This window comes from Pleuronectes platessa, chromosome 15, assembly GCF_947347685.1.
Source record: "Pleuronectes platessa chromosome 15, fPlePla1.1, whole genome shotgun sequence".
Classification (NCBI taxonomy): Eukaryota; Metazoa; Chordata; class Actinopteri; order Pleuronectiformes; family Pleuronectidae; genus Pleuronectes; species Pleuronectes platessa.
In genome coordinates this window covers 20,022,413-20,573,602 of record NC_070640.1, presented here as the reverse complement: position 1 = coordinate 20,573,602, position 551,190 = coordinate 20,022,413, and the positions used below count along the sequence as shown (strand labels likewise).

The 551,190-nt window shown below is 42.0% G+C and overlaps 13 protein-coding genes and 1 long non-coding RNA gene across 17 annotated transcripts; 8 read left to right on the top strand and 6 right to left on the bottom strand.

Annotated features, from left to right (window-relative positions):
• Positions 1 to 3,809: 3,809 nt before the first annotated feature.
• dgat2 (diacylglycerol O-acyltransferase 2) lies at positions 3,810 to 15,731 on the bottom strand. Its single transcript, XM_053441764.1, has 8 exons — positions 15,420 to 15,731; positions 13,576 to 13,704; positions 13,227 to 13,334; positions 12,447 to 12,517; positions 8,746 to 8,950; positions 7,725 to 7,899; positions 5,504 to 5,706; positions 3,810 to 5,300 (listed from the first exon to the last, which is right to left on the bottom strand). Exons 1-8 carry the CDS (start codon positions 15,457 to 15,459, stop codon positions 5,146 to 5,148), a joined length of 1,086 nt encoding a protein of 361 aa, XP_053297739.1. The 5' UTR covers positions 15,460 to 15,731; the 3' UTR covers positions 3,810 to 5,145.
• A 5,423-nt stretch (positions 15,732 to 21,154) lies between these two features.
• mogat2 (monoacylglycerol O-acyltransferase 2) lies at positions 21,155 to 33,401 on the bottom strand. The gene is made up of 7 exons (XM_053442415.1): positions 33,328 to 33,401; positions 32,966 to 33,102; positions 31,604 to 31,782; positions 25,475 to 25,679; positions 24,518 to 24,692; positions 24,036 to 24,235; positions 21,155 to 21,687 (listed from the first exon to the last, which is right to left on the bottom strand). The coding sequence occupies exons 2-7, from the start codon at positions 33,057 to 33,059 to the stop codon at positions 21,533 to 21,535; spliced, it is 1,008 nt and encodes a 335-aa protein (XP_053298390.1). The 5' UTR covers positions 33,060 to 33,102; positions 33,328 to 33,401; the 3' UTR covers positions 21,155 to 21,532.
• Positions 33,402 to 35,389: 1,988 nt separating this feature from the next.
• Positions 35,390 to 53,640, top strand: map6a (microtubule-associated protein 6a). Its single transcript, XM_053441450.1, has 5 exons — positions 35,390 to 36,054; positions 48,068 to 48,281; positions 48,460 to 48,671; positions 51,612 to 51,722; positions 53,194 to 53,640. Exons 1-5 carry the CDS (start codon positions 35,390 to 35,392, stop codon positions 53,339 to 53,341), a joined length of 1,350 nt encoding a protein of 449 aa, XP_053297425.1. The 3' UTR covers positions 53,342 to 53,640.
• A 6,278-nt stretch (positions 53,641 to 59,918) lies between these two features.
• Positions 59,919 to 74,451, bottom strand: umodl1 (uromodulin-like 1). Its single transcript, XM_053441749.1, has 19 exons — positions 74,303 to 74,451; positions 73,796 to 74,038; positions 73,362 to 73,520; positions 72,577 to 72,704; positions 72,117 to 72,303; positions 70,231 to 70,371; positions 68,266 to 68,538; positions 67,386 to 67,643; positions 66,585 to 66,697; positions 66,237 to 66,447; positions 65,518 to 65,655; positions 65,274 to 65,441; positions 65,142 to 65,210; positions 64,150 to 64,970; positions 63,910 to 64,049; positions 63,527 to 63,763; positions 60,933 to 61,089; positions 60,609 to 60,693; positions 59,919 to 60,148 (listed from the first exon to the last, which is right to left on the bottom strand). Exons 1-19 carry the CDS (start codon positions 74,376 to 74,378, stop codon positions 59,961 to 59,963), a joined length of 3,792 nt encoding a protein of 1,263 aa, XP_053297724.1. The 5' UTR covers positions 74,379 to 74,451; the 3' UTR covers positions 59,919 to 59,960.
• Positions 74,452 to 76,208: 1,757 nt separating this feature from the next.
• Positions 76,209 to 84,029, top strand: zbtb21 (zinc finger and BTB domain containing 21). Its single transcript, XM_053441607.1, has 2 exons — positions 76,209 to 76,346; positions 78,916 to 84,029. Exon 2 carries the CDS (start codon positions 78,918 to 78,920, stop codon positions 81,987 to 81,989), a length of 3,072 nt encoding a protein of 1,023 aa, XP_053297582.1. The 5' UTR covers positions 76,209 to 76,346; positions 78,916 to 78,917; the 3' UTR covers positions 81,990 to 84,029.
• A 689-nt stretch (positions 84,030 to 84,718) lies between these two features.
• On the bottom strand, positions 84,719 to 87,026 carry atg101 (autophagy related 101). The gene is made up of 2 exons (XM_053442414.1): positions 85,737 to 87,026; positions 84,719 to 85,647 (listed from the first exon to the last, which is right to left on the bottom strand). Exons 1-2 carry the CDS (start codon positions 85,986 to 85,988, stop codon positions 85,243 to 85,245), a joined length of 657 nt encoding a protein of 218 aa, XP_053298389.1. The 5' UTR covers positions 85,989 to 87,026; the 3' UTR covers positions 84,719 to 85,242.
• LOC128457632 (C2 domain-containing protein 2) lies at positions 86,465 to 102,586 on the top strand. The gene is made up of 13 exons (XM_053442413.1): positions 86,465 to 87,302; positions 87,806 to 87,901; positions 89,250 to 89,369; positions 91,692 to 91,793; positions 92,662 to 92,778; positions 94,070 to 94,178; positions 96,114 to 96,222; positions 96,308 to 96,372; positions 96,481 to 96,596; positions 96,705 to 96,873; positions 97,589 to 97,830; positions 98,080 to 98,347; positions 100,448 to 102,586. Exons 1-13 carry the CDS (start codon positions 87,018 to 87,020, stop codon positions 100,666 to 100,668), a joined length of 2,019 nt encoding a protein of 672 aa, XP_053298388.1. The 5' UTR covers positions 86,465 to 87,017; the 3' UTR covers positions 100,669 to 102,586.
• Positions 102,587 to 104,361: 1,775 nt separating this feature from the next.
• On the top strand, positions 104,362 to 121,712 carry prdm15 (PR domain containing 15). 2 transcript variants are annotated; one of them, XM_053442410.1, is made up of 24 exons: positions 104,362 to 104,475; positions 105,006 to 105,045; positions 105,391 to 105,484; positions 106,482 to 106,635; positions 107,093 to 107,245; positions 107,325 to 107,427; positions 107,511 to 107,594; positions 107,824 to 108,009; positions 108,800 to 108,991; positions 110,729 to 110,823; positions 110,906 to 110,993; positions 111,133 to 111,300; positions 112,368 to 112,462; positions 112,594 to 112,725; positions 113,719 to 113,865; positions 114,136 to 114,299; positions 115,258 to 115,337; positions 116,615 to 116,734; positions 116,854 to 116,985; positions 117,109 to 117,192; positions 118,609 to 118,784; positions 118,898 to 118,978; positions 119,618 to 119,839; positions 120,651 to 121,712. In XM_053442410.1, the coding sequence occupies exons 1-24, from the start codon at positions 104,377 to 104,379 to the stop codon at positions 121,185 to 121,187; spliced, it is 3,426 nt and encodes a 1,141-aa protein (XP_053298385.1). In that variant the 5' UTR covers positions 104,362 to 104,376; the 3' UTR covers positions 121,188 to 121,712. The 2 variants fall into 2 exon arrangements, with proteins under 2 accessions (XP_053298385.1, XP_053298386.1); XM_053442411.1 differs by lacking the exon at positions 107,511 to 107,594.
• Positions 121,713 to 125,919: 4,207 nt separating this feature from the next.
• ripk4 (receptor-interacting serine-threonine kinase 4) lies at positions 125,920 to 134,669 on the top strand. Its single transcript, XM_053442412.1, has 8 exons — positions 125,920 to 126,278; positions 128,539 to 128,830; positions 130,015 to 130,163; positions 130,527 to 130,576; positions 131,573 to 131,731; positions 131,998 to 132,113; positions 132,570 to 132,810; positions 132,952 to 134,669. Exons 1-8 carry the CDS (start codon positions 126,097 to 126,099, stop codon positions 134,199 to 134,201), a joined length of 2,439 nt encoding a protein of 812 aa, XP_053298387.1. The 5' UTR covers positions 125,920 to 126,096; the 3' UTR covers positions 134,202 to 134,669.
• Positions 134,670 to 141,629: 6,960 nt separating this feature from the next.
• Positions 141,630 to 157,238, top strand: c15h21orf91 (chromosome 15 C21orf91 homolog). Its single transcript, XM_053441292.1, has 5 exons — positions 141,630 to 141,753; positions 143,468 to 143,598; positions 151,750 to 152,241; positions 153,326 to 153,388; positions 154,721 to 157,238. Exons 2-5 carry the CDS (start codon positions 143,472 to 143,474, stop codon positions 154,894 to 154,896), a joined length of 858 nt encoding a protein of 285 aa, XP_053297267.1. The 5' UTR covers positions 141,630 to 141,753; positions 143,468 to 143,471; the 3' UTR covers positions 154,897 to 157,238.
• Positions 157,239 to 158,877: 1,639 nt separating this feature from the next.
• On the top strand, positions 158,878 to 161,404 carry btg3 (B-cell translocation gene 3). 2 transcript variants are annotated; one of them, XM_053441100.1, is made up of 5 exons: positions 158,878 to 158,960; positions 159,861 to 160,067; positions 160,238 to 160,375; positions 160,510 to 160,702; positions 160,847 to 161,404. In XM_053441100.1, the coding sequence occupies exons 2-5, from the start codon at positions 159,895 to 159,897 to the stop codon at positions 161,042 to 161,044; spliced, it is 702 nt and encodes a 233-aa protein (XP_053297075.1). In that variant the 5' UTR covers positions 158,878 to 158,960; positions 159,861 to 159,894; the 3' UTR covers positions 161,045 to 161,404. The 2 variants fall into 2 exon arrangements, with proteins under 2 accessions (XP_053297075.1, XP_053297074.1); XM_053441099.1 differs by lacking the exon at positions 158,878 to 158,960 and adding an exon at positions 159,193 to 159,525.
• A 950-nt stretch (positions 161,405 to 162,354) lies between these two features.
• Positions 162,355 to 200,656, top strand: cxadr (CXADR Ig-like cell adhesion molecule). The gene is made up of 7 exons (XM_053441098.1): positions 162,355 to 162,535; positions 186,433 to 186,602; positions 190,277 to 190,481; positions 194,491 to 194,646; positions 194,771 to 194,893; positions 196,623 to 196,761; positions 197,878 to 200,656. The coding sequence occupies exons 1-7, from the start codon at positions 162,484 to 162,486 to the stop codon at positions 198,158 to 198,160; spliced, it is 1,128 nt and encodes a 375-aa protein (XP_053297073.1). The 5' UTR covers positions 162,355 to 162,483; the 3' UTR covers positions 198,161 to 200,656.
• A 12,622-nt stretch (positions 200,657 to 213,278) lies between these two features.
• Positions 213,279 to 512,236, bottom strand: auts2a (activator of transcription and developmental regulator AUTS2 a). Its single transcript, XM_053442311.1, has 19 exons — positions 512,058 to 512,236; positions 509,239 to 509,978; positions 434,157 to 434,369; positions 377,240 to 377,341; positions 311,102 to 311,131; positions 243,936 to 243,984; positions 225,700 to 226,264; positions 224,080 to 224,372; positions 222,451 to 222,689; positions 221,407 to 221,451; positions 220,120 to 220,215; positions 219,947 to 220,018; positions 219,579 to 219,608; positions 219,168 to 219,239; positions 218,282 to 218,423; positions 217,001 to 217,081; positions 216,832 to 216,915; positions 216,067 to 216,316; positions 213,279 to 215,846 (listed from the first exon to the last, which is right to left on the bottom strand). Exons 2-19 carry the CDS (start codon positions 509,515 to 509,517, stop codon positions 214,622 to 214,624), a joined length of 3,867 nt encoding a protein of 1,288 aa, XP_053298286.1. The 5' UTR covers positions 509,518 to 509,978; positions 512,058 to 512,236; the 3' UTR covers positions 213,279 to 214,621.
• Positions 512,237 to 539,252: 27,016 nt separating this feature from the next.
• Positions 539,253 to 542,080, bottom strand: LOC128457115 (uncharacterized). 2 transcript variants are annotated; one of them, XR_008341904.1, is made up of 6 exons: positions 541,964 to 542,080; positions 541,373 to 541,555; positions 540,667 to 540,753; positions 540,475 to 540,539; positions 539,759 to 539,906; positions 539,253 to 539,528 (listed from the first exon to the last, which is right to left on the bottom strand). It is a non-coding gene; the product is annotated as an uncharacterized LOC128457115 (long non-coding RNA). The 2 variants fall into 2 exon arrangements; XR_008341905.1 differs by lacking the exon at positions 540,475 to 540,539.
• Between the last annotated feature and the right edge of the window lie 9,110 nt (positions 542,081 to 551,190).

The following is a 551,190-nucleotide window of genomic DNA, read 5'->3' as shown; positions in this document are numbered from 1 at the left end:
CGAATCAGGAAACCTTCTTAAGACTTTTACTTCCTCGAGATAGTCTAGTTTGATCGTCTTCTCGGCGCTCTGCCAGGGCCGTTACCGACTCCGGCGGGGCCGATCCGAGGTCCTCACTAAACCATCCAATCGGTAGTAGCGACGGGCGGTGTGTACAAAGGGCAGGGCCTCAGCAGCCTGTGAAAGACTGTTGAGTGTTGCAGGGCTCATCTTCAGTTCAAGTAGAGCATGCATAGGCTCAAATAACTTTGAGAACCTGCTGCTTTTGCGGCTGAACAAAGCCTATCGCTAGTGTTGTTGTACATACAGGATTTAGTCCAAAGGAGTCAAGGTCTCTTCCAATAAAGGTTATTGATAACATTCCACTGAAGTTTGACTTTTTGCACTATTACAATACTTATTTGCAACTAGTTATCATGTCTTCCGCTCCATGAAACGCATGTTAATGCTCAGTAGTACAAATATGGTAATTGAATATATTTACATAAAAAAATTCCACTTTACTTTTAGACTTTAAGTAGTTTTGAAACGAGTACTTTTACACTTTTACTTAAGTAAAAAGCTTGAGTTGATACTTCAACTTCTACAAAAGCATTTTTAAACCCTAGTATCTATACTTCTACTTGAGTAATGAATGGGAATACTTTTGACACCTCTGAACATATCAAATCAGATAATGTTGTGAAGTGAAAGTAATATGTTTCCAGAGAGGTAAAAGTATTATGTAGTGTCCTATAATGTGAAAATACTTAAGTAAAAGTACCTAAACAAGTGCAGTATTTGAGTAGATGTACCTCATTTTCTGACACTGTTGAATGCTGTGCTTACTCTACCATTATGAATTATAATGAAGGAAGCACTGACAGAATGAAGCCAACACACCGACTGCAGAATATCTAGCAACCAGGAGAGGGCAGCATCCGCCATGAACAGGAGAGCTACAGTTCCACAGCACAATTGAACATCGTTAAAAGAATCGACTGTTTCATACATTGTTTAAAACTGTTAGTCCACCAACTGGACTGCAATACAATGATGTCAAATACAACTTTTTTTGAATGGGCATGTTGTCTGATGAAATCGATGTGCAATCCATTCACTGTACATATTCTGACATACAATATATTTATTTACACTGTATATACCGGTTTAATTACATTTATATGTTTTCTATACACTTTTTTAGATTCTTTCACACTGTGCTATGCTATTTATTTGGTGTATTTTAGCTGCTGTAACATTTCCCCATTGCAGGACTAATAAAAAGGACTTCTTATTCTTATAATACTTAATATTTATTTTTGGGTTAAAATCAATATTGACTGGTGGAGGAAAGTAACTTAACCACTACACTTATTTTTTGGGTGCTCATACTTGAATATTAACATTTTCTCTTACCTGATTCATCCACTCCCCTTAATGTCAAACAGAAATCTTTTTACGATTTACATTTTTAATGCTGCATTCATTACCTGCACCAAGGAGGTTATATGTTCACTCCTATCTGTTTTGGGATGAAATAAACTTTATCTGCCTTGCATTTTTTCTTACTTTTGCTGTCTTTTAAACAAACTCAGACTGATTTAGAACTGTAATTTAGCTAGCTTGCAGCACTTGTATGGGGTCCTCTGAATTAGCTATGCAACAACATGTGTGTACAGCAGTAAAACTACTTTTTAAATTATTATTCTGTGGATTCAGCCAATACTAAATAGTATTTAGAAGTTCATCTTAATGGGTTTTTATATGGTCAGTTGGTTTGCAGCTAGGAGCATTATTTTGAGTTTGTCTTCTTCTGTAAATTTTCAACTCCACTACAACTTTGATAATGTTACATCTTATTAAGGCTAAACTTGAACTAAAAGTGTGTAATATTAGTATGCTGTCCAGCTGCTGAAGGGACCACTTTACAAAGAAGTCAGATGGATTCATTCGTCTAGTTTGGTTCTCTTCTCGTTTCATTTATACTGCAATGAATTGTTGCCATCTTAATCCTCATCTAAAGCTAATATTCTCTGAAAACAGAGAATGGCGGTGCTTTACAGCAATCTCCCACAGTGGTGGCAAAAGGACACAACCCTACCTTTGACTCCTCCTCTAGTATTGCTCGGTATGTATTCAAAACATATCTTATATTGATTGTTTTTTTTTAAAGTTATCTGTATTATTAATAAATAAAGCATGCATTTTTGTCAGGGACCGAGCAGGAAGACTAGAGAGCCACAGCTAGTTTATTTGAACCAATAGTCTTTGCCAAAAGATAAACTTCACAACCCTTGGGCCAGTAAAACGGTAAATTGATCAAACTTACCTCTAGTAGGGGATGGAGACCGATTAATAGCACCACAAAAAACTGTCCCAGAGGAACATATATGATGGCTGGTCAAGCCACTCAAAACAAAAAAGGGTATTAATTAAATATAAATATCAAACAATAATCAAAGATTAACAACTACAAATCGAAATAAGGAAATAATGTCCCTCCCAATGATTACATGAGACATGGTGCAGTCCAATTAGTGTTTTTAAGCCTTTTAAGGTTGTCTGCTGCAGCTAGGCCTCCTTTGGCTGAATGGCAGATGACTCAAGCAGCAACCCCCACGAACTGGTAAGTCAAAGAAAACTTGATTAATTATCACAGAAAAAAAGATTTAATAAATAAAAGAATTTAGTATGAAACCAAAATGTGTCCAGTTATTTAATAAATTAAGTGGGTGCGTGTGCAAAGAGAAACAAACTAGGATTAACCAAATTAGGAATTAAGAGGTTACCACCATGTTACCGAGTTTCAGCGTGTGTGGTTGCGGGTGCGGCCATCACCATTTTCTTCTCCCATTAGAGATGTTTGCAAAAGTCGAGATGCTTTTTGAGATGACTCTTGATTCATGTTTCAGATGGAAAGGTGCCCGTGACAGTTGGATACTGGATGATCATATGTGGGGGAATCCACCCGACCTTTGTGACAGGGCCTTCTGTTTACAGTGTCCCATCTTTAACTGGGAAGCTGCCTGTACAAGGTAAGACTTGTGCTGCCTATCTGACATTTTCTCTTTTATTTCACATTTTTCACATATTTTCAGCCCTAACTTCATAAATACTTGTACAGACATCATATATCAAATACTTTATTTCTATCCAACCCCTAATCTCAGATTCCTGTGTTTTGTAGATGCTTCTTTTGAATCAACCCAGAAATAGGAACAAGAGCCGTTTGGGGGACTTGTCTCCTAGAGGTCAGGGAGAAGTTCAGAAGAAATCTGTCACAATCAACCTTATAGACTTTGAGTGGAGGTTCTTTTTCTCTTTAATTTTGTACATGTAATCATATTCTTGCTCTCCTGTCCACGAAATATGAATTATTTCATTTCAAACATGTGGGTGTGTAACCCTTACTTTTTATGTACACAAAAGGGAACTGTAGTGGCAATTTCTACAATCCAACTCTACCAATAAGGTGACTTTGTATAAAACAGTCAGTAACTGAGCAGACCCTATATCCTCTGCTTTATTTTTCTCCGTTAGAAATTCGGATCAGTTATTGGATGTATTTACTTTATGAATGTCACTTCTTGGTCTTCAATGCAATCAAGTTGCAGAGCCCCCCCCACCGTCTGTGCTTCACACACAATACCTCAGAAACAATGTTCTAATGATTGTGTTAAGAGGACAATGTATCCTGCCATTGTGTTGTTAAATTGATATAGTATATTTAGTATGTGGACTTTCAAAGTTCAGTGATGTCCTCAGAAGTGAAGACATGAAAAAAGATGCAACAATAGAGTGTCTAGAGACAAAACAAGACACATGTACTTTGTACAAAAGTTTAATTTAAATATCGGCAGGCAGATCAGGCCATCCATCACATCGACAGGTCTTATTGTGTTTATTGCTCGCACAATTACAGCATACGGATTACACTGCTCTTTATAAGAAGGCACAATGGTGAGAACATGGGGAATAGCTCTATAAAAAGACAACCCTAGGATTTACTGCCCGACTTTCCTAGGATAGATCCTCTGTTCTCATACTCTTATTTGATACAAGCACACGTGACACCTTCAAATCTCACTTACTCCCAGCAATAAGATATTATCCAGTGTTGTCCCTTCCTCTTCAGTCTTCACCCATGGAATGATAACAAAGCAATGTGCTTAACACCGGAATCACTTTCACCCACAAAGCGTCTTTACCTTCTTCAACTACAGCTCAAAACCGAAGCCACGTTCGCCAACAACTCCTGAGGACATAGAGACTGCATAGACAGCACACATCCCGCCACACATGAACCCCAGTTGGACAAGAAGAGGGAAAGCAAGCCAACAAGCACAATGACCATTTTGGAAATTAATCGCAAAAATCAAAGGCCTCTTTTCTTGAGACCAAAAGCATCACAAGGTAATCACAAAAAGTGCATCAGAAATATTCATTTAAAGAGGCTTTACCTTTCTCTGTAGAATACAATTAATACTTTATGGCACTGTACAATCATGGGCACTTGTGCATTGTGCATTAACAATATGAAGCAGCTGTGTAGAATTCCTCCACCCAGCAGAAATTCACATATCTGTGTGCGGGGGTAAACATAGGTCTTTGGCTCAATTAACCTTTGGGCTCATTGTCCCAAAAATAAAGTGATACCCTCCTTTTGCATAGCTTGTGCATTTGGCATATTACAGGGACTTCAAGAGTGTAGGGGAAATTATATGAAGACATGAGTGAAACAACACATCAGCACCTCTTATAAATTCTACAGCTCCTTTAGTGGAATTTCCCCCCCTCTGCACCTAGAAATCTCACAAAGCACAAGGCCGTCACTGACTAAAATGGAAATTGGAAAAAAAAGGCACACTTAGTGTAACCTTGCCCAACCATGGTAGTTGAAACAGCAGCAGGGACGGATGTCTATTCTTCAAACCTTCCATTTCCTGAGACAAAATTGTTCTTATGTGTGTGCGTGTGAGAGAGAATGCATAGAGCAAAGGTTTCTGTGACAAACATGCTCGTGTGCAGAGTTAGCAGTCCAGAGACGATCCAGCCCGAGCACCACGTAGAGGTCCAGGGCAAGGGAGCAGAGGGGGCTGTTCATGCCGCAAAAGTTCAGAGCTTCAACAGGAGACCCCAACCTCCTCCTCTCACTCCATCCTTTCATTGGATGTAGAGGACATCACTCTCTTTCAGGCCAAAACGGGTCTTGTACTTGTCAAAAAGGCACTGAAGAGACTTGATGTACATTGCATGGTAGAGATCCACCACCTCTTCAGTTGGTTCCTCAATTTTTGGCACTGTGATCGGCTCCCCAACTATAATAAAAACAACAACAAAACATGCAGAAGGGAATGAAACAAATCCAACATAAAAAAAGGCTGAAAATGTTTGAACAAGTGTTAACCATTAATGCACCCTTGTGGCTGGATGAAGCAAATATTGACAGTGGCTGTTCAGTTCATCTGTGTTGTTTAAATCTGACCAAACACTCAAACCAAACAGTAGCAGACGCACTTACCGATTGTGGTGATCGGGTTGCAAAAAGGCACGATGCCCCAGGAGTTTCCAAAGAAGAGGCCACATCCATGGAAAAGACACGGGGCGAACCCTATGATCTTCTGTAGTTTCTTCTGGAGATATCTCCAGTAGCTTCCCTCCTCAAAGATCACCTGCTTGTAGGCGTCGTTCTCTCCGAAGGAGTAGACTGGAACCAAATCAGACCTGAGGGGAATGGTAAATGAACTGCATTTATATAGTGCACTGACACAAGCACCCACAGATGCACACAGCGCTTCTATGTGTGTTTTTTTTATTTTTATTCATACATGGTCGTCACAGGGGTTAGGGGCAATTTGGGGTCTCACTATCCTGCCCAGACTAAGAATGATCTTTTAGACATTTTTGTTAGATTTATTTATTTGAATATTTATTATACTTTTATCATCATCTACTATATCACCTTAATCCCAGCTTTTATTACTCTATTTTATTCGCTTTTTTCTTATTTTCTTTTCTTTCAGTTTCTTAAATACTTAATCTTTTTATCAAACTGTCCCTGCGTGCCTCAGTCTCATATTGTTTTTAATTGTTTTAATTGTTTCTATTCTTTTTATGATGAGCATCATTTCAAGAAAGATCTCCCCTCGAAAAAGCAACAATACAATGATATAAGTCAGTCAATTATTTTACAAGTATATAAATAAGTAGTATTTAGTGTTGAAGACTGAAGACTGAAGGATGACATACTTGTTATGTGTGTGCTTTTGTGAATATGTTTGTTTTGTAAAGGGGGCTAATCATCATGAATCAGTTGAGGTTACTGGTCACGGAGGCAGGGAGAGGAAGTTCCCATGGAATTTGTGTGGCTTTATCTTCAATGTTACTGTTGTTTCTTCTCTGGGTAACAATAATGCAAAAAGGTATTGTGTTATCAGAATCTCTCTGGATTTTTATCAGCCTACATCTGCAGCCAATCCTAAAATTCATTTTTACAGAGAAAGTTTTAACCTGGAAAAGTTATGTTTTTCATAATGTATCATTAACCGCAGCAACATTTCCAACACTAGTACTTCAAAACTTTCAAAGGTAGCACCAGACAACCCTCATCAAAAAGGTTACATCGTTTTTTGGAGAGGGATTTATACTGTCTCTGGATTGTGGGGATCAAAGTCCTAAGAGCTAAAACTATCAGTATCGTAAACACTGGATAAGATAATTATTATGAAATAATTTTATGAAGCATAACATTTTGTTTCCTTTCCCCTTGTGGGATGCAAGTCAGGAGTTTCGTCCTATTTGCCATCTGAAAAGAGGATTTCAAAACATAAACCTTCTTATGACTGGTTTCAAAATCACATAGCATTACACCAAAACTGTAAAAGCTCCATAACGTGAACATAAAGTGACCTCAATGCATAGTCTGGGCTTATTTCAGCTGGAATGCTAACCTGGTTGTTATAAGTGTCTTTTCTAGCAAACTCTAAGCTTCTTGGACAAGGTGCACCCAGTGATAATCCTCAGCAATATCTGGGAGGGAATCTGGCCTGTTTGGGTTGCCCACTTAACCCTTAAAGGGATAGTTCACTCATTATATACTCACCACTATGCCTAAATGTCTGCTGTGATTAATGCACAAACATGGCTGCAGAGCAGGATATCAAAGAGCATTTAGGATAAAAACATGGTGTAAAACGCCGTTTCGAGTAAGATTTGAATCTCTGGGCTTTCGGACACTTGGATGAAACCAAAGGAGCAGCATGGAGGCATGTTTAGTTTTTTTTCTGTTGTGTTTTTACGTTTGAAGAAGTGGTCGCCAGCTACTTCAATTGTATTGAATATGGCTGCTACACTGTTTACCCCTGAAACTCCAAAAGTGTTTTGTGAACTCAAACACTTCTCCCACCCCTCCATTGGCATAGTGGTGAGTAGATAATGAGTGAGTTATTGGGTGAACTATCCCTTTAATGTGATTAATGTACTGCTGTGCACAGCCTGGCACCGGCAGTCAGACCCTTCCAAAAGGGCACTGCATGCCGCGAGGTGCTCAAGGCTTCATGAGGGGCAACACTGCACATTCATAGAAAACTTTCTGCGTGTAAGAAATCTGGGGTTTTAATTATTCGGGTGACTCACTACAGCCCTGAGAGTGACATTTACGTGTGAGCAGACGTGGTCATGACCATGTCTTAACGCTGTTTGCGCACGTGCCCTTGTGTTTGCATGTTGTGCAGCCAGCTCACCCTTTCTGCAGGGCCAGCCTCACGAAGCCTCTACGGTTCCTCAGGTGGACAATGTTCATGCCCTGTGTACATTGCAGAGACTCCGCTGCCCCTCCCACAACAATGATCACAGCGTTTCCTGTCCCGTTATGCGTCAGCAGGTAGTCGATGGAGTTCCTGTTCACTGGACAGATACCTGAGAGGGACAAACGAGGAGATCAATGAAATTGCAGTAAATAGGCTCCAACGGCAAATTTATTATAATAGTAGATCTGTTCTCTTTTACACAACAGCGTATTTGGGACGTTGTAGGTTAATAACCCTAAAGGCTATGGATGATGGAATGATGCAATATTCTGAGAAAATATTTTCCAAATTTGATATCATAAAAGTCCAAAATCAGATAATCCCTGAGATTTATGTGTTAAAAAAAAAAAAATTTGGTGGAGAGTTTTTTTCAGTCAAGCAACCACATGGCTTCACAACCAAAGGTTTTATCATCCTGATCACACAGCTAATGCACATTTGTAAATACTGTGCAAGTGCTAGTTTTTGTATGTCTACCTTTAAAACAGTCAATACTATAAGTGCTTTGGACTTTACTTAGTGTCTATCTCATCTGAGCAGAATCTAACCAGCCTTCATAAGAACTTACTGCAGCCCAAAAAACAACCTCTGTTGTTTGTTTTTTTAACACAGCAGAGGTTTTGTTGATAAGACTGATGCACGACTCATTACCACAGAAAAGATGACAGAGAACTAATTTATCAACAATAATAACTTATCTGCTAGTGAAGCCTTTTGAAGCCACATGGGCGATGGCCTACAGTAACCTAGGAGAGGATGTACAGTACCCGGCAAACAGCTTCTTAGAACAGAACAGAGACCTATCAATCAGTAAAACTCAGCACATCCAAGTAAACAGAAGCTATATCAACTGTGCAATAGGACAAAGGTCAGCTCTGTTTTAGATACAGTTATCACCGCTACCAGACGTTTCAAGAGTCCAAAAGAGACCCCACGGCTTCTCAAAGCGTCTCACCTCCAGACATCAGGTAGTCTCGTAGCACAGGCATGCGGAAATTTCCCGCCAGCGTCGCCAGGGAGGGCTTGATGCCCGGGAATTTCTTGGAGAAGCCGGTGGCCTCAGTCCCAAAGTTGCAGAAAGCGCCGAAACACAGGATGCCGTGAGGGTGGTAGCCAAATATGTAATTCCGGCTGGGCAGCAGGTTGTGGGTTTTAATGAGCTGAAAGACAATGGCACAAAGACGACCAAGTTAGAAGCTGATCTCAATATGAGGCATCGCAGGAAGCAATATGGCTCAAAGGCAAGAGGGCAGAAGCAGTGCAGTTTGCAGACTGTATAATAATATATACTATACTATAAGTCTGTATTGTTTTCTGCCTTGTTCAATTATATTCCCGCGTTTTTGGTGGTACCCTCCATTCAATCAATCAAAAACACCTAAATATTACATTTTCAATCAATAAAAATGACAAAAGCAAAAACTGTCTACATTTAGGAGATCATTATTGATTTATGATAAATATAGCAGGCAAATACATATTTTGCAAAACATATTGTCTGAGCTCTTATATATGCACAGTGGAAATACAATAAATCTGTGGAAAGAAAAATCTAAAACCTGAGATGTTCCTAGATCTGATTCACCACCATCAAAATTAGATAGATTTAATTTTTTTACATAGTTATAAGGTAAATATATTCTGTCTGGAAAAGGACACAAGGAAAGGAAAGGAAACGCATTATCAGGTCAAACCTGACTCAACTCCTCTGCCTGTACAAGTACAGTCATAAAACATCCAGTTTACATGATATGCATATGTTCAGAGTACAGTACATCTTTCACCCTTCAGTATTAGTTCAACTCTTTGTTTCACGTTGAATCTGTGAACCTGCAGAATCTTATAAGAAACATTTTAACCGTGGTCTGATCCCCGATGTAGATTTAGATCCATCAGTGTGTACACAAAGCTGCCTTGGGAGCTGCTCAAACAACAGTTGCATAACCACATTAGCAAATGAGCTCACATTCAAGATCCCCATTAGCACCACAGGACACCTGTATGGCTGCCATGGTAGTGGTCAAGGACTACAGTGGGATCAGGGAGACCAGTGGATTTAACACCTTGTCTACTTAGGAGACAGTAAAGAGTCGGAGGCTACACCCACAGAGATTCACTGGTTGCTGCAGGAATGACAGAAGAGTCTTTGTTTCTGGAGCTGAAGCGAACTTTCATACATGTTCATGTAACAGTCACACTGCAGATTTCCTGCAGTCCTCACTTTGATTTTAAGGCTGCTTCAGACTTTGACCAGTTGGTTTCCAACTCATGAATACCAGTCAAAAGTTCAAGATAGAGAGAGAATTCCACTGATAAAAAGGTTTGGTTGAAAACTTTCTGTTGCTGTGAGAAGTTTAAGTGAGTGGAGGGAATGTGTTCTCCAAAAGGCATAAAGTGAAAGAGGAAATTTGTCTTTTTGAATATTTCAAGCAAGATTATTGTTTTACACAGTTTTAGACTGAAACTAATTTATTACGCAAAAGAGATTTTGGGTCTCAGATAAAAATTTTTACCAAGTTCTCAGAACTTAAGTGTCTTGTGATGTTCGTTCACAATCACCAGGAAAGACCAAATGATCAAATTGTAAAGCTACGACAACTCCTGAAAACAAGCTCCTCTAAGCAGCAGGCGAATTTTCTGGTGACTGTTTCTTCAGTTTGAAATTGTAATTCACAAATGGCAGTTAAGGTGAGTTCAAATTGAAACCTAGTACACAGAGAAAACTTTCAGAGAGAAATGGTCGAGCCATATCTAAACCCACAAAAGACTTTCATGGAGGAGTCCTAATTTTTTTTACCGCGTCATAACCACAAAATTACTACAAAATGTATGTATGAAGAACAAGGGTTCAGGATTTCATGAAAACAACAAGTTTCCAGCTGTTAAGCACAGGGGTGACTCCATCATGTGATGCAGCCACTCAGGGAAAGATTCTGGGAGAAAACGCTAAAGATGGAAAGAGGATGGCTCCTACAACAGAACCAAACAAATCTACCTCAAGAGGTACAAGCCAAGGGTTTTGCCTCACAGTCCCCTGACCTAAACATCATTGACCTGTGGACAGACCTCAAAAGAGCAGGAGGGACGAGACGGCCCAAGAGTCTCAGAAAAATGTGTCTTTTCTAAAGAGGAATGGGCAAAAGACCTGCAAGAGTCTCAGCTGCTACTAAAAGTGTTTACAAGCTGTGGTACCTGCCAGAGGCAGTGTTACTAATACTGACCATGCCTCTTGAGATCATTTTTCCTCACTTCACTTTAACAGCTGTAGGCTCTGGTTATCAGTGAGTCGTCACTGAATGAAGTTTTAACTCACTCAAGCAGATTAAGTTTTATCTACACACATCAGAACATGTTAGCAGATAAAAAAATTTCCCCACTGACACAAAACCTTTTTTCAGAGAGAGTCATGAAAGTCAGCAGGTATCAAGCTCCCGAGGGACAAAAGAATGATCTCATCAACCCAGTGAGACAAACAGCTACAAGGTAAACACAGTGCAGATCAATGTGATGGACAAAGTTCAGCTGCAGAAAGTAGGACTTTGCCTGTGGCCTGCAGTCTTCTGTAGTCTCTATTCTCTCTATGGTACACAAACTCGTCAGTGCCTGAGCACTGAATTGAATTACATCACTTAAACACAGTGAGTGATTCAGATTATCAAGAGGAGAAATGATAAGTGTGAAACAGTCTGAGGAAGGGGACAAATGAAAGTGTGACCAACTACCAGAGGAAGGCTCATTAGATCTAATAAATGATTATACATGGATTAACTCTAATGAAGGCGACTACACTTACAGGGATGAGCTGTTGGGACAGTAACAATATCTGTTACAGACACTAAGGAGGTTATGTTTTCACCCCTGTCCCTAAGATTGTTTGTTGTAAGTAAGAGTATGCCAAAACTACAGGATGAAACTGGGTGGAACGATGTGTAATGGCCTAATTTTGTTGAACCATCATCACAAACATTCCATTTATAGTAAAAGAGAAAAAAGCAGCAAAATCATCTCACTGGAGAAGCTGGAACGATAAAACATTTGGCTTTTTTGCTTAAAATATCGAACTATCCAACTGATTAGTTGCTGGTGATCCAGTAATTGATTAATGATAAGTCAATGCAGCCCTAGTAGGTACAAAAGTGATGAGTCAATAAAATCCTATGATGACTGAATCATGCAGAATATGTCCGAGGACACAGATCCTCCCTTTGCGCACATCCCCACCTTGAACTTTGTACGGACAGATTAATCATGCACAGCTATGGCACAGACAGCTCCTGCACTCTGTGTGTTTGTGGTTTACTCCTTAGTGAAAACATGCATCCTCTCATGCACAGACGCTCAGGGGCACAATAAGCCCGGCACTGCTCCTCAGCCTATCAGGAGGGGCAAAGTTTAAAAGTCACAACCAGCGTCAGGCCCTCGTCTTAATCAACACGGGACAAGGAGCAGCATGGAGCAGACAGCTGACACCCGATCGAGCCCTGATAACGTTATGTAATGATAAAGCTGTGCACGGCTGGAAATTGACGAGCTTGCTTAATGGCACACATTATGCTCATGAGTCCAGCACATTATATGGTTTGTTAATGACGGCATTCCTGGCGCCTGTGTTCTGCCCATGAAGACTGGGGCTGGAGAATTAGCCAAGAAACTGACCCTGATTGGGAAGTAGTCTCGGAAATACGTCCACACTGTCCAGCTCCTCACCCAGGACGACCTCCTTCCACCTGAGGAGGACAGAAAATATTCTTTTACAAATTCTGGTCTTAATACAATCTTCATACTTCCCCATGCATGTCCAAAACAGTTTTAGCCACTGTGATTGTACTGGTTTCAGCATTTATATTGTATAACATATACGTAATATTATGGATCAATATTATATCATTATAAACTGAAATTCTGTTGGAGTTTATCTAACTGAGGAAAGAAATATTAGGAGGACGCTAAGTGCAGAGTAAATTCTCTCAAACTAAATGGCGATATAAAAAGATAAATCTAAAGAATGATTTTCCTATTTCAATTTGCACATCGGAACAGTTTCTGGTGGCTGTGATATTTCCTGTTGTCTAAACTGGCCTCAAAGAGATTCCCTCCATAGAATCAAAACTATAATATGTATTTAACGGTATAACAACAAGATAATAAGCAATTGAGAGTCTTAAAACACAGTGTTCTATCATTTCTGTTTGATAAGATAAATGAACCATCAATCAATTGTTGATACATTTTCAATTGTTTTCAGCTCTGCAGTGACATGTATAGACACCCTACTTCCTTTGTATGAAGCCCACAAAAAGTGCATCATCCAACTGACTCTCTGGAAAAAATATGACCAACAGCTTCTAATGCATCGTGCCTGTTACTTCACAGATCAGTTTTTATCCTCACTAAGGGGATATACAATTAAAAAGTTCTGATCTTTAAATAAATTGCCTCGCTTTGGGGTGTTCCAGTCAAAGATGAGCCAGGCCGTGTAAATGGCAGCGATAAGCCAGCAATCAGTGCAGAACGTGTAGATCAGCAGCACAGTGCAGGCAGCACCTGGGTGGAGTGGAAAAGAAGAAAAAAAAACATTTACTTTAAAGTTTTAAAATGGCTAAAATATTCTGTTCAAGGCCGAGAAGCTTTATCAAGGCCCAGACGTCATGTGTGTGTGCCCCTTAATGTTTTGGCCTTGTCCCTATAGGCCTAATGAGTCTACAAGCTCACTCCACTGGGTTTCTAGGCTTCTTACAGCTTATGTGAAATGCAAACACAAACGGCCACACGCAAACGCATTTACCCAAGGCGAGGAAGCTGATGACCCACTGCAGCACAGAGAGGACCTGCAGATGTTTCTCCATCTTGGATCTGCAGGGCCAGAACGCCACTGGCAGGTCCTGCAGGGCAGAGAGGATACTGGAGCCGGTCCCTGGAGAAAACAGGTGTGAGAGAAGGGTTAGTTTCATCAAAGCTTGCCAGAAGATTCCTGTAGAGACAGTTGCAGGAGCTCAAATCGATTGGAATGACTGAGGTGACGTTAAAATGCAGTTAAAACACTCCACGGTTAAACCAACCGGAGGGTGAACATGAAAGAAAAGAGTCCCAGTGAAGATTTCCAAGAAAAACTGTGTCAAACAGGGTGATCAGCGTACACGTCAGCCACACACACACACACACGCTCACACACGCACACACACACACACACAGCAACTCAACAGCTCTTTTCAGTCACTGGCCCATAAAACGACGCAGCTACATATGAGGAGACAGTGCACGTGCAGAGAGGGAGCACGAAGTAGCGGACACATTAAGAGCGACTGAAGCTACGGTCAAGTTCGCACCAATGAGAGAGCCATGAAGAAGAAGAAGATCCACCCCCCCACCCACCCTCCAGGAAAACACTCGTCTAATCCCATCTGTGCTCACTGAAAATAACCCAGCACCGAGCTGATGCTGGTAATACCTGTTAACTATCAAGCTGTGACTCCTTCACCCTGCTCACGTATGTCCCACAGCAGGCAAGGGTACATATAGAGAGTAGCCTGTTCGAGTCCTCAATCTGCCAATGGACAGTATGTGTACGAGTCCTGCTCTGAGACACTTGGTCACCAAACCGAGAGGTGCCGTAAAAAAAGCAGGTCCTGAATATGGAGCAGCCATCAAACCATAAGTCCACCTCAGTGAGTCTGCAACTGCACCGCCACAACTCAAATTCTATGATTAATAATAAATTCCCTGTTTCATGTGAGAGTCTATCAACTCTGACATGAGTTGTATTAAAATGCAAGCTCCACTATGACAGATGTTGACAGGTCACCAAGCCGTCACTGAAATCACCCTTCTCATATTTACAATCTCATATTCTCAAATCAAAAGTGTAAGCAGCAGAAAAGTGTCAAAGAAACCGAGGGGTCTTGGCGGGTCTGGACTGTTTCAGAAAACAAACACACAGGAGGTATTAATATTATGGACAATCAAATATAAAGCTCTTTTCTTCTCTTTTTACAGTGGGTTTTTGATTTTTGGGGGGGAAGTCATTATCTTTAAACCTCTCAAAGCCTGCAACTTTATACATTATATTTCTATGGTATTTAGTCAGCATTCCAATAAAACATTATGGGTATAATACTATTATGCACAAATATTGGTATAAACATTTACAATGATAATACATTTAGATTTGAGGTTCTGTACAACATTTTAAAATAAAAGTGTCTTTCACTTAATACCACACAGCACGACAGAAGCAAACTGCTGTCAACTTTTAAAACTTATTTTCTGTGATATTTCTGCAGTGATCCTCGAAAATATCACTGGTATAAAGTGATCAATAATTTGACGTATACATATACGTATAAAAATCAATAATAATACATTTTAATTTGAGGTCGTAGTGTAAAAAGTGCCCTTCACAGAACACCCCACATCATGAGCGGCAAACTGGCAATTCACTTTTTTAACTCTTTCTATTTTACTCGCGCAGCACTCTACAATAATACATATATAAATCAAAGGTATAATAATAATAATAATAATAACAATAATAATAATAACAATAATAATAATAAAGTTACATGTAGGTTCGATATCATTGTTTAAAAGTATAGCTTGTTTGTGTTAACCCTTGTTAAAGCGTCCTCTCACCTTTGAGGACGCCTGAGTACGCAGCCAGGATGGTCTTCATGTCGGCTCCTTGGAGGAGGAGGGAGCCGGAGAGGAGACAACGCACTCAGACGTTATCTCGCTGCCGGGAGGTCGGTGGTGAGGATGGTGGTGGAGGTGCCGCTCACCGCTCCACAGTCATGACTCTCTGCCTCTGCGAATGACTGAGGAACCGAGCTGGCTTATAAGGAGCGGGGGGAGGAGCCAGGAGGAGAGCGGGGTAGTGAGGAGCAGTGAGGAGGGACAAAGTGTGGAGGTGAGGAGTTCTCTCTGTCCACATGCAGCAGCCACACTAACAGTCTGCTGCTGATCCTGCAGTTTATATGCAGGGGCTCCCTCGGCTCAAAGGTGAAGAGCATCGCCTGGCCCGGACTCACCTCCACACCAGGAGAAGAGGTGTGTGGAGGAGGAGGAGGAGGAGCAGGAGGAGACCCTGTCAGTCCAATCACCTGACCCACACCCACCGACTGCAAGTTCAGGGACAAGAGATGGGTGTAGGAGAATTTTCAAATGGTTAAAATGTATTTTTCCTCTCAAAAATATGAATTGATTCACTCTTTTGATTAGGCATCACTTCCGTTTTTTTTTACCCAATGAGCTTAATTAAAATAAAACTCAAGCCACACACGTTTCTAGTTTGGCAGCTGAAGTAGTGACTGAGTTTAAAAGAGGAGAGAGGATGAATGTAGGTGTCAGGGAGGAATCATTTTGCCCATTGGTAAAAAAGTGGCTGCAAGTCTGTTCCACCTGCAAAACTGCCATCTTGTGTCCGAGCTTTGCTTTTTCAATTTCAATCATTGTCAAGATTCCTGACCCATGGTAGTTTGTCGAGGGTATTTCTGACTGTGACAATAATACAGTCAAATATCTCTTTTCAACACCATGTCCAATATTACTCACCATTGCATTGCATTAATGTTTTAGTATCATGTGCAATATAACCACCATCATTTGCAATGTTACTTTTCATTTTTTAAGTTACAGTTAATGCCATGTTTTTGGTGTCATGCCCAATACAACCACTAGCTCGTGCAATATTACTTCTCATCATAATGGGCAATATATTATTTAATGCAATGTTTTTGGTGTCATGTTCAATCCAACCACCATAATGTGCAGTTGTACTTTCATGCAATTTCACTGTTTCATGTTATTTTTTCGTGAAAATATTACGTTTATGATGCATTATTTTGTACATTCATTCAAGTTACTGTTGATGTTATTCTATTAAACACTTTCACTTTACTTTTTTAAGTGCTTTGTCATTTTGAGAACTATGATTGGAACTGTAATTTATTTAGTGTTCAATTTATTGTTAGCATTGGCAGCACTTGTAGTCTTACACAATACAGCCCACAGTCCCCCAACACACAAATACACACATACACACATACACACACACACACACACACACACACACACACACACACACACACACACACACACACACACACACACACACACATACACACACCAACACACACGCCGCTGATGGACTCTAGGAAGCCACATCTGCACTACACCATGCTCAGTCAGTGGACTGGTCTGAGGTCTGTTTTAAGGCCTATACATTAGGACTGCATACCTACCAGTTACAGGGATTAATTGTGGGTCAGTGGTTGTTGCTTTGTGTGGTTTCAGCGGACCTCCTCTCTGGCTTTCTGTGGGCCTGACACTTGCTGCTCCTTGCCAGCAGATTACTGAAGGCTGTATGCTACTTATGTTGCATATTAAATAGTATCGGTCTCTGTGGGTTGAATTGTGTACATTTCCTGCAGGTAGGTTCTGCCCTGCTATCTGCTGCCTTCGACAGCGACTGAGTCTGCCAGCTGGCACTGCACACACACACTCACCACACCAGGACCGGGCAGAGGCAGACATGTACAGCTGCACAGAGCATGTTACAGTATGTTACATTGGCAGAGACAACATTGTATATGTAACACCTCAATTACCTGTTTGCACATCGTGGTTCAGCAGCTCTCATGTACAACCCACTTTATCTTTAGGGCGGATGGTCAACTATCTACTGTAAAGATAAGACCTGTTATTATGTTTCCTATGTCATTTTTCTGCTCAAAGGATAAAAAATAAATCATGCTTTTTTGTTTTGCTGTCCAGCTTTTTATTTGTTTTGATTCCTCGATAATGCTCCGGCTCGTTTTCTATGATTTATACTGCATATTTGGACTAACTCAGAGCACCACAACTCCATTTACAATTTGTTTTCTTTTTGGAAAAAGCCCAGATAAGATGTGACAGGAAGGATCCCCTGAACACTTCGGCTGTACTTTGACCACTTTCTTGAAAGATAAGTCAATAATGTTGTTACCCTGACCTCATTCTTACCTGAGACCAAACAGTTCTAACCTTTGAGCAGAGGGGTCAAAACAACATGAATATACATCCATCACAACAATGCTTAATATCAATGGGTTCCCTTTTAACACCCTTTTTCAGCTCGTTTGAGATGGTGCTGGTCTGCTTAGTTTTAGTGCCAGTTTTTTTTATTCTTACAGTATTTTCACAATTGTGTCTTTTGCGTCTAGTTCTTGAAAACCGTTCCCTTAGTCAGCCTTTTCCTAAGAGCGCACTTTACACACATGCACACAAACACACACACACACAAACTTCTTGGCCAGACTATGTTGAAAGCCAGCCATTTCATTTTGAAATATCAAATATTGCAATGTGATAGAAATAGTCTCTGCCAAAGTTCAGTCTTATCATGAGGGACCTGATCCAACACCAGTCTGACCCTTTATATAATTAGTTTAGAGCTAATAAATAAGTTGTTTTATATGTGAGTGTGTTGAATTTATTATGATATAAAAAACCTTTAATCATAATTAATGCCAAGCAACATTTCACATGACGGATAAATATAAATATAAAACTGAGAAATTATAATAAATTGTCTATGTGTGTTTTGGATGTTGTTTTACATGTTACAAAACTTAATTCAGTTTTCATTTAAAAAAGTTTAAGAAATTGCAAATGAATGGAATATTCTCATTCACTTTCCCTTGTAGAATGAGATGAATATTATTATTACAATAATACAGTTGAATCGATACATAAGTAATATTTTCACTTTTACACTTGTTCATGATGGAGCTTATTTAAACTATGTTATGTACAGTTGAGCAGTTTAGTTCAATGGGTGCCAACCTGGGATTCTTGGATAAATCTGATGCAAAAGAAGACCAAACAGAGTTCTGCTTCACAAAGCTGTTGCTAAAAATACTGTATAATCTTATCGTTAAACAATGGGTTATTTTATTGAAACATTCTCAGAAGTCTAACAGAGCAATGTTTTTCTGAATTTCTGTATTTGGGTATGTTTAATGAGAGAACAGACATATATGTGAAGGAATGAATGACCAAATGGGTTTCTGTGAGTAATCTTGAAGTTTATGGGGGTTCGCTAGAGGAATTTAGAGATTAGCAATAAGTCGATAAACGAAAGATTCACTGCGGAGGTCCCTCAAGTACCTGAAGCAGGAGGCTGCAGGGGCCTTCGTTTCCTATACAGGTCGGGGGTTTTGGGTGTTGGTAAACAGAGACAAGGGATTTCTGAGACAGATGTTTCACGAGTCACTCAAGGCGTCTGAGCAGAGATGGAAACAGAATGTCTGATCACTCTGATCGGACATCAAGGAAGCTGATTGGTTAACCTTAAGCTCCTCTGAGGGAGGAGTTTGTCGTGTATAAAGATCCCATTCTCCAGAGCTCATCTTATTCGTGGTTTGCAGATGTGAATTCAAATTCAGAAAGATAATTGGATAACTTTGTCCTTGAAATTTCCACGACGGTCTCTTTCAGCAAAAGTGCTTATAAGTCAGACTTTTGAAACACGACAGGGAAGCACGGCTGCAACCTTTTGTTTGGAAACATGTTGGTAACCACAATTAAAATGTTTCTCTATTCTCCTTTTATTAGCTTATCGTCTGTTTTCTTCCTCTACACCACACTGTAACGAAACTTTATGAACAAAAGGCACAAGTGAACAATTAGATAGATTTAGTAAACCATCACTTTGATATACTGATTCTTTTGAAGTCATGATTCCTAGAACCTTTTAACCACAGTCCCAGTTTATCAAATTAATTATTTCACTCAGTTTCTCCTCAAAACGTATTTTAGACTTTGTACCTGCTGCAGTTTATCCCCAAAAGGTTGAACTTATACCACGTCCGGTATTTAGTGGTACCAGGCTCAGGACTGTTTTTGGATGAAACCAGTCATATGGACCTGGACAAGAGGCGTGTGTAACAATGAGTGGAATAATTGTTTTTGATATCATCATCCAGTTTTCAGTACACTCCACTGCTGATATTTTATATTCTTCCTGTTACTGATGGTTCAAATGTCTATTTTGACATACATTTTTCTTTATTGTGCAAATCTGTCATGATATGATGAGTTCAAGTCTGCTTTTCAACGTTCTTACAGTTTTTTCTGTATGTGTTAGAATATGCAGCACTGCAATCTTAGACATCTTGGTTTCGCATCCCATGTTCTTAGGTGATAAACGTATGCAGTGTACTGCATCTGTAGACTAGATAGCCAATCACAGGACTTTCTGTACTTTGACCACAGAAATACGTCAATAATGTATTGACCTTGACCTCGCTTACACCCAGCCTAGAGAAACCTGGAAACAAACAGTGAGCAGCTGTGTCAAAACAACTGGTCCCAGTGTGATTTATGAATATACATCCCATCACATTAATGCTCTTAATATCAATGGGTGTCATGAGACTTAAAGCCTGGTCCGTTGATTTCCATCGGTTTTGTCACGTTACTATTGCAGTTAACCCTGCATGTACGATGAAGCTATGAAAGTGAGAGGTCTGTTGTGACTGGGAACACACCAACACATACATCACTCTCCCTGATTTGAATGGTTTCAGCTGGTCTGAGATGGCAACTGATCTCTTATCTTTTATCACCTGTGCCGGAGGCATTATGTTTTCAGGCTGTCCATCCGTCCGTAGAACACAATGTATCAAGAGCACCTCTCGTCTTCAAATTTGGTCCAAAAATTCACTTAAGATGTGACATCCAGAAACATGTTTTTGGCCTCTTGAACAGGACATCTCAAGTCTTCCTTTGACCAGTTGCCCTTTGGACTCAAAGATTAACTGATCTAACCGCAGCGGTCAAAGGTCAGATGTCAAACTTGATATAAAACTGGATCTTGGCAGACACAATATTTTCACAATCATTTGCCTCCTTTGCATCATAGTTGTGCTGTAAGCTCTTCTTTTAATCAGCACAAACACACACACACACAGACACACACACACACACACACACACACACACAGACGCACACACTTCTTGCCCAGATTGTGTTGAAAGGTTCAGGGCATTGTCCAGTCTGCCAGTCATTTTATTTTGAAATATCAGTTTGCTATCTGGTATAAAATGCCAAAGTTCACAGTCTAAAACCAGATGAACTCATTCATACCAAGCAGACACATTTCACATAAATAATACATATAACATAATAAGAATTTATGATTAATGATACATTTTTAAGGTATGTTTTAATTGTTGTTTTACATATTAAAAAATACCTCAGATCTTGTAGTTTTCAATAGTTTTACATTTTAAAACGTTCTTATTTGCTTTACTATTGTCCCAACATTTATGAATGTTACTTAAATGTCTCAAGGTCATAACACACAAACTGAAGAGAAGACAATTAAGTAAATACATAATTTTTATTCACCTTTCAGAGTTTATAAAGATACCAAATACTGAAATAATCCCAGTTTTATTGGGAGTCTCCACAATATGTTGCAACCCAAACTCAACCTATGACTCTATTTAAGAAAGTGTTAGACTTTGCACAATATCCAAAACTCAAGAGAGATGAAACAACTGGGAGAGGTGAGGAAAACCTGACTTGTATCATTAGTTGCCTCTTTGTCCTTTTCCCCACAACAACCTGTAAAACAACAGCAGATACCAAAGCTTTCCCATTCATTCCATTCATTTTTAATCGACAGGACAATTATCTGAACACGCAGCGCGTGAGCTTTAGAAATAAATATGCATTCATGTCCCCTCCATCCTCAAGTTAGTTTAGACAAAGTTCAGGTGAGTGTCCTTGTCCACTCCATAGTTGACTTTGTGCTCCTCGAACAGGCTGCTGAGTTCATCCATGTAGAGCTGGTGAAGGGCATCCAGCTCCTCAACTGTTGGCTTTATGTTTCTCTCCACTTTTATCGGCCGCCCCACTGCAGAGAGGAGAAAAGGTGCAGGACAACACAGTCAGAGCACTTTATTAATGGGCAATATTACTTGTTTAATGCTATAGGAGGTCTATTTTATCTGGAAACCAAAATGATGGCATACAGTGTAAAACTCAATAAAGTGCAAAATACAAAAAACAACTGTGGAAACCCTCCCTTTTTCTCAACTGATTTTACTATCAGTTTTTTGATGTATATATTATATTTCAAAGTGCAATTGTGATGTGTATTTTGCATGTGTTTTACTATTTTACATTTGCCTAGAAAAACACACACACAAGAATTAAAGCTCCAAACTTTCCAATCACTAGGATATTTTATGAGACTGGGTCAGTGTATTGATCTCTCCTTTTTAACGGTGGTGTCCCTTAGTGAATTTAGTTTAAATAAAATCCTAATGTTATTAGGAAAATCTCCCTGATAGACCACAACTGATAACCGGCTACACACACAAAATGGCATAAAAATATGCTGTACTTATGCATAACTCATGGGTGAATGGTTTTTATATGAGTTTGCAAGTATTTGTTCATCACTCTCGTCATTCCTCTGTTATCTTATGGTTGGAAGTGACTAAGTCAAGACGCCAAACACTATACCTGTTCTACTGCTACATAAATATTTGAACGTAAGTTGTCTGACTGAAATATATAAGATAATAAAAAGGCCAAAAGCAACAAAAGATGATATATAAGCACGTGCTGTAGCAATCACAGTGCACATCATTGTAGTTACTTTGAACATTTCCACAGGAAGGAAACAGACCTGGGGCCTGATTATTAGAACCTTACACAGTCTAGCACATATTTGGAATAGTGACAGTCTGCATAGGTTCTGTTAGCATGTCCAGAGAGAGAGAAGGTGTGTTGATGAGTGAGATCCCCTGGTGAACTGTTTGGATAGAAGGAAAATCTGCACAGGCACAGTAGGACTAGACACATCCACAAAAGTAAAAATAAAACATCTGACCCCTCCTGATTTGTTGTGTTTATTGGTGGTTTTGTTCATATACCTCTGTGCAGGTATGGACATGTCAACATATCAAACAGGAACAAGTTAACAAGAGCATCTTAAAGTGCTTGTCCATCAGACATACAAATTAAGTTAATAAATAAAATGTTACAAAAACATAATCTATCAAATACAAATGTTCTTAATTCAAATTCTTTTGGCAATAGTGTCTTCAGTCACACACTATATCAGTAATTTATGGACTGGATAAGTTTCCCATGGGCTTGTTCTAATGCCACGCATACATTAAGCCAGACAACGATGCAAGTGCATCAGCCGTCCTGTTGACGTCGCTCGTCACAAGATCGTCCTCCACCACAGCAGCAGTGCCTGCAGGGAGGAAGTGAACTGAACTTGTAGTGCTGCCGGCGACCACTGTGACAAACGCAACAGTAGTGTCAGTGATGACTCCTGGAATATGCACAGAGGGAGCAACAGTCAGGTTAAATGTTAGGAAACAGTTGGTTTATATGACATATATAACACAAATCCTAACTATTATAGGTCATCCAACATGTAGGTTGATTGTGGGCTCTACATTCAAAATTTAAATATATTTTTATCCATTGCCGCCTGCAAGGAAAAATAAAATTCATAGGCTTCATACAGGTTTCCAGATTTCCTCAGCTATTGTAGCATCCAGTATCTTGCTAACCTCATGTTTATTAGCTTTAGCTTAATCAAGAATCAAACATACAGATAGTTCATTCAGGTTCGTTCACATTTACCAGATCGAGGCGGTTAACATTAACAGCAGCAAAGAGATGATTGAGAAGAGTTAACTAACTTTGAAATTCTAGCCCTGCTTTGATATTAATGAAACACATGCGCACAGTGATGCTAAGGCCGTTGAAGTATGCTAATGAAAATTTGAGAACTACAAAAAAGCTCTGTCAGCGTTTGATCCTCAAAACATTACAACATGCAGTGGAAGTGTTTTTTTAGTTTACTTACAAGTTGCTCCTTGTTTGATCTTCATGTGTTGTTTGTGAAGGCCAGCCATGTTGAATAGATTTGTCCTGGTCCCGGCGTTCAGGATAGAATCGCCATGTTGTGACGTAGATAACTTCCAGCGTAATAATCGTTGAACTAGCAGCATTTGCTCAGAAATATTGAACCACAAAACCACACTAGAAAATAGAATCTTTTTAAATGGGATCAGTTATGACAGATTTTAATTGTTTAAATGGTTTGTTTTGGCAACAGTCTACAAGAGGACTGCATGCCACCAGTTACCGAGGGCTGAGCCACAGATTCAGAACAGCACACTGTAACCTGTTGCATGTGCTCTAGCCCTCAGGTGACCAAAAGTGTTTACTCACCTATTGTATTGATGGGTTTTCGGTAGGGCATGAGACCAAAGGAGTACTGGAAAATGCCACGTGCATGGAAGAGAGGCAGGGAGATACCCATGATGCTTTGTAATCGTTCCTGTGTCCACCGCAGCCACGTTCCTCTCGTGTTGTCCACCTGATCGAACAATTCATTCTCCCCGAAGGAAAAGACCGGCACCAGATGGGCTCTGAAAACATTTTTATGACAATGTTTCCAATTGATTTATCAAGCACCATTTCAGATCAGGTCGTTCATCGGCTTCTAAAATGATCTCATAACAGACGCCGTGCTTTCCCAGGAAATTCCATGAGAGGGCCATGAATGAGCCTCTGTTCCATTCTGTTTCAAGCATCAAGTAACATCAAATTTATAGATTGACAAAATCCCTTGAATAATCCATAAGACTTATTAGAATTAGCTGTATTTAATAACACTCTTTCCTCTTTTCCCCAGGGCTGACTGTGCTTACCCATGCTCCATGGCCATCTTGATGAAGCCTTTCCTCTTGGCCATCATCACATTGTAGGTCCCAGGGTGAGCATCGAGGGCCTCTGGGGCCCCACCGACCGCTATTACAACAGCGTTACCGGTTCCCTTTCTGGAGAGCGGATAGCTGGCGCTCTCTTTGTCAGATGGAATCAAACCTGAAGTGTTGGAGCAGAAAAGAAAGGCTGATTAAATAATACACATTTATGAAAGCAGGTCAAACAAAACCTTAAATCATTTTATATATAACTAGTTTGAAACGGGCGTTTTTTTGGGCCTGTGTAAATGTTCTGGAGCTAATTCAGTGAGTCCTCCTCAAATATTTCTCTCTCTATATTGTTATAGTTATATATAGTTTGTGTGCTCGATGTTGTCTGCAGAGCTTTCTATAAGCAGTCTATGCTGCAGAGAGAAGTTAGAAAACTGTATGTTCATCCTACCAGGTTTATCTGCATTGAACATTTTATAGTCAATGTTTTTTCATAAAACTAAACAGAATTTTATTTATTACTCTCATGGTTGTATCCTATATGTAAGTTGGTATGATTTAATGAACTGCTGCTCTTTTTTCATACATCGCATTTTGGCTATATCAGAGGTCTGTTAAGCAATCAACACAATTTTCAGACCCATGTTTGAAACTTCAAAATAAAAGCTCTATAATTCCGCTATAAGCAACAAAACAAAAGTCTTGCTACTACTTTGAAGATAAATAGCACTATATGCCATCAAAAATGAGCCAGCCGAGTGTGAAGATGATGAGATGAACGGTTTGCTAGATGCGCATTCCACACACAGACTAAAAGAGGAGGCAGACGTCTGGGGAATTACATTTAAACCCTGTTTGTTGTAAATTATACTACATACACCACATTGCGCTGCGTGTTGCTGAATAACAGCAACGGTTGAATTTGATCCAGTGTGATTGAAAAGTCCAAACCTGCACACATGATGTAGTCTCTGAAGAACGGGGCTCTGAACCAAAGGGGCAACATGAGCATGTAGCTGGTGATGCCAGGGAACAGCTGCCTGAATCCTGTGGCGTAGGTGCAGAAGTTAGTGAAGGCTCCTGCCACCAGCACGCCATGGGGATGGAAGCCGAAGACGTAGTTGTGCCTGGGATCCAAGTCAGCTGTCTTCACCAGCTGGAGGAAGAACATCGTGTAAATGAGAGTTAATATTGTAGTTGTCAGTCAATCCGTGCAGTTACATAGTAAAATAGGAAAATACTTTATTTCACATTGTCTGATTCCTGATTCCTGAACATGTTGCAATGTGGCCCTAACGGGCTGCAACCCAAACACGTGCATTGATATCCCAGTTGACCCCTCTGATCCCCCCCCCCCCCCCCCCCCCTCTGTGCCCTCTGCACACTGTCCCTTCATACCTTCACTGTTCCCTCAGGGGTGGAAAGTAACTATTTATTCAGGTTCAATTTCAAGGTTCAACCTTTTGGATTCAAAATCTATTTGAGAACAGCGAATATGTACTGCTTAATTATGAACAGATATGAGCTGATCCAGGAAATGTATTTTCACTTTCTTTTACATAATGAGATAAGGCCTTTTTCAAGGTTTTCCCTGGGAATAATAACTGGAATTTTATTTTAATTTTTTTAATCAGGCATATCGATTTCTGATAGTTGATTTTTATATACATTTGGTATCCCCTTGAATTCAAGGGGACTGTCGGGACTTGGCCGACAGCACTGAAATAAGAAAATTGTTGGACCAACTTATAGAAAATTGCTTCAATAGGTAACTCACGCTATAATTAAGTTTGTTCAACCGAAAAATTACAAGTTGTAATCAGACAATAGATAACTTTATTTTAATTCTTAGTAGTAGACATTTCTCAGTATTGGTCACTGCAACTTCACTCAAATCACACACTGTAGGTAAATACACACTACTGTGGAACCCTGTATGCAGAGAGATATGTGCCTTTGACCTGTCAGGAATGTGCCGTGAAAATCTGTGTGTCACTATTCCTTCTGCAGGGAGGACCACCGATATTCAGACACTGAGAAATAATACCAACACTATTTGCAAAATGTTACTGTTTTTCATTTGCAATATTAGTCCAAATTCTCATTTGAAATATAACTTTTCCATCATATTATGTTCACTATAATGTGCAATATTCCACATTACTTACCCCTATTATCATTACTACTTAATGGCACTTTGGTTTAGTATTAATTTACTGTCTCGCATAACTTACTTTTTTAGTTTTACTGATTTTATTTTATTTTCTATTGTGATTACTATTAGGCACTCCATTGTTATATAATTTATATATTATTTACTATTATATTACTGTGCGACTGTATTCTTGAGCAAGCTGCCACAAGAATTCCCTTAGAAATTAATAAACATTAAACCTTTCTATGTTCATTTTCTGATATAAAGTATTGATTAGACAGTAATTGTTCACTCATACAGTGGTGATTGGACTATTGATCAGTTTTTCAGATACATGTCGAAATGAACTCTCCTGGTTTTAATTTTTTAAAGAAACTTGGAACAGTAGCGCACTACACTTGTTTGTCCCCAAACTGGAGCTACATGGTTTGATGTGTACACCCGATGGCTGATGGGTAAAAAGATCCTTGTCACTGAAGCTGTTCAGTGTTTTATCAATTCTTGTACATTGAGTAATATTTATCTGTACTGTCAGAGCTAATGATTCTTGATCACTAACTGTAAAGCTGAGATATCTGAGCTGTGGAGTGGTGTTTTCATGTCTCCACTGGTACACAGCATCAGGGGGAGAGATAGTGAGAGTCACTATCGGTCACTGTCAGGAGCAAAGAGACGCTTGTTGGGTGGTGCAGTTAGGGAGAGTTTTGCCCTCTTGTGAAAAAAACAAATGCTGTCTGTGTCTGTGTGTGAGATTGTTTCGAGGTCACAGTGCTTTTAGGGCCACATTCACACCCTTCATCTGAGAGCTGTGTTTCTTCTGAGGGATGACTCGGCAGCCGATTCATTCTCATTTATTTGATGCTATCTAATAAAAGTGACATTTACCCAACACTGATCCTGTAAACAATGTCTTTGGGAAATGTTTTGGTTGTTGATCAACTGGAGGAAATACAAAATTAGACCAACTATGACTTTTGATTTTCTTGAGGCTGGTGTGTTGTCACACAGTTAATCATTGGCTCAAGTACTCTTGAAGATGAAAGCAAGCAGTAGAGGTGTCTACTAATGGCCAATCACAGAGCTAGCCTGAAGGGTCACCACAACATAACCCGTTTTGTTATTGTTATTTTAGTTTGGTGGACACATTTTTGTGTGGATCCACATTTAGATCTAGGTGGATTTTATTCTTAGCAGTTTCTTCTTTATTTATTTATTATATTATACTTGTTTGTTGTGTTGTATTTTTTATATTAATAGTGATTTATTTATAATCAGAATTAAATATTATTGTTTGCTTAAGTCTTCTACAGAATCTCTTGCAGCCTATTTGATGTAAACTGCCACAGCTGGAAATAGAAATGGTCAAACATTTTGGGAAAATACACTCGTTCACTTTTATGCTAGACAGCTAGATGAGAAGAATGATACCACCCACATGTGAAGGTTTAACCAAGAGGAGAAGCTCGGCATTAGATCTGGATGTAGGAGGAAACAGCTAGTCGGCTCATGGTTTGACTTCCGGTGGATGTCCTTCCCCTATATATATAGCATATTTCCATTCTCTCTCTTCCATCCCAGTCCAATAAAAGCACAAAGGCTGAAAATAAATGCTTAAAAGTTTTGTTTTTATAAATACATTGAATATTTATATTTTATTTAAAAGTTAAATGTTGTGTTTTTCGCGGGGCCAGAGTCATGCTCAGTGTTTTTCTTGTTTATTGTATCTATGCTACTACAAAAAGTGTCTCCTGGCTGTAGCCTAATATTTAGTGCACACACAAGACTCACTTGAATTTTCTTTTTTTGTGTAAAACCCTTTTATTCCCTGATATGATTTAAAGGTTCGTTAAATGTATGGCTACTGAACACCAATCGACAGCATCATCTATTAGCCAACATCTCAATCAGGTCATAGATGTGCTTTAAAAGTGTCGGTTCAGTATTGATTAGCATCATCATCCAGGATACATTGCATTTTGTGCCTCTCCTAAGAACCATGTGAGCAAACATCAGCTGGTGACTGTGAGCTGATGATGTTGGAATTCGAAATGGTGGAGAAAGACACCAATGAGACTAATTAGGCTCTCTCAAGTACACTGCCTCTCTTCACCCTTACATTGACTCTTTGTTCGAACCTTAATGAGGCATACAGTCAGATGATGCTGGAGATGATTCACTTTGAACTAGATGCATGAGATGGGTGCAGAAGGAAAAGTGTTTCAGTTTAGGAAATGACTGGACTTGTATTTGGCCTTTTTTTTTACACAGACAGTAAATAGAGGCAGAATTCTTCTGCCTGGTAACATTGACATGAAGTCTGTGATAAGACACAGACAAAATAACTAGACCCTAAGAGTCTTACTAACATAAAAATACAGACAGAATGTCACACACATGCACACACATACACACACACAATACGCTCATTATCTATTTGACACTTATTTTCACATTGGCACCGTATTATTACTTCTGTACTGGTCGTCTCCTGGCTTTTATTAATATATGACTCTGCTTTTATGATGCTCACTGTTGTATATGCCTTATCTCACACGGCTTTTATAATTACTATTATTTAATATTAAATGTTCCCAGCAGATGTGGTGGGATGAATCAAGAAATTGTGTCTATAGAGCAACATAAATAAGGTATGATGACATTGACAGTAATAGAAGCATTTCAACTATAAAGAGGACAGGAATCGAATTACCTCAACAAAAAAGGCAAAATGAAAGACTATGTTTTCATCTATGGACGTGACCCACTTAGTACTCAAGATAGAAACAGGACTTTGATGGAGCTTGTTTCTTTTATGATTCTGACCTAGTTTTCCTTTATTAATTAATTAGTTATTTTTTATTTAAACGTGACCATGTATATTCATCAACATGCATATAAGTGCAACATGTAAATGTGGCAGACTTTGCCATACAGGCTTTTTTGTCATCTGTAATTCCTGCAGGTTGACGGTTGGAGAAAAAAGATGCATAGACGCAAAACACACACATGCACATGCACAGACACTTTGGCAGAGATAATTAATAGATCACTGATATGACCGTGTGACATGCAAACATGTACATAGGCACATACCAAATGGATACACACAAATGTTCAAATGACGCATGTTCTTAACTTGTCTCTTCCCATACATGCAGAAAATTGATTTCTGTTAAGAAAAAAAAAGATCTTACATATAGATTATTATAATCTATATGTAAGATCCTAAATATATATTTATATGAAATGCAAGACAATGATAACTTAGCCTATTTAAATACATTTTGTGCTTGAGATAACGCTTACCCTTTTTTAAAACACTTTGAAACTTGTGTTATTGTTACACTCTTACTGCAGATGTTGGGGTTAGGGGTTAGGGTTGTTTATTTTTTTACATCATTGTTGCAGCCTTATCAGCACAGTGGAAATCATGAGCCTCCTCTTAATGAACTTTGTATTCTGGATAATGCTGCTCTGTGAATTCCTCTCATGAGGTGCTCTGCAGTTATTTGTCCCTCTTAAAAGACTCTTGTTAGGTTTGACATGAAAAAAGACACAAAGTGAGGGACATGCACTACCCATGAACAACCACCAGAGGGGATCAACGGGCTTCCAGGAGGAAGTGTGAATTGCACATTTAGACCTGTCCTGGGTCAGCAGAGCTCTTCACATATGTGAATCTGAAGTATTACTGCTGTCTTATCTCCTCTCGTCAACACATTACAAGACCAGCACAACAAAGCAAAGTACATTTCAAAGAAAAATATGTATCATTAATGATCAGTTATCTGTATGACCTTATTATATTGACTAATGTGTGTCAGCGTAATGAGAAGTAACCAGCCTTCATAGTAGACGTTTCATGTTCACCTTGTTTACATGATTTACAGACCGTGGCCTTTCATTTTAAGTTAGAATATGAATGAACTGCCTTCTGTTTTTAAATTGGACCCTCTGAAAACTGAAAGATTACTTCCAATCTGTGTGAGCAAGGAGGCAAATCAAATATGCGTACCCCATTTATTCACGTTCTTGCCAATCATTAGACAAGAGGACTGATACCACTCTCTGTCCATTGAATGGGAAGAGCCAGGAGACTTCACTTAGCTTAGCTTAGCATAAAGCATTGACAGTGAAGATTCTTTCAATAGCACTATGTCAATACACAAAGACAGTTCTGTGTCTCAGACATGCTGTGTGTACATATGCAGTGCATGACTAGGGAAGAGAGGGGCGTCTTCCCTCTGTGCTCCAATTGCTGCCAAGGACAGAGATAAGACCCACTGCTCGTGCTGTATGTAGGTGGAGATCTGGCAGACCTGTGCAGCCGAGGTGAATCCCAGCACATCCAACATGGACGTCAGGGCTGCTTTAAGGTAGTAATGTACCTACAGTTAGGGATGATACAGATACTCTGGGGAAATTCAATCCTTATTTAATATAATTACTGGGGGGGGGGGGGGGGGGGGGGTTTAGGTTGATAATATCCAGCATCAACCAAATTTAGAAAGTTTTAAAGATACAGTCACATCAAGCAATGTGCATTTGCTGTGTGTTGTAAAAACATTGTGAAAGAACAGAAGGCAGTGTCAGAGCTACAGATCAAATTGCTTTATTTGCTGTCTTCAGCATTATCTTGATATTATGGTATGACTTCTTTACCAAGCTAAAGCTTTGCCCCTTCCATGTAAATTTTGCACATTTTATATGGAGTCATATAGTGCTATATAATTTATAGTTCTGATAAATATATCATTTACCTTATGATTTGAACATTTTCAGCACTTGTTAACGATACAGCGGCGATACTGAAAACCATGGTAACATTGGTCATTATAATTGTGATGGAAACCGTTTCATCTCTAGTATACATATTCATTTACATTTTGGCTTCATACACAAGCCATCAGGAAGCTGTTGCTCACCTTGACGGGGAAGTAATCCCGCATGTATCCCCAAAATTTGAGGCCACAAATAAAAGGCGCCCTGCGGCCTCCTCGTGTTGGGGTGTCATAATCAAAGTACCACCAGGTGGCGTACAGCACACTGATCAGCCAGTAGCGAGTGAAGAGCAGGTAGAAGAACAAGAAGATGCAGGTGGGTGCTGAGGAAGGAAAGAGACTTTATCAGCAGCAACTTTACACAAGTGCATCATATAAGCATCCACTCTGAACTGCCATTACATGTCAATGAATGGTGACAGTAGAATATTATGAGTTTGGTCATGTTTTGAATGGTGGGTATCGGCTCTGCGTCAAAAACATGCAACTCTGCAAATGTGGTTTAGGTGGTTAAAGACAACAGACGCTCTCCGGGAGAATGTGGTTGTGTTTGATGTCAGTACGGTTTGATATGTCACTATTACGTAGCTTGATGGATCTCCAGGTTCACAAAGACATCAGTGTTGAGATAAAGATCTTCCTTTCAAAAACAGTACTACATCTATACTTTAAATGATCCTCCCATGACACATGGAATAGTCTGGAAACTATGACGACATTATCTGTAAATAATGCGTCTAAGTATAAAAAAGTGGGCTTTAGTTAGGAGATTGGAGTGTTTGGTGGGCCAATGTTTAACTGTAAAGACTATTATTGAATTTCTGCCTGGAGGACTTTAGTTTTAGATCAAACCTCCTGGCTCTTTCAATGTCAACTGTCAAACAAAGGCCTCGGGGTATTATTATCTGAAACTTACCTAATGCTATTCAAAAAAACACAGTGCAGCAAAAACACAACAGATTATGTACGTAAAAGTACATTTTTAAACTCAGTGAACCTTTTTTGTTATATGGTAAAATGAACTGCATTTACATCCACTTTCCTATTCTTGGTCTCAAGACCTACAAAAAGATTGAATCAGGTTTCCAGATTGCTACAAGGATCCCTTTGTCTTGTATGAAAAGACAACAAATGACATCAAGAATATACAACAGTCTGCATATATACATATATATTACATATATACACACTGTATATGTAAATAAAATATAATTTCAGCAGTTTAAATTTTTTTTACATTTGAAGCATGGCAGGAGGAGTTACACAGCACCTCTCTTACAGAGCTGGACAAACACAGTCGGTGGATACAAACATAGCAGACTGGGGAGGACTACACTTTACTGAGATCATATTCTACCTCTCATATTTACTTAAATGTTACCCAAGAGCAGCCAGGCCAACATTTTTGAACAGCTATGGAACAAAGTGACGACTAACTGTAGTAGACCTCTGTTCCTTCAGCAATTCTATTTCATCCATACTCCATATACTGATATGCAAACTCACCCAGGCCAAGAAAAGAGTAGACCCACTGCAGCACCGTGGCCGTCTGCAGTCTCCTCTGGAGGGGCACGTCCAGTGGGGCAAAATCAACTCTCATGTTTTCTACGAGAGAAGGAAAACTACCCGAGAGACGCTGCAGCCTGTGGCGAACAAGAAGAGCAACTGAAGTGGGTCCAAAGTACGAACTCTCACCTCTCCACCATCATTTCTGATTGACGCTCTTATCTCAGAAACCCAATACTGGGATTGATCTGTCAGTCCATATGAGGCTTTTGACCGGGCAAGGACAGAGTTGCTGCAAAACAGAGTAAAGCCGAACCACATGCAAAGAAATAACCATAAGTGAGTGGAAGAGAGGGACGTACAAGACTCTTTACTGTTTCTTTTATTGCTATTTCACTTCCTTCTCTTCATGGGAGGGATGTCAGTGGTTAGCCTGACTGTGTAATGTGCTGGTCTGGTTGAGCAATCACGTAACGATACAAGTGATAAAGGTCCTGACACACTTCTTACCACATAATACCCTTAACAGTGTTGTATGTATGAAATACTTTGGAAATTATTTGGATATTGTTTGACATTGGGAAAGGGAGAGTACAATTGCCATTTTATATTACCTTTATACAGCCAAGAGCTAAATTAAGATGGTGTGTTCCACTCACTTGGGAGAGTGAAAGGGTTAATCAAGGTGCTAATGGAGGGGGGCATATAACAGGAGATAGCGGCGGGGTCATGCATTCATTGCATCATATGTCAACACAACAATAAGACAGACAGTCAGAGGATTGTCAAGCTGAATGCATGTTCCCGCTCTTTATGTTTCACGAATTCCCTTCAGTCAGGCTGATATTTAACAGGGACAATGGGTGTGCTTGCCATCGCATTCTTTGTTTGATCACATCTTTATAAATTATTAATCTATTCATGGGTTCACCACCCTGATGACCTCCTTAATACTTTGATCCCGAACTCTCTCTCAGTTAATGTTTAACATGCAGCCGCTAGCAGACAATATAGTCAAAATGCAGTTACACAACTGGAAAACATCCTGTTTTGAAGCTTAAGAATTATTGTTGCTTCTAAAAACAAGATCCCCACCTCCATTGTAAAAACCTGTGAGAAAAGATAATGTGCTTGTCTTTCATATGTCTTCTAGAAATTGTAGTCCAATGTGAAACTGTCCCTCGGGGTAAGTCAGTTGGCATTATTCATGTTCTGTTTGTTGTTTGCCAAAACCACACAGACTTACTCACAAAGACAATATGCATGAATCAAAAGCAATCATTGAATGGCTTTGATGGGCTGTATTTGACATGAAATATAAAATCATTATTGTTATACTCCCACAAAAGAATTGAATATATTAAATGTAAAGCCATTAGTGATTTACAAAATTATCTTACTTGATATTTCCTTTTTAAACCAATCCATAATGTTTTTTGTTTTTTTTCGTAATTTGTTTATATTTGTTCTTTTACCAATTTTCAGTAAATGCTTTGTCTACTTATAAATATTGCTGTTTTATGTCCTATGCACCAACCACACCAAGTCTATTTCCTGTATGTGAAAATATACTTGGCCAATAAAAGAAATCTGATTCTGATTGTGAATATCAATCTAACATCTTTATTAACAATTTCAATATTATGTATCCTCCTTCTATTTGACGTCTTTAGTCCAAAGCTTTTATGTTTTCTCTAATGTTAAGAAATATCTAGCTAAATGTTCGGAGAAGAAGCATGCGATGGATGGACCGAATGTCCCTCCTCCTGTACCTTTTGCGGGAAGACGAACCATTTACATCAAGTTCACCGTGTTTATCAGCCTTCTAACGGAAATCAACAGAATTCAGATTTCATCAATAACGTTCCAGGCCTAGTATATTGTTTGTGGTTCACGTTTTTACTATTTCTTCAATAAGCTCTTAATCCTACAATACACATACAAATCCAAACCCTCTGTTTTCCTTGTTTCAAATTATATCACGTCACTTGAGCGACGCTGAGGCTTTTACTTTGCCAGGTGAACCGGAAGTTACTTGTGACTTTGCCTCTGACTTGCCAGCGGTCTCCTCCGGCGGTGGTTCTCCGGGATGCTGAGCGGGCGGGGCCGGGTTGTCTCGCAGTGCTGTGTCGTGGAGTGATGCGGAGACAGGTCCGGGACGCAGAAGGACACACGGGGGTGCAGAGCTAACACCAGGGCGGCTGTTGTTTAGGAAATCAAACTGGTTCAAATCTCTGGTTGTGTATTATACAAGCACAATGGATTTACCTGATAACCTGCTCTAACGCCAACAGCGGAGTCATCCCCGCCGCCTGGCGCACGCGGCATCTTGTTTCTCTCGGAGACTCAGGAGAATATTTTCCGCCCGGCTCCGGAGCTGCAGGAGCTTCTCGAGGGTTGTTGTGTCGCCGTGTGAGCCGCAGCATGGCGTGGCCCTGTATCAGCAGGGCGTGCTGCATGGCCCGCTTCTGGAACCAGCTGGACAAGGCGGACATCTCGGTGCCGCTGGTCTTCACCAAGTACACGGACGCGTCGGAGATGAAGCACGTCCAGCTGCAGCCGCCGCAGGCCCGGGTCACCATAGAAACGCAGCCGTCTCGCGCAGAAGCCCGCGCCGCGAGCGGACGCCCGCCGCGGAGGTGCGTCTCCGAGGAGCGCGTGTGCGGCTCGGTGATGCGCGAGGACTACAAGCACTGGAAGGTGCGACCGGAACCGAGCTGCAAACCGAAGAACGAGTACCACGGGCCCGAGACGCCGTTCAACAGCGAGACCCAGTACCAGAAGGACTTCAAGCCCTGGCCCATCGCGAAGAGGTACGACCACCCCTGGATACCCAAAGCAGCCGCCGGGGAGGACCCGCGGCACGCGAAGGAACTCGCGGCGCGGGCTGACGCGGACTGCGGCGTGGAGAAGGGCGCTATAGCCGACAAGGTGCAGGAGAAAGACCTGCTGCCGGCACCCGAGAGGAAAAAACGGGCCGGCAAACCGATGGTCGTCCTGAAGGTGGACGGAGAGGGCAAAGGGAGGGCAGCGGTGGATGCTGTGAACAGGCAGATCAAACAGGAGATCAAAGGCGACAGCTCATACAAGTGAGTTCATACCCAGTTCATACCCGGTTTATACCATTCTTATACCATGTTTGTTAGTGGTTTATATCTGGTTTGTCTATTTGTACCCTTTTTCTACTCTGTTCATACTCTGTTTATACCCAGTTAATAACCTGTCCATACCCAATTCATACCCTGTTCATAACCTGTTTCTAATCTGTTCATACACTTTTCATGGCCTGTTCATAACCTGGTCTTACCCTCTTCATACTATGCCTGTCACTGGGAGATGGAGGACTAACCTGGGAGTGCAGAGGCCCCAGGTGGCCCTGAAGGGGTCATAGAGGTCAAAGTAATATACAGATCATACTTGTATTAGTTCACTTAATTAACAGCGGGACTGTATATATAACACTCATTATTAGTGCTTGTCTGCAGAAGACATGATCAGTCTGTTGATCTTTTACTTGACTGTATTCTGCTTCCTGAAAATGAGGCCCCTAAAAACATCAGAAAAATACCATCCCCCATTACTGAACCCCTTGCTATCCTGGGTATGTTTTTTGGCATAGTCTTATTAATTGTAGGACTCTGGACAAACCTTTGATAAAATTAAGGGTTTAATCTGGAGCATACTTTTAGTTTAGTTAGTTGTTGTTCTTCAGGGACGTGTGAAAAATGAATTGTCTCTGACTAAATTACCACTTAAACTGGAGACAAGTTGAGGGCTTGTCGTTTTGAGACTAAGAAGCTCAGAGGTACACAGATGATGTGAAAACATTACATTTATGTCAAGGACAAGGTTGAATTGTTGACAAACACTGGTGATGTTTCAGGGCCCACAAGGCTAATCTCTGTCCTATTATGCAATGTTCCCGAGGATGACATGAACGGGTGGATGGATAAGCATCAAGTCACGCATGTCATTTGTCAATGTACGCTTGCCCTGAAAATATGTGTGTCATTGTTGCAGGTTGCATTTGTGCTCTGTGAAGGCGGATGCTGAGACGATTTGATAAATAAGATCCATTTCACCCTGAGGCCTTTTTTTTCTTGTTACTACTGTACTCGTTTCACATATTTCCATTTGTCAAGCCTTTTATTAGATTCAGTGTTACATGTGGTTAATTCTTACACTTAATGCTCAGTGTTGTCACAGAACACAGGTTTGGGTTGAGACAGGGTTTGGCAGGCAGGGGCGAATTGGTGCTACAGTGTGTGTGCATGTGAGATCAGTGAGCTCGTCCTCCAGCTGTTTGGTGCCACGCTGCTGAGCCTGTGTTGTGAAGGGGTCCTCATGGTGCAGCCCAGGGCTCTCCCTCCTCTCACAGCAATGAAATGGCTGCACCGTAACAAGCAGCAGCCCCGTCCACCCTCTGTCTTCCTTTGCCAGAGGAGACTCTAAGCAGGTCAACTGTGGCTTAATACTCCAGAGACTGGGCTCACAGCTACACACCCATTCACACACATGTGCTTTGGCTTCCACTTTAACGTTATTGAATATTCATGCATCATTACACAGGACCATCACTGCTGTTAGAAAAAAACCTGTCTAATAGCTCAGCTACAGTAGGTCTGGGTGATATCGTTGAAATATCACAATATTAATATAGCAATTTACTATATATTTTAGATGTTCTATCTCACTGGACTGTTTCATTTTAAAATTGATCATATGTGTGAAAAAAAAGCTTTGTTCAGTCTTACGCTTTGAAATCCTTGATTTAAAACCAACATTTATAAAACAATAGAAAATATGTATCATGTTTTGTAGATGACAATCATTTATAACAGTAATTTATTTCCCAGTTCAACAGTGACTTGCATAAAGTGATGGGTGAGAGGTGCTGGGAGAAAATCATTGAAATAACCAGAATGGCACTCAGGACAGCACATTCCTTCGCCAAGGCCAAAAAACAGAGGCATTAAATTCAATCAGGCTGATCCAAATCTCACAAGCTCATGAATATCAGTTCCTTAAAAGTGACTGATTATTCAAAATGTTAGAGAAAGTGTTTAAAATTTCCTGGATCCATCCCTTTGTCACGATCCACTCCAAAATGTAATGGCTTCATTCTTGGCCCATGTCCCATCCAGCCTCCCAGCAGTTTCATGGAAATCTGTTCAATAATTTTTGCATAATCATGCTGACAAACTAGACATGGGTGAAGACATAGCCTCCTTGGTGGAGGTAATAACAGTTTATAACCCAAAAAACATCCTGATGAGGAAACTTCATCTTGGTTTATGCTAATACTGCTGGTAACACTAAACCAGCAAGGATATTTCTTTCTTGAAAGAAACTGCTAAACACCATATAGTAAATTTACCATCCTGCAAACACAGAGAAATATCTTCCCTTTGTCAGCAGGGTTTATTTGAGTCTGTGCTGTTAGAAGATGGGACCAGTTTTGGGTCCTTATTGTGTCTAGCTGCAGCAGACTGAGACTATAAATATCAGTATGAGACATATGAAAAGAACAATCCAGAAATACCGTTATGTTTAATGTAGATTAGAATTAATGACAAGTTAATTTTTAGGCATGATGGTTGACTGTAGATGTCTCTGCTCATCATCCATTGGCCGGATCACACAGAGTCTAAGGTAATAAATGTTTTTTTTGCTGATTTTTATAGCACAGTATAGTAATTCATGCTTTCAATTTCAATTTCATTTCATAATCATGTATTATCTTAATGCCGTTAGTCTCATTTTATATGCACACTTCACATTCTAACTGTATTGGATTGGATTCAATAAGTAATTTTAATGTCGGACTCACATGGCTGTAGAAAACAACGTAGTGTTATTTTTGAGATCCTTTAAATATATAATTCAGGACAGTATCTGTAAAAACTTTGATGACTTCACTTCACAAGTCTCAACTTTAGAGTTGTGAAGCAGCTCAAAAATATCTTCTTTCTCTTATTCTTCAAACCTCCTGCTGACTTAATGGGGCCACGGTGAAAATGTTGTGGGTGGAGATGAGTTATTACTCAATTGAGCACATGTTACCACAAAAGCTGTGTTAACATGCTGACAACCTCTGGGGGCAAATCCCCATGACTCTGGTGATAACCTGACAGGAATTCTAGCACCACCAAGAGGTTGTCTTTTTTGCATTTAGTCAAATATCTTTACAACTAGTTGGTGAATTGCATTGACTGAATTGAGAGATGGACGACATAACAGCCCCCCCAAAAGTGAAGCCCAATCCTCTTGATTTTATCCTGGTGGCTGCCTGCAGTATAGTCGCTAAACCCTGCTTCCTCCACGTTAGCAGATTGGACAGGGAACAAACAACATTGAAAATACAAGATGGTGTTTTAATTTTGTACAAGATGGGGAAGTGGAAATTTGTTGTCCCTCATTATTTACAGTCGATAGGGAGTTGTCCTGACATTTGCTACAAATTATTCTTATGCTCTGACCACACTGATTAAAATCATACCGACCAATCACATCCTTCTCGCATCTTTCTCAGAACTGATTGTGATTTTTGATTTATTGTTGACTCAGCTGCATGTGTAAAATATAGCATATGTTAGCATGCTAACATTCTGAGCTAAGGTTGTGAATATAGTTTACAGCATTAAAGTATACCCTCTGCATATCAGCATGTTAGCATTGTGATTGTGTTCATGTTAGCAGATGGACCATTTGTTACCAATGTTACCATTTAGGTCAAAGCACCGCGGTACCTGAACACAGACTAACAGAGCTACTCGACTGTAAACTCGCTCTGCACTTGTTTTGGTCACACATAAATGACCACAGATCCATTCATACTAAAACGAGGGCCCATGTCGGTCTGGGGTTCATGTGAACCTGAAGCCATTTTCCTTTTAATTCCAGTAGGTGAAATGGTTCTTCCTAGAGCATGCACAGTCGATGTGCACATTTAGCTGTGGTCCCACATTTAAGGCTGCATGCGGACATACTGTAGTGGACATGGCTGGATGATGACATTTATGTCACAAAGACAATAGAGGACCCCCAAGGACACCAGCAGATTGGCAGACGTTGAAACTACAAACTTCCCTTTAGTCCTACTATAACATATCCTGGTCACAATGTTTAAAAAACTAAAGTGAATATAAACCTTCTAAAAAACATTGTATTACAAAGTTATGTGTTTATATCAAAAAGAGAATCTCGGCTGAGCCTTTGAAAATAAGCATGTATCTTGGGGCTATAGTTGCACTGAAACCTTTTTCTTTCTCAAAGTGTAGGAAGTGCAGGAACCATCTTCAACCATAAAACCACATGAGGTGTCTATGTTGTGTTTGAAACAACCCTGTTCCCCCCAGCTCTGTTCTGTGACATTCACTGTTTTCATAAACCTTTAAGCTTGCTGAGCACAAAGCCTCTTTTTCTGCAGTGCACCAGAGAGATGTTAAAGGCAGCTAATTATTTTTACCACTGTCAAATATTTATTTTCTTGCCCAACTTGGTGCATCGTTCTCAGCCCACAGCCTGCCAGTCACAAGCTCCGTCCCGCTTTCATCTCGCCGCTGCATTATTTTTAAAATGTCAAGTTCGGCATGAGTAAGAAGCTGCTGGAGTCTTTGTTAGACTTTTTCTTTAGTCAGCCATACTGCTGAAAAATACAAAGGCCATTATTTACCTTGTCAGCGTTACATGGGATATGTGGCGCATAAAAAATGACATTTAAAGAGCACATTGCACAAGCAAATGCATGAGAATAGCAAGAGAGCATTGTGTTTCACTGCTGACAGTGAGGCAGGTAGATAGAGCAGGTTCACAGAGTTCAGATAGAGAGGTGCTGAGAAGGCTGGAGATTCTAATTTGGATTTGTGTCACATATCATAGCTTCACATTCTTCACATCGGTGCAATCTCAGTAGCTTTTGCCCTTTGATTTTCTACTCTCATGTTTCTCATATAAAATCCTTCCTCCTTGAGAAAACAATGCTCAGGAAAGTCAAAATGATCTTTATGTTTCATGTCACATTCACACACATATATGTAGCATTTTCAGCAGCAGACAGTGCACCGTGAACCGGCCGTGGATTTAAAATGATCCCCTCTGAGAAACTGCAAAGCCTCATGTTTTCTCTGAGGAGCAGTGAATGCAGGAACACAGATTCTGCTCCAGCTCCGAGACAAAGAGACAGCACAAACCGTAAAAACGTCTGGTTGTGACATCAAAAATCCCAAGATAGCTTTCAGCTCTTTCTCTGCTGATAGTGAAACCAGCGGGATTTATTTCTGCAATGTTTTCACATATGGTGCCAAAATGTAATCCTAAAATCTCAGCTGATATCCAGCATCCAGTTGTTGCATCAATGCAGAGTTCCGCCAGCTCCAGCTAACCATCTTACGTAAGCAGTCTAATCTGATTTGATCATATCTGATTACAGTTCTTTCACAAGGAAGTGTCTTCAGATTAGAGTCCGGGTATGAATGAATTATATAGAAGGATGAAACCCAGTTGAACCTGCAGTTGTAAATACACTGAAACTTGCACTTTGGGACCAACTGGCAGCAAAGTTTTGATACAGCGCTCAGTGGAGGTGCTTTCTCTTTAGAAGGTTTAAAATGATACCTCTAGTATGTCTGATTATATTTAACTGTATACCTTTAAATGTATACCATCTCAAACAAACAGTTACTGACATAATACCAAGAATACTTGGTGAAATTTGACCCAGTGCTAATCCCCCTGTAATGCTCCACTGGGCAGTTTCTATTGAGCCTTAATGGCTGCGGAGAGGCTGTGAGATAGACATGAGGCCAGCTGATCCCAGGAGGGAGTGCTGACCAGAAGCCAGGCTCCACGCCCACTTACGCACCAAGAAACACTGTTAGGAAGTGGAGCTGTTGCACTGTGCGTGGGCAGATGCCCTCCATGAAATAATACTCTGAGAGAAGCCGGCCAGCCGTTTATCTCAGTCCTGCACTGTTGTAGAGTAGACGTAGAGTCAGAATCCCTCTGCTCATTTGTCTCAGATGTATTCATGGTTTACAGCATTTTGAAGCGTAGATTACAAAAGGAGTTATTGGATTGGGACTGATTTAGCAGTTTATGGGTCTAAACCCTATGGTCTAAACCAAGGGTTGGCCAATACAAATTTGGAAATTTATATACGTCATGTGTCTGTACAACTCAAACGTGTAGATATTTTCCAATATATTAATTTACATAAAGTAAATATAAGAGGACGTTAAACATTAATCATCAACAATCACTAAACCATATCTATTTATCTATCTATCTAAATATATATGTTAAATGATCTGTATTTCTCTACAGTTATTCTAGTCTTATTGACCACTCAAGGCGCTTCACAGTTTCACCATTCACCTATTCACCCACAGATCCATACAGTGCATATGTCCAGCACTTTCTCTATCGCACAATCCATCACACACTGTCTGCAATGCCGTAAGGTCATTTTCGTTCAGTGTCTTGCCCAAGGACACTTAGGCATGTGGAATGGGACGGAGCCTCTGATCGAACCACCGACCTTCTAGTTACTGGACGACGCTCTACCTCTATCTTTCTATCCATCTATCTATCTATCTATCTATATATAGTGGACATTTCTGTCGCTGTAGTAAATTGACTTATATACTCTACTCCCGGGTGGTTTTCTGTAGCCTGCCAGTAAACTGTCACCCTGCTTTCAGCCATTCAGCTCTGCATGGTTTGTATCCACCCAAACATGCAGGCTCCCTTTTTATTCTCTCCTCCCATGACTATCCCTTGGTGAGGGGTCCAGATTGTGCCATGTTAGAGCAGGGTTGCATGAAGCTCAGCAGTGCTGTAACCTGGCGGGTTTCCACCCCTGTCAGTGCCAGTGTTTAGTTGTAGTGACGAGGCCTTTCGCTGCACATCCCCTCCATCACAGCGGGTCACAGGGGTCAGCCGTCCAAAGCAGCTTTAGTCCCACAGCAAGAAGTATCAGGCAGTATGTTTGTATAAATATAACATAGTGTCTCTTAGTGAGTCACAGAGCAGAACAACATCTCTGGAAATAACAAAGCAGGACAGAATTCAGAAACACAAAAATAGTGACAGAGAATAAAACAGGAGCTTGTTTGAAATTCATTTTTCTTTTCATTTGTGTGACACAAATGTAACAAAACTGAAACGATTGACAAACATACGCTGATGAAGATATGCCTCTAAATATACAGTTTATTGCAGGTGACCTGACATGTCATTGTCTGAAAATCAATTACTAGACAGCACATTAATTTGCTACAGTTTAGCAATTTTGCTTTTTACTGAGCCTTTGGGACTGAGACTTTATCTGCAGACCAGTGTGAGCTGACATCTTATTCATTCAAATAAAAAACACATTGCATTTTTCCAGCACAGCATTTTTTACTCACCATATGGTTTGTGCTATATTGGCTTCACTAGGGTGGATTGACCTTGATATTTGCTATCAGCTATATAATAATAATGATAAACTATCCTATAGCACCTCTCAAAGCCATAGTTTCAAAGTGCTTCAAAGAATAAAAACAGAATAAAAACAGAACACACTCAGCATGGCAGTAAAATAAAGGACAAAAGAACAACATTAAAACAATACATTTTTTTTTTTTTAAATTGATGTAAAGAGAGGGAAGAGTGCACAGTATGAATAAACGAGTTGAGAAAATAGGACTTACATGGAAGTAGTAGTTGTAGAATTGTATGTTTTGTTTTTAGGATCATTTTAATTTCTGTCTCCACTAGGGACGGGAATCAGCAGGGACCTCCCGATATGATCACGATACTTAGGTGGCGATACGATATGTATTGCGATTCTGTGGGTATTGCGATTCGATATTACGATTTCTTGCGATGTTTTTTTTGTTTTTTTTAATACTGGACCATGGAAAACAGCTGAATCATACCTTCAAATACAACACAGTCAAATTCACTTTTCCGTTTTACAAGTTTTAATATTTACTTAATGACTGCCGGGCAGCCAATAGAGAAAATAAATAAAAATGTGCAGTATTATTGTATAGCCCCTGTCAACTGCACACAAACTGACAGATTAAGAAATGTATGCTATTTAGGCTACTTTTAAACAATAAATAAAAGGTAAATTAAATAGAATGAATAAAAGTTTACTTAAAATATAAACTTTGAAATAAACAAAAAGTAGGCTATGCTTCACTGTTGTTTGCATGTAGGCTATGCAAAGTTAGTGCTTGGGTATGTTTAGATTCTTGTGCAAAAACAAGAGTTGGTCAACATGCTCTGGGGTGAGGTTTCTCCTCCCCCCCATATATCCTCATCCTCCTCCTCCTCCTCCTCTCTCTTCTCCCCCCCCCCCCATAAGGAAAACCACCATCATTGAGAAAAGATAGTGGGAATAATGGTGATGTAAAATATGACGTAGTGAATTGTGCGAGGTATTCTTCATATAAAATGTGTTGTTTTTTTGTTTTTTAACTGCAAAATACACAGTTACCCATCTATGTTCAGTTACTCAGCTGCTGCTGCTGCTCTACAATCTGAATTAACTGCTGCTTCTGTTGCCAAGTAAAAGGTCTACATCTACTCCTACCCAGAGGAACAGAGCACTGAGATAATATTTACAGAGCTGACGGAAACAGGCTCATGTGAACCTCAGCCGTCATCATGGCCAGTTTTCCAGCCCATGATGTAGAGTAGCTAGATAGAGTTGTGTGATATAACAGCCAATGACGCGAGAAACCTTTGTAAACATTGTTTTTTACACAAGTACCAAGTACACACTGGCCTACGAGACACAGGCGTTATTGTTACACAGTCGTATGTTGGTGAATAGGAGCTATCTTAGAGTACAGACCGGTGTTTCACACTGTGAACACTGCCTACACCCATACTGTCTCTTTCTCTGTCTATTTCTAAGACACGCACACTGTGGTGCCATGTGAGTGCTTTATTCCCTTGGCCTTGGACATTGTTGTGTAACCTGCCTTTGCACTGTGGCTTCTCGGCCCAGTTGAGCATTGAGAGTGGACTTTGGTGGTGTTGTGTAATATCTCCTCTTATATCCAACTCTCCTCTGCACCACTGGAGGGGTTGTATGCAGCAGCCATATCACTGTCAAAAGACTTTCTATCAAAAAGAGAGAGTTTAACAACGTCTAATGCTTTAGTCTTAAAAATGGAAAATATCAAATTTGAATGAAGACTGACCAGGTCGTACCAATGTGGAGTTCCTCCATGTCTGTGTGGGTTTTCTCCTGCTAATCAGGCTTCCTCCCACAATACGAAGATAATTGTTTGGTTTTGTTTGCCTCGATATGTCGGCCGAGTGATGGACTGGTGACCTGTCGCCACCCCTCGCCCAAAGTCAGTCGGGATTGATTATACCCATCAAGGGATAAGTGGTTTAGATAATGGATGGATGGGTGGATAGATAAGATTAACTTTGAGGGCCTGCTAGATAAGTTAAGTATAAATTAATGAAATATCAATGGGGACATGGAGTGCTGATATTAAAGCTTGTCCACTTTTAATTGAAATTCTTTGAATAATTTGTAACTTGTCTTCTGCTGCCACACAGTTTCATAAAGGTTGAATGAAATACTCGTGCAGCTTTAAAATAACACAGTCATCAATTCAACCCTGTCAGTTCCAACCTTCTGTAGGGACAGAAATATTAACCATATCAACACAGATTCAACAACAGCCGGTGAAAAGACATACACGGCTCAGTGCTTATCCTGTAAATCAAGGACTGTGCCTTTCTCATCGCACAATCTGTTGTTGTTGGTCGTTTCCCTCCCACATGCTAACTCATGACAACTCACCACAAGACCTGGTGAGGTCAGAACGCAGCTTTTGTGTTGTGATGGAAACTCGGGCAATTCAGCTACAGTCTTACAGCCTCTGTAAAATCAATGCCCCTGTCCCTGCCACATACATTACACTAAACAGAGTCCCATGCTCTCCAAGGCTGTTTTCCATAGCTGCAGTTATTGATTTAATGTCTTTCCATTAGACTTGGCCTTATAAACTCTAATGACTTTCTTGTACAGCAGCTGGGCCTCGTCTCCTCCTCTACCCACATGTAGTGGTGTTGCCTAATGTCGTGCTTTTCTTTACTCACACAGGGAACAGGGGCTTTTCACTGAACCTTGGATACTTTCTGTGGCTCAGTGTATGCTCAGTGTATGCTCAGTGTATGCTCAGTGTATGTGTAGTGCATTGAACTGTCCTGTGTTGAGGGTGAGAGAGTTTGTGTTTGTGACTTGACTGGAGCCACAGGAGACAAGTGATGGGCATGAGTTACTTAAACCACAGAGATGCTCGTTTCCGTTTCTAATCAGCTACAAATGCAGCAGACCTAATGTGGGGTCAAATTCCAGAATGTATGTATCTTATCTTGAAGATAATAATGACAGTTTTAACTATTTTATACTGTATTTTTAAAGATAAATCATAAAATCACTATTTATTATGTGCTATCATTTTTTCCATCTTTTATTTTCTGAAAACTGGTGCACAGCACAGATCTCTCACAACATTAAATGCATCTACTTTGTTACTTGCTGTAAAAACCAAGAGTGGACAGAGAGAAATACAATACACATAAAGGTTGAAGCTGTATGGTGTGACCAGACAGATGGATCAGCTTCTTTTTTCACAAATTACTCATCATATTTTTCACCTTTTCTCACCTAGACCAGATTAAGATTCTTAATGAGATTAAAATCCTTATTTCAGGAGGGACGTGGCCGTGAGAGCAGCATGAAACAGTTTTAAACATACTGCAGTGTCTTGCGGTTCATTTCAGTTTTCCACAGCATCACCTGATCGTCTTTATATAAAGATCAACCATTTATACACTCAGGCACATTTAAAGAAAAGGCATGAATGTCCACAAAACTTTCAATTTAAAATTTAAATCTTTTTTCAAAGCAGCAATCCAATCTTTTTCTTCTTTTATAACAATAATACAGATGAGTCCAGTTTACCCATCGACAGGATTTGCTGCTTGCCGTTGCATTGTGTTCACATTTTATGGTCTATAGGATACTTTCGCTGTAGTTGCACCACTGATCCCAATGCACTAATTGGTGATTAATGTACAGTTTCTGTATCTGTAACATATGGTGGTTTGGTGCAAATGACTAGAGACTAGAAATGCAGAGGGAAAACAGTACACTGCAGACAAAATGAGCATATATAGTATAAAGGAGAGAGAGATGTGTGTGTGCAGTGTCATACCAATGTAGAAGACATTAATATGCTCTTGCTCTGAGGCTGCTGTGTCTTTGCTCCTAGCCACAGCTCTTGAGATGTGAGGAGGCAGAAACAGAACACAGGCGGCAGGTCACTCTGCATTGTGTGAAGGCCACACTGCTGACCTTCATCAGAACTGCTGCATGAGGACTAGAGAATATCCCACAGTCAGATTATGGTGCACACCTCCTCTCACTTACAGTACTTGTGACAGACTCTGCGCTACAGTACTGATACATCCCTTAACATATTTTCTGTAGACAGCAACTAGTCTTCAATTGGTGATCCAACACAGAAGGTTGTTCACTGACCTAAAGCGATCTCTGCTTTCCAGATGGATAAATGCACCAGCATATTTATACATATAATGAGCCAGGGTTAGGTGAGTGGGAAATACTGTTGTCGGAAAATGTGTTATTGGAGTGAGGAGCTTGACATTCCAGAAAACGAGTGCAGTGGCCATTCTAAACAGGTCTGTTTGGAATGGGCTGATACCACTGCTGTTCCACAACGAGCTGTTTACCTGTTTATTTTATGTTCAGAACCAGAACCTTGAACTGGGGAATCACTATCAGAAATGGACCTTCTCATTTAGCTTTTTGCATGAAGGTAATTTAGCATTTTCCTCATATTTCAACAGCTACATTAACAGACGACCTTTAAGACTTAAAGTATCCTGGTTAAAGAATATTAACATGTTCTGTTAACACAAGTACTGAGAGTGTAAGATAATGTGTCACCCTCACTGATGCATTGTCACAACCCTTCATTAACCTTCACTGTCAATGGCGATTAAAGCACAGGTACCATACTAGATTTTGTCATGACCACTGACTTCCTTCTTCCACAGAACTGAATTTAAGGCCTACAGAGATGTGAAGCCTGCCAAGATGATCCGGGCCAAGTCCCAGTACCTGCCACCGGATGAGAAGACCTGCCTGGAGACCAGCTACAGCGCCACCTTCAAGGGGCAAGCCCCGCTGCAGCCGGCTGATAACAAGGCCGTGGATCGGAGGAGGATACGCAGTTTGTACAGCGAGCCTTACATAGATCCCATCAATCAGGTGAGAATGCACCTTTCCAACCTTGTAATATGGTTTGAAATGAATTGTGGTGGGGAAAGAAAGGGGAGCTGATAAAATCGTCAAATTACTGTCATGCCATAACATCGAACAACATTATTAAGTTTTAGAACTTAATAGCCATCCCAGCAATCTGATTTCCACTATCCAACATCCTTAGGTTGACAGATATAGTTCTCGCTCTAAACCCAAAAAGTCTGGAGCCACAGCGGCTGGCCAGGGCAAGCCAGTGAAGAAAGCCAAAGATAAGCAGAGCGCCGGGCTGAAGGGCTCCAAGAAGACGACCTCTGAGAACCAGTCGGAGAACCGGCCGGCGGTGGGGGACAAGGAGAAAAGTAAAGAGATGAACAACAAACTGGCTGAGGCAAAAGAGTAAAAATCATTAAGCACTACTTCTATTTTTATTTCTTATATTTTGGGGGAAATCAGACACAGAGGCTGCAAAATGAATTAAGGTTCTTCATCTGTGTTCTCCTCTCTGTCCTCCTTCCTCTCTGCTTCCCCGTCCACTCTCTTCTTCGATTCTTCTTTTCTCAGTCTCTCATTCAGTCTCTCGTTCCTTTATTCTTCTCTGTCCTACCTCTTAGCTCTGTTTGTACAATGATACTAGAATAAGATGTCCACATGACATGTCATTGCTGCTCCTGCCTCATGCTTTTCTCTATAGCACGGAGTAGGAGCATCATCTTCCCCGCCATTTGATGCCACCCACCACCCCCACTCTGCTTGCCTCCATTCAAAGTTGCCATGGCTACTGGCTGCCTGGCTAGCCAATGGATGGCTTTTATTGTATGGGCCCACCAACAAACAATTTTGAAAGGTTGGCTTTGATCGGCTGAGCAAATTGCTTTGTTGTGTTTATCAAGGATTTTATTCCCTTTTGTTTTTTTGTTTTTACGAAGTAAAGATTATCAATTTGGCACTTTGGGTATGATCTCATAATTTGCTAGATTCACAGCAATCTGAAAATCCTTTGATAAATGTGCTGCTTGGTTAGTCATGAGTGTCGGCTTGTTTTCTACCTGCTCTGTCATCAGCGCTACTGTCCTCTGTTCACGTCGAGCTCGCAGGGCTTTAAACGTGTGTTGAGCAACACTTTGTTAAATGTGATTTTGTCTCATTTATCTTTGAACTCTGTTGTCGGCTGTAAACTTATTTAAGTTCATCTTAAGAAAAACACCTCGTCTGTTTCCTCCATTCATGTGCAGCCCATTCATACACTGGTGTTTAACTTCACTCAGGCTATTTTGTAACATCCAATTTGTTGCCAACAAACCATGTGGGTCACACTAGACTGATTATGCATTAAACACCAGTCATTTGCATAGCAGATGAATATTCCCGCTGAACTAGATAACACTGTCATGCACTCGTAGTGACATTTTACATTACAGTAACAAGGTTTTTCAGATTCAGAGAGGGATGAGCTGATAAATGTTCCGTTGAGTGGTTTAGTTTGTGCATCGAGCTCAGTGTGCGGAGCTGTCAGTCTCATAGGTCGTAATTCTGTCAAATCGCCTCCAACACATTAACTGAGCCGTCTGTGAAGCTTCACAACATGATATGCAGTTGCAGAAGCCTGCACTCAAACACACACACACACACACACACACACACACACACACACACACACACCTCCTGTTTTTAGACAGGAGTGACTCATATTGCTGCTCTCACATCACTGTTACAAAGAGAGCTGAATGGATGAAGCACAGATTCACTCTTCAAATAAATGTTTTCTCAACAAATAATCAGGTCCCTGATATATTATTCACATCTAAACCAATAATCAAACGACATTGGTGTGATGTGAGTGTAACTGACTCTACTGCTCAACGCTCTCTGTTTCTGAATCCATGTTGTTCCTCTTGTTTTGCCTAAATTGCAATTTGAATAACAGTACGTTAGGTTTAGTTTGTTACAAATGATGATTTAAGGCTGGATTAACTCTACTTTTGTGCGGCAGGTCCCACATGGTGGTGCCGTGTGTGTAATTGGTATCTAGCAAAGTTTAACAAAACAAGAAGTTAGGCCTGTTTTTGTTTTGTTTTTTTAATCCGGATTTCCTCAATGAGATGTGTTGAAGAAAAGGGAACAAGAAATTGGCTGTACTGTAACTGTTAATCTGTTAAAACCAATTATAACTTTGCGTGTATATAAGGCATACATTTTGTGTATATATTATACTCAGTCCAAAGCATCCAACTGCTTTCTCTAAATCTTAGCGTACCTAGAAACACCTCTTTGGGGATTAAAAGAGCACTGTCATCGATGTGCTCCACCCCCACACTCACCTGACTGTTCTCATTAGTTCTGCTACCCAGCATCCCTCCCTCCATCCTGACTGGACGGGTGTAACCGCCTCTGTTTTCTGTGGTGTCTGCAGCAACCATCGCCGCCACCACCACCGCCATGTCTATCCAAGCCGAGCTTGCGCCCCATCTGGAGTGAGGGCCCCGACTCATTAGCATTTTGCAGCCTTTGGTCGGGTGACGCTTTGTCATGTTATTACACCAGGGAGGGAAGGAGGGAGGTGGGCGGGGGGGCTCTGCAGGGGCAGTAAATGTAAACAGTGCCTAGCACAGCACACACCTGGTGCTATCTGTGTGACTATTAGGCAAATAAGGATAGAAAGTATGGTAAAGAAAGTTATGTCTTGGGCAAAAAAAGAAAGAAAAAAAAGAAAAATGACTGTGACGTGCTTGTGTTTCTACCTGCTTGCTCATATTTAATGAAACATTACTAATAAATGCAAAAAAAAAGCAGAAAAAGCAGTGTCTTCTCGCTTCCTTTTGTTACTGGTTAAAGAGTAGTGGTTGCAGGTATCTGTCAGCATTCCTCTTGTCCCAGTGTTTGTCCTGAGAGACGACCTTTATTCATTGAATCCACATGGAAGAGAATTCTGCTCTCACCACTTCTTTCTATGCTTATCCAAACCTGCGCCACATTCTGGCATAAGCTCTGACATCCGCTCCAGGCCATGCATGTTGCCCCCAGGTGAGAACTGAAGAATATATTATTTCTGCACCTTGTCTCAATATATTCCAAGAACTCATCTAACTTACAAAGCAACATGCAAGCCAACGGATGCCCAGACACTTATTCCAGAATAAGATGTCATGTGCCTCTTAGGATTTTAGTTAATGTATAATTTATGCACTTTATTGTGAAAAAAAAAAGAAACACACCACAAATTTGAGTCATTTTTAGTCTGGTGTCATGGTTAGAATTTGATTTGAGAATGTCACACTTGACTGATGCTGTGTCCACTTTCTTGTTTTGCTAATGAGTGACATTCTGATTCATTTGAAGGGTTGTGCTAAAACAGTACCACTACATACAACTCTGCCAGCCAATCCGAGACATTAGCTGGGTGCAGACTCTAAAGCAACACCTGTGGGGCTGTGCACTTCCCAATCCCAGGTAACCGATCACGAGCGCGGCAGAGCAAAAAATAGGCCACGAGCCACAAATGCCACTCATACTCTCATATCCACACATGCTCATGGAGTTTATGTTTTAACGTTTTAATACAGTGGCACAATTTGTTTTCTTTTTCTGGTGCACCACCGCATTATTTCTGGCCCACCCTTCAGGCCATGGCCCCTCTGTGTTTCTCTTCCATATGGACACTAGAGTAGGGGGGTGACCGGGGCTGTCTGACCGCCTGCTCTCACATCCCACATGCAAGGTTCCTTAAGGTCCCTTTTCTTAAGGAGGCCGCAGGTTTAAGTCCGATCATCTCCACCATCATGACCCTCTGTCGACTGCAGTGCTGCACCCTCTCCCTCTTCACGGCTAAAACTAACTGCACGCCTTGTTTTGAATTATGAATCATTATACGAGTGTATTTCCCACCCAGGGAGGAGAGTGGAGGTCACTGCCTCACACGCCATGAAATCAATGAAGTGTTGCATTTTGCATCTCCGCTTGTTGATGGTTAAAATGTGCATACTACTGTATGTTTAGACTATAATGATCATTTTTCTTTCATTCAAACGCATGCTGCCACTGTTTTCTGTTGGACCTGCAATCAGATGTTTATGTTTAGATCGAGAATATCTGTAGAGTTTTGTCATGGATGTGTGGTGAGCTCGACTGGGGTGAGTATAAATGGAATGAGGGAAGATGCTCTGCTTTGGAAAGAGACGAGCCAAAGGAAATTGTAAGTGCATGTTAACGATCTTCTCTCTGATTTGTACCATCTAGTATCTTTGTTTCACAGAACACCCCGAGACCCTCATTGAACTATCGACATCCTGTAGTTCATGTCATGGAGATGAATTGAGTCTGTCAAAGTGAGGATTAAAACCATTGGTCTGTATTGATCTAAATCAGTGGTTCTCAATCTTTTGAACTTCAAGGGACCGACACAAATTAAACCACGGACCTCCATTTGACAGGATTTGTGGTTTTCAATGCTTTATAACAGGACATGTATGAAATTTGGGACCCAAATACTAAACAGCATGTTATTGTGAAAACAAATTATTCGCTGGAATTATATACCATGGAAGCCCTTTAATTTAGAAACCCTGATCGAAATAAACCTTCAGAAAACACACAATAACGTATGTATTCTAAATCCGTATTCCAATAGTCAAGTTTTAAAAGAAACACTATGAATTAAATTACAAGATTATCAGGAGGCCTTTTAATGTCATATCTGTGGATAACAGAATAAAGGAGCTGTAGTTAATGTAGCTGGAGTGTCCGTCCCTAAAACAAAGCTCTGATACATATTCTCCTGTATAATGAGTGGTCACAGGGTGCTCAACTCAGCTCGTCCCAATGCCTTGCTGTTGATCACCCCAGAGGAAAAGGTCTCATACTCTGTCTCTTTCTGTCTCCTTCTTCTCCCTCTCTGGTATCGTAACCATGTGCTGCCTCCTAGAGGTGCTGAGGACGAGCCTCTCCGACCCAGTCATCATCATTCCCAGGGTGCTGCTGGAGGAGATGTACCGCCACCACTGGGACTGCCCGAGCCTCGGAGGAGCGGCGGAGTCGTTCGCTTTGCCCTAGACGGGAACCAGACTGAGTAGCTCTGCCTCTGAGGATGGAGGAGGCGTCTACACCCGTATACACCGACTGCCGCTCCTTGCTGTATATATCTAGTATTTAAGGTGGATTAGGAAAAGACATGATAATACAATATTCAATAAAACAGCCTACATATTTGAAACACGCATGTTTTTGGCTTAGAGGTCACAGCTGTTTAACCCAAATGGCATTATCACAAAGGTGCTACGTTATTTTCCAGTTTCATGCAATTTATTTCAAAGGACATTGTCAGAACTGTTAGAAAAACTACACCATTAAGTGCTTATACAACAATCACATGACAAACTGTTACTGTACAATGACCGGTTTTAGTGTAAATAAAATGAGCATTGCTTGCAGATTGCCATGCTGTATTTTACTTTGTGTTTTATGGTCGGTCATTTTTCAAACAGTGGGTTGGAGCAGTGTGAAGTGATGAATGAGTTCAGTGTGTTGCACAGACAGAGGAACCCTACATTTGATTATAATGTAAAGTTTCAATGCATAAGGGAAAATAACAACTTCATTTTAAAACTTTTTAAAATTATTAGAGCTTTTTCACTACTAGTACTGAAAGGATACAGTCTCTGTACCCATGTTAAAATTACACCTTACTTCAACTTCAAACTTTTTTGATTAACAAAAAAAGGCAAAAAAATGTTTGGTCATGTTACCGCTTAGTTTAATCAGAAACAGATTCAAGAATTCTTTTTATTGCCATGTATATTTGCACATACAGAAAATTGCCTTGGTGTGGTTGGTGCACTGTACAAACAACAATATATAAACAACAACAATATTGAACAACAACATATACAGTAAGAGAGTTACGTGCGGTTCTAAGGTGCAGAGATTGGTGATTGTGCCAATAATATAGAGTTATAAATTATGTGCGGGGGGGGGGGGGGGGTCAGCAGAGTCAGTGTGATACAGAGTCAGTGTGATGCAGGGGGCTTGTTTGTGAGCCCCACTGCCATGGGGAAAAAACTGTTCAGATGACGCAAGGTTTTAGTCCTGATGGCCCGGAACCTTTTTCCGGATGGGATTCTCTGGAATAGGTAACACACTAACTCTGCCTTAGGACACAGCTAATGGAGCCCAACAAATAACCAATACAAGTACATATGAGTGGGATTTTGTGACATCACAGCAGTTTAGCCTTGTGATTCAGTATATGACATATACAAGTGTTGATAGTCCAGGTACACAGAGAATGGACTCCATCTTGAGGAACTAGTGGCTGATGATTTGGCAGTTTTTTGAAGAAGCAATATTCTGTAAACCACTGGGTCAGTGGGTTATTGGGAGTGTGTGTGTGTGTGTGTGTGGGTGTGTTTGTGTGTGTCTTTATATTCTACGATTTATTCTTATAGGGGAAATCAAACACACTCTTATGAATGCACGTGTTATTTCTTGGTTTTGGATCAGGTTTGCTAATGATAAGATTGTGAACTTTGGCTCAGACTTTTTACATCAGATAGCAAACTGATATCTCAAAACGAAATGTCTGGCCGACTAGACAATGCCCTGAATCTTTCAACACAGTCTGGGCAAGAAGTGTGTGTGTGTGTGTGTGTGCGTGCGTGCGTGCGTGCGTGCGTGCGTGCGTGCGTGCGTGCGTGTGTGTGTGTGTGTGTGTGTTAGTCTGTCAGTTCAGTGACTGAATTGAGACACAGCTCACCACACATGTCACTGCTGGTGAAAACCTACAACTGAACATCTTACCTTGCACTTTTTATCAGCAACAAAAAGAAACCAGCAATAGATTACCTGAGGGGATTATTGGGAACATTTTTAGTTGCTTTGTCATTGCACGTTCTCATATTTCATTGTCTTATATTCCAGGATATAGGGGCGAACGAGGGATGAAGAAACAGGTCAGCAGGGAGAGAGAGGACCGCAATCAAACAGCTGGTTAGAGGCTTCAGTGTAGAGAAGCTGATTCCTTGTCGCTGTTCATTTTACTCCTCATTAAGCTGCTCCCCTCTCAATGCTGCTGTATGCTTTATAGCCAACAGTAAATGGCACTATAAATAACTGCTGACAATCTCTCACATTCACACACACACACACACACACACAGTACACACAACATAAAGCTGCACGAGCCCCCTCTTTCAGGGACGTCTCGGCACAACACACTCTGGTGCTGAACATTTCTGGGATTTGTGTAATCGTGCGCTTGCAGACGATTGTCTTGAACGAGTGGGGGGGGGGGGGGGGGGGGTTGACACTCTGTCACACTGTCAGTCTAAATCAGCGAGTCAGCCATCATCACAAATTATTCAAAACTCAGAGGACTGGGCTGAGAGAGCTCCCCACCATAACTACTGTTGGGTTGCAGTGTTTGTGCTCCTCCTCGGTTCCAGAGGGACCGTCTGTACCACGAGGTCTACTGACACAGCTCTGTTTAATGACATGAAGACAAACCCATCACAAGGGGAAGAGGGGCACGGGTTCTTTGTGAGGACTGTGGTTCCCTTCATGCAGAGAGATTCTTTTATTTACTTTCATTTTTTACATAGAGAGTAATTTCAAGAGCAATACATATCAACTACTTGTGTAGAATAGCTACTCAGGGGTCATCTGATCATGTGATTGTTAATTTATCTGGGGTTTAGGAATGGACGGTAAAGTGGGAGGGAAGGAGGTGATTGCTAATTTTGATTTATTACCTGTAGTAAACTACTCTGTGACCGATGGGGTGAGGAAAGGAGAAACAACACGTCCTCCTGTACAACCACAAAGTGACAGCGTCCACTTCAAGGATATACATTTTGTTATTTATGTATGCAGCAAATGTCAGTCTAATTCTCAATAAATTAGGATTTAGATTTGCAAGTGAGTTTAACAGTTTTTTTATGCATATGAAAAAATTGGTTGTGAACACTCACTTTAATTTAATTCAATCAATCGTTTAATCAAAAATTGGAAATAAAAACAATCCCAGATTTTTGATAGTCCAGGTCAGTCGTTTAGTAAATGTATTCATTCCACCGTTGAAATTGATTGACAAGCATAAGTCACACAGCAAGTGAGCAGGGTCGTGTGTGAATGGTTTAATTACACTGCTCATATCTGAGGATTATAATCCGTTCCACTGCTGGGGGGAGCTGGAGGAAGGTCCTGAGCCGCTCTGTAAAAACACAGTAAGGATGTTTAATTAGTCATGACCTGTGTGAGTGAAAGCCTTTGGAGATCCCTGCACACACACACACACACACACACACATATACATACACACACACACAGACCGTAAACCATAATGTATGACAGTGTCTCAGAGACGCCCTGTGACCTGGATGAAGGGAGACGGATGTGAGGAAGAGGGGGAGGTAAGAGGAAGACCTGTGGACCCATACATCATGTTGCAGCCATGTGAGGGGACGTGGCTCTGCTGCTTTCCAGAATATGGACGTGTCTCAAAGCTAATTTCTCCTCCAGGGCACCCTGCGGATCCCCAGGGTCTGATTTATGAATTCAGAATCACTCCCCAGACGCCAGATTGTTTTGAACAAGAGGGGTTGTTGTTCACTGTGTGTGTGCACGTGTTTGTGGAGCTTTAAGTGATCCAAATCTAAAGACATCCACTGTAGACTAGCAGCAAAGCATGAGTAGGTAGAAGGAAATTTGATTCACGAAGTCTTAACACATACAGTGCCTTGCATAAGTATTCACCCCCCTTGGACTTTTTCCCATTATGTACTGTTACTAGCTGGAATTCAAATAGACTTAAATAAACTTTTTCCCGTTTGATCAACAAAACATGCATAGTACTTTGGAGGTGCAAAATAAATTTTATTGTGACACAAACAATAATGAGAACAAAAAAGTTGACATCTGTTGGGTGCATAAGTATTCAACCCCCTGTGTCAATACTTGGTAGAACCCCCTTTCGCTGCAATTACAGCTGCAAGTCTTTTGGGGTATGTCTCTACCAGCTTTGCACATCTAGAGATGGAAAGGTTTGTCCATTCTTCTTGGCAAAAAAGATGAAGCTCAGTCAGATTGGATGGAGACCGTCTGTGAACCGCAATCTTCAAGTCTTGCCATAGATTCTCTATTGGATTGAGGTCTGGGCTTTGACTGGGCCATTTTAAGACATTAACATTCTTTAATCCAAACCATTCCTTTGTATCTCTGGCTGTATGTTTAGGGTCATTGTCCTGCTGGAAGATGAACCTCCGCCCCAGTCTCAAGTCTTTTGCAGACTGCATCAGATTTTCTTCAAGGATTTCCCTGTATTTGGCTCCATCCATCTTTCCCTCTATTCTGACCAGTTTCCCTGTACCTGATGAAGAGAAGCATCCCCACAGCATGATGCTACCACCACCATGTTTCACTGTTGGGATGGTGTGCTCAGGGTGATGGGCAGTGTTGGGTTTTCGCCACAAATAGCGTTTTGCATTGAGGCCAAAAAGTTCAATTTTGGTCTCATCTGACCAGAGCACCTTCTTCCACATGTTTGCTGTGTCTCCCACATGGCTTCTGGCAAACTCCAAACGGGATTTTTTATGGATCCCTTTCAACAATGGCTTTCTTCTTGCCACTCTTCCATAAAGGCCAGATTTGTGGAGTAGACGACTAATAGTTGTCCTGTGGACAGATTCTCCCACCTCAGCTGTGGATCTCTGCAACTCCTCCAGAGTAACCATGGGCCTCCTGGTTGCTTCTCTGATTCATTTTGTCCTTGTCCGACTCTTCAGTTTGGGTGGACGGCCTCCTCTTGGTAGGTTTGCGGTTGTGCCATATTCTTTCCATTTTCTTATGATGGATTTTATGGTGCTCAGAGAGATGTTCAAAGCTCTGGATATTTTTTTATAACCTAACCCTGCTTCATATTTCTCCACAACTTTATCCCTGACCTGTTTGGTGAGCTCCTTGGTCTTCATGATGCTGTTTGTTCAGTAATGATCTCCAACAAACTCTGAGTCCGTCACAGAACAGGTGTATTTATACTGAGATTAAATTGCAGACAGGTGGACCCTATTTACTAATTATGTGACTTGCAAATGTGACTTGTGAATGCAATTGGTCGCACCAGATCTTTGTTAGGGGTTTCACAGTAAAGGGGGTGAATACATATGCACTCAACACTTTTCAGATTTTTATTTGTAAATAATTGTGAAATCCATGTAATATTTCCCCCCACTTCCAAATGATGCACTATTTTGTGTTGGTCCATTACATAAACTCACGCTGAAATAAATTTTAATCTGTGGTTATACCATGACAAAATGTAGAAAAGTCCAAAGGGGGTGAATACTTATGCAAGGCACTGTAATTCGTTTTGCTTCAATAACAACATCACCTCTCTGCAGATGTCAAGCGTTTGAACTGAAATGGTTCCCCGCTCTTTCCCTCCACTTTGATCGCTGATGCCCTCCCTCCCTTCCTCCTTCCATCCATTATTCCTTCCATCCCTACACTGGGGCTGTTGCCATAGAGACAAGGTGCCAGGCATCTGACAGTGGAGCCGAATGGGTTAATTATAGGAGGGAGGGGGGGGGGGGGGGGGCGTGCGCAGCCCTCCAGACGGCTGTGAGCTGTCCTTTGCCACCGGTCTCCAAGGACCCCCTCTCAAAAGTGAAAGCCTCTGCTGTTTAGTATTCACCCCCCTCCACGTCGATCCAGGAGCTGCAGCTATGACTCTGTAGTCAACAACGTGGCATTGTGGGAATTGAGGGGGGCGGGGTTGTCCCTCCTTAGCTTAAACTAGGAAAGACATACAGGAGATTGACTTCTAAACCACTCATCTCATCAAAGAAAGAACATAACACCTATGTTCCCTTCAGTCTCAACCAAAACATAAATGTATGCATGGAAATCAAACCTTGGCTCTGATCTAAACTTCTTCTTACACCGGTTCCTCCTGCTGTCTCCTGTACACACTGTAAACATGTCTCGGTGAATCATGGAAGCCATTTTGCATTGATTATTAAAGATGAAGAAGTGAACCAGCAGCACCACCAAGTGTCGGCGTTCATACAGAACAGGTTTATTGTCACAGCACAAGTAACGTCTGTCTGGTGCAGCACGCAATGAATATTTCAGATGTGTTACAAACAGTTCACTGAACGTGTAATGGTAAAAACAAAAAACAGCAGCAAAAGGAAAAGTGCATGAACATTATTGAGCACAGTGTAAGGATATTGGACTACATGAATATGATCATTTATACGTACTGTAAATGTGTACTAGTTACATATAGTCACATATATATATATAAATATAGTCATTACATCATGTGCCTGTTTTCCCTTCTCAGATTGTAACTCCATTATCACATCTGTTGCTTCTAAATTTTTCCGTTTTTGAAATATGTAACAAATATATTTTATAGTTTAAAACATTCATCTATATATTTGACATTTCAGTGTAAAACTAACAACAACTACAATATATATATATATATATATAAAGTGGGCAGGTAAATAACAACATCATCTGTACTTCATTTATTTTTCCATGTCCAGAGATTTGCAATATTTTAATCAGAACTAATTTGAAAATTGCTAAACAGTGCCATCTAGCGGCGACAATGCAGAAATAGAATGTATTTAAAGTTGTTTCCCAGTTCTGAGACTTTTCTTTGTGGGGGGTGCTGCTGCTGCTGCACCCTTAGGTGTTGAAGACAAGGTAGGTGAAGTTCTCCGGCTTGGGTTTGACACTGAAGTTGTAGTGTCCGATGCGGTTCCTCTGGTAGTAGAAAAGGCAGACAAAGCCAAAGAGGAAGAAGACCATCAGGCCGACTCCGAGACAGGAGAAGCCGATTATATGAACAGTGTCAAACTCCTGGTCCAAGTTGTCTGAAAGAACATGAGGAAGATAATAGTGTTAAGATCAGTTAATACAAAGTCAAGAGGATAATGGCTTTGAAAGGTCAAAACCCTTATATAAATTCTGTCGTTTTGATAAGTTATTAAACCAAACTATTGCTGAGCATGCTTTTTAATAAAATCATCTCATGAGTCCATTGTGAGAGTAAAATGCAAATGAATTTTGATCAACCTGGCTTTTGAGGTCGTATAATTTCCGTCAAGCTACTTAAACTTTCCTCCCTTCCAGACTGATTCTAGAGAGAGCAGCATCCCAGTCGTCATTCATTTGAAAGCTTGGATAACAATTCAGCTCATCAGAGGCAGAGCAGGAGCTGAGAGTGTCACTGTTCCTTCAGGTGGAATCCTCTTTTTTAACAGACTCACACGTCATAATAGAAGAGTAACATTTTTTATTATAGACAAAGTCATTGTCTTTTAAAACACTCACAATCAAAAAGTCTTTGTAGAGGTCCAGTGGAACCGTGAGATGTTCCCAGTCTGTTCATAGATCGAGATGTTCTCTGCAGACAGTCCTGCAAAGACATGCATTTAGATAGATAGATAGATAGATAGATAGATAGATAGATAGATAGATAGATAGATAGATAGATAGAGATAGATAGATAGATAGATAGATAGAGATAGATAGATAGATAGATAGATAGTAAATAGATAGATTGATAGAGAGATAGATAGAGAGATAGATAGAGAGATAGAGAGATAGATAGAGAGATAGATAGTGCCTTTACAGTTTTATATAGGATGTACATACAGGCACACAGGTGTCTGATCCTCTCTGGACACAGATGTAGACCTGGCAGTGCAGATAGATCACGTCCAGGTTGACGAAGGAGAAAATCTGCACAGACACTCGAGATGTGCTGTAGTTCCCGTTCATCAACACGTCGGTGTACGTGTTAAGGGAGCAGCTGTGGAGAAAAGAATGTCAGAGATGAAACAGAAGTGTCTTTTTTGTATGACTGTCTCTGATGCTGATAGAAATGATGTATAAATACATGATTGTTGTAATATTTTTTATTTCATTGCTATGAACATGAAAACCTGTCGGACTAAACTGTGGCGACCTGGATCGAAGGGGCCTTGGAGTGATTGACAGCACTGGGCTGACTGTGGATTTATCGTTGTCACGACATGTTTTTTTTGATTTGCTTTGAAATCAATTGCAAACTGCTTTTTTTTATAAAGTTATTTGAAAAGGATCCTCCCTCCATTCCTTCATTGATCTGTGCTAATAGATGCTTTGCAATCTCAAAGGTTTTGTTTTCCTATTTTTTTGTTTCCTCATGGTTTGCCTAATCTAAACTGTATGCTTGTAATCCAGTCATCCTAAATCTATATTCATATTTTATTTACTGGTATATATATATCTGCCTACCGGTATGTGCAGATGACTTCTGTTCTTTTATTTGAATTATCAAAACTAACACTTCCATTGGAGAGTGACCTGGTGGAGCATTTTTTAAGGTGTATATACATTTGCAACGCTTATACAAGTGTAAAGCAATAGAAGACCAGGGGGTAGATGCCTGTCTAATGTGTGCTTTCTTAAATCAGAAGCTACAGACAGGATGTGGTTTGCTTAGCTTAGCATAAAAACTGTTAACAAGGGGTAAATGGCTGTTTAAAGTGACAACATTCTTCTACCTGCATGCATGTCTACCGCTCAGCACCTAATATGTTATTATCTTGTTTGTATAGTCCATACAAAGGCCAAAGTGTAAATAATGACAAAAACATACTGTCTGTAAGGAGAAAACAAACATGATATTATGTGTTAATTACAGATGTTTAGACGTGCTGGTAAACAGATTTCATGACTTTCAGATGAGTCAGTTAAGACCTGTTTCCACTCTTCAGGCTGAGCTGCAGTTTTAAATATAAAGCAGCAGCAGCTACAGTCAGCACCTGTGGCTTTACATTCTACAGACATATTAGAAAGTTGTATCAATCTACTGACTCAGCAAAAAAAAAGTAAATAAGGGTGTTTCCCAAAATGTCAATCTACACCTTTAAAGGGGACATATTATGAAAATTCCACTTTTGTAGTGCTTCGACACGTTAATTTGGGTATCTGGCATGTCTACCGTCCCAAAAACTCTGGAAAAGTTGGGGGGCGGGGCACTCAAAACAGGTCAATCTGAGGAGGGCTGTTTTAGACAGGGTAAAAAGGTGCTGTTTTAAAAGATCCTTGTGGTGTTTTGACCAAAAAATGTTACAGATATTTCATTAAGACCCCAAAGAACCATATCAACTGTGGCAAAATGGGCATAATATGTGCCGTTTAAGGGAAAAAAGGAACAGACATAGTATTCTGTGGGGGTTTTCTGAGCTTGAATACTGAATTTTGTGTTTGACTCATCATGATTAGAACATGGGGGAGTCTTCATATAACATCACAGCTTTTATTTAGCAGATTAAAGCATCATGAAGCCGAGAACATGTTCTTAACCTTTTTTTAGCCTGTGAAGGTATTTTTAGGTCTCAAAGACCACTTAGCAATTAGTGTTGTCATGGAAATCTGGGCACCAGTTCCATTGGTATTTTATTTTTAAAGCATGAAGGGAGCCTCACACTGACTAAAATGAGGAAAATATCATAAGAGACAATTGTAGCAGTGGTTTTATTTATGTTGTAATTTGAAATTTCTTGCGATTATATTGTATTCTCTGATTTGTTATCCCTATGACCAAATTAAATAACTTGTGATCTCAAAATAAAAAATGTAAGAAGTCAAGCCTTAAGCGGAAAAAAAACATAATATTTCAATAAATAACATATTTTAAAGAAAATAACAATACAATTGTTAATCTGTGAACTGCCAGGATCTAATTGTAGGGTCTGACTGCTAGGTTGAGGTATTCTGAAGTGTGTAGTTATGGTAGTATTGTAGTAGTAGTTGTAATAGTCATAGTATTTGTTAAATAATTAGTAGTTATTATAGGCATGGTAGTTTTATTTATAAAACACATTTCATATGTAGTTTGAAGGTGGTGTACAGGGACGTTAAGAAACAGAAATAAAAAAATAGGATTTGCAAAGAGAAGGATAAAAAAGGTAGAGAAGAAATAAAAATGATTCCTTTAAATTTAAAAGGTATGAGTTATGTTAAAGTATTGGAAAAATAGAAATAAAATAGAAAAAAATATTAAAAATGTATCCGAGTACCATTGGGCCATTGGTTCCAGCACTGATTGTTTAGATTTGACCATGGGCCCCACTAGCTGACCATATTTAGGGTCAGCTCCATTCATATATTTAATAAAATAATATAAACTGTTAATCTAAGTGAACTGTTGGTCTTATAGAGACAGTGGCAGGGACATTGTGCTGGAGGTGGAAACAGACCTGTTCTCAATGAAGGGGTAGCTTTGGGTATCTGCAGGATTCAGGGTGGGAGTAGCCCAGCACTTGTTGATGACTACTTTAATCTGCTCTGAGGAGGTGTTCAGGCTGACCTCCACCACCACCGAGTCCTCAGACGACAAGCTGTAGTTGTGTGGCAGAGGGACTGTCCCATTCATCAACCGTACCGTCACCTGGAACGACCCCAGGCCCATAATGATATCGTTGATAATGTCATACCTGGATTGGTGAGAACAACATATGTTAAGCTATGCATTGAGTATAACGCTTGCATATTTTGATTTTATGTGATTATTGACACATAAAATCAATTGAGTCCATCATTCCTTTAAAAACATAATAGACAAACAGCATGTTAAGCATACCCCATAGAGCCAAAATCAGCAGAGATAAGCATGCTCTTCATGTAGGGACACATGATGGGAACCTCCAGCCGAACTCTGGGTGGGATGTTTGGATCCATGGAGTTGAACAGGGTCACAGACACTGTGTAGTGGGTTTCATTCTAAAAATAACAAAGGGTGGAGGCAGATTGGGTTGAATGCAATTGAATTGTAGAGTCAAAGAAAGAGCAAGAGCAAATGCATCAGAAAAGAAAAACCCACATGTGTAAGTATAGTGGCGCACTCATTCCAGGCCACGGTCAGCTGGGCATGGGTGGCATTGCCTCCGTTGACGCCGCATTCCTGCAAGCCCAAGTACAGGGCGCTCTCATTGATTTTGGTGGTCAGAAGAAATTCTCTGGAAACTGTTACGGTGATGGAAGTGACCCTGCACTGCACTGAGATGGCCCCTTGCACAGAGTGGGTTCTCTGGGCCAAAGCAGTGGTTGTAGCAGCAGCAGCAGTTGTGTTGGTAACAGTGGCTGCAGGAGTAGAAGTTATGGATGTTTTTGTAGTATTGATGGTTGTTGGGGCAGTAGTGATGGTTGTTGGGGCAGTAGTGATGGTTGTTGGGGCAGTAGTCATGGTTATTGGGGCAGTAGTGATGGGTGTTGGGGCAGTAGTCATGGTTATTGGGGCAGTAGTGATGGTTGTTGGGGCAGTAGTCATGGTTATTGGGGCAGTAGTGATGGTTGTTGGGGCAGTCGTCATGGTTATTGGGGCAGTAGTGGTGGTTGTTGGGGCAGTAGCGATGGTTGTTGGGGCAGTAGTCATGGTTATTGGGGCAGCAGTGATGGTTGTTGGGGCAGTCGTCATGGTTATTGGTGCAGTAGTGATGGTTGTTTGGGCAGTAGTGATGGTTGTTGGGGCAGTCGTCATGGTTATTGGGGCAGTAGTGGTGGTTGTTGGGGCAGTAGTGGTGGTTGTTGGGGCAGTAGTCGTGGTTGTTGGGGGACTATTTGTGGTTGTTGAGTTTGTAGTGATGACTGTTGTGGCAGTAGTAGTGGTTGTTAGGGCAGTAGTGGTTGTTGTAGCAGCTGTAGCCATAGCTGTTGGGCCAGTGGTCATGGTTGTTGGGGCAGTACTCGTGGTTATTGGGGAAGTAGTCATGGTTATTGGGGCACTATTTGTGGTTGTTGCGGCTGTAGCAGTAGCTACTGGAGCAGTAGTGGTGGTTGTCAGGGCTGTAGTCATGGTTGTTGAAGCTGTTGCCATGGTAGTTGGTGCAGCAGTGGTTGTTGTTGGGGGGTTAGTAGTGGTTGTCATTGCAGGAGTAGTGGCAGCTAGAGTGGCGACAGTTATGACCGTAGAGGTGGTTGAGCCCGCTGTGGTGGATGTGGCTGTACTAGAAACCATTTCACTTGTTGATATGATCACAGTGGTTATGTTTGGAGTGGTTGTTACTGTGGTTAAAGTTGGATCCCTGGCCGTCGTTAGAGATAGGGGGGCTGTGCCAGCTGTAGAGAGTATTGCAGGTATTGGTGATGGTGTGATTGTCTCCGAGGATGCATTTGCTGCACAAGACAAGATACTGCGTTACAAAACACAAAGATATTCTCTTCACTAGATCTGTATAAAATCAATTCATACCTTGACAGGCTCGCCCAGGCCTGTCTGGGTTGTTGTCTGTAAACGCTTCCTTGCAAACACACGTGTAAGAGCCATTGGTGTTCTTACATGTAGCCCATTGGGAACAGTCGTTTTCCCCTGATTCACATTCATTAAAATCTACAAAACAAATGATTTTGGATCAATAACTTGGATGTTGTTTTTTAGACTTGTAAAATGTGACTGCAACTCAATGACATGATTTGGTAAACCCCCAGGACCTGGCAAATGCCTAAGTCTTTTTAACTACTGCCCCATAAGATCCAGGTCTTCAAGTCCTTAGCAGGATGACCACGATGACATCATTAATGTGTTTTCCATACTCAGAGATGAGTATAACTAATGTGGAGCAACTCATCTAAAATACTGAGGTGTAAAATCAAACTTAGGCTACAGTTGAATAGTCAGAAGAGAGTCCTTTCTTCTGACTATTCAACATTTCCTTGACCTTGATGGAAAATATCATGAGGTCAAGGAAAGTTGTGAAAGACAATTCATAAGGAAAATCATCATACTAAGAGAATCAATCTGCACAGGGCTGCATCATCGATACATTTGACTGAAATCTCTTTCATAAAGAATGTTCCAGTGTATCCTATGACCAGTGACCATAGTCATTTAAATACATTTTTAATTGCATTAAGATCATTCTCAACCCAATCAAATATAAAGTTTTTAGAACAGCGAGTAAAAAGACGTACCAGTTATGCTTGTGCTGTTTCTATCCACAGTGTATTTGGAGCTGTTCATCAGGGAGTTTAGCAGAGCCAGGGACACATTATTGATGTCTTGGCTTTGGCTTGGGGTGAGGATGAGGGTGAGGACGAAGTTGACCACCACACTGCCCGCTGAAAAGCTCCTTATCTCAATCCTCACCAAGAGCTTCATTTCCTCAGACAGAGACTGGTAGATCTGTTAATGGAAGAAATAATGGCATAAGTCTGAGTGGCTGAAACAATAAAATTAGCCAAAATGTTTTTGATTAAACCGTGAGAAATTCTATCCAAAACTTACATTCCATCATTAGATGAGCCTTGAAATGCACCTACCTCCTCTATGATACTGGCAGTGAGGTTTTTGTAGGCCTGGCTGCTGGAGTTGTGCAGGTCATCAGTGAAGTTGATGTTGGTGAGGCGAGTTGTGGCGTCAAGAGTCTGAGCATCTACAAAGAAAAGCCTTACTTTACTACTAAATGTCAGATGTCTCACCAGCCTTGGGCCTGTTGGTTAAATAAGGTTTCCTTCATCACACATTAGTCATGTATCACTTTGCGTCTCAATCCCCTCGGGGTAAGAATCTGTGGCTGCATCCTTTCATTTAGAAAGGAACTTAAAAAGTCAGTGTCTTCTCCTGATGCTGAGGGAAATCGTCCTTCTGTTAAAAAAACATACTGTTAATATAAGAAAAATAAACTTAAATTGATCTAAAATATTCACTTATAGCAGCAACTTAACAGCTGTTCTTTTATATTACAGCTGTGGCTGAGGAGGTAAAGCGGATCATTCACCAACTTGAAAGTTGTTGACTCAATCCCCAGCTCCTTCATTCTGCTTGCCTTATATTCCTGGGCTACTCTGTCAGAGTGTGAATGTAGATAGATAGATGGATAGATGGATGGATACTTTATTAATCCCGTGTGATAGTAAAGCACAACATACAGTAGAGCTCGGATCTATGTCTGTGTGAATTGGTTAATAGGATTTGTTTGTGTTTGAAACTTACCATAACTAATATAATAAGATCTATATTAACAATAACTTTCTGTAAGTTTTGAATTCATGACACAATCTAGCCTATTTAGTTAATAAGGCCATTGGAAGGTCAAAGCCTCTGGAACAACCAGTTCTTACCTGTCTTGGCCAATACATGTTGGGAGACCCCTTCTCTTCCGCAGGCCCTAGGAGTGACAGTGATGTTGTAGAGCCCCCCAGGCTGCAGTCCCCTCACCTCCATCATGGTCTGATGAGTTTCCAAAGGGTGAATGACCTCTGACCCCTTCCTCAGAACAACCCGGTAGGTCTGGTTTGTCTGAAACTGGCTGGACCAGAACACACAGAGGGAGGTTCCAGTAACGTTAAACAACGTTAAGGTGGTGATGCTGGGAGGAGCTGAAAGGTGGTGGGGTGGGTAGGAATGGAAAGATAGGGGCAGTGAAAAGGTTTATGTTTTATTCATTGGAGCTAATAAGTTTGACATTTTATTGGGAGATATGCTGGTGTACTTTCTAGCAGATTTAAGTGAAATGTTTTTATACTATTGTCATGCCTGTGTGCAGTGGCGGATCTTGGGTCAGGGGTCACAAAGTGGACACAATGTCCACTGAAGGCCCAATTATACGTCCAACCACTCTTAATACATTGTGGTGCATATTTAAGACATCCCCTGTTTACTGTTGCTATAGCTTTTAGCAAAGCACATATCATTCATTATATTTTTTATTTTCATCCTTGTTCAACCACATTGTTTACTTCAAAAGAGCCAATCAGATTTTAGCTGGGGTCAGTGCCCCCCAAGCTGACCCCACTCCTGGACCGACCCCTGTCTGTGTAGTAAATATAAGACTATAATTAGATACTTAAATCAACTAGACGACAAATATTGATCGAAAGAAAGAATGAGGGACATTAGGGGAAGTTCTTACATTTGGACACAACAGTTCCTACTCCGGCTCATAAATCATGAATTTAGAGGTCAACACAACCTTGACGAAGACAAATAAATATTTCTTACAGCATGTGCTTGTCGGCAGAGGTAACTCCTCAGTTGAGTTCTTGCTGATATAAGGTGCAGAGCTCATCCACTGCAGAGCATGTGATGAATTATAAGGGACAGAGCTTGTATAACTCAGAGCTGTAGTCATGCTGATCTCAGAGGAGTTGTGGGTAACAGTGGTGCTGCTGTCTGGAGGCTCCTGTGTGGTGTTGGGGGCTGGAGTGTAGGTTGTGGTCATGGGTGAAAGGTGGGTCAGCGGGGTCTCTGTGCTGGTCCACATACCAACACCAGCTATAAGAACAAAGCACAGAGGTCAATGATGATAAATCTTCATTCGATCCATACATCATAGTTTTAAAATACAAGGTGTATTATTGCTGATTTCAAACTTGCCACTGCAGATCAACTTACTGCCAAAAACCAACAGGTTCATCCATCCATCTATACCGCTTCTCCTTTTGAGGGTCGCAAGTGGGCTGGAGAACCAACTGAGCTGAGATTGAGGAGGATAAGGGATTCTCCCTGGACAGGTCACCAGCCCATCACAGCACAAACAAAGGTAGGCTGTGTCCTCTCACTAATCCAATAAATAGTGAGCCATTGTGATGTGTTGTCCGAATGTTTAGGGCCATTTTTCCTACCCTATGTAGTGGACTCATTGTTTCCCAAAGTGCATCGTGAAGAGTAATGTAAAGCCAATGGTCACTCACTGAGCGATATATACCATCATGCATTGTGCTCACGGCGTTGACAGGACAGAAAATGGCAGAGAAACAAAGGGGGAGAAGGCAGCAATAAGAGACCAACCTGTAGAGGCTGCTATCTGCCTTTTAGCTAAAGTATTATTACTAAATGAGCTCACTATATAGCCCTATAGTCCTACATAGATGTTGATCTATGGTGAGTTGGTCGTATTGGATGAGTCGGACCCAACCATAGACCAACAATCATTCTCCAATTCATCTAACTGGACTGCAGGAGGAAGGCCGGTTATCTGGAGAAAAGCCACACAAACATGGGGAGAACGTGCAAACTCCTCACAGAAAGGCAAAGGTGCTAATCACTGCACCCACGCACGTTCCGCCACTAACAGAGGAATGATAAATATATATTGTCAACACACACATGCTTGTGTATTCAGGAGTTAGAAATGTTTAGGCCACTGGACTTGTATTTCTGGACTTGCTTGTTTCACCACTCAGCAAAGTAGCAAATGTCTTCAAGAGCAACCAGCAAGTCCAGTTACCTATGTACACTTCTGAAAATAGTGGATGATAAAGAATCACATACCCTTTGGGAAGATACTTACCGATATAATGCATTTCCTATAGTCCCCTACCCTTAACTTATCCATTGCAGCTACATGCCTAAACTCCACCCTTATCCTAGCCCACTCAAATCTAATCTAACCTCAAACTGCTCTTTGAACGTGAGAATGAGTCAAAATGTCCACACTTCCCTAACTTGTCCTTTCTTTAATCTCTCCATACACAGACACACACACACAAACATCGATCCATCCATCCATCGATTATCTATATGCTAATCCTTTGAGGGTTGTCAGGGGAGCCGGAGCCAATCCCAGTTTAAATGTTGTGAGAGGTAGGGGGGGTCGACAGGTCGCAAGGGTATAGCAGGGCAAACATACGCAGACAAAAAAACATTCACACAGAGTCACTCTAACTTTAAGTATAACAAATACTTTAATTTCTCTAACCAAACACATAAATCTGAACTTAAACTTAACTTAATAACATGTCTTTATCTTAAAAGGTAATTATTTACAATGTTGGAACTTCTGTCCCCTTGAATCAGAGCAAAGGAGTCTCTATAATGTGACTGTGTGAATGGATTTAGGTTCCCACAACATGAGTTATACACACACACACACACACACACACACACACACACACACACACACACACAAACACACACACACACACACACACACACACACACACACACACACACACTCTGTTTCACCTGTACAATTGGCTCCAGGGTTACTAGGCTCAACATCGATGTATCCTTGGTGACAGGTACACAAGTAGGATCCCACTGTGTTGTTACACTGTGCTTGAGGGGAGCACTGATGGAGGGTAGACTGCACACACTCATCTACGTCTGCAAATACAGACACATGAAGAGGGTGGACTGGAATTCCAGTTACATACATACAGTACATATCATAGGCATTTGGACAGTCACACATTCTTGTTCTTCCTCGTTCTAAATAAAAGTGCTAAGTCCTGTGAGAACAATGAGAAGAACTCCCACACGCTGTCTCTTGTGCTGCTGAAATATTTACTGGTAACAGTGTTTCCGTCAATCTGACCTTGATCCAGGTAACTGATTAATATTTCAGCAGTAAACGAGACAGTGTGTGGGAGTTCTTCTCGTTGTTCCCCAGTTGCAACTCCCTCAGACGTGCCTGTCTCTCATTCAGCTGTGCAGAGATTTTTCCAAAAATAAAGTCTCAGAAGTATGTAAAGAACTGTGTGGGATCGGTAACCCCAGGGTTCAGAGGCTTGACAGAAACACATGAATTCTCACTACATGTGGAAAATCCCTCGCAGTCGTCATTTCCTGAAGTCTTCAACCCACACACATCAGCAGAGATTTTGTGTAGAGCATATTCACACGGCAGCCATTTTCCTCTGACATCATGCTCAGTGTCAGAAGCTCAAATGCTTGAACGAACAGAATAATGTGGTACTGCTGTGATCCAGGTTTAAAAGTCATTAATACAGAGAATCTGACAAACTGTTTTCATTTCACTGCAACTAAAAGACAAAGGACAACAAAATCTGGATGAATGTGAAACCATATTTAAAGGTTGAACAATACATTTGATCTTTCTTCAGATAACATTGGACACCAGCTAACGTGAATATAAAGCTCTGGTTGATTTGACTGCTCATTATCATTTTGCTTTAGGTCATGAACTTTGCCATTTTTCTCCACAGTTTTCTCCTTCATCATATTGATAAAGATTGATTTTAGTTTCAGCCATAAGACGTTGTTATAGAATTCTTCCAGTTTACGATTTTCAGGTTTGCCAGGTGTTTGCATCTTGTGGTGAATTCTCTGAGGTTCTGATCATGAACTTTTCTCTTGATCATTGTCAAGGATACGTGTCTGCAATTTGTGTTAAAAATCAAACTTTATGCTGAAGAGTTATAGTTGTGTTTGGATAAGGAGTACTAATTATAAGAGATGTCAAAGATGTCAAAACTGAATATAACGCATACTATTATGACAATAAACAACAAGCCAGAAACAGGAGAGAAATACATTTATACTGCGATTATACATGCTCAGGTAAATATGAGCAAGGAAACACTTTCTTCACTGACAATAATGATACATTATCATTTTAGCATAAAAGGTTGAATAAAATGTATGTCGATTGGGAATCACCTGTAGGATAACATTTTGAAGGCAGTTTGATGTGTTTTTTGTGTTTCTGCGTGATGGAGAGCTGACTGTGTTTTTTGTGCAAATATAACAAGTGTGACCGATCCAGATTCATGATTAATATATTTTCCTTTCATGTGTGTGTGTGTGTGTGTGTGTGTGTGTGTGTGTGTGTGTGTGTGTGTGTGCGTGTGTACGTGTGTGCGTGTGTGCGCGCGTGTGCACTTGCTCTGGTGTTATTTTCCGCTATTGCAGGAAACATCCCACAGATGACTGCCACTCAAATAGAAGTGGTGGGAGAAGGAAACTGGTGCGACTGAGTCATTTCTTCCTGAACACTGTGTTCTCTGCAAAATGAATCATTCTCAACTCGGCAAGAATGTCATTTCTCTGAAGGACAAGAAAAAGCCCTGTGCAGCTTCACAGAGACAAACACAGTCGAGCCTTCTCACCTTCCACTGTTACAGATGTCACCTCTTGTATGTGTTTCAGGAGCAGATGCAGCTTTGATGTGACACTGTGCAGTGACAGAGTGGAGCTGCAGACGATCAGCAGTGACGTTGCAGTCCTGTATGGATGCACAGGCCACGAGCTGAGGTAACGGACTGAAACCTCATCAGGCTGCAAAGCTCCAGTCACCTATTAGTAGTAAAGAAACAGAAACAACTCATTTATCAACGAGTATAAATTAATCCTATCCTGATATAGCTGATAAAGCCTAACCCCTGATGAAACCTTGGTATATGTTCTATAGTGTAATCTCCCAATAAACAGAATCACTAGACCAGGTATTGTGACATTGGTAGTGGTAATAACTGGCCAGAGTTCTTCATAGCATATAGTCTTATCACAGATATCATACATACAAAGTTTGTGGCAGAGCTTGTTTTAACATATTCGAGGTAGTATTACCATTGCATGTAGTAATCGTGTGTGATTCAGAAGTCCTTTATCCTGGGACAACAGTTGCTGGTGATCTGTCTTCACCGTGACTGTTGCATTCCATCGGTATCCTCCATTCACAGAATGATTAGCTGAGCCTGAAAGTTACATTAAAAGTGATCACAAAGAATAAGCCTGATTTTCTCACTACAGCCTTGAGGTATCTGGAGATGGATGAATATTGTGAGTATGGAAGGCATGTGAAACTTATAGTTGACTTTAGGTCAAAAGTATGGCCTTTCTCATGCTTAATAGAAATGTTGCCACTACGTTTGATCATAAAAACTTAGTTTCCATTAAGAACTTGAGATGATGTATTTTCTATGTAAAATGATCAAAAACTTTCAAAATTTCCATCAAACTTAATTTGGAATAAAACCAGATATAGAAATTGCATCCCAAACATTACAGGAAATAAACCAGGCTGACGAAGTAGGAAATGACAGTCGTTGCTGCAAAAAAAGCACAAATCCTTCTCCCTTTATCCCCTTGAAAAATACCATCATCATTTCCAGATGCAGTAGCTGGTGTGCAGCAATGTATGGTATTTATTTGTGTTGGTTTTTGAGATAAAATGATGGACATTAACATTCAGTTAATCAGCAAACCTCTGATATACTGGCTGACACTGTCTGCATAGCTTAATCTGGGGTTTGGGTAAAGTCTGACCCCTTAACATATGACTTTACCAAAGAAAATATACAAAGCGGTTTACTTTGACGATGAATAACAACGTTTTACGAATGTGTACTAACTTGAAGGTTGACTGCAGAAAGAGAGACCCAGTCTCTGGCAGCATTTCTGCCAACCTGGGCAGTCCATGTCCCACACACAGTCCTCTGCTATGGGACAAAGTACATCTGCAGTTGGACATGAGCCTGGCTTGGCGAGGAGCTCTCCTGTCCTGTTTACAGCTTCATTGAAAGGAAATGACAGGTTGCAGACCATATATTAGCAGCGAGATATTTGCTGCAGTGGAGTTTCTGTGCTTCCATCTGGTGCCTCGCACACAGCAACACATACCCAAAGGTCACGCTGATTGCTTGTCTGACAGCCCAAAATCGAATGATGTTATATCATCAAATATTACAAGCACAAAAACAACTGAAATCTGTGAGCAAACAGAACAATTAGTGCTCTCTCTCATCCTCACATGCAGACATGGATAAATGATGTTGGATACACTTACGCAGGGCGCAGTAGCGACCGACTTGTACGTAGCCATCGCAGCACTTGGTGACCAGCTCCGCCACTGTCTTGTGTTCTGTCTGAGGAACCATCTTGTAGACAGTCACTTCACATGTTTTCCAGAGGAGCCAGCCGCCACAAATGTTTGTCACAGTATAAGGAGCCTTGTGCATCACCAGGTAACTCACAATCCTTGTCTCGTTGTGAATACAAAGATGGTAGCCAGATGGAGACAGACTATTTCCTGGAATAAAGTTTATTTTGTCAATTTAACTTCCTTGGTAGTTAGCCTCTGGCTGCCTAATGACATCTTATCTCTCCAACACTCCACCTTTATTTTGACTCATTCAGAAAGTATTACATCACATGCCTAACTATATGTTAAAAATGAATTGTATGGGTAAAGCAACAAGTATACATACTACTAGTATAGTTACTCCTACACAGCATATTATTTTATGACGATGCATTAGTTACATGTTAATCTGTCCTCTGCATAGAGGCCTACCTTCATAGCCAATGTTTTGTCCTCTAGATAGAGCCATCAGAGCCGCCGCCACCCAGATGGAGAACGTCCAACTCATTTTCACAGATCAGAATCTCAAAACTATATTTAACGAGCACATTGTACGTGCATGTTGCTCTTTGAGATGTCGCTAACTAACTGTTCAGGGTGTATTCAAAGACCAAATCCTCTGTGGCTCTGTCTTCCTCCTCCCCTCGCTGCACCATCAGTCCCTGATGGACAACAAAATCATGGCAGCCAGTGGGTAAGTATTAGATGGGTATTAATATCTGGAGTTATTTGCTGTGAAATTGCATTCATTTTTTGAAAGCACTTAAACAATTTCATATCCTACATTGCCATTATTTCAATGATAAGTGTATATCTGTATATCACAGAATGAAAATACCATTGGTTCACATGATGTGTACATATGAAAAAGCCTTTTTTCTCTTTTGTAGTATTAACAAGTTGTCATTTTAGAGATTTTCGCAGTATTAGGGCCAGTAAACATGTTTATGATGCCAAGGAGACCGAGATGAGGCATGGGAGGAGTCAAAGTCCCTAATGACTTGGTTTCCACACAGGTAACCATGGAAGTGCTCGCTATGCTGCTGGCACTAACAGCCTGTGTCAGCCATTAATGTCAAATAAGGAGGAGTGAGAACTTCCCTGCCATTTTCCCACATGTCTTCATTGTCATGATATGAAGGAGCAGCGGGAGGCTTAAAATAAAGATCAAGATTCTGTCATCACGTCTTCATCAATGTGTATGCCTTTGTGCGTGTTTTATAAAAAGAATATAACAGGTCCTCTACGGTCTGTATTATGTTTCTAGCATATCCTTCGTAGTGGCAGTGATTAATATAATCACTGGTTAATTAAATAGTAATGAGGTGTGAAAATGTGCCTAATTGTACTTGGTCGTGCCATGGTGACTGGGTACAAGCTAATGCACTGGAGCATGTAGATGTAGGGAGGTGCAGGGCTACAGTCAGAAGTCATCTAAGGTCAGAACACATTGAATGGTTTCACCACAAATAAATAAATAAACGTTGTTCTATGAAAATTAAGATCATGAGGGGCGGTGCATTCAAGTGCTGCTGCTGACTGGGTCACAAGACTGTTGTCAGGTACTGATAACACTTGCTTTCTAGGATGAGACCTGTAGGCCAAATAAACATGGCAACAAATCCCCACTGGATGCCAATAATGACACAAATCTACTACCGTGCTGGGGGGGGGGGGGGGGGGGGGGGGGGGGGGGGGCATGTAGTTACACCGGCACTTCACAGTTTACACAATGTCAGACTATATACTACATATATATACATATACATATACATGTGCATATGCACATATAAAGCGAGAGAGAGAGAGTAAAAATGATAATGAAGAATAATATCATACTCAAAGGTTATTAATCTACCAATACTCAATCAATCAATAAAACAAGACTTTAAGTTAAGATCGTGATAAATCACAATAAAAAATACTGAAAATAGTCCAGTATTTTAATATTCCAAACATTTATTTCCCAGTGAGAAGTTGTAATTTGACTCTCCACTCTTGGGCAGATTGGTCTAACATGTGATTTAACATCAAGAAAAATATAGTTATAAACGTATTATAACACTTTATTTCAAGTATTGTTACAAATAATCACAAAGGAACAGTCAAGTACAAGATGTGTTGCAGGAACGAGGACAACGTAATACAACTTTACATAATTTTAACAGTAAGTTTCATTTTCCCTTCATAAATATGTTGGTTAAAACCAGATGAGTGACGGTTTAAATCAAAAACACGACCTATCCCTTTAAAAGAGCCCCCGTGTCGACTCCTCAATTAGTCCCGCCTCCTGCTCCCCGAGCAGCCTATCACAGCTCGGTGCACGTGACGAGCGTTCCTTGCGATGACCTCATCCCTGGTGTGGGATGACGTCAAATTCAAGATGGATGGAATCACGACCAGTGCGCAGAAAGCTCCACAACAGTGAAGAAAGTGGTGGCGGCGCGGAGGAAAGAGCGTGTTCACGACGTGCAGGGTAAGTGCGGACACACCGGGAAACTTAAGGGTTGACGCGGCCGGGGGGGAGCACAGTTTGACGGAGCGCTGAGAAGAAGAAGCTTCTTTCCTTTTCCTCCCTGACGTAACAGGGGGGGGGGGGGGGGGGTTGTGCTGCGCTGCGCTGCTGCTGGTAAACCTGAGCGGATACAACCTGTTAGCCAGTGACGGAGCCGCGCGAGGAGCAGCGGACTCTGAGCTGAACCCAGGCACCCTGGAGAGAAACCTCCACTTCCAGCAGGGCTTAACGGCTAATTCACCCCCCCCCCCCCCCTCTCAGCTCCTCCGCGTGCCCGCAGTCAGTCATCTCCGCGCGCCGTGTTTTCACCGAGGGAACGCGCTCAACTTTTCCCCCGTTCTCCCCGATCAGACAGCCTTATACCTTCAGCCTAACGTGAAGGCAGAGAAGGCGGCTCCGTGGCCGTTAACAGCTCACAAGCGCCGGGCTGTTCTCCCAGCCTCGCTGCCACATCTCGGGCTGGAGAAGTTATTTGTCCTGAGAAGCGGAGCCACGTCTCATGGATGACCTAACGCTGAAAGCCTGACTCGACTTCCTCATATCTGACGCGGCTCTCGCCATCACCGCTGCTCTGCGAGTTGGGTTCACGCGGAGAGAGAGAGTGAGAGAGAGGCCACAGGCTGCTTGTTTGTTTCTGCTGAATGAATGAACCGATCACAGAAACTGCCACTGTTGTCAACATGTCTTCCGGTCACAGTTTTCAAAATAAACGTGCTTTATGTGTGAAAACATTTGAGCTCTAAAGTAAACACCCAATAGATGCCTCTCAGTGTAATATCTGTTTGTGACCATGTTGCCCAGTACTTTATATGTTGTGACTTGTGTTGTGTACAAATCAATGCAACAATTTGAATAAATAAATAAATAATATGTGCTATTACCAGTTTATTAGGTATATTAACCTACATCTAATGCCATTCCCAGTATTACCTTATCCATATGAATGTTCTTATGGCACAACAGACTACTCTCTAGGTTATCACTATGATATTCCTCAAGGAGAAGAGTTATTGCATGACTGTTGCATTAGACTGCATTACTTTTAGTCGGGTGCACCTCTTAAAGTGGTAACTCTGTGTATGTTGCAGTAATGTCCGGATAATACATAATATTAAAACACAAGAATGCTTTTCTTAACAGCAGTAGACACAAGGGGGATTCAAGATTCACAACGAAATTACAAAAGTATCATATCAATTTGTGCCTGTTATAAAGATTTTCTACAGAAAATATTCAAATATAAAATATGAGCAACTATATGATACAAATATGAAATATACAAAAGAAGTATAAGATAATCTTCTTCAATTCAATACAAGTTGAAGTAATGAGAGTGCAGTTAACAGTAGGAGAATAGAATAAAGTGACGTATATTATATGTCTTATATAGAGTCTTTAGGATCTGTTCCAAGGGACATTCAGCCTCTTGTCCTGTATTCTAAAATAATATTAGTGCAGGTTGTGTTTGGCGAGGTGTGAAAGCCTGTTGATGTCAACAGGGGATGATAAGCTGGGGGAGACTATACAAACAGTCAGCGGTGAAAAGCCTTTACTTTAAATGTAAACTTACTGCATTAGTTATGGAAGCTGATTTGACAGAGTTCAATTTCCATGATCTCTGACTACCAACCTAGTGCTAGGCCCATAAACATACTCAGTGTAACAGTGATTTTCGTTGTTTGTCATTTTGCACCGTGTATGGGTAAAGAAACAGGTTCATCTGACTTCTAGTGATCATCATAAACAAGTACTACTACAGATAAAAACATATAATTTAATTAATTAAATTATATATTAATTATTATTTTCATTATCAATTCAGAAGAAACACAAGCAGGGTGATGCATACCATGTGCATGCACTTTTTAAAATATTGTAATAAGGCCATTTAATAACGATGTCATTATAAATTACTATACTCTATGACATCACTTTTAGACTTCAAAACATGATGTCATAAATACTTTATTGCAGTAGTTATTTATTGATTTCATTGTGATGTCATGATTATGTCATTGTCCTTCTATATAATCATACATTATTTTTTGTTCTATACAAGCTTTGGGTCATTTCTATAGTCCTATAGGATACCTGGAAAATGCATTTTTGAATACAAGACGCAATTGTGACATTTGTTTGTTAATTCTTCATAACGTCACTTGACATCATATGACCTCATGAACAGAATATCTTTTATTACAATCGATACAATGGACTTTTGTGTGAAGCACTTTGTAACTTCATGCTATAATGCTATACAAATAAAGTTATTATTATTATATGATAGGGAAATCATTTTCTGGGCAATATAAGCATCAGATTTTTTCTCTATTAATTGTGAAGATCATGGAAAAAAGTTTTTGTGGAACATATACTTTTTGACGTCTGACCGAACAGCTCCACAAGTTAATCATCTGGAGATGCTTGTCTTTGGGAAAACGTACAACAAATATGTCAAGTGCAAACTAAATGATAATCTTTGTTTCCATTCCTGCATTAAAATAAAATACTTTCCCCCTTTTTTTTTCAGCCATGGAGAGCCTAGTGCATTACAGTAACCCCTCCCATGCCCTCTCAGTGTTTGGGGTTCTCAATGAGCAGCGACTGAGGGGCAAGATGTGCGACGTAGTCCTGGTCGTGGCAGACCAGAGGTACCAGGCCCATAAGTGTGTTCTGGCCGCCTGCAGTGAGTATTTCCAGTCCTTGTTCACACGGATGGATGCAGAGACACAGAAAGTTGTAAACCTGGACTTCTGTGAGCCCGATGCCTTCGAGATGGTTCTGAATTACATTTACTCCTCCTCACTCTTTGTGGACAAAGGCAGCCTTGCAGCCATTCAAGAGCTGGGCTACAGCCTCGGAATCCCTTTCCTCACCAACATTGTGTCAGCACGACCCCATGCATCGTACTGTGTGTCTAGAAAAAGGCTTTCGTTCTCTGAAGGGGATGAGAATGATGTCCAAACAAGGAGTGTCATTGTGCGTCGGGTGCGGAATGACACAACCCATCCCTCTCGCTCAAATTATCAGAAAAAAACATCAGAGATATCATTATCTCCCCTCTCCTCTCGGGAGGCTGCTCAGCCACCATCAGAACACAACTCGCACGAATCAGTCAGGAAATCTGAATCCATCAAAAGGAAATCCACTGATCAGAGGGAAGCTGCTGAGAGGAAGTCCACCAATCCTTACTCCTCCATATTAAAAGGGAATTCATCACACATCACATTTGTGAGGCCTCAGCTGACATCATCTGTGTCTTTCAGTGATGCTGAAATGCAGCACGTAAGGATGCAGTCTGGCATTGACCAAGGTACTAAAGAGGAGAATAAGGACCAGGACCAGCTCTACCACACCAAAGTGCCCTTTGAGGGTCAGGCCAGTGAGCCAAGCCAGACCATTGACAGGAGCGGGCCACTGATAAAAAGCCTCCTCCGAAGATCATTATCCATGGACAGCCCCGTTCCAGTCTTCTCTCCCACGCTGGAGCTGAAGGAGCTGCAGAATCGAGAACAGTCGGTTGTTAAAATGGCATCAAAAGTGTGTGGGCCGGAAACATCTGCTCAAAATGGTAATTCAAAAAAAGCATCTCCTCTGGTTCTCAGGTCAAAGTACCCCAGCACGTGTGATGAAGAAACTCAGGTAGAAAGAGAGGTCAGTGTGAAAGCTGAGCCAAGCAGTCCACTCGGCGACCCCATGGACATAATCCGGATCACAGTGGGAGATTCTTTGCCAGTCAATCTTAAAGACTTGCAAACCAACTATGACCAAGGATCCAGGATAGACTTCAATCCTCTGGGGAAAAGGAAGGAGAGGCCAGACAACAGAAGATATCCTTTCAAGAAGAACAAACTTTTTAAAGAACATACCCTCCCACCTGATGAGAACATGTCAGAAACAGTACCTCAGAGTGTCAGCAGTGAATCTATTGAGAACAGTGCAGAGCTGTCTAACAACAAGATTTTCAAATGCTGGAACTGTCTGAAAGTTTTCAGGTCTAGTGCTGGACTACATCGACATGTAAATATGTATCACAATCCCGATAAGCCGTATGCTTGCGACATCTGCCACAAGCGCTTTCATACAAATTTCAAAGTGTGGACACACTGCCAAACTCAGCATGGTGTCGTACAAAACCCAGCCTCGTCCTCCAGCTCCTCTGTACTGGATGAGAAATTTCAAAAGAAGTTGATAGATATTGTGCGGGAGAGAGAAATAAAGAAAGCTTTGCTCTGGAAGTTAAAGAGGAATAAGCAGGGCTTCCAGTCTCCGGTTCTTAACAAGAAGAGATTGAGGCCCAGCTACATTTGTCCTTACTGTGGGAAAGTGTTTGTGTTCCAGTCTCAGTACAGACAGCATTTAAGAACACATCCGACAGACAAATCTGACCAGGACATAGCAAGTGAGAGCATCCTCTACCAGGAACAGGATGAGATCACTCAGCAGAAGAACACAGACACTGGTGTTTACTCCTGTAGACTCTGTAATATGAAGCTGTCATCACTCTTTGAACAGGGCGATCATGAGAGAGGCTGTCGACATGCAACTGTATGCCCGTACTGTGGCCTCCGATTCTCAAGTCCAACTGTGAAGAGGGACCACGAGACTCACTGCAAGTACAAGAAACTGACGTGCCTGGAGTGTATGCGGACCTTCAAATCCTCCTTCAGCATATGGCGCCACCAGGTGGAGGTCCACAACCACAACATTATGACGGTGAAGGACCAGATTCACCTAAAGCACGAGGAGAACAGTGAGGAGGCGTCGGAAATGCTCAGAGAGGAGCATTATAGTGATGAGCCTCTGGCAACTGGGAGCTCGAGAGAGAACATTGGTTATAGTGACTCCTCAGGGCCATACATGTATGATTCAGAAGACTCGTCATCCTATGTGCCTGAGGACCTGAGCATGGGTCACCATGGCGAACTGGTGGTGAAGGAGGAGCCTTTAGAGGAGGCTGTGAGTGAGATGGAAAATACAGAAGCTGCCAAAAGTGGGTTTGAGGAGCCTGGTGTGTGGCCATGCGAGAAATGCGGAAATCTTTTCAGCTCTCGCAAAGACCTGGAACGACACCAGGAGCTGCTATGCCACATCAAACCATTCATCTGTCACATCTGCAACAAAGCCTTCAGGACCAATTTCCGCCTTTGGAGCCACTTCCAGTCCCACATGTCCACTGCAAACGAACCTGGAGCCAAAGAGTTCGACACACACCCCTCGCCCCTGTCTCCCTCCCCTCCCATGACTCCTCAAAACCCTGAGCGCCACTCTCCGCAGGCCACCGTGCTGAAATCCACGCAGCCACCGGCGACAGTTGCTGCAGAGATAGCCGAGGATTCCAGCAGCCCAGAGCCCTGCAGCTCATCAGCAAGCAAGACGAAGAGACCCGAACTAGAACGGCAACCCAGCAGCCACAGCCCTCTGTCAAGGTCAGACAGCATGGAGAACCCAGGTGGCACTCAGGAATCAGACACACTCTTTTACCACGCACCGTCTCTCTCTGCCCTGACGTTTAAGAGGCAGTACATGTGTAAACTCTGTCACAGGACCTTCAAGACGGCCTTTAGTCTCTGGAGCCATGAGCAGAGTCACAATCACATGTAGACCAGTTGTGGCGGTGCATTTTCATGAGAGACGATACAGAATATCGGAATAAACACACCTCAGCCTACAAAAGGAAGACTTTGAATGTATAGCTTTTTCGCTTGCCTCCAATGTCATATATTAAAGTGGCCATGCTCATTAGAGGCGTAAACGTGAATGTGCAATCAAGTGCTAGATCCCTGTGTGAGATGAAATGATCATAAATGGTTTATTTTCCTTTCAAAATGATCCGTTTAAAACCTCTTTTAGTTGTACACTAGTATTTATCTACCTAGGTGTTTTGAGATAACAAGGTACAGAGTTGCACCAGTCGGCAAATGGAGGTACAACTACATACACTGTTGTCTCAGAGTGTGAAAAAAGTGCTTTAAAGTTTTGGAGCTGGCAGTTGAATTGAATATTAGTGCTTTTCTGCTTTTGTGTCAGATCTATCTATTGATGTGAGTCACATCCCTTTAGGTAATATTGGTGGCCTCAACAATGTATTCAATATGCACTTTGTTTAACACTTTCGTTGTTATATGGGGTGGTTCATCCAAACTTGTAGCTATAGAGGTTTTAGGCTGCATAAGTAAAAAGGCCCAGCAGTATGTTTTTTCTTTCTTCATACTTAGCATTCCTCTGAAATTTGTTGTCTCATATTTGAGCCTCAGACTGATTGACCTTCAGTATAAACAAAGATGTTCTAACACACAGTTGGCACATCAGACTCACCTCAGACACCTCTGGTTTCAAACACTGCTTCTCAGTATGCAGCCTTGATTAATTGCTTACACTCAGTTCTGAAAGGTCACTGTATCTTCCTCATTGTCAGGCTGGTGAATCATGTTATTTTACAAATGATTGAGTCAGTGCAATCAACGGTCATGAGATTTTAGAAGGAAAAAAAAATGTCTTCACAGGTAAACACGTGTTTCCAAATGTTGCTGAAGAAAATCAATTGTAAATAAAAAAAAGAAGGTGCTCAGACCAGCTTATTTGTAAAAAAGGGGTCATATTACCAGTGAAGAGAATGGGCAGGGTCGATTTGATGGTATCCTAAATACTACATTAACATCATTCAAGTATTTGGCTCATGACTTCACCTTCTAGAAATCTGAAATATCCGCAGCGAGCAAACTTTCAGACATCTTTGATAAAAGCACACTGCAGTATCATAATATAACATATGGTTGAACTCAGTTAATGAATATGAAACTTCTAATATTAATTCGTGTATATTAGATTCTACTCCTGCTTAAATAAAGTCTCCTGCCCCAGTGCAGCATTAGCAGTGTTATGTAAATACTCATACACTGACAGATTTGTGCAATCGATGTAAACCGAGCTTTACAATGCTTTGGTGGCCTTATGCAAATTTTCAAATGCTTTGTCGATATTGTTTCACATGAAAGCACAACAGACGACTTACAACTCAGGCATTTCGATTATTGGTGGTATAGTGGAGAAGAGAGAGGCTGATCTTTTTTCTTTTCTTTAATGGTGAGAGAATGTTCCTGCTTCCTAAAGGTTTATTACTAACGATTGTGTTTTGATTGTATTCCAGTTGTTCCACAGTTGTATTCGCGTACTAGTATATTCTGCTTTCGCTTTAGCTTGACTGATTGTCTTAAATTATTAAGATTAATTATATTTGGAAGATGTTGATTGCTCAACTAAATTTGTTCTATTGTTTTTCCTCTAAATGAGTGACTCTAGCTGCATTCAAATTCATTGGAGAGATTCTGTATTGCGAAATAGTGCTCTTAATTTCCTGTGAGAAACACTTTTAAGGTTTCACAGAAACGACTAGAATTGTGTTTATGGAAGTGTTTGTATCTGCGATTTTGTACCAATTTTGTTAGTAAAGAAAAGTTTATCTTTTTAGTATTCCTGTGCTCTCACTGCAATAATGATTACTGTTCTATTTGTATCAGCATAGGTTGCATTATTGTTGCTTTTGGAGATTTTGCAGTCGTTTTGTGCTTAGGTTTTTCTACAGTTTTTGTGCTTAATTTCTGTAATAAAGAGTGACAATGGAGAATACATGTACAACCAAAATGTTGTGTTTGAATCATTTAGCTTCAAGTGTTCACTTTACCTCAGGTCTATGTAACCAGGCACCTCAGCTAATGTAGATCGTATTCTGACATCCTTTATCCATGTTTGTTAGATCTTCAATAACTCAATGATATTAATCATTGTTGCATTTCAAACAGTCTGGGGCTTCTCCTACAAATGTTCTGACTCTAAAATGTCCCAAAAATGCCTTTTTCTGTCCCAAAATTTGATCTGTGATCTACGATCATACATAACTTTCAGTTGAATATATTTAAAAGCTTTTATCTTCCCTTTACAAACTAGTTAACACGGACAAATATCACCCAGTTGTCAGTTTCATGAGTGTGAGGCAAATGGTCTTATGTTTATTAATCCAGGAGTAGAACTAATAATGTGAAAATGCACACACATCATCCTGTTGGCAGACAACCCCGAGCCTGCGGGATGTTTTTATCACGCTCTGGTCCACTGTGACAATTACTGGCTGGAAAACTTGGGAGTGAACTTAGGAAGTGTTTGCTTTAATATGGAAAACTGGCCAACTGGAAATCCTGTCCTACCCATGTGTAAGGTCACACTCTCCATGAAAAAGTCAGGAAGGACGTTTTCACATAAATGAGGAAACGTGTCCCCAAACTCATCCATATGTTTTTCAGACACACACTCACACACACACACACACACGGAGGTCAGATTACATTTTTTATTATTGACTGAATCTTGTGAATTCATATTTACCAGTAGTTGCTCTAGTCTCAAAGGATTGGAAGGAATTTACAGAGGCAGACTTAAGTTTGACAGAGACATGCCTATTGACAGTAAATACCTTTTCGTTACAATCAACATTTATTACAGAAATTTACAATAATTTACAGATTTTATATTATATCCTGTTATATATATATAGTGTGTTATTCAGCAATGTGCTGGGGTTGCATTTTTTATATGGTGGTAAGTAAAGATAATTGGAAAACAAAGTTTGTTAGAACGAATTATCCTTAAATAGACATTGTGTAATTAAGAATTTTGAGGTACAATCAATACCAGAGTCATGGTAGAGAAGTCTGAAAAGTTATGACACTTTCACTGTAGCAGGAGTGGAGCTGGAAAAACTGATTATTTGTTTTACATGAAGAGATGACAGAGGCTAGTACAGATATTTTTTGAGTATTGAAGTCATCCATAACATTTTCTTCTCTGTGTGGGAGCATCCTCACAGGGCCAGGGTGTCTTTAATCAGCCTCCTCATCGTGGTGCTTACGGAGGTGCCCAGAGTGTCAGTGATCTGAAATGTGATTTTGTAAAGGTACGGCTGAACATCTTTGAGACTGGTGTCAAAAACATTATCCACTTCTGACTGGGTGGGCATCTTTGGCAAGTACTCGTGGCGATTTATGACCTCAACCACGTTGATCACCTTCTCCCCCAGCTTCTCGCCCACTTTCTCCCTGCAGATCTGTCTCTCCTGCTCGTTGGCGAGGTTGACCACGTTGACCTTGATGCTCCACACCTCCCAGGGAATACACTCGTCAGAAAATGGCCAGCGAGATTTCTTCTTCTGGTAGAACTCCAGGGAGATTTGCCCCATGCCGTCGCTGCCAGAGTTGCTCAGTGCATCCTGTAACCAAAACATTGTTATTAAAGCATGAGATTACAGGCCTAGACATGGAGTATAGCTAACAACAGCATCTCACAATCACCAGTCACCTTGAATTCTGACACAGCCTTCCTGATCACCCTGTCCAGCTCCTCTGAGGACACTCGGACAAAGGTGAAGTCGATGAAGTCACAGTCGAAGTCAAGTGTGCCCACTGTACCGATGGAGTAGGTGCCCTCCTTCTTGTAGTGAAACTTCCCGGTGCTGCGGTGCATTAAGATGGTGTGCAGCAGACCCAGCATGGCTTCCTCCACCTGCCTCGACTCCACTGTCACCTCCAGAACCTCCGAGCGACAGTTCATTGCGGAACAGGAGATGTTTCCATTTACAAGCGACGAAACGAAACGGAGATGATGGCTACTGAGCGCAGCTCGGCTAGTTGTTTACCTCTCCTGACGGACGGCCCCTTCTCTCCACAACGTATTACGATGGACTAAAATACAGAATATCTCTAAATGAAATACAACATATGAAAGGGAACCCGATCTAGCTGTAATTTCTGAGCAGTTATAGCAGGTAAATAGCAGCAGCAGCTAGCTAGCTGTTTGCTACAAACATGACGGGCTAACAATGACGTCACCCGATCTACGGCACGCCGCGTAGCTCTAAATAGTCGTTATAGATCGTTTTTCTATACGCGGTAATTAATCAAACAAATAAAATACTAGATATTATTCCACATTAAAGCAAGTTAATTGAAGGACCGATTTCACAATGGGTTAGTCTCGGTTCACGCTTCTATCCGAATAACAACAAACTTTCGCATCCTTCGAGGTGCATTGTGGGAGTTACAGTTTGTGCCACATATCCGTTTCGATAGGCAACTTCAGTCCAGTCAGACCGAGTCCAGCGGCCGCGACTGCCCTCTCCGCTCCCGGGATGCTTTCCCGGGGCTCGTCTCTCTCTGTCTGGATGCTGTCCGCTGGAACTCAGCCGCTGAACTTTGGAAATAAGTCGTTTTCTTTGTGCGGGGTAAACTTTATCGGCCAACGAGGAACAGCTAGTTAAAGCGAGGTGAGGCGAAGATTAGCTCCCTAAGCTAACGAGCACATTCAATGAGTGGAGGACGGGATGTTCCTCTGCGGGTGGCTTTGAGTTTACCTTTAGAAACCTTTGCACCGGGTCCCTGCGGACGCTGTGTATTGCCGTGTAGCCGCTTTCCACCTCTGCAACATGGGAGACAATGATCACAGCGTGTACAGGGAGTTGAGAGCGGTGCTGCGCTCAGTTTGCCCTCAGTGACCAGGAGCACGTTCATACTATGAGGTTTCCAGGTTGTCTCTCAGAGGAGGTGTGTTAAGCTCAGCTCGTCGTTTTTCATCCAGCCAAGAATGTCCGACTTGGAAGGCGCCACTTCACGTTTCGGTTTCGAGGATCCGCAGTGGCTGTGCATGGTCACGCTGTTCGCCGCGTCCCTGGTCACTCTGGTGCTGTATCTCGTCCAGTACTTCCAACAAAGGGCCGGGGGACACAAGCAGAGGACAGCCGGGGGCAATGCGGCGACGGAGGAGGAAGCCGCCGCGCTTCTGAAATGGGCGCTGTCGCTGAGGAGCTGGAAGAGTCAATGGAGAGGAGCGTGGTGCGGGGCTCTGAACGAGGAGTCGAGGAAGCGTGGGGTGAGTCTCATGACCTGAGCCACCACTCCTCTGTGTGTGTGTGTGTGTGTGTGTGTGTGTGTGTGTGTGTGTGTGTGTGTGTGTGTGTGTGTGTGTGTGTGTGTGTGTGTGTGTGTGTGTGTGTGTGTGTGTGTGTGTGTGTGTGTGTGTGTGTGTGTGTGTGTGTGTGTGTGTCAGCAGGTGACTTGAATAAAGGCACTCATACATTTAGCCTCTGAAGACTTAACATGTCAACACCATCCTTTCAACATGGGTAACATCAGCCCTGTGACTCTCTGTCCAATTTTGAATGCACCATTAGAACCACCACATGGATCGCGTGCAGTTTCATTTTCTGTTTCTCAGAGTTAGTCGGTGGGATCTCACGCACTACAGATGCCAATGTGATTCATTACAGCCCAGATCAATGCTGAATCATTGGCACCAATGTAATTGCCCTGATCTAGGAGTTGTGTGATATGTTGTTGTGGTTCTAATCTGTCTATCTTCTCCCTCCTCCCCAGGGTGCTGTTCTGTTGACATTTGAAGAGGATGACGTTGAAGCGTCAGAGCTCACGGTCAGCCGTGTGTCCAGCTTCAAAAAGTCTTCCAGGAGCCAGGTACACTTACCCTTAACGTCAGTGTGTTACGAATGCAACGCAAGGGCTTTCTGCTTCATGTTTATGGTCGTTGTGTGTCATCAATCGATATACTGTTCTGGGAGCTAACTAGATCGGCTGTGCTCTTGTTGAGTGAGTATGTCGTGTTTGGAAAAATCATAATTTGTCTTCCATGGTCGCTTCACTATTGAAGTGGATCATAGCTGCAGACACTTTATAGATTTTTAATTCCCTTGTTTGTGCTGTTGACAAAGCCTGTCCCTCACATCAATCTGCTATCCCCTAATTCATTTCAGAGGGAACTACTCTGCCACCAGTGCTGCATTATGGCCTGCATCAGATCAACACTATCTCATTAACTTGGGTACTGACATTACCATCAATATTTTCCAGTTGGCAAGATAATATGCTGTGATTTCTTTTCTGGGGTCCACATGCTCATTACATAAACCGAGACGCAAATGAAAGAGACCACACAATGCTTGCATTTAGTTTTTAACAGTAAACACATTATGTGCCAACATGCGGCAGAATGTAAACTGCCACCATCAGGCTTTCATTTTTTAGCGAGGTCAGATAGGGACAAATTGCTCTGTCACTGGCGTGGGGTGGGCTGTGCTGAGCTCTCTGTGCAAACTCAGCTCTTCCATTGTGATCACCATGATATGGTGCAAAATAGCAGGTGTTCTGTCGATGAATGTTGGGAGTTTAATGAACAGAGGCTTATTTTTACCGACATGCTGTCTTGTGTGTGTGTGTGCTTTAAGAAGCTTATATATCTGTCAAGCTCAGCACTAAGGAGGAACAGGCAGACAGGAATGCCGCAGCACCTATGTTTATGTCTTGGGTTCCCATTACAGTGATTTACACCAAACCGGACAAACCCATTCCCTCTACCCTGAAATCAGAAAGAATGCACTGAATGAATGTGTTTCTACTGAGCGGGGACTGTACCATTGTGTGGTAATTTACTCTGTGAAAGTTGTTTTCCATTGCAGTGAAAGTGATCTATTGTTCTCACACATTATTGAATCTGTTGAGAAGCCAGCACAGATGTTCTCCCCCGTTTGGGTTTCTTGTGCTTTCACTGCTTTTATCTCTGTCTGCTTAGGTCATACATGTGTTTCTTGTGTAACAATCTACACACACGGTTACGTAAATGTTTTATCAGTGAGTCTTTACACACAGCACCTGTGCAGCGAATTTTTTCCCCCTTTCCATTTGAGTCCTGTTTTACATGCATAAGTCAACACATGGTTCAACTTTGTGCAAATGCTGGCCCTGCTGTAGCTCTTGCATTCTCAGTAGATTTACATAACATTAATGTCTCACCTTGTCTTCCCAACAGGCCACTTGCTGCAGTGTTGTTGGGGAGAAGCTTCAGTTCTCTCTATGTGCTGCATTGTCAGCCATGGCTACAGAAGATCCTCGTACATACACCGTGTGTATGGCTCCACTTGAGCTGCAGGTAAATGCTCTACATACTTAAGTAATGAATACGAACAAAGCAAACAAAAAATTTATTTGTGCAATACTTGTCACTGAAGCTTCAGAAGAAAAGACTTGCATCCTTCAGGCAGTCATTATGGTGAAGTTTAATGTTAGATTTTATTAAACATGATGTGCTGCTGCCCGGCACTGGATCTTTGCTGGCACCAGCATTAGATTAAATGGTTTGGCATCTTTCTGTTCTTGGCAAATGTCCTGAAGACGTCATTTAAATCACTCCAGGGCCCCTTTCCAAGAAGGTCCACTTCGTCTTCTTCTACATTTGTCAGTAGGTCTTTTACGGGATTTGGTGAAGCTTTAGAATTATGTCACGAACACTAATGGCCCTTTGTTGCTTTCCAGAGATTGTAGACATTTATTTGATTTACCATCTTCAAATCACACATCCCTCATTTCTTCAGTAGAAAGTCTGGTCTTCACTGACACTCTTCCCTCCTGGGACTTGGATGTGTTTGGACATTTAATGAATACAGCGTATTAGGATGTGGTTGACTTTTAACCTGCCTTTACTTCTTAGGTCAAGTGTTAATTGAATGGATACAAGCAGCTATACAAGTTAACCCAATTGTATTAAGGCTATTTTTACACTAATAAGGTGCTTGTCACAACTCTTTAGCTCATTGTGCCATAAATACAACCAGAGTGAGAGGCTACAAAGCCTAAGTCAGGATTAGAGTGGGAGCGTTTTTGTTTTGGTTGTGGATCAGTTGTTGTCACAGGAACATAAAGGAAGCCGCTTGTACCCTGTTCACTCTCGTTGTTTCCATTTTAGTCTGGAAAAGTCAGAAAGCCTTTTCAAACGCCTCCTTCCATCCACTGGTACATTTGTTAGCTTTCCACAGAGGTCCAGGCTAGAATGCTCCTGGCTCATTATGTTATGAGTGGAGTGACATGTGCGGCATAAGCCCCACACGTTTACAGTATGCCCTGTACTTGTGTCCTTTAACACACCACTGCACCACATGGCCCACTTCATGTGATAAGGGACACACACACGTGTCGTGCTAATGAAGTACTCATCTGACTTGTAAATGCTGTATTTACATATTTGTTGTATGAGTACACAACACAAGCATACACAAAAGGAACCTATATGAAGTGAAGGCAGTAACCTTCATAAAGTATTGCTGATCTTCAATTCATGTGGATGGAGAGTTTATTTCTCTTTGATCCAGTTCTCATCAACGCAGCCTCTGATGTCTTGTAAGTGTTATTTGTATCTGGCGTCTGGTCTTTGTTTGGCATCATTTAAGGAGCTGTTCAGTCTTACACTGGAATCCAGGCATGTTGTGGCAGGATGGCCCACTCTGTTTTGTATCTCACTCTTCCATTTTCCTTGGTCCTTCTCTCTCAGATGAGCCTGGTGTTTATGTTCGTGTTGTTGACCTTCTCTAGGAAATCCGTTTTGGGTTTGTGACGTTGATGTAATATGCTTGTTGTAGACTGTATGGATGGACAATTGCAGCAGTGTTTTTATCAACGTTTTATTATTATTAAACATTGTATGCAAAACATGATTTCAGAGACATACGGCAGATTCATAATAGAATGGCACTGAGCAAAGCACCTACCTTCACCAAGCCCCAACCGTTTCTTAAAAATCAATCAAGCTGTACCAAATTTCATACATATCATTTCCCTAATATGTCTAATTATTTTGTCATCAAGATTATTGAACTATTCTCCGGAAAACTGTGAAAATGTTGGAAATTGCCCATATCTGTTCCCTGATCCAGTTCTGCACCAAAATTGAGTGTGTCCTTATCTGACCTGTACTGCTTCCTTCTTCTGAGTTTCATGATAATCCGTGCAGTAGTCGTAATCTTGCTTTAATCAAACCAACAAACAAAGCAAACTGAAAATGGGCTGAGGTGGAAACGTTATGGCCTTGGAAGTTATTCAACAAATTAACAACTATAATCCACTGGGATGATTTATTTCAAATGTGTGTGAACTGGTGCAGTGGTGACAGTTTAATGCCTGTTTGGTATTTGGATATTTTTCTCATCAAATGACATAACACAACTGTGATTTATTTTTTTAAGTCCACAGCAGCACATGACAAACGGTTTAATGAGCGACAATAAACCTTTAGTTTCTGTAAACCCTGCCATCTAAGTGGTTTGTTTTTAAAGCACATACTGAAACCCATCGTGTTTGGTGCATTGCTTAATATCTTGAAAATTCATTTCATTTCATAATTATTTAATATAGGGCCGTATATTCAATGTAAGTGAAACTATATGGCTGTGGCATCATGATATTCCCCTGTGTTTTCCAGCTTGATCTGCAGATGCAGGAGGCTGAAGATGAGATCAAGGTGAGCTGGGGAGTGTCTAACCTGGAGACTGGGGAGCTGCAGGTGACGCCCACTTTCACCCAGGTAAATTCTGGTTCCTCTCAAAGCACCCATGCTGGAAAACTGCCTAATTTTACTGAAACAAAAATAATTTGACTGTTTAGTTGGTTTTTGGTTCATTTCCCCTTATTGACTTGTTTGGTAAGTCGTGTAAATAAGGAGTCTGTAGTTTGACTTCGGATATCGACAGGTTACATTTTGGTCAATCTCGAAGCCCATGGGTTATCATCGCGTGATAATTGACAAGTCCACACGAGTCAAATGTTTCTCTAAACACAACACTTAAACTTATTGTCGGTGTTTTTAGGTCCAGATAACATTTTGATTAATTTCTATTAACAACCATCATAGGAATGTAGATGAATCAAAAAGCAGTAAGCTGAGGCTTTAAATGAATGTGTTCTGCCTCTTTTTGTCTCCACACGCACTGTTTACCTGCGGGCATTCAACATCTGCTCAAAGGTGATTGGTCAAACTAGAAACATAAACCAGAAGGTTTCTGACCCCAACAATTTGTCCCTCGCTATTCATTCTGCATAGTCACATGCACAATCTGATATAGATATTACATTGTTGGTTATAACTGAAGTTTGTATCCTTCATTTGTCCAAAACCTCACTCATCTTCAGTGCTGGTGGTGGATACAGTCCTATCAGAACCTGTGTTTTTTTGGAGACAAACTTTAAAGTAGTCCGGCCTATGATTTGAATTATCGTAAATTAAAACATTCTTAGGATCCGTCTGGTTAAAATAATAGTAATACAAATTTAACAGTCAGGTGGAAATTGTGTTTGTCCCCAGCACGGAGGCATTATATTCTCCGTTCCTCCAAAATCAGTTAAAAAAAAATAATATGTGTGACTCATATTATATCACCATCTCTCTCTGTCAGGACAATGCCAACACTTCTAGTGTAGCAGCCATTAAGCAGCAGCTGAGGCAACTGTTATCGGTGACGCGCCCCTCTGTTTTGCTGAACTGCAGGCCCGCTCAGGCCTCAGAGATCAAGGTGAGTGGAGGAGTCATGCCTGATGCATGACGTCTTAACAGCAGCCACACAAGAATGCAATGAGGGTGTGTGTGTTTGTACTGTATGTCTGTTATTACAGGTCATTGTTTGTTGCAAGGTGAAAACCAGTCTCTAACCTACAGTATACTTCCTCACAGGTCTACAGTTGAATTAACATGAATCAGAGTTGTGATTCTTCTTGAGTATTATAACAAATATTTTAGACCTGCTAAGTCACTCTGTCTTCCCAAAAGTGTGTTAGTTCTGCAAATTAATCATTGTGACAGATTGTGTTAAGAAACCTCAGCAAAATTCACATAGGAAACATTTTTATCACATGATGTCTGGTCATGTGTTTCTAATTGGACCATGCATCATGTTCATAAACTGGAGTTGGTATTCTTGGAGTAGCTGCTCAGTTTTAATGTGAAACACATTTATTTTATATGTAAAAATACTAAGTGATGTTAAGGAGGTAAAGATCATGACTGAGTACTGAGTCTCAGGTCACAACTGTAGATTATCTTATTATTTTTTTGACTATGAATACACTCTTCATTGTCATATTGGGTCAAGCTTGAAGTGTTTGTCAAATCCAACTCTGAACGCAACAGAGAACAAAAACAAACAGAGGCCATGTATGAGATCAGTGTAGAAGATCTTAAAGAAAACGATGGTACGGGGTGTGACACCATGAGCCCAGCAGCTGTATGAAAACATGAGATGTAGAAAAGACTAGTTTAAAGGTAAACACACAAACTCAAATATTAATTTAGCCTAACGGCGTGTTCACAAAAGCTTTTTATCTCGCCCTTTTTACATAAAAACCTGTGAATACAAACACTGCAGTGGGAAAACAGAGGCTGCTCTTAAAAGGCAGCACAGCGTCCACCTTTTCTTTAAAAAGAGCCGCGAAGTGTTTACACATAGGGCTCTTCAGTAAATTGTGTGGAGCCCCACAAATTACACAAAGGCTCCGCCTCCCCCCAGGACAAAACAGGTGTCAACGGCTGCAGTGAGAGGAATAAGCAGAACTTGCATCATGAAATTTAAAGAGAACAACAACCACCACATGAGTAAATTGCATGAATACACAATTGAAGTATAATGTCAGCAAATAAACAGACAAATCAGTTTTTCTTATTTACTTTTCAAGACCTTTGATCGTCTCCATGATGTGAGTTACAGCCTTGTGGTGAAACCTGGGAGTGTTTTGCTTGCATTGCTGCAGGTGCACTCAGTTGATCAACATTGCGATTCGCTTCTTCACCTACTATTTTTTCTTCAATAGCAAGCCCAGAACAAAGTGGTTTCGCCCCCAAAACCCCCCCGTGCCCATGACTGGAAGCTGCTGGTGAAAAACATCCGTGTGACGCTCAATCAGGAGGAAGATGCTGCAGGTTGGATGTTTGTCTTCATTTAGATTCAAATTAAACTGTAAGCTGGAAATGTGACTTAGTGTCATGAGCTCACTGAGTCAGCTTCCACAAGCCTACATGTCAGTAAAGTCACAATGAACTGACTGAGAAGGAATGGGTTAAAAAGACATGATGGCGTGGATACAATTTTATCCACGCCATCATCTCTCCACTAATAAGTATATTTACCAAAATGTTGAGCTCTGTCATTCATTGCATCAGGATTTAGATAAAGGGTTTGAGAGACCTTAAGAAAAGATGCATTTGTTAAATCGGAGTCAAAGCCATGGGGGTGTTGAAACAAATTCCAGCGTCACCTGTTTTATCAATGTAAATATTCCTGTAATAGTACGGCAGATCATTTCAGGTGTACATATTTTGAACTGTTCAAATACACTGCTAGACCAGTTATAAATACCTTATAAATACTTCCAATGTTTTTTAAGAAATATTTTGCCAGCATGTTTAGATTGTAATGTCTCCTGAGTGTTGTAGATATTAGCTTGCAGTACTAAAACTACAAACAAATGTCAAACATGGAACAGATAAAACCAATTTGTATCCATGCCAGTAACATCCCTCACTGGATGGATTTGTTGGTGGCTCCTCCATTTTGGTGAAAACTTTGAGTCTAAAGCGATTAAAATGAAATTGTTCAGTACCATGGTCACCAAAGAAATGTCCGTATAACATAACATTATATATAACACTCCCCTCTGCCTCTGGTTCACTTTGTGTGTCCTGCTGATCAGCACATCTTTAACATGTTAAACATCATCACTGTGCACATATTAGGATTTACCTCAAAGCACCACTAAGCCTCAGTACAGTGTATGAATCTTATTATGTGTATAAATTCCAGCTGGAGCTGGGACCAAACACCCATGAAACAATAACAATGCAGATCATAGAGTGATGGGACAGTTCTGCAATATGTACCGGAAACTTGATTACATCTATTAAACTGTTCAAATACAGTTAGACAAAATCTATCCCTAAATACATTTAAAGTTCCTACAATTTATAATCTAGATATCATGTCCAGGTGGTAAATAGAACTATGTCAGTTATCCTTAACACCTTGTAAATACCTCCATTGTGCTGTTAAATGTTTTTAAGAGAAATGTTTTGCCTGCATATCTAGTTTGTAATGTCTCCTCAGTGTTGTAGATATTAGCATGCAGTACTAAAACTACAAACAAGTCAAACATGGAACAGATGACTACATCCGGCTTGCCTTTAGGAAGGGTTATCTCTGCCTGTAGTTTGCGAGTTAGCGTTGCATTTTAAGGGTTATGGGTCAGAGTTGGTAATCCACTGGTACAAGCAGATCATGTTCATAATAAATTCACATCAGTGTCACCTCACCCAGCATGGTAGTAGTACGGAAAAAAGGGAACTTCGTGTTGTCGGCCATGACACAAGAGGAAAATATGTTTTCAGCTGATGAGAGGCTATTTAATTTTAGTCTTTGACAACATCGTCTCCAACAACTTTGTTTTGTTAGTTACTGTGATGAGTCACCCTCTAACTGTGAGTCAGTGTCTTCTTAAGTATTCTGCTCGATACTGTGCAGCAGAGACATGACACAGCATCACACTCTTTCCTTCCTCTATACTTGGCTTTAGTTGACACCTCCTGTCTTTTAGGAGAAAGTGCCTGTTGCTGATAAAGTTCACTTTTGCACATGTGCACAGTTCATCATACGCAGTGTGGGTGGAATTTCCCTCGGTCCATTAAAGTGAAGCTGTGGAAGTGACCGTAGCAAAATGTAATCATGCAAAAGCAGATTTGGTTTAATCAACTGTCAAAAGACTTTGGCATGAAGAACTAATGGAATTTCCAGTTAGTTCTCAGACAAACACACACTGTTTGTGTCCTGTGATGCAAACTGAGCTGTTTTTGTTGTGTTTGTAGGCAGCATGAATCCTCTGTGTGTACTGCAGTTAGATGATCCTCCACAGAAGTTTAACACGTCTGTTTTGAAGAACACGACCAATCCTGCCTGGGACCAGCCATTTATCTTGTAAGTCTGCAAACCATCACGGTCTTTGAGATGGAGTTCGTCTTTTGTTTTAATACAAATGGTTTTTATTTTTCTATCTTACCAGTGAATTGAATGGACGATCAAAAGAGCTAATTATTCAGCTGATGAATGATGGACAACCTCAACAGAGTAAGGAAAAAATCAGTCCTTTTGATGACAAACTAATTTTGTCCACGAGCTTTGACTGTCATGGGCTTTGGCCCTACACGACTAAATCAGGTGTGTTTTCTCTGTCAGATTCCTTACTAGGTCAGGTGTCAGTGCCTTTTGATCTCGTGAAAAAACATCCCAAAGGACCGCAAACATTTGCACTCATGACCAAAGACACGGTGACTGGATCATTGACTACTGAGGTAACACCCCCATCCCAGTTAATAAAAAGAGTTAGATTCGGTTTCTGCATCTCAGGTTTTCACTCACAGTTTGTTACAGTATTCAATGTGTTGAATTATGTTCCTCAGTTTACCTACCTGGAGCCCAGTGAGGTGAGGTCCTGGCACCCGCCGACCCCGGCCTCTAATAAGAGGGTGGAGATGGACCGAACGGTCATGCCCTGTGGCACGGTGGTCACCACTGTCACTGCAGTGAAGAGCAAGCCAGGTCGACTACTCCCACTTGGACTCAACATGGGTACATTGACACTCCACACTACTGACGCAGAGGCACCTCTTTTATTTATTCATTTTGATTCTAGTACTGCTTGTACTGGTTCACTTTGTGTGTCAGGCTGATCAGCAGATGTTTAACATTGTTTAACATGTTAAACATCGTCACCACTGTGCACATATTAGGATTTAGCTCAAAGCCCACTGAGCCTCAGTACAGTGTATGAATCTTATGTGTATAAATTCCAGCTGGAGCCAGGACCAAACGCCCTGGAAACCAAAACAATGCAGAGCATAGAGTGATGGGACAGTTCTGCATGATGTACCTTTTACTTGATTACTTGAACTGTTCAAATACACTGTTAGACCAGTTCTATCCCTAAATACGTTTAAAGTGCCTACAATTTCTAATTCAGATAACATGTCCAAGTGGTAAATAGAACTGTGTCAGTGATCCTTAACACCTTATGTATACTAAATGACAGCTACTTCATCTCAGGTTCAGCAATTTGGTCTTAGCATGATGACAGACATTTAAATGAGCTGATCTTGACAATAGAAGGATTTTGATTATAGGGCTTTTCCATTGAAGACCAGGTAAAAATAAACAACAATAATGTTGTTGAATATAATGTAGCTGCACAGGATTCTGGATTCTCATATTATTACTGTGAGTTTTTTTCTTTTTACCTCTACAATGCACACTGTGAAATGTTAAACAAATCTTTACGTCCACTCAGATCCTGCGCAGAAACCTGTGATCACCAAGCCCAAGTTGTCTCAGCGGCGTGTTTCAGAGGAGGTGTCTATGTTGGGGACCACCGTCAGCAAGGCCCTGTCCTCGTCTGACACCGAGCTGCTGATGCTCAACGGCACAGACCCGGTGGCCGAGGCCGCCATCAGACAACTCCACCAGTCCGCCAAGCAGAAGCTCAAGTCCCCGGTGAAGAAGAGTACCATCATCATCTCTGGCATCGCCAAAGTAAGGATTAACTCACCAGCCAGATCTCAGCAACTCTTTACTGGTGCTTCGTACTGTTAAACCTATTTTATTTTAGTAGAACTGTGTTACTTGTTTAATAAACAGGGTTTTCAAAAAATATGGAACTGCATAGAGGCTGAGGATTGCCAGTTTACACAAATGCGTTATAAGCCATTATCCTAGCCTACTGTGTGGTTGATCACGAAATTACTAGAAATTGATTTTAAAAATAGATGAATATGCTTCCAGACGCCCATGTCCCAGGATGATGAGCTAGCGCTGATGGCGGGCTACGCTGCTGCGATGGATGCCTCAATGTCAGAGAGCAGCTCCACTCAGGATGTGACCGTGGCGATTGCATCAGGGACCAGTAGCACTCCAGAGGTGTCGGAGCCCCAGGAGGGACCCAGTGGAATAGGCCGGCCCCCAGAGGAGTGGGAGTGCCAGACCGGAGAAGAAATGGACCACAGCTCGCTATCCATGTGTGTTACTGAGGCCAACTGCAAAAAGACTAGAGGTAAGAGGGCACAGAGGGGACTCATTGATGAGCGATGTGTGACTGTGCATGGAGATTATCAACTTGTCGGTTTTTGTATTAGTGTTCTAAGCTGTAGATATTTACTTAATATCCTCAGAAAACATTAACTTATTGGCAAAACTCAAATATTTTTGTCGTGATGCGGTTTGCTTTTTGGTTCTTTTCTCTTTGTCCTTCTTATTCTGACATTATTTCCTTTCTGAACTTCACTGCCATCTTAGAGGAATGCAGTGCTAAGCACACATGTGTGGATGAGTAAGTTACTTTACAAGTTACCTGCAGTATTCTTCGTACTCTATTTATGTGTTGCTTCTGCTAGCAGTAGTGTAGAATATTGTAGAGGTTCAGTGTGTCTCATTTGTTTGAATTGTTGCGCATTATAACCACCTGAACACCCCTCCCCTTGAAAATGTGTTGGAGAATCTATGGTGACCTTCAGGTAACATAAAAACTCCTCCGCCTTCTCTAGAGTCAGTGTTTGTTTGTCCATTCTTGCCTACTTAAAGGTTCGGTGTGTAGAATTTAGTGACATCTAGTGGTCAAGTTGCATTGAATACCCCTCACCCTCCCTTTCCAAACATGAAACAGAACCGGTGGACACCTTCAGTTGTCATAAAAACTCAAAAGGTGTTTAGTTTGTCCAGTCTGAACGACTCTAAAAAACATGGCAGCTCCGTAGAGATGACCTGCTTCTAATGTAAATATATAGTATTTAAATATAAAGGGCACATTCTAGGTTAATGAAAACAATTCAACAATTAAACAATTCATAAAATGTAGATGAAACGCACTAGTGAAAACATCAGTGGGATTATTTTGTATTAAATTTCTGCCAATAGATCCCTTTCACCTAATTCTTACACACTACACCTTTAAAGTAACATGGCAGTACAACATGTCAGACTGTGGAAGAAGACCCTCTCCCAAAGTAGGTATAAAGGTCTCATTCTAAAGCAATGGAAACTGGGCAAGTCTTAGTTTCGGGTGATTATTTACTACTACAAACATTGTGAAGATTATATTCAATTTCTGCTGATAAATCCTATTGATGTTAAATGTTATCCCAGTTATATATATCTATATAGATATATAGATATATATCTATATATATATATATATATATTGGATCATTTAGATCATTTATTTGAGAGTTTCTGTCAGATTGTTGTAGAATTATTTAAAAAAAATATTTATTTACAATTGGACTTAATAGAATAATCCTCAAAATCCTACATCTGGAGGCCCCATGCTCATGTATATAATATCTCAGGAACACCTTAAGGACATTTATTTTGGTAACATTTATGCCAAGCATCCACCTAATGATGAAATGGGTGTGAAAGGTTAAGCTCATTGAAACCCCTCAAAACACCTTTTTGGCTATAGCTCAATAATCCATATTCTTATTATGGCAAAATACACTTAATACAGACATTTACTACCAATGTGATACGAGTTGACTTGGATGTAAACTGTAACTTGTACTTTTGGCAGAGGTGTTTTACCACAGGCTAATTAAACAGCCAATTCTAACCAGGTTTTTGAACAGGCACTGCACTAGTTATATCAATTTCTAACTGACATAAATGTTGTACCACTGATTCTTCAGCTATCTTCAAACAATTTTTCCTATGTCAGTATACTCACCTGTACTACACTTTGCTGTACTGAAATAGTGTTGGGATTCTGACAAATTCCCACTGTGTTGTCCCAATGCACATGCACTGGAAATGGCAGTTACATGTGACCATTTTCACATTTAAAAATATCTTCTAGCTACTTCTCTTTCTGGACTTGAAAGTGGATGTTTTCCTTGCTAGCCTTACTACGGTACCCTCTGTGTCATGCAGAATGTAAATCACACTTGGTCTGTAGCCAAGATGGCAAAGGTTGAGGGTGAGAAGTGTTTATTGTTCCTACGCTCTCTTTTGACTGCTTTTAGTGAACATACCAGCTATTCATAGCTCACCTAATGTTGTCATTGTGAACACACCTCTGCATAAGTATGAGTAAGTACACAGATTGAAATGCAGCACTTGTCTTGATGTATCTTGAATGTCCTCTGCTTCTCTTCTACAGGCAGTTTCCTACGGAAGAGTGCCAAGCTCTTTTTCCGGCGCCGCCACCAGCGCAAGGACCCGGGGATGAGCCAGTCCCACAATGACCTGGTCTACCTAGAGTCTCCGGCCGCAGTGGAGCGCGCCAGCCGAACAGCCACACTCAGTCGCATGCTCAGCCGCAAGAGTAAGAACAAGAGCAAAGCCAACGGCTTTACCTCCGGCGGGGAGCCACATGCGTGACCCCTCCACTCTCTTCTCACCTCAGTCACTCCCACAACAACCATTACCACCCCATCTAAAAGTTGCATCGGCAAACCTCCTGGCTAACCAACTCCCCCTAATGCCCAACCTGCATAATGGGGCTCCTGCATTGTGAATGGGAGAGCTGTGCAGATGGAAAAATATAAATTTTTACTGCCATATCCTGCATAAGTGCTTCCTACAAGAAGCAGATGTTCCAACAAAAGCAATTGTGTGCATGTGTGGATGACTGTATCCTGCCCTGGATTGATGGCATTTCAGAGGATATCATTTTGCATGTTTCTGTTTATCTGATTTTATGCAAAACTTTGAAATCGTTTTAAGTGCTTAACGGCCTTGTTACGGACAGACGGGACTGGTGCGGGCCATCGCTCTTTACCTCAATGAAGATAGAGAGTTAGCTCTCCCTGCTGTAAATCGTACCGTTTCCTACGGTGGACCACCAGGACCAAAGACGAAGAGCAGAGCGGTGTTTGTATGATTTGCACAATTTTAGAAAGCCTTTTGTTTAAAGTGCAATGACGAGAGCTGCTCTTGTGTTCGAGACTCCTCTTTAGGTCTGAGTCGTGTTGAAAACATTCACAAAGGGAGTTGATCTGTTCACTGCATGACTAGTGCAAGTGGGAGATAGTGATAGAAGTACTTGTTGACACTAAAACTATGAAGTAGGGTATTTAAATCAAACATTTTATTTTTTCTAAATCATTTTAAATCCTTGTGTTATTCCAAATCAATAATTAACCGCTGTATTTCATTTGCATATAAAAGCTATAGGTTATAAGCATATAAGTTCTACAAAGTTATCGACTTAAAAACAGAACCCTTGTGTTTACTAAACATATCATACCAGTCATTACAAGTTAAATATGATTATCTTATGCAGAGCCCGTTTGATCGTTCACCACCACCCATCTAAAGAAAACTTTAAATTTATATATGAGCTTTTTATGTTTCCTCCCTCTGCAGTAAAAAAAAAATGATATATGCAACTTTTCTGTGTCTTCCCAAATGATTCCTCCTGTACACTTCTTTTATCAGCAGGATTGTAAAAGGGAACAGAATGAACCTTTATCTGTGGACTGGGATGCTCCATTTGGCCACACTTGCCGCGTTACGCACTAATCAAACTCATTCTACGCTCTTCAATCCAGTTTTTCATCTGAATGAAATCTTGATTCTTTTTCTCTTTCAATTTTTTAAAAAGATGTAACTTTGAACACGTGAACAAGAGATAGTGTGAACATGTTTGGGAGCAACAAGATTGATTTGACTCCTTTGTTTTTCTTTTTTTTTTTAATCCAGCTAATGATTGTATTTTTTTTCCATTGAAGATATTTCTGCACATCCTGTACTACTGTTTCTTCAGTAAGGTAATGTGCTCAGAATCCGAATCAACAGATTGCCTTACTGATGTTGTCTACACTTGGGCTCAGTTTCACTTTCATGGTCTTGAGGCTGGATGCACCATCAGAGAGCAGAGAGCTTCGGGACGGCAGCGAGCTGTTGGGATAGCGCGCCACCGATTTCCATCAGCAATGTCTATAATCAAAAAGCCTATGCACATATCTGTTAACGGAGTGTTGTCATCAAGAAGACGACTTGAGAACTAAAAACACTCACTGTCCATGACTGCTCTCTCCTGCGGACACAGTTGTGTCTTTGTATTTACAAGGCAGACATCTCATCGCCTGCTCTCCATCATCGACCATATTCTGTTCATAGAAATATATAAAAGCTAAGATTCAGGCTGAATAACATCCTGTCAAAATAAAACGGGTCATTTTAATCATGCTCGGCTTCTGAGCCGTTGCTTAGTGCAAGCTGTGGGTGCAATTCAGCTTTCAGTGAGCAGTAGGGCTGTCTGTGATTAATAAATTGCTTCCTGATGTTTTCTTCACTGGCATCTGTTTTTTGTGCACAGAGACCTCACTGTTGGTGCAGTGCCCCAGTCTCAGTCACTTCTCTGCAGGGATTGCAGCTATTATACATATCGAGTTATTAAAATTTCCAGCAATAACTGAGATTGAGGTGGAGTCAGCCCTGTGCTAATGTAAATCACTGCATGTTGATATGCTCTTACTCCTGTTAATTTACAGTGGCTTTACATTCATAAAGAGTCAACATTGTCCCACTCTGCTGGTCAAATGCATTTTTGAGGTACTCGTGTACCTATTTTTATACTATTTTTATTTGATGGTATGATGCTTCTGCTCCGGTACACTTCATAGGGAATTATACTCTAGTCCACAACATTTATACGAACATCTTCCAAAACAAGTAATGAAGAAATAAAATAATTTATTTTAGCTTTTTAATTTATTCCCGAGTATTTTCTAATTAATAAACACAGAGACCATGTGTCGTAGAAACATTTTCAAATAATTCTAATGCAGCTAATTACATAATTTATTATTTTTTCAGGAACTTATTTTAAAAGTTTTAAGTAAAATGTTTTTTTAGACAGGATTTTGTCATGTTGCATGCAGAAAGTAATATGACAGTCAGCTAATTAACAATTGCATACATAGCCCAATAAAAACAAACCAATGCTAATATCAATAAGCCAAGTTGTATGTCATGTATTGACTCCTGAGAAATAGAAATCTATAGTCTGAAACAGTCATTGACATTTTTGTTTGAAATATTCTTAATGCACTTGACTAAGTCACAGGCAGAAGTGGATTCATAAGAGTGATGGTTTTACTGAGGGTGAATTGTTGGTTAGACTTGTTTCCACCTCAGCCAACTTCAACAGACATGGTGCTTACACATTGATACATCATGGATTGTGGTTTCATCATACATAACATTATGGAAGTACATGCTGGTAATACTTATACAGCTTTACTGAGATTACCAGATTTAGAATACATGGCTTTTATCTGCAGTGGAGTATGTTCACATTAATGTAATAATATTTTAAAGTGAGGGATCTGGAGAATACTTCCATACTTAATGTGCTGTATGGTGAAGATCAATGACTTGAATTTAGGAAGCCTTTGCTCAGGTCACTGTGTAAAATCTTCACTTTTTGGGGCGCACCGTTACAGATCATGATATTTGGCTTGCTGATTTAATCAAATGAGAAACCCATGTGACTTTGACTGGTCATAAGTCCTTAAACATAAAGTCACAGAGAAATATAATATAATATAACAGCTGGAGTATATTTAAAAATAAACCCTATAAAATTTTGTTGACATTAAAAATGAACACATGTATGATCTTTGAGGATACTATCCATTGACCTAACTGCTGTTCAACTTTGTAAGGACTTATGAATGATGTTGCTTAAGATATATGATATCTCAACAACTCCAGGATCAACTTTCTGGAGGTATCTATCACACTAATATAACAACCCTAATATAACTTTTACTGTAATCAGTCAAGATATAGGGTTAATCTATATTTTGTCAGTGAACCCAATATCTACCACTGCTCAAACAAATAACATTAAAGGAAGGAATTGTTATCAATATAATAACACTGATATATAAGTATCTTCAATCTGTTTTGAAAGGTGCTGTATAAATGAAGTAAATGTAATATTGTTCATGTTATTCATAATTTAATTGTTTATTTATTAACATTATCATTTATTATTATTATACAATCGGTTATTGCCAAATTCAAGTTTGATGCCGCTGTAAACATATCGTGAATTGTGAGACTACATTCCCCATAATGCACTGGGCGCAGCTGGTTTCCGGTCCTGCGCCGTCTCTGGAGCGGATTGGAACCCGGAGTCAGGACTGGATAAATGAAGGGTCTCCTGCAGGGAAGGTAAAGGCTTTTCCTCTCAATACGCGTCGCTTTGCTCCCGAACTCAGCCGCGGTCCTGTAGAGAAGCTGCAGCCGCTTCGTCCTGTCCGCTCCCCGGCTTCCTGCGCCGCCTCCACCGCGCTCCGCTGCCCGCTGAAGAGCTTCGACTCCGGTTTGGAGGTTTGCGTCTCCGGTCCATCCGCCATGCCGCCTGTTCTTTGTTACAGTGCAGCGAAGCCGCTCAGATCGGAGTTAAAACCCGGCTACACTTTGGGAGCGATTCAAATCCCGGATCCCGTCTCCTGCACGGACTGCGCGCGTTAACATGCACGCTCCAGCTGTGTGGCCCGCGCATCAGAAAAAACACTTGGTGTTATTGTAACGCGCTGCTGTGTGGTGACAGCGGCCCGATGCATTCAGGTGTCCCCGGTTAAACAGGCTCTGAAGTTCAGTTAGCTCCAGTCGAAAGTAGTTCCTTCGTATCACTGCACACCTTCACTGTCCTGATCCCTTTTCATGAGCACTTATAAAGCAGCTTCTCCTGTGTGTAGGTTCCAGTGATGGCTGAGCAAACACCAGATGAGTTCATCTGTGAGTATGAATCCAACTGTCATTCGGTGTGTGCGTGTGCGTGTGCGTGTTTGTGTGTGTGTGTCAGATTCTGATGTGCACTACCAAGTACCTGAGGATGTTCACCCTGTGTCCTGTCAATCACCAGGGGTGTGCACTTCCTCTGCTGGTTAAACTGGTTTGAAATTAGCTTAAATGTTGTCATAGTTTATAAAAAACAACAACACACAGGTGTTCTCAAAACTGTAGTGATTTGGCCTTCCTAAGATTTTCCTGAAAGAATGAATTTGATTTGATCTGTGTATGTGTTTGTATGTGTGTGTGTGACCTGCAGGCAGTGATGACAGGTGTGATGTGTGTTCACAGGGTGCGAGGAATGTGGCCAGTACCATGACACAGAGTGTCCTGAGCTGGGACCACTGGTGACCGTCCAGGACTCCTTCGTCCTCAGCCGAGCTCGGTGAGTGAGTAGCAGCTCAAAAGTGCATCCAAACTATTGACATCACCCATCCATAGAAGCTATAATATTCAAAAATTGTCTGGTACTGACATCAGGCCTGCTCGGGTGTCCTCAAACTTGATGCCGACCTCGGACCTCCTCCAGGAGGCTGATGGATGGGCTCTGGGGTTTGAAAATCAATCGAATTTGATGCGTATAGCTCAAATTCTATAATCAAAATATGCCTCATAGGGCTAAACAAGGTGCAACACCCTCTGCCCTCAACCCTCAAAAAAGATTAAGGAGAAACAATACAAACAAGGAAATAAATGTAGAAACTTAAGATAGAAACACAAGTGAGGGCTCTCTCTCCAAGGATGGACAGAAGTGCAATAAAGGTTGCATGTAACAGAGCACATCAACAGTAATTAATCAATATAACATTCATAAGAAAAAATCTGTCTTCAATAAATGAAGAGATGTATCAATGGTTAATGAATGTAAACAAAAGGACAAGAGATAGGGAAGCAGTTATGATAATTGTAATGATGGCGGTATTACCAGTATTATAGTATATGTGAGTAGGCAGATTGTATATCTAAGCAATCTGATTGTAATCATAATCCATGATCACGATCCACGATGTGGCAGCAGCCGTGATCCTGGATCTGCAGCGATAAAGCTCAAGGACTCCTGGATAGAAGTTCAGTCTGCAACACGTATTGATAAGGGCTTAATGTGATGAAGAGGGAGAGGAGGGAATAAAAAGCCTTTACAAGTGTCATGTTGTTACACCTTCCAGAGGGATAATTTGAGTGTGTAACTTCCTGGCTCTCTAAGTTCCGCCCTACAACTGCTACATTTATATCCTCAGGAAGTTATATTTTATTTCAAAATGGTGTAGAAAATATCATGGAGCATGTGTGATCACACAACACCATGGGAAGTACTACTGAGAACATTATTTTGTATGTTATTGACATTTCATAACACGCATACTGTCCCCATCTTGGATCAGGTCATCTCTACCAAACAGCCTGGAGATCAGAGAGGTGGATGACGGGGAGGAGGGCGTGTTCGTCCTGCGGCGGCTGGTCAAGAGGACCCGGTTTGGCCCCTTTGAGGCAAAGAGGGTCCACCACCTGGAGAAGGAAGGAGCGTTTCCTCTGAAGGTGGAGCCTGATGAACCCTCAGTGTACTTGTAGAGTGGACACATTGTGTGTCTGTTTTATTTTACGTGAATAGCTGTGAAAAGCGGATCAAGGGATGGTGCCAATGAGGCGCTGAAATCTGATTGGTCCCTGAAGTGCCCCTGTCCTTTCCAATTAAGTAGTCACTTACAATTCTAATACTAAATGAGACCATTTGTTAGAGTTTTAGAAAAATGGTGTTCTTTAGAAAAGCTCCCAAAAAACTAAATAAATTCGGAGTAATTTTTCAAGCACATTTTTCAAAGTTAACAGTAAACAATGAACGACTTTGATGTCCATCTTACTGAATCAGGAGTTGTTCATGGATGTTGGACATATAATTTCCCCTCTGTGTAAATCGTGGGCCCTTTCCAAAGTCCTTGATCCGCGACTGTGTGATTGTTGCTATATTAACGTCCTCCCTCCCCACGATGCACAGATCTTCCGGAGGGATGGCCTGGTGGTGTGTTTTGACTCCAGCTGTGAAGAAGACTGCAACTGGATGATGCTGGTGCGTCCTGCGGCCGACCACACCCACCAGAACCTGACGGCTTACCAGCAGGACGATGATCTGTACTTCAACACCTCCCAGGTACCTGTGTCCGTCCTGAACCTGAGTCGTTTCTAACAGGAAGTGGTTCTGACGTTCCCCTCTGCTGTCTGTTTCCCAGGATGTGCTTCCGGGCACAGAGCTGAGGGTCTGGTACGGAGCTTTCTACGCCAAGAAGTTGGAGAAGCCCGTGCTGAGGCCTGCACTTCAGCCACTTGCACAAGGTAGATGGTGTTACAGCCCCTGTTGGTGGACTAGTGAGGCAACAGTGTGAAAAGTATCTATAGTTTTTGTTTCCTCTCCTCAGATGTGACATCTTTGTCTGCTAGCTCAGAGACCTCGGAGAATAGTGGAGCTCACGTGCCGTCAGTGGTTGAAAAGCCCAACATAGGTCAGTGTAACATCCATCACTTAAGTCACTGCTTCTTAGAAATATTTACTCTTATTTCAATTACGTTTAGGGAAATTCTATCTCTTTCAAGCTTTCAGTTGCAATTGATTATGTGTCCTCCATACTGACTCAATAGGAGCAAAAATCCGACCTTCGGAACACCTCATCTGAGGAAATGCTGTGTCAGGGTTTCTCCTTCTGAATCCTCTATTCCTTCTGTTTGTGGCAGGCAACACGCTCGACGAGGTGAACACAGTAGGTGAGCTCCCAGACGACCAGCACCTGCCCCAAGAAGAGAGCCTGGTGGGCCCTGAAGAGGAGGAGACCCGTCCCCCCGCTGTACAGCGGGTCCCCAAGCTGGGCCGCAGAGGAAGGAGACCTAAGGGGCGCAGGCCGGGGGCAGGCAAAAACAAAGGTGAGCGCAAACGGCCAGGTTTGAGGCAACAATTTAGAATTTACAGTATATTCTTTTGATATATTTTGGAGCAGTTTATTAGAAAATCGGTCTGGTGTAATGTTGAGAGATGTTTGAACAGTGGTAAAGGATCTGAAATCTGTAAACAACAGGATTTGTGTTCGCCCATGAAAGAGCAAGCTTCTATAGGTCCGGTTTAAACATCCGTCCTGAGTGATCCGATCACAAGTGGTCACCGCTAATTTCAGGTCAGACTGCACCCAGATGCATCTGGAGATGGCATCACTCCTGCATCTTGGGCAATAAAGGACAGACTGGCAGTGACAGCTTCACAACGAATCAACATTTAATTGTTTGTAGCCACAATATCAACGCTGATCACCACATGTAACTAGTTCTTCTACTATGTTTAATGTAACACACGCAGCTCCTACTTTATTCCCTCTGAGTTGTTCCCTCGCTTTCTCTACACTAGCCCCATCAATGTCAATTAACTTGTGTTGTGTATGACATCATTCTGAGCTGAGCAAGTTTCAGCAGGCTCAGGCACATTCTGTGGAGGCTGGTGAACGGCATTCTGGGAAAATGTTGCAAACCACTGCCTGGAATGGAAGAAGAGGCAACAGGTTTATGAACCAAATAGCTGCAAGACTAGTTATGTATCAGCTGCTCTTTGGGTTCAGTGCTAATAATACATGTTGGCATGCTGACACACTAAGCTAAGAATGTGTACATGGTAAACATCATATCACCCGAGGATGACATATTTCTCTTTGCCTGATGTGTGCAGATGTGAAGCCCCCGGTGGAAAGGTCCGAGCCGGCGGCCTCAGGGGCAGCAGCAGCGGCAGAGCGTGCTCCAGAGAGCGCAGCTGTGCAGAAGAGACACAAAGTCCGAGAGCACAAGAGGGTGTACCGCTGCTCCCTCTGCAATAAGGTCTTCCAGAACAGCAGCAACCTCAACAGGCACATCCGATCTCATGGTACGAGGAGATCTGAAAAGCCAACGTTAGCTTTCGAAAGAGTGTTCAATTTATACAATTATTTTTCTGCAAAATTACACAATTTAAATGAAAAGCTGCGGAGAGACGATGCATACGCGCTAGATGCCTTGTATTTATCCTAGTCAACTTTTAAGATTACATAATTTCCAGTAAGACTTCATTTGAAGATTTATCTACATGCACAATAAGAAATGAAATTGATGTGATATACAGTATATGTGAGTATTTAGGCTCTCAGGCACCTTGTGATGTAATCAAGATTGAAAGGGGGTGTGACTGCATAGTAAAGGAAAAAACCCTGGGCACTAGATATTGATGCTGGTTGATGGGACCAACAAAATGTTGTGGATATGTTGAGATGAATAACTCCGGGAAAGAGAGGAGAATAGATTAAAGTTTGACTGCAACAAAATGATTGGCTGATTGAGATCATGACCAAATCTGATTGGATAACAAAAGGCGGGGAGAGTAAAAGATTGTGAATGAATGAGTCCTAGAAAAAGGGTGCGTTCCTATTGCTCAGTAGTGCGAAGTGGACTGCGCAGGGTATTCAGCCATCTTTAGTGACATATCAAACCATAGGGAGCAATCCTGCTCAGTTCAAAGGGAACTGCAGGGAAGAACTGAACAACAGTTCATCTGTTAGCCAGAAGCTGACAAGAAAAAATACCCATCAGTCAACGCGCCTCGATGGTGCGCTTAAAAGAATTGCAAGTGGATCAGCCATTAAACGATCGAAGCTCACATTATTATGGAGATCCCAAAGGAGTTTACATAAGTATGTAATTACTGTTGTAACGAACGGTATAATTATTTACATGTGGTTAAAACATCGATCTAGCAAGCTTAAATTAGCACAGCAGTGTAATTTAATTCAATACAAAGTTTAACATTAGCTACTTGTCACATGCTTCAGCACAGACCTCATTCATGACACTAGAACAGAAAAAAGAAAATTCCGAATGACAACGTACATCTTGTAAAATAATCAAATGATTTTTTTTTCACAAGTTACATTCATTCAAAAACAATAGATCTAGTAATGGTATCAGTTTAAGTTTCAGAAGCCATATAATCTGTGTTTTATTTGAACAGCCCTAGTGAAGCGTTATCTTTCCACAGTAGCAGCAACAGGTAACCGATGTGTTTACGTTACCAGAAGTTTGTGATGGGAAGTCCACTGAACTGACATTCCCTGAACAGGGAGTAGGAATATTTCCTATTCTCTACCCCCCCTTTCTATATTGACATTCAGTGGTTAGTCTGAATAAGATGTCGATTATGTCTCTAATCTTATTGGTTGTAACCAATATAATGTCAAGATGATGTCACGTATTATTATTATTATATTATTTTTCAAATCTATATTGGATGTTGATTCAGAGATACCTCATTTAGTTTTCTGATCAGTATAAGAAATAGATTCTCTCTCTAGTCATTCTTTATGACAGAGATATCTTGGAAAAGGGTATCTTTCAAAATGTTCTTTTGTTTGTTCAGCTCTAAAAGTTTATTAGGTGGAGAGAAACTAAAATAAGTCCCCCATCAAGTAGAGTAAAAATCTCCTCTTTCATATAAGTTATTTTGTACATTCTCACACACACACACACAGACACGGGCCGAAACCAGACCATGCCCCAGTTATATAGGTTCCCAGGCTAATAAAAGTTTCTTGGGAGCAAAGTGTTTAAGTGTCTCTCTTGTATACCCCTGCAGGTGATAAACTATTCAAGTGTGATGAATGTGACAAGTTGTTCAGCCGCAAGGAGAGTCTGAAGCAGCACATCTCTTACAAGCACAGCAAGAACATGGTGAGTGACACTCCAACCTGCCACCTCAAGGGTTTTTACTCCCAGTGCTGGCTAATATCTTCTTTTCATGTGAACCCAACAGCCCGACCAGGATTACAAATACAAATGCAACACGTGTGAGAAATCCTTCCGCCTGGAAAATGCCTTAAAGTTCCACAACTGCAGGACAGGTAGCAAAAACTCTAGAATCTGTTTTATTTGGATTTTAATATCACACCCCTGCTTTTTTATCACCCATTGAAATGATCACATTGCCACCAGGTCTTATCATGTTAGGTTTTCAAGGATGTCATCTTCCTCTCTCTCCAGATGACAAGACGTTCCAGTGTGACATCTGCTCGCGGTTCTTCTCCACCAACAGCAACCTCTCCAAGCACAAGAAGAAGCACGGCGAGAAGCTGTACTCCTGTGAGATCTGCAACAAGATGTTCTACCGCAAAGACGTGATGCAGGAGCACCACAGGAGGCACGGTGTGGGTGAGTCGCACACAAGCAGGGAGCGAGGCCCTTTCACAGGTTACTGCATACGCTGCTTTGTTATCAGGAGGAATTGTTGAAATATTGACTTTGGGTTGAGTTTCATCTTTGTCTCAGCACTGTGCAACATGTGGGCAAATCACAGAGGAGCATGGTAACAATAACTAAATAAACATAAAGACACTTCTCCAGGAAAATATATTGTTATGTGGATGGTGCGGGGCTACATGTGAACACACAGAGCTGCAGCCTGGGGCAGATCGTATGGGATGTCTTCAACAGTTGACCTGTACAATCTGGATACAAATTATTGAAAATAGTTAGGTGACACAATATGATAACAATTATCCTGTATGCTCTTAGTAATAATTATACTGTGCCTAACATTGCCATGGCACAGATTTAAAAAAGCTCAGTAGTGTCTTTGTGTGTGTTTGTGTGTGTGGGGGGGCAGGCAAGTGTCACTTCCATGCAATGTAATGAGATCATAATGGATTTCAGAACATACAGTGTGTGTCCTGCTGCTTTCACAATGCTGCATTTGATGAACTATAGATTTTCACACAGTCTTAAGCAGCTGTGGGCAACAGATCCTGACTGAATCAATCATATTATGTTATGAAGCAATGCAGACGGATTTATCAGTGATCCTGCAAAAACATCATCAAACATCAGAATTGATATTTTATACCTATTGAAACTCAGGTGTTTGATTAAAAACCCTTTTCCTTATTGTGGCAGAAAGAGAATCTGGGGTACCTGTTTTCTGCCATCAGTTTGTTCCACACCCTTGAGCACTGAACCAGTTGTGCCTTCACAAAAGCTAATTCGATATTTATCCTCCTTAATTACTCTAATTAATACTAATTAATTAAATTGTGGAACTTCTTTGAGAAAAACATGGGACTGGATATAAAAATCCCTAACCAATTTTACTGAAGAAAATTTAGTTTTCACAGACGGGTGCACAGAACAAAATATTGATGTATTAGTAGCAGAAAGCACGTCACCATATTTCTTCTATATCAAGCTCTTTGCTTAACGACAACCGTATTGCATCTGGACAGGACCAAAGCACCTGAAGAGAGAGGACCTGGAGGCCAATGGGGAAGAAGGGACCAAGTACAGGAAGGAGCCGTCACCCTGTCCCATCTGTGGCAAGGTGAGCACTCTGCACAGCAGCAGACTCATGGTCCCGACGGCACCAGGCCAACTAACTTTACACAGACTCCAGGTGACCACAAGTGCTGTGACGTGCGTAAAGTGTGTGCATGTGTGTGTTTGTGTGCGCAGGTGTTCTCCTGCAGGAGCAACATGAACAAGCACCTGTTGACCCACGGCGATAAGAAGTACACCTGTGAGATCTGCGGCCGCAAGTTCTTCCGCGTGGACGTCCTGCGAGATCACATCCACGTTCACTTCAAGGTGAGGCCGTGATCCTGAGTCCTGCTGCAAGCTCAGTCTGTAGCTGAACCGGGACCCGCAGGGAAACCTGTAACAACACAGAAGATGTTTAACTGCACATACTGCCACTTCCTATGTGCTGTGGTCATCAGCATGTTGTTACTGATGCATCACATTTTTATGGGATGCCCCTCCTGTCTCATCAGCAGCTGTCAGTGCAGCTCTCCGTTCAGTCACACGGTGAAATTCAAGCCAGGGTTTACAGGAGAAAAGAGAGACACTGGTGTAAATTCTGCACAGATGCATTAGAGATGAACATGATATTGTTGTGTCACCTACACCGACTGGATCCTGGTTTGGTTTATTTTGTGGTACATTTTAAATGAAGAAATGTTCCACTTTTCTGCGCTGTTTTGTTGTTCTGGGCAATTTGCTTTGCTCCATTTACCGGCTCCTCTGCAGTTGAACTGTAGGACATGATCACAATACTAAGGTAGAAATACCAGGCACAGTCTAACAGCTAGAAATACATCCTTATAGAGATATGTTGACATTCTTTCCATGAATATTCAAGTCATTCCTACAATATTACAGTACTCACGGGTTTGACCACAACTCTTGACATTCCTTTGCGATGACAATGTCTGTCAGACACACACACACACACACACACACACAGTCGATGTGAACACCTGCCAAAGTACTCCAAACCACTTCTGTAACATGGCTGTGATCACATTTGACCATGATGACACACACACAGACTCACAAGCTGAAAACTATCCCAGACAGGCTACTGTAGCCTTTAAACATTAATACATTATAAGGCATGAAAACCAATGCACTGTTTAATGCACTCTGCAAGATGAAAATTGTGGTAGATGAGGGCATATATGTGACTGTGGTTTTCAATTAGCACCTTGGATACATGCTTCATTAAATCACCCAGAGCCCTCTGGATCTTAGCTGCCTGTGACTTTAATCATTTTAAAGAGCTGTTTTTTTGTTTTTCAGGACATCGCCTTAATGGACGAGCAGGAGAGAGAAGTCTTCATCAAGAAAATCGGTATCTCGGCAGGAGACAGCGACGACACAGACGAAGAAGATGATGAAGATGAGGACGATCCTGAGCACCACAAGTACAACTGCAAGAAATGTCAGGTAGGTCTCGTCTTGAAAGGCATCTGCAGACTCTTTATCTGAAGCCGCTTAGTAACACAATATCCAGAGGGTTGGTGTGGAAACACATTTAAAAAAAATACAATGTTTACACCTTCACAAGTTATCTTATGGCGACAGGTGGCCTCAGCTAAGAGCAGATGATGTAATATAAACTTGCAGTGTGTAACCTCCATCATGGATGCGCACATATCTTTATTTGTCACTAACAACCACAGACAAACACGTGAGCTTCTGTATGTGCGTCTCTAGCTGTCGTTTGCCAAGGGGAGGGAGTACCTGAAGCACATCATGGAGCAGCACAAGGAGAGAGGGTACGGCTGTGCGATCTGCAACCGACGCTTCGCCCTGAAAGCCACGTACAACGCTCACCTGGTCATACACAGAGAGCAGCTGCCCGACCCTTCAGTGCAGAAGTAAGAGAGAAAGCATCCCTAAGCTCACATGTTCCAGTTGTGTTTGTGTCAGCAGAGCTCTGTTCTGTGCTGACTGTACAAAACGTTAGATACATATATATAAAGATATCTAGATATATCAGTGGCGGCTCCGGGAGGGCAATTGTTGCAATGATGGCTTAGGTTTAATTCTTAAATAAACTCAGATAGACGTTGTCTCATTGCATTACGTAAAACAAATTCTGGTCACCTCACATAGCAATACCACCATTAACCACAAGACAAGGATTGTTCCTGAGGCTACATACTGTACTGTCATTTTGTAGACAGGTCTTCATTCAAATTAATTTGGTTCTAAAATGACTGTGGTCAACAGATAAAATGTCATCCATCAGTACATTTGAATATGAAGAAACCTGTTTTGCCATTGATAAAATAGGTGAGTCATCAGATAACATTTTATTTAAGGTTCAGCAAATCAAGAATATCCATTTTGTTATTAAACACAGAAATTAATGTTGGCATCGCCTTCTATTTACTTCAGCTAGCAGTGCAGATCACAAAATATCCACTAGATGGCAACATAAGACAAGGATGTTCCTGAGGCTACATACTTTAAGTATGTGTGAACAAGTACTGTACTTCAGTACTTTATGGTACTTTATACTCCTACTGTAATACATCTCAGAGGAAATTTTTACTTGATGAAATCACGTTTGTGCGAACCCTCCCGGAAGTCATAGGGAATGCATTGTAGAGCCTGCAGTTTGGAAAAAAAAGTTTTTACAACGAAAGTCTATGAGAGTGATGTGGAGTCTATTAAGCAGGGCTTGTCGCTGCAGCTGATTGGACGAATGAGGGGGATTAGGCTGCAACATGCAACTTCACCACTAGATGTCACTAAATTCTACACACTGAACCTTTAGGTTAAAAGAAAAGCAAATTAACGAGCTGTCAAATCTTTCCATCCAATCTAAAGATACATCCACCCATGTGAAATCTGTGGCCGAATCTTCAATAGCATCGGTAACCTGGAGCGACACAAGATCATCCACACAGGTGAGCAGCACTCTGAGATCTCTCTGCACAATGTTCACTTTCTTATGGTAGATATTTGAACAAAGCCATCCTCGTTGTGGCCTTTAGCTACTACTGCCATCATTACATTTGATTTGTATAGCCCATATTCACAAATCACAGTTTGTCTCATGGGATTAACAAGGTGTGACTCCGCTGCCCTTAACCCTCATCAAGACTGAGGCAAAACCACCAAAAAAGAATTGATTATACTCCTTTTAAAAAACTGCTAAACATATACCTATAACTCACACAGTCCCTGTAACCCTGTGGAACTGAGGCCTTTTGCTCAGTTGTCATTCACTGGCTTTGGTTCAGGAAGTTGAACCGGTCGTACACAAACCAGAAGGATGGCAGTTTGATCCCAGTCTCTCCCATTCTGCCTGTTGAACTGTCAAGAGGCAAAAGACTGAACCCCAAATTGCCCCTCGCAGCTGGGCCTGGTAGTAATGTGTGATAGAGAAAGTGCTGCACATACATGCACTGTATGAATGGATCTGACTGGATGGATGTAGTTTTGGATGTAGATTTTTTTTCCAGGGGCGTTACCCACATATTGATGAGACAATCTGAGGCTTAGCATTATTGTAATGAATGAAACAACCTACCTCTTACTTCTTATATATATATCATAAAACTTGTAACGTGTCCTGAGTTTTAGAACTTCAATTCCCTTAATGCTCTGGGGGAAGTGAGCAGGTTTAAGAACAGAGGACAAGATGGTGAAAATCCCATCCCAAAATGTCTGAAGTTCTCCTGCACAATTTTAGTTACCAACTACCAGTAGTTGTTAGAAGGTGTTAGCAGTCACCAGCGGATGTTGGGGATATAAATTCAGTTGTGTACCTTAGTGTCATTGGGGGGTTTCGACCTTTTAATCACAGGAAACCCTCTTCTAAGGCAGTCCCCCCCGCAGGTTGATCAGACTGAGGTGTGTTCCAAGCATCTTGGGTCCCAGTTGGGATCTTGCCATTGGCTGCAGCGTTCTGCAATGTGTCATCTAAAGAGTAGTGATGGTTTAGTCAGTGAGTTCACTCTGGGATACACCCAGATGTTATTTAGTAACTGCAGCAAATTGCCAGAGTGAAAAAAACATTTAATTGAAAGAAAAAGGATGATATTTTCATGAATTTTCAAAACAATTTGTACATATATTTTGACAATTATAAAACAAGCAGAGTTACATGTGGACACGCAAGGTAACAAGTTATTGTTTCATATGATTAAATGTACGTGTTTGTGTTTTTGTGATCATTCAGGGGTAAAGAGCCACGGCTGTGACAGGTGCAACAAATCATTCGCAAGGAAGGACATGCTGAAGGAGCACCTCAGGGTTCATGACGACATCCGGGACTTCCTGTGTGCTGAATGTGGGAAAGGTGAAGTTCTCACTGCTCCTTACACGTTGCATGACCTAACTGTGTAAACAACAGAATCGGCGTGGAGTAGTGGATGTTGGTTCCTTGTCATATTGAGGAAATGTTTTTTTCCTGTGCAGGCATGAAGACTAAACACGCTCTGAGGCACCACATGAAGCTTCATAAGGGCATCAAAGAGTATGAGTGTAAGGCGTGTAACCGCAAGTTTGCCCAAAAGGTCAACATGCTGAAACACTACAAGAGACATACGGGTGAGTCCCAATGTGTTACAGATTCATGAAGGGGACGAGGAAATGGACAGTATTGATTTCTCTATATCGATATATTCGCAGAAAATGTATAATGTATCTGTGTGGTCATCGTCGTGCCTGCAGGTGTGAAGGACTTCATGTGTGAGCTGTGTGGGAAGACGTTCAGCGAGAGGACCACTCTAGAAACACACAAGCTCATCCACACAGGCAAGTTACTCATGTAGAATTAGGCCGGTACACACAACTGGGTTACTTATATAAACCAGCAACAAGCAGAACATGGGAGCTGGTAATATGGTTCTTTAATGTCATCTTGTTCAGAGGCAGAAGTGAGTACATAAAATACAAGACCAGCAGTCAGAAATTAAAGGACCTGTTCAATATAAAACCCTTAACATTTGGAAACGGAAGATGGTTTTGTTAGAAACCAGAGAAGGGAAAAAATATAATACACAAAACGATTGAATGTAATTATGTTTCTGTAAAAATCACCAGGAAAGTTCATTAAAACTGAAAACAGCTAAAATTAGCCAAAGATGAAAACTGCAGCTAGCTACCTGAAGAATTAAAGAAAAATAGTTAAAGATTGATGAAGAATATAAATCTAATTTTAATCAACTGACAGGAATTAGAATTTTAAAAATATCGCTTTTCTTATCTAATTCAACAATTTAAAGGGATGTTGACATTTGGAAATGTAAATTCTTGTAGAGTCAGATATAAAAAAAAATTATAAATACTTTTTAATTACTTTTTGCAATGATTCCATTATCATCTTCCATGCATTCATTCACTTATTTACATAGCAAAAACTAAATTAACCAACCAACCAACAAAAAAGAAAAAAACACATGGAAGGCACCCGTTTCCCTGTTTACCTATTCATTTTTTATCTTAAGTCTATATCTAGGGTAAGTTTTACTCCATTTTGTTATGTCGTATCTAATTACAGTAAATTTCGCCATGTCCAAAATATATCTATTGTTGATAGCCATGAAGTAAGTTTTGGTGGGTTGGGTTGTTTCCATGTCTTTGTCAATTGCTTCATGGCAGTCAGATGATTTTAATCTTACCGAGCGGGTTAATATTAAAATTCTTCCTAATCTTATATCTGTACTGTAATGATGTATTTCTGGTTTATTAGATATGAACATATACTGTTTACATAGTGATCATTCGGAGCATCCTACATGAAGCTACAGCAAGTAACCTAGCTTCACACAAAGTCTATAACCGGGGAAACAGACTAAACTTTTAACAGCAACTCCAATGTTCAAATAACACATCTTATCTTTTTAATTGGTACAAAAACAAGTGTAAATTTTGTTTTAATACGTTAGCCTCCGTGTTCCTCCCTGAATTGGGTCGTGTGTTGGTCCCAGTCCTGTGTGTTTCATCTTTTTCGTCACACAGAATGTATTTGCCAAAATGTTGAACTCTTCCTTCGAGGCAGAAATCTGAAGCTTTATTATTACTTTCACTTTCCATCAGTCAAAATATGACATCATGAATCTCTGGTCTGTCATCACATGTCCTGTGGTTTAATTTGAGAAGTTGTGTTAGTGTTTACATTGGTGAGTTCAGTATGCTGGACTGACCCTACTGACCTCTTTCTCCCTGCAGTGGGGAAGACGTGGACGTGTGCGACCTGTGATAAGAAGTACTTGACAGAGTACATGCTGCAGAAACATGTGCACCTGACCCATGAGAAGGTGGAGGCCCAGTCGTGTCACCTCTGCGGGACAAAGGTGTCCACCCGAGCATCAATGAACCGCCACCTGCGACGTAAACACCCTGAGGTGAGTCCTGTGAGGACACGGCCCATGTGTGTGTGACCACTCAGGCCAGTAGCCGTTGTCAAATCCGCAAAGCAAACCTGTTCAACTGCCACTGTTTTACGTTTTGCCTCCAGGTGGCGTCGATGAGACTGGATGAGTTTGATGAACTTCAGGAAACTTCGACAATCAATGATTCGTCTATCAGCATCTCGCAGGTGGGAGTTAAATTTGTGGGCTTCTTTAATGATGCAGCATACGTGGCTCCGCACACAACAGTGAAACACGATGATGGAGCAGCTCTGACAACAAACTGTTGAAGTGTGAAAACAGGAGACTTCAGCTTCTTGATCATGGAGAAGCCAGTTTATGTTTGACATGAGCTTTTCAGATTAACGGTTTACTTACTATATCTAAAGAATGGGACTCGGTAGAGGACCTACCTGCACCGTGGCTCAACAGTCCCTTAATGAGATCACATTTAAATTAACTACATCTGGATCTACACCAAATTACACACACTCATAGATCTCAGTCCTGTAAACATGCCAGATTTTGTTTTTATTTTGTCATTAAGATCCTTGAAAAATAAATGAAAATGTTGAAAAACACATTTTTTAAAAATATCCTGGATCTGCCCATCTGTCAAGATCCACTCCAAATTGTATTGGGTTAGGGTTAATGTAACGGAAATCAGTTAAGATGTTTTTTGCATAATCAGAGGAAAACAGGGACCTTTTGTTACGATGGGCATCCTGTGTGATATGTACGTCTGTAGAAAGACAATGAGTAAGATCTCATTTCCATGACACATTTCACTGAATAAACATCATTAATGTTTGAACCTCTTTCCTCAGCCCACTCTGACCTTGGAGAAGGACAGCATGTGTCAGGAAAGGCCCATCCGACATTTCCGACACCCCAAGAAGAAGCAGAGGGTTCCAGTTGAGCCGGAGCTCTCGGAGTCCGATGAGTTTGTCGACTTCACTGAGCCGAGACACGAAACTTTGCCGGAATACAACACCGTCATCGTCGGTGAAGAAACCGAGACCAGCTCTGCTGTGCAGAGCATCCAGCAGGTACACATGAAGATCTACTGAAAAAATTGATGCTTTTTATTTACAATCACATTTCACATCTGTTTCTTTCTAAAACCAGAACAAATGACCTCATACAAGGCAGGTGGCCTGATTAGAAGTGAAACTAGGGGCCAAGGTTTTTCTTGTTGAAGAGGCAAAGAAAGAAGTCGACTACACACTGCTGATGGAAAGCAGAATAAATACAAATCTAAAGAAGCAAGATTTACATGAGTAGTAAAATATTGCTTTCACTCTCTGTGCTACTAGTATCTCTTTTTAATAATACATATTATTTCATGGTGCCTATCTATACACCCAAGGACACCTGAAAATAGATCATAAATAGATACATGAATAATTAAAATTAAACTAAGCATTCAAATCAGAGTCCATACAATTTAGTTCAAAAGTAAAGCCAAGGTTAAAATGGAGATATAGACACCTATGTGAACACAAGAGTAAAACTAAGGGTTAGAATCAGGTCAGGGAGTGATAGATGAGATGGATAATCTTTTGATGGTCAGAAATGATCATTTTCAAATATTGGATATTATCAATTATCTAACTACAATAAAAAGCCCCTTAAATGGCTGATAATATAGAACCTGTGATCTAATAAAGTGACAGAACACTTACTTTAAGCTATGTAGAATCTTTATAGCAAATGAATTAAACAATCATGATGGTAATTAATGCAGCATATCAGAGGGAAGAAGATAAATATATCATTGGTAAATAAATGTGTAGTGAGAGTTAAAGTAATGTGATTTCATGTAGGATGAGATGTGAATTTTTGCTCCTACTGTTTCAGGTGGTGGTTCTTACCGACCCCAGCGCTCAATCAGCCGCCTCCCCCAACAGCTCAGTGTCGCTGACCAACATCACAGTCACGCCCATCACCGGTCAAGCCCCTGCCCAGTTCACCAGCCTGCAGCCTGTAGCTGTGGGCCACCTGACAGCCAGCGACCGACCCCTCACGCTGGACAACTCCATCCTCACCGTCACCTTCGACACGGTCAGCGGCTCCGCCATGCTCCACAACCGTCCCGCTGAACTCATCCCAGAGACGGTGGGCCCCGGCGGAGGCGCAGCGGCTCAGTCAGTCACCCACTTCATCAACCTCACTACTCTGGTCAATCCCATGGGCCACCAGCTGGAGGCGCCGACTCTGCCCTGGAGGCCTGTACCGGCAGCTGAGGGCAGCCAGGTCAGCCCTGTGTTGGAGGGAACTCAGGGGGAGGGTCTGGAGGCCCAGAACCAGGGTCATCAGCCGGGTCGACCCGGACAGAGCCAACCGCCCACCCCCCAGCACCAGAGCAGCTCAGCCCAGCAGATGTTCGGCTACTGAGCAGAGACTAGAGGTGCCGGTCGCCTCACGCTCACCAACATTGTTATATAGTAGAGTCGATTTTATGACTGAACTGTCACCAGATGCCTCTCCAGCTTCATGGAAGTGAATGAATATACATTTTTTTCTTTTGTATACTGTCAAAAACATAGTGGCTGTTATTAACATATTATAAAAAAGATTGAGACGGTACCTTCACCCAGATGACTTTCATGACACTCCTCTGGAATATTTACATTTCAAACCAAAGCAACATGTTGAATTCTCAAATGCCTTATCAGCCTTTATAAACACGTGCATGTCTTCAAGATGAATCTGCTGCTCGAAAACTGAATCACGAAATTACCCAACGTTACAGTAAAATGAAAACACCAGGTGAAGTAATAAATGATGGTTGTCATGTTCCCAAAAGTCTTTATTTTTAAATGCTGTAACTAGTTATTGTTTAATTGTCTGGGGAAAAAATACTGGAATCATTTTTGTACTGTACTATTTTTAAACAAACAAAAAAATACCTCTTTGAAATGGTTCTTGTCGTGTGTATTCATATAAATTCAGGTGAACAGGAATCACATTCCCTCAGCAGCGAGGTTCTGCCATGCAGATGTCAACTGGTTTCTGTGTGTCCGTTTATGAGCATCTGCTTTTCAGCTGATCAGATCTGACAGGCCAGCTCTTCATGACTGCATCACAGTGAGTTCACCTCAACCAAGGCCCAACAGTCCCCTTAAAGACAATCAATATGCAGAAACTTCCACACACCCATATATACCCGTCCCATCTAATGGGGTAAAAACATAACCTGCTTGTTATAGAGACACTGTTGGGTGGAAGATGTTTAGAGAACCCAAAATGCAGGCAATGCAGAAAATAATGTTATTTGATCACATAGACGGACTCAGTCTCTGTGGGCAGTGAAGAGAACCTCAAAACTTCCAAAAACAAAAATCAGGCTGTAAAGCGGGGAGAAACTTAAGAACAGGAACAAATAAAAGAACTGTGTATAGGGATACACCAGGGAACAGGAACAAACAGAGTGTGGAGTCTAAATCCACAACGAGAGGCAGAGATAACTGGGCACAGGTGAAACGCATTGAGCTGCGGCAATCATTAAAGTGGGAAACCAGACAAAGACACGAAGTAAAGAGGGAAGAAACACACAAGGCAAGAAACCTAAAAGTACTGATGTGGCTTCAGTACTACTTTGTCACTGAGGATATTGAAAATGGCTGGTGGTTAACATTTTCTTGAGTTCTGTCTGTTTTGCATTCAATTCATTCGACTGCAGTGCGTTGAGGTTTCAAGGCTTTTGTAAAATATAATATCATATAAAAAGAAAGATTTACGAAAACCCTTGAAAATCAAAGAGCTCATATATCCCCATATTATCCTAATAGATCGCTTTGCTCCCAAAACACAGGCGCTCTGTAAGAGGGGAGGTAGAACCTTCAGCTACCAGGCTCCTCTCCTGTGGAACCAGCTCCCACTCTGGGTTCGGGTACCAGCACCTTATATTACCAACATTTATGATTTCAACTCATATTTATGCACATATTTTCCTAAATGCTGTCAAACCGTAATCAAGTTTTATCCATTTCACAGAGCTGGACGCATTAACATGAAACTACCAACAGACGGCGATATAGTCTAGCGTCATCACGCACTTTAGTGGTACAAGTACTTCTGAATATTCACAATTGATTTAGTAAACTAATTGATATGTATTTCCTCATAAGCCCAGTTCATCAAAACAAGATTTTTTATGAAAACTGTTCACCCAGAACTCTTTACACCTGATATGGACACAGTATGAGAACTACATGAGGTCATAGCAATAGTAATTTGAACACTCAGACAAACTATCGCATTCTACATTCACCTGAAGGATGGAGAGAACTGAATACACTGTGAAGGCTTTGCACTGGATCCAGTATGAAAATATGAGGCGTCATGTACCTGAGTTACTGGCAGCTAACATACTGTCACAAGCTGAGACTCACTGAAGAACACTCGGAAAACCAAGATATGATCGTTTTTAAACATCTCATGATAAGTGGACTGATAGTTTATAAGATTATTTATTATTATCGTCATTTTTATTATTAATTATTCACTGTCTTTGTTGACAGAGCTTGGTCAATACCTTGTGCTCACGGATGCATAACAAAGTATCTCAGGCCTCCAAAGCTCATTTGAATTTCAAACCAAAAAAAGCCATTTTTCACACAGCGGAGGAAAGTGGACGGTCCTGATTTATTTTCTTGTTTTTAATCAGAGCAGTGAAGCTGATCTAAAGAAGCCCATGTTACTAACACACTGATAAAAGCTCCTTTTGTCATTCTAATGAAGAGCGGGCGTGACGCTAGCCCAGAGAATACATTTACACGTTACATGAGGGGAGGACTGTCACCTCAATGGGTTCCACACTGTCTGTAAGCTTCCACCTCAGAGCTGCAGCCCTCGGGGCACAAACACTCATCCCTGCTGCGGTGACAAAATCCTGCAGGCTGACATGGAGCCAGGTGCCACGCCATCCAATAAGATCCCTGCGTTGTCTCCACAGCGTTCCCGGTGACAAACTATTTATACTTTGACTTTATACCTCGTCCTTCCAGTTTCCTAATTAAATCTGGGGAGCAGGGTGGAGCAGGGCGATGTGATGATATCATGTGTTATGCTGTTGAAGCAGAGGTAAATAGAGGGTTGTCAGGTGAGTTTCTCCAGAAAGAAAAATTGAAAAAAATATATTATGTTTGTTTTGCTGTGCTGAGACTTGTGCCTTTTGCTCCGTGGAGGAGATGTCCTCAAGCATCAGGGTACCAAGAAGTCACAAATGTAAATATCAGGCTGCATGTGATCTGATTCACTTTTTTAAAAGTGAGTGTGGGGGGGGGGGGGGGGGGGGGGGGTGCAGGGCTAAGGTAAGATCAATAGAGTGGCTGAAATATTACCCTATTTGTTTTGTGTGCTATAAGTGTTGTGTCTCTTGTGACTCAGGGAGAATATGTAAAGAAAGTGAACTGTGTTGATGGTATTTCCTTTTTCATGATTTTGTTTTTTATGTGGTAACAGCCACAAAGGGAAACTCTAAAAACACAGAGGAACTTACACCATGCAGTAAAAAAAATTTACCACACATGTACACACAAATCCACAACATATACATCGAAATCAAACGGTAAGAATATAAATAAATTATTAAAAATAATGATTGAATGAAAAAATAAATTAACCAATTACAAAAAACTAATATTACTATGTCAGTATTTGGGGGCAGGGGCCATACAGTTATGGATCATATTTGATGTGCTATAATTACAGGATGATGTCTGTCACATAGGGGCTAATGTAGTATTGCATCATTTCATATTTCATATCAGTTTGAGGTATAGTGCTGTCTGAACTATGTGAATGACGCATTCGAGGGACCTGCCTCATTGTGTTTATGTCTGAGACAAGTCTGGTTTAACCTACATAAATCTGCTGTTTTATGATAAGTGAAAAATAAATCATTAACAGCGGCTGCAAGGCTCATTGTGCAAGAGACGTGTCCTTGAGCCGAACCTTTATCTGCTGCAGGGCTGTAACTCTGCTCCTGACGCTGAATTTAAACTGTGGTACGTTCAGGATATAAAAATTCATCATCGGTAAAGAAACTGCAACTGACTCTGAAAACATATTTTACTTTAATTATACACTTACAATTTAGCTAGAAAAGGCTACGAGCTATTTAAACAGCATTTATTTGGATTTCGTAACAATCAGTTTGCTCATTCAAAGTCGAACATTTACACCTTATACAACTACACATGAGGAAAGAAAAGAGTCTAAAAGGGAAAACGTAGAGAAAAAAACATGAATATATTCTGCCTCTACCTTTGGAAATATCATTAATAGTTTAACTAGTTTTACCCTGTTTTCCATAAAATATGATAATTTTTAATACTTTTGAAGTTTGGTATTTCTTTCATGTTTTTTTCCACAGGTATAGGCACAGTCAAGCAGAAGCTTGTGTCTCATAAAAGGGTTTTACTCTTGTTTATCAATATAATGGGATTTCCTCACAAGTATGTAAATATTAACTAGTGGAGGGGCTTCAGATTTCTATTTTAGTGTTACACATTAGCCAGTATTAAATAATAGTTATAACTTAAAAGCATTTGCCATGACTAAGGCTCAAATGGTAATTGTATTTTAGTTATCTATTTAAAAGTTACAACGGCGATTGCACTGATAAAATCCTCGAAGAAAAGTAAACAACTGGGCTAATTTCAACTTAACCACACACACAAAACACACACACAATTTGAAGACACAGATGTGTCAGTGGTATAATTGAGGCTATGACAGCTCTTAGCTATGTGAGAGCATGATGTCCTTCCTCTCATGAATAGATTTGTGCTGAAAACACGAGTCCACGGTTTTCTAAACCATTTAGTCAGTATCACATAACCTACCTGTTGTTAGAACGTCTTCCCTCGTCTTACCCCAGGGGGCTCAGTTGGATAATGGTCTACAGTAGGACAAAGGTGTGTTTTATGAAGCAACACATTCCTGGGCTCATGGTCTCCGGCTCGTGGTGAAGATTATCCTCTGCTCTTTGTGGCAGAAACATGAGGAAGCTGGGCACTTCAGGGCATCGGCAAAAACGATAGTCTGAAAAGCATAATGTCACCACCTTTTTCCACCTCTTCCCTGAGTTTCCAAACCAGGAAGTGATGTCACTGCGCCAGGCCCAGCCCCTCTTTTTACCTGAAGAGAGGGAGAGGCCACATTGAGCTAGACCAGGGGAAAAACAAGGAAGAGCTCACAAGCAGGCAGGTCGCTGTGTGTGTTCACTTCCCCACACTGAGCCTTGGAGACGAGTAAAAGAGGAGTTTGCCCAGGTGGTGGGTCTCTCAGCACCGATATGGACGTCCCGGAGTCTCCCAACTGGAATATGGGACTGTTGAGGACCTTTGATTCCTCCGAGTTTGGCAGCTGGGAGAAGATTGGCTCAGGTGGATTTGGACAAGTATACAAAGTCCGGCACGTACAGTGGAAAACATGTCTGGCTATCAAGTGCCCTCCTTGCCTTCATATGGATGAAAAGTAAGTAACAGCTGTTAAGCCTCGTGGATTATCTTTGTACAGATGTGGAGCCAGACTGACTTCAAGTAGTGGGAGAGAATTGAGTTCACAGGCTGCTTCACTTCTGTGTCGGCTTCCTTTACAATCTAAGTTCTTGTCTTTCTGCCTGATCATGGTGATGACTGTTTATGACGAAACAGTAGAAAGAGAGACGTCAGATTGTGTCTTATAAAAAAGTCCCTCAGTGCCTCAGAGTAAATTTTTAAAGGTGAGCACCAGGGAGAAGTGTGACTCACCGGCTGCCAGTCAGGGCTCACACAGCAGCTGTAGAGGAACCGGAGCAGCACACAGCCGGCCGCCTTTCGGTTTTTAGACACCGTTAAGTTGAACTGCAGGGAGCACTCACATGCTAACTCATCCCTGGGGGCAGAAGTAGAGCCACATTGCTCAGGGACCCAATTGTTTACATATTCCAACCAGGCCAAACATGAGAGGGTCTCCGCTGCTTTCCCCCGATCGACAGAGACATTATAATGCAGACGCCTCAGGGAGGGGTTGATGTGAATAAATGTCCTTTTCATCGAGGGCAGTAAGGTGTTAGATCACACACCCCTACAGTTCGGCTGTTTATCAGTGAATCTTATTTATGCTCTGTGTGGTGTGAGGGCGGACAAGTGTGTCCCTGCTGTTTGAGTGACTGGTGCCAACCTCTGAGGAAGCTTTACCTGCCAACACCTGTCTGTCAGTGGAAGTTTCCACTCATGTAGAGTCCGAGTCTATACACACACACACAAAAACAAACACTGGGGTTCATCAGTGAGACATTGTAAATGTTACCTCACAACAACCCTGAGAATGTAGTAGCATGTAGAGACATGAAGTAACCGGCAGAGCTGCACCTGCCTTACCAGAGATTGAGACAGCTCTCTGAATTTGTTATTCGTGACTTCTCCTTTCATTGTTGGATTAACATCACATTATGACAACTCGCCGAGTCACCGTCACCAGAACATGACAAACTCATCATCAGACACTAACTTCCCTTCGGCATTGCCCAAGAAAAAGAGGAATGACACCCTCCCCCAAAACCCGTAGTGCAACTAAATGCATCCGCTGAACCTGAACCAAAAGATGTAATCTCCTCCAAACATCAGCAAAGTGCATAAACAATCATTTGACTGAAGTCTGCATTGACCCACGCATAGCATCCACAGCAGTAACTCAAAGCCACCTTTGTCTGCCGGGTTGCAGACAAGCTGTAGAACCGGTCTTACAGGGCCTTTCTGTTGAAGCAGGGACATTGTTTGGTCCGGAGGAGCTGACGAGGAGCCCTTTGGATTAGATGATGGATTTAGCAAACAAGTGCTCGCCCATTCTCTTACATCATATTTGATTATTCTCTCCTGGTGGATTCGGGGGCTTGTACCTCCTTCGCCTGTACAGATGATAAAGGATAATTATAGGCAGGCTCCTTCCAACAGAACAGGGCTCTCTTAGTAACCTGATACACTGAGCACATAATAGTGTCCTCTGAGCCACATGAAGTCTCTTTAGGTGCATCTAATTTCCTTTTACTGATGGTGGATAACACTGAATCCCCAGTCGTGCCCACCTAACGCTGCCTTTGAAGCACATTCCTTATGAGTACAATCATTAGTGATTCATCTTGCTCTCATTTGCCCTCATTATAGAGTTTTTTAAGCAGGAGACTTGTGCACTGAGCTCATGAATGACCTGCTCAGTTGTGTTTGAGGTATGTCAGCAGGGCCGGCGCACTGATAAAGGGAGCTGTGCAAAGGTTGTGCAACAGAGGACGAGAGCTCTCCATAAGCATTCCAGGCTCGACCAGAATGTCCTCAAGGCCCCGGATGAGCCGCTGGGCAGTGGTGGAGCGGGAGCCACATGCTTGGATTTGTAAATTAATGTTAGACGTCCTCAGAGGTCACATTTCACAGAGGCCACGGTTAATAGTGAACGTTCTGCATAGCTGGCAGCTCAGTAAGGACGATGTGCAATGTTCAGGAATTTGGGTTAGGACAAACGCTATGCCAAGTGTAACAGCCCACTGAGCAGAGCGTGTCCTCAGACGCATTTGGTAAATCTTTAATGAGGAGAGTTTTGATAAATCTGCTCACTATGGAATGTGTAATGTTTCAGCTGCACTTAAAATTGCTTGGATGCTCTGGCAAAGAGGCCTGACTCATGGGGCCAATACAACTGCAACATAGGCGCAATGATAAGTCACAATATAACGTAATCAATTACTTCACATTTTACATAGGGAGCGCACAGAGCTACTGGAGGAGGCGAGGAAGATGGAGGCGGCCAAGTTCCGGTACATCCTTCCTGTCTATGGGATCTGTGAGGATCCTCAAGGCCTCGTCATGGAGTACATGGAGACCGGCTCCCTGGAGACCCTGCTGGCCACTGAGCCGCTGCCTTGGGAGCTCCGCTTCCGCATCATCCATGAGACTGCAGTAGGGATGAACTTCCTCCACTGCATGAATCCACCACTGCTCCACCTGGACCTGAAGCCCGCCAACATCCTGCTGGATGCCCACTATCACGTCAAGGTAGAGGGTCTATTTTGTAGCATTAATAGTGTGAACACCAGTGGTGGGGGAAGTACTCAAACGTTCCACTTAAGTAAAAGTACAAGTACATATATATAATAAATAAATATACACATACATGTATCAGGTAAAACTACATTCACTTTTCTTGAGTAACACTAAGTAAGTACTTGCTTTACGATGAACTTAAAGTATTAAAAGTAATTGTTGAATGTAGCCTTTTCCCCAATGCACTGGTCCTTGTGGTGGCAGAATCCATGTCAGGTGTTTCTTCTTCACCAGGGTTTTTACTGCTGCAGGACGCGGGACCTAATTTTAGCTGCATGATCCAGATCTCATCATTGATTACATCAAAAATATATTTTTTAAACAAACTTGGTGCTTTGTAGAAATGTAATTGAGTAGAAAGTACAGATATTTGCTGATATGCAATTATAAATTACCTTAAAATAAATCTACTTAGGTAAAGAACAGATACATGATACAGCTAGTTAATTCGCATCGTTTATTAAAAAAGGGTCTAAATCCTTCTGTTGTAATAAAATTAATTTTGGGCTAATGTCAGATGATTTCATGAGAACAGCAGGTTTTTCTATGGCCGTAACTATATTTAAGAAAAATGATCAACATTATCCCATTGGCCACATATCAAGTGTACTGATGTCGTTTCAAATCAAGTCAGATCACAGCTGCATTTTATTGAAAGTCTTGGTTATAGGGGTTTCAACCGTGAGGTGCTTTGCCTTCATGTTGAAATGAAACACTTTACACGCTCTGGGCAGACAGATGTCTCTCAGCCACTGTCCAACCTCTGAGCAGCTCCACAGTACTGAGAGCGATGGGTGAGAACTGTCATATCTGAGTCTAATGCCTGGATGTAAACACCTCACCCGGGCCTGTCCATACAGGATTAATTCTGCTCCTTTTAAACCTCCCTCTGTGACTGCGTGCTTGGTGAGTGTGTGGGTGTGCACTCCTTCAACACAAACGTGACAGGCCTCTCCTCTCCTACAGGCCGGGACATGGCCATGTTGCTCCCATCCTACCTCTGAGTGCACATAATAAGAGCTTAGCAGCCTGTCACATTCAGCGGGTAAACTTAGTCATCAAGGTCACGAAGCTTCATGAGAACGGCAGCGGGGTTGTTCGGTTTGAGGGTCTTATCTGATCACTTTCTGTCTCAGATTTCAGATTTTGGCCTGGCCCGCTGGAACGGCCTGTCACGGGCTGATGACATCAGCAGAGATGGCTTCTGCGGCACCATCGCCTACCTGCCACCTGAGAGCATCATCGAGAAGGACAGGGTGTCAGACACCAAGCACGACGTCTACAGGTGGGACTCTTCAGCATTTTGCTTTTAAACTTTTTTATTTGAATGTAGGTTATAGTTTGGGATCGGTGTTAGCTGTCTGGCTGGATTTCTCCTCCTCCTCTTGTATGATCAGTTAAGCTCTGACTCATACCATTCACTGTAATCCATCAAAGCTCAGCAGTGAATACTAAATGATTAACTGTGCATTCAACAAATTACCATAGGAGTTATTTCAATATTATCCGTTGAATCGATTTACCCGCTCACGTCCATTGAATTCTTCTGTCTAACAGCACTTCCTCAGGTGCCATATTTGCAACAACTCTACTCTTTGATATTTTTCTTTTACTGACAACTTTCAATTTTATTTTGCCCCCATTCCAGTTTCTCCATCGTCATCTGGGGAGTCCTCACACAGAAGAAACCCTACCAAGGTAAGACCCGTGTGCTCACTGGAATCCTGTGTGAAAACAAATATTGTCCTTTAAGGCTGATGGGAAACTACAAGAAAATAAAACATTGGAACAAATGCTAAATGGGAAAATACAGACGCTCTTTCAAAATGATAACTGTAAGTCCATATTAGCAATATTATCATTTATGAATGTCTCATGGATTGACCACTGAATTCTTTCACTTGAGTATGTACAGTACATAATGCCAATCCATCCAATAGTAATAAACGGACCACTCTGCTACTTGACTGTAAACAAAATAAGTTACTGGAATGAGCTTTCCTAATTTCCAGTAGACTAAGGGGAACACTCCATCTGCACAAGTTGTGTGTGTTTACCAGAGCTACACTGTGTGTTTACTCAATTCCTGAGCAGTCAGGTGGACTGGGCCACAGTGTATTTTTATTCCCAGGCATATCAGGAAGTAGATGCTTCAAGGAGTTTGGCTCTTTTGAAGACCAGTGCCTGGGGGTTGCCAGGTTTGCTCTGCCCATGTTGATCCGGGCATAATTAAAAAGTGAGAAATAGCCTGGTTGCCGTCCCTTCCCATTCTCCTCCTCCACCTGGGTATTATGGTTTCAAAAGCTGGGGAAGTGTTTGTGATTTAAGCCTCTATCTGTTTGTTCTGACTCATTGACTCTGCTGATCCCACAGTAAGATAGAAAGAGGTCAGAGCAGGAGCTCAGAGAGCTTTTACCTTTCTGCTCCCATGGGAAACAGCTTCCTTATCTAAGCACACAGGAAGATGGCGATAAAACCATGCATGACTATCTGTATAAGTACTGGCGCCAACTAGCACCTTAGGTTACGTCGTCATGTTCTGCAACAAGTCAGGTTATGATTTAAATTAGTTGTATTTGCCTTCAAACATGTTATTTTTAGAACATAAGATCAGATCTGAGGTTGATTAAATATAAAAGCTGGCTTGTTATTGATGAAACTGAGGTGTGGACCTATTTTTTTTCTTTTCCCCAGGAGACAATAACATCCTGCAGATCATGGTGAAGGTGGTTAAGGGGGTGCGTCCAGACCTTGCTGCAGTGCCACGCTGTCGACCTACGGCCTGTGCAGGTTTCCTGAGCCTCATGCAGCGCTGCTGGGCCATTAACCCTGCGTCCAGACCCAGCTTCCAGGGTGAGTTGTTGTTGGATTTCTCTCTTAATTGTAAGATATGCCTCATGCCACATCAAGTGAATCCCTATTTTACACGAGTGAACCTATTCATTTAACTACACATTCTTGGATAACACACACTGCTAAGAAGAAAAAGTGCAGCCGTCGGTTAAATTGAAGTTTTCTCCTACCCCCCTACTTTTAATGCTGCTTGTTCTTCCCTTTTGTATTCACTTATCCCATCCCTGCCATTACTGAAACCTGACCCAGAGCTGTCGTCCTTACAGAAATCACATCTGAAGCCGAGGAGCTCTGCTCCAAACCTCAAGAGGAGCCAAGGACCCCAACCCTGTCTACATCCGAGCCAGAGTCTGAATCCCACAATGCACTCACTAGTGATCAGGTACGATGACAATGCAGAATTACTCATTAACGTATAATTACCCACCCAGACTATGAGAGGCTTATCTCTAGACTCGACTTTATAAGTCATATGATGTGTAAATGTTTGATCCTGAACAACAATTACACAACAGATGAGGAATGTGGACTGATGGGATGGTTGTACTTGTGGTCTGCTTGGTCATCTCCATGGCGTTCGTTGTTGCGTACGTGACCTGGAACAAATCACTTATGAAAGGTGATAGCTACCGCCACTGTTTTCAACTTCTGTATGTGTTCATCTGGGCCTGATCAAATTTAGGTAGCAACTTACAATGTCAACATTCGCTATCCATCTCACAGTAAGTGGCTTTGGATGTTAGAGGCGGTCACATACCTGAGTGTGGATGTCATGGAATGTGATGTGTGTCAAAGAACAGCTTGTTCAAATAAACTAATCAGGTTCTTTGCTCCACAGGTTAAAGACAACAAGCCAGTGCGTCCAAAGTCTGCCATGTTGCCGGAAAAAGATTACAGCCTGTCAGAGCTTCTGAGCCAGGTGGATTCTGGGATCTCCAGGAGCTTTGATCGAGTGAAGGAAGATAGCTGCCACAGCAAAGAGAACACCTGCAAGAGACTGTCTGGTATCTCCTCTGCAGATTCAGCCTTCTCCTCTCAAGACTCTATCACGCTGTCATTTGAGAAAGAAAGCACTTATGGTAAGAGCTGATTACAGACCTACAACTGGAAATATTATATTATTAAACATAAAAGTGCTGGATAATCCTGATTACCTGAATAAACGCAAGAAAGATCCACAGCTAATAATGGTTCTAATTTCTTTCCTCCTCGCTGTTCAGATTCTGCTGAGGTCCAGAAGCGGAAGCTGTGTGAGGCCATCAGGACAAAAGACACTGCCAAGCTGATGAAGATCCTCCAGCCTCAGGATGTCGACCTTCTCCTCGACGGAGGAGGCAGTCTCCTCCACCACTCCATCACCATGAACAATGAAGAGGCCCTCAAGTTCCTCCTCATGAACAATGCCAATCCCAACCTCGCCAATGCCCGTGGCTCCACACCCCTCCACCTGGCCACTGAGAAGCACCTGAAGCCCCTGGCAGAGCTTCTGCTCGGACGCCGCAGCACCAACATCAATGCCAAAGATGAAGACCAGTACACAGCTTTGCATTGGGCTGCCCAGAATGGGGACGAGGCCATCACACGCCTGCTGCTGGACCGGGGGGCGGCCATCAACGAGACCGATGGCCAGGGACGCACCCCGGCTCATGTTGCTTGCCAACATGGTCAGGAGAATGTTATCCGAGTGCTGCTGAGTCGAGGTGCTGATGTTCAAATCAAGGGAAAGGACAACTGGACATCGCTACACTTGGCTGCCTGGCAAGGACATCTGGGTATCGTCAAGCTGCTGGTCAAGCAGGCCGTTGCTGAGGTGGACGGGCAGACCACTGACGGCCGCACGCCGCTACATCTGGCATCCAAAAGGGGGCAGTACCGAGTGGCACGCATCCTGATTGAATTAGGAGCAAACGTTCACATTCTTGCCGATTGGTCAAACACGCCGCTACATGTGGCGGCAGAGACGGGTCACACCAGCACCTCTCGCCTCCTGATCAAACACCAGGCAGATATCCACGCCCCGAACGCCCACGGACACACTCCCCTCCATCTCGCCTCCCAGCAGGGCCACCTGGCCACTGTCAAGATGTTGATAGAAGAGGGGGCAGACCCCTACAGGTCCACCAGCGCCCTACGCACACCTTGCCACCTGGCAGCAGAGAACGGACACTGTGAAGTCCTGAGAGAGCTGCTCCTTCACTGTCCTGATGGTGGCGCTCTGTCAGACAAACAGGGGCTCAGCCCGCTACACCTGGCCGTGCAGGGCGGATACTCGGATATCATTACTATGCTGTTACCACAGGACTGTCGGGACTTAGTTACTGAGAGCACAGTGCTGCCAGTAGCTGAAGAGTCCGTCCCACTGGATGCTAAGCTGCTCCAGAGAAAGGTTGTCATTCTGAAACTGACTGAACACAGCGATAAAGACTGTCCACAATCTACCAGCTCACAGTGTGCGACAGCATCCTGCTAATCGGAGAAAAGACACTGTCACATCTGCGCTCACATCTGTCTCATCTGTCATTTCTGTTCTCCACTGATGCCTCAGAGTGAGGGAGAGATTGTTATTCCAATTTTAAGGGAGATTTTTGGATTTAGAGGCCCTTTGAGCAATGTCCGAAAAACTTAAATGTAAATATGTACACTGTAAATAGACTTTAAATACTTTGTTTTGACTTTAGTTTTTTTATATACTTTTTTACATAACAAGCCTATTTGATGTAACAAGCATGTGTATCAGAGACATGATCAGGAAAACCTTTTCTACACTGCTCTGCAGATGGTTATCCCTGTGACTTACATTTATCAGAACACAAGCTTTGGTTACGAAAGCTGTAGATCATCACAGCGTTTGCATAAAAAAAAAAACTTTGGACTTCAGTGTTCTGTACCTGTTACATATCGGTGCTTCATCATCCATTAAAACATATAAAACCTTTTATTTTGTTTGACCTTGTTGATTTTTTCGCAACGTAAATTAAAACTTAATAAACTAAATTTGTTTTCTTTCCAGATATGAGTAAAAGAGTAACATCAAGTTTGAGCTATAAACTCTCAAAATATAACCTTAATGTTGTACTTGTCCAAAGTAAGCACAACTTTTCTTCCACCACCTCATGTTGCAGCAGGCTTGTGGGAGAGTGTTTTCTTGTCATCAGTGTCTCTGCTCCACCTGCATGTGTGCAGGATTTATCGGCCTTGATGTCGACCAGACTTGGCATGTCTGCATCTGCAGCTTCACCTGTTCTGTTATTATCTTTATGTCTCTACTCCGGCTCCCACGGAGTGTGCTCAGGTTGGCACAGACCATGGGAACGGCCCCCAAGGGGGATCGCAGGCTGTGAGATGATGGATGATTGAGAAGGGGCGCTGAAGTTCTACCTACAATTCCCGCCTGTTGGCTAATTCCTCAGACCACTTAAGGTTTTCATCACTTTCTAAAGCCAACGTGCCAACCCTGACGCCTCAAGGGCTCGCCTTCTGGTAACCTGAGAAACATAGTGCGGGTGGCTGCTGTTGTAATTGTCCTGTTTTTATAGCCAGTGTTTGCTGAGACCCGGAAAATGAGTGGTGAAAAGTGTGTAATCTGAGGCCTCTGTTTTGTGGACACAGGGCTCTTTCCATGCCTGTTGCCGGGTGATCTGTCTCAGCTCTGGCTCTGGGGAAGATAATGTGCGCTTATTGCCCAATCACAGCTTCTATGTCCCTGTCAAGACTGCTGTTGTCTTTGGAAGACTGTTGTGTTAGCTTCATGTTCTGCAGTAACACGGAGTATTGTGTTTGAGTTTTTTTCTTCCCTCTGGGCTACAGTTGTCTTTATCCCAGAGTCATTTAAACCACCAGATTTCATTTTTTTTACTCTGACACAACAAACAGATAAGATGATCTGTACCTACAGTAACAAAAAACATGATTATCCCACAGGTTAGTTCATGTTCGGTTAACAGGATAAAAATGACACAAACGAAGTGGAAAAACGTCAAACACTACCAGTACTTCATGTCTCAGCAGAGAAATTATTTCTACAGACCTTTAGGTGCAGGCTAAATTTATGACATAAATGGCCCAAAGACTAAGTCCTGGGGAACCTATTTTTTGATTTCAGTTTATAAATCAAAAAATACTGACATCTACTTTCCAGGTAGCTACCTTACCAAGAGTATGTGAGCCCTCTTTTAACACACCTTTCTAATATTTTAGGTAGTGAGCCCTTGGTCAGTGTGTTTACATCAATTTATACATACTCTCATTGTTTGTGCATTCTTTACTATTGCAGTTAATGATTCCTCCATCAGTGCCAGGAAGTTCAGACGTGTTTTCATCAGTATCTTGTATAATGTATGAGTGTCTTTGTTTAAACTTGTGAAATCAATGTCTTGTTTCATTAACGGGGATAACTTATTTTTATTTTATGTGCCAGCTTGCAGAGACTGGCTTCCAATTTTTACACTCTCGCTTTCCAGTCTGCATCACTTCTTAAAGTTTTGGACAACACTAGTTTTTCATCTGTTCCTCTCAGAAGAGTCTTGTGGCTGTGTAACATCATGTTATTTTAAGAAAAATGGAAAAATGAGTCCTCTTTATGATTGAATCTATGGCTCTTTTTGAGAGATATCCACGATATCTCAGCCCACTGTAAACCTGTGGTGTACATGTATCTCTAGAGTTAACCACTGCACTGTACAGACATGATTCATTTCCTCTCCTCCCCTCTCCGGCTCTCTCTTGAATTCAGAGTTCAGCTGGCACCTCACAGTGTAAAATGATGGATGAATTCAGTCCCTACCATCACATGAGTCATAGGAGCTCCGGGGAAGGAAACCGGCCGGGGGGCCATGACTCCTTTATGCTGAGGAGGAGCCCAACAGGCGTCACCTCCAGCTCTGAGATGAAGCTCTGATTGCCTGTTTTCTTTCTCTGACCGGATGGGACGTAACCTTCCGTCCAAACCTCTGGCCTGTAAACTGTAGAGTGGTAGTACTTAGGATCATTTTACATTACATTACATTACATGTCCTTGTGGTTGGTGAACGACCACTCTACCCCCTAGGCCACCGCCCATATTTTCATTCCTTACAAAATGAATGAGTTTATTTTAGTCAGTAATAGAAAATACAGGTCTGTCAGTTTTCTGGGGGCATATTTGACATTCAAAGATTCAAATATCCATCACAGTCCAGTAAGGTAATTTCATTTGGGATGGCTATGAACTCACTGACTAAAAGTGTTGTTAGTTTTCACGTCAAACTAAGTCAGCTAGTTTGAAAACGAGAAGTAATATGTTTTCTAAATCAATCTCAAACTAGGAATTCTTGTTCTACGGCTTCTCTATTCCAGTAAAATCTCCACACAGAGGAGGAAAGTAGATAAGTTCACTGAGGCACTGCACTTCAGAGCAGTTCTGAGGTTACTTGTATATCACTTGAGTTTTTCCATTTTATGCTCTACTACATTTCAGAAATATTGCAGTTCTTATGGTATACATTTTCAAGGAGTCTCTACATAATTGAATACACATTTATCCAGTCCTAGGAAAAAGTAATAATAAAAAAAACATTCTTAAGATTACATTAAATCATGTTTTTAGCATTATAACATACACATACTGCAGTTGTAAGCAGAATTAAGTGTATTTTGTAACTGTAACTCATCGCATAATTTGAGCAGCCATAAGTGGATGTGGGTGTACAAACAATAAATGACAATGTAATTAAAAAAAACTATTTTAATATATAGGTTGCAAGAAACTGGCAACCTGTCCAGGGTATAGCCAGCCTCAAGTCCACTGTCAGATGGGATTTGGACTATGGCTCCTTCTGTGACCCTCAAAGCGATACAGGTATGGATGGATGTATGCATGGATTGATGAGCAGGTAGATGGAAGTTCATCAGAGAGAGTTGTTGATAATTGTTGAGTACTCTTCATCACTCTCTCCCACAAACTCTTACAAGGGTCGAGCAGTGATGAGGTGTAAACTGTAAGATTATCTTAATCTAAAAAAAAGCAATAATTGAACTGACTTAATAACCTTTAAAGCTTTCTTCTCAATGTTGCAGCATCAAACATGTTATTATATCCATATATAGTCCATTGCTAGACTCAGCCACTCCTCAGTCAGCGTGGCCGGTTATCTGGACAGATCAGTGATCGATGAGTGTCTCAAAGATTTCATCCTTCTTGTCAGACAAGGCGTCTGGTTTCCCCTTTGTTTGATTATGTTAGGGCCTTTTCAGTTTGGCTGAGTCACAGCTCACTGCTCTGTCAGGCCAATGACAAAGCACAACCAGTGAACATTTACAGAGTTGATGCAAGGCCCATATCAAGATGATCAGTATAGTATTAAATACAGAAGGATTGTCAATGGCTCTGAGCTCTAAAATGAAAAATCTAAATATATATTTCAGAGCAATTGTGTCTCTTTTGTTTCATCCCCAACCCCCTTTATTCATCTCGCTTTCATTTTCAGATGATCTGAGGGGAAACGAACTGCCACACAGTAACATCTGTTCTCCACTCTGTGACTGGATGTTGAGAGAATCAACTCATGCTCATGAGTGCTGTTTTTCTACCCACTCTTTTCTCTCTCTCCCCTGTTGTTAACCTCGCAGAACTTGCTGGACAAGATCTGAGCCTGCGTCTCTCAAGATATTAGGCAAGCAGCAACATGTGCACGGCCTCTGGGTTAAAATATGTATGTGGGCACACTCAACATTGACGAGGAAGCCTGGAAGATTTATGGTTAACTGAAGGTGAACATACCATTTGCCATGTCACAGAAAGTAGATGATTGAACCGAAATGAAGGGCAGCTAGATTAAATCCATTAAGTAGAGGAAAACATTTGATATTATTATTATACTGTGTATGTAGAGTTGAGTTTACCCAGCCCATAACAAATTACTCAACGCATTTTTTCTAATTGCCCTTTGGTGGAAGTTCATGAAGCAGGAAAAGTAGTTTCCTGAAAGTCTTAGGGCTGAGAATTAAAGCTAGATGTGTTGAGGTTAACATCCACAGGGAGAGAAAAGTATCTGAACAGCAGAACCAAGCCTCTGTCACCAGACAATAACCAGTGTGTACAGCCACTGTGTCAACATGTGTCCCTGCTGTGTGTTAATGGAGCAGCTTGGGGACATGTCTGGATTTGTCTCAAGGTGACATCACTCTTGGTAAACTTGATTCCATTCCTTTGAAATACATTGACGTGATTGCGATTACAAATGAAGGCTGATCTGTAGACGCAGCATTGTGTTCTATGATTGTCCGGGTTTATAGCCACAAGTAAGCACTCGAACCGGGGTGTGATTTGTTTGTGAGTTCTGTTGGCAGCATGACTTCTGAGAGTCGTTTTACTGCTCAGACGTCCAGTTAGATTCCCATTAGCGTATTTATTAGCTGCAAACTCTTTTGATAGCATCTTAATTCTGGCAGCCCGCACACACAAGGCCTCTGTGTAACTGAGCAATTAAAACACACAATGAAAGAGGGTGTACAGCTGCCAAGGCAAAGGGCCTTTCAGGGCATCTCAGTTTGTGCTCACTGCTCCAGGACGTACAGCAGGCAGATGGAGTGCACAACATTTAGAGTGTGTAACCTGTGGGGTATCGCAGTATGGTGTATGTTTTCATAGACGGCTGTAATGTTGTTAGCATGTTGAGGTTGATCCAATACACAGAGAAAGAGATTAACAATTATCTTTGTGGGGGCGCCCTTAGCTCGGTTGGTAGGGCGTCCCCCCCATGGGCCTCGGCCAGCAGCGGACCCGGGTTCGATTCCAGCCCGCGGTCGTTCTCTGCATGTCACTCCCCTCTCTGCCCCATTTCAACTCTGTCTCTAAAAACTATCAATAAAAGCATAAAAAAATGCCAAAAAATAATCTTTAAAAAAAAAAAAACAATTATCTTTGTGACAAACCTTTAAAGAAACAGGTTTATTTGAGGTCTATAATCATTGTTATGAGTCCTTATGTTTATGAAACATAACAGCGGTTTTGGTAGCAGTTGTACTACTGCTATTTGGCCAGGAGATGGCGCAAAGTCTTTTTAAGTGCTGAGTGTATTTCGAGGGGATTGTTGTTACCAAGTTACATACAGCTCTGAGTATTACGGTGACAGACCAAAGTTAAAAAACAATCATCAATTGCATTTTTTTGTGTAAATTAACAACAAACAGTTGCAGAATGGTCTTATTTTCTTATTGTCTGTTAGACTGGCCTAATACACACCAGCACATGACACAGAACATACACAATATTCACAGAATAAACCAAACTGTATGAAACTGTACCTGACTTGTTAGTAATGACGCCCACAGCCATACCATAGCTTATACTGTGGCTTTGCAATTTACATGACAGTTGCTCAGTGTTTTGCATAGCTTGCACAGTGCCTGACAAAAATGGCCTCACTGTGTGAGTGCATACAGATGGGTTTCCTTTCAAATAAAATGGATGGCCTAATAAGACTGCCTCTCAATTATCATTAGAATATGTCATTTTGAGTTTATAATACAGGAAATATAGCATATAAAAATAAAAATGTAAAGCCTGTGGTTCCTTTGAGCCAGGAGAGTCAGCATAAATCCTTATTGGATGGATGACAACCTCTGACAATGTCCCACATGTAGTACTGCCTTAGTGAAGTGTATGAACCGCTTTGACGTATATCTGTGTTAGCATAACAGACCTTTGATGGCCAGCATTTGACAGAGTAACAGTTCCCAGAAGGCACAGATAGGCCTGCATCAGGGCCACAAGCCACTGTTTGATTCAGAAATATAGTGCAAAAAGATCAGAGACACCAGCCGTCATTACCGTTACAAATATTATAGATTGTGTTTTGTTAATGAATAGAATGGTGTGTGGTGTATTTGGGGGCTGGTGAGTGGGGATGGGGAGCTGCGACCTCACTCCTACAAATACCACTACTGGTAAAAGTAAATTGAACTTGCATGACTAGTTGTTTAACTACATTTTAATTTTAAGAATTTCTGCTAAATCATTTCAAAACTCTGGACACCCCTGAGGACATTTTGATGCTCACAATTATCTTTTGCTAAAGTTATAAATGGAGCAATAAACTCCTAGAAAACTAGAATATCCATGCTGGGCCCATTGTCCTCAGTGTTTTCTTCAGAGTATAGAATTTGATCATAGAGCCACTTTCAGATATTGCATAGACTCATTTTAAGCCAATCAAGTTTTGTTTTGGATCATTTATCTAAAGAATCTAATCATTTGACACAAATAAAGATGAGTGGAGGGAGACAGACAGGGGAGCACTGTATGATCTTAAAAAAGACAGGACCACGGCTATTTCTCATGAGCTTAATATAAGGAGTATGAGCAAATCCCACAACGATCCTAAAATGAGTTCAGTTATATATTGGATAGACAAAGAAGAGATCTTACTTTGAATGTTGACTTCCTCAATTTCTCCTAAAGCTATTAATGGCGGTTCCTCTCAGGACTTCACTGGGAATCCCCCACGTGTGGTTCCATGTTATGTTCAAGTACAACAATGAAAGCCTGTGGCTTCATGTGTTATATAAACCAAGGACAAACTGTTACCGCTGTTTTGTTGTGTAACTAAAAATATATTTAGTTAAAACCAATTAACTTCCCTTTGCTTATGATGTGGAAATGTTTTGATGACGCCAGGAGGACTTACTTCGGTTTAATATAGGGGTGTTCACGCGGCTACTTATACCACAAGTGGATGGTTTAAGGAAAATTAACTAATTAAAACGAAATAATTTAGTGTATTTAAATATAATAAATACCGTGTACTGTTTTCTGTGCTTAATCGGGGCGGGGTGTTGAGTATTTAGACCGCGGCTGGTTGTGTGCACCCCTCAGATCCGTCAGTGGTTCAGTCGGCTGAGCTGCTCACAGCCTCCTGTAGCTTCTCTGTGGATTCACGGGGACGCGCAGCGCTGAGTGCTGTGTGTGCGCCCACCGAGGCGAAGGAGACCCGAGGAGTCCGCGCTCAACGAGAAGCTGTTCCACGGAACTCTCGACCACGAAGGTGAGCTCCGTTAGAAGTGCTGTCAGCAAACATGCTGGCGCCGTCCTCCTGTTCCACACCTCGGGGTTTGTCAGCGTCAAATAACGGTCACGAATCAGCCCGAGCGGTCGGAGGAGGATTCCACTCTCATGCTAGCTTAACTTCTTGTTAGCAAGCGTTTGTTGACCGGAATACAGTTGAGAGTAGTTTATATATTAAAGGCTGCACGTGTACTTGTTAGTTAGCATTTAGTACATGGATGTAGGTGTACTTCGGAGGGCTCATAGGCGAAGCAGCATTCAACAGGCCTGGAGGCTGTTGAACTGGGGACAATGAGAAATATACGCAGTGGCGAAGGTTAACTACACTTGTGCATCCACCAGAGGGAAGTTCTTCCCCCCCGTGTTCATTCCCACTGGTTATTCCTTTGAGCCACCGACTAGTTTTTGATAGTATACCCAGCCCTGTATCATGGTGTCTTTACTCTAATCTCTTAGATATCGTGTAAGGACAATAATACCCAGTAACGTACAGTTAAAAAAAACTCCCTTTATTGTTGTGGTTTCACCTTCAAAACATCAGCAGTAGGAAACCTTCCAGTGTCATCTGTGCCATTCACAGCGGAGCGTGTCAATGTGTTATGTTTGTGAAACCTTGTTCCACTTAAATTACCTTTTTCTTCTACACCTAACTTTGACCCCTTAAAGTTGGAGGACAGAACTTGTGGACTTTACACTTCCGATGGAAACAGTGAGGCCTTAGGATCCCTAGTTTCACAAATGCAATTGACAGCATTGTAGGTGCAGTGTTGCATATTCTGATTCGTGACAGAAAAAGATGAATGATACAGACTTGACAATGACACACTAATCTAAGTGTTTACTGGGGGAAGCCACATCTGAGCAGTCTCTGTCAGGTGTGGATGGTAAACAGTTGATCAAATGCTTTTTCCGACAGCTGTTTTTTTTAATTGTCAGCAGACAGTCAAAACGAGCAAATAAATACAAAACAACAAATAGTTAATATCTGCTGAAGTCTTGTTGAGGCAGCATGACAATATAGACATTCAAAATGTTTTGAAATGGATCCTTTCTGGCTGTTCGTGTCCGAACCAAAGTTAGCAAACACCAATTTTAAATCTGAGTCCAGTCTTGAAACATATATTCTTCCTGTTTTTATGATGTGACTGCCGAGTCTTTGATTATTTCTTATAAACTCAGATGATGTCAGATCTTGTTTAAAATCTTGATAGGTTTGTTGCCACAGTGATCAGAAGCAGTCTATCGATCAATCTGCAGTTAGCTGCACTATTTCATCAGCTCATGGAGTGATGTATCCATAACATCACTGACTGAAAACATAGAGAGGACACAGACAGAGCATCTGGTAACTGAATGGTCACAATTCATACCCACAACTTCCACATCTTAATTTAAGCCAGGGAATCTCTCCCACCTTGTTTCCTGTCGGCCTCTTCTCTATCTCTCCCTACAGTTAAGGAGAAAATGTCAAAAATTTTAATAAATCTCTAAAAATGGGACACTGCCATGTCTCATTTACTGTATTATGTGCCAAAGACAGTATGAACCCCTACCCCCAACTGGCACCACCAAAGTTGCATTTTTAATAAGTGTATTTGAAAGTATGACCTAATTAGCAAAGCAGATCTTGGTGGTTGTGTATGCTCCTGTTGTTTAGCTGTGTTCTCTTTTTCACTGTTTTTTTCCCCCTGAAGCACCATGGATGAAGAGCAGCAGTTTGTGAACATCGATCTGAACGATGACAATATCTGCAGCGTCTGCAAGGTAGAGACGGTGACAGGGACCTTATCTTTCTGCCATGTCTGCTTTGAACTCAGCATTGAAGGTATGAAACCGTCTCTGGGGTACATGTTGTTCGTTTGCTCACTTGAATGAAGATAAAAGTGGCATGAAGGAAAACGACTTGCTCTTTACACACACACACACACATTCCACATCTTCACTGATGTCTGTCTGTTGGGATTCTTCATCCCCAGCAGTTAATCACCTTCACATTAAAGCAATATTCAGTTGATAGATCAGTACTGGTATCTGGATCACAGAGTAAATCACATCTGCAAAAACCATCCCTTTCTTTTTGATCATCACTTCCCATCATGCCAGATTTGCGCTCTCACCAGTAGCCGCTCAGATTTGTGGATGTCTCAATTGACTGCTGCCTACAAACACAGCTTTTATCCTCTCCAGTACCAACGTAAACCATGTCTGTGCAGGGGTAATGGGCCTGTCGGACCAAAGCCCTCGCTGCAGCCGGCTGCTGTGATCCGACTGTTTGATGTTCCACTCCAACTCAAGAGCGTGTGTTTGAAGTCTTTTTTAATCCCTTAATTAATGGGTGGATTATTTGAAGAAGAATGGGAAATCAGAAGGGGATGGATATGCCTCTTATTCAGCACTTGTCTCATAGATATATGAGCTATTTTCTGCAGGAGACTGAGTGTGCATATGCTATTGGTGTATGATTGTGTGAGCTCTCCAAGAGGAGTATCTCGTTTGGTTGACAGCAGGAAAAAAATGCATGTGCATGAAAAGTCATAGGTCTTATTCTTTAATAATTTATAGGAACTGAGTGGGTGGATGTATTTTTTTACAACTTTGTTAAAAGTTTTGAGCCCTACTTTCAGTCAGGCAAGCATTGTTAGAACAATGCTTACTAATAAGCTGTAAATATGTTGGTGCATGCAGGCTCATTAATCCTTATTCAGCTGAAAAACTATCATGTAGATGTTAGAAAGCTGCAGCCTTGATTTGCTGAGTTGTACATAGACTATATAACAAACCTAAATATAACCTCATCCTGCTCATTAAAAACTAACAGCCTCAGTAAAGCATTGATCTGTACAATAATGTATCATTTAGTACGACTTAGTTTGACTTGTTTACACATTGCGTCCCCCAGCAGCCGGATCCTGCACACACAGTTTTCTGGGTCCTTGTAGAATTTTCCCTTTGCTATATCTTCCTTTACTATTTATATATTCAGTCGAAATTTTTAGGAAAATATTGACATGCCACAAGGGTTGCTCCATTTAATGCTTCAGCCATGATGCTATGTTCAGGTAGGACACAATCAGCTCGTTGGGCATTTACGTAAGTGTCCCCAAAGCTTTTCTCAGACAAGACTTCATACTGCATCAGTAGAGTCATGTGCTTCTCGGGGTTGATGTATCATATGTGGCAATAAAGGGGAGGTTATGTAACTGTTGGGTCTGGGGGGGGGAAGAGGTTGCGGGGCTGGTCACAGACAAGCATGTGCATCTGATGCGGCTGAGCGTTTCATTTGTGGGAGGAGGGCCTGCTAAGCTGCATGTGCCTCCATTAGGCTTGATGAACCTCGGGCCAGGCCGTGTGGCGGCTGACTGCTCATGCAGACTTTATTGCTGCAACACTCATTCAATCTTTGCAATCCTCCATTTAAATGAGAAGAGAGAAGCATTCCAATCACCACACAGGGAGAATACAAAAAATATATATTGGAAGGATGATCTCCTGTTGCACACAACACAGACACACACAACCTCCCAGTGTCTTTCTGTTCTAAACCATGTCATGCTCTCTCAAAGGTAAATTCCTGCCACTGAATATTCATGGCCTTCTTGATCTATGCTGCTTTCGAATATTTATCAGCTGCAATTGTGGTAGACTTGCTTCTGGTTTTTTAAACAAGATGAATATATTGCAATGCACATATTATGGCTGTGTCTTGCATAATGGCCCTTTGTCTTTATTTCTGTCTGCATTATTTGAATTTAAACTTAATGATCAAGTAAATTGGTTAAAACTGTTAAGGAAATGTCATCACTGATTCAGAATTTTCATGTGTGACCTTGTATGCCTTTGCATTAAAATGGTTCCCTACTATTTTAGACACATGGCTGAATGAGCCTGTTTTTAATCTAGAGTGTGGGACAAGCTCCCAGGTTATCTAGTTGTTATAGTCGAATGCCACTCAATAGTTGCTTTATTTGACTGTCGCACCACTTATTGCAGTCTTCTTTCAAACTCCACTCTTCCAGTCTGCACACCTGCAAACGCAACCTGAAATCAACCCTCATGACATCAGGGTGTTTGTCCAAATTTTTTCATCATAGACTCTTTTTGCACCTGGCACACGTGTCTCATCTCCAGATTGTATCTAGATGTGATTTTCAATTGATTACATTCATACCTGGTATTAATGTTTCTCCAGTTTCCACATTGATCATTCTGCCCGGCTCATATTACATCCTTGTCTTGTCTGTGCAGCTCCAAAAAACAGAAGACATAAAGAAAGAGAATAAAAGAAGTTGGTCGCCATTTGCAAAGCTTTGTTATTGTGTTTTCGTGCTTTTCGGTTGGGATCATCTTAACTGCACCCGCAGGTGTCCTGAATAACAGGAAGTCTGGTGGATTGACAATGCATTTGCATTGACATTTGTGTTCAGTGTTGTCACAGTGTGTCCCTTACCACAAATGTACTTTGGTATATTGAGTCACAATCTGTCCTCAATGCATCTTGGGGGCATTCATGCCTTTACTTATATCTAGCTCTATTGCTCTATAAGACTGCAATCTGAACCCCCAAAACAAATGTTAATGCCAGGACGAGGTGTGATAATTGAACAAACGTTTTAAGGGAATAATCATGACGAGTAAACTATATTTCATATTTTGAATTAATGGAGTGCCTCTTTAAAGTGTCTTTCTTTTTTTCGTACCTTTGTTTGTAGGTCTACGTGAAGTGGGGATGTTCTAACTTGTCCATTTTTGTTTTGACTACTAACGCACACAGTGCAGAGTTAGGCAGTTATTGTAAATATCTCAACTGAAACACCAACAAGCTCCACTAATAATATAAAATATCCTTCATATATCATAGATTAAACTTATGTATGTGCTTGGAGCCAGATGTGCATGTTGACTGGGTGCAGAGTGATAGTTTCAGCCCACAGTACCAACAGAAGTAGAAGAGAAGGCTTTTTGAAACGGGATAAACATTCAGGATGTGCAGCCTTTGTTGTCCCTCCAAGAGGTTGTTTCCTGGGGAAACTGCTTTGGCCTGTGTATGTGCTGGTTTCTTCACAAAGCACAAAATACTGTAGAAATGTGCCTGTTTATATATTGCTCAACATCTGCCTAGCAGGGGATTTCTCACATTCAGAGCTTGCTTTTCCTTTCTTTTTCTTCCCACACCATCTGAGCTCTGTGCTGGTTTTACAGCCTTGAGCATCCAAACCGTTCAGCAGATAACAAGAGGGGCTACTGCAGTCCCACTACTGCAGATAATTCTGCAAATTAGCTAAGAGAACTTAACCTCTTTTCCAAAACCAGGCTTGGGATTCCAGTAGCAGTCCAAAAATTGTATTGCTGACAAGAATGTGTGTGTGTATGCACAACTTTTATATGTTATATACTTTATTTAGTTGGATATGCGATTCAAATATGAGTTGGTCAGACATACTACACCTGATATGCAAAAGTCTTATAAAGGAATTCTTGACCTTCCCCCATAAAATTTGGTTATTATCTATATAAACTCATGTCAGTCGAAACACCAATGAAGTCAGTGTGTTTACAGAAACGTACAGTAAACTAGCTGGTACAGTTAGATTTAAGTCCTGGTCTCTTTGCAGTATTCAAAGCATCAACATTTTATTTGATTATATATCAATATTAAGTGTCTTAGTTTCATCAGACTTAAATGTTTGGATGTTGCTACTCAGTGAAGAATAATTTAATATCAGAACTGTAACTGTTTGTGAACTGGCCTCATTGGACGTGATGAGTTGTGCTTTGTTAAACACATAAGTGATGTGGAGCTATAGTAAGAAAGTACTGTGACCTTTAGCCTCTCACACGTTCCTTCAGTGGTCTTTCAGACAAGACCTGTGCTGAGCGGCACGGTTCAGTAAATCCTCTTATCTGTTATATAATGCAGACTGAATATTTGCTGAAGCTTGATAATGTACTCAGCTGTGTTTGGAGTGAAAAAAAAACAGAAAGTTCCTACAGCCAGAGACTGGAATGATGCAGTTGCAGCTGATTGTGGTTGCTCTACAGAGACTATTGTAAACAGCTCGTTCATTGTCAGTGAACTCTCCACCCTGGGATGTATAGAGAGGCCCAAACATGCTGCTGCGTGTGGAAGGCTCGGTAGCTGTACAATTGAACACAGTTAAATCCCTGATATATTTCTGTACCTACTGTATGGTTCACACCGCTGACCCCCCCTGCTTATTGTGTGCAACTGTCACAGCCTCTTATTTACAGTTGTCAGTCGTCATTCGCCCAGTATATATAAATAAGTAAACTCATGGAGTTTATTCAAGCTCTAAACAAAGTCAACTACATAGTGAACATCTGAATGTGATATCTGGCCAATGTTAGCCACTACTTTACTTACCAGAGTGACATTTAGGGTTGTAATGTCCGACAGCAGCCACTGCAGAGGAGAGGAGTATAGCTCTGTTACAGTTCAATTTACCATACCACACATACCTGCCCTGGAGGATACACCAGGGAAGAAAAGTGTGACTTATACATGAATGATTGCTTTCAATAAAGTTAAAATAATGAGGTTCTTCTTGGAAAAGGAATGATAATATAGCTGTATTTATAAATTATATTTTGTCCAAACACTCAAGCTCATGAAATGCTTTGCAGAATATCAATTATATTCAAAGTAAGCGCGCTTAAACAAGCACATACTGTTATTTGTCAGTTCTAAATTGCAGAATAAATAGTTTTTGGTCACAAAAGAGATTCATAAATGACAATGGTATTTGTGCTTAAACTCCATAAAAGGTTATCATTGTAATTAGAATTATTCATTATGTTTTTTACAATATTAAGATTGACACTAATCAAGAACAAACACAGTAGTTTCCTATGCTGTCTCTTATTATAAAATGACTGACTTGTTTTTCTTTTCGGAATGATTTGGAGAAAGTAAATTAAAGACTGATATTTATATAACAGGCTACATGGCTATCAAAGATCGTTGCCTTTTTTTGACAGTATTTTTCTCCTGTGTGTGGTGTAGGATTCTTTTTTCTTGATCCAGTTGCTCATTTCTCCTTTTATTACTCTAATCATGTTTCAGAATTGCCTGCAACTGCATGGGTCCATCGACGTCACTGACATTGGAATTTACGAAATTAATCTCATGAGTTTTTGATCTGTGTTGGCTGTGTCTCTACTGTGTCAGTCCCGTCCGGTTCTTTTACTTTAACGAAGGAAAACTGAATAGTGTAATTCTTCCAGACTGTAGCACATAGTGACTGTTGTGTTGTACTTTTCAACTCTGTAATGGAAGTTAATCTGAAGGTTGTGGAGGGTCTGCGGAGTTCAACAGCTGGTTTTGAATTCACTTCTTGCTGAGTTGACCATGTGAGGTCTATGTCAGTGTCCAACTTGGCCCGTGCAGCTGCCAACAACATATTGCTCTAAGCTTTATCATGCTGATCTGTTGGACACCTTACCAGCGACGACCTCTGTCCCACTTGACACTGGTACCATTTCTCAACTGTCAGCTCAGAAGTGTGCAACAAACAGTCCTGACACTCGCACACTGTTCAGAGCAAAACCACAAGTCTGCAGATGACTGCACAAGGCATGATAAAAACATGTAACTTTGTTCACCACACTTTATAGTAAAGCACAGCAGTGTGTGTGTATTATGATCTGCTAGCATAAATCAAATTTGAAACTTTAGGCGGAGCTTTTTCCTAGATGGCAAAACCAAGTTGGCAAAGAGGATGTTTGAGTAAAACTTGAAAACCACGACCACTAAATAGAGAGCAGGACTAGTTGGAACAGAGATGTCTTGTCTCACCCTGTGGATTTGTATGGCGTCATATTGGGAGATGTCTCTGTATTGTGTTACCATAAATAATTATCTAACCTCAAAGTCATGAATGTGTCTGAGTTATGCTGCTCCTCCTAGTTCTGAAAATTTCTGAGCCTCAATTCCCGGATTTCCTTTGGGACTACAACTTGTGATTTGGTTGGCTGATCCACACCTTTTTAAAACATTTAATTTCACCTCAAATAAGAGATTTTACTGATACTGGTTAGATTTCTGATTTTTATAAGCGTAGTATGAACATAGCATCAGGAGTATTATTTCTTGAATCAGTTCATTCAGCATACTTTTTTTCTGGTTTGACTGAGGATCTGGGTCTCCTGTTTCTATTGATGTATAATTATTCATTGTGCTCAGGAATATATTATAAAAAATCTGTCAGACCTGCACTTGTGTCTATGCTGTGTCTTAGTAAGTTGTATAACTGAATGGCAGGATCCTACTCCGGGACTCCCTCTTTAGAAAGGGAAGGAAAGAACAAGCTCACTGGTTGTCAGCGTTGCTGTGCTCAATGTTTCTCGTTGAGACTGCTGAACAATGTGGATTCACCACCAGTGAATAGTGTGTGTGCCTGCACTTACGTATGTGTGCAGCCATGAAAGGCAGTAGTGCTAAGCTGCTTAGCTGTGAGGGAGGTCTTTGGCTGGCGGTGCACTGCCCTGGTTGTGGGCCAATGGTTTTCCTGCTAGGCAAGTGGTAGCCAGTGTGTTTTTTTGGTGGTCTAAAGACAGAGACTGATCAGATTATAGAACAACAAGCAGAAAGCTCCTGCAGCTACTAGAGAGGCATTTCATTGGCTATTCATTAGGCAGTATGCACACACAGAAGTCGTACAGCAAAGTTGAACTGAGAACAGACATGACATGCCAAGGCAATTTTAATTATTTAGCTAAAAATAATGAACAGGCTTTACAATCAACCTACAGCATCCTCTTTTCTAACACCCCCAATTAGATAAAGGAAATAACTCTAACTCTCCCTTGAGCAATTTTGTTTAGTGATGCTTGCAGGAGTAAAAAAGAAATACTCCTTCAAAGAAATTGGCAGAACTCCCCTTTGTGTGGTGTGTCTGTAAGCTTAAGCATATCCTGTGTAGACCACACTAATTGTTAGGCTTTGTATGTACTGTGGTCAGGTGGTGTTGGGTGGATGACATTAGGACCAGGCCATGTTGGCTTCTGGTAATGTGCTGAAAGAGGCGTTTGAGGTAAACCTACCTAAGTGAGCTCTTATATCTAGATGAACAATGGTGACTAATCTCCTCACCTCAGGTTCCAACAAGTCCGTCTGTCTGATGAGAAATGTCTGCCGTGAATCCTAAACCCCTGCTCAGCACACTTTCACTTTAGGCCTATTTACTGTCGGTCATACACACTTTTTACTCTTATCCTCTTTTCACCTTCAGCTTCCCTTTGTTGATCTGACCCACTTTAGCTTGTTTTAATTTTGGTCCACCTGCTCTGTCTTCATTTTGTCAGTCCAGGCTAAATTGGTAACAGTGTGACCAGTTTTGACTGGATCCGTCAGCATACATCAGCCCAAGTACTGAAGAAGCTTTTTCAGTTTCCCCTTTTAAATGAGAAGGGTTGTTTTGTTTTTGGGACCAAGGTTCGTCCTCTGTTGAATCGGGAATACTTGTATCCTGTGTCTGTGCTTACAGTAGATAAACAAAAGACAAAGTGGACACTTTTTTACAAACTGTGTTGATTATATATTATGTTGTTTGAGTAGTACAGGTTAATTAGAAATGATTGTAATTGAAATAAATGTGAACAGAGACAACTCTCTGCACCTTCCCCCCTTGTTGCTCAGTAAAAATATGATTTATGTGTTTGTGTTGAGACTGGGATGATGTATTATCCACCCACTGTCTCAACACTACTGGCTAATCCATTGCACACTAAGCAGCTTTCACAAAGAGATTGCGATAAGTCAATTTGCCATTTTTAGTGAGCTTTCATTCTAATTTACATTTATTTGCTGTGGTAAGATCAATCGGTCAGCTTTTGAGATCACTGCTGAATTTTCTGTCATCTATTTAGGTACTTTTATATGGATTAGGAATCCTGGATCTTGTTTGCTCTTATGCCTTTGACAATATTGACGTACTGCTTTTTGTCTGTGTGAATGCAGGTGTCTCCTCTGCCACCTTGTTACATTCAAAGTCCCTGCGTGGCCACAGAGACTGCTTTGAGAAATGTCATCTCATCGCCAACCAGAAGCTGTCACGTTCCAATGTCTCCCGAAGTGCCTACGAGGGCATGAAACTGGCTCTCAGCCAGAAACTGAACCGCATCATCCAGTATGCCCAGAACAAAGACTCTGTCTCCACCAATGGCCTCAGCAGACGAGGGACCAAGCTTCTTTGTTACAGCCAGCAGAGTGACTGTAAGCTGCTGCCACAGTCAGATGCCCAGGTCCCCCGCTACACGCCTTGCTGGGACATGGGCAAAGCAACGGGGCTGCCTGATTACACCATTGGGATGTTGGAGTGCCACACAGTGGAGGAGCTTGGGCTCCTACAGGAGTCACAACCTAAGGTCTGGACCAGTGACGGCAGGAGAGGCCAGCATGGGCGCAACCAGCCATCAGGAGGGGGCCACCAGGGTCCCAGCAGAGCTGAACGTGAGCCCATTTAAGATGAATTGTCTTTTCACTCAATAGGATCAGTGAAGGCTGACAGAAACCAGTGGTTGCAGATAGTTAATTGAAAATTAGTTAAGTAAAAAATAAACTTTAAACGCATTACAAACTATTCACAAACTTTTAACATGCCCATAATATTTCAATACATATTGACCCTGGATCATAACAGTAGTTGAACATTATGATGTTCTGGTCCTTTTGCTTGAGCAAATTTTCTCTATCTGGACCTCTCTGAATTTTAATAGAATATCCCTGGTATGCACAATACAACCACAGAAATGGATAACTACTCTGTCTGATCTCTCCTGAGATTTCTAAAGCTTGAGAGCAGTTGCTCATTAAAAGGCAGCAGACAAAACAGTTACACAATACCAGGAGACACATTTGACCTGGTCCTTCCTTTATCTTCCTTTTGCGGTATCTCCAGAGAGAAGTACATTTTCCTATAACCTTGAGATATGTCCTGGGCTGTCTCATGTCTCATCACTACTAAAGCTGCTTAAGACTAAAGATCATGTGAGAGAGCCTTCCAAACTATACTTATAAATTATTTGCTATCAAAGTAAAAGATGACAGGCATCTCACAGGTATGCAGTTTGCATGCATTTGTGTGTAAATCTACTTTAGCACGTCATAAACCAACAGCCCTCACTGCTCTGAATATCATAAACCTGCACATATATATGAGTCAATCATTTTAGATGTTTTGATGATTATGTCATCAGGTTTCTTATTGCTTTGTTAATAGCTGTTTAGAGTCCGTGCCAGTCTGTGATGATGCTTCTTTTCGTAAACAGCTCGAACTTCTCTTGGAGCTCCTCCGTGTAATAACACATCTCTCACAATATTCCTGTATGCTCAGATTTTAAGAAGGTTGTGAACAAATTCGAGGCATTAGTCCCGAAGTTGTACCATATTATACAGGTTGAGACATTAAGAAGTTACACGAGTTGACTGTAACCCTTGTAATTTTAATTGATAAGTAACTTTTGGCTTAGTCGGCACTATAGAGTCTTTACCTCTCATACAAATACAAATAGCCTTTTTTCTCCCCTTTTTCTAGTGACCAGAATGAGTGTAGACGAGCTCCATCAGCTGAATTCCCAGCTACTGATGCAGATTCAAAGTAAGTGACGTATACTGGCATTCACCACACTGTCTTAACGAGTGCAACACGTTCAAATATCAATATTCCCAATTTAAACAAATGTAATTGCTGCGCTCTGTAGGTCTCATCTCTATTAAATCTCCAAATGAAAGCTGCATTAGTGAAGAGTGTTTTAATTCAACGCACACAGTCTGAGTGTGAGCTCATAGATTCAGAGCATCAGACTCCATGATGCTGGGACAAAATTCCCACTGGAAGTCTTCTGGTCAACACATTATCTCCTTCCATGTGATCAGCTGTGTTGGATCGTGCAGTGTGCTTGCTCATGCACACCCTACCTGTCTGCTGACTCCATTATTCATCAGGCAAGCCCATTGTTTGCTACTAGGGCTGGTAAAACATAATCAACATCATCTGTTAGGTATATACGTTATATATACAAGAAAACTTTTCTCACATTTACAGTAGTCTTATTTTAACCTGCGCTGCTTTTCTCGACTTTATGATAGTAAATCCTGGCAGCTCACAGTAGAGTTTACATCTCTCATTCAGAGAAAGTGGGAAGAAAGATAAAAGTTAAAGCTGTTTATCACTTCATATTTGTTTAGATTGTTTATATGTGTAATGTAATTAAATATATTAAGGAAAAGAAGAAATTCCTGTTCCTGTTAAAATGTTTGAGAGACTGCTAACCTTGAATTTACACAGTGTTGATATTCCTCCAGAAAGTAACTTTAATTTATCTTTGGTTTTCATTTTTGTTTGTTTGTTTGACAGCTTAATGTTGATTGAAATATTCATTCTACTTTAATGGAACTCATTTTATTTTCGAGAGATTTTGTATGGGTCTGTAAGGCAGAATAGCAGTTCTGACTGGGCTATTTTTTGTTGTGGAATAATGACTTGCAATGCATACTTTGTTTGCGAGAGGTGCAGCCCTATTTGTACATACAATAACATACAACAGCTATGCTAGAAACATTTTATTTGAATCAACAGTAGTTTTATTTTTATCTCACTAAGGTCTTGGGTAGCTCATGTACTATTTCCATCATGGAATGTTGTTCTGAGAGGGTTGGCACACGACGTCCCAGTCATTTGAGGGTTTCAGTGTGAGTGAGATCAGATGAGTCTAATGGTAATTCTGGCCAGTATCAAGAGAGAAATCAGATCAGTGTCTACTGCGTGCCTCTGCTCTTTCAGTAATCACTAGTATCGATTTTTATTTTTCATGTTTGTTTCTCTTATGTGTGTCTCCAGTTCGCACCATTTGTTTGGCTGTGCATTAGTTGACCTTATGTGAGAATGAAAATGCTGAATCCCATTTTCCTCCTCTCTGTCTCCCCACAGAGGTCTTCGAGGGGCTGACTTTGGCCGTGCAAGAGAAAGACTCGCTGGCGTCAGAGCTGCACGTGCGGCACATTGCCATCGAGCAGCTCTTTAAGAACTGTGCCAAACTGCCCTGGCTGCAAATTAGCAGAGCGGGGGTCAAGGCCAGCAGCAGCAGCAGCGGCCCCGTGGAGTGAGGTGGCAAACCTGATACCTTTCTGCTGCTAGGAGGAAGCTGACAGACACGTCAGCATGCTGGTTGCAGTGAGGCGGAAATTTCCGCTATCTATACTGAGTGACTGCTATGACATTTTAGTGACACTGAGCTGTGAGGTCTGCATTAGAGCAGCAATAAGGGTTGGGTTGACAAGGCCTATGTTTGCATGGTTGCAGTGATGATGCAAAGATTAATGGTGGGGTGCAGTTTGTTGCTGGACTTACAGCTGAACATCACCGAACTAAAAGTACCTTTGATGTATGTTGACACCAGGTGGGGCTCAGAGTCCTGGCTACTGCACATGGTCCGAAAATGTACTTACATGGTCTTTAAAGAATAACTTTCAAGGTTTTTATCTTATCAAACAAAACAAAGGTTTGTCTACATCATTTTACATTGAGATTTTATGTTGGTTTTACTTCCTTTTGATGAGTTGGATGTCAACCATTTCAGTTTTCATTTAATGTCAGCACTGTGAAACACTCCTTCAATGTTATCTGGTGGCTTTTTGCAGAAGTGAGCTACAGTATTTTGTAACGAGGCGTGGGTGACTACTTGAATACTGAAGAACATTATGTTGATGGTTTCCATCATGTTAACCATCAGCCACTGCAGTAGTGTTTAATTACTAGTATTTTGTAAAGCTAAATTTAGCAATATCATGGCTGAAAACCCAAGTTCTCTTCCAACTGCCAAAGTTGTCATGATATTTTATGAAAAGTGGTCCTCTGAAATGTTATATAGATCAGGTAGGTTCAATGGTAGAGAACTTCATCTGCTGGAGAAAATGCACATAATTATACATACTAAGAAAGATGAGATTTCTTTCTTTTGAATTGTAGAAGTATTCAATAAAAATTGCGACACAAAGATGTGGCAACTGAAATCAAGTTACATTTGGAAAAGAGCAGGAATAAGACAACACCCAAAAGTACCCTGATGCCTCAGTGCAACAAAAACACATCAGTTAACTTTACTAGCTGAGCAGGTTTCTGACTGTGGCTTTATTCACTATTTTGGGAGTGTCCATGAACTAATTCTGTCAAGCAGCACATAGAAATATCAGTTAACATACCCTCCCCAAATCTCAAAGATAGGAGGTATTTTTTTAATCAAACCTTTTATTGTTGGTGATATTTACTTGACATTTAGTGCAGAGCTGCTTGTTGTCCGTGGTATAGCTGTTAAGCACAAGTCATGTCTGGCTTTACACTGAAAAAGCACTAGTGAAAGAGGAAGCTATTGAGAGAGAAACCCAGCTGACAAACCAAAGTCTGCATTTGTGGTGTTTCGTGTGTGCATTTTAAGCTTTGAATAATTGATCATATTATAAGAGGAAGTTGAAATACCAAACTGTATGATAATGAACTTTAGGTTTTAGTCTAGAAGGTGTGGACGTGGAAACGATTTGTTCTCCCGAACAAAATGTGTGCATTTTATGATTTGATTTATAAATCTTGTTGAGTATTTTCATATTCGGTGTTCTCATTTGTTGCCCTCTCTTCTACATTGAAGGAATCCCAGCTGAGGTCACAGCAATACAGAAAGGACAGTTTGGTCTCCTGTGCCTCCGCAAGTCTATTATTTTTTAACAAAGGGAGACAAAAAAGGACATAGGGACGGTTTTAACAACCTGAAGTTCTGCTTACACTAGTTTATTATTCAGGAATCCTATGCAAGAAAGACAAGTAAATCAGAAGCCTTATTAAGTAGAAACTATGATAAAGACTATTGGTTATCTGAGTTTTCCTCAGGAGGTCAGAGCTAACGGTGTATAATAAGCTGGAGGTAAAACAAGTTTATAAACAGTTTGATAAATAGAAGAACTCAGCTATGTCAGTATATCTCTTTGCGCTCTCTTTGTAAGAGATTTAATGTATTTGAGCCCTTTAGGGTTTCAAGTTAAACATTTTTGCTCGATTTAAATTTTTCAGTTTTGGTTTCACTTTGTTAACTGTTGTAATTGGTGTGATGAGAAGTCTTCAGTTGTGTGTTTTCTGTTTGTGCTTTCAATATGAATGCTGTGTGTTTCCTCTTTTACTGTGGAAACATGCCTGTGCCTCTGTTTTTTCATGATCTTTTACTGGAAATGTAAACATACCTGTCTGGCTTCCACCTCCTTCTTTTTTTGGACTCACTTGACTTTTTTTTGATCTTTTGTTTTTATAATGTTGAACAAGGCTTTTTATTTGTGTTGTGTGAAGTTTTATATTCTATTTATTGTGTGTGTTCTTGGACATCACACAGGCTGTGTGATTTGTGCTTAAGCGACTTTGTATTTTTTGTAAAGATATTCCAATAAAGTGAAAAATATTTTTACAACCTGCTCAGATATGATGGTATTTTCACAATAGTGGAATGGAAAAAGAAAAATGCTACTTCAGCAAACAGATTCCTATAAAAAAAATGTGATTGCAAAGATAAGGCAGCAGCCTAATTTATGTTATGTATTTTATTATTTTAAAACATCATTATTGGGGTGGCTGTGACTGAGAGGGTAGGGCAATTGTCCTCCAATTCGGTGGCTCGAATCCCAATCCATGCCAAGGTGTCCTTGGGCAAGATGCCAAACCCTGAAAACGTCCCCTAATGGATGCTAATTTTATGTATGTAATGTAATTGACTACACAGTACTTAATATCCAATGTTCACGAAGATGGAATATAATGTTCAGAGATCAGCCACATTGTGTGGTATTGGCCCCACACACCCCTGTAGACTTCAAGATCTAAGTGAAATTATTACTATAATTACTGACAACAGTGTCAACATAAAATGACTAGAGACATTCAGGAAACTTTAGGTTTCACTATCATTTCTTCTGATTATGACTCCAAGGTTGACTTACGTTTTTTTACAATAGAAAATAAATTGATGATGGCGTTTGCTTGCTGTACTGTGGCATAGAGGTTTAGTGCCTCCCTGTGGTCAAATAGGGTTTACAAGTTTAACAGCAAATGATCCTGTGGGTTTGTTGTGTGGTTAACCAATGAATGTGGTAAGGGTTTTAATAACAATGAAAATACAAGGCTAAACTTCACATGGATTAAACAGCTTTTAAAATCTCCAGAGAAAATAAAATATCAACATCGTGACTTTAAAAAATTAGAAATTTCATAGAATGGTGTAGATATGTCTACCAAAGCAACAAGATATTATAATGTTTGTGTTCGATGAATTATAGTTAGAAAGGCGGCACCCAGCTGACAATTTCCCGACGGTAACCAAAAGTTAAACTGGTTAATTTATTACATGAATGGCATAGCCTATGAAATAACCATCCCACAACCGTTACACTAATGCATAACAATAATTACCATCTGGAGATGAGTTTGTGACAAAATGACATCAACAGGTGCAACCATTCTTTAATCTTTATTACAACATGTTCAAATCCAACATCCTTTTCAAAATACATGATTAACAAATGACAAGACAAACTAAATAGATGCGATAAGCAATTCGTATCATAACAATATAATGCGTCTTTTCAAAAATCATCATCAAACCAGTGATCGCTTTTTAGATATATTCCACATGTATCCGAAACAATTTAATCCATAGTCATTCATAAAATAGATGACAGATGCCCTAAGCTTTTTTTCTGCAAAACTCAATTACCATCAACGTTGTGTCTGAATCTAGAAAAATAATCTGGTTTAATGTTTACATTGAAAGCACATTTACATAATTCATAAAGTCCCATTTAAACTTCCAGTCAGGCCTTTTCCTTGCACTACTCTCAGTAGACCAGAGGGAATTGCATACTTGTTTAAATTCTGTAAATTTACATATTTGAATCATTCCAGATCCGAATGTAAACAATGTAACTAGGGGGCAACAAACAAAAAACACATACCGATAGATATGAGTCATAATGATAATGACTCACTGACGAGCATGTGCTCCACCAATCACTGCTCTACACTGCTCTGCGCGCAGCCAATAAGAACGACGCAGGGGCGGGGTTGATGAGCAGCTTCACTTCTTGTGAGTCTCCATCGTTTCCTCCCCTCGTCCCTCGACCACATGCTGCAGGAGACCGTAAGTGGAGCCGTCCATGTTCTCGTCTCTCAGGGTTTTAGATCAGTTATCCTCAACGTGGCTGCTCTACCTCGATGTAGCTCCGCTTTGTGTGACAAGTTCAAATGATACCTTCTGCACACTTTACGTGGTGGTTAGCAACAAGATGCTGTTTGCTCCAACGTAGCGCTTTGGCTGTGGAGTGGGTGCTTGTAATCCCACTTTCTCCCTATATACTTTTATGTATGAGGTATTTGTTGATGTGAAACCATAACTGCTCTATTAATAAGACGTTTCTGTTGCATTTCGGCTCGGTCAACACAACATGGCGTTCGTATCGCGAGCAACTCGCTCACCCGCTACGTGGAGTAAACTCCATGTTATTGATTGAGGGGAGGCGTGGATTGCGGGAATTCGTGCGTCATTAGACCGCCTTTCAGGGATGTGTGCCGTAAAGTCAACGGATCCGACGGAAAACTATACGGATGTGTCCAATTATGTATTTGAAACTAACGGTTTCTACGTGTCATCATTCTGCACTGCTTCTTTGAAGTGGCCGCCGTTTGGCCTCCCAACGTTAAGAAAGGCGAGTTGTTACGGTGCTGGATGCTGTCTGATGCCTTACAGGTTTTCAATGGTCTCAGTGTAAAGGAGGGAGAAGCCATTGGGAAACCCCTGTCTGCTATTTTCCTCAGTGACATTGTGTAGTGATGCTACCTCTCGTGACTGGTTATTATAAATCAGGAAAGGGCAAATACTGCTATGTGGAGCACAGTGTTGTGAAGATGAGAGAACATTTCTTATTCTGCCATAGAGCACTAGGTTTTCAAATAAAAAAAAAGCTAGAAAGGCTAATATCACGTTTTCGTTTCAAGCTGTTGTGATTTGAATGTAGCTCATGTCCAATCATTTCCCTTGCAGAGTCTGTCCACGTGTAATGAGACATCGGTGAAACATGAGGAGGGAAATTGCAGCTGTGGTGTTCTTCCTGAAGAGGCTCTTGAAAACGGGAGCTCAGCTGGAGTCTCACCAAGTCGAGCTCTTTGTTGAGAGGCTGGCTGTGGCACTGCAGGAGAAGTTCAAGGGGCACTGGTACCCGGCAAACCCCAGCAAAGGACATGCATACAGGTGCTGCTCTTCATCTGTCTACATTTTCACAAGCATTAATTGAAAATGTCCTCTCAGCCATCTTTAGAGGCCCCCAGTGGAATGGCAACCTTTCCACAGTATAACATTTTCTTAATGAATCTCGTCAGATTTTGGATTTTATTGTAGTGCTGTGTTTTTTTTTTTTGCAGGTGCATCCGGATCAACAGGCTCCACAGGCAGGAGCCAGAGTTCCTGCGGGCCTGCCGGGAGAGTCGGCTTCAGTACAGTGACCTGGGACTGCCCAGTGAACTCACATTGTGGGTGGACCCCGGAGAGGTCTGCTGCAGGTGGGTTTGAGAGTTCATCTGTCATTTATAATCATGCTTGACTTCAGTATTATGTATGGTTGTATTATTCAGATCTTAGGCGCTTAACAGGTATATTGTTTCCATATGTTTTCCTCCTCATCTCCCATTATTAGGTATGCGGAACAAAACCCTTTCTTCTCAGTGGCCACTTTCCCTAGTGATGAGGAAGAGGACAAAGAGGTTGCAAAGAAGGTGACCAGCGCTTTGGAGAGGGTGACATCAGACTATCACTCAGGTTCATCTTCCGACGAGGAGAGCACACGCACTTCCCCCCTTACGTTTGACTACAGCCGCTGTTCTTACCAGGTATTGTTTAACATTTCGTCATCCCAATATCCGTTTCTCATGCTTCTGACTTATAACACTGCTTTATTTTGTTTGACGCCCACTGGTTGTAAAATTGTGGCAAGATGAAGTGTCTTTTTCCTAATGTGTTTTCTCTTTTTCAAGGGAATAAACCCAAATGCTCCTCCCTGGCATCCGAAAAAAACGGTAACTGGCAAAAGTGTGATCCTTCCTCCCCATGGTTTCACGCCTTGCAGCAGAGCCCCACACACACACACTTCAAGGCAGAAACTGTGGGTTCCCCCAAGCTACAGAACAGGACCTGGTTACTGCGACACACACCTGGCACACCCTTACATGTAGGAATAATGGTGCATATTGTTCAAACTGGACAACAAATCTGAAGGTGACGCGACCTTAAGACGACTGTCACTTTTTTTTAAAAACAGGAATTTTATAGTGTAAATGTTGATTGTTTCGACTTTTTTTTGCACTTTAGACCATTTTGTTAAAGTTTGAATAAATCACTTGTATTCAATTGGATATTGAAATGAGAATACTACACATGTTATCTTGAAGTACTCTATTTTTACGAAGGGAGACTTTCATGTATGCCACTTACTGCGGTCCTTTGTAATAAAATGTATTTATTCATAGTGTAGAATTCTCAGATGTATAGGCCTAAATTTATGATGTTTTATTAAACACACGTTCCAAGCATGATCTTGTTTATCTTTTCCTGGTTTCTAAAGTATCTCCAAGTATGGTGGTTGTGTAATATTGGTTTTGGATTCTTTTTTTTGGGGATAACAAATCGGGTAAATATAAGTTTAGAGGGTTCATTTAATGATGACAAATCACAACATAAGAACAGGGGCTTTATCATCCGCCCCTGAGGTTGATATTGGTGAATTTTGGGGACTATGATAATTAGTGCTGGACTCTCTGTTCCTGTCTATGAAATAACTTTTCATGTTGCAGAATAAATTTAGATCAGAATAGATCACCTTGCCCATGGTGTGATGTGAAGTGCCTAAAACGTTTGCACAGTGCTGTATATCTAGTTTTGCTCCATTGTTATGGTTTCTGAAAATAAAATCGTATTTGTCCCACAATGGGGAACTTTGTTGATGCTGCAAAGAGGACAACAAATAAATAAACATGCAATAAAAATACAATGAAGTATGACAATATGAATAGCATAGAAATAATAGACTGTGCACATGGTGTACAATTTAAATTATGAAATTTACAACCAGCCCTGCCCCCTTTAGACCATAGACACCAATTCTGGGACTGCATTCTGAAAGTCGGGTTAAACTCTTAACTGTGCAATCCAACTCCTCCCGGAATCCGTTATACTGTATGTATTCTATTTGTTTTACTGCATGTTTACTAAGTGCTTTTAATGGCTTATCTAAAAAAGTAGACATACATAAATAACTAACAGTTTGGAGTATGAACTGTGAGAGGGGAACATTTGAGCAGCTCAAAGCTGGGGTTGATTCCCGTACTGGATGATCAGACCTCCCTCCATGGATAAGGGACAAACACGGTCTACCGATCAGCGTCCTGTTCTCACCAGCAGGGGGCGTCAGAGTGATGCTGTTTGGGCAAAGCGGGTGTCACGTGACAGCCTGGGGCGCGCTCCGCTGTGCACCTGCAGAGAGGAGGAGGAGGAGCGGGAAGAGGAGGAGGAGGAGTGTGGATACCTCGGTCGAGCTGAGCTGCCGCGTTTCACTCGAGCTCCAAGTAGTTTGACGAAGTTTCAGTGAACAAGTCGTGGATTAGCCGGAACAGTGATGGATATGCGTGTGGCCCGGTTGGGCTTCGTCCTTCTGAGTCTGTCCGCAGGTAAGTTTCATTTCTCCCGCAATCCACCGACACGTTTTCACGGAATTCTTTTTGTCTGTGAAACGACAGCGAGTGGTCAGCAGCGTCCACACCGGCGACACTGACCTTTCTCTTCCTTGATAAATACTTCAACTTGAGCCGCCGGTGCGTCAGTGGGATGTGAACAGAAGTTACAAACCGCAGCTGAACACACTTTACTGAAATTAGCCAACAGGGAGAAACTGACCCAAGGTCAGTTTGGTGAGCTAGCACCTCGACACACTCCGGCTAAAGCGAATTTGAAATGTAACAGTTAAACTAAAACAGGTCAAATGTTTCAGTGTATTTATCGATATGTTTTTTTTAGCAGTTGCATCTGTATAACGAGAACGAGCGAGAAACGTAAAGAATAAAGAAAAGGGGGTTAGCATATGCGATAAGGCAAAGTTTGATAGTTTCGCATGTGCTTTTGTACACATTTATCTCCACCCCATTAAGAGGCTGGTTTTTTTGTCATCATACCAGTCGTGATGCTGGATCTTCTAGTCGGATTGAAGAAATACTAGGTAGATGATGTGTATGTGTTTTAAATTCGGGGTTTTCTCCCTGTGGTCTTCTGGATTTCGAATCTGCTGGTTAAGACAATGGTCTGATCCGCATTTAAACCTGTGGCGACAGGACTTCAAAGTAAAGGCTTTTTTTTGTCTGCCATCTGCCGGCAGTGCCGCTGACCCCCCCCCGCCGCCCCACACCCCCGGTGTGAAATCCCAAGTTATCACATCTGACTTAACCACATACTTAACATTACATGCTGGTGTCATTTACTTGTTCAAACGTTTCTACATGACAACATGTGATGCAAGTGTAGACCCAGAGACCTCAGAGGCCGGTTGTTGATTCTACAGGTGTGTAAATGTTAGTGTAAACTTTGATCTGAGCAGTTTGAAAGTGGAATTGAACCACTAATTATTTTGTTTGGCATATTCGTCAGAAGCATTGTTAAAAAATAAATGTTGCTGCAACATGTATTAATTTGGGACAAATAGGGCTCATTCCAAATCATTTTTTTTCATCCATTTCTTGTCTTCTAATTGTGTATTAGCTTTAACTCAACCTTTTGTTAATTAAGTCAGAGGCCTGATTTAAATGTTATCCCTTATTTGGGTGTGGCTGTTCAATGTCCCGGAATTTAGACTGAAACCAAAAGATCACTCCTCCCACTAGAAACAATAGTTTGTGAAACTTTTGCTTCAGGATTGTGTCTTGGCTTCAGTAAGTGAAATTCTGTCGCATAGTTACTGAAATGTGTTCTGAGATTTTCATGGGAAGCCACTGAGCTATTTTCAGGCCAATGAGGTTCCAGTCTACTGCATTTTGAGAGAACGCATTTAATGAAGAAGAGCTTTGTTTAGGCTCTCCATCTCTCCATGTAAATGTTGGGGCACGCAGTGTAATCTAAGGTTAGATGGTGTGTTGTAAGTCCTCTTTTGTCTCATGACTCACATTGTTGTGTACACTAGTTGGGCTCATTACCATCCTAATGGCATCGCGGCCTCGTCATTTGGCCGCTGTTCCACTTCAGCAGACAGGAACACTATCTGCCAGACTCTTAGCATTCTTTTAGCATGGCTTAGAAATATACAGTGATGTGCTAACCTCTCTTAAATGGCAACATAACAACTCGTGTCCTTGTGCTCCATTTGTCCACGTGGCTCTGCAATGTGAAATATTGGTAAAAGTAATAAAATTACAAGTGGGAGAAGTAAAGTCCTTGAAATATGACCAGTGCTGAGGATTCAGGGTCTATAAAACTGCAGATGATATTACTTCAGCCTTCACTTTATGAAATTGAATTAAATTTGGTCATCATTTGGTTTGTCAAGCAGTCATTATTTGAAAGGGGATTGTTTTACCAGGTCATCATAAAGTCACGTGAGATGTCAACAATAGATAAATAATCAAATATTTAGTCTGAAGCACTGCTCCTAAAGGTTGTATGTTGACTGGTCACGGGTATCTCATTCTATCTTCATTAGTTGTCCATCATAAGCGATTGTGGTTAGCACTGTGTGTCATGTCTGTTCACCTCTTCCCTATCTCATCTGACTCGTCTTGATTTCCATTCAGCAGCCTGAGCTTTATGCCTGTTTGATTCCTTGCATGGGACCTGATCTGTCATGTTCCCTGCTACTGTCATCTCCCCTCCCCCCCTTTAAGAGTGAAGCCACTAACCTAAGATAAACAGAAACCTGGTGAAACAGTGAGCAGGCGCAGAAAGCAGTTACCTGATAAGCCTACAACCAAAGGTCCTGGCAGGAACCGGTTGCTTGGTTACCTTTTGAAAACAGACACGCATATCCAGGGTTTGTGCGTGTGTGTCCGTGGGTTGTTCTAGATAGCTACCCTCCCCCTTGCTTTCATGTATGTATTAGGTGCTTTTTTACCACACAAAAGCTGTTGCAGATGTATTGAATATCTTGATACAACAGGGATTTTATGGGAAGCTGTTATTGGCAGAACTACTATTCTCACTTTTACAGCTCTGTTTGCCTTGTAAAGTGATCGGGGACCATGACGAAATAGTTAAAACCACAGAGATGTTTAGAGTCATGAACATGGTCCCATAGAGTCAGTAAAGTATGGGCTCAATAAGGGTAAAAAAGATGAGCTTGTAAAGTGGTGTTCACAAATAACCAAATAGGTTTGTAGTTGTAAATCGACACTTATAAAAAATAAATCTGAGTGAGTAGTTCTTATGTTTTACATTTGTTCAAGATTTGCATTTGTTAAAAAATATATATTTTGAGCACCACATTACAAGCTTCAAATCATTTGATCTCATTGATTTAATCAGTGACTTCCATGTTTATTACTGACTTCTTGACTTCTCCTTGTTTACTTCCCTACACAGTGTGCTTTGTGTGACGTCTTGTTGTTCTTCTGTGCATGTGGGTCACATAAGGATCATGACCAGTTCACATTGGAGTCTGATACTTGCCACATTTTAAAAGATAATGGAACAGCTACATAAAGAATTGAGCACTAAGGCTTGCAGTGTGGACACAGATAGGGATGTCACAATATAAAATGTTAGTGCCACAATTATTGTCAGGGGAAATATCACGGTTTCCACGATTATCAATACTATAGAAGGAAAAAGACACACAACACGCAATATATAGCTAATGATACAGCTAATGAACTAAAATATTTATTTTAATCATCAAATCTGTGCATTTATGTGTTTTTAGTGTAACGTTTGGCTATTTAAAAGTAATTTATCATAGTTAATAGGAAGAGACGGAGAGAAAGAGAGAGTGGTGGTGATTGTGTGTGTCTTGATGTCAGCCGCTCCTTCAGAGCTGGTCAGGAACCGAAAGTAAACAAGGATTTCTCCTCTCGCTGTGAACTCCTCCGATGGAGTTTTTTTGGCCAGCGTTGGTAAGGCTGTTAGATCAGTTCCTTCTTCTCAACTAAAGTTTAAGTTAAGTTGCTCGCACACACAAACAAGTCCAACGCACAAACACAAAACGTGACTCACAGGAGGAGATTACATATTACGTGACTAGCAGGAGACTCGCAAGAAGCAGGACACTATAGTTACGCTTATGAAACTGTGACGATGAAGATTTATGGTAAATAATCCCGACATCTCTAGACACAGGTAGCAACAGTAACTAAGGGGAAATACATAAATAATCACTTGATAAGAAGAACAACAAATACACATTGAAAATTAGAGAAACAATAAAGTCCCCTTTCAACTGGTCAAAAAACCCACACTACTGCATAAAGGGCTTTTATCTGCAATGGGAATGGATACAATCTGCATTCATTCCTGGGTCAGATGAATCTTCAGTAGACTTGAGTTCTAATCGGCTCCAGCTGTGATCTGCAGTGAGGGAAGGTGACACAATTTGGCAAGACAGCGAGGTGGGAGAGTGCAGCATTGGTGACGTTGAATATGATCAACCAAGAAAAAAAATTGAGGCCAACTCTGGCGATGTGAGAGGAGTCAACTGCCTTTGCCTTCGTTTAAAAATCTGTGTTGCAAATTTTTCGGGATTTGGATACAATATGTGGCAGTTAAACATTAGGACTCACATTTAGAATCAATTAGAATTGTGTCATTATCCATCTGGCTTGTAGCCTACAACAGCAAAGGCAATTTTTTTAGCATGTCATAACATCGGACTACCTCTAATTGACTATGAAAACATACAGTCAATATTGGAGCCTTTAGGAACGACAGACTTTTTTTGGTATTGTTTCATCATCCATTACTTAAACATACAATATTTCCATGTCCTTTGGAGACACAGTACAGGTTGGATTATACGTCTGCTGGCATCTCCGAAATGCTTGAAATACAAGAGGACATCAGGGATTGTACTGAAGGAGAGGTTTTCCCTCTGCTACCTGTGTAACCTATTATTTAAAACAAGGTCACTGCACTCACTGAGTATTCCCCCCCCCCCCCCGCTCTCTTGAGTCCAATCAGTCATAATCACTGTATCTCCGTGGCAGGACAATAAACAGGCCAAAGTGCATTTATCATTTAGCCACTTGATGCCCAGCTCTGCAGCACCCATAACGACCTCTGCTCCTAATGAGGAATTATGTACAGAATTCCATTTTCTGTTGATAAGAAGCAGAGAATACGCACACACCAGGTAAGGAGATGTAAAGGATTCAAACTGCTTTATGAATATTTTGGGAAAACTGTGACTGGAAATCATTAAATATTTAAAATGAAGACCGTGCCATATTATAAGCATTTCTACTTTGTAGACATGGTTTTAATGAAGGCTCAGACTCAATGATAAAAGCTGCATGCATTTTTTATTTGGTATTCCCTTTTTAAAGGTAATTGTCACAGGTTTAATAATGGGGCATTTATTTACTCGTAAATTACTCTTAGTTGCACAAAACACCAAAACAAAGAAGGAAATCTATTCATATATTTTGCTACAACATCTAGATTCTGAGACGTATACTTTACACAGGAGAATACTATGTGTTTTGATTGTTGAATGGAATTAGAAAATATTACACAGCTAGCATTCAGGTCTTTAAAGTACCCTTCTACGTCTGGTTCTTCCACTTCGTATTCTGGTTATTTTCATAATATTCTCACGGCATCAGAGCTGGCCCTCTCACTGTGATGATACCCATTGTGGCAGGCAGGTCCCCAGGGTGCTGCACCTGCAGGTGCCTGTGTGCAGTCTGTTTCTGTGTACCTGCTAGCTAGGTGTCAGCTCCGCTCTACACATGCTTTAACCACTGGAAGATCATACATTGTGCAGTGTTAAGAATGTAGCTTAGTAGGAGCCTATAAATAAATATATATGAGGACAAGAATTGCTATATCGTGTAAAACGCACCTGTCAATTTACCCTGTTAATTAATCCTTTGTTGCCAGGTCCGACCTCCAGCGGATGCATCATTTTGGTGATAAGCACTTTATATTGTATTGTGCATGTCACATTATTATCAGCTTATGTCCAGGCGTTGTCTTACACAGAGCTGAGTTGTGGGAAGATGATTATATTTTGTCCCCCAGCAGTAAGCCCCCACTCTCTCTGCTAAGAACATTAGAGTTAATTGTGTGTCTAATCTTGAAAAATAGTATGGCTTAGAAAATGAGCGACATAAACAGAAGGTGGGGTGAATTTTTGGGTGGAGGAGGGGGTAAAGCAGCTGTTGAACAAGCCATTTTTAGAACCTATGTCATTGAAAAACATTACACATTGTCGAGTGTGGATATGGTGGGAAAGGCAAACAAATGTCTGTAAAGAAGCCCCTCTCTTGGTTCAGTCCGACTCGAATATTCTACCAGACTAACTGATATTGAAGTCAGTCTCTTTCTGTCTTAGTTTGATGTTTAATCATCATGTAAAAGTATATGTTAATAATTCCTGTCCCTATAGGAAAAGGGATTTGTTGAAAAAAAAAAAGCCCGTTGCCGTTCACAAAATCCTACTCAGAATTTGTTTACGAGAGTGGGATTGCTTGTATTGTAGTTTTAAGGATTATATGAATGCAGTTGGGTAGCTAAATTTCAAGATGCAGGCAGAATTTGGTTTCACGAGTGTTAAGAATACTAATAAAATGCAACATAGAATTAGAACCATAAAATCCTGTTTTTGGTAACATTTCTTGCATCATACTCAAGCTGAAGCTAAATTGAAGAGTCTGCAGTGCACCTACTCACAGGTTTGAGTCTGTGACTCTGTACAAATATTAAATGTAGACTATAGAACCCCACTGTATATCAAGTGGGGTTGTATAGTCAATCTCAGAATTCTCTGGATGAATTACAGTGTTGAATCATATAAGACTGTCATTGTGTTTTTAGGTGTGGTAAGATATGAAAGAAAGTGACTGCTGCACATGCCGGCTGTAGCATATTTACAAAGTGGCTCTAATCTCCTTTGAAAAAATGAATGCAAGTAAACACTTATTTTCATTAAAAAGGCATTACATGAGATTAGATGAAACCTTTCCCCACAGGGAATCAGGTCATTGCAGTCATGGTTTTCACTGGGTTTTCACTGGGTGTGGATGTTGTCTGGGGGTGGTGGTTTGTGGAGTTCCAAATAATTCAAAGAAAATGTTATTTATTTATTAAATTGTGAAGCAACTTATGATTTGATTCTAGTTCAGGATTTATAATTGAATTATTATTAAAATATAACAATTATGTTTCCAGGGTAGAAAAGTCTGATCAGCAAAGGTACTTTTTACACAGTATGTCCTGGTGACAAATCTAAAATAACAGTCAAAGAAGCACTACTCCTGACATAAAAATAAAAAATGAAGTTTAGAAAGACTGGGGAAGAGACATTAGTCGGTATCGGTCCATCCTCCTCCAGCTGCTGTGATTCACTGACCGGTTCAGTTTGTCTCAGACACTTGATACGTTTTCTACTTCTAAGATCCGTGGCTAATTAAGAAACAGGCCACAGAACCTAGCATGACCATTAATTGCCAACAAAACATGATAGAGAACTGTCAAAGGGATGTTTTCTTTCTTGTCATTTGGCTAAGGTACTGTGAAAAAATAATGCTAGAGATACCCCTGATCGCAGTGAGAGAGAATAAAAAAACACACTACTCCATTCTTAGTTTCTTGAATATGCAAAATTGTAAAAATGAACCTTTGTATTTGAATATCATTATTATACCTAAATGATCTCTGATAGTTTACCTACTTTGTTCTAATTTTCAAAATAGTCAGCCAGACATAACGAAAGTCAGGGTATTCCAAGAGAGCAGTGTATACGACGGCCATCAAGCGCACTGCAATGGCCCAAAACATTTCCATTAGGAGAAACATGAAAAGCTAATTAAGAAGCGATGCCACTTAAAAAACATGAAACTATACAACAAATAGAGCAATTGGAAAGGGCTGCAAATGAAAACAAAAAACCAGAACATAAATGCAACAGAAACACTGCTGCTCCAGTGCTGGATGTATATGTATGATGATAAGCACATCTGTCACAGTTGGGCATAGAAAAGGCTCATCGCCTGAACCACGGCAAGGTCAGCAAGCCACAACACACATTTAATTACTGTAGTGCATATCGCCACCATGTGAGGGAATCGGCAGCTGGCCCAGTCGCCCTCCAGAGAGATGAGCTTGAACTGAAAATAGCTCAGTGACTGGCTGGTTTATGATGGTCAGAGCGCACATCACTGCACAACCTTAATCACTAGTGCTGCTGTTTTAATAAGCAGCGCACAGGGGCCACCAAGCTGCAGTTGTTGCTGGTAAGTTCCGAAAGAACCAGCTGTTAAGTGTCTTAATGGAGCACATGTATAATTCATGGCCACACATACAGCAGCGTGGCTGGCTGGCTGGCTGGCTGACTTTCTCTGGTGGCTGATAATTGGGAGGAGAAAAGTACCCCCCCCTCGCCCCCAATCATTCCATTTCAGTCATACCGGCAGCTCTGCTCACGACGTGGAGGAACTTCAGCTCTACATTTAATCCCTCTGGGACAGGATATCTATCTGATATGAGCACGGAGATGATTTATCAGACAGTTAGTACTGTAACACAGCTCAGTTGCTAGAGTTAGTAGATTAATGACCCTTGGACACATAAAAAGAGCCTGTGGCTGCCTGCAATGTCACCTGGCATTTTATCTCCTAAAAAGTCTCTTAACTCCAACTCTTAAGGGGCCATAAACAGAGCTGTAACACCCGAGAGCTTTAAAGACTCTGTGAAAAAGATTGGACATGTGTGGACATCACAAGTCTGTGATAATCCATCCGCTGTAAAATATGTGTGAAATATATTTGTTTGACAAGCCATAAACCTCATCACAACACATTTACTATCAGGCTGCCTGATTCAACACTTAGTATTTGTTGCTTCATATTTTCATGTCCGAGGATACAGTGAACAGTCACCGTTGTACCGTCAGCCTGATCCAGGTTGACCAATAAGCAGTGTTTGGCTGCCTCTCTAGACAACTCAGGGTTCGGGACATTTTAGATGTCATAAGAGCCATTAGGGAGTTGGCTTCTATGGAAAGTCTAGGCAGAAGCACTTTGCTACATTCACCCTACACTCAACAACCAGACGACCTTGCAGAATCTCCTTTTGGTGTTGGATTGTTAGTATGTTGCAAGGTTTTATTATTTTTGACACATGTTTTAACAATTAATGCTTCACATGTAGATGGTGTAGTCATACTCCTGATAATAAGAGGAATATTATTTGACTGATTTAAGGTTTGTTTTGACAAAACGTGTTGAATTTTACTTTTTTTGTTCATCCTGATATAATTTCTTTTCCATTTCTGAGGAAAATGTTACAATTTTATTTTAATATAATCTATGGTCAGGATGTAAAGTGAATTTGCCATTTAATAATCAAAATGATTATTATTATAGTTTTTATTGGTAATGGCTGAGTAGTATTCAGACTCTGACTGATGCAGCAGGTAATCCAATGCATTTCATTGTTATCAGCCTTACTGTTTATTGCTGACTCTCTCTCCCATTGTGTGCTGTGTGTGCCAATTTACTGCCAATGCAAAGAGAACATACTACTGCTGGTGCTTCACAATAAAAGCATTTAACCTGCAAAGTACTCTATGTACAGCCACATGAAGTGCATTGTTGTTGTCAGTAAGGTTAATATTGGTGAGGATTGTTTGTTATTCTGCATGTTTTTTCCATCAGTGGTTTTATAATGGGACAATCAGGAGCAGCCCCTGTGAACTGTTAGATGAAGAGATGTAGGCGACAGGCTTCACACACTTACCCTCCAAGATGAAGAACTTTTATTCTAGAGCAGCATGACATCAGATGGCAGAAGTCCAATTATTAACTGATTTCTTTGTTTAAGTGTTTGTTAAGTGAGTTTGACCTGGTAATGGAAACAGCAGCTGCTCTTGTGCCGATTTCTGACAAAGTATCTGCTCATTGCAGCTACTTCAACACAAGCCCCATTTGTCAAAGTGAGTAGCTCCAGACTTTCTCTGGAGTATTTCCTGCCAGCCTACTGGTAAAAACTCTGGAGGATGTCCAAATAAGCTCATGTGAGTACAAAGCAGATCCTCTTGAGGACTCACTCCGAGCGAGTGAGGGTGGTGATGACGAATCTAACACACAACAGATGCAAAACGAGTTCTGTGTTGTGATGAATGCATTTGGATGGAGAAACTCCTGCTGCATTGTTCATGTGTTAAAGGCAACCTCCAGAGAAGGTCCAGACACAATTCTGAAGTCATCCTCAGGAGTTCATGTCTAAAAATAGTGTTAGCAACACTTATAACTTGTGATTTTGTTGCAGTCATCGCTGGTTGTCGGGGCTGATACCATTTGTTTTCTTCAGAAATAAGTTTTGTGATAGGAGAGTGACAGATCAGGGACGAATATGTTACGACTGATCAGGCCCAATCAGGAAGCTAGACTAGGTGTCTGCCGATCATTTGCAGAAGTCTCAGTTTTAGGGCTCTCAAACTCTGGAGTAATGTACATTCCAGGCATAAATGTAGAAGTTATGTGTTTTATAACTGAAACATTTGTGAGAATGGAGCTCAAGGGTTGACTGTAGTATAAGAACATACATCAGATCAACCACAAGTGTCACAGAGCACAACAAAAAAATTTAAGCACATCTTGAATGTGTTCTGATTCAACTTTACCAAGTGGAAAATATTACAGGCTATTACAAACGTAGTACAACCTCCGTTGAAAAGAAGCTTCATGTTTACTTGTTTCTTGAAGCTGTCATTAGAAACTGATATAAATGATGAAAGATGTTGCGTGTGCAACTGCTTTTAACTTGAGTGGATGGGCTCCTTATTGCATCTCCACTAACTGCTTTAGTCTGCTGTTTTACAAAGTAGTGCAGTAGCTACTCTTTGATTCTTTGGCAATTTCACGCTTTGGAGTTCAAATTAATGTGGGGATAACTTATGTCAATGTGTTTAATGTTTTCTTGAGTTTGCAGTAATCAGGTCTCTAAGATTATTTTTATTTATATTGTGGAGACGGATCTAATTAGCCTTTGAGACTATCCGGGTTAAAACTGCTCACTCGCTGCGGTGCACATTTGCGAGAATCTGGAATCCCTTCAAATCTGCCCCTTTAATGGTGCATTTATCTCCACTGTCCAGACGCTGTGCTCCTCTTTGTGAGTATGACAAGCTTCATCTCATGTACAGTTTAAGAACACAACATGAAGAATAAATACTATCATAATCTGTCAGAAGCAAAGCTGTAGCACTGCAGGATAGCTAAACTAGTGCAGTGGAGTTATTTTTAACATTCCCAAACGTGTCCTGTCACTTAACGGTGTATGTAGACTAGAGTGGTCGTTTTGAGCTCTCTCCTCATGTCTAGGCTGCGAATGTGAGCTAGAGGCATGAACAAGCCCAGCGGTCTCGGTTAAGCTGTAACAACAACTGACAGTCTTTGCCTGCAGCTTCCTACAGGGCTCAGCACTCAGGTGCTTTTACTACACCTGCCTCAAAGAACCTCTGAGTGAAGAAGAGACTCCAGCCTTGAAACATCAGACCTGTTTCACTGCTTGTACAGACAAAAAAAAGAGGAAGAAAAAGGATTATCCATCTTATCTTTTAACAGCAGCCTTATCTTGATGTCCTGCTGTAGTGACTCCCCCACACAGAGGACAGGAAGAGACTGTCTGGGTTGTTACACTTTCACAAAGACTGCATTTTGGCTGTTGGAGAGTCCTTTGGACAGGATGAGAGTTTAGCTAGAAGGGATGTTCTAAAGCATTAGAAAAGAAATTGACGTATTAGCAGTTATTACAGAGTACTTGTCAATGCACCATTTCTGCCTCAGGCAGCTTTCAGCACCAATGTGTTCAGTTAAATAAACTGTGTTAGTCCTGTGGCCTTTCACAGATCACTCAACACATATAGGTCTATGTATTTTCTAGCGATGTCAAGAAGACCACCATCATGCATTATCCTCTAGGCAGGGGAGCTAATTTTAGATGAGAATCTAGAGAAAAACAGCATTAGCAAGGCAGACTAATTGACCGCCTCCCAGTCCAGCCAACAGCATTACACCCCTCTGTACTACTTGGAAAATACTGTGTTAACCTAACATAGGCAGAGGTAATACCTTAATCTGCAGGAGTTGGTCCTCTGCAACCCACACAAAGCCTGAGAAAATCATCTGTATCAGAGGTAACTAAATCTCCTCTTTGCCTAGTTTTTACCAGCAAACAGATTGCTAGTTATTTCAACAGTGGTCAGGCTTTAAGGTTTATAACATTCTGTCTGAAAAAAAAGGGAGGAACTCAGGAATTCATTGGGAGGCATCTGTGTTTGAATTCCTGATATTTTATACATGCCTGTGTCTGCAGTCTGGCCTCACACATTAATCCTTTTAGTGGTTTGGCTGAGAGCCATACGAGTCTTTACCTCTTCGTAGGTGTTAACTTAATACATGCATTTTGTGTATATGTGATCAGATTTACCTCAGCACTTTTTAAAGTATATATTTAGCAGTTGACTGAGCACAACTTGCCTGAGTTGTTAGTGTCAGTGATTTGTTTCAGATGGTATGAGTAAGTAGTTTCTTTCTGCTGAGAAAAGCAAATCTGCCTAAGTTGGATTGTTCATTCTCACGGCTCCCAGTTATTTCAGTAAATGTGCTAATGTGAAACATCCAGCCCCACCTCAGACTGAGCAGATAAGATTCCTCGTGAATTTTTATACAATTCCTTCACTAACGCATGTTCAGAACTCCAGAAAGGACCTTTAATCCCTGATTTAGCCCTGTGTTTCAAGGGTTATACACTTTAAGCAGATTTATTGTTTGTTCACCCTCCGACATGATTAAGCCCAGTTGTAAGAAACCTTTATTTTCTCCTGTATACCCTACTTCTGTATCACAAACATGCATGTGAGAATGTATGTTCTGTAAAACCCAAATGAAAACCAGTCTGTGCGAGTCCATCAACAGTCTGAATGAAGTAGCTGCACTCTGCTGCACTTGTGTCTCAGTGTTTGATCAGCGATGCTGCCTCCTGATCACAGTTGGCATTGTGCCCTGGGGGCCCGGACAAAGGCTGGGCTGGGGAGCCGGCAGGGGCCTGGTCTGTATCAGACACTTTATTTGTTTGGGGGGATGGGGAATAGGATAGGCTGCCGCACGGCTGCCTCCCCCTCAGTGCACAAAAACCCCTGTGTCGCCCCATGACTGCACCCCACTGAGACATCTGGCTTCAATTTGTTTGGTTCATAGTAACCTGCTGGAAGCGTAGAACAGAAATACCTACCTTTTAATAAACCGTATTTCTTCCAACAGCCCTACTATGTTTTCGCGTGTGTTCTCTGGATCATGTCGTAACTGGACGCTAAATAGAAGTAAAAGAAAATTAGACAGCCACAGTACTTTCATTTCCCAACCAATCTTTGTCCCAGATGCTTGTCAACATGTCCATCCCAGTTGCCTATGCAGATAATGCAAATAAACACTTTTTGTGGGCAGCGTCAAGCAAAACATTCTGCTTGGTCTGTAGATTAACAAGTTTAAATTGTAAATTCAAAAGTCAAGTTAAAATAAAAAAACTGAGTCATATTTCGATCCAATGTGCACATAAGATATTTTCTGATAGCAATTTTACCGGGGATGAAGTTTGGCCAACAAATACTTAACTGCTGTGTCACACTATCTCCTTTAAATGTGGCTAATGATTAAAACCTCTACCTTCTCCACCACCACACCAACTCCTACAATGAAAATCAAGGGACAACAAAGACACACAAACAATACGTGTGTGTGTTTGTGAAGTATATTCCTACGATGCCCTGTTTCTCAAATCCTGCAAATTGCTTTCACGTGTTCAGGAATTGCTTGCAGGGATTACTGGATTTTTTGTTTCTCCTCTAAAGTGAGAAGGACATGGTTTTGTAATTACTGCCATCTCTCACAGAAGTAAATAGTCCTCTGAATTAAACCTACTCCCAAAGACATGCATCTATTCAAACACGAGACACCCATGTATCTCGGACATATCTCAATTGCAGCCCCTTCATACTCGTTTATCACATGACTGTATTGGCAAATTTGACGTTTTTTCCCATGAGAGTATTTATCAGCTGGTTATCTGTTCGCTGCTCCCTGGCCTGGCATCCTTCCTATCAGCTTTACAGCACAACCAGTTCCCTTATTGTTGTTTCCAGCTCACTGTCCCTGGGCTTCAATGAATCCTCAAGGACACAAGCCTGTGTGTGTGTGTGTGTGTGTGTGTGTGTGTGTGTGTGTGTGTGTGTGTGTGTGTGTGTGTGTGTGTGTGTGTGTGTGTGTGTGTGTGTGTGTGTGTGTGTGTGTGTGTGTGTGTGTGTGTGTGTGTGTGTGTGTGTGTGTGTGTGTGTATCTCCACAGGTCTCTGAGACACTAGGCATTCTTATCTGACTCCTCAGTGTGCTCTAGATAAATTTGCCTCTTCTCACAGGGACGAGGGGACAGAGGGATGCAGGACGGTTGGCCAGGGTTATTTTTAGTAGTTTTTGTCTCGCTTTCAAACCGTTCATGGTAGCAGAGAGGTTAGACAAACAGCCGGTTGATTCTTAACTACAACCTTGTAAAATGGTAATGCATAATGCAAATATGAAGTACAAAACCCCTGGGCCATGATTTGAGAGATTTTGTGATGAGGACTCAACCTTTTTGATTAACGATCAAGCCAGTATGATTTTGCCCTTTCTATCTCTTTCTCTTCTCCACCCCCCGGTCCTTTCTGTAGTTTATCCCCTGGAGACATGAGTTTTTACTAGTTTTTAACTGATGGTGGAATTAATAATCCAATTTGACATGATTAATTATTATTATTATTATTATTATTATAGCATATTTTAGCAGCAGGGAGGCAATCATTGTTTTAAATCGAAAAATACCAAGATTACTGGTAAAACCAGGCTTTCATAATTAAGTAATTACATCAGTTATTGTCACTGTAACTGTTTATGTCTATGGTTTGTGCAGCGAATGGTTTTCTGTAGACATTCACAGCTATGGCAGTAACTACATCCCCCACAGGCTCGTCTAGGCTGTCAAATGCTCAGGCCGCCGAGTAAAGTGCCTGTCATTCGTCACCCCTTCATCATTTAATGTTCAATTATGTCAAAACAGCCTTTAGGTCATCTGCACTGGGAATTGATGGCTGCGCTGTGTGGCAAGTGAAGCTTTCATGCTGCGTTACAGCACAATCAGTATGGTTCAACAGTCGCCATCCCTCCCCAACACTAAATAAACCACGCCAAGCTCACTCTCAGGGCACCCACATTGCTTCAAATTGAATAGTTTCAGCAGGGGCACTGGGGCGAGCATCCAGAGCCTCCTTTTTTAGCAGCAACCAAGTTATGAAGTTATCCTCTGCTGTGCCTGAAATAATTGATGTTCCTCAGCGTGGTCACAGGGGTTTTGCATAGCTGTTTATAATGTGGAGAGTGTCTGTGCTTTTTAATTTGCTCATTCCAAAGCCCTCCGACTGCATTTTTACTATAATGAATCGCACCATCATTGCACATCCAAGAAAATGTGCCGTCTTCACAAGCTCTGTCAGTTTTTGCTCTCATGAGAAAAGTGCCTTCTCTCTACTTGGTTGATAATCATTATTTCTCTCCTAATTATCATATTGGGTGTGTATGTTTATTTTAGGAACACTTTACTGAAATTGTTTGTACTTGCACCGATGTTAATGAGAAAAACGTGCAAATATATACCTTGTGTTTTTCACATCCAATTTCCATGCCACAAACACTACCTTGTAGTTTTCTTTGATCATATGTATTTGTTTGAATTTACCTAAAACTAGGCTGAAGCAATGCTTCCGTTGCCACTGAGGCAAACATCACACCAATAACAAACCAAGTGTTACAGACACACAAACCTTTTAAAGAATGTAATGGAGGTAAATCCCAGTGCAATGTCTTTCACCTAGCCAAGCTTTTTCCTGTCACTGTTGTTGCCTTGTGAGCTTGAAATAGCTCCTGCCTTTATCTCCCCATGGAAAGACTTGGCTTCTCAGACTTTACTCCAATGATTCTCTTTAAGGTCAAATGGTGGAGAAAGAAGCTTATGATCCACTATGACCACTGCCAATCTCTCAGGGTCTTTAACTTGGCTAGCACAAGGGTCAGGAGCTTGTCAGTCTGTCTCCTGGTTTCAGGGTTTATTGTGACGCTGCTCCTTACACCACAGCTTAACCTCATGTCTGGTCTATCTTTAAGACATGACAAATTGATTCTGTGGGAATGGTGTCCATGCTTAGGAATCTACGTACGTGTCATTAAAAATCTAATCTTTTCGGGTTGCAGAATATAGCCACAGGTGATCAGTTGACGCTCATTGTAGATTTACTGGTTTTTCTGATCTCTGTATCTTTGTCGAAATTTGTTTATAAAACCCCCAGGGAATGGCATTGAGATGCTTGGTTTATGTTTTCAATGTGATTTTTGTCCCTTCATTGTAAATGTTCATTTTCTTTGTTTTAATAATTGTTAATATTAGAAATGCATGTTATCAACCTAAAAAGCACGGTCGCGTTTGGCCCTCCCATCACAAAACAAACCAAAAAGTGTTATTCATTTGAAAATGGGGCCAGGGGATTATATTACATGTTTGTGTAATGTAATATGTAATAGTAGAATTTTTGTTATGAGTAAAATGTTTGTCTTTTTAAACACAAACATATATACATAAACACATTGTTTATTTTCAGTCTGAAAGTAATGTAGAGGACAGCAGGGGATATAAGCTGAGGCATGACAGTATCGTAAAGTGAGATAAGTTGCACTATTTGGACACCTGCCGCAATTCACTGGACGGCCGTGACTCCAGGCGTCTCTGCCTCACTACAGATGGTTAGCTGGCTCAACTCACGAGGAATTTAATGGTCTCACCTGAGAACAGGGTGAAAAAAGACTGAGCTCTGAGCTGATCTCTTGGTTTGTGCTTAAGGCATCTCCTCCGGTTAAGAGGTGAAGCCACAACAGTTGATCTCGTGTACGGTTTCTACCGCAGTGAATTAGCTGGTTCTGACAAGCCATTGCTGTGTGAGATAAAATTATTTTAAGGATATGCATAATGATTTCAGCCTAACATGCAGTACCAGGAATAAACATTAATAATAACACTTTAATATCCTCCATATAAAATCCCCCAAAAATAAATACATTTCTACCTTGTTTTATTTTTGTTGCAGACTAAATGTGCCGTCGACTGTTGTAAAGATGCCTAATCATAACTGATTCAGGTTTGAGTTTGTTCACTTCCACAAACCTCTCTCGCTCATGTTGTCTCTTAAGCACCACGGCAACCTCCGAAGGGATTGGTTGCCAGGAGACAGGATTCGCTCCCCATTGTATGCAACAAAGGTTGAGGGGATGGGTGGTGGTGTTACAATCAGCAGGACCGGAGAGAATTGGAGGCCGGGGGGGCTGGCACTCCACATTCATGGGTGTGTTAGAGAAGAGGAGGACAGACAGAGGAGGGCATGGAGGTTGGGGTGGGTGGGTGAGTGAATAGCAGTGGGGCTATAGGGTAGAGGGCGCTGACACCTGAAATTCCTCTTGCTCATTCCTGGTCTCCCAGTAACCCCACTGGGATGTGCTGTGTCAGACAACATGATGGAGACCGGCGGGGATGAGACACTCAGAGAGACACTGGCAGTCATGAATAGTTATTAACACACACTTTCTAATTAGCCATCGTGCCCTCCCCCACTGTGTATATGTGTGTCCACGTGTGACTACTACGTGAACATACACTCTTACACAGTACAAGACACATTATTTCTACTGTAAAAGTATGGCTGCAATTTCCAGCAGTCATTTTTTCATAGTTTTGTGGACTTTTCAGCCAATGATTTTTACCTTTGAGGAATAGAGACAGTTTACTATTGTTCTGGTGCCATTACTCAAAATACAGACTGATGCTCACCCAATCTAAGCCAGTGATCATACAGAGTGCTCTCTCACCGTGGAGCCCGGTGAGATCGTTTCTGCTCTGGGTCACATGCTCTATTGTTCACACACTTCATGTACAATATGTGCTGATAGTTACTGATTAACACTGTGAGCTGCCTTTTTGAGCATGCTAACAGAGTTGTTTGTGTTATTCCAATATGAGCAGCTAGTGGAAGGGATTGATTTTTTCCCAGCGAGTTGCGTTAAAATCCTCCATCAGAGTGTTTGCTCAAAACAACAGTCATCGAACCGCTCTTGTTTTCTAAGTGATTATCATTTTACTGCTCCTGGACTAACAGACAAAGTTTAAACATTATGATCCTGTATTTTTATTCACTGATCTAAAGTAGGCAGATTCATGTACTTCCATTTAGCAATCAGGATTTTTCATCTATGAAAAAATCTGATGATATTTGATGTTGGTAAGTTTTGAACTATTAACACGTTAATAATAAGTAATAATACATTACTTACATATACATTTTTTGTTTACCTGTTTATCGATTAAATTACTAAAGTTCTACATCGGTACATAGCCGTTTTCAGACATGACCTGCGGGTTAAGTCTGGAGAATTGCACCTACTCAGGAAAAAATACTCAGGATCTGTGGAGTTCAGTGCATATCTGAAAGCGGCTTAAGTGGTCAAATAATCTTTGAGGACCTGTTTCCTTTTTGCTGCACTGTTTACAGGCCCCATGTAATGGACTTTTTATTAAAATGATTAGAGATTCTTTTTTTTACTGATCTCCATTATAGTGATTTGCATTTCACTGATAGGATGGCCATCTGGGTGCTTGTGCATGAAGCATATCAAACGTGACACAATTATTTTATTGGTGAGGAGGACGAGGGCCAGGAAATGTCTTATATGACATTGGTAGAATGGTGTACAATGGTCTGGACTTTTAAAGCAACTCAAAATCTTTTACACGTTTCTCTATAATATAAATATCCACTAAAAGCTTCTTTTTGCATAGTTATCATTTGTTCTGAGTTGAACAGTTAAAAACATTTTAACCCAAATGGTGAAAGTCTGATTAGTCTTTTTCCAAATGAGCCCCACACTATTAAACCAGTGAGGACAACAAGAATGAAAAAATACTTTTCCTGTCAGATCCAGCTGCCCATATTAAGAAGATGTCTGAGAACACATGGCCTTTTAACATTGTTAGCCTGTATTGCTATAGATGCAGATTTACTTAGGCTTATAATAAACTGCTAAAATGATCTGATTTGCATTTACAACAGTTCCTCTACTTGAGTTTATACTTCCAGTAGCTGTATTAAGCAGAATTATATATTCCTGTCTGTTGATTAAATGCGTTTTTAACCTTACAGTACACCTCTGCGGTTTATATACTCCCTTATCTGACAGTGCTGTCACCTGAGCCCTCAGCCAGACACGTTCATAAGCGTAAGCAAATAAATCTGTTTGCTAGTGAGGGGATGATTTTCTGAAAATACACTTTTTTTTGCATTAGTCTGGAACTCAAGGAAAAAAGCCTCTAGCTGAACTGTAATTTAAACGATTGCTGCCTAAAGCCTGACAGGTCTGTCATTGATTTGAGAGGTACATCACACAGTGTCTCTTATTACCTGTCACAGAACACAGTACCTTCCTTTTTTCCCCTGAATGCAATTTGCCCCTCTTTCTATGCAACTTTGAAAAGTACCCCAGCTTCTTTAAGTGCTCGATGAATCGACACTGCTCTCTGTCATGCAGATGCCAAGCTGTGTATCCGTTTTGACAGTGATAGACATATCTCATTTTTCTCTATATTGCGCCGCGTTTCTCTTGCTCCTGCTGAAGGGACTGGATCGCCCCATCAAGGGCATCTGTCATAATCTGTGGGCCGAAACGACCAGCTGCAGCACCGGGGGAGGTGGCCAGGCAATGAAACTATGCTTTTGCAACCATACCAAATGCCAGCCTCTGAGCTTCAAAAGCAGTCGGTGTGACTGAGACTGTCATTTCTCTGTGGATACACTTGTGTGGTGTATTTTCACTCAGTTGTCTGCCATCGCTCAGGGCTCAGAGTGTGGTTGGAGGCTGAAACGGACATTAAATGAGGCAGGGACCTCAACAAGTAGCTTACATCCTCCACACCCTGAGGGCCAGGATCTAAAGACTTCAGCACAATCACACAAAATCACAACCACAACTAGAGGGATTATTTTATTTCTTGGTTACGTCGACATCGTGCTTATCATCTTGACCTTGCTCAGACTCTACATAGATTTCAAAAAGCAGCAGTGCAGCCTAACATAGGTTGTGAGATTGTTAAAACAAAGTTCTGAAATCTGTCCATCGTCCGGCATCGATTCCTATATGGCCTGTACCTACCTGACCAAATCACAGCGCAGATTTCGGTGTCTAAGCTATATACTGAAATAGTTGTCCATCCTGGGAGATTTTAGACCTGATTCGTCCCGGCTCTGATGGAATACTGTGCATAAACCCACAATAAACAACGAGATTACCGGATGTTGCATACTTGTATAGCGGCGACTAAAAACATTAATGTTGTTTCTGTGAGATCAGAAGGAATCGCCACTGTGAAATGGTTTCATACAAACGGCAACAATGTGGTCTTGCGTTCTGGCCAAATTGTTTAGCGTGTGCTTTCTGACGATTATAATATAAACAAATTGGTCTAGTCTAATTATGTCTGTGGGAGTTCTACAATTGGTTAAAAGTTGAAAATCCTCTATTGTGCACCAGGCCTTATAGGCAACAAACATCAGAACACATGCTTTACTCTGGTGCCAACACATTCTCTCCACGGCTCTGGCAGCACATATCATTAGTTTTAGAAAGTGTGGCTTTATTTCATGTGAAAGGATTCTGACACCGGGAGGTGCATCAAATGTGTGAGCACCCCTGACCCTGGCGGTGTGGAAACAATTGATTACAAGTTTGGAGCTGGAGTTTTCTGCTGTATTAAACTTGGAAACTGCTATTTTGTGTTAAATTATTGTAGTTAGTTTCGATTTAGAATGTGATTTTTATTCTGTAAATGAGTTTTGCCCTTATGTTTGTAACTGTTAAATGTTAATATTTTAAACCCCAACTTCCAATTTGCCGTGGCGATAAAAAGGTGCTTGTATTGTCGGCTGTTATTTTGTGCCTTGTTAAAGAAAAAAAGTATCGGTTGTGGCATCTTCAATGCACTGGAACCCTTTTAGAAGTATTGATTTAGCACCGTAATAAAAAATATAGGCGGGTAAAGACTAATTAAAAGAGGCACAACTCTAGTGATCTGAGGTTTCCTTTGCACACACAAAGTTAAAAGATACTGTATCTCCAGTGCAAACGTCCTACACTACAAACTGCACTTTGAACATTTGCGTAGATCCCTTTGTGTTTGGATAGATGCACATGCTCTCATTTGTTTGTCTTTCGAGGAAACCTTGTCAGCCAAACTTTCCATAGAGAGGTAAGAGGTTAATTTTCCTGTTGACAAAGTGAGTACAGATGCCAGGGTTTACTCCTGTTTCATTTGTTATCTTTCACATTTGCAGCAGCTCTCCCTCTGTCAGTGTAAATGCAACTAAATGAGATCCAGAGGCAGATAAAGAAAATGCTGTAGTTTTTGAAAAGGTAGATATTCTCCTTTTATCAGCATAGAATTTTATTTACATGTGTTGGGTGTCATCTGTATGATGTGATAAATGCTTGTCTTTTAGCAGCAACATGTTGCGGTAATTTTTTTGTGTGTGTTAAAGCTGTTCTTCCCCCTCCCCCACTGACTGGAAGGTGGCAGGCTGTCGAAAGGGTTTTAATGTGTTGAGGCAGCATGTGACAACTCCATTCTCTATGGACTGTGTTCCTTGCTGGGGCTTAAATCTCTTATTGAATAGAGAATCTTAACCCAGTTGATGTCACCAGGAAATTATGTTTAGTCGTTCTAAGAATAAAACGCTTAAAAGTCCGTTCCAGTTTGGTGACAGGCCACAGATTTTCTTTATTATCACCACCATTCCTTTTGCTAAGCTATGCTAGTCCCCTTTTACCCACTGTGCGATTTACATTATGCATATTTTAAGAGAACAATTTGCTTCTCAGACAAGATGGAGCCATGTTGACTTTATCACTGACACATTCTCAGAATAAGAACTCTAAACAGCTGACAGAAAATCCTTCTATAAATCAAGTCACTTCAAACTATTTTCGTCTGTTTTGCATCCAAACGGCACAATTAGTAGCAGGCTAAAGAACTTTTCACCAACACTCCTTTTGAATTTAAAGCCTTTGGTCTCTGCACGTTATTTTCTACACTGTTTAAAATGAACACGGTCATGCATCAAAGCAGGTTAAAACCATGTGAGCAATTATTAATCTGAGGTGTTACCAGACAGAATGTTAGGGCTGTGATCTGGTTGTGTCCGTCAGTGCACCTCATTTGGTCTCTAGATGAACAAAACTTTATAAACAATACACGTAGTAACAATTTAAAGAGTCTGCTGCCAAAGCTGTAGAGGAAAACCTTTTGAAAAATAGATCACAAATTCTGCCTTCTGGATGAAATGTTGCAGTAAATATAAAACACTGTCGATTAATCATCAGTATAAAAGGAGTAAAGTGGGTCATTATGCTGAGTAGAGTACTCTGATGTTCATATTGTGAATGTTACCTCATGCTATCCTGATTTATGTAGATAAAAAACTACTGAGATAAAAACAATTCTATTGAAAAAGGTTTTGGTTCATGCAGACTTGACAGTTCAGGGTGTGAAGCTTGTAACGTCAGTACACTGTCTATTACTGATGTTTGTCATAGTCTTTGATGCCGTATTGTTATATATTTTCCATGTTCCTTGTTTGTTGTGGACTTTTTCATGTTGTTTATGGTATAAATTAGTCCTTTTGTTTTCCCAGGTTAAAGGTTCAGTGTGTAGGTTTTAGTGGTGAAGTTGCATGCTGCAGTGAATATCCCTCACCTCACTCTCCTCTTCCAAACATAAAAAGAGAACTTTTGATAGTCTTTAGTTGTCATACAAACCCAAAACGTGTTTAGTTTGTCCAGTTTGGATTACTGTGAAATATATGGTAGCTCACTCCAGATGTTAACATAAAGTATTTAAATATAAAGGACCCATTCTATGGTAAAGAAAACAACAATTTGCAGAATTTAGATGAAACGTGTTAGTGAAAACATGACTTGGATAGTTTATATTTAATTTCTGCCAATAAATGAATTAATTTAACTGACTAAATAAAGGTTATATAGATACTAAAAGCTTGCGTCTACATCAGCTAAAGAGTACATGTATCCCACCACCTGTTATAGCCTTAGTCAGCAGCAATCCTCTCAGTTCTCTTTATTTTTAGATGTTTGTCTGTCTCTTGTATTGGATTGATTGTGGACTGATGGAAGGTCTTACACACTTATAAACAAGTGAGACATTTCAGTAGTGGATTTAAGAGGAGGCTGTTGTTAACTGGTTCTGGTGGATTAAAAAATTGAATGCAAGTGTCAATCTGGGCACTGCTTAGAATCGTAGGCAAAGTGTCAGTACAGCCCCGTTTCTATTGGTTGGTATTATTTTACCATTCACAAGTAGTACAGCAAGGAATGCCACCTTCTACTGGTCTATTTCATAGCAAGGTTATGACTCGTGGAAATTGAAAATCCTTTGCTATCAAGCCACAAGTGTTATTGACAGGGTCTAACTGTCCTACATGAAGGCAGCACTGCTAAAGGCCTGCACTAAACTACAAAGCATTATCGATTTGTCACACATGTGCAACAATGAGCGGCGTCACATACTTAAACCAACAGTTCAATGATTCTTCACAAACGATGTGCAGTCTCTAAGCAATTAAATGTTCAATCCTCTGTAAGACTTTGACAACAGCTTCCAAATTACATAATGTGGAACATTTAATCATCAGCAGTTTTCTTAAGAAAATCGGTTACTTGTGCTTTTCTCTTTCATTTCCTGTATCTGGAGCTCTGGTGGAATGCACCCTTAACCTTAACACTGTTCAATCCTGTGGAATTTCAATCATCATCACTTTTAGTTCACACTGTCACCACATTAAGTTGGACATTCATCAGATCATAATTCAGTGTGGCTTTTAGCAAACAAAATGAATGAACTTAATAGAACTATCACTTTTAATTGTCTATTCCATCAATCGCTTTCCTATCAACTATCTGGGTCCAGGTTAATTGATTAATTCTATTACATGCAATTATATCCAGCTGGGAAGTGTTGACATAAATATTAATGTATAATTACTCCTTGGTTTCCTGCATTCTTTTATTGGTATGACTATGAAATAGGTGCAGAGTCAAGAAGGTCTTTGAATGCCTCAAAGTAAAACACTGCAGGAAGCCAGAGTTGTTTTGTGATGCTTGGACTCAATACATACAAACATGTCTAGTTATTTTCATTATCACATGTTGACATTAACTTCCGCTCTTTGTGTCTCTGTCCAGGTTTGATCGCGGGTCTAGACATCACGTCTACACAGTCCACGTCCATAGAGAGGGCCAGTGGTGATACTGTGAAGCTGGACTGTCAGTTTACTCTGGCCACTATAGACTCTGGACCGCTGGATATTGAATGGAGCTTACTGTCTTCCGACAACCAGAAAGAGGACAAAGTGGTACGTGTAGATGTTCCCTACAAACAGTGTTGCTGCAAATGGAAGTTATCTGTTCTCTGACTGGCTTTTATTTAACACAGTAGAGTGACGTCAAGCTTTTTTCTGTTGCTGGTTTGTTGCTGCTATTGTTTTCTTGCAAACTGATCTCCTGTGTGAAGCTTTAGAATTTGTTTTATTTTCTCCTATGGAAGGCTACGTTTCTTCAGTGTTTGTGTTTAGCACTGAGGAGGCTTTGTGTGTTGTGCAAGCGGTGAAATACAATACATTTTCCACGTTAGGTGTGTATTTTCTCGGAGTGCTGCAGTGTTATACAGGAAGCATACAGTATGTAATACAAATGTAATTTGAGCCTGGTGTATTTCTGTAGGGCGTTTGTTCTCTGCAGTTCTCTCACAGACACATAGTGGGAGCGATGGGAGCCTGCTTTATCCCAGGCTGTGTCTTTCCTTTCCAGCATGGCCCTTAGCCATGAAAAGGGAAGACTACAAAACTCTGCATGGATTCCAAAGAACCTCAGGCTTTCAAAGCCATTGAGACAGATTCTTTGTACAGATCAGTCCAGTGGTGCGGCCCTCCCCCCCTTGGCTCGCTGCTCCGCCTCTCTCCCACCTGTCACAAAGCTTTCCCATTCCTCCCCTCTTTTTTCCACCTGTGTCCTTTGGGTTTAGTTTTTGTTGCTTTTTTTTTGGGTTCTTTTACCCCAGAGTGTTACAAATAGGTCAAAGGCTCACCAGTAGATTTATCTCTCCGTCACCCACCCAGTTTCCCTCTTTCAACTGACCCAAACAGTTCTGCTCTCACCCAGTAAGGAGTATGCCCCCCTGCTACTGGTCACTGCTTTCCGCACTGTCTGGAGTAGCACCATATAATTTTTTTATGAATGTAACTGTAGAAATGTGTTCCCAGATATGTGCCCTAATAGCATGTGTAATTTCTTTATTACCTGCCATTTTGCTTAACAACCATTAGCTTTGTTGGGATTTGAACGGACTAGGCATTTCTCTCTGAGGGTATTTGTTCTCCTTGACTTATCCGATTTTGCTCACTACACACACACTTTCACATTCATATAGCCTTTAACCAACATGAAGTCATGCACAGAGTAGGTTCTTTGTAATTAACAGCATATTAATTCCAAGAGGATGCTTTTAATATATGTGACAGTGTTCAATGGAATTAGGCCGATCTGCTTGCTCAAAAGCTATACCCGGTCCGACAAGGAGACATGAATGAAGGCTAAACTTTATAGCCTGAGGCTCTCGGATGCTCAGGAACCATGGAAAACCTTTGCTCACTGGTTTGAGATGAGAAAATCCAGGCTGTTCTTAATGGAACAGCTACTATAAGATAAAACTTGAAAGTAGATCTCATGATCAGTCCGTGGGACCTCATGAATTGGGGAGTCAAAGCTGTTATGCGGTGTGTCTGGCATGTGTAAGTAACCCTTAATTAAATTCATATTAATAAACCATACAGAGGATTCAAAGCAGTATTTTTTGCATTGATGCAATCTGAAGTAATGCCACATTATTATCTATTCAGTCCGGTATCTGGTGGGTAACGAAGCCCCCCTTCATCTGGAATATCCCGCATATCATCAGGCTCTTTTAGTGGTTGGTGAAGCATTGCTAATGCATGTTGCTTTGTTGGGCTTGAATGAGAGATGCCAGGCATGCCTATAGTAACAGTCATTTGCATGTGTCCCTCATTCCCTGGCTACAGATCAGCTGAAAGGAGGTTGTGCCCTGTGTCTTTACCACAACTGTGGGAACAATTATGAAATCAAATCTGAACAGTGTGAATAGGAGTATTTAGAAAAATACATAAAAATCCCCATGTCATACACAACGCCTCTTTTGTCCTTGAGCACAGCAGCAGCAGAGCTTTTTATTTATTCAAGTTATTGTGCCAGGAATGTGTGTTTGTTCCCAGGGATTTGGATTTAAAGGCATGGCATGATTTGTCAAAAAATATGAATGTTTGTGTATCAGTGAGGAAGGTGCATGCTAGTGGCCACGGTTTGTTAGATTCTGTGTAGCCTGAATAATGAGGGATGCTAATTCCATTTTCAGGTAGTGACTCTGCTTTAACCTTGCAAACAGCTTGGGGCAGAACTGTTGCAGTAAAAGCATGTGGCAGCAGTGTTTGGAGTTCCTTGCATTAAAAGGCTCTGTGGGAGCGTAAAGACACAACACACTCAAGTCTGCAGATTTACTGTACACACAGGTATCCCAGCCCTCTGCTTCTCAAATGATCTGCACCTCTTCCTCTTCCCTCCCAGAGCAACAGCATCATGTGACAATGACCTCATCTTTACACGTGTCTGATGAAACTAAGCCTGGCCAGTAGAGATCTTTTACCTCTGCAGCATGATCCTTCTACTGAGAAGAGCCCGGCCAGGTGGCGGTTGTATCATTGAGTGACCTGATCTCTAATGAAACGCAGCACACACTGTGGTGCTCTTCTGTCCTTTGCGGCCCCTGCCAGCTTGTCTAGTCATTTGCCCTTTTCATTTTCATTCCCTGGGCTTTTTTGTTTTTACATTGGATCGTGATACTCAAAGTTATTGTGAGTTTAAGATTTTTTGCTGCTAAAGGTGTGCATGTGTGTAAACATGAGCCCACGTTTTTGTCTGGTTTAGCTTGAGGCAATTTAATTTCCTCTCCGCCATGGTCTCATCTCACATATCACTGTTATTACTGCTGATTTTCTGATCCCCAGTGAGGCTGGAGAGATAAGTTTCCCTCCCGTGAGATCCAAGTGGAATGTTAACAGAGTTACCTGTTTATATGGCTAATATGAACAAGATGAACACTCAATGTGAACGCCCTCTTTTTACAGCTCCAAAAACTAGTCTTCCAGTTGGAAATGGAGCAACTTGGTGTAGATGCACGAGAACCTCACTGAGTCTGCTTCCCTTTGTTTTGCTCCTCTCCTGCTTCCTTTGAGTGATCTGCCTCCTCTGATGGGTTCATTATTCTTCCTCTCCTCCTGCCATGTTTAGTTTTTCTTCGCTCCTCCTCTCCACCCAGGGGTATTGCTGTGCGTATGCCTGGTGTTGATCCACAGAAAAGCCTGTTGATGACTGTCTCCATGGAAATGTGGAAGAGTATGCCAGTGTCTATAAAAGGAGAAAGAGAATATTTTTCAATGTTTGGATTTCTACTTTTCTCGTTCTCTTTTTGTGTCCTTGTGTTTAGTTTTTTCCCCCCATAACAATCACCCCTGCTACTTGTTATGAGACATGTTTGCTCCACCCTGCTATTATTTCTAGGCATTTTCCTTGCTGCTTTAAAGACCCAGACTCTGTGTGTGTGTTTTTTTGGGGCGGGGAGCACTTGGACAGAATTAGGGGTTACTGCTCTTTGTTGACACAGCAGGTGTTGATTTGACTCCACAGTGGTGGCTTTGTTTGTTCTTCCACAGCATTGAAAAGGGCAGAGCAGCACAGGCTGAAGGGCATTGCAGAGATAAAAGAAAGGGCACTTTTTGTCTTCCATATTTTTTGGTTGGTTCAGTGAGCAAGGCTTTTTTCCCCAGATATTTCAAGGCCTTGGCTTTGTTTTTTTTATGGAAGGACTTCAATTTCCATAAACTGATCAGTCAGATACAGGACATTATTCTAAGTAAGTTTGAGTTCCTAACTCTTGCCTGCACTCCCTTTTCTCCACCAGGTTATCCTGTACTCAGGCGACAGGTCCTACGAGGACTACTTTCCACCCATGAAAGGCAGAGTCCACTTCAACTCAGCCGACCCAAAAAACGGTGACGGCTCCATCAACCTGACGGGGCTGAAATCAACAGACTCGGGCACTTACCAGTGTAAGGTGAAGAAGGCTCCCGGTATCCGCAGCAGGAAAATTACGCTGATCGTCATGGGTGAGTGGAACAGTCACTAAAGTAGGGGTGCAACAATTAATCGACAAAAATAGTCGCCGACGAATTTAATCGTCGATGATTCGATGGTTACGTCATAGCGAGTGTTTTTCGTGACGTGCAGCTGAACTAAACGTTGATTTACCGGAGGTGCAAATAGAAGTAGCTGAGGAGTGAACCATCTCGCTCCCTTTCTATCTCTGAAAGTCGTACATGTGCAATAGCGACAAAACATGGACCAATGGCGGCGTCCGTTGCCACACCATCGCCTACCAGAAAGTCAAAAGTATGGGAGAACTTCCCTATTAACATAGCCCGGAAAAAAAATACCTGCAATACTTGTAAGGCGGACCTTGCTTTCCATGGGAGCACGTCCGGCGTCCGTTGTGCACGAGCATTTGAAGAGGAGGCACATTTGACATCTTAAGACGTTGCAGACTCGCCTCGGTAAGATAGCCTGTTAGCTAGCTTGCTATATTAACGCATATACCTGTGCGCAGGATTCTAGAATCCATTACAAAAAAATGGTTTAAACTTTTTTTTTACGAGTTTAAAAGCTTAATGTTATCCTATTGCCTGACAAACGTCTTTTTTTAATCACAATTATGCAGTCCGATGAAAACTGTAGTTTTGTTTGTTGATGTCTTTATTGCTGATACATTCCCTTTCCTTTTGTTAACAGAAAAAATTTATATTTTTATATTAGCACTTTGCCTGTCCTTGGTTTTAAATGGACAAAAAAAAAGATTTTCTTTATTTTTGTATCAATAGTACCCTAATATGCAGCAAAGTTTATTAAAATACATTTTTGAATGAAGTATCGATCTTTATTGTCTTTATTTTCAGTCATCATGTGTCGTGAACAACCGCAAGCTAAATAAAAAAATGATTTGGCTAAATAGGAGCAATTGAGAATTTGTGTCATTCGTAATCAAATTAGTCGATTAATCTTTTCAATAATCAATAGATTAATCGACTCTCAGATTAGTCGTTAGTTGCAGCCCTACACTACAGCAGGACAAACTGGCGTTAGGGTAGCAGTCCTTTTTCCCCTCACAGGGTAAATTCTTGTTCTCCACACAGTGGAAATGCATTAGATCACACGCCCTTTGCCCTCCTTGGCGGTTTTGATGTAATCCCTTCTAAAATCGAGTGCATAACCTTCCCAGTGGCTGTAGAGCATTGCCCCCTTGATACAATTTTATATTCACCCTAGATGCTCTCTGATCATGTCTGAATTCATAATCCTGATTTTTATTTTTTATTTATAGTGGTCATGATTTATTAGTTTTCACTATTAGTCTTGAAAAAATAATAGGTTTTTGCTGCTTAATGTATTTTTTCAGTGTTTAATAATGATATCATCTAATAACATATTATTAATTTTAAAATCTTTATCTACTCATTAGTACACTATAGACCTAGGTAACCATTAAAAAACAGGTATATGACAGATCACAGCAAAAAAATCTAATAAAAAAAAATTGTATCTTTTCATCAACGCGAACAAACATTATAAATGGAGTCTATGCACTCAGATGGCTTCTTATTGCACAGGGTGAAATGGGTGACACATCAGAGTTGTATAAGTCAGATGATTCACTCCCTAGGCAAACACACACTCACAGATTGGCCTTGCTGATCAGACAACTGACTCGAAAGTAAATCGCCTACCGAAACCCGCCTGGTATTTGCATATGGGAAAAACAACCCACATACTCCAGTGTGTGTTGTGGTATAAGCTCCACATTGTGCTGCTATCACAGCCCTGTTATCAGAATACTTCCTCCTTTCTAAAGATAGGACAGGCCTCAGAAAATGGCTGCTGTGCTTGTTTACATGTTATCATGTGTACAAAAGTAACTGCACCAACTGGTTCAACCAGAAAGAAATGAGCCATTTGAAAACGAGCAGGTTTCTCTGATGTAGAGTTACGATGCCACCAAGCAGCAACATATTAAAAGCCATGAATGGCCACAGATAATCATTAACTATAGACTGTAACTACAGCTGAGCCAATAACCACTGACTAAGGCCTTAGGGGAGGCTAGTTTACATAAAATATATAGTTAGTTTACCCAAAAATGCAGATCCATTCATTATACTCACTACTATGCCGATATAGGGGTGGGTGAACTGCTTGAGTCCACAACAAACTTCGAAGTTTCAGTGTTAAACAGCGTTGCAGCCAGAGTATTTTTAAAAAAAACATTTGTTTTATATATTATCATGCCAGACACGTTAATGCTACTGTAACGTTGCTGTCGCTACTTTGTTGTATTGACTGTCGGTATGGTAGTGGTTTCTCTTTCTCTACTATAAGAGCATCAGCTATTGCTGAGTCTCTTTCAGTAGAGAGAGAGAAAGGGCTGGAGGCTACAGGAGCTGACAGGCTGCTAGCTGTTGACCCCAGGGGCAGTGGTGTTCTGAGCAGAGACACACTGACAAGAAGAGGTGAGGACATCTTGCCTGCTCTGCATTTTACCTGCAGGTTGATCTTGTTACATGGTGGATGGTCCTCAGAACAGGGGACGACACACATGCTTATGTGTACGCAAACAAAAACATACCTCATTTTGTTATAACTGTAGCTTGGCGCAAACACTGCCACATGCAGGTATACACACATGCTGACCCCTGCAGCGACTGTACATGGTGTCCAGGTGCTGGACAGGATGTAACATACCATGTTGTGTATCCTCCACTGGTTGCATCAGGACATTGAAGATAACAGAAGGAGAGTAGCGACTTTTACTACAGCAGTGCATGTCAGAAGCTCTCACAACTGTTTCTGACGAGACCCAACCTTCACTCTGAGCCGCCAGTCACTCAGCTCTGCCTGCTTCAAGTTTAGACAATCCGCATCACATTCAGGATCTCACTGTAAAGTCTCTCTTCCCTGTTTCAGTACTGCTAGTCGCTTACTTTTAAGGTTTCCATTCAGCGATCAGTTGTCACTGTACTAAATACCACAATGGAGCACTACCGTTCTGCTTATCTCTTCCACAAGATAGCCTTGTGCAACTAATGCATTTCCATACATTGTTCATTTAACAGAGCCAGGCTGGCTGCATTACTCTGCCCTCTATCTGTCTGTGCTCCTCCAGCCTCTGTCACCTTCTGCTCTGACCTCATCTTTCAAACAAGTAAATCTGCTCATCGGACAGCCGTGCTAATACGAGGAGCAGTGTGTTACAGCCAACAGACATTTCAAGTTGACTTTCACCTCTAAAAGATGCATTCAACATGTCATAGCTCTTTGACATTTACTGTGTGGTGCATGGATGTGTGTGTAGGTGAGTTAGGAGTTACACAGCCTTGACCCCATCACACTCATCTGTCCATCACCACTAGCTTAATTTTTCTCTCACGCTCTGTCCTCCATCCATTCTTACGCCATGTGTGTTTTATTAGATTGGTTGAGACTCTCAGTACGGTCAGCCTACTGTTAATACTTATGGTTATGCCTGCTTAGCTCCCCCCTCCTCCCTGACCCCTATTTCGGATCTGGGGACACCCACTACAGGCTTTTTTTTTTTCGGTCTAAAATTGATCTCCTGGCTCTCATCACCTGGTTGACTATCTGTCTACCTACTTTTAATTTGAAGCTCTGTTTGTTTTCTCATCATATTTGTTGTTAACACTCTGACTGCGGACTGTTTTACTCTGCACACATTTTGCTTTAAGACAGATGGCGTTGACTCCATCCTTACCTCTTTGTATGTTTGTGTGTCCAACGGCGTACGACTCATCTTCCATGTGATTATCCTGAGTGGCAGCCCCCATAACGACAGCAGCTGGATCAATTACTCTGATTACAGCTCTCATTACACCGATGACTGCTGCTTTGAGCAGGGGAGAAAATAAACTTTCAGAATACAAAATATTCACAACATACAATACTGAAAAATAACAGGCTTGTTGACAGGAGGTCCGTGTGGTTGGCTTATGTGACCACCTGGATGTGTCTTCTGTTTTACACTTTGCTGAATCACTTCCCTCTTCTTCACAGTGAAGCCGTCCAAGCCCAGGTGCTACACCGAAGGCCCCACACAGGAAGGCAAAGACATTACGCTGAGGTGCAAATCTGGGGAGGGCAGCAACCCCCTGCAATACAGCTGGGAAAAGATCAGTGATGGCAAGCTGCTGCCTGCTGCCTCTGTGCTGGGTAATAGACCTGTTCACAATCACTCCCTTACAAATACAAAATGGTGATGAAGTGCTTCACACAGGTCTGCTTTCTGTTTAACACGGACGTCTCTGTAATGACGTGTGCTTCATCCTCACTACAGACCCTGTGGGAGGCACCGTTAATGTAAGGAACGCATCTGCCAGCGCATCGGGTACCTACCGCTGCACTGCCACCAATCCTGTTGGCACCGAGGAATGTACACTTCATCTCAATATAACACCTCGTGAGTACCCAACTGACTACATGTTGATGAACCTGTAATCAGCCTATTTCATATTTAGAATTGTTGCTCTTTTAATTCAAATCTGCACCATATTGTACACACTCATAAATATTAGTCCCCTAAACATGCCAGATTTTAATTTCATCAAGATCCATTTATTTTTCTCAGAGAAATCAATGGAAATGTTGAAAAACGCCCTTGAGTCTTACAATGTTAAAGAAAGTGACAGTAAATTATTGCATCCTTCCCCTGAGCCCAGACAGAAACCACATCCTTTCAAATGTTTTGTTAATCTGTCTAGTAGTTTTTGGTGTAATCCTAGTAACTAACAGACTGACAAACAAACAGGGATCAAAACGTAACTTCCTTGGTGGAGGGATCACAGTTCATCTTGACGGGATATGAATGTCTGTCCAAATCACGACATAAATAAAGGGGTGCAACTAAAGATTATTTCCATAATTTATCAATGTGCCACATAATCTCTTAATAAGTTAATTGGTTTGTAAACAACAGAAACCTATGTTTAATGGACAACACAATATCTTAAGCGAACATGATGAACATATTTCATCCGAAAACCTAAAAATATTCAGTCTAGTATCAAATATTCTTATTGTAGAAGCTTGAACTCTCAGTGAGATGTTTTAGTCTGGACCAAAGTGTTAGGTGATTCATTGTCACTGCTGTATCAATTCATCCATGCAACAGCTTTGCTACAAACCTGGGTGCTACTTAGTACCTATTCATGCAAATTAATAAATATTTTCCTATTTTCAAAAACTGATTGGTACATTGTTAGCATTAAGTGTTGTTATTACGATCATGCTACGATACATTTGTGAAGTATTTTTTAAGATAGAAATGTATAACCAGTGCAGACATATAAGTAGTATAATTATGAGTGCTTGCATGCATACAGAAAATGCTCAGTTCTCATTATTTACTTACCAAGCAATAGAAGATGTAGATGACTGCAGTAAATATCTTCCAGTTTATCACAGCTAAACATAGAATATGAATGGATAAGCTGAGCGGTTACATCCTAAAAGAGTCTGTTCCTCAGTTCTACCACAACTGACGTGAAAAAGCTTCGGAAGATTCCATTGTATAAACAATTTGGATGAAAGGGTCTCGTGGACGTGTTTCTGAGATTTAGGCCACATGTATACTGTTTAGCTTCTTGGCTAATGGAAGCTCCGGTACCACATGCTGTGACAGCGCTGTCAACCTCATGCGCTGCAGCATGGGGCCGCCGTAGCTGAGTGCTTGAACATGATGCTGCGATCATCATAACATGGACATTTTGGTGTTGTTGCACTTTTCTTATACATGTTATTGTTTTGGTTTTGTCACAGAGTATTGTTTTTGCAGATCAGGACCACAGTTTCATTGTTACAGTTTTCAACACATACTGCTATACGCCAATCCTGCCCAGACTCTGTGATCCCACCTCTGTTTCTGTCTCAGGGACAAAAAATATAATTCACACTTCAGTGGTTGGACAATTGCTAGAGTGACATTGGTGACTGTTGCACTTGAGAAATGCTTAGCTCCTTCCAGCTTTGATTATATGAGAACAGGTGCACCGCTAAGAGCACCACTGTTGTTCAGGAAATAACCCAGCACTATAATTTGAAGTCTTTGTTGAGAACAGACGGGTAGTTGCAGTCGAATCATTGCCACCTTCACCAACCTTTCCAACCCTATTCTCTCTGTTGTTGTCTAGCCCCCAACACCGCAGGCATCATCGCAGGAGCCATAATTGCTGTACTCCTGATCCTCATCATTATTGCCATCATCCTCTTCTGCTGTTGCCGTGCTCGTAACAGGAAGAAGTACGAGAAGGAGATCTGCAACGAGATACGGTACACTCCCTAAAACATCAATGAGATATGGTTCACAGATACTCAAAGCTCCCTCTTCTGTGTACTGTGTTGACTCTGCCATACAGTTTAATGGGAAACAGGTCTTGGGTTGTATAATGCTGGATTAAAGGTAAGCGTAGTAAATGCAAGAGGGTACATGTGACCATTAATCTGAGCACTCAATTCGACCTGTGGTCATCTGAGACACACACACACACACACACACACACACACACACACACACATCACCCACATCACCCACAGTCCCAACAACCATGAAAGTGTTTTTTCTCCATCAGCGGTTTTCCTTTTTCTTTTTTTCCCCTACTCAAATAAACAGCTGTGGTAATCAGTTTGAAAGCTTTGTTTGCTCTGTCATGTCTGCTGCTGGCTGCCCCGCCGCACCCCCTCCACAGCCACCTACCCTAAACACCCAGCTTCCTCGCCATCCAAGTCTGCATCCGGCCCACCGGCTCGATACAAGCCCCTGGCTTACTATCACTGTGCTGCTGGCTGAATCTGTCTAAAGACCACCATGTGACACTGCTCATGCTGTAGGACAAAGAGGATTAGACCACTGGCCCTGTCTCATATACACAGAGACACACATTTGCTGAAACACCACAGCACGATGCTGCGGACTGAGCAAGCTCGGGCCCCCCAGGCTCAGTTTGATTGAGCATTTAACTGGATTATTGCCGCTTATTAGTTGTTAATGTGGTGGCAGAGGGAGAACGGGGCATAGCTGTATTCGGTTGCTCAGCTCCATGTCTATAGGCTGTAAGTGTGTAAGAGTGGCTGAGCAGCGCAGACAAAGCCCCAACCAATCAGACGGGCCACCTCCAATTAGTTGTCCCTTTTTTATATAGTCAAATCATGTTTCACCTTTGAAATGATTGATATAGACTCTTTAAGTATTCATTGTTTTCCTCAATGTGGGCAGCAAGTGCCAGACATTCCACATGTTGACACTTGCATGCCATCACACTTCATTATGCTTCATTGCACCTCAGAATTGTGTTCTTCCATATGCAAAATATTGGAGTTGACGCTCATTAGTGAGGTAACTGTCTTCCTTCATTGTCTAAATGTGCTGCTGTCTGTGTTTCATCTCAGAGAGGACGTGCCTCCTCCTAAGAGCCGTGTTTCGACAGCACGCAGCTTCACCGTGGGCAGCCAGCGCTCCTCCCTGGGCTCCATGTCGCCTTCCAACCTGCACGAGTACGCCCTGAAGCCCCAGTACGACAAGATTCCCTCATCAGAAGAGTTCGAGAGGCCACCGAGCCAGGTCCCTCTGCCACCCCCCACTGGTGTCAGGATGGCCGGCCCAAACCTCAGTCGCATGGGAGGCATTGCTGTCATGATCCCTGCCCAGAACAGGGACGGCTCAATTGTCTAGAATGTCCTCTTCAGGTGAAGGGGCCGTGTAACAAGGGGAGGGAACAGAGGATAGTAGTAGGACACAAGACAATGAAGATGGCACAAGAGCTGGGATGGGCTGACTCACCTGACTCTTCATTAACACACATGGGAGTGTGCTCCTCCTATGAAGACCTGGCTCTGCTGTGGTGCTGAGAAGAGAAATGGAGTTGTACTGGAATCAAGACAGAGCACATTTACTTTTTATCAAATATAAATACAAAAAAAAAAATCTGAAATTTACTTCCTGGGCTTTCTCAAAGAAAAAAAGAATTAGTGTGGGTATAAAGCTGAAGGGTCAATATACAAATTATATTGTACATAAGTGAATGCATGTCTTTTTTTTTATATATATATAGATGGCCCTTTCTGTAGAATTCAGATACAGGCCCGTAATTGGCCAGTTGTACAGCTGTATGCATGCATGTATGTGTAAAATTGCAGCAGTATGTGTGCGTGAAAATAAGTTTTTGTATGTGAATGGGAGTTAGGGAAATATATAACTCATTCATTATTTTAAACAGTATAATTTGTCAGGTGACCCAGTCTTTACTAGTTTTTAATTCCATACATCAATGTAAATTGAGATGGACCAACCCTCAGAAAAAATTCGATCAATTTGAAAAAAATTCACTCATTTGAATTAATCTCCCTTCTGATTTGAAAACAGTCTATGTAGGTCAGCCGTTTCCTCTTGAAGAGTTTGAACTGTTTGAATCGTCCAGTCAGGGTTTAGGTGGGGGGCTTACACGGACCAGATTGGCTGATGGGGAAGAGGGGGCTGAAGCCACCACATCTTGTGATTGGCTGGATTATTGCTCCTTGACCAAGCTTCAAAAACAATAAAAGACCAGTGTCCAGCCCTCCCCCAGAGATCTTAGAGGAGGTGGTGCACAACAAGGTTCACTGAGCAATCTGCTTTAATTGTGTTTGACTGTCAATAGGCCCCTAACCTCAACGACAACCAAAACACAAAAATAGAAAGACAGGCAGACGCACACACCTTATTAGCTGGACAAGAGCACCAGCTCTTTGATTTTTTTTTTACATATGCAGCACCTTGCAGGGGTGCTGCATATGCCTGTCATTGCTCCTGTAGTGCTAATTGGCATTTTTATGAAGGATGTAAAGTAAGAAAGTTCCCCAAAGAGGAACTAATGAGATTAGGCTCAGGAAGCTGAGTACTGTTTGTCTGTGTGGACTTTGTAGACTGTCAGTGCTGGATAATTTTCATTCAGGCGGCCAGTGTAAGTTGCCATAGGCCAGTTCACGCAAGTTCTTGTTGTTTGGAAAAACTTTTAGAAATCCAACATCTCATCCTGTCTGCTACTTAAAAAAAGCACTAAGAATACCTGGAATGGGCAATTTTTCTTTTTGCTTGGACGCCTTATTATATTCCTTATTTTTGCCTTACACACCTCCCACCAGCTCACCTCTGCACAGCCTCACAGCTGGATTCTACTGACTTCAATTGTGCCTTGTTGTCCCCAGTTGAGTTTGGCCGTAGCACGTCAGTGTGCACTGTGTTATGTGCAGTAGCATCATCCTGAATCGACGACTTAGCCCACAAACACCAAAACAACATCGATGCGTGAGCCTATTGGATCCTTTTGCCTCATTCAGGTCAAGTCTAGGATTTCTCCACACCTGCTCAACTCCTGCAAATTCACCCACAACCCAAAAGTACTTGTCGTAAAAAGCTTTTATTTTATATTCAAAACATGACTTCATGTTCCTTTTTTTCAACTTTATTTTAACTTCTGTAATTGATACACTTTTTTTTAAATAAATGCTTCTGGCTGTATGTATAAATATCCTGCGACGTAACCCTATCTAATCGCAACACAGTCCAATGATACACAGATGATGTTTGTATGTATATGTGATGCTCTGCCGTGCTGAAACAGAAGAGGAGGGGCCTTTCAGTACAATGTAGATGATCCCTGGTGTGATAGGGAATTTCTGGCAGCGTGTGTGCGTGCATGAGAGAGTGAGTGAGTGAGAGATTGTGGATTCTAGCATCATTGGGGACATGACTGTTATAGAAACAGATTTGGCCAGTTTTATGTTTAACCAGTTTTCTGTCACCAAGGAAAGTGAGACCTGAGCCTGCTTCGAGTAATAGATTACATCTCGGTTCAATTTTAAACACTACTGTGTGGGTGTGATGAGCAAGTGAGTGAGTAGTACGTGAAAGGAGTTTACTGTCAGAATGGGCCCTTGTAGATTTCTAATGAGACTTTCACCTGCTGACAGGCTGTACAGAGCTCTTAGGGAGGTTATCCAGTTACTGTCACTTTATGTGCTCAGAACATTGACATCTACTACTAACAATAATGACTGTAGCGTTTAAATTTGCGTACTAATATTGTATGAAGATCTCCTTTGAGGTTTGCACACGGTGTGTTTTTTCTTTCTGTGTGTTTTTATTGTGCTGTATTTTTGAATAATAAAAGTTCATGAAAAAAAAAAAGAATAGGCCATAGTGTTTGTTTGTTTGTTTTATTGCAGGAGCAGCCCTTGACTTGAGGTTGAATAAAGCTTCATTTCCCCCCTCTGGGGGAGCGTGCTCCCCGGGGACGTGGCCTCCTGCAGCTTTTGACTGTGATTAATTTTAATCAGCCACTGAATTCCACCCCTTACACCAGGTGAGGGGACCTTCTAACCACTTAATGACTGTAATAAATCAATGAAGCAGGCAGGCACAATCACCCCCTGCCACTGCCAATGGTTGCCGTTGGGCTCCAGTATAAACGTGCAGGGGTTTGTGACCTGGCACGCCTCCCAGCATGGTTAAGTCACCCTCATCATCCTGTAGACCTGATGTGCTTATCATTTCCCCCCCTCCGCTGTATTGTCCCTGGCAACGTGTCGACTTTTTTCAGCATGTTTTTGATTACAGCCGGTTTCCTCATTTACTTAATGTGGTGGGTAATGACTTTATGTTGCAACCCATAGTAATCAAAATGGTTAAAAACTAGCTGTTTAATTAACTTTGCTGAATGATGTGAAATGCCTTTTTAATGGTTTAGGGGCACGTGTTAGTGTTGTGTCTTTTTTTCTGTTACCACTGTCGCCCTCCTCACTTTCTTTATACACTGAGCAACATGCTGGTGATCTTTACATGTGGATAGATCAATAGCTGATTATTAGCCAATACCTCCGCTGTGTTCAGGCCGTTGACAGCTAGTCAATAAAAAGACTAGAGCACTTAGTAGCGCTAAGCGGACGGCCATTGCTATAATTGGATGTCAGTAATAGATAGGTCCCTGAAGCATTGATCTGTGGCTCGTCGAAGTCACTCATGGATCCTAATGGCTCCCCAGCAGCTCTGCATGTCAGGGCCTCTGTGGGTTTGTTCAGCTGTGGTGGTACCATGCAATCACAGCCATCCCGCAAATGGATGTGGAGAGATATAATGGCACGTTTATGGCAGTGCATTCAAAACATTCATTAAAAGCACATTAGTGATGTGTGCTACTGCACGTGTGCAGATTAGATTTATGGACTAAACGCTGTTCTCTCATTGAATTAATGTACAATGAGTTATACATCATCCCTCAGTGTCCTCCAGTACATCCAGAATATCCATTTGTGATATCTTTTTTTTTATACCTGATGTCCTCATTCACATAGCTGAGGGGGGAGAGTGGTGCTGTGCTAAGCACGTGGGGATTTGTGCCTTATTCCTCCCACTTCCCTCTGCTCCCTCCCTTCTGCCTGGGTAAGGTATCAATTGTTTGCACAGATCAAGGAGGCTGGTATGGCAAAAAAAAAACTCAGGTTTTCCAGGAGGGTTTCCTTGGCAACCATATCTGGTTGTACACAGTCTAAGCTGGCTGCTAGCGGGATGATTTATCTTGTAAAGTATGAATTGCTTCCTCCTCACAAAAGAGGCTCCTAAAAGCCCGGGTCTCATCAATGTCGCTCTCCTCCAGTCGGACGCCTGCTGTCACACACGTTAAGCCCTTACCGTTTTTAGAAATCTGAGTCAGGTTGGGAGAGGCTGGCAGAGGGAGTTCTAGGTAAGACAGTGGAATATGCATATGTATAGACAGGAGCCCCATCAGCTCCATTGGCACATTAGTACATTAACATTTTTGGCTCAGTGCTCGTAGCACTTTGGATGTAAAATGGCGGAGATTATGATGTGAACGTAAGCTTTTACTGTCATGGCGGATGAATGACTGAGGAGCTACATCCATTTCAGACATGGCCCCTCTTGAGATTTTGGTCCCTGTAGGAATGAGATGGATACAGAATATATTCAAATGTACAATCAGGATTCTACATTCAGAGTAATTTCCAGATAGCTATAAAGTGTTTGTTTTTTTTATGCCTCCGAGCCGATGACATCCTTTTGCCTGAGGCAGTATGTTTTGGGGTTGCCCGTCCCACTCTCGTAATTGCAATATCACAGGAACACTATCAGGGTATTTCTTCATATTTGAACACAGTGTCACCTAGACTCAAGTGTTTGGGCTTTTGTGGTTAAAAGTCACTGTGATCTTAATGCAGGAATCAATCTGCTAATTGTAGCACTTCACTGGCCATTAATCAACTCCTTAACTCTTCAAATTGTCGTCACGTTTCTTGCAACTTGACTCGTTGACACAGGCTTACAACCACGAGACAGTAATTTTAGTTGCTTCATGTTTTCAATTCAGCATCCTTCATTCATACTTAAAAGATCATAATATTAATATCAAACATGGGATTTTGCTCAACTGGTCCATCTGGGGCTGCCCTCAAATTAAATCTGACAGTCTGAACTTTAAATGCACAGTCATTGTGCCATGTCAAATGAAAAGGAATTGGGGGAAAAAACACCGCAACATCAGTGTGTCACCATGCAAACACTCACGGCACTCAACCGTATGTCGCCCTGAACAACCTGCACGTTATGGCTGGAGACGGCAGATATTCTGTGGAGAGGGAGTTGAGTCCAAACCTGAGCCAATCATCCCACTCTGTCTGCTACGCCTGCAGACAGCCCAGATTCCTCATGAGGCTTACCCAGCTGCTGTGCACTCATTTGTCAGTCTTCCTCAGCTTCCAGTCTGGGAGGAGGAGAGCGGTGGTACACCATCTGACAGCCACCCCCCTTCCTTCAACCTTCCAATTCGGTCGATACGGAGTCATCTGTTAAGGGCCGACCTCTAAGCCCGTTGCATCTCAGCATCATCTCAGGTCCCTATTTTGACCCCATGCCGCTCACATTCAGATGACTAATATGTGACTTTTGATGAATGACCTTCCCCTCTGTGCTCCAGGGAGAAGTGGGAAGCAGCGGTGGATGCATGCTGAGATTATACTCAGTCCAACAACATCATGTTATTTCAAGATCCCCGTCTCTCTGGGGGGACTGTCTGGTGAGCGTCATGGATCAGTGAGGTGATGCTCATCAGCAGACGTGACATTTTATTCACTGGTGGGAGCGTTGCGTGTGGCAAAAGAAAGGCAGCAGCACTTTGCTTCTCCTCCCCTGAGGCCCCCGCGTGCGTGGAAATTAACATCATTGGAGTTGCTTCTCAACCTGCTTCCATATGGTAAGGGCTGAAAAATGAAGGGAGACAATAAAAGAAGGTTTAGATCCAGCAGCCTGAGCTCAGGGGTAGGACACCTGGTTTAATATCCTCTCTTACTGTCACACTGCGGATTCGCTCTTGCACCGTTTCCTTTGATGCTTTGTCCCAACACTGTGCTTTGTTATCTCCTATCTTCCTCGAGTCAAGCTGCGAGATTGGAACCAGGGGAGCACAGTGGTGTACACCCCCCCAGACCTAGATGGAGGTTACAAAGTGCAGCTCAGCTCAGTCGTTCCCAATGTGATTTGTACTTTTAATCTGCACATCAGCTGGACTCTATAACAGGTGATCAACCTCCAATGCCATGTCATCAGGAGGGCACAACGGAGGCTAGCAATAAAATGTAGCCTTGGTGAGGGAATAGGGCTCGGTTTCCCTTTTTTCTGATTGGGGTCATCTCTGTTATTACCACAGCGATGTCAGTGATGTATTGAGTGTGAGTGTGTGCGCCTCTCATTGTCTGTTCATGTGTATGTTCATGCCTATTAGTCCTGGACATGTGTATCCATGTGCGGTTGCATCAGCCAGGGTGGCCACAGTGGGGGCAGAGGTCAGGGTGATGATTTAACAGGATGGGGCGATCCCCCTTTCCTTCTGCACCAGCGGAGCAAACCCTCCCCGCTGCAGGCTATTTCCAGCCAAGCAATTAGACAGTGTCTCTTCTCCATGCTGGACACGTACTTCGGGCCACCTTCACAGACTGCAGCCTCCTCTCCGTGCAGCAGCTCCAGCCGTCACAGGTGCTAACTGAGACTGAGGCTCTGGAAGGGGTGGAGCACCGTTGTAAATGGCTGTGCATTCCCCATGGAAAATCATCTATCTGGATTTCTGTGGGCAATGTCTTCATGGAGCAAAAGTCTTACAGAAAAGAATATCCGTGTTGTGGAATAAATGGAATAAATTAAATTGTGCCAGATTGCAGTTTCAGATATAATATAAATCCCCACATTAACCTAGGAGGTATCTGGAATGGTGTTGATGGGGTTTACTCTGAGAGATGCACCAAGTAACAGCAATACCTTACAATACAATGTAATTCAATACAACTAAACTAGAACCGACAGTCAATCAAAGGACCATAATTATATCTGTAATATGAATTATGATAAACTTAACAATTTGCATAAAGAACGACTATGAGACATTCCTCTTCATTTGACTAAATCCTAGTGCACATTAAACCAAATTATAAATATACGTCTACTATTTTTAATGTAAATAATAACTATATCGTAAATAATAACAACCTTATCTCAGTGGCACAGTTCTTACCAAACAGTTCAGCAGGAGGAGCTGGGCTAGTTCTATGTATTTAAACAGTCATAGTTCGAGTGGCACCCAGGTTGAGCAAAAAAAATCTCTTAATATGTTGCAAATGTTCCTGTAAGTTATTACGAACCAGGATGCTAAGCTAACAGTTAGCCTATGTGATGTCACTGCGAGGTCAAGGCGGGGGCTCTGTTCCTTCAGGTGCTTCAGCTGGGGCCTGCTAACACGCACCTGTCCCTGGTGATGTGGAGGCCCCTGACTAGCTGTGTTAGCCGCGGTCCTCCGCTCAGTGTCCCCACTCACCGCCTGCCAGAGGTCAGTCCTTATTGCTGCCTGTGCTAACTTTATGAAGCCGAGTCAGGTCAGTGATTTGTCTGTGCTTCAGTTGCCAGTCGGTGGACGAGGTCATAACTGCTGCCTGTTAGCTTCTACTGCTATGCTAAGCTGTAAGCTTCTTCTACTAGACTATGCCTCCATGATGTTAGCTTCTACTGCTATGCTAAGCTGTAAGCTTCTTCTACTAGACTATGCCGCCATGATGTTAGCTTCTACTGCTATGCTAAGCTGTTAGCTTCTTCTACTACACTATGCCGCCATGATATTAGCTTCTACTGCTATGCTAAGGTGTTAGCTTCTTCTACTAGACTATGCCGCCATGATATTAGCTTCTACTGCTATGCTAAGCTGTAAGCTTCTTCTACTAGACTATGCCGCCATGATGTTAGCTTCTACTGCTATGCTAAGCTGTAAGCTTCTTCTACTAGACTATGCCGCCATGATGTTAGCTTCTACTGCTATGCTAAGCTGTTAGCTTCTTCTACTACACTATGCCGCCATGATATTAGCTTCTACTGCTATGCTAAGGTGTTAGCTTCTTCTACTAGACTATGCCGCCATGATGTTAGCTTCTACTGCTATGCTAAGCTGTGAGCTTCTTCTACTATACTATGCCAGGCTGTTAGTTTATCATACTATGCTATGACATCTTGTTAGCTTCTGATGTAGGTTTTTTTCTACCTAACTATGCTGCCATGATTTTAGCTTCTGATTCTATGCTAGGCTGTTGGCTTCGACAGCCTAAAATATCTGCATCCAATATTCAACCAAGCTATGTCCAGGTCTCTAGTATTGTGTATGTACGGCCGGTCCTGTCCACCCTGGGGGCCCTAAGCAAAATGCTGCGAAGGGACCCTGCTACCTGACCTCTGGGCTTTGTAATCCATTTTCAAATATATAACGACACACACTATGGCTTTGCCCAGCTAATCAACATTCTAAATCCACCATTCAATCAAGTCACTTCCAATCGATTCCTTTCGATCTTATGTCTGTCCAGAGTTGTAACTAAACCTTGAGCGAGGGACTCGATAATCATGGTCTTGTTTTGAAATGATGTGACCGTGAGGAGGAGACTGTATGGACTGGTCCCCACAGAGACTGCTGGAAAACGAGATTTTACATTTGTGAATGCACATCTAAAGGCATGCGGCTGTGCATTAGAGTTTAACTAAGATAGTGAGACAGACAGACTACTGAGAGATATGCTCATCAACCTGACATTACTGTTATTGGCTGACATCAAACTTGGAGAATAGGTTTACTTGAGAGCTGTTCACAGAATTAAATAATTTTGTCTCTTTTTTTCCCCTTACAAGATGATAGATCTGCTTCATCCAATCATTGAAGTTATGACATCTGATCCGAAATCAGGGGACGAAGTTGCCCTTGTGTTATTTGCAGGGGCCTTACACAACATGATTAGGCGCATGTCCTTTTGAACATTTCAAGCCCTCTTCGGGGCCCTTTGGTGAACCCTGAGCAAGTGCATAGTTTACCGGTGAACTGGCTCTTACCTCTAATAGAGTGCTTCTCAACCTCAGTCAGAGAGAGAAGTAATTGAGTCGAACCGTGCAACCTGTTGCAGTTAATATAAACTGAAGCTCTGGTTGTGTTACCATGGTCACAGCTTACCTCATCCCCACATACCCACCCACGCAAAATAAACATGAAATTATTTCTCAATCTCTTGTGAGATTATTTGCATTATTGTAAAATTGTATAAAAGTTGTAATATAATTTCATCCAGTAAATTTGCTTTGTTTTTTATATTTCGACTGTACTTCTTCAAGGTTATCATACGGTTGAGGGGAAGTTAGAGCTGAATACCTCTGCTGGTTTATTACATTCAAACTGGTATACCCTTCGATGATTTTACATTGTAGCTTGTTTCTGTAGCCATACCACAGGTGATCTCTGGGCAGGTTAGGGTTACTAAGCACTGGCTACTAGTTGGCCTATTCCATTGGCTTAAACATGATAGGTTCCACACAATGGAGGGTGATGTGTGCCTAATTCATCGCGTTGTAAGTGGGGAAATCATCAACCGTCACCCAATCTCTGCTCTGTTTGACTTGGTCTTGTGTGCTTCCAAGGACTGAGATACACACCTTACCCCTAATGTTGGTGCTTTCTCTTTATGTGTTTTGTCCTTAGGGGATACGGTACTGAGAAGGTTGCATTCTCGAATACGAAATGACAAGTCTGTACCTACAGTTCATTCAGAAAGAAGTCCGACCCCTTCAATTTATTACCAAGCAGTTTTTTTTGTCTGATGTTAAGTGCTGTGAGCTCTTATAGACAGGTGGAGTGTGCCTTTCAAATGATCTCCAATCAGTGAGTTCACCACATGTCAACCTTAATCAAGACACATCTTAAAGATAATGAAGACGAATTAACATGAGCTGAATTTCATATCATAGCAATTTGTCTGAATACTTACATTTTGCAGATATTTACATTATTCACTTATGATAAAAATTGTTTTTAATAAATTCTATTTTTGCTCTCTCATTAGGGGACGTTGAGTGTAGACAAAGGATTTTAAGTGTTGGTGCAAGGTTGCATGATAAGAAAATTAGGGGAAATAGAAGGGCCAGAATACTTCCTGAATGTACTAATATTGCGTTCCATGTGAGCATGCAGACTGAAATGTCCGGGTGCAGGAAGCACCTCCTGGAATAATTAAAGTTCATCCGTCTGCACTGCTGGAGCTAAATCTCACAGCTAATGAGGCCCTGCTGCACAAGGTGTATAAAGGTCGTCTGAAAGCACTGTGCTGGAAATTAATGAAAAGACTTGTAGGATTAAGGTGCATTGTTTTCATGGTCTGTTAATATTTGGGTCAGCCTGATGAACCTTCAGTATCTTATTTGAGAAGAAAGAATGCATAACAAGTAGCAGCAGTAATGCAACAGTTCTGAAGGACATAGTGATGTAGGAGGACTATTGGTTTCATTGTAATTTTGACAGATATTGTCATTGTGGGAAGAAGAGTGTAAGTCACAGAGTTCCCCCAAACAGTTTAAACTTCATTAGTCCATATCTCACTTAGTTAGGATCTGAGACATGAAATTTCTGTTCAGTAGGATTCTCACTTGACAAGATCGGTATGAAGATTTCAAAGAAAAGTGACGTTGATCTGACTTGGAACTACAGATTTATCTATATGAAAAAAGTTACAGTTTCTTTGATTTGGCCTTATAGTAATTTTGATAGTATTTTGATTCAATGTTCAGCTCTTTTGTATCATGTGTTTATCTTTGAAGGTCATTGCTGTGTGCGAACATTCTTGTCACCACTCCTGCCTGAAAGGCAGCGCTCGATTGTTTTTCTCCCATCGGCTGAAAGCATGTTGACGCACAGCTTCTTTAACTTATTTTCAGCTGGTTACTATAGCAAGTGTTATGATATCTACAGATACTTCAGTCTCACACCGCTAGGCCAAAAGCTTGGTAAAACACATGCAGTTTGAAAAGTGGTGTGGGAGGATCAAAAGAATCTATTAAAGTCAAAAAAACAATTTTCTATTTTTGTAAGGGCGTACAGAACCTAGGAATATGTTTACGTTGTGTTCAAATCCATAGGATAACTAAAGCCTCAGCCACGCCAGCTTGTCTTATTCTGACCACTGTGAGCAAATGGTGTGAAATTATATACGATACATACATCTAAAGTATTATGCTAATGTCCTTAGGTTCACTGGAGGGATGGATCCGCCGTGCACTAATACACGTTTCATATTTGAGGCTGACTTTTACCCTTTTGATCTCGTCCTTTGCAAGAATATAACATAAGCCTCCATCTGCCACTTGGATGTGTTACCCTCTTTTAAACGATTTGGGTAGTGGTGAGTGAATGAACTCAGTTTGGCCTGAGCATCGTCTTAAAACGGTAGCAGAACCAACAACAGTACTGGTAGACCTGTGTTTGTTGGCTCTAACGCCGGAGAATGGAAACGCCAGGGGAATGTTACCTCTGAGAATGGGATGCCTTCCCATTTATAAACAGGAAAGTATTTTTAGTAGCGCCCAAGTGCGTTTGTTAGGTTGTGATTAGAACTGTCAGCAGGGAGAAAGGAATATAAGCATTCCTGTGTAATAGCTGTTTTTTTTCTTGTAAAAAAGGGGGGTATAGTAGCCAGAGTCAATGCACCTCTACATGGCATTAAGGTGATGGAGGTACAGAATATAACATCAGGAGGGAATATTGAACATTTGCAGGTTTCACCCGGATAGTTTGCTTCCTCTCACAGGATATGATCCTGTCTTCTGCATAACCCAGAGACGAGTCATCTCCAACAGACAGGGTTTGTTTACAATAGCACTGAGGTGTGAGATGTTCTTGTTTGTCGACATCATGTGAGCTCAGAGGCAGATAGAGGTGTGCCACCAGTTATGAGACAGATGACTTTCAGTATTGGGATAAATTCCAGGCTTCATGTTTCAGACCGCTGACAAGCGAACACCGTGGCTTTGTTTGCTTTTAAGCTGAGCTCAAACACAACTAGACACACAAGGAACATCTTAGCGTGCCACGCCACTCGTCCAGTTTGACAGCATGTTTGCTGATGCTGTTCATTTAATTACAGGCAAATACCAAGCAAATGATGCTGCTCAGAGGAGGTCAACCTGCCAAACAGGTTCTACTCTGTCAGGTTGGAAGAGATGACTGTATGTTGTCACTGTGTACTCCCCTCTACACAGGCTCAGCATCGCCTCTGAAACTCTTTGTTACCTCTTTTCCCTCACCTTGCACTGTTGGAGTGTACACTAGTGCCATCTTGTGTACACATAGCTAAACTACATGACTCGAGGGAAAGGTTGCAGGGTTTAGTTGGTTCATGTTTAAAAAGATAATGTTGAAATGATTTATCCAAACCAATAAGTCCTGTTGGCTTAATGATCCCCCTCAAGCTATTTAGATTGTGTGTACATTTAAAATGACATGTGTTATTAAACCTGCATCAAACTGTTAGTAAACATCAGAGTGCAGAAATGTGTGCTCTTGCAGTTTTTACTATTTTCTGAAATTTTAAAGACCAAACAATTAAATTTAATCCTGCAAAACCTCCATGAGATTAAAACGAAACATCAGGTCAAGACTGCAGGGTTGTAGTTTTGTACCTTCACTGAATGAAGTGTTGTATCCTAAACATCTTCTCATGCTGAGCCAGGAAAACAGGTTTAAATCTCTGATGTCAAACTTCAGTTCCAAGTTATGTGAACATTAAATGAGCGGAGCATAACCCTTGCACAGCTAACAAACTCAGCATTGTAGTCAGTTAAACTGTGAGCAATCCGAGCTTAGTTAGCCTCCACTTGTCCTCATGTGGAAGAGCTAAGACGGAAGGTTTTACTACCAAGTCTTTTCTAATACTGTATTATAATTACGTTTTTTATTAAAAAAAATTTAGGCTACCTGCTCAGTTAATAATATCAGTCGAGACCTGACACATTCAATTGGAAAGACTGACTCTCTTTCTCTCACGCACACCCCTACACATCATTGTAGGTTAGTGTCAGTGAATGTAATTTGTTTTATTGATGGAGAAGAATCTGTGCTCAGCCTGATGGTTAATCGTCCATCCTACACCCCTGGATACACCACAAATCAGCACTATGTTCAGTGTGACTCCTGAATGAATCTGTTATACAAGACAATTCACCCAAAACCACCTACAGTCTCAAACCACAGAAATAAAAGCAATCCAAAAAATGACTTCAGCTGTCAGAAGAGAGACACACACCTCTCTGCGCCTGTGACCTGAATTCACTGAGCCCCATTATTGTAATCTCTGTCTTTATATAACTGCATTAGGTTCCGGGGAGAGGAGGGCTGATTTATTGAGAAAGTAACTGGCAGGTAAATCAATAATAACAAAGATTAGGTTTTATAAGTTAAGAGTAAAATGGGATCACTACGATTTCACAATGTAAAGCAGAGAGTGAAAACATCCATCACTCACTGATCTGTTGAACACCAGAGCTGCAGACGGGTGTAGTCATGTTATGGTCTCATCCTTACTCTCTGTCAATGTGGTCACTTGTTTCTTTGTTGTTTGATAAAGAAGTTGCATTTACAGGATCCTATTTTCACTGAAGACCCATTAGACACCACAGCGGATTGTGTCCCTATTTACAGACTAATCGTTTTTTCTGTTCCTTTCAGGCAGTAGTACCTTCCTCTAATATTGAAAGCATAACTTTAGGGTCAGAATATTCCACTTGTCCTAGCCCAGTTGTTATCCCGAGTATGTGTTTATTCAGGTTAAGGTAATCCGAATATACTTTTGACATGGAAGTGACAATAGTCTCATTCAGACTATTGTCTTAAATAGGTTCATATCTGAATATTGGTGTCCATGTAAACTTAGGCAGTGTCTCTTGCAGGATGTGGCAGATGAGGCAAATCGAGGGAAGAAGCTTAGATACATGAAACCTGCAGTGGAAGCTGAATGCCAGGTTCTGTACGGCTGAGGAAGGATTTGTCCCAACAACTTAAAGCAGTTTACTCAGGGAGTTTAGGATTTTGTAGGGTCAGTGCTTAGAATGGGCTGTTTCATAAATAGCTGAGGGACGCAGTCAGGAGCTCGGGATGAAGAGAGAACACGAGTCAGTGGAAGTAGATTTCATGACTCAGTGAGACGACATGCATCCTTATATTTTGATCTCCTTATGTTTTGATCTCAACTGCTGACCGGGCTGGAGTTTTAACTTGGTCAGTGATGTTAGATAAGAAATGAAAACACAAGCTGTTAGTTAGACATGACCATTTTGAGATTTTATTGAATAATTCAATAAATACATTATCAACAGTTAAATTAATTTGAAAAAATTATTTAATGTACTGAATCATATATCAATTGATAGACTTGATTAGTGGTCTGGTTTTGTCTAATGAACAGTCCAGAATCCGAAGATTAAATTTAGTGATATAAGACATGAAATAAGCTAAAAAATAAAATGTATTATCACAGAAGACTAAAAATACCAGAAACGATCCATATTTGAGAAGCTGGAGAAAAAAATAAAATAATAATCCTGCTGCAATTTGTATCCAATTTTTTTTTTAATTTAACTTATTGATGAATTGGCTTATTGTTCCAGCTGCATTGAAAATAAGTATTTGTAGGGGTTGATTGGATGAGTTCTTCAACTTTAGATACAAGGGTCTTTGTCATGTGTTTCAATTAGTTTGGCGCCCTCTGTTGGTCTAAAGCCCAAACAACCACATGCTATATTCACAGCGCTTCATGCACGCAGGTCTGGGAGAATCACTGTTTGTGTCAGGAGCATGAGGCAACACGGGCATCCCCAATTTCCCACTAGCAACATATTGAGTCAACGTCTGACTGATGTGTGACCTGGGTGCTTCAGTGTTAACATCAATCAGAGAGGGGAGTCTGAATGCTGTGGCTATTCAGTTTAATGGAAATGTCAATACTCTTACATCCTGTGATGAATACACAAGAACCATACTGTGATTTAGCAGCGAGGGGCTTCTGTGTAAAGCACTGTTAGTAAACCAAGGAGCAGCCCTCATGTGTGTCAGTATCCAGCTGATGTGATGTTTCTGCAGTTTTTACTGTTACAAAGTAATCTTGTTGTAAATCAGCACCTGCTGCCACAGCAGAGATTTTTCATCTTCTGGCTCTTTGGGCGATTGATGACCTGCTCAGACTGTATCAAGTGGCAAAATCTTTAAAGCTACTTTATAACTGCCCAATCAATAGCACTTAAAATATTTATGAGGCTGGTGTGAGTTGTACTCGAGGTAGTTTATCCTCCATGGGATTGTAATGCTGAAAGTCATTAAGTGTGTAATCGTGTAGAGTCGGAAAGAAATATAGCCTGTTTACTCAGTTCAGTGCATGTAGGTGGAGCAATAAAAGCAAAGACAGGATAAGTACACATTTTTTAATAACATGGCACAATTTACATAACACAAGTTTAAATGAGGAGCATGCTGAAGATTCAGTCGCTTCATTTTTTCTCATTTTTGTACATGATCTAGAAAGACTTCATTTTTTCCCCCTGTACATGGTAAACAGCAAAAAAATGTTCTCATTTAACAATCTTTTTGAAATACGCATCAACTAACCACTATGGCTCCGGTGGACATTTTTATGTTGGATTAAAAAACACTGCACAACATGATATCACAGAGTTTGAAGCGCACAACTAAACCTTCAGTGGACTACTAAAATAGATCTCTGCTCATTAGAAACAAACTGTCCTTTGTCAGACTTGCTTTTTTGTCTTTTGATTTTGAAGGTACAACAACTTAGGAAAGCACTTTGATACACTTTGAACAGAACCTATTTCCAAAACATGTACTTTACACTCCGTCAATAGGGCTCATGTGGTGTCATGGTGTTTAATGTGCTGCATTCTCCCCAGAACAAGACTGGTGGTAACTGACGTAGAGAAGAGTAGGATAAAAAAGTACCTTAACATTTGTGCTGCTGGCTTTTAACGTTAGAAATCATTTGAGATGCAATTCTTCCCCTACCTGTTTCTAGGATTGTCAACACAATTCATCATAGTCGTGACAGTATTTTTTCGAAACGTAACCTTTTCCAAATTGTGTGGATCAGTTAAAGCTCATCTCTGGCTGCAGCGACCCAGTGTTTGAGTCTGAGTTGTTGAGAGAATACAGCTCTTGGTCAGTCATTGGTGCACCGTCTGTGGTGGTGAGAAGGCCGGCTTTCAGGAAGGGAGCCCGGACATTAGTTGCATAGTTGAATATGGGGTCTCTGGTACAATGCTAATCAGCTGTGTCAACCAAAAGAAACTAAAGACATGGCAAAAAGCACATTCTGAATCACTGCCTTAATACTCCTCTGTGTACATATGATCAAAGTAAAGCTTTCAAAACACCCTTTTGCATATTTGTACCATGATTTTTAATCCATACAGAGTGAGCACAGCGACTGTACATATTATCTACACACTTTGCTGTCAGTGCTAAAGTACCTGTACATTCCAAATTTGTTCAGCACAAGAAGTGACACAAAAAGCTGGAGCAAACTGAGGAAAAATCTTAAAAATGTATTTTTTTGTTCCATGAATATTGTCTCTTTGTAGTTTTATACAAAAACAATTCATCGTGCGGGCGTGTCTCTGCCCGCATAAGTTATTCACAGCTATATTACAGTCTTGCTTTGCCCAAAGCTAAGTGCTTGGTGTGAGTTCAGTGTTAATGAGGCACAGGGCTGAAGGGGTTTGAGTCTGCTGAAGCTCAGCTCACCGTGCCTCAATGTCTTTGTGAGGCGGCCTGTCTCTGATATCTGTGGCCAGGGGAGTAGTCCGTCTGGGTGAGCCAGGCCTGGCACCCAACGTGGGGATGAGTGGAGGCGGGGCACTCAGCGAGGCCGTGGGTGGTGTTTTGTTGAGGATACCATTCTGATGGGCCGCTACTGCTGCAGCCGAGGGGCTGACTCTGGAGAAGTGCATGCCTGGAAGTCCAGGGGCCATGAGGCCATGGGCTGGGTGGGGGAGGTGACCCTCAAGGGCAGGATGGTGCATTGCGTGGTGGAGGCGACCATGCTCATAGTCCTCTCTGAGCATGTTGAGGCGGTCGCGCTCCTCCAGATGTGCGCGTTCATGCTCCCTCCTCTGCTCCAGGGCCAGAGGGTGGATGTGGTCACGATTAAAGTCATGGGGCTCACGGTCCCTGTAGGAGCGCTCAGCCTCGTAGAGACGTGGCGCTGCTAGGCGGTGCAGAGGGTCATTTCTTAGAAGCAGTTCTCTGGCCAAAGGGTCCCGTCTGTGAATGTCCAGGCCCCTGTAGGGGTCCCGCATTGGGTCCCAGTGGAAGGCAGGATAGGGGAACCTGTCTGCTCCTGGGATGGGACTAATACCCATGAAGGGTGCCACCATTCGAGTTCTGTCCAGACTGCTGATGCTGTTCATGGGATGGACACCAGCCATGCCCATGTGCATGGGCATGGAGGAGGGAGGGTGGAGGTTTTGTGTGTTGGGTGCCTGTAGCGGGTGCTCACTTAGCCTCTCTGTAGCTCCATCCTGTTCCTCCTTCCTCTCCTCCTTCACTTTCACTTCAATGTTTTTCTTCTGGTGCTCATATGGCAGCTCTATCTTCTTCTCAAGGACCTCTCTGCTCAGGCCGCTGTTTGGACGTTCTAGGCTGGTCTGCCGGATGTAGGGTGACGTTGTCCCCCTGTTGGGCACTTTGTCCTCTGAAACTCGGCTGTCAAGGATGACAGGTGTGTCCTTGTCACTGTGCTGGCTGTCTTTGAGCTTGTGGTCATCTGTGCCATTGTCTTTCCAGGACTCTGAGTGGTCCCTCTCCCTGTCTTTTGCCTTGTTCTCTTTTTCCCTCTGAGGTTCTCCAGAAGCTGGGGGCAGATGGTTCCTGTGGTGCTCAGGAGGCCGATTGTGGCCAACGAGGTTAATGGAGTTTACAGGGACTGGTGATGGATGGCTCAGCTGACGCTTCTCTACAGAGTCCCTAGAAATATAAACAAAGTTCCACTATCAGTACCTGTGGCTTTTGTTCAGAAAAAACAAATCAACTCTTTAAATTTGTATTCCACTAAAAACTACAAATCATTGCAAAAAAATCCAAAAGTATAGTCCATTGTATCTTCCAGTGTTTTTGGAGTGAAATAAACAGGAGTAATGGTGGTATGATCACTTTTGACAGCTACGTTCTACTGTACTTGACTCACCTGTCCTTGTCATCCTTACTGACTGAGTCTCTCTTGTCAGAGTCTCGGTCTCTCTCATGGGAGCTGACTGAGGCGCTCCTCTCAGAGTCTCCGGGTTTCAGCCAGGGTGGCGGTGTTGGGAAGGAGGGTGGGGTACGGTGGAGACGGTTCCACGGCTCCTGGTGGCCACTGTTACTGCTGCTGTTGAAGTGCTGCTGTGCATTGGGGCCATCTTTATGGCCGAACACTGAGTTGGCCGCTGCTAGGGATTCAGCACGTGGAAAAAAAAAGGACACAAGTTAAATGCGTATCACCACATCTTATTCTGGTGTGTCAATGTTATTCTATTCTTCTGGTGATTTGAATAATATTTACTGAAACTGAAATCATTTTAGAAACAACCATTAGACTAACAGTAAAGCTGTTTTCAGACATGACCTCTGGGTGAAATCCTATGAATTGGCTACAGAGTTTTTCAAGAGTTTACCCAGAGACAGCCCCCCTACCCCGTCAACTGTTCTTATCACCACAAACTCTCTAGACATCTTTGTCGGTGTCTTCTACGCGTCTTCTTCACTGCTTGATCACAGAGAGAGAATCTTTTTTTTTTTATTATTGCGTCCGTCACGTTAGGAGCGCCATCAAACCCTACAGACTTTATACTAGGAGGCCAGGTGAATAAAGTCGGTAGAAACTGCAGAGGATCTGCAGAGTTCAGTGCATGTCTGAAAGCAGCTAGAGTAAAAAGTATAATTAACAACAATAGTTCATGAAGCCAAAACTCACTTAGTGCTGGATTTCCCAGTCCTCCAAAAGCAGATGAACTGAGAGTTCCCAGTCCTCCAAAGGATGGTGGTCTGGGGAAAGGTTCTAGTGGGAGACACATCACATACAATCAGTATCTCCATTTTCATCTTTCAGAATGAGACAGAAGAACTGAACTGGGTCGTCTTACCTAAGTGAGATGCCGGGGCGAGGAAGTTTCCAGGATGGTGGGCTGGATGGCCGAAGGGACCTGCAGATGGGTGGTTGGGACCTGAGGAGGCAGAGAGAAGGTTATCATGAGAACATCCATGACTTCCTGACTGTGATATTAAGATAGATATTTGTTGAATTGTCATTAAAGTTTATTCGTGAGCCTTTTTCCTAATAAACAACCCATTTCACAGTTTGCCCTGTAGAGGGCAGTGACATATCGGATTTTCATCTGTAACATGGCATTAACAATGACTGTATAATGATGGATGACATGAAGGCTCCCCAACATCCAAAACATCTTGAGTGCCCTCTGGTGGTTGACTGCAGTAAACGTCATAAGTAATACCCTCTCCATATTAGCAGATGGGATGAAAGACTTTGATTTCAGGTTATTTTTATTAGGGACATATATAATTAACTCTTTAACCAATAACCGGCAGTATTTATTTTTGAACAATTAATACTGATTTAATCAGACTCACAGTCTTTCAACAGACTTGCCTCAGAGCTCGTCAACATGTTATTTCTGAATAAAACCAGCAGACCCACTTTCCACTAGGCTGAGGACTGATATAGACCTGTTATAGAGTTTATTATTGTGATTGTACATCAAACATGCCCACAGTCGACACTGATGTGCACTGGAGTGACTGTATGCCCATCATGGGAAAGTCCACAACTAAAACACAATGTGATGCTGAGGTCTGTCTGCCTGTCTGACTGCAGAGGAAGTAACAATCTTTGGACTGATCCCAGTGCAGCTGATGACCTCTCTGACTGTGACAGTCCATGTCTACTGAAGTGCATTCCAGGTCCAAACGGGACGAAGTCCACTTACTTTTGTGATTCCCTGACTGTTAATCTAGTGCCGACAGCAGGTCAAATCTTTCATATGTCTGTGACCTAATTGCAGAGCAAATGCTAGTATTCTAAATTAAGAGCATTGGCTATTCTATCAGACACATGTGAAACTACCTTGTTTGAGGATGACCACAAGATGCAGTTGAAAGCTCTAGAAAAACCTGCAAGCTACTACTTGAGTTTAAAGTTAAAATAGTTTTGGCCACAATGACTGAAGGGAGATGCATTAAAAAGACATTGTCACTATTGTTCTGATGTTGCAGATAAATTCTGTTGCACTGGTGACAGACGATCATGTGAACAGACAACATCTTCAGTCTGAACACCAAGAAATGATGGACGGCTAATGTAGTAAAGCATCAATCAATCTCTCTACCCGGAGATCAGACCCACTCACCTGCAGCGGAGAAAAGCGTAGCTGGGCGTGCCAGGTCGTTGGGGTGATGGATGGCGCCGAACAGGCCAGGGCCTGGAGGTCGACTCAGGAACTCATGTTTGAGGCCAAAGTCAAGCTTGTGAGGATCGACCTGCATCTGCTGCTGGAAGACGCCAGAGCAACACAGAGAAAAACGTAAAACACTGCTGGAAACCTATTATTAGTTATTAACAGTGCAAAGGAATGTGAATCTAATGTGAAGCACATTACAGTAAGTGACTACTGTGGAAGCTGGGCTCAAGAACACATACTGCAGTCGTCTGGCTGCCAGGTTCCTTAATAGACCCATCATTATAACCTCATTATGATTATGGTTACGACTACAGAAACCAGTGATTAAATTAGTTATCATTTTAATCATTCAAAGAAGTGACAGAGAAACAGTAGGGTTACTATCAGAGAGTAGGTCAGCTTCTGTCTTCACAATATGAAGCAATTATTCAGAATTATAGTTGATGTACTGATGCAGCCAAATTCTCAAGATTTTTCCAGTTGATGAGGTCGAGTTGTTTTTAAAATCCATACTTCAATAATTCTGCGACAGTTTTAGTGTGTATTGTGTACAAACACTAAGTCAGTGTGCACACTAACAACATGTGCAAGGTGAGTGAGTCACCATTTATTTTGTAATTGCTGGGATTATTTTGATTATGATTTTGTGCTAATTGTGTAAACTGATTTGGATAAATAAAGGTTTTTGGACATGATTTAAATTTCCCCTGAAGTTTCAAACCAGGCCTCAAATAGTCTCTCTATAACTTTAAGTTAGTGTGTAGAATAATAATGCAACACATCTAAGTTTAGATTAAGTACAATGCATAGAAGGAGGTGTCAGATGAGTCCTCACCTTGACTTTCTGCTGGTGGTGGTATATCTGCCAGGCAGTGTGGACATGCATGGCGCACCACTTCCCTGGTTTCTGTAAACACAAGACAAAAAACACGTCATGAAACATATTTGGAGAGACAGTCAAGCACTGTTTAAATTAAACAATCAGCCTTTCTTGACATGTCATAGCAGAATAGGTGTTATCTGATAACATGAGTGATGCCTCTGTTCAGTGCACAACACCAATGTCAAAATGTCTGCTGTGAATAAGGCCTGACTGCGCTCCTGTATGCAGACGATAAATAAACTAGTACTCAGCCTCCAAGTGCAGCGCTCATTTCATTAAAGACACTGTTTACTGCATTAGTAAAAACCCTTTAGGGCACCATGGTTATATTGTGTGTGTGTGTTGGGTGGAGTGAGCACTCACCCTGTGGATGGGCCGAAATGGATCCGTTAGCTACAGGAGAGAGGGGGAGAAAAAAGAGGTTGAGTTATTTTAGTCCCTGTTTAGTATTTGTTATGAACAAAAGGTAACATTTTTCTTTATTCCTGAAAAACGTCATTTTAATTAACAAACAGTGTAAAACGTGTTTTTTTCTGAATCCAAATCACAAACATAGCAGCTGAAGAGGCAGGAACACAAACAGTCTGTGTTGACTACAGACTAAGTGCAGATGAGTTCTTTATAGTAACATAAGTTGACAACCTTCGCCTGATGACACTTATGCAACACATACAGAGTCGGGGTTACCTCTGCGTTGGGAGTGTTGTGTGTTAGTGTGCATGTGCTCTTACCCTGGGGTCCTTCTGTAAGAATGTGTGTGGGACGGCTCCTGGTCTTGTGGACACATCCAGTGGATTAGAGGTCTATAGATCACCAGGCACAGATGGAAACAATATTGTTAGTAAATAGCTTCTATTTTCAGTTTGTCTATCTTGAGTTGAGAGGATGTGGGCGTGTGCTTTACCTTGGGCTGAAAGGCGCCCTGCAGCGAGCCAAAGGGCCCGGTCGGAGGGATGACAGGGGGCAGGCCAGACATGGCCGGTGGGTATGAGTGAAAGAGCTGAGGGAGAGAAGAGGGAGAGGAGGCGTGAGGATGGTTCAGTCTTACAGTGAATTCCATGCAACAGGAATTCATGAGGAGGAGGAAATGCAACAACAAACAAGTTCTAATGACGGATGAGCAACATTCAATCAGACTTTTCTAATGGGTTAGAGTTACAATGATTGCCTACATGTTTCACATACTGCGGTTAATAAAATATTTCCAGTTCATTCCCAGTGGATTTAACTAAGGGAAATCATCCTTTGATATGAAAACTAGAATGTTGTAATACAAGCAAAATGCATGTAAACCAAACAAGTGCTCAAGGCTTCCATAATTTCATCCAAAGGAAAATCAGAAATGTAATAAACTCCTCTGTGTAATTGCTCCTGTCTGTCACATTAACGTTAGTGGGAATAGAGAATGTTTTTCATTCTTAACTTGCGTGTCTTTATTCATGGATGCTGCAGTAAAATTATATAAAGCCCGGAGGAGTTGTAAGAATCTCTGGAGGCCGTGGTGGAAGGTTTAAAATACAACTTTCCCTGAGCTTCATGTTTTAAGACATCACTATGTTAATAGAGAGGGAAAAGCTTCAGGGTATTTGCTGCTGCCATAATAAGAGCGAGGGAATACAGAGAATCACAAATGAAGTGCTTAAAAACAAACAAGCAGCGCTGTGTAACATCTGTGTGACCCTGGGTTGAGATGCATATACATTTATCTCAGCTCTGAAGGACAGTTTGACGAAAAAGCTTTCTTATGCAGAAACACACAGCAGGTGGGTGGAAGCTTCAAACATGGTAGGAGAGTGGGGACCGATGGAAGTCGCCTTTAGTAAATAATAATGAGCCAGCCACTGCTGTTTGCAGACGATGGCAATTGAAGAGTAGTAAGCAGGACAAAGATGTAGTATTCCTCTGGCAATAACGCAGTCTGCTCTGTTAAGCAGCCAGAGTCCCCGTCTGTACTCATTTCTATGCACAATCATTTCATCATTAGATGCATTCACAATAAATCTTGTGCTACCAGGCCAAAGAAAACAGCAAAGTTTCATTAATCACAACAATTGCTGAGGCTGAGCCTGCGGGGGGAAATGATGCAGCTCGGATGCTAACAGTGTCTATTAAGATGCAGAACAACAGTTTCATGGAATCTAACACACATACACACACAGCAACAGACATGTCTGCAGACGGGAAAACTCACGCTGTGTCTGTAGAAGGGGTCAACTTTCGTTGGGTATTTTTCAAACTGTTGGAGAAATTAAACAAACGTGTAGAGAAGACATGAAAACCTCCACATGTTTACTGTCACTGGTTGTTCAGGGTCATTTCAGGCCAACACATAAGACATCACTCACTGTGTTTTATATCTTAGAACATGCTAACAGATTGAGATTATGATTAAAGGTCCACGATCTCCGAGATCAAAGTTCAAACACTTCCTAAGCCAGACCGTTTTCATCCTCCTCTTTCCGTGATCATCTCAAGACCTTGTAAACTAGCGTGGGCTCTGTGTCTCATTTGGTCTCGTTTTAGTGCAGCACAGGCTCGGAGTGAATATTTCCCCAGTCAAGACTAAACACTGCAGCCATAAAGAGGCTTTTTATGGCCTCATTAGCTGTCAGAGGCCCTCGCCATGCTGCCTTTGAGGTATCATCAGAGCCAAGCAGCCAGGCAGTGTGTGAGTGTGTGTGTGTGTGTGTGTGTTTGTGTGAGCCTTAGGACCAGCCACCCATTGCCTGTGGTCTCCCCCAACAAACAGCAGGGCTCTTAACACAAGGTATTTGCCAGTAATAAAAACCCCAAATGGGCCCAAATGATGTCATTAAATTCAGAATGAATTAAGTGTATTATGTTCTGAAAGCTGGCTCTGAAGTTAACATGCTTTGGGCGAGTTATTGCCAATTTAGAAAATAACTGCGTTCGAATCTCGAGACGATGCCAGAGAAAACACTAGAAAGGCTTTCTGGGAGAATAAAGGCATCATTGTGGTGTGGACGGACACACATGGTCATCATTGAGAGGCCGCCACAGAAACTCACAGTGTGCTGCTCACACACATGTCAAACTGTGTGAAATCTTCACTCTCCCTCCCACAGAGAGAAAACACTTTCAGGGACATGCCCGCCAACTCCTCTACACGTTTAAGTCATTATCAGAAGAAACTCTTTGGTTGTGGTAATGTTTATTTGAAGTCACCCCCCCCCCCCCCTCCAACCCAATACAGTAGTGTTCTACTTATCCTCACATTTCTGGTAGGGGTACGCACCATAGGCGGTGCTGGGGTGGGCATGATGGCGTGGGGGAAGGGCGTGAAGGTGTGCTGGTGGGTGTGCTGGTGGGTGTGTTGGTGCTGATGCTGGTGCTGATGCTGGTGCTGGTGGAACTCGGTGCGCAGGTAGGGGGGAGGGCCCAGCGAGGCGCCGCGGTCTGAGTTTTGGGAGGCCAGGAAACGGGTGTTGAGCTCCTGGCGCAGAAGTTCTTGCTCTGAAGTAGAAATAAGAGGACGGGATTAGAACTGGATTTGTTAATGAGGGGTTCACATATTTTTACACAACAGACTCTGAATATGCACTCAGTGACCTCAGAACCCATGATGTAAGGTTTTATCCCAGGGACCTCAATGTGGTTAGAATTGTGTTACTGTGGATTGTTTTTCTATTGGATCTTTGTTTAGGGTGAATATAAAAGTTTGTCTCATAAGGCTAAACAAAGTGTGAAATCCTCTGTCCTTAACCCGCAGCAAGAGGAATGAGAAACTACCAAAAAAACTTTTAACAGGGGAAAACTAGAGAGAATCACATGACAGGGATCCCAGAACGGACAGAGTGCAATAGATACCACGTGAGCACATCATCAAAAATACTATACTTACAACATTAATTACAAGAAACTGTTTTTTAGCTCAATGCTTAAAATATGTACACATAAGAAACGGTCTGATAGAGATGAGGGAGAAGTAATGATATATCTATAAAAAAGGAGAGACAAGCAGTAAATGAGTGTGATTATTAGCATGTCATTTTAAATCTCACCGCGGCTCGACATGATTAAAACTGACTGACTGCTGGAACTGTCAAATGTTGTGATTTGATACGCTTCAGCCCCTCTGAGAGAACGACATCTGTTGTTCTAATAACCTCTGCGCAGCCTGTGGAGAAAGAATGGATTTCAAGTAATCGCTGGCTTTTCTTCTAAATTCAACAGCGCCGGGCTTGAGAGATTATGTCTCCTCCAGTGTAACCTTATCCTTCCTATTCCACAGTGACTCACTACAATATTTTCTGCATTTCATTTCCAGCTTTATTGGTCTGGGAGTGGAGGTGGAATTTTCTCTTCATAAAAAATTTCATTAGTATCTTTTGAATAAAATCCAGCTCGCTCTGCTCCGTATTGACCAAATTGATTTCTCACACATGAGCCCCATTCGAGGTTCAAATGGAAGTTCTTGGAATGGCGCCCCCTCCTCCTCCCACACTGACCCTGACATTTAGCGTAGCAGCGCTGCATGGAAATGCGCACGGGGTCTGGAATCACTTTTAATATTTGGCCTGACTTGCTACTGGTGTGTGAGAATCGATCAATCAGAGCATGGCAGACTGAGCTTCAACTGTCCACACCACTATAAACACACCAAACGCCAGGCACATGCAGATCATTGTGGACTCTCTAAATAATGACCACAGTAACATTCTGTCTGTCCATCTGTCTCCTCATCTCAATCGCATTATAATCAAATGCTGCCTGTGTCTCGACTGTCCCCAGCAACAGTCCTATTGCAGCGACTGACTAAAATAAGTGTCAGTCAATGGACAGTCCTCTGCTACACCACTTGGGGGCGCTTTGGAGACATTTGCTGGCAGCCTGTGGTGGTTACCTGAATAGGCACTCCCAGCTGCAGGATGTCCAGGTGCTGGCAGAGTGCTAGAAGTCAATGGTGGTGGTGGAGGTAAGGCTGCTGGAGGAGCGAACATATTGGGGTGATGTGGGTGTGGCGAGGACTGCAAGGCAGGGGGGAAGCCGTGGGGGGTACTCTGGTTGGCAGCCAAGGGCAGGGGAAAGGTAGAGGCTGCTGCTGCCGCCGCGGGAGGGGGCGGGTGGTGGGGGAGGTGAAAGGAGGGACCAGGCGGCCCGTGGGGCTTGGAGCCTGGGGTGCTGCTTCTGCTGCTGCTGTAAAGAGAGTGTGAAAAGAAACGGGAGAGATTGGGAGAAGGAAGCCATGTTAAGTGAGGCGTGATATGTCAAAATTAACACTTGTTCCTCCACACCCCCTAATCTCCATCTGCTCCGACGTTCAATTCCCCGCACAGTGTTTTCACACCTCGACTGTCTCCTCGCTTGTGCTTCACAGAATTCAGGACAAACATGATTTGTGAAAACACCACATTCGCAGCACCCTCAGATGCAAATATAACACCACTGGCAAGCACAACAGAACGAGCATCTGTCTTTGAACAGCTTCTGTTAAGGCACTTCCTCCAGAGCCAGGTAGCGAGCATGTGCATCGGAAATGGGAATCGAGGGAGAGAGGGCGTGTATGCATGTGTAAGCAAACAGCCTTTTGTAGTGTGTGTGTGGGTTTTCCCTAGGGGCAGCCACAGAGCCTGCATCTCCACAGCTCTCCGTACTAAGCCTGAAAGCTCATTTGCGGGCTCGCTCTTTGCTGTGGGCCCCGGCACCCGCGATTACTCTCAGCGGGTGCCAGGTCCTGTTGGGGCTCTGCCAGACTGGCAGCGCTGGCACAGAGAGTGGGAGGCAAAGCCAAGTCCTGAGAGCCTGTGAAGAGCTGTTGTTGGGACTGAGTGGGTTCTGAAGGAGCCAGGTTGGAGTCCTGGAGTCTTTAATTAATGAAGCATCTCATAGGTCTCAATGCTTTCCCAAAGATATAGAACACAACAGATTAAAATTGGCCTTGAACTAGCTCTTGTTATTTTACATTTTTTAATCAAATTAAGTTGTTGTGAATGTAGTTGAATGCACCAAGAGGAGTTCTGCTACAGATTCTTTATAATGGACAAAATGACCATCTCTCTGAAGAACTGAACTCTATCTAGTCAAATGAACACGGCTATGAGCCCATTTTCCTCCTGTTTTGCACAAATAAAATATGTGCATGAGTGTGCTACTGATTCAAGGTTATACTAAACTATTGCATATGATTCCAGTATAACCGATGGGGGCTGGAAACTGCACTGACGACAATTTGGGTGGCTAATAAATCAGTGGCACTCAGGGAGCAGTGTGGCCCTTTTATTTCACTGTTATTAAACAGTTCTACTGTTTGGCTCAGGGACTTCCAGCTCTGCCTGATAGCAATTTACATGCTAATGAGCACCGTGCGGAAATCCAGCTCGAGAGATATTCTAGTGTTTTCATGTGTATGAATGTGGAAGTTGTGTCTGTACTGCATCGCCATGTATAATGAAACAAGACAATTGTTAGTGATAAACAGATAATTATCCCAGAACTGTGTGAGCCTGTGGGATTTGTGTCTTACCTGTGACCGTTGAGGTTAAGGCCGTTGTAGACAGACAGGGGCCGGGAGTGGCAGCGGGACGGGGGCCGGTGGGGCCCTGCCTGACTTGGATGCTGTTGGTGAGGGTGGTGAGTTGGGGGGGCAGGCGATGGAGGATGTGGGTGAAGGCTGGGCGTTGGTGATGGCCGGGGGTGAGACAGCAGTTCAGGCTGATGCTTGGGCCGGGGAGGGGGGGGCAGCGAGGGCTCTTGGCCCTGGGCGAGAGGCAGGGCTGCGGGCGTCTGAGGCCTGGGAAGAGCCTCTGAACGTGGGGGCGGTTGGGCTGCGGCCGGTGCCTGAGTTGGGCTTTTTGCCTGGCTCCAGTTGGGGGACAGGGGCAGGGGGATGGATGGCTGGGGCTGAGTCAGGGGAATGACTTGGGGGGGCAAAGGCTGATTGAGGCTGCTGGCTGCAGGGGCTTGTGGGTCCCTGCAGTTCTCCTGGCTCCGCTCTTGACTGCGCTCTAGGCCTGACACCTTGAGAAGGCCTGGGCCGTTAGGCTCCTGGCTGCCATTGGTGGAGAGCACATCAACGCCAAAATCTGGAACTGTGTAAAACAGAGAGAACAACAGTGTCAACAAAAACAGCATCTCCAGTAACAATTCTTAGTTTTCAAACTCAATGTTAAAATGAACACAAAGAGAAACACATTTTACACTTGACACCAGTCACGATCATGGCTTTCTATACATCAGAGGCTCAGCTCTACAGCTGTGAATAAGCACAATGTCCACCGGGATCAGTAAATTATCAGCAGATGAAATCCGCTTCAACACAGATGATGAACGTGAGCTGCCGGTCATTTGTGGACTCTTGTCTTTCTCTCTACCTTCTCCTCTGCAAACTGGCACAAATACATTATTTTCTTACTCGTCCTTCTCACAATGACAAACTGTGCTGGGTTTGCCGAGTTGCTGGCACGAGCATAAGTCCCTTCCTGAGCCTTTAGCACCATCCCCGGGGAGAAACTGAAATGTGTTTTTCTTGTTCTGTCTAAATCAGTTTGTATCGTACATAAGGTACATTCTCGAGGTTAAGTGTGTTTTTCTTTGGATGACAGAACCTTCACTTTCTACACAAATTCAGCATCGTTATGACTGCCACCCATCAGACTATGCATTTGCTGTGAACATTTGATGCTCACCACTAGTGTTTCTATTCCTCATGCTAACTAGCTTCAGATTGATGAATGTTAGCACATATTACAGGACTCATTAAGTCCCTTTTGCATGTACCGTGAAGGACGGCTGCAGAATTAGCTTGCTGTCTGATAAGGTGAGTATTAATTTTATGGACTTTGAATAATTACCAAATAAGAAATGACCTGCCATCAGAAGCCCTTGGTGGACTCCATTATGTCCAAAGTGTAAATTAACTAAAAGAATGAAAAACGGTTGCTGTACAATGTTGAAGTCACACAGAACAATAGCTAATAGGCCAGCCTGCTCCAGAGGCAGAGAGGCTCTAGGGGGATGACAGTGCATACATAGACTGTAATTAACTCTTCCATTGGCCGCAGGGGGGTTCAGGGGCAAGAGCGAGGGATCCTCCTACCCTCAGCCAAGCCGGCTAAATCCTTCACCTGCCAAAGAGGTGTAGATGGGGCCCAGTTCCCATGGGCTTAGACAGACACCTGCTCTGCAGAGCGGCAGCCTGTCACACTGACTTCCATCTCACTGACACACATACTCCCTCTAGACCAACTCCTGTGAGAGCAGGCTGAACTAAAAGGGCTAAAGGACAACCATTAGCATTAAAATGCTAAGTGAGGTATTAGCGGCCGCAGGTGCATGTGATATTGTACATAAGGGGTCAGAGGAGGTAATTCCTGATGCAAGATCACAATCAATATCAACAATCATCAGCTATTGACTTCTGCTCTGTGTGGGTGAGCTCACTGGGACATGTGCCAACCCGTCAGGAGAGGAAAACAAATTCACTTTACCAGGTTGAATGGTTTTTGTAGCAGTCTCTTTCCTGCCTTTGGCCAAGAACAATGATGAAAAGTATCATGCAAATACGCAGCGGCCTTCAGAGCTAACTAACCCTTACATAAAAACTATAATCTCGTCTCCGGCCGCCTGCACATGAGACATGTCCCTGTCCAGCTCTCACGTGCATCAATGAACAAGAAAGCCCAGCAGCCCTCAAATCCATCTGCCTCCTCCATGTCAGTCTTCTCCACTTACAAATGCTATTACCGGTCAAGAGAGACTGCTGCTGGCAACAACTTCCCCGCAGCAGACAGGAGAGAAGAAATCCCAATTCTCAAGTCTTCCGCTGCACCTCTGAGTCTCTGAGGTCCACGGCTTGTTTTGAGAATGTGCTAACGCGCTAAAAAGAAAGTGTCTATTCTGGTCATAATGAAGACTCCAGGGCCAGGCGGAGCGGGGAAGAAGAGAAGAGGAGTATACACCAGTTTCCCTCCCGTGAGGGTTCATTTGTCAGTCTTCTTCATCCCTGGAAACAAATAAGCGCAATTCCCTCTTGGTTTGCTTAAAATGTGGAGCCCTGCTGTTTCAGGAGCATTGTGTGGCTTCTAACTAGCACACACTGCTTGGTGAAGCGTTACAGAGGAGAATGAGGCCTGTGGGTGTGTGGGTTAGCTGAGGCAAAAGCGAGAGGCCAGATTTCAGAGGTAAATGGGGTATGGGAGGGTTTTGTGAGGGTCAGCCATGTGTGTGTGTGTATGTGTTGTGTATGCTGGAAAGCCAATTATTATGGGTGGTTGTCAGGGGACCCAGTGGAGGCTTAGGGGGATCACTCATTATCCCATGGTGAGCCATCTCCTACAGTTCACAGTGTAGTAGCTGCACACTCCACACTCATGGTTATAGCTACACTGCAGCATGTAATCATTAGATAGAGTCCAACTCTGACCTGACTGAATATGATGAAATCTCGAACATACATTTTTTATTAAAAACAACAATAAAACATCAGTTAAGAAACAGGTCAGTTGGGTCACTGGAGGGACCCATGTTGAGATCTTTGAAACAATCATTTTTACTGTGCTCTGCTGAGAAAGTGACAGGAGACGTGTGTCATTAGGTTTAATATGGTGCTTGGTCATTACTGCATCACGTTGGGGGATAAATTTGGCATATTGTGTTTCATTACCATCGCTAGATACGACCTGGGCTATATAAATGATTAACAAGTGAGAAACAACACAATCTTTAAAAAGCACAACTGGCAGCTCAGCACCTGCCCTTTTCAAAATACATTAGTGCCCTAGTCAAGCCAAACTATTTAGCTAATCTCTCTATTTTCCCTCCTCCGTCATGTGAGTGGGTGGTTACGACTACATCTGTGCTTGGAGACAAATTGCCATTGGGTCAACAGGCCTCTCTGACATCCTGGGCTTCTGTCCCTTGCTGTCAACCCTTCTGTCCTGTCCTCCTCAAAATAGCACCTCAACACATTCTAAACCCTCACACTCATTTATTGGATTTCATCCAGGCGGGGGTCACATAGCTCCAATCACACAAAACCAACAAGCTAACACATAGCAGCAACCATGAGACTGACAGCTGAGTTATGGCCACAGTGTGTACTTCACAGATATGTACTGAGCAGAGGTGAAATGCAGGGAAGGTTGAACATGTCATGCGGATACGGTTCTGAAGAGATGAGGCTGCAAAAGGCCAACGTACAGATCCTTTATTTCCTGTTAATTCACTCATGTTTCACGCTGACTGTCTGCGGGGATGGAAAAAGCATCATGTATGCAGTACGGTAGCGTGCACAGACCAAGGTAGAGAAATCTTCTGTATATGAGAAGCGTAAAAGTATTTTTGGTTCATTATGAAACTGTGGTGTAAATAACTAGAATGTGGCGGGCCGCCACCGGTGAGATAATTAATGTGAAACACTGCCTGCCTCATTTTGGAAAGAAGCAATACAACAGGTGGGATTCCAAACTGAATCGAAAGCAAAAGGTCAACAGTAATACATGGATACCGATAATCATTACTGGACGGTGGCAAACTTAAGGTGATGTCCACCAATCTTTTTATAGCAACACATCCGCGCCTGTGACCTTCGCCTGAAGACAAAACAGTACCAAATTAAGTAAGAGATAATTCCTACATCGACAGTCATTAACATCTCTATTTACAGCAACCAGACGAACCCGAGCAGGTTCAGAGTCACTGGACTGGAGGCTGTGAGGCTGCGACAGCTGTGTAACTGTTGAGCGCTTCTAGGAAACAGGTGCTTATGGTGAGGGAGGTAGGGAGCAAGGGAGGGGCAGGTCTGGAAGGAGGGCAGTCTGCCTGTGTACTTGGGGGCACGCGATGACGCAATGACCAGCAACCTGTGGGTGCTGATTGCAGGTCTGTCCTGTGCCAGTGTCATGCAGCAGTAAGACCCACGACTACCATCAGCTAGATGTTTAGCAGGTGTATTTTTTAACCATGTTCACCATTTTATTTGAGCACGATTGCTTGCTCACATTTGTTAACTATCACGGAGCAAAAAGTACAGCTGAGAATGACCATTCCCTTTGCAGCTATTTGGTCATAAAGAACTGGCCCAAAACATGTACCTGATGATGAAACGTGATTTTTAACAGTTATTGCAATACATCTTGTGTGGGAACATAATTGTAACAGATGTCATGAGAATTCATCAAATGTCAGCACATAGTACTGCTGACAGAAGTCATTCATATTCATCCTATGGGTACCATTGATATCTGTATCGGATTTCCTGGTAATCCATCTAATGGTGGTGATGACATATTACTTTACTCACCGGGTGAAACTGGGGCTAGCAGGTTAGCATGCTAAAGTCTATAGAAGTAGAAATGATGGCAATAGAGGCAAAACAAGTTATTCTCCGCTGCTGGAGACAGCTCTTAGTGGAATTAATGCTGAATGTCTCCACTACACATCTATTATTGGTAATAATGCCTGTAGCTAAAGCCACATAGAGCTCATTTTAAAATACTTAGTGTGCTGAACAAGGACTTGTTTCCCTCATTGGAATTTCTATTTCTATCATTGGTATGACTCAGTAAACATTAATAACAATCAGAGTCTCACTTGTGGACTGTGCATTCTGAAAATGACAGGTCTCCCGTTGTGGAGAATGTTTTAAGGGATATTTTTGCCTAGAGCGTCAGCCTGGAAACCATTTAGTCCCTGAAAAAAAGCTAAATAAATAAAGATAAACACTTCATACTCTACATATTTAGTTTGACAACAAAATTAGAGTAGTAATTGAAAAGCAAGTGATGACAGTGGTTTAAGCACCATGTGTTCCCCAAAGAGCTCTTTTGAGAGGGACCGGGCTGTTTATTTGTTCTTAATGAAGACTGCAGTCTTGTTAATGGTGCACATCTTTTAAAAGATATCCTTCCCACACAGAGGAGAACAATAAACAGGAGACTGCTAGTTTCTTTCAGCTTCCTCTCTGTGGTATCATCAGTTTTGCATGTTCATGAAAGCCACAGGTTGAACTCTGAGACCCATCAAGCCGATGTGCAGCAGCATCTGTCCTTTTTCTCTCCATGTTTTTCTGCCTTTACAAAAAACTGGCAATTATATTGGGTACAGATAAACATTATAATACAGTCTAGAACAACAGCCCTCCAGTGAATAAAATGCGTGTGAAACCTACAATGTTCTCACACTCAGGAGAGTCTGTCTTCCTCAGTGAAATACCCTGGGGTTCATATTAGTGGATGACATCTGGGCTTAACTCCCATGTCTGCAGGACTGGACGGTTTTCAGATCCCTAATGTTCAAATACAAGTGCCCATTAACCAAGGGATTAATTTCTTCATCTGCAGACACACAACCCCAAAATCTCAATTTTTTCCTGCTCTACTAAATGTACAGGGTCTCCAAATGTTTAAAAATGTAACATCGAATTGAAAAGCTAGGACTTGTGTTATTAGCTCAGAAACCTTCCAGGGAGATTTCGCCCTGATCTCATAGCCAAAGCCTCCAGAGAATCTCCAGTCCATTAGCTCGTCATCACTCCCTTCTTCAGCTCTGGAGAATTTAACAGCATTAGCTGCTCTCAGATCAGTAACACTGTGATACCCTTTTACGTCTCCGGAGTGTCGGAGCACCTCGCAGCAATGAGTTCACAGCACACAGGCATGCATGTTGGACGTGCCCCAGATGGGAGCTCAAGGCTCAGGGGGCCTGACAATGATTGACGCCTCCCTGCTGGTCCTCCCAGACTCTCCGTCATGTCAGCAACCCTCGAAAGCTACAGCCAGGGGGGGGTGTTGGGTTACACAGCCTGGACATCCTACTGTGTGGAGGGTCTTGGACTGGAGCTGTTTTATTAGTGCTAGACTCCCAGGGGTGGCTGGGGAAGGGGAGTGGGAAGCTAAACACAATTAAAGGAGGGGATTCGGGTGAGCAGGCCAACTATTCTGGCTGTGAGAGCATGACATGTGTAGTCTTTCAGTGAGAATACCACAGTGTGCTGATATCACCTCACAGTAACACAAACCGCAGCTTTAACAAGCACTGATTGAGCAAGAGGCCAAAAGCAGGCGGGCGGCAGGGGGAGAGTTGTGAAGCCGCCTCTCTTAACATCTATATTTCATGCCTGTCTCCTTTGGTCTATGAATTTTGCATTACAACTTGTAAAGCCAAAGTTAGTGCGTATGTAAATATAGTGTGTGTGTGTGTGTATGTGCAGCGATGTCATGCTGCACGGTGTGTGCAGCTCTCCACGCACACACAGCCCACATACAGCCCTGACTCCTATTATACGATAGACTATCTGTGGCTGTGATCTTCTGTGAAATGGTAGCAATCTTGGGTAATTGGGCTGAGTGAGCCACTGGATGTTCTGAGCTCTATTGACGGATGCAAGGCCATGAAGTGCGGCTGCCGGGCCACAGAGTACAAGCACTTACACATGTTTACAGTATGAGTGCAAGAGAGAAACGAAGGACAATCAAGAGTGACAGAATAGAGCACAAATGGAAAGAAACTGGCTCTGTCCTGTCTGTCCTACCTTTCTTAGTATCCATTCGTGCTCCTTTCATTCTCTGTCTGTTAGGCCAAGGTCTTCCGTCTTCTCTCTCTCATGTCATAACGAAGCCATTTACTATCAGAGAGCAGCAGCGACAACACTCTTTCACAGTAGCTCTGATTACAGGTGCTCCTGTGTTTGCTCTTAACTGCTTCTGCATCTCACTCCTACTCCTCCCTTCTCACTCCACCAGCATGTGGAAAATCTGCTGCCTTTCTGCTAAGACAGCTCCTAAGGCCTCAACTTTTGGACTGCCCCCCCTCGCCGCACCCCGAAAACACCATCACCATCTTCATGTGCACATGAGGATGTAGCAGTGGGGCCAGTGGTAGCAGAGTCTCATTTCCAGCTCTCCTTTAGAGAACAAATCTTTATATATCCCTGAGGGTGTGAGGTCAGGCTGGAGGGTCCGTAACGGGAGAAGAGCTGGTTCAGGGACTTGACGACAGGCATGCTGGCACAGGTGACCGCGAGAAGGGCTTGGTAGAAAGCCGGCTAAAGGGCCAGACTTTCACAGCTCGGGGCCTGTGCAGGGCAGCCCTCAGGGGGACACTTGTTGCCCAGGGCTGACAGATCCTCTGCAGGTTTGGCTGTCATGCCAAGGCTCACTGAGGCTTTAAAATAACAGCAGCGTGTAACGAGCAGCCGTCCAGTCCACAGCATTGGTCAGCACACACCATCACAGTGGTGTAAAACTAAACTCAGAGACAAGGCAGCTGTGGAACGAGCCAAACCGTTTGACCTCAAACATGTCACATGTACATAAGCCAGCTGATGTGACTCCTCAAAGGCCTTGATATCTCTACTAGTGATGAGTGAGAGATGGTCGGTGGCCAATGTAGATGTGTTGTGTTCATGTGGTTCCCTGGAGAGCAGTGCACAGTGACAGGGCTTCTGAGAGGCCCAGAGCATTGTACATCTCACCGTCTCTCCTCCTCACCCAGCCATGAACCTTCTCTGCCAGTTCAGCCTCGCAGCAGTGAGCATGTGTGCACATACCACTATCGATTTAGACAATAATTTGAGAACTGGGGTGAGAACACTATGCCGCCTGAGTCATTACAGTGTTATACATAAGCCATTTTCAGATATGGGATTAACAACACAGCAGGAGGATTCCCGCTCAGGTGCGTTCACAGCAACACAGAAGTTTTGGAAGCGTTCAGGGGAGGGGCCACATCAGGAGGCAGGATATATGTAGGGGCTGGCAGGAGAAACTCTAGAGAATGTCAAAAAAGAATCTGCAGTACAGTCTATGTCTGAAAGCAGTTTTTATCACTATGCTATGAGACCTACAGTTACAGTTTATCACTCTGGCCTACGTGTTATCAGCACATCATGGGACTTTTTACACACGTAAAACATAAAGGTGGCTTTCAAGAGTTCCCTTGTGAAAAAAAAAAGTTATGTTTAAATTTTGTGTTTGTCAAATAAAAGGTGTGTATCTTCCGTCATAGTATTTCTGTCATCATAAAACATTTACAACACCCGCGGCTGAAAGATCCTTTCCAAAACAGCGTCTGAAGACTGTGAACTACACTAAAGTGACAAATTACAGGTGGGGAAGAGTTTAGGTCATAGCAAAGATAAATACGCCTAAAAACTGCAGCAACATCTTAGAAAAAAGAGTGTCAGCGAAACTCAAGCCTTTCAAACAACACTGACTGCAGCATGTGTTTCTTGTCAGTCACTGTGGCAGCTTAGGGAAACAATAGACAATCGCCTCTTGAACCAACAGAGTACAAACACAGACATGCTTAAATCTCAATTACAGTCACATGCTCATAAAAAATCCACACCCGCTCATAAACACCTCAACTTTCTCTCTGACTCACTCACACACACACACACACACACACACACACACACACACACACACACACACACACACACACACACACACACACTTACACACTTACACACACACACTTACACACAACTCTACCAGTCAACAGGTCCAATGCCACCCTGGTTGAGATCAGTACTGCAGCTCTATGTCCTCTGGTTGAATCTGCTCTGTGTTGGCCTGTTCTCCATGAAGCCCTTTCAGTCTGTCAGCGAAACCAAGCGGACTGTACCAAGCCAGCCCATGGGGGGTGTTAGTTCATTGTACAGCTGGCTCCTCTGAGGTAATGGACAGCCTCGGCTCTCTCCCTCTTTCAAGACTCTCCAAATGCATCAAGGGGTGTTGACACTCTGCTCATCCATTGTGTCAAGTGGAAAAAGCTCTCTTTCATTCTCTGTTGTTCCTTCTCTTTCCTTTTCCCCTCCCTCTATTCAGCTAGGAGGCTCGGTAGCAGAGTAACTGTCTTGCAGCAATAAGGAGAGTGACAGCTTGAGCTGACACACTGACACCACTGTGATTTCATCAGGGAGATAGACGTGGAGGGCTGGAAAGAGAAATCTGTCCCCAGAGAGTCATCAGTCTGGGCCTCTTTCACTCTTTTTCAAATGGGGCCAACTGGTTTTACACACATCCACACTGCACATTCCTACTGCTCGCAAAGATCAGATTAAATGCAGCCTGTGCTGCGTATTAAAACTCATTCCACAGGGGTTACAACTTAAATGCATAGATCAAATGTCTGAAAAGCTGGAAAAGTGTCAATTTTCATGTAGCCGTTTCTAGTTGAAGTCTTCGTCGGCATTACAGAAGCTGCCTATGTGTCTACATGCATGCAAGCGATTCAAGTGCTGTCTCATTATGCCCTTGCTCAGGTTTCAATGCAGTTGGATTAGCGGAACATCCGAGGCAGAGTCAAAGCCGTTAATGGCCATCTCTCCTCTCGGACTATCCCTCCTTCCCTCTGGCCAGGAAATGCTGTGTGGTCTGCTGATGAGGTGGTGAACCCACCCGTCGCTCCCAACAGGGGAAGCTGGGAGGTGTAACCAGGCCCAGGTTCTTCCTCTCTTCTGGCTTCCCCTCTTTCTCACATCAACATGCTTTTCAAAATAACACCACAAATTAGCTGAGGGCTGCTGGCAAACTTCATAGTGGTGAGCTATGGCTGGGGGACTGCGATACTTGGCGAGGGAGGGCTAGAGTCGGGGAGGCTGTTTGGGATTTAAGCTGTTTATTTGAACTACACTCTCATCCAAACAGTCAGCTGCACCTCTGCTCCCTCGTCAAGCTTCAGAGCTTAAGCTAGGATTGTGGTGTTAGTGGGGAGAGTACAACTTGATACCCCCCTTCTGGCAGCGGCTGCCCTGAGCTTGGGTTACTTTATGGGAACAATGCGGCCTCTGTCCACGGCCTCCTACTATGTGAAGACATGGGCTCAGACAGGCTCGCTAGTGTCAGGCATGGCCAGGGGATTCATACATCACAACACCACACTGCACACAGACTGAGCGCAGGGTTTAGGGGGAAAGCTTCCAAACACAGCTTCCCAGCTCTGCCTGTAAATGGCCCAGCAGAGCCCCTGTCTCAGCGCTCTAAGAGCTAAACCAGACGTGCAGCCCGTACCGGTGCAATGGCCCGTTTGCTCTTGGCTTGAAGGGCCTGAAAAAGTAATCCCCTCTGGGATTTTGGTTTTTGTACAACAGTATTTACAGTAAAACCTGACACATGGAGTAAAGAGGGAATGTTGGAACCCCGAAATCAAATAGCGCCCCCCTGGAGCAGCTTAATCTGCAACAGATGGGGACAGTCTGATGGACGTTGATGGGTTTGGGCAGGCCTCTAAGAACAGTGGCCAAAAGCCAGAGATGATGAACCACACAATGGTGATAAAATGGAACACTGTGCAGCTCATTACACTCTGTTTATATCAAGTGCACATGCTTTAAAAGTTGCCTTTCGAGAATACCCACACACATGCACACCACCAAGCACAAATTAACCATGTCCTCTCCACCCACTCAGAAACAGTGGGTATTGAGATGACACCAAACACAAGGGGGCGATATTGTCCTAAAAGTGACATGGCCCCATCTCAATTTCCTAACACTGCTTGTACCTGACGTTATGCAGTCAGTAGCCTGTGGAATTATAATGAAATGCAGTTGGAGACAATGGAGCCAGGGAGTGTGTGTGTAAAGCAGAAACACATGCAAGGGATCTATGGACCGCTGCTAACAAACCAGGATCCTGCTCTGTAGTCCTCTCTAATCTGCCCCGCGGCTCATCAGGGCTTTATTTCTGCTCTGCATATTTATGAGAATCAGAGAGGGTGAGAAAGGAAAATAAGATAACCTCCTCTCTTGAGGGAAAAATTAAAGCCTTTCTTTCATCAATCCTGATCAGAGTCCTCTTGCTCTCTCACAGGCTTTTGTGCCTCTTACAAGGCTGTATTTACACTTTCACTTCCACAGAAATGACCCTACTCTGGTCCTGGGAAACAGAAGAAAACATCTTCCCTTTTTAGAAAAAAGAAAATCCCAAAGCTGCAAGACGGCAGTAGACCGCATTGGACCTCAAAGTCTGACTTTAGGCGTCTATTTCCTGGATTCCTGAAGTGACAGTTGAGGATTAAAGAGATTAAAGCAATGGTCATTTATTTGATGCAAGAAAAAAGCTTGAACACGATGTCAACACCCTGTGGTGTCTGAGGAATCCAATCCTAAGCGGTTCACACTATTTTACTATGGGTGGCCCCCTGGCATTGTTTTATATGACTAACTCTCCATGAATATATAATTCAAAGGGGTGGTTCCATTAGCTGTGTGTTGTTATCCATCCTTTTCATCAGCAGGATGTTTTTTTAAGTAAGTGAGACCAAATCCGACTTCATGCTGCTCAAAGCAACACCGACACTGTTGGAGTGAACAGTATCATCTTATCCACGCTGTTAATCCCATCTTCTTTTTAATACACGTGTCTGCAAAGCTGCGTGTCTGTTACAGAGCCCTCAGGTCATTCACCAGAATCAGAATTTATTTGATGGAATGACATCATGATGCGGCTGCTACTTTAAACCCTGATTTAGAGAGGCAGTGGGGGGAAAGTGGCTGAAGGGAGAGGAACTAGAGAGGAGCACAAACTGTCAGACACGTGGTAGATGACGATAGAAGGGCCAGATCATTCCAGATCAGCACTCCTGCCGTTCTGCATGCACACATGCGCTCACACACACACACACACACACACTCACACCTCGAAGCCACCACCAGGCCTCATTAGCACTGTATCCTCTCTGTCCATCTTTGGCAAAGTCACCTCTGCTGCAGGGACCAAAGACGGACACAGGCATAATTGGCCCAAACACAACCAACAGTGCACTGGGAATAGCTGGGTCTTGATAAGTGGTTGTGTGTGTGTTTCTGTGTGTGTGTGGGTGTGTGTGTGAGAGAGAGAGAGAGTTACTTTGACCCTGTTAATGGTGCACAGTTGGCAGGAGAGTGGCTGATGTCACATTGGATCAGTGAATTCTGATGATGATGATGGGGGGAGGACTTCTCCTGGGAACACCAGATCGGTGCTTTCAACACCTCCATCCATCACCACTATCCTGTGGCATATCCGCCGTCAAAAAACATCAAGATACAGAGAGCAACAAAAAAAAAATCTTACTATAAAAAAGGATATCCACTCTGAACGGCAGCTTTTGCCTAAACCCTTCATTTAAAAATAAAAATAGATTTAAGAGTTGTGAAAAGTGAAGTAACCACGACCACCGCCATGAGAACAGCTAATCGGTTAAGTACTTCAGCTTCACCTAGACCAACACAAAAATGCCTCCGAGCATTAACAGACATGTACAGTTGCTCCCCACTCAGCCCTGACTGGCTGCTAAAGCACCACATATCTGAGTGTGGCAGACACAGAGGGGCCAGCAGGAAAACTAAGGCCTCTCACTTTGATCTCTGGACTGCAGCCCATTTAAATGTTTGTGTTTGAGATGTAGACCTTTAATTTTGGCCTGATGGGTTCCAGGCTCTTTGGGTTTAGCGTGGTATGTCGGATATAGGAGTGTTTACACAGTCTCCCTCCAGCTCTCCTGGTGCTGAAATAAGTGCATTAAGATGGATGGATTTACTTAGTCTTTAACCTTGGGATTTGGGGAACAAACTCTGAATGACCTCTTTGTGTTGCCGGAGGGGATGGAGGGAGGCCGCCCCACACTGCTGCTGTGTGTGTGTGTGTTTCCTCAGCACCAACAGACCCATTCACAACATCCTTAAACTGATCCTCAATCAACAAGCCCAGTAGACAACAACTACCCATGGTCTCACATAAGGTATTTTATACATATTGAGTTCCCTGCCAGAAAATCTGAATACGTTGTGACTTTAGCAGGTCAGATATAAGGAAAACACAATATTGATACTGATAATGTTGGAATGCATCGTGGTCTGTTAACAAACCCGTCTCAGTTTTCAATATTTTTTATGCTGACTGATTGCATAAAGTAAACCAATGTTGAATACACAATAAGACTCACTGGGAGAGCAATCCCTTCAACTGAGATCAGAACTAATGAGCTCTGATCAACACAAATATTGACATCAGGATCTTGTGAAATACAGTAGCCATATTTGTCCGTCTGTCAGATAGACAAGGTAATGTGAAATGTAGACATGGGGTCTGGGCCATTGTTTGCAAGAGCGAGGCAGTAAATCAGCCAGCGCTCCCCTTGATTTGTTAACCTTTGTTTGGCTGTGTCAGCACAAGAGGCATGGCTGGAGTGGCCCCTTTCATGCTCATGAAATACAGCCTCTCCCTCTGTGGTGGTTGCAAGCATGAAGAGGAAGGGGGGGCTTCCCTCTGTGCAGTACAGGATATTGAGCTTCCTTTACCCTCTAGAGATACATTAAATGCTCCTTGTGGGGGATAAATAACCAATAGAAGCAAAGAGCACTCGGGAAACGCTTGGAATCTGCCTCAGTGATGCATCATTCATGGTTAAGTCCTCCAGATCCCTGTCTTATTTCTCAAAACATTCACATTTATTAAATATCAAAAGAGCGGTATGATTCGTATTAAGCTTGCGGCTCAGCCAAAACAACATCAATGCTTTGTTCCAGCAGTAATGTCTGGAGGGAGGGTGCAGCAGCCTCTCTGTGACCTCACGGCCCTGGGGAGGACAAAAAAAGAGACCGTCCTTGACTGCAGCCGTTCCTCAGGACGCACAAAAGGCCAGTGGTAGTCAGGTCATCTTTCCACTGCGCATCAGGTCAAGTTTCATGGGCAGCCCTGATTTCTTGACATACCAACCCACACAGACGGCAGAGGTCAGCGTGAGGGCAGAGCAGGGAGCCCGGGGCAGTAAACCAACACTGGTGCTGTGAAAGGCCAACCTTCTCTTTCCAGTCCACTGAATGAGTTAAGGAGCTGCCTGGGTGATTTGTGGCGTGAATGTTGCCCCCTATATCACTTGAGATTACAGCAGGTGGCGGCCCACAGCCTGCAAGTGCACACAGCTCCAACGGCCAGTCCTCCTCTCAGGAAGCCCAGAGAGAATGAGACATAGAGAGAAAAACAAGTTCTCAGCTCCCTCCCACACAGTGATACGCTCACAGGCAATTTTGCTGCCGGCAGAGCTCTCTATGACAATCCAGGGAGCTCTTCAGCTCTGATATCTGCCACAAAAGTTCACCTCCGCTTTTCCCTTTTCCACAATTTTTTAAACAATGTCATCAGCGCCGCAAATTACACCTCTCACATCGCATAGTGTTCTCCCTCCCTCGGTGACAGACGCACTCAAGCCCGACACACTTCACCGGCGGCACTCTTCACGCTGGCGTCAGCCCCGGGTCTCGCTGTAGCACCGCTTCATTTTCCCATTAACTCCAGTAAAGCATGGTGAAATCAGCGTTGTGCTGAGGGGGGGAAACTGAGAATCACTACACTGTGCACTTCAATTCACCCCCGCACTGAACCCGCCCTCACATCGCAGACACAGCTGCTAGTGTCTCACCGGGGACTGGCTGCTATAATACATCCACCAGATGAACTCTCATGTGCATTTTCCCCGACTCCCTTGAATAGAAATGAGGATATTTCTAATAATGACCACAGTTTAAATATGACTTATGATAATGTATACACGGGTAAAAGGTAATTCAAGTCTGTGTAATGCATGTGTATGAATTGAGGACACAGACACCACTCCCCTTCAACTCGCTTCAGCAGTTTGCTCTGCACCCGGGTTTGATTGACAGCATTTACATCAGCTCTAATAAACCGATCCAATCAGCAAAACAGACCTGAGTTTGTTTTAATTGAACCAAACAGGTTAAGTCTGAAATCACAGCGTGCACCAACAACCCTATTAAAAACAACCTATCAATAGGGGCGGGGGGGGGGGGGGGTTCAGCAATTGTAACATTAAATGCAGAGGCGAGAAAATCCCATTCAGTCCATGTTTGTCAGCACAAACATATAAAATGATGAGCGCACAAGGACATGTGTATAGACAACAGATGTGAAGGATCAGATTATTAAAATGAGATTGTCTGTGAATCCCAGTTGTCTCCAGTGAAAGTTTCTTAAAGTACCGGATGTAAAACGGTCACTGCAGAGGCCGATCCTCAGCTCCCTAAAAGCATCCGTTCCATTTTAAATAGAATCCATCTGCAGGGCACACACCAGACTCAGCAGTTCACTGATGAGAACATTTTTACGTCTACTCTTGATAAATGGCACTGCAGAGCTTTTTAAATGTCATCCGGCATTATCTTAATCTGGCTGCTGATGCTCGGCTCGACAAACAATGCACGCTGAGCCTCGTCTGCGCCGCGCAGGGACTAAGGTATGTGAGTCTCCAGGACAGTCGTCATGACAATATCGTGAAGGATTGGATTGTATCTGGGCGACAAGATATTACTGGCCTTGGGCAGCGCTTTAATCATTTGATAGATCTGCCTGCAGGGCTCTGTGATGACACACTGCGCTGGTTTGTCATTACAGATATCTGTATCAACCCGGCACTTCAATGGACTCCCCAGACAACAGTCCCAGCGTTCATAAGGCTCGGTTCCTGATTTCCACCTACAGCGCATTGAAATCAGCTGAGAGTTCAGCGAAGTTGTGAATTTCACTGGCGGCCAGCGGACTGGGCCACGTCTTTTCCGATGGTTCCCGCCGTCCTGCAGAGCAAATGAATTGGGATAGGTAGCTGACACCTGCAGGCACATCAGCAACCACAGTAATTGGAGCACACATTTAATGAGTCCAAGTTAATGAAATCCATTCCTGAGCAAACTGAGCCAAGAGTGAGCAGGACTGAGGGAGGAAAACAGAGAGGGAAAGCAGGAGAGATAGTGATAGTGACTCTGAGCTCCACACTACACACGAACTGTTGACACCGACGGCCCCGAGCCGACAGACGTCAGAAAACTGAGAAAAGCCGCATTCACATCATTTGGATTTTCCTTCTTTAAAATGCAGCGTTGGCCCCGGGTGAAAAAACTCTCAGGCTTTTGAATGAAAAATAAACAGTAATCCAGTAATTATTGAGCAGGTGAGAAAGCAACGAGCTTAAAAGATGAGGGACCAGCACCAAGTCTTCAAAGAGATCTGACGTTGCCCTGGGCTGATTTCTGGTGCTGCTGCAGTGAGAACAGCCGACAGCCAGTCATTAGCACCGCTGCACGTCAGTTGCTGAATTACAATTTACTCCTCATATATTCAGTGCATCTTACCTTTGTTCCAATCAGTCACAATATGATCAGTAGAGCTGGCACCATGCTTTGAATAATACACACAGCATCGGAGCACTGGTTAAATATTTTCGGATAATATGAATCTTTTGAAGCCTGGTGTATTCACCACAGACAATGTTTTCAGCATATGATGTGTGAAATGTTTACATCTTCCCCTGACCTGTTTCCCAATTGTAAGTGAAGCTGGGTTCTTAAGACGACTGTAGATTTTTACAATTGCAAACTAAAGACTTGTGTGCAGCATCAGGAATAAGGTTTCCAGCTTTGCTTTGAATTTGTAAGAAGCCTAAAGCCAAAGAATAATTTTTATGTGGACCAACAGGAAGGTGCACAAACCGTCACACAAATAGAGACTTTTTGCACCTGCCCTTGGGCAAATATTGACATTCATACCAGCCTGTTCCGCTGTTTTTGTTGGAGCTGTAGCGCGTCCAGAGGTTTGGTTGCATTACAGCGCTGGTTATCCCCTCCAACAAAAACCCACCTGACTCTTTAATCTCAACACCACCCTCCATAAAAAATACCAGTGGTCCTTGCTCTCCCTGCACCTGGATTCTTTTACTCGCCTATTGCAATAGCAGCCTGATTTAGCATTAGCATATGGCAGGAGAAGGGGAGGGGACAGAGATGGTAAAAGGGAAGAAAAGAGGGGATATTTAACTGGAAATCTGGGCCAAGAGAGTGGACTATCATGCAGCAGAGAGAAAGCGTATTTTGTGTACTGTTTCCCCCGTCGGGTCCTTTCATAGAGGGGGAGAGAGGGCGGCCTTGTGTTGATTTAGGCCACACAAAGGGGGCCTTAATCCTTTCAAGGGAACCAAATAAGTCCACAGAGGAGCACGTTCAAAAGGAAACCTTCCTGTCAAGCGCGGCCATTGAGCCTTCCCAATGGACGCCACAAATCAAGCCCTGGAGGGAATCAAAGGCCAGAATGTGGGAAATGTGTTTGGAGGTCCGCGCGGAGAGCCGAGGGGAGGTTCAGGGACCTGTCATCAGCAGTCGGCCTTGTTTCTGCCACAGTCCCGGAGGGGTCATAACCCTCATCTCCGAGCCTACAGGCCCTGCATACTAACCCCCCCCCCCCCCCATTACGGAGGAATGTCCATTCACACGGGGCACCTCCATTATCCCTGAGCCAGAGAAAATGGGGCTGCTTTTAACAGCAAATTAGTGACTTAATAATGAGGTCACATGTGGTGTTGGCACACACAGGCCGTAAGCAGATGCCTGTCCTGTCCGCACTTCATTCCTCTACAGCATCAGTGCATCCTCCTCCTCTGGCTGCAGCGCACTACAGCACATGTCTAACAAACGCCACATTGTTTCCAAAGCATTACATGGCTCATACATGTAGAAGCCCGCACTTAGCAGGTTTCTATGATTCCATCTGATGACTGCTGGCACAAAGACATTTTTCTGTTTTATGAGTAGATGTGGAAAAACAGCAGAGCCGTGTTTTATATGTGTGCGCCTTGAATGAATATGTGGAGGTGATGCATCGCCTGGGCGTACATTACAATAAGTGAACTTGGACGATGCACAGCAATTTGAATCATACTGCCATCACCGCAGCACAGTAAATGGTGAATATAAAATAATATCTGTACCTTTAACTGCGGCTGTGCTGAAAAACTTCTCGGAGCCAGCATTGGAGACCTGGAAGAGAGGAAAATGGAAATGAGCAAAAATATCCCACAATTTGTAACAGCTGAATATAATCCAATTTCCCTCCAAAATGTCCACACCGAGCCCTAGATCACATTTCTAGTGACTTCTCAGACTGCCGACAGAGCAGGCATTACTGGGTTAAGGTAAATGATTATTATGCCTTAATCACCAAGCTGTCATTGTAAAGTAAATACCTGAACTCTGCCCGATAAGGTTTATTAGATGTGATTATCTCTGACATTGTGTGTCTTTAACAGAGGGTCTCTGTTTTTTACTAAGACAAGATCATATTTAATCTCCTTTAGGACCAAGACATATCCACTGTCTGTATCCTGTCACATCCACATTATGTCTACAATTATTCGGGGGCACCTAAGCATCATCAACAAAACCAACACTGGGCACGAAGACTCAAGCAAAAACAAGTGTCTCTTAATATTCAGGCCACTTGATGGCACTGTTGCTCCGTGACAAATCAGTCCCATCCTTTCTCCTGGAGCACGGACAGCAGCGCCGTGTCAGAAATAAAACCTGAATCTGAATAAAGCACATACGCGGGTGAAAATGATAGAAAAATGTCCAAAATAAACTTTACTTCACTCACCAAATTTAGCAGAATTATAATGAAATCACAATTAAGTACAAGCTGCTGTAACAGGACAACACCCGTAAAGCTGGGAGAGAGATAAATGCAGGTTTCTCTGAATAAAAATGAATTTCTGATAAGTAGCTTTGTGGATTCACTGGTCTCGGATTTCCATAATTTTAAATTGTGGCCCGCATATGACGTGAAGGCATTATGCTTTCACACGTTTTTTTGTGATTTATAGAAGCTTAATGACAGGGATATTCAAAATCTGCGTGCACTGACAGCCTGGTTATCTGCACGCTCGTGTTTGTATATAGTCGCCTGCTTGTTATTTGGGCTGCAGGAGAAAGAAATGAGAACAGGAGAGTGCAGTTAAACAGCTAGTCTACACCAGGGATGATTTATTGGTGAACTATTTTAATTGATCGGGTATCAACACGGCGCTGACAGGATGTAAACAATGAAAGCAGCAGAATAAATGACAGCAGGACAGGTGGTCCAGTGGTTTGTGTTCTAAAAATCCAATTCAGAGTGTTGTGCCACACACATACACACGAGCACACGCACGCACACTGTTAAATACATGTTAGATTATAGGACGGATCGGAACCAGCGCGCATACCTCAGATTGTGGCACGGTTGGCGAGAAGGCAAATAAGTCAGGATATTACTTTCTCGGTCTGGTGAATGTGGCCTCGTTTCACATTCTGCTTTTCAAATCATGTAATCCACATAAGAGGCGGCGAAGTCAACTCCTTATAAATCGAGGACAGCCATGCGGAGAGACGAGAAGCCTTTCCAAGAAAAAAAAATCCAAAGCCGCTCACAAAGCTACTGCGCCTTCTGGACAAAGAGAACCATGTGTCTGGCCACGGAGAGCTTCTGTGACCGCAGCGAGGCGACGAGAGCCAAACCCACTGGTGCACCTTCCTCTCCTTGTTCGGAACACAGTGTTGTTTTGACACGTATATATTCTCCTGTCGGAAATATCCGTGAGTGGAAACAAGCAGGATCCGGGAGGGTGTGTGTGTGTCGGTGCGCAGAGAGAGCGCTGCGTCCGACGGAGGGAAACAAATCCACCAAAGCGCACGGCCAGTTTCCCCAGTGGAGACAGGGGCAGTGAGCGGAGGTTCACAATGTAAGAGCCCGCTGTGAGTTCAGCTGCAGAGCCAGTGTGCCGTTCTCTCTGAGACGGATCCCGTTCGTTGGCACTCGAGAGCCTCTCCCCATCCGCTCCTGGGCAGCAGACAAGCTCCCATTCATCCAGCGACTGACTGACTGAGCGCTGCCACTGCTGCCTCCACGCCTGGGTCCTCCCACTTCCTGATTTACAGGCGGACTTGGATTCAACCTCGGTCGCTCCTCCACGAGACAAACACTCGCGCTTTCGGCCCCCTGAAAAGCTCTGAGGTCACAGGTGCGCACCTCGGCGCGCTTACCTTTTGCGTAAAAGGCGCGCAAGAGGGAAGAGAGCAGCACACCAGGGTAAGGAGCCACGGATAAAGGGAGAGAGGGAGAGGTGGGAGGGGAGAGCTGAGGCAGAAAGATATTCTTTCTTTCACTCTCTACTGAGTGAGGTGATGTCAGCCGCTAATGAATTTCCCAGTAGGGTGCCGCTACCGTGAAGGGAGGAAAAACAAAACGCTCCTTTATAAACAGCATGCACCCCCTCCTGTCTTCCTGTTGGATCAACTCCCACTGCACTGGCCTGAAGGGAGGTCAGCTAGTCATATAAAAAGCACTTACAGTCATTCAGCCTTCAGTGCGAGCTGGGAGCTCTCCATGGCCCACCCTGACGGACCTAAAACTTAACGAGCTTCCGGCCCCGCACCACAGACATAAATCACAACGACCAAGCTTATTATTATGTGATAACTTTTCCAAGACCAAGAATGATTTTTCCCTCATGACATGTTGCATGTCTGCCCAGGCAACACTGCAGCCCCACTGAAACTGTCAGATTTCAGCTTCTTGCTCCAAAGGGCAACCTTTTGAGATGAGAGAGCATCGCGACATCGAACATAGATAAGACTGGAGGGAAACAGAGAAACAAACTCCTGTCAATGGTAAAGGAGTCAATTGCCTTCGTTAGATGGGTTCAGCCATGTTAAAAAAACAAACATTAACGCACTATTTTTGGTGTAACAGACGTATTAAGCTGGACATTGCTGGAGAATCCTCCTAAAGCTGCAAACCCTTGCTTTCTATAGCTTGTCTAATGAGCATTAACCCAGTGGCTGGGAGGTCAATAGATCTACAATGGAGTCACATTGCAAAGTATTTCCTTGCCAGCTCAGCCCAAGCAACCACGGAGCAGAAAACAGACTTAGCTCATAGCTGCGATGCTAATCCGTCCCTCGGTAACGAAGGGACTGAGGCTCAGTTGGCTGCCTGGGACCGGCCATGCAGACATGGAGTCATGGAAAATGGGATCTGCTGCTAAGAGTGGCAAATCAAATCCTCACACATGAGAGTTGAGACAAGAGCACTTTCCCCAAACTGCAGTGAGAAGTTCACTTTTAACATTAAAAACATTATTGTCGATATGCGTTGAAAGGCTGTCCATAGACACACTGATGGCATACAGAACTAAGAATGTGAAGTACCATCAGGGGGTGGGAAGGATTGGCCTCTGATAGCTGGTTGAAGTCCAGCCACTTGGTTGAGCTGCAGAGGATAAAGGCTGTGGTCACAAAGGGCCTGGGAGAAAGAGCAGCCTACAGGACCATGTGCTCATCAGGTTACAGGCTCCTGCTCTGCATCCATACGTGGTTCACAGATGTATGCATTGTGCACTGAACCTCTTCATCTAATGGAATAATTAACCTCTGCCCTACCGTTGCTCATCGGCTGTGGGAAAACATCTCTGATAACAACTGTGAAATGATTTAGCTTTACAATGCAGAAACAGTACATCTTGTCTAAAATTAGTTGCAAATGTACTAACTGTGGTGACTAATTAGATCACAAGGAGTCTTATGCTTGAAGTGGTGATTGTGATGAAACATCAAGAGCAAATGCTGGTTTGGCTTCAAACGCATGACATGGCGGGCTTCAAGATATGTATTTATACGACTCCCACCGTCAGAAAATGGCTACCAGTCCTTTCCACGGGCCTGTGCAGCTGCAGCAGCACTGAGCGAGTCGCTGCTCTCTCTCTTTTAAATGGCCATTATCAGATTTGAGAGCGACCACAAGTCTGTGATTACAGTCACGCTGCCAAATAAATCAGCGTCCGGATCTCTCACCACACATTATTTTTAATTCAAATGAAATGCTGACAGAGATTAACATGCACATACAAAATGAGAACCCTGCACAGTTTCACTGCGGAAAAACATCATCCTTGCCTGAGAACGAAGCACTGAGATCAAACACAATGTCTGGGTGTATGCTATGTATCTCAGTAATTGCTGTCTGGGCACGTAAGGTCTGTCTTTAGACCATCAGCTTCACACTGACATAGTGTCATCTTTTATTCTTTTTTTTGGAGACTGATTCTCCACTTCAAAGAAACCAGAGGCATGTTTGTCTCCCCCCAACACAACCGTGGTTTAATTTTACAGGAACTCTCTTCTAGATTACAATCCCAGGGGACCGGCTCGCCTTTATGAGCCTTCCTGCCATTACACCAAATCTACCCTCGTTTAAAATATTACTGATAAGTGTAACATGAGTCCTGGAAATGGAATATGTTAAAAGCTCTTCTTATGCTTGTAGGCTGACTCCAGCCTCTGTCTTTGCCTTACAGGGCCAGGGCTAAAACTGTTTCATGGATTCAAACTAGGACTGGATGTGAAGAATTTTCTTCATGATACTCAACACAATTGTTACCACCTCGGAATAGCAGTCATCTCAGATGGGGGTGGTTGTGGAGAATATGATGAGTCTGCTGCCTTATGAAACTGGAGGATATGAAGGTGTGTGTTTCATGAGATCTTTCAGTCTGGACAAACCCACATTGCCTCAGTACTAAAATGTATGTACGTTAAACATTTAAGTAAAATTATACGTACGTAAACGCCTTTCGAGAGCAACGTGAGGATGTTTTGTCTTTTTTAAAGTTTTATAAAAAAAAATCCTACAGACAAAACATCCGACCAGCCCTGCACTGGGTTGTCAATGACAACTGGCTCTAATCTGTAAAACCCCCCCCTCGACAAGAAGCACTGACAGGCCCTTTCTTCCCAATTCCTCAGACATGTAGCCAGACATAAATTAATCTGTCACTCATTGCTAACATTAATGTGGGGATGACACACGGCTATGCATGCAAACACACACTCACAGACAAAGACAAATGTGCCCAGCATTAAGAGCCGTTACACAAACTGGGACACCAGCAAGCCAAAAGTGAAAAAAGCCTTTGGAAAAGCTGACAGACTTCTCTTATGAACTGCATCAATCACACATCCTGACAGAGAGAATGGAAGATTTAAAGACCTCAGACATTCCATCTGCATTGGCACAGCCAAGCTTTTCAGTATTAAACCTCTAAATAACAATGCCAAAAATGAATCTCAGCGTTGTATTGTTTTTCCACACTTATTCAACCAGTGCTTATGACAGTGTATATACAAACAGTGTGATTGGCATTCAGGGAACATTTAGGAAGATTTATGGACGCAGGGATGAAAGAGTCTATCTGATCCGATGAATGATACCTTTGTAGATCTTTGTGATACATTAAAACTTCCTGAGCCTAGAGAGATATGAAGCTTACGTCATATGTCAGCTGGGGAAGCAGAGGAGAAAAAGTATTTCTTCTGGTTGTTAAAAGCCTGTCGAGACTGCATTATCTGCTTATCTGTATCTGCTTATCTCCCCGCGGTCTCTGAAAGCAGGCCAGAAGAGTTCAAGATAAATGGCCTGATTAATGGCAGACATTATCTGCATCTGGTAGGCAATAATCTGATCCAGTTGACATTGTGGGTGCAGAAAGAGCGGGGCCTGTCAGCAGGAAAAAAAAAACTCCACCGGCCATCAGTGTAATGTCACTGCCGTGGGATGCACTTTGGAAAACAATGCAGAAAAGAAAATTGGTTTAACCTTCCCGGCTTCAAAAGCCTTAGTTACATCCCTAATGCAGCCCCTCCCCAACACACACACACACACACACACACACACACACACACACACATGCTTACCATGCCGCTGCTCAGTCACAAGAGAAATAAGAGACCCTTTTGCCTAAATTACAGACATTGCCGTGGAATGTGGGCTGTGGGCCGCAATGCTATGGATAATTTCAGACCAGTCAATCACTCCCTCCCTTTCTAACAGAAGAAACATACGTGCTGCCCACTTCAAAACACCAATGCACGCACACACACACGCACGTACGAGCGCGCGCGCACGCACACGCACGCACACACACGCACACGCACACGCACACACACACAGAGTATACTGAGCAGACCATCATACATATTAGCTTGATTTACCTTTCACATTTTCATGTAATGTCAGTGTACTAATTCTCAAATCCAAGCCAAATTACTTTAAAGGCCAAATCTGCATCCATATTTATAGAGCTGTCACTAACTGTTTATGTAAAGATTTAATGAACCGAAAAAATCGTCAAAGCTCTGAGAACAAAGATTAGGCATGTACGAGTGAAATATGAATTTTAATGTGCTGTTTTTTAAAACGGACGTGCAGGGCTTTAACATATAAATGAGCCCGTTACCTTCAAGCCCTCACTAAACAAGATCACATATTGCTGATCAAGCCCATCAGTGTCAGGTAAATCTCTGCATTTCGAAGCATAGCGACATTTCTAATCTGGTGTCTGTGGTGACTTTTTTCGTAATGCACACCCAGAGCAATGCATTTTACATCATGGCAGCAACTTTAGCTTGAGAAAGGAAGTAGTCTACAGCAACTGTTGCCGATAAACGTTAGAAGTAGAGAAAAGTGTGCGCTTCAGAGTGCGCTGAAAGAAGAGAAGGGTTGTCACCTTACTGCTCTCAGACTGGTTTGTAAAATATTTGAAGAAAACAGCAATTACATTTACTTCACCGTGCTCACACATTATTGTCTTGGAACTGTGGATATCTATTTGGCAGGGTTTGTGTAATTACTGTCTCTGCCAGAGGGGGAAACAGAAATTCTGTACTGCAAGTTGAATATTTTTACTTTCATCTCCACAACATCTACATTTCTTTGAATGTATTTCTGCAGCACTGCATTGTAATGGCTACTCAGAAGCACCACCGTTAACACAATTCTGTGCAGCTTGTCAAATTCATTGATTGACACAGAATAACATCAAGAAAGCTGTAGAGTCATTTGATCCGAATGGCAATAGAAAGAGAACTATAAGCCTCTTTTAATTTCACCCCTGTTTTGAAGCTCCACAGTGGAAATACATCCCAGACAGAACTACCACTGACAGATAACCCGCTGCACGGTGAACCCCAAGCTTTCATTTTTCTCTCTAATCTGCATGCCTTTATATTTGTGGAGACCCAGCAGACGTCTAAAACCAAAGAGCTGTGGCGCTGGAGCCCCCCACAAGGCCTCAACTTAATACTAACCAAGAGCAACTGCGCTGGCAGGGATATTATTTTCCCTTTTTTGTTTCTTTCTTTCTTCTCGGCGTCGCAGTGGGAGCAAGGAAACAAGGGGAGGCAGAGAGATTAAGGAGGAGGAACTAGAGAGGAAGAGAGCAGAGTAGAAAATTAAACAGGATGAGATGGGGAGAGACAGAAAAGATGGAGGAACGAGAGAGAAAGAACGGGGAGGTAGCTGGGTGAAGGAGGAGGGGACAAGAAAGAAAGAATGGGGAGGTAGCTGGGTAAAGGAGGAGGGGAGTGAGAGAAAGAACGGGGAGGTAGCTGGGTAAAGGAGGAGGGGAGAGAGCCTGCTGTGTCTTAAAAAGGAACGACTACAGGAAAGCACTGAGGAAATCACTACTAAGGCCTTGTATTAAAACCTGTCTGACCCTAAGCAGACCCCCCCGAGGGATTCACCCAGCTGGAGGAGTATGGTCTGAGGGATTAGACCTCTGACACGCTCCGTCAAGACCATTCTGTCAGGCACCGACAGAGACAGCCCCAGTCACCTCAACCCCCCCCACCCCATCCCAACCAAACACACACAAACACACACACACACACACCCAACACCCCCGCGCTCCACCTCAACAAGCCTTTCCAAGGCTCTCTCGGTGCTCAACAGCTCCGGAGTGGGGGCCTGATGATAGGCTCTCTACAGGGACACGAGATGGGCCACGGACATCAAAAGCCAGCAGGGTGACAGACAGCAGGGAGGTCCCTGCCAACCCACCCCCAACCCTTTTCTCTTTCTGTAGCTGTCTTTCTTGCTCCCTCCATCTTATCCCCGGCCCCCGCTGGCCATTGAGAGGTTTCTAATTGCATTTTGCAAGTCCGGAGCTAAATAAGGTCATTGTTCTGTCCACAGTAGCCGCCCTGCACCGTGGCTGAATGATGGGAAGGAGAGACATGGGAAGTTCAGGCCCCTTTGAGATCCAAAAAACAGATGGAACAAGATACCTGACGGGAGAGATGAGCTGTGACCTGTCAAAATGAAAATGTGGCCAGAATGCTGATTGTTTCTTTTATAGTTCTTGTCTTTCAGTAGTTGACAGTTGCCCCGGGTGGTGTTCACTCCAGAGAAGAATCACAGGCTACATCCACAATACGTTTCACTTTGAAAAAGCTTCAACTCTGCTACAGGTACATATGGCTTCCACTCTACCCAAACAGGGGAGTCTGGAATCCCCGCTGGCCCCGTTTTAGTCTGCAAACTCCAGGGCTGTGTTTTGGTCTAGACGGGCAAAAAACCTAGAGGTTTGGAAACGATGTAAACACTTACAACAGCTTTCAGGATTTGGTCTTTTAGTTCGAGACGTAGCCTTCACTGATTCGTCAGACTGCTATCACATGACTCCCTTTCGGAAGAACACAACCGACATTACCCACAGCTATCAGTATAACACAACATGGATAATCAATTACAAGTGTTGCTGTCCATGTTGTCTTTGTTAACAGCTGTTGTGCAGTTAAATTCTGCATTCTACAATGAAACAACTGTTTGCATGTGTAGGAGAGGGGATTTTATTCAAGCAATCTAGCTCTATCTGATACTAACAAACAAATTCTTCGTTTGAGTACCGGGACACATATGCACAGTGTATGTGAGTGGTCACATGATATGCATTTTCAGGTGTGCTACTCTGGATATGGATTAAAACTAATACGGAGCCAAAATGCTTGTGAAGACAGAGGTTGTTTCAGTTTGAAAACACAGTTTCTGTGTATGAAAGGGGCCTTTTGGCTGTGGTTTAGATGGCTCTATGTGTGTGAGTGTGCGAGGATCTGAGCCTCTCATGTGACAGGGTGTTTTAACATGTCAGAGTCCACTGAGACAGTGCTTAGATATCCTCCCTGACCCCGTCGTCATCTCCCGCTCTGTATAACACTAGAACACAGGAGACCGGCTGAACAAGAGGAAAACTGTTTGTGTGAGTGTCTATGTGTGAGTGTGTGTTTGGAGACGGGAGCAGTTTCATCTGTGAACCGGCTCCTTTCCCTTGTGGCGTCCCTACAGAGGAAAAGTGAGCTGGTGGTTTGTGACCTACATGTGGAGCTGGTTGCGGGCCGCAGACTAGGGCCATGACTGGACTGCAGGGGGTCTGTCTGTTGATAGGAACGGGAGGCCTCTTCCGCTTTGAAGCCCTGTATATTTAAATATTTCATGACCCCCTCATCTACAGCCCCTTTTATCGGATTTACGCGCTGGCTCGTGGCTGCTTTTCATTAATAGCACAGTGAGACGAGTTAGTGTTGATCTAATGCCCCCATCAGCGAGGCACATGTGAGGGAGCCTCTCCCAAACCCGAGTCCTTCTGGCACTGAGCATATCTGGAAGAAGATCTCGTTAAACGCTAGTAACAATTACACCAATTACAGATAAGCCTAAGTGTGTCAAAGCCACAACACGATGTTTACAATGATTAGCATCCAGCATTATCAGCAGTGATGGTAATCAACGCTGGTGCCTGGTGCTTCACAAGATCACAGGGCTCTTAATCTGTCATCATTGATAAAAGGCCACCGGCTGCAGACAGACCTGAGCGTTGCTGTCATGTTTGACACCAGCTCATGCTGCTGGTACTTAGCTCCAGTTAAGGCAAACTAGGTTTGACAGTAGCCTTTACAGATATGTCACAAGAACGTCACAGCGACTTCAAAAGAAAGAACTTCAGAACTCGCCACACTCGCCACTTCTGTTCGTTATCGTCAAATGCATCAAACAGAATCCCTTTGAGGATCTCACTGAAGCTCTTATTACACTGCACTTGCAGTAAACACTCCTGGTTATCAGATCTGCACACATGAACATTGTGTGTTTGCAGCAGAGAAGTGGAGCACATCGTGGGCTAGTAGATTTCCACGAGGGCACGTGCTGTCATGGCGCAGGGCACTAGTCTGGAAATGTCTCTGAGGCTGGTGACCAAGACATAAGGCCTTGCTTGTCTGCTCGTAATAGAGATGCCTTTGAGAGCGCCTGCATCTGCCTGTGGGACACATTCCACGCTTTCCTCCACAAACTCTGGACCGCCGTCAGGCTCAGGGTCCTAAATGTGCACATTGTGAGGCTGCCCTGCTGGCCTGACAGCAACACATTCACCGAGGGGTTATTTGAGTGGGCCCAGGCTCCCAGGGCACAAATATAGTGTGTTCTGCCTCTGAAAGTGTTTGTGATACTTTGTCAACAAGTGTGTTGTTTGTGTTTAGGTAATTGTGTTAAACGATTCACCTTAGAGTTTGGTTTTGCTATTAAAGTGATACCGGGAAAAACCAAAGTATGTGCCAGAGTTTGTAACTTGGATATTTCGTTTTCTGTCAGTGTTTGGAGCCTGGTGTCGGGGGGGCCACAGGGGACCAGTCAGTGCCAAGGGCCACCCAGGCAACAGCCAGCGCTAAGCCCGATCATCAGTGCCTGTGTCAGCTGAGCTTACCATGAACTGTGTTTACCAACACCAGGCTTCAACAGGATGATCTGGGACAGCCTGCTCACTCTCTCTCTGACACACACACACACAGACACACACAGACACACACAGACACACACACACACACACACACACACACACACATAAGAGGATTTGTACTGTCAACAGGGACGGGCTGCGTTGCTTATCCACAGGGAAAGCTGCAGCACCAACCACAGCTTGACCCCAACTCACATGCCTGGATGCACAGGTAACACACACACACAAACACACACACACACAGACAAGCACGCACACACACACACACACACACACACACACACACACACACACACACACACCTCTGGATTTGCTGGGGCCACTGACACAAGGATAAATGATTTTTTGTATAGATAACGTTTATAATTCAGTTTGGTGAAAGGCTGAATGAACAAAACTGTGATCACACAGTTTAACTCAAAGACACTTTATGACACTGTGCTAATAATTTTAACACAGAAGCTGAACTCAACAATTGAACACAGGACTTTTCACACTTGTAATCCCACTCGTGAATAAAGGGAGAATATGATTGTGTATGTACAGAAATGTCACTACACTATAAGAAGCTATACTAACTCAGTCTAGTCTGAGATGATTTGTAAGTGTTTTTCTCTAAAGCTAGTTTGAAAGCTGAGACAATATAGCTCAATATGGAATTGTTAGAGGCAGCATTGGCTGTGTTTTCCACTGCCACTGTCTACTGATTAGTCTGCTCCGATGGCCACATTGTAACGTGATAATAGAGGGTGGTTGGTTGGCCGGCCCTGAGGAAGTCATTTGGATTGGGTTCACATATTCTCTGACCAGGGATATTACAGGAACATATTCCAGTCATGTTCGATGGAGTCCAGAGTCTGAGTCCACTAAAGCCTCTGGTGTGTAGGGGAATCAAACTGGGCCAGGGACGCCTGCAAACACCTGCCATCCACTAACGCTCCAGGCACAATAACACCTGACACATGTCATGAATTCAAACATGGAGGGGCACACGTACAGTGAGTGAGTACAACCCTGTTCAAAAACTCTAAAATATCCAATAACTCCAAACTATGTCAACGTCCAATATTTTAAACTGTAGTATTTTTAAGGTAAAGTGTGGAATATTTGATCCCATTTATAATCAAAAGCAATTAAATAGAATGAAAAATATGTGACCCAAAATACAGCTGTAACCAAAATAGGTATGAGTACGGCAACAAAAGTCAGTTTAGCTGTGATCACTGTAACAGAGGTGCTTTCACCTTTGAATTATTGTATGAATAAAGTTATAAAATAACAAATATCCTGTGAACTTGTGGCCTGGATTGTGTCTGACCCAACATGGCTCCCCATGGTGGGGAACTGCCTGAGGTAAGAAACCATTAACTGTTTTAAGACTAATACTGCAAAGGATGTCCACACAATTGGATCGGCACTTTCTCCGTAGTTTTCTATTCAATACAACAATGCAGTGGTTGATCCACCAGTCAGATGCGCTCACAACAACACTGACATCTCGGGAGCTTTAAGTGGGCGCCTCATCAGTGAGTTGATAATCTCCAGCGGTTTTCTCACATTGTCTCTTTAAGACATTTGTGTTGTCACAATCGGCCCCTCCGGAGAATGTCAGGAGATTATCAGGAGCTCAGTGCACGTCTGAAAGCCACTAACCTCTGAGACTTTATTTATGAGGTATTGGAAGAGGCAACACCGAGGCACAGTTGCCATCCTTAAAAGATGAAGCTTTGCACAATCCATTACTTACACAACCTTGCATATAAAAACAGAGCTTCTAAAGTATTATCCGTGGAAATTGGTGTTACAGTGACTGATGCGTTTGAAAGTCAAACTCTATGGACAAAGAACACCATTGCTCATAAATCAGGACAAAACTCTAAGATTACATTGAGCAAAGAGCATGAAAAGAAGCCAGACAACCCTATGCAGAACTGTTTTTGTAAATGAAAATAAATGAGTTTGGATGAGATGGAAGTCCAGCAGGTCTGTTGATCATGGACCTGGCATGGACAGAAACGGCACCATTTAAAATTTAGGTAGGAGAGAGCACACTATGCAGGGAGGTGATATTTATTGATAGCACTCTGAATGCATGTGTGTAAATCCATATACTGAATAAAAAGATGACACCCAGTCTAAATAAAGCAGGAGAATAATGTGAAAAAAGACCCTACAGAAACAGGTTTAAAGGAGACAAAAAAGAAAATAAGGAACTGGCCAACTGTGTGCCTGGACTGGAATTCAATAGAACCTAAGAATATTTTAAAGCAGAAGGTAGAACAACAACAACTTAAAAAATTTAGAAGCCGAATAGAATCCACTGTCCACAAATCTGTACAAGACTGGTATCATCAATTCCCTGAAGGATCAAATCTGTCATCAAGAAGAGAGGAATCTCACTGGGTTGTACATCTATTCTAGTTGTTTCTGAAATATGGATTTAGTTAGTCAAAAGAATTAACCTCACCATTCTCTGGTTTAAAACAAATACAATTGCATTATATGGACAAGATTTGTAATAACTTAACATTGATCATGTTTGCACTCATTTTATTTCTATCTTGCATCACACCAAGCTGCATGTCCTATGTAGAGCCATAAAATAGTGATTTGCATGTGTGCCGCACTGAGAGTATACACAACAAGCATGGGTGAAAGGAGACATGCAATTAATCACACCATTGGCTGCACACAAACACACACACACACCGTCACCGCCTGCGGGAGGTGTCCTCCTGAGACCCCTGAGGTGACAGATGTGTCAAAACAACATATTGGTTTCACTCCTCTTTGCTGTGGTGTTGCTTTGTTCAGTTTAGCCTAAAAAAAAACAACAACAAAACATTAGACCTGATTTGCTCTGCATATTGCTGATGCATTTTTCACGAGTTACTCCGAAAACACCATGTTCCTCGACATTAAAAAGCAATTTAGCACTCCCAGGATTAAAAGCGCATGTTAAATTGAAGGCTACACTTGGCGTGGGCATGAAAAATTGAGTGGCTCCTTATATTAACCAGACGGAACGCTGCACACAACATTTAGATAGACGAAATGGAATCTTTTAGCATTACTAATTCATCCAGGGGAAAGCTGTGGCTGTGAACAACTCCACTGTTACACTGTTGAAAATAAACTTTAGCTGTTTTGCAGCTGAAGCCGTGCTTTGTCTTGTAAAAAGTCTGAATAGCAGGTGGATGTCTCTCAGAAGGGATTGTTAAATCTAACCTACTTCCAACAGTTCTCTCTCATTTCAGTTAAGCCCAGCTTCTTCTCTTCCCTCTGACAAGCTGTGAACTGTCCTTCAACCCTCATTCTACAAATTTACATACCGTCCATACTTTTATGCTCTGCTGACAGAAGAAGAAAACCACTCATTCTAATGGGAACATCAGTGATCTCGTTCCAGACTGTTTTGAACCACAGCAGGGTAAAACCTTTTGTGAGATCTGGTTAACAATGAATAAGGGAGCTGTGGGCTTGTGGGAAAAAGCAGACTAGACAACCCTGTTTCAGTTGGCACTGATTCCAAAATGTCCTCTAATGTTGCCTCTGACTACACTGAGAAAGCGATGGATGCGAGCAGATAAAAAGAGCAGGATGAACGCTCATTTCCTGGACCGTGGCCCCACTTAAACGTAATGATGGATGCTAATGATGCCCATAATTACTGTTTCTAAAATGGTGATAATTACAATTCTTTTATAGCTCTTTATCCACAGCTGATCTTGATAACGATTGTTGGAGGTCAAACACTTCAATCAGTCAGTGTTTGACCTTTGGAAGCAACAACATAACAAATAAAACACTCCAGGGTGAGACAAGCATCTTTAGATTACTTCTAACCATTATCCTTAACAGTGAGAAAGGTTATTTACTGATGTATGTCCGTAAATTTGTTGTATGGAGCAAGACACAATTACAGAAGATTAGACCTACTGTACTTCATCCTGCATGTTTGGCAACCTAATAAATCAATGTCCAATAATTAATCTCCCTCTAGTTCAGTTTTGGTCTCCACCACCCCCGAAGGAATCATCTCTCTTTTTGGCTGCTTAATACTCTATTAATCATATTATCCAATTAGATGCTAACTGTGCTTGTGGTACTGCCCATGGAGTGTACACTGGGTTTATTAGAGATTCTTCACTCAAAATATGGAAACAATGTTATGAGATCAGTGAGACTGTGGGCCGAAAAACCCAGCCAGTAAGCTGGAAGATGCTACAAGGCTCAATACAGCTAAGGGGAACTACAGAGTCAGTTGATAATTCTCTGAAGTTTTGTCATTTTTTTTCCAAATACAATTTGTTTTGATCCAATAAATATTTCAATATAGGAAATAAACTGTCAATAGGTACAAAAAAATGAGTAAGAGCTAGAGTATCTGAAGTAGTAAAGGGTCGGTATTTGTACAGAACCTTTATAGCATTGATGACCTCAAAGCACTTCACAGAACAGTTTTTTTTGCAATTCATCCATTCACACACACATCCATACAGTGCAACTATATGAAGCATGAGCCCTAACTACTGTATACTAAATGGGGGAGACTGGAGTCAACCCACCGAACCTCTTTTAAGAGGACATCCTGCTGATCCCCCTGAGCCAGAGTTTAGTGAATTCCTTAGAATGTGAACAGAAAATGAATTGACACAAGTCTTGAACCCCAGGTCCACGTTCCCTCCGTCTAGCCCGGTGCTGTAATGCTGGCCCGGCTCCCCTGTCACATGGCATAGATTACGCCTGTGTTACACCAAATGCCTGATAATGCAATCAGGCAGCTTTGAAGCTCAGTGATTCTCCAGCGTCTGCTGTAATGAGGGGGAAATGAAACCATTCCCTCAGTGTCTGACTAACCCTCTGATGAGAACTTTATCACGGAGAGGGAGAATGACAGACAGACGGAGAAAGAGCAGCTAAAATGAACTCATCCATCTTCAGCCGTGAGCCCAAAGAGCTTTTTTTGGACTTGTGGCACCATCTATGGGTGTTTGTGCACAGTCTTTATCAAACACATTAAAGTCCTTTGTAAGTGCAGGTGAGACATGTGTTAATTTGTGAGTTTCAGAGTGAGTATTAAGAGCTACAGTTACTCAAGAATCTGAATTTGTTAATTGTGTTCATGTGCTTATCATAAATACAATTTCAATATTGATTTAGGGAGTATACTTTAGAGACACTGATCATTTATACTGTATAATATACTTATTATTCTGAATGCAGAAATTGTTTATATACTCTTTTGTATTTATCCTGATATGGTATTATATGGTATCAGTGTTTGTTGGTGTGCCTACAGATGGGCTATAGGAGCATGCAAACTTTGAGTAGAAATATTGAACCTGCTGTCACACTTAAAAAGGGACAGTATAGATCTGTGGCAGAAAGGAAAAGCAATAATTCAGCTTTTTGTTCCTCAGTCATGTGACATCACTGAACAATCATTCTTTAAAACACATTTCCTTCAGCCATCACAGATAGAAGTGTTCCTTCTATTGTGTATGGACTCAGTCGGTGTGTTTCACTTGTCATTGCTAGTATGCAAGCTTATTGACATGAGGTAGCTGCATGGACGAGGAATTTGGACATAGAAGTGCATGGAGGAGGACGTCTGCCTGCAACATGAGAAGACGGAAACAAAGACAGTATGCCGCCAACACAATATAACGTTTGATCACTACCACTGGCTCATGTGATTTTAAGATTTTAAATTAGTTTGTTATTAACTTGCAATCTTAATCTCTATTGCCATGTTTGTGTTTTTTTGTTTTGGGAAGAAATTATTTAAATTCCCTTTTGCTTTAAAAATGACACACCATTGCTCAAGTATTTTGTCACACTTTTTTTAATGAGATTCTATATTTTACCACTTTACAACTAAACACAAATTAAATATACATAAACTACAATAAGAAATTGTGTAAGGATTAGGTACTTTAAAGGGATTAATAAATAATCCAGTATGACAATGGAAATTATTCGGAAATAATATCTCTTTTTAACAGTGTTTCAAGACTGAAGTGACCGTGAATCCTGTGGAGAATCATCTGCTTTGTTCTCACATCGGCTCCTCTGGATTTTCTGCAGACTAAATACTAAGAGACTGGCCTGAGACAGTCCGCAGACTCGCAACAGTAAGTGGGATTAAGTGCGATCTGCATCACGGCACACTGCGGCTTTCACAGGGTCTGAATGGGAGAGAGTCAGTTGCGGAAGTTTCTCCTGTCAGCCCCCTGGTAAAAACTGTGGAGAATCTCCAACTGAGCTCATGGTTCAATACAGCAGGATTACATTTGCCTTCACACCTACAGCCCCTGCAAGAAAGTCCAGAGGATCTCCAGAGTTCAGTCTGAAAGAGTCCGTCTACGCAGCCTCATCCCATAAATGCAACAGTACTCAAGTCCTGAGAAGCAACTTCTGTTGATTCAACAGGATTCTCCTGTACCGACGCTGAGTTCAACTTCACTGCACTACACTTCTTAGCCAAAACCATCAAGAGGCCAGAGCCACAAGAGCGACAGCAAATAAAAAAACAAAGGAAGACTAAGAAGCAAAGCGTAAGGTCCTTTTACTTGCAGATGGAAGTAATTAAGGTTCCATTTAGAGCAGGGGTCTCCAACACGTCGATCGCGAGCTACCGGTAGCTCGCGGGCAGGTTTTCAGTAGCTCGCCTGATAGGTTGACCGAAAAAAATAAAAAAAATAATAATAATAATAAAAAAAATTAAAAAAAATTATATTCCGACGACAGTAAATGCACCTCATCTCACTTACGTTCACATATATGTCACATTGGTGTCCGGTGTAAATGTAGCCAAAGTGACGTTGTGACGTTGAGTGACGTTGTACGCTCGCTAAGCTAAAGTGAGGAGTTTGGTGGTATTAGCAGAACTTTACACAAACAACAAAGATGGAAAACCAAGGTGGCCAAGTCAAGAAAAAGCAGAAAACATACAATTTCCATTTGGAGTGGGAATGCGAGTTCTTCTTTACTAGCGTGAAGGACAAGTGTGTGTGCCTCATATGCGGGAGCAGTGTTTCGGTCGGCAAAAGAGGTAACGTGGAGCGCCACCACACTCAAGTCCACGGTAACTTTGCACGGGATTTTCCAGCAGGCAGCACTCTACGGACTGAGAAAGTGAACCAGCTGAAAGCAAACCTTAAAAAACAGCAATGTTTATTCATCGGACCGACGAAGAAAGCCAACGCGGCCACGGAGGCATCATTTAAAGTGGCGCACATTTTGACAAAGCACAAGAAGCCATACACCGATGGTGGGATGGTGAAGGAAGCAATGACAGCGGTGGCCGACACATTATTCAAGGACCATAAAAGTAAGACTGAAATCATGTCCGCTATCGCTGATGTACAGCTTGGCGCAAACACAGTGGCACGGCGAGTGTCTGCGCTCTCTGCCGATGCAGTGGGTCAGTTGGAGCGGGACATGATTAAATGCAAATGGTTTTCAATTCAATGTGACGAGTCGGTGGATGCGGCTGATACCGCTCAGATGGCTGTGTTTGTCCGGATGGTTTTCGAAGACGCTTCCACCAGAGAGGAGTTTTTGACGTTGCTTCCACTAAAAACCACAACCAGAGGAGTCGATATTTACAACGTTGTGAAAAAGTACTTCGTTGAAAATAACGTGCCTATTGAAAAGCTGGTGTCTATTACAACAGACGGCGCACCAGCTATGACAGGACGCCACTCAGGATTTATTGCACTGTGCAAGGCCGACCCGGACTTTCCTAAAATTGTGAACTATCACTGCATCATTCACCAGCAGGCTATATGCGCCAAAGTCATGAGATTTGATCATGTGATGACACCTGTCATTAAGATCATCAACTCCATTCGCGCAAAGGCCAAGCAGCACAGAAGCTTCAAACTGCTCCTCCAGGAACTGTCTGCTGAACACAGTGATCTCCTTCTCCACACTGAGGTGAGGTGGCTGAGCCGAGGAAAAATACTGCATCGCTTCTGCTCATTGCTGAACGAAATCAAGGCTTTCATGGAGTCAAGAGAGGAGGACACTACACTTTTGTCTGATGCTGAGTGGCTGCTTGATCTTGCGTTCCTGACAGACATGACAGAGAAACTCAATCAGCTCAACACCCAGTTACAAGGTAAAGACAGAACAATTTCTGACATGATCAGTGCTGTTAAGGCTTTTAAAGCAAAACTGTCATTCTACCTCCAGCAACTGAAAAACAAAAGACTGCAACACTTCCCAACAGTAGTTAAGATGTTAGATGGCCATGCAGGGGCTGACTTTGTTTTGGATGTCAATAAATATTGTGACCTCATGTCAAAGCTAGGCCAGGAGTTTGAGGATAGGTTCAATGATTTTGATAAGCTGGAGCCATGTGTGGCATTCATTGCCAACCCATTCATGGAGGTAGACATCACAGAGATTTCAGAAAAGATGGCTGAACTGTTCACTGTCAATCCTGTGGAGATGGAGATGGAGGTTATAAATCTCCAGAATCATGTTCAGCTTAAGTCTCAGCAACACTCACAACATTTCTGGAGCCTTGTAGACCCAGAAAACTACAAGAACATTCACCAAGCAGCACTTAAAATTTCTGCTTTATTTGGTTCGACATACCTTTGTGAAGCTGCTTTTTCTGACATGAATGTCATCAAATCTAAATTCAGAACAAGACTGACAGATGAACATTTAAATGACTGTATTAGAGTGAACCTGAGTGCATACACTCCAGCATACACCTCTTTGGTGGACTCCATGCAGTGCCAGTCATCTCACTAAGTTTTAAAAAGAGTGAGTGTACTAATGTTTTCTTGGACCTTTGATGTTGAGTTATTGAGTTATTGTTATTGAGTTGAGTTATTTTTGATAAGCATTGTGTATTGCAATTTCACACGTGTACAAACAGAAGGACTCCATGCAGTGCCAGTCATCTCACTAAGTTTTAAAAAGAGTGAGTGTACTAATGTTTTCTTGGACCTTTGATGTTGAGTTATTAAGTTATTGTATTAGAGTTGAGTTATTTTTGATAAGCATTGTGTATTGCAATTTCACACGTGTACAAACAGAAGCTTAAGTCAGTTGATTAATAAATATGTGCGATGTGATGCAAGTAGCTCTTGGCCACTTAATTTTTTTCTAAGTAGCTCTCAGTTGAAAAAAGGTTGGAGACCCCTGATTTAGAGGGTCAACAAATTGGAACAGAAAAGTCAAAGTCTGCATTAGAATCTGCGACTAAACTCAGCTAAACATCTCTACTACTTTAGCTGCACATGTGTACGTCTGGGTATAGTAAAGCCTCAAGGGTATAAACAGAACCTTGGCTTTCAAAGAAAGTTCCAACTATTGTTCCTCATTAAAAAGTGTAGCTTTGTATTGTTTTGCAATCAGAAGTTGGGGCCTGGGGAGGTGCCGAGTTGGGAGTCTCACATCATTAGGACTTTAAATAATGATGACAAAATCTGAAAAGAACTGATTTGATTAGTGCTTTCAGGTCTAAGAAGGAAATCTGGATGCGTACCAGATGACTGTGGAGAGAGAAGGTGCGACAGAGCTCTTAATTGCTGCAACTGCACCTAGAGACTTGATGATTTGTGACATCTTATCCGGTGCTCTCTGCTTACACTAATAACTGTTAATTAAGTACAGAGAGGATGCCGGAGAAGAGGAAGGAAGGGTGGGAGAGCACACATACTCACTGAGACACACACGGCCTTGCATGCTGTCAAGATTAAAAGGAAAAAGCATCTCTAGGGATGTATGTGAGATGGAGCAAAGATGTTGTGAAGGTCGGGGTGCTTGCTGTTCTGTAGTGCTAATGTGCACAGTGGAACCACGCTGCTATCAAGCACGAGAAATAACAGCGATGCCGTTATTGTTTTCAGATTGATCCGGCTGTGTAAATCTGTTAGCCCTAATTGGTCCATGAAGATGGAAAACAAAGTCAATGTTGCGTTCCAAGGCCAGCTTCAATTTCCATAGCAGATGTTCACAGATGTTGTTTTTGTCATCGGAAGTATCAGCATCTGCAATCAAGCTCTTTAGTACAATGACAAGGGAACGCATGTGTTCAGTGCTATCCTCATTAAAAGCAAAGTGCCTGGTGCGGCCTCTCTCCCCCTGCGTGACTGTACAGGTAGAGAGCTGTGGAGACATCCACCCCCAGGAACAACACCGACATGCACAGCCACTGTGTAATGTCATTTTGAAAGTCAGTCCATATTTATAGTGTTTAATGATAACATATCCAGGGGCCTTGAGAGTCTGAGAACTTGAGAGATCCTTCTTCAGTGGGTGCAATAACACAAATCATCACAATTGTCGACATTCCCACAAACTGCTAATGATGTCTGCAATACTGGATAATGGTATTATGCCAGCAAGCTGTTCTGGACTCCAACTATGTCATCACTGGTAGACACAGTTTTTTACCCTGACTCATTCCCTTCTACTGACTGACACTGAGTAGTTGATTCATGTTTTACGTGTTTTTGTTAAAACAATAGTATGCAACTATTCTACCAAAGAAGAAATAAGACAAAATCATTTTGATGGTCCACTGACTCCTAATAAGGAGAACGAGTACTCTCGTATCCCTACTTGCAGCAGAAATGTATTTTATTGCAACAGTTGAAGTACGATCTCTTCAGCTTCACAACACGCTGCAGCTGCTTTTAAATCATGTATTGAACTCTGTATAATTTCCGGAGATTATCCAGAGGGGCTGTGTGCGAGAGAGTTAGTTGCTGCAGACTTTCTCCTGAGTTTTTCCTGCACACCCGCTAGTTAAGACATTGGATAATGTCCAAGTCAGCTCGTGTGAATACTAGCAAGTGATGGAATTGACAAAAATGGCCCTGTATCTTTTATCTTATTTCACCCATTGCGGACCATTGTGAGGCAGGTGTGGAGCAATCAGATATAATGATATGCACATATTACATTTAAATGGCATTTTAGAGTGTAGTGACTAGTAAGTGTCAAGTTTTTAAGTGATGTTTTTGACGGCTGATTCTCTCCATATCTAAACAGCTGTCATGTTTCATGAACCCAGCAATGCCCTTGTCTATCCAGCGCTGTCTTGACAAACAAACACGGCTCTTACTGTGTTTCCTTCCCTCCTCCAGTGCGTACTGCTCTGGTGACAGCGACACAAAGAGACAAGGGGAGCGTGGCCCTGGGAGTAGATAAACAAAGAATGCCATCGCATGTCACTCCTGCTTGGACTGATGCACTGGCTGGAAATTGAGGGAGTCGGAGGGACGGCTGGGAGGCACAAAAACACACATATGCACACATACACACAAAGGCATGTCTCCAGTAATAGCATTTCATTTGTCCCTGACATGCCTTGGTCAAGCCATCACCTCCAGATGTCCTGTGTTAAATACCTAGGGCAAACAAGGTTACACATTCTGATGGGCACATTCGCATTTTCAATTGAGTCCTCTATAGTCTATTAAGCTCCAGGATACAGTGTGGCCTAGAGAAGAGGGGAAGGCTGTCAGACAAGAAATGGAGCAAATAGACGGACACGCTGGCAAGTCGCTCCTTGTTATTTTACTGGGGCCTCAGAGTGTGCTTGTCACTGCAAAAAGCCTCAGTTAGGACATGGAAGATCACACTGCTGTCTGCTCATCAGAAGATGGAACACTGCATGTTTTGTTTGCTTCTATGGTACCTTGCTTCTATCACACATCAAGGTAAGACCCTGGAGCACTGTTTGAGCTATGCAGGTGGGCAGCAGTTTTGCCTCCCCCATTTCAATTTGACAACGCGAGCGCTCCAGGGCCTTCAAACTTTGTGAATACTGTCAGTATTTCACCAACAAAAGGCGATAAACCATGTGATGAATGGAGAAGTGGCTATATTCAGAGCTCAGGGTCCTAAAAGATAACAAGCCAGGGAAGAAACAAAAATTCCAAGGAACACTGCACATGACAGTTGTGTTTACCTAAACTCTAATTTCCTTGAAACAGGATTGTGACAGGTCTTTCTACTAGAGTGTGATCGAGAGTGTTTGTACACAGTGTGGAACAACTTGCTGGCATGTGTCGCTTTCATTCCTGAGATCCAGCTGTCGTTTTGACAGATGAGCACTGCTGGTGTGGAGCCTGTCTGCCAACCACGGAGCTCAGAGAGATGGGAAGATGACTTCGTACAAAGCCAATTAAATAAAGTTTAATGAAGATAGGCTACCGCTGTCCGCCTCTCTGTGCTTTTGACAAGGTGCTCTAATTTGAAAAGGGAGTTGGCAATTGTCTGAAAGAAGTCTAACAAACAGAACTTGTGTCTTAAAATATTATATTTTATACAGTTAATAAGATGTTATGTTCTTGACAACCTGCTTTTGTCTTGCCATTTGTGTCCAATGGCAAAGTCGTGAGAAAGTTATCGATTTAAACATCCTTATGTTTGTGCTGATGGAAGGTTTTATTGATCTACACAACTTTGCCTCCAGCTGTACTCAAGGAAATATCCACATTCCAAAGACTTCTCTTTTGAGAGCAGCCAGAGTAAGTGAAGAATAACACTGGCTGTCTTTCCCCTATTTTTCTCCCAGGCAATATCCCTCAAGAGTGAAGGACAACTGTGACAAGACCAAAGAGAAGGTTGGCCAGATGTGCTCTCATTGTTCAAGAGCTAAAAAAGTCCTAGGTAAAAAAATCTGAAGAGGGTCTCTATCTGAGGAGACGGCTTTTCAAGTCAGCCTCTCTCTCATCTTTAGCCCCTCTCTTCCTTTCATAGCATGTATGGTGTGTGACCCCTCGGTAAGAAGAGCGACCTGAGTCTTACTTATAGGCCTGACACCCACTGATAGACGACTAACCCTTGAAAGGTCAGGGCAGGCGAGACAGGGAACACCTGCTACCCAACAGAACTAATACTTCCCCAAATACTCAGAAGAACCCTGGGAGCATGGATCAAGTTATTGTGGATAGGCAGGGGCACCGGTGAGCAAAACAAAGTTGTTGTCAATCAAAAGAAGTTGAAAGCAGCAGTTTGGAAGGAAAGCAAAGAGATGGAAATTCCTTCACCAAGCCAGCAGGAGATAACATTGTGTGGGGTCATGGGGGTTAACTGAGCAGGCCATGGTCTGGTGGGCTTCCAGCAGCTTTTCCAATTTTACCGTGCAGTGACTATTTATGTTGGAGGGGAAAAGTGGGAAGGCAAACATTTTTGAAGCTCCTATGTTAATGTAGAACTTCATGAATGAATGCAGCCAAAATATGTATTTCTTATGAACTGGTAGCTTGTTAACCTACATTAGCTCTTGAAGCTATGTTAGATAATCACATCCCTCAGCAGTATCTGGTCCGCCACGATTCACCCTCTTTGGTGTCACCTCAGCATGTAGGCTGCAGGCGTTGAAATATTCTTAGGTTTAGTGAATCAGTGTCCAAATAATGGGCACACTCAAAGCAAGCCAAACCCAGCTGAAACTACACTCAAAAGGAATGGATGATGGACTAGACCAATAATAATCCGCTTTCCTGTTTGTATAACAGCGAAACCAGGAAAACACTATGAGCTTAAAAGGAAAAGCCACACATTCCATGATAACATGCCAGCTTATATCTGGCTCAACGCAGGCACAAGTTTCTAATCTTCAAAAGCCTGTTTTATAAGTGTATAATGGGTGAGACCACAATAGAAAAACAAACCATTTATCTTCCTCCCCTGGAGAGTAAGTGGAACCATATGGGGCAGTGCGGAGCCAGATCCCAACATCTGGGCAGCATGGGAGAATCAAAGCCAAGTGGTGCTGTGGACCCCAGTGAACCACAGCAACCTTTGCCTGCCCTCAAAGAACTTTACTCAATGGAAAAACAGGTTGGAACCATGTTCTCCTGAGTGTCTGAGTTTCCCCTCGCCTTTTTTGGGGGGGTAATTGCTAATCAAAAGGGGACCGTCGGCAAAGCTCAGAGCATGGTCCACAGCAGTAATCATTGGCAGCTGGGAGTCTGACTTACATAAAAACAGCTGGAATGTGCCATGGCTATTCCTGCGAAACAATTCTTTTAATACTGGGTGGAGGTCACAGACAGTGTCATCCTGGGAGGGGATTTGCATTGAAGTATATACCTTTAGGTAGCTACAGTGGGATGTTATTGTAATGGGTACACAACCAGAACATTTTTCAGTGGTCAGTTTTATTGCTGAACATAAGCACTGAAGCCCTTAGAGACTTTGTTTCTGTTCTTCATGCCGAACAAGGGTTATGAAATCTCCTGATTAACAAAACTTAGGCAACGCTCAGTTTAATAGCCTTTAGCTGGTCTCTATTTCTCTCCACCCAATAACAAAGAAATATTCTTATCAGACCAAGCAGGCTGAGGTTGAGAAGCTGCATCACCTGAGGGCAAAGTATTTTAGCTGGGATTGAAAGTCTTACACTAAGCCACTCTCCATCTTGCTCTCATGTTCCAATCCTCCCTTTCTCCCTTGGATAACATTCAGCCACCAAACAAATGGGAGAAAAATTGCTCAGGGGACAATAACACAACTTTTACAAGATCAACTAGTATGTTTATTAACTTACAAACAATATCTTGCTTTGGAATGGTTCAGCTGCAGAGTTTATGATCTACGATTACTGGGTGGATAGCGAGATGAAAGCACACAAAGGAGAGATTTTGTGCATGCCCCGGAGGTACAATCATGTATTTTAATGCTCAGCAAAGATGAGGTTGCGCGCTGAGTATACTTGTCCTGTGGGAGACATGAGGGGTGGGGCCAGCTCCCTAATGTCCAATCACATTATGCCAGAAGGGTTGTGGCCATGCTAATTTATTCCTGAGTGGTCCTCAGGGACATTGTCTAGTCATAAAGACCCTGTCAGCCCCTCCCATCAGTGGGCACAGCAGTCTGCAGGAAGAGCCTCCCTGGAGAGGTGAGCCCTGCAGGCATATTCTAGAGAGTAATAATGCCTCTGTCAGCTGTCTGGGCACCTTAAGGGCCTAAGCCCGCCGCAGATAGGGTAGGGACAGCGGTGTGGCATGACTTGACACATGACATAATCCATGTTAAGGTGGGGTTAAAGCTGCAAATGGAAGGTGGATGCCTGGCTCTGCTATTCCATTTCCTCTTGTACCATTGCTGGCTGTGTAATGGCACCAACATGGTCCTAGGTCCTCAACCTGGGAGGGAGATATAGTTCCTCATTACAGCAGCCCTAGGAGGGAGCCGCAGGCTTGTCAACATCGAGCCAAGGAGGAGGCAGGCTGCTACCTTCATTCAGCTGCCCTAGAATAATGTCAAATAAACTGACTGCTGGGAGCCTATGAGACACCCAGCAACCACTTTATCTTCTTCATTAAAACCAGTTTAGAAAGGAAGTGGGGAGTAAAAAAAAAATCAATTTTCCTTGAAAGTCTGCAGAACAGACAGAACAAAATTAATTGCACCATTAGGCTCCCAATATACAATACTGGTGTGGTTTTCCTTCACATAGGCCTACACATTGCTCTTAAAAAAGCAATTATGGCACAATTTTCATAAAAATAAAGATCGATTTAATGGGCAATAAACATATTTTCTTTTCCCAGTTAAGCATTGTGTGGGCTTTTGTTTCTTTGATCATGGTGTTGTCTGAGAGCAGTACTAAGGAAAAACTGTACAAAGAAAAAGAAAGGAGCTGCATTATGTGCTTTTAACCAATTGCTTTTAACCAATAAGATGTCATGTAAAGAGAAGCCAACATGTGCCTGACGAGGAAGTCAGCAGATTGGCTTGTGAAAGACTTTACGTTGCCTTTAATTTCACCTCACGTAATTGTACTTGTTTGCCTCTGGCAAGTAATTAATTGGCTTTCATCAGATGACTAATTACTACTAATGTATCTCACAAGAGATCTACACATGGGAGCCAAAGGTCTGCAAGGCCCCCTGCACAATACTGAAACTGCTCTGCCCGGATGGAAATATAATTGAGCAGGTCAAAGGTAAGAAGACAGCCTGATACAATGTTATACCCCCCAACCACCGACCCAGCCACCACTTGCTTGTGCTGTTTTAAGAGGACTGTTTTCTATTGTGCATGCGGCCATTTTGGATTCAGTGCATTAAGAACACTGGCATATGTTGGGACTGAGATAATAAAGCATGGTAATTAGGTGGAGATCAACCAGCAGCAAGAAAGACTTGTTAAACTGATAGCTGAGTCTAGCTGGTTGTTTTTACGTGAAGGAGGTAATGTGATAAGAACCTGACCAATCAGTGAAAGCTACGTCGTGACCAAAAAGACCCAATCAGCAAGCCGTTGTAAGTGTCCCACCTCATTGCTTCCAAACATCTCCATTTCCCTCCGTCCAGACCGAAACATGTCCCTGGACTCTTCCAGCTAAAACGCTACATTGAAGCAGCTCTACCACTCTGGAGTAGTGCGGACATTTGAAACATTATTTGTATGGATGTAGCCTAAGAGTTTTCCGTTTGGCCAGGAAACCCAGAATTATATAATAATCAGCGGATCTCTCTGATTGGAGCTCAGAATGTTGGTGCCTTGCCACAAAGACAAATTATCTTACTCCTCCTATTCTTCTTCCCCGGTCCTCTCTATCCACAACACCCCCTCCTCCCACCCTCTTTTATAAACCATGCACATCCCTGACCAGAATCCCAGCATGTTATCTGAGGGAGACTGAGTCATACTAAAAGATTAAGGAGACGTGGGTTGGGGAGGGGAGGGCGCCTGGGGTTGTGTATAATGTGTATGTGCACGGGGGGTAGGCCTGCTGGGCACAGTGGTATTGTAGGCCCCTGCAGAGGAGAGCTCAGCTGGAGCTTCACATCTCACTGCCTAACAGCCACCCACCCCTCACCCCCCATTTGAGAGTAGATAAGGTTCCCATCGGCAAGTAGGACACACACACTCACATTCACTTTCAAGTGCATGTACACGCCACCCAAAGTATTGCCAGTAGTACAGTCACGGGGCGGCTGCAGACACACTTCAGTATCTGGGCTTGTTGTGGTTGTTTTGTCAACAATTTCACTTTCTTTGAGAGCACTGTTTGTGATTTATAGCCGGCAGCAGAACAGAAATATAAAACACAGTTGTATTGATTTTTTTTACTGTCTATGTGCGTCATGACTTTTTCCCGATTCCACACAAAAATGTGAAAATTAATACAAACTGTAAAGTGACTTCGATTTGAACCCTACTGTCGCTTGTTATTGCTTGCTGTTTTTTTCATAAGCAACCCCACTGGCAGCCTAAACTAAAAAAGCATTTGGGGAATCATAAGAGATGCTATTATAATGGATTTTGGCCACAGATCTTTTCCCCCCAGTCTAAGCCAGACTGGGGGGAATAGAACAATTACGAAAACATTTCATGGCCCTATTTTTTCTGTCTTTTTTTTTTTATTAGAAAGGTAGTTTCACCAGACAGCACTACCTCAAGAAGGAAATAGCTGCATTCCTCCTCCATGTTTCCTATGTGTCTCCCTCTTTCCCTCCCTCCATCTTTTACTCTTCAGCCCTCTCTGAAACCCTCCCATGGCCCGGCGCTCTCCTTTAATGAGTAGCTGGAAATGACAGCTTTAATCACCGCCTGTGGCCACAGCGAAGGGCCCGTTAATGATAGAAAAGAACAGAGGGCCATTTGCATCAATCAGTCCTAAATCACTTTTTATGATAATGCAGTAGAGAGGGAGGAAAGGCTACACGGATGACTCCTGCATGATGATGATGATGAGACTCTTCTCTCCCCACCATTCCACCCATGGAGGTTTCTCAAATGATATTACAATGACCCAAGACTGCTTCAGCTGTATGTCCTGGTTTGACTCAGGTGCTACTTGCATATAGTACACCGGTGATGAGCCACCCTGCCTAAATGTTGATCCATTAAGATGTAATGAACCAACACAAGACACTGCGACCTATATTTAGATGAAACACTTTTTAAAGATGCAATACATATTAATTAAATGCATTTGTTCCTCCTAGGCTGCCCTTCATGTGACACAAATTGGCATTAACTGTGCAGACCACTGTATGGATTTGAACATGCAGAACAAAATGTAAAATGCTGTTTTCTCTTTTTAAGTTTTCTTGTTGTTGAGCCTAAAACAACAAACACAGGAGCTCTTCATTCTGTCAGGAGTTCCCTATGACTGATGTGTGGAATATAACTGTGTATTCATACTCATATGTACATAGGCATGTGCGTGCCCACTGCCAATGTGCAAGTTGCCAGATTTTAAATTCCTTCTTAAGTATAATCAAAACTTTAGGCTGTGACCTTGCTGTTTAGGCAAGTGTCTCTTCAAGCTTTAATTCCGGATTTATTGTTTAAACTCTGCCGCAACTAAATGGTAAATATGACATTTTGTATCCCTAAATTAATGAATTGCCCTGCTGTATGATGAAATGTCATCCAATTATTTTATCTGTGATTTGAGGAAACAAAATACCACTGATATTATCTCTGATAGATTCTAACTATTCTGCCTATTGCAGAAACCTGCTCAAATTAAAGCTTTGACTTGGCACTTGAAACAAGGTCATTTACGCCTTGTTTTTAGCTGTAATCCACTCGCAAACGCAACCCTGGAGAAGCAGAACTTTAGCCTGGATGCCAGACGAACTTAGCCCCGCCCACAACATTTTTGGTGGGGCAGTTCGGTCTGGAGTCGCTCCATTGGGAAAAAATTATGGGGCGTGTTTCAACTGACCAGGAAGTAAAATTCCTCTTCGCTCAATTGGATAGACCTACAACCAATCAGAGCAACGTAAGGCTTGGCGCAGCGCCAAGCCTTAAATAACAGCTGGCCCCCATCCACTCCCATGTTAAAACTTTGTGCCAGTCACACCGGAGGCTGAAGCACCGCGAGGCAGCCTTGACGCAGCGTGGTGCTTCAGCCTCCGGTGTGACTGGCACAAAGCCGTGCAGCGATCTACTGGATCAACGGGTGATATTATTAGCGCTGCCCGGCGGTTCAGCGTCGCTTCAGTGTCCGTTGTGAACAGCCAAGCGCCGGGGCGATAGGGATTAGCGCGGTGCTTTGGCGTCGCCTCCACGTTCTGTGTTCCTCTTTCAAAATGAATGCGCTGTCGATATCTTCTAAAACAGACTCAATGGCAGCATCTACACATCTCAGCTCGCCAGCGGCAGGCATGTTTGTTGAAAACGAATTCAACCCGAGGGCACTTTGGTGACGTGGTTGATTACGTTACCGTTGATCATCTGTCAATCATCGTATAAAGCCCGCCCTGACAATCTGATTGGCCCGGTCGGGCCATAATTTTTTCCCAATGGAGCGACTCCAGACCGAACTGCCCGACCAAATCTGTTGTGGGCGGGGCTAAATTCGTCTGGCATCCAGGCTAGCAGAACTTAAGACAATTAGGCCAAAAACTTGGAGTAAATGATGGGCTTACGGACACTTGGATGACATCAGGGGATCAGTATGGAGGCATTTCGTGTTTTTTGTTGTTGTTGTTTTACGTTTGAAGAAGTGGCCTCCATTTACTTCAATTGTATTGGATTTGGCGATGCTGTTTACCCCTGAAACTCTAAACGTGTTTTGTGGACTCAAGCACTCCACCCGCCCCTCCATCGGCATAGTGGTGAGTAGATAATGAGTGAATTTTCCGTTTTGGGTGAACTATCCCTTTTAATTCCATTATCTAATAATGATAAATACTTTTTCTAATATCTTGCTATTTTTTTCATTGAAATGTGTGTATGTATGTATATGTTAGTTCCATGTTGATTTAGTAGTATATGTAGCGTATGTTTTGTGAGTATAGTGCATGATTTAATACAATACGTCTTTAAAAAGGTTAATTAAAGCAGTCACTGTTTTCAGAGAAGAATGAGCTCTCTTCTCTCTAATCACCACAACACACAGTCTACAGACAAGTACCGAACTACTTGATTATTTCACATACTAGTATAATGAGTAAAACAACCATTGCTAACGTTTTCATTTAGTCAACAAGCTATCTACTGTTTAATTACAAGTGATGTGACATTCTCTGCTTCCATAATTAATTCAGAAGTGCTCTGATTAAATGCAATCAATTCAATTGTTAACACAGCGGGGGGTTCTGAACAAAGATCATCTGTGGAAGGATAATGACTGCAATCAGATGACATCACGTATCATTTGCATATTGTTGCATTGAAAAAACGATAAATAAACAGCCTGATTAAACCATAATCTTCTGTGCGTTTAGTCCTGTGCTTGGTAAAAAATTGACATAAAAATGTTGCTGCATATGGAGCTGAGTGTTCATAAACACTGGATTTACAAATCCATCAGGGAAGTTTCTGCACCTGATGCTCGCCTCATCTGAGCCACAGTGTTTCCATCGGGTCCAGTGAAAGATGATTCTAAACAGTGATGAAACAAACTGAAGACTTACCTCAGACACCACTAAGCCCTTTCAAGAAGGAATGATCCCAGCCTCTGTGCTGCAGAGCGGGAGGAATGAACATAATGTCGATATTCCAGACGAAAACAAAACAAAGCAACAAAAAAAGGTAAGAGACTCCGTTTGAAAAAAAAAGAAAAATAATTCAAATGTCCATGAAAGCTTGACTAATGGGCTGAAAGGGTTGCCAGTGCTTGGCAGTTTAAAATGGCAGAACAAAACACACCAATTTGTCACAAAAGGAGACTCTGACAAGTGCAGAATCCTCACCAACACACAGACAGACAGGCATGACAATGCCCCTTCAGGCTATTGCGCACTTCTGCTCTCTCTCTCTCTCTCTCTCTCTCTCTCTCTCTCTCTCTCTCTCTCTCTCTCTCTCACCTACTCTCTCTCCACCACAGATGGCTTCTTGTGAGTGCAGGGGAGGGCACGGCTGTTCCACAGTAATCCCCAGCCACACAGACGGAAAAGCTTGTTAGAACACTTGCTGATCACCACAAAAAGTCAAACCAGAGCCAGGGAAAGGTCACCAGGAATTAGGCTCTGCTCAAACTCCAAAGGCTTGCCTAATTCCCCTGATAAGCCCCTTTGAAACTCAACCTGCTCTGGCTGTGCCATGGCTCAGCCTTGCCTAGAAATAAAACCCTCCACTAAATCTAGCTGGAACTCATTTACACAGAGGAACACACACATACACGCACAGCTGCACACACCACTGATGGAACAGACAGGGCTTTTCCCAACGACTAGGCTAGAACAATTGACTAAAGTATCAATGATTCCCAACGTGTGTGAAAGGAATTGAGGCTGCCTAGACGCAGCGCAAGGGCTTTCAGTCTGAGCTCTTTGGACGAGAGGAAGCTTTGAAGCTGGAACAGGCCTGGGTTTGGATTCATGCTACTGTTATTGTCAATTATCCACTATCAAAAGGACCCCAGAGAAAAAACTAGAAGCTACCCCAAAGTGAGAAGAAGACTTATGGGATGTATGAACAGTGGAGTTATATAATGTCAGAGTCTAACCGATCTTGAGCCGTATTGAAACCAAACTCATCAAGTCATATGTGCTGAGTTTTTACAGAATGTGTCCACACTCACAAATACTGTTTACATTATTTAAATTTCCACCCTTGCTGATTATTTGCACACTGTTACACCAGTGTATTGGCATTCACTCACTTTCTCTTTACCACATGAACATACGCCGGAGGTAAATACGAAAATCCTCCTGAGGAAAAAAAATCATTCAACAAAAGCCGACTGATATTTATATTCGAGAATGTTGTTGCCTTTATTCTCAGAAAAAGCTCTCAACAATGTCCATGAGAAAGTAATGTGGAAAGGCCTTGACAGTCCAGTACCTGTAAACATGGAGCTTTTCTCTTGATATGAAAAACACAGTTGGCCTTAACTTTCTTTTCATCCAAAGCAAAGTGCCTGCGCCGCTCAGTGTTTGAACACACTGATCCTGCCCTCCAGATGAATCAAAGAGCCAATGATAAGTGCGCCGTGATAATATTGCCACACTAGTGCACTTGTCTTTTATTTCCCAAGAATTCCAAACACTGCATTATCGCCAATTTCATCTTCTAAACATTCCTCCATTTCCAACACCCTGCAAAAAGAGTGATCTGAAATACCCTGAAATAAAAAAAGAAAGAAAATACACTGCTCACAAATATTAAGGGAACAGGAATTATCCAAGTTGAACATCTTAACTGACGTACATTGTATAATGAAATTACATAACAGTCAATGGAAAACAAAATCATCTAACCATTGAGGGCTGGATTCGAAACCACAATGAAAATCAAGTAAAAAATTCAATCACAGGCTGATCCAAATTGAATTTCATCACAGCAACTCATAATATGACTCAGGATTGTGTATGGCCCCCTATTTGCTCCTGATGGTGTCCTGGGGGATTTCCTCCCAGACCTTGATCAGATCACCAGTGAGCTCCTGGACAGTCTGTGGTGGTACTTGGTGGCGTCGGATACAGCGAATACATAACGTCCCATTGGTGCTCAATTAGATTTAGGTAAGGGGAACGTGAGGGCCAGTCAATGACATCAATGCCTTGGTAATCCAGGAACCTCCTACACACTCTTGCCACATGAGGCCGGCCATTGTCCTGCACCAGGAGGAACCCAGGAACCACAGCACCAGCGTAAGGTCTGATAATCGCTCAGGATTACACCCAGGTACCTAACAGCACTCAAGGTACTGTTGGCTATGGCATGGAGGTCTGTGCGACCCTCCAAGGATATGCCTTCCCAAGCCCATCACTGAGCCACCACCAAACCGGTTATGCTGGATGATGTTTCAGGCAGCATAATGCTCAGCAAAGCATCTCCAGACGCTTTCACACATGACACTCAGTGCTCAGTGTGAAACCTCTCTCATCTGTGAAGAGACAGTGCGCCAGTGGCAGACCTGCCAATTCTAGTGTTCTCTGTTGAACACTAACCAAGCTGCACCATGCTGGGCTGTGAGCACAGGTCTCACTAGAGGACGTTGGGCCCTCATGCCGCCCTCATGGAGTCCTGACAGTTTGGTCATACACATGCACACCAGTAGCCTGCTGGAGGTCATTTTATAGGCAGTGCTCCTCCTGTTCCTCCTCGCACAAAGGAGCAGATACCGGTCCTGCTGCTGGGTTGATGCCCTTCTACGGCCCTGTCCAGCTCTCCTTGTGTAGCTGCCGGTCTCCTGGTATCTCCTCCATGCTCTTGAGATTGTGCTTGGAGACACAGCAAACCTTCCAGAGACCACATGTATGGATAGTGACGAGGACACCAGCAGAACACAAGGAAGGATAAAGAGAGAGCAGCTGTCTGTGGCCATCACAACACACTTCAACAACACTTCCCTTTTGGGGAGTTGCCTGGATTTTGCTTCTCCATTGCACCTGTTGTGACTTTCATTTGCACCAAAGTAGGTGAAACTGATTCACATTCACTTGTACTTCCTAAATGGACAGATTAATGTCCCATGAAGTTTTACGGACTTCTTTATTAAGTGTTCTACTGTGACGATTAAGTGATACCTTCATGTTTTTGTTGCCCTCTCTTTCAGTTCATGACTGAAACTAACAAGACAAGTACATATTCTGTAATGCCGTAATTATATGCTACAAGCTACAACACTTTGCTCAAGTGTGAAGTTTACTGAGAGAGCTGTGGCTGTTGTGATCATGTGATGTGCAAGCTGTCTGGCTCTGGGTGTCTGGCTCTAGAATGATGCAAACACTTGTTTTTCTGTCACCGCCTCGCTGTGTCGAAATGTATATTAATCACCACCATTGTAAAAGCAGCTTTGCCACCAACTGAAAGAACATCTGTGTCAGAATTCTGCATGCAGCCTGTACAATATACGCACAGACAGGCATTCATTACTTTATCATCTGTTTCGAATCCTACTTTTAAAATCCATTTTATTTTAATGGCCGTTTGATTGAGAAAAACTCATATGGTGCCAGAAGTCTTCGAAACCATTCAGGAACATTGTTTGAATTTCAGCCACTCATCTATATGGCTCTAAAGATACCAATTTTGTTTGTCTTGCTAATATCGTGGAACACATGAAAATAATTCACAAGACCTATTATAAAATTAATTATGTATGAATACACAAAGTGTACCACCTACAATTAATTCTACTGATTTAACAATGGGGGATAGATTTACATACAGTATGTAAGCAGGTTAAGAGATCGATATGCTGATATTTATTTTAATTTTATGGAGGATTGTATATCTTTGTCAGATGGCAGACTGTAGAGCCATGACAGAAAATGAGGGGAGAGAGAAATGACAGCAGCGTTCTGCAAGTGGATGTGACCGGGGTGCCCAACTACTCACTACTACTTTTCTAACAATTTAAAATAGTAAAAAAACGTTAGAGTTTAATTAAACAACCGGTTTAGGAGATGGCACCCTATATGACTTATTGGATGCATCAGTTTGTAAACAAAGTCAGTCATGAAATATACAACATTTCATCAGAGGACGCTTCACTGCATAATGTAGAAGGGTTTGCTTTAGCAGTGTGGCCTCAGGTCGTCATGTTTGACCTGACTGTTCTTAACTCAAGGTGCTCTTACAACTCTGGTCCCTCTATTATCTGCATTGCAAACTTCAATCTGTTAAATCATTTCTGATCCTTAATTACTGCCACACTTTGCATGATGCAAATGAAGCGATAGCAACTCCAGTACTGAATAAGCATTAGCCTCTCCACAGTAGATTGCATTTCAGAAGAATTCAGTAAACGGTGAGGCAACAGACACAAAGAAAAGGATATCAAGAGGAAAGCAAGATGTGGACTTTGGGAGTTGCTGAGATTTGCCTCGGCAAGATTACTGTGTGCAGAAGGAACTAAGTCATATAAGAAGAAGGGCACTCTCATTTTGTCCCTTAGCCTCCTTACAACACTGTCTACCAATAAGAAGTAGCCCCTGGAAGTAATGGTTTCGCTTTCCAGTTAGCCACGGGGGCGGACGGATGCTTCAGGCGTCGGTGCCAACTGTGAAAGAGAGAATGTGCTTACAGCATTGCTGCAACCTGCCCTGTCTGTCACTTGGCCAAAAACAGGTTCAGCAGAAACCTCTTTGCTGGCCAAGAGCAGGTGAAGCGCACAGCGATGGCTGACCGGGGGTTGGTCCAGAGAAGTGAACTAGAGATGAAGGCCGTTATGGTAATAGATGAGTATTCTGCCAGGGATGTGTCCATAGCAAAGAAGAGAAGACTCCTGTATGAGGTTGCGTGAGGTTAGCCAACCAAACATGAGCCCATCACCTGGGAAATAAAATACTCTGCCTAGTGCGATGTTGTGAGGTGTGTAAATAGTGTTAGAGGAGTCAATAAAATATTTCATTTTTAGTAGATGGAATGTTTGCATCTGTAATAAAATTAGACCTCATGTTTGTGTATGTACAGTATCGGTGCCTGTGTGCAGGAGATAAAGGCTGCAGAAGCTGATGGCCTAGGCCAGGGCCATTCTCAAATGCTCCTCATTAACAGCTCATAATGGCTGGCAAAGTCCTCGTGCCACCCTGGCTCTCTCTCATTAGCAGCTGGCAGCGAGGTGGAGAGATGAGTGGATGTTGGCATCATCCCACCTGCACTCAAGTACAGCATGGGAGCAAGGCCGGGATAAGGGAAAAAGCCTGAGATAGGTGGCACGAGAGGGAAAAATCCTGATCTCAGTAGATTTAATTAAAACTGGGCTGAACAGATGGGGAAGATGGAGCGAAGTCCAACAGGAAACAGCTCATCTGTCTGGGTTTCCACATTTCACTCTCCATCCCTCCATTTGTCCCCCATCCACCTCCCCCCAAACTCTCAACTCTTTTTTTGAAAACTCTTTTTTAAAAGATAAATTCTTGGCCACAAGAGCCTCCCAAATCAAAGCTTTCACAATGGCGGTGTGACAGACGACAACAACAAGGGGATGAAAATCAGGCACACACTCACATGGGCTCTTGAAGGAACACGGGCCTTTAGTTTGCTGTAGATAATTACGGGCTGGGCTACGGCCGGCCAGCTCCGCACTGGGCCTGGGATGTTGCGCTGGAGAGTGGCTAAGCCCTTATTAAAAGGTAATCTAAGCAATCCCTGAGTAAAATAAAAGAGCTATTTGTTTAAAATAGAGAACCGCGCTCTGCAGATCTAGCCACACAGAAGGGAAGGTCACTCAGTGTAGGGTTTAAGATGAGAAAAAAGATCAAGCCTGCCTGTGGCTCTTTTTTCTTCTCTCTCCCAGAAGAAGTCGCTTTTCATTCAAATGTAATCATCACCATGCAGTAATATGACCTTCATGGCTGCATGTTTAAAGGAGCTAAAGCAAAGCATTCAGCTCTGTCTGTCCCTGTGGCCATTCCAGAGTTTACAAAGGGATCAGAGAGACAAGTGAAAACCACTAAATGAATTCACAGCATCGTAGAATAACGTCTGTTTCACTTTGAACAGAAATGTGCATGCAGCATATACTGTTTGGTAAATGCAACTACAATTTATAGAATTTTTACACAATGTGTGACACGCTGTCTCTTTGATTGACATTTGCTGCTTATTATTATAATCTCCAAACAACCATGGCAGCAATCACACAAACATAAATCATACAAGGAAAAAATTCCTCATATCCACCTTATGCAACAATGGCCCTAGTTTTGCATTTTCTTCTGAAATTGTTCTGCCTTAGCTCAATTCCCTGCTACATTAATCTCATTATCCTTTGAACCTTTTCACTGTTCATGCCAAATGCAATTTGTATTCTGAGTCCAGGCAAAAAGCTCTAAACTGATTATCCCAATTTGAACCGTGGCAGTCCTAGATATTGTTGAGTCTGAAAGGGCCATCTAGCTGGTGAATGGTCTTCTCATATGCCTTCTGAGTTTCATGACACAATGTTGCGTCTGCTTTGCAGGGGATAAATTAAGCGTGTGAAAGTCTAAGCAAAGCCCTCATTTTCCAGTTAATCAAATCTTCCCCTAATCAAATTAGCGCACATAATTCCTCTGGATGCGTGGTACAAAAACAGCATTATCCCTCTCTCCGGAGCTGAAAGGCAGGGAATCAGCGTGGTGCCTCTCTCTCCTCTGCATGAGCGGCCCTCAATGGGAGAGGAGGGCCAGGGTGAGGTGGGGGGTAGAGGGGACCAGGGCCGAGGGGGGGGCGGGGCACGGCTCTTCCCTGTGGCCTAACAGAGAAAGGGAAGGCCGGGGTAAACTTTGGCAGCGTTTAAGTTCCCAGCTCATTAAAAAGCCCGGCTCAGTGGCCACCTCCAGGGAGCACTGGAGCATTGGCTAATGAGGTACTTGTTTAATTTTCTTTCAAAGGGCTGGACATCTGTGACAACCCCCCCCCCCCCCACCGACCACACAACCCCCAACCCCATGCTCCCTCCCATTTCTCCCCTCAGCCTTCAGGCCCCCAATGCCTCATCTTTTTCTTTAAACCCCACACAAAGCCCATCTATCAATAGGCCGCAGGGCTCTCTGGTTTGATGAAGTGTCTCTCATTGAATAAGGCAGATAATACATTTGGAGGAGTGCAGAACAATCGCCATTAACTCTGATCTCTCCCTCTGAACAGTCAAAGCCCATCATGGAAATTCAATAGTGGTCAAGCTAAATGGATAAATGTTCACAGTCCACCGTAACGTTCTAATTGATTTCCCTTCATGAGATAATCCACTCTTCTCAATAGTGGTCCTCGCCACTCCCCTTTCACCCCTGCCACCCTCTGTGGGGAATCTGTGGGTATCTTAGGCCCGAGAAGGAAAGGGGAATAGTTGAATAGATATGTATTCATCTATTTGAGGAGTGGCAGGTTTATCTACCCATTTTTATGTAGTGAAGAGCCTTGAGTCTATTTTCTGTGACCTGCCAGCCTCCGCCACACTGACCTTTATGTGAGGTTCGGTCTCCATATCCGAGCCCCATAACACCTCAAGAGACATTTAAAAGGCACCCAGCTCTCTATCGCTCTCTGTAATTGGAATTCAAAGCAGCTAGTGCCGCGTCACTCTTCATTGGTCACTTCCACTTATTTCATAATGTGTCTCGATTCTTTCATTATGAGAGCTGTCTGACTCATATTTGCACCTTGATGCCCTCCTAATGTCTAAGAACATGGGCAGAATACCAATGTACTCCTTCTACCGCCTACATTCCCTCCTTGTCCTCATCTGCTGCTCTTCCACACAATCTTCAGCTAACATCATATCTTAAGAAAGGATGAACCAGTCACAGGGCAAGGGAGAGACAGAGAGGAAAACGATGGAGCGGGCATGTCACAGACACGCTGGGAGCCAGTTAAAAGGCCTCATGAAAACATTTGTCAATTGGCACAATGTAAACAGGCTGCAACAATGTGTTTTGGGGTCAGCGGGTCAAACCCATGGATCATGCATCAGCTGGCGCGTGGTTATTGTTCCACTAAGCCTGTCAAAGCAGGAGCAGAGGGTGTGAGCATCAGTGTGTGTGACAGAGGGACGATGTGAAGAGGAGGCAGAGGCCTTCGGGGGTGATCATAAGTAAAACACTGTGTTATTATTAGAATGACACTAGAAAGCACCATCTGGGTTGTTTAATGAGCCTTTACCACAGTGCTTAAAAGAGCCTCGAGTTCATTTCCTGAAACAATAAGCTTATAAAAGACTAGAGCAGGTTATAAACCATCAGCACTGAGCATCAGTCAAAATTTCACAATATAATAACACATGGATTACATTAACATCAGTCAGCGAGGATGACTACTGTGCATATTACATTTGAACAGTAACTCATTCTCAGGAGTTATATTGACATCTGCTTTTCACTTTATGAAAATGACAGAAGCTGCTGAATTCAATTACAATTAAATATGACAAATATATTGTGTGTGTGTTTGAATGTGGCTGAATGAAAGGAGGAAAACTATCGAGCATACAGCTTTTATTTTTCTATGTGAGTGTGTGTGTGTGTATGTGTGTGTGTCTACTGGACTGGCTTATAGTGACCCGGGGCCTCCGGTTTTAAGTGGCCTTGCCTGCAGCAGTGTGCAGCAGCAGCAGCAGCAGACAGGCTGAGATGCTGGCAGTGGAGGCGGAGGTTAGCACTGGGGTGATGACACAAGGTCAAGGGTGAGGGGGGGGTGTCATCTATCTCCCTCTGACAGCCTATGGGCTTTCTATCAAGTGCCAGGTCAGACTGCAGGGGAGTGTGATTTAACCAAAGCTGCACTGCACACTGTGTGTATAACTGTGAGTGGATGTTGTGAATCTGCTTGTCCTTACAAATTGCCAATATCGCTTATCCATTTTATATCAGATCTGGGATGTCCGATTCCATTAAAAGGCCGGGTGTAAATAGAAGGCGGGACTGAATGAATGAATATGTGCAGCTATGAACAGAGTTTTTACCAAATTTAAGAAACTAATAATTATGTGGTGATGGGTGTTAATATTGTTGTGTTGGCTACAAACAAATCAACATATGAACACAGAGAAGCGGAAAAATGTATTTTTAACTGGAGCAGGTCACAAACATAAGTTAAGTAGGTAAATATACAATATAGATGTCACTACCAGGTGGGAACGTATGTGTTACTGTCCCTGTGAAACAGCAATTATAATTGTTTATAAACAGTCAGTAATTATAAGTAACTCAAAGCAGGGATAAACAATTGGGCCACATTTCCGAGTATTTTTGATGGAGCTGTCAGCAAGCATATTGTGTCATGAAAATATAAGCCTCAGTCAAGTCCACAGCCAGTGGCTCCCAGTCTGCAGAGTACAGTCTACAGTATATCTGTATAACCAGGGTATACCATCCCTCACCAGGTTTCATAATGGGGTATTACCTTGAGCTAGACTGCTGCCCAGAGCCAACCTTGGCAGCGGGAGGGGATCAGTTTGTGTTTTGGGGGGCTTTAGGGGTGGTCAAATTGGCTCTTGAAAACCTGCCAACCCTTCGACTGACTCATCAGCCAGGACCCAGGAGGAGACCTCAACACAGACAGACAGACAGCATTCTCCCCCTCATGCTTCAAATCTAACTAGGCATGGGGTTAAGCCTTTCCAGATCGGCGTAGTGCGTTTTGAGGCCCTCTCTTTCCAAAATCCTGTAAGCGTCATGAAAGCAGCCATGCATGACACAGCCTGAGGTACAGACATGAGGGTCCAGCACTGGCCCACAAGCCCTTGCAATCCAAGTCTTTATTTGAGCAGACTGTCTAGACAGGACAAAACAGGAAAGCCTTGTCAGACACATAAGGGAAAAACAGATTGCTTATGAACACAAACACAGTCCAAAACAGATAGCACCACTAACACAGATATGTATCAAAGATAAATCACGGTAAGATTGGAGCTGAGAAGTTGGAAAGGTAAGAAACCGAAAGCCACAATGAGGAATTTCTGAAAATACGTCCTCACTTATGTCCAACCAAGCAAATAACTAAAAACCTTGAACACGTCATTTTATATTTGCCTTTTTTTCTCACTGAGTGACAGGTCGAACAATCACATTCCTCTCAGCACATCCACATGCATAATTATGCATTAGGTAGGAACAAATCAACACATGCAGTACGGTCGTACATTCATCTGACATACTTTGTGAAGTGAAAGTGAATAGAACTTAATAGACTGTGATAGCAGCAGTTTTCTTCCACTGTCATTTTCAACTAGTAATTTAGTAAGTGTCTTTTCATGAATAAGAATGATTATTAAAAACACTTCAAAATGTAATATGAAAAGAACACGGCTCTGGCTTCTATTGTGACTGGAGAGTGACATTTCCATTTTAAGGGCGCTTTGATTTCTAATTTTGTCTCATCTCATCTGTATTTGTGGCTCTTTAGTCGGAACATGAAAAAGTTCTTTATTTGACAGATTAAGATAATCAAATCATCGACGCATATGCTTGGAGTTGTGTAACCTTAAACTCAAAAGCAAACAAAACCTTAGGGCTCTTCAGCGGTGAGTGGGAGTGATAATCCTGCAAAGGAAGTGGGTGTTTATGACATCCACCTTGTCTGGCCCCAACCTAAGGCAAAAACAATTTGATGAGGCATTTGACTATGTAATGTTATATTCAAATTTATTTAAAATTTAGAGACAGCGATTCAAAAACAGGGAAGAAACTATCCCGTATGGCATTTAGTAGACTGCACGCCATCGGAAGTGACTGTTTTAATGTCAATGAATGGGCGATAACAACCTCAAGAGAGGTGAAGGTAATCTCTCACTTTACAAAATGTTTAGGTCATTGCTTTTGAAACAACAGCCCACAGTGTATACACTCAGGGGGTTTCAGAGGCAAGTCAGCGGGATAATGTGCCATCTGCACGGGGATGCTAATGTTGAGCTGTGTTACTCCTGCTGTTTAACACAGCCACTAATTGCGATAACACTGGGATCTACAGGTTTTACTATACATCAGGAGAGGGGCAGACTGGGACAATAATTCAGGCTTTTCCAGGCCACCCTGTTCACGCAAAGCACCTGACCTGTAATTTTGTAGGCTAGGTGGATTAGGTAGGTTAGGTGCAGTAACTCAAGTCGAGTGCCTTCTCTGTTGCCAAAACCAATACAGTGAAAATATGATATTTCTAAGAGCTTTTACTTTGAAATTCTACATCAGATTGTCCTGACATAGAGTGAGACTCTGAGGTGGTGAAATGTCATTGTGAAGTGAATTAGTCTGTAGAAACAGGAAGTTCTCAATGACAATCTGCTGTTTTGTTGCATGAATTTTATTTTTTTATTATAAAGATTGACTAATTATTCACAGAATGGTAATGAGAAGTCATTTAGTTCTAGGTGTCAATCTTCTCCTAAAACGCAGGCGTAATTCTTTTATCAGTAATCTAATTTATTATTTATCAATAATTCATTCAGTTCAATTCATTTTGTGTATTTAATTGAATTAATTAATTAATTTGTTATCTCATTAATTTATTCATGCATTAGCAGACTGAACAAATGTGACCTAACATTCACAGGAATGTTGCTTTTATTTTGAAATCGCTCTAACATGCTTGTTACTTAATGCTCAGAAACAATGTGCAATGTGAAATGAGTGGTTGGTTGGACCCTCTATGGTTTGACCCTGTGTTTGGGAGTGGATGCTGGTTTGACTGCAGTCCTGCTGCACAGTGTCCCTTGTCCCTTCCTGGCGAACATGTCCCTGATTTTGCAGTATTCAGCTCCATATGAGGCCAGAGCTTTTCTCTTCTTAATTCTCTCCCTCTCTGCTCCACCTTTCCTTTCCTTCTGACCACGACCTTCCATTTCGCCGGCGACGTGTTATAATACTATCAGAGGCGGGTTCACAGCTGCTACAGCGATTGCAGATAGCGGAGCTGTAATGTCATTAGGCTGCGGAGAGACATCACGCCCGATGTCATTACATCGGCTGCCAGATAAGTGGATTTGACTCATCAGTCCAAGGTGTGACCATGTGTTAGATATGCAGCTGCATTTTCTGTGTAAATACAGCATGCTTATTTGTTCAGCCTCTACCTACAGTATGTGAGGCGGCTGATTCTGAAGACATAACAGAGAGCACGGGGATGGATTTATATCATGTAAACTACATTTTAGATTATTTGTGCATGAATAATTAATACAGAGATAATGTTGATAATGTTTGATTCAGTCTGAGCATTTTCCAAAGATGATATAATTACTGTGTCACCTACGTCTAAAGGTTAGCCCCAATGACAGGCGCAGGAAGCGACGTGATGAATCAACCTGCGGGTGCAATCATTTGAAAATTCCCCTGGCAGATGTGGTTGTGTGCACGTCTTTGATTAACTTCATTAATATACATGCCTCGCTCTGATACACATGCGGTGGCATATGGTAAAAACCAGGAACAGGAAAGAAGTGATTTGCTGTTTGCTCTGGAAAACAAACAAGCCAACAGGTCCTAGCAGATGGCACTGCTCGCGAGGCTGGTGGGAGGCAATGTGCTGCATCGCCGCCGCCGCCATGCAGGAGCTCTGGATGAAAAGAAGACTGACTATCGCCCTCGGCCTGCCGCGCGGTAAACAAATAAAGCATCCTTCTGCTTTCTTCTGCGCTGAGCTTTTTATCCCACGTTGATCTTACCTCCTGATTTCAAAGCACCAAAAAAAGAGCTTGTTTTTGGCAAGTTAAAGTGCTCTAGGCTCGACGCTCTTTCGGAAAGCAGCTTAAAGAAGAAATGTGTTTAATAATGGCTTGTTTGTGCGCAGCTCTCGTTTCCCCCTTTGCTCCCTTCCTCTCCCCTCAGCATGCCTGCGAGCGCACTTACAACTTTGTTCCCATTTAAATAGGAAAGTTGGCAGCTCATTTACATTGATAATAAATGTTGGTTATCCACCAGCAAGAAATAACAGTTTAAACTACAGTATCAGCAACCGTTTCTCATTCAGCGTCAGACAGGGAACCGCCGAAACTACTCATACACATATTATATGTAATGAGCACGCAAGGGACAAGATATATGTTAAATGAAGGGATGATGAATTTGTCATCAGGTTATATATAATCTCAGCCAATGCATGTTAATGGTCCCTGTGGCCGTTTTCCTTGAAGCTCACTAATACATTTACTGACCATCATTGGTTCATGAGGGTGAATTTTTTTTAAATCAAAACAGGATTCATAAAAAAATACCACATATTTTACATTCCTTGCAGTTTCATTAACCCTAGAGCAGATTACATTTCTATAATAAGACTCAAGGCTTAGAACTCGAGTTAATTTGCATATTTTTTTATTCAACTACATCTCACCTTTTTTATCCAAAGCAGAGGCTAGGCCAGGTACGTAAAATGATCAGAGGGAAAAGGGGGGGAGAGAGAATAAAGTGCTTAGTTGGCCGGTTGTTCAAGGGTGACTATTATCATTAGTCCCTGGTCTGTAGAGCCTGAGGCCCAGTCCTCTAATGCTCTTCCCTGCTTGTCAGCCTGCATGGTATACCTTGCCCCGAGCCAACACAATCCTATAGAGCACAGGGTATGAGTACTTTTGACCTCAAATTATTCAGAGAAGGAATCTGATCTTGAAATGCACAGATTGTAATCTTAACATGAGTGCATCATAACTCTGCAGTTGAAATTTGAACAGCACATCCAGAACATAAAATAGCAGTAGATAAAAAACTATGCCTACTTACACAATGTTTGAAAATAGTTGATAACTTATAGAATTTAAGCATTTTTCTAGAGTACACTGTGCTACTCCAACAGTGATATGATACATGACATCAGATGTATTTGCACATGTGTACATTACTATGCATGTCGGCATGCATGCATGCTTGTGTGTAGATAAATGTTTGGAAGTTACACGTTAACATATCTGTATCTTGTTTCTTCTTGTTAATAAATGTTAATTATGTTATCTATTTACTTAGAGGACTTTGGAGATAGGGACGGAAAGGCACAGAGTGAAATGTTCTACAGTGTACGATCATTAATATATACATATATTATTGGTATATCCAAGTTAACTGTTACCTGGGAATACAGTATTGAAAAAAACATTATTTTCTTTTCTTCAGGGCTTAACTATCATCTAAGGCAGATGAAGGTGGGACCAACCACAGACCTCCTCATCTTTTGCCTGTGCATGATTTTCAATTCTGGGCTAAAGCATGCATGAAATAAGATCTTTTGAAGGTAATTGAGGACAAGTGAACTGAGCTGATTTCGGATTCCATTTAAGTGATGCTGATGAACACAGTGCATGTTTACACATATCGTTTCATCTGTGCTTAGTGGCAGAAGTGAAGATTAACCAATTCATTTCTCCTAAGTATTGACCAGACATAAAACGGAGGGGACTGACTGCATACAGGGAAGCAGTTAGGTAAAATACAGTCTTATCCACTAATGACCAAGCAGATAGAGGCCATGCTTAAATCACATGGAAATATAATCTATTCATTGGCTGTGATGAAGGATAGTGTGTGGTTTTGTCTGTGGTTGATACCACAGCTAATGAACAACAACTGGACAATTCATTTTCTCATCATCTGAATCATGGCCTGATCATCATGCAATTTAATGGTTTGGTAATCTTCTTCATATAAAGCATGTTTTAAATGGCAATTTGTGAGCAATGCACAGAAATATGCTTTTCATTCTCATTTTTATAAAACGGGGCTGCGTTCATTCTCCGAACTCCTTTTTGAGTGTTGTACAAACACATGGGAGAATCATCTCATCTCACTTCCTTCTGCCTTAAACTGTCTTTTTTTCGTGGGCTCTAAGTGTTTTTTGTTTTATGTACAGTGGCATGGAATTCATGCATAAGCAAAAAGGATTTCATAGGCTTTTATGTGTCCTGCATGTTTGATAACCAAGGCTGCGATTAAGATGCTGTTGCTCCTGTAAAGAACCTTGATCGTGGTAATTTCATCCTTTGCTCCACAGACTGACTATCATAACCTTACATCAATTAACATACACCATTTGCTCATGTTAATGATTAACAAAGTTGTAGGTGCTGATTAAAGTATTTCCCGTTGATGAGTGAACGGTAAACAACTTAGTGCAGACCAGTGCTGATGAATGTGTCACTGCAATCAGTTGCTGACAGAGGAGGAGTGAGAGAAGTGGAGCAAAAAAAACAGAGGGAGGGAAGAAAAAAAAGGAGCAGAAGCCAAAAAACTGAAGGTTTGGATTCCATAATTAGGCAGCAGGTTTTCCTTTCTAACCATTTTCCCAAAAGGGAAGAAGCCTGACTACTTAATTGGAGGAATCAAATTTAGTCAAGCGCCCTGTCGGCTCAAACCTACATCATTAAAGTTGCCAGCTAACAAACATCAAACACGAGGCAGCATTAATGAAGCAGATGTATTAATTTCCCATTTATGAGCAGCTAAGCAACTCACTGCCGCTCCCTGTTCTCCCCGCGCGTCGCTCCCTTTCTCGCTCTCTTTCTCTGACAGCACTATTAATGATCTTTAATGCCCCACAGGCAGTAATAGGCCCCACTGGGAGAGCTGAAACACTGCGATTTGTATTGAGGATTTAGACATAACGGGGGAAAAGGGAAAGGAGTGAAATCTTGGGGACAGCTCTGAGGCGCTTGATCAGGCCCAGGCCTCACAGGGGCGGCTGCCGCTGCAGAATAATAAATGACAGCCTCACGATTAAATCAAACCTTCTGTTCAAAAGGGCCAGAGCGGCTGATTGTCACTAACAATTGAGCTGCTTTTTTAAACACCTCTGGGAAAAGAAAATCAAAAGCAGACGGCATAGCAACAAAAAAAAAAAGAAGCTTCAACGGCCGTCTGGCTCTCAACACCTGACAGTTAACACACATTGGGAGAGACAGACCAGAACCAAGTCCAGGGAATGAGGACCTGTCACTGGCAAATCTCACACCCTACTCATTATGCCTCTACCTAGCCCAATTCCTGTGATACAACATCGTGCGTCATTAGTCATAGCAGCGTCCAAATGATAAGGAAATACAGTGGCTACATTTTTGGGATTTGCAGAACAAGCCCTTTGTTAGATTCTCGTCTTATCAGTTATAACATTCAACTGCAATGTCAACAAATTAAATGATAATGAATGATAATGGCGATATCTATCTAACCCTTAGCCCAGTGTTTAAAGACTGAAAGCAACTCTAAAAAATTGACATTAAATGACAGAGACGATGAAAAGCTACAGATTCCAGACAAAAGCAAGACCTTTGTTGACATTGTCCTGAAAGCCACACGTGCACATCTAATTACCTGGAGCGGAGGATAACCCAGATAAGTAAGCCTGTACCCACGTTAGCCTAAAAATTTGATATGTTACGCTCCTCCTGCAGCTTTCTGAGGCTCAGCCTTCGAAACATTTGTTTGTTTCTTCATTAAGCTCATTTACAGCTCTCTGGAGGCTGATCGCAGTGCTGTCTTGTTGCCAGTATTTGTTTGTGAGGCAGAAAAAAGTGCTGATGCACTTAGCCTACATATACTCAGCTGTGCATACTGTATAGTCAGAGCAAACCACAGCCCTAACTCACATGGAATTATATTTATGTTAGAGGGTTCTGCGGTTAATGTTTTATGTCCAAGTTAATGTGTACTGCCAATGCAGGAAGTAGTTGGAGGTTAACGCTGAGTCGTGAAAAGAGAGGCCAAGGAGATTAGAGTGAAGTAGAGGCATGTAAGGCCTTTGATTTTAATACCTGGGCTTTGCCTCTGCTCCTCGATGGCCGCTGAACGCTGGCCTGTATTTGTGTGTTGTTAATCTTGGTTCAGATTCACACTGTGACCCATGGCTTGATTAACAGAAGTCACACACTGAGCTGTACATTTGAGTTTTTTCTCTTTTGCGTCCCTCCTGTGTTAGAAATATCATCAACACACCTTGTGGTGAATCCTCCTGATAATATCCTGCTGTTTTCTCAAACGGGTGCGATGGGGGGCTGGCAGGAAAAACACCAAAGAATGTCAATAGGATCTGACGCAGACATTTTCTTTCTAAAATTCATGTACAATGATCAAACCTAGCACTAAGCTTAATCAATTAATTTTGACTCATTTGCACCTAATAGTAAAATGGTAAAAGTTCACTATAAAGACTGTAAGGCTGCTGTGGCAAAGTCCTGCCACATAGCATAATAATTGTGATGCAAAAAACACTGACAAGCACACAGGTGCTTCAGGGCCTGCTCTTTCCCTCTCCCTCTCTCAGCAGCATCATCATTTCCTCCCTGCTTCACTGTGGCAGGCAGCAGTGGGGTTAAGCTGCCAGCGATTCGACGATAGCGAGAGGGCGACTGCAGCTGGGGGTTGCAGATAGCACATTCTGTCAAATAGCGTCAGGCTGCCTGCATAATGAAGTGAAGAGAATGACGGTGAGAGAGGGAAAAAATAGGAAAGGGGGGGGCTGGTTTCATTTGTTATTGCTGAAACTGATACGCCTCCTGCACAGTCTGAGAAGCAGCAGGGGCCTCAGCTCGTAGGCAGGAGGAGATGAAACATTAGGTTTCAGACGGATTAATTATCAGATCAACATATATAAGCCGTTTTTTCTTCCTGTAATGTTTATACGAGTTATGGGTCTGGAATTGATGTAACAGAGACTTGCCTCAGTAATTCGGTGCCTACTGACGACCACATTCACCATGGTGTCCTTGTGCTGTTGGAATGGTCATGTGTATTTTAACCCTTTCTAGATTGACATATTTGCATTTCTAGATTGCTTTTCAAGTTTAAACATAAGTCTATGGGCTCGCTTGATCCTTGATGCATGAATAACATTTTCCTGTAATAGTGAATACATGCGGCATTGTGTTCATATAGGACAAAGGAGTCATGTACTCCTCTGTCAAAAGCTGTCAACCATGATAGGTCTATGGGTGCTCCTCAGTCTCTCACCAGTCACCGCCCATTCTTTCACCGAAGCGGTTCCTTTCAAATACGACCTCCTCCTCATGGATCCATGCTCAGCTACACTGCCACCCACACCCTGCTGCCGGCAACTTGCCTCCACCGCCCCAGCCTCCAACTTAATGAGTCCAAACATGGTTGTGGTATTCATCTTGAGCAGATGTATCTTTCCTACTAGCCCATCTGGAGGAATTTTTCACTTGTTCCCTGTTTTATCTTAGCATGCTGCTTGGCTAATCCAGGGAACATGCCAAGAATGGAGCCATCCGCGCCAAGCACAACTGTATCACCATTTGTGCAATAAATTGTAAAATCATGACAAAGTCATAGTGCACCCAATACATCCCACCCCCCATCAGCCTTCTCGTCCAAGCTTCGACATATGAACGTGCACTTCCTGGAAACTGCTAGAAGCCGAAGTTTCTGTGACCTGCACACGGGTGAGGACTCCAGTCGAGTGCAGTCATAGCACAGGCAGGCACGTATAGGTCAGTTAGTGACAGACAGGGACATCAGCCAATCATTTCATTCTGACAAAATGAAATGATTATTCCTGTTTATTATAGTCCTGTCCGAGCCACAGACACCAACCTTTACCCTTTTTTCAGACAAATTGTTATTGATGGCTATCGGGACGTGGATTTCAACAAAGATACAAAGTGTAACCTTACCTTTAAGCAGCTACTTTATGTGTGCAATTGTGGAAAAAGCAACATCTAGCACAATATCAAGCCCGGCAGCTACCTCCAGTGAGGAGGGTTATTTATAATACATACAAGTTACGGCTTATGGACACAAAAGATGCAAAAGCAAGTGTATGGTCCTTGAAAATATCTGAATAGGATGAAATGACAGAAATGTTACAAAATTATGAAAACAAATTAAACAGAAACCTTTCTACTGGTAACGTCGAAAGCCACACGAGATGTGCCGTCTTTTCCAAGGCAGCCTTGAGGACACGCTGTCTGATAACACTGAATAACATTACTGTTGCTTCAGACTGTTACATTTATCATCATATCACTCTCCTTGATCAGTGCCTTCTTTGTCATGATATGTTTCTCAAGTGACTCTACCCCCTCCACCCCTCCAGCGATACACATACACCCACACAAGCACAAATGCCTGCTCGCATGCCTACACTGCTCCCCTCAACACCCAATGATTTCATTAGTTTCATATTAGGATTAATGGAGCTCTTCTGAGGGACATAAATCAATTTGAGAACACTTTTCTTAACCTAAGTCTCAACCTGCAATGGAGCCATCAAGCAGAGGGGTGGCTAAGGGGCAAAAGCCTGGAACAGCCACATCATTGGTTTGCTTTTTCTGGGCGAGGTTGGGGTGGGGGGACGGACAAGTAATTTTGCCTTCAGGGTTTATGATCGAAAGAGTTACCCCTTCATGCTCTATCTATTAAACCCCAGAAAGCTCCCCCTCTACCCATTCGGCTCTTCCACAACCACCTTCTCCTTCCTGCCTTCCATCCATCCTTCCATGGCACCATGATTTACAACTGGTACTCATGCGCTTCCTGGGAATTGATTTCCAGGAAACTGTGCCTTGTGCCCATCCTTTCTGTGAGGGCCATAACGATCAGGCTGTGGATCATTAGTTCGGACCACTGTTTTCCACTGCTCTGCTGGCTGGGTGCCATACATCTCCCCACTCCACCCGAGTCACAGCCGCTGTTAAATTGCCTGTCCCCTTTCCTCCGCTGCCTTCTCCTCCACCCCCACCTCCTCAGCCCCAGTCACACCTCATGATCCTCATCTGTCCTCTTTTGCACCGCAGCATTTATTGAGAAGCTAGACGCTGCGCCGAAGCCAAAGCCAGTCGGGAGTGTTTATACGTGACTGAGGACTGAGAAAATCCTTCTCCCGTGTTTCTCCCAACCCAACACACTGTCCTTCACCTCAGCAGACAGATTGCTCATGCTCTTTGTGAACGAAGCCATCAAATGACAAACAAGGATGCCATATGACCACAGATGGCTCCTCGTGACAAAATGCTGACTGGGGTAATATGAATAAGAAAATGGTGGAGCCAGTTTGTCATCAAGAGGGTATGTGCAGAGCAGTGGAGCTCATGGTTCAAAGGCTCTTATTACGTTCCCCTGAGGAACAATGTGTTCTGATTTGTTGGATGCACCTCTTGAAAATGTGCCAGAATTGAAGGCCTGATTGAGCTTCCAGGGTTATTTTGAAAGACCGAAGCTAGTATTTTTTCTTGATTGCTCGGCGTGCTGCCTTTTCCCTCTTTTCTTTTATTCTGCAATCGTAAAGTTGACAGAACAATAGAATAACACTTTTCTAGTGCTCTGGTGCTAATCACACGCGTTCAGTCTCAGGGCCACAATCATGCCGGTGATCATCTGCCACATTCACATTGGAAACTTCAATCGCTGTTAAGTGACAGATCTGGATTGGCTAAACAACAGCGTTCTGGTATAAATAAATGTTCCCGTGCCTTGAAGTTGAAGTCATCGTAACTCGTGTCTGAAGACATTACAGCTTTGAGACGGAAATCATCTCCAGCTGCTGACTTGTGGTTTCAACCTTTATTCAACAGGATCAGCTTTGTCAAACTCCCCCCCCCAAACAAATTGCATTTATTCATTCATGTTGGGAAACAAATCCAAAACTGGTCAAACAACTGTTTTCCTGTGTTAAGAGGCCGAGCTAAAACAAACAGCAGCACAGACCAACAGCCTCAGCTGCCTCTAATGGCTCTACACCGCTCTCTGGCATTAGCAGGGGAAGCTTCTCGAACTAGGGCCTGGCAGCGTGCACTGGCAGCGATGATTTACAACAGCATTTAAGTGAATCTAATAAGCAGAGTGAATGCTTCCCGTTGCTTTGGCATGGCCCGTGCCTGGGCCCTAATCATTCAAATATTTTGGCAAAAGGCAATGCGACCGCTTCTCTCCAAAAGAGAATAATGAGACACGGAGCTCTTAATCACAGCAGATCAGTTCAAATAAATGAAAAGAGAATCAAAAGCATTCTTTGCAGAGGCAGCCCCGCTCTCTGTCCAAATGAGCTGACAGAGGGCCAGATCCGTGAGATTGAGATTTACCCAGGAGATAGAGCAGATTTTCCATGACTCCTGAAGCACTCTCTCACTCTTGCAAACTACAAAGTAGTGCTGGAAGAAGCAAGGCGCAGCATTTGTACAATTTTTCATGAACACGTAGGCTCAAAGTAATTATATATAGTACTTGCACATACAAACATAAATATTCTGACCGGCCCAAGAAAACGACGCGCCAAAATTGTTCACAGCTTTTTAATTAAGAACTCCTCCACGCTTGTTCTCCCATCACACCTCAGATGCTTTCTGTAAACCCACGCAGAGCAACGCAGTGGCTCTGACACCTCATCCAAACGGAATAATTCACCATGCTCTCCCTTGCCAATTCTCCCCTCTGCCAATCTGAAACCCTTCCACACACTTCGCTTGCTGAGACAGCGCTCTAACAAACGATGCTGTCAGTTAACAAGATGGAAAAACATTCTGTTAATTTTTTCTCTCCCTCCTTCCCTCCCCTCCTGGGCTAGAAGTCTTGATGTGCAGAGACGAGGGCTGGATCACAGCTTGCCTGGGGGAAGCCTGACACAAGACAGGCTGCCGCTGACATGATGAGCCTCAAGACTGCTGGCAAATTCTTGTGATGTCACTTCCCGCTCTCGACAGCTCTGACACCCTGGCGTGGGGTACAGGGAAAATGAGGAATAGAAGGAGCTGCTGGAGAGCTGGCGGAGGAGGTGGTGCTGGTTGGGTCGGGGATGGGGCGGGTGGGGGCCTGATGAGAAGAAACACTGGTGCGTTGACTGCGCGGCTCTTCTGTTTTCTTTAATGTTTCCACTTTTATCAGCAGTCGGAGCTGTCAGCAGTAATCACGCTTGTACTGAAGAGCTGCAGAGACGATAAGCCCGGCCTGTCAGCGCCGCATCCGCCGCTGCAGACATATGCCGCTGCTGCTCTCTGTGTCTTTTTCAATGCTCGATGGCATTCTCCCCAGAGAGAGGGTAGAAAAAGCAGAGAAAGAGGTGGTTCATCCTCACCAGGAAGCTGGAAGAAAAACTATCACATCTCCTCCTTCCTTAAACTGGGGTGGGTTAGGTGTGTCAGTCGTCACAGTAAAGAGATCCTATGATTCATAGGACAAGGATTTTTCACAAATATCACAGCACAGGCATCTATATGTCCCTTATGGCTGTATGACTTAATCAGCTGCATCATTAAGTGCAACAAGGTAATTATAAAGTCACCACAGATAAAATAACTCATTATTGTAGTGGCACAAACTAAGTGTTATTTTTTTAGAATAATGATAGTTAAAAATAAGAATCTTTATTCAAAACATGAACCAAGAAATTAAACGCAAAAAAGCACTTAACACTAACATTAAACTGATGCTGTGTAGTTGTAGTCAAGGCTTGTGTTCCTGAGGCAGCTTCATTTGAGGAGACTGGTGTGTAGTGAGTGGCCTCATGTCAAAGCTGCTGCTATTTATTTTATGGCTACATGCCATGATCATTACAGGGATGAATAGTAATTACATGCACAGAAAACATGGGACACTATGGTCGCATCATATGCATGACAGGTGGCGTGCGCCATATAAATGAAAGAACGTGTGGCAGTCAAAAGTCGCCCGGCATTGGGTTACCAATTATCCTTCTCTTGTGAGCATTAAAGCGCGGTGCATTGTTTACTGTAAACAGACGCAATTGAATAATAATGCCCTGGTCCCACCTGTTCACTGTGTGGGGGAGATAGCTCTTTGGTTGGAATAAATGATGTGTTCTTTCCCTTTTCCTCCCTCCTCCTCTCCCTCTGCCCCCCTGACAATGGGGCCGAGAGGGCTGCCCTCGCAATGGGCATTAAAATAATGTGGGCTAACCTGAGCAGGGGTTAACCAGCTAATGTCCACAGTGCTGCTCCTCTGTGGACATGAATAATGCAGATCAGGTTCCTAAACAAGCACACAAATGAATCTATAAATCACCCAGGTCAGGGGAGTCTTATTAGACCCAAACACACCCCACACACACATCCTCCCCTCCCCCGCCCCCACCCACATTACATCCTCCTCCCCATCCCTTTGTCTGATTCCTCCCTGTCAGGTTCATGCTGAGGGAGCTTCCTTATAAAAACATGTAGTTAAATGTCCTGTTGGTTTAATAGGCTGTGGACTAACAACTCAGAGAAAGGGCTCCATGCAAAGTGTCCTCTCCCAGTGAAAGAAATGAGGGGATGCTGTTTTATGATTTCTAAATGTTGGGCTAAAATTATTCTTTCTTTGTATAATCTGCAAAGAAAGACATTTGCTCAGTTTTTAAAGCATTTATTATTCTCGCTGTAAACACATGCTGAGCCTATGTTTTACCACAATGGCACTTGGTTATTCTAATCCTCCTGGAATTGGGGCATAACAAGCAAATCAAAACCGACGTGTGGAGCTACACTGTGGGGACAATGCAAATAGAAAACAAGGAATCTCGGCTAATTAAAAATAATGAGAAATAGGAAAATAAACCTCGGCAGCTTACATCCCAGATGTTGCTAAAATAAACTCAGGGGGAAGGAGATAAGTTATGGAGTGAAGGATGCTCTCTCTCTCTGTAAACAGTGAGAGTGGATCAATATAGATTTCATGTACAGTCGCAGATGAATTATCGAAACAAGCACAACCAACAAGACACCAATGAAGCCTTACACCTAAATCTTTCCGAGGCCACCACTTGTGGTCATGACCGAACAACTTGATGAGGGATCAGCACAGGTTTTACCATTAATCCCAAGATTTAGGAGGTGACATTTCCCCCACCCAACCCCAACCAGTCGATTTCCACACTTATTATCGCCTCAGAGAAAATGCATGCGCTTTAATAACTCTTCCTACACCTCCTGTGGGACCCAAGGAGACGCCATCAAGCCCTACATCTCAATCCTCCCCGTCAAAAAAGAACATGGCTCCAGGGAGTTAAGTCACTGCTGGACACATGAGAGGGAGGATGGTGTGTTTATGTGCGCGTGTGCGTGTGCGCAGGGATCACAGAAGCGCAGGAGTTGAGCTCACAGAGCAAACCAAGTCTGTTTCATTTGTCAAATCTAGTGCGCGCTCCTCCATACTCCATCAAACAAAGCCACCGCTAGCTCACAGTCATTTCCCTCTCTCCCAATTACAAATGAGTCCATTAGTGTGTCTGCAATGAGCTCTGTGCTGTCTCCCAGTAATGGCTTGTGAGATTTCCATCATAATCATAATGGCTCCCAGAGCAGCCATGAGTGCAGATGGAAGGTCGCTCATAGGTAATGAGCTATCTCCCCACCCAAAGGGCACATGTCTTTGGGTTTGCTATTTAGAACTGTATGCCTACGACTTTGTGAGCTGACACACGCCTGCGATCTCGTGTCTACGTGCAATCTCATGTTTCAATGTATGAAGATGAGGGGGCGGATTTAGGGAGGCGAGAATAGAGATGGGTGAGAGGATGCCTGGCAATTATTAACATTACGAAATTGATGCCATGGCTGTGATTGTGGATGTTAAATCACATTAATCAAGCCGGCGTATGACAGCTAACAACCGAGTTCCATCCCCACATTAGTTTCTCCCATCTCCCTCCCCTGGTTGTGTAACTTTGCCAAGCAGAAATATCATTACAGCCACTAGTGTCAGTATGACTCACCTCCACTTGCCATTCAAAACACATTACAGTCCTTTCTCTGGCATCGCAGCGCAGCAGCCAGCACATCTGCATCTTTTGCCAATTATTCTCTGAATGCTGGTCTCGGTATCACTTTCAGAGAGGGTGTCTGTGCTCGCTGTGCTAGTGAGCTGGCTGTGTGCACCGCCATGGGGCATGTGGGGCTGCTAAGGAATGGGCTGAAACAGTGCTCCCTCATCCCATGCTTAATTGAGCAGAGAGCTGTGTGCTGTTGTGATGTGGGTCATATCAACGAGGTGACCTGAAATATTTCATGTATCATTCAGATTTCATAAAAGCCGGTGTTGGTCTGAGGCGTCGGTGTCTGCTTGGAGAAACTTTTATGTGAACAATCAATTGATAGTAATCACTGTGGGCAACACTGGTCTCCAGAGTATTGTAGAAGAATATCTGCCCTAATTGTGTCTGCTGAAGCCAATGTTTAGAGCCATATAATGATGCTCGGTTATTGGCAGCCTGTAAGGTATCCACTTTTTTTCTTGTCAATGTTATTTTGTAGCTCGCTTCCAAACTGTAAAAGTCATGAGTGAAACATTTTCTCTGAAAGAGCAGAACTGGGTAGTAAGTGGCAGTGTTATTATTTTAACTACACTTCTAAGTAATGTGGTTTTCTGCATGAAATGTTTTTTTTTAGTAGTTCAATTCTTATGGATCATTGATCAGTTTTTCTGGGCCTGCATACGTATGATGTAGCACTACTTTTACAATGGTAGTGTAGCTTAGGTTGGTACATTTATCTGGGGGAAGGTTCAATGCAGTGAAGGTTCATTTAATGTTGGGTAACAAGCTCACCACACTTTACGCCACTGCATACGAGTGAGGAACAGCTACAGTTATGAAACCTTCAGATGATAGGTTTTACCAAAGCAGTCGTGGATAATTCTCCATCTCACACACAACACATGTTCAATTATTAACGGAGGTAAGTATGATCAGGGGGAGAGCTTAGGGACCGGGTCTGCCCCCATAGTCTGGTAATTCAAAGCCAGCTATCCTCCCACTGTGCTAAATCAAAAGGAATGGATATTTACTGCTTATGCAGCTTTTTTTTTTGGCCATTAGCTCTAATGATAGAGAAATATACATAAGGGTCAGCCACATTCTATACTCAGGTTCACCTTCTTCTGAGAGGTCTGCCGTCTCCTGCGGCTTTAATTTGAAATCATACAGAAGCAAAATGGTAGCTGTTTGATCTATCCCTTATTACATTGCTTCTTAAGAATTGGTCAGGCAGCCTCATGAATTCATTCATCTCCATAAGCTTTCTCAGCGCCACTTAGTCTTTGTGTAATCTGGGTGAGACCCCTTATCACTTCATTTGCACAAGCAGGAGACTATCAATTCCTGTCTTGTATCTGGGCCAGGCAAATTAGAGCAGAGGTGTTTGGATGTGTCCACACCGAGCTGCAGTGACAAGAAACTGATTACACATTGAAACGCCACGCAGGTGTTCCATTTCACACCCTATATTTACAATATTTCCACCATGAGTCACTGATGTATTTCCACTGTGAAAACAGGGACACTTAAAAGCATTTAGCTGGTGCCTAGCTCCACACAGGAGCCCCATAAAGGCAGACAATGGCTGAGCTTAATAAGAAACAGAATGGATCCCATGAGTGCAGAGGACCCATCAAGCTGGGGAATTTCATTTAATTTCCCCAGGGCCATCTATGTCTTGTACACATAATTAGAGCCCAACATGCAATGATCCTTGTGTTTTGTCAATAATTCCCCGAGGAGCAATCAGGACAAGGGTTGGACATGCCTCTGTGACCTGGGCTACTTGCAACAAGCTCAGCCACCTAATTACACCACCTCTAACAAGCAGTGTGATGGTGATGGCGGTTGTAAGAGAAGCACGTGGGAGGTGGGGGGGACCGGACTGAGCCCAAGAAACGAACGGTGTGCCGCTCCTCCTCAGAGCCCCTGATGTCATTAGGACTGTTTGTGGCTGCTGCCATGCATGTTGGGACGGCGTCGTCATTCTGACAGGCCTGCTCTCCATTTACCTCATTTAGGAACCTCCTCTGAAGTTACTCTCTGCCTCTGGTGGCTTCCACAGCAGGAGATTAGGGACATGGTCCTTTACAGCTCTTACTTGCTTGTGAGACTTCTGCCATAGATTTCTGCAGTGGGTTATAATCATTCATATGTCAATGATTACACTTACCACAAGCCAAATGATACTGGCCAGACCATTCGACAGTTTGTCCACAGTCAGTGAAATGATATCGTTCAGTTCATAGTTCCCTGGAAATACCTGATGCAACATGTTAGCCACATGGTTCAAATATGATGACTATTCCTGACTTTCTACTGACCTATCAATCATCTTTTGAGGGAGAGATTTGTTCTAATCATTTAAATCAACATTACTCTGCAATACATTGACTAACAGTGTGTAAACTCTGTTAATGTGGTATAATTCACACTCTTTGTGTTGAGTGCACTGAGTTTGCTTTTCTCAATTGCCAAATAGCTGACAGAGAAATCCTACCTCAGCTGCAGGGATAACGCCATGTTCTGTGGGTGAGCTGAGGTTGCTGTGGATAGTGGAGAGACAGAGAACCACTAGCCAGTCAATTCTGAAGCAGGATGCCTGCAGAAATCATTGGCTTGACAAAAGGGCAATGAGGGGGCACGGGGTTCGTGTGAGAGTCACTGGCACAGTGGCTGGGGGGGGATTATGTGCAGGTGAGCCAGGCCTTGACTGACATTCGCAGAGCGCAGCGAGAAAGTTTAACCTTGGCGTGTCAGAGAACTCACTCTCAGTAGGGAGAGAGGGCAGACAGTGAGACAGTGAGGGATGAAGAGAGAGTGGGTGAGAGAAAAGAGATAGGCTCTGCAAAGGGCTTCCTGCATAACAACAACCAATTTTTTTTTCCATAAGCGGCCTGTTTCCAGAGACTCTGGTTTGAACCCAAGGTCTTACTCCATGCATTATTAAAGACCGGTAACTGGCAACACTGCCTCATAAATAGAGATGAGGACAGACACCTGAGGAGCCCGGGCGCTGCTCACTCTTGATCAGCCACAAATCCACCAGCCTAACATGACCCAGAAGGTTCTACAAACACAGCGTGCCGCAGCACTCTTTCACCCAGCGGCCCTCTGTTTTGTTACCGTCATTGCTCCTGACAAATGGCGGCATATGGCGGTAAGTACATTACTGTGCAGGTCAGTGATGTTAAATGTCCAGTCTAACTCAACATGTTCCGCAGCATGGATGGATGTTATTTTTGGCTTAGGGCCTTTTTAGGAGTGCTGCTAAAACAACAATAGTGATATGATTAGAAATAAAAGAGGATTTAATTATATGCTTAACAGATGGCTATGAAAATAATTGAATTACCAATAATAATATGCCATGGCTTCAAAATATAAATGATAAATAAGATTGTTGAAAGGAGACTGATTCTTATATCACGGGTGCACAACTTAAACAGTGGGAAATAATGTATTGTACTACATTATACTTTACTAGACTGTGATATATGCACATTAATTGGAACTTTTTTCTTTTTCAGGTCAGGAAGGATGGAAATGGCTTTTTTTTTTGGCTATTTGCAGGTGAACATCTCAGTCAAACAACATATTGAGGATTTTTGTTGCTGATTGATTTATTTTCTGTTCCCCATGTTCTCAGCTTGCGCTGGGAAATGAATCATTGCCTTTGAAACACGATTCACTGCTGCAACTGCCCCCCCATTATATTTCAAGGACTTGGCTTCTGTGTTCTATTCAAACGTGTGCATTATTACCTTTTATTGTTGGCTATGTATGAATGCCGAGGTTAAGCACTATAGAGGCAGCTATAGAGCATAAGACCTTGTATAATATCACGTCTCAATGTAGAAGTCAAACCTTCCACAATTATATATTTTAACATCACAACTGCCCAGATCTATTGAATAACATCAGGAGGTATTATAAAAAGCATTGGAATGGATTTTATGGAATACAAAGCAAGTTGATTGCATTCTACTTGAATACAGGTGCATTTGAGGGTCTGCACCTTTATAAAAAATAATCATGGTATTGGGTTATCCGAAGTTGCCAAAACACTTTTGTGCTCAAAATGTCTTCCTTTTCGACAAACATTTAATAGCTGCATACCAGAGTTAGAGCTCACATATTTGTGAAGGACCTGGTTTCAAATGAATTCAAAGTCGCATAAAAACAGCAACAGGATGCCTTTCTAAACTGTAGACACAGTTTCAGACTTTAACATTTTCTGCAAACATACTGATCTAGAATTACCGCACTGCGGTTGTCTGCCTCAGCCAAGAAGTGCTGTTTCTATGTATATATTTCTTGATACTTTTTTCCAGATTCATATAAAGGTCACTGTAACCTTTAACTTTGACAACTGAAACATAATTACTTTATCTTTGAGTGCAAGTGACAACTGATCAAATGTTGAAGAATTTCCCTCAAGAAGTGTTGACATATCACATTCAAGAGGCCAAAAACCACCACCTGACCTTGACCTTTTACCTTTGGGCAGAAAATTCTATTCAGGTCATCCTTGAGTAGGAGCGAATGTTTCTGCCAGATGTGATGACATTTTCTTTCGGGATTCCTGATTTATTGAGTTAAAATCAACCAGGGCCACGTGACCTTGACCATTTGACTTTTAACCAAAATTTTTACAAGGGGATGTTTGTACAAAATTGGATGACATTCCCTCACCATGATCTTTATGGTATCATATTCAATTGAAACATACCTTGCTAGCCCACCATGACCTTTTACCAATCCCAATCAGTTCATCCTTGAGTCCAAGTGAATATTTTTATATTTTTAGGCCTTCTTGAGATATCGCATTCAAGAGAATAGGACGGACGGACAACCTCAAAACATAATGACTCCGGCCTTTTATTCCATTTCCAATGGCTGCTGACCGATTTGAATAAAAAGGAGGGCCGAGATATGATTAACAACGGAAACCCTCAGAAACCTTTTATTATTTGTTGGCTTATCAGTCGATGGCTAGACATATTGAAGGTTCCATTCTTCATTTTGAAATGTTGTAAACTATAAAGGCTCAAACTGAGATGGATTATTTACAACACGTTGATAATTTCCCACATCTGGGATTTGAGTGTTTGCAGGTAGAGATGTGCTGAGAGAGAATGAGAATTAATCTGCTGGAACAATCAGACGTGAAATTTCTGGAGCTGGCTGGATTTGGCTGTGGAGTTTTACATGTTTTTGTGACAGTACTTCTACACCGGGGTCGGCCCTTATCTTTCGAAGTTGAGATCTTCGTCGGTCACTTCGGCCCAATCCCATTTCACCCTTTGGCTCTACCCCTTAGCCCTTCCCCTTCGTTTTGCGAGTGCACGTCTAGTGGTAGGCTGTTTTGAATACCTGTTGGGACAGAGGGGTAGGGCCAAGGGGCAGGGCTCATATCACGCCAACTATTGCGTCCCTTCACTGGTAAACAGTTAAATTCAAGATTGATATTAAGATTCTTTTAATGACTTTTAAAGCTCAACATGGGCTGGTCCAAACATACATTTTGACTCCCTATAATCCCGGTCATAACCTGAGATTGGCCAGCCTGTCCCTGTTGGCTGTCCCTAGGTCAAGGCTGGCTACTCAAGGTGACCGGGCCTTCTCTGTCAGGCCCCCGAGGCTCTGGACCTCCCTGCCTGATTAGATTAGGCTCTCTAACCCACTACCGATCTTAAAATCACTGCTCAAAACAAATTTTTCCAGGAAAGCATTTTGTAATTATTTTCATTACAACCATCAGTCTCAAAGTTCAAGTGGGATGTTCCTGATCCCCCCCCCTCAATTAATAAGGATTTAAAAAATACGATAATGATTACAATATCTTAGTTTAACATAATTTCCATGTATTATGGGTCACTTTTTTCACAACAACCTTATGTAACTGAACTTAACTGCTCCTCTAATAATAAAGCATCCTGGCAGGATTGCATACAGATGTTATGTGGATATTATTTGTTTGTCACTTTACTAACTGCAAACAATAGCATTGGTTTATTTAAGATCTCAACAATGTTATTACAATGACATCCCCGGCAAAACTGTCTCGTCTGTTCACATCGATGACTAGTGATGATGTTACTGCTTCCTGAAAATCTGTCCCAATCCGTAGGGGAAGATTTTAACCATTACCCCTTGTGACTCTGTTTCAAGGGGCAAAATAACCCTAAAAAATAAGGGGTAGGGGTGGGGCCAAGGGGTGAAATGGGTTTGGGCCTTCTATTTGTATGACACCTGTTTTTCATTCTGATATATCTGTATTCTATTTGTTCTTTTCCATATTCATCTGTATTAATAACATCATCAAGTGCCCACTTGCTCGCAGAGAATCCAGAGCTTTTATAAGGGGGCTGGCATGATGTACTCCAGATAAAGTCCAGAGCTTCTCAGTCAGACATTTGTGTTCTCCCTTAGTCTGGAGACTGTCAGGAGATTATCTGGAGATCGGTGCATGCAGAATGTGTTTTGTGTGTGCTGTATGCTTCCAAACATCTAGAGTGATGGTAAATTCAAGATAGTTGTGGTGATGGATGTTCAAGAAAAGTAAGTAAGGAAGAACAGCTACATGTTGCCATCATGGGAATTTAAGGGAAACAATATGCAATCTGTTGGCATGGAAATATACAACATAGAGGCAATATAAAAAACCTTGGGTATCCATCTTATTTCAGACCATCAAAAGGTTGTGGCAATTTGTGTCAGTTAGGCTACTTCCATTTAATCACCAGTGTGACAGTCGAGTGGTGAAATGTCTCTACTCTGTCCTTCTGTCCCATGGCCTTATGCTCCACAGTGTCATTACTGTGCTGCTGGGCAGATGGGCTGGACTACGACGGTGGTTGGGAGACACTTAGGGAAAGGGGAGGTTACAGGCGGAGGACACAGTGGGTGTGTGTTTGAGTATGTGTGCGACTATCTGGGGAGTGCTGCTGCCTGCTGACCTGGTCATCCATCAGGCAGCCCCCCCACCGACAAACACACACACACACACACACACACACACACACACACACACACCAGTGCGGCTCTCTGCCAGGCCTGGAATCTCCACATTAATTTCTCATCTGTGGCGCCCTAATGAGCTCCGCCTGCTCATCCACCTCTGAGACCCAACTGATTATCAGACAGTGGACGACCATTTGTCAATGGCAAGAGGTGGCATTGACACTGCTGACCTTGCTACCATGGAAAGAAGAGTATACAAATGGGGGAAATAGGAAAAGAGTAGGAAAGGATAGAAAAGGTAAAGAAAGCAATAGACAGCCCCAGAGTGCCACTGTGTTTTGCTTCTGTGCATGCGCCTCAGAGGAAGCAGGGATTTGCCAGTTATTGGATGGAGGGGAGTGGTGTAGGTCTGCGACACCAGCTAACCTTAGCCAGGGCTGCTGGGACTATGTGGGTATCTATCACAGTGGCAGCCCTGAGACCCAGACCGGGGGAAAAGCCACAGAAGTTGCCAGGGGAGGGAAAAAAGCTAGTAAAAATGTAATGCACTCCGCAGAGCGGTCATGTCATACTTGGTTATGGAAAATAATCCCAGATGCCTGCAGTGCTAAAATGGAGCTGTAATGTGCTCGCCTCCTAACCCGGCCTGACAGCCATGATGTACGACTACCATTACCGGAAAATATCACTTCAACTAACCCGTGATCCGGCTCCGCTAAGGGTCATATTATCCATGAGGAACAAATTACACTCCCCCAAAGTAAATACAAATTTCCTACACTGACTGGGTACAAAGCACGGAAGGGGGAAGGGGCAGGCGGAAACGTTACCTATGACAACGCTCAGCAGAGTGACAAGGATGATAAAGTACATGACAAATCACCGGCTGACAGGGTACTCTAGTGCAATCAGCCTCAGCCTCGGCCTAGCGAGCGCCCACTCAAGCCTGTAAACACTACTCTCTTCCTTTGGAGGGGGCAAAACACATAATCTTTTAACGCTGACAAGTTGCTCTCTCCTTTTATTACTCATCCTTCCCACTGCAGTGGAAAGAGGAAGGGTTGGGGGGGGGGGTGTAAAATGGTTTTATGTACAGTGCTGTCGGGTGATTGAGAAACACGACTCTTGTGCTGTAATTGCCTGAGGGCAAACACAGCAAAACAATAAAGGAGCAGAAACAGCAAATATATTACCTGTTCAGATCTTTATTTTATGTCAAGGACAAACAGGTTCTCTCAGCTGCTCTTAAGCACCCACTTAGATCCCTTGTCTCCAATAAGAGCAAAGCACAGCAAATTACAGCACTCTGTTGCATAGTCATTAATAAGACACAATGCATTTTTTTTTTCCTAAATGGCATTTACAGCTTGCGGCTGCTGATAAAGCAAGTAAGTAACACTTAGTAAAGGTGTGGTCTTTATAAAAAAAAGCCCAGAGGCAGGAGAGAGAGAAATAAAAAAGCTGCAGGGTGATAAAGTCTTGCACAAAGGTAACACAACAGGACAACAAGCTGGGGAACCCATGAGCTGATATTCTTGCTCAAAAGTGTGAGTGGCAGTTTCAAGGTGCCACTTACTAGCAGAAATCACTTAAGCATTAGCAAGTCCAGACAAAGCAAGTGCCTGAGCGCTCTTGACAATATTACAAAGACTGCAGAAATTTGAAGCTGTCAGATTCTAATAAAAAAAAAATCCACATTGAGTGCATTTCTATGGTGCATACATTTAGCAATTTAAAATAAAAAATGTATATAATGTATTATAATTTTCCCAAAGGTTATAGAGAGGATTTTCAAAGCTCTTGATCAGACACAGTGAGGCTTTCACTGCCCCTTCCAAAGGTCTCAGATGTGGACAACCTATTGTTGTTAACTTCACCTTGAAACAAGGTCCTGTTACTGGGGCTTTGTTGGATTCACGTGAAAAACACCAGGGAAGCAGAACATTGTAACTGGCTCTAAATTAGCAGGCCAGTTTAACTTAGTGAAATTACTTCTCTGATCCTGCTTGGATCCTTAAACGGGTAGACTGTGGAGAGGATGAGAGTTTTGGGAACTACATGATATTGACAGACAAAGGTGAAGAGATACGCTAGGGCCAGCACTCAAGTGACCCCATCGGTTGAAAAGAAGGCAAACCATCCTGTTTTACATTATGAATCAAATGAGCTATGAATGTTTACTGCAGATTCTGAGGATTTGTTTCTGACACATTTCTCATATATAACATGAAGCTTTAAGGTATTCACCTTGCCCTTCTAATTATCTGAGCTCTGAATGTGTCATAGGCCACCTGCCAGAGAAAGAGTGAGACCGGTGGTTCTGGGGGCCGTGGCTGAGATGCTAAAGATAACATATATGGTGCTAATGATACCAGTGCTGTGTGACGAGTAACTATAGTGACTCGGCCTCCTACCTGTCTCCCAGCATGCCATTAGCATGTACCCAATGTTAGAGCTGGGCCTTCCTACAGGTCACTTTGTAATGAGCTAATGCTCCGACAGTTTTCAGGCACAACCACACAAACACATGAGCAGGATTGTGTGCACACATTCTCTGAGATGCGAATAGCTGTCTCTTATCAGAGCCTGGCAGAGGTCTCCTACACCAGGCAGAACATGATTTCTCCTGGGAACACTTTTTCCCATTTCCTGCTTTTGAAGGGAAACGAAATAAGACACGTTCGTCCTCATCTGAATACATTTGACCCATTAAAACGACTCTGCTCTCCTGCGTCCTTCTCTGCTGCGGCGCTGTAAAGTAGACTGCGGCGCCCACGGAATACAAATGACAAAAGTGGCAGTGGGTGTAGCATGCCCGGCGCCTGGCAGGAGCAGATAGTAGAAAAGGTGATCTGGACTGAGGAGGGGGGGGGTTGAGCGGGAGCTTCAATTAGTCCCTCACATCAAGGAAGAATACGTAAGTCAGCCGTCATAGGGGTAACCTATTTACTAATTCACTCCTCTGTTACTTTAACACACAATTAATCAATGACAGGAAGGTGTAGTCAGTGCTGTTCATCAGGAGCATAACATGAGCCAGGGTGAATTAATGCAGTCACTGGGGGGATTACAGCTCACCGTGCTCTCTCTCTCTCTCTTCCTGAAACAAAAAGGAATTGCCACCGAGACAGGAGCAATTTAAATCGACAACACTGAGTAATGACTCAATTTGCTGCACAGTCTAAACACCACAAGCAAATGGCATTACTAAATCATTAGAGTTGATCTAGATCTCTAGTTAGAAGCCACTGGGTAATATGGCTGCTCTTAGAATCTATGAGTTACGCTCAGAATACCTGGACATAATAACTGGAGCTGCACTGAGTACTGCACAGAAGGCTCAATACACACTTGCAGATACTAGCATTCATTAGCATATTGCAATAGATAAGACCACAATTTGACAGCTTATATTTCTAAAACCAATGCAAAACGTAGGTGCACGGTATGCAAGGATATTTTCTGTGTTTGTTTTGAGAAAAGAAAATACATTTCCATTGGTGTTTGGTTTGATAATTTGAGCTTTCCAACAGAAAAATGTCTGCAATTTTTTTAACCATCATAACTGAGCAAAAAATCTGGAATGAATTTGAGAGAGGCCCAAATTAAAGAGCATGCAACAGTTAGATTCTCCAAACCATCTCCAGACCTCAGTCACTGATGTGCTGAATTTGCCAAGATGAACGGACAGAGATCTTGCCCTTTCTACTACATTTACATCAGGTCTTCCACATGCTCTTTAGATTATTAACCTGCTTTAAGAAATGACAGGTATATAATCTGGTGAGCACTCTTACAGTCCCAGGAAAAGACACAGCAACATTGGTTATACTGGGACATTTATTGAAGTGCTAATTATTGGTCCACCTTTTAAAATAGATATCCATATTGCACCTCTTAGCTAATTGTTATAGACACAGTACATTGTGCACAGACTCTGCTCCAGACAGAGAGAAACCTCTAAATTGAGTGATTCCAAGATATTGTACCTGCACCATCAGGCTACACCCCTGAGGATTTCTCAAAAATGATTCTGGCTATTTCCATTGAACACTGTTTTCCTCAGCACTTGTATAACTGGGTAATGATATCTGTAAATTTCTGTTATTTCTAATTCACAAAGAGCGATTGACAGCTATACATGGTATGCAGATATAAGCCCTGCACCATATATTGTCAGTGCTCGGCTTTAAATAAAACAAAGCCTGCACCCTCAGCTCCGGCTGTCACAGCACTCTTATCTAAATGACATACCAATCCTAAAAACCCAGAACAGTTCCATTTAGATTTTGCACATCATTAAGTCATTTATAATTAATGCACAGCTAATTAAGGATATCTCAGTTATTAACAGGATGTTGAATTCTAATTACATTAAATTTGCAGCCTTAAAAAAGTTGAATAATTAAACCTCTAGGATCTGATTGATTTGATAAAAATGCCTTAAATGATACAATGCGAAAAACATCGGTTAATGACGAACTTACCGCGTCCTTGTCAATAGTACGTGAGAAAAGTGTCAGGCTTACCTTGTCGTCCTGGTCACTCTCTGTGTCACCCTGCAAGAAAAACGAAAAGGCAACAATGAAGTTCGGAATAATTTGCCTGCATCCCTGTTTTTCTAACTGTTCAATTGCACCACAAAGGACTGCCATAATCCAATTTACCTGTGCAAATAAGATATGTTATCAGATCTTTAATAACAAACTCATCACATACTCATATTCAGTGTGGGAATATCATCAGATCACGTCATAAACTTGCTACACAAGCTCTGGCATGCTCTTTTTTGAAAAACCTTTATGTGAAATTCAGACGGAGCAGGGATCTCAAAACACTAACCACCACCAGAATTATAATTCCATGATATGTGTTCCTGCTTGAGGCTGGGGATGGAGAAATGACAAGAGGAGGAAGGGAACTTTGTAATGGAGGGAGGAAAAAGTGGTTAGATTTCATTTTTTCTTTCCAATTTCAATTTCAAGGTCCACTTAATTCTTTATCAACTAATTAGTGTAATGCTGGGTGACTGGCGGCCCTCAACGTTGTGCATATGGCTGAGGTGCAGAGAAGCACTGGAGTCAGTAATGAAGAAGGCACTGGGGGGGATATGGGCAGCGGTTGGCATGGTGTGTGTGTGTAGGCGGGGGGATCTGGAGTGCAGGGAGGGGTGGGTGGGTGTCGATTAAAGGAGGGAGGGGGTGAAGGAAGGTGGTACAATGACTGACAGCACAGGGAGTTAGCGACAGAAGGCGCAGACATTTTTTCTTACTCTCTTCTTTTATTTTGCCTCCATCTCATTTTTTACTATTTTTTTTCCGCTGCCCTGCAGAGCTCAAAGGTTCCTGACTGGGCTCATTGTTGGTCTGCTTCTCAAGTTGGATGGTAAATGGGGCCTTGCGAGCTCAGCAGGAGCACAGCATCCAATTTACAGGCCTGTCCCACATGGCCCCAGGGGCCGCCCGCGGCACACTGCCATGATGGTCAGCTCCAGCAGCTCATAAATTATGCAGAGGCAATAAACGCACTGGGCAAACAGTCCTCAGACGTTCTCCCGCTCTCCATTTCTCTCTCACTCTCTTTCTCCACCGCCCACAACATTCCAACCCCCATTTTTAATACAGTGTGCAGAGAGTCAGCAGCCATATAGACTGTGGGCCGGAAGAATAAATAAGGGAAGTGAAAGACAAGTGCAGATTTGGATTACAGGTGAATGGCTGTGTTAGACAAAAAGCAACACAGTGTGTGCATCTATTTTTTGCTTGTGAATAAATGGGCGTGTCACCCGTGTACCTCTCTCTCTTGTGGCCTCCCACACAGGACTGACTAATGTAGCAGCAGACAGGATCTGATGAGCAGTACCCGCCGTCTCAACCGCTTCCAAGTATTCCGCCTCTCAGAAAGTGACAACAGAAATGCAAACAGGAGCTCATTAGCTGCTTCTCTGCATGTGCACACTACATACCAGGGAACACAGGCACGCAAGGAGTTCAAATAATGGACATCATTTTAGATTTTCCTCTGTGTTGTGATCCATAAACCACTACCAGCCTTTCTTTCTCATGTTCCCTTGTTCCGCTCTCTCTCCTTTCCCCTCTTCCCTGACTGTGCAGCCAATTGCTTTGATTACCAAGATAGAAGCTGGCTGGAATGACTTGCCCTTGCTTGTGAAGCAAATGGAACATGCTAATGGAACTCATCGTATTACCCGATGCAAAAGTGCCATAGCTCATTACTTTAAGATAAAAGGATATCATTGTAGACGGCAAGCAGAATTGACTTTCTGTGCTACGACTTGATGATGATTTAATCAACTGCTCTCTTTCACTTCTCATCCGAGCGCCTGTCGCTTTCACAGGTGCCACTAAACGAAGCACTCACACGGCTGGTGGGGGAGAGAAAAGAAAAGAAATTGCTGTCATTACTTTTTTTTTACCCCAGGAATAGAGGTATGCAAATTTACCGGCGCGACAAAGGATGGAAAAAAGGGAGAACTTAATAAAATTGAAATACCTTTATAATGAGCAAGGTAAAAAATCCTGAGATCAGGCCTGACAGGCAAGGGCAGGCAATCTGGTTGTCCTTACAGCGCAGACACCAAAGCTCCCTCAAAATCGATGCTCAAGCACAAAGTAAAAAGTAACAACTGATAACAATATCTCTGAAGACATGAAAACACGTCTCAGGCATACAAACAAGTCAGGGCTGTCACTCACAGATAAGTCATCATTGTGAACTAATGCGTTGCCTCATGCATAAAGCAACCCTGAGGCCGGGGGAACAGAATCCTTGCATATCTGGATTTTGTTTTGTTCCTTGAATTTCTTCTCCGACATTAGACACAGACAGAAAGCTAGAAAGTCTCAGCTTTGTACTTGGCAGTTGGAAATGTCATGAACGATCACTAGACCTCATCAATAATAACTGAGGAAAAGTATTGTTTTTTGGAGGTAAGCGTGAGCTAAGAAAATTCAGTTATTGCCATGATTCTGGATAACATGAATACGTGCTGTCAGGTGGGAATAAATAAGTCTGCAGAGCTATGATTAACTGTAATATCAAAAACACTTTATATCAATCCAGGGAGGACATGTCTAATGAAAATGAAAACTGTATATAACAGAGTTACAATGAATATATTATACTGAAGAGAGAAAAAAACAACAACAATGGAGCTATTGAGATTAGTGGAGTTAGGTCTCCAACAGGCGGAGGTAGGAAATTGGTCTTATTTACAGTCATGTACAGTAAGGAAACCATTAGTCTTGGGAGGGGATTGACAAAGAAAAACGATACTTTACACAGGCTGCTGCTTTTTACACAGGGCCAGCATTATACTGTACAGCTAGACGCTAGTGTTTAGTTTAAGTAACACAGGAATGTCAAACATTAGCTTCAGCTCTGAGAGCTGTTGATGTTGGCTTGTATCCGGAGCACTTCTGATTGCCCCCCTGCTCTCACCCGGGCCTCTCTTTTGGCTGAGTGCTCTTACAAATTTCCCTACGCTCTGTCCAAGCAACGAGGCTTTTGTTTATATTGGTCTGAAAGTAGGAGTAAATTATTCTTGTCCTAAATCCTCTCCAGCTGAGTGTTGTACTGGCCCAATAGAAGGGGAACGTAAGAAGCCATGGGCTGAATGCTAAATGATACAGCTATGCTTTCCTCTGTAGCAGCAGGGATCACCAAAGTCTGCTGCCAGAGCTACCCGCAGAAAAACGTCTGTACTAAAGAGGTAACCACATCACAGGAGGATGCGTGCAAGGCAAGTATGCCATGTTCCCTTTTCCAACATAACTTCCTGGAAATCCACTGGTCTGCAAACACTAACAGATGTTCAGTCAATCAAGAAAAAGATTACATGCATAAAGGATAATTCTGAAGGCAAACAGAGTATGTTTAACAGGCTTATTATAATTTCTGATTGGCTGTTTCCAGTGTTGCCTCTAATCTAGTATTTTCTTAAATGGCACCTTCTTAAGTCTGGATCCATGATGGATTCATATTGTCGCTCCCATGAGTAACATTAGCCTCAGGTTATGTTGGTTGCTATCCATGACCTTAAAATTAATAGTGGTTGATGTGGGCTTCATTAAAGCGCCCCGTTACACAGAGGGTGGTGTCTGTTTATCAGTCTGCGCCAGGTTGTCCTGGAGGATGGCTGAAGGGGTTAAAGCCCAGGAAAGAAGCCAACTTGCCTCCATGCCCGGGAGCTGGAAAGACAGCATGAAAGATGGCAGCCATTGCCAGGGTCAGCTCCGACGGTGCCAATTTGATGTGCCGTCGTCAAGGGCTCTTCATTCCCTTTTCCTAACAGCCCCTTCCTGATATAGCTGCGCATCCTGATGGTTTTCTGATGCAAACAGTCACATGGCAAAATGGTTTTTTCCCCTCCCGCTGCATCCTCCTCCATCTGCTGCTGGGGCCTCGGTGCCGCCGACCGCCTGCCGGTCACAGCGTGTGTGGAAATTAGCTGGGGAGGAGGTGCTCGCTTGTGCTAATTACATTTTAATCATTGGAAATGTGTTGGCAAATCAAGCCTTGATTGCCATCTTGGAGCCCAGTGCTCCTCTCTGCAGGTTGGGGATGGGGGTAGGGGGGTATGTGGGGCTAGAATGTGGATGAGCCCAGACTTGCCAAGCTGGACAGCTCACCCTCCACGACGGCACGATACGGCTGCATGCCTGGCCTACTGCTGGGCTGAGGCTGTGCCACAGTATACTTGGGGAATAAAAGGAAAGGCCAGGATGTTGAAATGAGGATCTGTGCCACGCTTATTCTCCAATCCCAACTCACACATCGCATATCCATCTCTCTTTCTCCAACTCCCTCTCTCTTTCTCACCATTACACACGTGTGCCAGACCTGCCACTGTGAATTGAGAAACAACAAATAGAGCCGGGCAGGAGGAGACTGATGGGCTCAGGGTTTGCTACACAGCACCTGCTTTGGCACACAAAGCCGGAGCAGCAGGCCAAGTCACAATACGCTCACAAATTACATTCTTATAGCAGAAATGAAAAAAAGAAAACTGACTCAGCGACATCAAATTTAGAATTTTTCATAAAAAATGGGGATAATTTTAAACTTGGCGGCAGGAGAGAGGTCGATACATCTTGCTGACTGGAGATGGAGATGTGGTCCAGTTCAATATGATCAATCATCAGCTTCATGTGGCGCTGTCACCGGCTGTGACTTATGGTTTTAATGATTATCTGCCCTGGATAGACCTTCTGTTTAAAAGCCTCCTTTGGTAAGTCAGTGTTAAACAGGGCTATGCTACAGACTAATTGGATGTTTGTTTCATCATAATTAGATTAAAACTGAATCTAGACTGTACTTAAGTGCCTGTACACTTGAGTGAACCTCAAATAAACTCTGGGATTTATTTACTATAAAAATAGGTCCAGCAGGCGTACATTCCATGAATGGGTTTCCATAGAAGACAGCTTTGTAAATACACCTTAAAGTTCAGCGAGTGGAAGGAAATTCGACATGTCATGCCTGACTCGGACAGATCATTAAAATAAGTGGGATCTGCGGCGATGACATTGAACATCTAATTTCCACAGCATCTGCTTGATGTTGAACTGTCATATAAAAATATGGTAGGAAAGAGGAGACCACAGAAGAAAGCACAAGGAAAAGAAAACAGCACAGCTTAAGTGTTTGAGACAGTCTATATAGTCAAATAAGGCAAACACCTCTTTCAGCAGCCAGGAATGTTTCGTCAGGGAGGACCAGACCTCTGTCTGGACTCATCTAACCAGGTCTGATTTGCAGCACCAGCCAAATGCAACATCTGAATGCAATTTCCCCTTCAAATGTTAAACTTTATCCTGAAAATATCCAACTGGACCGCAAACTCCAGGACAGGGGAGCTCAAGGAAGAACGATGGGGGAGATTGGCAGAAAATGAAGCCTGCCATTAAATAATAAGAACTCTATATTCTGTGACCTCTGGTTTCAATACTCTGGAGTGCATTCTTTTTTACGTTTTATCTCACTGGACTGTGCCCAAACGTACTGGAAGAATGTTTGACACAATCTTTTAAACCTGAATCTTTTATATCAATTCCACATAATTATTAATCCCATATTGTTAAATCGCTGGTGATTTACATTATAATAGCACCAATAATGTGAGAGTTGGCTCAGAAACGAGCGCAGAAGGACTCCATGTTGAGGGCTGACCAGAGAAGTAAGGAGCCCTGTTTGAAATGCAGACACGCAGGCACATTCACACAGTTGGGATGATAAGGTTTGTTCTGGAGGAATACGAGTGATGTAAGTGTATGTTGTTGGTGTTTGAGTGTAAAGAATGGAAGGACAGTCGACTCAACTGTAAGGAGATGTAGTGATGCTCGACAAAAACTGATTTTGCCGTAGGGTAAACCTCTCTGTTGATCAGCACAATCCACCCACCAAATGTAAACACACCATACACACACACATGTATGCACACACACACACACACACACACACACACACACACACACACACACACACACACACACACCTGACAACAAGTGTAAGAAAGAAGGAACTGAGGAGTGCACCACTTTGCTCCATTTGTTACACAATCAGTAACAGGTCAGTATCTCTCCCTCTAAGGGTCATCTCAACGTAGTTCTACTCGCTACAGGCGAGGCTCCAGGGCACCCGGAGGTGGGAAGCGTTTACTACCTATCTCACAGAAATGAAAAGACATATGACACAATTGTTCAGTACACTAACAAAAACACAAGTTGCCACACCCAAACTCTGCACTGTCCCCATGAGCCTAGAGGGGACCAAGGCCCAAAGCAGATGCTGGATTAATCAAGGATTTTGAGATAATTACACAAATCAAAGTGTATTGTTTGTGCCGTTATGGTGACTCCCCTGAGAGGAGTCCACTTTGTATGTATTTTAATTACCCCACATGCTAGACATTAACAATGATGTGATTTGGCATCTTAATTACAGCAATCTGGCCACACACAAACAATCAATTTTACACTATTTGTGGTATGCTCCCAAAGAAGCAAGGTCTCTGTGAATAGAAAGTGGGCAAGTGCAATGATGGGGGAGCTTTGTGACGATGAGCAGATGGAATTAAACACTTCTGCCCTTTTCTTCATTTCCCTAAATAAGCTGTTGTTCAGACATAAACTCTGGAAAATGTCAGGAAAATTGGGTCTGGCAGAGTTATCTCCTCACTTATGAAGAACACAGCAGGAGATTGTCCGGGTCAGACACATTCACAACAACAGGAACATTTCTGTTCAAGTGAGGCGTAGTGTCTGGGTAAAGCTTGTAGAAGTTAGGACACAACATAAATTCCACAGAGTAGAGCCCAATGTTTTTATTTACAGCACAGCAACACCGGTGTTGGCCCTTCTCACCAAAAGCTCTCGTCTGATCTTTTTTAGGAAAATCATCAGACTTCAATGCCTGAATGGAGTTCATATCTGAAAGCAGCTCGATGACACTTTCGATTGGGTATTACTTCACAATTCTTTAGAGTTAAGCCTGAAATGTGTCTGTAGAACTGACAATCGAAAACAAAAACATCCATGCTCTTCTTCTTTGAACACTAACTGATTTAAATCCATGCATTTCGGCTTCGTTTAATTTCAGACAGGACAGTCTTTTGTTCTTAAAGTTGATATTCATTACAGCGAGACATCGACAACTGTTTAAATCCGTACTGCCACTGTCATCTCGCATTGAATCCTATGAGCTGCAGCATCAAAAGACTCCGTATGACACAAATCCCTTGTGAAATGTGATGATATTATACATAATGGAGCAGTTATCTGGAAAATAATCTTTGCCTGCCACCTATAATTGCAACGTTCATGGATTACATGCAGTCGGACGTATGTTGCAGCCCTCCTCTGCTCCCCTCTCCTCCCCTCCCACCTCCCTCCCCCCCTCCACCCTGACTCCTCGCTGAGGGGGGAGAAAAACATCAGGATTAGGTTCCGTGCCTCTAATCACTTAACTCCTCACACCTGATGGCACACTATTAACTTTGACTGTCTCCAGTGACCCCGCGGGTCGTTGCCCATCACATCAAGTTTTTATTAGGGAATTTTCCTCATCATTAGCCATGGCCTGGAAACGAGCCATTAATATTCATACTGGCAAACCAAAATGAGGTCCCACTGATTTTCCATCATCCAGGCTATCTGCACAGCTGCCACTGGTAACAATCAGCCCGGTGCCGCACATTCGCCACATATCATTATGGGGCTCCATAAAGCGCCTTTTCTCTGGGTCTGCCTTGATGGGGAGACATGGACGAGGAGTGGGAGGAGGAGAGGATTCGGAGGCTTGCAGCCAGCTGACACTCGTCTGCGAGAGGCTGCCCGGCTCTGCCAACAATCTGCTTGGAAGTCTCATGCATGAAGACCGGCACTGTCAACGCTAACAACCCCTGCAGGCTCTGCCAGGGACACAACTGAGATACGCAGCTCCTACAGCGTTCTCACATTAGAGCACATGTTGTTTATCAGTCTGTAGTGGCAGCTAGGAATACAAATGGTCAGAAATCTTGCACAAAATGATTGCATATCTTAAATGTTAGACACATATTTATTCAATTTAAAACATATACTATATAATGTGAATATCATATACTTCAACATATTAAGTAAGAAGTTGCAATATTTTGAAGGTATTTTCCAGCAGATTCTCATAAATCTACAAAATCAGAGACATTAGAGTTAAGTATCGGGAGTAATCGCTCTCCTCGCAGGCAAAATGGCTACCTATGTTTCCACAGATTGCTGCTGAGCCTCAAAGCGGTTCACCTTGTTCGTGTCTTTGCTTCTTCATCGCCAGAGGAGGGTATCTCACATCTCGGCTGCCAGGGATAGCAGGTGCCGAGGCTCCACGCGGTGTGAACACAGGCCTGATAAGGTGCTTCACAGAAACAGTGCCCCCTGAAAGTCCCACAGATAAGACTCCTCTCTCTTCCCGTCTCACCTGAGCTGAGACTAGCTGGTCCCAAAGCAGCTGAAGGCCTCCTTGGTGTCATGGGTGGTGGTCGAAATTAAGTGGCAACACCCTGACAGGCTGAGATAAACGTCCCCCTTTGGGTCTTATACCTCGTTCACCCTACAGCCATTTGTGATTTATTCATACAATTTACTGAGACAAGTTACTCTATAAACGATATGTTTTATGTTATAATGTAGGAACTGTTAAGTTACCTGGGTTCCAAAATGTTGTCATGTTTTCACAAACAGATTGCATGGTTAATACCTTTCAGTAGAATGAGGACACAAGGTGTGACACCAAAACAGATGCAGCCACTTCAGCACCGTCTTCCAAATAATTAGAGCAGCGGTGACAAAAACACTTTGTTATTTCCCTCCCATGATTTGCTAGCTGTCACAGTGTACATCTGAGTTGCCTCATTATACAGTAAGTAGTCAAATAAAAGCCGACACTGCACAATCCTGTCAAGATTCTGTCTACCGCACATGCAAACATGCAAAGATGAATAAACATTAGTTGTTGTTGAGGGCTGGTCTTGGAGCCGCGAGGCTCACAAAGATCCACTTTGTAAAAAATAAAAATATTTAATTTGAAAGACTGATGCAAGGCAAAATGAAATTAAAAGGAACCCATGCTAACTGCTAAAACAAATTACTCGCAGCGCGCTAAATTACATTTGCTCTTCCATCAGTGAGATCAAACGAGCCTAGTTTGACTCTCCTGCGCTAATGATTTCCTGCTCTCACCTCCTTTCTCATCCCAGGGGTGTTAATAAACACTCAGTCTGGTTTTTTGTTTGTTTGTTTGGTTTATTTATACATCTCCCAGTTCTTCATCTCATCTAGCTCCCTCCCTCTCGCGTTCACTTTGTGGCAGGCTGGGTGAATTAGAGGGATCTAATGTAATCCCAGGGACAGCAGGCTCCTGAAAAACGTGCTCAATTAAAGCAGGATGAGCCCAGTGGGAGCGTCCCTGGCGGAGCGTGGGGTGACTGACACGGCCCTTTGGTTGGGATTAATTAGCATGCTAAGTGGTACAGCGTGATAGCAGGCTGAAAGCCACAGACCAGCCATCTGACATCGACCACCTCCCACTATACGAGTTTTACAGTTAAGGTTCAAGCCGCCTTCTGTCCCACAAAGCCTAATTTAACCTTCTTGACAAAGGCACAGAGGTCTCATAAAACATTACATATCTGAACATCTGTTATTGAGACAATTACAAGTAAAATGACTAATCTTAGCTCTAGTAATTCAAGGTTTTATCACTTACAGTGGCAAAAAGTCTGTCAACATGCTCTCACCACATTCTGACCGATTAACAGCTCGACTTGTGGCCCGGCTCACCAAATGAAGCACAGCTTTTGGACAGAGGAGCCATTAACGGACTGTGATGGTTAGGAGTTTTAACTTCTGATGACTTGTTTTGCTCCCTGAAACTATTAACAGTATATAAACACTAGGTCAAACTAAGAGAGGTGATGTGGGACTTTGATTTCGGAGCTGCGCTGGAACAGAGTTTCCAAACTTTTCACAACTTGTCAAACTGTAATGTTTCGCAGTGTTTCATGTGTTTTCTGTTTGATTGCTATAGAGCAGAATACCACAGAGCTCAGGCCCCTCGGCTCCATGTTCATGTTGACTGGCCCGGCAGGAGGGAGAACATCAGAATGAAAGGCTACCCATGGTTAAAAATGTTTGCCCAGCAATCTGGGACAACCACTGCAATGTGAGCACAACAAAACACCACACATCTGCATCAAATTCTCAACTCTGACTTTGTCAAAGGTTCTTCTTCTATTCTTTCGCTGAAATAATTTCCAACTTGTGTATAACACTGCCAACACGCAAAAATATATCTGACTGTAAAAGCAGTCTTTGCCAAGCTTTTTTTCTTTATGTCTTTGTTTTTTTAAACTTTGCTCTGCTGTGAAGATTTCAGGGTCAGTTTCACAAACAGCTGCGATTAGTGAATTACTGGTAAAGCTGCAATGGAGCCTGAAAACTCTGCTTTCCGCAGAAATGTAGACTGTGTTTATTACAGACAAGATAAAATACTCAGTCCGTCTTAAAGCCAAAGAGTTCGGTCACAGTTAGTTGGGAGACTGGTGTCTTGTTGGTGAGTAAGGATCAGCTGTCATGTGGTGCACCAGTGTTTTTCTAGGCCCCTTGGTTACTATTACCCTTGTGTGTTGTTATAGTGTCTCTGAATAAGCGATCGTGCTCCAATAAAAACGGACCTACGCTCGGCTCCACTCGAGAGCTTTCCAGCCAACTCAGCATACAATATCCTATATTTTATGACAAGCCTTCTCTGGGCTTTCTTACAGTCCACAGACACTGGGAGGGAGAGGGGGGGAGAAAGAGTGTTTTGTCAGCCATAATTACTCTCCAATTATATGGTCAAAATATGACATTACAGGGCACTTTGTTGTCCAGGCAGCCTGGCTTTGATCAAGTTGTGGCAGAATGTGTTTCGCATTAGAGGCCCGTCTATGATCTATGTTTCCTGTCACGACAAGGATAACAGTGAGGTCACCAGACCATGCCCCCCGCCTCCACCCAGGAGCAATAGCACACATCCCTAGAGCATACTTCCCTCCTCTCTCACAAACAAAGTAAAAAAAAGAGAGGAGCAGGGAAGAAAAATGCTGCGACTCACACAAAATTGGATGTATTGTTGACAAAAGTAGTTGTGATATAAATACCAAGAAAGATCTTAGAAAGGGGATAAACTCTGCTTTTTACTATAGGTCACAACTGTCAGTTTCCGTTTGTATTACAAGTTATAAGAGACATTTTGAATGACAAATTAAGTGCATATAAAAAAAAGTATCATGGGAGTCATTAGTTTAACTGACAAAGTAAAATATGTTCCACTCAGTTCTACTTTGTGCGGCTGCCTTTTTCCACTTATCACCAACTCAGAAGCTTAGAGGTATACGTTTAAATTTGTTTTGCAAACATATATTATGTATTTGCTTGTACCCTTATGGATGTAGCATATGTTGCTACATCTTTGTCTATTTTTTTAAATCTGTTATAAATACTGTTGTGGACTTATCCTCTACTGTTCGAAGACTGCTTTAGTTTTACCCTTGTCTTTAATCCAATTCCACTGGTCATCAAAATCAAATAACAGCAACGTATATTTTCCGAACAGTGATAGTGCAGGATGTTGAACATGACACTATCTCTGTGGGAAGTGTCATGGTTGAAGTCGACCCTGTGGTTTGATTCCATGGTGTGAGGTTGATGGACCATTCATCACTTTAACACACAGCCAAGGTCAAAGACTTGCCCTGAAGCATTATAGCTGGCATAATATATGACTCTTGAAGGAAATTTACTATGACTTTGAATGTGCTCGTTTTCACCCAACACCTTCTCTCTTGGGTTAGCAATGCTCTGAAACAACCCACTTATCAAAGACACCCATGTGGGTAAAGAAAAACATTTCACTGCACACCATATCTGAGCTGATCAGAGCTTGCCAGACTTCTGCTGGTCAGCTGCTGAGGGCCAGCGCGCTCTCCTCCTGGGGGATATCAGTGGCATCCCGGGCCAGGCATGGCATGTGCTCTCTCAAGGACCACCCCCTTAGGCCCTGCTGCTTGCTGGCCTACACTGCGGACACGGCCATCTGTGCTGCCTCCTATTGGTAAGTTGGCAAGCGACGCTGCACAAGCAGCCCTCCCCTGATTTGGGCATTCCGCCCGGGGGTTGGAGAGGGAGGAGGGTGGCTGTGGTGCAGTGAGGGATGCTCCCTGGTGTTTCAGAGAGCCACTCCATAACACTTTCCTCATGAGCGCTCCTCCGGAGGGCTGCTGGAAAGTCTCGGAGCCATCTGGGGAGAAGTGGAGCGTGGCAGGGAGCAGCTGGACGCTTACAGCTGCTATTTAAGCCCTGGCAGTAGAGCTCCCTATCAGTCAGTCAGCAGGAAATGCAGGGAGCACAGCAGTGCAGAACCTAGTGAAGGAGAGGTCCTGCTCCACATTTCAGAGCAGAGTTTGTTCGGTCCTTTATTCACTAAGAGTGGTAAAGTGCAGCAAAAAGCCGCAGCAAAAAGCAGTGGACATATCAGGTATAAATCATTTTAGATAGAAGATTTGTTAGCAAAACATGCTTCTGTATATTATACAAATATTCCCAAATTAAATTTACAGAAACTTTTAAAGTTTATATAGGAAAAAAATGTGAATGTTTATAGAACTTGGCATTAAAATGTGGCAGTTCTGTTTATGTTCATTAACATGTGGAGGATATATATCTTAAGGGATATATATTGTACTTAGACTTGTGGGAAGAGGAGAAAACAAGTGCAGAGCCAGGAACATGTCATGTTATCTTAAATTAAAGTTGTGAAATGTGGTTTGCAGCGCTGTGTACATGAGATGTTATCACTGGGCAAGACAAGTGTGAACAGGGTCTAGTCAGATAAGTGAGGTAGGTCACATTACGCTCTGGGAAACTGCCTCAGCTTACGGCAGCACTTTGCTAAATGTAAACACGCTCAAGTAGTTTAATGAAAGCAAATATAGACCGGTGGAGCTTTATGACTGACAGACTTCCTCTTAACAAAATCGAATAGTTCCCTCACTCTCAGCGTAAGGCAATGCTGTTCTTGACTGCAGCTGTAAGCGCCTTTATTTGAGAGTGTTATTTCAGAGCCATTTAGGCACATGCTTTGATGGAAAAAGTCCTCGATTGCAATCGTTTCTATCATTGTGGAATGCTTAAAACTCATACAGATTTCTGTGAGTATTTATCTGTGTTCCTTCAAAATTTTAATTTTCTATGGGTAATTTGCTGTATCTTATTTACTGACACCAGTAACATCTGTTTTCTGCAGCGTGTTCAGATTCAGCAATAATTTTAAGCTTTACTGGGAAAATGGTTATTTCATAACATTGCCCTAATCTGAATATTCACACTCATCAAACTATACGTTTGAGCATTTAACCAATACTGATGAAAAACGTGCAGTTCAACCAACAGTGTTTACTTGTAAAAGAAAACAGAGAGAGATTTGCAGGCACACGCTATCAGTCAGAGACACCGCCGTGTAAATGTGCAGTAATAAAAGAATCGGACTGAAAATGTCGATTGTCCACTGGAGACTACATGGGAGGTTTTCTCACAAAGCTGTACAAGTCTTGATTCTTGTGTGGATCCCAAGAGCTCAAACCCCCTATGTGAAGCTATGGGAGATAAAAAAAACTGCTTGTCAGGAGAACATTAATTAAAGTGTTAAAGGTACAAGAAGTATTGACTTCCTCTCCTCTGCAACCTCCCCGACCACTGGCAGCCAGCAAACCCCACTGGCCCCGAAGGTAAAGTCTTCTACTAGCTCAGGCCCGGGAGCTAACTGGAAAAAAAAAGCCCCACTAAGACCAATTAAGGCCTTCACTAGGAGACTGAAAGGAAGACAAATGGAGGCAGAAGGCCCGATTACAAAAAACCTTTGTACAGATGTAAAGCAATTAGAGCGGTCTCAGGGGCCAGACAGTGTGGTACCTGTGAGTCATGGATCCTACAGCCAGTCGAAAGTCGGAACAATCCCTCTTTTCTGTTTAGAGCCCCAGTCAGCCTGTGCATTAGTGTCATATATCAGCCGATAGGCCTGGTATTGGTTTCTCTAGTGCAGAGAAGCACAGTAGTCTGCCAGAGAGGACCACTCCACCCTCCATTATGCGTCTGTTGGGAGAACAGGGGCTTTATTATCCATTCAGACGGGCCCTTTTCGATAAAACAAGGGCAGATAGGAAGTGTGGAAGCTCTCAGGTGTCTCCTTCCACCAGGGAAGTTCGTCAGAGAGGTCATTGTGATAAAAGCCGGGGTAATTATACTGCACAGCACAACCGATTACCAGTCAGAGCACATTTAACCAGGACAGCACTGTGACCTCTACCGCAAAATGTAGTGGCAGAAAATACGCAACATAGCCTCAGTCTTAGAGCATCAATATAAAAATCAATGTATATGGAAAATCTATATGATTTTAGCTAAATGTAAAATGTTTCATTAAGCTATTTATCTTTGTAATTAATCTGCTTTAATTCACACTATTTTAACGAGTGATGTTAAAAAACCAAGTCTTTAGTCTTTATCACCATTGAATAGTGTCTCTGGCTGTATCTGTCACTGATGGTCCCAATAAAGAGCAGACAGGGTCACAATCTGCAGAGAGTAACAAATTGATTGCTAATTTAAATTTATGTTCAGTGGTCCAAACTACAATTAACTTAAGTATAAACCCTCCTTGTGACCTGAGATTATGAAATAATTCTGACAAATGGAGGCCGGCTCTATAATGACCTTTTTCCCTTCCTCCAAGACGAGGCTAGCTGCAGCTCTCATTATTTATGGGTGGCTTTAAAAAGCAGGTATAGGAGAATGAATGTGCGGCTGTCAGTGTGTGTAATGGGGCTAATAATGGTGTCCTGTGCACCACATAATGAACCCCACCCCCATATAAAGGCTATCTACTCTTCTCTGCCGCTTTGAAGAGCATCACATTTTTCAGCAGTGTCCTGCTTTAAAATCCTTAGTCTGCAAGTAGCAGTGTGGCCTGTATAATCTCAGGAGGTAGACTCATGGCCAGTGAAGACATCCTTGGGAAATGACTACAGCAGCTGTTTCCGCTATTTGTGTGTGCCCTCATTTGCAGATACTTAACACTTACCACCAAACTAACACAAATGGATTTTCTGTCGGCAAACTATTAGATCTTAAAGTGATTTATGAGGACTGAAAAGAGACTACTTTGTCTAATTTAACTGTATTGTAATTTTAACGACATAAAAACAGCTCTGGGAAAACCTGGCTGTCATTAAGTGCAAATCCCATAAATGTGACTATGTACTGCATAATAAAATATACGTGTGATTGCTTGGAATTGCCAGTGCAGTAAATCTGCACAGCAGTGCCTATCTTGATTTGGGAGCTGAAGAAAACCATTTGACTTCACAGTTCGAGCTTGATGAAGTCCCTGGATGCTGCTGGATAAAGACTTAAGCAGATGGCCAAATACTTGGCGCAAGAAAAAAGCTGCTCTGAATACTTTTTGGCAAATCTACAGGCATATGGCAAAAGTTCATGCCAGACACTCCATTTCACAAAAACAGTCCAGCCTGCAGAAAAGCAAAAGCATATTAGGAAAGAAATAATAAGACACAGAAATTATAGAATGACGGAAAGATGTTAAAATGCCAGACATGTGATACTGTTGGGGTCCATACAGATCTGATTTACCGTGGGCCCAACCAACTATTCTCAGTCTTAATTATTCACAGTCACAATAACACTGAGTGAAAGGGATAAACAGGGTTCTGCTTTAGATCAGGGCAGAATCTACAGCTGCAAGGGGCCGGGAGAGGAAGAACATACCCTAGGCACTCTGGATAAATCAGACTACTCTGGATTGGCCATGGCTCACATCCTTTTGTCTGCGGCCAAGAGATTAGGTGCAAGAACATTTTGTGGTAAAGATACACATTTAAGATCTGAGGAGATCCCTGGCGGGATTTGGTCTCAATAAATACACAGAGAGCAGAAGACTAGAATCCACAAAGCAGAAAATCAAATAAAAAGCTCATATCCTGTGTAACCCCACCAAGTATAACAGCTAGGCATCAACTGCATGATCCTCAATTCAGTTGTCTAAGAGTTTGTATAATTAAAACAAGAAGTCACGTTTCTTTTTAAAACAGAGACACGTTGGGAGACAATGTTAGAAGTGAACACTTGGAACTCAGCAGCCACTGGAAGACAAAGGATGATTGGCAGCAGACACAGCGTTAGTGGGAGGAATCTCTGTCTCATGGGTTTGACAGGCAGAGAGAGATTATCAATCATTCGGCTACAGAAGGTGCTCCCAACAATGCAGGCCTCAATCACTCCTTTTTGTTCTACTTGTGTTCTTGCTCCATTGTGTTACCCAACACACATTTGTTTTGATCTGGGACAACAGCCTCCAATATCACAACACTGTCAGCGCCATATCCCCCATTTCTTCTCTTATTCATGCAAGGCCCCGAAAATGTCACAGCCACAAAGAGCTCCATCAAAAATAGATTGGTATTCTTTCAATCCTGTTACAAAGGTAATTTGTTTTAAAATGGAATTTTGGGTTTTGGAATGGATTCACGATAACGGGAAACTGCGGCCTGCTTCCTGTTTTAATTAGCCTTAAATAGTATTGTATTGGTATAGATGGAAAATGGCACTTTTATTAAAGTAGGCAAATGCTGCCTTTTATTCAGAAATAGCTTATACAATAGCAAGTGTACCTCAAGAAATAAATGACTGTGAACCTGACATGAAAGTGAAGCCAAGGACGTTGCATCCCAAGCGTTAGATTGCTTTCACATCGGATGATTAGCCTCATCCACGCTAATTACAGTGAATGGAAACTAATTAAGAGGAACTACGTGTCAGCTAATGAGGATTTGGGGCTGTGTCCATCTTATAACATCATTTGCACTGCACTCCCAGCCAGCAACTTCTACTCTCCTTTAAAACATCTTCTCTGACTCACAGAGCGACAGACGCCTTTTATATTCAAAACCGAGCAGATGATACCAGCATTTGAACATCAGTCTCAAACGAGCAATAATGGGATGAGCAATTAAAACTTCAGTTTGATGAACTGAGGAACGTCAGGGGAACGTCTATTATGACAAGTACCCAGAGAAGAGCTTTTACTGAAATCAAGAGAGAATTGAATCTAAGCACTGTGTTGGGGGACAGAGAGTTCCCTTCTGCAAAAGCTCATTTTAGTTCCACTGCTTTTGTCTGTGGTCTGTGCTAATGATGTGCACACTGCTGGCATGACGCTAATAAGCAGCACTTGCAGGATAAAGAAATTCTTGCAAAGCCACACCAATAACCTCAGCCGCGGCTGTAGCACCAGTTCTTCCTGCCAGGTTTGCCTTCACCTGAGAAGGTATGGAGATGGGAGGGGGAGGTCGTCTCTGGCAGGACCCCTGACTCTACACTGCTGAGCTGTTCCATCTGGGTCCATCTGGCTAGCATGGGGCTTTTCTCATGCAGGTAGAGAGGAATATAATTAGGCCAAGAGGACAGCGCTAATGCTAGCTACTCATCATCAGTCAAGATGGAAAGCCAGGGATCTTCGAGATTCACTGAACTCCAGATGATCTCCTGACAGCCTCCTGAGAGCTTGGTTGTGAGAATGCAAACAACCTTTCTAGCAGACAACAGATGCAAAACTGAAAAAACAAAAACATAAAGAATACAAATATCTCAGTGCCTAGAAGACAGCGATGAAGATGTCAGGGGAGCTTTGGGTGATAAGGGCTGACAGTTGTGTTAATGTGCTTAAAACCAAAACAAGTGAACCCTGCAGCAGAATTAATTCATACTCTGGATGCAATTGTATGTATGTTCATATGTGAGAATGGCTCAACTAACCTGAATGACAAGACTGTAAACTATTCAACATGAGATGAAACTCCGCTCTTGTAAGTGATAGCTGGTGGTCTCAGTCTTTAGTGGTAATGACGGAATAAACCACGAGTGCACAGGAAGTCTTTGAAATATGGTGCCATCATGAAGCTAGCTTATTAGCGATGCTAATATAAAGCTACAGCTTGACAAATTCCCTCTCCGAGATTAATCCTTATCTAATACCATTAATCTGAAAACAAGCAGTCTGTTCCTCTTCAGCCAGAGCCAGTCCTTGACGTTTTCATTACAACAGCAGTTGCTTAGCCAGCTGCAGGTTTAATTCCCAGGTATTAACCGCCTCATCTCGGTCGTCCCCATTTGGGTGGCAAACACACATCGGCAAATTCACTTTGCATTTTGAATAAATGAAAGGGGATTGTTGACGTCAATCATGAGGAGGCAGTGAGCTAAGAATGCAGCACACTAGGCCACAGAGCCCCCCCCCCCCCCCCCACACACACACACACACCTGTGCCTAAACTCTGCCTGCATGGCAAAGAAACCCAGGCTTATACTGTAATTAGCCACACGAGCTGCAATCAGAGCCCAATGACAATACTTCTCCAATGGCTTGTTTTCCTAACCTCAGCAAGACCTGAGGCAAAGGTCCACTTACCCCATCAGAACCAGCCCACTGCTGAAATCAAAACACTGAAATCACTCCATTCCACTGCAGCGCCACTGATTAAATGTGAGCAGTGTGGAGTGCAATTTGCTAAATTACAAGTATTTTGCACATGTAAATATAGTTTAATTACGGCAATTAAAGAAGATTATGGGAGATTGGCAGATGGGGAATGTAATGTTGTTTTAATTAGAGTTTGAATGCACTGTAACACAAACAAAATGTTAACCCCTCAGAACGGAGTGGGCTTTAAGGCCCTGACAAATTGTATCCTGATGTAGCTTTCTCGAAGCTTATAATCACCGACAGCTACAATGTGTGCGCCGCAGAGAAAAAGAGAGGCTAGGAGGAACAAAGAAAGATACAAATGATTGAGATGGAAAACGTGAGAGGCACAGAAGAACAGGATGCAGAGACAATGAATAACAGATGTAAGATTCCTTGACCATGCTGTTCTAAGAGTAGCGTGCCGAATTAGGATGACATGTACAAATATTTTGACAACACTTAATACGGCATTAAAGGCAATTAAATCAGATTTAGTCCGGTAGATCAATCACAGAAAATTAGAAACAGCTCATGTGCTTGGATACAAAGACCCCCAGGAATTAAGACAAAAAGGTCATTGGTTTTACTTCAAAGCTTGATTAAAAATAATGACCTAAGCTGACCGCAAATGAATTCCCCATACATTACAAGTTGGCCAATGTAATGCCATTTAAAGTAAACACCTTCACATCTAATTATTACAGTGTGTGATGTGAATTTACAGAGAGAAAAACATGCTCGACTCAGCCACCACAGATCAGCTGACTGTGGTGAATGTTTGTGTATCTCTTTCTAAGGGATTCTGGGGCCATGTACCCTGGATCGAGAAAAAACCCTCTCTCAGGATCTATAGCTGTGTAGCAACATTTAATTCATTCCAGTCAATAGCCCATTAGAAATTCTAATTGAAAGTTCAGTGCCCTTACTTTAGGGCTCGCAATAAAAATTGCCTTTGGAAAGCCATTTAAAGGCTTAATCTCTTTATCATGCAGTATTTGGAAATCTAACTTTGTACTCGTTAGACAGATCAATTGCATTAAATTACAAAACGGGGTAAAATGTCAACCTTCATCCTTTAAATCTTGGCTGGGTGAGACTCATCGCTGCTTTCTCCCTGTGTCATAGGAGACTTGACCTACACATTTTACTTACCACATGAAATATTCAGCCACTGAGATGAATCGCGACATTCAGAGAGCAAGCACGGTCTGTGTCTGCCAATTAACCCTTTCAGGTCCAACTCCACACACACAGATAGTAGTTTCCTCAAAGTAGCAAAGGAATGAACCAAAAAGCTTTAAGTAATTATAAGTGATGCTAACCAGCACTGCACATCAGTGTTTCCCACATAATTAATTGAATCCATGGTGGTAATGGGAGTGCATGTTACATGAAAAGATCCCAAGTTACGGCTACACAGACTGTTGTTCTGCAGTTGATTGGAAAAGACAAACACTATTCAAAAAAACTTTTTAGGGAGATGTTGTCGTTCCTTAGGTGGAAAAGCACGATAAAGTAAATTGTCCATAAAGTACATAGTGGAGAGTATATGTACAAAGTTGATTGTTATTAGTTGATAACTTAATCTCTGGCCTACACCACATTTATTGTTATGGGTCCATGTTGATGTCTCCTTGAGTCAGACACTACAATCCGAAATAACACTCGTGTCATGCTCTTTTCAACTTGCACTAATAGTTTGTTTTTTGAAAATTTGGAGAAATGCTTTTTTCTTGTTTCAGCTGATGTTTTTAATTTACTTACTGACACATCACATGCTTCCTTCATTGAGTTTGTTATGTACTTTATTCTATTGCAGCGTATATTCCTGCCTAGTGTTTATTTACTGTTGTAAAGTCTTATTGCAAGTTTGCCTGACCTCAAATGACACAGCTGTAGTAATGTTTCCTTGACATTATTGCATTGCTAGTTTCAATGGTGGCAATTTCACTTTTTACTTCTTAATGTGCAGGTTTGTTCCTCAGATGACAGTTAGCTAGAGATGTGAATGATCTCTTGACTAAAGAATGGAACTGCACTATTTGTAAACAAGAGGCAATCATTTATCCAAAATCATGTCAATAAAAATGAAATACCCCTTTGCATCATGAAGTTGCATAAAATACACTAGTTTAAGGTTTAAATAAGCAGCATGATGAGTGAGATTAGGTAGAAAACAAAGACAAAATCTTGTCAGGATGTTTACCCACGTCACATTGGTTGACACATATCCTAAAATGTATTTCCACTGTATGGACCCAGTATTTTGGGGAAATGCATTTCACAGTGATTTCCAACTTAGAAAAAGTATACAGCCTGCACAGATCACTAAGTATATTTATGATCTGAGCAATAAGTTGATCTGACTCCACTTGACCGACTTGCTAAATAAATCTATTGCTGTTCAAAAGTTACCCAAATGATAAAGATATATATATATTTTTTATAGTTATTTTACTCATTGAAGATGCAACCTTTATAAGGTACCTTTAACAATGTGCCCTATAAGATAAATAAATAATAAAAGCAATCCTTGAATGAGAAACTGTTCCTTCTAAGGATCCCTCATTGTTGTGAACAGTGTGTTCTTTACTTGCCTGTTTCTGGGCACTTTTTAAACCTTGAACTTTTCTTATTATTTCCCCTCACCTTGTCTCCATGTCCATTTGATTACAACGACATAATAGCTTTTCAAAGTTCACAGCACCTCTGTTGTGCAGCTGTTGTTCTGCATGTGCGTCAGGGACAGTTCTATGGTTAGCCAGCAATAATTAATCAAGAGCCACAGAGAGGGACAAGGCTCTTTGGAGACGATCCACATTTCATGTGTCTGGCTCCTGTTTAGGTGTCAAGATGCATGACTGCACATCAATGCTCCTCAAAAAGTGATGCTGACGACTGCTAACTCTAGAGGACGAGGGAGAGAGGACTAATATCCATGTTAATGTTTTGGCACAGAATAATATAACCTGTGGGAACTCTGTCATTGTTTATATTCAGTTTGATATAAATAACTATTGGAGTAAGGTCACACTGTGATTGTCCTCCGCATAATATTTACATATCCATCTGTTATGCAACGCCACAAGTACACACATGTAATCTAGGGCCCTGAGACACTTGTCAGCCTTGTCAGGGAACGGATCATGCTTTCCAGTAAACTGTAAAAACACCACAGCATACCTTATGCTGAAATGGACACATTTTGCCAGCACTAAATGGGAACCTTATCCTACCTTCTGTCCTCCCCTAGTTCTCACGCTTTCTACAGACTCAAAGTAGTCTGGGCCTCCTCAGAATGCCCTGGTCATCTGTGAGGAGCTCACCCCAGGGTGCCCTCTCTGCATCTCCAAACTTTTTTTCTCCCTCCTCTTCTTGCTCGTATGATCATGTGGGAATGACAGACGGATCACAGGGAAGGACACAAAAGCCATTCAGCAGTTGGTGGGTTAAGGAAACTTTAACATCCAAATTCTTTGAATTGTCACATAAGTCAGCGGCTTTTAGACAAATTGAACAAAATGGACCCTTTCAGGAGCCCCAGTGAAGTAGCATGTCAGCTCAGGGCACAAAGGGGGCCCCTGCTAGAGAAAGCCTGAATGGCTGCATTATCCTCTCCTTGGATGCCCCATCTAAAGGCCCATTTCACACCTACCGCCACCTGCTATTAGCTTTCTTACAGTTCGTGTGAGAGGTTGCTGATGGATTCCATCGCTTTAACAAAAAACTAAACAGGCGTGGTAATGCTGATTGAAGACAAATAGCCGTCACCCTCCCCAACCTCTGCTCCGCTTTCTCCTGATCGACAAGCGTTACCGCAATTTGCCTTGAGAGCAGGAGGGAGAGAAATGCAAGAGCCCAAAGCATGCAGTCACTGTGGAACAAATCACATTTTCCTTTCAAATCTGTCTTTCGCTAGCACCACAATGTTAATTCCTAGATAGTCATCTCGCACAAAGGATGTTCTTCAAAGGCAAGGGGATAATATATTTAAACAGGCAATATGTATTATTTTACTTTACACTATCAAACACTAAAATCATCAACAGAATGATACAAATATTTTTTTTATGTAGTGTCAAAGATATAAATAGTGCATCTTTGTGGAGCACTTTCTCTATCAAACATCAATCGTACAGTGCCAGCACAGCCGTCAGGGGCAATTGGAGATTTGGTGTCTTGCCCAAGTACACTTTGGCACGAGGAGCCGGGGATTAAACTACTGACCTTTTGTTTAGTGGACAACCTGCTATATCCCCTGAGCCAAAGCCTATGTATAGAGATAACTATTGATGTACAAGCATGCAAACCAGAAAGCCCTGATCCATCTTGAAATACTTCTTTGTACCTCAAGAGGTGATGGAGAGTCACTGTGGTGTGTGTCCTTCATCCTGCATGAAAGGATTACGTATTAGTGACTGTGAGTAGGTCATAACCCGGTGATGCAGCCGTCCTCACTTTGGGACATTTCTACAATCTTTCCTCTTTTTATTTCCTTGATGCTCCTACTCTCCCTCTGTCGAATGGTAAATGGTCTGAATTTATATAGCACTTTTCTAGCCTTGATGACCACTCAAAGCACTTTACAGTACAGTTTTTGCCATTCACACACACATTCATACAGTGCATCTATGGGCAGCCCTTTTTTTCTACGAGGGGCCATTCAGGGTTCAGCATCTTGCCCAAGGACACTTCGGCATGCAGCTGGGTGTCATGTGGAAAACAATATTCCTTAATCCCTTAAAAAATAAAAAAGAGCATTCCCCATGTTTAAACAAATAATTTACGATAACATATTATGAACCGTCAAGCTTCAAGTCTATGCAGGGCTTCAGCCTTGTGGCTGAGTTTATCCATGAGGTCTATAATGTTACCAATTATTCTTTTCCTAACTAAAGGCAATTTCTTGGCCTCAACAAGAGCCCCCTTCATGGCCTTTTAACATGATTATGCTGCTGTATGTAGCATGGTGGACTTTTCGTCCTCCCTCAGTCTTCCCATCAGACAACAGCTAATTGAATCCCCGGCTAAATTAAAAAAAATTAGTCATGTGTGTAATGGAAATGATTTATCATTTCCACTTAACCATAACGGATTTTGAAAAAAATAAGTATCTTCAGTTGACTCGGGCTTGTTTTTAATCACTTAGCAAGACTCAACACAAGAACAATCAAATCAAGAAATATGGTCAATTCGCAGAATTAAACACAAACATAAGATCAAAAGATATTCCATCAAAATAATTGTTTTCTTCCTATTCAATGCATAATTTGATTGATGTGCTGCAAGGAAGATGCTTTCTCTCTCCCCCCCACACACACACAGTTTATCTTATATATTCCCAAAAGGGGGCGCAATTCTCTGTCTGCACAATTAAAGTGCTACAGAGGGTGGTCTTTACCACAATTTCACTTCAGATCTTTTTTTAGATCTTTTTAAATTTATTATATATATATATATGCATTTTAAACAGGTTTATTAGAATTTCCTTTTTTTGCAGCAGTGTTTATGTTCGGTTTTTTACATAAGGCAAAGCTGTCAGCTCCTCTTGTTGGGTGTCCAAGGCATTTCACTACCCAACCCAAGTAGATGTTAGTGTATGTTACATAGGCACTACACACAGAAATGCATACTAACCAATACGTCTCCAGCTCTAAGGGATATCTGTCAAAATTAGAACTATATAATTTATCACAGCCAAAGCATTTTTTTTTTTGCATTAGCTGTAACAAACCGTTTATGGCTGCCATGGTTAATATTCAGTTTTCAGAATTCTTGAGAGAGTCCACCTTGATGGCTAACAGGAATTCTGCAGCATGTCAAAATAAATCCCCAACATGGACGTCTCCTGGCCCGCTCTGCCCACAAGGCAGGCTGCTCATGCGAATCAGCTTCACCGTGACAGCCCAGCTCGCAGATGAACAGGGGATGAAAGGGTGTTCTTATCTAGCAGGAATCACTCTCTGGCCGCCAGGGCCATGGGACCTACTTTCAACTTCAAACCACAAAGATCAAGGTCCAGCCATGGGCCATGCACACAGAGGCTGATGTTTAGGTGTTGGGGTGAGGAGTGGTGAGTTTTCACCTGGTTGCTCCTCCTGACGTTTTCCTTACGACAGGCTCACCACAGAGCCTGCAATCTCCTTTTGAAGGCTGACGGCAGTACTCAAGTCAAAGGTCATGCCGCACAAATTGGGGATATTTACAGGTATATTAATAAACAAAGAAATAGGGAAATTAAATCCTTCAATGTCTTAAAATTGTCCTAGTTTTCACTAATTTCCCCAACAGAGTATTTTACAGTGTTGTGCAAGTTCACACCTCTCATGAACTAGTTCAAAGTTCAGTTCATACAAGTAAATATGAATAGTTCACGTTCATAGTTCACCATTTAAATTCTGAACTAGTTCATAGTTCAGTTCATTTCATAGTTTAAGGTGGAAAGTGAGAATGAAAGACTTAACTTGTTTTTTAAAGGAAACTTTATCCATAACTACCCATAATTTTTGCCTGTTTATTTATTCATATCCTGCAAAAAAAAGGCACAACAAATCATAGTGCTAAGCCTTGCTATGAAACCAATTAGACCTTAAATTCTATCATTTAAATTTATAAAATAAATGTGTGGACAGAGGACAAAAAGTTTTTGGGGGGGTTTGTTTGCTGCATCTTTACAAAATGGCTTCAGTTAAATAATGTAATATTGTAAAAAAAAACATGAATTGAAAATGAAATGAAACATGAAAATCAAGATGGCTATTTTTATCAAACAGCTTAAGAGAGGTAGGTTGTTAACTTTTCAGACAAAGTCCTGAAATATTACTTGGACAACTTAACAAGTACTGATGACATACATTTGGACATCAAAACTCCTTTTTAACTCTTTATACTGTAAATCGCACCCCTGTAGAACTCAGGTGCCCCTCTGTTATGGGACTTAAAGACAAAACTTTGAGAAAACAAACATGTAAACAATGTTCTTATCAAAGAATCACACAAGCTTGCTTAGTCAACAGTCTAGACTACTACTTTTTGTTAGCATTTAAAAGCAATTGCTTTTCAAAGTTGGCATCTCCCAACCTGTTTCTCCTGGGCCTAAAGATCTGGCCACCAATGCTGAATAGCCTCTCTACTGCAGCGCTCGAAGGGAGTACTGTGTTGTATTTGACAAACAACTTTGTCAATTTTGGTAAGACTATGTACTCCGTGAAGTCATCATTGGTCTGTGCATCCAGGTAGATGTCAACCTAAGACTTTTTGACATTTGATGGGCTGTTAAATCTGAAAAAGGATGGCCTTTTGCTCTAAGAGCCACCAGATGACTTCGCTTGATTAGAGTCATTAGCTATGTCAACAGTTTTGAAATTCTTGCTTCAGCATCATGCGATAATTGCAAGCACTTAATCTCATCCTCCACCCAGTCCATCTTGAATGCTGGCAGTAGTATAGCAGCCAGTATGTTTTCTTTCTTTTCGAGCATTCCTTCCACTCTTGTAGAGAGTGACTGTATCATGTTCTGGATGAGGGGACGACATGCAATTAAACCTTGCGTAGCTGTAGGCTCGAAACTCTCATCCAATAGGCCATTCAAATCGATCTTCAGCTGGACAATAGTGGGAGCCAGGATCCCAAGAAATGTGTTTTTCTCCCCCTAAAGGATGTTCAGGGCAGAGGCTAGTGGGCTCATCACATTCACAAACTTGTGAATGAAGTCGATTTCTTCTGGAGTAAATCGACGTAGGCCAAACTCATCACAGACAGTGTGCAGGAGGAGTCTGTCATATTCAGGATCTGTAGACAGACTGTCCTGGGGAATCATAGTTGCTATTTTAGACAGTCGCTGCATGGAGAGAAACATAGAGTTCCAACGTGTATCATTTGGTGTTACAAAGCCAATCCCAAGCTTTTCCTCAACAAAATCAGAGGCTTTTGGACTTCTTTTCAATCTTTTCCATAGAGCAGATGCCTTTGAAAAGACGGGCCTCGCTCGCGTTTTGTATCGTCCATCTGATACCTTTTCTGTGACTTTGGCAACCAGATTTAAGGTGTGAGCCATGCATCTTCTGTGAGGTGGAAGGCAAGGATCCTCTAAATCTGAGAGAGGTGCAGGCTCAATCTCATCATCCTCATCTGAGGAATCTATCTCACTGGCAGGGATAGATTCTTCTGATGCATCATCTTCAGTTGCTTCATCAGCTGCATCAGTAATGGCAACACTCGCTCCAAAACAGTTGAATGCTTTAACAAAATTTGAAGCGTTGTCCGTCACAGTGCACACGGTTTGGTTTGGATTTTAAACTCCTTATACACATCTGCCTACACTTTTGCCAGCACATCATATGTGTGTGCTCCTCTGACTCGGCGGCATGCAAGGACTGCTGACCTTCTATGAGATATATCATTTTTGTCCAGCCAATGAATGGTAATGCCCATAAATCCTTTGTTGACAGCTGACCAACAATCTGCTGTTGTGCAAACATGGTCAATATCAGCATGTTCAGCTTTAAGTTTACTGATGACCTCACTGAATTCTTGATTTAACAGTCCCTGAACCTGCCTTCTTGAAGGCACACGTCTGCCTGGTTGCAAACCATTCACTAGTCTGATGAAGGAGGGCTTTTCCACTTTACTCAGAGTCTGTAAATCTCCAACAATGTAGTCAATTATGAGTTTGTCTACCTGTTGCTGGGAAATCATACCCTTGAAGGCTGCACACAATGTGGTTTGGGTCATTTGGGGCTGTTGGCAGGGGGTCTTGGTCTTTTTTTGACTTTCAATTTCTTGGAGATAGCTTTTTAGGCTAGCTGGATGCTTCAGCTCCACATGCCGTTTTAAATTAGATGTGGATGAGGCTCACGTCCGGACTTGCTTTGTCAGCGCAGGAGGACATAATTTGCACAAAAAGGTGAGATTATTACGATCAGAATCTTTATCCGATAGTGTAAAAATCCTGCAGATGATGATAAGGTGCATTGGATGTAGTGGCTGAGGTTGCATCTCTCCTTTCACTTGCCATTTTTGTAGGAGGCCAGAGCTGTTGTATTGCAGGTATGGCCTGCCCCTTTAAGGAAAGTTTGTAGTGTGTGACGTAGTGCACCTGGGTATTGTGGGAAAAGACGCTAAAAGTGTGTTTATAACGAGAAGTGACGGACCTAGAGGTGATGCGAGTGTTGCTCCTGCTGTATATCCGAGAAATAAAGTGGCCGTATTCCAAGTAAAGAAACATCTCCTCCTCCTCCTTCACGGAGCGGTCCGGACGGCTGGTTACCGGCCAGAGCCGAGCCGTGCTCCAGACTACGGCTCGGAGCCGAGACACTGGCCAGAGAAGAAAACACTTGGAATACGTTGCTTGTTTGGTGTGCATGTGTGTGTGCGATGAATCATGGGTAACGTAGTGCGAAGTCGAGTTACTTGGTTCAGGTTAGGCTACATCGTGGACATTTCACGGGCACTGAGCAACGACATGGTGCAAGCATTCGATTTAGACAGCGTCTCTCCTCAGGAGAAGGAAAACATTCCGTAACGTTTTAGCTAGACCTCAGATAATATTGTAATGGACTGGTAGTTAGGTTTATGTTCTGTTTGACTGCTATGTGTTTGTTATGACTTATGTTCAGCTAACTACACCATGTCAATAAGTATTGGGATTTCCAGAGGGTCAGTGAACCAGTCAGGGTGGGGCAAGTGACAGTTCTAGACCAATGGCTGGAGAGTTACCTGGCATGACAGGCTCTCATTGGCTGATGAGTTGGCATGTCAAGGGTGAATGAGGAAGGGGAGTGAAGAAAACAGTGGTGGAGGATAGGAGTGTCGGAGTTACAACAAGATGTGTGTCGTGTTCGCTGGACATTAATAAAGTTACACATAAAGAGAGAAGTTTCCTGTCGTCTATAAGCAAGGACACTAAAATATGAACGTGTTCACCGTTCAAATTCATTATTTGTCATTGAGTTGCGTTCAGTTCACCGTTCTCACAAAAATGAACGTGTTCAATGAACGCGTTCTTTTGCGTTCGTTCATGCACAACACTGGTATTTTATCTATTCTACTGTGAGGGCTGCAGTACACAAGGGCATGTATCGATGGAAATGGTTGTACAGTATACAAGTATTATTCAATGACACTCATGAATCAGAGGGTAACCTTACATCAAGCTCAATTCCCCAGAACAAAAGATAAAAAAAGAAAAATCCAGGGACTGGGTGATAAATCTCCTCTTTTTGGCTCTTGTCTTTTGCTATGAATTAGGCTGACACCTAAGCCACAAGAGAAGGCCATATTGAAGGGAACCACATCCAGTGTCAACTTCTCTGGTCATGCGTGGGATGCAACTAAAAACAGTCTCTTAATATCCACCCATTGGAATGAAAAGAAATATCCAAGGAGCAACTTTAATACTACAGTTTGATGTCTGTTCTCATATATAGAAACCTCAAGAAAATTTAGAATTGATATCCTGACACCCCCCCCCCCCCCGCCAACCAAGACTAATTGCAAGTAATCTCTGTGTATTCTGTGTTACGAGTGTCTGTGTACATATGTGTAGGCACATGCTAACCAAATTTTCCAGCCGTGGTGCATTAGAGCAACAATCACACAAACAGACAGCTGTACTCTCAAGGGAGTCTGAAATCAGGCTGTGCAGAACTGCCTCTGTCCTTCAACAGGCAATTAACACAGAGTCCATTATAGCTCCCAAGGGAGCTACTGGCCAGGGAGGCCGGGAAAGGCATCATCTGAAAGGTCAGTGCCTGGAGAGGAAACAGGAGGGGCAGGGTATGACGGAGGCTCAAGTATAGAAGCGGGGAAGTCAGGGAGGACGGTGTGAGCTGCCTGAGACCAAATCGAGTGTAAAGCAGGAGCTATTTGTCACCCGCAAGCTATTTACTGGGGGAGGCTGCAGTATTTTGCACTGGACAGGAGTATGCGTCAGCAGCAAGGGGTATAAATTAAGAAAAACATTGAGGCTTCTGGTCTCATCGTAGCCTTTCGCAGTATCTCGGGACCAAGCAGATCCACTCAAACTACCACGATCAGACCAAGGATGTTTTCCCTGAGGTCAGATCCGTCACTAGTCATGAATGTTTCAAGACCCCTTCCTCCATCTCCTTTTGATCCCAGTGTAAGCTGAGGAGAAATCCTCATACTATGCAATGCAATCCATAGTTCGTCTATGAGGAGAGTGAGAAACAAGACCCTGCTCATTTACACTTTCTCATCACTACTCCAGGGGAGCTGCTGGTTTTAATAAGGCAAAAATACATTCGATAGCGATTATTCTTATGATCAATACAATTTTAAGTATTCCCCAATCCCATAAACCTAAAGGAAAGATAGAAATGGCGATAATCAGAGTAATCATGGCTTAAGCTATGACAGGGCTGGACAAAAAAGCTTGGTTATTCCGCTCTTGGCATATTTATTACAGAGTAAAAGGCCCAATGAGTAAGAGAAATACAAAACAGAGCATATAGACTTGGACGGTCTACAACGAGGAGCTTAACTACTTCACCATCAGGGCACCAGGGAAAATCCATTCTTGGCAGCGGAGATTTCCACTGCTAAGCCTGCATTTTAAAAAGAGAATCTGCACTTAGTCTTTGGAAACTCCCTCAAGAGCTGATCATTAAGCTTGTCATTAAATCAAAACTTGTGAGGCTTGCAAGAGAAAAAGAAAGAGATGAAGTACTTAAATGAGAAAAAAGAACAAAGTAAATTTAGTTAATGTATACAATTGCTTGGTATCTAGTTAAGATTAAAAAACACACATGTCACTTAACTATGACAACAAAAATGACAGTCCTGGCAACGACATATTGAAGACTCTTGAATTGGGCTACACGCTGCTTTCATGGCTTTTGAAAGCAGCTTCGGGCTTCGGAGATGAGACACGGACAAGTCAAAGGTGAAGCTCTGGATTTTGTGGCGAAAGACTGAGGGCTTGTGGATAACAGCTCCATCTGATCACATCACACACAGAGGTTTCCAAAATTGCATAGGAGATGACAAAAAGTTATGTCTCCATGGAAGAGGTTAGCAAAAAGACAGCAAGGCCACCATTTCCTGAATGACTTTTAAATTATAAAAGTCTCCAGCTAAATACGTGGCCTATATCCTGCCTACAGATTTCATGAGAAACCTGAACATAATACCTAATGTGGACTTTATTCCCAACAGATTTAAGGGCACTGCGTGAACTAAGCTTTTCTCAGCTATTTAGTAGCTCTGAGCTTGAACTCTGAAGCGCTCTTTGAATATTTCAAAGGGCACTTAATTTTTTTTTTTTTTACGAATAACCTGAGACACTCATATTTAAAGGTTTTGCCAGTCAAACAAGAAAACAACACCTACAACCAAACAATACAGCAATACACAATGATTATTTGTCCAACCATGGGGAAATTTGAAGCAGCAAGAGTCAAAAATAGGCATCAGCATCAGTAATAATAAGTCAGATGCAATACTTAGGATAATAAATTAATACATAAGTGTCTGTGGAAATCTACCACCAGTTTTTTGGTTTTCCCTGTGATGACCTGGAGACCGTTCCGCTGGCACCAGTCCACAAAGTCCTGCGTCAGTCCTCTGTATTCCCTGTCTTCCTCATCTGTGACTAGGCCGAACAATCACACAGTCGTCCGAACTTCTGCAGCTGACAGGTAGGTGAGTTATAGATGAAGTCTGCAATGAAGAGGGTGAAGAGGAATGGAGACAGAACGGTTCTCTGTAGGTTCCCCGTACTGCAGACAGTCGTGTCCGACAAACAGTCCCAGATCCTCACATACTGGGGTTGGTTGGTCAGTTAGACCAATACCCAAGATGTAAGGTAGAGGTCCACTCCAAGAATGCCCCCGTTTGTCCCTCATAAGTGCTGGTTGTATGGTGTTGGTCGAATGGTGTTGAAAGCACACGCAAAATCACAGAACCTGATCCTCACAGAGCTCCCAGGCTTCACCAGGTGAGATGCCAGGCTGATGGACAAAGTCAAGCGGGTCCATCGATGGTCTCACCAGGGGGTGGACATGGTTGAGGACAAGCTGCTCCAGTGTCTTCGTCAAGTGGGATGTTAGTGCCACTGGCCTGTAGCTGCGGAGGTCTTTTGGTTGTTAGGTCTTTGGCACTGGTACCAGGCAGGAGGTCTTCCAGAGCTGTGGTACTCTCCCCAGCTCCAGGCTCATGTTAAAGATGTACTCCATAGTCCCATGATTTGACTGTTCACCTAGTTGTTTGGTTCATTCATGCCCTATGACCTTACAACATTACCATGTCACAACTATGGCAAAACAATGCAAGTCTACCAAATTGCCAAGATTATTATGACATCTGGGTGGTTAGTGCAGTACTACTGAATGATAATAAGATAAAACAGTGTGCACATCCTGTATACAAAGGTACACATTTTAAACTGTATACAATATCCAAACATAGTTTAGTTTACTGTATGCTGTAACCCAGTATCAAGCCTCACTAACTGTATATATTGAATGATTGGAAGCGTTTGTGTAGACATAATAGTTGTTAAAAAGAATTACAGCACCACTTGTTTTGGTTTCATCCCAAGTCAGATGTTTTTAACTGTAAAATTTAAAGCAAACATCTGTCTCTTGAAAAACAGCTGAAAATTAATTCTCTGTGCTACGACAGCAGGGCCGTGTTTACAGCTGCCTCATGATGCTCCGCTGTAAAATTTTACTCTTCAAATTAAAACAACAGCACTGAGAAGATTTTATGGCAAAGTAGTTGACTGTGGACAGTTTTTCATGAGAAAGGTGAGAAATGTGGACAAGTTAGTGAATAATACGTTCTAATGTTATATCAAGCATTAATCAACCTCACAATTTGGACACAACTTACCAACTCACAATGCTACGTGCTAAGTGAGGATCTACCCATCTAAAGAGATATTTTTGAACCTGAATGAAAGAACTTGAATAATGTGGGTAGACTTACAAGGAGAGTCATATACATATCTACTGAAAGTTTCAAGATAATTAAAGCATTCATTAAAAAATCCGGAAGCTTAGCGATGACAAGCCAGATAGGGTGAGAAAAACCCCAGGACTGAAGGCTTTTAGCATGTTATTCTGTGATAAGAACACCTTACTAAACTGATTTAACTGAATTATGATTCATTTGATACTTTGATGAAACTTCCAGTACACTTTGGCTGAAGAGACGGGGATTGTAGCCAGGGCTCAGATGCTACCAAATGTATTTCTATCAGCCATCAACAAGAGCTTCTCACAGTTGCCTCTGTGGCTTTTGGGCCTTAAAACAAAAAAAGCCCCAATTATAATGAAAAAGTACACATACAAATAAGTACTTGAGTCAGAATTAAAAAAGTATCTCATAAGAAACTATCAGTATTGAATACCTTTATTAGAATGTATTAAGAGGTAATAGCAATATAAAGTGCAAATTGATTGGAACTAATAAAGTGACATTTTGAACTAGGTAAATGCCCCAAAAAAATAATGTCTTGAAAATAGTATTACAATAAATTAAACAAAAACATTATATGCCATATGATATACATCTACCTAACTAGGTGGTAAAATAAACAGGTGAAGAGCACATAAATAGGCACATGTTGTTGTTTTAGTGCCATAAACAGAACAAGATAAAAAACAATATACATGTAAAAAAAAAAAGCAATTCCTACAGGAGGTTAAAAAACAATGTATTCCACTAAATATAGTAAATCTTTACTATTTAAAATATGTAACATAACTTATTCATAGTCACAGTCATTAGCCAGTCAGTAAGAGACACTTCCATCTCGTTTTAATACTTGGGACTCTTGCATGGTCTTTGTTCACGATGCACTTTTACTTGTAAATTCAATACACCACCCCCGCACAAAGCTCACTTGTTACTGACCCCCGTCTGACCCTGCAGAGGGGAATGTTAGCTCTGTGTGAGTCCAGCTGAATTAATCCATTTAACGCTGTGTTAGGGCCTTGAAAGCACTGACATAATTGCTTGAAAAGCTTTAATCGAATGGATTTAAGTAATTAAATAAATGTTGCCAGCTGGAACTTTATAGCCCCGCAGCCCACTCAATACATTTTGGCCCAGGAAACCAAGAGCAAAAGTGGGCACGGGGGCTGTGATTATCAGAGTGAGGCCGAAGCATCCATTTATTCACAGACAAGTGTAAATCTTCAATCTTTTGTTAAAGCTGGCTGACAGCAACTTATTTGCTGATCAATCCTCCCCAGCAGAAGCTGCCATCGAGATGTTAGCTCAGAGGAGAGATAGGCAGCGAGAAATAGAACAGGTACTGTATGAATTCGAGCCAAGTGGCTGCTCAGAGGCTGAAAGGATCATCACAACACACTGACGAGTTAGACGGCAACCAGTAATAGCCATCTAGTGTTTCATTAGCTGCCGTGACAATAAAAAAGGACTGTGCAGGAATACTAACCGAGGTAACCCGACATAATAAAGGCATGTGCTAAACACAGAGGTGCATTGATTATACATAGGCATTACAGGAATGGGAGCACAGGATCAATGGAGTGGATCAATTGAATCAATGAACGAATGGACAAACAAAGGAGTGTGTAAGGTGTAAATTAGTACGTGCGAGACAAGAAAAATTAGTTGCTGTGGGTGTGATGAAATGAGTAGGTGATTAAGAGAAAGAGTTAATCAATGATCTCATGAAAATGTATGAGGGACAAGTGAGGGAAGGCACGTAGAGCTGAACAGAGATTAATAATATTATTAGTATATCATTAACCGAGACGGGGGCAGAAGCAGGTAGACAGCAAAGGCATTGGTCCAGAACAAATAGAATTGACAGAATCTCATGTCAATCAATGAATGAAAGGTTGAGCAGATCCGTGTCCCCATTAACTGTAAACAGTAAAATGCAGAAATACAACATAAATGTTTTCAAATAACTAGTAATAACCCTAAATATAATTCACACTTGGTTTTAATGTATATTTGTACTCTTTGTTTGATTTCTCCTATTTTCCATTTGTGGATGAGATATTTTTTGTATTCTAAAAAGGCGTGTTAGGATCTTACAGTCACAGGGGGGTTAATGAAGGACATTTGAGTCCAGTTCTTTCTCTCTGCTGGCAGAGTTCAAATGAGCCACACTGGGTGCGTATTGGCCACATCGCTGATCTGCTGCATCTCCATGTCTATTGTTCAGACAACAATAATTGCTGTGTGTTTGCTGCAGAGCTGCTACATGAGGTTTCTGGTATGACAACTATATTTCCTTAAATAAAACTAGCGTATGTACTGAACTAAGTGCCAGTTATGAAGGAGTGCATCTTCTGGTCCAACAATAACAATTAAAAACCTCATTAAAATGAATGAATGGATTCAGTCAGCAGAAACGCTGAATACGTGCTTTTACTTTGAAACAGGAAGGGTTGCAAATATTTATGCTTGCGACATATTCTGTGTATATAGATATTGAAGTTGTTGTGTCTACTTTGCTGTGACCCATGCACTGTGCCCAAAGGAAACCAAGGAACACCTTGACTCTCTTTAAGAGCTGCCTCAGGTGTGTCTCACAGTGTGGGTGCTCTAACCATAACATGGGCACCATTCACAAATGCACTCACTTACACATGTGGTCAAAGCAATAGGTACAAAGATTAAATGTAACAATGTGTGTGTCACATTATTTGCTAACTTCAAAATCACAAATAATGTATATTAATATTAGGAAGCAAATAGTCCATGTAAGTATTTACGCCACATATTTGGAGGTTTAAAAACACGTCTTTGTTTGACCTATACGGTGACTAAAGATTTCTAGATTTCACTCTCCACCCTGAGTAGTGCAGATGGAAGTGATGTCTCTGTTATGAATGTCATGGTGTTTACAGTGGGACGATCTTAGGATGGAGCGCTGCACTGTACAGGACAGAGCTGCTAATCCACCTAGTTGGCCGGGATAGTGACATCCTCATCCAAAACCAACCATATGAGCCCTAAATGCTGGCAGAGCTCGGTTCGAGACTGGCTTACACTGCTGCCACCATCTGCTGGAGGGAAATGTGTTGCAAAGACGGTCAATAACGCAGAATCCACAGCAGATATAGGAATTAGAAAGCTCCAGTATGTGTGTGTATGATTCTGGTGTTATACTTGAATATAATATGGTATCAAATTCATATTTCCTTAAATATCACGAGCACAGACATCAGAGCGAGCCCTACTCTACAGTAACAGGAATGTGAACCTAAAGGTAACAGAAGACATGTAAGAACACTGCGTGCAGTAGCAGAGCTATTCCCTGCGGTTTCTTGACAATAATATGGCCTGGCTTGCACAGGGGAACCTTTTATCATTTTATGAATTATGGAGAGACAGACACTCCTGCTGAGTGGTGCATCCTTAACTGTGAAATATGTCCTCCGTCTTTGTCATGGCCGGGTGAGGATGGTGAAATAATGATATAGAATTCATTTCATCTCAACATGCCCTGGCTGTCTCATACATACATCCGACACGCCATGCAGCAGGAGTTGAGGAAAAATAATACAAGTCATGAGACGCGTTGGAAAACAACAAGCTGTTATCAGGCACCCGCTCTATATATCTCCCAACCTCCTTTTTTACATCAATTTTCCAGGACTCTGACCATCATTCTCTCACCTCATATCCTGTTCGCCTTTTTTCGCTGTGGCGTGCCTCAACACATCCATTCTCTTTTCCTCCATCTTTCTTACTCACCCTCCATCCCTCCCACCAAACCCTTCCTCCCTCCCTGTCTCTCTTTCTCCTGGGAGGTGAGCACAATCTCATTAGCCACTGCTGGATGAGGCGTCCTCTCCTCTCAGGTTCAAGGTGATGGAAGATTAGGCCGTTTGGCCTCAGCTCATTCTGTATTCACACTGCGTTACTTGCTGCCCGTGAACACCAAATTACATTGAACCTGGGGAGTCTAACTCCATCAATTTTAAATGGAAGATTAATTTAACAATATGCAGCAGATATTTGTTACAAACCCATCATGTAAAAGTGACGTCTGGCTATAAATTTGCAGGCGGCTCTGTCTGGCTGCTGGGGTCGGGGCACAAATAAATCCGAGCCATTTATAGCTAATCTCTATTTTCACATGCTCGCAGACTGTGACACACATGTGCCACAGACTGCATATATTGTAAATGCACTTGAATACATAATGTGCAGTAGTTCAGAATGAAAATGTTGACATTTTCCAAATAATGTTGCAGCCTGTAAATTAGTAATACGTTGGCTTTATTTTAATAGTCTAATTGTAATTGCGGGATGTACAATTCTGTCATATGTTTGGACATAAATAATAAGTCATTGCCAGATGGATGTGAAACTGTTCATATTTGTATTGTAAATACTTGCATTTGGTTTACTTGAAAAATGCTTACTGATGACACATTGTGCTTTGTTTTGCATACTTCTTACATAAAGAACTGGCTCTGACAATCCAAGCCGTGTATATACGCTGTATATCTGATTATTTCAGAGCTGCCAAGCACACAGACTCTGAGAAGTGACAAAGACAGAAGGCAGGCATCCATTTCATCTAAAAAGCCAATATTCCTTTCTGGCAGCTGACTGAAGCTCCCCTGGAACGCCACATAAAGCTTACCAAAATGGCCTCGCTGCGGCCTCAACATGTCAGCCTGAGATATGCACATCAGTGCTCTGTGACAGTAACTCCTGATCGTATTACACACCTCAGCAGTGCTCATGTCCCATTACCGCCACCCAGCCCTGCCCGGCTGTGATTACCCCCCCGTGCATACACACACATCCGCTGATAGCTATAATGTGTAAGTGAAACAGTCATTTTCAAGGGGAGAGGAAGAAGCCGCGGCGATGGTGGCGAGGGCTGAGGTGGGAGTGTTGTATTAGAATGGGAGCTGAGGGGTGGTGGTGGGGCTGGGGGCACAGTGATTTAATGCTAATCCTCCCAGACGGGGTAGGACTTTGAATTTTAGCTCCAAACAACACCACCTCCCACCCCACTGTGTAACCCCCCACCTCTCGCCAGAGAGCGTGCCTCGCCTCCGACTCATCTTTTGCTTCTTTAATGTGAAATTTCTTCGGGGAGTATTCAGCCTAATTAGAAGAATTGATAACCTCACCGCTTATTAATGAGGCCAATACATTTCAAAGTCATTAAAGATAACCATGGCAATAAGTCTGGCTATAAGCATCACTAGGTTTCACAGCTGGCGTGTCGATGTTATAAAAAGTGGAGAAGAGGGGGCAGAGGACGGGCGGGTTAGCGCGGGAGGGGACGAGCCATTCGCGCTCAGTGAACTGTAAATGCTTGGTTATTGGAATCTTTAAAGCAGCCAGTGAGGAGAAGATTACATGACCAAATCTCCTTTTCCCTTGAATTAATGAAGAATCAGGGTTCCCATTTACTGCATTAGATGGTTCAGGGGAGGTTTGGGCATTGTGAACAGCGTGTTTGACAACGGTGACAATTTAGCCACAGGAGAGCTCACAGGCTCGTAGCAGAACATCATTCACAACTGTCACAACCACTTATCTTTCTCATTGTCACCAAACCAACAGAATCCCGGTCCAGAATCGTTCCCCTCTCTTGCCTCTTCTCATTACGATTTTCCATACTGTGCTGCAGCCAAATGGCTTTTGGAGACATTGCTGAAGAGCATAAATCTTGACAGATTTTCCACTACGTTCTGATACATTTATGCTTTATGCACGCACAGGTCCCTTTAAAGCAATGCAAGTAGCTGGCTATAAGGAAAAATATGGAATTGATTGATAATCTATTCTATGATTTGCAATAACACCGTCCTCTATCATTTCTTTCAGTACCAGTGATGGGAAGTTAAGCTTTAAATATTCACAATGGAGCTGTAATTAATGAGGGAAAATCGGATGCTGACTTGCATCCTTTATCTCAATGAAATAAAAGGTAGTTATTAAAAAAAAGACCAAAACAGCATATAGAAAACTACAAACAAATTATATTTAAGAGCTTCATACTTGTACGGGGTGCTCTTAACAGCTTTTTCTAAAACTGAAAACAGAGGCCACTACATCTCCTGACATTCTCCGGAGGGACTGTATATGAGAATGCGTGTCTCTCAGCGAGAGGCCCCGGAGTTCCTCCAGCCAGCCCCCCAGAATAAACTGGATAATGTCCAAATGAGCCGGTGTAAGAACACAGCAGGAGATCCTCCAAAGGATTTGCCACAAGCGAGCGGGCTATTGATGACATTTCTAACATGAGACAGCTGCAAAAAAGAAAACAAAATAAATAAATAAAAAATATCTCAATATGAAAAGCCGGTGAGACACACACACGTAGCAGTCACCTACGAAGATGTCAAATTCGATTTCGGTGAAAAGGGCCACCACAGATGTCGATGTGCTGTTAATTAAAACATGTGATCTCTGAAATAATGAGTTACATCCTGCCTCTGCACCTTCCCTCACCTGAACGCCCCTGAGATTCCTGTGTTACTGTGAGCGCATCTGAGCGTTCACGTCGGATAAATGTTCACGTCAGAAAAATGGTTTAAGAAAGCACAGATCAATAAGAGTCAAGCTGAAACATGTTCGCTTGGTGCAAGTGATGAGAGTAGCACCAACAGAACTAAGACCTTCTGGGTGAGGTGGAAAAACCTCAGCTTCAAAAGAAAACTATGACATATTTCATGTCATCGTGCCACTCAGACATACACACAACATGAAGATGCATGGCAGCCCATCAAGACATAATCAAGTCAGTGGTGTTAATAAAAACTACGGCACTGCCACTTACGCAGATATATTTCAAAATATCTAATTAATGAGTTTTTTACTCCCCAAATTGAAGTTGTCAGCTATATGTAAAAGCACAAACCTTTAATGCAAACATCATTTCTGAGGTTTTGCTAATTACCTCATGTATTAGCTCGCTCTACTTCCTGCTACTTTACTAGAGACAGAGGAGCTGATGCAGAGTGATCTGCTGTAGTCCGTCAGTAGTCTCCTGGTTGCAAGTCCTTTGCCACTTCACTAGTTAGCTGTGGTGCTTTTCATTTCCTGCCATTCTAATAGGCAGTGAGAGGAGCACTCAGTGTGTTGTAATTAATCAAAGCAATCAAAAAAGTCCTGTCGAGATTGGACATCCACAATGGATAATTAGCCTCATTAAGCAGAGCTGCCACAGGGCTTCACTACATTACCTTTACAGAAATCATGACCAATTCTCTTCTTTCATTCATTAACCATATCCAAACCTGAGGTAAGTCAACAGAGTGAAGCTGTTTAGTAGCTGAGGAGTGAAAGGTGTGAGGTGCACTCGCTGCAGTCACTCCATCTATAATGGCAACTGTTTGATTTGGAGGCTGTTGTTCTTGCTCATCTTGAAAGAGAAAGGATGAGTAAAATATGAAAAGGCAACATTAAAGGAGAAGATGCTATTCAGGAGGAATTATTCATCAGAGAATGCTGTGTAATATTTAGGAAACCACATTGTCTAAAACTTTTACACAGACAGTGCAATGAAAAATTCAGCAGACAAGAACAAATCCGCATCTCAACATGTAGCTTCTCTTAAAGTAAAACCTGACTGTCCAAAGGTAACTAATAAACTTGCATGACAACATATCATATTCATATACGTCATGTTAGATAAAACCAAAAAGTTGAAGCAGCTGATGGGGGCTCAAAGACATTACATGTAATTTACACAATATACAGCAGAAAAATGCAAAAACACAGTTTGCATTTGTTTTCCACAGTACTGTACTTGACAATAAAGAAGAATACTAGATCAGCAAAATGCTCACAAGCTCAATCATTAGTTGCTGCAAGACTAAACCTGATAAAACTGTCCTTACTGCAAGTTTTAACTAATTTACTTCACTTTGGCACAATAACTCACCTATGAGACATTACAGCTCTAAACTTGACACAGGTGAACCCTGGTCATCACACAAATAGTATCAGTAACCCTGATGTATAGTTTCCAGCGTGCTTAATGTGTGGTTTTCTGTTCCAAGGCCTTCCTCCCTTCTATTTTCCATTATTTTGACACAAACTGAAAGTCACACAGAATCAGAGGGTTGGACTGTGACACAGTGGATTCACGGTTGTGTCACGCCTCAGACCGACATGTAGTGAGACAACTAATGTTGACAAAGACGCTGCTCAGCTCTGCTAAATTAAATCACCATCTGCAGCTTAACTACAGGGTAAATTGGGAAACAAGATAACAGGATTTTGGGGAAGTATTCATGCCACAATAGAACATATTGTTACACATTTTCAATATATTAGATTATAGTAATCCAATTATATGTATTAAACTGAATGGACCCATGATAACTTATCAGTTAAAGGAAACGGCAGCTGAAACTCTACAATATATATGTGAACTGACATTTTATCATCAATTAACTCACTGGGTCAATGTACTTATTTCAAGTTTGGAGCCTTTGGTGAAAAGTTTTTATAAGTTCTGATTTATTTGTTTAACTGACGTGGCCAATGTGCACTAAGATAGAACTACTTGTGCACACTGACCTGCCATCCCTGGGCTGGTGGAGAAAGACAAAGCACAACTGTATACTGTAAACACACTGCATAGAAATCATGTGGTTGAATAACTGTTGAATAAAAGACCGCAGTGCAAGAAAGGTGCCCTGTTTTATATCAATAACAGTGTTTGTTCGATACTTCTACAGTTCAACACAATCATTGAAAGTGAAACTCATTTCACATACATATTTATGAAATAGATTTAACATGGAGCATTTAAAAGTAACTGTATATATGTTTAATAACGAGAAAAAAATTGGGGTAAGCCTATAGATCAGCGCCTGTTAAATATCATCAATAACACCTTTATAACGATTTTTAATATTCATGTGAATTGACAACATAAACCAAGTTAAGGACATATTTTATATCTGACACCACATTACAGGAAATTTTGCTGCAGCTAAAATATGAAAATAAAGGTTCCCTCTGAAGTCCTCGTCCACTGAGTGCCAATTAGTTGTGATTCAAAATGGCACAGCTTTCCTTTCAAATTGGGGAATAATATGCCTTCCGCCAAAGGTTTGGCCCTAACTGGGTCTCTGGAGGCTCCATGGATCTTTCCCCCATCCATAACTCAACAACACCTTCTGGGACTGGCACTCCATTTTTTTAACCTCCGAGCTCATTACTAGAAGTCTCTGGGGCGCACTGCTAACCAGAGACAGGAATTAGGATTCGCTGTGAACACTCACAACCAGAAATGGATGATTCCAGGCAGAGAGGATCAGTGGCGTGAAGAGCCCACGGGAATCTAGCAACCTGCAGAGTAAGACACTTTTTAATATATATTTAGCAATGCACCTGCTACGCTTTAGCCTGCTGAGGTGCTGTAACAAGGGTACAGCTCTGCTTTTTGGTCGTAATTCGAAATGATGAAGAACCGCTGCGCCTCTATGGAGTTGATGCTATCGCCATCCAGAAATGAACTGATAAAGCACGGTGCACCTGGATGAGATTCATCACGATTGAAGTGTTACATTCCAATTCGCACAAAGATCGGGTGCTCACACTCTGCAAATTGCTTATAGAGAGATATATGAATTGTAATGTTTTAAAAAGGTGATCAACTATTACCCTATGGTTGGAGACTATCGCTGCCCAAGTGCCTTATACAGTGACTCGATATTATGGAGTTGCTTCTTACAAAATAACTCTATGCAAGGATTGTGAGCTACAATATAACTAAAGAGTAGTACAGAAAATATTTCACTCTTAAATAGCCAAAAGTCACTGTTGTGATTCTCCTCTCAGAGTTCTGCCTGCTCCTCACTGTACAGCCAAGGCAAGAATTTGCTTAAGGATGATGGAGGTGAGGGGTTGAAGTCACTGAGTGAAGTGATGTATTATCTCTTATAGCCAGAGCCTGACTACTAATTAACAATATAAAACCTTACCACGACAGGTAATTGGGAGGGAAGACCTCAAACAGGGTTACAATGCAGTCTGCCATTATTCCAACATCAGTTGTTCAATTCATCTTGCGATAGCATTACTTTCTTTCCCTGCTGTCTTGATGGATCATAACCAACACCAATATTAAAGAGCAGAAATTAAAGCTAATCTATTGGGCAGAACTTCACCCTGCATACTCCGGACATTCTTACAAACGAAACTGCCATTCAGAACGGTTTCTAAAGGAAACATTTTCAGGTTCATACATCTCCTTGTTTGAATGTGCAGGTACAAAATGGTTGATAAAACAAAGCAGACTCAACTTTGAAGGGTAGAAACATCTGACATTACTAACTGGGCATTAGTGGCTCTTCATCCTTGCTCTTACAGGACTTGGGTCGAAATAATTTTCACTATTCATGTGCATTTGCAATTTTTTATGCAAACTAGCCTGTTACTCAGACATTCATGGTGCCCAGAGGATGAATCCTGCTTAATTTGCTGACCCCCTAACTTTAGATTCCATCAGGTTTAATATCTCAACATCTACACAATGGATTGCCAGAACATTAGTTACAGTTATTCATGATTCCCAGACGATTAATCCTAATCACTTTAGAAATACATCTTCATTAAGTACCATCATCAAGCACCCTTGCAAAGCAGCTGTATTTCTCACAAGTGAGAATCCATCCTGCCAGGCTCCTAAATATACATTTATGGTTGAACTCTATGTTAATGAGGGAGATTTTTCTTTCCACAGTTGCCAAAACGCTTGCTCATTATGAGAACTGGGTTTCTCTATAATTCCAAGGTCTCTGACTTAACATGTAAAGTGCTTTGAGATAATGTATGTTATGATTTGGCCCTATACAAATTAAAGTGAATTAAATTGAACTACAGTGGATCAGACCAATCATAGTCATGTACAGTTATAACAACAGCCGTTTGCCAACAACATTGGCAGCTCCTATAGATGTGAGGGAAGATACTGGAGAGCATTTCTTCATTGCATTTCTTGATGGAAAATATGTTTTCACTCTTCTAATAATGGCTCATTCAACTATGATAGACTGTGATACTCAGATGGTTCATCAACATTTTGAATTTTGTCCAAAACTGATCGGTTGTCCTCTATGTCTTGTGCCAAATGGCAGATATCAGCATGCAAACATTGTCAGAGTGAACATGTTGATTTTTGGCTGTAGGTAACATTGCTGTATGTATCACCAGTCTCACAGACCTTAGACTTTAGAAACCAAAGTCCTTTCTTCCTATTCTTTTTGGAGGAACCAAGTTTCTTAGTGGACTAATACAACCTTAATACTCAACACTAAACTGAGCAGGTTATTTTGAAATACACTTGAAGGTCCACTGCAGTGTTCACTAAAACCCACACGTGACAACAAAAGACCCACAATTATGGGCTCCTCTGGGGACCCAGACATGTCTTCCAAATGTCAATCTGACCCACAGTTGCCAAGATGTCTTGCTTTTGACCAGTGTGCTGCACAGAAGAAAAGTCAGCAGGGATGATGTGATTTTCAACCAACAGCTTGAACACATTGGAATCCAAGATGATTGAGCACTTTGCTGTGGTAAAGTTTAAAATGCAGAATGTGTGAGTGACAATTTGCAAATACAATATTACACTACAATCTAACAACCCGTGAGTTTCTGGTGCTCTGAGTGCTCCATGTGACAAATTTACATCAGAGTGTATGACAATGTAGAGTCACATTCACAACAGGTTTTTCCGAAACAATGATGGCGGTGGCTTTCCAAAGGGCTGCGGCTCTGGGAGCATCCTGTTGTCTTGTCTAAACGCGTCCAATGGCCTTTCTCGCCATGTTAGCGGCAGCTAGATAAATAATTAAAAAGACAAATAAAGTGAGGGGCAAATGAGTATGAGGGTGAGAGCCTCGGAGGAAGGATCTGCTCAGATTCCCATCTTTGAATGTTGCAAATTAAATTCCCTCGTCAAGACTCTAATCATTCACAGCAGATGGGGGCTTACGCTCTGTTTTAGATCTGCGGGAATTCTAATGGTTATTGTTTCTGTTTAAACAGGGATTATTGCATTTTAATAAGTCCTCCTTGGGACTTGCTGCAACAATGGAGTGCTGTGAATTACTGTAGATAGCTGTTACTGCATGCAGGGGGAGAAATCAAGTTACTAACTGTGACAAGTTGCTCTTCCTCTCTCTCCACCCGCTCCCACCCACCCTTCCTGAGATGGCTGCGAGTGTATTTACCACCAAATTAAGAATGTGCCGTGGGAATAATATTTTTATCCGACAGAGGGGAAGGGGAAAAGGGCTTGGCTGTGGATTTTCATTAAAATGACACATCTGTTCAGCAATTTCGGCAAAGTAATTCTGCTGAAAGTTTTATCAGCTAATTTTAATTATTCACTCCACTGACTTGAATACAGGATTCATCATGTAGAATTAATATATTCAACGAGATTATTTTTCTTTCCCTTTTGCTCCCAAATAGATGAAGAGCGGAGGGTGGAGGGGAGGGGGGCAATCAACAAATTGAATTGTCATGCACTGTCGATTAAATTGTGATTTGTTAATTACAAAAACTATATGAGCTCCTATATTTGGAGGAATTAGGAGGCTCAGGGATTAAATATTACAACTGTCTGTAGGTGCGTGAATGTCAGTCGACTACCCTGCTAACAAATCCTGTACACTGCTAACAGAAGTGACAGTCCTCTCCTTTATGTACAGCACACAATTTTACATTATTTAATGTTAGAGTTTTTACATTTTATAAGGTAATTTGCACTGGAATACCAAATGGTCTTCAGGTATATAACTACCAAATGAGTATTTCATACATGAGGGGTACTCTGTTCCATTACGATGAGTGCCATCAGAGAATACTAGCAATGGGAGCTGTTACTCCTCCAGCCGCGCTGATAACACCGCAGGTGCACGGGAGGATCACAAAGCCCTCACTTGTCAAAGACCTCTTATTCAAGCGGAGCACATTCAAAAGACCCCAGACATTCAAAGGCAACCCATTCAAGGACCTCCGGCTCTGCAGTCAAGTTTCTGCAGGGGTACTGCTGAACTGCTGCTGCCGGGTTTTGCAGGAACACAAAGATCCACCACACAAAAAAGGGATTACCCCCCCCCCCCCCCCCCCCCCCCCCCGCTTCCCATTTTATCTCCTCAGGTAACTTTCCTTTGCAACACGTCCCTGGAGACTATCACCTTGCCCTGAAGCCTTGACACACATCAGCACACAGAACAAATGAGACGCCGGAGCTGGGAGACGGGCAGATTGCAAAGTGATACCTCTCAAGTATGGCTTTGTGGCAATGTTTCTCTCTTCCCCCTTCTTTCTGAGTTGTGTGAAGTGTCCCTGAGGAGCCCTCAGAGGACTGAGAGGGCAGGGAGACTTTCCTGGACAAAGGGAGGAAACTGAGAACAACACAGTTGTATTAAATAATAGCCTAGGGGAGCTGAGACTTGAGGTAGCCTCTTTGCTTGCCTGACACCAAACGGTGCCTGTCAGCTAATCAATTAGCTTACTTCCTCTTGACCATATAGCCAGCCCAGGGGAGGCCCAGTAGCCACGTACTGTCCCTCACAGCCATCAGATATGGGAAATGTGTTTTTGATCTACACATATCAGTACAGATTATTGACTTGCTTCTACATGTTTCAGCCATTTAGACACATCTGCTTGAACTGGGTTCAAATCAAATCCAGCAATGAAAGGTCAAACTAATAGAGTTCAGCAGTAACATCTATGCACTATTTAAATATAGGAGGCAATATAACAGGGAGTCAAAAACATAAATGAAAGCGGTTGTGGACCTATAGGGACGCCTAACATCAGACTGACTGAATGACTGGGAGGATGTCTTTGATGGATCTCTACCATATTCTCTACCTCCTTCCAAATGACACGTAGCAGAATGTTTTTGCCCCTCTGGAGGCCTGTACCGGTTATCAAATTTAATAAATAAAGCGAGTGAAATCTGTCTACTCTTCATCTTGCAGGCTCTCCTAGGATTTGCTCAAGCTGGCAAATTACCATTTTCAGGCACAATATTCCCAAGGCACCGTGGTGCTTTTCTCCTCTTCCTGATGGAATCAGATGAGCACAGCCAGGGGACTCATTGTTATCCACTTGCAAGACTCCAGCAAAAAAAGTAAAAAAGAGGCGGGGGGGGGGGGGGGAAATGTGACAGCAGACTCTGACAGCTCCCCATATGAGAATCAACGTCAGGTGGGGTTGGGGAAGGGGGGGATAAACTTGGACACTTCTACTTTGTTGTCAAGAATAATTGGTCACATTAATTAAAATCAAAATGTGCAATAGTAGTAAAATATAGCTGTGCATAGAGTGCACTCCATTTTAGGACAAAGACCAATTTAATAAATGAGAAACATTTATTAAATTACACATATGTAAACCCTTATTTTACCTAAAAGTCTTTTCACATATTTTAAGCCAAATCTGGAAAGAGAAGGAACAATAAAGAGCAAGTCCCTGTGAGGCTATGCTGCAGAGAAGGATAATGACCAAATGGCGAATATTCTTTAATGCATTCATACACGAAAGCAGCGACACATAGAGTGTTTCAAATTACTGCATAACTCATGATTTGATTATAAAAAATGAGACACCCATTACCCAAGCAGAGATTTGTGCAGAAGGGGAGGGAGTGCACTTCTTCAAGAACAGCTTTTTAGATTCTCTAAATCATGATAACTTGATGAAATCCCAGCAATGCTCCACAAACAGAGAGACTGGGCAGAATGGAGTTCAATTTCATTTTTCGTTTTATTGTTATGCTATGTGGGTGATGGTTCATCATGGGTCCATATAATTCGAATAGACACATTGGATGCATCAAAACATTTAGAAAGTTTTGAAGACACATGTGGGCAGACATTGGGTTTCTTCCACAATCGTAACATAAGTGTCAAACAGCTTCAAATAGGAGCTAATCAATTCTTGCAATAAATTCAAAGAATTCAAATAAATACTCCAGTATTAACTCTCAATACTCATTAGCTTTATAAGAGCCACTCCAATACAATGTGATTGTTCTTTTGCCTCTGCATATGTGACATTGACACTCACCAACTGTCCGCTAATTTGGGCCAATCCATTCAACATCCTTCCTTCCTCCCTATATTATGAAACAAGTAGCAGGTCCCACTCTAAAACAATGTTTTACATTATTATTATTATTATTATTATTATCATTATTATTATCTTACATTAATCATTCCTTCAAATGCTTATATGGTGCTAATATGAGTCTTTCAGAATGACAGTATTTATGCTATAACTCCCTCTATTGTTACAATCCATCCACCTCTGTTCAGTAAGAACTTACTCATTTTAGAATTAAGATACAAACTATGGAAGCTTTCATTTAATAAGACAGCAAAGCTCACAGAAAACAAGGTCTGTGGATTTGATCCCCCATTACATACATTGAAAGTGTATTGGAAAGGAATTCCATCAGGCCAGTATGGTCAGGAGGAATTATCCCAGCAGGTAAATATTATAATCAAACGTGTGATTTCCAAGATGATATCAACTGGAGTTACTTACCAAGACTATAGAAAACTAACTCAACAACAACATAAGACATCATACAACTGTGACTTGACTAGTGATGTTCTGTAGTCATTGCAGGGTTTTAGACATGTTGACCTGTTGAGATACTGTAGCTCACAAAAAATGTAGATTGCAGTTGAGGTGAAAATAAAGTAGTAAAATAAAAATGTTTGCTATCACACCATGCTGTGTATTTGACTCTTCATCTTTAGGCTCAGTGGCTTAATAGTTTCTTGGAACAGCTAGCAGCACGATCCATAGGCTTCACCTGGTGCACTGGAAATTGGGATAGGAGGTAGCTCACTTGCAATCCAATCCAAGAGGATAATTGGGCACAGCCCCAATCCAATCCAGTCCCCTAAACTGCATGTAATCCACTCAGCCAAACTGTCACACCGACAATGAACCCTCCCCCTAGCCCTAGGGTCCGCCAAGGCTATCTCAGGAACACTTCAATAGCTTGTACCTGGCTTGCTGCTGGGCCCATTATCCGCTAATCCACACCCAAGCGGAACGTTTAAGTAGTTCCAAAAAGGATTGAGAGAGAGCAGCAAAGCTTTCACTGGAGCCAAGCAATTAGGGCCGGAGAAATGATCACACAATTTAGATCCTATTCTCCACCGAGAGCATGGGAACAGGATCAGGGGACTAACAGGTGAAAGATTTATTGTGGAAATATGTGAAAACAAACAAACTTATCATATACATGCAAGTCGCAAATACACAAGGTTAAGGCTTTAAATTGGCTGAGGTAATATGTTGCTGCAATAAAGGAACAAAAGGCCAGAGGGTGAAAACTGTTGTGACAAACCTTATTTGTGTGACAGTTCATCAATAGAAAAAGAACACACATTCCCTGGTGTACAGAAAACTAATTCCCAAAATACTAGTGAGAATTCTTCTCTACAAGATTATGTGGACAGAATGAGGATGTGACGGAATGAGACAGACAGGTTAAATAACACTGCTGTGAGCACTGTAATACTGCGTGATTTAAAACTTCACTGAATGGCAATATTCACTTCAGCTTACTGAATGGCACAGCATTTGAGAATAATACAATTACAGCCGAGTGCTATATTGCAGATGAACTATTCAGCATAACATTATACATCTTGGGGAAAACATTGAGAGAAAAATAAAGAGGGTTAGGCACTGAAATGACACAGTAGATAACAGAGCTGTATAATAATTCATGTGGTTTGTCCAAATAATTTGTACAAATGAAGTCCAGACTATATTTGGACAGTCGCACATATCTGTTCTTCAGGCTCCCTGTTACAGCTATTTGTGAAGTATCAGCTTTATTTCGAGCAAGTTAACATCAACACTGAAAGAAGGGTGGGTATTGTCCTTTTATCACATAGGGCTAAAAGTTTCGGGGGTTCTGATGTAATTTAACGCTAGGACACTAAATGTTAAGTGGACAGATTTGTGTTGTTTCAACATAAGTTCAGCACAAAAGAGCTAACATGGGACTCCGACTCGACTGAGGCTACACGCATACAACCATGTTTTCATTTGAGAAACAGTATTGGCTCTGCATCAGTTTTAATACCATAGTAACAGACATGAGAACGCATTTCGAGTGATCATTCAAGTACACTGGGCATGCACGGGGTACACAGAAAGCATTTGGTCAGCAGTGCTTGTAATTGATGATCAATGTTGCGTTCTACACTGGTAACCAGGGCTAATGACTTTTTTTTCTTGTGGAGGGGGGTCATGTGAGACAATGTAGACCAAGTCCCAATCCCATTTTACCCCTTCTCCCTACCCCTTAGCCCTTCCCCTCCGCTTTGTGCGTTCGATTGTAGGTGTAGTGTTTCCTGAGCCAGTGTTAGAAACTGAGATGTTTAAGAGCCACGCATCAAACCGAGGGCTATGACAATTTCCCAAAATGCCTTGCGATCAAGGGCAAAATAGGAGAGCCCCGCAAAAGTAGTATTTTCTCCATTAACAAGGATTTACAAATTAGGATAATGATTGAAATATCTTAGTTTAATATCAGCGTTTGAATGTATTATGGTAATTTTTTTCACAACAACCAAGAAATCCTTGCGTGAACATGCTTCCGTTTCTTTGTCATGATAATCATGCCGCATCCCCCCTCTTTGAATATACACGATCTACTTGATTAAACCATCGTATAGCAGCAATGTCACTGAACCTAACTGCTCCTCCAATAACAATGCATCCTGACAAGGTTATCTACAAACCACTGCTAGCTGCCTGAAGCAGTGTGCTGTACGTGAAATAATGCCGAGCATCCAAGCTTTGCAATTTCCATTAGATGAATGGCAAATGTCATTGATTCACCTGCATTAGCAAGGATGTTATTAGGATATATTAGGTTTGTCACTTTAGTAACTGCAAGCAATAGCATTTGTTTATTTAAGATCGCAACAATGTTTCAAACTAAAACGGTGACAGCAGCGTTTCCGAACTTCTCCGTTTGAATGGCTCTAGAACTCTGGAGTAGTGTGTACAGCAATCTGAAAAGGCATCAGAGTGTCCCAAGTGTTTTGCCTCATGGCCCAGCAGAGTACACTCTTTAAGTTCACTTTAAGCTTGACCTGTTGCATGTCCTATTGACCGGTCAGCACAGTAAGCTTATTAGTAAGAATGGAGGAGGACATTAGTGCGCAAAGTCGTGGTAATGGGATAATCACAACATAGAACTTAGTTACTAATGATGGGCCACATTCATTCAAACTTTGCGTTTGAAAAAATACACAGCCCTACATGTAGATGGATATGTTTCTTCATGAACGGTCAAGTAAAGACTTCATGAGGATACAAAACAAGATGCAAAGCCTTGTGAAACCTGAGAAACAGAAAGTCCCGGCTGGAGTTCACATTCAAAGCAACTCATGAAATAAGTCGTCTTCTGTTCATCACATGCTTGGAGCTAAGCAAAGTATAAATGTAGTCTGGCACAGTGAGACTATTTAGCAGAAGATCCACGTAAGATAATGGGTTCTGTTTATTATTATGAACTCTTGTTGAGGTATTTGAAGAAGATGTTAGTAATACAAACAATTTATATAGTTTGAATCATATTAGCACATGCAAACTTCTGCCATATAACATCATCTGTGTGAGTGAATGCTTATTTATGCACATTGTTATTACAGGTATGTTGTATATTTAAGTAGTGGTACTCACCGAACATTGAAAGTTAATGGGCCGAGCAGGAAACTTCACATGTGGTGCACAAAAGTGCTCCCAGATTCCAAATTGAAGGTTGAAACTGTCCGTGAAGTTAAAGTAAACAAATATATGTAATGTTGGTGCCTGGTTATAATAAAAAACATCTTTCTCTTTACATGGTTGTTGACTGCAAGACTGCGAATAGAAATAATTCCCTTCACTCCTCTCGGACACCAGTGGTTGTTATAACATAAAGGTAGCCCATCTATGGAGATGCATGAGTAAAACAACCAAAATAGTTTAATATTATTTGGTTTTACTTAGAGGCTGTGACAGTACGTTTTGAAAACCATATAATTGTAACCTGCAGATAAAAGAAGCCTTGATGCTCTGGAGATGTATTTGATGGAATTCAGCAAAGACTGCCATCTTGAGTTGTGGGCTGTAAAACAGACTGGAGAGACCGACCCCCCACCCCTCTGTCTGTGGTCCCCAGAAGCTATAATATCCATCCTTGGCGGTTCACTTGACATTTACTTGCCCCGCTTCTCCTGTAGCATTCCCCTTCCTAACTGCCAGTGCTGCGACTCTCCAGGGCTCGCTGACCGGGTGAATAGATAACAAACCTGTCAAGGCGGCTTTAGGGGGGGAATAAATCCAGAGCTGGGGACTGAGGTGGATGATGTGTTTCAAAGGGTTACTCGGGGAAGGAGGGGGTGGGGGACTGACATGAAACGCCCTGTGAGGCCCGGGCCCGGGAGACGCTGATGGCTGTCATGCCGTGGTGCTACTTTAAAAAGGGGCACAGAGCCACTGCACCCTGATTAGATCTCAGTCCAGGCATTTCAAATGGCTGGCCCCCTTTTTACCCTCCATTTCACCAATTTCTTTACAAGCCACCCCCTCGTCCTGCTATCGAAGCAGCTGTCAGGGTCTCTTTCTTAGGCTGGCAGACAGGTCAGGGGTGCAAGGTTGAGGCGCAGCGTGCCCTTTGAGTCAGGGGCTGAGAACACCTACCGGGCTGTCCTTAAGGTGCTGATAGCATTCATGTGGACGTGTTCCCAAGAGGTTCACAAATGTCAACACTCTTTTGCCATGAGCATATCAATCTATTAATAGAAAGGACAAAGAGCTCAAGCAAGAGAGATGCAGTACTCGCCTTTTGTTAAACAGTGAATCATATTTTAGCGGCTTTCAGGCCCCTGACACTTCAACCATGATTTCTCTTCAACCTACTGGGCAGAAAAACAGAGGTATTTGGAGTGAGCCTACTGTCTGTCTCCTCGTCTCAATGAAAAACCTCTTTGACCTTCTAATATACTTACTCTCATCAATCCCCAACAAAGCCAATTACTCTAAATGGATAGACCCTGACTGATCTCTTACCAATCCCTTGAAAAAGCGATGGTAAGTAAATACCTGATAAATGGCTTAACCACCAGTGATATTCTATATTCGTGCCACAACAGATTTCTTAACCGCTACAGTTATAATATGGCGGGATGTCAGCGACTCCTTGCTTGATAAGGCAGCGGTGAAGACACCACTGGCAATAAACAATCCGAGACTCAATCTAATTATTCACCAGCCATTAAACTGAAGGCACGATAAGAACATGATGGACTGCTGCTGTGAAGTATATTAACTCAGAGAACTGGAAAAATGTCCTTTATTTAGGACAGAGCACATGAAGCGTTTTAGGCAAACCAAGTGAGGCATGCCTGCTGGAAATTGGAGGGATAGAGACGTCCCATGATGGTGCTAAAAACTGCACATCAATTACCTGAAGCACTGAGGCCTGTCCGCTCTATCTACATCTACAGTTCCGCCTTTAAGGACATAAACGTCAGCTGGCTATCCAGACATCGTGGATGGAGAAAGGGCATTTCCGGCGAAGATGAACAATATAGTATGCCTTAGTTTTTTTTTTAATCATGCTTTGATTCATCAATCAGTATGCTACCAAACATTTACATACTTTCATATCCTTGCAATTATTTGTATTATTAAAAATATATAGTTTTTTTTTGTTGGTAGTTTTGCCTTCCTCTTGTTGAGGGTTCCTCTTGTTAAGCCCAATAAGCCAAATTGTGATTTGTGAATATGGGCTGTACAAATAAAATCTGATTGATAATTGATTGAATAGACACCCAGTGACAACTAAAAGAATGTAGAATATAAGGAATAGTTATATATTCATCCATAAATACAAATACTTACATACGTATACAGACAATGATACTCTACTTTATACTTCACTTGGGCATTTCCGTCGTGGATGGTTGTATATTTCAAACTAGGGGAGTTAGCTGGCACTAACAGTAAGGCAGTAAAGAGCTTTGCGAGGCTTAGCAAGCACCCTGTGTTATACTAAGCCATGTTTATTATCAAGCACAATCCTCAGTCTCATCAATGCTTAGAGAAAGGCCCGGATGAATAAATGCATATTGTTTTGCTTAGGGTTAGCCAGAGCTGGAGCCGCAAATGAAAGAAAAAAAATAATTTAAAGCAGATGGCAAAATCCAATAAGAAAAACAGAGGGAGGGGGGGGGGGGCAGACTGAGAGACAGAGCTACAGAGTGAGAGAGAGTGGAGGAATAAAAATGAAAAGAAAAACCCGAGCACACTGGCTGCTTTTTCACTGCTGTTTTTCAAAAAGCTGTAAAGCTAACAGGGAGAGGGAGAGAAAATACAAAGGCCTCTGTTCTCATTTTCTGTCTGAGAGCCCCACCAGGACCACTGAAACTTGCTTGATTTCCCCAGTCCAATTATATCTCTGTGCTCAATCCTTCCAGAATAGCAACATCACACCGAGGGACGCTGTCTGCCTAAGCGCAGCGTGCCTAATGGAGTCCCAGAAGTTGACTCCATTTCATTGCTCCTAACTAATGGGCTGTGATATTTTCCCAAACTGACTGCAGCCCTGCCCCTGGAAGCTAATCTAGTCAGTGCTGCACTGGACCCAGCCCAGTAACATGCCAGCCCACTGCTTCCCTTCTGAGACCCGAACGACACTGGATCTCTAAAGCTGACGCTGATAACGATGTTGGATATATTATATGAGATAAAACGCAGATATTTACACATTTGCTGATATTCTTCATATTCTTTTCACGTATATTGTGGTTGCAGAATTTGGTGGTCATTTGTAATGGAGATGATAGTTTTTGCTCAGCATTTTATAGCTCTATAGTTTCACCTGTGCAGGGGATAAAGTGAAAACAGCTTGGAGCTAAGTTTGGTACAAAGCATCTGTTCTCTTTGTTTGAGATCAATTTATTTGTACATTACCCCTTGCATCTTTTTTCTGCATTCTGTTCTATAAAAGAAAAGGCTCATCAGTGCATATTAGAAAGCATATATGCCAATACTTGTAATTTGGCCAATGAATCTGGCTGACTAATATGTCGGTCTGGCTGTACTGCCTTCCTAACAACCCCCTCCAATCCTATCCACCACTGCTGCTGTCTGTGTGCAAGCCGCCAACACCCTCTCCTCCCCTCCCAGCGCTCATTAGTGCTTTCTAGCCCGGTGCTGATTGTCAGAGGGCCCCTGTGATGCCAGTTCTCCCTGTGCGGCCGGCCTGCTGTGGTGAATTTAAGAGGACTTTAATCTAAATGGGCTGTGGAGAAGAGCAGCAGCCAGGGACAGGTGGAATGAGGAGGACTGCGGGGTAGTGGTGGAAGTACAATCGCAAGGCCACAGCTGAGGACAGCCACTCTTTCAAGGCTACCTATTGCTCTCCAATGGATACTTGTGCCCAGAACACAAGCATGAGAAGAAATAGCCAAACATAAATTCTCCAGAATGGGTCCCTCTCCAGCCATATTGTGGGCACAGAACGGTCCTCCAGATGGCTAAGGGACACACCAGTGGTGCAATACAATCACTGGCATGGCAGAAGTATCAGGAATAAATATGAAGAACTTTATATCATATAAAGCCTCAGCCAGTAAAGACTTTTCTATCAAAACTTCTATTTTGATGACGCAAAATGAATCCCCTCTTTCCAGGTTTAACTGCTTCTTATTGTACTGTAGTTTAAGCTAATAACGTCTGTTAAATGAGGGAGGACGAATAAGAACAAGATAAAACATAATTGTACATTAAGAAAAAATATTCCATTTAACCGAGGTCCTTTTAACATCAGAATCTAATTAAGGCAAATGCGACTCCATTTCAAGAAGTGCAGGTAGAGAGCAAAATTGTCTGCTTTAATGGCTCACTCAGAGGTTAATTATTTTCATAATTACAGCTCCAAACGTCAAACATTTGTTTTTCCCCCTAATTGACAGGAGAATTAACAGTGGACTATATTAGTCCTACTGTGCAGGGTTGTACTTAACCACTGTAAAATGCTTAAAAGTGCTTTTCATATGCAATACATATAAAAAGCGATTACAAAGTTTTTCTCCCTTTCTACCTGTTCTCTGCTTGGTGGAGGATAAGAGGTAAAACTGTAATTATGCACATTATTCACCTTCCTAAGTGCTGCACTTGAACACAACTCACTAAGATGCCTAAATGCACTATGCCAGCTAGTCCTCATGCAGAGTGCGGGTCAGGCTCCGGCAGGCACCGAGAGCTAATGGCAGTGAGTGGTGCTCCTAACACATGCTCTGGCCCTATCAGGGGGCACGGGGGAGTTAAGTGCCGTGCTCCCTACTGCTGATTATCGCACCTTGGCCAGCCTGCCAGGTTCCCCTGCCCTCCATGCATTGATCTCATTTTGCCAGGAGATAAGGCAGTAATTGGATGAGCCCTTGGAATCAGATGGCTCTGCCTGCACTTCCTGGGCCGTCTAGGCTCGGGGCCAAAGGAGCAGTCCAAGGTTAATCTAATCCGATCCCCTGTTCTATGTGGCCCCTGACCTCTGACCTTTCACCGCTACCCAAACATAGCTGATGTGATTCCCTTTGAACAGGTCAGGATCAATCATCTAATTAGTTTAACGGACACTTTACACGCACACTAAAACAGATTATACCGTCAAATATACAGGTGGGATTATGAAGACGAAGGGCGAATGAGGGAAAGTAGTTTAAGCAAAACTGAAACAAATTATACTGAACAATGAACTATTGTAGCACTGTAAAAATGACTCATACTCATACTTCATAAAAGTTGCATCTCTACTCACTCTAAAATGATTTCTTCTATTTCAACTACACATAGGAGATGATATGGGATTCATGTCACTTTATTCTAGTAGAAATCCTGCTCTTTACTGCCATGCCTGGGTCTATTAATATGCAATGCAAAGCGGACTGAATTGGGGTTATAAAGCACATACAAAATTTTCAAACAAATGGCCAAATGCAATTTTTCCCCAGTGTCACGGTCAACTCACACCAATTGCATTTAAGATGGTCAGCTGATTCAATTTCATCTGTCTTTTCTAATAGCACACGTTGAAGTCTACGGTGGGATTTGAGTTTATGAATGTCTGTCAAAAGGCTCAGCGTGCGTCATCAGGGCTGAATGCAGCAGGGGGGTGCAGACCTCTTGGGAAACACTAATCTTCTTATTGTGTACATTTATTCAATGCTGGTGTCAATATCAAACAATCAAAATGGGCCATGTGACAAGTGTTTTGTCTGTTGTCTGATAGTGGATGACAGGAAGGAGAAGTAATCACCTGGGAGAACATCACCACTGACAGCTCCTAACTTAAAGCTTTGCTCCGGCAGATTAATCATGAATTCTAATGCACCATATAAATAACTTCAATACAGAGTCAGCATATAAACAGAGAAACACGTTCATTGAACAGATTTCTCCACAGCTGCAGTTTTTGGGAAGCGAAAGTTCTCTTTGGCACCAGAACACTTAACTCCGATGATACAGAATGGCCTTCATCTAAGACGAGTTCAATGTTGTTGGAAATGAACGGTACAGTGCAACATATCAAATCATTGTCATGATTAAGACAAGCTGTGCAATGCATGTGGCAATTTAGGAAAAACTTGTCACATGCATTCACATGCACAAACAAACCACGAGTGGATTGTGACACATTGTTACCTTGGGAAAACTGGGCAACAAACCAAAGAGACACAAGACACAAACAAAGAAACACAAAAACAACACTGGCAAAATGTCATCTACTAAAGCTGATACCTGCTGCCAATCTCTGCTAAAATGCACCATACTTGATTTATTATTATTGCAGTGGAACAAATAATACTGTATGGTTTGCCTCTACTTACAGTCTCCAGGTTGCGCATGGGGAGATGACAATCTCAGAAGCCAGGACTGAATTTTTCATTTCAGTTCACAGCGAAGCTGAATATAAAAAGCCTGAATTCCAAAGAGGAGCATCAGCTGGTTGCTCTTAACAAAGGGAATTTGAAAAAAAAAGGTCGCATAAGACTGAAAATCTGGTGGAAATGGGAGACTAACAGAGACAATTGGAGGCGAGATGAGGCCAACACTTGTGTGTCATAAAGACAAACGTAGAATGGCCGTCCTGTGGATTCCTGGGGCCTGACATCTAGATTGCAGATGGATAAGTGCACGTTAAAACAATATCCCGCCGACCAGAAAAAAATCATTTCTCATAGCTGTCTCTATTTACTGAAAGGCTGCTGGTCTCCCGCTGGGGCAGAAACAAATGAAAATGTTATTTCTCTACTCATGAACTCCTACCTAGTCTGGGTTTTCACTGCTGGCCATTTCATTTCTCTTCCAAATTTGACTTAAGCCCTTGACTTGAGGGAAATAATGTCTCTGGAATAATCTTCTGCAACTGTAATTCCAGATGCACTATCTCTTTCTTTTTTTGGTATATCTATGTGTCTGGATGTCTGTCTTTTCATCTACAGTATCTATCTATTTATTTATTTATTGTTGGCACCGTGGCTTTGTGGCACTAGATTCTGAAATAGAAGTGAAGTGACACCCAGTACCTCACAGCAATCCTGCCTCATGCACAAGCATGCCCTTCTACAACCAAAGTTAAATGTGTTTTTCTAAGCACAACTGTACAGTGTGCAAGATACTTTGTAGTGAGCACATGGCAAACGATTAAACTGGTAACAGCCCTATACATATAAGAGTTTTGTCAGCTTGTATTTAAAAAAAATGGGGCTGGTTGGGTCTAAATCAAATAATTTAAAACCAGGGAATTAAATTCTATGAGTTTTTGGGGACTCATGGCATCTGGCATATATACAGTATAGAGCAAATTTCTCAATTATGTACACCTCTCTTGGTTGTATTATTGGTCATTTCAAATATCTGCATAATATCAAATTGATATTGAAATTGTCTGTAGATGACTCCTGTTGCATGTCATGTTGCTTTATGACGCACATGTGAGGATTTGCAAGAACGGATATTGTAGGAGCAGCGGGTTTGTGGGATGCTCTAGGTACCTTATGATTCCTTTTGATTACAATTCAGCCCTCAAGTGCAGCAGGATCACATGCATGAGTGAAGACTGTACCAGGTTCATGACCCAGCAGGCCTTCCTTTATAATCCCTATACAGGATTTGCAGCCCCTTGTGCCCCTCAAACAAACAACAACACACACATGAAACTTAATCCTCCCACACAACTACTTTACCCCGCAGCTAAAGTCTCTGACACAAACATACAAACACCGGGAATTCACATATATAAAACATACATGTGAACTCAAACATATGCTCCTTAGGGAGCTCTGCATCACTCCTTGGATATTCATGTAGCCTGAATATTATGGGTTAAGGAATTAAAAAAAATCGACTCTGAGTCAGCTGGGGATGCAGGCAACAAAAAAAGCAATGTAGAGGATGGTGGAGAGATGTTTTTATCATTTCTTCATTTATAGTGGCTGTGTTGAGCCAGGAGAGAGGGTAAGGATGGTTTGTTGGCTCAGGAGATGTAAGCAATATGTAGCACTGAATGGCCAGTAATCATGTTTATGAGGGGGAGATGGTTCTGGACTCCTGGTGTGTCTGATTGTGTTTTCTCTGGCTTCCAGCTTGGTCAGAGTACACCCCTACCAGGCCATTGTGATTGAAGTATGCACTCTAGCTCGGCTTCTCCTTGGGGGGTAAAAAGGTGCATGTAATACTGTTTGTGTGCCTTTAAGTACTCGTGTTTACGTGTATGTTGGCCAGTGTGTGCTCATAAAAGAGGGATGTCAGTCGATGAAGACCTCCCATCGCAAAAGAAAGCACCACTTCCCCTTTCTACTTCATGCAGCCAGTTCCCACATTGCTCTCATTGCTATGGCAACCGACATTCTCTCCTTGGGCTCTGCATGCATCCAATCAGAGTGAGACCTTTGTAGAGATTCCTCCGGGCTCCACTTATTCAACTTACCCCACCGGAACAGCTCCCGAACTGAAAAGGCTGGAACAAAGAGAGGAGAGCTTCCCTCGCCAGGGCCTGGTATGACATCAAATATTGGGGCAACAGGGTCGGGTTACAGGGAATGCGGAAGTAATATGTAGCCAAGAGCTGTGGGACGCATGGCAAACGCAAAAATAGGGTGGTAGCGCATGGCCATGGCCAATTTCAGTGTAAGCCTCAGAGCCTGAATACTTGGCAAGGGCTACGTGGCTCTGGCACTGGTTTAAGCTTGATAAGTCAAAATGGATTCCGGCTGGGCCTATTTATGTCATTCCTGAAAACATATGGATAGGATTCAGGCGCTCAATACTTTCAACCTTCAACAATGACATTCAACACCACTCCTCCAGTCCATTAATCTTCCATGAGAATAGATTTATCATCCACAGCGCTCAGTCAGCATCAGCCTGAACAATATTTATCACACCACCCTCACTCTGTATCAATTTCAGCAATTAAAGAGCCTTATTTTGTTGGGTATCTGGTAACAACAGTAAAGGTCATGTTCTTCTGATTCTGCATGTTTTTTTTTGTGTTGAAGGCCTCAAGGTGCGGTGAATAATTAGCAGCAATAAATTAGAGCAATGTTTTATCAACGTGAGGGTTGTACTAAGGTTACCGCACACGATCACACTGTGCTTCCCTAATTCTAATTATATAGACATGCACAGTTGTAGCAGCCAAGTCTGAGTTAAACGCTTGTGAACGTAGGTAGGGATGCAGGCGTGCCCCTAGCACTTGCAGAGAGACACGCCGTGCAGCGGGACCTCTCGCAGGCCCCTGACGGACATCCGGCTGTTGGGGCACTGGCAGGGTGATGGAGGCGCTGCATAATTTTGCCCGACTGCCATGTCACAAAGTGTCACAATCTGTTTCTGACAATTTTACTGCAGGCGATGAGAGAGAAAATAGGGAAGAGAAATAAAAGAGAGGGAGAGGAGAGAAAAGGAGGCTTGATTTGGAGTGCCAGGGGTGGTAATGAGAATGTCTGGATACTTCCTGGGACACGGCCCATTCATCAGGTTGATTTAGAGTCAAAGGTGTAAGGCAGTTCAAGTGATCTTGTGTCTCGATCGTCAATTGGCAAGTAGGCTGTGGAGACAGTGATACAAACTGGCATAAAGAATCATGAAAATAAGGTGGAAAGCTCTGATTGGGGACACGATCCCTTCACCAGCACACAGGTTTTAGAGAGAAAGAAATACAGTGGGGCAAAAATGTTCCACAATCTGTTCCAGGTGTTCATTATGAATTAACAAAAACCCTAGATGGCATCAATCAAAAAATGAGTCATCTTGTCCAAACCTTGTGCATTAGGTAATTTCTTATTTTATCACAGCATTGGACGATCCTTAGATATTAAAGGCATAGTTCAACTAAAAAATTTAACTTCACTCATTATCTACTCAACACTATGCCGCTGGAGGGGTGGGGGAAGTGTATGAGTCCACAAAACACTTTAGGAGTCTCAGGGGTAAACAGAGTTCCAGCCGAATCCTCTTCTTCAGACATAATAATACAAATAAATAAACATAACATGCCTCCATACTACTCGTGTGGTGTCTTCCAAGTGTCCGCAAGCCCCGACATTCACATTTGACTCAAACGGCGTCATTTACACCATGTTTTGAGCCTACATGTCCTCTGTTAGCCTCCTCAGAGACATGTTCACGTACCCTCAAGCACACAAAACATCGCACAAACCTTGCATGCTCATGTGACTACCGCAAGTGGCGATGCTAGCGGTACCATCGCCACTTGCGGTAGTGGACTTTTAGGCTCAAACCTTGGTTTTACGTCTGATCAGAGAATCTCTTGTTGCGTTCTTTATATGTTAAAGGTAAAGACAAATGTCCTGATTATCCGGGGACCATGCTGGCTTTTATCACTCAAGACTTATCTCGTCTGTTTGAATAAATGGACATAATACAAAACAGTAATACTGTATATTATTTATAATGTATATGTCTGTAATCTGCCCTGACCAGTGACTTATTTACATCACTGCTGAGAAGCCAGAACACAGCCAAAAGCACTGTCAGGTTATCCCTGCACAGCATCTGCTGCTTATTCACATTGTCACTATGTGACACACTGGGGCCTCAGCAAAGAGTACGATCCCGTGATAATGAGCTAATTATAGGTACAACATTCCTACTGCCATATCTAAATGCTTGTCTCTAATAGGAAACATTTCAAATTATTGAGAAGCAGAGAGAGAAAGAGACGGATAATTGATGCAAGCAATTACAAGTTCTGTGTCGAAGCAAATTGGCCAGCATATCTGGACATGTAGGGGGACTGTGACCTCATTTACATCAGAGTGTCAGGAAATAATTGGAGAATGTACTGAGGAGGTGGGATGGGCGTAGTGTAATGCAGACCAGCTCTGGTCACATTACATAAGCAGTTGGCGTGGACAGCGTGATTCAGCTCAGACAAGAAGCTTACGGAAAAGATTGTACTCCAAGGTCAAGGACAAAACATTATGTGCAGTCTTGGTATGCTCCAGCAAATCTAATCATAATAGAGATCTGTACCACAACAAATATTCCTCATGACATTAATCAGTTTCCAAAAGCAGTAATTTGAGTATTTGAAATGGTTTCACCGCATGCACACAGGATTCTGAGCAGGGCTGTCATGTTTTCATCGGAAAGCCAGTAATAACTGAGTTCAGCCTTACTAGCCATTAGAGAGACTTTAGCTGTGTTTGGGCTGAAACCGCTTCAAAAGCATGGGTAGACGATGTGCTTGACTTTAAACAGTATCACTTCCAGATGTTTCATTACAAAACAACTTTCAAAGACTTTCACCGCAAGAAAACCTTCTCGTGCGAGGAGCCAGGACACACGAGTATGGATTTCAGGAACCCGCAATTTTCACATTTTTTATTTCAGTCGGAAAAACCAGCATGAAAAATTGTCTGGAGTAACACCAATAAAGCGCTAGTATAAATAATAGTGTTACAGCCCACCCCTGGCCAAGACACAAATCATTAGGCCATGTTGCAGCAGGGATTCCACACCACATACTATATAAAATTGATATCAATAACATGATATAGCATCATATGCGTTTGGATTTTACAGGCAGAATTTTTGTCAGTGTTACAGTTAGAAGCAGGACACAACAGGAAGCTTGTGCTGACCATAACAATGGCAACAGAAATGTAGGGGTGCATTCATTACGTCGTCCTCTTGTGCCTCTCATCAGGCTGGCTAACACCAACTGGCCGGCTCTGACCCACTACTTCGGAGCTTCTTTCTATTGCACCCGCCTCTCATCAAGAGCCTTGGACGGAAAAAAGGAGTAACACGCTGTTTACTCGCAATCCCAGGCCCGTAATTGCCAATTTATTTGATAGGCAGCCGGGTAATGATGGCATTTCACCCCTTGCCGCAGAGACTAAACGGGAGTGAATCATCCCGAGCTCCCTGCCCTCCCTGATCCAGCAGACTCCCTCTGCTCACGACTGCAGCCTGCCTGAATGCCTGCCACCCAGACCGAAGGGGTGGGGTGTGGTGGGGGGGATGTGTGTGTGTGTGGGGGGGTGGCTGCCATGTCAGCTTCAAACAAACCCAAAAGGGAACCCGGTGCTTCAGAGCAAATACAGCTAAGCCTGCCAATTTAGCGAGGGTTTGGGGTTGAAGCAGACACAGGCGAGCTGATGTGCCATTTGTAGGCCTTAATGAGCTGGCAGGATGGAGTGAGGAGGGAAGGAGAGCGGGAGAATAGGAGGCTGCCAGGCCTGACCTCCTCTGGCCTCCATCTCGCCGCCAGCCAGTGCCAGGTCGGCAAACTCAGTTCATCTGCTTCATTGGGCCGCAGTCGCTCTATGAGGGGAAGGTAGTGCTACAGCAAATACCATTAGCCAACTGTTGGTCTAATGAACAGTTGGGGTCAAGGCTAGCTCCTGTCTCACACTGCTCCCTGGAACTAACGAGTGACTTAGATGCCTCCTCTTTGTTTTTGCGCTGCGAGGGAGCATCTCTGTGTAGCTGAACCCCATTAGAAGTCGAGTCGCATTGTGCAATGTGGCAACCAACATAGTTTTAACATTTCAGTAAAACAAGAACATGGACTGCCGTGGATATAGAATACACCACAGGCACCTGGACATACTCTGCCATCTGCCTTCAACTATAAAAATACTATTTTACAGAATATATGCTGTGATTTCCTGTATAACCAGAAGAAAATAAACAAATCCCAAAGAATCTCGGCGGCGAACTAAACTATGTAAAATGGAATATGTTCCCCATCATTTTCCTTTTCCTCTGTGTTTCAGTCTAGGGAGCAGAGCTGTGCTACAAGAGCTTTGCCTTGTACCTCTTGCAGCTTGTGAAGTGGGTTTTTACAGCATGACTGGAGGCGACTTGTTCTGAAACCTGTGGGGACTGAAGATGAAGCCTGACACAGTTTGACCATCATAACTGACATGGGGGTCTAAAAGTCTCTCTTTGCGCTGCCCATCTGCCAGAAGACACGCCGAGTCTCCTGTGGGGTGTCTTGACCAGACATAGCAGGGGCAACCGGGGCTGTGTCTCCCTCTTCTCCAGAGTGTACTGAGTGGCTGAAATGACAGCTCAGGTGGAAGTTATTACAGGGAGGGACAAAGATGCTTCCTCAGAACAAGTCAGGAGAGGGGGGAAGTGCATTTTGCTTGTGAATACTGACATTTTCAAAAGCAATTATAGATCTAAGATAGATTTTCAAATGAAATGAAGTCAACACAGACAGTTGCTGAATTATTTTATAGCACGACAGTATTCACATTAAATAAGCTGAAAGTAAAGCTATGGTGAGAGTGTCCGTGTTAGGAACATGGAAGTGACTCAGTAATGAGGGCAGAAGATGATGTAACTGTCAAGACATATTTCATTAGTGTGTTATGAGTCAAAGTACACATCATCACACCCATGTGTACTAAATGGAGGTAAGTGGTGGTCCAACGAGGCCAAGTCAGATTACATTGTTGCCAATAAAATTTCCAACGGTGATTATCTGAATGATATAAAGCACCAGCTCCTCCAACACATTACAATAGTAACACACAGTATTTGAAATGGATTCTTGCTTTTCCCTTTAATAATGACGATTGTGTAAATGTAGCACCCAAATGCATTTGCTTTATTAAAATCACAGTCAAAGATCGCTGTGCCAATCACCTCATGGTAATCAATGCAGTTATTAGGAATAAGTATGATATGGAGGCATATGGAAAAAAGAAAACTGAATAACAGAAGGAAAATGTTTACTTCAAAACGATAAAACCTATCTGTGATCAAGCATAAATCATTTTTTTCAATTATGGGTTGTTGCTTATTGTGTTGTGGTAGGAATATTTATTAAATATCAAAGGCCTTTATTGTGAATCACAATGAATCACAGTTAAGCTTATAAGTCATCCATAGGTTTTCCATTGTCTGAGCCAAATTTGCCCTGGTGAGCCGCTGCACAGTCACCAGAGTGCAGTCTGTCAGAATACAGCGAGTATCATTTCAGTTTCTGTTGTCAACATCAAATTACTTATTTCATTTCATGCCCGGTCAAGCATCGTAAAGCTACACGCAGAATCAGTTTTGCTTCAGTTGTTCGGCCATGTCTTTTTCAAAGACTAGCTCGCCTCCCAGCTGACAGCTTTAATTATGGCCAGATATCTGATCGCATCGCCGTGGATTCTCCACACAAATCAGAGAGCAGGGGTGGGTGTCTGGCAGCGAGGTCCCTAGAGCCTGATCGCTTTACATCTTGAAATATTGTCAAAGGGCGCAGGGACACATAGCCGCTCTTTCTTCTGTCAGTTAGTGCTCGCCTTCAGCTCCACAAGGAATGAGGAGCGGGGCAAGTCAAGCCTTTCTTGTATCATTCATTAAAAAAGAAAACAACATTGAGAGACAGAGAGAGAGAGTGTGTGTAGGATGCAAATAGCGCTCTTCACATGAAGAACTCCAAGAGCCACTTAAGATGTTGAAGATTTACCACTAAGTGCTCTGCTTAGACTGATTGTTATACGTTTAAGACCAAGGGAGGTCTTGACCAAATTCATTTGATCACATGAAAAACGTACCTTTTGTCGATGTGTCCTACACACAAAATGACTCCCGAATTAAGGAACAACAGCAGAATTAAAAAAAAAATGCTCAGAAGCGATCCAACTAATTATTTAAGACGATTCATTTTACTTATTATATTTCCTGCATCAATATTAATACCTCCTCTCTGAATCTTGACAAATCACAAATGTTTGTAAGTTACTTGGTTGTGAATTCAGCTTTGTATAGGACTCACCTTTCAGACTTCATAAACAAAAAATCATCATGGGGGATGTTTTTTTGGGGTCTGTCCATGAAATGCTGAACCCATCCGCTAATTACTTGAAATACAAAATGGAATCTATGACTCATAATCTGATGACCTCAAGTTCTGATTATCATGAATGATTTGTAGGGGATGACAGACTATGATCAGGTGTTGAATGAGGTACCCCTGAAGCTGGGAGCCTGTTTGTAAATGTACTCACATCCGTCAGCCTGTCTCTGGAGCTGCTCCTGAATGAAGGCTTGGATTCTCCGCTCACACTCTCACTGTCGCTGCCTTTACAGTTGTTCGGGCCCGGCTTCAGCTGCAGAAAACAACACACAAGGAGACAAACAGTCAATAAAGTGTTGATAAAACTGTTAACACAGCAGTTTAGAGCTCCGCTCGGATAGAGCTGCCTCGGAGAGGCATCCCGGAGAAATCGGTTCACGAATACCGATTTCTCCTGGCAGGAGCTTCAGCGCCGTCTCTGTAAATCTGTCATGTTTCTGAGTCTACTCAGCGCCAATGACTCTGCTTGCCAATGACAGACGCCATCTGATCTCGCAGTATGAAACTCCTCACAGCCCAGGAAACATAGAACAGGGACAAAGACCCCACCAGAGCCTTCAAATGGAGCCACTATCCTCTCCAAGCAGACACCACATGCTGAGGCAGCAGGAGCTCAGCAAATGTCATCCCCTAGACTCTTTGTTCGAGATGCAGCTAAAAGACACGTATAAAGAGTGGGACGTGCCAATTCGTGAGCATCTGAGTCAGAATCTGGAGAACAATAAAAAGAGTGCAGCGCTGAGTGGAAGGAGATGGGGTCTATCCTCCCCGTCCGCGTGTGTAATTGATGTCCTCGGAAGCTCCCATGCTGCTCCTCCCAGACCAGACGAAAGCTGCAGGTTTCATTTCAAAGCACATAAAAAGCTGCCTTTATGGGACAGTGCAGTAAACGGCTGCCCTGCCACCTAATAGGAAGAGCAGAGCGTGGTGCTGCACATACAAAGAACTCGGACTTAGATGATGGCACTTTCCTTTCCCCCTCTCGCTCTCTCCTATTCTAAAGGGAGGGCACATGGCTACAGTGTGTTTTTTTTTTTTTTTAAACCTCCCCTTCAGTATTCTCCTTTCAGGTATCGGCCATCATTTAGAGCGATGAAAGGGCACAAGGCTGGGGAATACCAGATGAACCCTTGAGTTGAGCAGATAATTCAAATTAAAATGTTCCTCTTCTGTAGCCATTAGCGGTGTGAAAGGAATCTTATTCCTTGGGAGAATTGCATGATGGGTGGAAGGCGGACGGATTCGCCAGAGTGCTGAACGTGATAAGAGAGTATGAGCTCTGGGAATGCCCGATGGGCCCTTTCGACTGAGTCTATGCACGTGCCTGTATATTGTGTTAGTGTGTATGTGCGTGACTGTATGTCTATGTAGTCACGCGGCGCTGAGACAAGGTAGGGGGAGAGGACACACCAGCCAAATGTGGCACATGCACACCAATGCCCTGCACTGTGATAGCACTAATTACCTCCAACACATTTTATTCCTACAACCAGAGCATATTTTCTCTCTTTCTCTTGTAAATGCCAGTTTGTCTGAGGGGAGTTTACATATTTTTAGAGAGAAAAGGGGGAATAGTATCTCATCCAGAGTGGCCTGTGAACTGATCCTTGAAGAAAGGGCAAGGGATGCTATTTACGCCCTGCTCTGTGGCGCCTGCATCAAAACATGTTGACCTATAATATTTATCAACCAGCCAGTGCCCCTGCTGACAACACCGGTCAGTGCACGCCAGCATACTCATGCATGTATGAATGTGCATACACAATGATGTGCATGCAGACTTCACTGCACCAAATCTCCACCAGCCAGAACCAAACCAATATATGGTGAGCTTACAAAGATTATCACCCAGCAAGTGTGGGACAGATATAGAGATTTGTCTGTTATTAATCTACGTGATATCAAACTGATTCTGCTGCGGTGAAACCGCATAATCACAGCGTCTGTATTCTGGCTTATCAGGGGGAACATACTCCATGAAATCCGAATTCTTGCTCACATTTAACTGTGTGTAATGTCTGAAGAACATGTCTAATAAAGACATTGCAATAAAGAGCGGTTCATCTTTCAGGGCTATTACATAGCTTGGGACCTGATTACACAGCTATTTGAAAATGTATCCCTCAGCTTGTTCCCTTTAATTTCCCCCTGAGCTCCTTTAAATTACTTCAGAGAATTGCCTCTTTTTTTTTATCCGCTCTCAGTTTCCGAGGCTCAGATGATGGATTCATTTCTTTTTATGATGTGATTAATGTATTTCTTAAGCAAATGGAGGGAATGCTGGTAGTCGGAGCCACCGAAAAGTGAGGTTGAAATTTAATGTCCTGCCGTCTGAAGATAAATCCAAATGGGAAGCCCATGTTTTTGGGTGCCTTGGCCGTCGCTGTGACCTCCTCTATAATGGTGCTGATCTGATCACTCCCATTTGTTGCAGTGGTGAGTCATTCTCTGTGTTTTTATAGCCTTTTAAACAAAAAGCTTCAGTTTTATTTGCTGTAATGAACACCAGTGCATTGGAATCTAAGAGGGCAAATGACACGTGTGCGCAGTGTGTTGTACTGATGCAATAACATGCAGACATTAATTAAGATGCAGGTTGAGGCAAACAGATGCATTCACTTAATGACCTCACTGTATCTGCACAGTCTGGCTAAGAACTGGCCCTGTAGGAAGATAACAACCACATGCTCTTAATATTCCAGAGGCTAATTTCACAACATTTAAAGACACAGCGAGACATTAGCATCTAATGAAAGATTTAAACTACCAGTAAGTGCATCTGACATTCATTTCCACACAGTGAGGTCTTGTTTTCCTGCAATCTGTTCTGTGTTAGGGGATTTTTTTTCTCCTCTTCCTCGTCTCTCTTACAAGTCTGAATTTACTGAACCAACAACTGTTTCCAATCTGCAGTCAGAGTGATGCTGTGGAAGAGGGCAGCTGAAACGGTTCAGCCTGTGAGAATGAGAAAACATTCAACATTTGCTATAAATCATTCTTTTAAAAAACAAAAAATACACTAGTGCTTAAGTTACCAGCAACAATTCAAACTGTAACTGTTGCACTTTGTTTGGACAGTTCAGTCGTGACAACTGATCAGATTACTGTTGGAATCACACAGGAATCTTTGGAGCATTCAGTAGAGGTAATACGTAGCGTATTACCTCTTCTGTTAAGATCATGTGTTTTTATTTACAGGACATTGACACTAGCGTCGGCCTTTATTACCAAAAACTCTATTAACATGTTTGTTGATGTCCTCTATGTTATTTTGCCATATTGCGTTTGTCAGGTTTCACTGAGGATTGCGGTAAATCCTGAGGTGAATCTCCTGCTGTGTTTCTCACATGAGCTAATTCGAACATTATCCTGAGTAATTACTTTTGGGCTGGCCGGAGGTCTGAGAGCAGCGTTAATCTGTTTTCACTTGATCGTAATGCTATCTCTGCAATACTCAGTAGTTCAATTGTGATTGCACTCGTACTATCACTGATCAGCTTCAAGTCTTTTTCAAAATTCAGACATATGCTTTGGTCTATTAAGAAAGAGATTACAAAATAATCAGTAATAAATCACATTATTTTTAGAGGACAGATGTATGATCAGAGAGCCCAAGCTAAGGGTTCACAAACAGACCAGTATAAGGGCAGTGGTTAATCAAAGACATCTGCAAATCTGTACAAAAGTTGTTTTTGTCTTCCCAATGTAGTTAATTGAATCTACTATTTACTCTATAACAGTGTACTCTTGTTCAGTCTTATTACTGGCTAACATCAGTCATCTGCAAAGAATACTAACCTGTATAACAGATGGTATACAAATTAATTTATTGATAAACAGAGAAGATGGCTAACTCTCTTTAAATTGATAATATCCAAGCAAATTATCTGTTTGTGTGAACCTATTCACTGTTTACACTGTCCACACTCTGATTCATTTAATTGTAACATACAGTACACGAGGAGTAGCTCTTGAACCTTGCCTTTCATCTCTGTCCAAGGTCAAATATGTCTCTTTGCAGCATTCCAGCACCATTATTGGAGTTGCAACACAAGAAATACTATTCATAAATTCTTGTCTTTCTACTGAGGCACAAGATGCTAGTTTTCACAATAGAGAAGATTTAATTAAAGAAGAAAAAAATCGATATAGAATGTTGTCCCTTCAGCGTTAGTGGTAGTAATAATATTTGATAAAATTGTGACTACATTCCTTGATCGGAGTGTAAATGATAATGCATCAAATCTAACACTGTTCCCCTCCATTAAAACGGCTATTACAACATTGTCTTCTACATTAAATTCAATTATTTTCTCACTTCCTGAAAAATGCTCACCATCACCATAGTGGAATTTTACAAGTGCACTGACCTATTCTCAAGGGCTGCTCGACAGACTCAACGCAATCAAGCACAAAAGTAGGCCTGCTAACATTTCTAACCACAAAGGCCTTTTTAAACAGAGCCATGCACAAGCAGCCTGGCCCAGCAACTCCACTCCCAACACTCATCCCTCATCCTACAAAAAAAAAGAATAGAAAGATGGAGAGCGAACTGGCCTCAGTTTTCTGTACTAGCCTCAGAAGGATTCTGTAGCCATCAGCTCCTGGTTTCCCTTAGTTACGCACAACAGCAGCTGCGGAGCTCAGCGGTAATAAAAACCTGGAACAATTTAACAGCTTTTATTGTGCGTCTGTGGCTTTCAGAACAGCTAACCTGTCCTCTCAGGATCTGGCAGAGAGAATCCCACCAGGGCAGCAATGAAAGAGGATCTCATTTACCTAAAAGCGCTTATAAATTTTTAATTTGCTTTAACAAGTAAATTAACAAGTCCCTCATTTGGGAAGTTTTATGGCTGCTTGCCACTGGGGGAGAACCGTGAAAGTTTTATGGATAATCCACTACCTAGGCTGTGTTACTGATAATAAATTGTCTATTTCCTGCGGCTCTGTCAAATGCCCTTGGTTTCCACTGACTACACTTTGAACATCTTCTTTATGCTACCTTCAGAGGTCTATATATACCAGGGCTATTAAAGTGCTAGAGAGTTTCAAGTCTCAGCAGTTAAAATGAACAACTTGAAGAATTTCCGTCAACTTAATACAGACACTCTTGAATAGCCTTCGGTGACTCCATTACCAAACATTAGACCACTTTAAGCATCGCTAATTATGTCACTGCCAATTTCTACATCCCAGAGGCCTCACAGTGAGCCTATCAAGTAAAACCACCCTGGGCTGGTCGACAACAGCAGTTGGAAACTGTTGGGCCTGTTTAGCGGGCAGCCGGCTTTATCTGAAGAGACTGTCAAGTAAAAAAAGCAGGTCTGGGGGTTCCTCAGGGCCCGAGAGAGAGGGCTTTGGACAGACCCTACGTCATCTATCTGACAGTGGCTATGTGGGAGAGCCCACCAGTGTGGCCTGGCTCTGACCCTGTGCTTGGCTCTGAGGCCCAGCTGCTGTAACTGCCACAGACAGCAGCCCGCCTGGCCTTCTCGTCACCCATAACCCCCTCTGCCACCCTCCCTCACAGCCTGTCACTGAACATCAGCGCTGGGCTTCCATTGCACCAGAATGTTTACTGTTTAGCTCGATGTGGGGCAAAGAGGTCACAGGTGTGTATTATGAAAATAAACCTTAATACCTCTTTGTATCTCTGTAGCCTGGATGTCGTCTGTTCTTTCATCACTGTGACTACATTACATAATGAAAATTCTTGGCATGTTTATTCCAAAGTATAGTGTTTGCGTCTGGTTAAGATGTCAGTGTCAGCCAGTGAAGCGGTTTTTATTATTACATAGGTATGTAACCATGGTGAAGCTCCATTTCCTTTCAATTGGCCAGCATCACTGTGTGGCAGTGATCTCTAGCGAACTTGTCAGACATCATTGTTCTTGCAGGGGAGAGATCAGTGAGGACAGATGCACCCACTTTGGGCAGTCTCAGGCCACAGAGGAAGGCTTTTCTAGCCTCTGTGCTGGAATGTGCAGCCAAAGCAAAGCTACGGAGCCACTGAGGACTAGTCATAGCAGCCAAAGGCTGAGAGTATCCTTAGAGGTGGATGATGAGGAGGAGTGGGAAATGGAGGCTCAAGGTGGGTGGGTGGGTGGGTGGGGGTAAACCTGGTTGAGAGCACTGTCTTGATCTCATCAGTCATACTAAAGACTCCATTTCCTCTACCAGAGGCTGGAGGCTACTAGCGCTTGTTACTGCATTTATATATTGCCATAAATCTCGGATCTATGACGACATTACAGACGAATCAATATGCTTTTAACATCCATCCACTGCCCTACGTCGCAATCACCCTTCTCCCTGCTCACAAATGGTCATATAATGCTTGAGTCTGGAGGATTGAGTTATGGGGACAATTCCCAGATTTAATAATGAACTGAGCAAGTGGAGAAAAAGTGTGTGTGTGGGTTGGGGGTGGGGGGTGCAATGAGCTATCTACCTCATAAGAGCAGTGGGAGACCTCTACCCTCTCAGATCATATCAGAACATCTTGTAGTAGTAGCCCTGTGTGGCAGTAAAATAACCTTCCTACCCACTTTACGAACAATTCCCTGATCTCCAGGACTCTCCTTGTACAGCAGGCTGAGCTCAGACCAAGAGGACACTGTGGTGGTGGTGGTGTGTGTGTGTGTGTGTGTGTGTGTGTGGGAGGGGGGGGTAAGACTTCTAACTGCCCAGTTGAGCACTCATCACCTCATACCTTCTCATCAAACACATCGGTGTGCAATTAATTATATGATTTCCCAATCCCTTCAATCTGTGCTACTGAGTCGTTACTTTAGTATTGGCTTTCTGAGACCCATCCAACTAAAGCTACCACCAGTGTGCCAAATCACAGCTCCCCGAGCTAGACAACTTCAATAAAGAGTGGAATGGAAAAAAGACAGCAGAGAGAAAGCCCTCTCCTATCGGCTTGCAGAGGCTATCATTTCTCTTTTTTATTGCCATTTATTTTCCTCCAGGAATTCACTGCCAGTATATTGGCAGGCCTTCCAGTAGATGGAGGCAATGAAATTTAGCGCAGACACTTAACACTGGGTCAATCCTTGTGTGCGGCTCACGTGTGGTGGTAATATGATAGACAAACGCTTAGAGTTTATGGAAAGAGGGCTTTTTTTTATGTTACAGGAATAGTAGCACAGTTCTGGCTGTGACATACGGTGCTGCGATATGTACAACCCAGGTCTGGACTGGGACAACAAATCGGCACTGGCATTTTGGCCTAGACAGGCCCAATCTATCCAAACAGCCCCGCCACAAAGCAATCGTACCACTAAATGATGGGTTGCATGATGGTTACCAGCTTGTTTGAATAGTTATATTATTTAAGTAATGACAATGAATGTGTTCCTTGTAAGTGTAGCAGCCTTATATTCCCAATAGTGGGGAAGCAACACCTATAAAGTGAAACAGAGCTAATAATATGCCTTCCATGAGCTGTAGAAGATGCAGTTGCACATACCGAGGTGGACCGGGTTAGATTTAGGATTCAACTGTGGGGTAAAAGAAACAAGATGCGGTCTGATTGAATGTGAATTTGTTTTATTCTATTGAGTGATAGAATTAATGCAACATGTCTGACACATCCTCTGAGATAACTGTTGTAGAGTTGCGAAGGTCAGACAACACTGAGCTTGCATCGCTCTGAGAGAGCGAGAGAGAGAGAGAGAGAGAGAGATAGAGAGAGAGAGAGAGAGAGAGAGGCCTTTCAAAACTAAAAAACACTTTATTTTGCATCTATAATTACCATAAGTGCTTTCAATGCCTATGATTACCCCCCCCCCCCCCCCCCCCCTGTCCATCCAGCTAAATCCCCTGTCTTAAATGAATCCTTAAAAACCTAGCGAGGGCATCTTATGTATGTGAGGGAGTTTATATGATAAAGTATCGATCAAATGATCAGTGTCTTCCAGATAATAGCAGCACTGGAAAAACTGTCAACTCAGCCAATCAAAAAGGATGCCTGTGATCTCTCATGACATATCGTTGAGCCAGGCCGCCAGTCCATAACTTCTTCTTACTGCTCTACATGCCCTCCCTCATCTCGCTCCCTCTCCTCCTCTCTGTGCTGTGAATGACGCCGGCACAGGGCCCAAGGGGGAGGTGTTTAAAGATGTGATTAGATCAGCCCAGGGTCAATTAAGAAAAAAAACATGGGCCGCCCAGACAGAAAAAATGCATCGGCCCAAAAGGAACTTTGGCCCACCTGGAAAGTGGCCAGTCCAGCCCTGGTACAACCAGAGGCTTTTGGAAGGATGGAGAAGATGCAAACACTTCAACTGGTAGAGCGCTGTGGCCAAGACACAAGAGGCACAATCTAAATGGTCAAAACTGTGTCATTAAGCTAAACCTTGAAGTGTGAAAGAGCTCTTGACTGGAATGCATGGAATAAAGGGGGAGCAAATATTGTACATTAATTATAAGATATTCCATTCAAATCCTTGAGAGATGGTCACTCAATAAACATGCAAATGTAATTAATTTACACCTACACTAACAACACTCATGGCTGCGAGTTTACATGCATTAGTGCAAAGGACACAGGCTGGACTTACTGAATCACAAAGCCGACAAACGTTAACATTTAAACGTGAGATGAGCTCAAAACCTTTCCTTTTATTTTGAAAAACAAATCATTTACTCATATGAATGACCTTACCAGTTAATGCCAGTGCTCATAAATCCAAGCCCTCTGTGATCAACTGTTTGCACATCTGCAGCAAGTTCTCATCCAATTAAAGTATCCAATAACCCAGCAGCTGTTAAAATGAAGGTCACAGGTTCAGGAGCTGATGTATGGTCAGCAGGTGGATATTGCCGCCCGCTGAGTAAGTAGCCCTGCCTATCAAGCTCCATTCTGGGGCTTACATGCTGGTATAAACCAACAAGAATGATAGCGTCTCGCCTTACCTGCGTTTGGCTCCATCTGCACTGCTGTTGGGGGGATTAGAGGGGGCTATAAAATCTGATGGCAGGATATACATTTCCTATTTGGCTGACCCAGGGTGCCTGCCTGCGGCTCGCGCTGTTATCACTAATCCCTGCAGTAAATGTCCTCATTTAGCCACCCTTTTGAAATTCATATCTGTCGTTATCAAGTCATAAAACAAGGCAGTGCTATGGTCCCACTGTATTAATAGCAGCCTGAGTTTGCCTGCATCGTGACAAGCAGGTCAGCAAACATCTGCTCTGGCTGCTTTAACAGACTGGTAATGGGACACAACAAAAAGCCAATGGCAACAGAAATACAGCCAAACAACATGATTGTAATTGAAATAATCACAACTACAGAAACAGGAAATAACTCAAGTGTAATGCACAACACAACACACTGTACTTTTCTGATGCAAGATGGTGCATCAAGCCAGGATGATAACAGAACAGTGGCCATTAACATTATAGTGAAACTGCACTGCTGTATACCTGATTCCCTTTCATCTGACTGGTCGTAAAAAGGCAGCGTGAGTGTGCCCATAATGGGCTGCTAGGCCCGTACTCTTACCATACTGTTTGTTCTTTCCATGTACTTTATCATTATTTTACAGCACTGAGATGGATTCTTGAGTAGCACAGGTGCTGTAATGGATTTCCTCCCCATTAAAACAACAAAGCCGGCCAGAAGTCACATCTGTAAAGGTGACACACGCACTTAAATGGTACAATCAGCGATGGCAATTCAATGAAAAACAATTTTAATGTCTCAACATTTATTATAGGTTTTCTAAAAAGGAAGTAAGCAAAAACAACAACATTCACAATTCTCCCTCTGAATGATCAGTGTCCCTCTTTGTGGAAGAGGAAGGAGAAAATGTTTTTTTGAATTTGGAGGGAATATAGGATTATAGACATTATAATATAATTAAAATAAACACAACCTTTACTAAACTACTTAACATCCATATTCTGATGTGTGAATTGAGGTGCATAGAGCAATATTTAGCAAAGTACTTGCTACACTTACTTATTCGACATTTTCCCAATTAGATAACAACTATCGAATTGCCTCAACCAGGCAGTGCCAGTTAAAAAGTTGGAACAGCTTTGGAAATTTAGGTTGTTCTTTGAAAAGTGTCTGTGCAACAGTGGAGTGTACTGGTAGCCCAGTGGTTTAACCAAAGCCTGAGCTCAGTGATAAACCTTTCATAATGTAGGGCCATGGAAAATAAACACAGATTTTCCTTTGGAAACTTAAGAAGTCAAATGCTCTAGGTTTATGATTGAGGCCTACGCAGCACTGAGAGTAGTGATCTGCCACACAAGACCTCACAGCACACAGCGATCACTGCGTTTCTTGTAGATACAGTTTCCCCACGCGCGTAAGGCAAATTACAACACACAGGGGACCTGTTATATTTCAGCCTAGTTCCACTTCACTTGGCTTAAAGAGACTGTTTAGGTGGTTCCGTGCTCCTTTTCATGTGGAGAATTACAGTGAGATCGCAATGAGAGTTTTCAGCAGCTATCAGCAATCTTGGCAGGGCAAAAGAATTACTCCATGACCCTCTTTGCGAACCATGCCCTCACTCTGTTTGTTTTTTGGTCTGGATTTCCTCTACTGAGTAATGGACTTCCTTTAACCAATAAATCACACTTGCACACTCCTTCTGATTTTTTTCCCTTCCTTTTTCCCCTCATTTTTCCTGCACCATGTTTGTTTAGTTTATCACATCTTCGTTGGACTCAACCCATTTTCTGTGACAAAAGCAGGCAGACAATGCTGGTCCTCTTTCTCCAGTTCTTGGAGAGGCACTTTTACAGGCGCGGAGCGCCACAAATGTCAACCACAGGAAGGCAATTATGAGAGTAAAATGACTTCCTTACTGTTATCAATCCACTCTCTGGACCCAGGGAATGGTTAAAAGCCACCATGAAATAAGGCACAGTTAGAGTTTTCTCCTGGGTCCCAGCCAAGGCTGCTAACCTTGCTATTAAAGGCCCCCGACAAGCTTTGTCAATGCAATCCGCTGAATGCCTTGAGTGACACACGATCGATATTCTCCAGTCTCCTGGGTCATCACCAGTGACAGAGGCCTAAGTAATAATACAGCTCTAGCTGTCTCTCTAACTGAAATGCTTCCATTGCAACAATATTTCTTTTTTTTTTGTCTCGGGGCTTGTGAGCTAAATTTTCTGCGCTGATGGAAAGAGGAAGATATGGAAGGCGGGAGGGAACAGGGGAGGTGTGTTGGGTGGCGAGGCGATGAGGAATTGCTATGTCTCTGGATTGATACTGGCGAGGGGTAGCGAGTGTGGCAGACGGGGGTGGGGGCACAGAGGGAGGGGGGGGGGGCTCTGATAAATCGAAAATGACTGGCTGCCGAGTTGTAATCTGCCAGCATCGAACCCCTGTAGCAACAAGCCAAATGAAAAAGCAGGCTGACAGGACGGAGAGATGGAGGGCCTGCGGTAGATTGCGGGGAGGAGGTGGCGCAAGGGGGGAAGAAAGAGAGAGAGATAGGGAGAGTGGGAGGGGGGGAGAGAGGGAGGGAAAACAGATATAGCAGGGGGGAGTTGTGAGGAGACGTTCACATTTGTTCCAGTGCACACAGGTGATAGAGAGCGGCGGGAGAAAGGAGGAGTGCGGTTGCGGAGAGAAAACACAGTGCGTTCACATAAACTATTACCAGCGGAAACCTAAGCCCCATTACTATTTCTAATCAGATGTAATGTAAACACCAACAGTTGGCAGAGTTGAACCACCCATCAAGAGCTGTCAATTAGCTCTACAGTGAAAATCCGCTTTACGTGTGTATTCAAAGAACTTGTACATCTCTAGTTATGCGCTATCTCTGCATTTTGTATGAATGCCATCTGAAAGGGAAGGCACATACAGAGAGATGCGCTCACAGACACACGCATGCACACATATTCATGCACGGAAACGCACACAAACACACACAGGCAGCTGCCACGTCCTTCATGAGCATGTGAATCAAGCTCCAACATCAAAATCCGACACAAGAGCTCCACCTACTGCAAGTGTTTCCTCTGTGCCCCTTCCTCCGCCGCTCAGACAGACAGATGAGCTCAGGGAAAATAGCAGCAGGAGACTGCTGTCCACATACACCGTGCAGCTCATTTCTAATCATTCCATTAAATTCCAAAGTAACCTCTCTCATTGAACATTAGTGTCAGACTGAGGGAAGGCCAATCCAGACACGGCTAATAAGGCTGCAGCAGTCTGGCCTTGTCTGGCTGCCTGATACAATGTCAGCTGCAATGAGAGCTAAGAGCTAAGCCCCCTCTCCCCTCCTAAGTATTAAGTGTGAAAGTCTGATGCCTGTTAAGCAGGGTCTTGCAGGAGCAGGGCCTGAGAGAAGTCTGCCTCACTGTCTGCCTGCCTAACAGGCCTGCTGGCCTGAATACACAACAGCGCTCTCTCGCAAAAACGCAAGGTCAATTCAGCAGCAGCAGTGAGACCGGGAGAGGAGGACCAGCATTGTAATTGGGAACTCAATAAAGGACATGTTGAAAACAACGTAAGATGGAGCTGGCAGATCCCACCCACCAGGACCAGAGAGAACCCAGAGCAAACAATCTGTCTGCACAGCCATCCATAACCCTACACACAGTTTACACATCTACATCAGATGAGCTGCATATATTTAGAAATCACTAGTGCCCTAGCATGAGGCTTGATGAATTCACAAACAGCGGGAAATACTCCCCCTTGTATTTTCAACAGAATTATCTGCAGCTCTTTGTCTGTTTATCCATTTCTGCCTTTTCCCCTCCGCCTGGCCACAGCAGCAGAAGGGAACAGGGGCCCTCAATCTGCAAAGGCTGCGTCCCTCCTCTGCCTGTTTCATTTGCAGACCCGTGGCTTACAGTCTGACTGTCGCAGAGAAAAGCCATCTCCCTCACAGCGTGGCTGCTGTTTCAGGGCGATGCCGATCTGCTGCACGCACCGCGACTTCCCGCGCTCCCACTGGGCTATTCAGGAAATCACGGCTGATACTGAGCCGTTTGCCTCCCTTTTGTGTTCACCCTGGTCATGCTGCAGCATAAAAAAATAGAGAGTGCCGCTTTCCCTCACCCCCTGAGGAAACACCGAAAATTATTTCTGTAACCCTCGAGTGTATCAATTTTAGTGGAAAGGACACAAAAAAAGTGAATAAAACACAATTTAAAAGGCAGGCTCTGCAGGAGAGGGAGTGTGCCTGTGGATGTCTGAGGTTTTTTGGGGAAAATTGGGTTCTCAGCCTGAGGTTTATTGCTTTAAACTTCAGGCATTTTCTGGAACCAAACTGGCGTAATCATTTCAAACAGGCTAGTGAGAGATGATGACCTTATATAAACAGCCGAGGAATACAGTGAGGTCTAATCAAAGAGATACCGAAGGAACTAATGCGGGAGTAATACTTTGCATTTCTGCGGCTTTCCACTGTGACAGCTTTTGTGTCAAATGGCTTTGAACTACAGAGGCATGAGAACTGCATAAACAAAAACGGGAACAAGGGATCACAGGCTCATCAGTGGAGATTTGCTGTTGCTGGCTGCTGCACACATATTCCTCAGCCACAATCAATTATCCTGCCAAAAGAACAGGCCAAAGCGGCGGCTCTCACATAATTGTGGTTTGTGAGCAATAAAGAGGGGGATAACCTGCATCACAAGTCCTGGTCTATCAGTGTCTATCAGAGTGCTGCAGCGTTTCACTGATAAGAGTTTGGAATTTAGTTGGGGTCAACTAATATTTTTGTCAGGGCGACTCAGTTGCTGACCTGCCTCCGTGATACCTGTGATGTAACATTGTACGGTAATCTACTGTTTCTACCTGTCAGACTCTGAGAAAGACAAAACAATGAAACAATTACCCAAAACCCTGAAAATTCTCTCAGTCGGCACATCACTGAGCTCTCCACATAATCAGAGCACGAGCACAAAATAACACTCGGACAAGGCTGTGAACTATTTAGCCATAATAAATGATTCCTGATGGATTTGCGCCCCTCTAATCATCTCATTCCTGAAATAGCTTTGAATACAAAAAGTTCAATTTCAATAGAATTAATTAAGTTAAGAAAACAACCAGCTAGGTTTGCCTCTAACCTCTGGGAGCATCACATTTTCAAACAATGTACAGGTACTTGTATTTTTAATGATGGAGACGCATCGGCGGATGCAAATGAGAATTATACAAGGCTTATTTTTAAGACAGAGAAGAGAAGCAGAAAAGGTTTGAGTGAGAAGTGCTTTTACTTGCCTGCAGGCTCACAGGAGAGCACAACGTGAGCAAGAGAACAATACTGAAACAAGCAGCCACTGAAGCAATGTTCCAACAATTCTTTTTATCAAGCCTTTTTTTCATCGTTTTTGTCCTGATAACTTTTCATTTATGATCGTAAAAAAGTAGTGTGCACTGCACTTCATGAAAGGAAGAGAAGACTTTGTGTGCAAGCCCCAAACAGCTAATGTCGAAATTCCCCCGAGCTGTCTTTTAAACACACGGGTAAATAATTTAGCACCGCCTGAACAAAGACTGATTCTGAGAGAGAGAGAGAGAGCGCCTGGTTCTCCCGCGTATGCTGCACTTTCTTTCCCCGTCCCACAAGAGGGAACAATGAGTCGGGCACTTCTCTCTCTGTTCGTGACTGAGAATTTCTCTGCTTTGTTTTGAGCTTTGAGAGTTTATTTTCAAACCACAACCAGAGCTGCCGCTGCTGCCTCAGTCAGACTGTCTTCACTGAAACCTGCAGCACGCCAGCATGTCAACCTCCTGTTGACCTGTGGGTGGTGCTACATGACAACACATCATCAGGAGGAGGAGTGGGTTAAGGACAGCGGCAATGACTGGAGAGAAACACATACACTAGAATTATTATAATAATTTATAATAATAATAACTTAAAAATAATGACTATAAAGAATCAATCCATATGTATATATTGAATCTGGATATGAAACTGTAAAAATAAGAATTAAGGAGAAATGTTAAATTATGCATTTTTAGAGTTGAATTTGGTTGGCAGTAAATTAAGCTCTGCCACATGGTGCATCCAGTTTAGCTTCAGGCAAAGTCACAGTGCATCAAAGACATCACTCCAAACAACACACTCTAAATTAAAGGTTTATTACTTCACATCTTGTTTGACGACTCGATTGAAATGTTAATCTACGCTCACATCATATCCTATGATTGCAGAAACCATAGAAACCTCTGTTTGCTCACACCTACATCTTGAGGAGTCAGCTCTCGCCCAACCACTCATCTGTAACTGCAGCAGCTCCTCTGGTTGGAGCTGTTTGTCTGGCCTCCGCAGCAGTAACACAGCGCTGAGCTGCACACCCGGTGCTGAGGGGATGTGTGGGGGGGCTGAGACTACCTCCGCTTGTAGCCCCGGGCACGACTGGGAATCAGTTCAAAGATTCCCCATATAATTCTGATTAAAAATACACAATGGGTCTTTTTAACTTTCATTGCTAATAATTGATGAGCACAAAGGCCCTCTTGAATTTTCCATGTGAAAGAGGAGCTGACATTCGAAAGGTTCACTGAATCTGAGCTTGTAGCCCCCCCCCCTCTCTCTCCACATCTTCCTGCTCTCCATCTCCTTGTAGCTGCAGGCTAATTGCTGCGATTTTAGATGATTGTTATTAAAAACAGGCAAGCGGCGGCACTTTGCAAGCTGAATCCCCTCGAGGAGAGGCCCCGTCACACCGGGAGCGCCTGTGCATCCTAATGACTGCAATCATGGCTTGCAAGAGCGATGATGCCTTTGTTTTCTCCAGCGCTGTGAAGGAGGAGAGGAGAGCGCACGTGCAACAACACAGCCCAACGCTCTTCAGGATAAATAAACCTGAGGAGAACAACAACAGCGGCGGTTTTCTCCTTGTCTGAGCTTCCAGCAGCAGTGCACACAGAGTGGCTATTCAAGGAGGCACCCGCACAGTCACAACACAGCAACAACTGCTACAACTCACACATACACAAATGCACCATGTTTTATTTACATTCAAGGCATGTTTGTCAAGAGGCTTCATTAGGCACAAAAAGCAGAATTTGAAATTCCTCTGCGGTCGACACTGCTAACATCATTTTGAATATTTTTGTATTTGTATTGTACGATTTGAGACAAATGTCAACTATTGCAAAGCTCAAAGTCCCAGTGTCCTCACAGTGGAAGTACTGGTTCTACAAATTGAACTGAATGTTCAAGTAGCATTTTCAACATGGAACGGACAGATTCTTACCTAAGGGACCTTTAAAGCTTTACACTCCATAAAAACAAAACAACGATCCATAACCCTTATCATTTCTATTTCGAATTAATATAGTTCAACAGGAAACCTAGTATCTGTAAAACCTTGTAAATGCTAACTCCATTTGTTCCAGTTACAACGCATGCTTCTGATCATTCTGTTGTGAGAATCCCTCAAGAAAAATCTGTTTCTTTATCTAAACGAAATCAGACTTAATTGTTCTGAACAATCAGATATTGATTCTCATATCGGGATTCTGTTCTGCTGGTTTCATTTGTTCAGTGGAACAAATTTGTGTTGATAAGAGTTCATTTAGAAATTGATTAGATAGATGTTGGTGGTTTAATGCAGCTCTGTTAATTTCAGTAAATGTTTCCTTTTTTCTGCCCTCTAAAAACCCTGAAGACACACACGCACGCACGCACACAAACACACACACGCACACGCACACGCACACACACACACACACACACACACACACACTCTCTCTTAAGCACAGAGACAGCTAACAGTGTAAGGCTGCAGTAAGAAGCAGAGATTTAAGAGTGTGATTAATTAATTTGTATCTAAATCAATTCCAATTATCCAGCAGGCTCGGTTCTGATGTACGGCAGTGGGCAGCACAACGACTATAACCACACCAGCATTTATCTCATACAATTACAACTCACAGCAATCAGCACAAAAAATGACTCAGTCACAGCCAGTGGAAGGGAGCAGCGGGGCCAGCCGCTGATCGATATCAGGGCCTTCTGCTGAGTTTGTACTTATGATAATGGAGGTAAGAGGGGTAGAACAAGGAAATACATAAAAAAGTGCTCTGGAAATACAAGAACTCCGGATGTGACTGAGCCAGTAATCGATCACTCCTGGAGGTGAGTAGGCCAGTGCGGACCTGTGTGCTTTCACTTGATCAATCAGCAACCTGCAGGAGAGGGATCATGCCCACGTATTAAGCAACACAAACAAAGAAGCTTCACTCAGACTTCTTCTTTTTGCAGACCACCAATAGGATTTTGACTTTCCAGTGACTGTCCATCATTACAGGACAAACATCCACACGTCCACAGAGCTCATGTGACCAGGGAAGCAATACGGATGAGGAAATTAGTAAGGAGGGAAACTAAAAGCATCACTACAGTTAGAACCCGTCCTCCTTATGCGAACCGTTCTGGTTACAGACACCCAGACCTGTCAGGCTCTGTCAGGCTGTGTCAGACAGTCGAACCCCTCAGCGGCCTGTGTTTAAGCACTGGAAATGTTGTTTGTTGTCTGATACTCCATTGCGTTTCTGTAAGCTCACAGGGTTCTGGTAGCGAGTGAATTTTACAGCCTGGCTGAATGCAAAATCAGCTCATACACACACACACTCACACACACACACACACACACACACACACACACACAAAGAAAATACAGGACCTGTGGGCAGAGGGTCCTTCACAACACTGTAGCCTCCTCCCTGCCCATGCATAATGCATGAGAACATGTAAATACGTTATTCCGTGCATGCATTAATGATTATGGAGAAACTCGCAATCCAAGCACCAGGGCAATTAATAAAAGATGGCGCGCAGATAAAGGCCCATACCTCCCCCGTCTCTGAAACCTCCACCCCACCCTCCCCCATCACTTGATCCGCTGAGGCACATTTCATGCCAATTCATAACCTTGTTTCATTTCTGTGCTGCTTGGGGGTGTAGTGCAGCTGGAGTAGAACTGAATAATGAATGGAGGCTATCAGAGCGCCCAACTACTGTAGAGAAAGTCTGGTCCAGCAAGGATAGATAGACACACACACACACACACACACACACACACACACATATATACACACACAGACACAAACTACGGCTGTGGTCCACTGGATGCTCTGGGGAGGAAATGAGGGGTTAACTGGTCTCTGGGGAGCTGTGAAATTAGGGCTTCATAGCCTGGAGACAGTGCATAAAATATCAGCTCCTCACACGCAGACACAAACACGTTCATATAACAATGCACAAACAGTGCATATAGATATTTTTTTGTGAATGTTGCTGGCTCACTCCTGCCTTAGACCAAAGCTGGTGGAATTGAACATTTTAACTAGCTTTGGTGTGTTTGTGACTAAATCCAGAACTCTTACGTGAAAGTCTTTTCACAACCAATCCCAATTTTGCACTTTCACCATCTCAATATGCAATGTCGGGTCTTAGTTTTTATGGGGATTCAGGGATTTCGTTTTTTCATCATTCATGAATGGAATAAAAATGGATTTTAAGAGATGAACATATTCTAGGCAACTTGTTGAATTAATGCACAAGAACCCACCAAACCTATTGTTGTTTCTACTTGGTGCAGCTACAGGTTCATCCACAATGCCCCATTAACATGCAACAATGAGGTAACTTTAGCTTTCTAAACATAAAGATCTAATCACAGACAATCTTCTTAATTCATGCACACTCTTTTTCTAAGGGATCTCTGACGCAGATTAGTGGTGGCACAAATTTAATCAAAAAGCCCATGAACAGAAATTCAGAAGCTATCACATCTTTAAATCAAAATAATCTATTAAGTACAGAATACACCTAAATACCAAAAAGAAGATGCTGTAATTTTGGGACTAATGATTGAACATGGTGGACACGATAAAATTATCTTACTAGAAAACAGCGACATTTCCTTTATTAACATTATGAATGATATTTTCTGTTTGTTAGACGGTAGAAAAGATGCCACTGCTGAATCCAAATCATCTCCTCCCCTTGTAAACTAAAGCAGCAACACCTCAAACCGCTTTGGTCTGAAATTAATCTCTTGACTGACCTCCACCCTCACGGTACTGACCGATGAAACTCCAGTTGCAGTGAGTATAGACTCCCTGCATTTGCACCCACTGTAATAGTCTTCAACGGCCTCTCTGCTTATGTGTTGAATTGTATCTGAGTGTACTGAAGAGAGCCAGATAGAGGCAGAGAGAGAGGAGGAGAGAGCCAGATGGCTGGGGAAAGTGAAAGCTCTGCCTCGTCTCCTCTTTGTTCCACTGAGTACGAGCTGGCCGGGCTGACAGCTTGTCAATCCCACCGACCGAAGGGACAAGATCCAGAGATGACAGCTCTTTCTCCTCATCTCGCTCCGTCCCTCTCTCTGTCATTCCATCACTTGTGTGTAACCATAAGCTGACCTTTCACCACCACCTTCCTTCCCCTGTCTGTCAAGCACAAAACAGGCCAGAGCAGAGAAAAGGAGAGAAAAAAACAACACTCTTCCCCCGGCAGCTAACATTTCCCCCTCTGCCGTGTGCTGATTTCAAGTGACAGTAATCACTGTTTATTAGCTCACTTTGCCCTTGTCAAGTCCAAGAGCGGCGGCCACATATTAGAGTGATTAGACAATTAGAGCCATTACAGTATTACACTGCCCAATGTCACACGTCACACATTACACCGTGAGGGTAGACAAAAAAACTCTCTCGCTTTCCCTCAATTACAGGCATTTCAGCAGCTCTAAGCTGGCAGAAAATGGGCTTAATGATTGCGGCTAGTGTGCACCGCTGCCCTATTTAAAAAGAGACTGCATTTTCTGTACAAATTAACAGTGCGGGGGGGAAAAGGCACAAAGGGGAATAGACCATGCTAAGTAGAGAGAGGAGAAGACCTGATGTAACAAGGCTTATGCTGCAAAACTAATTAACACAAGGCCCTGTGCTCATTTCCTAAAAATGTACTTAACACAACTCACACGGCTTCATTTATCTAAGCAAACGAGCAGAGAGATGTGCATCTACTTAAGCTGCAGCAGGTCAATTACTAAAGCTAAATAATTCACGCAATGTAATATTTGGGTCCCACACAATCCTATTTTAAAACACAACTCCAGCACTAAGTAAATGCCATCATAATTAGTATAATTAAAGCACATCATGTATTAATTATTACATGATAATTCCAGTAGAAACGGTTTAATTCTGCATTTGCCTTATTGCGAGCGGCAGACAGACATTGTGTGTTGTGCAAACGAACAAAGTAAGCAGCGAGGGAGCGGACCGAAGAATCTGTCCGGTAACACGTCGTGAAAACTGAAAGCCTCGCAAGTCCAACAGAGAGGTGACGAACCCCCACTCTGCTGAGAGAAGAGAAGAGGAGAGCGAAAGGGAGAGAAGGCGAGAAGATGAGAGGAGAGGAGATGAGAGCAGTGAGGAGGAGAGGAGAGCGAGCATCTGGAGACTGCGAGACATCACAGCAACGGTGGTCAACCTCTCCTCTTGCAGGAGGGGTAAAAAAGGGAAGGAAATCTGTTTCCTGTCATCTTCCATCTTGTCAGTCTTTGTTCAGACATCTTGCATCTCCCCCAGCAGCTGTTTGCTGCCTGGGCTGACAGATGGCTGCTTCTCTTTGATATGTACTCTCCTCTGGCCCGCTCTCCCTCACACCCCCACACTGGGTAAAAGTTTTAGGGGAAAGCAAACCTGGAGTATGGAACACAGTGACATTTCCTAAATGGAGAGAGAGCCAATTAGTCACGCTGAGAAACCGTTGGGCATTTGTGTATAATAAACTGTAAATAAGACAACGTCCTGATGGCAAGATCTGATCTGCTGACATTATGCATTTGAATGTGGGAGCGGGTCCACGTGTGTATGTAGATCTGTTTCACAGTGCTGGCCAAGTTAGGGCAGATTTGAAGCCAGGCCTCGCTCTGGGGGAGGCTGCGGAAAGAAGCATAGGATTGTTTCTTTGGCCCACAACAGTGTAGACTGCTACTGCCAGACAGTTACACAAGTTTATATTCAGACAAGAAGCAATTGTTGGGCTTTGCTCTCTAGCCATCTGCGAACATGCAATCCATCCTTCCATAAATCTGTGACATTCCCACAGCCCATTCTGCCAGGGTGTCTCTCTGTGTATGCATGCATTTGTGTGAGGCGACCCTTCCTTGCATGTGAGCGCACACATGGGACAACAGAGGGCTCTTTGAGCCAGGGTACCAGGGTCTGCCCATGAGGCTTAGGTAGCTCAACTATGGGAACCATCCCTGTGCCCAGTCATCCAGCAGGCTGAAACCAGAGCTGCTCCGGAGCGGGCAGCAGACGGCAGGCAGGACCCGGCATTCCAGTGGGAATTTAACTGAGTCTAATGAACTCTGGGAGGACTCCTCTGAGGAGAACATCAAGCACACATTTGCCGTGCAGCTCCACATACACATCAGTGCTATCAAGTTCACAGCAACAGTTTTCAAATATTTTCATGGCCTGAACTACCCAGAATATATTCACATTAAAGTCCAAGCACAAGGATATAAGTTTGGTAATTTTACAAGAAAGTTTAGTAGATTTGGGAGATAAAGTTGTTGAGTTTCTTACGCTACACAAATAAATACCATCCTGATATTTGTCCATTAAATAAGAAGGTGAAGCCAGCAGACTGCTAATATAGCACAAATACTGGAAATAAAGGGACACAGGTGCCTGGCTCTACCCAACAGTAACAGATCTGCCAGAAGCATTTCTATAGCTGCATGATTAACATGTTATTTCTGGTCGGTTAAATCGATAAACTAATACATTAACCATCAGTTTCGCTATTTAATTGGGGTTTTTAAGTGACTATTTGGCACTTAAATCAAGATGGATTGGTATTAATTATTTCATCTTATTCTCCACCATAAGCAAATACATGTATTTCCCAGAACGTCAAACTATTCTTTCAATTGATTGTCCAAATTATAGATTTTAGTGCTGTGAGTGGGTGACACCGTTTATTTTGGTAGCAGCAAATACTTTAATACAACTGTGTCATGAATTGACTACATAGGCAGTGAACAAGCTTTGATGGGGTTTCTTTGCTGGAAGAAACAAAATGCCGTGCAAACTATTAAATAGAGTATTACAGTATACAAATACTATAAATGGCCTTAGAGAAACAACACTCTGACAAAGTACAAAGAAAAAGGTGTGTGTGGGGGGGGGGGGGGATAGAAATGATACAGTGAAAAACTTGAATAGCTGTAAACTGATCTTTTAGAATTGTTGTTAAAACTGTGATTTTACTCAAGTGCCACGATTAACCTCTTTGAGTTTGAGAACCATGATGTGGAAACTGAAATAAAAGCACCCACCATTCCAGAAAAAGTACATGGATGTTATGGATATACACAGATCATTGTTTCCTTAAGATTTTGTATAGGAGATGGAGATAAAGGGAGACAGACAAAAGCATGCAGCCTGTGTGGGTGAAAGTTGTCTTTCCAGTTGGCTGGTCATCCAGTCACTCGCTCCATCCATCTGTCAGCCCTGTCCCCATGGGCTATACTGAGGGCTTGCTCTCTCTCCCACTCTCTCTCTCTCTCGCTATAGACTGCAATTGCTCAGTGATCCGGACACTGGTCAGCCGCTCCCTCTCTCCGTTCTGTCTTCCACGGAGGAGGCTGGAGACCGGAGACACAGAGGCAGGCACTGCCTTGTTACAGCTCACTTACCGTGTTTACATCCAACAAATTAACACAAACATGGCAGGGGGATATGAGATCCTGCCTGGGGCCTGAACCCAGCAGCAACTGTCACTTACATCACACACAGAAACACACATACACACAGCTCCTGTGCCTCAGCGGCAATATCATGGCTCTACCTCTCTGACGAGTGCAGTGGAGCCTCTCACCACACTTATTATACTGGATGGCTACAATAATTTATATGGAGCTATTCATTTGAATGTGTCCTTTAAAGATGCTATGGTAAAAAACTAAATGAAGTCATTAAAAACAGTCTGAGGATGTCCCTGTTGGTGGCCCTTGGATGAGAGCTCTGGGTTTAAAGATACTTGGGACATAAAATGATTGAAATTTTCATCCTGCTCTGACGGCCGCTTCCTCTTTTTGACTGCCAGATTTTTCTGTCACATTGTACACTCGTCCACTTTGAAGCTTAACATAAGCAGGCGCACAAGACGCCCCGCAAAACCACTTAGCTCCTCATGAACAAATAATATCCAACAGAGTGAAAATCTGACTAGTCAAGCTACTTTACTCCGTCTAAGCTTCTGTTGTCTCCTCTGTGACGGAGGCTTTTGTCTGACAGATGTTTACAAGGGATGGGCGATGTTTCCTCACTGCGTGCTGCCTGGGAAAAACATCTGGAGTTTGCAGGGATTTACCAGTAATCCCCTCGGCAAGCTGTGGAGCACTCGCTGAGAATTTCAATGTGTCTGTAAAGTAAGCAAGCTTTTTCTGGAAAAAGAGAAAAAAATTCAAAAACGGACAAGACCTGCTTTGCAACAAGCAACGCCAGGGTCAAAAGTACCGTAAGCCTCTTACCGCTCCAGCTTGAAAGCATAAATAAATTGAACCGGCTTGGCTTAAATGGCTCCAAAAAACACTCATTAAAGTCCTCCCAGCTAGGATGGGAGAAAAAAGTTATCTGCAGATCAACTCGTTCATTATTTGACAAGAAGGGAACCGCTTTTACCATTGGGATGGTTCCACTAGAGGAATCTTCTGAAGCAGGGAGCGAACACAATTAGACACAAGCAACAAACCTAAAAGCAAACCAGCCGGCACCAGTGTCCCGATAGACTTCTAATAGAGCATTATATTCTTCAAGAAATTCCCAGAGCAAATCAGTCCACAAGATTGTATAGCGTTGGTTTCAACGGTCTCCTGGAGTTTATGTTTGAAACGAGCGATGCCACCCAAGAGAGGTTTCCACACCACATGTCTCTCATGTAACATACTGTGGTATCACCGGGGACTTCAATGAGCATCCCTTAATGATAACCCAAACCCCACTCTCTGGTCTTTACAGTGATTATAGTCATTACCTCCTACTATTCAACAAAGCAAGGCTGGCTCACAGGAACAGTAAATACAGGGTCCATCTCCAGCCTCCCCTCTAAGTGGGGGGTTGGAGAAAGGGGCTAAATCTTAGTTTGAACACATCTCAACAGTGCAACATCTGGGATTTGGCCAATTATCTGAAAATGATACATTATAATTGCAATTCAAATTTGAATTATTACAGACGTATCTTTTTAGAATGTCAATATATTATTAGAATTAGAAAGCATTATTGTCATTGCAAAATTGTACAAGGAAATCCAATATCTGTTTGACGGATTGGATTGTCTTGAAAAGCCTTGAGTATGTCATTTTGTAGAAAACACAGTCTGAATTATGAAATTGGATCCAAACTAAACAACTTACAGATAAACATAGTGCTTTGTGTAGGAAAGTGTAGAAATCACAAAAAACGACCAACCACACGGACACACTGTGTCTACACCATGGAAGGTCTTTCATCAATTACTGTACACATACCCAACACAATAAATAAGCAGATGTCAACCAGAATCAGTACGGCCAAGTATGATCGAGCTCAGTGATATAACCTTCCTAAAGTAAAGTGAAGCTTAGAGGGTGTGGATGAGACCTACCTGATATTTTAAAACAGCATGGGTTAGGGTTATAGATTTTTCCTCCAAAACACTCAGAGGATTTTATTTGTATACCTGTTTGAGGCCCAAAGAGGTGATACAACCCAACTAAATAAATATAAATACATATTTGTGTAATATAAATATTTTGCCTATTTTATCTCACTATGCCTCAATATGTTTTGAAACATGAAAAAACTAAGAATTATAATAAGCTCCACCTTGATTAGCTACAACATTATAAAGCCACTTGCATGCATATGATTACTTATCAGTGATTGTTGAGATATTCATTTTATTGGTGCATTAACTGTATGTTAAACAGTCACTGAACCTCTCTGTAAACTACATATCCTGATGTTTATGTCCAGTGTGCAGATGTATTGTGTTTGTATGTGTGTGTGTGTGTGTGTATGTGTGTTAACAGTTTACCTGAAAGGGACACTAAAGATACTTTTAACTTTGAGGCAAGTATTCCTGCTAAATTAATACTTGTATCTTTGATGTTTTCTGTATTTTTGGTCTGGTTTATGGATCACTCTCTTTCAAAAAATGTTACACTGTTAAACATGAAGCTACTCATGTAAAGGATTCAGGTAATCTTTTAACTGTCAATCGATTGTATACTGCATGGAGCACATTGTACATTAGACTATGAAATAAGAATAATACAGATGTAACCCCAATCTTACATTGGTGCAATAATAATTAGTTACTTTGCACAAATACTTCCTCATTGTAGCCTCATAAAAGCAAGGGTCAATGACCTAAAATGTAACTGTATCTCTCTGAGTACAGAGAGAGAGTCCAGAGTCACCGGACCAATCACAGGGCACTTAGTCCGTGTTGGACTGAATTAGTCCAGTGTGAGTCAGGTCGCCGTTCGCCCTCTGGTAGTCCGGTGCCCTAGAGCTGCCCCACTGGGGGGTCCTGGCACTGGCTGAGAGAACATAAAGCTGCAGGCAGACACTGGGCGGGACTTCAGGGTTGTGTTCTCTTTCCACACGGAGGAATGTTACCCACCTCCAACCTCCCCCTGCAGTCTCGACCTCCCTCCCTCTCGTACCCGCTCACTTGAGGACATGGGCCCACACACAGGGGTAGCAATTACCATTTCTCCAGACTTGAATGACCCCGGGTTGTTGACCCAGAAGCCACCGTGTTTCACGTCCTTCCGAGATCGTCGCAGGTTGGGGGTGAAAGGACAGACAGCCACTCACTCAAAGATGGCAGGGCTTGTTTAAGGTCACTCTCTATCCGCATGCTGCCGAGAGTGTGGCTGTCAATCACATGTAATCACACGGAGGCTGGCTGCTCCTGAGGCGAGACAGCTGGGAGCAGGAAAAGCAGACGGCTGCATAAGCCCTTCTTCTCCTCCAAAACAAACTCAGCTTTCACCCCACACCCCTTTGAGCACTGACACACACATCCCGCTCGGGTGTGTACTGTCTGTGAACTGACCAAACAGGCAACGAGGAAAATAAAAAATAGAAAACCCAAGCCACCTTGGAGTGAGGATCAGTATAGCTGGACTTAAGGCACCAGTTGATCTCACTGTTGAATTTTTCATATTTTTGAACCAGACATACTCTCTGCCTCCGCAACTGTTCCAAGTAGTGAAAATCAGAGATAGTTCCTGATTCAATGGGGCTTGTAACGACTCGGCTTGACCTATATGGCTTTATTCCTTCACTCCCTCTCTAGCCATCTTCTGTCTTCTTCCATTTGACCTCCTACTATTATCCTCCTGCGTGTTTTTGATGTAATATGAAGAGGAAATGTTCTCACTTAACTCTAAGCGAATGTAATGGGACCAGAAGTGAATCGAGGAGAAAGGAGCATGGTATGGAACTCCTTCTTCTACTTTGACAGCAGACCCTGCTAGCGAACACCCGTGCTGTTGTCATGGTTGCTTTAACTTGTCTGAACTGCTGTGTCTAAGTTTAACTTTTTTTTTTTATCTTTGAAGGCTCATCTGGTGATTGGCATTACACTACTGGCTCCAGTTATCACCAACAATGCAAACAAATGACTTTTCATAAATACATAGATGTCCTTCTTACGGACACATGCTATTTTAAAAGATGATATAAACGTTAATAGCAGTATACTTGTGTCTATCGTCAAATGTCATCTCTTAATGCAACCAACATGAAGAAACATGGTTGTGAGATAATGTTTGTTGATCTGTAAAGAGAAAATCTAGTTGATTCTAAAAGGACAAAGAGAGCCGCCATCTTCCCACTTTTCAACCTCAAGAAGGCTCAAGTACAAAATGGAAGACCAGATGGAAACGGAGCACCTCAGGCACCGACAGATGCTCCCGAGAGGCCACTTGGCGCACACTCACATACCCACCATTAAAAGCCTGATTAAGGCAAAGCCAATCTAACACATGCACACTGTTGTTCCATATTTTTGTAAAGCCAAATGTTTGGACTGAAGTGTGAAGTAAAGCATGAATAGTAAACAGAGCTCTGCTTCGCTGTGTTTTATGTAATGAGATAGCTTTATCGATCCTACAGGGCCGACACCTGATGCTAACAGGAGAACTTGATCAGTGTACGGGGTCACCAGCAGACCGTTAGTCAGGACACAAAGAGAGACGAGGCATGAACAACATCCCTGTTTAACGGCCGGCTGGCTGAATGACTGCTGGTGGTTGACGCCTGGCTTATTGACTGTCTCACTGGCTGAATGACTGGTTAACTGACTGAAGGTAATTGCAACTGTAGCTGTTTATGTTAGCACAGTAGCAAGCATTTTGGGAAGGTGCCACACAGGGGCGTAAAGCTTGGATTCCACAGTAGAGTGCCATCCACACAGAAGAGAGACACTGAGGACGCGTGTCTTATCAGATTCAATCACATTAACAGACAGTGACATCACCAACTGCAGTAAAGCCTCTGTACCGTGCTACATCACAAGCTTTAAAAAAATTACCAAATATTATCCAAAAAAAGCCAAACAATAATGAAAATGTATCTTCTTTCACATTATCTTTACATGTTTCACAATACTGTGTAGCCTGTTGATCTGATTACTTTATTGGTGTAACAAAACAATACTTTAATTTCAAAACTAACACATATGTCAATCACAAAACCTACTGAATTAAATGGTTGGGCATTCTATAAAAGTTAGGGCATTAGGCGTTAGCATTTTATTTTGCTTTCAACTTCCTGTGTTGCATGACTATATTTAATCGACTCAAGATGAGTCCAGTAAACAGTGTCTAACCCAGCATTGTCTAACATATGAACCAATGCATAACTCAAAAACCAACAAGTGAATTTGGACATTGGCTTAAGTCCTACTGGTATTCTACAGGTAGAAAGTGTCTAATTTCTGTGTATGAGAAACATATATATCTACAATGTTTTGGAGACTACAGTGTCCCACTATAATACAGACAACAAGGTCACTGGACACAAAAGCATATACAAAACACATCTTTTGTAGATTAATGGCTAAAGATTCCTTTGCAAGCATGTTCTCACTGTAACAGGCAAACACTTAAGCGAAGTATAAGTGTGTGCACAAAACTGTCAAACACCATGAGATAAAGGAAGTGTGCATGTGTACTAGTCTGCCTTTCAATGGTATTCTGTGTTAACAAATAAATCTCTGTCAGCAGCCAGGAGTCAATATTCCCCTGGGCTAAATTGTACAGAGAACATTCAAATTTAAACTCTACTTTACCACAGGCCTACAGACACAAGTTCCACTATGAATTTAAAACAACCACTGAAAGACAGATAAAGAAAGTCTGGAAAGAGTTTCCATGCACATTTTAACAATTTATATGTTTTCATGGACCATCAATATCATATGTTAGATATTTGCAATGCAAGATACTGAGAACACGAGTCATGCCACGGAAGAAAGAAAAAAAAGATCTACATATGGACTTACCTTCTCATTGTACTTGAACTTGACATAGAACCAACTGGACTTGATCATCCTTCCCTCCTCTCTTCCTGACTGATTCAGCGTGCTGAGAGAACGTCTACGTTTCCTCCGCAGACTGATGTTGACTGTGCAGCGCCGTGACACTAGAATGCTTCTGCTACTTTATCCTGACGCTCCTTGTGGCTGTTCTTTCCCGTTCTGCCTGTGACTTCCAGCCTCTGAGCCTGCTACCGTTTCTTTCACTCCCTCGTCTTCGTGGTGTAGTGTGGTCTGCAGTGTGCAGTGTGTGTGTGTGAATGTGTGCAGCGTGTGTGTGTGTGTGTGAGAGGATTGGCGGGTTTGGAAGGCTGACAGAAGAGCTCCTCAGATGGGCTTCAGCTGTGTTCAGCGGTGGTGGCAGATGCAAGCAGAGAGAATGTTTCCCCTCTGAGTGAGTAAAGTCTCCACTCCTTTCTTTTCCCTGTCTGTCCTCCCTGCTCCCTTCTCTTGTTCCTTTCATTTCCCCCTTTTCTAGCCCTTTATTCACTCGATGTCTCCCCCCCAGTGCTGCCCATTGCTCTTTTTGTGCTCCGTTAAGCTCTTTGAGTGAGACCTTGTTTAACCTCCTTCGGTATCTATTTCAATCTTGCCTCTCAGTGCCCTCTGTAAAGTAACATTGCCTGTGTTATTATTTCTGCAGACAACAGCCCCTGATCTTAGCCTGACCCCGAACGCACAGCGTTCTCATGAGCCAAATAAACGCTGACAGCTGGACAAATGTGCCTCCAAAATGCTCAAGTGCAGTCATACCTAGTTCAGATTGAATAGAACTCAAGGCTGGACTATTAATACCACATATTTCTGTATGAGTTTTAAATATTCAAAAAGCCCAAACACTGGCATTATTATGAATTTGAATCTGTTTGATGCATTCTTGGTGTTCTTAAAATAACCAAAATTATAACTTATTATCAAAAGTGGTGTTTTTAAACAAAAGGTTCCCGTTCACCATTAAAGATGAATTTGAATTGAAGTGTGATTTGTTTTATCGGGACTTCTACACATTCTCCTGAAACCGCCCATGTACCTGCACCTGTCTATGGTAGGCAGCGCAACAAGCTGGAACATTATTATTAGACTAAAGAGATGTGGTGAAAACGTTGGCCAACCGTGACTTTTTCTACAAACTGAGCAGTCATAGGGAAATATAGACATTCATTTGCAGGTGTTTATTGTCTCTGAAGTCCAGTGTTCACTCTCTTTCAGCTCTGTGTGGGTCTCCACCAGCCTCTGACACGGCTCCATAGTAGCCAACTGCTCCACTGTGTTTACCAACTAGTTGCCAACTGTATCTTTCTGTTTGGTGCTGAGTTAGATTTGTATGATGCAAGAGCTGGGTAACTATTCTCTGTGGATTTGGCACGACACACATTGGTTACATTGTTATAATTAAAGTATGAACCAGAGCAGCTTTACCCAAAATTGCTTTCCTGAGAACATTGAATATTTATGACTAAATAAGCAACGATCAAAGTGAGGTGAAATGAGTTGAGGGTATTGTATTGCGGTTATTTTTCATATTGTTTTATGACTCAGTCCTAGGTGGTGGTATCATAAAAATGACTCACTGTGGTCTGGTAACAATACACACCTGACAGATATGATCGGATTTTGATTCAAGTGCACAGGAGCAGGGAAATCAAGTATTTTCAACAAAGCCTTAACGAATACAAACCAGGGACATGACCACAGATAAAAACAAAGTAATCTCTGGAGAAAAATCTCTGTCAAGTTTGTCTAAAAACTGCATGCATGTCACTTATTGTAAAAAGTAGATGTTGAAAACAGGTGATTGCTGCATGGCTGATAGGAGCTTCTTGATGATGGCTTTCCAGTGCTATAGATGGTGAAAATCTATTTTTGATTGAAAAAGCTTGCGTAATAAAGCTTTTGTTGTGGTATAGAGTGTACTATACAACAGCTTTATTAAAAAAAATAAATAAAAGCATTACCACACACAGAGCATCATTGCAGATGCAGGATTTAACAGTCAGAGCTGTCAAAGCAAATATTGCATAATTTGTACATCACCTAAGAATGTTCCCTGGTACCTTGGTTGGTTGTGTTTCATTTGCAAATCTTGTGATATTATAGATGCGACTGTGACTTGTCACTTGAAATATATCCCCAAAAATCCCCTTTATTGTGCATTTAAACTATAAATTTAGCCCTGCCTCTGGCATTAACATACAGGGTAGCTTAAGAGAATAGCAAATGTGAGGTGAGTATATGGTCATCAATTAAATCAAAATATAAACAGATCTATCAGTATGAACACAGGGTCCCAGTCGGGTGCAGCAAACTTGTTCTGATCAAATCTTATCTTATCAAATAATGTTCCTATGAACTGGAACCTTAAAACGCCAGTTAACTTCTGTGAAGGCTTCAGGACTAAGGAGAGCAGAGACTGGGCCACCCAGCCAATGTTTACATTCGGCCCTCCCCCTCGTTGCACAGGGCCCTGATCCCATACACACAACACTGCTGTGTATATAATCCTGTCACCTTTGACTATGGCTTGAGATGTCTGCCAACTAGAATGGGCTCCTGTATCCCACAGGATTTAGCCTAATTTGGCAGCTCCTGAATATAACTTAGGGAACCTCTCTATCATAGGACAGCAGAGGATTATAAACAAAAGCAATCAGACTCACTAGTGCCAGTAACTATATTAGCATCCATGGAAACATAGCAAGGCCTTTACTCTGGGACATAGCTATGTTCCAAACTACCAATAGAAGAAAAGAAAAAGCCAGACAATGTCAAGCCCCTTTGATGCTTTCACAATATGAAAGATGTGTGTTCTTGGTTGACTGCATCTTTTTCATGATCCATGCAATTGTTTAGGATCTGTATGAAGTGATCTCTGGTGTAAACACCTTGGCCTTTAAGTAAACAGTTCGTAAATGAGAGGCAGTTTGTGGTGGAAAAAATCTTTAAATTCAGGAAAAGGCTGTTCATGATGTAAAATAAATAGTTTTATCTGATATTTTTAGTTTTGTATCTTTGTGATATCACAAGCTTATCTGCTGTCGGCATTGGATACAGAGATCTCGATAAAATGATGGAAGTTGATTTTTGTTATTGTATTTCGAACCACTAGAGAATTAGTTATAATAGCTACCATTTGCAGATGAGTCACATCTGACTATGATGTCATTGAACCAGCTCTGCTGTTAAACATCTCTGTCAATCAACTGCCTGTCAGTTACCTGCCAGCTACTAAAGAGACTGACACAAAGTGATCACCAAGATCATTTATGAAGAAAGAGACACCTTGTTAGTATCTTATAAACATAAAAGATACAACTTCAATAAAATAAGGTAAAAAAAAAACAGAAACATCCCTCATTGTCAGATCTAGAACCCACCAGACAAAAGTCATGTACTGATCATTGTTGTCTTCTCCCCCCATGAGTCTTTAACCCTTCTCTCTACCTTTTAGCATCCTTCACTTTGGATTCTTTTCTCAGAGACCAACAGTGACGTTTTGTCAGGAGGGCTTATCTTCAGCAGTTAGTCTAATCAAAAGAAAAACAAACAGCAGGTTTCCATGTTGGGGCTTGCTTCAGGCTGGTTGTGTTTTGGTGTGTGGGCTGCTGTATGTTGTTGGCTCCACTCTTTCTGCTACTAACTCTTCTATTTCTCTCGTCTTCTCACTTTCCACTCTCCTCATGTCACCCACAGGGATCCTGCAGTGCTATAATGCTAAGTGACAGCCTGCCTGCCTGCTCACTTCCCACACACTTGCCTACGCTTGGCCATGTCCCCCTTGGCCATCGCAGCGCCTGGATAACGGAGCTGCAGGAGCTCGGGGGGCCGAGATCCAGCAAAACAGAAACTAGGAGCTCAGGGTCTCATTTCACAACTTGCTGGAGATTATAAGGTTAGCATGAAATCCTTTTGAATGTCTTGTTAGACAATTAAACTTAGCGTGAGATTATATTAAAACAATTAACTTCAGGGGCAGCAGAGTGGAATAATGCAAGGTTAAAGATCATTGTTTCCACATGGCTTTATCGGCAGGCAGTGGGTTCAGAGGAGGAAGAAATAGTTTCTCATGCTCCAGTTTCTGGACAACTATCGAATGCAATGATGTGTCTTATAGGTGCATATGGTTTGATTATATGTTTCCTTTTGATTTCTCCCTCTGTGAATTCCTCCTTCCAACAGGGGCCAAATAGAGAAGCAGCTTGGAAAGCCTACAGAGGCCCTGGAGCTGCCCGAACACACACATCCTCCTGCCAGAGGCACTGTTTCTCCTGAGGGTTCACACAGACGTGAGTATGAGTGTGTGAGAGAGTGTGTGTAGTACGGACATATCTGTATTTGCGCACTTTACATCTGTGGCTGTTCATGCTCATCCAGGTGTATCCTTGTGCATGACTCAAGGGAATGTGAAACCTAGTAAATTTCTGTTTGTATTTGTTTGTCTGTGAGCTCGCAGGCAGCAGACTCCTCTCCCCACCCCACCCCTCTTTCTTCCAGGTACAGCTGCCCAGATGTTCAACCCCTCTGAGCTACAACACCACAGCCCTGCACCAATTTTCCATGAAACCCGATGGCACGAAATAAGGAGCGAGAAAAAAACACAAAACCCTCCAGCTAAAAAGTACCTCTACTTCCTAAACGCTCTTGGAAGTTACTTTAATCTATTAAGCTCTCGGTGGTTAACACAGCTCTGTACTGTTAAATGCAATACAGACTCCTTATATAATCAAATGTATGAGATGAAACAGAAGGAAAGACAAGAGGAAAGAATAGAGAGTATCATTTCCGAGTTTATCTCACCTAGGTGTCCTAGGAGTTATGACAACTACCTGGCAGATGGTCTTAGGAACTCCTTCTCCTCCTCTGAGAGGCAGTGGCCCGACATGGCATGACAGAGTGCATGTTTCCTCTCTTCCTCTCCGCAGGCTGTATTGGCCAGCAACACAAAGACTATTTCCTGCTCCCTACTCACAGATATTAGAGTTGAAGCCTAGTCTCTCTGATGGGAAGATAATACAGGCCCAAGTCCCATATAGGCCACAGCCAGGAAACCACATTAGTCTGCTCCCTCCTCCTGCTAATACCAGGGATTATGGCACAAGACTGTTTTGGCACAAATGACTTTAGCTGTAACGCAGTGAGGGAACTGGTTTTAAGGTCCATGAGCTGCAGTAATAACCTCAACTTCTTCTTTTGGGAGGGCTGTGTACCGACTGACAGCAGATGAAACGTAAAATACATTTATTATTTTTGAACAAAAACATATGTAGTGTGATTTAATATCAGCTTAATGAAATAATCCGCTTCTTTCACAGTTGCTTATATGGAAAAACAAATAATTGTATCGTCTGCTTATAACAATAAAAAAATATATACAAGCTTATAATAACAACCTTTAAGTGGTGCTGCAGGGAAAGTCAGAGGATCACCGAAGTCAGTTGTGTCAGTTTGGGAACTATATGCTTGTCTGTACAAAGTCACATGTCAAACTGATAGCTGTAGAAAAATGTCAGTCTGGACCAAAGTGGTCGACCAGCTGACAGTATTATCCCTAGAGTCATAACACTAGCACAGCTAAAAAAAAAAGCCTGCTATTCTGCAACAAATGCAGCAGAAACAAGCATCATATTATACGCCCTCTGTAACCAACCAAAGGAAATACCAAAAGAACAGTGCAATGTTTCACATTTTGTCATCATTATCGACAAGTGAATATCTGCTGCTCTTTTCGAAAACACCATCTTAAGATGATACCACAAGTAGGGAAAATACACCCAATCGGACTAATGTAATATAGTCTGCTAAGTGTGGCAGCAGTATGAGTGAGTGTCTGTAGTCAGTATGAATGTGAGGATGCACGTGGGAGCAGTCTATGGGCCTGCTCTACTAATGTGTGTAAAAACGGGTGCAAAATGTATTCTCCATTTTGTACGTTTGCCTTAATGAATATGCATTATCGGGCGTTTCTACCCGAGTGAATAAAATATTGTGAGAGGTGGATGCAAACACTTTATTTTAGCACACGCCCGACGCCTTAAATAATAATTGCGATGCTGGTGACTGCGTCTGCATTCAGTCCGTTTGAAAGGTAGGTGCTAATCGCCACCGCGTTATGCACAGATTGCTGCAGTTGTTGTTGTGAAGAGGAGACGGCAGGAAGACGACGGACAGAACGGGTCTTTTCAGAAAGGGAACTGCACCTGCTGCTCAGTATTGGTCACCCCCAGCTGTTTTATTTGGTGTTATTGTGAGCTTTTTGTTCTTCTTATGTTCTGCCATCCTCTCTAAATTTCATAGGTTGTTCTTTTTGTTTTACTCGCAGCATTGACTTTCTCGCAGATACTCTCCCATGTCGCGTTTTTTTGAGTTACATTTATATTTCTTTGCTGTAGCTCAACAACTTGTTTGTTTGCCTCCTCACTCCACTAACACCTCCAATTCCATGGAAATAAGATTTTGCTGTGCACTTGAGGTCACTGCTCTCCGTAATGCTCCAATGGTGGAACCAGTAGCGCACGCAAAACCCTCATTTAAATACTCCAGATATCATTTACGCAATTATTTTTAGTAGATCACCTGCTGAACACCCACCAACCATACGTGCAATGTGTTATAATGCTCATGCAATTTAGCACTGTTTATTTGGGATCTTAGTAGATCAGGCCCTCAATGTCTATATCTATATACATCTATATGACTCTATGCCAGTGTCATATGGATATACAGTCCACAGAAACTCCACAGGCCCAATGTAAGAACCGAGCAGGAGATCCTCCGCAGGTTTTACCACGAGGCTTCTAACACAAAACAGATGTAAAAATTAAATAAAACAAAGAGAAAACAAAAGCGGAGCCATACACGTAGAGGACAACGAAGATGTCAAGAGAGATTATGGCAATAAGAGCTGAGGCCAGTGTTGGTATGATGTAAACAAAAACACGTTACTTCCGGCCTCTGCCTGCTGCACCACCCTTCACCTGAGTCCTCCGGGAGGATTTGCTGCAGTTGTGAACGCGTCTGATGGAGAATTCCTGCTGCGTTGTAAATGTGTGAAAGGAAATCTCCGGACCAATCTCTCCAAAGTTCATCAGGAGGTCATGTCTGAAAATGACTTAGGAGGAATAACGCAGGGATCCTGCAGGTTGCAACAAGTTAAATTCAAGACTTTATAGGAATAAAACTAATTGAAATTTGAGAACTATGAAAAATATGATCGATACGAAGACATTTTGGGGGAATAATTACATCCCCATTATTCAAGATAAAGGGAAGTTGCCAAGTCACGAACATCCATCAATATACCACTTATCCTGCAAACTACAGGCAGAGACAGGAGGTATCCATTGTCTTTCCCAATGCCAATTCAAGTTGAATCCACCAAATTCTGACTGGGGTGTTTGTAGTTATCGGTTACATGTTGGTCTTTTGTAGTTTTATTGCAGTGTGCCAAGAAAGAACTAAAAAACCATGCATGCCTCTATATATATTGTTTCTTGCAGGAGTCAATTCATCCCACCTCTTTGTGGAACTGTAAAAGCTGGGTTGTCCTCACTACATAAGTCAGCAGGCGGTTTGGACAGCGATCGGGTTAAGCAGGAGAAAACAAGCTCCAGAGGGAAAAGGCAAGAGAAACAGGAGGGGAAATGATTCCATGTTCCAATGACTTTCAGATGCATGAACCAATGCCAACTCCATGATGTCTGAGTTCACCTCCTCCTGTCTGAATGCCTTCGCACGCATTCGCCCTCTCATCCCTTCTACGAGGCGAGCAGGCCACAGACCCAGCTGTCCCAGCATTGGTTGGTAGACAGATGAGATGAAAGCAGGAAACAGAGATAAACAGAGACTAATTGCTCACAGAGACTTTGGATGGGTGAGCGGTGGTGGCTGTGGTGGGGGGCTGTTACTTGTTAAGCAAAGGTTCAGAAACAGGATGGCTGGGAGTACACTGTGAGCTGGTCTGCTGCTGGGTCGACTGATCCTAGCCAGGGCCCAGAAATCTTTTGCACGTGCACAGACAACTGGACGACAACACTTCCAAATCATTACCAGAAAAGAGCCCTGATGATTTAACAGGGAGATTAAAAGGATGAGGAACAGATGAAAATCAAGAGTCATGAGAAAGAGAGTATAGAACCTTCTGGCAGCCAGAGAAACAGCACACAAAGTTGTTTAATCACAACATGGATTTCCAGTTAATATTCTCCTTCCTTTGTAGCTTCAGAACCCTCAGAAGATAGCAAAATAGCTGTAACCAGGACGGATAAAGGTAAGGGAATGCCACAGTACAGATACTAAATCAATGTATGGGGAAATGATAACATAATGACAGTTTGTCTATCTCATTAACAAAAAATTAAGCATTCCTCAAAAAGCTTAAAGCCCTATTTCCATTGTGGTCCTCCAGATCTAATACAAAATAGAGTGCAGCCCGTGCTCTGAAAGCATTTTGCAGCTTGTTCTACCATCAGAGAACCAGAACAGTTTGGACTGTGACCGCCTTGTGTGCAGGGAGGACAACCCCAGATGAAGTTCCTTCGAGGAACAGACAGGCCAAGAAGGAGCACACACCTGTATGACTGAGTTCAAGAGGATGGGTGCAGACCCAGAAGTTAATCTGTTGGTAGGCAGTGACATGTACCTTTTTTAAACTGACCTAAGGGTTTAAAGGTTTCCCTGTGTTCGAATGGCACTATTAAAGGCAAATGCTGGAACTGGATGAGGTCCTGTATGACAACTGTATTGGTAATTCATGAATTGTCTAGAGTGAACTATTCATTTTGACAGTGTGCCTCTTTGTTCTCAACAAATATCTAAGTGGAGATAGTAAAGGTAAACACAACAAGTTAAATTGTCCTACAAATTAATGTAATTTAAAATGTGTATTTTCTGTTTGGCTTTGCAGCTAAATATGTGATTTTGATAGATTCATAATTGAAATGAGGTAAGTTAAATATGTGATTTTGACAGATTCATAATTGAAATGAGTTAAGTTAAATACATGCATGTAAGAGATCTTATCTTATTAACAGTTGGTGATGTTGGCTAGGACATTTTTCCATAGACCACAGCAGAAGAAGGGTAACAACATGGAAATTGTGACGGAACAATTTGGTTAGATTCCCTCAGTTTGTTGTAGAGATGCAAAAGTATTGCAGTCCACTCAAATAATGGCAATCAGGCAAGTATGTAAAAACTGTTACAGGCCTAGCAACAACACACTCCGCCATGACATTACTGATTTTACTTGTCTTGGATCATGTGGAGCAAACTTTCAAGGGCCCATGAGGTTTTCCTTTAGCAATGTGCATTCCAGAGAACACAAATACAGTTCAGCTCTACACACACGGACAGATACCTTTTCCAGCTAAAATCATCCACAGTGATCTCTGGTGGGAGGACAGCATAAACTGAGCCACATGTGTGTTGTCTGGTGTGTTTAGCCAGTTGTGACAAGCTGAGTGGAGACAGGACATGGAGAGTGTGGTCCTGGGTGAGCTGCAGCTCAACCACTACACATGTCCACATGAAACACCAGTGAAAATCAGTGAGAAATTAATAATCAACTGGACTTTTATCAGAGGAGTAAAAATGTACTTTGTATTTAACAACTGACAGAACCTCCACAAAGCCTCATGTTATCATGTCTAGACTCATAACGTAAGTCTAAACACGGGAGAGGCGGTGGACTAGTGGCAGAAACTTGGACTATGGGCAGAAAAGGTCTCTGGTTCGTCTCTGGTTCGACTCAACGGAGAAACAACAAAAAGACGAACCTGGATTGATCTGTCCAAAAATCCAAGAGGATTCTGCCTACCCTGTCTAGTGCCCCTGAGCAAGGCACCTTACTCCCCCAACATCTGATCATTTTCGAAAAAACACAAAGTGACAAATTATTTTCTTTGAAAGAAAGGCATGTTCTCTGCCTTCACTTAAAGTTCAGTCAGACAGCAGAACAGGTAAGTGATCGGCATCTAGGCTCCTACTCAGCCACTCCCCCATATGGTTACACAGATATGACGGGAGTGATGAGCAAATACTTGTAACCCCCCCACTGTTGATCTGGAATTGTTAAAGTTGCAAAGTTAGATCATTATTACACTATGACGTCTTTTTGTCCGAGTGCGATGTCATGAGGAGGACATTCCTACCATATGTTCATGAATCATTTTTAATGTATAAACTTCAGGTTGTGTCTTTAGTCCAAAAAGGCCTCCGAGAATTTTTTTTTTTAACTATGAATGACGTTACTTTGTGATTTCATTTTAATTTATTCACGATGTCACAGTGAATAATTTTCAGGTTATTTGTGTGCACACACACACACACACACACACACACACACACACACACACGCTCACTCTACCACACGTATGGGTCTATGTCGATGCACAGGGTAGTAATTGCTTGAGCATGTCATCTCGCTCTCTCGCTCTCATAAGTACAAGCAATAAAGTCGATTTTGTGGACCTCTTTGTCTTTTTTTCCTGGCACAGGATAAGTCAGCATGGGTTAACGACCTTTAAGCTGTTACACTCATGACTCCAGAGTATGGAGAAGACACCTGCTCATTCCACAGACCACAATCCTCACAGGGGCTCTTGGGTGGGAGCAGCCCCATCAAAAACCTTAGAGGCATGCCTGAAAAATAGACTGCATCCCATTATCCATGCTCCGTTGCAGCAGCCATTACTGTGGACTGGTGGATGTTGGGCCACATCTCTTTGAGATGGGCGGAGAGCAGAAAGTATTGATTAACCTATGAACTACATGTGTAGAGTTGACAGGGGAAATACATCAGGGGATGAGGGTGTACAGGGAGAGCAAGAGAGAGATAAGTCATATGTGGCCTCTGACTCAGATCGTTGTTGCATCACTTACTTCCACAAAACATCACAACATGCAGATACTAACGCATCTATGTGCACTCTGCACGCTCCCTGACACACATTACACCCTCCCTGCTGCTTGGCTTGTTTCTCTCCACCATTTTTTTCTGAGTGTTGTGTGTAAGTGTATTGTATAGCTGCGGGCAAGTTCGTGGAGCAGCCGATACAGCATAAAGGCATCAAAGCAGCCATCTCCACCCTAGCTCTTAGCGGGTCAAGTCAAAGAGAGAGCAGAGAGCCAAAGACACTTCAATCAAGGTTAACGGCAGCCCGGAGGGGAGGGCTATCACAGTGATCTAAAGCACAGTTAGAAGGAATAAAGGTAGATCCTATTAGGACTGCCATATTGATCGGCGTGAACCTTACCCTTTGTGCAAAGGCGAATCTGTATTTCGAAAATAAATGATGGTTGCGCTTAACCCTTCAGAATATGAGAACAGTGTGAAATTTGATTGTATCACACTGAATCATGGTTCAGTCACAAAGTGGAGCTGGAGACCCGCTGGAAGTTGAACACTGTATTCAAACATGGACTGCATGAAGTGGTTCTCTGGCTCAAATATCAGAGGTAAGACTGCAGGATGCAGCATTAGAATGGAGGTGGTTTTGTAAAATCAATTTTCTTAACAAAATATAATGACGCACTATGTTCTCAAGTTCAGTTCATCATCAGATGCTACTTGCTGTTGCAAAGAAAAAGCATGCACTATATGTTATGTAATTAATTAAATCACATTGACATATTGTTATTATACAAAAATAGCTGTATAATAACCATTTAAGACCCTTATTCTACATTTTTTAAGATTTTATATATTTATTCAAAATTTAACTTTATCAACAGGTCAAAAGGTGTCATTCCACTATTCTTTTCCCATTTGGTCTAAACATGATGAGTTAATGTGCTTTGTGTTTTAATCTTTTGTTTTTCAAGTTTCACTGCTGTGCAACCAACTGAACTTAGGGGAAAGAAGTATGATTTATTGTTTGATTTGTTGGTTGATTAATGAAATAATATTAAAATGATAATTGAGTCAGAAGTTTCAGAAAATGTCAACATACAACATAGTATAAATAAGTGTTTTTGTCATTTAACAAGGAGTATCTTTGTTCAATTACTTAAAAAAAGATTTGTCAAAACAATTTGACAAATAACTTAATAACTTAAAATATTTTGTTCTTGAACAAATAAATTATTATTATTTATCATGAGATTAACATCCTCAATTGATTCTAAAGTTTTGACTCATTTAGCAGCTGGACACACCTTTCTTGTTCTTTCTACAGTGGAAATTATTCATCCCACTAATGTGTTGCACTTGTTGCTTTGTGTTCTCAATCTGCCCAGTTCATCCCAGACCAGCTCTGTGGAGTTTAGGTCAGGACACTGTGCAACTGCTGCCTAGTAATGCATCTGAAGGTGTAGTACAACAGTTTGGTAGAGTTCTGCCTTTATACAGACAGAGAGTTTATAGTCGTCGACAAAACCCGAAGCAATTGTTTGTTTGCATTGGAGTATTTATCTTGTCATTACCTCCTGCAGGAAGTACAGAAAACAAACACCGAGATGTACATCATTATGGCCTTCAGATAGGAAATCAGTGGGCTCATGTTTATATCCACTCATAGATGAGCCTGCCCACTTTAAGCACACATTTTGTTGCTTTAATTGGTGATTAGCTCTTTCCAATTGCATCCAGAAGCATCACTGAACACTAATTGTTATTGGAAATCACAAGAGAACTGACAGGTTCTCTTCACAAATGAAGAGCTACTGCTCAGATATAATGTGCTGAATGCAGGTGAGGGCTCCGCAATGAAGAATCGGCATATTCCATTTGATGTAAAGAATCTATTCAGACTGTACACTGTGCTACACTCTGTTAACTCCAAGACCTCAGCAACTGACAACCCCAAAACTTTTTTTTGCTCATTATACACAGTTAGCTCTGAAGTGTGACATTCACAGACATGAGATACATGCTTGAGACAGCATCGGCAACACACACGCCTTCCACACTAACAAGGCTGTGTCCCCACAAGTCGATCTCTGCAGAGTGGCATATTTTCGTTGGAATAATGCCTCGTTATAGATTTGTGTAGCGAGCCCTGCATAGTTCCAATGTTCCACTGAATAATAAGCGCTACTTATTCTTACTTCATTATGGTCGACCAGTTCACCTGCATCACAGCAAATTGGCTCCCAGACACACAGTAATACAAGAGCACGAGACAGAATGTGTGTAGGTGTGTGCATCAGCTTGTTTGTGCCACTGTGCCTATATTAAGTGAAGCACAAAGAAAACTAACATTAGCTTGTGGGGTAAAGCCCAGAGGTGTGTGTTTTAATGAAAATGTTGCTCTGTTCTGAGCGTGGCCTTTAAAGGTGGAGGGTGGTAGGTACTAGTGGTAAATTACTGTGCATAGCAGTTGTCCCTTTCTATATGATAGCTACTCAGCAACTAATCAGTCACACTGCCCTCACTGCCTTTGCCCTGCGGAACTAGAAAATGGGAAAAAAAATCATCCTTGCAAGGCTCCTCTGCAGCCAAGGAGCAGATTTAACAATGCCACTATGAACAGTGCTGGTAAGAGGAGAGCTCTAGTGGTTAAAAGCAGCACTCCCTAAGCAAGATTCCTGAAGAAACTGAGGTTCAGACATTCTCTTATGCAGGCAGCAGAGGGTGCCAGCACATCACAAAAATGCTCCAGCATGACATATTCTACACAACTCCAAGTCAAGTTTACTACAAAGAAAGACAGACAGAGACTGGACCATTGTTGGTGTGCTGTAACTGTGCATTTTCCATTTCTGCTCAGGTTTCAATTATTCCAGCTTTCCTGGCAACCACTGACGGCTGTGGCCTTGGAGACAGCATGGTCTAGACATGTTGTGTTTATTCCAGGAAACCGTATAATGACGTTTCACATAGTGACTTAATATTGTAATTCTGCTAGCAGTGGTTTCTAGTTTACTTTACTTTATTTTCAGCTTAATAAAAAAGAAAGTTGGACTGGCTGAGTGTTTCATACATTTGAGTATTAGAGGATCGAATAGATGCATTTGTGAAAGTCTTGTTTTTGCAGACGTGTAGAATGCACTTGTTTGGATGTATTGATTTCCTCAGCAACATTTAACATTTATGTTCTCTCCCTCTGCCTGTAGCAGATGAATCCTGAAGTCTGGGTAAATCACAGATGGCCATTTCTCTCTTTGTGCCCTGGGGCGACAGGAAAACCCGGCAGAGACTGCCACCTTCTCAGCCCACGGAGGCAAAGACCTGGCACTGTCAAGACGACAGGGAGAGGAAAGAAGAGGATGAAGTCTGGCCTTCCCTGCGGGTTCCCTCAGAGAAACCATCTCCATCTGCTCATCTGGGGCAAATCTGACAGGAAACAGATTTCCCAATTTCCTTTTGTGAAAATGTGAATGTGAGTATGCATCAGGGATATGGCCTGTGTTTTGTTTTTTTAAAACAGGATATCTTCGCATTTGCATTCAGTGTTTGTACAACACTTTACCGCCAATTCATCCAATTCGCTGAACATCAGAAATTGATTGTGTTTGGCAGTGTGAGACCAAGAGGGGTTTTTTCCCCCTTTTCTAAAGTACATCTAGTTTTTCTGACAGTACATCATAACCTTCTTCTGCAGTTCTCCTGCTTCGTATCCAGTGGCCTGTACGATTAGAGGATCAATACACCTTTTATGCCCCGGATCCCCGCCCATGTCCCAGGTTAAGAGGAGTTCTCAAACAGATCTGGTTAAGGCGAAGGCTTCGTCTGATGAAAGAGCAGCTGAGGCAGGCGAGGCTGAGCTCAAGGTCAGGGGACAGTAACGCTTTATCACAATCCCTCTTGAGATCTGTCCGAGTTCAAGTGGAAGGTGTTGTGCTGAGTTCACAGAGATGGTGGTGAGGTAGGTAAAAAAACAAAAACAAGGGTGGAACTTGCTGCAGGGAGTTTGCATTTGGACTAGATGCAATGCACCAAATGAAAAGAGTGCCCTGTGACTTCATCTGGCAGATGTCGTGCTCTCATAACTCTCTGCATACGAACGGATTGTTCAACCCCTCCAAGAAAACTGAGCAGTAGACAGAGAAAACCACCGGATCCAGTTCTTTGTCCATCATCTCTTTTTCCAGCTGCTGTTGCCATGGTGTCATGGTGTCCGCTCAGGAAGGGAATACAGGACAGTCAGTCAATGTGTCTGGGTACATTTATGTTCCCCTGCAGATATGTAAACTCCCCTCATTTCACAAACTCGTCTTCATGATCTCAAAAGCAGTATTTTAGTAGCAAGAGCACGTTTCTGATGTTTTTAGTTAAAAATGTAAAGAGGTACTGTCAATCAGTGAAGTGAAATTCAGGAGTGGGAGCTCACGTCTGTCTGTCAGTCCATTATCAAACTCCTCCCACACCGAGGCTTCAGGCTAGATTACCTGCTGGCAGAAGTTATTATGGCTGACTCACAGGCAAGCAAATCCTGATTCCTGCATTACTGAGTCAGTGTTCACATCAGAGACGTTAGTGAAGGGCTGAGTGGGGCCGAATGGAGCGGAGCGAGGAAGGGGAAGAACGAGCAGAGTGGTTTACTCAGGCTAGAATTAGCGTCATCTCCACCTCTTCCATAGCTACACCTACAGATTAGTCTCAAATTCTCGATTTACACATCATGTTATAAATAAACACAGGCTGTCCTGAATCAAAAATAATCACATTAATAAAGATATCCATCAAATCTTACATGAGGAGGACATACGATTTTATTCCAGACCAGTCCTCTTGAAGCAACACGGAGTATCTACCACTACAACATGCTTGGTTTGGCAGTGTTTTTAACGGGGTTAAGCTGAAGCGTCCCACATTCGCTCTGAAAGAAATGACAGATTGTGTTTATTAAAGTCATGTAAGGACCACAGAGTACAGACACAGGCTCTGTTTCTGTTTTTAATCACGACATTATGTATTGATGGCTATTGGGAGGTAAAGAGGATTTCAACAAATACGCTTTATCAAAATTACCAACTCTAAGTTTCATAATGAAAATACTACATTTTCAACCAGAGAAAAACTGTTGGTTCTAAAATGTTCTCATCTTAGCTTTGTTGCTGTCTGGACTAAATTAGGCCTGTTGCATACAACAATGTTTGTTGCTCGAGCCGATCTTTCCGAGAACTGCTGCTGCTTCTTGCATAGCTTGTGACTCCTTATCGCATTGTATTATTTATTTTATCAGGTGTAATGTCTGGTATTTAACTTTTTCAGACTGAGTACAAGATGTGTTTCACTCGCACTTCTGTTTTCTCATACAAACTTTATGCATAACAATTCCCTCCCTGTTTGCTATTTGCAGCTACTGTTCCAGAGTTGATATCTAAATTTGAAGCATCGGCTGCAGAGTGAACCAGACAGCTCTCTTGCACGGATGTTTGCTTTCTCTTCACCCCTATTTATCTATTTATAAGGGCTGTGTTTGTGCACACATGTGTGAGTGTGCGTTTGCCTTATGAGATCTAGTTATGTCAATGAGAAGCTGGAGGGATAAAAAGGGATATTTTACACTGTTCCCATCCGAAACAACTTGCTTTACACAAACACACTTGCTAAGATGATAGTACAATTTTATGAACAAGCTCAAATGAAAGCTTTCTGAAGTTTACTTCTGGCTCCATTTGCCACATATTTCTCAGATGTTTTATTTTTTAGAATCTCTCTATCAGCTCTAACCTGCAGGCAATGGATCCACATCAGCAGTAGAGTGAGGAGGGAAGAGAAGATGACCGATATAGTCACCGATGTCTATTTTCATAATTGATTTTCACTCAATGTCTGCATGTTAGAAACATAATTTAAGTATATTGATGTCCAAACATTTATTTTGAGATATATTGAGTTTATACACTATAAAATGTTTGCTTATGGACATATTGTTGTTGTTGCTCAACCAATTTACTCCTGTTCTAAACTGTACTCTTTAAAACTAGGATAAGAGTCCATTAGAGTACAAAATAAAGAATGGATAAACTACATTGTGTGGATAAGATAAGATAAATATAATATGACTATATTAAAGAACCACCACTGTCTCTTCACACCTTCCTCAACATAAACCACTCATACATACAAATGGGCATTTGACCGATTAGATGCATTAAAACCCTTCGTCAAATCAGATTAATCCAAAGCCAACCATCAGCTCCCCTACGATTAACTGATGTCTATTAGGTGGTCACTCTCGCACAATGGCTGATAATGACATGTGAACTGTACACAGAGAATTTAAAACGTATTTATCTCATATTAACATGGAGACACTCAGGGACAGATTTTCCTCATATTGTGCAGCGTTAACATATGTATGTGTCTGAGAGTTATATTAACTGAGGTTATTTGATAAACAATAACCTGAAATCGGATTAGACTTCACGCACAATGTGGGACGATAAATACTGGTTATACCTAAATGAAAGCAGCTGAATCACCCAGGTCTCTGCAGGTCTTAAGCATTTGTTTTGAGGCTGAGAAATAAACCCCTCACTTAGTAAAAACCAACAAAGACTGATATGATTTTTGTCTGTGCAATTCTCTGAGTGCAAAATGCCTCATTGTTGCTCTCTGCCATATGTTTTTGCGTTGCTACATGAACTCTTGTCAGATGATAGGGTAACAAAGGATGACACTACAGACAATTAGCTGGGAGATGGCATGTAGCAATTATACAATAATCATCGTGCCCTTATCTGGCGTAGCATGGAAGATATCCTACAAACATTATCCTGCATTATTACACTCAATTTCATGGAACTACGTTAAGTTACATCAGCACTGAACTGAGACAATTCAGTGGAAAGAGCTGAACTCCAGTACGGACAAATTACTGAGAGAATAAGGATGACCGTGTTATCAAAAGCAGCGAAATGAGGCGGAAGGGGAAGGAGCAAAATTGATTTGCTTTTTTGCCTCATCAGGGAATGATGATCTGATGAAAAGCAAGTAGAGATAAGGACTCTCCAGCAACGATTAAACACATGCAAATATGAGCTTTCAGGTTTTCTCACCCCCTGCTGCCATTTCTCACCATAATCAGTTAAGCCTTCCTCTCATTTCCAGCATTATAAAGAAAACTATTTCTGCCAGTTAAGGTCTACATGTGCAGGAACGGGAGACACAAATAGCACTTGTCACACATTTAATGAAAAAAACTGACAGATTTGTGTTTTTATAGTAGTAACTGGTAGAACAGCAGTGGCAGGAGAAAAAAAATATATTTGAAAATATGTTTTCATTCTGTTATTCTATGATGAAAATGAAAATAAATTACTTCTTGAACAAAAGGGGACAGGTTAGACAAAGGTAATTACTGATCATTTTATGACTAAATTAAATCTAGTCAGAGCTGTTAGCACAGCTTCGATACTTTCTTATCTTTGAAAATAAATGCAGAGAGTAGAGAGCACCACGTCCTGCAGTTGTGTGAAAGATAGCAGCAAGTCTTCACTAATTAAAGACCAAAATATAAACCAAAGTTCATATCTCCACTGTATGTATGTATGCTACTTTAAGTCGGTTTCATTCAGTTTATCACAAAGGCCATGCTGATTCAATGCGGGGACATGTCCAAAAATGTTTTTACTCTGACATTAGATCAATGCTTCCTCATCATGACAAGATGATGAATCATTGATCGTCTTTTCATCCTTTATCAGCCAAACAACTGTCCCTGCCCTTGAAGTATACGTGTAATGATGATGTGAAGATGAGGATTAGTAATCAGTTTGCTGAAAATTAGGCAGATCTGCTGGTGTTTTTTTTTTAAACAGATATTGTCACACTGTAATACCTCTGACATTTCAAAAAATAGTGCATTTTAAAACCTTATCTCCAACCAGAAAAAAAACTAAGTAGGAATTATATTACTACCACGAGCATATTATGGTCTCCCTCAGGTAGATAGGGCAATTAGTAATTGATAACTGTGGTTTGTATCTGCAAAGAACAACAAAAGCAAGATCCAGCCCATTATGAGTTCATTTAAAAGGCACAAGCATCAGCAGTGAGCAAAACTGGGACAGAATATATATTATAGGATCCTAGAAAATAATGGGAAAATAATAGCGGACTAGATTGTTCTTATGCTTTAGACTGTATCTTACCCCAAAAAGTGTTCATTAAATTTCCACTAATAATATCTGGGTATGATCCAAGTGGCATAATATCAATTTTGAACTGTCTGCTGGTTTTAATTACTCTTAACATTAAATATTTTAGGATGATTAAACTGCTTTTCGATCTTACTTTGTTCAGTGTTGAGTGATTTGGAGTCGAAAGCTGCAGGATCAAGTTTTCTTTTACTTCAACTGTTTATTTTTCTTGACACCCTTACTTGACAGAAGTCAAGAAAACACGAGTACTTTTGGTGAAACTGGTAGAACACAGGCAACAAATCAAAAACATCTGTTTACTGACTGCGATGCCAATGGGGTCAAGCAGTGAAGGAGACTACCCCCACCTACAAAGTCTCACCCCAACTCGCCAAACTCCCACCTGAGAGTGTGTTTAGAGGAAAAACAAGAATGAGGAACTCCCTCTGGATTTATTGAAACACACAAAAATGCTAGAAAAAAGCCCTGAGTGTGTTAGCCTGAGTCACACATCTGTCAAACCTCAGGCAAAGAGTGGGGGGGTGAGGGTCAACAGGCGGGGAAAGAGGAAGCTGTGCTGGAACATTGTGATTGTGTGGGCACCATGCGAGGTAAATACCAGCCCTAACTATGTCCTTTTCTTAAGCTGGATGTACTTTAGCAGTCAAGGTTACCCCCACATGGGAATATTTCACTCCATGAACCTTTGGTGCTCCCGTAAGTACTCCACTTTCACAGTCAGCACCTGCTCCCTGACCTCCTCTTTTACAAGGAGTAACACAGTATGGCTAAGGCTCGATAGGGAGGACTCCAGCATGCATATCTGCAGAGCCTCTTCCTGGCCCCCACAAAGTACAGACAAATGTGTGATAAGGTACATTTAGGCCTACATGAAATCCATGATGTGTCTTATTAATATTTACATTGTGCAAGCTGCATCAGCAGCAGCAGGAGAAGCATGTTTGGACAATTATACATGACATTGAATCCCATTAGTGTGCTGTAATGTAGAGGATGGGAGAGTATGTTTAAATAAGTTAGTATATGTATTTGTATATTCTTTCCCTTGTGGTCCAATACTTCGAGAATTTATTCTTCGACATCAGCCGATGAGATCTAAAGCAATCAGAAAGAATCTCAACAAACAGCAGAAAAGGCTTTTTATAGCATAACTATAGCTGCAAGATTTAGTTTAAAAACCTGCAATCATTATTTGTTTTTCGTTTATTTTAGCCCAAATGTGAGGATAGTAAACTAATGTCTCTTGGGTTTGGACTGTGGGTTTGTCAAAATAAGTTATGTGAAAGCATCGCTCTGGGGTCTGGGAAACTGAGCGGGGCTTGTTTCACAGTTTTGAGTCTAAATGATTTATAAACAGTGAAAACAACTGTTAGTGTCTGTGCTAGAAGAATAAATCACAGCAAGCTTTGCAATTCTAACATTTTAACATCTGGAAGTATAAAACTATAAATGTCACAGTAGATGAAGGCTTCAGGGGAAAAGGTCACATATTGCTCTTTAAATCAGGGTAGATTTATCCTCAAGTGACCAAGAGAGTGTTCAGTGCCTGTCATATTTTAAAGGCCTCAATAGCCCTGCTGTAGTGTTCAGGATGCTGGGAATTATCTGCGCATGAGATGGAGAAATGCACAGTGGAGGGTTGAAATTCAACGTGCAGCGTGTGTTGCATTCCATACATCTTTAAAATAGAGTTTTGAATGATGTTTTTATTGCTCAGTGTTTTATTTGCGTATTTTTTCAGTTCCCAAAATTCCCAACCTTAATATTTCCATGAAAAGTTTCCGGAAAGTTTCCGGAAAGTTTTCCGAAAATGTTCCGCCCCTTTGCAACCACACCCCTCTTTTACCCTTTCACAACCCAAAACGACCAACATTCATTAAAACTGAAGGAAAACAGGTCTCATTCATCATGTGGAAACTATAAAAAAAAAAAGGAAAGACTGAAGATGGACTGTAACTATCACGCGTTCATCTCATGGTCTGTGTGTTGTAAACTGTGGCAGATTGGATTAGAATAGTCTGACTGGAGTGTTCTGCCTTTCACAGGATCAATACAGCTACGATAAAAGCTTCTTCAAACACCTTGGGCCCCCTGCCCAGCCCCTGACTGACAGCTGAGGTGGGCCCCGGCTTTAAGTGACGACACTGGGGTCTGAAGTGCAGCCGCTTAATTTTTTCACAAATTGACTGTGAGTGTTGTCAAGAGTGAGAGCCAGCATCAGGCTCGACAGAGAGGATGCTGTCTGTCTTTCATTTGCCGGCCTCAAGCAGAGACCGCAGAGGAATGAGTTCTACTGCCATGCGGGCGGGTCGTCCAACCCCCTGCCCTCCTCCTGTCCTCCCGTGGAGAAAAATGACACTTCAAAAGAAAGGGTTTCTCAGTGTAGGGGAGCAGAGGAAGCAGAGAGTGCGTTTTCAAAGACACGTTGGCCTAGACTTGTTATACAGCATCAGGGACTTGGGCTCAAGACAAGCAGTTGTAGGAGGGAACATGGTTAAACACACAAGTCGTAAGAGGCAGCTGAAGACAGGGGCGGGTGGATGCGTGTGGTTAGGATGGCAGGGGTGTGAAAGTGTTGTCAGACGGCTTTCAACAGGTCATTGTGAACATGGGCTTTATAAATGCAATCTCTCTCTCTCTCTCTCTCTCTCTCTCTCTCTCTCTCTCTCTCTCTCTCTCTCTCTCTCTCTCTCTCTCTCTCTCTCTCTCTCTCTCTCTCTCTCTCTCTCTCTCTCTCTCTCTCTCTCTCTCTCACACACACACACACACACACACACATGAACACAAGTATAAATAGCCTTGTGAAGCTATGCAGAGGTGTAGGAGACTGCACGGAGCTGACCCATGCGTGTTGCTGTAGTAATTATGCCACTCAGTTTTGCTGTTAACATGAATATACTGAACAGTGCTTTCGAAACACATATACACATTAATTACACACAGCCTTTTCATGCCCCCACATATGTTAAAGTGTTAACCGACACAAAGACCACAGAACAAGCCATCACGATTGGATTTGATTTGATCCAGAGCTATAAACCCACCGCGGTGACAGCGACAATTATCATCCCCACAGCTGAGGCCCCGACCAGAATGGGTTTAGCATCTTATCTGACAATCAGGACATTGCTTTTCTTCGAATCTCTTATTGGCTTAGTGGATAAGCCTATTAAGGGTGACCCGCAGAGCTGAAAGAGCTGAACATCATATTACAGTTTCACTGCAGATTGAAAAGCATGTAAGTTTGCCTCCATTCTGACAAAACAGGGCTTCCTACCACATATTTACACTCACAAAATAACCAGCAGTGGAGATCTGGTATTTGTGCTTTTAGGTTAATCTCATTACATGTGGCCGTCCGCATGTTGACGTAAAGAGTTCAGTTTAGGTAAGACACTGATGCTGAATGATAATAGAGCCTGTGGCCGGCCTGAGGCAGGATTTTCCAGCGGGGCAGGTGGAGCGAGGCTCTACCCAGTGAGATGATTCAGAGAGCCACAGGCCAGAGCCCTGCGGTTGACAGGCTGGCCTGGTTAGAGCTTTTCAAGGAAGTGTCTTTAAACCCGGGGGCTAGACACCACTCAGTAGTCTCCACAGCAATCACTCTTCAGCACCAGGACTAAGACCAAACACCACTGCCTTTTCCTTCCATGTTTTATGTGTGACTGATGAATGGGGACAGCTGTGAGCTGGTGGCCGGCTTTTACTTGTTTTCACATGGATGATCTGTAAAGAATACTGTCATGTCAGTGCAGCAGATATTCAACAAGACTGAAACCAAACTGTATGCAACTGTACGTTACTGTGTGTGTATCTTTATGCAAAATTGATAAAAACACAAACAACAAACAACTTTAACAGTGTTAAAAAGAGTACAAAGCGTATTAATAATAATTCCAAAGGATATTGATAAAAGGTGTGTGTGTTCATGCGGTTGTGGATTGTATTGATAGCTAGCAAGGCTTGAACAACTGTTGTGTTGTGTGTTCCTGTCATAAGTTAACGCAAAGCATACGTGTGAGGCCAGTGTAGATGACACAATGCATCCCTTTAGGCCCATTACAGTACGCTGCCTTACAGTGTGCAAAGTACTTACAATAAACTAAATAAATATTCTTGTATTGGTAACATTTTCGAGTAACCATTTAAAAGTGAATGTTATAGACAGAGACACAAAGGGCACAAAGGTTAAGAATTGCAATTCCTAATTCTTACCAGCAAAAAAACTAAATCTGCAATGTGCATATTCAATTTGAAATCAAGTTGATTCCTGAGTGCCAAGTCTCAGCTTTAACTTTCTTCATGTAGTAAATATAGACACAGAGTGACCAGAGTTCCAGGGTTAAAAAATAATTGGACATATAAAATGAAATCAAACGAAATCTTATTTACGATTCTGTGAACAATCCTTTCCACAGCGGCACTCTTTCCTTCCTCAAGTCTTTGACCCACAGACAATTTTGTATCTTCGCTGGTGATCTTTCCAAGAGGACCCCCCCCCCAGTAATAATGACCTTTTCGCTTTAGAATAAGCTATTTCTCTCAGTGGCAGTTTTTCCACACAGACAAACTACAATACCGTATGTGACTCCATAACACAAACACCACTGCACCCGCATATCTGAGAAACAGACAGGGCCTGACTGACAGCCAGCCAGCAGCACAGACGGACCAACAGACCGAAAGCCAGGTGGTTGGACTTGGATTTAAGGGTGGGGCCGACCTGAGCCCTACTCGTTTGTCCCCAAACGCTCCTCGTCTCCCAACTCCCCCAGTGCCAGGGAGCAGATGGGTCTCACAGCACGCCCCTCTGTTCACCAGAGCCATCGTACAAAGCCACACACACCACAGGCCACCACTCCAACATCAGTGAGCAGACCAGAGCCTTACCACAAAACACACACCGGTGCTGGAAGCCTCCATGTTTTCTACGGTACTGCCAGACAGCAGACATCTGAACCTTCACACTGTAAATGTCATATTGAGTCCAGGTCAATAACAGTGTATTAATATCTAAATGGTACGAAGATTGCTTTATGTTTTAAATCTGTTCACAGATATCTCACTTGAGATCCATGAATAGGGAAAAGACATCAAATGCTTTTCCATCACATTTAGTAGATGTTTACTTTACTTGGTGGAGCGTGTCATTTTTAAATTCCTTTTAAGCTTCTGAAAACAACTTTAAACTGCAGTCTGATGCAATGATTGTGTGAGTGTTCATACGCTCTGTTATATTCCTACAAGAGACCTAAAGTAACATTTTGTGTATTTTGCAAGGAAACGCAACATATTCCCTGATCTTCTATTCTATGTCTGTTTGACAAAGGTTCATATAAAAACACAACAATCCTGTATTAAATGCCATCTGTTTTTAGTCACTGTTGAGTTTTACAACCATGCACACAAGACATCGAATTCACAAAATATAACACTAAATTATTCTCCTTCACACCAACTGTATGCCAAAAAATAAGATAGGACAGATAACTGTAGACAGTCTTTTATTAGTCCCACAATGGGGAAATAAACAATAGATGGAATAAATCAATCCGGTTCAGTAATTTAAAACACACCGATGTATAAAAACTTGAAAATGATGGGAGTTATAGAGTCATATAACATAAGGCTTGCTACTATACTGTCATCCATCTCCATTGAAGCTCTCTCTATCTAAGCCCTATTTTCACTGTTAGGCGATATGTCATAAACATTTCTCTATTTTCCCCCTTGAGCTAACAATATCTCATAGTTCAGTACTTTGGGTCAGTGCCAGGGATCGAAAACATTTGCTAGGTTGGCTGGAGGAGGAGGAAAAAGACGGGGGGGAAGAAAAATAACCTCTTGCTTTTTTTTATGACCAAAAGCTCTTTCCCTCTTCCTCCCTCATTCAGATAAAGACTAAGCAAAAAAAGAAGTGCTGATAACAGAATACTCGCTCCAGACTACAGCATTTCTGAATGGAGAGTTAAACCCTGAGACAAGACCTCTGACATTTTAACTGTAACCTTGTGGGAGGACAGTGCTTCACACTAATTTGTAGTAAAGCCAAAGAAAAGATAATAGTTGTCTTACATAACTCTGCCACTTGTTTCTCATCGGAGAGGACAAAAAGGGGCGGTGTAGGGCACAGATGATTATCTTTTCAATTATGCCCATGTCATGAAGCATGACAGATTGGGGCATTATAGAGCACCAAGGTCAATCGGCATCTTGTAGGGAACAGACAAATCTTCTTTTTTTTTTTGAGCATCAGCTGCACTACAAGACAACAATAGTAGATTTCCATGATCATCAGTAATATACTCTTTAAAAATGTTTCATAATAACCAAGAATAAGGCCATATCTACACTACTACGTTTATTTACTTTGAACTGATATTTCCTCCTCCCTTTAAAAAAACCTCTGCCCATGTGACCTTTGTTAAATAACATATCTTCAGACAAGAACACAAAAACAACTGCAAATGCTCAAACAGGCATCTGGCAGAGGCTGAGGAGTTCTGGTAATATGGTGAAGTGATGCTGAATGTAGCGGCAAATGTAGAGAAACCGAACTGAGACAAACCTGTAGCCGCCATTGTGGTTGTTGCGTCTGGCACATGGTCATTACACAAAGCTAAAGTGGGCATCCGCTTAGTAAGTTGTGATGTCAAAACTCTATTGTATATGTACAGAGTTTTTGGAAATTCCGCACTTTGCAAGACATATGCAAAAATCTCTATTTAAGTGACAAAGCAATGTTTGCGTGTGGACGACCAAAAAAAAAAAATTCTTGCCCAAAACAGAGGAGAGGTTTGTTTTGCAAAATATCCACATTAGTGAGGACAGGGGGTGAAGGTAATCATGGCAGTTTAGCTCTCACTAGTGACTAAGCTAAAGCTCCTTATATTTAAGCCATGGGTGTTGTTGCTTTCATGTCAACACCACCTGATGTGTGCAGAGGTTTATGATGACATATTGTTTGTGTGTCACCACCTGATGTGTGTGAGTAGGTGAAGGAGGTGACAAAGAGGGTAAGTGAGAACGTGTGGGGGATGTTTGCGTGTGCACCCACACTCAGGGGATTGCCAACAACCTAAACAATGTTCCTGACCAACATGCAACCACAGCCAACCACAACTACCTGTCAAAGTATCCAACACACAAACACACACACACATGCACACGCATACACACACACACACACACACACACAAATACACACACACACACACACACACACACACACAGACACACATTTAACAGCACAAAGCATATTTGAATAAAAGATGCAGATGCTTTTGTTATTATTGATGCATTATTAATCTCAAGTATAAAGTACATGCCTCTTTGCAAGCTGGTCTGTAACTGTAGCAATCGCAGCGGTAGAAGATAACCTTGAAACTGGCAGGTAGCACCATCTGTCCATTAGTCAGTGCAGGGACAGACATAACATGCAGGCAGTAGTGGTGACCTTCTCGACAGAGGGCTGCTGCAAAGGCTTCAGGCTACTGTCCGCTGCATTTACACGACCACTGTATATTCTCTGTCAAGTGACATGTTAAAAATAGGAATCTTTCAAAGCAGTTGGGGTATCAGTCCTCATAATTAATGACCACGGGCTGAGGGATCTTCTATTCATCGCCGTGAACAGCCACAACAACAACAAAGGTACAACTGCTAAACTGCATGACGTGATAAATATTGCCTCAACCTACATATAATGTAATGTTAAGGTATCAAAACTTTTGGAAATCATTTATTTGAGTATGATCAATAGATTATAGCAGATTTTGAACAAAATATCTCTAAACAACAATCGTATATTCAGCCAAATTTAGAAAAAGCATGAAACAAAGTAATCTAATTGGGTAGTTGTTGTGCTACAACCTACAAAATTGTGACTAACATCATAAAGGCTAAAATAAAATCAAGAAATACCACCACACATACTGCTCAGATAAAACCCCTGTGGATTCAACAGTGAATATTTAAGCGAATGGTGTGCCTGTGCCTTAGTGTTTCCCTACTGCCCCTGCTGTGACCCACACAAATATGTCCTTCAGTATGCAGCTCAAGAAGACCGACCCTCTTTCGGAGAAAAGGCTGCGCAGAACCTCAGAGCTGTGGACGTGTTTGTAAAACCTCTAGGTACTGCTTAGAAATAGTCCTTGCTGGTGGAGATACACCACTGCATCAGTGTACCATAAATATTTATTAGTGGCCTTGTCACCTTGCGACAGACAACAATATATACGCAGACATACGCTGATATACACTCACATACCCTTGAAGCTGTATTTCACACTGACAAGAGCATTTTAACTTTACTGTAGCCACACTGTTTGTTTCAGTTTATAACCCCGAAACTAGTTTTTTTTAATTTGTAAGGTCATTTCAATGCATTGACATTTAGCTGAAACTGGTGCCTTAACAACCACAGAGCAGGATGTGGAAGGATGTGATCTGGTTATTTTTAGTTGATACAACTTTTGTTCCAACTATGTTTTGACGTAAACCATCTGTAGAGCAATTCCATAACACTACTCTTTAGCCCAGATCATAAATCATGAGGTCATCTTCTCAGTTGCTTAAATTCCTACTTAATGAAATACAGAAATGCCATCCAGATGAGTATTTCTTTGTGTTTTTTTGTCTGTACTATGCTTTCCCCTTATGCTTGTTTGTAATTAAAACAATACAGTGTCTTCATCAAGTGTAACAATGTATCAAACTTTAGAGAATACTTGAAAATGTTAGAGTGACTCACTCCTAAAAGCCCAAAGTGGGACCAAGAGCTGTCATCCTACCAACATAGAAGCTGTAAACCATTAGGTTAGTTACCATGTTAGTTACTGCAAATGCCAGAACAGAGAAAAAATGCAAACTTAACGCATCATATAACACATATGTAAATGTAATGAAACTCTGAGACAATTCCTCAATCTAGTAAATAGGAAAGAAACAGCAGCATATGGAGCAATGAAAACGCTCCAAATATTTAAATTCCGAGACGGACTAAGAACTACTTGCTACATTTTTATTACCAAACATCTGCAGGCAGCTCACATCCAGTGCCTGTAAACTGTTTAGTGTTTAGCGTCTAGGCTCCAACTTATTCACACCCCCATATGATTACACAGGAATGATGGGAGTGATGATTAAATACTTGTAACCCCCCAGCCGGAGCCTACAGGTGCTGGGGTGGTGGAGGGGCTGAAGCAACTGGTAGCAAAACTGCAGCAGCGGTGCGAGCAAAGGGGATGATGGGAAATTTCTCTCTGCTTAACTATACCCCCTAATAAGGTGGGTGTGCATTATAGATGGATGTGGAGAGTGAGGTTTGTCACATGATGTATGTCACATGATTGGAGCAGTGCAGCTCGAGTTGGCTGCCTAGAGCAGCTCGCGGGGTTCGCTTCATTTCTCAATATGCGATAGAAGGATAAGATATCTTGAACTCACCACTGACTGCTTCTTGTTCAGGTGTTTCTTCTTCCTCTTGCCTTGTGTGTGTGCCAGGCGGGGGTTGTTCTCCTGGTCTGAAAGCTTGTGGTGATGGCGATTGCTCTTAGATGTCTCCAGGCTCCGGCCGTTGGGGACCCTGCCAGGCTTTCTCTTATGCAGGGGCCCTGCGTGGGTGTCACTACACTCCTGGGGCTTCAGGGTCATGTTTTTCTAAAGAGGAAAAAGCACATGAGAAAGCTGTGATTAGAAACAAAAAAAACACTTGACATTCGAGTACTCTGCAACCATACAATCAATAATCAAATAATTGATTTCAATGAGTGTCAATACCTGAGAAAAGCTGACCATGAACAAGCTCAGGGGTTGGAAAATAATTGCAAATAGACTAGCAAGATACAGACTGGTATCACAAGATATTCTTTGTAAAAAATGAGAGTGAAATGAGACCACAACTGGATTTCAAAACAGTGAGGATGCAATTATCTGGTCTTTGACCAGTAGGGCATCAGAATGCCACAAACCAGTTAGAATTATTGATTAAACGCTGGGAGATACAAAACATTTTTTTAAATATCTTTTAAAAATGAATAGCAGTAGCATTAACTTTATCAGCTTTCCGCAAAAGGTCATTGAGAGAAAATTGTATTCACTTAATAAATAACCCGATGGTCCTTACTGCACAATGTAATAAACTGCAGCGACCAAAATGGAACTTTGAAAAATCTCTTATAAATCTCAGATCTTTTCTGGATAACAGCCCTCACCTGAATGAGGAGGCTGCTTCCTGAGGATGAGCAGTGTCAAGTATTTATTCATGCTGTTAAGCAGTTTTTAAATAAATCTTTCAAATGCTCAGAATTAATTCTCAATTAATAATTCATCTTTAAGGCCGATACGCCTCAACTCTTTTCGAAATGTATGTATTTGGTCAGTAATCAAGGGCAAAGTTTTTTCCAAGCAACCCCGGGCAATTTGGAGAGAAGCTTTAGTGTTGAGTGTTGCAGCAAACTGCTGCATAAATCCCAAGGCAAGTTCAACTAATGGATTTGGGGGTCGAGAGGGTCAAGTGACTAAGATGTCTGATACAGGAAAGAGACATTCTCAGCTGTCTGGGAGGTTGATATATTAAAAAAAGATAGTGCCTGACATGGAACATTAAAAATAACAACCATTGAAGACAAACATTCATAAAGCGATTTACAGATTATTAACAATAATTAACTTATTTAAGATTGATCAAGCTCTGACACTCACACTAGAGTAATCACTGACATCAGTATGCATGGAAAGAACCTTGGTGATCCTCTAGGTTAAACAGCCTTTGTCTCAGGCAGCTTAACCGTTTAATGTGCTGGTATAAATGACACCTGAGGACAAAGTCTCCAGTGTCAGAATTGATCAGTAAGGAATTTAAGCAAGAATTGGTGAAATGTTAAGAAATGACAGAGCGACCTACAAGATTGGGTTCGGGATAGTTGAATGTAATATGGAAAATTGGGGTCACCAGGGCTCTGAGTTGTATTAATTCAGCAGATAGCTGAAGTGACCCAAACCGCCAGGAACAGTAAAGATATACTCTTCCTACTGGACTTTAAACTGTAGATGAATAATAAAGCCATAGGGATATCATTGGTCCCACATAAAGAACGATCTTCTCCAAGTCTCAGTGATCTTGTATTATTAATTCTACAGGTTATGTACTGAACCCTGGGAACAGGAAATCAGTATATTTCATCCTCTTTAACCTGACTCTCCAATTAGTGATTTGCTCAGAGCTTCCTCACACAAACTGTTGTCCATGGCTGAACGCAGGACTTTTACTTGTACTGGAGTAAATTTACCTCATGGTATTGCTAATTTTACCTAAGTAAAATACCTGATTACGCCTTCTGCATCCAGCCACACTTTCAAAATTTCATTACATTAATTAATTTAGCTGACGCTTTTATCCGAAGAGACTCACAATAAGAGGATTCAACCATGAGGGTACAAACCCAGAGCAACAAGAATCAAGAAAGTACACATCCACTCTTTCAATTCAGTTTGAGGGAAAACCTTCAGGAGTGGTTTACATGTGTTCAGTAGGGCTGTAACGATCCTCGAACCAAAACAGAAATCGTCATCTTGACGCACTTCCAAACTTCAAAAAACAAACAAACAAACAAACAAACAAAAAAGGTAGGTACCGAACCCTGGCTCAAAAATGCGGTACGATCCGGACCGTGGATATGGACAACTGTTACAGCCCGAGTGCTCAGCAGTAGTTGAGTTAGACTAAGCACAAATTGGGCCTCAGTCAAATTCATCGCACAGCCCAGAGCCCACAGAAACCCCTGTGTGCGTCAGGGCTGGTGTGCAGTACATGATAGGAATAACGTCTACACAGTTTTCCATAATAATAGGTGTAATAATAATAACAGAGAATAAAATCCACCATATCTCAAGCACCAGAGGGTTCGTCGTTGATGGACCACCTTGAAGCGACCTCAGTGTGCCTGTCGAGAATGACTTTACCAGTGCTACAGATATGCGCTGCTGTCAGGAGGATGAGTTTAATGAGTGTGCAACTGACACACCAAACCATTTCTAAAGGTCCCCGTTCACACAGGGAAAAAACACGTGCATGCATCAACTAATCTCATTTGCCTTTTCCGCACACACTCATCCAAGGCAAATAATGCAACATGACATGCATTGTCGGTGCAAAGAATAAGTGACAAAGTTATGATGGGGCGGAGAGAGGTTCCATTGTGTCTGCCTGCCCGCGTGCTTCTAAGCCTCCAAACCAACTGATTGCCCGGAATAAATCATGCGCAATATATTTTGTCTGCTCACTGAACAATAGCAGGAAAAATCCCTCATTTTAGCACCTGACGATACTAAATGGCAAGACATTTCTCAATATGGCTCACTCTCTGCTGGCTTTCATTACCTTGGCATTTAGTAGAAATGCCTGTCTGTTGTTCCTATGACAGGTGTTATCTGGCATACCTATTTTTTAACTATTTTCACAAATATCGTACATGTATCATATCCAATGTGAGATAAAACCATGATACTTTCAAACCTTCAGACATCTTGAAATCAACATAATTGTTACGTTTCAGACAAAACTGATTTACTGACTTAAGGGTAACGCATTAGCTTGGGCTGAGGTGTCTCTCCTGCAGAACGCAGTGTTGGGAGGCAGGGCTATGATGATGTGCTGGATTAGGGGTTTAGTTTCAACATAGTTTCGAAATTAGCACATCTTTCCAGATTCCCACTCATGAGCGGTCACTGGTTGCGGGGGCTGTCGACCTTTGATCAGAGGGTGATCGCTTTTTAAAAATATAAATACATATCATGACGTAATAAAGTTCTAAATGGTTGACTCTACATAAGCGCTGATCCTAAAATGTTTATGGGTGTAGATTTTTATATTTGTCAATAAATGTGATCATAATCATAATATTTTAATATATAATAATTTAGTTTCCAGCTCAAAAAACACATTTAAGTTTAAAGTATCTTCTTAACTTAAAGTCCCACTTCACCAAAGCATGTTTAGGTTATTGTTAGGGATGCACCGATATGGAAATTCTTGGCCGATACCGATACCGATATTTAAAATAACAATCTGGCCGATAGCCGATACCGATATTTGTTTATTTTCTTTTTGTTGTTATTCATTCACCCTTTTGTGCCAGAAAAATAATTAAATCATTATTTAAAAAGCACTATTCATCACTCTTATCTTTTAATGAGTACAAATTGAATCAGATTTATGAAACAATCTCTGATTTAACTAAACTTTATTTAACATAGACATATTAGGCCCATTTTACCGCAAGTCGAAATGGTTCCTTGGGATCTTAATGAAATGACTGTAACATATTTTGTTCAAAATACCACAAGGATTATTTAAAACAGCACCTTTTACCCTGTCTAAAACAGCCCTGTTAAAGTATCATTATAGAAAACGCTCTTCTCATTGATTTACGGTAGCAGTATTGCCCGTTTATTAGATGTGTTACGGCTTCTGTGTGTATAACGTATGTTGTCAGTTCCCTTGTTACCTGTGCATGAGACGGATGAATAGAGCCGGTGCACATGAGAATAAAGTACTTAAACAGACGCTACGCTCATACTTTTTACACCAAGTTACACTGCGTGAGTCAAGATAACTTAACAAGCCCTCCTCAGTTTGACCTGTTTTGAGTGTCGGGCAGAAATCACATCGCGTCAACACCCACCGTGGCGCTTCGCGATGCTTGTTTTAATTAAACAGTCGGATTCCCCTGGTCCGCACCAGTTCTCAGTCAGCTGCTAGGCGCCAGCCGGAGGGTTCCCCCAGCGGTCGCCGTAGCTGAGGTGATCCGCGAGAAGGGCCCGACACGCGTCCAGAGTGGCCGCCGCTGACCGCGTACCCGGTCCCCTCCCCGCCTTCCGCGCCGGCGCCGTGAGGTGCCACCGGATGAGGACCTCCCGGTGCCGCACACTGAGCCTCCGGCGGCGCGGAGAGGAGGGCGACGGAGCGACTGCTTCCCCAGCCGGGGCACGTGCCCAGCGGTTTTACCACAAATATGAACATCGGCAAATGATATCGGTGAAAGTCAAGTTTATTACCGATAAGCCGATATCAGTAAACGAGGCGAATATCGGCCGCTACCGATGTTCGGCCGATATATCGGTGCATCCCTAGTTATTGTTACTTCACTGAGATGATTGATCTTCACTGTGCAGCATGGTGTTTGTGCAGAGTTTCACACGACAAGGCTCTTTCCATTTTCATCTGTGGAGGGTGTCAAGTTTCTCTGTGCTCACCTTAAAACTAAATCATAAACAATCTGTACAGCTACTTTCACAATGAAGGAGAGACTGAATGAAACAATGGGAAACTCTGCTTGCCAAAAACATAAATGCTCCTCAAAAGAAAAAAGTCAATGCATAAAGATGGTGACTTGAAGAGTCAGATTGAGGCCAATGGATGATTCCAGGAGGGGCTAGATAACCACTGCATCAGTTGAGGTAATGGGATACATCTTATCCAATCACACATTTATCTTCTGTTTTTTTATGCTCTTCGAGTGGTAAAAACACCTGCTAACGTTGAGTTAATTAATCAGTTCAATTGCACAATAACTCCATTTAGTTCTTTCTTGGGATATGTTTGATGTAGCTTTTGGCTGAGTCCTTTAGACAACCATCACCTCGTTTTCATTCTTTATAGAGCGTTTCATTTTATCTGACACATTTTGTCCTCATTATCTGATCATTTCGCTTTGTCTTGCGTTTGAATTCCACCCTGGAAAATCTCCCTTACTCCCAGCTCATGTGCTGAGTACTCTGTACTTATAAGCCTCAGCCTTTAACAGAGCTCTTTCCCTTTTAAGGGGACCCCGGTATGCTCGCTGTGATTGTCTACACTAAACCAAAGAAAATATATAATACAGGCACCCCTGTGTTTGAGTTCAGATAGAATGACGATGTTCAAGAATCAGAGTTGTGATGTAGCCCAACATCAGTGGGGCCTATTCCGCCATGACAGCTCCCCTATATAAACAGATGTTGATCCAGCTCTTTGAGTACATACACTGGCAGTTTAATCCTGGAACAGCAATGCCACCCACTTTGTGTCAAAACTTTAATCAGAACAGAGAATAACAGAACGATATTCCTGTGTCTACTGCAGAAGATATAATTAGCGGGACCTTCTCTATAGTCTCTTGCAGCCGTTTGATCATAGAGTCAAATCACAGGTGAGCCAGTGAAAGGCTGTCTTACACAAAGAGTTGAATTGACAAAAACTGGACTTTCTGCAGAAGAAAAAAGAGAGAAGGATGGATGAGAGCAGAAAACAGGAAAAGAGTGATGATGACAGACTTAAAAGAAGAGGGAGGAACACCCCATCATACCAGGGGTTTCATGAACACGGTTCTATGTGATATTACTGCATTCAGCACCAGGCTGAAAGTACAGCTGCACTCTCTCTCTCAAACACACACACACACACACACACACAAACACAAATCTCTACAGTGTTCAGACAGACTGAACAATAATTGGAGATCTAATGGATGCTAATAAAGACGGTACAATCTCTCCTTGCGGGCTACTCTAGGACAACAGCCTATATTAGCTTCATCCACTTAGTTAGGTTGAACAGTGAATTGTCATTCTTTAGAGAGTCCTCGACCTGATTATCACTCTTTTTCAGTAGGTGTGAAAAAGCCTTAAGTGTCTGCTGTGACAAATTGCAGGGTAATCCACTGCTGCTGTTTGTGGTGATGTAACCAATTACAGTGGACATTTCAAGCCAGTCGGTTCCTCCTGCAAACCTCTGGACCTTGTAGGGGGCATTATGAGAGTGATCATAAGATACTGAATATGTACATTACTTTATAATAACATTTTAGGTTATAATTAGAGCGATAAGCTTTGCATTTAACAAATCTAATTAAAACTTCTGAACCTTCTATAAATTTGTATGTGGTATTTCATACTGTATGTTCCTTTTAAATGTCTAATAAACAATTTCTTCATCATTATTCTCTTAATAGACAACACTACACACATCTATTATTGTGATTATCCTCAGAGCTCTTTTGTTTGTACAAGCAAATGTGCCTTTGGGGAAAAACACAGATTTTTTTTATTTAATTAGAAATGGTGACTGTAAATTACATGGACATAATATTGTGCATGTAAATCAGGGTAGAGGATTTTAGGGATGTTGATGACAGTGGAAAAAAATAAAGTGAGCATTTAAAAAGAAAACTTCAGTTTCAGTTTTCGTGTCCATATATTCTGACCTCTGAAATTCCCTAAAGCAGTCTTGATATAACTCATTCAAGAGGCAAAAAATTGTTTTTTTTGAGGCCACTGTGACCTTGACCTTTGACCACAGAAATCGAAATCAGTTATTCAGTCCAAGTGAACTGTACCAGATTTTATGAAAAATAGGCAGTCCTAATATATCACATTCAAATAAAGTTGAAGTCACTGTGACTTCGACTTTCAACCACCAAAATCGAACGAGTTAATTTTTTTGTCTAAATTAATGATTGGGCCAAATTCCACAAAATTCTTGATCTTAAGATATCACGTTCATGAAAGGCATACACAATCTTTGTGATGCCACTGTGACCTTGACCTTTGACCCTGGCTTCCAAAATGTGAAAGCATTCCTTGACGGTGCTCTAAAGAGATCACCTTCACAAGGCAAAAATTTTGTTTTCTGAGTTCATTGTGACCTTGATCATCAAATCAACCTTGAGTCCAAGAAAATATTCGTACCTAATTTGAGGAAATCCCTTCAATGCATTCTGGAAATATTTCGTTCACAAGATGGACAGATGGACAGACAACTCGAAAATATAAAACCTCCGGCCACTGGTTGTCACCGGCACAGAGGATTTTAAAAAATCCATTTAGTCTGAAAACATATTTTGTTCATATTGTGGTTGCTGCTCTGGTCACCTTTACCCAAGTTAGATGTTATTGAGGGACACACCAATGTTATAACAGTCCTACTATCATTTTTTAAGGACATAATTCCCATGCTGGACACTATTGCAGACACTGTAAGTTCTCTGTATGGGATTTGATATAATAGGCTAACCCCATTTTTAGCCAAGATATTACAAAGATGAATTTCATTTGTCTGTTATGATAAACAAACCACTGTATCAATGTCAGCTTATGTTCCAGGTGGAATTCTACTCGATATTTTTCAAGATTAGGCTGGAATAAAAACTCTGAGGTCAGATATGGAAAGGTACTGTTTGACCAACCATAGCAGAAACTTCTGAAAACTTACTGAACTGTGGCACTACTTTATGGACTTAACAACTAGTAGGATAATGATAAATCCAATTTCAACTTGTAGCAAAACAGAGCAATTCTGAAACACAACTTTCTTTCTCTTTTTCTTTGTAGAACAGACGATGCAACAGCAAGAGCAACTTGTATCTGCCTACAGAGCTGTGTTAAAGTGCCTCAAGCTTTGTATTGGCCTCTACAATACAACAAACCAACCTGGAAAACAAGCTGCCTGATGTGACTGTGGAAAACAACGTGAAAAAAACAAAAAGACACTCTTGAATTGAGTCCATGTCAGGAGTTTAAAAGTCCCTCAAACACATGATTATACATGTGCACTTCAGCACAAGTCTTTTCTCTGAGCCTTTTGTTTATAGAACTCAAGTTAAGTGTTTCCTCCTCAAGCAAGCAAGAGAAAAAGACAGAAACACCAACCAGCTCTTGAAGATAGACACAAAGGAACATAAATTAAAAAAGGCAGAAGTTAGAATCTCACAAAACAGAACTGTTGTATTACTTTGAGTTGGTAAAAAAATAATTAAGAATTCATGTAGAATTTTCACCAGATTTGGGATAATCTAGTAGTGGTAAAATTTTAAACAGTACAGTTCATGAAGAATTAAAGGTTACCACAAAAACCGAAACAGGCTGAGAACATACAAATCAGTCAAGCTGCATTTACAACCAGATTTTCTAAGTCGGTGAACAAGCGTTTGAGGAAATTACTTTATGCTTGTAAATTTGAATTGATTGAAATTAATTCCAGCTTGTTTGAAGCTAATGTATAACTGTTAAATTGTGAGTTTAGAAAGGTTAACTCTTGTGAAGTGTCTTTGCTTGTGCTGCACAAACACAATAAAGCTGAAGCAGTAACAGCCACAAATAATGTGTGTCACACGAAAACCACCATCACTCCTTATGAAATTCACATACCCCAAAAATACCTATTACCTTACGATAATGTAAAGAGCATTGATTTAAAAATACAACATCAACCCAACAACAGCGGTTCTCTGCGAGCCTGATCAATGCCAGTGTTCGTGCTGAGTATGAAATAAATACTTTTTGGGCTTGCAGCTGTACCATTAGCAACACTAGTGTAAAAACACTTCACATTGGAAGGTTTTAAATCATTACAATGTCATTGTGAGCCAAAGACTGTATAATATAGATGGTTGACCTGACAGCTGCCAAAAGTGAAGGCAAAAGGAGCAGTTCAAGTCTTGGTGTCTGGCTGCCCGTGGGTCAATACATGGACCAAACAAAAAACGTCAAAGCTCAAATCAAATCAAATTGTTTCAACTTATGGTTGCTGTCATATCAAGTAGTTATCATTACACTGATGTGCATGTTTCTGACAAGTTTTGCATATACGTCATGATCGAAGACTGAAACAAACTTGAGATTGTATCAGCAGAACGTTGGTACCACAGCTATACTCCACCATCACTGCTGTGTTAGACAGGGCGGCATTATGCCGAATTGTTTTTATACAAGCTAAGGCAGCATAACAAAGGATGTACTTTACAACACGGCCTCTAAATAAGGGGCTTTACTCAGAGATAATAGTGTCTCGCTTTGGCCAAGCCAGTAGGAATGGCTTGCAGAGAATTCCCAAAATCCACTTATCCATAAAACCATTACACTAATGGAGGGTGAGAAAGTGAGAGGACTGCAGCGTCATTTGGAGAAGACAGATTTATCTCATAATGTCTAAAAACAATTCTAAACTATACATTACGAGACAGAGTGTAAACATGAAGGAGGAAGCTATTTTCAGATCAGTTCTTCTTTCCTAAAACCGTATTCCAACATTCAGTCTACCTCCTGCTGTGTCTCACAAAAGATGCCAGAGTTCACACAAAAATACAAACACATAAAAACACCTGCTGAGCTTTTTCAGGTGAGGATTTGAGTTTCGTCAATTTCACATCGGAGAGATGGGGGTAATAAAGCTTTTCAGGTAGGTAGTACATTTTCCCCTGACAGATAACCAACCACAAGATGTGGTTTAGTGTCCTTTCCAACAGTAGTGGGGCCTGACAACGTTTTTTCCACTTAAAAACGTAAGCAGGCACACTCACACAGACAACTCGCGTAAAGACAGACAAAGACCACTAACCAATTTCCTGACAATAATCTCATGATGGCAGAGTTTTCACCCGGTTCGAGTCAGTCAGGTGCATGAAAACAGACAAGGGGACATCCTCTTTGTGACGATCCGATAACCTGGTTGTGTCTGCGTATTCAACAAACACAGATTTTCTTCCTGGGAATAGCCGACCAGCCCGAATAGAGCTGGGATAATGGGAGATCTCAGCCACTGGGTTCCCTTTGTATCTTTTATTCTTATCAGGCATTCTGGGAGAGACAAAGCAACTGATTTGCCCAAATAAAACAAAGCAGTGTGGCCCACACATATTGTATAAAAGACAGCCAATCAAATTGCTGCATTGTGGCCACAAAACTCTTAGAAAATTAAACATGTCCAGAATGACATCATAGTGAGGAAAAATACTGTTGTGGAAAATATCTTATAACATCTTACTAAGCACCAAACTTTCATTTACCATGTGTTTGTAATTGTGACACTGCAGACATGTACATGTTTGTGTGCACACATGTGTGTCCAGTATGCATCCTAACAGGAGGGGAATCAGGCCTTCTGCGGAGAAGCCAGCAGAATACAAGATTTAATGAAAAGCAAACATATTCAGCATGAGCCACAAGAAACCAAAACATTTACCCTGATCAAATAAACATGAGGAACAGAGATACAGCCTGTCAGCCTGGCTTTTTTTCGTGGTAATCGAGTAAGCAGAGTGGCCCTTTATGGCTTCAGAAAGAAGTAAACCAACAGAGTTTGAGTTGCTCTGTTACTAAATGAGAGCACCGTATTTATGTGTAACTTCATACTCAGGCAACAGCTGGCAGGTCATCTGTTGTGTTGAGAAGAATAGGAATAAAAGGGGTTTCAGTGGAAAGCACACAAAAGCCTGATAGCATGCACACTGGCCATGTGGTGACAACCTGAATAAGCAAATCATACTGTGAAACTAGATAAAGTGCAGACGGTCCTGATCAAATGGTGAAAACAACACGGAAGAAAACAATGGGCTGAAAATGATCCCAACCCGAGCAGCATTGTGGGACGGATTCCAACCTTTGAAGCTGCCTTAAATAAATGACACTTAATTGCTGACAGATGTAAAGGCAAATTAACCATTAGCTCCACCAGGCAGAGGGATTTATTACAGGGACTGGGTCAGATACTGGGTCAGAGCTGCTATTGATTTCTATCATTCAGTATTTTTGAAGAAAATGTACTCTCTGCAGAATGAGCCTATGGATTTAGTGGTCTAACCAACAAATCAAACATTATTTAAAAAAAAACATTTTTATGAATTGGCATATTGAGTTATTCATGATTAGCAAAACAATGCACCTCAATATATAAACATTTCAATTATTACCGAGCTTTCTGCCTGGCTGATTAAAAATAAATCAGCTGATATGAGCCTTTCACAGACATGTTAATATCTGTGTTCATGTTTACCTAGATATGTCGATCTTAAAACTTTTATTTTACAGAATAAACAATGCATAAAAATACGTGATTTTTTTAAGTTTATGTAAACAAAAACATTTAATTTTCTAATTCCAGTTCTATTTTTTTCTTCTTTTCTCATTTATAATAAATTTATGATATACTTTGAAATATCAATTAACTGAATATGTCATTAAGGTTTGATAACGACATCTTAGGAATCATTGCCAATTTTAGGTTTGGTGATGGCATCGCTTTAATTTTTACATAAATAACTTCAAATGAAACTTTATCAGCCACCTGTAGTGGTTTACATCTGTTACTAATGCACTCAGCCGTGGCTGGCACCATTATAAACACACATCTCCCAGTGAGAGCGTCATGTCTGATGCATCACCAATGAAAATATATAAAAGAATACAACAAATCCCACACGGCCAATTTTCTTCCTGCAATGTGCTCTGTCCAACTAACCATGTTCAAGAAATATACCCGCCGTGCCAGGTTCGCAAACCAGATTAAGAAGACAGCCAGGAGCACTAGCTCCCTCACATGTATGCCAAATGCACACAGCAGAGAGGATACACGACTCACTACACTGCTTGTTTTCAGCTCACTACCAATCGACAAGCTCTCCACACAGTGACAGCAAAAACAGTCTGTGAGAGGTGAAGCAGTGGAGAGTGATGCTCTTGAAATCTCCAGCAAAGGCTTTAAAGAGGGAAGCCAAAGGTCTTAAGAGTGGGAAGGAAGATAAGAAAGAGCTGAGAGCAGGAAACAAGTATGAATCAAGCATTCATGACCGAGTGAGGGGGGCATGTATTGAAAGCTATAGTAGCAGTATACTGAGAGAAATGGTACTTCTGTTACCTGGAGTGCTTATGCTTTAAACAAGGATTGAGATGTCGGGTCAGAGTCATCATGCTCGTCAGTAAAAGGAGAATTCATACTATGAACTGCACTTTTGAATGTTTAAATCTAAATGGGAGTTTCAAAAAGCTTGATAACCTTGAACTGACAAGAAACTCTGAACTAAAGGTTACATGCTTGTTACTGAGACCTTTTCTCAGCAGGTGGAGATGCTCAGACATTACTCACAAATTTCTGAAAACACAAGACAAACTATTTGTCAGGATAAATACAAATTACACAGCAGCTGAGTTTCATCGCTGAACTGTTCCATTTGAATGTCTGAGCCACTAGAGCCATTTGATCGATCTATAGATTTATTTTCTTGAGTGCTGGGGATTCATAACAAAAACCAGGAGCTGCACAAAGCTTTCTGCATTACCATGGACTTAGACCCCGGTGACAGCCTTGTTGAAGCAGAAGGAGGCAATGACCGGGTTTGGACAAGAGTTGGTCATCAGTATTTGTGTATCTGGCTCAAAGGAAAGCGTTTACACTGGCAGAATGAGCACAACCACTACACTGTGTCTGCTCAGGCTGAAATAAAAAGCAGACAGCAACAGTTGCATGATAGTAAACAAAGAATGCACCATGAAGATTTATTGCAGCACATAAACAATGTTGAATTATTCTACTGAAAAGAACAGTATGGTATCATTTAATCAACATTGAACAGAGCAAACCTCGTTTCAGTAAGCATTGCACTAGGTACACCTGACTTAAAACAATGCAGTCTGAGGCTGCATCCACACTACTACATTTAGTTTGAAAACTAAAACGATCAATGTCCACACAAGCATTCTGGCTCTGAATCAGTTTCCATCCCTGTCCATACTAACACAACTGAAAATGCATTTGATGTGACCACAGTTGAAGAAAGAGCCAGGCTACCGAAAAATAACATCAGGTGTCCTACACACGTCATCAGTTGTGTAATTGTAAAATTTTGAAATTAACATCACAACAGCTGTTAACAAAGACAACAGAGTCACCAATGCTTGTACTTAATGTTATATTTTACTTTCTCTACTTGGAGCCGAGGCTGATGTTAGTTGTTCTTCCGTCATGACCGAAAAGACCCAAACACAAGAGGTTGAGTGTTGACAACATTGTTTCCAAAAATGTCAGTTTCTACAACACAACCCCGGAGTTTTCAAACTAAACTGGGCCAACAGCAATTCCAAACTTGTTTCCGTTTTAGCAGCTCTAGAATAATGGGATAGACAAAATGAAAAAAACAGTGGGTATTTAATGATACAATTCAAAATCACCACAAATTATACCTGCAAGATGAACCTAAAGTTGTGCTGACATCTCTCTAAAGACGACATAACACAGTGTAACCTTGATGAATGAATAATGTATTACAAGATATTTAGATTAGACTGCTTGGACCGTTTTAGTTGGATGTACTTAATATTAATTAAGTGTACACTTAATGAGAAGAAGAAGAAAAAAAACGAAATGGTTTCAGAAACAACCACTTTACCTGCTTAAATATACAAACTAATGTCATATAAAGAATAGAAAACAGTCTCATAAAGGTGGGTAAAAGGGCTGATTTTCATTTCTATCCTCTCTGGTGTTTACCCAGACTATTTGCTGTCCATTGCTCTTGTTTATGTGAGCACTGGAGTCAGAATAACCACAGCAGTCTGAAAAACAGGCCTCTCCTGGGACTTGGGGAGAAAGGAAACAGAAATGCTTGATTTCGCTCAGGCTGTGGCCTTGCAGCAGCAGCTCTCACTCCCTCTTACTCCTCTCTTTTCCCCTCCACCTCTATGATTCATAGCAGCAAATTGACTCAGGGAGGGAGTGAATAGCAGGCGATGCTCAAGTCTTCTGGTCCTCAATGAGCTTCTTCCCTGCTCGCTGCCAAAACCAGAGCGCTATCGGGCACTCAAGCAATGCTTCATAGAAATAGAAAGTTATAGCAGTTGGTTTAATTTGATACTTTTTTTTATCCCTGCACTACACTGGTGCTCAGTTAATAACGTCTGAACAAAGAGCCCCCCTTCATGTGCTCTCCAGCCAGGAAGGGGTTGTTAGATTAGTCCAGCAGGTTTACACAATAGGCACCAGTCTTAACTAGCGTAACACCCGGGTCCTCATGCTCAGATGATAAACTCTACACATGATCACACCTCAGGTTACATTCAATCATTTGCTGTAACAGAGAGCTGCCATTGAAAACGGAGCATGTTGGAACCTTGAGAGAGTCAACATGGTGAAAAACGACTATGGTTAAATCCTATGGCTCCGCATTCCGTGCAATCATTCCTCTGCTCTCCAGACCAATGACGTGATTTTCCTATTGGGACACCGGGGCTTCAGACAGAGCGGTGCAGGTTGCTTAGCAACTGGGTACAGAAAGAAGATCATTAAATTTCTCTGATGTTCACTCAGTCCTGCGTTATGTATCGGAGAACTTGTTGCTCCAACCTGCAGTGAATACAAATCTTTCCTCAGATGAACTCCTGTGTCTCAAAAGTGCAGCGGAGAACGTAGTGATCAGCAGGGATATGGGGGCAATGAGAGGCCAGAAAAACACCACATTTTATGAATCTTTCGTTTCATAGCAGTTCAAACATTTTATTTTACTTCCTGCAATTAACTGCAGAGCACATGCCACGTTTACAGTTGAGGCCATCCGAGGTGAAAATGTCTTTTTTACTACAGTTGGGTCCATAAATATTTGGACATTGACAACATTTTCCTCCTTTTGGCTCTGTACACCACCATAATGGATTTTAAATGAAACACTCAAGATGTGCTTTAAGTCCAGACTTTCAGCTTTAATTTGAGGGAATTTACATCCAAATCAGGTAAACGGTGTAGGAATTACAACACATTTCATATGTGGCACCCCCCTTTTTAAGGGACCAAAAGTAATTGGACAATTGGCTGCTCAGCTGTTCCATGGCCAGGTGTGTGTTATTCCCTAGTTATTTCATTGACAAGGAGCAGATAAAAGGTCTAGAGTTCATTTCAAGTGAAGTATTTGTGTTTGGAATCTGTTGCTGTCAACTCTAATTATGAAGTCCAAAGAGCTGTCACTATCAATGAAGCAAGCCATCATTAGGCTGAAAAATCAAAACAAACCTATCGGAGAGATAGCAAAAACATCTGTGGTGGATGACAGAATAATTATTTCCCTGGTGAAGAAAAACCCCTTCACAACAGTTGGCCAGATCAAGAACACTCTCCAGGAGGTATGCGTTTCTGTGTCAAAGTCCACAATCAAGAGAAGACTTCACCAGAGCAAATACAGAGGGTTCACCACAAGATGTAAACCATTGGTGAGCCTCAAAAACAGGAAGACCAGATTAGAGTTTGCCAAACAACATTTAAAAGAGCCTGTACAGTTCTGGAACAACATCCTATGGACAGATGAGACAAAAATCAACTTGTACCAGAATGATGGGAAGAGAAGAGTATGGAGAAGGGAAGTAACTGCTCAGGATCCAAAGCATACCATCTCATCAGTGAAGCATGGTAGAGGTAGTGTTATGGCGTGGGCATGTATGGCTGCCAATGGAACTGGTTCCCTTGTATTTATTGATGATGTGACTGCTGACAAAAGCAGTAGGATGAATTCTGAAGTGTTTCGGGAAATATTATCTGCTCATATTTGCAACCAAATATTAAAAGTGACAATTACATTTATGATTATGTTAGTTTGTCCAATTACTTTTGGTCCCTTAAAAAGGGAGGGCCACATATAAAATGTGTTGTAATTCCTACACCGTTCACCTGATTCGGATATAAATATCCTCAAATTAAAGCTGAAAGTCTGCACTTAACGCACATCTTGATTGTTTCGTTTCAAATCCAATGTGGTGGTGTACAGAGCCAAAATGATGAAAATTGTGTCAATGTCCAAATATTTATTGACCTAACTGTATATCTCACTTCCTTCCAGGATGAAAATGGAGATTTATGTATAACGGTTATGATGGAAAACAGTTGACATCAAGTCAATGTAATGGAGCATGATGTGTTTGTGCAACTGAGGTTTACTTCTACCTGTATATAGACCGAGTCCAGACCGCTACTCACAAGAGAGTCCACACTTGGACTATTTTTAGCACACGGACATTGAAGTTAATAGTGTAACAAGAGACCACAGACCTGACCCTCCACTGGTAATGAGAAGCCTAGTGAAAGCTCCCCGACTCCACAGCTAGACAAAGACAGTGGGAGAGAGAGAATGAGCCAGAAAACCCTTCCAGGACTCCTCGGCTATAGTTTCACATTATGCATCTCTCATGAGTCAAGTGAAATCCAAGGCACTTTTTTTTTTTTTTTTTTTTTTTTTTTAATATTTTTTTTATTTACATTTTCCATTTAAAGAAAAAACAGACATAACAAAAACAACAACAATAATAACACCCCGGCTCAGACATGTAAAATGAAATTGAAAAAGAAAAACAGCTGTGACTTTTGTAAGCACACATACACAGAGATGAGTGCATAGACAAATATACAGTAAGGCTACCAGTTACTTGTCATCTGTCCTGGTTTCGTCCAGGTAGGCAAGGAAGTGGCCCCAAATGGCCAAAAATTTTCCAATTGAATTAGTCCTTGTGAACCTGAGTCTTTCCATTTGTATGGTTGATGCCATGTCAGCCAACCACCTCCGAAAGCAAGGGGGAGACATCGACTTCCACTCCAGTAAGATTAGCCGTTTTGCAACAATCATCCCCAGCATCAGAGACTGCTGCATTGCTGCAGGTAGGCACGCTGTAGTCTGTGAGCAGCCAAAGACTGCAAGTTCAGCCTCCGGTCGGAAGAGTCTCTTATAGGCCTTGGAGAACCAGTCAAATATCTTGTTCCAGAATTCAGTCAACAAGGGACAGAGCCAGAAGGCGTGAGACAGTGTGCCCTCCGACCCCTTACACCTGTCGCACAGCGGTGAGACAGAGGGAGCGATCCTGTGCAGTTTGACTTTGCAGTAATGAAGACGGTGAACAACTTTGAACTGAATCAGCTGATGTCTGCTGCTAACTGAGCAAGATTGTATCATAGCTAAACACTTCTCCCATGTTTCTGCAGACAGCTCAATGCCTAGCTCTCCCTCCCAAGCCTGCCTCACCCCGTCCGTGGCAGCCCTGTTGCAATCATCAAACAAACGCACAAATCTGGAAATGAGATGTCTGGAGTCAGGGGGGCCCCTTAAGATATCGAAAAGTACACACTCCTTTGGGAGAGTTTTGAAATCAGGGATTTTGGATCGAACATAGTCTCTGATTTGCAGGTAACGAAAATGATGCGAGTGTGGTAACTCAAATTTTGCCCGCAATTCATCAAAAGACGCGAAATGCCCATCCACGTACAAATGCTTTATGGAAGTAAGGCCCTTCTCCCTCCAGGCATGGAAAACTCTGTCTGATGTTGAAGGCATAAAGGAGTGGTTGAAGCAGATAGGTGCATGTACAGATGTCATTGGCAGACCCAAGGCTTTTCTCACCTGGTTTAATATTTTAACAGCGTTTTTAACAACAAAACTTTGACTCCTTAAAATGGCTAGCTTCTCTATTTTGCAGAACAACAAGGCAGATAAAGATGATCCGACTACACAGTTGGCCTCCATATTCAACCAGGAGGGGGCCCCAGGGGCCAAACTGCCTGGAGATTCCAGTTGCCAAAACATCAGTGCCCTAATGTTGGCAGACCAGTAATAATGTCTGAATATAGGTAGACCCAGTCCTCCCTCTGATTTGGCCTTTTGTAAGTGGGCTTTTGAGATCCTGTGGTTCTTATAGTTCCAGATGTATGACAAAATTATGGAGTCTAGTTCTTTAAAAAAAGCTGATGTGAGGAAAATAGGAAGGTTCTGACAAAGGTAAAGAAACCTGGGAAGGGAGACCATTTTAATCGAGTTAATACGGCCGATCATAGACAGGGGCAAGACCTTCCAAGCCTCTATATTACCCTTAAGCTTAGCCACAAACTCTGAGAAATTTAATTTGAATAGGAGTCTGGGTTCCCTGGGTATTGTCAGGCCAAGATATGTAAAGTGATCTTTAGCCAACCTAAAAGGGATATTTTCTAGGAAACCGGGCGTGTAGGTGTTGGAAAGGGGCATAAATTCACTCTTTGCCCAGTTAATTGTATACCCAGACAGCTTTCCGAAAGAGGTAATCAGTTCTAGCAAAAGGGGAACAGATTTTTCTGGCTCTTTTAGGCCTAATATGACATCGTCTGCATATAGACTAATGAGCATTTCGGTACCTCCCACCTCCAGACCCACAACTCCCGGATGGGCTCTTATTGCTAAGGCGAGGGGCTCCAGCGCAACAGCAAAGAGGGCAGGCGAGAGAGGGCAGCCCTGCTGTACCGAGCGACGTAAAGGAAATGGTGCCGATCTATCACCATTAGTTAAAATGGAGCACATCGGGTCAGCATATATCAGTCTCACCCAAGATACAAAAGAGTCACCGAACCCAAATCTGTGCAGGGATTCTAACATATATGGCCATTCGACCTGATCGAAAGCCTTGTGTGCGTCTAGAGACAAAATTGCTGCCCCATTGGTTTCCGTGTGATCAACATACATAGTATTAAGAAGGCGTCTGACGTTGGAAAAGGATAGTCTACCGGGGACGAACCCTGTCTGATCAGGATGAATTATTGACGACAAATATCTATTTAAGCGACCAGCTAATATTTTGGTTATTATCTTCCTGTCAACATTCTGGAGTGCAATAGGTCTGTAGCTGCCTGGGTCTGTTTCCTCCCTGCCCTTCTTCAGAATGAGGGCGATATTGGCCTCATAAAGCGTTTTTGGTAAGATTTTGTCTCTTTTAGAACTCACCATCATCCTGAGCAAAAGCGGAGCAAGAATGCCACCGAACTTCTTATAAAATTCGCAGCCGAAGCCATCAGGCCCGGACGCTTTGCCTGATGGGAAGGATTTAATGGCAGATACTATTTCTTCCAGTGTAAAATCGGAGTCTAGGTCATCCCTGGCCACATCACTAAGTTTAGGTGTTTCAAGAGAGTCAAAAAAGTTGGCCAGGTCAGAGTGGGTGGCATCACATTTAGAAGAGTACAGCTTACTGTAAAATTCTTTGAAACGATCATTTATCTCTATAGGGTCGGTCAACAGGGTGCCTGCCTCAGATTTGATATTGTGAATCGCCCTGGAAGCCTGCACACCCCTCAGCTGCCGCGACAGGAGCCCCACGGGTTTCTCCCCCAGCTCAAAATGTTTTTGTCTCAGTTTCAGAAGAAGGCTGTTGATTTGTCCTCCTAGGATGCAGTTATACTCATATTTGAGCTTAACTATCTTGTTGTAGTCTTCAGAAGACATTGAGGTTCGATATGTCGCTTCATAGGTGGGAAGAGTGTTCCTGATTTCTAACAAACGCTTCTCTCTCTCTCTTTTAATGGCAGATTCATAGGAAATTATGTCTCCACGAATAACGACCTTTAGAGTTTCCCAAAGAGTAGAATCCGACACCTCACCGTTGTCGTTGATTTCTATAAAGGTTTTTAATTTGGTAGTAATGGCTTCCACAAAGTTACCATCGGAGAGCAGCAGAGGGTTAAAGCGCCAGGAGTAATTCTGTTTAGGGAGAGAGAGGTTTAAGGACATCGACAGGGGACTGTGATCCGAAATTAGTATATTATGGTATTTAGTATTAGTGACAGAAGGAATTAGACGTGAATCAATCAAGAAATAGTCTATCCTGCTGTACGACTTGTGGACATGTGAGTAAAATGAGTAGTCCCTGTCTGTAGGATGCTGAATCCTCCAAATATCCACTGCATTCCTAGACTTAATCAAATCGTTCAGGACCTGCACAGACGTAATTTTTGGAGGTGGACGTGACGACAATCTGTCCAAGTAGGGATCTAAATAACAATTCAGATCACCTCCAATTATTATATTAGAGTTGGTGGCATCTGGCAACAAATCAAAAACTTGTTTGAAAAAATCAGGATCGTCTACATTCGGACCGTAGATATTCAAAAATATTAACGGAAATGAATTAATAGTCCCAGAAACCATAATGTACCTGCCGTTGGGATCTGTATTGAGTGAAGTGAGTTGAAACGGGATATTTTTCTTGAAAAGAATAGCCACCCCACGAGCGTGAGAGGTAAACGACGACAGATAAACCTGGGATATCCAGCTACACCGCAATCTACGCTGCTCAGTTGCCCCTATATGAGTCTCCTGCAGGAAAATTACATCTGCAGATAAAGATTTAAGATGTCGGAAAACCTTGTCCCTCTTAGTAACATGACCCAGCCCCTTAACATTCCACGAGACCACCGTGACATTCCTGCCTCCCACTGCTACTCTATCTTGGGCCCCCTGCATATATAAGTAATGAAAAAGATGACATAAATGAGCAAAAGCATATTAACCATTGTAACTTGACTGGCAGAATTACAGAAAAATCACACAGAAAAACAACTGACACTGACATGTCTGAGCCATACACAAAAACACCACCCCTCCACCCCCACCCCGCCTCGTGCCTACCTGAACCTGGCACGTAGCATCTTACCTTCATCCTAACAGGAGCTGCTGGCGAGTACAGTAGTCACTACTAACTGTGTTACCGCCATCTCCCCTCTCCGCGACATTATATAATATATAAACAAAACAACTGTATAATACCGCAATAATTAAGTAATCAGAACAAGGAGTGTGACTAAAACTAGCACCCCAGAGTGAGAGAACATGACATCACTATAAATGGGCCTTCGTAATGGCAGATATATGTAAACAATGTACACAGAGAAGTCTCAGTGTTGTGAGCGGTTAATCAGCCGCTTTGAAGAAACAGTTGTCTCACCCCAGCGCGGTTATAAGTTGAGTGAAAGGTGTTAGCGCATGGGCTCACTTCCCCTGGTCTAGGTTGTTCCTTTCCAGGAACCGCGCTGCCTTGTCCGGGTCCGCGAAGATCATGGGCGCCTCACCATCCCGGGAGTAAACGAAGAGCTTGGCCGGGTATCGTAGGGTGTGTTTCACACCTCCGTCCCGCAGAGCCTGCATCACATCTCGGAAGGCGCGACGCTGGGCCATCACCTCGCTGGTATAATCGGGAAAAAGCAGCACCTTACATCCTTTATACTCCAGTGGCTGCTGTCTGCCAAGGCGGAGGATTAGATCTTTATCCTGAAAGTGGTGGATACGTGCCAGGATGGTGCGCGGTTTAGCTCCGGCGGCCGGCTTCGGTTGAAGGGAGCGGTGCGCCCGGTCAACTTTAACTGGGTGCGGGAAGTGATCAGCGCCAAGCAGCTTGGGAATTAGCCTGGAGACGAACTCAGTGGGTTTACCCTCTTCTTCACCCTCTTGTATCCCCACGATCTTGACGTTATGTCTCCGAGAGCGGGCTTCCAGATCCTGCACTTTAGCGTGAAGCTGAGTGTTACACTTCGCCAGCTCAGAGTGTCTGGCCTCAAGCGTTACCATGCGTGCGTCAAGTTCAGTGACAGCCTGCTCCTGACTAGCCACACGAGCTTGTAGCTCCGACTGTGACGCTGCCAGTGCATTGAACTTGGTCTCAAAAGCATCGAAACGCTCGTTAATGCAGCGCAGGACCGATTCGGACATCTCCTTAAACATGGCATAAGTCTTGTCTGGTGGTGCATCCGGCTGGATGGGAGAGTCTTTGTCGGTCTCGATGTTAGCACTAGCACTAGCTCTCGTTACGGCGGTTTGCCCCTCCGTGGTTTTGGGTCTGCTGGGAATGCTCGGCTTCGGCATGTTGCGTTTTCAGCTCAATAAAGATCTTAGAGAAACATATATGTTCACTTCTACAGCTTGTGAGCAAAAAGATGCGGTATTAAAATAGCTTTTCAAAGTAGCGGAGAGGAGCACATGCGAAACACGTCTACATCGTCCACATGCGCACTAGCGCCCCAAATCCAAGGCACTTTTTGGCTCTAGAACTGTTGCCATGCTGCGGCGAAGCTTGTGTAACGTTCTCTGTCTCCATGCAGAAATCCATTCCAGATCTCAACTGTCTATCAGGTACTGTAAACCATGCATCAAGAAAAGTCAATAACAGCAATACGCTTACTATGACAGCTTACAAAACAAAAGGAAAACAAATGAAGACCATATAGATGGAGTTGACACAGTACATTGCTGATAAGCTACTATTTGGACACAGGTCAGGTGAAAGATTTGTCAGCAGAGGTGATGCTGGAGCCTGTAAGGGTTCAGGAATTATTTTTCAGGAGCAACAAATTCACTTTTTGGAGTTGGTAAATTATGTGTACAGACACATTTTAGGCCCCATCTAAATTACAAAATTATTCATCTTTCTTTTCCAGAAAAGATATTCAGCAAATTTGTCCACTTGACCTCCTTAATCTAGGAAATCTCTGACATTTTCCTACAAATTAGTCCTGACTTGACCAACAAGCCCCTTGACTACTAGGCAACCTCAAAGCTGAGGTTCAAGTTCGAATGACAGTATAGGCTGGACGATGTATACATTAGCATTAAAATCTAAATGGTTGCTTTGTGTTGGCAATCTGACAGAGCTATGATGTCAGTGGTCGTGAGATAACTATAGGAGCAAAGGGTAAGGGCTGGGATTTCAGATGCATTTTATAAATTTGTAAACGGGGTGAGCTGAGGCCAAATAGGGTTTTAAGATCAGGATGCTGGGCTTAAAAAGATGTAAACTGTCATTTCAGCCTTGTTTAAAATGCTGTGATCCTTCTCTCGCCAATCAATCCCCAATTCCATGACAGAAAAAACACACATCACGTTATATTCCACCATACAACATGCCTTCAGTATAGATAGAGGAGCACACAATGGACGAGCTGAACAAAGACTGGTTTCCAGGATATATAACGATTTCTATCCTGAATGAGGAGAATGTGTTTGGGGCCAATGAGAATTGGGAGATTATCAGGTCTGTCTTCAGTGGGTGAATGATATTATCACATCAGCATGTGTGCTACAGGCAGGAGGTCAGCTGTTTCTACAGAGCTAAATGGACCACAGGGTGCTCATCCAATGCTTAGAGACAAATTCTTTGTATATACATAAATAATGGTGTAGTATTTTTTAATACACATATATACATGTATGCACATTGTGTGAACAGATTCTTTCAAAATAAAACCGCTTGACAATTGTTTATGTCTGGTTTTGAGAGATGAGAGAACACATTAAGTGCACTTGAACTCAGTGATATTTGCCAGAAGTACTTTTCAATTCCCTCGATAAACCTTTCAGTTACTTTAAATAAACTCTATACTAGACTGGGTGCTTTAAAGTATTTAACATGATCATCCTGCTGTATTCCTTAAGGCTTCCTCCATCTTTACTTAATCAACTATATGAAATATAATCCTGCTCCTGCAAATTCCGGGAATATTCAAAGTTTGAAACTTTCCATGGGAATTAACGGGAGTTAATGGGAATTAATGGGAATAAACTGGAAATTGTGTTGGTAATTTATACTAACTGTATTTACCTTATCATATACAGACATAAATATAAACATTTTGTTTTGTCATAGGCTGATTTGAGCCCTGAGGAAACTTTGGGCACTTGACTATATGCCTTTGCATCTTTGTATCATTCTTAATATGGTCTTTGCACAGTATTTCACCATGCACACAGCCTTTCCTTCTACATTGGCTGGGGTGAAATGTCTTCACAGGAGTTAGTGAACGTGGAATTGTTCTGTAGAATGAGAAAAAAGCTTGTAAAAAAGCATTGCCAGGGATATAAATAATTGGCCAATTGGAATCGTCTTTAAAAATATGTTACAATTGATGGATAAATGAATAGAAATAGGCTAAATGAACAGATGAACAATCCTCAATCAGCATGCTAATATATGTCCCCCAGTAATATCATAGAAACTTACCTGACTAGTCCTGCACACTCCAGCAGGCCTCAATAGCCCTGCTGGAGTGTGCAGGATGCTGGCAATTATCTGTGCATGTGATGGAGAAATGCACAGTGGAGGGTTGAAATTCAAAGTGCAGCTTGTGCTGCATTCCATACATCTTTAAAATAGAGTTTTGAATGATGTTTTTATTGCTCAGCGTTTAATTTATGTATTTATTTGTTTCAAAATTCCCGAAAATTCCTGAGCTTATTATTCCCATGGAAAGTTTCCAGAAATTTTCCAAAATTTCCCGTCCCTTTGCAACTCTACCTGCAACACATAACAAATCTAACTATGTGTATGAGTAGTAGAGTATGATGTCCAGAAGATCAGTGGGTTGTAGCTATGCTCCCAAAGACTGTTTGCCAAGCACTAATATAACCAAAGAAAAGAAGATGATACCGGGATGACTAGTTGGTTTTCGTGATGCAAGACACAAAGTGTGTATGTGTGGGAGGGCATGACTTAATTTTAGTGAGTTAGAAAAGATGGAGATTGTTTCTGACACAGTTCAAATTATTTACAACACTAAAACAGCTTGACATTTTAGTATAGCCTATCCAAATTATTTTTAATGGAATAGCTTTCACAGAGCTTAATTGGAAAATGCGGGAGTTATGCCAAGTTCTGGCTGCCTGCTGAGCATAGTCTGCTGGGAAACCCAGCATGATTTCTCCTGGTGCTCCTGATGGCTGAGAACGGCCCTGCTATCAACATGTGCGAGTGAGAAAGACGGAGTGACAGCAGAGTAAGGAGGGGCTGAGTGGCCTGGTGACAGCTCTACAGTGAAACAACATGCAAAACACAATGTTAGAGATCTGTTATGTTATCTGTAGATGCTGCATGATGAAACTGTGATAGTACATTCACAGTGAGACCAAAGCCACACTGGCACAATATAGCATTTCCATCTTTCCCACCAGACTCTCTTTTGGCTCAAGTTCAATTCAGCTATATATTATCATTGAAAACCCCCTAAAGACCAAAATTCAAGTTAACTTTTTCCCCCTAGTTATAGTTACAGATACACTGTTAGGTCACACTAAAAACCCACAATAAAATTAAAGAAGTTTATTAAAAATTCTCTGACATTTTTTATTTTTTTATATTGAAATATTTGCAGTAGCGGCTTCATACTCTATAGTACCAGTATTTACTTGAGCATATAGGACTAGTTAAACAAATACAGTGATTATACCAAAAACCTCACAAGGGCTGTAGGTAAATTAAAAGTTAATGTAAAGAACTTGAGGTGATGAGCAGTAGTCTCTCTCTCTCTCTCTCTCTCTCTCTCTCTCTCTCTCTCTCTCTCTCTCTCTCTCTCTCTCTCTCTCTCTCTCTCTCTCTCTCTCTCTCTCTCTCTCTCTCTCTCTCTCTCTCTCTCTCACACACACACACTCACACAAACAGGTAAAACACCTCTTCCCATGTCTGACCACTCTGCAAGGATAGAAACTAAATGTTGATGTACAGTGACATGATAGTAACATTTCTGTTATCTATGGCCCTTTTCAAGGCAAACCCATATTAAAAAAACAGTGCGGAGCAGCAGACCTGGCAGTAGACGCTCCGCTGCTGAACCGCGTACACACCGTACGGCACTCAGGAGAACAGAGTCCCAGCCGTTTCCTGTCCACTGTGCCCCGTGATTTAGGTTGTTTGTTTCTTTTTCATTTGCATGAGAGCATTAAGCAAAAACCAGAGGTGTGTGAAAGCCATCTGAATACGGAAATCTGGAACACAGCTGCAGTTTCCCCTACAAAAAGCAAAGTGAAAAGAAAAACCCACTGGCCCACAACATTTAATTACACAATTACCAGCATTTTATTGTTTAAATAAAGTTTAATCGATGACCATAAGGTGTTTGAAAATAGTTCAGCAGGATCACTGCACAGCAGCTGTTCACCAAGGCTTACAAGAGGGATATGAATATAAAATGCATTCACACTATGCTTGCAAATTACAGTGTGATCAAGCCTAACTGCTTGGTATTCACCACCTACACTTTCTCATCCAGCCGTACTGCCTCCAAAATGAATCCAAATAAATGAAACTTCCCAAGGTAACAAAAGTGATTATAAAGAGGACATCAGAAACAAATTGAGGTTGTTCATGTAAGCCAACATCTTTTAAGTTTTTAATCAGTGAACTCTAAATACAGATTCATCCGTTGAGTTTAATGCTGCTCTTGATTCATCCCACTGTCATCATTACATACGATTAGAGTCAGAACATAAAGGTCTGTCCAGCTATTTCCCTTCTCTTGGAGGTTTAAGATAAATAAAGTTGTATATAAAGGCAGGTCACATAAGATTGTCCTAACCTTAGTGTGCAACTGACAAAAGACTCATCCAGGGGTGTTCAGCATCCGTCTACTTCTGCAAACACATTTCTAACTCACTCACTTTGAACTGACCTGACAGCAGCAGCTGTGCACTGTAATCACTTCAGTATTGTTTGTTAAAGAGGAACTTCTGGTTTTACATAAAGCAATCTGCGTCCTTGTGTTGAGAATTACAACTCAACCTGTGTAAACTGTCCAGTGTTGACTTCAGTGGCTCTGAAAGCAGCTGCCAGCGGATGTCTTCAGCCATTCTGACAACAGTTTTTGGGCATGTTTCTTTGGAGCTGTCAAAAATCTAGCAAGAGAAATGCAACTGATACAACCCCCCCCCCCCCCCCCATCAAAGCAACGTCCCCCAAAATACAAAGAACATTCACTGCCTGACAACTTCTTAATGCTGAAACTTCAGTGACTCGCTCACCAACTCCTGACTGACTATCACCTCTGATTCAGTGGTGTGTGTCTCCCCAGCTGAAGACTCATGCACAGTATTCACAAGGACAGGTAAGCGAGCCAACGGTTGGTGGTGTTTTTCACAGAGAATTTCAACAAATAAGATACAAAATTACCAACCCTACATTTTAACATTATGATGTGGATGTGGCAAAATGAATAGTACCCATAAAGGGAATGTATCCCTAAAGGGAGCCTGGACGGGACATGGATTTCCTCTTTTGGAGAAAAGCTGCACAGCTGGACCATCTGTTTGTTCACTTCCACTTGCTGACTCATTTAGGGGAGCCTACGTGTGACAACATTCTAACCCTAGAAGCAAGATAAGCTTATTCTCCATAAGATGCCAAGCATGAGAAACGTCATGACGTGTTTTGAGAGATATGGGTCAACCATAAAGCCTCTATATTCAGTCAAATGCAAATAAATCCTGCTGGTAAGACATCCTGAATATGATGTATCATGGTTTTACACAACATGTAATGAAGCATAAAATCAGTTTTTCACTCCTTGAGGTAATATTAAAAACCCATTGTGCCTTCAAAGCTCACATAAAGCTGCTCTCAAGTCTTCCTTATAGCTCGGTTTGCCCCCTCACTCTGACTTAAGCCCTCCTAAGGTTAGCAGATGTGAACATTAGTCAATAGTCTGTATAATTATGTTATCTCAGCCAGCCATTGTGCCCTAGGCCCTGGGGACTGCGTTCAGGCTGAGCCTTTTTTTTCCAGCAGCGTGACAATCCAACAGAGTGCAACCAGCGAGGCACAAGATGCATCTGCCGAACATCTAATAATGGATTGACATGTCATGTGTCTTTCTTAGCAAAACAGACATATGCGGCAAATTACTGCTTAATCAATTCCATATTAGCATTCATTACTACTGCGGAAATACATGTGTTTACAGTCACAGACAACAGTTACCAAAGATTATTTTAATTATCAGGAGAAAAATATTGTTATGACTAATGGAGTAACGGTACATGACTGAACCGAACATTTTCGGTACAGGCCTTTTGGTTCGGTAAGCACGTGTCCCGGGCGAATGAAGCGAGATCACGAGCGGAACTTATTTGTGTGAATGTGGGTCTCAGATTGCGAGGGACAACGTAGCTGGTAGCACATTCATATGCCGTCTTGTTTGGAGCTGCATCACCAGAGTGATGTCCCACTAACAAGTGGGACAAGGAAAAAAACGAGTTCAGTGCAAACGCACCTCCCCGCGGCATTAAGACTTTGCAAATAATTCAGACCATGTCACAGCAATAACGAGCATCATAGGTGGGACAGTTCTCTGTTGTTGAGAACACAGGGTTCAAACACACACTGAAAGTAATCAACCCCTGTTTCGAAGTTGCCTCTCGTTCGCATTTCAGCCAGCGAGTCACACCAGCCCTTTATAAACCTCTGTCCCTAGAGTGAGAGAGTTCTCCACAGCGGAGACTTACAGGGCATCAAAGTATAAGTAAAATGCATATATTTATAACATTGATATTTATAAATTACATAACAGTAGAGTTTAAATACAGTTAATTATGTACATGTTGCACCTTCCTGGATATTTTTGGGATATTTTTATTTATTTAAGAAAATGTTTATTTTGTAATTTTACTTTGGTAAATTTACTTAGGTAAGAAATTGACATAGGTAAGAAAAACACAGCCATAGTAAACCAGGGTTGATTAAAAAAAAGAACAACTCAGTACTGTTTCCTGCTCCATGTTTCTACTGTACCGAAAACGTACCCACAATGACCTTAAAACGGAGTTACATAACAACACTAGATATGACCAGACACAGCCCCCCCCCCCCCCCCCCTTAACTTTACCATTAATGAGCTTAATCAGGTACTTTGACAAGGTTTGCAGAGTCAGGAATGTGTGGTATATTTATATCTCCACTGACAGTGTAAAACATTAAGAGATACAGTGAGAGAGAGTGATTGTGGGAGAGAGATGAAAAGATGACAAAAAGAACAAAGAGTGAGACAGCCCGGCGACATTAGACTAAGAGGAATAATATCCTTTTTTTCTCTCAAGGGCGATTTGAAGCTTAACATAGCATATAGCATCACAACTAAATAAAAAAACTCCAGTTTTGTAATTCATTTTGAAATAAAGTGAAAATAAGAATCAGTGAGGATTAAAAGTGCACTTCAGCTTATCTCCCACAGACCTTTACACACAATGTGAGAGTTTATTGGATTGGTAATTGTCTTAGTGGCGACTTCTCATACCCTCATGGTCATACTGTGGAAGAAATGACATTCCTTAACCGTACTGTCATTTCAAATGTTTCAGTACATCACGGAGCGGACCACACAACATTCTCAAAGGGAACATGAAACATCATCTTAGTGACTGTCTGGAGCAAATAGCAGAAATCAAAAGAAAAAGGCAACACACACGCTTTTATCTTCAGTGGCCTCAGATTGGCTTTATCTTTATCCTGAGTAGACCACAGAGAATTATTGTGGGGGGGAGACCAGTACTCACAAGCCACTCAAAGTGCTGCGTGCTCCCTCTTGATTTAGCTCAAAGCACTAATGTTCATGAGAGTGAGCTCACAGGATAAAGCGAGCTGAGCAGGGGCCAATGAAATGTCGGCATTTACAGCATGCAAGAAACTGCTGGGAAATGAACTACAGGCCAGAGAGAAGGGACACTGGCAGAAAATATGGGTTTTGCAATTTAATATTTTTTGTTACAAGCAATATCCTGTGGGATTTTCCTCTGCGTCTGCAGGGAAGTGGAATCAGGGACATTTTAAGTAGCTGTCACTCTGTGCCGTTTGCTCATTGGAGACTGTCCTGAAGCATCGCTCTGTGGTGGGATGTCCCGTGGGAGGATCGGCGGTGCGGCCAAAGGGCTCTGTGACCTCGATGACAGCCCACTCTGCCCCTCCACCTATCTGTCAAGCTTCCCCGGGGTGACTGCTAAACAGAGATGACAGCCTTCACCATCAGTGAGCCACAATGTATCAGCCTTGGGATAGACCTGCCTCTACTACAGTTAGGTTATCAAATTATCAAAGCAATTGCATGCAGCTGATGATGTCAGGGTTTCGTATCTGAGCATAACTAATGGCTTGTCTAGGGCGCCGATTTCCCCCCCATACGTCAGCCAGAAGACACAGCACTTTCCAGCACTGACACCGTGTCATGGTGAAATCCGTGCCACCTGTCACCTGTCAGACGCCCGTTGCACAGAGAAGTCACGGATAGTTTGTGTGTTGAGCAAGTGTGAGAGGAAAGGATGCAGTGAGAGGAGGAAACTGTCAGGGAAGGCTGAGAGATAAGTAAAAGCCAGGAGACAGGCCTAGGACAGTGTGTAAGAGGAAGATGGAGAAGCGGAGCCTCGGAGGCAAGTGATAATCACTGCACTATTGAAGTTCAACAAAGGTCTTCGGTGTGGAACCAAGCGAATGCTGCTTCCTCTTGTTTCACGAAGCAGCACTTTGATAGCGATAGATTAAGACAGCATAAAGGAGGTCAGAAAATAACGTTTGCCAACTGTTTGTTTTTTACACTGCAAGAACAAAGCTCTAAAGAGAATGAACATTATTTTGTGGCAAAAAACAGACTAAGAAATATAATAGATGAGGGAAATAATTTATGTAAGAGAAAGAGTAAGTCTGCAGGATGAACAGGATATATGTCTGAGAAGTAAACAGTGCTTCTCAGGAGACTTGACATATCAAGGACAAAGGAATGAGAGAAGCAACAGATGAAAGTGCAAAGCGTGTCTGGATCACATCAACTGCTTGGCAAGTGCTGTTTGTTTTTTGACTACACTGGTGAAAATATGACAAAGTAAAGAGCCATGTCGTATTTTCTGTCAAAAAATATGCAAATTTCAAAACAGCACAAAAGGGTTAAGAGCAAGTATCTTTACCAGTTTCAGACGGACACAGATGTCGAGCCCTCATCCTGCTCCATGTGATTAAATAGCCAAACCACTTGCACCCATCCGAGTGCCCCTGGGTATTTGTCTTAAAATAAAGTGTGCTCAGGTGCGGTTTTGGCACATTACTTTATCCTGAGGCAGTGGAAGGCAAAAAGGCAAAAACCAAGTCTGAAGTCAATGGAACAGTGTTTCTCTATTATTTTAGGGGCCCATTATCAGGAGAGCAAGACAAACTGCAGTTTAGTGCACAGAACATCTGCCCTCTGCTTGTTACTCACAGATGGTATGTTTGCGTGCTCTCCCGCTGTGCAGATCCCTTACCTCGGCACAGAACCGGCAAGTGCATCATTATAATGCAATGTGCCGAGGTGCAAGTGCACCTGGTTCTTAAAGGGATGGGAGACGGTGGACGATTTGTTTGTTTTTGCATGATGCCCAAAACAAACCCATGATTCATTAACAGACTAAGTGCAACCCTCTAGAGTCATTTAACTGGTGCAGTAGCCTATTTTATTAAAGGAGCAAAATACATTTTGGAATGTGCATATGAATAATGACCAAAAACCTGTAAAGTGAATCAGAGTAACCTTGAGCTTTGACCACCAAAATCAGTTCATCCTTAAGTCCAAGCAAACGTTTCCCTGAAGCTGTTCTCGACAGATGGACAACCTGGAATTACAATGCAGACAGTTACAGATGTTGCCAGATCAAAAGCAGAACAACTGTAGGAAAGATTTACAAGAATTTCAAGATTCATGATCCCTGAGGATTTCACCTATTAACTATGGTGAGCACTGGACTTTTTTCTAGAGCCGCAAATAGGTTGACTTTTTTCCCTTTTCATTACCTCAACAACTACTGAGGAATTGCTATCAAATTTTCCATGGTGCCCAATTAATCAGTGCTGATGAAAAATCTCATCATCAACTGCATTAAGTAGAACTAAATACTAAAAACATGCATTATTGATTCCATGACTTTTTCATGAGCGCCAGCGTGAGTGAAATATCTTGACACTTATTGGAGTGCGAGGCCACAAAGTTTGGTAAACAACTTCCAACAGGATGAATTATAACCTCTGTCAAGGACACGGCGACACTGTTATGAGATGTATGAATCACCTCCTGCAGTGCAGACATTAAAATGGCCGCACGAGTCACAACTGCATACACAATTCTCCACCCTCGGTGAGGATTGAGGAAACAACACCGAACATCACCAGTGTAGTAATTCAAATGGGTAAGTAGTCAGCCAGCATTTCTCAACACCATCACGTCGATGGCAGAACACAAAAATCATTTGTAAGTAAGCAGGCCAGAGAATTTACAGTAACCGTTTTGAACAGAGCCAGATGTTTGCTGCTGTAGCTTGGTCGACAGATGAATGATGGAGCCTTTCAAGCAGCACACCCACGCAGTACAGCGCTGTCATGTGAAGATCAGAGCTAGTGAAGGGACTATGAAGGCAGAGAACACTGGAAAGGAGACAAACGGGATGAAGCTCGTTCCCGGAACACGCACAAACTTAAAAGCCGAGTCCCTCAGTGTTTCATGAAGGAAAAAAAGAAGAAGAAACATTGTCCCTATATGTCAGATGTAGCACGATGCACAGTAGTAGGTGGAGAAACACATATACTCTGTCATCTCTGTCCCAACTAAGGCGCTGCAGTTTCACAGTGCCTGGCACATTGAGTTCCCTTCTCACATGTGTTTTTGTGCACACATCTGTATTGCACAGTAAGATCGAGTGGAACAATGGGTTTAAAAAATCACACACACACACACAAACACAGACTATCCCCATGGGTTACACTCATAGGCATATTCCATTCCCTAGCCTCTAACTCTAACCTTAACCATCAACATTTATCTAAACCTAATTCACACATTTTTGTCCCGATAGTTTCATGTGTTTTCAGGCGTCATGTTTAAATGGACAGCCTTGATGTGAGAGTGGCTGAATGAATGATAACACCTAGGGCATATTCTTTTTGTGTCCTGCATCAACAAACACAAACCTTTATAAATGTCAGAAAAAATTATATTTGATTGTAAATATCCTTGTAAAAGAAACGTCAATGGATAATACTTACCAGTGCCATTTATACACCGCATCACTGATACCCAAATTGTTTTTATCGCCTAGATGTTTGAATGTTTTTGAAATGTGTTCAGGATGAAGCTCAAGTCAAAACACGACCACATCAGCTTCCACCAGAACAAACTGCAGTCGAGAATATATAAGATCTCCTCTCTGTTCATTGCCACAGATTTCCAGGTTTTATATTACTTGAGTCAAGACTGGTGGGGAAGGGTTATTGTTGGGGTCTTGTCTTATACCCGCTTGCTGAGACACAGGTGACTCTGAAGTCGTAAAGGGCCTCAAGGACACATTTGTACTCTGACTCTGCTGCAGTGTAAGAGTTCCTCTGTCCTCGACCACTTCTCAATGGGATTTGACCAAGTGAATTGGATGGTTTTGTGTCTGTCTAGCATTTGTATCCTTGGACCATCCTGAGGCCTCTGTGGTGTGTGGACAGATTATATGCAAGTTTGTTTTTTATCCTGGTGGAGACTTTAACTCCCCACTGATCCCTGCTGTTGCTCACTATTGCTGGTGACAACACTGACAGTAATAACACTTATAAACACTAAGTGATACTTTCAACTGAGGCGGCACACCTTTTTAGATCAGTTATTGAAAAAAAGCAAATTCAAAAGCAGAACATGATGATGACAAATTTATCAGAAATAACTGATTATATGATTATGTGATTACATGCGTATCAACAAAAACACTTCAATTTAGTGGTTTTTTTATGAATAACTCAACCTTTTAATTACTCACACATTTAACTTGTGGCAAATCCAGATTGTCTCGATCCTATCGTAACCCTGTGTTGGGATTATTAAGAAACCATAGCATCCAGAGGAAACCTACAGAAGCAGGGAGAACATGCAGACTCCACAAAGGAGGCTAGAAGATACAGTTCACAGCCGCTGACAGAACACAGAGTTCTTCTGTGGCGAGGAGAGGACAGCTCAAAATATACTTGTCAGAGAAAACTATAAAGAACTGCTGCAGAGCAGAACACCACTTGAAGTGATTAAAACAACAACAATCAATACTGAAACTACAAAAGCTGTGCAGTTCAAGTGGTACTTTTATTTTCTGAAGGGCCTTGACAGCAGAAAGCATTTCACTGGCGTCTGCGGCTAAAAATAGATGTGTGCTAACTGTAAAATGTATTTAGGAGAACAAATACGAGACAGAGAAGTAGAGAATTCAGCCCAAGCAGCCTCTGTTATTTGATTTTCAACAAAAAGTTTGGCAAACACACTGATGACACGTTGTCTGTGGCAAACCAATATTATCTGACAAATAGCATGAACAGCTTGTCAAAGGATAACAGCCCTTCTATTGTTTCCGGCAAATTTATATATTTGTGGTGCCAAAATATCAACATCGACAGCCACAAATTGATTTTCTGTTTTTTTGACAATTTTTAATAGGTTGAATTATTTCATGGCACACAGCGCACTGATCCACTCAGCCTGTCATCCTCTCTTTCTCTCATGAAAAACATTAACAACAGACGGTCTGAACAGCCGTCCCTCTCTGTGCACACTCCTAAATCACTAAATCACTAAATCAGAACACGATCAAGTGCGGGATGAAAGATTGCAGTTAATTTTCCCCTGCAGAGAAGACAGCTGGCATAGATGCTTGTCAACATCGACTGCTTTTCCTAGTGGATAACATTGGTGTTAACTCTGGATGTTCTCTAACCCAATCCACATGAATATTGAAAAATATTGACAAAATTGCTCGTCCTGAGGAGACACAAGGACAGTCTGAACCAGAAGTAAAACAGAGTCACTTGAAGACTTAAGAGAACACTGAGCTGTGTAAACATTACATTGTCCAATTAATTGTTTGAAATCTTTTCTGCGGCAGCAAGAGGGAGTCGGGAAGAACTACCTGTCGCTAATGAGGAGAGAGATTTGGGAGATGTGGAGGAGGAGAAAAAAGCCAGCGAGGGCAGAACTAACAGGTGAGATTGACAAAGGTGTTTATGTTCAGTTATTTTCACTTTACTTAGGTGTTATATTTGCAGAGGAGCACCTTATATATGATTTAAACCTTGTGTACTTCAAATACATTAAATCATTTTTTGCCTAAATAGTTCCTAATAGCCCTTTATTTATAAGGAACAACCATTGTTTACTATAATATGACAGCTATACACATGTGCGTCTTTGGATAAAGTAAAGCGTTAAGCCATGATGTTTTTCCATTATTGATTTCTTTCAACATTCGATTTGCAACAGCCTCCTACTCAACATTTTACTTTACATAAAATGCAAAATAATAAAGTTCAAGTGAGCCGGCCAACAGGTTGACACAAACCAAACTGTTCAGTCTCTTGGTTTTTTTGTAGAGCTAGAGTTGATTCAAAGTTTTGAAGCATTTGAATACTGCTCCATTGCCACAAGCGTATTTCCTGCACAAAAAGGAAATGGCCACATAAGCTGGCAAAGACTGGGAATTTAACAAGTTTATGGATTGGGGAGCAGCCAACGCTAAGCTTGGCTGACAGACAGATTGAAGACAGAGGGAGAAATCAATCAGTGAATGTGCTGGCTCAACAATGCGTCACTGATTCTACTGAAAAAAAAATTACTTTCCAGAGGGAAGGGAGAATGATGAAGAAGAGACAATGGGGAGAGACGAGCCAGCAGCCATTTTCATCTGTAATAATTTGTGTGATGGACTCGCTGATGGCTTAAGGGTGGATTAACTGGAGAATCTCCCATCAGCTGAGCCCATTCAAACACAATGGCAGACACAGAAAGCTCTCACGTATCCCAGCAGTGGATGGGAACGGCGACACAGACCCTGTCTCTCCTTTCAGCGGGATCTATCTCATTACTTGTGTTTGTCTTGGAACGGAGCGCAATTTACATCCAGCCAGGCCCGTAAAAAACACTTGAACCTGAACAGGGGAGTGTTCACCAGCCAGAGCCGGCAGAAACAAACACAATGGAGGACGTTTTAACGGCGAGGGGTAACATCGGCAGCAGCTCTCAGACGGATAAAGCAGGAGAGCAAATGCACACCTACAGCAGCCTGGGATTTTCTTTTAAGTCTCCATGTTGTCTGCGGGTCTTGACCTTAGCGTCAGGACGATGGCATTTGGTATGCTGATGGGCTCTCAAGCATTTGTGCTAATGCTCCCACAAGAAAACACCACACTACTGCAAAAACATGTACAACCATATACAGATGATATGACTCACCGCCCAACCGCCCAAGGGCAAGTGAAGGGATCACGTTCGCTCGCTATGTCTGCTAGCATATCTACTTCCTGTAGTGGACTTTTAGGCTTGAATGTAGGGCTGGCCAGTTGTAGCTCTAGTCCAGTTATACTCCTAATTTAGACACTGCAGCAGGATTTGCCATCTTTAAGGTGAATTTCTTTTTTCTTCACACCGATTCAAAGTCAAACTGCCTGTGAAAACATTTATGATAAGAAAATCTTATCTTGGTTGGATGACTTGGTTTAAAAACAAACAACTATCCTGAACAAAGAGGTAAGAAATCCCCTTCATAGTGTTTGAGGTAGAAATAAGCCTAACATTCAGTGTGTTGTTCCTTCTGTTGTCATATTGTTTTATTTTCTTGATGTTGTTTTTTTCTTTACTTAAGATAGTTGCCACAGAATTAGATTTTTAAGTGTCCTCATTCTGTTCCCCCGGACTCTCAGACACTTGTTTCTCCAGCTGTTTACCAAAGCTTTGAGCCGTAATGAGAGTGGGATCTGTGTTCGGAGATGCCACACTAATGAACCACTCCGCAGAGATTTGATTAGCATGGATAGAAGATGACTCCCTCGCATGGGCCATAAAAAGACAACTCCCAATCTGCTAATCAACGTGATCATGTTCCAGATCTGAACAGTCATTCCATTTTAACTTAATCCCACAATGGCAGGTTTACATTTCCACAGGTGCGGAGAGGAAATTATACAGTTATGAATCCAGAGGTGATGAAAATAGATGAAATGTTGACATGAATTAATGAAGGAAGAAAATGGGATGAAAACACTTCTCCATGGGAATCAGTGGGCATGGCGTATTACTGTCAATACTAATTGTGTAAACTTATCCTGGCACAAAACATGTAATACCTGGATTTGGATTTTCTAGCTTGTTGTGTTGAAAAACAAATATTGGACTGTCCATTAGCCAGATGCGAATTCTCTAATTAAGCGATATTGTCCTTTTAATTCAACTAATCACTTCTGTAGCAGCAATCCCTTCTCATTATCTGAGCTCAGCCCCTGATGAAGACAAATGGATCCCCGCCCCCCCTCCAAATCCAGGAAGTCAGGTCCCATCCGCCTGCAGCGGAGAGGTGTCTGCCAAGGTAAACACAAACACTTGCCTCCACAGAACAATGTCTGCCATCCAGCAGGTCTGAGCTACCTGGCTACATTTGACACAACACAAAAACCCAAGAAACTGTAACAAAACATGAGCGACAATGTCGATTTTCCACTAGGCATTGTTCACAGCCTGTTTAGAGCAACGCAGCTGTCAGTGAAAACGGTGTCAGTGCTGGGATTATGTACATTCTACATTCTACATCATAGTCGTACATTTACATCTCAGGGTTTGATCTTCTAAGCAATAGCTGTAAAGAAAAATGTTTTTCTAAACTCATTTTATTTTGCCTGACAGACAGAGTTACTATCAAAGAAACCAGACATACAGCGGAAATAAAGCAGCAAAATCAGACTCTGTCGAGCTTTGGTAACTTTTTTCCTCACCAAAAAGCTGTTGAGGAAAGAAACACATTCCTGCTTAGGAGTTGATCACAGCCAACAGTATGAACACATGGTCAGGTTGACCTGACGCACAAACTGGCTTGGGAACATGTTGAAATGAAATAAGATAAGGATGTAGGTCCCAGTTTGGACAAAATAATTCAGTGATGGATGAATACAGATGGTATAACAACTTCTGTGTTGTACCATTGGAGGCTGATAGATCAACTCTAAGGATCATTTAGTGTCAAATGATTTAGTAAGGAATTTAAAAAATCTAAAAGATACCAGATATTGATCAACATTTTAAACTCGTTTTTGGTCAAACAGCTCAGAGGTGAAACTGAATGTACATTAAATGTAAACTATATATGTTGTATACTTTGTTGACTAATGTTCTTAACTTGATCACAAGATTATTATTTAAATGGCTAAATGCATTATGGGAAATGTAGTTTGTTTGTTAGCGCTCTTGGCCTGCAAAAACTTTTTAGAGTAGCATTACAGAAAGTGGCTGACAATCCAAGATTATAACCATAAAACAACAATGAAGAAGATGATGTTTCTGCTGACCTGCTGGCCAAGGCTCTGTCATTCAGAGATATGTTTGAGGAGGAAGAGGAGGACGAGGCGGAAGGAAAGGTTTGTTGGATTTTTTATGAATGTTCACAGAGTTCAGGAGAACAGCAATGATTTATATTGAAATACAAATGTTAAGCCTATAAAACACTTTTATTGATTTAATGTCTATCTGCTTCAGGCTGAGAAATTTAACTTTTTGTAAACACCGGTTATTCTGTCAGCTCAGGTTATAGGGGGGCATTTTTTTCGGCGCCTGAAATTGTAATGGATTAAACAAATCATGAAATAAACGCGAATGAGCACAAATATGGTGTCTCCTCCACCCCCTCACTAATTATCATGACATATTGTGTCCTTGTCTGTCTCTATCACTGTAATCTGAGCAGATCCCAACTCTGCTGAATAAAGCCGTCAGATGAGCAACTAGGACCTTGATTGATTCCCACTCAGCAAAAGCCGTCATCGACTGATCCCTCTCTCATCTCTGGATTCACTCCAGCTGTGCTTACATCCAGACACTCATATTTGACACAGAGGGGTTTTCATTTCATGTTAACAGTGTGGACTCTAAGTAAAAAGAAACACAGGCACATTAGCTTGAATGCAATTTAACAAATTGGAAATTTGTGTGAGGAAATGTGAGGAAATTTGAACCCAGGTCAGTACAGCCTCATGTTCCAATAAAGAGCTCTTTGCCTGCCCACAAAGCCGAACATTGCACATCACATCGCTGCTTTGACACAGTAGCCCACTTCTAAAACAGCCATCCCTGCACTCTGTGGGCTTTATCTTGTATTCGTATATGATATAGCAACGTGTTACTGGTCAGCCATAACCCACAGCAATGCTTCATCAACTGAATGTGTTGTATGGCCCATGTGCATTGTTAGTGTCTGGAGGCCCAGTGGTATAAAGTGCATTATTTATGCTTTCCTGCTCTTTGTGGCTCTATGTATCCAAGATGAATGAAGAGGAAGATGAAACGCTCTGTTGTGACTGCCAGGGGTGAAGGGCTCAGGAATGAAAAATCCACCCTTGCTGCCCTCGTTTTCCCTCATAAGCACACGCACATGCACACACTCCGTGCACACTCACACGCATGTGCACGACAGCATGAGCGCTCCCCCCTTCATATCTCCCCCGTCCCTGGCCATCTCCGGCGCCTATTTGAAGGTGACATGTAGGAGGAGATGGATGTGTGGTTTGTAGCCATTAAAATGTCCCCATGAGGCAAAAGAGCTGTTTGTGTCTTAAGAAGAGTTACAGAGCCCCGGGTAAGACAGAAACAGGAGACTCACGCCGCTGAGCTGTTTTCATCATAACAGGATGACCCTTTGTCACAGATAAGAGGGAACACAGCTGCCATGAGGAATACATCCAGCACATGAAGGAAAAAGAAAGGTACAGCAGCTTGATGGCTACTTCAGCTGGAAGGCTCTTATCCAAAAACAGTCATTAAAACAGAATACACGGGCTGAGTCAGTGTGGAAGCAGAATTTGGTTTTCCACTATATGCTGTGAACTACAAGCTTTATTAAATACTGTCCCTAACGTTTATCACGGTAGGCCTCAGTAGAATGACATTTTTACTCCAATTAATGTATTTTTTTTAAATGAATGTGGTTAATATCAGTGCTCTCTAAACAGGCAAGACTTACGTTTGTTTGCCTAAACACAGAACCCATTGGGATCATTCTTATGTGAATAAAATGTTACTATAAGGGAAAACTTAAATATAAATGTGGAGGTGTTCATAAACTATCAGTCCTTTTAGACTTGTGCCTGTTAATTTAATTTTTGTTGGCCCGTTTATGGGATGATATTATTCAATTTGCTCAGAAACACCATCACATGCATCTTTACACAATTTCCCCCTGGGATTAATAAAAATATTCCTGATCTTATCCATATACATGTAAGATGCAGTATGTTCTATATAGTCACTGGTGTTGTTTACTGATACAGGTCTGCCTCTGCATTCGCTCCCGTGACTAATGTATTGTGAGAGGGCCGCGAGATGATTAATGTGAAAGGAAAGAGAAAGCGTTCTGCTCTGTCATGTTTTGGACTTTTCTCTGACCTTTACTGTTTTTCATTCAATATTGAATAATTTAAACTTATGAAAATGTGTGAGTAGTTTAAATGAAAGGTGAATTCACTGGTTTTATCTTTAACACTGCAATTCATTTATTAATCTTATTTGTCTTATAGAGCTAAATCTTAAGTGCTGTAAAAGGTACAGTACATTCTCTCTGATACAGAGTATAACACATAATCAGTGAGTAAATGCACCTTATTACATTCAAACACTTAATTTAATCACACTTAGAGAGAGGAAAATGTCTTCTTTATCGGGGGAAGAGAAGAAGAGCAAGTGGACTATGGGACTGTACTGGGTGTATTTAGAAAGATTCCTCAGCATCTGCAGTTCTGTCACTAACTTCCGACTGTGGTCACAGCAGTTTGGAACCACTTTCAACACAGTTACAGCATCTTAGCTCTTCTTCATAACAGTGAATTCAAAATGTATGCTGCTGCAATATGAATGCAGTTATCTTTTCAACATTAGAGGGTAAAATGAGCAATGATAAGAGAGTAAAGATGGCCCCATCAGGGCAGAATGGCGAGGAAACACAGCAGCAATGTAATGAAGCCGACCGAATGCTCATCATAAAAAGCAATACTTACTCAAGGATTATGAGCTTTTAATGATCACAGTTCCGCCAATTAATGCAATATAATCTTAGTGGCTCGTTTGCACTGCCAGCACAATACCGATGCTGGCAGAGTGGGACCTGCCTGAGACAGGAAGAGAGAGGGGACACAGTGAGAGGCAGAAGGAGGGAGATAAGTCAGAAAAGAAAGAAAGAAAGATTTGAAGCTTAGTACTGGTGGCAAGGCAGCACTGTCCTTGAGAGCATGTGAACTGAATACAGAGTAAGGACAGTGTGGTAAGCTGCTGACTGGCTGGCACTACCAGTCCCCTTCTGGCCGAGCACAGCAGCCACATATAGTGAAGTCAAAGCCTGTCTTCATCTGAATGGACCTGCAGCAGCCGAGATATTCCAAAAATGACTGGAGAGAGTTTCTGAGTGTGTCTGTTTTGGCATAGGTGCAATTGGGGTTTAAGTTAGATTAACAGACACATGTTTCCCTACTAAAGCAAATCGGTTAAAAAAAGAAATTCCAACTTTAGGGACAGGGTGATGAAGTATTCAAGCATGTTGGTTGGTCAATTGATTAAATATAAGATGTTAATATAACAATTACCGGTGTCAAAGTAAACAGACTCTTAATCCAGCAATTACGGTAATTATTATCTATCTGCAATTACAGATGCGTCAAAGCTTCGGGTCACAAAACCGTTTCGTGTTGACAACACTGAGTGGAGTCGCAGTGTACCATTTCTGATGGGGACACAGCTTGGAGAGAGAGAGAGACAGAGAGAGAGAGAGAGAGAATTAGTGCAGAGAAGCAGAGTAATGTTAGACACTGGCACTGCTGCTACATGTCAGCTTTGATGAGTTCACTCATCGTGATCCAACATAAATATAGCAATGTGCTAAAAGATGGCAAGAATATCCTTGGCCCACAAGGAATTCAGGATATAAGACAGGGTGGCTAATCTTTTCTCAACGGTGGTGGATCTTTCTAAATCAGGGGCCATAAAGGCACCACAGCCTATACAGAGGGGCCAACTTTATGTCATATTTAAGTCAATGCTTGTTAATTGTCAGCTCTAAAGATTTGAGCAAAGCCAAACATCATTGAAAAAAGTTCCTTGTTCAAGCACATAGTGTAGTTCAAAAAAGCTTGAAAAGTGAAAACTGCTTCACAAAGATTACCACATAATAAATACTATGATCCCGAAATTTTAAATACACAAATGGTTTATCTCATGCGCTGAAAGGAATATGAATAAGAAACCACAGTAACAAAAGCCAATTTGTCTGATAAACACTGTTGTGCACAGAATATTTAGCCCCATGCCACAGAGGACGGAAATATTTTTAGGAAACTGACCTTTTTAGCCTCTGCAACTTCTAAGTAGAGAAATTATTCTTCCACACTTCTACTTGAACAACTGCTGAAATAACATTTTCTCATATTTACTAGATTTTAGCAGTAAAAACACTGAAGCTCACAAGAAGGTGATTTTCTTTAACTCTGCTTCAGTCTTGATCCTATAACTCACTAAGAATGACACCAATGAAGGAGCAGACTGACGTATCTTGGGAAATGTGGATATTTACAATATGTCTTTAGCCAGTAATGCCTCGTTTGTGGGGTTTTTTCTCATATACACCAGGAGTAGGGAACCCTCTTCTCATCAAGAGCCATTCGAATTTTAATAACGTCCTTTGAGAGCCATACTAAATTATTGAACCCATATCACTCTAACCTGGAACTCCTCCTCTGCTGTGATGTATCTGGTGTATAATGAAGATGATGGTACACAGCAGGTCAGAGCAACATGCTACAATCCCTCCCTCTTATCAAAGTCTGCAATCATTCCACACCAAGAAAGACTTGTTACAAGGTATCTATCAAGTTGGTTGTTTAAATTCAAGTCGAAGGCAAGAACTGGAGATTTCTTGTGTTCAATATCGGATCATATCAGGAATCAGCTCTGCGACAACTCTTTATGATACACTGACAGCTTGGACAATATTACCATATCTGTTTCTAGCAGCTCCACATCAGCAACAAGGCTCCTTCACTTATGCCCCTTCAGTTTCTTATCACCTCTATCACCACGAATCTTGTATGACATTCTTTCTGTAGGAATGTGGTCCTGTGAAAGCTGCATGTTTGTCACCAAACTCCACCTCTGATGAGCAATACATTTGCCTGAGACCATTTGTCCTCACAACTCAGCCAGATAAGCTGAATGCTTCCAGCAGTACTCACATTTGAGGTTGTCCTTTTTCCTCACTCTGAGCGTGTCCTCCACAAACTAGTCACAATGAATTGTCTTCATCTTTTGTCCATCGTTCCTGGAGAGCGGGAGATTTCACATCTACTTCTCTTTTCATGTCCTGTTGTCGCAGTGATGTTTGTTACAGATGACACATAATAGCTACATGTGTGTTTCCTTCACCCTGAGCGTGACCCGACAGTCAAACAGCCAGAAGGGACGTCTCTGTTGTTATTCAACTACATTTTGTTATTTTCATTTATTGCAAAAAAAGAACAGCTGTCCTGTATTTCTGAGTTGCTCTTTGTATTTATTAGGCAAACCCGAACTCTCACCTTAAACAAAGTCATGCATTTTGTTCTTATACCGGAGATTGTGGGCATCAATGGCATGAGAGAATCTTTAAAACTGATTATTGGGAGACAGATAAAACAGCACATTGATCAGTGACAGTGACTAGTTCATATTGGGTCTGCAGAGTCTCTGTCTGTGTTTAACTCATGGGTGAGCTTACTGTGACAGGGGAATGTTTCATTCCCACAGTATTTGGAATAAAAATCACTGTCTGCTTATATGGCTATTGCTCTTTGTCCAACTGTGTAATTCACATCACAAGTGATGTGGTGTGTGTCCCCCTGGAGGGATCTCTGAGGTGGAGAACATGATTGACACTGAAGGAGGCCAGGAATGTGGTTCCAGTCAAACATTGGTCAAAATGCCTGTACTGTATTCTCCACTATAAGGCTTACAAGAAGCATAGCTCAGCCCAAGATTCAAGTATTATAACACAGATCTGCAAGTAATTTGATACCATCAATGACTTACACTGCCCACTCATTGAAGGTCAGACCCAGTTGTGCACGTTTAGGTCACAGAATATTTACATAATGCAAACAAACTGTTGTTTGGCCACGGAATATTTGACATATTTGAAGCTCATAACATACATCTGTAAAACATAAAAATATTTTCTGCAGATTAGTATTGTTTTGTATCGTTCAAAGAGTTCACAAGCTTCTCTCCCCAATATGCTTTGAATGTATAGACTTAAATTACATTGAGTTTGATCTGAGCAACTTGTCTGACCATTAAAAATCACAGATGACAGATACAACAATAAGAATAATTGGATATGAAGGGAATCATAGATTCCATTATAAAATATAGGAAAGCCAAGACATCTCAAAGTATTACACAATACTGACAATAAAGTCTCTTTAACTTCAGCCTTAGATAAAGCTAGTCAATCTAAAAAAGGTGTCATAGGGTCAGAACCCAAAGAGGACCAAAACACACAGATACCTGCTATAGTGTCCGATATTAAAGCCTAATATCCTTCACACAAACTGTCCCAAACTGTAGGGCTGACTGCATGGATGAGAATGTCTTGAGTTTATACAACTGGAGCAAAATATTCAAGTTCTTGACAGAAAAGCATCAGACTGGATTTGTCCCCTGCTGTATGCTCATTCTTCCCTGTGGTTCGATGGGGTAATATGAAGACAAGCGGAATAGAATATGTTCATTTCTTTTCCTCTAAGAAGTTGACAGTCCCAGCAGCATCCCACAAAACCTCAAGTTAAGAAAACCATGGTATTTAAACTCAGACAAGTCCTACTTTGTTTAACATTTTATTTTTCCATCATTGAAGATGAAGGTTAGACGAAGAGAGAGACAGACCACGTCAGGAGCAGTTAATCTGCCCCAACCTGGCCACTTGTGTTCATTGGCCACTGACAGTGCTGGGTTGTTTGTTGTGCGGTGGCAGGAAAACCACAGATTATGTAAATCGTGTAAAGCTATTGCTGCCAACTCGCTCTAAATTGGTAGACTTATTAGTTTTGTCCGGACACCAATTATTATCTAACAAATGAATGAAATATTCCATTTAGTGAAAACAACAGGACAAACAAATGAGATAGTGGATGTGTGTTGGCGTAAGAGAGATGTTGCTGAAGCTCAGTGGGGCTCCACAAAGTCATAAGGGTCCCAACTGACATGTAACCTCCACTATGAGGAACCACTGCAACAACCACTCTTGATATCCCTTGTCTCAGCTTATATAAACCTGTGACCAGTGCTCTGCAGCAGTGGCGGCTCATCAATGTAAGTGATGTTGTTGATCACAACAGCGTGTTGAAAACAACAGTCTGTTCAGGACAACACGCAAGTTCATGACAGATGGCAACGACAATTCTGTAGTTCGTGGTCGTGCGTACTGAGTCATGTTTCTCTGAACCTTGAATAAAAGGCAGTAGAGGCTTCAGGGTTCTGTGGACTCAATCCTGCAGGCAGTCTCTACCTGCTGCAGCTCAATTACTGCAGGACATTTTGAATAATTTCAGAAAGAAAACTGAAACCAACATTAACACAGGCCAAGGAAACAGCCCATTTCAAAAAGGCATGTTTAGAATAGGCAATGTTTAATTTAATTATATAAAGACGGGGGGGGGTCAGCAAACGAAGCACTGCTACTATGTTCACACATGAATGAGCTACAGCTCTTTTCCTTGAAGGATTCCCTCATGATAGAAGAAACAGGAAGATAATTAGTATGAATGAAACCTGGCTTGTCTAATGACTTTAAAACTTTTCTGACCTATTTTCATAAAAGGAATCAAATAGGGAAATATGTCGAGCTAATTTTTGTCCTATTCCCTATGGAGGTCTAGGAAAAAAAAAAAAACATTTAAAATGGGAGGGCCTGACTACACACATATGCTGGCATTAAGGATGTTGTAAACCATCTGTTACTGTATGCGTCATCATTACAGTAAAACCATATGTGGCCTGATTCCTGTGTAATCACAACAAAATGTGCAGTTTATTATACAGGTGTATCACCAACAACAACTGGTAAGCCAAAGTTGTCCCTCCCTCTCCTCCTCTCCGCCCCCAGTGATGACAGGAGCCATATGAGGGAGATTGTCTCATGGGGGCAGGAGGTGGGAGAGAAGGGACGCCTCTCCGATGGATGGTAGGACACCGAGTGATGAAAGCAACGAATCACACATCTGAAATGCAAATCATTATGCTCGGCGGGACAGAGACAGTAACTCGCTGTGCTGCTTGGTTCCTGTCAACCTTACAAGATAAACTGCACTTGGGCCTACGCACGGACACACACACGCACACACATTCACACACACAGACACACACACACACACACACAATTCACATCTCTCGGAAATCCCTACCCCTCACTTGAAACAGATACTGCAATTACCCAGAAAGGCATGGGAGACTCTACTGCAAAGGACTGTTACCTCTCTACCTATAAAAGCAATGCGTGTACTCCTTGTGTGTGTGTGTGTGTGTGTGCGTAGTCATACATGTATGCCTCCACAATGGGGACTCCGTGATTCCAAACATGTTGTAATTTGATGTTTTAAAAAATGCTCAATTTAGCAAGTGTAGGCAGTTTTAGAAATGAGTTATTCAGCCAGTGTGATAAATGATTCATACATTTTGAAAACAGTCCAACAGCGTAAATGTTCAAAAGAAAAAAGGAACTCCAAAGGACTTTATTGACTGCTGCTGCTGCAGAGGCGTGATCAAAAACGTATTGGCTCTTTAGGCATCATACATTTATGCGATTGATATTAGATTGCTTTTATCCTAACTGAAGTTAAGCACAATTACATAAATTTAGCTCAGTATAGATATATTCTTGCTGTATATCATATATGCTCAATTACATCTTTTGGTATCTGGTTCAATAACAGTAAGAAGTTTGTGGACAAGTGGTTAAGAATTCAATGAGGAATAATGAGAATAGAAGTTAAAATTCCTGTAGTTTAAATCCTCTTCATTTGACTTTGCATTACATTTTATTTACCTGACGATTTTATCCAAAGCGAATCACAATAAGTGCAATCAACCATGAGGGTTCAAACAGAACAGCAGTCGAGATTTTGTTGAGTGGCTAGCTAGCAAGCCGATTGGCAGATGCAGAGCGGAGTTGATGGGCTGGGGTGTAAGGTTGTGAATAAAGGAAAATGATGTTAATGGCTGAATTTCTAGCTGAGTGGGTTTCTAATTTAAATCAAGAATTACCATGGCACATGACACTTCGCCCAATCAAACACTTGTCATGTTACTATAAGAGGAATGGCAGATATCTTAACTGACAGCGACGCTAATGTTTGGCAGCTAAACTAAGCAGCAAGTGTTAGTTGCATCTCAGCCAAAAGAAATGTATCATGTAACTGTGAAATGAGATTTGTTGTGTGCCTACATGCTTTATTGATTTGTCTGCAAATAAGATGAAAAACCACAGACAGGTTTGCCTCGACCCAGATTTGTTGGTGGAGAGGAAGGATCTGTCCATCTCCACCGACAGAGGCTGAGCACGCTGAGATGCACCCGCAGCTCCACTCACTGTCTGGAGTGGCGGTTAGTTTGTCTGCCTTTCTCTCTCTGTATGTCTGCTTGTCAATCAACCGCTGCAATCTCCTGCTATCTCCTCTTGTCCATTCACCAGTGCTTCAGTCAGTCAGTCTGTATATGTGAGTGTGTGTGTGTGTGTATGTGTGTGTCTGTCGGCCACCCACTCTGCCATGTCCTCCTCCCTGCTGACTGGGCCTCCTCTGCCACACACGGAGTGGAGCCTCTTAGGAAAACAAACATTGTTTTTTCCTCCTCTCTCTGAGTGTCCCTGGGAGCCTCCTTCCACAAAGCAAATAATGTCATGAGCTACTGCAGCAACACCCCTCCTCCTCCATCCCTTCCTTCCTCTCCTCCCCCTGTATCATGTCAAACAGCACCCTACAATCTCCTCTAATCACAACACACTTTAAGTCAGCATGACAACTAGCAAACTGTAGACCTAAAGAGGAAATGGAGCATTTCATTCACTGTATTTTATCTTTATATCTCATCAAGCGTTTTTATTCTCTCTCTGCACTGTTGCTGGGCAGGCTACGGGAGTTCAATGACTCTGTTAAGCCCAATCACAATTAGGAAGGATTGTGTAATTCAGAGCTCAAGGGGCACGTTTCCCCTGATTTACCACAATCCGTCGAGTTAAGAGCAGATTAGCAGCTGCGGGCAGACAAAGAGGTGATTTAATTAACCTCAGCCTATTAGTGTGAGAACACTGCTTTGGTTTCTGAGCAACTACTAGCCACAATAAAACTTACATCTCAAATGATTGATGCTGCTGCTACTGTAAATGCAGGTACAGAGTGGATCTGAGAGTAGAGAAAAACATATTTTTCAACCTTAATTATTGCAATTTCATCACATAGGATTTATTTCATGTTACATATAAAAGAATGCGTAATAATGTCTCTATAGAATGTACAATATACTTACCCTATATACCCTTGATTGAACAATATATAATACAATAGGAACATGTTGCACACTTTTGCCACCTGTACAAAACAACCCATATTCAGTAACTTGCGATTCAAGCTGGAGTTAAAAGAGGTGCTCACATTCTACAATTTGATCCTGATTCTTGCCTGATATCACAATTAGGCTCAATTTCCATTCTCGAGTGAATGAATAGAAATTAGTGCACCATTTACAGGATCCTACCCCCATAGAGAATGGAATGAACGTGTAATTTCCTGACCACCTGGCTCAAAATCTGTAGAAATAGAAGTTGGTCTCCATCTTCTCTAGTATGAACAAATGTAAGTGGTCCACCATGCTGTTTCTAATGTTATGAACATCTCCAAGAGAGAGAACACCCTCTGTGCTGCAACACTATCATGAGGAATTATTATTATCTAAAACACAATATGGGTCTAAGTTTAATTCTTTTCAATAAAACAGGCGATGGACTGACCTATTTACTCAGTAGGTGAAGTTCTGTACGGCTGTGCAGAAACAGACAAGAAGCAGGACTAGGTGATTGCAGCGATGCTAGAAGCTTTACGGGGCTGTACTTTAGGGCTGCAACAATTAATCGAATTAATCAATTATAATAGATAAAAATAGTTGGCAACTAATTAAGTCAGGGATTATTCTGGTCTGTTATACACGCACACACTGTGGTAGCGTCTCCTGAGGTGAGGGCAGTAAACCAGCCAATCCCGTGCTTTGTGTAGCTCACGTGACGACGCCGTCTCCTCTCATGAGTAAACGTTTGAAAAATGGTAGAGACAAACGCCACTAATGAAACAGCGGAGACAGGCGGTTAAGTGTGACAACAAGTCTTCAAGAAGACTGTGGAAACTTCCACGATCCTCCATACCCAACTCAATACGACGGCAAAAAACTAATGATAAATCTTTAACACACAACTTCCTTTATAAAAAAGGATTCAAATATTTGAACATACATAAAACAAGAGTAATAAATAAAAAGAAAGGACTATTCACATTATAAAACATGCAGGAAAATGGGAAGATTTCATTTATCAGGTAGCTCAATGACTGTAAGAAAACAGTGGAGGCTGAGCATGCACACACACACACACACTTCACCCTCCCAGCGCCGATCAACAAGTGATTCTGCTCCTCTGCTCCTCTCCAATCAGCCACATGCAGAACTGATATCCACAATAACCTTATTAACTCACATTCATGTTCCTGGATAAAAGCGTTGTTGCTACTTCTGCAGCAAAGAATTTAAAACACTGCGTTGAGTAACAATTTGTGTGAAGAGGAGCGTGTGTGTGTGTGTGTCTGCTCGTCTCAATTTTGGCATCAGCTTGTTACTGAAGTATCAGTTCTCATGATATTGCGTTAACATTTCACCCTAAACTAGAAATGTCAACTTCATGGTGGCACTTAAGGCATAGTGAGAAGTCAACAAGGTTTAATAACTTGTAATTACAAATATCATCAACTGTACACAGTTTAATTGAAATTCATTAACTTTTAGGGATATTTCAATCTGGACCAAACAGGTAACATGATGCCAATGCTGCTTGCATTCTTATGTAAATACATTTTTCCATACCCCTTGCACATATTTAAAATGCAGCCAAACTCGTATTTGCTCTTTCCTGGCTACTGTTAACTGTGTATTACAGCAGGACAGTTGGGATAACACAACATTTCTGGCAAGTTAAGGATAAATTGGATATTCCAACCACAGACCACTGTATAAACGGATTCCTTGTTGGTTCCCGTTGGTTAAACAACATAACATGGAAAGGCGATTTGCCTTAAATAACCTTTTCTGAACTGCAAACAGACATGTGAACCCTTTACCCTCTTGGCAGAACTCCAGTGAACGTTCTTCACTCATCCTCCTGTTGAGCACCTTTCCAGACAGGATGGATCTGGCGGGGAAGCCTGAGCCCTGGTTCCTAACCCCCCCACCCACCCACCTCCAATGATCAGCGGGCTAAATTGGAAACAAGTCAATACGGTAAGCTATAGAGAGCACAGAATAATTTGCCTTTTCACTCAAATGGAGGGCAAATTGAAAGGGGAGGTGCTGTTTAGTACAGGCGCTGAGCAGACTGATTAACACATACTGTACTTTAAAATCCATGTTTACAAAACAGCTAAATCATAACACTATGCTTCACTGTGAGTGATACGGTAATGTAGAGAGCCCTCTTAGCATAAGCACTGACAGCAGCGTACATTAAATGCTCAGGGATACAGGAGATTTATAACACCAATACTTTCTTGGACAAAGAACCAATGCCAACTGAGCCAATGTTTCAGGTGATTAAACAGAAAATGTGTTTAAATAATTGTTAAGCTGACCGATTGTGTATTCACTGTTTAACAAACACGCGCTGTTAGCTATACAAAACTATTTCAAATAAATATAAATGAAATTCCTCCACTGCTGGAGAGTGATCAGAATTTCTAATGAACTATAGATTGAAACCACACAGGGCTGATTGCAGAGCGGCACATCAAGACCACTTCATCCATCAGGCCTGTCAGAGCTCCCCAGTAGGAGCATGAGGCAACAACACATCATTAAAGACGGCGGGTTCTTATTCACACATAACTCACACTATTTGGAACTGCTAAACCCACAGCCGTCCCCCAAGTCTGGCTGTGATTTACAAGCACTTCCTGCAGCAGGCATCAATATCAATTACTGTTGCTAAAAGATGTATAAGGGGAAGGGAAGAAAAGATCTGCCAGACAGCTTACAACCATGGTGTCTAAGCAATGTAATTACCCAACAACAGTCATGAATGGTCGCCTCCAGTCAAAATGGGACGCAGGCTGGTGAAAATATGCTGTCCGGTCTTACATGACTGATGAAAGATCGGATATAAACCTAGTGAAAATTCATCTTAGGATTTAGAGGGAAATAGAAAAGAGACAAAAATTTAAGAAAGCTAGGACAAAGTGGCTGGGATGTGAATTCAATGAATAATTCCAATTGTGCATTAACTAAAAGCAGTGTTTTAATATTTCTGACCATTTGTTAATCAATCTGTCAATCAAATTGCTTTTTTATAGCCCATATTCACATATCACAATTTGTCTCATAGGGCTTAACAAGGTAACAAGGTGCAACATCCTCTGCCCCTTAACCCTCAGCAAGAGTGAGGAAACACTAATGGGAAGAAAACATAGGAACCTCAGAGAGAGCCACATGTAAGAAAATGTGTGATAGAGATGAAGGGAGCAGTAATGAAAATTGTAATGATAGTGGCATTGCCAATAAGGGTAAGCTACATTTTTCTGTGTACTTCTCTAACATTTTTAGGTTTTTATTCAGGTCTCAGAATCAGTAAGCGCAAACAGCTAAAACTAATTGGAATGCCAGTATTAAGATGGAAGAATAGTAATGAACACATATCTATCTTATTCAGAACTATTAAAAACTAAAACAACAAGGTTTCAGAGACGTGTTAAACACACAACGTCTCTATTTTTACTCAGAGCCGATAATAAACGATGGTTCCACTGATACAAAAACACTTGAAGTTAATTTGATGAGGACAGGATTATGGCTTATGGCCCTCACATTTTTAGAGAAAGAAAAGTCTCATGAGCTCACGAAAAAACTAAAGACAAAACAGAGTAGCATCAAAAGGAAAGAATCAAACATTTTCTAGAAATGTTCATGCACAGGAGGGCAAGGATAAGAGAATGTAGTGCCCCTAGGGCAAATTTCATTTTTAAATATAGACTGCATAGTATTTGCATTAAATCTGCAAAAAACGGCACATTGTCTCTGAACTGGAGGTTGGTCCGTGCCAAATCATCCCTCTGCCGGGCTGCACAGACTGATTGTGTCACAATTAACAAAGATTTCAGTTTTTGGGCCCCATACTGATCTGGACACTATTCCATCCACAATATGAAAAACAGCATTACGAGTGATTGTGACAGTTTGAGTTGAATGCAGATTTTGCTTTTTTGCCAAAGTTAGCTTATAATGTCATCAAGACCTCCAGAAGGATTGGTCTTTGGCTTTTGAGTCCTTGTTGAGATATCCTTACTTTACATATGAGGCCTACACCAACCCTCGTTCAGTTCCCTTGCATCAGGGATGAAGGCTAGACATTCCTCAGAGTGATCAGCTCAATTTATGGAATCGCCTTATGTTTACAAACAACTAAGATTGAAACAAACAGTGCCACAATAAGAGGCTTGCATATGACAGCTGAGGTGGTTGTAGTAAATTCCCTTTCTAATGGGTGAACTTATCTAGGGCATGCATAGAAGGGTTTTTCACTATACCACAGACCATCAGACTAATTTAGGCTCAGGCTCCACAGTCCTCCACATCATAACAGTGGTAGAGTCTCTAGAGGTTTGATGAATGAAGGCATTAACCGTGATGAACTAGCATTAGCCTTCCTAAGAAGCAGCAATAGAGGCTAAAGCAGCAAAGCTCTCTGCAGCAGGTTGTTTAAAGATAGAGTGAATCCAAGAAACTAGATCTGAGCCCCTTGTAGCAGTGTTTCCACCAGATATAATAAGACTAAAATGTTGTTTTTTACTCTGTTAGTTTATATATATATATATATATACTTCATGCATATAGATCATTTCACTTGTCAAACTAGCTCTTCAAAAAACCTCTGCAAAATTGTCATTATTATAATTTTATTATAAAGTAATATTTGGTAAACCATGTGGCGAGCCATTATTTGTCGTTTCCTGTTACGTTACACTCGCCACTGCAAATGACAACAGCATATTTCTACTGCTTTCTTTACTATTGTGCAAGGTGTACAAAATATTTATGATGGTGACAGCATGCAGAATGGGAGCTGGCAGACTGTAGGCAAGCTAACTAGTTCCAACACTGCTCTGATTATATTTTACAGATCCGTCAGCCAAAACTCAATTTCCCCTGAAAAGCAGCTTTTTCCTGACACCCAGAGATGAAATACAAGGCAATGACAAGAGACACACTCAACAACACACACTTTCAGGCTGCAGCTTTGCTGGATTTGACATTCGCAAAGCGTCAAGTTAAAGTGTGTACATACATATAGAGCTCTTCACTATGCAGACAAATTTGCAAGCAGCAGGAGAGACACTGACACACACAACTTACAAAAAGATATGTCTTTATAAATAAATGTCTCACAATGTGTCAAAATTTGTCCCATAAATGTGTCCCATAAATGAATATATATAGGTTTGGGGGGAAAAAAAGCTTTGCTATGAATTGATCCTCTCAGCTTGCCTGTGGAGTGTCAAGTGTGTACAGTTCACCCTCTCACGCAAAGCTGTGCTGAGCATAATCATTCGAGACTTATCACTCAGTAGGACTCTTCAAATATGAAACACTCTGCTCATGTCACTCAGCACCACTTTGCTCTCAGCTTTAAGCTACAGTGAGAGCTCCCGTACTGTTGTTGATGTCAGTGCAAACTGACGGGCAGCTATGAAATGTGAGATTCAGGAGACAGTTATTTGTAGCAACACTTCAGATATTCACATAGGCAATTTTCTACCTTTACCTGCCACAAGTATGATCTTGATTTTGTTGTAGACAAAAATATGAATATTCCATATAAATAAAAATGGTCAAATATACCTGAATTACATTAATGTTAAAGTAAAGACATGGGCACAAAAAACTTGAACTGAATCTGTAATTTAATCTGAACTTTGTAATGTCATAATCACTTTTTAGCATTTGACCACCTGCAGTGGACGACCAAATCCAATAAGTGTACTTTGCAATGGAATTTAGCAATAAAAAAAAGATTTGTGGTTTTAGACCAGAATCAATTCTGCTTGACTGGGTGAATCTAAATTGCAGAACAAAGCTACAAGTGACAAAAATGAATTGGAGGGGACGTTCTAGCAGGCGAAGGCCGAGGGAAAAGTGGCAGTAGCAGTATGGAGCTGGAAAAGGAGTGATGAGTGTTGAGCGCGGGTGGATGCCCAGCAGGCACGAGAATGAACTGAGGTAAAGCCAGCCTCCACTTTGGGAAACGCACTGAAGCCAGAAAGGAATAGCTTGACTTTGGAGGAAGGCTTTACCGCAATGAGAGAGGGCTGGGGAGCAGACTGACAAGGCAGTGGATTGAGTGAAGATGGAGACCAGAGGCGACTATGGCATTTTTTTTAAATAAAAATAACATTTACAAATTTAATGTCTCGGAAATTATACTTACTTTAACTTGTTCTTGCTAGAACTGTAAGATGTCGTTAAACAAATTCCTGTGAAGTAATTTATGAGTATTTAATTTATAGAGTATTTGAAGTTAATTCCTTAATTATTGCAATCTGTTGCTTGCACTTGAGTATGTGTGTGTGTGTGTGTGTGTGTGTGTGTGTGTGTGTGTGTGTGTGTGTGTGTCTGTGTGTGAAATAGTATTTTATTTTTATTTATTACTTGAAGGCTTCCTAGCCACTGTAGATATTTGTATAGTTAAAACATTTTTTAATAAAGGAGTGTGTTGAAGTAAATTAATTTATTTCGTTTTTTGCCGTGGTAACTAATTTGCTATGGAGAATCATGGAAATGTCATAATATCGGTGTCGACTATTACATTTTTTTGGTATTTTGCCATGCCTAGTAGAAACCAGCGATGTAGGAGACTTGCAGTGACCATTCACCATCAATGAAAGTCAGAGATATCTATGGTGAGTAAGAATCTGACTGTTGCTGCATTGAAAGATGAAATGTGGCTTATTTGCGTTCATTTGTCGTTTGTTAAAAAATACCTCTAATCCACTCATTCAGCTTTATTACGGTGAGCATGTGTGTGGTAGTTTGCCCTTTCAGTTTTTCTTTGGAGGTGGTTGTTGGATTCTGTGTCACTGGAGATCAAAAAGCTCTGTTGACTTTATGAGATCTCATCTCTTGTATTGGATCAACACATTTTGACACTTGAATTTTCTGTTCTTTGAATTTCACTGGTATATTTTTTCAACTTCATATAAACTGTGTGCTCTGTAGTTCATAACTGACTGTCAGTCACAAAGAGGAACACTTTGATTGCACTCTCTCACTGACTGCTAATACAAACTGTCTACCAGCACCACTCCCTGCTGAACTAATTGCTCAGTGGGGCTTTCAATCTGGCCAACACTTGCACTCAGTTACAATGCCCCTACACAGACACACACACACACACACACACACACACACACTCAGACACGTGCACCACCGTCAGTCTCAGGCGCTTCCAGTTCTGATCAGAATGCAAATGTAAAAACCATGGTCTCAGCAGGCAGCAGGACTACAGGCTTAAGTTTCAGACAAAGAAAAGGGTGAGCTAATGCTTAGCAGTTCATGAAGTGTGATAGTTGAGGAGCTTGCCAAGCAGACAGGAAGTCCTTAAGTTTCTCTCAGCAGGTTTTTCTGAGATAAACTCACACAGGACAGTTTGTGTCAAAAAGGGCTTTTGTTAGATTGTGCTTTAAAGCCAATTGCGCTTTACCAGACATCACGTAATGGAGAGAGAGATGACGGGAGAGCAGATGACATTACCTTGGCAAGAGTATTATGGCAGCTCACTGTGAATCTAATCCTGCCAAGACACATAGATGCTCCCAAAGCAACGTTGGTTTGAAACCAGTGGTCTAAGTCGAAACAGTAATACATGCATTCCATGTACTTCCATACTGTTTTTGAGGGATTCTAATACTTCAAAATACCGAGGAGGAAAAATATTTGCACCTTTTTGATATCTTTCTATTCTGGAGTTTACAAATAGTGAAGAGAACTCTGCTGAGTGCTTTCCTTGACTGATGCTCGTCCTAAACGCCCCAAAAAATAATTATATATCACCGAATTTGCTTTAAAGACGGCAAGGAAAGAGAGTAATGACTAGGTTCCTTATGACTGTACCCATGTTAGACTTTGTTTTCATATTAGGCCTGCTTCTCTTAACCATTCTGCCAGTACTTTCATTCACTCAGAAAACAGAAGTATAATGTGGTCACAGCAAAAAGCTCAAAAGGAAAGGAAATCCTTGCTCAACAGCTACTCGAGTCAGGCTGCGACTTCTTTGGCTGAGAGTTATAAAACTTTGATATAATGCTCCAAATCAGCACGCTCCTGCTACACAGCCTCTGGACGAGCACGGTTGACTTTCATTGCCGTTATCCCTCCACCACTGTAGCCAAAGCTCTAAACCTGCTCTTCCCACCATCACACAGACTCACAGTGGTGAGTAAAGTTAAGTGAAACCTTTGAGATTACTGCCGTTCTGTGTAAATCTGTCTCCAAATATAGTCAGATCGGTATCTACAGTTACAGTAATGGACAAACACACTATACATTTGCAGTGCTCCTGGACAATAAGTGTCGCTTAACCTAACGACATCAACAAAGCTAATTGGAATAAGGAGTCAAACATTCAGCCTGAGGTTGCTGTTCACGAGAAGCATCTGCTGATGTGAAAAATGCCTCGCAAAAGAAATCTCAATGGACTTATGATCAAGAAGTGTGGATTTACATGAAGCTGTAAGAAGTTACACAGTAATTTCACAAACTTGAGATATTCATCACTTCACAAACTGTCCAGAAATGGAGACAATGTTGTTCTCTGGCATCTCTACCTAAAAATGGGCATCCTGCTAAAAAGACAAAACACAAAATGATCACGCAGAGAAAAATGATGTCCAGATCAACAACTAAAGGCTTAAAATATTCTGTGGAGCTGTATAGAGTCTCTGCTCTGTTAGCTACCATGTGCAAATGATGGTGCGTAATGGTTTCCATGGCAGGACGTTGTTTCTCTCCCCACTAAAACAACCAAACATCACATACATGCCTGATGCTCTCACAATGTTTCTGTCATCTGCTGTTTGAACTGGAGAAGTCTGTTGCTCAGTAAATCAGTGGTTTCTTTTTTTATTTCAGGACATTTCAAATTGGTAGTGGCTATGTGCAGTGTTTGGCTCTTAGTTACAATCTTTTCTCAGCTACAACATGTCTAACATCTCTCCATCAGACAACACTCTGGTATTCAAGTTCACTTTAAACCACAGACACTGTTTTCACATATAAAACCCAAAGCTTAAACCTGGAAGACACACAGTGTTAATCAATGCTTTAACAGTCAAACTAGACACCAGGGCAACAATTAACACTTGTCAGGCTTGTGTCAGTATTTAGTTTGGACAAATCTAGATGTAAATGGAAATAAAAGATTGAATTCTAAACTTTTGTCCCATATTCATCTTTGGATCTCAAATCCAGATGACATCAGTGTACAACAAAAACAAAGGATTTGGCCTTGGCTTTCCAAATAATTTGAAAAAGGGTGTATGCACATATAATCATGTACAGTATGCATATACAACATATTGACCTGAGTCTAATCAATGCAACCAAGATGTAAAAGGAAACTCATGTTCTCCCAAACAAAGGACGGAATGAGAAAACATTTTAATTACTAGTTCCATTAATTGGTGCTGTCGAATAATGTTGTACTTCAATTTCTTATCTATTTGTGCTGTGCTTAGTGGGTCTGAAAAGAAACACATTTGTATTGTTATAATTACATTTCCATATCTAGACTGTTAGCTTGCAGTGCAATGAACACTGTGTGAGTATGTGTTGGTGTATGTGTGTTACTTTCCACTCTGCATATCATTAACAAATTTCCCAGACATCCCTGGGGAGCTATATCCTCTCTCACTGGACCACTCTAGATGGAGCTATGCAGCCAAAGTGCTGGCTGGTGTTCAGCAGCATGCTGTCTATCACCTCTAATGAACAGAAAAGTAAATGGAGCCATAATAACAATTTGATGCAAATACAATAATTAGGTTCATTATCTTGTTGGATGGCACTATCCCACAGTCTTAATCTGATTAATTACAACAACACAGATGACACAACTGTTCACAGTTCATTACAGGCTAAAAAAAAGCAACTGTTATAAAAAATTTAACTACCAATTAATCCTGGTATAGAATACTTCTGGTCCCACAACGTTTTTAAAATTAATTTTTAATCAGTTCATTCCATAATCTCTCCCCCTGATGATTTTTATATCAGAATGACCTATCTACCAAATATGTGGAAGAAATTAAGCCCAGGAAATAAGTAATTGCCTAAAATGCGAGTATGAAACAGGAAACTAAATAAATAAAAAAATAACTAATGAAAAACGTAGGAAATTGCAATAGTTCCAGTAATAATGATGGTCGGTTTCCCCTTCACAAACCTCACACAGGTTTAATATCTGTCAGTGTCTGCCTGGGGTTAAAACTACATCAGGACACAGAGACGCTCAATAATTTATTAGCAGCGGCAGGAGTTTTCTAATCAGGGATGGAACCATCAGAGCAAAGCCGAATGGAGACAGTCCAACACGACTAAATGTGTTTGGATTCCATTCTTCCTCCAGATCCTCATTACCCACTGTCAGAAAAGTGTATTTTGGTTAATCTGCCGGGAGCTAGTGCATCACCACACGGTTTGTATATTTTCCAATGTATAATATTCTGGGTCAGTATGATTATCCCCTGCTGTTAGGCCACGGTACCACCATAGTTCAACACACCACATGTGCAAACAAAGCATGCAACACTTTACTGGGGCCAGTGGAAAGGGGGCGCCGCAGTTGCAGCCAGCCAATCACAGGCACTCCTGATCCACAGCTATTGTTTTGCTCCGACTTGCTCATGATCGGGCAGGTTGCCAGGTAGCCAGCTGGGGAAAAGTTTGAGAACAGACCTCAGATTGTATATAATCAAGGAATCCAAATGTTATTTTCAAAAGTAATCTAAGAGCCTAATATTGGCCAAATAACCTATTTTGGTTTGTCTAACCTTTGAAAGAGTGTGGGGGTTTGTGCAGAGCTATAGCATTAGGTTGTATCCTCCGTCTGCACAGGGGCAATCAATGCTTCATTTCACAGGAGTCCTTCTGGGGGAGAGGTGCCTCAGAGGAGGAGGAGGAGAGATGGTTGAGTGGCAGCGAGATCGACAGCCGCGAAGAGAGACAGCACCAGTCTCCAGTGTCGAAGTGAAGCCTGAGCCCTGTGGGAGAATCAGAATGACGACAGCTCCGCAAACACAGACGGGCTGTTGGCAACCGGGAGCTCCCACCACCACCGCCCTTCTCCACCACAGCCCTGTTCCCAGTGCTGCATTGAGACGAGCATTTGAGCCGCTCTACCAACAGGGCCACCACAGAGACAACCCCCCCGATATACACTGTAGTCCAATGTACTGACCGCGGGAGCTGTGATGAGCGACAGTGCATTTATGCAGACACTGTGCTCTATATGTGTACAACTGTGATTCTTTTTAAACAGGCTGCAGAGCCAGCAGTAAATTACTTTCACTGCATGTGGAGCTGTGCCAGCTGCCTTATCTAATGTCAAGTGCCTCGAGGGCACGGAACCAAACACTCTCCACACGGTTGGGAACAGAATCTAACATGGACACAGTTTACATTTCTGTTAAAGATGTCAAATATTTAACATAACGCAAGTCTGCCGTAAATCTCAAAGGAAGCTTATGGTTGAAATATTCATGGTTGAATAAGAAATACTAACATACGATGTGAATTCTGTACAGACATGAGTGAAAGTTGGGAAATGGCAGCAAAGCAGACATTTCTAGTTTCCACTTGACAGGGGATTGATGAACAACATGTTCCTTTCTTTGTAAAGACACAGACATTAGGCCGAGTCACATTACAATCAGGTTACTTGCCAGAGAAGAAGCAATTTACCTCAATTCATCAGTTTACTTACAATCAGATCAGATTGTTATTTCCCCCATAAATCAAAGGCTACAAATGCTGTAAATAATGTTTTTGTAAAAAAAAAGCTACAGTATGTAAATGACACAAAACACACGGACTGATCTGTGTTTATTTTTCATTGATACGCTGCCTCACACAACAAAACTCACAACATATTTCTGGAAGCTAATCGTTAACGGTGGCAGCTGCCATCCAGAAGCTTTCATCTCAGTGCTGAGATGAAAGCAAAGCAGGTAAACCACTGCTCCAAAGCGCAAGGGGTTTACTTAATGAAACTAGTGGAGATGAAACGGTGTGAATAATACTTACAACAATTATTCATTATTGGTATTGTTGAAATGTGCTGAAAATGAAAAAGAGAAGGTTGACAACTCCGACGTGTTTGTGTAAGACTGGCCATTAATCTTCAATTTTACTTAGTCAGGAATGTTTATTTTGTTAAGTGACTATACACATTATCTAGTACAGAAGAAACACTCATAAGAAGGACTCCAGTAGTTCCAGTAAATACAGAAGCGAGATAGATCAAAATACTGGTGAAGCCACACCTCTGAATGAAATAAATCGATATGACTGAGAAGACATCTACCTTCAAATACAGAGAGAGGCTCAAAGAGCTGAACGTGGAATGATCCTGCAGATAAATGGCGGGGCAGGGTAACTGCTCGTGAAAATCACAGAGGGTGGAAATCTGGTAAATGGAACAGCAGAGGCCTCAGACTTCCCGGCTTCTGGGAGTCACTCACTGTCACTCAGGCGACTGAATCATCCCCGGCATTTCAAACCCAGTGGATATGACAGAAGAGGCTTAAGCAGCACTAACCCACTCAGTCTGTGTAATTGGCAGCCTTTGGTTATTACAGAATGCACTGCGGGGAAACGACACACAAACGCAGGAGAAAACACAGCAGAGCAGACCATTGTGAAAAACATAATACCTTATCATGGGGTCTGCCTGCTGAGTGATAAGGCCTGTGTGGATAGCCTTCAGGCTGCTTCCACTCACTGTGTGCACTGTACAGCTGATACCCTGCTATTAACTGGCAAAACTCAATCCAAACTCAAATCCTGCCGTGCAACAGAGACTGCATGCGTGTTTGCTAATGTGGGCCAGCGTGTTTCACATGGGTTGTGCTAAAGTGACAATGACCATACTGGCTTTTACATAAGAGCACTTTTTGTTTCAGTGTAAACCTCCTTCCAGCACAAATTGAATGAAAGCACAGTACGCCGGCACCGGAGCCATCTAGGAGGAAGTGTGTGTTGGTTCAGGTGAGCGATACAGCAGAGCCCTGAGGGGTCACACAGACAGTCCATCAATAGCCCCGGCTACCCTGACCTGCTTCAGCTGTAATGAGAAATGTCAGGAGGCACAGGCGAGACTCAGTGGTGTTTCCAAAGCAGTGCAGCAGAAAGACCAGAGGAAATCCCTGCTACACACATGCACGCACACTGACCCAAGTTTCACCAGAAAATCTGCTAAAATGTTAATTTATTCAAAGACTCACACAATCAGGGAAGTATCAGTGAAGTGGCAGACTGCTTTTTCATGTTTACTAATTAGCCCTGGATTATTTATTTGAGGATATACATTTCCTTTTTGCCAGTGGCACGCTGTTCACAACGATGATTATTCGTTAATAAAATGTGTTCATGAGTCCACTGTGGCTCGGTTTTTGAATACATTGAGTGCTGATTAACTGATAGACAGGATTTAGTTAGAATTCAAAAGTTCTTACACAAATAGAAGACTGAACAGATTCTGCTTAATTTCTATGGGCACAGTGTAATCATTCTATGATCATCATATCATATTTTTTTAATTAAAAGTGTTTTGTGATCACTGGGGGAAAGAAACAAAGCATCACAAGTTAATGAATAAGTATGTTCCAATAAAAAAATATTAAGGTAATCAGCAAATAATGATGTCAGCACAACAAGCTAACTTTGCTGACCCTATGAAAAATAGAGAATTAAGTTTTTGTGAATATAAAAGTTAATGACATCCCCTGATTATAATATTCTCAAACATAACCATACCCAGACCAAGCTAACCAGGCAAATTACATTTTTAAAATTAACTTCAAAAAAATATCTTAGTGTAATATTGGAATTGTCAGAATTGTTGAAACCTCAACAAAGTCAGTCTTACAAATAATTCAAATTATTCCTACCAAAATAATGCTCTTATCTAAAATTGCAGTTGTCACCATTTCTAAACATGGCCAGGACAAGTCTACACATCCAGGCTTGACTATATCAACAAAGCAAATCCCAGACTTTAGCCTTACTGATTTAATTTAAGACAATAATTATATCTTAGCTAAATGATTTTAGTAAATAAAGAGCTGTTTGTTCAGTGTAACATTGAGTCGTCCAACTGCTGTAAACAGCTGTTCAGGTGAGACAGATGTTTCTTGAATACAGATGAGCCAACTATTCAATTATATTTGTATAGTACCAAATCACAGCATATCCTATCTCAAGGTACTTTACATAGTGAAGTTGAGACCTCACATTAGTATAAAGAAACCCAACAGTTCCCACACGGAGCACACCATTGGTAACTGTGGAGAGAACAATCAACTCCCTTTATGTATACCAGCAATATATTATATTTCAATATTTCCCTTCCACTGGTAGATCGTGATCTTTGCCCAAAGACCAAGGACTGTGGCTTAGAAAGTTCGCATATATATATATATATTTTTAGCACTGCTGCTATGATAATGCTGCTATGATAATGTTCAGGACAAGCAGTGCTCTCCACAGCTAAAACACAGCTCCTCAGCCTTTTTTGATCCGAGGTTAGCTGGATCTGTGGAGGCTGATCCTAGCATGAGAATAAATACATAGGGCCACAGGGCTGGCAGAAGCGCCTCCGCAGCAAGACACGATCCCTGTTGGAACAGCAGAGGTTTGGAGTGTTTACTTACTGCCAAGGCTCTTGACGTACACTTGAAAAGGGGTACAGTGTTTCCAATTGATTACTGTGGTCTGACAGTGGCATCATCCTGAACACTATCTAACACCAGTAACACCAACAACAGCCGCAACCCTAATGGTCAGTGTACGCACACGCACACACACGCACACACTCACACCTGTACATCTATTATGTTCCTCATCTTCTTCTTTATCTATTTTTTATCAATTAAATTAAAAATAATTATAATTGATTAATTACTAACATACAACTGGATGATGGAGATAATCAATGCCAGAATATAAGAGTTGACACAGTTTGCTGTACATACTTGGCACATTTCATTGTCCAAACAGTTTTACTTACAAAATGAGACCGAAAGCCTCTTTCTGTTAAAAACTGTATACGTTTGGCAAATGTAAAAAATAAAGCTATAATACTGGCAGAGGTTGAATAGTATTCTCAAATATTTACAACACACACACAAACACACACGTTGCTTTCTCTCCAGGCATCAATTAAAAGAATAGTCAGGGTAATAAAACTAAATGTTAATGTATTATTCAGTCTGGCAGCATTTATGGATTCGTCCTTAGTGATGACATAAATAGCAACAATCACATATGCCGAGTAACAAGGTGATGGATGGCAGGCCTGAACCATTAGCTAAAATAATTTCCCCACTCACATACACAGCATGAACACACCGCTCCAGACAGCCCTGCACTATCCCACCAAACCCAGTCCGGAATTTCCAGTAAGAGTATTGTCACAGGTTTCATCTTTCAAATGCAGTATTACTGTCATCCTCACGTCTTCCTCCTGAGCCCGGACTTTCATGCTTAATATTCCAGCCATGTAAAGATTCTAACTAGTTATTCCCAGCAGTAACTGAAGCTGTTGTAGGACTGAACATGTATTTCTACATCAGTGCATTGAATATCATTTTAGAGCAAATCACCTCTTTCCGATTTAATACCTAATATGCTTACAGGAATATGGACCTTATAGACTTGTAATGGACATCTAAATATTTAGTATTTACTATAGATCCTTTCTAGTGTCAATTGTTTTATGAAAGAACCAACTTTGCGTAAAACAATGATTCCTAACAAGGGGAATTTAGACATTACACTACGCATATTCAATTACGTTCACTACCTTTTGTAACTGAGAGTGAGTAAAAAATAAATTAGCAAGCAAGAAGGGGGGGGGGCGGCACAGATCCAGAGTGACAGGTACACAGAGTAAAGAGTGAAAGATAAGTTATGGAGAGAGAGAGAAAAACTGCATTGCATGATACAACTCCAGCTGAAACTATGAGGACTGACTGTCTGTGTGGGAGATAAGAACGTTATAGATACAGTGTGACTGGAATATTAAAATAAGCAACCAAAATAATGAATAGTTCAAATGTAGCTAAATGTCCCAGACAGTGGCGCACAGGGTCCAAGGGGGGCTGAGTTCATATGACAGGGATGTGAGGGTAAGAGACACCCAACAGGTTGGGAGCCGCAGATGAAATAGGCTAAAACCACGTTAAACAGGTTGTAGTTACTGTATGTAAGTTGTTTGCCTACACTTCCACTGGGCAAACTATCTAATGCCACCTCCAAACAACAATGGTTCCGTCTGCTTCAAACTAAATAATTAGCCGACAACTATTTTCCCAGTGGATGCTGAAGGAGGACATGACACAGCTATCTGAAACTTTGGATCAAATGGATCCAACTCTGCGCTTAAGCCATTTCAGTCCATATAAACCCACCTACTGAGCATCTGAAGCAGTTAGCTCCACAGGCGAAGGCGGGGGGGGGGGGGGGGGGGGACTTCATACTGAAACACAGCCATGAGGCCATTAATCAGTATTTCAATATCATTTGACCTGGAAAAATGTGACTGCACCCTGTGCTACAGAGCCAAGCCTCTGGGATATGTGCTGTGAGCAAGAAAAAAAAACAGTCTGTGTTAGCTGCTGTGATGTTATACCAATTTTCTAAATATGGAAGGAAAAAAAAGCATGTGGTTATGGATTATAGTTCTGATTCCAGGTTAGTGTAAACATTTTTTTTTTTTTTAAAGAAGGCAAGCTGTGTATTTTCTGAGCAGAGCTTATCTGAGAGTGCAGGAATGGAAGCAGATGGAAATGGAAACAGTGGCGGGCTGGCTCAGTTTGAAAGGAGGATCGGGGGGGGGGATCAGAGGTTCAGAGCTGCAGGTAGAGATCTTAACAGGGCTCTGTCTGCAGGTCCACAGGCCCTGTGCTGCAAAGACACACACTCACACACATTAACGCTTTCCTTACTGCAGCCCATTAGTATGCACTGTGCTGTTAGGCATGAGAAGGGCTTCCTCTCGAGTAGAAAGAAAGAAATGCATCATCATGGGGGCCATTACACACAAAAGAGAGAGGGACTTCGGCCACGGCTCTACTTCAGAGATGACATTTTACAATCAGCCACTACAAACATTTATCTTTCCTCCCTTCACATCTGTCACGGGAACCTGACAGAATAAAGACGAGGATGAAATGGAAAAGAAAATGGCCTGGGCTCAGCAAGGAAGCTGCACGCACAACAGGGACATTTATTTTTCTGAACTGAGGTAAGTCAATTATATTACGGTTGGGGAAGTGATTTCTCTGTGTGCTAAAATTTGGATGAAGCTACACAGTGATGTGGTTTCAGAGCTGACTGCTGCGTTGACAAGTGTCGGGGAGGTGTTAGATCTTAAGGAAGTGGAACCATTAATCCAATGTTCTTCAGCCGCTCTCTGTGTACCATTAGCCACAGATTAGCTGTTAATGAAGACAAAACCTGATGGAAGACCAGTGTGTAAATAGGTTGACGTGCAATGTAAACAAATACCTTCCTCCCTTCTGACCAATGTTGCTGGTTTTATACTGTGTTCAATCAAACGCGATTACAAAACTTGCTCACCGGCCCTGCCCTTTAATTCATTGTTTTTAGATACATAAAAAACATTTGATTTATTTTTGAAAATAAGTGGCAACATTAATCAAATAATAAAACTCCAATTTGTAAAATACCTGAGTGGGGCTGGGCATGTGGTCGTACTTCTGATGCCAAAAGGGACCTGATAACATTGATGGAGCGATCCCACTTTGTATGATGACGGTGGCATCATCTGGATGTGACACTTAATTTACACAGCTTCAAGTCCGCCACAAGAGTGAGGCTGATAAAGATCACAGCAAACACTCTGAAGATACTGAGCCGACACTTTACTCGTAAAATGTCCGGTGCAATCGGTAACACTGGTGATCATGTGGGGGGGGGGGGGGGGAATGTTCACTGAAGCATCATGTTGGAAATACAAACACTAATAGAAACTGTGTGTTAAGATGGAGACTGAATTTTTATGTAGCGTTCCTTAGTTTTTAAGAATTTAACATACACATTTAATTCAATATTATCAAAACATATTCTAGATTCTCAAAACATGCCACAATGCAACACAGCTCGCTGCAGCCTCACAAGCTTGGCTAAAGTAACAGAGAGCGATGCACGATAAGCGTCTGTGTAGAGTTTGGATGAGTTTGTACAAACCGATCAGCCCCGCTCCAACATCCCAGACTCCCATGCCTACCCCCTGTGCGCCAGCTCCAAACACCGATGCTGCTTGTAGAACATTTTCCCTGCTGCCGTGCCATTTGTTTTGCCTGAGTTCATACAAATGTGTCAGTGTCAGTTTCTGCTCCAGCAAGTGAGTCGAGCACTTATCAACCTCACGTCAGGACATCAATCAGAGTGCTTGTGCTTCGCATTTCATATGCAAGTTGTTTCCAGATGCGATGGGTGAAAAACTCAGTTTAAGATATAATGTTGACATTAGACTTCCTATTTCCCAAATAAACTACCTTACTTAATTTTTCTTCTTCAGATGAAACATTCAACGTGAATATGAATTGCTTGTTAATCTCCTAAATGAACCTGTAGACTCCTTCTTTGGGTCGTCCGATGTTAAAGGTGGATTTACACCTGGATTTTTGGGAGTTACACTGGAGTCACCCAGGACAGATGTTAAGGACAAATGTAAAGGTTTTTAAAGAACTGAGGCAGGAAAGTCATGAATCTGCAGCGAGAGATAACAGCTGACAAATTTAAAAAAGCTATTCTGCATCTCTGGCAAAAATAATATGTAAGTGCTTGTAAATAGGTGCTTGAGTTGTCAATGAGACCAAGATAATGAATGAACACTGGTGGAAGATCATTGAGGTTTTAAATAGATTCCTGGCTTGGTTCATATCCCAATAAAGACCTCCACAGCTCAGATAGCTGCTCGCAAACAGAGGATCTACCATCCAGAAAACCTTTACCCCCAAAACACCCAGAGACAGCTTACTTGATTAATGTGTCAGTCACTGGGCTGTCATATAAAAACACACAATGCATCACTTTGACACTTCCAAAATGCAGCTAAATTAATATCTGCCAGACTGGAATAGATGCATGTGTGGAGGGTGGAGAATGTGTTTAAAAGGCTTAAAAAACTGGTAATCAAAAATATCCATCAAGGAAACTTGGCTCAAGGAGAAGACCTCCCTGTTCACCAACCTGCGTCCTCTCAGGAACAAAGCTTGAAGAAAACCTGGCTGGATCCTTATGAGTCTTATCCGTTTGAAATGCCATTTTATTACATTCTTTTGGAAACAAGCTGCCAATATGTTTGATTTCACATTAGCCTCTTTCCTACAATCAAGCACCAATCAATGTGCTCTTCTCTGCCTGCACTCAGAATTCCTCTTTCAAGCAAACCTCTGTGGGCTGTGCCGAAGAAAAAATCAATTGTTTTTTAAAATGCTGGAAAGGCGACAGCATCATCCCACGAGCAGCCTGCGAGAGCAAAATGCCATGTGTTGAACTGCAATCCATCGTCATCATTTGGCCGCGTGAGAGGAACATCCTTAGTTGACTTAATTATCACAGTTGATCCTGTCAGCTAAGGCGGAGACCCGTCCTGTAACTCTAGCTCCACTTTAAATGTCAATAGCCATTAATTAGTCAACCACTAGTTGTTATTTGAAGGTCTGGCAACTCGTCAATGAACCTTTAATAGTTCTTTTGAACTCCTCACTCTGTACCACCTCCACCTTCCACCCACGTGCTCTGACTCAACTGAATCCATGAGCCATGATGCTCCCCCGTGGCCCGGTTTTATTATGTCACATCTCCGCAGCCAGTGTGGGTGTGACAGATGGGTGTGAAGCTGGTGCCTTAAATTAAATAACCGTTGGGAGCAGCAGAAATCATAAATAGAAACTGGCACTTAATTGGAACCAACAAGGTCCTGGTGGTGCGTCAGTGGTGCTGAAAGTAAATGTAGAGGGCCGGAGAAGCACAGGCTGGATTTTTACAGCTCTTATGAAAACATTTCTCCTCCAGCGGACACATGGTTTTTACGTATCCCTCTCATGGACTTTTTGTCAGTGTGATGTGAAGCCCGAAGTGAAAGGTTTTAAAGCTGATTGTAATCGATTGACTCTGCGCCTGCTCTGTGCTGGCCAGCAGTGAGAAGACTGCTGTTTGGTGCAGTTAGCCATGACGTGACAAATTCACTGCTGCTGCACAACCTGATGTAATAAGCATTACAAGAGCCCAAAACTGGTTTAGCACATACTTTTTACCCTCAAGACACTGTACACTGCAAAAAAAAAAGAAGGGATTTCACTGGACACTGCTCAAGGAGAAACGGCACATCTTAGTAACTACATCTCTCACTTAAATGAAAAACATGTCAAATCTAGGCAGTAATTTAATCAAAATACCGACAAATGGACAGCTTCCAATGGTAGAAGCTGTTTAGCCAAATGTATATCATCACTTAGGGTATATGTGAAATCAAGGAACATCCCGAGACACCAAGCAAAGACCAACCGAGGAAACAAGCAGTTGAACAACAGGGTCACCAAATGACAAAATGTTCAAAAATAACCTCTGAGCATTTGAAAGAATCAAAAACATCCAAATTAAGATTTAAATATTAAACGTTTGTTGGTTTCAATTGTTCACTAAGTGATGAAAAAGCATCACTTTACACTGCAGGCTGCAAGCTGCTGGAGTCAGCTCTGCTTGTCCATCCACAATACTAGGCTACTCTACCAGTGTTGCCCATATGCCGTGTTATGCAGATATGTGCCCAATTCCATTCTGTACACTGTTAGGTGAATCTCTTGTTTTCTGTTTTTTATGGTGTGTAACAAACGCATTTAGGGACGGGGAATTATTTAGAGGGAACAACAAAACCTGCAGGAACTCTGTGGGGCATTGTAAATTAAGAAGTCTTTCCAGACCTTTAAAATGTGAAATCAGAGTCAAAAAGACATTGCAAATGTACTAATTTACACAGTAGCTCTTTTGTGCTGTTCATCGTATTAACACGGGCAGTCAATCATGTAATAGACTGCTGTTAACCCGCTGAGCAAGAAGATGAGACGTTGTTATCGCAGTTGAAAAAACATGAGTTGTCGTTAAACCCCGGTAAAAGGAAGGCTGGAAAAGCAGAGTGTGTGATTAGACAGAAGCTTGATCCGCCTCACACGTTGTCTATGTGTGAGGCGTTCAAAGATACAGCCCTCGAAGTAAACTCAGTAAAATGGGTAAATCACAGGAAAGGTTTAAGAGGAGAATCTTATGAATAATATACAAATTTCATCAAGTGCTGCAGCAGTTGCTTCTCAGACCTCTCAATAAAAATTAAATCTGTTTCCAAACCTCCTCCTTCAAAAAGACAACAAAACTGCTGCTGTGTGCTTTACTCTCTGTGCAGTGACTGAATACTCAATATGTCTGACATTAAAGAGAAACAACAAGTGAACCAAGGTTCAGTGGTTATTACACTAAATAAGCTCGTAAATAATAAGCATCTGCTCTGTTTCAACACATTAAATCTGCTACTCCTGAACAACAGGAGCCCCTTGTCCTGTCCTGGTTGGTTGGTTGGAAGTACCACCTTCTGTGTCATACTCAATCTCCTCCATGTTTGATTGTTCATGCCATGAGGAGGAATGCCAAGCAGGAAGATGGACGATGATACTCTGCACTTGTATACATATATTTAAAATAATGACACTATACAAAGTGAGGAAGTATTAGCTGTATATTTTACACCTGTGTGATCACGCCTGAGGTTGAAGTTTAGTTTATTGAGCTAGATGGATAATAACAGATTGTGGACCCCCTCCCCCAATGAACGAACCCTGGCTCAATAGCCAAGTTTTGAACGAAACAATACATTTTTACACCAAGAGCAGGAGTAAGAGTGTGGTTTGAACAACGAAATAACCAATAGCATAATATGAAATTATCCACATCACGAAGCCCAGTTGTACAATATCTACCGAAAGCAACTATCTGAAGAGCCTCATCATGGAGGCCTCAGCCCTGCGCCTGCAGAAGAGAAATGTTAAGATATCAGGATGCACATGAAACGCGTGCCTGGGAGCAGTGTTGCTCCAGCACTGTGGTGACAGATGGAGAGCACCAGCACTATACCTCCAGGGTTCTGACCTCATCAGAATTTAAGTCTGTTCATAATTGATGATTAAAAAGAAGAAAAGTATCTCTGACCGAAATAAGTATTTCTGATTCATTAAGTATCAGTTTAAAAATGCAATTCAATATCCTGAGTCATTAGAGGGAAGCAAAGAACAAGAAAATCTTTTAATTAATTTCAACTTTAGAGATTTGTATCTGTTAAAGAAACTCCCCAATTCGACCTCGGTCACAATGTTATCACATTCAAATAAAACATGTCTTCCATCACTGGCCTTTGAACAGCTATAATAAAAGTGAGAGGTAGTTATTCTCATTCTCATTGCTGGAATAAGTTTAAAAGACTGATCCTGATGATTGAACGACTCAAACCTGATTTAACATTTAGGATTCTCTGGTGTTATTTCCCTGCACTGAGGCAAGTTGTTATGAGCAGATCCGGTCATTCATTAGTTCACTCACTAAAGATTAATGAGCAAGAAAAAAATTATTTCATGATAATAGTATTAATATATTCATTGAGTAGATGAATGCATCTTATATATTATGTTCTCTTTTTACTTATTATAAAGAGCTTAGGGGAACAATAAATCCATCTACTACTACTAAGATTTGATAAGGGATATGAAAGGATTAAGAATCAATAAGCCAATCAGATTGAACAAAAGGTAAAATATGTATTAAAATGCAGGGCACTGGACTAGACAACAATCAGGGCAATAGGCCAGATCTTAGATTTGGAGACTGTGTAACCAGGAATATTGAAAATTACACCCCTCGTGCTTTAACAGTGTCAATACATCTGTGCAACAAACTTTCTTATAAAGCTCCCAAACAACTGTAAATCAATATTGCCAACACCTTTCATCACCCGGTGAGATGATGTGTTAATATGATGTGTGAATAGGCTCTTCAAATTCTCACAAAAACCAATGTCAGGTCGGTGTGCATACTTACACTGACACACAAACTCAAGAATAATTGGTTTTTTTTCCTCCTGCCTTTACTTGAACTCTGCTTCCATTACTCCATAGACCATAGTCACCATAAAGCTTTACTTTCTAAATCACTGGTGATTTGATATTAATCAAATTTGATACTGCAATATAATTCAATTTATTGGTCTGTTTTTTACTTTACTTGAATGCAATAAAATGTAATAAAATGTCAAAATAATGTCTACTAATATACACTGAAATGCATATCTGGTACAACCACGTCTTCTAAAGGAGCATATTTTATGTGATTTAACATGAAAGGCCAGGATATGCCCATTAACCCAGTATACAGGGTTTACAAGACTGCTCTTTGTGTTTGTTAAACCACAAGGATGCGCACCATTTTGCAGAGAAACATTGAACGTGAACATGACTTGTTTGTTTATAAATTAACTCCACAGGGCGCCTTCAAGGGGTAATAATTCAGTTTGAGAATGAATCCTAAGTGAATCATAAGGTTACTTATGGTTCTTAACAGCTTGATACTCTCCACCACCAACACGCTGTGATGTTTACACTTACTCGGCTCGTGGAAGGCTCTGCAGAGATATGACAGGAGGGGTGGAAAGTGTGTAAAGCTGCTCCTTCTACATTTAATTATGCCTATATCTGCAGCGGCACTGTTATTGTCTGGGGACTGTATACCTGGAGTGAATCACTTTCATTTGCCTGTTGAAACACATTTTCTACTCAATTTTAACTGGTATCATGTCTTTCACTATAAAAAATAAGAGCTCTTATATGAAGTAATGACTAAAAAAGACACAAGTAACGGCTGCTGAGGTTTGACTGTGTAACTACCAAGAGAGGGGGGGGGGGGTGTTTACAAGTTGTGTTGCAGCTTACGAGCATAGACTTTGGATTTCTGTATACTCAGTGGGATGGTACATTTTCAAATGGAGGAAAACGTTTGCTGTGTTTCCCTCTTTGTCAGCACAGATATCCTGCATATCTTACAATGGACAATGTTATGTTTGTTTTTATCAGGCTTTGAAAATATAAAGCCTCTCAAAAGGCTTTGTGAGCCAGCTATATGAGCCTGTTGCTGACTGTGCAGATGGAGGGTGACCCACAGATATGTTGTTTTTAAATTATTATAAGTGATAATTACTGATATTGTTTCATTGCCTAGCCCTAATGTAAAAATGTAAAATGTTGATTATGGGCCCTCCTAATTCTAGTACACATTATCTGGGAATCGGAGTTATCAGTAGTGCAATTTTATCGGCCAGTAGTAGTATATTACAGATAAGCATAGGTGTTTATGGACAATGTTTATATCTGCCATTACAAACATATATTCATGGCTGCCAATCATCTGAGTGGGTGATATGATCCCAAATGGATACCTCAAAGTACTTCAGTTGACACAAGACATTAGAATGCATCTCCACAAACGTCTCGAGAGACCACTTGTGCGCAGATCGTACTTCCCTGCTACAAATGCATACAAACGCATACATCATTAATGTCTGTGAAGACCAATTACATTGCTGATGTTTTTCTACCATCAGGAGGCTGTAATGCACTTCCTGTGCTTAGTCTACCAGAAATTGAGGGGGAACAAATCTAAACAGACTGGTACTGTCTGTCCTCCACAAAGTACAACAACCAACTTGTTTGAAGTACTCATGAAATATGACTAAGGCCTTTTAAAATGTCCAAATAGTAATTTACAATGCCAGCTTATACAATCTAAGAACCAAGTTAACTGAGTATATACGAGAGCACATACTATAATGCAGAGGATGTCATTTGAGTTGATGGTGAATGTGGCTCAAGACTAACTTCTCACAGCTAAAGAAATGTGGCTGAACAAGGCAGAGACCACCTGCGAATGTAGTCCCAAGGATCAGATCTCAATGTGTCCATTGCACACGTACTCAGATCACCAAGTGACACGTTAACGCCAGGTATGAACAGCGTCCAATATTAAAAAATAAATAAACATGCAAGTAAACGAACAAACGTGTGAGTGTGTTTATATAAAAATATATAAATATTGACTGATCCGTATCAGACTTCTACTTGAAAAACTGGTATCTAGCAGCAATATACAGTATAGCACTGCTTTAACAGGCTGATGTAGATAACAACACTGGTAAGTACGGAGATAAGGTCAAAGAAAACAAGGAGGGAAATGAAATGATATGCAGCCACAAGAAGAGTCCATCACCGAATAGAGTCATTTTGAATAGAAATAAAAAAAACAACACGAGGGTGAGACCCTCTTGAGCTGTGAAAAGCATTGATGTGACAGACAAAGGGACACAGTGAGAACAAGTGCCACTGTGCGTATCCTTGAGATGGGTCACAGCAGTGAACAAGAGATTGGTATCACGCTGCATAAATCAGAAAGTGCAAGTCACACTCTTTTATCCCAGGACATCTCCCAGTCTGACCTTGTGAAACCATTTTCACATAACCCTCTAACGCGATTTAGAGCAAAGTCTATGCTAAAATAAACAAGCTGTAAAATTGATGCCGGAACATGTCATGCAAAACAAACAGCGATGAACAAGTCATGTTTCCTGTAAAATTAATGAATTGCTAAAGCTGAGAGAGAGAGCTATAAAATATAAAGAACGATTAAGACTAATGAGTGGGGGACATAATGGACGCTTCCATACAGGGGGAGGGGTCACTGACTGGTTGACATAACCAAAATAATGTGAATCTTATCTAATCTAATCCTAGAAGAGATTTTGGAGGGAGGTATAGCTTCACCATCTCCATCGTTAAAATAACAAATCAAGAAAAAATGTCCGGAAGCTGTTTTACTTAGATTTTCCTCTGTCACCCCCTGTAAATTAATATCATCGAGAAATGAAGCAGTTGGTCCGTGTGCGAAATATGCTTGCTCACGTAAGTCATAATTCAGAACCATACAGTTGGAAAGCAGCCTGTGCCTGCTTTGCATTCCAAGGAAAATGGACAGCTAGTGGGCAATAAATTGCTCCCACTCTGAATAAACTGGTGTAACATGGATCAAATTGCTTTTTCACTCCTACTCCTAAGCGTACAAAAGACACAACAGCCACTATAGCCGCAGCTGAACATCTCTCATCTGGTCGAAAGCTTTGCTGGAAAACTCTTGTGGAAACAAATCCAGAGCAGTGCACACAACAACAACAGTCTCTCGCTGACACAGATAGTAATCTCTGGCCGCAGTACTACATTTAAAGCTACATCTGTTGAACTCCAGCTCACACAACAGCCAAGTATGCAGGCGGGAGCCAAAGCACTTGGCCGGCCCAGCCAGAGAGGCACGAAGCTGCACACGATAAATACATCTTTCACAGCGTTCAGTCGTTTTCAACTGGGATCCTCATGCGAAAGGCAACACTCATACACAGAAAAGGCCGACCCCCTCTGGTTCAGCACTTACCTCCAGCGCCTCCAGGGTCACGAACCCGGTGATGGAGAAGCCATCAATGATGTCCTCTTCAGCCGAAGTAGACTCCTTACGCTTTCTTCGTGGGGGTCGAGGGCGGGATGAGGAGGGCTTCCGCTCGCCCTCCCGCTCCGAGTCGGAGGAGAAGGGAAAGACTGCACCCTTAACATGGTTGCTCCTTATCCCATTTGGCCTCCTGCCCAGACCCCGCTCTGACCTGGACTTCCTCTTCTTGCGTAGGCCACTAGATCGAGGGCCATCCATGTCCTTCATAGGAAACCTCCAAAAAAGCGCTCCTCTTGCAGAGAATCAAACTCGTCGAGGGGCCAAACGATGGCTCCGCTTGACCTCCACTCGTGTGAAAAACCCTACCAGACTAGCTCCGCAATATCCAAGCGAATGTTATCAATGTGTTAGATCCAGGGCAACCATGTAATATCCACCAGATAGAGCCTTTTACAGGTAATGCAAAACTGCAGTGAGTCACTGAACCAAGCTAGGTCCCGAGCACAGATCCCCCAAGGCAGTCCATCAAATCCTACGACGGAGGTGTAAAATGATCTATTAAACACAATATCACCAAGTGGTCGATTCCAGCAGAGGAAGAGCTTTTCAGGTTAAAGCGAATGTCTGCTCGGTGAACACGTCCCTCCATGGAGAGCGGGGCAGGTGACGCCACATCTTTCTTCTCCGGGAACCTGCTCGTCTTACCCAAGGTCAGCAAACTCTTCCTCCTGCAAGACAAAGACGGGAGAGGGAGAGAGAGAGCACCCATTTGCAACATGTTCACTCAGCAAGTTCAACTGTGCATTTAGTCAATGGGCCATTTTCCAAAAGGGACTGAGGACTACACAGAAGGCTCCTGCCATTCCACACAAGGCAAGATGAGTGTTTTATTGGGTCTCATCTGCCGGGTATACTGTGTTTTCTTACACCGCCAGGCCATTAAGCCCCAAGATGGGATGATTATGTGTTGTAAGTGCTCTTTTACTGGTGTCTAAAGCTTTGGCCAAGCTTGTAACCTAAACTGTGTTTCTAACGATTACATTCCTTTAATTAATTACGCAGCAGACATTTTTTTCACTTTGGTAGATGCTGTCTTGAGTATGTCAATATGATGACTGCTGTTATTTTTATCAAGGCTGCAGCTCATTTAAGGTAACACAGGTACAGGGAATGTGTCTGACCTATGATAGTGAGCCTGTGTCAGTAGCATCCAGTACACTGGACCCACAACTATTAATATACGGACTGGTCTTGAGTCCAAAATAAAGCCTTCCTTATATCAAATGCTATATTAATAGTAAGCTGTCACACAATCTACTCTCTCACTTCTGCTGCTCTTATGTGATTGGTAATTACAGTAATTTGCATAACCTTCTATTGAATTCAGTCACACACATATACGAAATACATAATGACAGCCTCCACTATCAATGGGTCTACATACAGTAGTTGATGATAAATCGTGATTATAAAGCTATTATAGAATAAAACAATTCTGACTTAGAGCCGACCATTGATAAACATTCATTCCAGTCCAAATTACTAAATACAGGTAATTTCCCCCTCCAAAAAAGATCACCATGCACCTGAAATGAGATTATTTCTCTCTCTAGATTTAATTGAATAGAATGAAAATGACAAATGCCAAGAGCCTGTGATACTGCTGTCCTGCCCTTAACTGTGGTGCTCAGGGGGCCATGCCTTTTTCCGTCTGACAGTGAAGGCTTGTGTCTGTTTTATGTTAGGAGGCAACATTCAACAGCTTGCAGTATTTTTCTGGATCATTCTCCAGGCATGGCTTACAGGGTAGGCCTAAACCCACGGCAAATCGCCCCAGCATTGTAGTCCAAAAACATATATAGCTTCTACGTGTGTCCAGAATATCAATTGTCATCCATTACATCACAGAATAAAAAAGGGGGCTTTCTGGGTGGAGGAAAAACTGAATAAACCAACTGCAGCCCCTTCATAAAGCCTCTGTGTGAGTGGACATTCCTCAACACAACATAAATCACACCTTGTCTGCATCAACCACACAAACTAAAAAAAAACACACAGCACACCACCATCTTCAACTTCGCATTGTCCGCTTGGACACAGGTTGTCATGCAGTGGAGCTCATCTGGATTCTGAAGCAGACATGCAGTCCCCCCCCCCCCCCCCCCCCCACACGCTCTGCCACACCATGCCAAGTGACACATGTTTTAAACATGAACAATCAGAACCATGTGCTAGTAATCACATGGACACACAACAAAGGCACATCCAAGAATGCAACCATTCACAAATACTCCTTCCCCACAGATGTTCCCCCCCAAAAAGAGGAAAAACCCAGCTCTACTGTAAATGTCCTAAGCTTGTTTCTCCCCCCCCCTCCCAGTACCTATGCCTTGAACCTGATGCCCCGTGCCAGCACTCATCTAATGACACACGCGCTCTACGCACGGATCGCTTCCAGAACGCCGCTCATCTGGAGGGAGAAACTGTGTGGGTACTCGCCCCGGCTCCTGGAGCTGTGTGCAGAGACTCTTTCCCTTGTCTTCGCTCACAGTCTCTTTTTGTCTGCCTGTGCTGTCAGAGCAGATCTCAGCTCTGTAATCCAGTCCAGCCCACAGCGGCGGCAGTGGCGGCGGCAGGAGCAGCGGACTGACACTGCCTCCTGCTTCCCCAGCTTCAGTCCCCACCACAACACACGCAACAAAAGCAAAGCAAGCCTCTTTCCTCTTTCTCTCTCTCTCTCTCTCTTTTTTTTTTTTTTTTTTTTTTTCTGCTCCAAGACACGTCATGCAAAACCAAGAAATGCAAACCCTTGCGAGTGGGGGGGAGAGGACCGTCCGGACAAGTTGCAGGCCTTCGGTCACTATTCAAAAAAGAAGATCAAGCTCGAGCAGGTCTGGAAGCGGACGAAAAGAAAAAAATCCCGCAAAGGTGAAAAAACTGGAAAAAAACAGCGGAGGGTTTTTCTCCTCCTGCTCCTCTGCCCAGATCCGAGCTTCAGGATCCCGGAGAACAGGGGGGTGTGGGGGGGTGTGCGTGTGGGGGGCGCGGGTGGGGGGGACCGGGGCGCAGGGATACGAGCGATGCCGCAGTGCCGCTTTACACGCTGCACGCTTCCTCCTCGGCGCAAATAGTGCTGCGTTTCGGTATTCGGAGACAGTTTATTCAGACTGTATAGAACCACCAACACGTGTGAATGGCAGCCATACAAACACAGCGCTATACACACATTCTCCTCCGGATAAACCTCCCCGGCTGCTTTTCTCTTTGTGATGTGTGTATGGCTGAAAACACAAGTACATGAAGTGATAGTATATAAAAGGGCTAATGTGATCATGGAAGTACTCGGAGGTAGTTTGAGGTCACAACGTGAGAATATAGTCACCTTCAGCCCGGACACTACCAGTGAATCGATCAAATTAATGCTCATAATCAAGCTTTACCTCCTGCTCTCATTCATCTTATGGCAGAAAAGAACTCTGAATAATTGTGTATAAAAGTACTTGGAGGTAGTTGGTGGTCGTTCAGCTTTACTGCAAAAAGTGAATTCATACATTTAATGCTAATAGCCAAGCTTAACCTCCTGCTCTCTTATATCCATTGTATGGCAAAACTCTAAATACAAGTATATGAAGTGATGGTTGTGTGTTTAAAAACACGTGGAGGTATTTGGTGGTCTCACATAGCCTCCCTCACGCTCACAGTGAATATGAAGCGATAAAGTTAATTCTAATAACTAAGATTTACCTCCTGCTCTCATATTCATTTTAACTGAGGAAGACGAGCCTCGCTGCCTCAGGTCATCACGATAGCCTGATATTAATCTAAAATCATTTATTAGCTTATATGACTGCTGCACAGGTTATATATATATATATATATATTGTGTATAGCCAATATATATATAGGAGCTAACTCAGGTGTCACATAATCACTGACTAATGACAGCAGCGATAAGCTAGTGTCCTCAGGGACGCCCGGGGCAAAATAAGTCATCTCTCCATTCAACACACACAGACGCCTTAGCTTTACAGTGACTGATTATAAAACACTATATTAAACAGTGTTACTCACAGCGTATATTTGTATTCAAAATTAGAAGACAGAGCTTTATATACCCTGAACGGCTGCATTTCTGCACAGAGTCATTCACCCTCAGTCCCTGATATCAGAGGATCACCTGTGGAGCCACAGTCCCACCTGTCACTTTCACACTGCACCTTTTATTAAGGAACTGTAGAGAAATCACAAGAATACAAGATGTTCCTGCAGCTTACAGAGATTTATTTAACGGTGTTTAACATGAGAGCAGCTCAGTGACTGCTGGAAGAACATCCATCATCTCTCTGTCCTCCATTTATTTTACTACATGTTGTCATGTCATTTTTATCATTTTCATTATAGCGATCAGTGTGCCAGAGCTAAAATGTGACAGTGGTCCTGGTCCCTGTCTTCCCCATCTTTTCTCCGCTCACCCCATCCGGTCGAAACAGATGTTTGCCCTGATTCAGTCTGGTTCTGCCAGAGGTTTTGTTCCTGCTAATGAGGGAGTTTTGCATTCCACAGTCACCAAAGGGTTTGATCCTTGTGGGAACTCTTGGGTTCTCGACCTGCATATGTAAAGTGCCTTTTTGATAATGTATGTTGTGATTTGGCGCTATACAAATCAAATTAAATCAAATTAAATAAACCATAAAATAATAATTCTGCTGCCAGTGGTCGGATGTACTGAAGTACACTTCACTTAACTTAAGAAATATATTCAGGTACTTTTTACTTTTACTCCAAGTCATGTCATAAATATCTGTATATCTAGTAATAATCAATAAATTATTTCAAAGTAATGAATTTGAGGTAACATAAGACTAGCCCCCTCTTGCAGCATGATGTCACAAAATATACAGTAGACACAGTTAATGATGTGGTAGACGGTATTAGGAAACATGCTACACTTGGTAAGTACTTTTACTTTTTATTCTTTGACCCCAGTAGAAACGTTAATGTGGTACTCCACCACTGTCTCCTGCACGCTTTATCGTATTGTTATTGCACTGCCCTTGAGAGGAGACACATCTACGTAAGAGTGCAGTTATCAAAAATCCATAACATGCATCATGTGCCAGGAAAACATTCACAACTTGCTGTGGAGCTAAAGGGAAATCGGTCAGACATTAGAGTGAGAATCAAAACAAGCTTGAGCAAATAGTGACTGCAGAGAGTCAGTTGAGTGTGTGTTAATGGAAGGGACTTCGAGTAATAACTTTGATTGAGTGACTCATTTCGTTGATGAGCCGTTACATCATTAATTACTTAATCAAAAGAAAATTACCACACTTTTCGTATTTGATTAATCGAGTTCTAGGCTGTGCGTGTTTGAGGATGTCCGCTTTGGCTTCTGGACATTGCTATTGCTATTATACTGTACTGTATAAAAGGTCTCTGGTTCGTCTCTGGTTCGACTCCACGGAGAAACAACAAAAACACGAACCTGGATTGATCTTTCCATAAATCCAAGAGGATTCTCCCTACCCTGTCTAGTGACCCTGAGCAAGGCACCTTACTCACCCAACATCTGCTCCCCGTGCGCCGTATATGACTGCTCACTGCTCTGTGTGTCCTGCACCAGATGGGTTAAAAGCAGAGGTTAAATTTCCCTACCTGCATGAGTGTGCCTGTGCATGTCTGTGCATGTGTTTGGGACAAATAAATGTATCTTAATATCTTATAGATATATTATATATGCGGACAATCCACCACTATAATTCAAGTATTTTTATGCAATTCTTTTACTTACTTGTTAGGTTTTTTTGTCATCCTCCTCGGCTGCGTGTGTCTATTTCTATTTAAGTACACTGAAAACGTTGAAAAATGCATGAGACAAATTGATATAAGATAACAATACTTGCAGTCTAAAAACAGCATGTCACAGTGTATACATTGTCAGCGAGTGGATGCCTTGAAGCAGATATCACTCCGTCTTGCACCAACATTTATTGATTTCTATGTTCATGGGATGAGCATTAATAGCAGTGTGACACACAACAGTGATAAATCAAATGGCGGTCGTGGTTTTAATAACGATCATACAATAAGTAGGTAAAGGATAAGAGCACTTAATAAAGCTAAGGGGCACGGTGTCACTGTATAGCCATAACCTCACAACACAGATCACATTTAAAGAGAAAGTGAAAAATGATGGTGTCCCACCTCTCATGAACAGGACTCAGTGATTGTTCCAGGGTTGCAACCAGCTGGTCCTCTGAGAACAGGGGACCATGGGCGGACTGTGTATTTTTAGACTGGTTTAATGATGCAGAGGCTGAGTGGTGTGGCTCTGAGCTAAATTGCCTCAATTCCCAGTGCCCGGTGGACCAGGGACCCCAGCGGCCTTTAAGGATAATGCCAGGGGACACACACACTTGACCCTGTCTCGTCTTCCAGGAGGAGTGTCCTTGTGACAAAGTGGCATGGTGGGGGAGAGACGACAGCGAGGCAGCTAATTCTGCTCCACGGCCTCCGCTCATTACGCCGGCAAGACAAATGTGCTCCCCTCCCCTCTGCCTTGCCATAATCAGCTTTAATTACACCTTCGCCCTAACTTTCTCTGCCTCCACACCTTTAGTCATTGTCACACAGCCCTCTGCATCTGGGGATTTCTGTGAAAATGGGAACAAATGGTATTTGTTGGCGCCAGGAGAAAGATATGATATCAAACCTGTTTTTGGCTGCATGAAGCAGGTCATTATGTCCATAAGTGGACAGAGTAACAGGGCCATTGGTCATGGCTTCCTGCTCCCAAAGCTCTGAAAAAAACAAATTGGTCGGCCCCTTCCAAATGTAACCTGTCCAAACAGCTACAGTCCCTGGAAAGATATACAATGTGCGTGTCCTGTAACAATACTTATTTTTCTTTAATCGCCTCTTCAGCGTTTCACTCAGGCAGCAGATGGTGGTAATTAGAGAATCCGATTCACAAAATAGAAATGTAGACATCTCTATATTATCTCACACCTGCCTCTTACTTTCTTTTACATTTATCTCATTTGTGTTCATCTTCATCGTTATTATCTCCGCTTGTCGGGAAGCAGACTCGAGTGGAATGTAATGACACTACGAGCGTAATGCAAGCTGAATTGCTGCGTACTTAAAGCAACAAAGAGAAATCGCAATACAAGAATGAGCTCGTTTTCCTCCCCCCACAAGTCTGCCTGCAAGCCCTTTAATAGCCCTTATTACTTGCACCGTGAGCGCAGAACCGTATGCCTTACTTGGATATTCCCCTCTGTATCTGCACAGAGTTAGATACAGTGCTATCTTGCCGTCCCACTTTGTTCTCTCCTCTTATATTCTCTTGGCAAATTTGTTGACGCTGTTCATCAAAGGATATACTGGGTTCTCCAGTGGCTCTAACAAACACGTGTGGGAGGGTTCATGTTCATCATTAAGGACTCGTATGTTAATGCATGACAAGTGCGTGGCATAGCTACCGCTGAACTGAGGCACATGACCCTGTGTTCAGAAGCTGACCTAAATTATGAACAGTGCCAACGTATGGCCGCTGTCAATATTAAGAAGGAAGCAGAAAAAGACAGCAAAAACAGAATAATGTGGGGATGGATTTCAGGTGAATGATGAACCTGCCCGTAAAGCAGAAATGAGAATAAGAGTGATTGATTAAACAGGATCAATATGGCTGAGGCTTGAACCTGTAATAATGACAGCATGGACTGAAAAAACCTCTCTGGCCTTAATATATGGGGCCTGTCAAAATTGTCTTGCTCGTGGTCGTTGAGGCGGCACTCACGATCAATCACTGTTGAGTTTTTGTGCACTAGATAAGATCAACGGGGGAAGGACATTGACCTCAACACATTTACAGATCATTTATGATGTTTATGTTTAATTAAGTTCGGTTTGCTTTGAGGAGATCTTTGTATAAGTTAGAGTAAGCTCTGGTTTAATTTGGATTCCTTTGTGCATGAGTATATGCAGATAGATGTGTGTTTGTGGGTGTCTTAGTGTCAATAATAAAAAAATGTTCTAAGCTCTGATCACAATAATTAATCCATGAACCCTCAGATGGATCTTCTGTCCCACTAGAGGGGGGGCCTGACCCCAAGTTGTTGAACTAATTAACTGAACCCCTTACTGCATACTGCCTACTGGGACACTTTAAAATGAATCACACATAGGAAATATCTGCTGAATATCGACTGTAAACAAAAGGTCTGCTGGGGTAGTAAACAAATACACATCTCCCAGTCAGCTCTCACGAGGTCTCCTGAGTTTCAGAATGAACAAGATGTTTAATGTACTCGGCCAAACAGCTGAATCGTCTGAATTGTTCAGTTTTAAACACATGCCAGGGTTTGATGTCAGCCGTTCTGAAGCTCTCTCTATTACCTCCCCCTCATTTGAAATGCCAGGAATGACCTTTCCCTGCATGTTTCAGCCCTGAGTGCAGATCATTTGCTGATGTATTTTTACTTCAGTGGATGACTTGAAGCACTCCAGCAGTTTTTTTTTTTGATGCTGAGTTATTTTTCTTTTGTCCCTTCGGCTCAGACAAGTACTGCAATTTTACATATCTGTCATCTAAACCAGAATCACTTCCAAATAGAACATCATGGAAAAGATACAAACAGGCGATGGGAAACGGAAACAAACACAAGGCTGACTTGCTGCTATGTTTACCTGTGCACGGTGGAACCAAAATAAAATGCTGCTGATAGGTTCCTCGAGTGACAGCAAGGAAAAGTGTAGCTTAAACTATCAATTTGTCAGATATGTTCACACCTCATTTTCATTTGAAGAGAACAGCTCAATTACAGAATCCTTTTTCCTTTAAAGTGTCTCAAAGATTTACCAAGTATCTACTGATTCATCAACTAATTCCAGAAATCTCAGGTGACATGTTCTGTTATATCCAGTGACTGCAGGCGTCACCAACCTGACCAAAACTGAAATCGCAGAGAAAGCCACTGTAACTAATTCATGAGACGACGACATGTGCAACATCAAGTTCAGACACTAGAGCTAAAAGAAAATGATTCCAGCCTGCTTGTACGACCAAGGCCTGACAGACACATGTGGTTTCAACTTGGACATAATAGAGTCATGGAGGGCTTTCAGGGGGCCTCTGAGGTCAGGGGCGATGTTGTAGGGTTTCGGCTATTACAAAGTCAAATTCATGAATAATGTAGGCTTCAACCTACAGCTGGAGTCTAACTAAAGCCTGGTGCATAACTTATTCTTCACATGTCTAAAAACATTTATTTCAATTGACATCATCACTAGCAGGAAGGTGATAACTCCCTTGTTCCTTCATTTCCACCTAATTTTAGATTTGTGTTGGGCTCTCACTGATATTTCATTAGAGTACTCCTGGGCTTTTAAGCTTCTTCCCCAAGCCCACTCTGCAGATTGCATGAGAGAGCCTCATTATGTATATCCTGTCCTTTTTTCAACCTTGGAGTCGCCTCCCTCCCGATGCAGTCAGAGGTGGATTTGGGAAATTAGAAAAATTGTGTTGTTTTCTCTTATTTATTTATTTTTACAAAAATGGGAACAGTATATTTCATGGTGAAGGAGCAAGAGTGGCTGGGCTGCAGTGGAGAAGGGATTGAGGTGAGTATGTTTGTGTGTGTGTGTGTGTGTGTGTGTGTGTGTATGCGTGGGAAGAGGGGGAGATATTTTCCAATTACTCTGCCCCCTCTCCCTCCCATCTTGCCGGGTGGGAGGCAAAGTCGAGCTGCTTTATTAGTATTAGGGGCCTGTCCCCCTGCCCCCCCCCCCCCCTCACCCAGGCAGCCTCCACCTCTTGCTCCCCTGCAGCAACAGGGCAATGCACACAGGTTCATCCTAATAGAATTTGTAAGCCTCCAGATGAAGTGGATTGTAAAAGACAAAATGACCTGAGAGACTTTTTGAGGTGGGGGTTCCCCCGGGGAGCAATTGATGAGCAAAGGTGGTGAAGTGACAGCAAAGGAAGGAGTGGGAGGGAGGCGGATATACCATGTCTCCATTTGGTTCTCATTTCCCTCCCACTGCAATGAGTTGCTTGCTTGCATTATTGGAGACGAGTCGTTTCACAGTCATTAATTTACAGGCCAACCTACTGAGGAAGTCCATTATGAAGGGAGCCGGCGTCATCACAGTGAAACCTCAGGGGCGACTATGCTTTTACATTTGTTTGATGAGGTGGCAATAAACACACAATGTTGTATAAATATGGAAACTGTTAGCAGTAATAAAATAAATAAACATATTAATATAAAAGTTGTGTATGCAACAACTGGTTCCATGAATAATGTGCAGTAGCAATGAAACACTGAAGATAAAACTTGGAACTCTTTTGTTTTATATTTTCCATTATGGAGAAACGTTCTTCCTGAGGATTTGGAAATGGACAGATTATGAGAATCTGAAGTGTGATCTGTTTTCAGTATACTCTCCGTCAGAGGATTTTATTTGGTTTCAGAATAATAAAGTATGTTGTCAAAAAGGACACCAAATGTCAAAAAGAAAAAATGAACGAAAATAAATCACAGAAACACTGGAAAACAATCATAAAAACAAAATAATAGACACATTTTCATATTGTTAACTCAACAGAGCAAATATGAAACAATGATAAAACAGCGTGCCATTGGGGACAGTGCAATCTGATCAGCATCCATCAGCTCATATTCACTGAATCTTTTATAATGCAGCTTGTACAATATATTTGCTAAGAACAATCTTCCAGTCCCTTTATAAAAAAAACAAAGTTGAGGGTATGTATACATTTCCCAAGACTTAACACATATTTCAGACCTGAGAGATGATGCTTACATAACATACATAGCTTTACATAAAGAATATCTAGTGAATTCATTTTCCGCATGTAAATTGAAAAACACTTTAAAAAACAATTGTATAATGTGAATATGATGCTCTACTGTATAACTGTGATTCCATAGACATGCAGTTGTAGTCGATGAACACACATACATTTCCCAAGACTTAACACATACAAACAAATTCAACCAGAAAACAGAAACTGATTAGATTAAATAAATCTTAATATGTGTGTCACACGGACAGTTGGGGCAGATCCTACATAACAATTTCCTGCCTCTCTCTTATGAAGGAAAATAAACAGCCTAAGTGGATTACAATTTGGGTTCATCTCTGTGGTAAATTTACAGAACTCTGTCAACCTGAGCCAGAAAGTAAATGTCAAATGGTTAACATTGTTAGAAAGATGAATAACAAGTTGGAAACTTTAATTGAATGTATGTAACCTGACTTTTTCGGATCAGGCTGCGAAGGTACGTGAGACAACAAAAGATGGAACCACTGCTGTACAGTATGAGTGGATACTGTTCAATGAGCTTATCTGTTAACACAGCGCCATGTTGTCTCAGGTCACAGGAGGAGCACTTGAGCCACTTATCCTTTGATGGTCGCAGGGGATACTGGAGCTAGTCCCACCTGACATTGGCGAGAGGGGGGATACTCCCTGGACAGGTCTCACGGTTATTATAGAGTAACCTAGCAGAGAAAACCCAGACACAGGGAGAAAAAGCAAACCTTCTTGCTTCAAGGCGACAGGGCTAACCATCCCCCTGCAGCCCGAGAGAACATTAAAGTGGACACAGTATTCCTTCTTTGTCTCTCTCTCTCTCCATAGTGGCATTCTGACAAATGACAGCAAAATTACATCACTCCTTGCCTCTAATGACTCATCATAATGAATTAAAAAAATGTAACAACCGAAAACTGTAACTACAGCTTTCACAATTAAAAGCGGATTATAGCGGGTGTCTGGTTTGTGCTTCGGTTCCAATGAAACTTTTATTACAAACCACGCCATCCACCTCCCCTCAGATTCCCATGGGGCTGTGCAGATTGCACATACTGTTGGTGAACAACAAGAAGCTCCATGTATCCTGGCTCAGCCTCTCTCAGCCTGATCTCGCCCATATGCCAGCTGCTGAAAATATCTCCGTCTCCACAGAGCCAGTTTGCTGTGTTGCAGTTTAGATGAGCCGCTCTCAAGGCACATCATCTTTTTTTATTGAGATAAATGACAACTCTGTGATGTATTTACAACTTCAGCTCCCTCCTGATGCTGCAGGATGCCAGCGGCTGTCAGCCAGGAGACACGGTTTAATTTGTGGTTGTCTGCAGGGCAAATTAATTTGAATTAAGTTTTTTTAATGTCATTAAAATGTCTGACGTGACATGTTTTCAACTCAAATTACATTTGGGTTGCGTAGAACGGAGGTCACATGAGAGTGAAAAGGTTCCATCCACCATTTCAAGAGGAGCGTGTTGAGAGGAAGGCTGTTGTTTTCTAGACATACTTTAAGCTCATCATCTAATTAAGATACAGTAAAACGATGATCATATGAAAAAGAAATAATAAATAAAGAATACAACACAATGATTGTATTGTTGTGCATAGATTAAATTGCACAGGCATACAGAAAATGTAAGAAACATAGTGCACACGCAAACCTTTACTCTCCCACTGCTGAGCCTCCTGGACATTTGCTGTTGTTGTAAATCCTGTAACATCCATTGTGAGTAGGTGACATCCACAGGCTGCTGTGTGGGAGAATCAAGAAGTATCAAAATAAAGAAGTGACAAATATTAACTGTTGGGGATATATCGCTGGAGTTCGACTCATTGAATTGCAACATTGATGTTAAATCCAAATCAACTATGTGAACGGACTGAAAAGAGTTGGAAAAGAACACCTTTTTTTTTTTATCCATCACGACAGACAGGAGTTGTTTAATCTGAAAGTGCGGCACCTCTGAGTTTCACTGTAGGAGAGTCAAGTGTCTTTGACCTTGCTGACTGTCTGAGTGATGTAGTGCACGGTTCACAGGTTCTGCTTCTGCTGGCTAGCTGGACATCGCCATGCTCCACAAGCCTCGCTGCACCGAGCCAAGCGTGGAATTCTCAAATCAGATGAAAAATTACTCTTATAACGCCATCTGCTGAAATGCACAACACCAGGTAGAACAGCAGACAAGGCAGCTGCACGCTCAGGCTTTATTTATTTATGAATGCACGTATATCTTCAGAGTACACAGTTTTTATAATAATTGGTCACTATTAAGAATGGCCTTAGCCTGACAACACAAAGCAAGTCATTGACAAACCACACAACCAAAACAAGAATACAGGACCTGTGCATGGAGACTCTGTACTATCCTTATGGCAGAACATGTAATATGTGGTCAGCTCACTTCATGAACAGTCGTGAATTATTCCTGATAGATTCGCTGGCAGAGGAGATGGAGTAGGAGAATAAATGTCCTTTGAGAACTGTGCAACCTGGTCGTCAAGTGGAACACCGGCAATAAGTAGTGGTACATACTATTCATGAGCTCCCATGCCACATGTACTAATTTAGCTGCAGATACGTGAACTTATTGTATGTCGCTTCGGATAAAAGCGTCATCTAAATGAAATGCAATGTAATATACGGCTGCACAAATTAAACCATTTCACAAAAGTCCCAGAAAGAGAGCAGAGGCTTCACTAATAGACAGAAGGAGCCTGAGCACGAGGAGAAGGTCTCAAACTGAAGGACAGGACATTTGAGCAAAGCAATTCTGCTCACGACCGGGAATAGAGAGGACCTGTTTCTGACACTACTCTGAATGTGATATGAAGAAGTTGTATTTTTATGCATTATTATGCTCATAGTACATTATTAACAATTAAAGACATGATCTGACAGCTCCTGGTTACATGCAGACTGTCGCTGGCGAAAGATCGAAATAACATTGGCACATGACATGAATTATGCTGCGCGGTGGTGCAGCGATTAGCACTGTCACTCGCATGTTAGCTTAACTGGTGACTACAAATTGCCCACAGGAGGGATTGTGAGCATGAATGGTTGTTTGTGTCTGTATGCCAGCTTGTCACACACGGCCAACCTGCTTGCAAAAGATAAGCGGTATAGCTAATGAATGAAAGGGTGGATGACATAAATTATTTAGAAAGCAGTTTTGGGTGGATCGCTGCCTCCCTTCCTCCTCCCGTGCAATCAGAATAAGAAACCGTAAGAAATTAAGAGTGTTCATATCTGCATGAAACCAACAGACAGGGCACACTGGCAATCTGAGCATTTTCTTTCCTTATAGCAACCAGCCCATAAAACCGGATTTATGCTATTGCAACAGGCAAACCCTATAAATGCAAATGTCCCTGATTGACTGTTTTCCACAACATCATCAGGGCGCATTCACAGGCAGTATTCTTTATACACTCGTCAGTAGGTTTATCAACTTTTCCAGCCCCTGCACATAGAGACATAATTAGAACTTTCAGACAAATCTCAGCCACTTTCTCCGTTCCCTGCGTGGCAGAGAGGAGCAGCCGCTGCCTCTTATTCTCTCTCTCTTCCTGAGTGATTATTTTACATGTAAATATAAATGCACGGAGCAGCAGCTTGTAAACGGCTTGGAAGTTACGGTTAACATGTTGTGTTAATGGGCCACAATTCAGGTACTATTTCAGAATAGGAAAAAACACTTAAATGGGAACAACTTTATGGGGGGTGTCTGTATTTAAATACTCTATATGTAAGCACTACGAGAAGCAGGAAAGAAGAAAATAGATAAAGGGCTGAAACCAGCTGACACTAGTGTATCTGCAAACACACCTCAATGATAAATCACCTTTTCAATTTAAGTGATTGCTTATAATTGTTCCATGACAGGTTTCAACTACATCCTCAATATCTCCCATTAGCCATACCCAGTCCAGGCATTTATTAGGTTTTGGGAAGCTGTGGCTGAGTGGTAGAGCGGTCATCCTCAAACCAGAAGTCAAATCCCAGCCCATGCCAAAGTGTCCTTGGGCAAGATGCTGAACCCTGAATGGCCCCTCATAGATGTTGAATGCACTACTTGGAAGTCGCTTTGGATAAAAGTGTCAGCTAAATGATGTGACATGTATTTTAATGTAATGGCCAACAGTCTTGTTCTACTATTTGACACAGAACTGACCCAATCACATCTTTAAATCCTTTGGGCTCAGTACCTTCACTAAACAGCACGAGAGAACAGTGCCAAATGGATGAGACTGATACAAGACGGGTGCTGAGAAGCTGCCCGGACAAAAAGACAGGTCCTTCAGGCATCTGCTGCTAAATGTGTAAAACTTACCGATGCTTCGTTGCAGTGAGTAAACCGTGAGTCAACTGGCACTGTTTGTTGTTTTGGTTCATTTATTCTTTGGCTGCAGAATGAACAGTGCTCTTTTACAACCTGGAAAATCTGTTTGGGAGGCAGCGTTCGAGTGGATGTAGATAAACAATATATAGAATTAAAATGGAAACACCCACCTATTTATTTATTTTTAAAATACATTTTTCCATTACCTGTAATGTAATTTATTGTGACATCGACACAGGTTTTTGTGCCTCTTTATCAGACAATAATTGTTGTGGACCTGATTAAATCATCATCATTATTAGTTCTGATAAAGCTGGTCTTAAAGGTGAGATGAAATGATTTAAATGATTTTGAAAATACTCAGTGTAATGCAGAAGCCCTGTAGCATGTAGGACCTTGCCTCAAGACACTGTGAGAGAAGTTTACAAACAAAGCGAGTTGTAATTAAGGGATTTAATTTCAGTTTTGCCAGTCACAGGTACAATAAAACTGTGATAAAAAGAAAGCTGAAGTTATCTTGACAAGATTAATTAAATTGTGGCGATATGAAGTGTTTGACATCTCTTGATTAAAATCAGTTAGAGAAGAAAAACATTTCCATAGTTTATTATGGAAGAAACTATTTGTGACTATGAAGCCTCATTGAAGAAGAAATGAGTTTCACATGAAAACCTGGATGAAATTATTTTTATTAGTGATTCTAATTCATTTTATCACCATTCAGCAAAAGCTCTGGCTCTCCAAACCTGAACAGGGTAAAATTACAGTATTATGTTGCCGAAGCAAATTAAGCTCTATTAGGTAGTTTTGCCCCCTCAAACACATATTGAGGATTGCCATGGCAATCAGCCTCAGATGTTATGTAAAACGTTCAGTGCTCTTTATCTCTGAGGTGGCAGGATGTGATCACACACAGCTTGTAAAGACATGCAGGCCTCTCAGGCCCAGAGGTAATGGTACAGATCACAGGGCTTCCGTGGGCTCGTAGGGTGTAATGAATACATTGAAGAGGACGGGAGCATTGATTGCGGGCCCACTATACACAATCTATTTGACAGCAGTGCTGGAAACGGCACAGCGCTCTGAATGGCAGCCCACAAAACAAACTGATAGACTGCTTGTGACAGATGGATAACAAAGTGGTCCAATCTGGCAAATAGACCAGATATACTGCAGGTCGTCTTTTGCCTGCCAGACTCAAGGTGCAGTTTAGGTCCTTAAGCAGCGCAGAGCTCTGCCCTGATGAGAATGAACGACCTTGTGTAACATTAGCAATGAGTCATCTATCTGTGGCTCTTTATATATTTTGAGGAATGATGTTTGGGATAATTGTATTCCATCTCTTACAGCCTACAGTTCCACATGTAGCTGTCTCGGCTCTGTGACTGGGGTGAGTATCAACCAGCTAAATGTAAAACACCCTGCAGCCCGAGAGGCTGTTCTGGATCCATTTGATATCCTGCAACACCGTGTAAAAGTCATTTGAACTGTGCAAAGTCTCAAAGGGTATGTCCACCCATATGTACAAAAGGGAGGGCAAATCATTTGAGCTCACCATTGAACAGTGGATCTCAGGAGGAGGGTTGAAGACAAAGCCGGCGCGAGTTGCTTAGCATATTAATGAGAGCCATGCTTAAATACCGTGAGCATACCATTAGTCACACAGATTATAATTCTCCCAACCACATTTATCGGAGCCAACGGAAATCTATATCCCGCTGTCCCTTTAATTGCCCTGGTCGCAGAGACCCCTCCAACTCGATTGTAAGATCAGCGGCACAGCTGCTGCAGAGAGTTTAAGTGACTTGAGCAAATCCCATTTCAGAGGCAAGCAGTCGGGGGAGCGGATCATTTTGTAATTTACTTCGAGATGTATGTAATTTAATAACAACCTACCAAATGTTATAGAATCGTGAAGATAGAAATATGAGCAGCACATTTAGCTTATTCTTCGAGCAGTATTAGCACCGAGGCTCGGCTGAGCATGTGCAGAAACAGGAACATTTTTACAAGGCAGTCACAGAAAGCTTCAAAAATACTTGTCTATTCTCCACTCATAATAAATGCATGATTTACAAAACTCGTCCTCTATATTAAATGTAAAAAGCAGGACTTTAGAATAACACAAACTGGTTTTCTGATCTGTTGACCCATCACCTGATCCATCTGTGTCTTCCAAATCCACTAAACGGCTGGAAAGTGATTCATGGAGTAACAGAGCTGTGGTTAACTTTGATTAGGTGAAAGGAAACATGTGGATTGAGTCAAAAGAACTACAAAGTTAGGGGACCTCCATACTCAAGTTAACGTAATGGAACTATTATTGTCCTGCTTCAAGGGAAAAGCAACATTGACTCATGGCTGGAACGTTGTGTGGAAATTCCTTTGAATCAGACAAGAATTGAAAGAGCGGAGGAGTGATTTGTTTCCCTTTCATCTTGTTTGAAGCAATAAGTGCCGACTTTCAACTGCGAGGATATTTGATTACCTTGATTACCTTGATTAAAGCATATAAAAACAGGAATCAATGTATTTACACCAATCTGTTCCACTATTGTTCTAATAAGAGCCACATACAGCTAAAAAACATCATCTGTGGTTTTATTGATACCAGTGAGCTAAGTATAGGGAGACTTAAAGGGATAGTTCAGGCTGAATACATGGTGTAAATGACACTGTTTCAAGTTGAATATGAATGTCAGGGCTTTGGGACACTTGGATGACACCACACGAGCAGGTTATGTGTTTTCTGTGGTTTTATTACGTCTGAAGAAAAGGTCACGATTGATTGTATTGAATTTGACTGCAACACTGTTTACCTCTGAGACTCCAGAAGTGTTTCGTGGACTCAAACTCACCCTCCCCTCCACAGTGGTGCACAGATAATGAGTGACTTTACATTTTTGGGGGAATTATCCCTTTAACCTTACACCAATGTCTTTTGCAGTTTTTATGTCATTTTATTTTAGCTGATTTTAAGATATTTAGCCTGCATTTAGCCTTTATTGATAGGACAGTGTAAGCTTGAAATAGAGGGAGAGGGAGAGTGATGAAGGACATGCAGCAAAGGAGCGAGTCGGAAACAGGCTTGTGACCTTGTTGCCGCTGCAGGACTCAGGGCTCAGCATGTGGGGCATTCTCTCTTCCAGCTTTTGGCTGTTTCATAACACTCATCACCTCCTCACATGCAAATGTCCCATCAAAACCGACGGAGACTGGAGACTGGGGATATGAGACTAGAGATCCAATGATAATTTTACATGAAACAAGTTGCCTGAAATGATAAAGCAGGAGTTGCTTTCACTCTGTAATTATGTTAAATCTCAAATTTATGAAGTCTACATGGATTAAGGCAATGATAAATACATGTAGAATGATCATTAAATGTATCATTATCCAATTGAATTAGACAGCGCTTGGTAATGGCTGTAGGAAATTGTGCATTGGAATCTCAAATTCAAAATCAGTTGCTGCTTGATTGTTGATTATCATCATGATAGCAGGAACACCACATATAATTACATTTTACAGACAAATGTGATTTAACAGGCAAAAGCTTTTTGAAAATGTCCTTTGAAACACAGATGATCTAATTAAACTATTCACAAAGGGTGAATCTTTTCAGTCCCAATAAGTTTTTACTTGCATGTGTGTGTGTGTGTGTGTGTGTGTGTGTGTGTGTGTGTGTATGTGTGTGTGTGTGTGTGTGTGTGTGTGTGTGTGGGTGTGGGTGTGTGTGTATCCACTCACCCCAGCACATGTGTGTGCAGCTTGCCGGCATCGTCCTGACTATTCGACTGCAGTGATGGGAATGGGGCCACAAGACCCGGTGTAAAACCAGAGATCATGCTCCACAGCTTAGAGGATGGTTGCAGGGATGCAACCATCCTCCTGGTATGAGCACTTCTCTGTCTGATGTATCCGGAAGAAGAAAAAAAAAACAGTGAGTGAAGAGTTAGAGAAAAAAGCCTGAAGAAATTAGTGATGGAGGAGTTGGGGATAGAAGGGAGGGAATGATCAACGAGGGATAAGATCAGTGTTGAATTAAGATCAGAAGATTACCGTGTGATTACCAGGACATCAAGCATCACTATTAACAGAGCCCTGACAAGGCAGAGCAATTGGCTGGGCAATCAAAGGATCCACAGATTTGATGTGAAAGCTTAAGTAACCACTGATCGGTGCGATAAAAGAAGGGCGGTCGCTGGCAAACATGTGTAATGAACTCTTTTTACCCGATGTTACATCAAGCGCTTCCAAATCCTCTCTCATAGCCTAAAGAATAGGTTCAGACATCTTCCATGTGTGGATACCCATTTTTCTCCCCCCCTTTATATCTATACAGACAAATAAACAAAGCTGTGATTTTATATCTCCCTTCCCATTCTCAGCCCGTCTTCTCTGAGATGACAAGATGCCAGTCATGTTTTATTCAGTTTCATTCATGTCCTTGAGCAGAGCAGGGGCCCGGGCAGACAGGAACACAAGCGAGACGGCTTCATTTTACTTGAGAGAGAGAGAGAGCGCGAGAGAAAGAGAAGGACAAGATGAAATGTAAATAGTTTTGGTTGGTATGCAGTGCTCATTCCTTTAGTCTTTGAGCAATGATGCACTGGCATTGTTTAAAGAAGGCATTCACGCAGACCTACGAGTGATGAATTGCGTTGTCAGCGGCGACGAAGTGAGAACTGAAACTGAAACTTCTCTGAGAAACAATATAGCACGGAGGAAATAAGCGTATTGAAATGTCATGATGCTGACTGTGTACGGTACATCTAAACACGAAGGATCATAAAACAAACAGATAAATTACTGGCCTTTACCAGAAAGAAAGTCTGTAAGAGCAGGGGGGAACGCTGGTACAGGTTTGGCTTCTGCATCTTCTCTTCGGTGTGTGTGTGCGTGTGTTCGTGCTTGTGTGTGTCAGGGAGAATGAGAGAATCGCAAGCTTTCATAACCAAGCGGCTGTCAAATTTTTCCTTCATTCCAATTACACCGCCGTGCATTTTACCGCTTGTCTGTTAAGCTACAGCCCGCTGTCTCCTGTCAAACCTTTGCCCACCCACCCAGCCGCCTGTTGTGCGTGACTGCGCCCCAGCTATAGTCCAACGAGTCAGGTGTGTGTGTGTGTGTGTGTGTGTGTGTGCATGTTAACAACCCAGCCATTTTAATGTAATGAGCTTTGTCAGGGAAAGATAGCGGCAGAGAGAAAATGGTGGGAGGAGTGACAGAGGAGGAAACAAAGCAGCAGGAGGGAGGCCAGGTTTGTCAGCACAACAAAGCTCGTGCCTATAATTGATAGATGTTGCATCTCGTTGGAACAGGAGAAGAGTAATAGTATCTTGACAGCTGTCAAAACCAGAGCATTGGTTAGGTTAAGGCTTTTATTTAAAAAATCTTTTACCATTACTTAAACACACTTGATAGGGAAAGGTGTTTATATAACCCCTTGTTTAGGTCCTCAAGCAGCGATAACTGGTATAAGTTTCATAAAAAAAACATTGACATCATTTTTGAGCAGTAAAAGAAAAGAATCACCACTGTGTACATTCCTGCTGAATTATCTATGTTTCCAGTCATGCTGAGCTCATGTTCTGATTCATGTATCCAACCTGCTGGGAGCTGAATGAAGATGTCCACTTAGCTGCTGCCCTCGTCCATTCTGCATAGAGACCTCTCATTGGATAGGGTTAAACTGACAACACCGTTTTGCCCATCATCACAGAATCCCAAAGGAAGTCACTGCAGAAAGGGAATGAAGCTTTGAGAACTAAAGACATTTTTTTTAAATGTCAGTGATCTAATAAGCTGAAAGCTAAATAAATGATAAGAGCCCGAGCAACATTCGCACCCACCCACAATATCTCATTACATCGTGTTATGGAAGCGTTCTTTCAGGCCTCCTGCAGAGCAGCACACCACAGGAGAATGTCAGAGTGTAACCACACTGTTCCACACAGACAGTCATAGGAGATGGGAAAAGAGAAGTGGAGTAAAAGCAACAAAATCAACTAGGTATTAAAATGGCTTTGATTTACTTGACATTTCAACAGTCTTGACACTTATTATTTATTGACCTCATACAGACAAAGTGTCGGTGCTCATGCAGCTATTTATTTAGCATGAATATGAGCAATTTCTTTTGGTAATGTCATTCAAAGCGATTACTGCTTTAATGAAGTGTAAAGAAAATGTGTTGACACAGCGCATATACCGGCATTAATCACATTTGAGTCCTACAGTCCTAAAAAAAAAAGTCCTACAGAGAAGAGTGCGGGGGGGGGGGGGGGGGGGGGGGGGGCGGTTGCCTCTGTTTTAACAGTTGCTGCAGTCAAATGTAGGCCTTAAGACCTCCTGTTGTCCGATACCATTTCCACACACCCAATCATGATCAAAGAGTGGACATTGAATGTATGGAAAACACACTATCTACACACAGGCTATCGAAAGAAACATCCTAACATACCAACAATGACAATGCTAACAGGTTGACACATAGTAGATCAAATATTTGATTATATTTAATTTATATTTGTGAGAGGAATTAATTTCGAAAAAAGTCAAGAGGACTCAATGGGGATAATAATTCATATTAACACATTACACTTGAAACCCCAAAAATCCACCATAGGGGATGGTAGAATAAAAGTCACAAGTCATTAGGATACATCATCTGGGGACCATGAATGTCTGAACTGAATTCCATGCCAATACATCCAATGCCAACGCCTGCATCCCTGGAGCAACACTTCTAAAAGTGAAAACATCAACCAATTAATACCCCGTGAAAATGTACATTTCCACATATGTACAACAAAGGAAGTACAAGGACAGTGGGCAACATCAAAGCAAAATCCGTCAGAGAACCGACGGCCACACTGCTGAAAGAACAGATGGAACAATAAAGATAATCCCACCAGGAAACTCATGTTTACTATGCTTTAAATTGATTCATTAAAAAAATCAAAGCCCGATGTAATCTTTTTTTCTGATAAAGATAAATATAATTCTTCCTGTGTGAAGAATAACAAAAGACATCTCATTACATTGACTCAGAATCAATTGTTATCCATGTCGAGCTACACCCTCACAGTACACATGCTAATCTTTCTGGAGCATTTCCTGCTGTGATCACAATCCACTAGACCTTCTTTTATGTCATTTTCCAAACATCTAAATCAATATTTTTTCCACTTGAATTCAGACAAATCCGTGAACATTCTCAGACCGCCAAATAAACCCAGAATGCATTGGTTTCCCCCCTCGATGGCACATCTAACAAAATTATCACTTTGGAAAGCAATCATCCCCCCCCTCAAGTGCAATCGATGCACATCTCATGCAATGCAAGCGTGGCGATTTGGTATTTCCAGACTGGTGCGGCTGTAAGTGCCTGTGCATCTGTGTGGATCAGTGGAGCTGCAGTGCATGAATAGCTTTGCATATATTTGCTGTGATGAAACAGTAATACAGTGTCGCTGGTCCCAGTCTCCACTCCTACTTTCAATATTCCAAAAAAGATAGAGAGACCTTTGGGATTTCCAAAATAAAACGCAAACTTTCCTCAAGATACAATTTAAGTGGATCTTATCAGGGTGTTTGTTGAGTGCAAACCGCTGCAGAGGAGCATCTTAATCCTGTTTGAAAGTTGGGAACCAATCATTCTTCTTCAGCGGTGTGATGTTTTACTCTTGGCTGCCTTTACAGCTTTCTCACCAGTTTCCTCTAGCTGCACTGATCTACGGCACAGTGCACACAAAGGAAACAACACTATCTGGGTGATTTATAGCATGTATGATGCAATGTGCCTGAAACAAGCAGACTGAGAAACCTAATGGTGCAACAATGTGTGTGAATATGGCCCGGAAAGGTTTGCACTCTCAGTGTTTTTTATATTTTTTGCAGTTACATGATTATTTTTTGAGATATTGCTCTGTTGGAGCATATAACTATTACATCTTATCATCATTAAATGTGTTTTGCAGAATACTTGGTGAGACATTGACGTATGCTGACTTAGGCAGGTATTCTTAGCATGATGCATTTTGTTTATGGGGGCTGAATAAATTTCAGTCGATATAGACAATGAAGATGTCGATAGATTTGGACAGCAGGAAAAACCCAGGACAGCGACAATCCAGCTCTACTGTGATCGAGGTTAACACGAGAACATGTCAGGAGAAGATGGATATTAAATCCTCCAGACTCGCGCACTCATAACATTAGTACTTCTCTTCAGGCAATACCATGTTCAGTTTTTGTCAGTGTGAGTTACACTCTTGACAGTTGCTTTATGAACCACTGTGAAGAATGTGAAATTGCCTTCATCGACTTGATAGTTATAACCTTTTATTGGTGAGAGAATCACAGAGAACATTGTAATGGGCTCTTTGGCGGAAGGGAAAATGGCAGAAGAGTTGGTGTAGTGCAGCACTCGAGCTGTAATCCATATTCACATTTTAACTTTAAGAAAAAGAATCATCAGTCGTGATTTTGTCATGCTATAAAGAAATAAAAACATAAATCGGTCAGGTTTGTCATATTGGCCTTTAAGGTGTGCTGTATTCATGGATTCACAGTGTCTAGTCACATTCCATAACCTTGTTTTTTTCTAACCAACTAATGATACATTTTTGTTAGTGTCAGTTATGATATGCTTTGGTTTTATAAAGAAACCTTACAAAGCCAGCTTAATAAACTTGGACAACCTCTGCTGCAGTCCAAATGACTAATGGAAATGACAGCTACGTTTTTATAGTCTCGTCTGTTACAAAAGCTTGACCTCTGCCTGCACTGCAGCTTTTCCTCAGAGCCGATGTTTCCAATGTGATTTCATTTACAGCCCTAGTGACAGTTTACCAGACACCTGAAGCCCAAACCTCATCTCTGCTTGAGGCTACTGGCCCAAAGCTACACGAGCTGCTAATAGCAGAACACAATCGAGTTGCATTGGGTAATGCTGCATTGCACTGTATTATGTAAATGACAGGATTTGATGAGGTAGAAGAAAATGGAATAAAAGCAATAATATGTCGATTGATTTTTTTAAATACTTATTTTCTAATCCTCAGCAAATTGCATCACCAATTTGTGACACACTATGTATCTGAAAGATGTGGCTGTTCAACATGTATGCCTACTGTAATTTTTCTAATTGTAATTATTAAAATACAAGATCATATATAGATATCTACAAAAATCTAGAAATCTCAGTCTAATGTCCTTACCTAATAACATTTTTAGTACAGTGGTTGTGAGAAGGCTTCTCATTATTGAAGGGCTTCTCACGCCATGGAAAAGTAAAGACAAACATCATTATAACAATTAATTATCTGGCTAGGAGTAAATAATTTGTGCAGTGTAATATATAAATTTATGAGGTTAAAGCACCTGTGCTGGCTGGTCGACACAGGAGCAGTCTGGAGAGCACGGTGTTCCAGTGAGGCCATCCAATACACACAGAGGTAATGAACCCCAAAACTGATCCAATTCTGCTAATGGCTTTGACTGACCCTGGGCCTAATGTGTTGTTGCTTGTTTAATGACATATTCCAAACCTTGCATTGGGATTTGATTTTCAGATCAGGTCCTGAGTGAATCATTAGAGATGATAGGGACACACTGAAGAGGAAGAGGCAGTAAAAGCTAAAAGGCCTGAGGCAGACGGCTATCACTCTTCCACCGCGAGCCCATGCATACTAAACATCTGTGCGGCTGGAGTTGAGGCATCTGAAGCATATGGTTCTGGCAGCATCGCCCTGTTAATGTAGGGCGGCAGTGTTACTGCTGGGCGAGCTGATCCAAATCAAAACGCTTCTGACTTTGAGGAGAGGACGCTGGGGCTGGTGATGATGACACTGGAGAGAACAGTACAATTACAGTGCAGAGAGGTTATGAGAGATGTGCCTGGATGCTCATGCTGATGGTGTTTTGAATTTTTAAACTAAACCATTTAAAAACATATCATATTCTGTATTCAACCCAGTCTCATCAGAAAATGTTCAATGGCAACGTTGGTCCACTTGGACCGACGTTACCATCTCACAATCTGGCCTCTCAGATTGTGAGATGGTAACATTTAGTCCTCCCATTGTTTTGCATTGGCGTGTTCTCACGTCACGTGACTCTCAAGCTCCCGTCTGCGGAGAGGAAAACATGGCGGAGATTCCTTGTTTTTTCAGATAAAAATATAATTTTGTAACTTAGTTTGGGCATAAAAATACATTCTGACACCATTTCTAGCGAGAAATGTGGTCTTTGCTTCCACAGTCTTCAGCCAGTTCGTGCTTATGATAAATATTTTAATAGTTATCACGCATGTTTTTATCGTTGCTATGATGGTTGCCATGGCACCACGGGCGCAGCTTGGTGTTTAAATCACAGTCCCTGCGTGGTGTCCTTCAGTGATCGTGAATGTTATTCATGTTATATAATAGTAATATTTGAGGCTAGATTACATCTCTAATGAGAAGGATCATGCGAGTCTGTTTATACCGAGGCCGGCCCGAGTGCGCGACCGGCCCGAGTGGCGCGAGCCGAGCGGCCCGAGCGGCGCGAGCCGAGCGGCCCGAGTGCGCGAGCGGACCGAGTGCGCGAGCGGACATGACGTGTGGCTGTCGTAAAAACCCTATTTGTAAACAACCAGCCCTTTAACTCGGGGCTGCGTCATAAACACGGCGCGCTTGGAAGACCACGATGTCATCTTCCTTCTGTCAGGTAAGTAGTTTATTGTTTTTAAAGATCGTTACGATCTAGGTTTACAGTCCGAGTGCGGAGAGAGTCCGTCAATCCACACTATGGACGCTGTTCATCAGCTAATACGCCATTGTTAGCCACATGCTTCAGCCCACGGTAGCCTGTGCTACCTGGGAGGTGAATACATGGTTGTTGAAAGCAGTTCAAGACGCTTAGCTCATCATTGAGGGACGCTACAATATAAATATAAACATGAATTTGATTTATGAATGCTTTAGATTAATAAGGAGTGTATTTGTCTACCATTACTCCACAATATCAGGTCAATTTGGTTTAATGTATAGTATGCACTATGACAATAATGTTTCCATGTTATGGAGTTGCGATTCATTTTATAAAACAATTGCTATGTTCTGTTTTTTAATCAAGGAGGATCCAAGTGAAGCTACAGGAGTTTCATTAACGTCAACAACTTGGACCAAACAGTTTGTTTTGCTTGATGAAGAGCAGGAAGGGCAGCCTGGAGAGAAAGAGAAGCCGGGTTGAGCCCACTACCATCATCCACGTACCACGAGGAAGATGAGGGAGAGAAATGATCCTACCATTAAAGAGGTACTTTTAAGTTACATACCAGAAAAAACATTTGATATAATTTGCCAAATATACATTTTTATTAAATCCCCAAAGTACACTTGCTGAAATACAAGTTAATATCACACTGAAAGAATTTTGATCAATCATGCTTCCCTGCTGTGATTGTTTAACTAGGAAAACAACTTTTTCCACAGGAAGGCAAGTAAATTTAAGGAATACATGTGCAAAGTTTTCCTCTGTTATGTATAATGATGACCCCCATCAAACATAATGTTAGCAATATTTACACCTTTTAATTTATACTGTTTATTTCTGTCTACATGTGTGAATTTGCCTTCATTAGTTTCAGAAAAGAGCGATGATGTATCGGTCAGTGGGCGGCAGCACGAGACTCCGCAAACTAGTCTGTAAGCAAAGCAGACGAAGGCATCGAGGTTGCGGCCTGCCATCATTGTTATTTTGCTTAAGGGACTGAATATGTTTCATGTAGAAATATTAGCATTTCCCTTATATCTACCAAAACTGCTTGTTTCACAGACTGCAGTTTTGTTTTGATCCGATGTGGTGTGCAAATACAACCGTATCTGCAATGGGTTGTGGGGCATTAACATTTGTAACTCTAATTTTGTTTTGACAGACTGTGAAAAGAACGTTGAGAACATCACCACTCTACAGGAAGACACAGTCCAGTAATGGGTGTCAGAAGTTCAGTAGTGAACGACAGGTACTGTGGAAAAATATGTGTCATTGTTGTACAATGTCCTTTGACTCTGTTTAAACAAGGTCAACACAAAAAGGTTTGATTGTAAACTGATATCGGTATGAATTCATGTTATTCTCCTCGTCAAAAGAAACAAACAATCCAAATTACCTGCAGAAAGCCCTTGATGGACGCTTCAGCTGCATCGTCAGACTGGTGAGACAGCAAGATGCCAACTTTAATGCCAATTTATTTGTGTAACATTCTGTGACCAAATGTATAGATAACTTTTTGTAGATTGTAAAAATAGATAACCCATTTATTACAAAAAAACTACACTAGAATTATCGCACTGCGTTGTATGACTCCGCTAACCAGAGCAGTGTCCGTCTACATATTTCTACATATTTTCTCTCATATAAATGACACTGTATCTCTTGACAACTGAAACCATAAGATGAGGTCAGTGTGGCCTTGACCTTTTTACTTTAAGACAAATACAAAGTTAGACAATCCGAAAACATGCAGTTATGCCTCCGGCGACTCGCTATTGCAGAGGCATTAAAACCGTAGTGTAGTAGATTGGATTTTATTGGTGTTACATTGGACATCTTGTATGGGTACACCAAAAAATATATTTGGTTTCACATTCTAGATGGCAATAAGCAGAGTCATCAACTCAGGAAAAATATTTCTGTAGAAAAGAAAGCCTTGTATGTGTGTATGTATACATACACACAAACGCACAATTGAGACGTTTTTGTCTTTTATCATATATTCTCAGGCAGTACTGATGCATTTACTGAGAGGGGACGTGAGGGCCTACTCTGCGTGCTCAGAGTTCAAGCCCAGCAGGCTGCAGCGGGCCTGACATATTCTGGAACAGCAGCACAGTCTTTGGATGACTCCTCTGAAGATGAAAACATGGCGAGGTACTTCTCCACTGATGAAGAACTGTGAGGGCTGTGATTAGCTACACTCTCTTGCTACAAGGCTACTCATGCTACTCCCTGGCAGCCTTAGGAAGGCATTAGCTTGCTGTGTGGTAGCTGTTAGCTTCAGCATTTTTAGTTTTTAGTGGCCTGTCTGACGTTTGTTAAAAAAAAATCAGAGGGAACCATCTTCATAATTTAACACTATGGTTTGTTTGTGTCCTTCAGTTCTTCTCAAGAGAAGCAGTACAGGTGTGCCTCAGCTCCACGGTCCCTCCTGCAGCCTCCGCTCCTGATGCTAACCTCATGTCTCCATCACACCAAGCAGCAGACCTGGATTGACAGACCTTTCTCCAGAGCTGCCCCCTCCCTCTGAAACCCCCCTCTCCAAAACACTATTTGTGTAGTTTTTAAAGTATTTTTTGCATGAGAATTGTTGATCATAACATTTCCAGCAGATGCCTTAATATAATGTTTGTGCACAATAAATTACATTGATCATAACATAATGGTATTTCCTTGCACTTCTACACCATGATATTGTCAGATAAGATGCTGATTACATTAAAGCAGTGAATGCTCTGCTTTAAGCAACATAAACACACAATGATTCAATGGATCTGAAGTAGAATGGGCACATTACATTCTGTAGAGAATGCCTCAGTTATGGAAGTCAGAAAATAACTTTCTTTATCTGAGGTTCCAGCCATTTATACTCACAGCAAAGCACACAGGTCTGGTTGTCTAAGTGGCGCCCATATCATTGTTTAAGATGTGTAACATCAAGTTTGTGTTTCAGTGCAAAATTAGTCATTAGTCAAGAGTTCACCATCTTGTTTACACTAAAATTAGGTGACCCAGATGTTTCACAATGCAATCTGATAAGGTCTTATGAGAAACATTCTTAACATTAAAGAAATCAACACAGAGGATAGCAATATCTGTTTGACTTTAATCAGTAGCTGGTAATCGGCAGCCTGACTTATTCAAACACATTAATACTACAATGAATGAGGCAGGGCCTTCTATCAGAAATCAACTATATCGTCACGTTATGTTTCTCTTGAGCACATGGAAATTAACTTCAGCTTCCACTTACTGTCACCTGAACCATACTGTTATTTCTGTATCTACAGTGACTTTTAGGAAAACATATACTAGAGGGCAATGTATAAACATTAATACATCTTATTTATATAGAGCTTTTCAAGAAGTGCAAGTACTAAACTGAGGGAAAGCTAATACAAACAATATATATATATCTTATTTCCATGTGCCAGGACAGCCTCACACTTGGATATAAACCAATTTTAGAATACATTTGCTTATACTGGAGATCTTTTAAATTAATGTCCCAGAAATGATTTCTGATGGAAAACCCCTGCCTTATTCATTGTAGTATTAATGTGTTTGAATAAGTCAGGCCGCTGATTATCAGCTACGGATTAAAGTCAAACAGATATTGCTATCCTCTGTGTTGATTTCTTTAATGTTAAGAATGTTTCTCATAAGACCTTATCAGATTGCATTGTGAAACATCTGGGTCACCTAATTTTAGTGTAAAGAAGAAGGTGAACTCTTGACTAATGACTAATTTTGCACTGAAACACAAACTTGATGTTACACATCTTAAACAATATGATATGGGCGCCACTTAGACAACCAGACCTGTGTGCTTTGCTGTGACTATAAATGACTGGAACCTCAGATAAAGAAAGTTATTTTCTGACTTCCATAACTGAGGCATTCTCTACAGAATGTAATGTGCCCATTCTACTTCAGATCCATTGAATCATTGTGTGTTTATGTTGCTTAAAGCAGAGCATTCACTGCTTTAATGTAATCAGCATCTTATCTGACAATATCATGGTGTAGAAGTGCAAGGAAATACCATTATGTTATGATCAATGTAATTTATTGTGCACAAACATTATATTAAGGCATCTGCTGGAAATGTTATGATCAACAATTCTCATGCAAAAAATACTTTAAAAACTACACAAATAGTGTTTTGGAGAGGGGGGTTTCAGAGGGAGGGGGCAGCTCTGGAGAAAGGTCTGTCAATCCAGGTCTGCTGCTTGGTGTGATGGAGACATGAGGTTAGCATCAGGAGCGGAGGCTGCAGGAGGGAGCGTGGAGCTGAGGCACACCTGTACTGCCTCTCTTGAGAAGAACTGAAGGACACAAACAAACCATAGTGTTAAATTATGAAGATGGTTCCCTCTGATTTTTTTTTAACATAAACGTCAGACAGGCCACTAAAAACTAAAAATGCTGAAGCTAACAGCTACCACACAGCAAGCTAATGCCTTCCTAAGGCTGCCAGGGAGTAGCATGAGTAGCCTTGTAGCAAGAGAGTGTAGCTAATCACAGCCCTCACAGTTCTTCATCAGTGGAGAAGTACCTCGCCATGTTTTCATCTTCAGAGGAGTCATCCAAAGACTGTGCTGCTGTTCCAGAATATGTCAGGCCCGCTGCAGCCTGCTGGGCTTGAACTCTGAGCACGCAGAGTAGGCCCTCACGTCCCCTCTCAGTAAATGCATCAGTACTGCCTGAGAATATATGATAAAAGACAAAAACGTCTCAATTGTGCGTTTGTGTGTATGTATACATACACACATACAAGGCTTTCTTTTCTACAGAAATATTTTTCCTGAGTTGATGACTCTGCTTATTGCCATCTAGAATGTGAAACCAAATATATTTTTTGGTGTACCCATACAAGATGTCCAATGTAACACCAATAAAATCCAATCTACTACACTACGGTTTTAATGCCTCTGCAATAGCGAGTCGCCGGAGGCATAACTGCATGTTTTCGGATTGTCTAACTTTGTATTTGTCTTAAAGTAAAAAGGTCAAGGCCACACTGACCTCATCTTATGGTTTCAGTTGTCAAGAGATACAGTGTCATTTATATGAGAGAAAATATGTAGAAATATGTAGACGGACACTGCTCTGGTTAGCGGAGTCATACAACGCAGTGCGATAATTCTAGTGTAGTTTTTTTGTAATAAATGGGTTATCTATTTTTACAATCTACAAAAAGTTATCTATACATTTGGTCACAGAATGTTACACAAATAAATTGGCATTAAAGTTGGCATCTTGCTGTCTCACCAGTCTGACGATGCAGCTGAAGCGTCCATCAAGGGCTTTCTGCAGGTAATTTGGATTGTTTGTTTCTTTTGACGAGGAGAATAACATGAATTCATACCGATATCAGTTTACAATCAAACCTTTTTGTGTTGACCTTGTTTAAACAGAGTCAAAGGACATTGTACAACAATGACACATATTTTTCCACAGTACCTGTCGTTCACTACTGAACTTCTGACACCCATTACTGGACTGTGTCTTCCTGTAGAGTGGTGATGTTCTCAACGTTCTTTTCACAGTCTGTCAAAACAAAATTAGAGTTACAAATGTTAATGCCCCACAACCCATTGCAGATACGGTTGTATTTGCACACCACATCGGATCAAAACAAAACTGCAGTCTGTGAAACAAGCAGTTTTGGTAGATATAAGGGAAATGCTAATATTTCTACATGAAACATATTCAGTCCCTTAAGCAAAATAACAATGATGGCAGGCCGCAACCTCGATGCCTTCGTCTGCTTTGCTTACAGACTAGTTTGCGGAGTCTCGTGCTGCCGCCCACTGACCGATACATCATCGCTCTTTTCTGAAACTAATGAAGGCAAATTCACACATGTAGACAGAAATAAACAGTATAAATTAAAAGGTGTAAATATTGCTAACATTATGTTTGATGGGGGTCATCATTATACATAACAGAGGAAAACTTTGCACATGTATTCCTTAAATTTACTTGCCTTCCTGTGGAAAAAGTTGTTTTCCTAGTTAAACAATCACAGCAGGGAAGCATGATTGATCAAAATTCTTTCAGTGTGATATTAACTTGTATTTCAGCAAGTGTACTTTGGGGATTTAATAAAAATGTATATTTGGCAAATTATATCAAATGTTTTTTCTGGTATGTAACTTAAAAGTACCTCTTTAATGGTAGGATCATTTCTCTCCCTCATCTTCCTCGTGGTACGTGGATGATGGTAGTGGGCTCAACCCGGCTTCTCTTTCTCTCCAGGCTGCCCTTCCTGCTCTTCATCAAGCAAAACAAACTGTTTGGTCCAAGTTGTTGACGTTAATGAAACTCCTGTAGCTTCACTTGGATCCTCCTTGATTAAAAAACAGAACATAGCAATTGTTTTATAAAATGAATCGCAACTCCATAACATGGAAACATTATTGTCATAGTGCATACTATACATTAAACCAAATTGACCTGATATTGTGGAGTAATGGTAGACAAATACACTCCTTATTAATCTAAAGCATTCATAAATCAAATTCATGTTTATATTTATATTGTAGCGTCCCTCAATGATGAGCTAAGCGTCTTGAACTGCTTTCAACAACCATGTATTCACCTCCCAGGTAGCACAGGCTACCGTGGGCTGAAGCATGTGGCTAACAATGGCGTATTAGCTGATGAACAGCGTCCATAGTGTGGATTGACGGACTCTCTCCGCACTCGGACTGTAAACCTAGATCGTAACGATCTTTAAAAACAATAAACTACTTACCTGACAGAAGGAAGATGACATCGTGGTCTTCCAAGCGCGCCGTGTTTATGACGCAGCCCCGAGTTAAAGGGCTGGTTGTTTACAAATAGGGTTTTTACGACAGCCACACGTCATGTCCGCTCGCGCACTCGGTCCGCTCGCGCACTCGGGCCGCTTGGCTCGCGCCACTCGGGCCGGTCGCGCACTCGGGCCGGCCTCGGTATAAACAGACTCGCATGATCCTTCTCATTAGAGATGTAATCTAGCCTCAAATATTACTATTATATAACATGAATAACATTCACGATCACTGAAGGACACCACGCAGGGACTGTGATTTAAACACCAAGCTGCGCCCGTGGTGCCATGGCAACCATCATAGCAACGATAAAAACATGCGTGATAACTATTAAAATATTTATCATAAGCACGAACTGGCTGAAGACTGTGGAAGCAAAGACCACATTTCTCGCTAGAAATGGTGTCAGAATGTATTTTTATGCCCAAACTAAGTTACAAAATTATATTTTTATCTGAAAAAACAAGGAATCTCCGCCATGTTTTCCTCTCCGCAAACGGGAGCTTGAGAGTCACGTGACGTGAGAACACGCCAATGCAAAACAATGGGAGGACTAAATGTTACCATCTCACAATCTGAGAGGCCAGATTGTGAGATGGCAACGTTGGTCCACTTGGACCGACGTTGCCATTGAACATTTTCTGATGAGACTGGGTTGCTGTATTCTGTACTTTCTTTTAGGCATTGTTTTCTGTTCTCATTAGAAGAGGAAGATTCATTGTCTATTTGTGCACATTCACTTATTGTAACTTTAAAATTAAGTTGTGTTTGTTTAACCGTCTTGTAGAAACATACAGCTCCCTGAGATGAAACTGTGGCTGGGGAGGAGTATTGATTTGTTGTTGCTTATGGGAATACCTCATGAATTATTGATATGGTCTCATGCCTCCTGGTCATTTGCATCCCCCCTTGTTGTTTAATGAGACATTTGGTCTTTGATCCTGGTGGATGGATGATGTGTCAATCTTTTCTTTCAGCATCTGGGAACTTTGATTTAATTTAATTAATTTCATAGTCTCTGTAATTGACACGGAACATGGTCGGGGTGCCAATAAGACACATGTAATTTACCTGGAAGAAAAATTGTGAAAGAGTGAGTGTGAAATAACTCAAAGCAAAGAAGATGAAAATAAATCACCACCGCACCGCCCTAGGCTGAGACCACAAGCATGCCTCGCTTAAATGTGCAAAGATGAATAGTTTGCCTTTCCTCGCATGGCTTCCACCTTGGGGAACTATTTGCAAAAGAATCTCTCCCCACTTTCCCAGGCTATCTCCTGGAGCATCAACACAGCGCCTCTCCTCCTAATTTATTCACATTTCAGGCACCAGCCACGCCATCTCCGAGGGGAGACGATAGGGCCTGTGTACCCACCTTCCTGCCTGCCTCCCCAGAAACACATTAAAGAGCTCAGAGTTTAAATCTTCTTCCAGGAGATCACTCAGAGCTCCCCGTCGATGCCTGTGTAGCCTCACAGAGCCGCCAGGCTTCCCCCACAATGCAGCACTGAGCTGACGAACAGCTGAGAGAAAATGAGAGAGCGAGACAGAAAGAGAGGGGAACAAGCATGCTGCTGTCACTGTAGGTAATTCTTCTTCACCGGTTGAAAGAGGAAGCAAAGAGCCCATTTGCCTTCTCAAAGTTGTGTTCTCACGTCATGTGCTCATGTGTAAGGGACGTGCAGAGCATCCAACAATGCTTTCTGCTGTATTTCCCCCATTGTGTTGGGCACTAAGCCATGTGTCAGTGTCACAGCTGTCATGCATCTAATCCAGAAGTACATCGTGCCTGTCAGACTGACAGACAGCTGGGTTTAGGAGGATTTAAGCTCCTCAGTTTGAAGTAGGTGAGTGATGGTTTCTGTGAGAGTGGAGTGTTTAACAGATTTCTTAAACTCCACATAAAGACATCTATTGTCTATGTTACTATAAGATGAAAAACACATTTCAACACCGCAACAACTGAGCAAACTCAAGTACTGCTGATATATCACAAAGGATTAGAGGGAAAAAGCTGCTTATCATTTAAAGCACGTCTGTGGATGCTTCTTTTTCATGTGAGAGAAATAATATATTTGAAAAACAACCAAAGTGAAATACCTTCTATCTATTCAATCCGTTCAGTCTATTCATCGGTAGAAAATTCCTTGCTTTTGGGCAACTGAATTAAAAGATACGCTTGGATGTGAAGCGGCACAAACCTCTCTAGCATACGAATGAAAACAAACCAATCGAAGATCATAATGTGGAGACATAACACACAAAGTGGCTCTTGTGAATCTTCTTGTTTAGTCCTAAGACAGTCATTCAACTTAGCTCTAAGCAGCCTGAAAAACTGTTTATTGTTGCACATATTCAGTGCCAAGACATGCTCTGACACTTTGTTTTAACAGTGTATAATGATCATTAATGTATGAAAGCAAAACACAGTTTATGAACCATAAAACGCCAGAGTTACAGGCCGGCCCTAATAGCAAAGTGGATGATTTGTCATAACGACTTTAAAGCACTCGGGATTAAATTACAATTGGGAGAGAGCTGCGTTCACAGCAGAAACAAGAGCCGGCTGGATCGCCTGCATATTGTATTTCAGCGCCTGTAATGTGCTGCTAGGTTGGAAAAAAGCGTGCAAATGAGCTTGCACCATCACAGTTGCTCTCTGGATAACTAGATAACACAGAGCTGTTAGTGTTTAATAAACTAACAAGAACACATGTCGAGGGATTTTAAAGGTTCCCTGGAGTGCTTCTTAAAAAAGTCCCATCAATGTCATCTTCTTCATTTCCTAATGAGCGTTCAGTCTCTGCCTGAGGAGCTTTCACTCTCCTACGCAATTGGAGGAGAGGAGTTGATCGGTTCATTGTCACAGGCTCTGGATGCATGCGCCGAAACAGAAGTGCAGCATATTGTACCCCTGCCCTCAGGTCAGACACAGAGGGTTTTCCTAGCCCCGGCTTGTCTTGTGTCTTTTTGTGCTTGAATATCTGAAGGAGATGTCATTCACTTATTAGACTTTAACTAATCAGACACTGATTTTAGGGCTTTCTGAGTTTCTCTAGGACACATCCTTATCAGGCTGGTGAGGATGCACTGCATGACGCAGGCAGGCTCTCTCACAGAGAGCTTTAGTCATGCCAGTGTCATGGTTCACAGGATCGTAATGTCAGTCAGTCCATCTCTTTGGCCTTTTGTCCTAAAATTGTTATTATGACTGTTATTAGATATTCACCATTGCCTAATTGAACAGACAGGTGGGGGGATGATGTATGATCAATGGCTTATGGCTCTAAATGTCATATAAACATGTCATGTTAATATTATTACTAAACATAAGCTAAATATTGCTGTTGATATTATATTACTGTTACAGTTTGTTGGCATTATGACCTGTTTCCACATTTTGGATTGTCCATCACCATTAACTCAAGGTTACAGGATCCGATTTGAGGGACATTAGCATAGCTCAGTCTTCAACTTGAACAATCCTAGACTGATTTTGTTTCCCCAAAATCACTGAGATCAGAACAGCAGCTTTCACAAGTCCACAAGCTGAAGTTTGGTAACCTGCCATTTCATCTGAGTGAAGCTAATAAGGCACTCAATCAAAACCGCATGATTCTCACCCACTAAATGAGCTGAAAATGTAAATGTGCTTTTCTAATTATCACTGTCTAACTAAAGGGGAGATTCATACGTCCTCACGTTGGAAAAGTAACTAAACACGGATCATTCACCATTCTCTGTTGAATCCTTTACTCCAGACATCCAGACAGATACATGCAGCTATGCATCAACAGCAGGAATTAGGCAAATATTACTGAAAGAAAGCTTTCCTTGGTGCACGCAGAATGTGGTTCTCAAACCCAATTTTACACTCACTGATTTAAAATAACAGCTCACTGTAACAAATTGAGCAGTCAAAATATAAAGTGTCTCCACTTTAACAATGATATAGCAGGAGGCTTTCATCAGGAGATCTTAACGTTGAACATTGAATCTCTTCCCAGCTTGCCTGAGACACTGTGGATCTGAATTAATCCACCATTTACTCTGTTAAGCTTTAACTGTCAATTATTAGCTCCGGCCATTATGGAGGTAGTAGCGAGCGGAGGGAAGAGATAAAGAAGAGCCTTTATCTCTTTACCTCTTCTCTTCCCTCACCCCATCCTCCTGGCCTCTCCTCCTCCTCCCGTCTCCTCCATCTCTTAAGGGCTTCTCTTTGAAACATGGCTGGGAGAAAGGAGAGCACAATAGGTGTGTTATCGAGTGACAGGTGCCCTTGTTATGCCTTTAGCTCACACTGCGAACAAGCCCTCGGTCGGCACCCTCATAAAACATGAAAAGACTCAACATGTGTCCAGATTCCTTCAACAGAGTTACAGGTGTGCAGTCGCAGCCTTAAGCAGACAAGGACACACGTGGGTGCGACCTCATGTCAACGCACAACCAGACTTTCCCTTACATGGTGCCTGAAGGAACGCACCACTGGCAGCTCCCATTAGGAGTCTGGCATATTGAATGTATTGCTGAGGTTTTTGTTATTCTGCTTTATATATGAAAAAAGAAAAGAAAGCACAGTCAGTTATTCCTGGGCAGCCCCTCCGCTGGTAGAGAGAATCGATGAGCTGCTATAGATTTGATCGCATGACAGACAGCTTGTTCTCCCCAGTACCACAGCCCGTCAGTGGAAATCAATGGAGAATGTGGTGTCACAATTCTGCCATCAAATGGTGATTTTGCTTGTCCGATAACCGCTTGCCAGCTAAATGACAGGCCGGTTCAATTATTACATTTACAGCTATTGATGTCGCGTTTGCTCTCAGTGCTCCGTGTCTGGCTAATCCACCACATTCGCAGCTGTGTGTCTAATATATGGAGCTACATTGAATTGAACAAACTTGACAGAAGGTTAAATCGAATGGAGTTTTGCTCCCAGGTCCTTGTCGTGCGAGCTGGGTTGGGCGGACGAGGTTGGCAAACTGGATTCATTCTGAATTGTCCTCCTGTCACTGCACTGCCTGCTCCCCCCTTTTAAATAATTCACTCTTGGTTTTTGCCCTCCATCTGCCACATATTGCTGTGTAAACTCTCCCTGACCTTTCCCAATCCCCTGCGCATTCGTTCATAAAATGCATTATTTATACTTCCACCGCCACATCAAAGTTATTGTTTCCATTAGGCTGTAAAATCCTACAGCGTGCCACCGAGCTGAAGATAAAGGTTCATGTATTGTCCTACAACTCGTGCAGCACCAGCACATTGAGGCGAAGAAAACACATGTCGTGTGAATATCAGTCGAATACAACATCAGCACATTTACACAGCCCCGGTGCTGCAGGAAGGAACCCCCACCCCCCCCCCACCCCCCTCCTGCTTTGATGCACAGCAACATGACAACATCAACAGCCACTAAATGAAAAGGATTTGTACACATCTCCATGAAAACAACAGCTGCTTCTTTCATATGTTAAATGCTTGTCTGTGTGCGGTGAGCAATCTGTAAATACCAAAAGGTGTCATGAATATGGAGCGCTCTGTTGAAGTTTGGTCGGGAGAGGGAGAGCTCGCGATGTGGGGAAATTTTCACCCACTTAATTCCTGGTGCTTAAGTTTGACAGCGGCAATCCGGGTGGATAATAGGGGTGGTAATTAAATTAAATCGTCGTCGTGTTATCACAGATTTTACAGCCACAGTGCTTTGAGAATTTTGCTTTCAGTCAAGATCTTTCTAATACTGTGTATTTATGATACAGAGTAAAAGAGGAGCAAAGAGGGTTCAACATGCTCCAGGGTAAATACAACGTTTTCATGTCTTTGTATACAGAAGCCAAAATTAAACACAAGACTAACATATTCTAAATATTCTACACCTGCCTGTTTGGAATGGGGTGTTGTCTTGTCCTGTGTTAATGCTCCAAAGCTCCTTCAGAATTAGTCATTGTCATTAGTGAGTCCTCCTCAAACACTGTAAAGTGAGGGTGGAAATCTTTGTGTTCATGCTACCTGGTTTAACTACAATAAAGATTTTATAGTCTTTTTAATAAATTAAACTAAATATTCTTTATTACTGTTCACTTGTGTGGTTTATATATAAGTTTGAATGATTTAATTAACTGGTGTTATTTTTCTTTCATGTTGTCTGTTGAGCAAATGACACAATCATCAGACCCAAGTTCACAACTTTTCAAAGTAAAAGCTCTGTAAGTCCACTCAGTATAAAGCATCGCAGCAACAAAACAGTGTGCTTGTCCTTTTGAAGACAAATTGCCAAACAGGAAGTGATTTTTGAATGTTCTGACAGACAGAAGGACAGACCAACAACTGTGGAATAAGTAAGTGTAGCTGCAGTTATGGTGGATGGCTTCTAGAGATATTTTGAATTTGTCTCAAGCATTTTCCTCAGTTGGAAAAGACTCAATGATTAATTTTGATATTCATGCCATATTGAAGCAGGTCATTTCAATTTTAATGTTTTCAATTATCTCTGGTGTACATGAGTGATATATTTTATTTGTATGTGTGATTATGAATAGAATATATATATATATTGTCTAAATCAGTTGTTGCCTGTTAATAAAAAAGCTATCTAACAAAAAAGGCACAAAAAATAGACAAAATTAGAGCCTTGAGTTAAACATCTTGTATGAATGGACCACATGATTAACTGTGCATTCAAACGATTCAGACATGACATGAGGTTAATTTAGGAATCAGAAGTCAATGGAAAAACATCAATTGGCTGTAAATTCGCTCTGGTTGATGTGAATGATGCAAAACATGAAAACATAAATTGTAAATGTTTAAAATCTGCATTTATTCTGTGGCTTTTTGGTTATTTCATAAACATACAGAGATGTGAGGAAGAAGACCGGAGACAGTCTGGAGAACATAAGCAGGAGGAACAGGAAAGAAAGACACTGAGTCTGTCTCAGAGTCGTCTCTTCAGTGAGGACTTATTCTTCACACGGCTCAGTTTTCTCTGAGTGGATGTCTTGAATTGAGAGCGACAGCCATGTGATCTTTGTTCAGACTCTTCTTTGTCAGTTCTCGGTAAAGGATGAATGTAGAGAAATCGAGGCTATGCACCTTGACAGAAGTGTAATATTACTACACAAATGGTGCTTGACAAAGTCATTTATCCTTAAAGAAAAATATAACGTAAACATTTTAAAAAGGACATTTTGACCTTCTACGTGAGCACACTCTGCAGTGAGGTTAGAAAAATAACAACATAGTGCTGGGTAACGCACAGCGCATTGAGATTACAGGTAGTAGATTCATGTTTTATCATTTACCAGCATGTTAAAGAGGTGTTTTTAATACAGTGTAGCTCAAGGGAACTTGGGAAATCCATAATCCACAGGGGAGTTGGGGCCCTGCATGTGTACAGCTTTAAGCAGCCTTCGAGGCAAGATCTAAAGGTTGTTTCACATGAGCAATATCCCACATCAACCCCCCACCTCTTCAGGGATCAGCAGTTTTATTCATAACCATTTGTTTGTTTCAGCCCACGGAAACAGCACAGCTATTGGCCTGCTGTCACTTTTAATACTGTGAACATAATGGGGATGTGTGTTCCATTGTGTTTGTACAGGAGCTGTTATAATATAAAAGGCTCCAAAATAAAATGGCTGTAAAAACAGACAACTTCACATGAGAGAAACTAAATAATAGTTGACCAGCAGCCTCATGATCTATTTCGACATGTACAAAATACAAAGTAGTGTAATTGCAGTTCATGCGGTTTCATTAAAAGCTGAGGACACTTAGTTTGATAGCATTTAACAGAATCCTTCCTTTCATTTCCTGTGTGTGTACGATGGCACTTAATGATTCCGAGAGGCGTGTGCCAGAGGATTGGATGCCGCAGTCAGCAGGAACAGAGCAGATCTCAATGTACAAAGCCTGAGGTTACAGAACACTATTATAGCAACAGTCATCTCTGCACGCAACTTACACACACGACTGTATGGATGAAAGCACTGCAGTTTTTTATATAGAGGCTTTTTTTTGGACCTAAGCTGGAAGGAAGACACACAATTAGGTCGGAAATTAATATGTGATGAGGCTCCTAATGATGAACATACCCTATGCCCATTAAACTGAAAAGACTTAATTAGGTTTCATAAATTCTTCACAATCCACAGATGCTGGATATTTTTACATTAGCCCGATCTTGTTCAGTGTGTGTTAAACAACCGGGAGCTCTCAGAAAGAGGAAGGTTTGGTGAATCTATCAAAATCAAAGTACAAAAGCTTGCTCTCCGATCATGCTACACACAGAGTGGTCTCTGTTTAGCTGGATCCGATTCTTCCCTTTCCACTTTGACAAGGAAAGTCTTTCCAAAAGCACGAGGAACTTGTGTTTTCCTGTCTTTCTTTCTCCACCTCCTGTCAAAATATTTCAATGATGACAGAAAGCTGGCATCCGATGTATACGCATCGCAGGGATCTTGACAAGTGAGGCAGGCAGACATCCAATAAAGATGGCCCCGGCATTGACCCCACACAGACGAGTACTGCAGCTTTGTACGACTCTGACAAGCTTTCCATCTCGCAAAATAAAATAAAAAAAAACTCCTGACTCGCTGGCACATAGAGGGCTATAGTGATGTCGACTGTTTGGCTTTGGACAACATTGTTGTTCCATATGCAGCCGACTGGTTTATCTCATACAAAGAAGGCCCTTTATTATAATAAAAATAAATAAATTAGGTTGTCTAGACAGAATCAGTTCCATACCTATCTCAATAGATAAGCACACTAAACAACACAAATCAGTATTGGCAATGGCAGATATAGTGGAGCCAGATGAGAAGTTTATTTACCAACTCCGCTCAAAATAAACTGTCACATAGCCACTTAGCGATCCGCCATTGAGATGCACATCCTCCCGTCTGTGCCTCCTGATTTGCACATCCACACCACACAGAACAAACAGCCTGACTCGCATTCCATTTCCTGCACAGCGGCTATAATGAATCTTTTATGATTTCATAATACATCCAATTATTCCACCCCTGTTAAAATCACAGTGCGCCACCTGGAACCACTTTGGCTTCCTTTTTTCTAATTTCCCCGCCTCATTTGCTCGCATATTCTCGCCTTATATGTAAATGAAAATAACCAATCTCAGACAGCCAATAGACGAGGGAGGAATATATAAGGC

Coding starts and splice junctions, on each gene's coding strand:
- btg3 (XM_053441100.1), top strand. CDS start 159,895: ATGAGGAGGGAAATTGCAGCTGTGGTGTTCTTCCTGAAGAGGCTCTTG. Junction 160,376..160,509: donor CCCGGAGAGGTCTGCTGCAG/GTGGGTTTGAGA, acceptor TCCCATTATTAG/GTATGCGGAACAAAACCCTT. Junction 160,703..160,846: donor ACAGCCGCTGTTCTTACCAG/GTATTGTTTAAC, acceptor CTCTTTTTCAAG/GGAATAAACCCAAATGCTCC.
- mogat2 (XM_053442415.1), bottom strand. CDS start 33,059: ATGAGAGTTGATTTTGCCCCACTGGACGTGCCCCTCCAGAGGAGACTG. Junction 31,783..32,965: donor CTACTCTTTTCTTGGCCTGG/GTGAGTTTGCAT, acceptor TTCCTTCCTCAG/CACCCACCTGCATCTTCTTG. Junction 24,236..24,517: donor AAGATGGCCATGGAGCATGG/GTAAGCACAGTC, acceptor AAATGTTTTCAG/AGCCCATCTGGTGCCGGTCT.
- cxadr (XM_053441098.1), top strand. CDS start 162,484: ATGGATATGCGTGTGGCCCGGTTGGGCTTCGTCCTTCTGAGTCTGTCC. Junction 190,482..194,490: donor AATTACGCTGATCGTCATGG/GTGAGTGGAACA, acceptor TCTTCTTCACAG/TGAAGCCGTCCAAGCCCAGG. Junction 194,894..196,622: donor TCATCTCAATATAACACCTC/GTGAGTACCCAA, acceptor GTTGTTGTCTAG/CCCCCAACACCGCAGGCATC.
- c15h21orf91 (XM_053441292.1), top strand. CDS start 143,472: ATGGATGAAGAGCAGCAGTTTGTGAACATCGATCTGAACGATGACAAT. Junction 152,242..153,325: donor GGGTCCCAGCAGAGCTGAAC/GTGAGCCCATTT, acceptor CCCTTTTTCTAG/TGACCAGAATGAGTGTAGAC. Junction 153,389..154,720: donor GCTACTGATGCAGATTCAAA/GTAAGTGACGTA, acceptor GTCTCCCCACAG/AGGTCTTCGAGGGGCTGACT.
- LOC128457632 (XM_053442413.1), top strand. CDS start 87,018: ATGTCCGACTTGGAAGGCGCCACTTCACGTTTCGGTTTCGAGGATCCG. Junction 87,303..87,805: donor AGGAGTCGAGGAAGCGTGGG/GTGAGTCTCATG, acceptor CCTCCTCCCCAG/GGTGCTGTTCTGTTGACATT. Junction 98,348..100,447: donor CAACTGCAAAAAGACTAGAG/GTAAGAGGGCAC, acceptor TCTCTTCTACAG/GCAGTTTCCTACGGAAGAGT.
- zbtb21 (XM_053441607.1), top strand. CDS start 78,918: ATGGAGAGCCTAGTGCATTACAGTAACCCCTCCCATGCCCTCTCAGTG.
- prdm15 (XM_053442410.1), top strand. CDS start 104,377: ATGCACTGGGCGCAGCTGGTTTCCGGTCCTGCGCCGTCTCTGGAGCGG. Junction 105,046..105,390: donor AACACCAGATGAGTTCATCT/GTGAGTATGAAT, acceptor GTGTGTTCACAG/GGTGCGAGGAATGTGGCCAG. Junction 114,300..115,257: donor CCCGACCCTTCAGTGCAGAA/GTAAGAGAGAAA, acceptor TCCAATCTAAAG/ATACATCCACCCATGTGAAA.
- dgat2 (XM_053441764.1), bottom strand. CDS start 15,459: ATGAAGACCATCCTGGCTGCGTACTCAGGCGTCCTCAAAG. Junction 13,705..15,419: donor GTACTCAGGCGTCCTCAAAG/GTGAGAGGACGC, acceptor TGTTTTCTCCAG/GGACCGGCTCCAGTATCCTC. Junction 5,301..5,503: donor CAACCCGATCACCACAATCG/GTAAGTGCGTCT, acceptor TTTTTATTATAG/TTGGGGAGCCGATCACAGTG.
- ripk4 (XM_053442412.1), top strand. CDS start 126,097: ATGGACGTCCCGGAGTCTCCCAACTGGAATATGGGACTGTTGAGGACC. Junction 130,164..130,526: donor ACCAAGCACGACGTCTACAG/GTGGGACTCTTC, acceptor CCCCCATTCCAG/TTTCTCCATCGTCATCTGGG. Junction 132,114..132,569: donor ATGCACTCACTAGTGATCAG/GTACGATGACAA, acceptor TTTGCTCCACAG/GTTAAAGACAACAAGCCAGT.
- map6a (XM_053441450.1), top strand. CDS start 35,390: ATGGCGTGGCCCTGTATCAGCAGGGCGTGCTGCATGGCCCGCTTCTGG. Junction 36,055..48,067: donor AAAGGCGACAGCTCATACAA/GTGAGTTCATAC, acceptor CTTCTTCCACAG/AACTGAATTTAAGGCCTACA. Junction 48,672..51,611: donor AAACTGGCTGAGGCAAAAGA/GTAAAAATCATT, acceptor ATTCATTTGAAG/GGTTGTGCTAAAACAGTACC.
- atg101 (XM_053442414.1), bottom strand. CDS start 85,988: ATGAACTGTCGCTCGGAGGTTCTGGAGGTGACAGTGGAGTCGAGGCAG. Junction 85,648..85,736: donor AGGCTGTGTCAGAATTCAAG/GTGACTGGTGAT, acceptor TTTTGGTTACAG/GATGCACTGAGCAACTCTGG.
- umodl1 (XM_053441749.1), bottom strand. CDS start 74,378: ATGAGTTGGACGTTCTCCATCTGGGTGGCGGCGGCTCTGATGGCTCTA. Junction 65,442..65,517: donor GCCTGGGCGAGCCTGTCAAG/GTATGAATTGAT, acceptor TGTCTTGTGCAG/CAAATGCATCCTCGGAGACA. Junction 60,694..60,932: donor GATCAGACACCTGTGTGCCT/GTATGTACATCC, acceptor ATGTCTTTGCAG/GACTGTCTGCAGAGAACATC.
- auts2a (XM_053442311.1), bottom strand. CDS start 509,517: ATGAAGGACATGGATGGCCCTCGATCTAGTGGCCTACGCAAGAAGAGG. Junction 243,985..311,101: donor AGAGTGACCAGGACGACAAG/GTAAGCCTGACA, acceptor CCTCTCTTCCAG/GTCTCCAATGCTGGCTCCGA. Junction 216,916..217,000: donor CGCCCCGGCATCTCACTTAG/GTAAGACGACCC, acceptor GTCTCCCACTAG/AACCTTTCCCCAGACCACCA.